Here is a 576,716-nt window from a genome sequence, read left to right on the forward strand (position 1 = left end):
GAATCCCTCAGAAGAAATAGAGTAGCCATCATGGTCAAAAAAAGAGTCCAAAATGCAGTACTTGGATGCAATCTCAAAAATGAAAGAATGATCTCTGTTTGTTTCCAAGGCAAATCATTCAGTATCACAGTAATCCAAGCCTATGCTCCAACCAGTAACACTGAAGAAGCTGAAGTTGAACGGTTCTATGAAGACCTACAAGACCTTTTAGAACTAACACCCAAAAAAGATTTCCTTTTCATTAAAGGGGACTGGAATGAAAAAGTAGGAAGTCAAGAAACACCTGGAGTAACAGGCTAATTTGGCCTTGGAATACGGAATGATGCTTGGCAAAGGCTAATACAGTTTTGCCAAGAGAGTGCACTGGTCATAGCAAACACCCACTTCCAACAACACAAGAGAAGACTCTACACATGGACATCACCAGATGGTCAACACCAAAATCAGATTGATTATGTTCTTTGCAGCCAAAGATGGAGACGCTCTATACAGTCAGCAAAAACAAGACCGGGAGCTGACTGTGGCTCAGATCATGAACTCTTTATTGCCAAATTCAGACCTAAATTGAAGAAAGTAGGGAAAACCACTAAACCATTGAAGTATGACCTAAATCAAATTCCTTATGATTATACAGTGGAAGTGAGAAATAGATTCAAGGGACTAGATCTGAAAGATAGAGTGCCTGATGAACTATGGACGGAGGTTCGTGATATTGTACAGGAGACAGGGATAAAGACCATACCAATGGAAAAGAAATTCAAAAAGCAAAATGGCTGTCTGGGGAGGCCTTACAAATAGCTGTGAAAAGAAGAGAAGGGAAAAGGGAGAAAAAGAAAGGTATAAGCATCTGAATGTAGAGTTCCAAAGAATAGCAAGAAGAGATAAGAAAGCCTTCCTCAGTGATAATTATAAAGAAATAGAGGAAAACAACAGAATGGGAAAGACTAGAGATCTCTTCAAGAAAATAAGAGATACCAAGGGAACATTTCATACAAAGATGGGCTCGATAAAGGACAGAAATGGTATGGACCTAACAGAAGCAGAAGATATTAAGAAGAGGTGGCAAGAATACACAGAAGAACTGTACAAAAAAGATCTTCAAGACCAAGATAATCACGATGGTGTGATCAATGACCTAGAGCCAGACATCCAGCAATGTGAAGTCAAGAGGACCTTAGAAAATATCACCATGAACAAAGCTAGTGGAGGTGATGGAATTCCAGTTGAACTATTTCAAATCCTGAAAGATGATGCTGTGAAAGTGCTACACTCAATATGCCAGCAAATTTGGAAAACTCAGCAGTGGCCACAGGACTGGAAAAGGTCAGTTTTCATTCCAATCCCAAAGAAAGGCAATGTCAAAGAATGCTCAAACTACTGCACAATTGCACTCATCTCACACACTATTAAAAGAATGCTCAAAATTCTCCAAGCCAGGCTTCAGCAATACGTGAAACGTGAACTTCCAGATGTTCAAGCTGGTTTTAGAAGAGGCAGAGGAACCAGAGATCAAATTGCCAACATCCGCTGGATCATGGAAAAAGCAAGAGAGTTTCAGATAAAAACATCCATTTCTGCTTTATTGACTATGCCAAAGCCTTTGACTGTGTGGATCACAATAAACTGCAGAAAATCCTAAAAGAGATGGGAATACCAGAACACCTGACCTGCCTCTTGAGAAACCTGTATGCAGTTCAGGAAGTAACAGTTAGAACTGGACATGGAACAACAGACTGGTTCCAAAGAGGAAAAGGAGTAAGTCAAGGCTGTATATTGTCACCCTGCTTATTTAACTTATATACAGAATACATCATGTAAAACGCTGGGCTGGAAGAATCAAGATTGATTCTTGATCCAATCAAGAAACAAGATAGAATCAGGATTGCTGGGAGAAATATCAATAAACTCATATATGCATATGACACCACCCTTATGGAAGAAAGTGAAGAGGAGCTAAAAAGCCTCTTGATGAAAGTGAAAGAGGAGAGTGAAAAAGTTGGCTTAAAGTTCAACATTCAGAAAACTAGGATCATGGCATCTGGTCCCATCACTTCACGGCAAATAGATGAGGAAACAGTGTCCGACTTTAGTTTTCTGGGCTCCAAAATCAATGCAGATGGTGATAGCAGCCATGAAATTAAAAGATACTTACTCCTTGAAGGAAAGTTATGACCAACCTAAATAGCACATTGAAAAGCAGAGACATTACTTTACCAACAAAGGACCATCTAGTCAAGGCTATGGTTTTCCAGTAGTCACATATGGATGTGAGAGTTGGATTGTGAAGAAAGCTGAGCGCCGAAAAATTGATGCTTTTGAAATGTGGTATTGGAGAAGACTCTTGAGAGTTCCTTGGACTGCAAGGAGATCCAACCAGTCCATTCTAAAGGAGATCAGTTCTGGCTGTTCTTTGGAAGGACTGATACTAAAGCTGAAACTCCAATACTTTGGCCACCTCATGCTAAGAGTTGACTCATTGGAAAAGACTCTGATTCTGCGAGGGATTGGGGGCAGGAGGAAAAGGGGACGACAGAGGATGAGATGGCTGGATGGCATCACTGACTCGATGGAAGTGAGTTTGAGTGAACTCCGGGAGTTGGTGATGGACAGGGAGGCCTTGTGTGCTGCAATTCACGGGATTGCAAAGAGTCGGACATGGCTGAGTGACTGAAGTGAAGTGAACTGAACTGAACTTAGCAACTAGAAAGTACAGCATATGGAATCTGACAGGATATCAGAGGAATCATGTCCAAAGAGCAAGTAACTCACAGACCTGAAATGCAAGGAATATTCATCTTTAGGAAAATTATCACCTCAGTTAATTTTATTCAAAAATAGAAAGAAACATGACCTTATCAATAAGTGCAGATAATTAATCTGATACTATTCAATACTCATTTACTAAAGATGAAGAAAATAATAAAAGTAATTTATAAATATGATCAAGTTTTTCTAAATCAACCAAATCAAGCTAAACCATGAACTTTGAAAATTGCATTGAGCATTATAAATAATTGGAAGATTCAAGCATATTTTTAATTAAAAAGAAATAATGACAGTTTTTGGAAAAAAGCTTGACTGATATAATTGGTTACATTAAAAACCTGAGTCATTGGATAATTTTTTCTGAAATCTTTTATGTTTGAAAATATATGCTCTTTCTGTATCATTAAAACATTTGCATAATCAAATGGCAGCATTTTAAAATTATATTGATTTTGCATGTACATTAAAAATACCCATCACAAAGAAATATCACATAGCACTTAAGCATGTTTTTTTCATACATTTTTAGTTGCAAAGTCAATGAGTTATTAATTAAAATAAAGAATATTATAATGTGCTCTCAACCCACTTGGTAAAAGCAAAACTTTGGAAATTGTTTTAATTAAAAGGATGCACAATTCACTGTACCCACATACCTAATGATATTTCAAATGATCACCTCATTGTCTGCCTTGGAGATTTTAATCCCCAGCAATAATTCCATGAACTAAAGGCAGGTTCGGTGTGAGTTACATTTTTCTTTTATCAAGTAGGTAAATGCAGTTGTGAAATACTGTTATAGAAGAGATCCTTCTCTATCTGAGTTATGTCCTAAGGGAGACCTGTTTTGTTTTGTTTTTAATTAATTTTTTTATTGAAGAATAATTGCTTTACATAATTCTCTCTTTTTTTTTTTTTCTGTCAAACCTCAAGATGAACAGCCATAGGTATACATATATCCCTTCCCTTTTGAATCTCTGTCCCCGCTCCTTCCCCATCGCACCCCTCTAGGTTGATACAGAGCCCCTGTTTGAGTTTCTTGAGCCATACAGCAAATTCCTGTTGACTATCTATTTTACATATGGTAATGAAAGTTTTCATGTTTCTCTTTCATACATCTCACCCTCTCCTCCCTTCATCCCATGTCCGTAAGTCTATTCTCTATATTTGTTTCTCCATTGCTGCCCTGTGAATAAATTCTTCAGTACCATTTTTCTAGATTCTCCATTGCTGCCCTGCAAATAAATTCTTCAGTACCATTTTTCTAGATTCCATATATGTGCATTAGAATATGATATTTATCTTTCTCTTTCTGACTCACTTCACTCTGTATAATAGTTTCTACTTTCATTCACCACATCAGAACTGACTCAAATGTGCTCTTTTTATGGCTGAGTAATATTCCATTGTGTATAGGTACCACAGCTTCATTATTCATTTATCTGTTGATGAAGATCTAGGTTGCTTTCATATTCTAGCTGTTGTAAATAGTGCTGCAATGAACAATGGGGATACATGTGTCTTACTGGCACAAAAGCAGAAATATAGACTGATGGAACAAGATAGAAAGCCCAGAGAGAAACCCATGCGCTTATGGGTATCTCGTTTTTGACAAAGGAGGCAAGAATATACAATGGGACAAAGACAGCCTCTTGAATAAATGGTGCTGGGATAACTGGACAGCTACGTGTAAAATAATGAAATTAGAACAGTTCCTAACACTGTACACAAAGATAAAATCTAAATGGATTAAATACCTAAATAAAAGACCAGAAACTGTAAAACTCTTAGAGGAAAACATAGGCAGAACACTCGATGACATAAATGAAAGCAAGATCCTCTGTGACCCACCTCCTAAAGTAATGGAAATAAAAACAAAAGTAAATAAGTGGGACCTGATTAAACTGAAAAACTTTTGCACAGCAAAGGAAACTATAACCAAGGTGAAAAGACAGCCCTCAGAATGGTAGGAAATAATAGCAAATCAAACAACTGACCAAGGATTAATTTCTAAATATACAAGCAGAACTGTTATTACAAAGAGTACCTGTGGAAACCAAAGATCCAGAAATTATCCCTTAAGGCTACCTTGGAAAAGTGTCTACAAGCCTGCACATACTAAGAGTACAATATCCCAGTTTGATAACCACCTACAAAAACATTTATTCCCTAACAGAGTAAAAGGCAAATGGTCATGCATCATCAAAATGACTGTTCTATCTGGTCTAGTCAAGAAATATAGTTTTTCTTCTTTGGGAACTTTGAAGTGGCAGGAAGGTGAGTATGAATTCAATCAAGGATTTTTGATTTAAATTCCTCTTCAAGTTTGAAGGACGCAAGCTTATCTCTAAAATTAGAATCTCCTGATTTTAAAATCCAGGGTGCCATATAGCATTCTTTTAAAGATAGATAAAGGGTTTATGTGGATACTAGAACTCCTTGAGTCAAATAAATGCATGCTAATTGGCAAGTTATATAGAAATTGTGAAAAATTACAAGACATAATTGGATTTAAATATATATAAATATATTTTATTTAAATATATAAATTAAATGACATATACATATTTTAAAATAAATATATTAAATAAAATATATATTTAAAGCTACAGTTAAATATTTTCCAAATAAGAGGGTATATTCACTAATGTAAATAACATTTCATCTTATTCTTTTAATAAAAAAGGAAGCAAAATGTAACCTTTATGTTATATTTTAGAAATATTTTCTTTATATAAAAAAGAGTGAATGGGTTTAATTATTTTTTTCATAGTTTCAGCATAAAAATCTAACATAATTTTACTCATAAGTATATTTTAATGTAACATTATTTTGGAAATACAAATGTATTCCCTAAAGTTCATATTCATTTTATAGGTTCTCATTTCAATAATGAATTTTCCAGAGAAATAAAATGCTGTCTTTGTTCATATGCTTTATTCTTCTTTTTAAAATGAAATCTTAAGCAATATTTCTTCCGCATTCTAAGAAAAGACGACTTAGAACTTGGGATTATCTAAGAAAAGGAATTCCATGCTTTAAGTTAAGGTTTACATTAAGAAAAATAAAGCTGAAGGTAATGATAACCAAAACATATCTGCATATTTAACAAGAACAGTTCAAACTTTTACTTTCAATCATAATTTATTCATGATCTCTCAGCCACTTGATTACAAAAAAGGTACGGTAAGCATCACATCTCATTAGACAGTCAAATGAAGTAACCTGAAAATAAAGGCACACTGAAGTAGACTTTAAATTATTGATTAAAGCATTTAGATTCAGTTCAATTCAGTTCAGTCACTCATTCGTGTCTGACTCTTTGTGACCCTATGAACTGCAGCACACCAGGTCTCGTTGTCCATCACCAACTCCTGGAGTCCACTCAAACCCATGTCTATCGAGTCGGTGATGCCATCCAACCATCTCATCCTCTATCGTCCCCTTCTCTTCCTGCCCTCAAACTTTCCCAGCATCAAGGTATTTTCAAATGAGTCAGCTATTCACATGAGGTGGCCAAAGTACTGCAGTTTCAGCTTCAAATTCAGTCCTTCCAGTGAACACACAGGACTGATCTTTAGGATGGACTGGGTGGATCTCTTTGCAGTTTAAGGGACTCTCAAGAGTCTTCTCCAACACCACAGTTCAAAAGCATCAATTCTAAAGTGCTCAGCCTTCTTTATAGTCCAACTCTCATATCCATACGTGACCACTGGAAAAACCATAGCTTTGACTAGATGGACTTTTTGTTGGCAAAGTAATGTCTCTGCTTTTGAATATACTATCTAGCTTGGTCATAACTTTCCTTCCAAGGAGTAAACATCTTTTAATTTTATGGCTGCAATCACCATTAACATTGATTTTAGAACCCCGTCCCCCCCACCAAAAAAAAAAAAAAAAATAGTCACCCAGTGTTACCCATCTATTTGTAAAAAAGCGATGGGACCGGATGCAATGGTCTTAGTTTTCTCAAGGTTGAGCTTTAAGCCAATTTTTTCACTCTCCTCTTTTACTTTCATCAAGAGGTTCTTTAGTACTTCTTCACTTTCTACCATAAGGGTGATGTCATATGCATATCTGAGGTTATTGATATTTCTCCCGGCAATCTTGATTCAGCTTGTGCTTCTTCCAGCCCAGCGTTTCTCATGATGTACTCTGCATAGAAGTTAAATAAGCAGGGTGACAATATACAGCCTTGACGTACTCCTTTTCCTATTTGGAATCAGTCTGTTGTTCCATGTCCAGTTCTAACTGTTGCTTCCTGTCCTGCATACAGGTTTCTCAAGAGGCAGGTCAGGTGGTCTGGTGTTCCCATCTCTTTCAGAATTTTCCACAGTTTATTGTGATCCACACAGTCAAAGGCTTTGGCATAGTCAATAAAGCAGAAATCAATGATTTTCTTGAACTCTCTTGCTTTTTTGATGACCCAGCGGATGTTGGCAATTTGATCTCTAGTTCTTCTGCCTTTTCTAAAACCAGTTTGAACATCTGGTAGTTTGAGCATTCTTTGACATTGCCTTTCTTTGGGATTGGAATGAAAACTGACCTTTTCCAGTCCTGTGGCCACTGCTGAGTTTTCCAAATTTGCTGGCATATTGAGTGTAGCACTTTCACAGAATCATCTTTCAGGATTTGAAACAGCTCAACCGGAAATCCATCTCCTCCACTAGCTTTGTTCATAGTGATGCTTCCTAAGGCCCACTTGACTTCGCATTATAGGAAATCTGGCTCTAGATGAGTGATCACACTATCGTGATTATCTTGGTCATGAAGATTTTTTGTACAGTTCTTCTTTGTATTCTTGCCACCTCTTCTTAATATCTTCTACTTCTGTTAGGTCCATTCCATTTCTGTCCTTAATTGAGCCCATCTTGGCATGAAATGTTCCCTTGGTATCTCTAATTTTCTTGAAGAGATCTCCAGTCTTTCCCATTCTATTGCTTTCCTCTATTTCTTTGCATTGATCACTGAGGAAGGCTTTCTTCTCCCTCCTTGCTATTCTTTGGAACTCTGCATTGAAATGGGTATATCTTTCCTTTTCTCCTTTGTTTTTTGCTTCCCTTCTTTTCACAACTATTTTTAAGGGCTCCTCAGATATCCATTTTTCTTTTCTGCATTTCTTTTTCTTGAGGATGGTCTTGATTCCTGTCTCCTGTACCATGTCACGAAACTCCATTCATAGTTCATCAGACACTGGTCTATGAGATATAGTCTCTTGAATCTCTTTCTCACTCCTACTGTATAGTCATAAGGGATTTGATTTAGGTCATATCTGAATGGTCTAGTGGTTTTCTCCACTTTCTTCAATTTCAGTCTTAATTTGGCAATAAGGAGTTCATGATCCAAGCGACAGTCAGCTCCCGGTCTTGTTTTTGCTGACTGTATAGAGCTTCTCCATCTTTGGCTGCAAAGAATATAATCAATCTGATTTCGGTGTTGACCATCTGGTGATGTCCATGTGTAGACTCTTCTCTTGTGTTGTTGGAAGACTGTGTTTGCTATGACTAGTGCGTTCTCTTGGCAGAACTCTGTAATTCTTTGCCCTGCTTCATTCCATACTCCAAAGCCAAATTAGCCTATTACTCCAGGTGTTTCTTGACTTCCTACTTTTGAATTCTAGTCCCCTATAATGAAAAGGACATCTTTTTGGAGTGTTAGTTCTAGAACATCTTGTAGGTCTTCATAGAACCATTCAACTTCAGCTTCTTCAGTTACTTCTTCAGTTACTATTTGGGGCATATACTTGGATTACCGTGGTACTGAATGGTTTGCCTTGGAATCAAAGAGAGATCATTCTGTCGTTATTGAGATCGCATCCAAGTACTGCATTTCAAACTGTTTTGTTGATTATGATGGCTACTTCATTTCTTCTAAGGGATTCTTGCCCACAGTAGTAGATATAATGGTCATCTGAGTTAAATTCACCCATTTCATTCCATCTTAGTTCACTGATTCCTAGAATGTTGATGTTCACTCTTGTCATCTCCTGTTTGACCACTTCCAATTTGCCTTGATTCATGGACCTAAAATTCCATGTTCCTATGCAATATTGTTCTTTACAGCATCGAACCCTGCTTCCATCACCAGTCTCATTCACTACTGTGTGTCATTTTTGCTTTGGCTCCATCCCTTCACTCTTTTGGGAGTTATTTCTCCAATGGTCTCCAGTAGCATATTGGATACCTACCGACCTGGGCAGTTCATCTTTCAGTGTCCGATTTTTTTTTTGCCTTTTAATACTGTTCATGGGGTTCTCAAGGCAAGAATACTGAAGTGGTTTGCTATTCGCTTCTCCAGTGGAGCACATTTAGATTACATTTCATAAACTATCTGGACCATCTAAGATTTAAGGGAAAAAGAAAAAAAAATCATGTTGTTATTAAATCTCCATGTTTATAATTCTTTATACTATTAACTTGTTACAAATTTTTTTGATTGCAACTAATGATTAGGGTATTACCTTAGGAAATGCATCAACCAGAGCATCAGTATTCATTATGCTGTTGTTCTTGTTTAGTCACTAAGTCATGTCCAAATCGTGCAACCCCATGGATTGTGTAGTTGGCCAGGCTCCTCTATCTATGTGATTTCCCAGATGAGAATACTGGAATGGGTTGCCATGTCTTTCTCCAGGGGATCCTCCAGACTAGCGAAAATAGAATTCGCATCACCACATTGGCAGGTGAATTTTTTACTGCTGAGCTTCCAGGGAAGCCCATTTCAATATATTTGGATCATTAAAATATTTAAACCTTTTTTAAATGAAGAGATGGAACAAAGACAGAATATATAATTTAACAGTAAATTGCAGAGTTTAGGTTTATTTTTATAGTGTATAATTTCAAGACATCAATGTGTGACATTAGAAATGTTTGAAAACTAAGTTCCTTAAAATTTAAAAGCAGTATAAAATGTTTTTAAAATATCACTATGAAATATTTAGCTTTAATGGAAACGTTCAGTGTAGCCTATCTCTAGTGTTGACTATAACTTAAAACCCTAGACTGTATACAGAAAAATACCTACCCAAGGATGCTGAAAATGAAATCAAAAGCAAATAAGTTGCAAAAGTGAATTAAATGTTGGGGAAATGACCAGTAAGTCTGAGATTTAAGTATCATCTTCCTGTCTCTCTGTTTCTTGCACTTTGCTTGTAACAGTGCTCCAAGGGCAGATCTCTGTTGAGATTTGGGTAGTCAATATTGGTGGCTATAGCAATTACTGTAGCAACTAAAACTCCAGTAAAATTTTTCTCTTTCTGGAAAGATAAACAGAGAAAAAGGGATTTCTGCTGTCTGAAGAATGAGAGGGAAATTCACATTTTTCCTCTTTTCTCTCCTAAGGAGACTATAGTCACAGAGATGCAGATGGTACAGACATCTTAGCTATTTATCCCAGGAGTCTTGAGCCTATTTAGTGAAGAATTGTATTTAGAAACCAAAGTCTGAGCTCTAGTTTTGTTACTCTATGTACATGTGCACGAAGACATATACACACGCACAAATAAACTTAACTATCTATCTATAGACCTGCCCCAATTTCATTTCAACATTACAGGGTTTACTCTAGCCATTCTCATTTCCTTACTAATAATACTATTCTCTGACAGTTAAAAACCTGGATTTTGTTATTTTCAATTTAATTATTTGATGCATTCCTTTTTTACTTAACTGAACACTCTGCTTCAGGAGCTAAAAGTTTGAACACATACTTGCAAACTACTTCAAAACTGGGTCCCATCAACTGATGTGATTACAGACAAAAGTAAAGGGAACAAAAAGCAAATAAATAAGAATGAAGAAAAGAAGTGTGAGGATGAGATGGGAAAAGAATGGACTTAATGGGAAGAAATTGGAAAGATAAAAAAGGAAGTAAGAGAGAGGAAAGTCAAGTAACAAGTGTGTCCATGGATAAAATACTTCTTCCTACCTGGCACCTTTGCCCAACATTTGATCCCAGACATGTCAGTGACTTCTGCTCAGCATTTCTTTTGGAAATATATTAACTCATTCAGATTTTTAAAAGGTATCTTTATTTTTTTTAAATTTTTTTTAAGGTTGGTTTGCTCATTTATTTGTTGACTAATTGCAAAGATTTGAAATGATCAGAAAAGGCTGATTTCAGACTCAGTCACCCCTTTGAGAATACACAAACATATGCACAGGCACATAGAGATGTACATAAATAAAGTCAAATACTTACCAGTATATGCTGTTTAAACAAAGCATTCCTGACATTTTGTTCTCCAGTTTATTAGAATAATCATTCCAAGAAATAGTCATTTTAATTAGCACACAGTTTATATAAATGTGGCTTTACAATTTTTAAAACTCTTGATGCTTTGATATGAAGTGAGTTCCTGGTTTGTAATTGTTCTAGTCCACCTTTCCCTCTGGACTGACTGCTGAGTTAGCTGAAAATGTAATGAAGAGACACGGTAAAAACTACCTTTGTTGTAGCTGTTGAGCAACTACTTTTCTTCTGTAATATGCATGCACTCTCTTAGAGTTTATAATGTCTGGCTGTGGTACAGGCTATTTGTTTCGATGTGATATTGTTGACTATTCACAGTCACCTACAGCACTGAGGGTAACTTTCTTTTCAGAAAAAAAAAAACAAAAACAAAAACAAAAAAACAACTTGTAACTCTAAATCAGTGTTAAAATTTTGTGGACTCTATTTTTAAATACTGAATGTGAAATGAGGCATCTTTCAATTTCAGAGATTTTTCAGTGTTGTTGCATGTGTCCACAAGTTTTTTTTTTTTTTCTTTTGTACCGAGTATGTGTGTATTACACTGTGTTTATCAATTCATGAGATGATGCACATTAGCTTTGCTATATTTTTAAAATTATTATGAAAAACGGTGTTATGAAGATTCATATGTAGATCTTTTGAAGACTTATGTTTTTATTTAAAAACTACTACTACTGAAAGTTTCTCAGTCATGTCTGACTCTTTGTGACTCCATAGACTATATAGTCCATGGAATTTTCTAGGCCATAATACTGGAGTGGGTAGTCTTTCCCTTTGCCAGGGGATCTTCCCAACTGAGGTATCGAACCCAGGTCTCCCACATTGCAGGTGGTTTCTTTACCAGCTGAACCACAAGGGAAGCCCATGCTTTTTTTGTCCTTGATAAATATTTGAATTTTCTGGTTATACCATAAGTATTTATCTTAAATGGCTCTACTAAATTGCATTCTTACCAGCAATACATTTTCCAGAAGCCAGCATTCAAAGCATTTATGTGGAAGTTTAAATATTTATATAATTTAGCCTTGGCAGTCCTAGAAAATCACCTCTGATGCATCTAATGCTTGGTAAAGTCATTAAGGTGGGAAAAGTCAAAATAAAATTCTAAAAAAAAATAAAATAATACACAGGAAGACAATAAATAGGGACCTTACATGATTTTAGGGAACAGATAGAAAAAATTGAAAAAATATCTTAAATACTAACATATCAATGTAATAAATATAAATAGTCTAAAATGAACAAAATAGATGAAAAGCATAATTTAATTATATGCTGTTATTAGCAAACTCACTTTAAGTATAATGATTTGGGGGAAATAAAAGGAAAAAAGACATATCATTCAAACTTTAATCAAAGGAAAGCAGGAAAGACTCTATTATACCAGATAAACTAGAGCTGTTCAGATAAAATAGAGCTTGTCTATAGTTATGATCTCACAAATCTCCACACGTGATAAACTACATGGAACTAAGTATAGTCAAAAACATGCACACATAAATGAGTGAATTTAGAACCAATGACGTATGAATAAGCCCAGTGATTGTATCAACGTAAAATTTCTGTTTATGATATTCTACAATAGGAGTGCAAAATGGTGGTATCAGGAGAAAGTAGGTCAAGAGTGTATGAGATCTCTTGGAATTATTTTTGACAACTATGTGTGAATCTGCAGTAATCTCAAAATATAAAGTAAAAACTAATACAATTATGTAAAGGTTAAAAAATAAAATAAAATTAAAAAAATAAAGTATGATGACGAAACAAGTAAAAAAAAATAAAGTAAAATAATAGATAAATCTATCTCTTCAAAAAAAAAAAACAAAACAAAAAGAATGACACACTTTTCTATATTCTAATGTAGAAAGACCTCCAAGTTATAGTGTTAATAAAAAGTAAATTTGCAAAAACAATGTACATAATGTCCTATTATTTGTGTAAAAGTTGGGGAAAGAGGAATCATATTCAGTTTTTTAAAAGATTTATGTTTATAGATGTTTTAAGTTTACAGTGAAATTGAATTAAAGGTAAAGAAATTTCTCTTCCATCCCCTGCCTCCACACATACAAGGGATTTATCAACACCATTCACTGGCAAGCTGTGTTTTATTTATTCATTTATTCAGTTTGTTTTTCTTTTTTTACCAGTAATAAGTCTACATTGACACATCATAATCACTCAAAGACCATAGCTCATCTTAAGATTCACTTCTGGTGTTGCATGTTTGATGGGTTGGGCCAAATGAGTAATAACATATATCCATCTTTATAACATCAAGTAAATAATTTCTCGACCATGCAAAATCCTCTGGGTTCTGCCTATTTGTTTATCTCTTCCCATCATCATCCTGAGATAACTACTAAATCTTTTCGTAGACTCTGTAGTTTTGCTCTTTCCAAAATGTCACATATTTGGATGCATGTGGTATAAAGCCTATTCAGATTGACTTCATTCACTTACTAATATGCATTTATGTCACTCCATGTCTTTTCATGGCTTAATAGCTCATTTTTATAGTACTGAATAATATAATATTGCCTGGATATACCATAGTTTTTTTTATCCATACATCTACTAAAGCACCATCTTTATTGCTTCCAAGTTTTGTAAGTTATGAAAAAGCTGATTTAAATACCTGTATGCAGGTTTTTCTGCATTTTTTCCAATTTTGTGTTTTTGTACAATTTTCAAGTGCCATTATTTTTTGACTGTATAAATGTTAAAAAGAAAATTAGAAAAGATACATAAGAAATTCAGAAAGGTATTATCTGTTGATATATGAGGAAAATTGTACCATTTTATAACTCATAAATCACATGACTATTTTACCTATGTAAAGTCAAATGTACTACTGAAAAAAGTAAAATAAATCCATTAACCATTTGGAAAAACTCAATTAAGTTTCTCAAAATAAATTTTAAAACTTTGATAAAAATTTGAACCTTAAGATCAATAAAAATTTGGTGCAGACTAGAAAAATTGTCAACATTCGCTGGATCATCAAAAAGAAAGACAGTTCCAGAAAAAAAATCTATTTCTGTTTTATTGACTACACCAAAGTCTTTGAATATGTGGATCACAACAAACTGGAAAATTCTCCAAGAGATGGGCATACCAGACCACCTTACCTGCCCCCTGAGAACACTGTATTCAGGTCAGCAAGCAACAGTTAGAACTGGCCATGGAACAACAGACTGGTTCAATCGGGAAAGGAGTATGTCAAGGCTGTATATTACCACCCTGCTTATTTAACTTCTATGCAGATCATATCACGTAAAATCCTGGGCTAGAGAAATCACAGGCTGGAATCAAGATTGCCAGAAGAAATACCAACAACCTAAGATACACAGATGACACCACCCTTACGGCAGAAAGCAAAGAAGAACTAAAGAAGCTTTTGATCAAAGTGAAAGAGGAGAGTGAAAAAATGGCTTAAAACTCAACATTCAGAAAACTAAGGTCATGGCATCCAATACCATCCCTTCATGGCAAATAGATGGAGAAACAGTGGAAACAGTGACATATTTTATTTTCTTCAGCTCCAAAATCGCTGCAGATGGTGATTGCAACCATGAATTTAAAAGACGCTTGCTCCTTGGAAGTAAATCTATGACTAACCTAGACAGCATATTAGAAAGCAGAGGCATTACTTTATCGATAAAGGTCCTTCCAGTCAAAGCTATGTTTTTTTTTTTTTTTTTCCAGTGGTCATGTATGGATGTGAGAGTTGGACTAAAAAGGAAGCTGAGCACCAACAAATAGATGCTTTTGAACTATGGTGCTGGAAAAGACTCCTGAGAGTCCCTTGGACTGCAAGGAGATCCAACCAATCCATCCTAAAAGAAATCAGACCTGAATATTCATTGGAAGGATTGATGCTGAAGCTGAAACTCTAATACTTTGGCCATCTGCTGTGAAGAACTGACTCATTGGAAAAAGCCCTGATGTTGGGAAAGATTGAAGGTGGGAAGAGAATGGTACAATAGAGGATGAGATGGTTGGATGTCATCACTGACTCAGTGTACATGAGTTTGAGTAAACTCCGGAAGTTGGTGATGGACAGGGAGGTCTGGCGTGCTACAGTCCATGAGGTCACAAAGACTTGAACGTGACTGAGTGACTGAACCGAACTTAGCACATCCAAGGGAATACAGATAATCTAACACAGCTAAAATACAATTTAAAAATAACATGATAAATGACTACGTTCAAAAGCAATACCGATTCTGTAATAAAATATTAGATATATTTAAAAGACAAATTAATTTACAACCATAGCAAAATTGTATTCTTTATAGAATTATAAATTAATTGTGTTAAAATCTTAGAGATTCTTAATTGCTGATATAAGGGCTTAAATTAATAAGGAGTGATGAAAAATTTAACAGGTAAGCAGCACAATTAGAATTATGCTACAAAACTTGATCTGGAGCCTATATAAAATCTACTTGCAAAGCCCATGTAAGGTAGGTGGGTTGCTTAATATGCTACTCCCATTTTCTATGTTATTGTCACCCTGTTTATTTAACTTATATGCAGAGTACATCATGAGAAACGCTGGACTGGAAGAAACACAAACTTGAATCAAGATTGCCGGGAGAAATATCAATAACCTCAGATATGCAGATGATTCCACCCTTATGGCAGAAAATGAAGAGGAACTCAAAAGCCTCTTGATGAAAGTGAAAGTGGAGAGTGAAAAAGTTGGCTTAAAGCTCAACATTCAGAAAACGAAGATCATGGCATCTGGTCCCACCACTTCATGGGAAATAGATGGGGAAACAGTGGAAACAGTGTCAGACTTTATTTTTCTGGGCTCCAAAATCACTACAGATGGTGACTGCAGCCATGAAATTAAAAGACGCTCACTCCTTGGGAGGAAAGTTATGACCAACCTAGATAGCATATTCAAAAGCAGAGATATTGCCAACAAAGGTTCATCTAGTCAAGGCTATGTTTTTTCCTGTGGTCATGTATGGATGTGAGAGTTGGACTGTGAAGAAGGTTGAGTGCTGAAGAATTGATGCTTTTGAACTGTGGTATTGGAGAAGACTTTTGAGAGTCCCTTAGACTGCAAGGAGATCCAACCAGTCCATTCTGAAGGACATCAGCCCTGGGATTTCTTTGGAAGGAATGATGCTGAAGCTGAAACTCCAATACTTTGGCCACCTCATGCGAAGAGTTGACTCATTGGAAAAGACTCTGATGCTGAGAGGGATTGGGGGCAGGAGGAGAAGGGGATGACAGAGGATGAGATGGCTGGATGGCATCACTGACTCGATGGACGTAATTCTGAGTGAACTCCGGGAGTTGGTGATGGACAGGGAGGCCTGGCATGCTGCGATTCATGGGGTCGCAAAGAGTCAGACACAACTGAGCGACTGATCTGATCTGATCTGATCTGATAGGTAAAAATTAATGTCAGTGAAAAATAAAGAAGAGACTATAAATAAATGAGAGAAATAACATGGAGGTAAAATTTTAACTCAGCAACTTATTGATTATGCGATGCAGAACTCAGATGCTCTCCCTGAGTGGTTCAGAATGCAATTAACCAGATTGAGGGATGATAGAAATACAGGTTCTAATGAATGTCAAGAGAGTATGTGTCCTCAGAAAAGAGGGAAAAAAGGCAACACGAAACTATAATGGATTTGAAGTGATTAAACAAAAGTTGTGTATTTTTATGTTTAGTTGAATTAAAACTATTTTAAACTATCTAACAGTTTAAAAACTATTAAATTGAAGTAGAAAAATATTAATCTTTATGTCATTTGAGTTTTTTTAAACATTTGACAATTTAACTATTGTACAGTAATGGTTAATTTTATATGTTAATTTTTGGGTCAAATATTCTTCTGGATGTATTTGAATTAGATTAATGTTAAAACCAGTGGACTTTGAGAAAAACAGACTGTCCTTCAAAATGTGTATGAGCTTCATCCAATTGGCTGAAGACTTGAGTAGAATACTAGACTGCTCTTTCCAAGCATGAGGGAATCCTCCACCAGACAGCCTTAGATCTTGAACTGTAGGCTGAACACTGTAGCCTCCATAACTTCATAAGTCAATCCCTCACATCTCTCTCTTCCTCTCTCATATATCTATAGATACATATAGATATTATATATATATATATATATATATATATATCTGTTTCTCTGAAGATCTTTGATGAATACAACCATTCTCTCTTGATTTTTCCATATAATTATAATTCATGGAGCCACTCTCCCCTAGAATTTTCATTTATCTTCTCTAATTTATACTTTCTTACTTTTCTTACAAGATATACATTCCCCAGGCCTTCATCCTACTGTGTTTTATTCCTTATTCTCTATATTTGATCTGCACCTTCTTACTGTGATGTTTTCATTTATTGTATCATGCTAGAAATTGTGAAGTGTTGATTTCCAGCAATTAAATCATACTGATGCCTTCTTATTTGGTAGAATTAGTCAAATGTTGACTCTCACCCTGGTGGCTCAGTGGTAAAAGAATCTGCCTGCCGAGCAGGAGATGTAGGTTTGATCCCTGAGTTGGGAAAATCCTCTGGAGAAGGAAATGGTAACTCACTCCAGTATTCTTGTCTGGGAAATCCCATGGACAGAGGAGCCTGGAGGGCCACAGTCCATGGGGGTCACAAAAGAGTCAGACACAACTGAGGGAATGAACAACAGTGAAATGTTTCACTCTCTAAATTTTTTATCTAATGTTTCAAAAGCTTTAAGAATTAAAAAGTGAAAGTGAGTCTTATTTTGTGCCCCAAATGTAGGCATTTCAAAATACATTTGGCTACAATTGTTGTTGCTGTTCAGATGCTAAGTCATGTGCAACTCTGAAACTCCATGAACTGTAGCACGCCAGGCTTCAGTACTTCACTATCTCTCTGAGTTTGCTCAAATTCATGTCCACTGAGTCAGTGATGCCATCCAACTATCTCATCCTTTGTCACCCTCTTCTCTTCTTGCCCTCAGTCTTTCCCATCATCAGGGTCTTTTCCAGTGAATCAGTTGTTTGTATCAGGTGGACAAAGTATTAGAGCTTCAGCTTCAGTATCAGTCCTTCCAATGAATCTCCAGAGTTGATTTCCTTTAGGATTGACTGATTTGATCTTCTTGCTGTCCAACAGGCTTTCAAGAGTCTTCTCTAGCACCACATTTTGAAAGCGTCAGTTCTTTGGTGATCAGCCTTCTTTATGGTCTAACCCTCACATCCATACATGTCTATATATTTGGCTACCATAATTTCACATAATGCTTTCTAATTTGTATTTGGGTATATTAAAGGCACCTGGGATTTAATTTACTTTTTCCACTAATTATATGAATTACTAGCCCCTGTTGTGAGTTATCAGTTAGGGTTAATGCTACTATTCATTTTTTGCTATAGAAATCTCAAAAATTTCCATGATTTTCCATTCTCCATTACCAGTCTTATCTGTATCTTCTTCCCTCCAAATAACAAAGAAAAAGAAGAAACTATTTCTAAATGCAAAACCAAAATAAATGTCACCAATAATATCTAAGCAAAAAGAGCCAGATATAAAATGTTGCATAATATATGCATTTCTTAATAAATTACAAAAACAGGCAGAAAGCAATCTATATTATCTATGGTAATATAAGCCAATAGTCATATTTTTTAAAGACTATTAAGCAGAAGAAATTATGAGAAATATTTGCAAGATACTTGTAAATTATATATCTTGATTGGGATGATTTTTACATAGGTATATTCACATTGCATAGTTGTCCACCTCTTTTATTAAATCTCTGCACATATTAACCAAAGTTATTTAAATTTTTTTTTTATAGTTCTAACTTCTGGGGCATCTATATATATTATTCTGTGGACTATTTTATCTTCTTGTCACCTGAGGTTTCCCAGATTGTCTTATGATTTTTGACTGAATCATGGATATTTGGTACAGAAGAGCCAAAATTAAGATAAATGTTATTTTAATAGGCACATAAGTCAGATTGTTGGACTTCCATGGAGTTTCAGCTGGTAAAGAATCTGTCTGCCATGAAGGAGTCCCCAGTTCGATTCCTAAGGGGTGTTGATCAGTTAGTCAGTTGTTATGGTTTGGATATTTTTTTTGGTTGCTAGAATTAACTTGAGCATGTTCTGGCTTCAGTTAATTTTAATAAGTGACTGCTGCTATTCCATGGATCTTGAAGCTTCAGGTGTGAATTTGTTTTTTGCAGGGTTCTTGTTTGAACTACTATTCTTGTCAATCTATGTATGTTTGCACCAGAGGTGACATGCTCACTCTATTCCCCCTGGATCCCAGCACATTGCTGTTGGCTTGTTATTCAGCTTGAACTTATAGTGGGTCAAGGAGGTACATGACTCTCTTGGTTCAGCCTCCGTCTTCAACAGACTCTAAACCTTAGGGGCAGAAGCTTCTTAATGTACATTTTCTCTTTTACTGGGGACAGCATGATTCTGTGTGCTGTCTTCAGGAAGATTGGCCATAGGGTAGTTTCTTGCACATTCCCCATGGGTAGAAAATCTTCCCTCTGAAAGATTACATAGCTGTGGGTCTGAAGGTGTTTTGTCTTCCTTGCCAAGTAGGATAGTTCTGCTTCTACCAGTCCCTCCAAAACAAGGAAACTTAGAATCTGGATTTACTACCCTGCCACAGCACCTTAAAGTCTTTGCTTTGTATGAAGAAAGGATCCAAGATGAGAGCTCGCTTTCATGCCTATGAACTACCATGGGAATCAGAATGGGGGCTTTTTCTGGTTCTTTGTCTTGTCGTCAATATTTCTTACAATGAAGCCTGACTTTTCACATGTCTTAGGCTAAGTGGTTTTAATAGTTGGTTAAAATTTTAGCTAGTGTTTTTACCCACTTTAATGGTAGCCAACTTCTCTTTTAGGGCTTTACATAAAGTAAGAAATTCATATGTCCCTAATGTATTCCAAATGGGCTTGTCATTCAATGGAATTTACTTCAACTGGTTGACTTATGAATACAGATTGTTAATAGGCTCAGATATTTCAAGGATGATCTCTTTTCTTTCTTTTTTTTTTTAAATTTAAATGTATTTATTTTAATTGGAGGCTAATTACCTTACAATATTGTATTGGTTTTGCCATACATCAACATGTTACTAAAACAGGAGTGGCACTTTCTTGCAATCTTAAATAATCTGAGAGAAAGCAAAAGACTTTAGTTTAATTCAAATTGTAGAAATGTATTAGTCTGTACAATTACAATTTAGTAACTTTTCAGTATATATGTTATGCTTCAACTGAACTTTTTATGAATAAAAGTTGCAGTGCTTAACATATAAGCCTATTCTAAACAGCACAATCTCCAGTTTCATCCACCTCATTAGAACTGATTCAAATGTATTCTTTTTAATGGCTGAGTAATACTCCATTGTGTATATGTACCACAGCTTTCTTATCCATTCATCTGCTGATGGACATCTAGGTTGCTTCCATGTCCTGGCTATTATAAACAGTGCTGTGATGAACATTGATGAAACTGGAGCCTATTATACAGAGTGAAGTAAGCCAGAAAGAAAAACACCAATACAGTATACTAATGCATATATATGGAATTTAGAAAGATGGTAACAATAACCCTGTGTACGAGACAGCAAAAGAGACACTGATGTATAGAACAGTCTTATGGACTCTGAGAGAGAGGGAGAGGGTGGGAAGATTTGGGAGAATGGCATTGAAACATGTAAAATATCATGTATGAAACGAGTTGCCAGTCCAGGGTCGATGCACGATACTGGATGCTTGGGGCTGGTGCACTGCGACGACCCAGAGGGATGGAATGGGGAGGGAGGAGGGAGGAGGGTTCAGGATGGGGAACACATGTATACCTGTGGCGGATTCATTTTGATATTTGGCAAAACTAATGCAATTATGTAAAGTTTAAAAATAAAATAAAATTAAAAAAAATAAAAAGCAAAAAAATAAATAAATAAATAAATAAACAGCACAATCTTTTATATATTGTGAAAAATTTGAAATGCATTCCCCTAGTATATCTCCTTTTCCCCTCAAAATATCAAGATATGTTTGTCTGTTCCCTCTCTCATTTGTCCAATTTCAAAACATACTCATCCTAGTGGCTAAAACGTATATATATATATATAATTCATGCTAGTCTTTCGGTAAAATCCCTTTTCTTTTTATTGAATCAGTTATTCATTCATCAAACACATTCTAGTAACCACATACATAGTATTATTCTAGAGACCAGGAATTAAAAAAAAAAAAGTAGGTATTGGAAATGGTTTTAAAATGTAATAGATTTTGTAAAGCAAGTTGAACTCTTTCTATGACATGTGAAGAGGAAGTCACTGATAGATGCTGAAAGTCTTGTGGCTTAGATGTCAGACAACTTTTGAAGTAGAACATTTACAGCTATATCTCTCCTTCTTTCACCTTTATCACTTCTAAATTCTAGTTTTTAAAGTAACTTATTCATGAAATAAACAAATATTATTAAGATCAAAAAGAAAAAGCTCAAAATTTACTTGCCGGAAGGGAGGAAAGAGAAAGAGAGGGCATTTAAATAACTGTATTGCGACAGGATAATATATGCAATGTAGAGAAAGTCAAGATACCATAGTAACAGCATAGTAGCTGACTGGTATGGAAGGGAGAATTGAAAGGGAAGGGAGAATGGAAAGACTCAAAAGAAGAGGCCATCAGCTTCATACTGATGGTTGTCATCACACACTAGGTATAGAATACCCTTGCTTTTCTGTGTTTTTATGTCAATATTCTCATGGTACGAATGAATACTTGAGTCCTGAAAATGAGAAATAATTTCAAACAATTTAAGCAGATTTCATATTGAGCACTGGCTAGAGATAAATTGGAAAGGCTTCTTAGACTATGTATAAGGAAGTACTGTTGTCCTGGGAGGGTAGAGACAACTTCCCCCACTAGGAAGTTCACACAGAGGAGGGGCTAAAATAACAGCTGAGCCTCAGAGGCTGTGTGGCTAAGGAAGATGAGCTGAAGTCTTTTCTCATGGCTGTGCAAACTGTGGAGCTACACCTCTGCTTATGGCTTACTAAATTTGGTGCCCCCCCCAAAAAGAAAGAAAGAAAGAAAGAAAACAATTGCTTTGACAGCTGGGATGGGTCCAGCTTTAGCAGCTGTGGGCATTGTGGGCAAGTACATGGGTTGAGCTGGACTGAGTTTCTTCCACTTTCCACAGCAGGTCCAGGTACATGACTACTGTAGTCCTGGGACCTGATCTCAATGGATCTGCACTAGTGGTAAAAACAGCACATGAAAGGAAATTGTCACCCAATTGCAGTAAGTACAGAGTCCCATACAGGAAAAACCCAAGGAAAAACATATCAAGACATATAGTAATCAAGCAAATAAAAATTAAATACCAAAAAATATTAAAAGCAACAATGGAAAAGCAACAAATAAGGAAATGACCATAAGATTATCAGCTGATTTTTCAGCAGAAACTCTGCAAGCCAGAGGAAGTGACAGGATATATTTAAAGTGATGAAAGTATTCTGCAACCCAGAGTATTCTACCCAGGAAGGCTTTAATTCAGATTCAACAGAGAAAACAACAGTTTTAAAGGCAAGCAAAAGCTGGGAAAGTTCAAACCAGTTTTATAGCAAATGTTAAAGGAACTCCTCTAGGCAAGAAACACAAGAGAGGAGAACAAAAGAGGGGAAGAAAAAAAAAAAGAAAAAAAGAAAAGAAAACTACAAAAACAAACCCAAAACAGTTAAGAAAATGGCAGTAGGAAAACTCATATTGATACTTATCTTAAAAGTAAATGGATGAGATGTTCCAGCCAAAGACACAGACTGGCTAAATGGATAAGGAAAGAAAACCCCATATATATATGCTGTCTATAAGAGGGACACATACTGAATGAAAATGAGGGGATTGAAAAAGATACCCCCATGCAAATGGAAATCAAAAGAAAAGTGGGATAGCGATACTCATATGAGACAAAATAAACTTTAAAATATAGATTGTTACAAGAGACAAGGAAGGAACACCACAATACATAAGGCAAATGCTAACAGCCAGGAAAGGGAGAATCAATAGTAACTTAATAATAGGGGGAAAAATTAATACCCCACTTACACCAATTGGCAGATGATCCAGGCAGAAAATTAAGAAGAAAACACAAGCCTTAAATTAAGCACTCAACTCAATTGCTATCATTAAGACATTCTATCCAAAAGTAGCAGAAGGCATTTTCTTTTCAAGTGTACACAGAATATTCTCCAGGTGAGATCCCATTTGGGTGACAAATCAAGCTGAGACAAAAGTAGGAAAACTGAAAGCATATCACACATCTTTCCAACCACAATGTGATGACAGCAGAAATTAGTTACAGAAAGAAAATGTTAAATACATAATCAAATGGGAGGTAAACAATATGCTACTAAGTAATCAAGGGATCACTAAAGAAATCGAAGAGGAAATTAAAAAAAAAAAAAAACTAGAAAAAAAAAATGATAATGAAAACATGATGACCCAAAGCCTATGGGAAAAAGCAAAAGCAGTTCCAAGAGGGAAGTTTATAGAAATACAATCTTACTTCAAGAAATAAGAAAAATCTCAAACAACTTAATCTTATGCCTAAGGCAACTAGAGAAGGAAGAACAAACAAAAATGAAAGTTAGTAGAAGAAAAGAACTCATAATGCTGAAAGCAGAATTAAATGTAATAGATACAAAGAAAACAATAACACAGATCAATGAAACTGAAAGCTGGTTCTTTCAAAAGATAAATAAAATAAGTAAACCTGTATCCAGATTCATCAAAAAAAAAATAAAATAAATGGGAGGAGGGCTCAAATCAATAAAATTAAAATACAATAAAGAGAAATTACAATGGGCACCACAGAAATACAAAGAATCATGAGACTACTACAACAAGTACATGCCAATAAAATGACTAACTTGGAAGAAATGCAAAACAAAATCTTAGAAAGGTATAACCTTCCAAGACTGAAATAGAAGAAACAGAAAATACAAACATAACAATCACAAACAATGAAATTGAAACTGATTAAAAAGTCTTCCAACAAATAGAAGCCCAGAACCAGCTGGCTTCACAGGCAAATTCTATCAAAAATTTAGAGAAGACGTAACACTCATCCTGCTCAAACTCTTCCAAAAAATTTCAGAGTAAGGAGCACACCCAAGCTCACCATCATCCTGATACAAAAGCCAGCCAAATATATCACAAATAAAGAAAATAGCAGGTCATTGTAACTGATGAAAGTTACTCAAAAATCCTCAATAAAATATTACCAAGCCAAATCCAACAGCACTTTAATACAATCCTACATCATGATCAATTGGTATTCATCCCAGGCATGCAACAATTCTTCAATATATGCGAATGAATCAATGTAACACAGTATATTAACAAATTGAAGAAGAGAAACCATACAATCATCACAATTGATACAGAAACATTTTTGACAAAATTCAGTAGCCATTTTTGATATAAAGTCTTCAGAAAGCGGGCATATCAGGTATCTGCCTCATCATAATTAAAAACCATATATGACAAACCCACAGCATATATCATTCTGATAGGTGAAAAACTGAAAACATTTTGTTTAAGATAAGGAACAAGACAAGGATGTCCACTCTTGTCACTATTATTCAGCATAATTTTGGAAGCCCTTGCCATAGCAATCAGGGAAGAATAAGACATAAAATAATTAAAATTAGAAAAATGTGAAACTGTCACTCTTTTCAGATGATAAAATGCTATACATAGAAAATCGTAAAGATGCTCCTGGAAAACTACTAAAACTCATTAATGAATCTGGTAAAGTAACAAGATAAAAAACTAAAATCCAAAAATCTCTTGAAATCCTATAAATTAATAATGAAAGATCAGAATGAGATATTGAAGAAAAATCCCATTTAACATGGCAACAAAAACGAATAAAATACCTAGGAATAAACTTACATAATGAGTCAAGTAGATTTATTCATAGGTATAAACTATAAGATACTCAGGCAGCTATAAGATACTGATGAAAAAAATCAAAGACAACACAAACAGATGGAGTGATATACAATGTTCTTGGAGGGGGAAAAATCAATATTTGGAAAATGAATATACTACCAAAGCAATCTATAGATTTAATGTAGTATGTCACAGAATTAGAACAAATTAGCTTTGCAATTTGTATGGAAATACAAAAAAGCCTGATTTGCCAAGCAATCTTGAGAAAGGAAAATCGAATCAGAATGATTAATCTCCCTGACTTCAGTTCAGTTTAGTCACTCAGTCATGTCCAGCTCTTTGCAACCCCATGAACCACAGCATGCCAGGCCTAACTGCCCATCACCAACTCCTGGAGTCCACCCAAACCCATGTCCATCGAGTCAGTGATGCCATCTAACCATCTCATCCTCTGTCATCCCCTTCTCTTCCTGCCCTCAATCTTTCCCAGTATCAGGGTCTTTTCCAATGAGTCAGCTCTTCGCATGAAGTGGCCAAAGTAGTGGAGTTTCAGCTTCAACATCAGTCGTTCCAATGAACACCCAGGACTGATCTCCTTTAGGATGGACTTGTTGGATCTCTTTGCAGTCCAAGGACTCTCAAGAGTCTTCCCCAACACCACAGTTAAAAAGCATCAATTCTTTGGCACTCAGCCCTCTTTGCAGTCCAACTCTCACATCCATACATGACCACAGGAAAAACCATAGCCTTGACTAGGTGGACCTTTGTTGGCAAAGTAATGTCACTGCTTTTTAACATGCTGTCTAGGTTGATCATAACTTTCCTTCCAAGGAGTAAGCATCTTTTAATTTCATGGCTGCAATCACCATCTGCAGTGATTTTGGAGGCCAGAAAAATAAAGTCAGCCACTATTTCCACTGTTTCCCCATCTATTTGCCATGAGGTGATGGGACCAGATGCCATGATCTTAGTTTTCTGACTTCGGCCTGGACTACAAAGCAACAGTATTCAAAATAGTATGGTACTGGTACAAAATTGGAAATATAGATCAATGGAACAGAAATCAAATTTCAGAGATAAACTCACATACCAATGGTCATTTAATCTATGACAAAAGAAGTGAGAATATACAATGGAGAAAAGACAGTCTCTTCAGTAAGTGGTACTGAGAAAACTGAACTGCTACATATAAAAGAATAAAATCAGAACACTCCCTAATGGCATACAAAAATAAATAAATAAACTCAAAATGGTTTAGAGACCTAAATGTAAGACTGAACACTATAAATTTAGTGTAGCAAAACTTAGGGTGAGCAATCTTTGACATACACCATATCTCCAAAATATACAAGCAGCTCATGCCACTCAATATCAAGAAAACAAAGAGCACACAAAAATGGGTGGAAGATCTAAATCGACATTTATCCCCAAAAGACATTCATATTGACCAAAAACACAAGAAAAGCTACTCAATACCACTAATTATTAGATAAGTGAAAATGAAAGCTACAATTAGGTATTACCTCATACCAGTCAGAATGATCATAATTATAAAAATCTACAAATACTGGAGAGGGTGTAGAGAAAATGGAACCCTCCTACAGCCCTTTGTGGGAAATTAAATTCATACAGCTACTATGGAGAACAATATGTAAGTTAACTAAAAAAGTAAAAATAGAACTTCCATATGACCCAGAAAGCCCACTCTTGAGCATGTATCTGGAGAAAAATTGTAATTTGCAAAGACACATATACCTCAGTATTCATTGCAGAACTATTTACCATAGCCAGGATATGGAAGCAACTGAAATGTTCATCCAGAGTAAAAGATAAACAATCTGTACCTACATACAATAGCATATTATTCAACCATAAAAAAGAACAAAATAATGCCATTTGCTGCAAAATTGAGGGTGGGGGGAGGCTTCCTAGGTGGGGCTAGAGGTAAAGAACTTGCCTGCCAGTGGAGGGGATGCCAGAGACAAGGGTTCAATCCTTCATTTGGGAAGATCACCTGGAGGAGGGCATGGCAACCCACTCCAGTATTCTAGCCTGGAGAATCCCATGGACAGACAAGCCTGGTGGGCTATGGTATGTAGAGTCACAAAGAGTCAGACACAACTGAAGTGGCTTAACATACACACATAAGCGAAAATGGGTGTACATAGAGATTGTCCTACTAAATGAAGTAAGTTCGACAGAGAGGGGAATATCATATGCTATCACTTACGTGTAGAATCTAAAGAAAAATGTACAAATTAACAAAACATAAGTAGAGTCACAGATGTAGAAAACAAACCTATGGTTATCAGGTGTTAAGGAGAACGAGGGATAAATTGGGAGATTGAGACTAACATATACGAAGAGGTGGCAAGTATACACAGAAGAACTATACAAAAAGATATTCATGACCCAGATAATCATGATGGTGTGACTACTCACCTAAAGCCAGACATCCTGGAATGTGAAGTAAAGTGGGCCTTAGGAAGTATCACTGTGAAAAAAGCTAGTGGAGGTGGTGGAATTCCAGTGGAGCTATTCCAAATCCTGAAAGATGATGCTGTGAAAGTGCTGCACTTAATATGCCAGCAAATTTGGGAAACTCAGCAGTGGCCACAGGACTGGAAAAGGTCAGTTTTCTTTCCAATCCCAAAGAAAGGCAATGCCAAAGAATGCTCAAACTACCCCACAATTGCACTCATCCCACACCCTAGTAAAGTAATGCTCAAAATTCTTCAAGCCACACTTCAGCAATACGTGAACCGTGAAATTCCAGATGTACAAGCTGGTTTTAGAAAAGGCAGAGGAACCAGAGATCAAATTGTCAACATTTGCTGGATAATTGAAGAAGCAAGAGAGTTTCAGACAAACATCTATTTCTGTTTTATTGACTATGCCAAAGCTTTTGACTGTGTGGATCACAATAAACTGTGGAAAATTCTGAAAGAGATGGGAATACCAGACCACCTGACCTGCCTCTTGAGAAACCTGTATGCAGGTCAGGAAGCAACAGTTAGAACTAGACATGGATGATCAGACTGATTCCAAATCAGGAAAGGAGTACATCAAGGCTGTATATTGTCACCCTGCTTATTCAACTTCTATGCAGAGTACATCATGAGAAATCCTTGGCTGGAAGAAACACAAGCTTGAATCAAGATTTTTGGGAAAAATATTAATAACCTCAAATATGCAGATGACACCACCCTTATGGAAGAAAGTGAAGAGGAACTAAAAGGCCTCTTGATGAAAGTGAAAAAGTTTGCTTAAAGCTCAACATTCAGAAAACAAAGATCATGGCATCTGGTCCCATCACTTCATGGCAAAAAGATGGGGAAACAGTGGAAATCATAGCTGACTTTATTTTTCTGGGCTCCAAAACCACTGCAGATGGTGATTGCAGCCATGAAATTGAAAGATGCTTACTCCTTGGAAGGAAAGTTATGACTAACCTAGACAGCACTTTAAAAAGCAGAGACATTACTTTGTCAACAAAGGTCCACCTAGTCAAGGCTATGGTTTTTCCAGTAGTCATGTATGGGTATGAGAGTTGGAGTATAAAGAAAGCTCAGCACTGAAGTATTAATGCTTTTGAACTGTGGTGTTGGAGAAGACTCTTGAGAGTCACTTGGACTGCAAGGAGATCCAACTAGTCCATCCTAAAGGAAATCACTCCTGGGTGCTCATTGGAAGGACTGATGTTAGAGCTGAAACTCCAATATTTTGGCCACCTAATGCGAAGGTTGACTCATTTGAAAAGACCCTGATGTTGGGAAAGATTGAAGGCAGGAGGAGAAGGGGACGACAGAGGATGAGATGGTTTGATGGCATCACCGTGTCAATGGACATGAGTTTGGTAAACTTGGGAGTTTTGATGCACAGGGAGGCCTGAAATGCTGCAGTTCATGGGATCAATAGAGTTGGGCATGACTGAGCGACTGAACTGAACTGAACTGATATATAAAATAGGTAACAGATAAGAACCTGCTGTGTAGCACAGTAAACTCTACTCAGTACAATGTAAGGTAAAATAATCTAAAAGCAAGTGGATATATGTATGTATAATTGATTCACTCTATGTACACCTGAAAATAACACATTTTATTTTTATTTTTTATTATTATTTTTTTATTTTATTTTTTAACTTTACAATATTGTATTGGTTTTGCCATGACAACATTTTAAATTATGCTACAGAAACAATTAAATAAATAAATGAAAAAAAACTTCAAAAACTACATTTAGCATCCACAGATACATTATGCAATGGTTTCTCAATTTTTACCATATAAGTTTTGGCACAATAATGCAGCAAAAATAAACACTGATGATATCCACTGGACAAATTAAAATGAAATGAATTTATTGTAATATGTATGTTTTCAAGATTTTTAACTTTTTTGTCAAATTTCCTACCACAAATGCTGTATCATTTGTATTACCACTAGTAGTACATGGAAATGCAACTGTCCTTCAGTGCAGTTTGTTATAATATTTAACTTTTTAATCTTGAAATAGCATATGATTGTTTTCTTTTCTGTTTTTATTTTCAGTATGATTGAGTAATTTTAGACCCCTTTTTTCGTTAGCTGTAAGCTATGTGTGTTTATAGCATATATTTTATTTTTCTACCTTTTTTCATAAACATTTTGTGACATTTTTATATCAAAAATAGAGAATTTTAAGTTCCCATGTATAGCTAATGTTTACAATTTGTACTCTAATTTCTATTTTGCTTGTAATTTTTGAAATACAAAGATTTTTATATATTCAAATTCTTAGAGTTTTACTTTTTTTGGAAATAACTGGTGTGCCAAGTATTTACACATATACTCGTCATTTCTGTTTTTATGCAAGTTTAATGTTTATTTTTTCTTATTTTATAATAAGATTTTATTAATTAATTGCCCCCAATATTAGAAATATTAAAAGTTTAAATTCTAACTTTGTCCTTTGGGACATTATGAACATTTAATATACTTTTTTCCCGGTTATTTGTAGTCATTTTTGGTAAATAACCATGAGTGGAATTGTTAGGTCACAGGCCCTATGCTGTGTTTTAGTAGGTAGTGGTGGGGATTCTCTGATCATGTTTTAGTAGGATTCCATGTTTCCACTGCTAGGGCCCTGTTTCAGTCCCTGGTCAGGTAACTAAGATTCCTGTAAGCCATATGATGTGGCAAAACAAACAAAGAACCAAAACCAAGTAGACTCTCTGTGTAATTATATTTATGGTTGTTTTTCAAATTTTAAAAACTTTCAAATGTAATGAAAAAAATAGAAGCAATCTTTTTGGAATATGTATAATAGCATTTTACTTGACATTATGATTTTCATTTTTGTTTCCAAGGCAAACCATTCACTATCACAGTAATCCAAGTCTATGCCCCAACCAGTAATGCCAAAGAAGCTAAAGTTCAGTGGTTCTATGAGGAACTACAGGACCTTCCAGAACATCAAAAAAACCAACCAAACAAACAAACAAAAAAACAAACAAACAAAAAAAAAACTGTGCTTTTCATCATAGGGGGCTGGAATGTAAAAGTAGGAAGTCAAGAGACACCTGGAGTAACGGGCAAGTTTGGCCATGGAGTGCAAAATGAAGCAGGGGAAAGGCTAACAGAGTTTTTGCCCAAGAGAACACGCTGGTCATAGCAAACATCCTCCTGCAACAACACAAGAAAAGACTATACACAGAGATAAAATGGGTTGGACTATTGATAGTACGTGGAGAAATCATAAACAGCATCAGTATGGTGATAACAGGGGTTAGTAGGGACATTAACCAACTCCAAGTTCCCACTCATCAGGAGAAGGATCCCCCGAAGAGAGACTGTAGCCATCCCAGGAGCTCTCCAGCTTGTTCTTTGAGATCGCATAGGATCTGCATGTTTTTCTTGAGCACTGTGAGACTTTCTTTAACTTGCTTGGAGGTATTTACCCAGAAACATCACATCTCATTCAAGGTCTCTGAATCCCTGAACAAGTCCCTCCTTGTTCAGGGATGCAGAGATCTATCTCCTCTGTATTTTGTAATACAACCCCTGCCAAGCTGCATTGGCTGTTTAGAGCTATCCTGAGAAATCTTATCCCCAGAAACTTAATTTTTGGGGTGTTCATTAGAATGGCATTCATTTGTAGTCCTGAATAGGTATCTGAGATCTCCCAGGAGCTCACAGGTGTATTGAGTGTCCTTTTTTGTTTTCTTCTATGACCTGATTTGTGAGTGAATCCAGGTGCCGTGCCCTGGAACCTTGACTGATTTCAAGTTAGACAGGTTAGGGGTCCTTCCATGTGGGCTGGAGTTGAGCCTTTGGGGACCCATTTACAGAGTTTAATTAGGATTTGAGTTCCTGGAGCTGATAGTGGTGACTCTAAATCTTTTGGGTCCTGGTTCACACCTCAGAAGTGTATTTCTTGTTGGCATTGCCCAGTGGACATGGTATAAGAATGGAGGGTCTGAAACTCTGGATCTAGGAAGAGGCCATTGACATAAACAAAAGGTATGCCATATAGCATCTCATAAGGGCTAAGACCAACCTATCCCTTACGGGCAATACAGGTGCAGAGGAGAGCTATTGGTAAAGCCTTCTTCCATCCCAGGGAGATCTCCTGGGTTATCTTTTATATCACTGATTTAAAGAATTGATTGGCTTTTTCTACTTTTCCTGAAGACTGAGGCCTCAGGCACAGTGAAGGTAATAAGTAATGCCCAATGCTTTGGAGACTCCTTGGTTGACCTTAGAAGTAAATGGTGTCCCATTGTCACTTTGTAATAACCTGGGCAGGGCAAATCTCAGTATGATTTAATGGAGCAGTTTTGTTTTGTTTTGTTTTGTTTTTAACTACCTTCTCAGCCTTCTCAGTCCAGGTGGGAAAGCCTTCAATTCATTCTGTGAATGTATCTATCATGAATAGTAGGTATTTATACCCTTGAGAAACTGGCATCTGGGTGAAGTCCATCTGCCAGTCCTCTCCTGGGTAGGCCCTACGTCGTTGGATGGGCTGGGCCAGCTTGGGTCTTTGAACTCCTTGGAGGCTATTTAATTGGCAAGTGGGACAAGAAAGACCACTTGCCTTATATTCATTTGGAGGCCTGTTCCTTTGAAGGACCTTTCTAGTAATCTTTCAAGGGTCTTCTCCCATAAATGAGTGGTGGCATGTAAGGAGTTAACCAAATTTCATGGGAGGTTCCCAGGCAGAAAAGAGTTCCTCCTCTTGGAACACTTCATATGATCTTCTTGAAAGCCCTCAGTCCTGCATTTAAAAGTCTCACATTGAGTATATGAAGGAGTTTCTGACAAATTAGTCTGTGGACCTAAGGTGGCAACCCCTATTAAGTCATTGCTCTGTAATGCTGCTCTCTTAGCTGCCTGCTCAGCTGCTTGATTCCCTCGTGCCACTTCCATGCTCCCTTTTTGGTGTCCTTTACAGTGGGAGACTGAAACCTCAGCAGGCAGATGACTGCCTCCAAGAGTCTAAGGATTTGATCATCATATTTGATTGGGGACTCTCGGGTGATCAAGTGGCCTCTTTCTTTCCAAATAGCAGCATGTGCATGTAGCACCAGAAAGGCATACTTTGAGTCAGTGTAAATGGTTACTCTTTTTCTTTTTCCCAACTCGAGTCAGGACTATGAGCTCAGCTATTGGGCTGAAGTACCTGTTGGCATAGTTTTAGTCCCTATGGTCTCAAAATTGGAGACTACTGCATATTTGGCTCTTCTTTTTTTCCATACAAGACAAAGCTGCTTCCATCAGTGTACCAGATCTCCTCAGGATTGGTCAGAGGCTCTTCTGGCAATCCCTCTCAGGGTCTTGTCCAGTGGTCCAAAGTTTCTAGGCAAGAGTGAAAGGTAAGAGAGCCCTTGGGGTAGGCAGGAGGGTAGCTGGGTTAAGAAACTCACAAGGGGATATAGTCAGGTCTGGATTTTCCATCAGCACTACTTGATATTTGAGAATCCTTTGATCAGACATCCATAAATGGTATCTCACATTCAGGAGTCGTTTCACTTGGTGGCTGGTAAAAATAGTTAATTTGCCCACACGAGAAGAGTTTTTAAAGCATCTTCTATCAGGACTGCAAAAGCTGCAAGGCAGGGAAATATCTCTTCAAAAAGGGAATAGGGAAGACACAGGGACCACCAGAAACTGGTGGGAAAATATTTGTCCATCCCAGCAACAAAGAAGTGCTTGGGTGAATATTTTTGTGATTGTTTTTTTTTCTTTGGCACCCATAATGGTACAGTTTTGGGAGGAGAAGGCTCTGGAGTAGGAGGTCAGGACAGAATAGGTAGCCCCGTGTCAACCAAGATACTCTCGGATATACCCGCCACATCCAGTTGCACCCTTGGTCCCAGCCCCATGATGGTTGTCTGTGATAGGCGGGCTGTCTGGAGCTGGCGACTTCAGTCCTGTTGAACCATCATGAGGGAAGGTTTGGCACTTGACCTTGAAGCTCTTGGGTCCCAAGGGTAGAGTGCTGCCCAATGTCCCAATTGATGGCATTGGTAACAAGCCATTTTAGGAGACTTGCCATGGTTTGGACACTCTTTGGCCCAATGTCTGCCTGTCTATAGATTAGACATTTACCTCATGCCTTCTCCTTCAAGGACTTAGGGTTTGTCATAGAGCTTCCTTGGAGTGCAGCCAGCATCTGGCCATGCCTTGTCTCTTTATTCCTCACCCTTTCCTGGGTCTTGGCCTCCCTCTTCTGTTCTCTGTTGTAAAAGGTATTGGCGGCTGTCTGGACCATCTCATCTAAAGAGGCAGCAGGGTCCTGCTGCTGTAGCTGTTGTAACTTTGTCCTGATGTCTGATGCACATTGGGACAGGAATTTGTCCTTTAAAATCTCCTGTCCTTCATATGAGTCTAAGTCCAGATTGGTAAACTTTTGGAGGGCCTCTTCTACCCTTTCCAGGAAGGCAATGGGGTTCTCATTGGGCTCCTGAGTTATTGCTGAGAATGGGCACAGTTCCACAACTAATAGTCTTCCTTCTATTTTTATGGGTGAACTTCCTTAGGGGTCAGTCTTCCTGAAGCTTATCCTACACAGTACTGTTGCAACCTGAGATCTGGGTGTCCCCTGGTCAGGGTGCAGATCCCCAGGCAGATTGAGGCTGACAACATCTTGGAGATTGAATCCCCTGGCAGGTTGAGGGATGTCAGCCTCCTGAGAGTTGAGTTCCTGTGAAAGTTGAGGCATGTTGACTTCCTGGAACCCCTGGACTAGCGGATCCCTGAGCAGGTTGAGGTGTGACAACCTCCTGAAAGCCAGATCCCTAGGCAGGGCAAGGCAGGTCGACTTCCTGGGATCCCAGGATGGAGTTGGGTGTCCCCAAGGTCTCTAGCATGACCAGTGCTGGGTACGACTAAGGGGTTGTAATCTTAACTCATTGCTGCTTTGCTACAATGGATAGGAATAGATACCAGGATGTAAAGCAATCCCAGCCTGTTCCCTGAGACTAGGAACCTGGTGAAGCAGCATTTGCCTTATTCTCTTATTGCTCTAAGGGAATGTAAGTCACTGATTTCCTGCCCTAGTCCTCCATAAGACCAGCTTAGGGTGTCTCCAATGGTAAACATTTCATTGTCATAGATGCACTCTAGGTAATAACAGAAATAATGCCATGCAGTTGGTTATCTCACCCTGTTAGGGGCATTAAGAGTTTTATAGTTTAAATAATAGGCTGGGTGGAGGAATTTTGCCTACAGAGGTGGCAGGGTCCTGGTTGTAGGAGTTATTAAGTGTCTTAAGGATATAATGGTAAAAGGCAACAGATATTCAATAAAAGTGGAGTGGAAATTTGAATCAGGGGTATGTTCACAGCTTTAGGAGAAGTGTGGTAAGTGTTTGGGCCCAAATGACCTGTAGGGCTAACCTCCAATGTGGCAAACATTGTCTCTGGAAGTCCAATTGCTCTTGAAGGGATGTCACCAACACATGGACTTCTAGCAGGCATTGTGTTCCTGTCATATGTCCTAGCGGATTCACTGACATGTTGTAGGAAACATGGAATATGAAGGCCTGAATCTCCAGGAGGATTGAATATTATGCAGTATTTCCATCCAAAGGGGCAACTATTTTCTGGTTGTCCCACCAGAAGATTGTAGATGCAACATTGTGTGTCTGGATGGGGCTTACAAAAAGAACATGAAACAAGATGGAAGTGGGCAGGGCACAACTTTTGAAAGAATGACATAGCCCAAGGGCATAGTTAACTGATTAAAATCAAATGGGTCCCAGACAGCAGACTTTGGAAAATTCTTCATGAGACCACCTGACCTGACTATACAGAGAAATCTGTATGCAGGTCAAGAAGCAACAGTTAGAACCAAACATGGAACAGCAGGTTGGTTCCAAATAAGGAAAGGAGTATGTCAAAGCTGTATATTGTCACCCTGCTGATTTAACTTATATGCAGAGTACATGATGTGAAATGCCAGGCTGGATGAAGCAAAAGCTGGGATCAAGATTGCTGGGAGAAATAACAATAACCCCACATATGCAAATAACACACACTCTTGTGACAGAAAGCAGAGAGGAACTAAAGAGCCTCTTGAAGAAAGTGTAAGACAAGAGTGAAAAAGTTGACTTAAAATTCAACATTCAGAAAACTAAGATCATGGCATCTGGTCCCATCACTTCATGGCAAATAGATGGGGAAACAATGGAAACAGAGAGTTTATTTTTTCAGGCTCCAAAATCACTGCAGATAGTGACCTCAGCCATGAAAATAAAAGATGCTTGCTCCTTGGAAGAAACACTATAAGCAACATAGACAGCATTTTAAAAAGCAGACACATTACTTTTCCGACAAAGGTCTGTCTAGTCAAAGCTATGGTTTTTCCAGTAATCATTCATGTATGGATGTGAGACTATATTGGACTTTGGACTAAAGTAAACTGAGCTCTGAAAAATCGATGCCTTTGAACTGTAGTGTTGAAGAAGACTCTTGAGAGTCCCTTGGACATCAAGGAGACCAAACCAGTCAGTATTAAAGGAAATAAGTCTTGAATATTCATTGGAAGGATTGATGCTGAAGATGAAACTTCAATACTTTGTCCACCTGATGGGAAGAACTGACTCAGTGAAAAAAACCCTGATGCTGGGGAAGATTGAGGGCAGGAGGAGAAAGGGACGATAGAGGATGAGATGGTTGGATGGTATCATTGACTCTATGGACATGGGTTTGAGCAAGCTCCAGGAATTGGTGATGGATAGGGAAGCCTGTCATAGTCCGGTCCATGGGGTAGCAAAGAGTCGGACACAACTGAGCTACTGAACTCAATTGAACTGGCAGAAAAATAAAATTCAACTAAACCTTGATCCTCAATCTGCAAACTAAATGACACACTCAGAGGCACCATCACAGTTCCAAATCACTATTGAAAGACCAAGGAGTGGGTGGTTTCCCAATTGTTGGAATGATCATATTTCATTTAATTGAAAATGATTTCAATTAACATATGAAATCACTCAGCTCAAAAATCTAACTGCACATTTCACAGCCGCCACACTCGCCCTCTGTTATGGCCCACACTCTTAGAGTTTGCTTCTCTCTGAATCGGAAGAAATCTACCTCTTACCTTTTGCTGTGTCTCTAAATGAATTATTTCTTCAATGAAATATTAAGAAACTGAACTTCATTAGGTCCTGAAACCAGGCACCATGGATTTTGGCCAGGCTCAAGTCCCAGTCGGATATGACTGAGACTAAGCACAGCACAGAGTCCCTGACATGTGGGTTTGAGTCCCAGTTTTAGGTAAATGGTTTCAAAAACAACTTTTAGAAATGGAAAAATGATGACCTTCCCAATACTTTGTAAATGGTGACATAAATGAAGAGAGGATGGGAGGAAAAACCATTGGGAAAAATATGCTGAGGAACCCCTTTCATAACTTGCCAGAAAAGCTGCTAAATACCTGACTTGTGCCCACAACTTTCATTGGCTTGATCCTTGGCACAAAGGAGATTAAGGACAGAAGAACCCTCACCCACTTGGGCAATAGCTACTAGGGTGCAGCAGATATTGGAGCCTTTGGAACACACTGGGGAGTAGCCCCTTCCAGAGTACCTCAATTGCACTCACTGTTGCTTATCTGTTCACAGGGGCTTCAAGGAAACAAGAACTGTGAGATTGTAAAGGAATTAAGAACTTTTAGCCATATGTCCTTCCAACCATAGGGGTGAGGACCTCCTACTTTAACGGGAGGTCTTCTGGGATCTCATACTGATCCATGTGGGCTTTCTGCTGAGTTTCTTTTTGCTATCCCAGCTTCCAGCACGCTAGGCTTCTTGGCACTTCCATTGTGCTGGGTTTCCTTTGTGTTCAATTTCCATGACGTGAGCTTTTGCAAAGTTGGCTCGTGCTGTGTTTGGTATCTGCCTCACTGGGGCCAAGCTGAGGTTATTTCAGTCAGGTTACATCCAGGTCACAGCACCAGATATCTCAGAGGAGTGTGTAATTTCCTCGGTTCTGTCTCCCTGCAGCAAAGATTTGAAATGGTGGACCAGTATTATAGCTCGGTTATAGCTCAGAGTTGTATTTGGCAAGCAAAGGAAAGTATACCCTCAAGGTGTGAGGGTAGGCTGACCCCAAAGGAGAGAGGCTCAGTCTTGGCTCCTCTTTTTGTATGTTTTGCCTCTTTCCCCTGAGCTTGCCCTGTGTAAATTGGGCTCGCCAGGAGGGTTGTTTGCTTTCTCTGAGGTTCTCACTCTGGTCCTAGGATTTTCTTTTGTTCCATTTTTGTGGGCTTTTTCATTTCTTTGTCTTTTAGTCATCATCATTTTGGACTCCTTTTTCTTATTCTAACTACCTTACAAAATTGAAGGCAGGTGGAAAAGGGGATGACAAAGGATGAGATGATTGGATGGCATAACCGACTCGATGGACATGACTTTGAGTAAGCTCTCAGAGTTGGTGATGGACAGGGAGGCCTGGTGTGCTGCAGTTCTTAGGGTCGCAAAGAGTAGGACATGACTGAGAGACTGGAATGATGATTTTCATTAGCAATACTCTAGAAACTTGAAGCTATACTCAAACTTAATTATTGTAGTCAATTTTTGAGCATTCAGTGAATCAGTTAATGTTTTTTATTAAGATGGAGAAACATTCAGTAAGCTGAACTCTTCAGGATTGTATGAGCCTGTGTCATCTTGTTGGTGAAGTCAGTCTATATGCATATTATTTCCTCTGCCATAATTTTCCACTTATTTACATGCAAGATTATATTATCTCTGTGAAATTGGAATATATACTTCCACATCAACAAACAAGGACTTAATAGCTATCAATAATTTCTGGACTTCAAAACTCCTAAAAGGGAAACAATGCCTGTGATCCAGCAGATGCCATCACTCCCCACAGTGATTTCTGAGAATCTCTGGGGATGTGAGAAATCAGAAAAACATGATGCTGGCCCCTGACTTCAATAATACCAGACTCATGCATCTTCCCATACATAAAAGTGCTAAATTCCTTGAGATATATGGTTTTCCTTAGTTAACAATAATTTCTAATATTCAGACTGCCTGTCTGCTTTGTTGCAAACTTCTGGATACCCTGACTCTTAACCCCAAACACACGTCAGTCTCTCAGGGCCACCACTGAATAAAACACTCTACTTTCAGGCTATCACTAATTTTGAGGTCAACATCTCTAATAGTTTTTATTCTAGAGTATTGCTAGAATTCTTAATTGCCACTACTCTCAACCCCATCCTTATTTGTCTACTTGCTCCCTTGAAATTCTTTGAATTCTTTCTCCATTGTAATAATCCTACATAAGCATTCAGTTCAGTTCAGTTCAGTCTATCAGCCATGTCTGACTATTTGAAACCCCATAGACCACAGCATGCCAGGCTTTCCTGTCCATCACCAACTCCTAGAGCCTGACCTAAATCATGTCCATTGAGTCACTGATGCCACCCAACCATATCGTCCTCTGTTGTCCCCTTCTCCTCCCGCCTTCAATCTTTCCCAACATCAGGATCTTTTCCAAAGAGTTGGCCCTTCGCATCAGGTGGCCAAAGTACTAGAGTTTCAGCTTCAGCATAAATCCTTTCAATGAATATTCAGGATGGATTTCCTTTAAGATTAACTGGTTGGATCTCCTTGCAGTCCAAGGGACTCTCCAAAATCTTCTCCAATACTACAGTTCAAAAGCATCAATTATTCTGCACTCAGCTTTCTTTATAGTCCAACTCTAACATCTATACATGACTACTGGAAAAATCATAGGTTTCACAAGATGGACCTTTGTTGGTAAATAATGTCTCTGCTTTTTAATATGCTTTATAGTTTGGTCATACCTTTTCTTCAAAGGACCAAGAGGCTTTTAATTTCATGGGTGCAGTCACCACTTTTAGAGATATTGGAGCCCAAGAAAATAGTCTCTCACTCTTTTCACTGTTTCCCCATCTATTTGCCATAAAGTAATGGGACCAAATGACATGATCTTAGCTTTCTGAATGTTGACATTTTTTAAAATTTATTTATTTTAATTGAAGGCTAATTACTTTACAATATTGTATTGGTTTTGCCATACATCAACATGAATCCACCAGGGGTGTACACGTGTTCCCCATCCTGAACCCTGCTTCCACCTCCTTCCCCATACCATCCCTCTGGGTCATCCCAGTGCACCAGCCCCAAGCATCCTGTATTCTGCATTGAACCTGGACTGGTGATTCATTTCACATATGATATTATACATGTTTCAATGCCATTCTCCCAAATCATCCCACCCTCTCCCTCTCCCACAGAGTCCAAAAGACTGTTCTATACATCTGTGTCTCTTTTGCTGTCTCACACACAGGGTTATCATTACCATCTTTCTAAATTCCATATATATGAATTAGTATACTGTATTGGTGTTTTTCTTTCGAACTTACTTCACTCTGTATAATAGGCTCCAGTTTCATCCACCTCATTAGAACTGATTCAAATGTATTATTCTTAATGGCCGAGTAATATTCCACTGTGTATATGTACCACAGCTTTCTTATCCATTCGTCTGCTGATGGACATCTAGGTTGCTTCCATGTCCTGGCTATTATAAACAGTGCTGTGATGAACACTGGGGTATGTGTGTCTCTTTCAATTCTGGTTTCCTCAGTGTGTATACCCAGCAGTGGGTTGCTGGGTCATAAGGCAGTTCTATTTCCAGTTTTTTAAGGAATTTTCACACTGTTCTCCATAGTGGTTGTACTAGTTTGCATTCCCACCAACAGTGTAAGAGAGTTCCCTTTTCTCCACACCCTCTCCAGCATTTATTTCTTGTAGACTTTTGGATAGCAGCCATTCTTACTGGCCTGAAATGGTACCTCATTGTGGTTTTGATTTGCATATATTTGATAATGAGTGATGTTGAGCATCTTTTCATGTGTTTGTTAGCCATCTGTATGTCTTCTTTGGAGAAATGTCTGTTTAGTTCTTTGGCCCATTTTTTGATTGGGTCGTTTATTTTTCTGGAACTGAGCTGCAGGAGTTGCTTGTATATTTTTGAGACTAGTTGTTTGTCAGCTGCTTCATTTGCTATTATTTTCTCCCATTCTGAAGGCTGTCTTTTCACCTTGCTTATAGTTTACTTTTGAGAAAATAGGGAAATTAAGGAAACAATTCCATTCACTATTGCAATGAAAAGAATAAAATATTTAGGACTATATCTTCCTTAAGAAATTAAAGACCTATATATAGAAAACTATAAAACATTGGTGAAAGAAATAAAAGAGGGCACTAATAGATGGAGAAATATACCATGTTCATGGATCTGAAGAATCAATATAGTGAAAATCAGTATACTACCCAAAGCAATCTATAGATTCAACGCAATCCCTGTCAAGCTACCAACGGTATTTTGCACAGAGCTAGAACAAATAATTTCACAATTTGTATGAAAATACAAAAAAAAAAAAAAAAAAAAAAAAAAAAAACCTCGAATAGCCAAAGCAATCTTGAGAAAGAAGACTGGAACTGGAGGAATCAACCCGCCTGACTTCAGGCTCTACTACAAAGCCACAGTCATCAAGACAGTATGGTATTGGCATAAAGACAGAAATATAGATCAATGGAACAAAATAGAAAGCCCAGAGATATACCCACACACCTATGGACACCTTATTTTTGACAAAGGATGCAAGAATATACAATGGAGAAAAGACAATTTCTTTAACAAGTGATGCTGGGAAAACTGGTCAACCACTTGTAAAATCACTTGTAAAAGAATGAAACTAGAACACGTTCTAACACCAAACACAAAAATAAACTGAAAATGGATTAAAGATCTAAACATAAGACCAGAAACTATAAAACTCCTAGAAGAGAACATAGGCAAAACTCTCTCTGACATAAATCACAGCAGGATTCTCTATGACCCACCTCCCAGAATATTGGAAATAAAATAAAAGTAAACAAATGGGACCTAATTAAAATTAAAATCTTTGGCACAACACATGAATGTTGACTTTTAAGCCAACTTTTTCACTCTTGTCTTTCACTTTCATCAACAGACTCTTTAGTTTTTCTTTGCTTTCTGCCATAAGTGTGGTGTCATCTGCATATCTGAAGTTATTGATATTTCTCCCCACAGTCTTGATTCCAGCTTGAGCTTCATCCAGTCTGGTATTTCACACAATGTATTCTGCATTTCAGTTAAATAAGCAGGGTGACAATATAAGCTTTGACATTCTCCTTTCCTGATTTGAAATCAGTCTGTTCTTCCATGTTCAGTTCTAACTGTTGCTTCTTGACCTGCATACAGATTTCTCAGGAGGCAGGTCAGGTGGTCTTGTATTCCCATCTCTTAAAGAATTTTCCATAGTTTGTTGTGATCCACATTGTCAAAGGCTTGGCATAGTTAATAAATCAAAATAGATTTTTTTTTTTTCTGTAACTCTCTTGCTTTTTCAATGATCCAGCAAATGTTGGCAATTTGATCTTTGGTTCCTCTGCCTTTTCTAAATCCAGCTTGAACATCTGGAAGTTCATGGTTCATGGCCTGGCTTGGAGAATTTTGAGCATTACTTTGCTAGCAAGTGAGATGAGTGCAATTGTGCAGTAGTTTGAACATTCTTTACCATTGCCTTTCTTTGGGATTGGAATGAAAACTGACCTTTTCCAGTCCTGTGCCACTGCTGCGTTTTCCAGATTGTCTGGCATATTGTGTGCAGCACTTTCACAGCATCATATTTTAGGATTTGAAATAGCTCCATTGGAATTCCATCACCTCCACTAACTTTGTAGTTATGCTTCCTAAGGCCCACTTGACTTCACATTCCAGTATGTCTTTCCCTAGGTGAGTGATCACACCAAGATTGGTCTGGGTCATAAAGATCTTTGTTGTATAGTTCTTCTGTGTATTCTTGCCACCTCTTCTTAATATCTCCTGCTTCTATTAGATCCATACAATTTCTGTCCTTTATTGTGCCCATCTTTGCATTTTGTGAAACATAAGCATACTTTCACAAAATGTTCTGCATCACTTCATTCATTTTCTCTATGTTAAATTTGATTCTCTTTAAGAATACCTTCTTTGTTTGTGGCGTTTTCTGACTAAATACTTCTCATGATTGTAAACAGAGTGATCCCAGAGCCAAGATAAATATTTGCTGTTTTTCTATTCATTCTTTCAAATGACTACTGTTTAATTCTTTTTTAAAAATTTTTTTGAAGTTCATGCTATCTTATTGTTCCCCCTTTTTTGAAATTATAATTAGTGTCATCTCATAATCCTGCCACCTTTTCTGGTTCCCTTTATTTCACATTATTTCCTGTTCAACCAGAGGATTACCTCTGTTTTATTGTCACTTTTGAAAATAACAAGGACATCATTTTTTTTTTTCCTTCTGATGTATAGATGCAATAATTCTTAAGTTGGGATTAACTCAACTATTTGGCTTTCCATTGTAATAGTCTAACTTCTGAGAGGCTCCATTAAAAATGTTTAAATAAAAACTTTGGGACTATTAAAATTTATAATCTATAAGTTCAGTATAGGGCAATGTTACTTTTACCTGTTTTCGACAAATTCACTTCTTCACACTGCAGCATCTTCAGTTTCTACTGATTTATTTATTTTTTTAACCATCAAGCTAACAAGTGTCCTTTGTGCATAATTAAAATAGAAAATTCAGGCTATTAAACATTACCTCACCTTTCTCTTTTATAACTGCCAGGTGATTTACAATCACTGATTGCTCCATTGTCTGTCTGGGTCTTGGCAGATACTTTCACATAGATTTTACCTGGGCTCTTGATTCATTAATCTGCTTTCTCCCACTTTTGTGTTCTTTCTTTTTTCCTACTTGTAGCATTTTACAGAAAAAGAAGTGTAAAATTAGGAAACTCTGATCATATATAGGGCTACTGATGGCCAGGTCAAACACCCTCCCCTCGAGAAAAAAACAGAGAAGAGACAGAGAAAAAGGACATTGTCCCTACTCTGAAATTAAGTGATTGCTTCCTGGGAAAGCACAGGAATCCCTAGATCTATTATCCTCGAAAAAGCAAATCTACTTCAAGGAGAGGAAGACAATGTCTTTACACCTAGTAGTAATAACCTCAGATATGCAGATGACACCACCCTTATGACAGAAAGTTAAGAGGAACTAAATAGCCTTTTGATGAAAGGGAAAGAAGAGAGTGAAAAAGTTGGCTTAAAGCTCAACACTCAGAAAACTAAGATCATGGCATCTGGTACCATAATTTCATGTGGAATAAGTGGGGAAACAGTGGAAACAGTGTCAGACTTTATTTTGGGGGGCTACAAAATCACTGCAGATGGTGATTGGAGCCATGGAATTAAAAGATGCTTACTCCTTGAAAGGAAAGTTATGACCAACCTAGACAGCATATTCAAAAGCAGAGACATTACTTTGCCAACAAAGGTCCGTCTAATCAAGGCTATGGTTTTTCCAGTGGTCATGTATGGATGTGAGAGTTGGACTGTGAAGAAAGCTGAGCACCGAGAATTGATGCTTTTGAACTGTAGTGTTGGAAAAGACTCTTGAGAGTCCCTTGGACTGCAATGAGATCCAACCAGTCCATCCTAAAGGAGATCAGTCCTGGGTGTTCATTGGAAGGACTGATGCTGAAGCTGATACTCCAATACTTTGGCCACTTCATGTGAAGAATTGACTCACTGGAAAAGACCCTGATTCTGGGAAAAACTGAGGGCAGGAGGAGAAGGGGACGACAAAGGATGAGATGGCTGGATGGCATCACCAACTCAATGGACATGAGTCTGAGTGAACTCTGGGAGTTGGTGATGGACAGGGAGGCCTGGCATGCTGCGATTCATGTGGTCACAAAGAGTCGGACACGACTGAGCGACTGAACTGAACTGAACTGAGTAGTACTCTGGACCAGGGAGGGACATAGGTCTGAAACATTAGTATCCTGGAATTCTTCATTACTTAATTATCTTTAGCTGAAAGTGCCTTGCTCAGAAAACCTGAACCAAGCAGAATGTGAGTCAAGTATGGAAAACCATGTCTTTGGCAAATAGTTTCAATCCTTTGGCAAATAGTTTCTAGTTTCTACACTTCTTTATAACATCTTCCCACATAAAAACTTATACTTTATTGAGTAACTCAATTGACATTTTCCTTAGAGTTTCCTTTGGTGTCCAACATAAAGCAGTCTTACCACAGCTATGTAATAAAACCTGCTCATTTTCCTTTGTAATAGTTTCACTTGTTTGTTAACTTATCCATTTATGCATTTTAACTTTTTAATGTTTATTTTGTCTAAAATTAGTTTTGGTGTCAAGGTGATATTCCAAGTGGGTAATCGATTTTGTTGCCAGTGAATTTGAGGTTCTTTCTTCATTGCAAAAGATCTGGAGACAGAGCTGAGAGGTAGAGAACGTAAAGTGATAAAAGTTTATTTAAGCAAAGATACACTCTCCCAGGGACAGCCGTTGGGCAGGTGAGGAGCTGTCACCCTGGGCCTGTTTGGCAAGCCAGTTATGAGGAGCATGCAAGTGAAGGGGCACAATATTAACTGGGGAAGGATGAGTTTGGGGGGGTGACTTCCCTGATTTTTCATCCTAGTTGACTTCTCTGAGGGGAGGAGTGATTTCTGTCCACATTAGCTTAGAATAGAAGTGTCATGGTATTGGTACATGATGCATACTTCTTATCTGTAAGGCTAATCCTATTGTAATGAGAGCACAATGAACAAAAGGTTACATTTGTATGCATTTCCCCACTTTCTTGGTCTGATACTGGGACCTTTATCATCCAAAATGTGTGGTTTCCTATCAGCCTGCAGGTTCCTTCTTTCCTTTCTCTGTCTGTGTGTGTTTTTGTGTGTGTGTGCTCAGTTCCTCAGTCATGTCCAACTTTTTGGGACCCCATGGACTATAGCCCACCAGGCTCCTCTGTTCATGGAATTTTCCAGGTAAGATTACTGGAGTCATTTGCCATTTCTTTCTCCTAGGATCTTCCTGCCCAGAAATTGAACCCATATCCCTCGTGTCTCCTACATTTCAGGTGAATTCTTTGTCACTGCACCTGTGAAGCCCCTTGTCTGACTATAGACCCTTGCTGTTTATCAGATGCATGATTTCCTTCCACTTGGCCCCTGCCCCAAAATCTCATATCTAGCTACCTGCCCGCTGTTAACAATTGTATCATTATGTTTATTTGAATATTGTTATTTTTTCACTAGTTGAAATTCTGCATTTCTCAAAGAATAACTGTGTATACAAACAGACACACCCATGCATACTTCTGACTGATTGTAAAGTTTATTTTCTACTTCACTAATCATCTGACTACCTTTTAGAATGGCTTTACCATATTCTATATTTAATATTTTGTTGTTGCTGTCCAGTCGCCCAGTTATGTCATGTCCAACTCTTTGTGACTAGATAGACACAGAAGGACACGCTTCCCTATCCCTCACCATCTCCCAGAGTTTGCCCAATTTCATGTCCATTGCATCAATGATGCCATCTAGCCATCTCATCTTCGGGCTCCCCCTTCTGCTCCTTAAAATAGACTCTATCTGTACAAAGTGTTTATGTAGGTCATAACATAAAAAAAAATAGATCTTTATAAATAGAATATAATCCTTTAAAAGTCAGTAAGAATTGGATTTAGCACATAAGTAGAAGGATTGTTATCGATCTCCAGAGACCTCAGACTACAATAGCTTGGAGCAGGTCTTGGGTTCCCAGCCAGATGTTGGGGCTGGTTTGCAGTGGTTAAAACACCAAATCCTAGCCACTAGACCAGTGGTCAGTGCCAAGGGCCCTGGCCCTTCAGATTCGTGGAAAAGAATCACCAAAAATATGGAAAGTAGTGAAGCAAGAAAAGTATTTATTAAGAGGAAAAAAGTATAGTACATGTGGATAGGCACATGGGCAAACTCAGGGAGATTCCCAGAGTTGTGTCCATGTGGCAGTTTAAATCACTTATATGGGGCATTTCTTCCAGTTTTCCTCTGGTTAGTCATTTTAATTTGCCTGGTTCACAGTCTGTATTTGGTGTATCTCAGGAACCTTCATGTCTCCTCACTCATCTCATAGCCAAGATGAATCCTACCTCAGAGGTGTCTGAGTAGAGCATCCTTTGATGTTGCTCCCCCTTTGGGCTGCAAGGAGTCTTTTCTGCACATGTGTGGTTGGGAAAGTCTCCAGAGTTTGGCGTGAGAAATATGTGGTCTGAGTAAGGCGTAACCTCCTCCCTTGATTTTCCTCCTATTCTTGTATTGGACTTTTAGTAAAGAAAGAATGGGTCTCCAATTTCTTTACCCTGAGAGGGGGCAGCTGCCTCCTACCTGCTTATATTAGGTATAAAATGCCTTTTTCCATTAAGTAGAAAAAAATAAAAGTAGGCAAACGTTCTAAGTTTTCAGCTTGTTTGGATTTTGCAGACTTGACTCCTGATGGATTCTGCATTACACGAGGTTGCTATTATTTTACAAGCACTAATCAACTTGATTTTCCCTACTCTTGCCTTCCAGTAAATTATTTTTATGCATTGTCACTTTTGATCATTATTTTATTTTTATTGCTGATTTAGTTTTATGACATTTAAATTTTTTCATTAACTCTCTTAAAAGTTTATACTGTTGTGCAAAACAATGATGTCACTTATTTTTGCCTACCTAGTATCCCTCTTTTGGTAATGACACTTAAATTTTCCTTTGGGAAACTACCCTTGTTTCCTTTCTTATAGTTTTAACTTAATGATCAAACAATGTTTCCCACTTTTTTCAGTCTAAACAATAAATCTTTATTATAGGAATTGATTCTGGTTAGAAGAATGCTATTAAAAGATGGTCCATTAATGACAACATCCCAGAAACTAACTATACTAGTTCTCATTATTTCTGAGACAGAATTCTGTAGTTTTTTTTTTTTTTTCCTCCTTTCATTGTGTGTTACCCTATAGATTTATTGAATTTCTTTTATTGTACACATTACCCAATGACAACTAGTGTTGTCTGCAATCGTTTTGGTTTTTCCTGATGGCAATAGAGAACAATGTAGAATATTTCCAAGTGATGGAAACAGGTTTTAAATTGCTCTTGGGTTGAGATGGGACAAAATGCAGGGGCAATCTCACTGATTTGGGGGGATATAAAAGTAACAATCCATGGTAGCTAATTAAGTTATCACCTATGGTCCTACAGACGTCTGCCTACTACTGCTACTGCTAAATCACTTCAGTCGTGTCCGACTCTGTGCGACCCCATAGACGGCAGCCCACCAGGCTCCCCCGTCCCTGGGATTCTCCAGGCAAGAACACTGGAATGGGTTGACATTTCCTTCTCTAATGCATGAAAGTGAAAAGTGAAAGTGAAGTCGTTCAGTCATGTCCGACTCTTAGCGACCCCATGGACTGCAGCCTACCAGGCTCCTCCACCCATGGGATTTTCCAGGCAAGAATACTGGAATGGGGTGCCATTTCCTTCTCCGAGACGTCTGCCTACTAATAGGGAAAAACTCTGTGTGATCGAACAACCAAATACTTAGAGTGATATGAAGAGAATGAAAAATTATGTCATCATGGGGGAAAAAGATAGTTTGATGATTAAATAAAAGAACAGAATAATCAGATCTTTAAATTCCTACTCTAACCATAGAAACTTTACATCTTTGTGATAAAAGAATATTATGCTTTTTGTAGCTTAGGATAGAAGTCATTGAAAGGAAAAGTCAGTGCAAGATTTTTTTGTTTAACAAATTAGGTTATCAATTGAATTAAAATTCCTTTAAGCATTTAGACATGAAATTTAAAGAAATACAAATAATTAAAATGAAAATATATGTGCAGATTCAGGAAATACAGTAATGAATTCATATTGGAGGTTTGATTGAATAGCCTGAACTCATGAGTTCATTTACAAGTAATTCCTATCCAACTTTGCTTTTATGATCATCCCTGCAATGTTCCTTGGGCTGGATGGGAGTACAGCAGGAAAAGTATAAAGGTGTCACTCAAGGGCATCTCAACATTTGCTAGTGCATAATTGTCTTTCTTTTATTTTTAAGAACTGAATTCATGGAACTACTAGGACAAGGAAGAGAATGTTGAATTGACTCCTATCTTTGATTTTCATCTTCTGGGTTTGTGTTCTGACATGTTGATGCTCTTGTAGTAGTAGTTTGTAGGACAAGGAATGATAGCTATTTCCATCTTCTTATCACCTGTTGGTAGTATTAATATTTACAGCTCCACCTGACACTGATCACTTTTCAGTTCCATCTGGGCTACTGACCTATTGTACAAATGCTGGCAGTATAGTGAGCATGTATTTGCTGGGTTTTGTGAGAACTCTTCAAACACTCCTTGCCAATGCAGATGCCTGGTGTGAGAGGTGCAGGTAAGCTGTAGCTTTGCCCCCAAAGCAGCCCCAAAGTGTGATCCACCTCATGCCACAGTATTTTAGTTGCAGTGCTTTCCCCTCCAGTGGATGATCCATCTGAAAAATATAAAAAGCATTTTGAGATCTGGATGCCTCCCACAGACTTCTGAATCCATATGAACTCATGACATTTTACTATGTCAAACAGCAAAAATGTTGCTTGCTGCTATACGTAAACTTTTCTTCTTTATTCTCTATAACTTCTGATGTTTATGTAGCTTAGAGATATTTGTATGAGGGACAATTTATAAACTGTAAATTGTGGAGAGAAAGAGATGCTGATTCCTTGACAAGGTACTTTGCTCTTTCTCTGATTATGTTTATACAGATAAGGGAGTAATGGAAGATGGGAAAGAATTTAGTTTCTCCTTGAATGGTGCTTTTTGTAAATCCTCAACTGCATTTGCTGATATCATTTCAAATTAGAAAATGAAGCATATCCTGATTTTCATATTTCAGCTATGAGCTAACTACACTCTTGTTCTGCATTACCCTTTTGCAAAAAAAAAAAAAGTAACAAAGTAAGATGCCTCCATGGATCACTACCTTGTCCTGGCAAAGGGGCTTGCATAACTCAAAGAAGCTATGAGCTATGTCATGCAGGGCCACCCAAGATGGACAGGTCATAGCAGAGAGTTCTGACAAAATGTGATCCGCAAGAGGAGGGATGGCAAACCACCCCAGTGTACTTGCCATGAGAACTTCATGAAATGTGTAAAAGGCCAAAAAGAAGGTGTCCAACATACTGGGGAAGAGCAGAGGAGAATTACCAATAGCCCCAGAATGAATGAAGTGGCTGGACCAAAGCAGATAGGATGCACAGTTGTGGATGTGTCTGGTGATGAAAGTAAAATCTGATGCTGCTAAGTACAGTATTGTATAGGAAATTGGAATGTTAGGTCCATGAATCAAGGAAAATTGGATATAGTCAAGCAGGAGATAGTAAGAACAAACATCAACATCCTAGGAATCAACAAACTGAAATAGATGGGAATGGGAGAATTTAATTCAGATGATCTAGTCTTTCCAGTAGTCAGATACGATTGTGAGAGCTGGACTGTAAAGAAAGCAGAATACCAAAGAATTGATCCCTTCAAACTGTATTGCTGGTGAAGACTCCTTAATGTTCCCTGGACAGCAAAGAGATCAAACCAGTCAATCTTAAGGGAGATCAACCCTGAATATTCCCTGGAAGGACTGATGATGAAGCTGAAACTCCAGTATTTTGGTCATCTTATGCAAACAGATGACTCATTGTAAAAATCCCTGATGCTCAGAAAGATTGAGGGAAGAAGGAGAAGAGGGCATCAGAGGATGAGATGGCTGATGTCCATCAATGATGGACAGCATCACTGATGCAATGAGCATGAACTTGAGCAAACTCTGGGAGATAGTGAGGGACATGGAGGCCTGGGGTGCTGCAGTCCATGAGGCCACGAAGATTCTGACACAACTGGGTGACTGAAGAACAGCAACCACTGCCACAAATTACTGTAAAAATAAAATAAAAAAAAAAAAAGAAAAAGAAAAGAGTGTATATCTCGAGCTTTTTTTTTTTTTTAAACAAGTGAACACTATCACAACCAAATTGCAAAAGTAAACAAAATCTGAATAACTCTCTGAAGCAAAATGCAGAGTTAAAATGGAGAAGAATGAGGTTTCACTCATAAAATGTAGCAGAAAATTATTAATGTATTTTATTGACTATAGGCTTCCCAGGTGGTGCTAGTGACAAAGAACCCTCCTGCCAATGCAGGAGATGTAAGAGGTGCTGGTTCAATCCCTGCTTCAGGAAGATGTCCTGGAAAAAGAGATGGCAACCCACTCCAGTTTTCTTGCCTGGAGAACCCCATGGACAGAAAAGCCTTGTGGGCTACAGTCCATAGGATCGCAAAGAGTCAGACATGACTGAAGTGACTTAACGTATTTTATTGACTAAAGAACCAAAGCAATGTTAGATTAGACTGAATTTACCTGTATTGGTATATTTTCTAGAAATCTTGTGGTTCTTTATTTAATTACAGTTGATTTACAATATTACATCAGCTTCAGGTACAAAAAATAGTGATTCAATATTTTTTATAACTTTACTGAAAAGTTTTATAAAATATTGGTGTTTTCCCCTGTGTTGTTAAATATGTATTTGTAGCATATTTACTTTAAGGATATTAGTTTATACTTCTTAATCCCTTACCCCTGTCTTGCTCTTCCCCCCATCTCTCTTACCACTTGTAATCATTAGTAGTTCTCATGATCTGTGAGTATGCTTCTGTTTTATTATAATTATTTTTTTTTAGATTACATATAAGTGATAACAAAGAGTATTAGTCTTTGTCTGACTTATTTCACAAACATAATACTCTCTGGGATGTTGCAACAGCATCCATGTTGTTGCAAGTGGCAGAATTTCATTCACTTGACAGAGTGATATTCCTTTGTGCGTGTGTATACATGCATATGATATTATATATAATTTTCTTTATCCATTCATCCATTGATGAGAACTTAGTTTGCCTCCATTAGCTATTGTAAATAATGCTTCAGTGAACATACAGCTGCATGTATCTCTTCCGAATGTGTTTTCATTCTCTTCAGATATATACTCAGGAATTACTGGATCATATGGTAATTCTATTTTTAGTTATTGAGGTACCTTCATACTATTTTCATAGTGGTTAAACCAATTTACATTCCTACCAGCTGTGATCAAGTTTTCCATTTTCTTCACATCATCCCCAACATTTGCTACTAGTGAGTTTTTTTTTTTTTTTTTAATGGTAGCCATTCTGACTGGTATGAAGTGAAATCTCATTGGGAATTCAATTTGTATTTCCCTGTTGATTCAAGATGTTGAGTATAATTTAATGTGTCTTTTGGCCATCTGTATGTTTTCTTTGGAAAAATGTCTATTTAGGTTTTCTGTGCATTTTTTAAAGAGTTATTTCAGTGACATTGAGTTATATGAGTGGTTTATAGGTTTTGAATATTAAGCACCTGTCAGTCATAGGCTTCCTTTTTGGCTCAGATAGTAAGAATTTGCCTGCAATGCAGGGGACCTGGGTTCAATCCCTGAGTTAGGAAGATAACACCAGAGAAGGGAATGTCTACCCACATGAGGATTCTTGCCTGGAGAATTCTGTGGACAGAGAAGCCTGGCAGGCTATATTATTTTCAGATATTTTCTGTCATTCATTAGGTTGTGTTTTCATTTCCCCAACGGTTTCCTTTGTTTTGAAAAATCTTTAAGTTTAATTTTATCTTGTGTGATTATTTTTGTTTTTATGTCATTTGCCTAAGGAAACAGATATATATATATATATATATATACAGCTTATGTCAAAGGGTGTTCTATGTTTTCTTCTAGGAGTTTCAGAGTTTCCAGTCTTACATTTAGGACTTAAATTCATTTCATGCTTTTATACTTAGTATGATAAAATGTTTGAATTTTATTCTTTTACTATAGCTCTCCAATTTTCCCAGCACCACTTATTTAGGGAAGCTTCCTTTCCTCACTATATGTTTCTGACTTCTTTGTCATAGGTTCTATATGTGTGGTTATCTATGGTCTCTTTTTGTATTAGTGCTATACTGCTTTGATTACTGTAGCTTTGTAATATAATGTGAAGTCAAAGAGTGTGATACCTCCAGCTTTGTCCATTTTTCTCAGGATTGCTCTGTCTACTGGGGGACACAATTGCTTTAACTATTGTATTTTGTGTTTCCATATACATTATAAGACTGTTTGATCTAGTTCTATGAAAAATGTCATAGGTATTTTGATAGGGATTGCATTAAACCTGCAGAAGATTTTCCTAGGTATTTTATTCTTTTCAATGGGATTTAAAAGAAGATTTGTTTTCTTGCTTTCTCTTTTGGATAATTAAGCATTACTGTATAGAAAAACAATTGCCTTCTATATATTAATCTTGTGTCCTGCAACTTTATTGAATTTATCTGTTTGTTCTAATAGTATTTTGAAGGAGACTTCAGGATTTTTTGTATATAGTATCATGTCATTTGTAAATAGTGACAGTTTATGTCTTCCCTCCCAACTTGGATGATTCTTTTTGTGTGTGTGATTGATTTCTGACTATATCTTCCAATACTATGTTAAATAGAAGTGGTGAGAGTAGGTATCCTTTTCATGTTCCTGATTTTAGAGAAAAAGCTTTTAGCTTTTCAACATAGAGTATGATGTTTGCTGTGGGTTTGTAATATGTGGTCCCTTTATGTTGAGATTGTTGTTACTGTTGTTGTTTAGTTGCTGAGTCATCTCCAACTCTTTTGCAAAAAGAGTAGCCTGCTAGTCTCCACTGTCCATGGGATTTCCCAGGCAAGGATACTGGAGTGGATTGGCGTTTCCTTCTCCAGGGGATCTTCCAGACACGGGGATTGGACCTGTGTCTCCTGCTTTGTAGGTGTAATTTTTACCACCGAGCCACAAGAAAGGTCCTACATCGAGATTTGTTCCCTTCATACCCAATTTTATGAGAGTGTTTCTTAATATGAATGGATATTGAATTTTGTCAAATGCTTTCTGTGAGTCTATTGAGATGATTATGTGGTTGTCTTTCCTTTCTTTAATGTGATTTCTAACATAGATTGACTTGCAACTACTGAACCATCTTTATGTCCCTGGAATAAATCCCACTTGATTATGGTTATGACCATTTCTATATATTGCTGAACTCAGTTTGCTAATATTTTGTTGAATAGTTTTATACCTATATTCATCAGATACTTTGGCCTGTAATTTTCTTTTATTGCAGTGTCTTTGCCTGGGTTTGGTATCTAGGTTACAGTGGCCTTGTAGAATTTATTTGGAGTATTCCTTTGTTTTCAATTATTTGGTATAGTTTGAGAAGGATGGATATTAACTTTTCTTTATATGTTTAGTAGAATTCTGCTGTGAAGCCATCAGATACTGGACTTTTGTTTTCTGGGAGTTTTTCAATTATTGATTCAATTTCACTACCAGTGGTTGGCCTGGTCAGATTATTTATTTTATTTCTTCTTGATTCAGTCTTGGGAGATTGTATTTTTCTAGAAATGTGTCCATTTTTTCTAAGTTTTCCAATTTTTTGCTCTGTAACTCTTGCTAGTATGATGAGCTTTTGTATCTCTGTGTTATGGTTATAATTTCTTCTCTTTCATTTCTTATTTTGAGTCTTCTTTCTTTTTTTTATTGATGAGTCTGGCTTACCAATTTTGTCTACCATGTCAAAAATTAGGTCTTATTTTCATGTGTTTTCTAGTGGTATTTTTGTCTCTATTTTACTTATTTCCCCTGTGATCTTTGCTATTTCCTTACTCTCACTGACTTTGGGCCTTGTTTTTTCTTTATTTTTTTTTTTTTTCTGATTTTTTAGATGGTAGATTACATTGTCTTTTTGGGATCTTTGATGTTTCTTGAGATAGGACTTTTCACTATAAACTTTCCTCTTAAAACTTCAACTGTGCCCTTAGATTTTGTTTTTGTTTTCATTGGTCTTAAGGTATTTTCTAATTTCCTCTTTGATTTCTTTATTTACTTACTGAGAAATTAGTAACATGTTGTTTCGTCTCCATGTATTTTTGCTTTTCCCATTTTTTCATTTAATCTGTTTCTAGTCAATAATTTTATATCACTGTAATTGGAAAGAATGCTTGATATAGTTTTTATCCTCTTAAATTTGTTGAGCCTTGTTTTGTGGCTTAGCATGTGACCTACTTCGAGAGTGTTTCATGTATACTTGAAAGTAACATGTAGTATGCTATTTTTAGATAGAATGTCCTGTGTATACTTATGAAATATTAATGGTATAATGTGTAAGATCAGTGTTGTCTTACTGATTTTCTGTGTGGATGATGTGTCCTCTGAAGTGGGGTATTAGGGTTCCCTACTATTATTGAATTATTGTCAATTTCCCTTTATGTTTGTTAACATTTGCTTTATATATTTAGGTGTTTCTATATAAGATGTATATATGTTAACTTGTATCATATGCTTATCTTGATTGCTTTATCATGATATAATGCCCTTTTTGTCTTTTGTTTTAAAGTCTACTTTGTATGGTATAAGTGTTGCCATTCCAATTTTCTTTTTATTTCCATTTTCATTAAATCTATTTTTTCATTCCCTTTCAAACTGTATTTTAACTGTGAAGTAACTCTCTTGTAGACAGCGTATAAATTTTCTTTCCAATCAGCCACCTTATATCCTTTTATTGGCACAATAGGTATGTGCTTATTGCCATTTTGTAGCTTGTTTTTTTTTTTTTTTTTAATTTATTTTTTGGTAATTCTTCTCTGGTTCTTTTCTTGTTATTTTAGTCTCTTCCCTTGTGGTTTATTTCCTTATTTATAATTCCTTTTTAAAATCCTCACTAGACTCATTTAGTCTCTCTCCAAGTTCAGTTAGTGTCCTTATTACTAATGTTTTTAACTCTGTATCTGGTGAATTATCTCTACTTCTTTCAGGTTTTTTTTTTTTTTTTTAAGTTTTTGTTGTTTTTCTTTCATTTTAAGCAAACTCCTCTGTCCTTTCATTTTGCTTAACTTTCTCCATGTCTATGAAATTAAGTGAAGCATTCAACTACCCCTGCCTTTAAGGAGTGTCATTCTATAGGAGCATCCCTATGCAGTCTGCATGTACCTACTGGCTTTGGTGGGAGAGCTGGATCTGAAGTGGGTGTGGGTCACATCTTTCCCTGGGATTTCCTGGTGATTATCACCTTGGTGGAAGGTGGGGCTGATGTTGGAGAGACTAGAAACAGAACCAGGTGTGAGAATGGGCTTCTTTTCTATTCAGTTGCTGTCAGTGCCTTATCAGGGGTGAATTGATGTTTAAAGTTCTGAAACAGAAGTCCTGAGACTCAGGCCAGAACTGGGTACATGCCTCTAGATGCATGTTCTCCCAGCAGTGGAAATTTTGATCTAGTGGAGAACAGCACTGGGGCAACAGAGGCTAAATCAGGTCCCTGGTGTGACCAGGGTGTGCACTGGAATAGTCCAGGAAAGCTAGTTAGAGTTCCAGGTAGCTCTCCATCAGTTGCTTTCATGTGAGAATTGTCAGCAACTGCCTTTGCCCTATCAGGTCTGAACTGGCTCTGTTCTCTGTACGTGTGTACTCTCTCCTTGGCAACATTGGTCTTTACCATAGTGGATAGCTGTGCCAGAACAAGAGAGGATGGACATATGGTGAGGCAGGCTTGGTGAGTCATATGGAGCTTCAGTCTTTTCCCTGGGTGGATCCTCATGCCTGTTATAGTCCCACCTTCTTCTCTGTGCCTGCTAGGGTTGTGAGTTCAGACACAATTTCTTCTCCCCAACATCCAACAAGATTCTGTGTGGATATCTCCTTATGGCTTTGATTGTAGAATAGCCCTCTTGCTCCTTTCCAGATTGATTTGCTCCACAAGCAAATGCATTTTTGATGTTTTTGTTGGTGGTGGATGAAGTCAGGGTCTTCCTACTCTACCATCTTGATCTTTCTCCCTCCTGTGGTGACTCAGTTTTCTAATGTAAACCTGTATGCAAATTTGGTTATTAAATTACATTGAGCAGATATAAATCACATGATAATTGAGTATACTGGGATTCAAAAATATCTAATTCCAGATTCAGAGAGACAGAAATGCTGGATATACTTTAACACATTAATTGAAAACATTGCCTATTTATATTATCTGAGAGATATTAGAATGAATTTCCTTCACCAGGATGTTTAGGATAAGATCTGCAAGAGAAGCACAGACTGCAAAATATGCACTTATGAATGATGTAGTAAAGTGTTTCAGTTGAAATGGGCTCTCTGATTTTAGTGAGGCTGAATGGATCACAAACTTCAGAGTCCAGGTATAAGAGACATAGAAATGTTTAAAAAGAAGCAAAGCTAATATGATTAACATGTGGTTACAAGAACATGTCCAGTCATCCAATATCCAAGAATAGTCTAACCTTGGAAGTCGCTGAGAAAATTCAATTAATTATGAATTCATGAAGAGTTGACTCATTGGAAAAGACTCTGATGCTGGGAGGGTTGGGGGCAGGAGGAGAAGGGGAAGACAGAGGATGAGATGGCTGGATGGCATCACTGACTCGATGGACGTGAGTCTGAGTGAACTCCGGGAGTTGGTGATGGAGAGGGAGGCCTGGCGTGCTGCGATTCATGGGGTCGCAAAGAGTCGGACACGACTGAGCGACGGAACTGAACTGAACTGAAGAAATAATTATTAGGTAACCTTGTAATGAATTATTTACTTTATGCATCAAAGTAAATTTTACTATTATAAATTTTACTATTTCACTAGTACTATTAATAGTAAAATTTACTATTTATATTACTTTTAGTAAATTTTATTTGATTTACTATAGTAAATAAAATAAAATATGATTATGTTTTATTATATAATATAGCTAACAAAAGCCTGACTTAGTACTTACAAAGCAGAGTCCCTGTGCTTCCCTAAATATATTTATCTGAGTCATGGCATATATCTACGTCAGGAAACGAATAGTAATAACAGCTCAATGCCACATGTCCATATTGTGATGTTTCCTTCAAAGCTTGCACAAAAGAACCAAAGATATTGTATTTATTTACTTGCCTAATTAAGCTTTGAGAAAGGGAAAATATACAGAATGGTTGAGAATTATTGGACATTTGGTGTCAGTTCAGTTCAGTCACTCAGTCGTGTCTGACTCTTTGTGACCCCATGGACTGCAGCACGCCATGTGTATTGCCAGATATTAGAGACTACTCAACCCCATGTCCATCATATCAGTGATGAACATCATATCATCCAACCATCTAATCCTCTGTCATCCTCCCACCTTCAATCATTTCCAGCATCAGGGTCTTTTCCAATGACTCAGTTCATCCTATGGGGTGGCCAGAGTATTGGGAGTTTCAACTTCAGCATCAGTCTTTCCAAGGAATTTTCAGGACTGAGTTCCTTTAGGATTGACGGGTTGTGTCTCCTTGAAGTCCAAGGGACTCTCAAGAATCTTCTGCAACACCACATTTCAAAAGCATCTGTTCTTTGGTGCTCAGCTTTCTTGAGAGTCCAGCTCTTACATCCATATATGACTACAGGAAAACTGTAGCTTTGACTAAATGGGCTTTTCTTGGCAAACTAATGTCTCTGCTTTTTAATATGCTATCTAGGTTGGTCATAACTTTCCTTCCAAGGAGCCTTTCAATTTCAGGGCCGCAGTCACCATCTGCAGTGATTTTGGAGCCCCCCAAAATAAAGTCAATCTCTATTTCCACTGTCTCCCCATCTATTTGCCATGAAGTGATGGGACAAGATGCCATGATCTTAGCTTTCTAAATGTTTTAGGCAAGCTTTTTCACTCTCCTCTTTCACTTTCATCAAGAGGCTCTTTAGTTCTTCTTTGCTTTCTGCCATAAGGATGGTGTCTTCTGCATATCTGAGGTTATTGATATTTCTCTTAACAATCTTGATTCCAGCTTGTGCTTCATCCAGCCTGGCATTTCACATGATGTACTCTGCATATAAGTTGAATAAGCAGGGTGAAAATACACAGACTTGACATACTCCTTTCCTGATTTGGAATCACTCTGTTGTTCCATCATGCTCAGTTCTAACTGTTGCTTCTTGATCTGCATACAGATTTCTCAGGAGGCAGGTAAGGTGGTCTGGTATTCCCATCTCTTAAAAATTTTTCCATAGTTTGCTGTGATCCATACAGTAAAAGGCTTTGTCAGAATCAATAAAGCAGAAATGTATATATATATATTTTTTTTTCTTGAACTCTCAAGCTTTTCAATGATCCAACGGATGTTGGCAATTGGATCTCTGATTCCTCTGCCTTTTCTAAACCAGCTTGAACATCTGAAATTTGATGGTTCACATACTGTTAAAGCCTGGCTTGTAGAACTTTGAGCAGTACATTACTAGCGTGTGAGATAAGTGCAATTCTGCCATAGTTTGAGCATCCTTTGGCACTGCATTTCTTTGGGATTGGAATGAAAACTGACCTTTTCCAGTCCTGCGACCACTGTTGAGTTTTTCAAATTTCCTGGAATATTGAGTTCAGCACTTTCACAGCATCATCTTTTAGGATTTGAAATAGCTCAACTGGGATTCCATCTCCTCCACTAGCTTTGTTCGTGTGATGCTTCCTAAGGCTCACTTGACTTCTCATTCCAGGATATCTGGTTCTAGGTGAATGATTACATCATCTTAGTTATCTGGGTCATGAAGATCTTTTTTGTATAGTTCTTTGTGTATTCTTGCCACCTCTTCTTAATATCTTCTTCCTCTGTTAGGCACATACCATTTCTATCCTTCATTGTGCCCATCTTTGCATGAAATATTCCCTTGATATGCATAATATTCTTGAAGAGATCTCTAGTCTTTCCCATTCTGTTGGTTTCCTCTGTTTCTTTGCATTGATCACTGAGCAAGGCTTTTTCTTTTCTTAATTTCTCCTTGCTCTTCTTTGGAACTCTGCATTCAAATGCATATATCTTTCTCTTTCTCTTTGCCTTTAATTTCTCTTCTTTTCTCAGTTATGTGTAAGGCCTCCTCAGACAACCATTTTACTTTTTTTTTTTTTTTTTTCCCCTTGAGAATGGTTTTGATCACTACCTGCTGTACAATGTCACAAACCTCCATCTATAGTTCTTCAGGCATTCTGTTTATCAGATCTAATCCCTTGAATCTATTTGCCACTTCCACTGTATAATTTTAAGGGATTTGATTTAGGTCATATCTGAATGGTCTAGTGGTTTTTCCTACTTTCTTCAATTTCAGTCTGGATTTGCCATTAAGGATTCATGATTTGAGCCACAATCTGCTCCCTGTCTTGTTCTGCTGACTGTATAGAGCTTCTCAATATTCTCAAAGAATATAATCAATCTGATTTCGGTATTGACCATCTGGTGATGTCAATGTGTAGCATCTTCTCTTGTATTGTTGGAAGAGGGTGTTTGCTCTGACCAGTGTGTCTCTTGGAAAAACTCTCTTAGCCTTTGACCTGGTTCATTTTGTACTCTGAGGCCAAATTTGCTTGTTAACTCCTGGTATCTCGTGACTTCCTACTTTACCAGTCCAGTCCCCTATAATGAAAAGGATACCCATTTTGGGTGTTAGTTCTAGAAGGTCTTGTAGATCTTCATAGGACCATTCAGCTTCAGCTTATTCATCATAACTGGTCAGGGTATAGACTCCGATTACCCTAATACTGAATGGTTTGCCTTTGAAATGAGCAGAAATCATTTTGTCATTTTTGAGATTGCATCAATGTACTGCATTTTGGACTTTTTTTGTTGACTGTGAAGGCTACTCCATTTTTTTCTAAGTGATTCTTGCCCATAGTAGTAGATATAATGGTCATCTGAGTTAAATTCACCCATTCCAGTCCATTTTAGTTCACTGCTTCTTGAAATGTTGATGTTCGCTCTTGCCATCTCCAGTTTGACCACTTCCAATCCCTTCATTCATGGACCTAATATTCCAGGTTCCTATGCAATATTGGGCCTAATATACAGTTAATACCATTAATATCTAAACATACACTGTGGCCTGCTGGTGTGTATAGAACTCATAAGCATAAAGGGATAAATGGATTTTACATAGATGATATATTGTAGTCACAGGTGGATCCAAATGTCCATAGTGACCACTTTTCCTTACCCTAAAATTCATAGTCATAATTAATATATTCTCAAAACCTTTAACAATTTTTCTGATACCTGGATATTGATATTTATATGTATAAATCAATATAAATATTGATTTCTATTTAGGACAAGGGTTAAATGGTAGTTAGTGATTGTACACTTCCTTTAAAAATAGTTAACTAATGAGTTAGCTAATTTCATTCCTAAAAGATTGCTCAGATTTTCAACCATCAATTCAACCTGAAATGATTTCTATCATGGCTCTTTTAAATCCAATGTAAAATATGATAGTTTGGGGAAAATGACATATGTTTCCCATAAGCTTAATTAAGTTTGACCCTAATTGGATTGTGTTAAATAATATATTTAATCTAATTATTATACTTGCCCCTGAAAGTATAGGATGGTTGCTTTGCCATCTTCCTTTTATCCATGCAGGTTATGTGATCAACTATGGGGAAATATGAAGCAAAATACATTTAATCCTTAATGTAAAACAGTCATTACAGTCTCTTATATCCTTTTTTATGCTTACAGGACTGGAGTCAAGTACTCTAAAATGGTAGGGTCATGTGATGGAAGAAACCTCAGATCCATGAGTACGTCAGTTGAGTGGCTATAGCTACCCAGGAAATTCAGTAAACTAGATCATCTGCATCAGATTATGTGTGAGCAAGAAATAAATCTTACCATGTAAAATCACTGGAATTTGAGGATGTTTGTTAAATTATATTATGTTGACTACTTCTCAGTTCCTTACTGTGGTTACTAAATTAATCTCATAGTGATATTTTTGCTGTTATTACTTTTTCACTCTCTTCATACTAAGGACAACAAATATTAAACATTTATAGACTCTTAGGAGGAATATTTCCATCTTGACTCAGAGGAACATCAGCTCTCTGGTTTGTTATGTATAATCTATGCTTCAAAAAACTTGGCCATCTTACAATTTTAATAGGTCATCACAGTATCCCACATGATTGATGAAATCATACTGATGATTCCTGCTGCTGCTGCTAAGTTGCTTCAGTAGTGTCCGACTCTCTGCAACCCAGAGATGGCAGCCCACCAGGCTCTGCCGTCCCTGGGATTCTCCACGCAAGAACAATGAAGTGAGTTGCCATTTTCTTCTCCAATGCATTAAAGTGAAAAGTGAAAGGGGAGTCGCTCAGTCGTGTCCGACTCTTAGCGACCCCATGAACTGCAGCCCACCAGATTTCTCCATCCATGGGATTTTCCAGGCAAGAGTACTGGAGCGGGGTGCCATTGCCTTCTCCAACTGATGATTCCTAGAGATTGGGAAATAGTTGATACCTTATATGGCTTGGAAAGACACAGAGCTTTCGAAGATGGGAAATAACCACACACAAACACAAACTCGCAGACTTGCTGCCTAAGTGGAATTTTGCATACTTCAGTGACGTAGAATTTCAAGAAAATGCCACTGAATTGAAGGGAAGAAATTCTACAGTTCTAGATCAAAATTATTATTTGTAGATCCTTTATGGAAATATCCTTAGATATTGTGGAAAACATATACATATTTTAGCACACTTGTTTTATCTTATTTACAGTCAAATAAAAATACAGTAACTTTAAGTGCAGAGCATCTTGAGGAAAGACACCCTGGCTGCTTTTGACAGCAGGATTAATGGATTTGCCTTTTGATCTTTTAGGTCCATTCGAACTCAGATCGGAGGACATTCTCATCACCTACATGCTTTCTTTCAATAAAACAGCCCTACAATCTTATTATTATTATTATTATTTCCAGTTTACCAGTGGTGTGTTGCTGCTTATCAGGGAATGAGAATCCCTATAAAGTCGTGTCTTTGTGATGCATAGACCATTCCAAAGGCCACAGTATATTGACAGTTAGATTTAAAAATGCTATCAAAAGTTGTCAAAATGTCCTTGTTTTATTTTTTTCAGCATGCATATCAATATCTATACAATATCTAAATTTTGGATTTGTTCAATTATTCAGTGTTTGCCTTCCCCAAATGGAAAACAAACCATACCTTGAACAGAATTCTGATTTATCTTTCTCATCACTATCCTCATTGTTCCTATAAAAATGCCTGACATATACTGGGGTCCAATTAATATTTCTTGAATGAAGGTTAGTTGGTCTATGATTCTGTCAAATATTCTTCAAATTTATTTGCACATGAGGAAGTATTCTGTAATTTAAATGCTTCTAAATAATTTTCCTGATTTTTTTAATCTCTTTTTCTTTCTTCACCCCTCCCTTTCCTCTTTTCTTCACCTCTCTCTTGCATATTCATTACTAATATGAAACTGTTGCTCTTCTATAGAATATTCTAATCAGCATCCATTGTAATTGATCATTACGCTAGATGTAAAAATGAAAAAATAATGTTCTCATTCTTCCCATGCATATCCATACCCTTTAACCACATGTTCACTACATGGGGACTTGCACAAACAGTTCAAAATTTATGTATTGTAATAGATCTCATCACAGTTCTCATAGTGATCTCTTTTTTTTTTTCCTTGATGCCCTGCAATAAATTCTTTTTTTTTTTTAATTTTATTTTATTTTTAAACTTTACATAATTGTATTATCTCATTTGGCTTATATTATCAAACAATAGCACCACATAAATACTCTCTTTCCAGCTTTTTCACACCCACACAGGACTGTGGTGGATTCATTTTGATATTTGGCCAAACTAATACAGTTATGTAAAGTTTAAAAATAAAATAAAATTAAAAAAAATAGAGTGTACACTATTTGATTATATTTATAATACAGGTGACCCAGTTCAATCACTGGGTCAGGAAGATTCTGTAGAGAAGGGGATAGCTACCTACTCCAGTATTCTTCCCTGCAGAATGTAATGGACATAGGAACCTGGAGGGCTACAATCCGTGGGGTTGTAAAGCGTCAGACACAACTGAGTGATGAACACATATAATTTGTGAAAGTGTTAGTCACTCAGTCGTGTCTGACCATTTCTGATTCCATAGATTGTAGTCTACCAGGCTCCTTAGACCATGGAATTCTCCATGCAAGAATACTCATATGGGTAGCTGTATCTTTCTCCAGGGAATCTTCTTGGTCCAGAGATCGAACCTGAGTCTCCTGCATTGCAGGAAGATTCTTTACCATCTGTGCCACCAAGCAAGCCCAATATAATTTGTATTGGTGATTGGGCTCTTCCGATTGATCCTTTTCTTTCATTTTTTCATAATTATATAGATATTTTTATTATTGAACCACAAACAGCATTCACACAATGGCTTCTTGGGCAAATGTTGAAAGCATTCCGTACTCAATAGTCTCCCTTATACAATTTAAAAGTAAAAATTATGCCAAGAAAATGTGCATGTATATATGTCAGATGAGATAAACAAAAACTGGAATTATAGCTCAGCTGAAATAAATAAAATTTGACAGTTTAGCATTTATGTTTGTGATATTTCTGCTACAAACTGCAGAAATTAGCATAGCTATATTAAACATTTTAAATTATTTCAAAGTTGGACATGTTTACTGTGTAATTGTCAATATTTAAATAGTGAGTCATATAGTATAAAAAATGCAAGCATGCATTTCAGCAAAAATGTACATTTGGGTTTTGTTGATATTTGGTAGTATTTTTGGTGAGATGCAGAAATCTGGGCTACCCTCTGATTAGCTCCCAGCCTCTTCTATGAATTCAAACTATATTAAATATTTAATTTCACCAAAAAATGTTTCTTTTTACCACTTTAGTAGCACACATGATTGCCATTCTTCGTCCTTTCAAATCCCATATTTTTTTTGGAAAAAAAATCACATGATCTCAGCTAACTACAGGGAAGGCTGGGAAATATAGTCTAGATGGAATTTTAGAGGATGATATCATGTTTGGGTATACATGGTTTCTGCCTATGGTATTATCCAGTTCCCATCTATTTCTCTTGAATCAACTCAGATCATTTCCCCCTGTTGCTTGTACTTGCAAGCGTTTTAGCCTGTATCCCTAATGTAGACCCACTCCCACTTCAGGTTTTGATACACACTGTTCCTTGGGCATTAACATATTATGTCTAACTTCCATCCTCCATCTGTTACCTCTTAGCTCAAATAGCGCTTACGGAGATAATTCTTTCCTGTCCACCAATAGGTCAATTTTCCCTAATACATGCTTGCAAAGCACTTTGGATTTTTACACATCAATACTTACCATGATAGAGAACCATATTTTTGTGATTATTTTTATTTATGGTATCCTCTTGCCTTCATTAGATGGTGTTTTAGTTTTCTAGCATTACCATACAAAATGTTAAGTACTAGTGACTTAACCACAGAAATGCATTTTCTCAAGGTTCTGCAGAATGGACTTCCAACAAAAGCTGTCTGGAGGCTTGACTTCTGAGGTTTCTCTCCTTGGCTTTCAGATGGCCACTTGCTGTCTCTCATATGGTGTCTCCTATGTGTATGCATACCTCTGGTTCTCTCTGTGCATCCACACTTCTTCTGGTAAGGACACAGGCCATATTGGATTAGGGTCTATTATAACTGCTTCTTTTAATTTAATTTCCTTTTTGACCCAGCTTCAAATACAATAATAATCTGAGGCACTGGGCTATTGGGACCTCAACCTATGAATTTGTGGGGAAAACAATTCTGTGATAAACTCCATGAAGGCTGAATTGGTGATTTGCTTCCAATTGTGTCTCTAGAACTAGTATATCACTCAGCATTTAGTAGGTGCTCAATGTAAATGTATTGAATTAATGAAAAATATGGTGCCTAAATATTTGTTCTATTCACTATTTTTTGTTACACTTTCTTTTTTATCTTATGTATTCACCAAAGGTCATACTTAGAAACCCCTATTATAAGATACATGAGAGACAATGTTATGAAGTTTACTAAGGGCTGAGAATATTTTATAATTTAGTCATTAAATTAATGTGCAAACCAGAATATATATAGAGCGAACATTCTTTATTAAGAATCAAATTATTTTCATTACAAGTAATACATGAAACTTCTAGATACAGTGATTATGACAAGGAAATGCAAGTAATTAGAGTTCCTGATGGATAGAAGATCAGTCCTGGGTGTTCATTGGAGGGACTGATGTTGAAGCTGAAACTCCAATACTTTGGCCACCTGATGCAAAGAACTGACTCACTGAAAAGACCCTGATGCTGGGAAAGACTGAGGGCAGGAGGACAAGGGGACAAAAGAGGATGAGATTGTTGGATGGCATCACTAACTCAATGGACATGGGTTTGGATGGACTCCAGGAGTTAGTGATGGACAGGGAGGCCTGGCATGCTGCAGTTCATGGAGTTGCAAAGAGTCGGATATGCCTGAGCAACTGAACTGAACTGAAGTGATGGAAAGAATTACTGTGACAAAACTATAGTCAAATATGGACAACAAACTTACTCTGGTAACACTTGAAGCTCATTAACAAAATCAGAATTTAGAAAGTTGAGTGAAGAGAGCATTTCCTAAAATTCAGTTCAATTCAGTCACTCAGTCATGTCCAACTCTTTGAAACCCCATGGACTGCAGCATGCCAGGCCTCCCTGTCTATCACCAACTCCCGAAGTTTACTCAAACTCATGTCCATTGAGTCGGTGATGCTATCCAACCATCTCATCCTCTGCCATTCCCTTCTCCTCCTGCCTTCAAGCTTTCCCAGCATCAGGGTCTTTTTAAATGAGTCAGTTCTTCACATCCAGTGGCCAAAGTATTGAAATTTCAGCTTCAGCATCAGTCCTTCCAATGAATATTGAGGACTTTAGGATTTCCTTTAGGATGGACTGGTTGGATCTCCTTGTAGTACAAGGGACTCTCAAGAGTCTTCCCCAACACCACAGTTCAAAAGCATCAATTCTTTGGTGCTCAGCTTTCTTTACAGTCTAACTCACATCCATATGTGGCTGGAAAAAACACAGCTTTGATTAGACGGACTTTTGTTAGCAAAATAATGTCTCTGTTGTCTAGGTTGGTCATAATTTTTCTCCCAAGGAGTAAACATCTTTTAATTTCATAGCTACAGTCACCATCTGCAGTGATTTTGTAGTATAGAAAAATATAAAATAAGAAGTATGTTGAACACAAGTTTCTTTTTTTTTCTTTTTTTTTAATTTCTTTTTATTGAAGGATAATTACTTTACAGAATTTTTTTCTTCTCTGTCAAACTTCAACATGAATCAGCCATAGGATGAACCTCCCCCCATCACCCTCCCATCCTACCCCTCTAGGTTGATATAGACCCTTGTCTGAGTTTCCTGAGCCATACAGCAAATTCCCGTTGACTATCTATTTTACATATGGTAATGTAAGTTTCCATGTTACTCTTTCCATACATCTCATCCTCTCCTCTCCTTCTCCGCATGTCCATAAGTCTATTCTCTATGTCTGTTTCTCTACTGCTGCCCTGTAAATAAGTTATTGAGTATCATTCTTCAAGATTTTGTATATATGTGTTAAAATATATATGTATTTATCTTTCTCTTTCTGACTCACTTCACTCTGTATAATAGGTTCTAGGTTCATCCATCTCATTAGAACTGACTTAAAAACATTATTTTTTATGGCTGAGTAATATTCCCCTGAATATAAGTACCACTCTTCTTTATCCAGAAATTATAAAACTCTTAAAGGAAAACATAGCAGAACAATCAATGATATAAATCAAAGCAAGATCCTTTCTGACCCACCTCCTAGAATAACAGAAATAAAAACAAAAGTAAACAAGTGGGACCTGATTAAACTTAAAAGCTTTTTCACAGCAAAAGAAACACTAAGCAAGCTGAAAAGATAACCCTCAGAATGGGAGAAAACAATAACAAATGAAACAACTTACAAAGGATTAATTTTCAAAATATACAAGCAGCTCATACAACTCAACACCAGAAAAACAAATAACCCAATCAAAAAGTGGAAAAAAAAAAAAAAAGACCTAAACAGATATTTCTCCAAAAAAGACATACAGATGGCTATCAAACACATGAAAAGATGCTCAACATTGCCTAATATTAGAGAAACAAACACGAATTTTGATGGTGAATACTTTTCTTTCATTCCTGACTATGAGGAGGGGGTTTCACTATCATTTCAGTTCACTCACTCAGTCATGTCCAGTTCTTTGTGACCCCATGAACTGCAGCACACCAAGCTTCCTTGTCCATCACCTACACCTGGAGCTTACTCAAACTCATGTCCATCAAGTTAGTGATGCCATCCAACCATCTCATCCTCTCTCATCCCCTTCTCCTCCTGCCTTCAATCTTTCCAAGAATCAGGGTCATTTCCGATGTGTCAGTTCTTCACATCAGGTGGCCAAAGTATTGGACCTTCAGCTTCAAGATCGGTCCCTCAAATGAATATTCAGGGCAGATTTCCTTTAGTAATTACTGGTTGGATGTCCTTGCAGTCCAAGGGACTCTCAAGAGTCTTCTTCAATAACACAGTTTAAAAGCATCGATTCTTTGTCCTCAGTCAGTTTTCTTTGTGATCCAACTCTCACATCCATAAATGAGTACAGGAAAAAATACAGCTTTGACTAGATGGATGTTTCTTGGTTAAGTAATGTCTCTGCTTTTTAATATGCTGTTTAGGCTTGTCATAACTTTTCTTCTAAGGAGCAGGTGTCATTTAATTTCATGGCTGCAGTCACCATCTGCCATGATTCTGGAGCCCATGAAAATAAAGTCTGTCACTGTTTCAATTGTTTCCCCATCTATTTGCCATGAAATGATGGAGCTGGCTGCGGAGATCTTAGTTTTTTCACTGTTGAGTTTTAAGCCAGCTATTTCACTCTCCTCTTTCAATTTCATCAAGAGGCTCTTTAGTTATTTTTGGTTTTCTGCAATACGGCTGGTGTCATCTGCATATCTGAGCTTATTGATATTTCTCCCAGCAATCTTGATTCCAGCTTGTGCTTCATCCAGCCTGACGTTTAGCATGATGTACTCTGCATATAAGTTAAATAATCAGGATGACATTATACAGCCTTGACATACTCCTTCCTTGATTTGGAATCGCTTGGTTGTTTCATGTCCAGTTCTAACTGTTGCTTCTTGATCTGCACAAAGATTTCTCAGGAGGCAGGTTAGGTGTTCTGGTATTCCCATAGCTTGACTGATTTCCACAGTTTGTTATGATCCACACAAAGGCTTTGGCATAGTCAATAAAGCAGTAGATGTTTTTTTTGGAACTCTCTTGCTTTTCCGATGATCCAACAGATATTGGCAATTTGATGTCTGGTTCCTCTGTCTTTTCTAAATGAAGCTTGAATATCTGGAAGTTCTCAGTTCACAAATTGTTGAAGCCTAACTTGGGGAATTTTGAGCATTTCTTTGCTAGTGTGTGAGATGATTGCAATTGTGTGGTAGTTGGAGAAGGCAATGGCACCCCACTCCAGTACTCTTGCCTGGAGAATCCCAGGGACAGAGGAGCCTAATGGGCTACTGTCTATGGGGTCGCACAGAGTCAAACACGACTGAAGCAACTTAGCAGTTGAACATTCCTTGGCATTGCCTTTCTTTGGGATTGGAATGAAAATTGACCTTTTTCAATCCTATGGCCACAGCTGAGTTTCCAAATTTGCTGACATATTGAGTGCAGAACTTTAACAGCATCTTCTTTTAAGATTTGAAGTAGGTCAACTGAAATTCTATTACCTCCTGTAGCTTTATCCGTAGTGTTTCTTCCTAAGGCCCACTTGCATTTGCACTACTGGATGTCTGGCTCTAGGTGAGTGATCACACCCTTGTGGTTATCTGGATCATTAAGACCTTTTTTGTAGAGTTCTGTAGGTGTATTCTTGCTGCCTCTTTTTAATATCTTCTGTTCCTGTTAAGTCCATACACTTTCTGTCTTTCATTGTGCCCATCTTTTCATGAAATGTCCTTTGGTGTCTCTAATTTCCTAAAGAGACCTCTAGTCTTTCCCATTCTACTGTTTTCTCCTATTTCTTTGCATTGACCACTGAGGAAGGCTTTCTTATTTCTCCTTGCTATTCTTTGGAACTCTGCATTCATATGGGTATATATTTTCCTTTTCTCTTTTGCCTTTAGCTTCTTTTCTTTTCTCAGCTATTTGTATGGCCTCCTCAGATAGCCATTTTGACTTTTTGCATTTATTTTTCTTGGGGATGGTCTTAATCACAGCCTTCTCTACAATGTCATGGACCTCTGTCCATAGTTTTTCAGACTCTCTGTCTATCAGATCTATTCCCTTGAATCTCTTTGTCACCCCCAATATATAGTCATAAGGGCTTTGATTTACTTCATACCTTAACAGTCTAGTGGTTTTCCCTACTTTCTTCAATTTCATTCTGAATTTTGCAATAAGGAGTTCATGATCTGATCCACAGTCAGCTCTTGGACTTGTTTCTGCTGACTGTACAGATCTTCTCCATCTTTGGCTGCAAAGAATATAATTAATCTGTTTTCAGTATTGACCATCTGTTGATGTTCACGTGTAGAGTCTTCTCTTTTGTTTTTGGAAGAAGTTGTTGTTGGCAGTATCATTTAGTATTATGGATTTTAAGGTTTTTACTTTTCCCTTGGAGATGCCTTTTATATACATATATAGTTTATCATACAAATGATAAATTTTTGAATAGAATTTTCTTTTATAAACCAAGAGTTGTGCATTGACATTTATTCAATGCTTTTTCTGTGTATGATGATTATATGATTTTTTTTGTTTGTTTTTATTCTGTTAATACACTGTATGTGCTTAATCGCTCAGTTGTGTGCAACTCTTTGTGACCCCATGGACTGTGGCCCACCAGTTCCACTGTCAACGGGGATTCCTCAGGCAATAAAACTGAAGTGGGTTGCCATTTCCTTTACCAGAGACCTTCCCAACCCAGGGATCAAACCCAGGTCTTCCACACTACAGGTGGAGTCTTTACCTTCTGAGCCACCAGGGAATCCCTAATACACTGCATAGCTCTTCTAAAATGTTTCTAATATTATGTATAATACATTTCTGGAACAATGTTGACTTTATTTTGACATATCATGTTGGAAATATCTGATTTTTTTTTGGGGGGGGGAGTTGAAGTTCTTCTTAGTAAAAATCACCTTAGTATTTATAAGAATATTCAAATTTTATTTCTTTTTAATTTGATTTTTGTCAGTTTGGTTTGTCAAGGGATTTGTCCATTTCATCTGACATAATTTTGTTTATTTTGTCTTAAATACTAAATTTTTAGTGTATGCAGAATATTCCTTTTTGATTTTTTAAATTTATATTGGATTATTACTATACTCAGTTTTTTCTTCAGTAGCCATTGTTGGAGTGCATACACACAAAAAAACATACATGTATTTATATTAATATATTCAAATGATCCAGAGAAGGCAATGGCACCCCACTCCAGTACTCTTGCCTGGAAAATCCCATGGGTGGAGGACCCTGGTAGGGTGCAGTCCATGGGGTCTCTAAGAGTCGGACACGACTAAGTGACTTCACTTTCACTTTTCACTTACATGCATTGGAGAAGGAAATGGCAACCCACTCCAGTGTTCTTGCCTGGAGAATTCCAAGGACGGAGGAGCCTGGTGGGCTGCCATCTATCGGGTCGCACAGAGTCAGGCACCACTGAAGTGACTTAGCAGCAGCATTCAAATAATCAATGTTTAGTTTCTTTAAATTTCTTATTTTTTTCTGTGTGGTTCTATCTTATTATTTATATTTTACAAATCATTTTCTAGCTTCTTCAAATTGTACTTACATTAATGTATTTTGCATTTTACTTTTTGTAGTATATTCATTACAAAATACAAGTTTTATTCTAATAATAGACTTTGCTGCATTCCATGAGTTTTGGTATGCTATATTTTATTATATCTTCGTTCAAAATATTTTTACATTTTATTGATTTTGTATTGACATAAGTTTTTTGCAAATGTCTTCTCCTCTGCCTCCGAGGGTGGTATTTTACAAGAGGCATATGGTGCTGGCTTCCATCTGAGATGGTTTCCACACATGTGCCTCTTCCCATGAACGATAAAACAATCAAAGAAATAGCTTCTTGGCAAAGCAGCCCATTGCTGGGTGAGACCACCTTCCATCTTTCTAGATCACTGAGATTTTACATTGATAGGTAAGTATGTGCTGCTTCTATCTTCTCTGAAGATAAATTCTAAACACACTTGATGGGGTATATCATATTGGCTATCCACGAAATTAAATTCACCACAAAGTTTGAGCTATAACACCCTGTTGTCTCAGGATAATAACTGCTTGGAGCAATTATGATATTTATAAAGTATCAGACCTTTAACAAAATGAAAGCATGCCATAAAAGAAATGCCCTTCAAATTTTATGCAAATCCCTCAGTTTGAATAAAATAAACATTAATTAAGTTTGCATATGCAAATTAATTATAACTAGCCATGTTTTCATACTTGGTTATTAACCACAGTTTTCTTTTATGTCTCAGTGAAATTAGCCCTATCATTTAGAAAACATTAACCAAAGAATGCTTTACATTTTTATGTATTAAATATGAAATATTATCCAAATAAGTAAAGAACCCATATATTTGAAAATATACTATAAAACAATAAAGAGATACTTTTATGCAAAAAAAAAATAATTGGGGGATTTTCACCTTGAGAATTTTATAATTATTTTAATATTAAATATATGTACCAGTGTATAAAATTTTAATCACTTGAAACAAGATGAGACATTATGTTAGTAATCAACATATTGTTAATTTTGGCCCACATGTACATTTGAAAACATATGCAGTTTGCATATGAAGCTGTTGCATTCAGTGTTCTACATATTACATTGATGTTGCATTTATTCATTGGCTTTCAAAATCTTGAATGTTTCTATGAACATTTCTTTATTGTATAACTGAAATAACTCTTAAATATTGCTCTCTATGATTATTGAATTTAATACTATGTAGTCTCTTCTGCATATATTTTTGAGGCAATGTTATTACATACAAAAAATTGACCATCACATCATTCATTGGAAAAACTCCTTTTATATTCTGAAATATTCCTTTACAAATCTTACCCTCCCTATATTAAAGTATTTTTGGTACAGTGATTTTGGAAGTTGATATTCCTTTATATGTATTGCCCCATGTTTTGTTTTCAATCTTCCTGAATTCTTAAATTCAAGGATTTCCTTTTATAGTGTCTATGCACAGTTTTATATTGATGCCTGAAAAATCTCAGTAGCTCAGTCTGGGCATGCTCAGTAGTCTAGACATGCTCACCTGATTTATCTACTTAAAACTGACTAGACTATTGTCAAGATTTTTGGCTGAGATATATACTAAATTGAAGAATCAACAAGAAAGAACCTATTTCCAGCTCATTCAAGTTTTTGGTAGAATCATTTCCTTGCAGTTATAGATCTCAAGATCCCAGATGCTACTTGGGTATTGTTCACTTTCTTTTAAATTTTAGTTTGTTGATCACAATCTCATAATTGAGTTATTTAGTTCATTTGCATTTAATACAATAATTATATTTACAAGGTAGTGTTCCATGTTTCTAATTTTTGAGCATTTTTTAAATTTTTTTCCTACCTAAGATACTCTAGTATTTCTATATTAATCTTGCTATTTGCATATTCTTTTATTAGCTCCTTGAAAGAAGAGAAGTAAAAAGCAAAGGAGAAAAGGAAAGATATAAGCATCTGGATGCAGAGTTCCAAAGAAGAGCAAGAAGAGATAAGAAAGCCTTCCTCAGCAATCAATGCAAAGAAATAGAGGAAAACAATAGAATGGGAAAGACTAGAGATCTCTTCAAGAAAAATTAGAGATACCAAGGAAATATTTCATGCAGAGATGGGCTCGATAAAGGACAGAAATGGTATGGACCTAATAGAAGCAGAAGATATTAAGAAGAGGTGGCAAGAATACACAGACGAACTGTGCAAAAAGGATCTTCATGACCAAGAAAATCACGATGGTGTAATCACTCACCTAGAGCCAGACATCCTGGAAAGTGAAGTAAAGTGGGCCTTATAAAGCATCCCTATGAACAAAGCTAGTGGAGGAGATGGAATTCCAGTTGAGCTATTTCAAATCCTAAAAGATGATGCTGTGAAAGTGCTGCACTCAATATGCCAGCAAATTTGGAAAACACAGCGGTAGCCACAGGGCTGGAAAAGGTCAGTTTTCATTCCAATCCCAATGAAAGGCAATGCCAAAGAATGTTCAAACTACTGCACAATTGCACTCATCTCACAGCCTAGTAAAGTAATGCTCAAAATTCTCCAAGCCAGGCTTCAGCAATACGTGAACCATGAACTTCCAGATGTTCAAGCTGGTTTTAGAAAAGGCAGAGGAACCACAGATCAAATTGCCAACATCCTCTGGATCATCAAAAAAGCAGGAGAGTTCCAGAAAAACATCAATTTCTGCTTTATTGATTATGCAAAGCCTTTGACTGTATGGATCACAATAAACTGTGGAGAATTCTGAAAGAGATGGGAATACCAGAGCACCAGACCTGCCTCTTGAGAAACCTATGTTCAGGTCAGGAAGCAACAGTTAGAACTGGACATGGAGCAACAGACTTGTTCCAATAGGAAAAGGAGTACATCAAGGCTGTATATTGTCACCCTGCTTATTTAACTTATATGCAGAGTACATCATGAGAAATGTTGGGCTGGAAGAAGCACAAGCTGGAATCAAGATTTCCGGGAGAAATATCAAGAGCCTCAGATATGCAGATGACACCGCCCTATGGCAGAAAGTGAAGAGGAACTAAAAAGCCTCTTGATGAAAGTGAAAGTGGAGAGTGAAAAAGTTGGCTTAAAGCCCAACATTCAGAAAATGAAGATCATGGCATCTGGTCCCATCACTTCATGGGAAACAGATGGGGAAACAGTGTCAGACTTCATTTTTGGGGGCTCCATAATCACTGCAGATGGTGACTGCAGCCATGAAATTAAAAGACGCTTACTCCTTGGAAGAAAAGTTATGACCAACCTAGATAGCATATTGAAAAGCAGAGACATTACTTTGCCAACAAAGGTCTGTCTAGTCAAGGTATGGTTTTTCCAGTGGTCATGTATGGATGTGAGAGTTGGACTGTGAAGAAAGCTGAGCGCCGAAGAATTGATGCTTTTGAACTGTGGTGTTGGAGAAGACTTTTGAGAGTCCCTTGGCCTACAAGGAGGTCCAACCCGTCCATTCTGAAGGAAATCAGCTCTGGGATTTCTTTGGAGGGAATGATGCTGAAGCTGAAACTCCAGTACTTTGGCCACCTCATGCGAAGAGTTGACTCATTGGAAAAGACTCTGATGCTGGGAGGGATTGGAGGCAGGAGGAGAAGGGGACGACAGAGGATGAGATGGCTGCATGGCATCACTGACTTGATGGATTTTAGTCTGAGTGAACTACAGGGGTTGGTGATGGACAGGGAGGCTTGGTGTGCTGCGATTCATGGGGTCACAAAGAGTTGGATATGACTGAGTGAGTGAACTGAACTGAACTGATATTATGGATTATATCAGGTATGTTTGACTTCTTGGATTCTATTAAGTATTAGTATTTTTATATTTTGTGGAGAAATTGATGAGCTCACAACAACTTAAGTTTATTTTCATACTCAGTTGTCGTAGATTTTTGTCATATTTTATGTATACGTACATTTTTATATCATATAATAATGTTCTTATTATTACATGTGCAGCATTATTCAGTTTAATTTGCCCAGATATTTACTTTTCCATTCCTGTTTTAAGATAATTTTAAGTGGGATTACTTTCCTTCTGCATGAAAATATTATTCTTTAGAATACACTTTTAATGAAGTTTACTAGAGGTTAATTATTTAGTTTGGGTTTTTATGAAAGTATATGTTTTTAAATGTGATTTTTGTATACATATAAAAGGCCATATAAATCTGAATTTTATTTTTAACAGATTTTATTTTAACAAATTTGTGTAAAGTTTGTGTCATGCATGTGAGGAGGTTTATTGTTTCTTTAAAGGACTGTGGAAATAATTTTGCTTCTAGTTTCTCCTAATAGAGCAAAAGTCACTTCTGAATGTTATTTCACTTTGCTTATCTCATGAGGCCTATTTTCATGATAATAAACACCATAAAATTATAGCTATGCACAGTCATCAAAAATGTATACCAAATAAGAAACACTAAGGAAAAAGAGTTAAGATGAGCTCTAGAGGCTATGATTTTTAGGTAAAATTTGCAAAATAATTGAGCTATTCAGAAAGTTCATCACAAGAAGCATGACAAGATGCAGAAAAGAAGCAATCTTTTTAGTTAAAGATATACTCTTTCTATTATGAAACATTGAAAAATTTGGGACAAATAATATAGAAAAAGATTAGCCTTCAAAATTGTATCATAATTAAAATTACATGCAACACTTTAATTTCATATTAGCACTTATTTTCTTCTGTTGAAACTAGGGTTTATATTTGTATGGAATTTAAAAATGTAAGTGGTCTATGACTCTACTCTGATAGTCATAAAATTTTATGCAAGTTACTGGAAACAAATGGATGAGTTTAGCAGGTTATTTAAAAACTATCAGAATAAATATCTTACAACTACCAAGAACAGTGATTATTAGTAAAGTAATTAATGTTAACTGATAGTCTACTATTTGTAAAATCTTATGTTGGAGCTTTACATTAATTAAATTGTTGAATCTTCACTAAAGTTCTCTCTAGTGACTGTTATTCATTGATTCTATTTAAGTGATGATATATATGGAGTGAAGTCATTATCGTGGTGGCCAAAGACATTTCTCCTTCTAGTTCCACGAAGCAAAGTGCCTTTGTGGGAGTTGTGGGATCCAGCACCATATACCAAGGGGCCTGAGAGTAACCTTGCACCTGTGTATCTGGTATTGAGCACATAGACCTTTCTTCAGGTGGTGAAATCAATGGAGAAGCAAATCTGCCCCAATCCCTGTCTCCATAATTGGAAAGAAACCTGGAGAGGGTATGCACAAAGACCAGAGAGAAACTGTAAAAGTGAAGCCTTCTTGAAGAGACTGGAATAAAAGAAAGAAAAAAAAAATACAAGTTATAGCATAGTGGAAGGAATCAGAACTTTGTGGTGTTGGCCCTTCTCCAAGGCAACACAGCATGTGGCTGAACTATAAGAGAGTAGTGACATTTCCTACAGGGGAGAGGAACAGTGAGTAAGTGCTCCACCACCCAACTGGTTTGAGATTGAGCTGGAGTATCCAGTTTCTTTCCAGAAGTATCCAGAGTACTGAACTGGATTCTCTGTCTCTATAAGGTGGGAAGAGACCAGGAAAGAGTTAGATAAGAATATCAAAGGATATTAAAGAGACCTGGTTCAAGGGAATGCTCTTGCCCTGTTTGTGGGAATGTAAATTGATAGTTACTGTAAAAGATGTTAAGGAGATTCCTTAAAAAAACTAGGAATAAAACCACCATATGACCCAGCAATCCCACTCCTAGGCATATACCCTGAATAAACCAAAACTGAGAGAGACACATGTATCCTTTTGTTCATTGTAACACTATTTACAATAGCTAGAACATGGAAGCAACCTAGATGTCCATGGATGAATGGATAAAGAAGTTATGGTACATATATACTATGGAATATTACTCAGTCATGAAAAGGAATGCCTTTGAGTCAGTTCTAATGAGGTGGATGAACCTATAACCTATTATACAGAATGAAATAAATCAGAAAGAGAAAGATGAATAACATATTGTAATGCATATATATGGAATCTATAAAAATGGTACTGAAGAATTTATTTACAGGGCAGCAATGGAAAAACAGGCATAGGGAATAGACTTATGGACATGGGGAGAGGGGAGGAGATGGTGAGATATATGGAAAGAGTAACATGGAAACTTACATTACCATATGTAAAATAGATAGCCAATAGGAATTTGCTGTATGGCTAAGAAACTCAAACAGGGGCTCTGTATCAAACTGGTGGGGCAGAATGGTGAGGAAGATGGGAAGGAAGTTCAAAAGAGAGGGGATATATGTATACCTATGGCTGATTAATGTTGAGGTTTGATAGAAAACAACAAAATTTTGTAAAGCTATTATCCTTCAATAAAAAAAGAATTTAAAAAATCAAAGATGCTTAATTGCTAATTGAGTCATTAAGTTCATCTTTAAATTGTCTTACTCCTGAGCTGAGATAAAAGCTTTCAATTTCTTACCATTGAGTAATATGTTAGGTGTGAATTTGTCATATACAGTCTTTATTATGTTGATTTATGTTCCTTTTATACACATCTACTGAGAGGATTTTTTGCTTTTCATGGAAACATGAAAAGCACCACTCTTATTCAACATAGTAGTGGAAGTTCTAGCTGGAGCAATTAGACAATACAAAGAAATAAAATGCAACCAAATTTGAGAAAGAAAATAAGTAAAATTGTCATTATTTGAAAATGATAGGGTCTTATATATAGAAAATCCTAAATAGTCAACCCAAATTACTATTGACTCTAATAAAAAAAAATCAGCAAAGTTGCAGGATATTAAATCAACAGAGAAATTAGTTGTGTTTCTACAGACTAACACAACTTCTGAAAAACAAAGAAAAAAAAAAAGAAACTAACCTGATTCAAAAATTAATCAAAAACAAAAACAGTTTTTGGAATAAATTTAAGCAAGGAGGTGAAAATTGCAAGATATTGATGAAAGAAAGTGAAAAAGATACAACTGAACAGAAAGATATTTCATGTTCACAGATCATAAAAATTAATATTAGTAACATTTCTACACTACCCAAAGCCTTTTCTAGATTCAATGCAATCCTGTAAACATTTCAATCACATTTTTTGCAGAAATAGAAAATGATCCTAAAATTTGTGTGGAACTCTAAGAGACCCCAGATAGCCAAAGCAACACTGAGAAAGAAGAAGAAAATTAGAGATGTTGCATTTATTGATTTCAAACTTTACTATACAGCTATAGTAATTAAACAATATAGTACTGACATAAAAAAAAAAAAAATAGACACATAGGACTTCCCTGGTGGCTCAATGGTAAAGAATCTGCCTGCCAATGCAGGAGACCTGGGTTTGATCCCTGGTCTGGGAAGATATAACCTGCCACAACACAGCTAAGCCCATGTGCCACAACTATTGAGCCTGTGCTTTAGAACCCAGGAGCCTCCACTACTGAGTGCATGTGCTGAAGCTACTAAAGTCCACTTGCACTAGAGCCCATGCTCCACAACAAGAGAAGCCACCACAATGAGAAGCCCTTGGACCAGAAACAAGAGTAGTCCTTCATCTCTGCAACTAAAGAAAGCCTGAACAGCAACAAAAACCCAGCACAAACTAAAATGAAATAAATAAAACTTAAAAAAAAAATAACAGACACTTCAGACCAAGGGAACAGAATAGAAAGCCCAGAATTACTCTCCCCTGCCTTCATCAGTGATGTTTGGCTAATACCTGAAAAGCAAGTCAAGAACATTCAATGGGAAAGGATAATCTCTTCAACAAATGGTGTGGAGAAACCTGGATGACCACTTACAGAGAAATTAAATAGACCCTTTTCTTATACCACTCAAAGAAATTAACTCAAAGTGGATTAAAGACTTAAACATTTTTACCTAATAGGGTAAGATTCCCAGATGAAAATGAAGGGAAGAAATTCCTTGATTTTGGTCTTAGTAATTTATTTATTTATTTATTTATTTATTTGACTTGGGTCACCAAAAGCAATAGGAAAAAAGCAAAAATCATTAAGTGGAACTATATCTAACTAAAATACTTCTGTACAGGAAAAAAACAAACTGTAAAAATAAAAAGACATGTATAAAATGGAATAAAATATTTAAAACCATATATCAGATAAAGGGTTAACATACAAAATCTATCAATAACTCATACAACTCAATAACAACAGTGAGGCATCTAGTTAAAGAGGGAGGCAAATTAACCAAACAGGCGTTTTTCCAAAGAGATATCCAGCTAGCTAATAAGTTTGTGAAAAGATGCCCAACATTATTGTTACTCAGGAAAATGCTAATTAAAACTCCAAGAAATATTATCTCACACCTGTGATAACGGTTATGATTAAAAAGTCAGGAGATGAGTTTTGAGGATGTGGAGAAAAGAAAATCATTGTACCTCTCAGTGAGAAGTCAAATTGGTTTTGTTGTTTAGTTGCTAAATCATATCTGACACTTTTGTGACTCCATGGCCTGTAGGTCACCAGGCTCCTCTGTCCATGGGATTTCCTGCACAAGAATACTGGAGTGGGTTGCCCCTTCTTACTAGAGGGCATCTTCCTGACCCATGGATTGAACCCATGTCTCCTGCATTGGCAGATAGGTTCTTTCCCACTGAGCCAACAGGGAAGCCCCAAATTGGTTTACCAACTATGAAAAACAGTATTTACCTTCCCTCCCAAGTTAAAAAGAGAACCAATAGATTATCCACCTATCTTGCTTCTAGCTATATATCCAAAGGAAATGAAAACAGCATATTGACAAGATATATTCACTCTGGTGTTTATTGCAGCATTATGCACAATAGCCAATATTTAAATGGCCTAAATATTTATCAGTGGATAAAAAGTTGTATGTATGTATGTGTGTGTGTATGTATGTATGTGTGTGTATATATATATATATATATATATATATATATATATATATATATATATTATTCAGCCCTGAGAAAGAAGAAAGGTCTCTCTTTCAACAAAGTAACAATCCTTCAGGGCATTATGCTAAGTGAGATAAGTCAAACAGAGAAAGCTAAGTAATGTATAAGACCATACAATATATGTGGAATCTAAAGTGAACTCACAGGAACAGAGAAAAGAAAGATGGCTATCAAGAGCTGGAGGATGGGAAAATTGGGGACATGCTGTGTAAGGTTACAAGCTTTTGATCAGTAGATAAATAATTCCTGGAGATACAGTGTACAGTAGAGAAAGGAATGGCTACCCACTCCAATATTCTTGCCTGGAAAATACCAGGATAGAGGAGCCTGGCTGTCTAGAGTCCTTGGGGTTCCTAAGAGTCAGACATAACTGAGCAACTAACACTATAGTGTTTATATAGTAGACAGCAATACTGCATTATAAACTTTTAAAGTTATTAAAAGACTAGATCTTAATTGTTCCCACTACAGAAAAAGATGATGATGATGTTATATGACATGGTAATTATGTGATATATAAATGTATCACATCAACAAGTTGTATATCTCAGATTTGCATGATTTTATATGTGAATTATATCTCAACAAAAATAGTTGTGAAAAAAGATGAGAAACAAGTACAGAGACACATAATTAAGTTCCTGGGAATTGCAGAGTCAGTAAAATTGGAGTTGAAATTTAAATTCAGGCAATTTGATTTTAGAGCCACTCTGTATGTATGTGTGAGTCACTTTGTCATGTTTGACTCTTTGTGACCCCATGGACTATATAGCCCACCAGGCTCCTCTGTCCATGGGATTCTCCAGACAAGAACCTTATATATATAATCATTTATATATATAAACAATTTATTTTTATTATCACTTTGTTTTTTTAATTGAAGGATAATTGCTTTACAGAATTTAATTGTTTACTGTCAAATATCAACAGGAATCAGCCATAGGTACGCTCATGTTCCCTTCCTCCCAAACCTCCTTCCAATCTCCCTTCCCATCCCACCCTTCTAGATATTGTCACAGAACCGCATACACTGAGGAAACCTAAACTGATACATTAATTTCCTACATACCTGGGTTTATTCTTCTTCAATTTTTAAAAATTATTTATTTTTTATCGAATGATAAATGCTTTACAGCATTTTGCTGTTTTCTTTCGAACCTCAGGATGAATCAGCCATAGGTATACATGTATCTCCTGCCTTCTGAACCTCCCTACCTTCTCCCTCCCCATCCCACCCCTATAGGTTGATACAGAGCTCCTTTTCGAGTTTCCTGAGACATAGAGCAAATTCCCATTTGGCTATCTATTTTACACGTGGTAATGTAAGTTTCCATGTTACTCTGTCCATACATCTCACCCTCTCCTCCCCTCTTTCCATGCCCATAAGTGTATTCTCTATGTCTGTTTTTGCACTGTTGCTCTGTAAATAAATTATTCAGTGCCAATTTTCTAGATTCTGTATATATGTATTAGAATACAATATTTATCTTTCTCTTTCTGATGTACTTCTCTCTGTATAATAGGTTCTAGGTTCATCCACCTCATTAGAGCTGACTTAAAGGTGTTCCTTTCTATGGCTGAGTAATATTCCATTGTGTATACGTACCACAACTTCTTTATCCATTCATCTGTTGATGGACATCTAGGTTGCTTTCATGTTCTAGCTATTGTAAACAATGCTGCAGTGAACAATGGGATACACGTGTCTTTTTTCAGTTTTGGTTTCCTCAGGGTATAAGCTTAGGAGTGGGATTGCTGGATCATATGGTGTTTTATCCCTACTTTTTAAAGGAATCTCCATACTGTCTTCCATAGTGACTGTATCAATTTACATTCCTACCAAGGTGCAAGAGTGTTCCCTTTTCTCCACACCCTCACCAACATTTATTGTTTGTAGCCATTTTGATGATAGCCATTCTGATTGGTGTGAGGTGATATCTCATTGTAGTTTTGATTTGTATTTCTCTAATAATGAGCTATGTTGAGCATCTCTCCATGTGTTTATTAGCCGTTTGTATGTCTTCTTTGGAGAAATGTCTGTTTAGGTCTTTTCCCCGTTTTTTGATTGGGTTCTTCTTTTTTCTTGTATTAAGTTGTATGACCTGCTTGTGTATTTTAGAAAATAATCCTTTGCCAATTGTTTTATTTGCTGTTATTTTCTCCCATTATGAGGGCTGTCTTTTCACCTGGCTTATAGTTTCCTTTGCTGTGCAAAAGCTTTTAACTTTAATCAAGTCCCATTTGTTTACATTTGTTTTTATTTCTGTTACTCTAGGAGGTGAGTCATAGAGGACCTTGCTTTGATTTATGCCCTTGAGTGTTCTGCATATGTTTTTCTCTAAATTTTAGAGTTTCTGGTCTTACACTTAGATCTTTAATCCCTTATGAGTTTATCTTTGTATATGGTGTTAGGTAGTGTTCTAATTTATTCTTTTATATGTAGATGTCCAGTTATCCTAGCACCATTTATTGCAGAGGCTGTCTTTGCCCCATTGTATATTCTTGCCTCCTTTGTCAAAAATAAGATACCCATATGTTCATGCTCTTTCTATCATGTTCCATTGGTCTACATTTCTTTTTTTGTGCCAGTACCATACTGTCTTGATGACTGTAGCTTTGTAGTATAATCTGAAGTCAGGAAGGTTGATTCCTCCAGTTCCATTCTTCTTTCTCAAGACTGCTTTGGGTATTCAGGGTCTTTTATGTTTCCATATGAGTTGTGAAATTTTTTGTTCTAGTTATGTGAAAAATATCATTGGTAATTTGATAAGGATTGCATTGAATCTGTAGATTGTGTTTGGTAATATAGTCATTTTCACAATATCGATCCTTTCTATCCAGGAACACAGAATATCTCTCCATCTTTTTATGTCATTTTTTATTTCTTTCATCAGTATCTTATAGTTTTCTGTGTGCATTTCTTTTGTTTCCATAGGTAAGTTTATTCCTAGATATTTAATACTTTTTTGTTGCAATGATGAATGGGATTGATTCCTTAGTTTCTCTTTCTAATTTTTCATTGTTAGTATATAGAAATGCAAGTGATTTACACATATTGATTTTGTATCCTGCAACTTTGCTAGATTCACTGATTAGCTCTAGTAATTTTCCTATACTATCTTTAGGGTTTTCTATGTACAGTATCATTTCATCTGCAAACAATGAAAGATTTACTTCTACTTTTTCAATTTGGATTACTTTCATTTCTTTTTCTTCTCTGATTGCTGTAGCTAGGACTTCCAGAACTATGCTGAATAATAGTGGGGAAAGTGTACACCCTTGTCTTGTTCCTGGTCTTAGGGGAAACACTTTCAGTTTTTCACCATTGAAAATAATGCTTACTATAAGTTTATCATATATGGCCTTTACTATGTTGAAGTAGGTTCCTTCTATGCTCATTTTTGAAGATTTTTAATCATAAATGGGTGCTGAATTTTATCAAAGACTTTTTATGCATCTATTGAGGTTATCATATGGTTATTATCTTTCAATTTGTTAATATAGTGTATCACATTGGTCGATTTGTATATATTTATTTATTTATTTATTTATGTTAATTTTATTTTATTTTAAACTTTACATAACTGTATTAGTTTTGCCAAATATCAAAATGAATCTGCCACACGATTTGTATATATTTAAAAAAAATATTTACTTTTGGCTGTGCTGGGTCTTTGTTACTGTGTGAGATTTTCTTTTTTAAAATTAAATTTACTTATTTTAATTAGAGGATAATTACTTTACAATATTGTATTGGTTTTGCCATCACCTGGGAAGCCCAGCACTAGAATGAGACATACTCTAAAATTAACTTAAAAATATATAATGCATATTAAATAAAGTATTCTTAGGAGTAGCAGATTTTAATTGCTATTCTTAGCATTTATTTTGTAATTTTGTATTGCCACAGTTTAGAATTATACATTGGATACCATTATTTTCATATCCCAGAGCCTCTGAACAACTTAATACATTTTCAAGTGAAGAGGCCTGAAGTGGAGGTTAGTAATAAAACCCTTTCTGGATCCTCACAGGAATGCTTCTCTTGAGCTTCTGCAGAGAAATTTTAACCAGCCTCCTTCTACAATTATAACTTGAAAAGTCAGTGACTTTTTGGCTGATAGAGAGTTCAGTAGGACACCACCAGTGGCCATCACCTAAAAGATGCCCAGAAATAAACAATACAGGTGTGGTATTCAAGTGCCATTCCAAGCTATGGAGAAAAGTCCAGGAGCAGATTCATTGCCAAATGAAGAATCCTATTGTTTCAGGCTGGGATTCTAATACACCAGGCTATATTGGTTGGGGGTACTTGTTAGAAAGAGCCAGAAATGAACAGAGCCAGACACAAGAATCTGATTCTGGCTATGATTGAGTGTAAAGAAGCAAAATCAGAAATGTAGACATTTCAATTCACAGTTCAAGTCTGTAGCCAGACCAAGAAAATTAAGCTGATCAGACACTGGTTGCTGAAGCTCTGATAAGATGCTCTGTTGTTTTAGTAACATGTGGCTCATTCTGTTCCTATGGTATTTTAGGCACATTTTATTATGAACAAGTATTTTTTTCCACTGTGCTGTCTAATAGAATCAAAGAAAATCACATTTTTTTAGGAAACAGAGGCTTTGTTTTATATCTAGATATGATTCATTTTAGTAGACAGCATGGGAGAAATATCAAATATTAACTGAAAGATTATCATAGACTTACATTTGAAAAATAGAATTGTGCAATCACATTATATTGAATATAAGATCAAAATGTTATTAATAAGCAAAATTACTTACTCTAATATATGAATTCAATTTATCATTCAATGTAACTTTCTGCTTTGGGTGAATATTTTACTGAATATGTTTATATAAATGTCCTGTTGAGAAAATATAATGCTATTTTTATCATTCGGATTACTCACTTATCATTTTCATTTCCTGAGTAGATTGATTTCCAATTCTTCAAATTGTTATGATTTTAGAAAACAGAGCAATTTTTCATCACATGCATTGATTACTTGAAGTTAGCTGCAGCTTCTAAAAGAGGAAAGATACATTTTCCATATGATTCAAAATTCTGTGGAAAAATTGCCTGCTCACTTTCACCCTTCATTTGATTTGCTGCATATAAAACTTATTAGTAGTCATCTGTGAAGTTTGTTATGACAAGATAGAACAGGCCAACTTATATAAAACATGAGAACGATGAATGTGGTTTATTTTCAAGTTTCTCTCTTCTACCTGTGCATGAGAAGAATCACTTTACATTCATTTAATTATAGAAAAAAACATAAAATGTTCATGCACACAGGCCCACAAGAGGCATTTTATTCACAATGGTTGAGATTCTATTTCCTATTTGTTTTAGAGACCTCCTTGGTTTTCTAAGTCACAATCAAGGAAAAAAAGACCAGAAGGAATTTGAATATCATGGCTGGAGCTTAGGTGAAAGAGTTCCAGTATGTATTTGAGTTCCTAATATGTGCAAAGCATTTGTGTGTGTGTGTGTGTGCAAAGCATTTTAACAAATAAAGCAGCAAATGCATTGTCCTAATAGATATTACACAAGAGGGATGCAATGTTCTTGCCCCAAGTAGATTTAAACCTTGACTGAGATAATAAAGTGGGTGCTAATTAGTCTCATTAATTTATCAATTAATTGAATAAATATTGAGTGCCTATTGAGAACACTCTCAGGTACACTCCTAAGGTATTTTTTTTCTATTTCTGATTTATAATACCCTATCCAATCATGTTGAGATGATACAGATGTCTTTCCTAAGGGCAGGGTGTATTTATGATCTCTTGCACACACAGAGAAATATACAGTAATGATAATAAACAGATGTTTATAAATAAAAATATAATAATAAACAGGTGCTGGCATGGCTTTACCTTCATCCCTTCAGACCCCTTTTTTACTTTTGTGCACACTAGCCCCAGTGTGATTTCACCTCAAAGAGCCAACAACCACGTCTCTCTGCTGAAGGATAGAGAGTGTTCATCTATCAAGACCAAATGCTGTGGGACGTCCCTGGTTCTCCAGGGGTTAAGAATCTGCCTTCCAGTGCAGCGAGCATGGGTTAGATCCCTGCTCAGAGCACTGGGATCCCACGTGCAACTAAAGCAACTAAGTCCACACCCACAGCTAGAGAGTAGCCCTTGGCACTACAATGAAGACCCAGAACAGAAAAAAAAAAAAAAAAACCGAAGATCAATGTTCCTTTTTTCAGATCAACCACTAGTGAATTTTACCCTATATCCTTCCTTCCTTGTAAGACTTTGATGAAACTTATATACAAATTTATGTTGAAACTTTTTTTTAATATTAAGATCTATTGTAAGCATATGTTTGAATTCCACATTATAAGACATGTAAACATATAAGGGAAAAAACATAACAATGTTCTTCCAGCTCTAAATGGGGGATTCCTCACTGCCCCACCTCATCCACTAACTGTATCATTTCATCATCTGTTCATTTGTATCAGTTAAAATGGAGAGTTAACTAAATTCACCAATTATCTCATACAATAAGATGGCCAAGTTAATTCCTTTGGGAAGTAAGTTTCGTCCCAACTGTTCAGCTAGATCCTGTAAGGCTGACTGATGAATCTTTCACAAACTAAGAAGCGTGGTAAGAAAGGTAAAAGGAGAACAACTAAATAGAAAAATACTTGGTAAAGAGTGATTTTGTGATGATTGACTTTCAATTCAAAATGCTCGTTGTAAAGCAGGTTCTTAAATTTTGTTTGTTTTAAAGCATTGAACTGTATTACTTCCCAATGTGTTTAACAAAATCTCCTTTCTGAACACTTTCAAATTATAAGGGCTTAAAATATAGAGAGTGTTTTCAAAGATTTTAGCAAAAGGTCATGGCTTATAAAGAAACAATAGATTTCTATGCAAAACAATTTGAGTTTGTATTTTCAAAAATTGCTTAAAAACCTAATTTGTGACAAGTGTATTATGTGATAATGTTTCCCATGAGATCTATGTGGCTTAGAGATAGTCCATCAGGCTGGAAAAAACTAAAGGTTCAATCTGGTGATCAAATTCTTAGGTTCCTACTCTTGATGTTTTCATTATTGCTATAGAGACCTTACTTTTTACTACTTCTACTAACTTGTCTGTTATTCTTTGATATTATATCTGGAGGATTTTATACTGAGAATAACATATTATCACATGCCAGGAAGAAAAAACTGAACTTTTAAAGTACTCATTAAATGCATCTTAACACTAGTAATTCATACTTGGTTGTTTTTTACTCAAAGGGAAAACAGTAAGGTATAATATTAAAAGAGCAGTTTTTAATTTATTCAGCAAGAGATGAGGAGTTCACAAAATTCTGCAAAACTTATTTATATGTTCATAAGCAAAGAAGGAGGGGGAAGAAACATGGCTAAATATACATTTAGTTTAAAAAATATTGCTTGTTTCATCCTCCCCTGAAGATGTGATAATAAAAAAAATAAAATTGAAAGATTGCAAAGTGGTGTTTTCAACAATCTTTAGCACTGTCTTTATACTAAGGGAAATTTGTCATTGTTCAGTTACTCAGTCATGCCCAATTCTTTGCGACCCTCATGGACTACAGCATGCCAAGATTTTCTGTCCTTCACCATCTCCTAGAGTTTGCTAAAACCCATTGAGTCGGTGACACCATCCAACCATCTCATCCTCTACTGTGTCCTTCTCCTCCTGCCTTCAATCTTTCTCAGCATCAGGGTCTTTTCTAATTAGTTGATTCTTTGCATCAGGTGCCCAAAGTTAGTTTTCTTAAAACTGGAACATGGATAGAATAATGGAATAATGAACATGTGTATGTATGCATGTGTGTGTGTGTGTTGAAGGATATTAAAGCTTATTCTTTGTCAGCATGAACTACATGATGTAGAATATAGAAGTATTTTCGATGTTTATTATTTTTATTAAATTATTGTTTAAACATGCTTTGTCAGACCTCTAATCTCCTATCTGCGTACTAAAAGTACACAAACTTTGGACAATTTAGTTGTTAGCTGTCATAATGAGGTAAAAGTAAATATATTGGATTTTCTTAATCAAAATTACAATTTTTAACATTATTTTTCTATGGTATTTATCTTCAGATTAGCATGGCTCTTTTATATCATCAACTAACTCATCTTAAAATGAACAGATAAATAAAAATAGCTAAATGAGTTCAAGAACATAAAACTTGACATGTTTTATAAGAAATGTTAATCTAACGTTGATTTTTTCTCATGCAAACAATTAGTAACTATTTTTGATATATAATGCTGTAAGCATAATGATTTTTAAAAATTGATCGAAGACTTGAAATATGTCAGATTGCAATAGGTTAACACTGAGCAAAAACTAGAAAGTAATAAAAAATTCACAAAAATCATAATTTTAAAGACAGTACAAAACTGAAATGCTTGAGGAGATATCAAGGATATCTTATCTTACTAATGTATTCACATTTAGCTATTATAGAATAAATGTTTTAAAAGACAATAAACAACAAGGAAAATTGGCTTCATGTCAACCAAATTTTGATTTAAAAAGAGTAGCAAATACTTTTAGGCCTTCTTTCATATCATTAAAACAACTCATGTAAATCATTTAATAATCCTTTATTGAATCCAAGCAATATGTTAACTCAGAAAAGGAATATTTTTCTATTATTTCGTAATATCAGTTTTGATCCCAGCTGTGAAATGATTGCAATAAAAATAATATGATCATTTTCTCTTCAAAATTTGGACTATGGAGAACAGTGTGGAGATTCCTTAAAAAACTGGAAATAGAACTGCCTTATGATCCAGCAATCCCACTGCTGGGCATACACACTGAGGAAACCAGAAGGGAAAGAGACACGTGTACCCCAATGTTCATCGCAGCACTGTTTATAATAGCCAGGACATGGAAGCAACCTAGATGTCCATCAGCAGATGAATGGATAAGAAAGCTGTGGTACATATACACAATGGAGTATTATTCAGCCATTAAAAAGAATACATTTGAATCAGTTCTAATGAGGTGGATGAAACTGGAGCCTATTATCCAGAGTGAAGTAAGCCAGAAAGAAAAACACCAATACAGTATACTAACGCATATATATGGAATTTAGAAAGATGGTAACAATAACCCTGTGTACGAGACAGCAAAAGAGACACTGATGTATAGAACAGTCTTATGGACTCTGTGGGAGAGGGAGAGGGTGGGAAGATTTTGGAGAATGGCATTGAAACATGTAAAATATCATGTATGAAATGAGATGCCAGTCCAGGTTCGATGCACGATACTGGATGCTTGGGGCTGGTGCACTGGGACGACCCAGAGGGATGGAATGGGGAGGGAGGAGGGAGGAGGGTTCAGGATGGGGAACACATGTATACCTGTGGTGGATTCATTTTGATATTTGGCAAATCTAATACAGTTATGTAAAGTTTAAAAATAAAATAAAATTAAAAACAACAACAACAACAACAACAAAAAAAAATTTGGATATAGTAACACATTATTCTGTATTCTCCCTTAGATGTAGATTAAAGGGCAAGAAGAGAAAAGGACTGCTAAATGTGCCAGGTCCTGAGTGAAGTATTTTATGTGCATTTGTCTCGTTTGATCCTGGGAGTGACCTGACTGTTAACTGTGAGCATTGCTCTGTAGCTATTAATGATTCTCAAAACCATCAGCAAGGCTGTTTTATAATGTCAATAAAAGTTCTAATTGCAACCATTTATTGAGCCCTCATTATGTGTCAGGCAGTCTACTTAGCATTTTACTTACATTACGTTATTTAAGTCTCAAAAAAACCCTCATTATTCTCATAAAAATAAGAAAATAGAATCATAGTGGATAAGTAACTCAAACTAAGAGAAATTGAGATTTTTAGCCAGACTCCTTTGACTCAAAAGATTGCTATTAGCTGCCTCCCTAGGCCACTGCCCATCCAGTCTTACCAAAGTCACATATATCTCTGACTAATCATGGAGACAAGGGGAACTGGTGATGATCTTATGACAAGCATGCTAGAAGCTATGCTTATTTCTCTTTTAAACTGAGTATGTTAGGTTACTTGTGCACACATGTGTGTTTCTATGTGTAAAGGAAATTTAAATTTTGCAACATAAGAAACTCTTTTGTTGAGGTGATGAATTGGTTGCAGAAGACTGAGGACGAGAGATGAGAAAATCCCAACCACTATGTTACCCCAGGAAATGTGTTGTCTTTTTCAGAGAGCTTATCAAAGACAAAGCCTAGTAAGATTTATTTTCTATCTCTATGTATTTAAATATAGAATCAAATATATATTTTGATATATATCTTGTCATTATTAGATTTTATGAGATACCTATCATTTTAATCAGAAGAAATATATACATATATGTGTGTGTATATATATATACACATCCTTGCACATGTATACATACTAAGAACCATTTATTGATCCTTCATTGTGTGCCATACATACATACACATACACACATATTTATACACAATGCACATACATCAAAAGTTTTAATAAACATGGAAATCAAGTATGTAACTTCTGAACTCTCATCCTGGTAAAAGAACAATAACATGAGAAAAATGAAAAAGAGAAGATGCAAAATATTTCACTTACAGGAACACTCTTTAATTCTATAACCATTCAGTCAGAAGCAATGAAAAGGACCAAAACATATTAAAACCTTTGTAGTCTTATATTGGAAGTGTAGTCCAGATCTCATAGGTATTGAACTTATAGATCATAGCATTGAGTATATTATTGCTATTTTACCCCTCTATGGTTGTTTTCCTTTTTATCTAAAGCCACTCAATGATATCTCCCTCTATCTATAATAATTTTGCCAGTACCACATTGTTGCTGTGAAGATCAGTGAAACAATCTTGGTAAAATGTGTATAGGACTGTGCCTGCCCATATTAAGTGCAGAAGTACAGAGTGGTAGCTGGATTCTTTATGTTCACAGATTGAGCATAGCATTTGTTATACAGCCAATCTGCAATAAGTATTTCCTAGGTCAGTGACTACAGAATCTGTAGGCATATTACTGCCTTTATTACTTTCTTTTCTTGTCAAGGTGATTTCCGTCTGCCCATAATTGGAGGCAGAAGAAGTTATATCTCTACAGCCTCTCTTTCATAAGTTAAAAGTATTCCACATGTGTAAATATATGCGAGTTGATGAAATTGCAAGAACTTTAGAAATAAGAGCATTATTTGTAATTTTCTGAAATAATTAAGTGTGCCATTGTGAAACTTCCAGTTTTATATATTCCAGAAGTTTTCTTTTCTGTAGATGATATACATGGTTTATTAGTTTGTTTAAAGATATTCTATTAGTTTAAATGCATTATATGGGCTCAGAAAAGAAACTAAATGAAAGTGATCAGCATAAAGTGTCCCATTCTATGCCATAGCCCTACTGGAAATGAGTGCAGAGAGGGAGAAAATCTATTTGATCATCCCTGACTACTGGCTTATTCCACAGTGATAGACACATGCAACAGAACCAGGGAGGGAGAAATAGTGCTGCTTCTTCCATTAACTCTTTTTATATGAAAGGAACAGTTATTTCAACTTTTACATATTGTCTTTGGGCTCCACCAGAGGCTCAGCAGTAAAGAATCCACCTACAATGCAGGAGATGCATGTTCACTACCTGTATTGGGAAGATCCCTGGAGAAGAAAATGGCAACCCACTCCAGTATTCTTGTCTGGGAAATGCCATGGACAGAGGAGCCTGATAGGCTACAGTCCATAGGGTCTCAAAAGAATCAGACACGACTTAGCGACTCAAAAACAACAACAATGTTGTCTTTATAAATCTTACCCATTTAATAGAAATAAAAAGACATTCATAAAAAAGCCCTTTATATAGGAGACATGAGCTCAGCAATTTGGTGCAACATCTTTCAGGTCGTATTTCTATGACTCCAGTGACCAGGACTAAATTTCACCATTGGTATAATCTTGAGTGACAGGAAAAGATAAATCAAGTAAATGCCAAGTGTATATCAGATTCCTTCCCTAATGGTGTGAATTTCTTAGTGAAAAGAGTAAAACTAAAAAATAAATTTTACAAATTTTTCAGTTGGAATTCTTTAATAATAATGAACCTGACCTAACACTGACCTTTGTATTTGCATATTTCAAAGGAAGAAAAATGTTATAGTGGCTATATTCATTACAGTTTAATATCAGGGTTATTTTCATTTCATCAGGCCAATATAATTCTCATAAAAATAATAAATGCTTCATGCTGACCATAATAACATCATGCATACAAATCTATTTACTTCTTTCCAAATGACCCATCACACAAAATTAAATTTTTCCTGTATTAACTGATGTGTCACAAAACATTAAACATGACACATAGCTCATATTTTTTTCTACAAACTATATGTTAGGTACAAATTAATATATTATGTATGGAAATTCATATACCATATGCTAAATCAGTTAAATTTTATGTAGCCTAACTCCTGGAATTTTAGGTATACAATCACCAATGATAAGCTTAACAATGTTTAAGTCTTGGTATTTAACCAAACACATGTAAGAAAATAAAAATAATGATATAATTCAGTTTTGAATTAAACAATCAAAACTCACAGAAAAATTATCAACTTGAACTTACTACCTTCAATTCCAGGGTTTTTTGTATACTTATTTCATTTTGCTTTTGGTTGACTCAGGACCTTAGAAGGAAAACCAACCATAGCGGCTAATAACCTTTCAAGTCTGTTGCTGCTTATAAAGCATTCTCAGGAACAATAAGCAGAAACCCACCAAACTTGGAGAAGATATGATTTACTTTATCTGAAATTTTTACAATATATGTGTTAGGTGCTTTTGATTTGGAATCTGTGGTGGTTTCACTTTAGGTGGTCTCTAGTGGTGAAGAGTAGTACATGCGGGGGCAGACAGCTGTGGGGGTCCTGAACAAAGGGGGCTTTGCAAGGCTTAGATCAGGGGCTAGTGGAGATATCCCTTTCTGGGTAACAAACAAGCACAGAAAATCAAGGAAAGGATGACCCAGGTTTTGCTACTAGGCTTCATGACTGTCTCCATCGGCCTTCCTTGCTCACCTGCGTGTCTCACAGAGCCCCTGTATATGGGTTTGCAGAGACCCCTGTCAGATAGGGTAGAACCAAGACTTTCTGGTCCAGGTATCCTTTCAGAGAAAACTCAGCTGCCTGCCAACTCTTCCTGTGCTGGGTTTCTGTGCTGCTTTATTTGAGGTTGTAAGTACCTGGAAATGAGAAGCAGGTGTTTTTCAAGAATGCTTATGAAACTTCTGTTTTTAAGGTGCACATTAACGGGACCCAAACTCTCTTGCATTTGCAGCTCACTTCTTAAAATTATGTACATGTCCTCTAGAATTTGCTTGGGCAAATCTTTATCCATGGGCATTGGAAACCCTTTGGTTTCTGCATTAAAGCCGTTCCAGTTTTATCAATGGCACCTCACTCCAGTACTCTTGCCTGGAAAATCCCATGGACGCAGGAGCCTGGTAGGCTGCAGTCCATGGGGTTACTAAGGGTCGGACATGACTGAAGCAACTTCGCTTTTACCTTCTAAAAGAAAATAAACAATTACCACGTTAGGGAAGTTGTAAAGCTATCAAAATAATACATCTAGACTGAAATGTAGAAGTAAATTTAAGAAAAAGCATTAACTCTTGATTGTTTTATTTTTATTAAATAGATGTAAAGAATATTTTTATCACATTATTAAAACTATTACTAATTTACCCCGATAATGATTATATTTGCTAGTACTAGAATTACAAAATACAATAATCCAAAATAAGGAAAAATATATAATAATATAATAAAATGATATATAATGCAATAAAATAATGAATAAACCTGAATATTTCATGTTTGAAAAAATAGGAGAAGAGTATAATTGCTTAATTCACTTATTTAGAAATTTCTTTAGTGTTCTCAAAAATGGAAAAATCCCAAATAAAACTAAAATTATCTACCTCTAAAACTCAAGAAAAACAGTTTAAAAATCTTTTGAACCAAAAAAACAACACAGCAAACTGCCTTTTTAGAACAGTAAAACATGAATAGATTTCCTCTACTAAGTGCAAAAAAATAGAGGAAAACAATAAAATGGGAAAGACTTGAGATCTCTTTAAGAAAATTAGAGATACTAAGGGAACATTTCATGCAAAGATGAGCACAATAAAGGACAGAAATGGTATGGGCCTAACAGAAGCAGAAATATTAACAACAGGTGGCAAGAATACACAGAAGAACTATACAAAAAAGATCTTCATAACCCCAATAATCACAATGGTGTGATCACTCACCTAGAGCCAGACATCCTGGAATGCAAAGTCAAGTGTGCCTTAGGAAGCACCACTATGAACAAGAAGCTAGTGGAGGTGATGGAATTAAGTGGAGCTATTTCAAACCTTTAAAGATGATGCTGTCAAAGTGCTGCACTCAATATGCCAACAAATTTGGAAGATTGAGCAAGTGGCCACAGGACTGGTAAAGGTCAGTTTTCATTCCAATCCCAAAGAAAGGCAATGCCAAAGAATGTTCAAACTATCCCAGAATTGCATTCATCTCACATATTAATAAAGTAATACTCAAAATTCTCCAAGCCAGGCTTCAACAATATGTGAACTGTGAACTACCAGTTGTTCAAGCTGGATTTAGAAAAGGCAGAGGAACCAGACATCAAATTACCAACATCTGCTGGATCATCAAAAAAGCAAGAAAGTTCCAGGAAAACACCTACTTTTGCTTTATTAACTATGCCAAAGTCTTTGACTGTCTGGATCACAACACATTGGAAAATTCTTCAAGAGATGGGAATACCAGACCACCTGACCTGCCTCATGAGAAACCTATATGCAGGTCAGTCAGGAAGCAACAGTTAGAACTGGACATGGAACAACAGACTGTTTCCAAATCGGGAAAGGAGTACATCAAGGCTGTATATTGTCACCCTGCTTATTTAACTTATATGCAGAGTACATCATGATAAATGCTGGGCTGGATGAAACACAAGCTAGAATCAAGATTGTTGGGAGAAATATCAATAACTTCAGATAAGCATATGATACGACCTTTATGGCAGAAAGCAAAGAAGAACTAAAGAGCCACATGATGAAAGTGAAAGAGGAGAGTGAAGCAGTTGGCGTAAAACTCAATATTCAGAAAACTGAGATCATGGCATCTGGTCCCATCACTTCATGGCAAATCAATGGGGAAGCAATGGAAACAGTTTTGTTTGGGGGCTTCAAAATCACTGCATATGGTGACTGCAAGCAAGAAATTAAAAGACGCTTACTCCTTGGAAGAAAAGGTATGACCAACCTAGACAGCATATTAAAAAGCAGAGATGTTATTTTGCCAACAGAAGTCCATCTAGTTAAAGCTATGTTTTTTCCAGTAGTCATGTATGATTGTGAGAGTTGGACAATAAAGAAAGCACAGCACTGAAGAATTGATACTTTTGAATGGTGGTGTTGGAGAAGACTCTTGGGAGTCCCTTGGACTGCAAGGAGATCCAACCAGTCCTTCCTAAAGGAAACCAGTACTGTATATTCACCAGAGGGACTGATGTTGAAGCTAAATGTCCAATACTTTGACCACCTGATGCAAAGAACTGACTCATTTGAAAAGACTCTGATGCTGGGAAGGATTGAAAGCAGGAGGAGAAGGGGACAACAGAGGATGAGATGGTTGGATGGCATCACTGACTCAGTGTACATGAGTTTCAGTAAACTCCAGGAATTGGTGATGGACAGGGAGGCCTGGTGTGCTACAGTCCATGGGGCCACAAAGAGTCAGATACGGCTGAGCGACTGAGCTGAACTGAACTGATATCAAGTGGAAATAATAAGCTACTGGGAAAGAAATGCCACAAGATATATGTGAATTCACATTATGGAAACTACCTTGTTTCAGCGAGAGACTTGGAAAGAAAGCAAGTACAAAATAGTTAATGCATGTTTCTCATGTGAAATTAAATGTTTTTCAAAAATGATCAAATCTATCCAAATTAATGTACAATTTCAAAGAAATTGCTGTAACTAATACTCATTTCCTTTTTTTTTTTTTTTTTGCAGGGATTCTTTGACAAAATTTCCCAAAACTCAACTGCAAGTACAAGTGTCCTGAATTTATCACTGCAATATAGATTTGCATTATTAAACAACACATTCTGCTATGAATTAATAATAACAGTGATAATGAGAAACATGTACCAAAGTCAGTTGGGGAAAATCACATCTAGAAACAAGACTTGAGGGATTTACAATGTATTTTATCACAAATATGGCATCTTCAAGAATGTTTTTAAATGATGCATTATAGTTTTAAATATTTATTTAAAAATTAGAAAATAATGTTATGTTTAAAAGTATAACCTCTCAGGTAGGAAAAAAGTATGTATGCATAAAGATATATACTTTCTCTCCACAAAGATACCACTGAGAATTAAAGATCCATTAGTTTAAACTGTGTGAAAAATCTGTATTCAGGAAGCTTACTGAGGAGGGCTGTGGGGATTAACACCTGCAGGTTAATAAGGAGGGTGGGACTATTCAAAGAGAGAGTCCTGTAGATAAAAGCAAGCCCACAGGGAGCTCTGGAATGTGATGGCACCTGAAAGGCAGACCACTTGGCCTTTCTTCCTCTTTACTGATCAGTCATGGATGTGGTTGAACCTTGAGCTTAGACAAAGAAATTTCTTCCACCAAACCAGATCTTGGAGAGAGCATATAATCAGACAACAACATTGAATGGAGATTTTGCTCTCCATTTCTTAAAACATATTAAATATGATATCCATCTACCCATCCATCTATCAAATGAGAACTAAAAGGCAGACAAGATATGAGAAAATCTTTAATCATATTTGACAACTAAAATTTAATATGTAACTATGCTCTCAAATCAATGAAAAGTAGAGAAATACCACAGAAGAAAAATTGGCCAAGGATACAAACAGTTAATTCACAAAAGGCATTTCACTGGTCAATAAATACAGGAAGAGACACCCAAGATCAAAACTAATCAAATAAGGAAATTTGTTTCTTTTTTTAAGTGGTAACATGATATTAGTGGTTGAGAGATGTTTGTAAAATAATTAGAAAACAACACTGTAAAAAAATTACAGAATGTATGATCCAGTATATACTTAAACAGATAACTATGAAAACTTGAATTGATAACATTGATGACTTTTTATTTCACAGTGCATATTTTAACATTTATTTAATGATTTTTTTGATGATAGTATTTTTTTAATTTATTTATTTTAATTGGAGGCTAATTACTTTACAATATTGTATTGGTTTTGCCATACATCAACATGAATCCACCACAGGTGTACACGTGTTCCCAATCCTGAACCCCCCTCCCACCTCCCTCCCCATACCATCCCTCTGGGTCATCCTTAGTGACTCCTGATTTATCTGTGATAACTCAACCAAACCCGTTGGCCTGGCACACTGAATACAAAGGATTCTGAAATCAGGGTTTAGCCTTTTATTCTTTCTGTCCTGTCTCTTGACACTCTTCAAATCACTGTACACTATAAAGATATTCAACTGCTTGCAGCTCCCAGAATTTCTATGTTTTATATGGACTTCCCTGGTGGCTCAGACAGTAAAGAGTCTGCCTACAATGTGGGAGACCCAGGTTCAATCACTGGGTTGGAAAGATCACCTGGAGAAGGCAATGGCAACCCACTCCAGTACTCTTGCCTGGAAAATCCCAGGGATGGAGGAGCTTGGTAAGCTACAGTCCATGGAATCACAGAGTTGGACACTACCTTACTTTCACTTTCACTTTTCACTTTCATCCTTACATGACAATGCCCCCCACCCCAACCCCTGGAAACTTCTCCACAACCTACCACCAAATCATAACTTGTACTCCGTGATTTTCCAGCTAGTAGTCCCTCTTCCTGGGTGATTTCTGATTTCTCAAGGCTGAAGAAGGAACACCTCATCTTTGAACTTGATCACCCATTGACCACACAGTAGAGCAGTTGTCTCTTTACTCTTTGTCTCCCCAACTAGAATGTAAACTTCTCAGCAGTTCTATGACTCCACTTCACAAATGCATTGGATAAAGTTTCCCCTCTCTCCTGTGGAAGGCGTTCTTCATTGCCAAGTGAACACACTTCAGACCAAACTCTTTTCCCTCACAGGTTAACTATTTCATAGTCGCTTTCTCTAGATAATTTCATTGTGTCTCACTGGTATGAATGATAAAGAGGGTAAAAGTGACTCCCCCAAGATACTTCTCTATTACCCTCTTTATCACTCATACCAGTGAGTTTCTCCATAATCCAGTGGCTATACTTTAGAATTCATTGCAGTGATTTAATAAATACAGATGCCTGGACTCTATTTACAAGTCAGTTAACTTAGAAGCTCTGGGTATGACCTAGTGATGCTTTGTAATATCCTAGGTGACACCAGAGGCAGTCAGGACTAAGTGGAGGTTCAGTGGTAAAGAATCTGTCCCCCAGTACAAGAGATGCAAGAGATGCAGCTTCAATCTCAGGGTCTGGAAGATCCCCTGGAGTAGGAAATAGCAATCTAACTTACTCCAGTGTTCTTTCCTGGAAAATTCCATGGACAGAGAGTCTATCGGGCTATATTCCATTGGGTCACAAAGAGTTGGACATGACTGAGCATGCATGCGGAGAAGGCAATGGCACCCCACTCCAGTAATTTGCCTAGAAAATCCCATGGACGGAGGAGCCTGGTAGGCTGCAGTCCATGGGTTGCGAAGAGTCGGACACGACTGAGCAACTTCACTTTCACTTTTCACTTTCATGCATTGGAGGAAATGGCAACCCACTCCAGTGTTCTTGCCTGGAGAATCCCAGGGACGGGGGAGCCTGGTGGGCTGCCGTCTATGGGGTCGCACAGAGTCGGACACGACTGAAGTGACTTAGTAGCAGCAGCAGCAGAGCATGCATGAGTAGGTGATACCAGACAGGTTTACGGATCATTTAATATTGGTCAAACTCAGATTGATTTCATTCAGTCCCATAGATTCATATATATACATATACCGATGATTTCAATTCAATTATCCGTCTTCCCTGGTCCACATTTAACTACCATGGGAAATCTCCCTTAAAAGTCTAATAGTCTTTATTTTATTAAGATAGAACTCTGATTTACTCCCTTAAAGTGCTCTCAGGTCAACAATGGATATCTCTTATTAAAGATAGTTCAGGCCCAAGATCTGCAGTCTTCTTTAACTTCTCTCTCTCATTCTTGTTCTGTGTGAATCCATCTGTAATTTCTTCTGCTATTTCTTTTTTACTTCATGACTTTTATTCCTTTCCTCATACTTTATATAATTTTTTTACTGAAGTATAGTAGATTTACAATTTTTTTTTGTTTTTATTGAAGTATACCCTCTTTACAACATACAACAAAGTGAATTATATATATATATATATATATATATATATATGTATTTATATGTCCTGCCTCTTCTGCCTCCCTCCCATCCCACCCCTCTAGGTCATCACAGAGCAGAGATGAGCTCCCTGTGTTATACAGCAGCTTTCACTAGCTATCTATTTCATAATGTTGCATTAGTTTCACATGTATACCAGTGATTCAATTATGTGCTGTGCTGAGTCTCTTCAGTCATGTCTGACTCTTTGAGACCCTATGCACTGTAGCCCATCAGGCTCTTCTGTCCATGGAATTCTCCAGGCAAGAATACTGGAGTGGGTTGTCAGGTTCTCCTCCAGGGGATATTCCTGACCCAGAGATCGAACCCATGTCCCATTATGTCTTCTGCATTACAGGCAAGTTCTTTACCACTAGCATACCTGGGAAGTCCGATTCAATTATACATATATTTAAATATTCTTTTTTTGGTATTGTTTTCTATTATAGATCATTATAAGATACTAGGTACAGTTCTCTGTCCTTATTTACCTGTTTTATATATAGTGTATACATTAATGTATTTATGTTAATCCCATACTCCAAATTTATTATTAACTTCTGTTTGCTTCTTTAAAATATATCCCCAATTTCATTACTTCTTAGCACCTTCACTATCAGCTAAGCCAGAATTTCTCAAATCTGGTATCAATGTACATGGGCTGGGAATGGTTACAGATGTGCTGAAATACTGATCCTTTTACCCTGCCCTGGTAGCTGGCAGGACCAGTGAGTTGCAGTCCCTGAGCTTCTCATATCAGGTTTTGAGGTCAGTCCAAACCTGATAGAAGATGGTAGAAGCTATCATCAGGGAAATGTGATTACTATAGTACATTCTGATGAAGTCCCCTTGTTTTGATTTTCAATTATCTGCAGTTATTTTCAAAATGGCAAATAAAATGATATTTGCCAATGATAACTGGTTGCAACACTGCCATGCTCACGGTTTTTAGTGGGCTCCCATCACCAAGGGCCCTGCCTATCCATCTAACTTCATCTCTACAACTCTTCCCCTGAGACACTGCTTCTTGCTGACCTTAGAAAAGGCCATGCTGGATTCTTCTGTCTTACATGTGTTGGTCCTCTAGATCTGTCCTGGCCCATTCCCCCATTTTCTTGAGGTGTCTGCCTTATGATGTTGCTCAGAGAGTCCTCCCCTACACACAGCTTTCCCCTTATCACTTATTATCTTTCTTCATGGCATAATATATGTTAATATGAATTTATCTGCTTATGAAGTTTATGTGTCTCAACAGACGAGAAACTCAGTAAATGCAAAGATAGTCACTGCTCTATCTCATCATTTGGAACAGATGACACCAGTAGCCATATTTTGAATAAATAAGTGAATGGCTCTGATTAGCAAGCATAGTTCTCCCTTCCTTTCTAAAACTGTCTAAATATTGCCTCTTACGGCCTCAGAATTAGGAACTAGATACCAATGGTAAATTGATTTTTTGTTCTTATTGGCTTCAGAACTATTAGATAAGAATAAATAAAATATGCTCTCAGCATAGAAGAAAAGTTAAAAAAGCTAGGATCTCTTAATTAAATTGGAGATGAAAGGACTATTGAATGTTGATTTTTTCAAATCAAATTAAATATAGTCTTTACAGAGGTACCACAATAGTCAACTCCTTCAGAATGTTCACATTATATTCTTGGAAAAGAAAAAGAAGTGGTGAATAATTTCTGGTGTTCAAAAGGTTTCTTTATGTGCCTGACACCAAAATCTTTTGTGATTAAAATTTTGACTAATAGTAATATATTTATTAAATTTATATAGACTAAATCATAAAGACATTTTTAATTCTTTTGTTCTTCACAAACATAACAAAGGTAAAACTTGAAATATATAAATATACATATTATATGTAAAGTGATATGTGAACAAATAGACATATATAAACACCATGAAAACGGTTGAAAACAATTAGCAAGTGTATTAAACATATTTTAAATGTGATGTATATCTAATATAGGTATGAGATAATGCTGCAATAATTATATTTTAAAAATTAAATACCAAGTAAGCCAAGTGGATAACTAAACTTTACTATTCGTCTTCATTTTAATTAATAGAAGAATAGTCAAATGATACTTCCAGAGTCCTATCTTGTTGTAATTGATCTTTAATTATTTCAGTAATTATTTACTCCCTTATTTGACTATCTACTCTACTCACACACACACACACACACATAAGCACACACACACACATGGGTTTGTTACTAGGAGTCATAAATGAATATATTAAATCACATGCCCATATTTTTAATACTTGATTATATCAATATTTTATGGAAACATAGTTTATGCAATTAAATATCATTTATTCAGCCATTTCTTCACCGAACACAGAATTGTTTCCATAAAAAATTATGTTCCATTTTAGAAGTTTGGTTCATAAGGAATTGTATCTTTAATTCCAATACTCTCTTGTTCTTTTCAAATATTATTGCTCTGGTCACAGATCATAAAATGAGTGAGAGCTATATCAATTTCAGTTTTTTACATCTTCTACTATCTTTTTTGCTAGTACCTAATACATTTAAAATGTTTGGTTTTTATGTTAAATCTTAGTTTTCACTGAGGGCCTAAGAATTGATGCTTCCAAACTGTGGTGCTAGAGACTCTTGAGAATCCCTTAAACAAAAAGGAGACCAAATGAGTCAATCTTAAGGGAAATCAACCCTGAATATTTATTGGAAGGACTGATACTAAGCTGAAGCTCCAATACTTTGGCCACCTGATGCCAAGAGCTGACTCATTGGAAAGGGCCCTGATTCTGGGAAAGATTGAAAGTAGAAGAGGGAGACACTTTGAGATGATTAGATGGCATCACAGATTCAGTGGACATGAGTTTGAGCAAACTCCAGAAGATAGTGAAGGACAGACGAGCTGGGCGTGCTGCAGTCCATGGAGTGCAAAGAGAGGAACACGACTGAGTGACTGAACAACGACAAAGAAGTTTTCATGCTATAGAAATTTGTTCCCTTTATTCCAGTACACTGATTTCTCATATGGTAGATTTGAGAAGTTTATTACAAAGTATTGAGAGAATCGATGTAGAATTTCTACATGGGAAGGAAAATGTAATGAAGAGATAATAACTATGTTCACTTAAAAAAAGTGGCATAAGGAAAAATGCACCAATATATGTAAATATAAGTGTGTGTACACATGTGCATATATACATACATACATCATAAGCTAACACATTCAGAAGACGAGCGTAAGTTTTTCATATTTATGATGATATAACATAACTACCACACAATTGCTCTCATCTCACATGCTAGGAAAGTAATGTTCAAAATTCTCCAAGCCAGGCTTCAGCAATAGGTGAACCGTCAACTTCCTGATGTTCAAGCTGGTTTTAGAAAAGGCAGAGGAACCAGAGATCAAATTGCCAACATCCGCTGGATCATGGAAAAAGCAAGAGAGTTCCAGAAAAACATCTATTTCTGCTTTATTGACTATGCCAAAACCTTTGACTGTATGGATCACAATAAATTGTGTAAAATTCTGAAAGAGATGGGAATACCAGACCACCTGATCTGCCTCTTGAGAAATCTGTATGCAGGTCAGGAAGCAACAGTTAGAACTGGACATGGAACAACAGACTGGTTCCAAATAGGAAGTGGAGTACGTCAAGGCTGTATATTGTCACCCTGCTTATTTAACTTATATGAAGAGTACATCATGAGAAACGCTGGACTGGACAAAACACAAGCTGGAATCAAGATTGCCAGGAGAAATATCAATAACCTCAGATATGCACATGACACCACCCTTATGGCAGAAAGTGAAGAGGAACTAAAAAGCCTCTTGATGAAGGTGAAAGTGGAGAATGAAAAAGTTGGCTTAAAGCTCAACATTCAGAAAATGAAGATCATGGCATCCGGTCCCATCACTTCATGGGAAATAGATGGGGAAACAGTGAAAACAGTGTCAGACTTTATTTTCTGGGCTCCAAAATCACTGCAGATGGTGACTGCAGCCATGAAATTAAAAGAGGCTTACTCCTTGGAAGGAAAGTTATGACCAACCTAGATAGCATATTCAAAAGCAGAGACATTACTCTACCAACAAAGGTCCGCATAGTCAAGGTTTTTCCTGTGGTCATGTACGGATGTGAGAGTTGGACTGTGAAGAAGGCTGAGTGCTGAAGAATTGATGCTTTTGAACTGTGGTGTTGGAGAAGACTCTTGAGAGTCCCTTGGACAGCAAGGAGATCCAACCAGTCCATTCTGAAGGAGATCACCCCTGGGTGTTCTTTGGAAGGAATGATGCTAAAGCTGAAACTCCAGTACTTTGGCCACTTCATGCAAAGAGTTGACTCATTGGAAAAGACTCTGATGCTGGGAGGGATTGGGGGCAGGAGGAGAAGGGGACGACAGAGGATGAGATGGCTGGATGGCATCACTGACTCGATGGACGTGAGTCTGAGTGAACTCCGGGAGTTGGTGATGGACAGGGAGGCCTGGCATGCTGCGATTCATGGGGTCACAAAGAGTCGGACACGACTGAGCAACTGAACTGAACTGAACTGAATTTACCCTGAGGGGATGGTTTCATGGTATACCTTGACAAGTGTTCAGTTCAATTCAGTTCAGTCACTCAGTCATGTCTGACTCTTTGTGCCCCCATAAACTGCAGCACACCAGGCTTCCCTGTCCATCATCAATTCCTGAAACTTATTCAAATTCATCTGCATTGAGTCAGTGATGCCATCCAACCAACCATCTCATCCTCTGTCGTCCTCTTCTCCTCCCACCTTCAAGCTTCCCCAGCCTCAGGGTCTTTTCAAATGAGTCAGCTCTTTGTATCAGGTGGCCAAAGTTTTGGAGTTTCAGCTTTAGCATCAGTCCTTCAAATGAATATTCAGGACTGACTTCCTTAAGGATCGACTGGTTGGATCTCCTTGCAGTCCAAGGGACTCTCAAGTGTCTTCTCCAATACCACATTTCAAAAGCATCAATTCTTCAGTGCTCAGCTTTCTTTATGATCCAATTCTCACCTCCATACATGACTGCTGGTAAAACAATAGATTTGACTAGGTGGACCTTTGTTGGGAAACATATGTCTCTGCTTTTTAAGTTGCTGTCTAGGTTGGTCATAGCTTTTCTTCCAAGAATCAAGTGTCTTTTAATTTCATGGCTGCAGTCACCATATGCAGTGATTTTGGAGCATTCAAAAATGCATGAAACGAGTTGCCAGTCCAGGTTCGATACTGGATGCTTGGGGCTGGTGCACTAGGACAACCCAGACGGATGGAATGGGGAGGGAGGAGGGAGGAGGGTTCAGGATGGGGAACACATGTATACCTAGGGTGGATTCATTTTGATATTTGGCAAAACTAATACAATTATGTAAAATTTAAAAATAAAATAAAATAAAAATAAAAAAAAAAATAAATAAAGTCTCTAACTCTTTCCATTGTTTCCCCATTTATTTGCCATGAAGTGATGGGACTAGATGCCATGATCTTAGTTTTCTGAATGTTGAGTTTTTTTTTTTTTAATTTAAATTTATTTATTTTATTGGAGGCAAATTACTTTACAATATTGTATTAGTTCTGCCACATATCAACATGAATCCACCACGGGCATACACGTGTTCCCAATCTTGAACCCCCCTCCCACCTCCTTCCCTGTACCATCCCTCCAGGTCATCCCAGTGCACCAGCCCAAAGGATCCTGTATGGAAACTGGACAGGTGATTCATTTTTTATATGATATTGTACATGTTTCCATGACATTCCCCCAAATCATCCCACCCTTTCCCTCTCCCACAGAGTCCAAAAGACTGTTCTATACATCTGTGTCTCTTTTGCCATCTCGTTGAGTTTTAAGCTAACTTTTTCATTCTCCTCTTTCACTTTCATCAAGATGCTCTTTAGTTCCAGAAAGGCAACTCTTGACAAGTGTAGAAGAACTGAGAAGATTATCATCAAATGGACCAGATAGCATTTATTCTAAACAGTGTTAATGTGAAGAAAAGGGCAACTTGTTTATTTACAAAATTGATAAACTATAATGTCTAGCCAAGAAAATCATGGGACATTTATGAAAAGAAAAATTTTCAACTCTGTGCATGATCATGTATATATAAAGTCCAGGTGAAGGAAAAATCACAAAGGGACTGCTGATAGTATTTACTTGAGAAATATACGTGACTAGATGCTTAATATTTTGTACATGAGGCTCTGATTTTGAAATCAATAAATTCATTTTTGTTGATATTAATATCATGCTGATATATTTATATTAGAAGAAAATCAAAACTATTAAACATTGTGGTACAACAAAGACTCAATTCTTATTAAACACATTTAGTAAAGAACTATGAAATATTTTATCAATAATTAATATTAACTATGCTGCTGCTGCTGTCGCTTCAGTCGTGTCCAGCTCTGTGCGACCCCATACACGGCAGCCCACCAGGCTCCCCCGTCCCTGGGATTCTCCAGGCAAGAATACTGGAGTGGGTTGCAATTTCCTTCTCCAATGTATGAAAGTGAAAAGTCAAAGTGAAGTCGCTCAGTCGTGTACAACTCTAGCGACCCCATGGACTGCAGCCTACCAGGCTCCTCCATCCATGGGATTTTCCAGGCAAGAGTACTGGAGTAGGGTGCCATTGCCTTCTCCGATATTAACTATAGTGACCCTTAAATGACAATTTTATTTTATTTTATTTTATTTTTAAGCTTTACAAAATTGTATTAGTTTTGCCAAATATCAAAATGAATCCGCCACAGGTATACATGTGTTCCCCATCCTGAACCCTCCTCCCTCCTCCCTCCCCATTCCATCCCTCTGGGTCATGCCAGTGCACCAGCCCCAAGCATCCAGTATCGTGCATTGAACCTGGACTGGCAACTCGTTTCATACATGATATTTTACATGTTTCAATGCCATTCTCCCAAATCTTCCCACCCTCTCCCTCTCCCACAGAGTCCAAAAGACTGTTCTATGCATCAGTGTCTCTTTTGCTGTCTTGTACACAGGATTATTGTTACCATCTTTCTAAATTCCATATATATGCGTTAGTATACTGTATTGGTGTTTTTCCTTCTGGCTTACTTCACTCTGTATAATAGGCTCCAGTTTCATCCATCTCATTAGAACTGATTCAAATGTATTCTTTTTAATGGCTGAGTAATACTCCATTGTGTATATGTACCACTGCTTTCTTACCCATTCATCTGCTGATGGACATCTAGGTTGCTTCCATGTCCTGGCTATTATAAACAGTGCTGCAATGAACATTGGGGTACATGTGTCTCTTTCCCTTCTGGTTTCCTCAGTGTGTATGCCCAGCAGTGGGATTGCTGGATCATAAGGCAGTTCTATTTTCAGTTTTTAAATGAATCTCCACACTGTTCTCCATAGTGGCTGTACTAGTTTGCATTCCCACCAACAGTGTAAGAGGGTTCCCTTTTCTCCACACCCTCTCCAGCATTTATTATTTGTAGACTTTTGGATCACAGCCATTCTGACTGGTGTGAAATGCTACCTCATAGTGGTTTTGATTTACATTGATCTGATAATGTGTGATGCTGAGCATCTTTTCATGTGTTTGTTAGCCATCTGTATGTCTTCTTTGGAGAAATGTCTATTTAGTTTTTTGGGAGTGGAAGCACATGGTCACGAAGTTTTATTGAGCAGAAATGTAAAATCATTTACATCCCAGTGAAAGGAAATAGATTGTAGAAAACTCTTAATATACTTTATATGAGAAGATTCATGAAAATTTAATCTAATCAGGAAATAAGTTTCTGTCCATTCTTCTTTTTTTTCCACTGTTGAAATCACTTAGTCAAAATTTTGTATTATAACTTCAGGTGGTTTTTCTTTTATTAAAAATGTAAAAGTTGCCTAATATGAATACAAAAAAGTGAGTTTTTTATGGTAGCAAGTCTTTTTTTTCGCATAAAATATTAATATGAATTCATTTTAAAATATAACTCATATCAAGTCACTCTTTACTGAAGCTTTTGAAATATAAAACACTGGAGCAATTAATCTGCCATTTCACTGAGTTCACAGTAATAAATTCTTGTTGTGCAGTTGCACAGTTATATCTGACTCTTTGTGACTGCACCACACCAGGCTTCCTTGTCCTTCACTATGTCCCTGAATTTGCTCAAATGCAGGTCCATTGTCAGTGATGCCATCCAACTGTCTCATCCTCTGTCACCCCATTCTCCTCCTGCCTTCAATCTTTCCCAGGATCATGGTCTTATCCAACAAGTAGGTGCTCCACATCAGGTAAGAAAAGTATTGGAGCTTCAGCATCAGTCCTTCAAATGAATTTTCAAGGTTGATTTCCTTTAGGATTCACTGGTTTGACCTACTTGATATCCATGGGACTTTCAAGAGTCTTCTCCAACACCACAGTTTGAAAGCATTCTTTAGGGTTCAGCTCTCATATCCATACATGTTAAGTTCAGAAAACCATAGATTTGACTATAAGGACCTTGTTGGCAAAGTGATGTCTCTGCTTTTGAATATGTTTTCTAGATTTGTCACATCTACTTCTGCTTCATTAACTACACTAAAGCCTTTGACTGTGTGGATCACAAAAAAACTGTGGAAAATTCTTCAAGAGATGGGAATACTAAACACCTTACCGTCCCCCTGAGAAATCTGTATGCAGGTCAAGAAGCAACAGTTAGAACTGGACATGGAATAATAGACTGGTTCAAACCTGGGAAAGGAGTATGTCAAAGCTGTATATTATCAACCTTCATTATTTAACTTATATATAGAGTACATCATGTGAAATTCAGAGCTGGATGAAGCACAAGCTGAAATCAAGATTGTTGGGAGAAATATCAATAACCTCAGATATGCAGATGACATTATGGCAGAAACCCTTATGGCAGAAAGTGAAAGAAAAGAGTTAAAAATCTGGCTTAAAACTCAGCATTCAAAAAATGAAGAACATGGCATCTGGTTCCCCATCACTTCATGACAGATAGATGGGAAAAAAAATGGAAACAGTAAGAGAGTTATATTCTTGGGCTACAAGATCAATGCAGATGGTGACTGCAGCTATGAAATTAAAAGATGCTTGCTTCTTGCAAGGAAGTCTGTGACCTAACTAGACAGCATATTAAAAAGCAGAGACAGTACTTTGCTGACAAAGGCCCATCTAGTTAAATCTATGGTCTTTCCAGTAGTCATATATGATGTGAGAGTTGGACCATAAAGAAAGCTAAGCACTGAAGAATTGATGCTTTTGAACCGTGGTGTTGGAGAAGACTCTTGAAAGTTCCTTGGACTGCAAGGTGATCCAGTCAATCCTGAAGGAAATTAGTCCTTAATATTCATTGGAAGAACTAATGCTGAAACTGAAGCTCCAATACTTGTATGTGAAGTATTGACTCTGGAAATGACTCTGATGCTGGGAAAGATTGAAATCAGGAGAAGTGGATGACATAGGGTGAGTTGGGTGGCATTACTGACTCAATGTATATAAGTTTGAATGAGCTCTGGGAGATGGTGATGGACAGGGAAGCCTGGTGTGATGCAGTTCATGGGATCACAAAGAGTTGGAGTTGACTGAATTATTGAACTGAACTATGTTTGTCATAGCTTTTCTTCTGAGGAGCAAGAGTCTTTTGATTTCATGGCGGCAGTCACCATCTGCAGTGATTATGGAGTACAGGAATATAAAGTCTAGTCACACTTCCCATTGTCTCCCCAACTATTTGCCATGAAGTTATGGGACCAGATACCTTGAGCCTAGTTTTTTTGTTGTTGTTGACATGTAAGCCAGCTTTTTCACTCTCCTCTTTCACCTTTATCAAGACCCTCTTCAGTTTCTCTTTGCTTTCTGACATTAGGGTGTTGTCATCTGCATATGTGAGGTTATTGATAATCCTCTTGCCAATCTTGATTGTAGCTTGTGACTCATCCAGTGTGGCATTTCTCATAATGTACTCTCCATAGAATTTAAATAAGCAGGGGATAATATACATCATTGATGTACTCCTTACCCAATTTTGAACAAGTTCATTGTTACATGTCTGGTTCTAAGTATTACTTCTTGAACTGAATACAAGTTTCTCAGGAGGCAGGTAAGATGGCCTGTATTCCCATCTGTTGAACAATTTCCCATATTTTGTTGTGATCCACACAGTCAAGTGCTTTAATATAGACAATGAAGAAGAAGTAGATGTTTTTCTAGAATTCTTTTGCTTTTTCTATGATCCAACACATGTTGGCAATTTGATCTCTGGTTCCTTTGCCTTTTCATTGAACTCTCTATAATAAATTCTAACCTTGTATTATATTTACAATTTACTTGATGAAATGTACCATACTTATTTGGACCAATAGATGCTTTCCCCAAGTGGCCATCCTTTGAATGTCATATTGATATTCTCACAATATACAAGAGAAAAAAGGAAAAAAAAAAAAAAGCCCAATGAGTCTATTTCAGGTCAAAATAAAATTAAGATATGTTGCAATAGAGAAACCAGGGTTGTCTCGTATTATTTTAATTCCTTTGTTTAGATTTTGTAATAAATGATAAACTAGATAAATGGTGGTAAAACAAATAGGAGACATTTCCCAGTGAATCTTTATCTGTCAAGAAGGTGTTGACTTTGACTGAGTTTGATCTGACTTGGAATTTCTTCACACCAGGGTTTGGATCTTAATTCTGCCACTTGGGCAATGTTGTCTTAACCTAGCCATTAACATTTTCCATTAATAACTTGGCAATCAAAGTGATTGATTCTTCAAAGGCAAAATTAATGATATCACTTGTCTAATGTTTCACTGGTTTCCTAGAACCATATAGAAAAATTCAAACTTTTATGATGGCCTCTGAGGCCAAAACTGTGTCCTAACAATGGTCCTTCCTCATCTGTGTGCTTTCCCCACCTACTATGTGCCAGGCAAATTGGCAACTTCTGTTTCTTGAACAGCATCAGCTCTTTTTCTCACCTGTGTCCTTAAACATAATTTCTCCTCTATCTAGAAATCCCTTCCCTACACTGCTGATAATTGTTGGCTCCTCATCACTTACTTTTCAAATCAAATCTTTCCAGGCAGTCTTTCCTGACCCATCTTTTTAAAGTGTTTTTCTGTGACCATGATTCTTTATCTTACACATTTGTGTTTCCTTGATAGATTCTCCACAGCTAACACTTTTTAATTTATTTCTCTACTTATAATTTTATATTCTATCAATTCCTCTGGACTCTTCTGAGCCATCAGGGAAGACATCATGTCTATTTTGCACTATAAGCTGCTAGTACAAAGTCAATTCCTATTTGGGGGTGTAACTGAACACATTGACATGTTTATTCAACTCACAATTTCCTCAGAGACTGTTTTAAAGAATAAATAACTAAATTCATTTAGATAAATCTGCACACAATAAGTACTAAAAAACCACTATGCAGAAGCATCATGTGAGTGATAGGAGGAAGAACAAAAAGAGAAGCATGTTTACAGCTGTTAAGAATGTAGGTTCAGGAGGAGAAACAACTTCACCAAGTTTTTATTGCCTTTGATTTCTTTTTTGACCTCGGATCGTCACTCAGTTTTTCTGTGAATCTCATTTTTCCCCAGGAATTCTGGTTTATAATAATAATAGTATTTTATGCAAAGGACTATTGACAGGTAAATGAGAAAGAAAATACATGTAAATTCCCTACTACAGGGACAGATATAAAACAAATGTTCAAGGAATCTTTATTTTTCTGTGATTTTATTATAACAGTAACAATAGAATTGGTGCTCTTAACCTTTTGTGCCAGGACTTTTTTTATAGTTGATCATGTAATGTTTTCAGAACATATGGATTTTGCTATGAAAATAAAAATAAAATAAAAAGGGGAAATTAAATGAAATACCCTAATGATTTGAGTATTTATACTAATAGGAATCATGAATTGAGGCTAGATCAAAACAAAATTAAATATACAGAAAATTAATTCTAGAACTTGTTTTTTAAATTATTTTATTTTATCTTGTGTTAGGTGGTATCTGGTCCAATTACTTCATGGTGAATAGATGGGAAAACAATGTAAACAGTGAGAGACTTTATTTTTGGGGCTACAAAATCACTGCAGATGGTAACTTCAGCCATGAAATTAAAAGATACTTGCTCCTTGGAAGAAAAGCTATAACCAACCTAGCCAGCATATTATAAAGCAGAGACATTACTTTGCCGACAAGGGTCTGTCTAGTCAAAGCTATGGTTTTTCCATAAGTCATGTATGGATGTGAGAGTTGTACTACAAAGAAAGCTGAGTGCTGCAGAATTGATGCTTTTGAACTGTGGTGTTGGAGAAGACTCTTAAGAGTCCCTTGGACTGCAAGGAGATCCAACCAGTCCCTCCTAAAGGAGATGAGTCCTGGGTGTTCATTGGAAGGACTGATGCTGTAACTGAGACTCCAGTATTGGAAAAGACACTGATGCTAGGAAAGACTGAAGGTTGGAGGAGAAGGGGATGATGACAGAGGATGAGATGGTTGGATGGCATCACTGACTCAGTGGACATGAGTTTGAGCAAGGTCCAGGAGATGGTGATGGACATGGTGTGCTACAGTCCATGGGGTCACAAAGAGTTGGATATGACTGAAAGGCTCAACTGAGCTGAGGCCACATGGCAAAGCTTGTAGGATGAGTCTTAACCAATGGACCATCAGGGAAGTCCTTAGAACTTTTTTTAAGTTACCAAAATTTTTCTTAAGTTTTTAAACACAAAATTACACTCTATATAATTCTATAAAAATATATTCAATTATTTTAACTATTATTTTCCAATATCACATTAATTTATTTTAATATAAAATTTTCACTGAAGAATGTGGATAAATATTGTGTAGCATATTCATAAAATGAAACATCATAAAAATTTAACTTTATATATAACCTCATCCATCAGTGATGAATGATAATATATGAAATTATTGTTTGTGGGTATTTTGTTCTATTTAAAAATTATCTGCTTTCACAAATATTTTCTGAGTTTTTTCTCTTTTCTACTCAAATATAACATGAAGTAGCATTTACTATTTTTAGTATGCAATTTTGTGAGTTTTGACATAATATTGGGTCATATAACTGCCACCACAGTCTTGAAATGGGAAGCTTATCCCCCTCAAATCTCCTGTGCTCCTTGGAAGCTAGCCTTCCTCACATGGCAAGCCCTGTGATCATTTTGTTACTTGTCCACATTGCTTTTCCTTTCTCAGAATATTACACACAAATAGAGTCATAGAGCCTTATTTCCTTCACTAGCATAATGTATATGAAATTCATCCATGTAGTGTGACAGATTTCAGTTTTTATACTGAACTTACATCATCTAACTAGCTAAACTTAGTTATTAGTTATAGTGGTGTTTTAGGATTCTTTCGGATTTTATATAGCCAATCATTACACCTGAATATATATTTTACATATCTTTTTACAAACCATATATCTTTTATAAGTTTTTACTTTCTTCCTTACCTTGGCAAGTATGATGTTGAATAGAAGTGACAATTTCTGGGAAAAACACTTAGTCTTTCATATTATGCATGATGAATATTTTGTAGACATCTTTTTTCTGGCAGAGGTTAGATCTCTTTCTAGGATTAATTTATATTAAGGATGCAAGCTATTTTACTGGAGATTTTGTCTAAACACACACTTGAACCTCAGTATTTTCCACTTTGTGCTGTGTCTGAGTTATCTTCATACTCTTGCCTTTTTACTGTCCTACTTACTAAAATCACTTTATAGTTGATCTTTATTAGCCTGGAAGAAAGGGGTAGAAGAGGATTCTTTGCTATCCTGATTAAGACTCAGCCTTAGAGGCATTGTCCATCTCTGGGTCTTGAGATTGGCGCCTAAGTGATCCTGCCACCATATATTCTCTTCTATAACTGCCATTCTTCTCTTCCAGACAGGCACCATGAGAAATGTGTCCTCACAGCACATTCAACATTTTCAGAAATGGATTAAGCATGAGTGTCAATTCTTCTTGTGCTTGGGACCCCCAAGGCTTCATTAGTTCCTTAGCAATTTGTTAAAATTTTAGATGTATTCTTACCGATGTCCAGAACTGTACATCCCAAATTAAAAAAAAAAAAATATATATATATATATATATATATATATATATACACACACACACACTCATGGCATTAAATTTGCAAGAGACACAGGTTCAATCCTGGAGTTGGGAAGATCCCCTAGAGTAGGAAATGTCTATGAACTCTGGTAATCTTGCCTGGAAAATTCCATGGACAGAGAACTGTGGTGGGCCACAATCCATGGGGTCACAGAGTCAGATGCTGCAGCAGACATGCTCATCTTAAATGTTAGTATAACTTGTTATCGCGAGAGCATAGATGACAGATTCAGTAAAGTTATGAATTTGCAGATTTTCTGTTGTTGTTGTTGTAGTAAGGATAGGAACAATGTTCTTGCCAGACATCTAGATCCTGTGGCAAAAGTATTATTTTCTTTTTAAACTGTGTTTTTAGCCTTTACATTTAGATTTATGGTATATTTTGTAAAAAAAAAAAAATTATATAAGCTGTGAGTTAGGAATTATTATTATATAAATAAGGTAAAATTGTCTGTACAGTCTACTGTTGAAAGAATTATCCTTTCCCTATTGCATTGGGTAGTACTTTTGTCAAAATCACCTGACCATACATGTGACCAGTCTAATTACAATTCTCTAATATGATCTATTGACCCATATTTCTTTTGCTGTGGTCAGTAAAATACTATATTGATTAGCATCAATGTTTTGAGGTAGTGATACCAGGTAGTGTAGATCTTTTTTATTTTATTTATTTTATTGTTATTATTATTATTATTTTTATTTTTTTACTTTACAATATTGTATTGGTTTTGCCATACATCAACATGCATCTGCCACGGGTGTACACATGTTCCCCATCCTGAAAGCCCCTCCCACCTCCCTCCCCATACCATCCCTCTGGGTCATCCCAGTGCATCAGCCCCAAGCTTCCCCTATCCTGCATCGAACCTGGACTGGCGATTCATTTCTTATATGATATTATACATGCTTTAATGTCATTCTCCCAAATCATCCCCCCCTCCTTCTCCCACAGAGTCCAAAAGACTGTTCTAAACATCTGTGTCTCTTTTGCTGTCTCACATATTACTCAGCCATTAAAAATAATACATTTGAATCAGTTCTAATGAGGTGGATGAAACTGGAGCCTTTTATACAGACTGAAGTAAGCCAGAAAGAAAAACACCAATACAGTATACTAACGCATATATATGAAATTTATTTTTTTATTTTATTTTTTTTAATTTTATTTTATTTTTAAAATTTACATAACTGTATTAGTTTTGCCAAATATCAAAATGAATCTGCCACAGGTATACATGTGTTCCCCATCCTGAACCCTCCTCCCTCCTCGCTCCCCATTCCATCCCTCTGGGTCGTCCCAGTGCACCAGCCCCAAGCATCCAGTATCGTGCATCGAACCTGGTAACGACAACCCTGTATGCGAGTGTAGATCTTTTAATTATTGGATTTTAAAAACCTGTTAGCTAGACTAGGCTATTTAAATTTGTATATATATAGCAGAACCAGCTTGAAAATGTATACAAAACTTTGTTGTGACATTTTTATTGGGATTACATTGAATCTACAGACCATTTAGAGGGAGTGAATATTCTAAAAATAATAAATCTCTGGTCAATCCTAAAAATAATAAATCATAATCACTCTCTACCTCTTCTTCAGTCTTCTCTAATTTCTTTCAGTGATGCTGTGCATAATTTGCAAATTGTTTTTTTTTTAATTTACCCCTAAAAGTTCTAAATCTTTAATGTTAGTGAATACAAAATGTAAAGTATCAATTCCACATTTTTAGCCAGTATAAAGAAATTGAATTTGTTCTTGTATACTGACCATGTATCCTGCAAACGTTCCAAATGTAATACGTTCAATATTTCTGTTAACATTTCTATTGACATTTTTATGGATTTATTAGGGTTTTAAACCTGGATGATCATAGCTTGTTTACAGAAAAACAGTTCAGTACCTTAGTTTCCTATGCATTTTTTTCCTGCTTTATTTCACTGATTAAAAACTTTTCTAGATATTGAATAGAAATACTGAGAGGAGACATTTTTCCTGATACCCAATCATAGGAAAAAATCATCACATATGTAGACTCTTCAAAGTCTCTTAGAATAATGTGAATCTTATCTATAACTTTTTGTCTTATTGTTAATATGAGAATTAAGATCTTTGATAAACTTGTTTCTTAAATGCTTATATATTTTTTTACTTCTCTCTTTAACCTCCCCCCCCCTTTTATTTTTTTCATTTTATATCCTAAAAAGAAGTACAGGTGCTGATTTTTTTTGTACTTTATTTTATTGTATTTTCAGCTATCTTATTTCCATTTTTATCATTTTCCTTTTCTCTCCTGAAATTCATAATGTCTTCGGCTGTTATAGCCAATATTCTAGCAAAACTTTTACTTATTATGGAAGCTATTTTACATTACTAGTCTGTAACTTTAACAGGTTCAACTAAAATTACTATTCTATTAACTATTTTCTCTCCTTTTTTTGACTCCTTTGCGTGTCATATAATCTTTTTATTTTTCAAGGCAATTTCTTTTAACAAAAAAATATAACCAAATGCTGTTTGTAATACAGTTTTCTTTCTTTTTTCCTATAAAATTAAAAAAAATCTTTTTTTTCAATGAGTGCAAGCCCTTCTTTTGTCACTGGTTTCTACGCCAAGTTGCTAATCCTATTGGTTACACTAGACTGATATGAGTTTGTCTGGGCCACGTTTAACTTTAATTCAGATATAATTAGTCAAACTGCCAAATTAGTCAAACTGTCAAATTTTAGAGCTATTACCTTTTTATTGGTTGTGCAGTATTTGAGCTGGGACAGAGTCCACATCAGATTTATTTCCAATTTTTCATCCCCTCTTTTACTTGTTTTTAATGTTAAAAATTTGGGTTGAGGACAAAAATTGAAAAATTGGAAGGTTAAGGAACTTTTTTTTTTTTTGCATACAACTTTTCCAGATTCCAATATGCCCCAGCAACCTATCCTACCATCTATTATTTGGATGTATTTTTCTCAAGCTTTCAAAATAACTTTACCTATACCTGTGCAATTCTCCACCCTCTCCTGTCATTCAGCCATGTCCTACTCTTTGTGATCCCATGGACTGTAGCCTGCCAGACTCCTCTATCCATAGGATTCTCCAGGCAAGAATATTGGGGTGGGTTGCTGTTTCCTACTCCAGGGGATCTTCCCAACCCAAGGATCGAACCTGCATCTTTTAAGTCTCCTGCATTGCCAACTGGGTTCTTTACCACTTGTGACACCTTGGAAGCCCCTCTTCTATTCAGATGAGCTAATTACCCCATAAATGTAAGTTGTCATGGGTTTCTGCTGCCTACCTAGGTCTGATTTATTCTCTGCACTTCAGTTTATCTGAGTTTACTAATACTCTCACTTTTTCTTAGTTCTGAGAAAACTACATTATATTAACTTTTGTCTGAATTTTTCTTTCAATGCTATATTTATTGCAAGCAGTGAAACCATATGTATCTTTCTCAATGTTAGTCCCATAACACATAACAGAGTGGTTATAAATGATTTATGTTCACAAATATCATTATAAAAGCTTGGTTACAAAAAGAATGTGCATTTAGCTATACCAAGCAACAAAGATTTTCACCTAACTAGTGCAATAAATATTGTATAAATAACAATCAAATAATTAGCCATAAAAAAGAAAATCTTGAAAATTTTAATTAGATTACAATATTAATTTTAAAAAATCATGACCGTTTAAGATGGTGAACTTAATAAATGTAGTGTGTTATCTGACTGCCCTATTGACCAGTAGTTCCCTGTCAGCTTTCTCCCTTTCATCAGGCCTCCTGACTCCCTGAGACACAACAGTAATGAAATTAGGCCAATTAATAAAACTGCAATATCCTCTAAATATTTAAGAGTCAGAGGTCTCTCACTTTAAATCAAAAGTTGGAAATGATTAAGCTTAGTAATAAAAGCCTAATCCAGAGCAGGGCCCGAGTCTCTCCAATACCAGGAAGGCAGACAAAGGTGAAGAAACTGCAGAAAAAAATCTTGAAGTAACAGAGGTTGCTTCATGAGGATTAAGAAAAGTGCAGGGTGAAACAATAAGTAAGTGGTGATGTAGCACCTGCAGCAACTTATTCAGATGATCTAGCTGATAGAATTAATGAAGGTAGATGCACTTAATGATAATGTTTTATGTAGATGAAGCAGCTTCATGTTGAAAGAGCATGCCATCTAGCACTTTCATATCTAGAGAGGACATGTCAATGCCTGGCTTCAAAATTTCAAGGACAGGCTGAATCTCTGGTCATTTCAAGTTACATGCAATGACCATTCACCATCTGAAAATGGTAGGGCCCTTGAGAAGTATGCTAAATCTACTATGCCTATCCTCTGTTAATATAACAACAAACTGGTTGGACAGCACATCAGTTCACAATATGGTTTACTGAATATTTTAAACCTGCTGAGAAAAACTGATCAAACAAAAAGTTTCAAATATTATTGTTCATTGACAATGCACCGAGTCATCCAAGAGCTCTGGTGGAGATGAACAATGTGTTTAATGTTGTTCATATGCCTGTTCACAAAGCATCATTCTCTAGCCCATGGGTCAAGGAGTCATTTTGACTTTCAGATCAGATCAGTCACTCAGTCATGTTCAATTTTTGGTGACCCCATGAATCGCAGCATAACAAGTCTCCCTGTCCATCACCAACTCCCAGAGTTCACTCAGACTCATGTCCATCGAGTCAGTGATGCCATCCAGCCATCTCATCCTCTGTTGTCCTCTTCTCCTCCTGCACCCAATCCCTCCCAGCATCAGAGTCTTTTCCAATGAGTCAACTCTTCGCATGAGGTGGCCAAAGTACTGGAGTTTCAGGTTTAGCATCATTCCTTCCAAAGAAATCCCAGGGCTGATCTCCTTCAGAATGGATCTCCTTGCAGTCCAAGAGACTCTCAAGAGTCTTCTCCAACACCACAGTTCAAAAGCATCAATTCCTCGGCGCTCAGCCTTCTTCACAGTCCAACTCTCACATCCATACATGACCACAGGAAAAACCATAGCATTGACTAGACGAATCTTTGTTGGCAAAGCAATGTCTCTGTTTTTGAATATGCTATCTAGGTTGGTCATAACTTTCCTTCCAAGGAGGAAGCGTCTTTTAATTTCATGGCTGCAGTCGCCATCTGTAGTGATTTTGGAGCCCAGAAAAATAAAGTCTGACACTGTTTCCACTGTTTCCCCATCTATTTCCCATGAAGTGATGGGACTGGATGCCGTGATCTTCGTTTTCTGAATGTTGAGCTTTAAGCCAACCTTTTCACTCTCCACTTTCACTTTCATCAAGAGGCTTTTGAGTTCCTCTTCACTTTCTGCCATAAGGGTGGTGTCATCTGCATATCTGTGGTTATCGATATTTCCCCCAGCAATCTTGATTCTAGCTTGTGCTTCTTCCAGCCCAGTGATCCTCATGATGTACTCTGCATAGAAGTTAAATAAGCAGGGTGACGATATGCAGCCTGGACGTACTCCTTTTCCTATTTGGAACCAGTCTGTTGTTCCATGTCCAGTTCTAACTGTTGCTTCCTGACCCGTATACAAATTTCTCAAGAGGCAGATCAGGTGTTCTGGTATTTCCATCTCTTTCAGAATGTTCCACAGTTTATTGTGATCCACACAGTCAAAGGCTTTGGCATAGTCAATAAAGCAGAAATCGATGTTTTTCTGGAACTCTCTTGCTTTTTCCATGATCCAGCGGATGTTGGCAATTTGATCTGTGGTTCCTCTGCCTTTTCTAAAACCAGCTTGAACATCAGGAAGTTCATGGTTCACATATTGCTGAAGCCTGGCTTGGAGAATTTTTAGCATTACTTTACTAGCCTGTGCTGCTGCTGCTGCTGCTAAGTCGCTTCAGTCGTGTTTGACTCTGTGCGACCCCATAGAAGGCAGCCCACCACGCTCCCCCGTCCCTGCGATTCTCCAGGCAAGAATACTGGAGTGGGTTGCCATTTCCTTCTCCGATGCATGAAAGTGGAAAGTGAAAGTGAAGTCACTCAGTCGTGTCTGGCTCTTAGCGACCCCATGGACTGCAGCCTACCAGGCTCCTCCATCCATGGGATTTTCCAGGCAAGAATACTAGAGTGGGGTGCCACTGATGAGTGCAATTGTGTGGTAGTTTGAGCATTCTTTGGCATTGCCTTTCTTTGGAATTGGAATGAAAACTGACCTTTTCTAGTCCTGTGGCCATTGCTGAATTTCCCAAATTTGCTGGCATATTGTGTGCAGCACTTTCAAAGCATCATCTTTCAGGATTTGGAGTAGCTCATCTGGAATTCCATCACTTCCACTAGCTTTGTTCATAGTGATGCTTTCTAAGACCCACATGGCTTCACATTCCCTGATGTCTGGCTCTAGGTCAGTGATCACACCATCGTGATGATCTGAGTCATGAAGATCTTTTTTGTACAGTTCTTCTGTGTATTCTTGCCACCTCTTCTTAATATCTTCTGCTTCTGTTAGGTCCATACCATTTCTGTCCTTTATCGAGCTCAACTTTGCATGAAATGTTCCTTTTGTATCTCTGATCCCTAGTCTTTCCCATTTTGTTGTTTTCCTCTATTTCTTTGCATTGATTGCTGAAGAAGGCTTTCTTATCTCTTCTTGCTATTCTTTGGAACTCTGCATTCAGATGTTTATATCTTTCTTTTCTCCTTTGCTTTTCACTTCTCTTCTTTTCACAGCTATTTGTAAGGCCTCCCCAGACAGTCATTTTGCTTTTTTTGCATTTCTTTTCCATGGGGATGGTCTTGATCCCTGTCTCCTGTACAATTTCACGAACCTCATTCCATAGTTCATCAGGCACTCTATCAGATCTAGGCCCTTAAATCTATTTCTCACTTCCACTGTATAATCAAAAGGGATATGATTTAGGTCATACCTGAATGGTCTACTGGTTTTCCCTACTTTCTTCAATTTAAGTCTGAATTTGGCAATAAGGAGTTCATGGTCTGAGCCACAGTCAGCTCCTGGTCTTGTTTTTGCTGACTGTATAGAGCTTCTCCATCTTTGGCTGCAAAGAATATAATCAATCTGATTTTGTTGTTGACCATCTGGTGATGTCCATGTGTAGAGCCTTCTCTTGTGTTGTTGGAAGAGGGTGTTTGTTATGACCAGTTCATTTTCTTGGCAAAACTCTATTAGTCTTTGCCCTGCTTCATTCCATATTCCAAGGGTAAATTTGCCTGTTACTCCAGGTGTTTTTTGACTTCCTACTTTTGCATTCCAGTGCCCTATAATGAAAAAACATATTTCTTGGGTGTTAGTTCTAAAAGGTCTTGTAGGTCTTAATAGAACCATTCAACTTCAGATTCTTTAGCATTACTGGTTGGGGCATAGATTTGGATTACTGTGATATTGAATGGTTTGCCTTGGAAACGAACAGAGATCATTCTGTCAGTTTTGAGATTGCATTCAAGTACTGCATTTCAGACTCTTTTGTTGACCATGATGGCCACTCCATTCCTTCTGAGGGATTCCTGCCCACAGTAGTAGATATAAAGGTCATCTGAGTTAAATTCACCCATTTCAGTTCGCTGATTGCTAGAATGTCAACATTCACTCTTGCCATCTCTTGTTTGACCACTCCCAATTTGCCTTGATTCATGGACCTGACATTCCAGTTTCCTATGCAATATTTCTCTTTACAGCATCGGACTTTGCTTCTATACCAGTCACATCCAAAGCCTTAAAATTTGAGAATACATTCTGTAAGGCTATACCTGGAAGAATGTGAGTCCTCTGATGGATCTGGGCAAAGTCAATTAAAAAATTTTATGGAACTAATTCACTATTTTAAATGACATTAAGAAATCAGATTGATTATATTCTTTGCAGCCAAAGATAGAGAAGCTCTATACAGTGAGCAAAAACAAAACCAGGAGCTGACTGTGGCTCAGACCATGAACTTATTGCCAAATTCAGACTTAAATTGAAGAAAGTAGGGAAAACCAGTAGACCATTCAGGTATGACCTAAATCATATCCCTTTTGATTATACAGTGGAAGTGAGAAATAGATTTATGGGCCTAGATCTGATAGATAGAGTGCCTGATGAACTATGGTCGGAGGTTCATGACATTGTACAGGAGACAGGGATCAAGACCATTCCCATAGAAAAGAAATGCAAACAAGGAAAATGGCTGTCTGGGGAGGCCTTACAAATAGCTGTGAAAAGAAGAGAAGCAAAAAGCAAGGGAGAAAAGGAAAGATATAAACATCTGAATGCAGAGTTCCAAAGAATAGCAAGAAGAGATAAGAAAGCCTTCTTCAGCAATCAATGCAAAGAAATAGAGGAAAACAACAGAATGGGAAAGACTAGGGATCAGAGATACAAAAGGAACATTTCATGCAAAGATGAGCTCGATAAAGGACAGAAATGGTATGGACCTAACAGAAGCAGAAGATATTAAGAAGAGGTGGCAAGAATACACAGAAGAACTGTACAAAAAAGATCTTCATGACTCAGATCATCACGATGGTGTGATCACTGACCTAGAGCCAGACATCTGGGAATGTGAAGTCAAGTGGGCCTTAGAAAGCATCACTATGAACAAAGCTAGTGGAGGTGATGGAATTTCAGTTGAGCTATTTCAAATCCTGGAAGATGATGCTGTGAAAGTGCTGCACTCATTATGCCAGCAAATTTGGAAAACTCAGCAGTGGCCACAGGTCTGGATAAGGTCAGTTTTCATTCTGATCCCAAAGAAAGGCAATGCCAAAGAATGCTCAAACTACCGCACAATTGCACTCATCTCACACGCTAGTAAATTAATGCTCAAAATTCTCCAAGCTAGGCTTCAGCAATATGTGAACCATGAACTTCCTGATGTTCAAGCTGGTTTTAGAAAAGGCAGAGGAACCACAGATCAAATTGCCAACATCCGCTGGATCATGGAAAAAGCAAGAGAGTTCCAGAAAAACATCGATTTCTGCTTTATTGACTATGCCAAAGCCTTTGACTGTGTGGATCACAATAAACTGTGGAAAATTCTGAAAGAGATGGAAATACCAGAACACCTGATCTGCCTCTTGAGAAATTTGTATACGGGTCAGGAAGCAACAGTTAGAACTGGACATGGAGCAACAGACTGGTTCCAAATAGGAAAAGGAGTACGTCCAGGCTGCATATCGTCACCCTGCTTATTTAACTTCTATGCAGAGTACATCATGAGGATCACTGGGCTGGAAGAAGCACAAGCTAGAATCAAAATTGCTGGGGGAAATATCGATAACCACAGATATGCAGATGACACCACCCTTATGGCAGAAAGTGAAGAGGAACTCAAAAGCCTCTTGATGAAAGTGAAAGTGGAGAGTGAAAAGGTTGGCTTAAAGCTCAACATTCAGAAAACGAAGATCACGGCATCCAGTCCCATCACTTCATGGGAAATAGATGGGGAAACAGTGGAAACAGTGTCAGACTTTATTTTTCTGGGCTCCAAAATCACTACAGATGGCGACTGCAGCCATGAAATTAAAAGACGCTTCCTCCTTGGAAGGAAAGTTATGACCAACCTAGATTGCATATTCAAAAACAGAGACATTGCTTTGCCAACAAAGATTCGTCTAGTCAATGCTATGGTTTTTTCCTGTGGTCATGTATGGATGTGAGAGTTGGACTGTGAAGAAGGCTGAGCATCAAGGAATTGATGCTTTTGAACTGTCGTGTTGGAGAAGACTCTTGAGAGTCCCTTGGACTGCAAGGAGATCCAACCAGTCCATTCTAAAGGAGATCAGCCCTGGGATTTCTTTGGAAGGAATGATGCTAAACCTGAAACTCCAGTACTTTGGCCACCTCATGCAAAGAGTTGACTCATTGGAAAAGACTGATGCTGGGAGGGATTGGGGCAGGAGGAGAAGGGGACGACAGAGGATGAGATGGCTGGATGCCATCACTGACTCGATGGACATGAGTCTCAGTGAACTCTGGGAGTTGGTGATGGACAGGGAGGCGTGGCGTGTTGTGATTCATGGGGTGGCAAAGAGTCACATAAGACTGAGCGACTGATCTGGTCTGATCTGAATAACATTCATGGTTCATGGAAAGAGATCAAAATGCAGCATTAACAGGAGTTTGGAATATGTTAATCCCAACCATCATGGATGACTTGAAAGAGTTCAAGACTTCACTGGAGGAAATAACTGCAGATATGCTAGAAACTTCAAGAGAAGTAGTGTTAGAAATGGAGCCTGAACAAGTTAATAAATTGCTGAAATATCATGATAAAACTTTAATAGATGAGAAGTTGCTTCCTATGGGTGAGTAAGAAAGTGGTTTCTTGAGAGAATCTACTCCCTAGGGGCTTCCCTAGTGGCTTCCCTAGCGGATTTCTCTAATGGCTCAGACGGTAAAGCGTCTGTCTGCAATGCAGGAGACCCGGGTTCGATATCGAGGTTGGGAAAATCCCCTGGAGAAGGAAATGGCAGCCTACTCCAGTATTCTTGCCTGCAAAATCCCATGGACCCAGAGCCTGGTAGGCTACCATCCATGGGGTCGCAAAGAGTCAGACACTACTGAGCAACTTCACTTTCTTTCACTTTCACTCCTGGTGAAAATGCCATGGAAATGACTGAAATGACAGTAGAGGATTTAGAATATTACATAAACTTACTTGATAAAGCAGTAGCAAATTCTGAGAAGATTGATTCCAATTTTCAAAGCCCTACTGTGGGTAAAATGTTTTCAAATAGCATGTTGCTATAGAGAAATTTTTATTTCATGAAAGGAAGAATCAGTTGATACAACAGACTTCATTGTTGTCTCATTTTAGAAAATTGCCACAGACACCCTAACCTTCAGCAACCTAGGTTTTTCAGCAGCCATCAACATAAAGGCAAGAACCACCACATCAGCAAAAAGATTAAGACTAACTGAAGGTTAAGATTATGGTTAGCATTTCTCAGCAATAAAGTATTTTTCAATTAAGCTATGAAAATTGATTTTTTAGATGTAATGCTATTTTACACACTTAATAGTCTAAAGTGAAACTGAAAGTCTCTCAGTTGTGTCCGACTCTTTGCAACCCCATGGAGTATATAGTCCATGGAATTCCTCGGTCCAGAATACTTAAGTGGTTAACCTTTCCCTTTTCCAGGGTATCTTCCCAACCCAGGGATAAAACCCAGGTTTCCCACATTGCAGGCAAGTTCTTTACCAGCTGAGCCAGACTAAAGTATAGTGGAAATAAGATACACACACCTGAAAACTAAAAAAATCTGTATGATTTGTTTTATTGTGATATTTACCTCTTTGTGGTGATCTGTAACTAAATCCACAACATCTCAGAAGTATGTGTGCCTATAAAACAAAAGTCAGTTTCTGAACCTGCTTGATGTAATCTGCTGCTGCTACTGCTGCTAAGTCGCTTCAGTCGTGTCTAACTCTGTGCGACCCCAGAGACGGCAGCCCACCAGGTTCCCCCGTCCCTGGGATACTCCAGGCAAGAACACTGGAGTAGGTTGCCATTTCCTTCTCCAGTGCATGAAAGTGAAAAGTGAAAGTGAAATCGCTCAGTCTGCTTGATGTAATCACTGGATCCCAAATCACCACTTCCCTCTCTCTGCCTGCCCATTCTTGGTAATTTCTATACTTCACTTGTCAGTCATTGAAACCCTCTAATTAAGTGACTATTAAAGTCTGTTGTTACTTATTCCTAGAGTGCTACTTATTCCTATACTGCTGCTTAATTGTTGCTAGCTCATTGGAAAGAAGGATAGCAAAGAAATGTGTTCATTTGTATATGTTTTAAATATATTAAATAAAGTGAAATAAGCAATCAATTAGCAACAGAGAGAAAGAAAAGGAGAAAAAAAAATAAATGTAAATCCTGCAATTTGATATTGATGTTTAGAAGAAGTATGTAAAGGGAAAATAAGATATACCTCATGGAAAGTGGTTCACACTAAAGTATCACTCAAACCTTTAATTCATTAGCAATCACACTGCATTCATAACCAGTTATGATACTAATAAGTAAGGAACATAAATCCTTATAAAAACTCAGAAGAAGCATATGCTTTTTCAAATTATAAACTCAGTACATACGACTAACTTCCTAAAATATGAATAGTTGGAAGTTTGGATGCCAAACTTTTTGATTAGCTGGAGCTCTATCCTATTAAGAATATATATTTTTAGTTTTCCAATAAATTTATATTTGTCTTCTTAATTTCAATTAAATACTATCAGTTTTCTCCATTTTCTAAAACTAGACTACATTAAAAAATAGTTTTTCAAATTATAAACTTAGTACATACTACTAACTTCCTAAAATGTGAACAAGTAAGAAGTTTTCATGCCAAACTTTTCTATTAGCTATGAAGTGTATTCTATTAAGAACTTTTAGTATTCATTTTCCAATAAAGTTATATCTGTATTCTTTTTTAATTTTATTTTATTTTTAAATTTTACATAATTGTATTAGTTTTGCCAAATATCAAAATGATGTATTCTTAATTTCAATCAAATATTATCAATTTCCTCCATTTTCTGAAACTAGAATACATCATAAAATACTGAAAATGTTTATATTATAAGCTAGTGTGCATTTCCATTACAGGCAAAATATCACAAGTATAAACATAATCATATCATCTTTGTCTTTTTAAGAGATAAGCATTTTTAAGATAAAATCTATGAAGGATTTTCAAATACTGGAGAAGAGAATGGCTACCCTCTCCAGTATTCTTGCCTGGAGTATTCGATGGATGAAAGAGCCTGGCAGGCTACAGTCCATGGGGTTGCAAAAAATCGGACATGATCAACATACATAGCATACATAAGCATAAATGTCCATACATTGTGAAAACTATTCTGAATAATCATTTCTCTCTTTAGTCTTTAAAAAGAACACAATGTGATTATTATACCATCTCACTCCTTTTCTTATTTTTATTAAATGATGTTACTAAAACTATAATAGTGATTTATCTTCCTTATTTTAGGTCTATATGATGTGTCTACATTTTTTTCTCTTTGAGAATCTACAAACCAAGAAGTTTCAAAGAAATATCTGAGTAACCGAGATCAGATGAATACGAATGTAATAATAATAACTAAAAAAAACCCCAAAAAGTCATATACTTGAAATGCCATATTCCATTGATATCACTAACTTGTTTTTCTAGTCTTAGCAAAATATTCAGGAGCTCTGAACCTGTTTCTTCACATGAAAATGTGGGATTACTAAGTAATCTTTGATATAAATTGTTTACAGACATGATTATGTTTTACCATGTATAAGGTATGACTTTGATCTGAAGTAAAAAAGCATTATAACTTTAGTAATTTTCAATTAATTTTCTGGTTTGAATGACACTTGCTTTTAAAAATAACAAAAATAAAAAGTTTTTTTTTATTGTGATTATATCCCAAACACAACCTTTTTTATTAAAATGAACAATATTAATAGTCAATAAATTATTTCTAATTCTATTTTACATTGATAGATCTTTTCTTAAATATGTAAAACTTGTTAGCAAAAGTAGTTATTTAAAATGATACATTTTCATTTATAATTTTGTAAATTGGTAGTCATACAGTCCGTTAAGAATCCCAATAATTTACTGTGATGAATGATATGACAAATTACTACAACATTGGACATTAATTTACTTCTTTATAAAAATATGACAACAATTTGAGAATATGCTATTTCTTGAATACTGTTTTATAATGAAAGATGCATATGCTAGAGGAGTGTAATTTCCTCGGTTCTGTCTCATCATAACAAAAATTTGAAATGATGGACGTTAAAGCCCTCTGTGCATCACAGCTCTCGGACAGTCCATGTTATAGTCCTCGGAGACATCAGTTTTATTTAGAAAATAAAGGAAAATACATCCCTGAGACATGAGGGCATGCTGATCCAAAAGACACGAAGTGGAAAGAAAGAGAGAGAAGGAGTGCGCTTATGAGAGAGAGAGACCCTGTGGCCCTCTGGATCCTGTTTTTACATTTTTTTTTCCTCTCTCTGGGCCTACCTATGTAAATTGGGCTAGCTAGGAGTGATGTTTGTTCTACCTGGGATCCTCACTCCCGTTCTCAGACCTTCCTTTGTTCTATTTTTGTGGGCTTTTCCCTTCCTTGTCTTTTAGCTACCGCCATTCTGGACTCCTTTTTCCTATTCTAACTACCTAACACATATTTCAAGTTAATGTAATTATTAAACACTAGAAATATAAGTTCAATTAGTAAAAGCTATGTTTTTTTCAGTAGTTATGTATACATGTGAGAGTTAGACCATAAAAAATGCTGAGTGCTGAAGAAATGACGCTTTTGAATGGTGGTGTTGAAGAAGACTCTCGAGAGTCCCTTAGATTGCAAGGAGATGAAACCAGTCAATCCTAAAGTAACTCAGTCCTGAATATTCATTGGGAGGACTGAACATGAATGTAAGAACTGACTCATTGGTAAAGACCCTGATGCTGGGAAAGATTGAAGACAGGAGGAGAAGGGGATGACAGAGGATGAGATGGTTGGATGGCATCACTGACTTGATGGACATGAGTTTGAGCAAGCTCTGGGAGTTGGTGATGCACAGGGAAGCCTGGTGTACTGCAGTCCATGGGATCACAAAGAGTTTTACACGACTGTACAACTGAACTGAACTGAACTGATTAAGAGTAGTGCTGTACCCTAAGTACATTTGGCACCTCTTGGATAAAAAAATGAATGTAAAACTTTATATATTTAATATTATATCTAGTGTAATGCTAGTGATAATTCTATGAAATTACTATTAGACTCCTCCTCTTGTAGAAGAAAGTAATATGCAATTAATAGTAATTAAGTTTTAAAGTTATATAGCTAGAAATTTCACAGCTGAACTATGAACCCAAGTCTACATTATTTTACCATGTGAACTCTCATCTAAATTCCCCCAAGAATCACAAGAATGTAGGAAAGTTAAAATGGTACAAATTCTCTATTTTAAAGTTGAGAAGTCTGGCTATGGCCAACAGATGCCAAAGGGTTAGCTCAAGGTCACACAATGAGTAATTGCAATATTTAAAGAAAGGTTACTCATTTTAAGCAACCCATTAGCTATTTCATCTACATAATGTCTCTTTTATTGTATTTATTCATAGTGATTATATCATTAATCAGACAGATAAAAGAAAGCAATAGCAATAATTCAAGCCCAAGTTCCATAGAGGCATTTTTGAAATCATAAAGAAATCATAAATCATAAAGAAAAGTTATATTCTAAGAAATCGATGTAGTCAGATATGCCATGCACTTGTTACTTTGGTTGTTTCAACAACTTAATCTTATAAAATGGCCAAGTCCAAAATATTACTAAGCAAAGATACTCTTTTTATAGTCTTTGCTATTACTAATTATTATAGCAAACCTAGTAAGCTGTCATCAATTTAGGATTTTGTTTGGGATATAATCACAATAAACTGTGCCCCATTGTCCCCGTTCTCTCCTTATATTTTGTCTTAAAAAGAAAAAAAAAAGGTGAACATATAGTCCCTTATTTACAGTCAACTACAGTTAACTTTTTTTTTTTTCAAATCTTTATTTCTCAGCATTACTATTTCCAAAGAGAAAGCTCAAGTCTCTTCTTTTTTTTTTTTAATTGCAATCCTTATATATTACAGTTAAAAATATATCTTTCTTTTATTTTAAACTTTCAGCCCTTTAGACTTTCCCTCCTATACTGGCATTGAAACCTTCTTAATCATTGTATTCGTTAAGTTTCTGTTAGGAACAATAACCAATTTGGATAGAAAAGAGCTTTTTACTTGACATTAGTTTGCTTACTGCATAAATGGAAGGATGGAAACAATTTTTGACAAAATTTTTAAAACATCCCTCTGCTCCCTCAATCACACTGCCTCTGCCAAGATTACAAAAGCTGCTCATCATTGCATGAAAAAAATAAGAAATAAACTTGGCCATGTTGGCTCAGCAAAGAAATATGAATATTATCACCACTGATACACAAAATAGCAACAGCATGAAGCCAGGAACCATACCACTTACCTAAATCATATTCAGAATTTTAACTGCATGGAGCTTGGATATGCAATTTATAGCTTTCTAGGAGCTATTGTGGAAAAAAGACACTAGTAAGAATTTCGAAGGAAAGTTGGGTAAGTCACTTCATAACATCCATCAGCGTTCTCCATATTTCAGTGCTAGAATAATTTCTGATAGCTTCCTCCACCCACTTGCTACCCCTCTTTGTCATACAAGGTGCTAACTCCTACACATTATTCTTTTATCACATATCACATATCTGACGTTTTCTTCCATTTATACTAATTCCTCATAAGTCTTTTTGAACTGATTTCCATACTATTTTAAAGCATACTTACAAGTCTTTCATCATCTAGGATTTTCTCAATGTAATAGTTTCACTAACATGCCCCAAAATAATCTGTAATGATTGTCCATTTTCAAAGAAATCTAATTCTGAGAACTCTACCTTTCTCATCATCAAGTTCTAGTATTATTCCTGGGTTGCAGTGAAGCACACAAACTTAACTGCTGGAGTCCCCCAAATACCTAACAGACTTCTTCCTTAAGCCTGAGGAATTACAGAATTATGTATTGTTCTCTTTGGTTTAATTACACCTATGAGAAACCTAAAAGATTGGATCATAATAAAAGATTAAGAAGATGTGGTGTATATACACAATGGAATACTACTCAGCCATAAAAAAGAATGAAATAATGCCATTTGCGGCAACGTGAATAGACCAACAGATAATCACACTAAATCAGAAAGAAAAAAGACAAATACCATAAGACATAGCTTAAACGTACATTCTAAAACATGATACCGATGAATTTATTTATGAAACAGAAACAAACTTACAGACATAGAAAACAAACATGATAAAAGGGAATGGGGGAGTTATTATGAATTTAGGATTAACATATACACATTACTATATATAAAATAATCAACAAGTTCCTACTTTGCAGGAAAATATATTCATTATCCTGTAATAAGCCATAATGGAAAATAATATGAAAAAAGATATATAATATGCATAACTGAATCACTTTCCTTTACACCAGAAACTAACACAGCATCATAGATCAACTATACTTCAATGATTTTTTAAAAAGTATCATAAAGTTTTGAACCTTTTACACATTTATTTATTTACATGTGACATACTCAAATTATGCCCAAAATGTCTATGGAGAAGAATATAAACATATAACATGGATGATCTCACAATATTTTCCTAAAATATGACAGCAGAATCTTAAATCATGAAATTCATATATGCCCATTAAATTTAGTTACTTCTGCTTAAAGAATGTTATGTCATTATGCTCTTGCCCTTTATAAATTTTATTAAAAGAGTATTTCACCAATGCATAAACCTGGAAATAATAATATACATTTTTTATTTAAATTTTAAGAAATCTATAGCAAAGACACAGTACTAAGCAGGCTTTTGTCTTATTCTCATTTCACTCAGAAATCACTGATACATCTTCTTAGATAGTTTCCTATTACAAATGTTTTACACTTAAAATTATTAGTGTCTTCAAATGGGCTTCATTAGAGTCTATTTTTCATTTCCTTTTGTAATCAATGGATTGTAATTTGTGACTCAAAGTAGTCCACCACTTAGTCAAAGATTTTGATTTTCACAATAATGCCTTGTGGAATAAATCCCTCTTATATTAGTCAGTTATAGAAAAACACCATAGACTGGGTGACTTACCAAGATCCAGGTATTGGCCAATCCAGTTCCCAACAAAGGTCCTCTTTCTGGCTGGCAGACAGCCGCCTCCTCACGGTGTCCTCACATGGCTGTGGCCTTGCATTTGAAAGTCATGGTCTCTCCTCTTCTGATGCAGAGCCTAGTCTCACTATGGGAGCCTCACATTCATGACAAATTACATGCCAAAACCTCACCTCAAAACACTACTACTCTTGTGCTTAGGGCATCACAACATTGATTTTGGGGGGACACAGACATTCAATCTAAAACACCCTCTTCTGTGTTGACTTTTGCTGGATGTGGAAGCTTCATCCATGCTTGTTAGAGAGTACTGAAATAAAGGAGAGGATGGTTTGTACAGATCCTCACGTCTCACTGATATTAATAAAAGTACACCTTTGATGCATATTCTTCTGCCTTCAGAATGGCTGTTGGTACCTCTCCTATGCTTCACTTCACTGCTCTGTTCCACGTTCTTCCCCAAGGAGTCCACTCTTCCCACTCAAACCACCCATGCCTCTGCCGCTGCTGAATTCCACTGACCCTGCTCTTTCTGTGTTTTTCCTTTTTGATCTATATTGGATTTTGTCACATCTTACATTTTATATTTTTATCAACTGAATTTCTGCTTTATTTTCACATTGAAAACATTTTGATACTATTTCTATCTTAAATCCATTATAGAGAATCCATGGAAATATGCTTATCTACAATAATTTCACTATCGTGCAAACCACTAAAAATTTATGAGTCAAATATAATCTTCTCCTTTAAGAAGTATATCAGATCACATCAAAATCTAACATCAAATTAACAATTTAAACATAGCGATCAGTAACTCCTTTGGTTAAATGTAGACACTGGAGCACAAGACATATCCAACTGTATCCAGCTAGATGGTGCTCTAGAAAAAAAAAAAAAAAAAAAAAAAACCTAGAGAAAAACTAAATAATAGAGAGTCTGAAACTAAAACAGAGAAAACATGAAATTTGCCAAAAGTCAGGGCTACACTGGGGAGGAACATAGATGCCAATAAAGGAAACAAAAAATGTGAGAAAATAATGAGTGTGGTACATTTAGAATATATAGTTGCATGGTTATGAGTGTCAGGACATGTGACTAAAAATTTAGGCAAAAATTGAGCTTTGAAGGACACCAAGCTCAGCTAGAGCCAGACATCCTGGAATGTGAAGTCAAGTGGGCCTTAGAAAGCATGGCATTGAACAAAGCTAGTGGAGGTGATGGAATTCCAGTTGAGCTATTTCATATCATGAAAGATGATGCTGTGAAAGTGCTACACTCAATAGGCCAGCAAATTTGGAAAACTCAGCAGTGGCCACAGGACTGGAAAAGGTCAGTTTTCACTTCAATCCCAAACAAAGGCAATGCCAAAGAATGCTCAAACTACTGCACAATTGCACTCATCTCACACGCTGCTAAATTAGTGCTCAAAATTCTCCAAGCCAAGCTTCAGCACGGTGAACTTGCAGATATTCAAGCTGGTCTTAGAAAAGGCAGAGGAACCAGAGATCAAATTGCCAACATCCACTGGATCATGAAAAAAGCAAGAGAGTTCCAGAAAAACATCTATTTCTCCTTTATTGATTATGCCAAAGCCTTTGATTGTGTATATCACAATAAACTGTGGAAAAATCTGAAAGAGATGGGCATACCAGACCACCTGACGTGTCTCTTGAGAAACCTACATACAGGTCAGGATGCAACAGTTAGAACTGGACATGGAATAACAGACTGGTTCCAAATAAGAAAAGGAGTACATCAAGGCTGTATACTGTCACCCTGCTTATTTAACTTATATGCAGAGTACATCATGTGCAGAGAAACGCTGGACTGGAAGAAACACAAGCTGGAATCAAGATTGCCGGGAGAAATATCAATAACCTCAGATATGCAGATGACACCACCCTTATGGCAGAAAGTGAAGAGGAACTCAAAAGTCTCGATGAAAATGAAAGAAGAGAGTGAAAAAGTTGGCTTAAAGCTCAATATTCAGAAAACGAAGATCATGACATCTGGTCCCTTCACTTCATGGGAAATAGATGGGGAAACAGTGGAAACAGTGTCAGACTTTATTTTGGGGGGCTCCAAAATCACTGCAGATGCTGACTGCAGCCATGAAATTAAAAGACACTTCGTTATTGGAAGGAAAGTTACGACCAACCTAGACAGCATATTCAAAAGCAGAGACATTGCCAACAAAGGTTCGTCTAGTCAAGGCTATGGTTTTTCCAGTGGTCATGTATGGATGTGAAAGTTGGACTGTGAAGAAAGCTGAGCGCCAAAGAATTGATGCTTCTGAACTGTGGTGTTGGAGAAGACTCTTGAGAGTCCCTTGGACTGCAAGGAGATCCAACCAGTCCATTCTGAAGGAGATCAGCCCTGGGATTTCTTTGGAAGGAATGATGCTAAAGCTGAAACTCCAGTACTTTGGCCACCTCATGCGAAGAGCTGACTCATTGGAAAAGACTCATCCTGGGAGGGATCGGGGGCAGGAGGAGAAGGGGAAGACAGAGAATGAAATGACTGGATTGCATCACTGATTCAACGGACGTGAGTCTGAGTGAACTCCAGGAGTTGGTGATGGACAGGGAGACCTGGCATGCTGCGATTCATGGAGTCACAAAGAGTCGGACACGACTGAGCGATTGAACTGAACTGAACTGAAGATGTTATTCTTACGTTTTTGTATTTATAGAAAATTTATGCACAACATTTTTAATATCTTTATCTGCAGGGAAACAGGAATGACACGATCTTTTTTGTGGTGTTGTCAGACAGATAAAGCTTAAAATAAATGTCTGTGATATCGAAAGAGACAGGTCCAATGGCTCCTTGAACTTTGGCTCTATGACTGAGATCTGGGCTAAGGGTATACGTTTACTATCCATTAGCATATGTGTTGTTTTGAAGTTAAGCTATCTATAAAACTGTACTGAAAAACATGCTGATTAAAAAAAAAAAAAAAACATGCGTAATGAAAAAAAGACTGAAAACATAAGCTCTAGGGAAACATTGTCCCATAGTCCAAGAATTTACTCACACTTTTATGTAATTGCTAATTTTATATTTGACACCACAAATAGAATGCATCCTTTTTTTTCAAGACATTTCCTTTAAAATCTTTTCCTATAAATGTCATTTTTAGAAAAAAAAATATCAGACTATGTCTTTCATTATAAAATCCTACCTTTGCTCTTGCCAGAAAATTTTTTCATAATGTCACCATTTTTGGTTTCTGATTAGTATACCATTTGTAAATGTGTTAGATCAGGCCTTACTGTTCTAATGCAGAAAATTTTATTTCCTGTTCTCATTACTAATTAAATTCTGACTCTCCAGTCTATAGAGCAAGTAGAAGACAAGTAGTGGAAAACTCAGAGAGAGCTTATTTGTATTTCAAGATGTTTGAATTTGTTTTTGGTAATTTACAGTCCCATAGACTGTTTTCGGAGTCTAAGATCTATAGAATAAGTGCATTTTTAGACAATTGTTTATATTTTGCTTTGTCAGTTGCTCATTTTTATTAGGTTAATGTTGCCCTTTATCCACAATCCTGAAGTTTTCAAACATACATCATTAATATTACTTGGAATTCCACCAAAGTAATTACAGTTCCATGAAAAAGAAATTAAATTTAAAATTCTTTGGGCAAGAGTTGCCCAGACATATTACAATGACATACACCAGTTTTGAAATATATGTATAATACATGAATATGAACAAAGTTTACTTAAAAGTTAATATACATTTTCATGTAAGATATACTTCTGAATCAACATATAAAGCATCCAATTTTTAACAGCTTTGCAAAACATTTACAAACTGAGAAAAAAAGATGACTAGAAAAATCAAAATGTTTCATTAAAAGACTTTGTCCTATTTTATTATACTTGTTAAACCTACCACATTAAAATTATCTTGCTTCTTTGAAAAAGATCTACTGATTAGTACTCATGTTTAAATTCCAAGTGCTCATTATTGCATTACTTGATGAACACAGATTTGAAATGCAAAGTGGTAGTTAGTTTGAAATGATGAAATGAGACAGGTACTTGTATTTTTATTTACCAATATGGCTTTGTATGTCATGCAATAAACTACATAACCAATTTCTTTATTTTGCCATTTTGTCAAGAGTATTTTCAAAGTTTTTATGTGAGTGCTAGTAATATTCTAGAAAGCAGTGTAATTAATTTTGGTATATCTGCTTATCTTTATAGTGAGAATTAGCTATAATTAAAATTGAGAATTTCCATGCCCCTTCCAGTTATGGTTGCAAACAATTTAGAATGTATGCATAGTCAATAACCATTGACAAAGATATGGGAATAATCAGAAGAAATAGTATATGCTCCCTACTTTAGGATAATTTGTTGTATTAGAAGAGAAAAAATCTGGAAACAAATAATTAGTGTTCTACAACACCATCATCATAGTGTTATGAAAACCCAAAGAAGGAAGACATTCTGCCTCGGTCAGAAGGTGGGAGGAGTTATTGAGGTGGGATTTATAAGGATAAATATTTTAATTGAGTTATAAAGATGAATAGTAGGAATTTTCCTTGAGTTAAGAAAGGGAGAACATTAGACATAGAGGTGAACATTGATTCTTACTCAAAAGAACAGAAACAAATTTTGTGGAAAACCCACCCAATAAGCCTTATATTTTACCCATTTTTCAACATAATAAAAACAAATCTGGATGGAGGTGCTTCACCTACACAATTACTTTCACTTACTAAAAGAAGAAAAAAGGAACAAAAAAATGGAGGGGAATTAAAGAAGGAAGAAAGGAATAAAGAGAAGAAAGTAACCACATGCTTGATTCTTTCTATGAACTGGAATTATTGTTGGGGTTTTATAAAAACTTTCTGAAATGATCTTTCCACACTGATCACCTCAGTGGTGGAAGTCAGTGTAAGATGGTAAAACCAACTTCTCTGATTTTGAAACCAATGCTCCCAACTACTTTGTGTTGTGTGTGTGTGTATGTGTGTATCAACAAAGGTCACTTTGCTAGAGGAAACACTGAAACTGCTCACTTTGATAGTAGTCCTTTGTATATTTTATGACAGGGGATCCTGGTAAGAAACATCAAACTAACAAGCTACCATCAACTGTAAGAATTTGGGAAAGGTCAAAGAAAGAAAGGAGATACCAATCCGTATGTCCTATGAACTTCCCAGAATCTTTCTTCTGGAATCGTTGGTTGAGGGACTCATGCACATAGGCAAGGCCCCAGAGTCAGAATGATTGCCCAGAGACAACCTGGAAACTAACCCCATCACCATAAAACCCAAGACTGCTAACCGCCTGGCAGAGGAGTCCGCCTTGGTTTCTTTACCCTGCTGCTTTCTGCCCAGGCATCCCTTCCCAATAAAGTCACTTGTTCTGTCAGAACAATACATTTCTGAGTGTTAGACAAAAGCCCACTCTTGGGGCCTGCAAGGGGTTCCCTTTCTTGCAACAACTTTATTATATTTGTTGTGTGTACTTTCAGGTATTATGAATCCAAGAAGTGTGTGTGTGTGTGTGTGTGTGTTCATACACATGAGCACGAACTTGAGCTAAGTTTATGACAAAGAGAGTTTTAGGTAAACTATTTTGCCTAAAACTGGAGTTTGTGTGTGTGTTGTAGCTCAGTCCTGTCTGACTCATTGTGAACACACGGACTGTATCCAGCCAGGCTCCTTTGTCCATGTGATTCTTCAGGCAAGAATTTTGGAGTGGGTTGTCAGTTCCTTCTCTGAAATTGGAGTGACTCCAGCTTATACATTCTTTTGTGATTTTCTAGGAACAGGGAGCTGAGTGTCATACTACCAGCAAAAGACAGAGCAAAAAAAAAAAAAAAAAGTTTTAAAAATGATGAGGATATTCCGGATAACAGACAGAAAAGTAATCTCAATTTCCACTAAATTTCTCATGTGAAATTATTCTAAACACACATTGGAATGTAAAATTGTTGACTATGTCCTTTTTAATTAAAGTTCATAATTCTAATTATAATAGATATATTATTTTAATAGTAGGAATATTAAAATATGAATTATGCAGTTGTGATCTAAACATTATCCAGAAGTCTTTCAGAAATAAAAGACTTTCACACTTTATAATTTTTACTATTAATAATAGCCATCATATTTTATTCCTTAAACACTCCAAATTGGTTTTTCCTTTACTCTTGAAAAATGAATTAAAAATAAAATCAGAAATCTCAAATGTTGTTGTTCAATATGAAAGGGCATAGGGAAATATACATAGCATGTTATTATTTATAAAATTGAAAACCAAAATAAATTATGTTATATAATCTTCCTTGCCTTCTATTACAATAGAAATGTGACCCTGATTCTACAAAAGACAAACCTTCATACTTGTGTCCTGGATCCACTTGATGGTACATCCAAAGGCAAGTTTTTCTCTAGCTACCCCCCTTTTCAACTGTATTATTGACTCCTTTCTTCAGATTAATTTCCATCAGCATTGAAATGTACAAGAGTAATCTTGAAAAGATTGCCTCCATTATGTGTGCCCTTGAATCCATTCAGTTCATCTTCTGATTCTAGTATTCTGTTAAAATTATGGGGAGGGAGGTGGAAACGGGGTTCAGGATGGGGAACAAGTGTGCACCCGTGGTGGTTTCATGTTGATGTATGGCAAAACCAATACAATATTGTAAAATATTGTAAAGCCTCCAATTAAAAAAAAAAATACTTCTGTTAGGTCACCAGCTGCAATTTGTATAACATTGCACCTGGCTATGTACTTTTCTTAACTGTTTTTCTATCACATTCTTATTGCTATTTTCTCCTCTCCTCTCATTATCTTATTAGCATGCATTGTGGAAAATACAAGAATTGAAAATTTCAGTCTTTTTTATCCACTTGCCACTAATTAACAATGATGTGATTCTTTTCTATGTCATACACATTTGTATTAGATATATTATTATTATTTTTAACAGTGTCCCAATTTGAATCTTATTTCTTACAAAATTTTTAAGAAAAAACCTTAGTCATTCATAGACTTTTTTTTTTCTTTGATACAACTTAACTAAAAACTGTAGGTTAGGATGGCCAACTGCAGACACATTTGTATTGGACTCACATCTGGTGTCAATCTTGGTTAATGTGGAGCGGGAACAATCATGGGTGTGGACCTAATGGCTCCACAGGTTGGGAGACTCAATCCTGGAAAACAGAAATGGAGCTGCATTTGCTTTTAAGAAACTCCTACGATTTTTCCTTGTAAATATCCCCACTAGGGAAAATCTTTTTTTTTTTTTAATTTTATTTTATTTTTAAACTTTACAAAATTGTATTAGTTTTGCCAAATATCAAAATGAATCCGCCACAGGTATACATATGTTCCCCATCCTGAACCCTCCTCCCTCCTCCCTCCCCATACCATCCCTCTGGGTCGTCCCAGTGCATGCAAACTAGTACAGCCACTATGGAGAACAGTGTGGAGATTCCTTAAAAACTGGAAATAGAACTGCCTTATAATCCAGCAACCTCACTGCTGGGCATACACACTGAGGAAACCAGAAGGGAAAGAGACATGTGTACCCCAATGTTCATCGCAGCACTGTTTATAATAGCCAGGACATGGAAGCAACCTAGATGTCCATCAGCAGATGAATGGATAAGAAAGCAGTGGTACATATACACAATGGAGTATTACTCAGCCATTAAAAAGAATACATTTGAATCAGTTCTAGTGAGGGGAAAATCTTTTAATCAAAAATACATGATCTTTCTTTGAAAAAGGTCCAAAATGTCAGTTCAGTTCAGATGCTTATTAGTGTCCTACTCTTTGTGACCCCAAGGACTGTAGAAAGCCAGGTTTGCCTGTCCATCACCAACTTCCATAGCTTACTCAGACTCATGTCTATCAAGTCAGTGATGCCATCCAACCACCTCATCCTCTGTTTTCCCCTTATCCTGCCTTCAATCTTTCCCATCATCAGGTTCTTTTCCAATGAGTCAGTTCTTCCCATTAGGGGGCCAATGTATTGGAGTTTCAGCTTCAGCATCAGTCCTTCCAAAGAATATTCAGGACTAATTTCCTTCAGAATTGACTGATTTGATCTCTTTGCAGTCCCAGGAACTCTCAAGAGTCTTCTCTAACACCACAGTTCAAAAGCATCAATTCTTTTAGCACTCAGCTTTCTATGTAGTCCAACTCTCACAGCCATACATGACTACTGGAAAGACCATAGCTTTGACTACATGGACCTTTATTGGCAAAGTAATGTCTCTGCCTTTTAATATGCTGTCTAAATTGGTCATAGCTTTTCTTCCAAAGAGCAAGTGTCTTTTAATTTCATGGTTGCAGTCACATTCTACAGTGATTTATGAGACCCCCAAAATAAAGTCTCTCACTGTTTCCATTGTTTCCCCATCTATTTGCCATTAAGTGATGGGACCAGATGCCATGATCTTAGTTTTCTGAATGTCGTGTTTTAAGCCAGCTTTTTCACTCTCCTCTTTCACTTTCATCAAGAGGCTCTTTGGTTCTGCTTTGCCCTCTGTCATAAGGATGGTGTCATCTGCATATCTAAGGTTATTGATATTTCTCCCAGAAATCTTGATTATAGCTTGTGCTTCATCCAGCCCGGCATTTCACATGATGTACTCTATATATAAAATAAGCAGGTTGACAACATACAGCCTTGCACTCCTTTCTTAATTTGGAACCAGTCTGTGGTTCAATGTCCAGTTCTAACTGTTGCTTCTTGACCTGCATAAATATTTCTCAGGAGGCAGGTCAGGTGGTCTGGTATTCCCATCTCTTGAAGAATTTTCCAGAGTTTATTGTGATCCTCACAGTCGAAGAATTTGGCATAGTCAATAAAACAGAAGTAGATGTTTTCTGGCACTCTTGTGCATTTTCCATAATCCAATGGATGTTGGCAGTTTAATCTCTGGTTCCTCTGCCTTTTCTAAATCCAGCTTGAACATCTGGAAGTTCACAGTTCACATATTGTTGAAACTGGCTTGAAGAATTTTGAGTACTACTTTATTAGCGTGTGAGATGAGTGCAATTGTGCAGTAGTTTGAATGTTCTTTGGCATTAACTTTCTTTGTGACTGGAATTGAAACTGACATTTTCTAGTCCTGTGGCCACTTGCTCAATCTTCCAAATTTGTTGGCATATTGAGTATAGCATTTTCACAGCATCATCTTTTAGGATTTGAAATTGGAATTCCATCACTTCCACTAGCTTTGTCCATAGTGATGCTTCCTAAGGCCCACTTGACTTCACATTCCAAGATATCTGGCCCTAGGTGAGTGATCATACCTTCATGATTACGTGGGTCATGAAGATCTTTTTTGTACTGTTCTTCTGTGTATTCTTGCCACCTCTTCTTAATATCTTCTCCTTCTGTTAGATCCATTCCATTTATGTCCTTTCTTGTGTATTCCCTTCATGAATATTCATTGGCAGGACTGATGTTAAAATTGAAACTCTGATACTTTGGCTACCTGATTTGAAGGACTGACTCATTAGAAAAGACCCTGATGCTAGGCAAGATTGAAGGCAGGAGGAGGAGGGGATGACAGTGGATGAGCTGGTTGGATGGCATCACCAACTTGATGTACATGAGTTTGAGCAGGCTCTGGGAGTTGCTGATAGACAGGGAAGCCTGGCGTGCTGCAGTCCATGGAATCACAAATAGTCAGACATGACTGTGCAACTCACCTGAATTAATTTATCCCTTCCCTCCCTCGCCTCCTTCACCTCGCTGATTTCATCCTTCTACTTCATCACAGTTTGCCAGGCTATGCTTCCTGTGTTATTTAGCAACTTCCCACTAACTGTCTGGTTTACACTTGATAGTGTTTATAACTCAGTGATACTTTCTCAATTTTTCCCACCCCCATCTTCCCCTGCTCTGTCCAAATGTCTGTTCTTTACTAGATGCCTCGGTACCATTTTTCTAGATTCCATATATATGTGTTAACATGCAATCATTGTTTTTCTCTTTCTGACTTACTTCACTTTGTGTAACAGGCTCTGGTCTCATCCAACTCACTACAACTGACTCAAATTTATTCATCTTTATGGCTGAATAATATTCCATTGTATAAATACACCACAACTTCTTATCCATTCATTTGTCAATGGACATCTATGTCCTGGATATTGTAAATATTGCTACAGTGAACACTGGGGTACATGTAGTCTTTAGAATTGTGGTTTTCTCAGAATATATGAGGGATTGCTGGGTCATATAGTAAATTTATTCCTAGTTTTTTTTTTAAAGAAATCTCAAACTGGACTCTGTGGGAGAGGGAAAGGGTGGGATGATTTGGGAGAATGGCATTGAAACATGTGTAATATCATATATGAAATGAGTCGCCAGTCCAGGTTCAATGCACGATACTGGATGCTTGGGGCTGGTGCACTGGGATGGCCCAGAGGGATGGTACAGGGAGGGAGGAGGGAGGAGGGTTCAGGATGGGGAACATGTGTATACCTGTGGCAAATTCATGTTGGTATATGGCAAAACCAATACAATATTGTAAAGTTAAAAAATAAAAATAAATAAATAAAATAAAAAAATAAAATAGCAAGTATGTTCTCTAAAGAACATATATTAGCTCCATTATTTAGAAATAAAAGATAATTTTTAAGTTATTTAAAAAAATGATCTTTATAAACTTACTAATCATATTCTCTAACCTGAGACTGGGAGTAAAGGAAAGAAAATGTATAACATGTCCACAATCTAAGATATTTCTACAAATTTGCTAAAGATTAAATATAACAAATTTGTGAGCCAAAGAAAAACAATAAAAGTTTGCCTTCCTGTTGATGGCAATTCTGACTTGTATAAGGTAATACCTCATTTTAGTTTTGATTTGCATTTCTCTAATGAGCAATGTTGTTGGAGAAGGAAATGGCAACCCACTCCAGTGTTCTTGCCTAGAGAATCTCAGGGACGGGGAAGCCTGGTGGGCTGCCATCTATGGGGTCGCACAGAGTCGGACATGACTGAAGCGACTTAGCAGCAGCAATGAGCAATGTTGAGCATTTTTACATGTATTTATTGGCCATCTGTATGTTGTCTTTGGAAAAATGTCTGTTTAGGCCTTCTGCCTATTTTTTTTTTTTTTTTTTGATTGGGTTGTTTGTTTTGATGATATTGAGATATATGAGCTGCTTATATATTATGGAGATTAACCCTTTGTCAGTTGCCTCATTTGCAATTATTTTCTCCCACTCTGAGAGTTGTCTTTTATCTTGGCTATGGTTTTCTTTGCTATGCCAAGCTTTTAAGTTTTATTAGGTCCCATTTCTTTATTTTTGCTTTTATTTCCATTATTCTAGCAGGTGGATCATAGAGAATCTTGAGAGATTTCTGTCAAAGAGAATACTGCATAAATTTTCCTCTAAGAACTTTAAAGTTTCTGGTCTTACATTTAGGTCTTTAACACATTTTGAGTATATTTTTGTGTATGGAGTTAGGAAGTGTTCTAGTTTCATTCTTTCACAAGCAGCTGTCCATTTTTACTAGCATCAGTTATTAGAGAGGCTGTCTTTTCTCTACTATATATTCTTGACCCCCTTGTCAAAAGATAAGGTGCCCATAGGTGTGTGGGTATATCTGGGCTTTCTATCTTGTTCCATTGATCTATACTTTTGTTTTCATACCAGCTTAACATACTATCTTGATGACTGTAGCTTTGTAGTATAATTTGAAATCAGGGACATTGATTCCTCTGACTCATTTTTCTTTCTTGTTTGTTTTGGCTATTCAGTCTTTTGTGTTTCCACAAAAGTCTTGTGATTTTTTTGTTGCTCTAGTTTGTGAAAAATGCCATTGATAATTTGATAAAGATTGCATTGAATCTGAAGATTTATTTGGATAATATGTTCATTTGACAACATTGATTCTTCCAATTCAAAAACATAGTATATCTCTCCATCAGTTTGTGTCATCATTGATTTCTTCATCAGTGTCTTATAGTTTTCAAAATACAGGTCTTTTGTCTCCTTTTCTTTTCTCATTGCCAAGACTAGGACTTCCAAAATTTCCATATTGAATAATAGTGCTGGGAGTGTGCACCATTGTCTTGTTACTAATCTTAGAGAAAATGCTTTCAGATTTTCACCATTGAGAATAATATTTGTTGTGGATTTGTCATATATGACCTTTATTATGCTGTGGTAGGTTCCTTCTATGACAATTTTCTGGAGTTTTTTTTTTTTTTTTTTTTTTTTTTTTTTTTTATCATTACTGGGTATTGAATTTTGTTGAAAGCTTTCTCTGCATCTATTGAGATGATCATATGGCTTTATCTTTCAGTTTATTAATATTATATATTATATTGATTAATTTGTGTATGTTGAATAATATTTTCATATTGAGATGAACCACACTTGATCATGATGAATGATTCTTTTAATGTGTTGTTAGACACTATGTGATAGAACTTGCTAAAGACTTTTATATCCACACTCATCAGTAATATTGGCCTGTAATTTTCTTTTTGTGTGTGATGTATTTGTCTGATTTTTATATAAGCATGATGGTGGCCTTGTAGAATGAGTTTGGGAGTTTTCCTCTTTGAGAAACTTTGTGGAAGTTTGAGCAGGATAGGTGTTAGCTCTTATTTAAACTGTTGATAGAATTCACCTGTGAAGAAATCTGGCCCTGGCCTTTTATTTGTTGGAAGATTTTTTTTTTTTTATTGCAGTTTCCACTTCAGTGCATGTGATTGATTTCTTCCTATTTTCGACTTCTTCCTAGCTCAATCTTGGAAGGTTGTACTTTTATGAGAACTTGTCCATTTCTTCCAGGTTGTCTATTTTATTGGCATGTAGTTTTCTGTAGTAGTTTCTTATGATCCTTTGTATTTCTGTGTTGTCTGTTGTAACGTGTCCTTTTTCATATCTAATTTAATAGATTTTAGTGTTTTCTTTTTTCTCTTGATGAACATGGCTAATAGCTTATCAACTTTATTTTCCCAAATAACCAGTTTTAGTTTTATTAATCTTTGCCATTTTTTCCTTCATTTCTGCTCTGATATTTATAAATTCTTTCCTTCTACTAACTTTCAAGTATTTTTGTTCTTCTTTTTCTAGTTGCTTTAAATGTAAACTTAGGTTGCTTATGTGACTTTTTTCTTATTTCTTGAGGAACATGTATATTGCTATAAACTTTGCTCAGCACTGCTTTTACTGCATCTGATAAGTTTTGAGTTGTCATGTTTTCTCTGTTATTTCTGGATATTGCTTGATTTACTCTGTGATTTCTTCAGTGACCTCGTGGCTATTTACAAATGTATTATTAAGCCTTCCTGTTTTAGTGTTTTTACAGTTTTTTTTTTCCTCCCTGTATGTGATATATAATCTTATAGCATTATCAGAAAAATATACTTGATACAATTTCAATTTTCTTAAATTTAGCAAGGCTTGATTTGTGACTAAAGATGTGATCTATCCTGGAGATTGTTCCATATGCACTTGAGAAAAAAATTTATTCTACTGTTTCTTGATGGGCTTTCATACAGCTATCAATTAGGTCTATCTCATTCAGTTCAGTTCAGTTCAGCCACTCAGTCGTGTCCAACTCTTTGCAGCCCCATGTCCTGCAGCACGCCAGGCCTCCCTGTCCATCGCTAACTCCCGGAGTCCACCCAAATTCATGTCCATTGAGTCAGTGATGCCTTCCAACCATCTCACCCTCTGTCGTTCTCTTCTCCTCCTGCCCTCAACCTTTCCCAGCATCAGGTTCTTTTCAAATGAGCCAGCTCTTTGCATCAGGTGGCCAAAGTATTGGAGTTTCAGCTTCAACATTAGACCTTCCAGTGAATACCCAGGACGGGTCTCCTTTAGGATGGATTGTTTGGATCTCCTTGCAGTCCAAGCGACTCTCAAAAGTCTTCTCCAACAACACAGTTCAAAAGCATCAATTCCTCTGTGCTCAGCTTTCTTTACAGTCCATCTTGGTTGTAGATTTTTTTTTTTTTTCCCTTTCATCCCTTTACGTATATCTTGCCATTCCCTTTGGACCTGCAGAGGTTCTGCCAAAGATCAAGTGTTAACATTATGTGTATTTCCTTGTATGATACTTATTGATTTTCCCTTGTTGCTTTTAATATGTGTTTCTTTTTGTTTAATTTTTAAAATTTGATTAATATGTTTCTTGGCACTTTTTTTTCGGGGGGTATATGTTTATCTTCCATAGGACTCTCTCAGGTTCCTGGACTTGGGTGGCTATTTCTTTCCAATTTTAGGGAAGTTTTCAACTATAATCTTCTCAAATGTTTTCTAATACCCTTCCTTTTTGTTTTCTTCTTCTGGGACTTGTATAACTTGAATACTGGTGCACATAATGTTCTCCTAGAGGTCTCTGAGATTGTCCCCATTTCTTTTCATACTTTTACTCTATTCTCTGCTTCATTTATTTCTACTATTCTATCTTCCAACTTACTTATCCATTCTTCTTCCTTAGTTATTCTGCTATTGGTTCCCTACAGTGAATTTTTAGTCTCAGTTATTAGGTTGTTCATTGTTAATTATCTGTTCTCTATTTCTTCTCAATACTTATTTGTTTCTTGTATCCTCTTAATTTGTGACTTCATTCTATTTATCTATGCCTCCATTTTATTTCTGAGATTTTGGATCACCTTTACTATCATTATCTTGTATTTTTTATCAGGTAGGCTGCTTATTTGTTTGGTATTATTTCTTATTGTTTTGGCCTTATTTTTTGTTTGGTCTGGTGAGTTTTTAGCATGCTCCTTCATCTGGTGCATGTTTCTCTGTCTTTTCATTTTGTTTAATTTATTTAATGTGTTTCTGATCTTTCTGCATGCTGCAAGGTTGTAGTTCCTCTTAATTGTGGAATCTGCCTCCACTATGTGAGGCTGGATCAGCACCTTGTGAAAGTTTCTTAGTGGAGGGGACTGGCTCCTATGTTCTCGTGAGTGGAGCTGGATCATGTCTCTCTATAGGGCAGTGTCACTCCCATTGGTGTATTATGGTATGCCTGTGAGCTTGGTATGACTTTGGGCAGCCTATCTGCTAATGGATAGGGTTGAGTTTCTGTTTTTCTAGTTGTTTTGGTGTGGGGTGTACAGCACAGGAGCTTGCTACTTTGGATTGGGTCACATCTTAATGTTGAGATGGAGGCCTTTGGGAGCACTTTTGCTGATTAGTATTCCACGGGGTCAGGTGTTCTCTGATGAGCCAGTGTCCTAGACTTTTATCTCCCATCTTGGAAGTTCAGGCCTGACTGATTGCTGGAGCATGAAGACGTCACAAGCCACACAGCACAGAAGGGAAAAATAAAGAAATCAGGGGGAAAAAAATCAAACCAACCCACAGAGAGAAAAGAACAAATAAACAAAACTTTAAGACAATTGATAAAACCAACACTAATCAGATAGGAACACAGAAAGAAATTTATACATACCAAAAGAAAAAGAGAAAGAACAAGAAAAAAGTAACCAAAAGGGAGAGACACAAAGAGAGAGAGAGAACAATTAAACCAGTGAACAAACCTGTAAATAAAAACATAGACTAAAAACTAGAGTTACAAAAATACAAAACTGAAACATGTGGGAAAAATTCAATATAATGAAAAGGTATTGTAGAGATTGGGGAAAATGAAATGTATTTATTTAAAAATAAAAGCATCACAAAATAAAAGGTAAGTAAAAAATAAAAATGGATTAATAAGATAGGAACAATTGAACAATAGAACAAAATGAAAAGAATGAACAAAAAATGTTCAGAGAGAGAGAGTGAAAATAAGAAGATTATTATCCTGTGGATGTCAGCTGTCTTTACCACAAACTGAGATCCAACCAATATACCTACTCATAAAGTCCTCCAATATTTCTAGGAATGTCTCTGGGCCTGCTGTGGGCACTGTGTGATCATCTCTTACTCAGATCTGGCCTTAATCCACTTTGTTCTTGCTTCCAAATTCCACTTTTGCCCCCAAAATTCAGTTCAAGCTAATTATAGGAAGTTAATCTGTTGTACATGCTGCTGCAGAGGTGAATTCCCTTCCTCCTCTTTGGTCACACAGCCCCTGGCATTCAGCTTTGGTTTTGGCCCCACTTCTGCTTGCAGGCCACCCTCTGGCATCTGATACCTACCCAGACAAGTGGGGGCAAATTTCTTAGTCAGGCTGGGAAGAGGGAGGAGTATAGTAGCCACCATTGGGATGTGTATGGTGTACCTGCAGCAATAGAGCCCTATGGGAAGTTGCCACAGTCTGAGATGGGTTGTGTGCTCTCCCAGGGGAACTATCATTGTTTTTCAATGGTGCAAAAATTAAAACCTTATGATACTGGCACAAAATCATGTTTTCATGAATATTGCAAATTTTATTGAAATCTATTTCTTGTTAAAATTATCAATCTAAATCTCCCATATTTCTATCTGAATATTTTTTTTCTAAAATATTTTTGAGATAAATAAGGTAGAAATTTGAATATTTTACTATTGTACTCTATGCAATTTTTCTATATACTTTATTACCTTTTAATCATGCCTTGATACAAATATATCTTTGACATTATTAAATAATACAAACACAATATTTTGGAATTAAATGTGTTACCTTCTCCACGTATCTCTTCTTTCAGTGAATGAATATTGTTGTTGCATTCCAAGTAATATACTGTAAAAAGGGGACATAAGATTGAATAAGATGAATGTAATCCCTATCTTCATGGAATTGTTTTACTGGAAGAAAGACATAGATAAAACAAACTAAATATTCAGGGTGTAGCACGAGGGCAATCAGAATCACCAACATCAACTAAACACTGAAGCTATAACCTTGTATGCTCTTAGGACACAGGTGACAAATTTTTAAAGCACTTTATATTGCTACTATATCCAGCTAAAGCAAAACAGGATTTAATGTCATAAGAGACAACACTGGCCAGAGGCAGAATTTGTCTCTGCTAGTTCCCCATCCTTCACTAGACACCTAACGGCTTAACTTCAAAAGACTTCTGAGGAGAGGAATAATTTTAATGAAAATCCAGATAGATAGATCTATAGGTCCAAAATAAATACTCTTTTGAGTGTTCTAATTAAAATACCTTTATAAATATCATTATAGTCAAAGACATTGTCTTAAAAAAGTTGTAAATAGCCTTGAATTTTCCTGTAAAAATGAAGATGAACAGGGTTAAATTAATCGTATAAGTAGTCTGGATTCCGAAATTGACAAACCTGACAATATCTAAGAATAAAGAGTTACATACCCTCTATTTTCATATCTATAATATAAATAGCTTCCATGAATTTGGTCATGTCATTTGAAATTTCCAAGAAAACCTCATAGGAAAAAAGGTAAAACATTTTATTTGAATTATAGCACACTGTAAGGCTGTAAGGAGAAGGAAATGGCACCCCACTCCAGTACTCTTGCCTGGAAAATCCCCTGGACGGAGGAGCCTGGTAGGCTGCAGTCCGTCGGGTCGCTAAGAGTCAGACACGACTGAGGGACTTCACTTTCACTTTTCCTTTCACGCATTGGAGAAAGAAATGGCAACCCACTCCAGTGTTCTTGCTTGGAGAATCCCAGGGAAGGGGGAGCCTGGTGGGCTGACGTCTTTGGGGTCGCACAGAGTCGGACACGACTGAAGCGACTTAGCAGCAGCAGCAGCAGTAAGGCTGTAAGGAACAAAAAATGTTTATATACATAACTCTATATGTGCCTTATGTTTGTATGCATGTACATACAAACATACAAAGGTGTATGCATACACCTACTGAACATACGCAAAGATAGACACATATATACACTTTGGGGAGATTTTTCTGCTTTTACCTTCTTAATAGTGTACTGAGAATATATTCATCATTTATTACAAATATCATTGCTTTTCTAGGAGTTAGAAAACAATGATCATTTGAATAAGTTTTGTACCATGAAAGATACACTCTGCATATCAAACACATATGACTTTTTAATCTTTGCTATTAGAGAAAAATGGAATTTAAAACTAGACCCATGCTGCATAATGATCATGTAAATACCCTTTTAAATAAATAAGTCGATATGTCTCTATTGCTCAAGACATGATGAATACAGTGACTGAAATTTCCTTTTTTTTTTTTTTTAATTTCCTTTTTGTTTTATATCTTAAGATACCAAGAGCACTTTCTTGTTTATTTAATATATTCATTATAATAATAGCTTTATTGTGTTTTTCAGGTAGTGAACTACTACTGATTTTCTTCCATGATATTTCATTTATCTTCTCAGGTTAGTTGGAGACTAAAAATTCAGATAATGTTTTTAGAAAAAATGAGTAAAATATTTATCTTTACTCAGTGTAATGAATTGAATACATTAAAATTTACCTTGGTGGGATTTTCAACTTGCTAACTATTGTATTTTATGGCTGTTCTAGGACACAGGCTATCATCCAGATTCTGAAGCTAGAATTGCTCAACTGTGTGTTAGCGATCTAATGCTAGACAGACTTGGTAAAATTGAAATAAGAAAGTGTCTACTTTGTAAAGTATCAATAGTTAATAAGAATTAAGTGAATTAATGCATATGAAGCATTTATAGTGCCTGGCATATGGTCAGTATTCTAGATATACTGGCTGGTACTGTTCCCAAGTAGTAAAAGGAAAATGTCTATTTCCTTTATTGGATGTAATGATAAAAAAAAAAAAAAAAATCTTTGAATTTATCCTGTTTTTTCATGAAGTGTTCTGAGGTGATACTTCTAATTTGCAAGGTATACTTTTTAAAAATGTACTTTCCATACATAGATAAATAAAGAGGTAGAAAGGAGACACAACTAATCATATTCCTAAATTGCTTCTTTGAATAACCTTCTGGCACAGACCCAAACTCAAATTCATTTCCATATTCTCTGAGTATAAACATCCCTCATCTTGAAGTCACTACTTTTAATGTAGCTTCAGGTACTTTATAGCTTCAATCAAAGATCACTTGAAGAGTTGACTCTTAGGGTTTGAAAGCTCTAGTTCTTTACATGTTTCTCTGATAAAGGCATTTCCTTCATCCCTACCTATTTCCTTCTAGGCAACAGGCCTTGGTGTTACCTTAGCCTTTAACTAAAACTCTGATTTAAATCTGACTTATGTTTCTCAGAATTTCCTCAGGAAATTATAAAGACTGTACAAGAGACCCTGTGCTTCTCTCATTCCTCACTCCCAAGTCATATTTATAAAGTTTAGAAAAATGTAGGGAATTCCTTGGCAGTCCAGCAGTTAAGACTCAGCACTTTTACTGCTGGGGTCTAGGTTCAATTTCAATTCCTGGTCTGGGAAAGGAATTCCTGGTCTTGGAAAAATGTAAAAGAAAATCCCATAAATTTGCCTTTATACAATTGTGTTACTTTTCATTGAAACTAGGATACACTGTTATATCATCAGTATGCTTTTCATAATATCTGTGTTTAATGATATTTCTTCACTTGATTGTTTTTCAGTTGCTCAGTCATGTCTGACTTTGTGACTCCATAGACTGCAGCACACCAAGCTTCCCTGTTCCTCACCATCTCCTGGCATTTGCTCAACCTCATGTCCATTGAGTCAGCGATGCCATCCAATCATTTTGATCTCTGTTGTTCCCTTCTCCTACTGCCTTCAATCTTTCCTGGTCTCAAGAGATTTTTCTATTGAGCCAGCTCTTCACATTAGGTAGCCAAAGTATTGGAGCCTCAGCATCAGTCCTTGCAATGAATATTCAGGGTTGATTTTCTTTAAGATTGACTGGTTTGATCTCCTTGCTGTCTGAAGTACTCTCAAGAGTCTTCTCTTCACTTTAAAGTTGCCCTATCAGGTTTAGGGGAACCACACTTGTTGATAAAGCCAATTGCATTATATTATTATGTTAAAAGCAGAAAACTTTGTTATTCCAGAATTATTATATACATATCATAGCATATTTTAAAAGCAACAAGTAGTCAAAAAGGGACTACCATAACACTTTAAAAATATTCTCTTGTGTCGCAGATCATTGTAATTTTTATTAAGGAAAAGGACCAATATTATTTGAAGTAAAAATAAAATATAGAGATATAATGTAGATGGAAAAGAATGCAAATTTCCAGTGTACAGAGATAACAACTGCTAATTCTAATAACATACTTAACATACAATGTATTTATGATATATTTAAACATAATTCATTGTATATCAAATAGCAAGTATGGCAATGTGTTAATAATATGCTCTGTGATGTGTACTCTGTTGCGAACTTATTTATACAATGAATAATATATATTAACCCCTTTCTATATTTTTGAAATACTCTTTGAGAAAATTATTTAGTTATACTTATATTCCATATGTTAGTCATTTCTCTATTATGGAGTAAGTTGTTTACAGTATTACACTATAATTATAAGTGATGTTGCAATGCATATTATTACTCATGAATTTATATACTTCCTTTTGTTCTGACTTAAGACATTTCCTAAAAGTGTACATTGAAATAAAAAGACCTAGACTTGGTAATAATTTGATTTAATGGCAATAGATTACAGGTTTGAAGTGAGATTTATTTATTTGGATGTGTGAAAACAATATGATTACAGAAGATTTGGAAATTTGGGGCTTCCCTAATAGCTCAGTTGGTAAAGAATCTGCCTACCAATGAAGGAGACTGCAGTTCAATTCCTTGATTGGGAAGATCCACTGGAGAAGGGATAGGCTACCCACTCCAGTATTCTTGGACTTCTCTTGTGGCTCAGCTGGTAAAGAATCTGCCTGCAATGTGGGAGACCTGGCTTTGATCCCTGGGTTGGGAAGATCCCCTGGAGAAGTGAAAGGCTACCCACTCCAGTATTCTGGCTGGAGAATTCCATGGATTGCAAAATCCATGCGGTCACAAAGAGTTGGACACGACTGAATGACCTTCACTTTCATAATCTGGTCAGCTAATATTTATTTAAATATTTTAATATATAATAATTATGTATGTGTATATATATAGTGTGTGTGTTTCTGTATGTGTGTGTGCGTGTATATATATATATATATATATATAGAGAGAGAGAGAGAGAGAGGGAGGGAGAGATGAAGAGAGATACAATCTATCCATATTATATATATGTATATATACCCTTATTCATTGTAGCTGTGTTCAATATAGTTGCAATGAACTCTGAATTAATTAATATTGAAGCATTGCTCTTGGACATAATTAGGTTTCTGTGAGCCTCTGCCTATCGTTTTCTTTATTTTCATTAATTGATCAATACATGACATTGTCTTAGCTATGCTTCTTTTAAAAGACATTTTGTTTAATACATATTATTGATTCATGAACACTGAAATAATACTCAACAGCACCACTGCTCATGCTGAATTAATTTTATGTAACAATATTTTCTCAGTGAAATATATCATAGACCTCTTGCACTTAGGAAAAATGCACAGCATTTCAGCACTATATTTGAGAGCCATTTTAACCAATAAAATAACCAACAAAAAGGGTGAAAAGGTGAAATGAAAAATAAAATAAAAAAATACATCTCATAGTATTAAAGATGAAAAGAGTTCAAGTAAGAAGCCATAATGCAGTCTTTTCTGACCTCAGCTAGCAACTTGAGTATCAGGCAACTCAAATTATTTGCTACATGACATATGTCTGAATCACTGTGAAATTATCCAAATATTGATTTGGGGATTAAAAATAAATGTTAACAAGTAAGCAGATGGTAATATGGAATCCAAAAATAATATGTATTTACCTTAGAAATTTATGTCAATACTGACAGAGAGAAGTGATTTTATGTCTAAATGGGGTATGCATGTGTGCGTGTGACTTGGTAATAATTTGATTAAATGGTAATAGATTACAGGTTTGAAGTGAGATTTATTTATTTGGATGTGTGAAAACAATAGTGATTATAGAAGATTTGGAAATTTGGGGCTTCAGTCTCATCTGACTCTTTGTGATTCCCCCATAGACCGTAGCCTGCCAGACTCCTCTGTCCGTGGAATTCTCCAGGAAAGAAGACCTGTGTGGGCTGCCATGCCTTCCTCCAGGGGATCTTCCCTACCCAGCGATCAAACCCAGGTCTTCCACATTGCAGGCAAATTCTTTACTGCCTGAGACACCAGGGAAGACCCCCACATGCTTTACCATGTGGCCAAGCTCAGAAAGACTCTGCTTAGATTTTCAGTCTTAAGACTGAACCATGAGTCTGGCCAATACCAACCACTTCTTTTTGCATACTTGCAACATACTTTTGGGAAATTACTCACTCATGACTAACCTTGATGCTCCAGAAGTATTATAAATAAAAGAAGGACAACAGAGTCCATTTTAATCTACATGATTAACACTCACATTCTGATTAATTTTACTGAAGATATCCTGAATGTAAATTTGTGAGGAAGGAATATTTACAGGATATGAACATGTTTAAAGCATTAAATTATGCATTGACTTGACAAATTAACTTTCAGAAAGTTGGCATAAGTGTACATTTCCACTACTGGTCAATGAGAATACATTTTGTTTTCATTGCATTCTTACTAAAACTTTTTTTTTTTTCTTACTAAAACTTTTAACTTTGCAATTTTGTAATAAAAAACATTAAAATTCAAGTTTTCTTATAAATAGTTTGAATTTAATGAATCATTGAATTTTTAAATGCTTTTCAATAAATTGCTATTTTCTGTTTTCCTAAGATTTCCATTAGCACTTTGATGATTAAGATTATAAAATTTATCCTGGTTCTTTTTTTTGCTAAAATGGGGAATTTTACTTCTTCTAAGTATTTTCTGAATTGATCTATGAAATTAGAAACAAGCATGTACTTAATATATATATTACTCTCTCTAAATAATAACCAATTTGAGATTTATTTTATATGTCAATACCTCTACTTACCTTATCCCAATTCTCCCCTACAAAACACAACAACAAACTTTTAGATCAAACATTTACTGTAGTTACAAGCAGAACATTTACAGAAAGTATAAACCACTGCATATTCAAAAATTAGGAAAAGTAATGTAAAGGTAAAGAAGTTAAGGTAAAGGTAAATGAATCAAAAATTGTTTTTTTTTTCAACTATCTTTTTTTTTTTTCAATTCTTCTTTTCTTTTTTTTTCTTTTTATTTATTTTTATTTTTTAACTTTTTTATTTTATTTTTAAACTTTACAATATTGTATTAGTTTTGCCAAATATCAAAATGAATCCGCCACAGGTATACATGTGTTCCCCATCCTGAACTCTCCTCCCTCCTCCCTCCCCATACCATCCCTCTGGGTCATCCCAGTGCACCAACCCCAAGCATCTTTTATAAGAATGTAGCTCTTAAGCCTTATGATCCAGCAATCCCACTGCTGGGCATACACACTGAGGAAACCAGAAGGGAAAGAGACACGTGTACCCCAATGTTCATCACAGCACTGTTTATAATAGCCAGGACATGGAAGCAACCTAGATGTCCATCAGCAGATGAATGGATAAGAAAGCAGTGGTACATATACACAATGGAGTATTATTCAGCCATTAAAAAGAATACATTTGAATCAGTTCTAATGAGGTGGATGAAACTGGAGCCTATTATACAGAGTGAAGTAAGCCAGAAAGAAAAACACCAATACAGTATACTAACGCATATATATGGAATTTAGAAAGATGGTAACAATAACCCTGTGTACGAGACAGCAAAAGAGACACTGATGTATAGAACAGTCTTATGGACTCTGTGAGAGAGGGAGAGGGTGGGAAGATTTGGGAGAATGGCATTGAAACATGTAAAATATCATGTATGAAACGAATTGCCAGTCCAGGTTCGATGCACGATACTGGATGCTTGGGGCTGGTGCACTGGGACGACCCAGAGGGATGGAATGGGGAGGGAGGAGGGAGGAGGGTTCAGGATGGGGAACACATGTATACCTGTGGCGGATTCATTTTGATATTTGGCAAAACTAATACAGTTATGTAAAGTTTAAAAATAAAATAAAATTAAAAAAAAAAAAAAAAGAATGTAGCTCTTAGTTCTCAGATCAATTCCTGCCAGTTCCTTTCCTGCCACATTACTATTAAGAGATTTTATACCATGTAAAGTTTTATCTCCACCAAGTATCTAAACTAATATTAAACCTCTATGGTTGTATACTTACAGCATCATCACTGGACACAGAGTCCAAAAATGAATTGCTTTTCAATCAGTGTTAGAATACTTACTGACCATGCCCTGCCATTTCCTCAGCTGACCAGAACTCTTCCCCAGAAATCACATCATGGTATCTCATTGTACTTTCTTTCTTTCTTTCTTTCTTTTTTCTATTTTTTTATTGTCATTAATTTCTTTTTTTATTATTATTTATTTATTTATTTATTTTTTACTTTACAATATTGTATTGGTTTTGCCATACAACAACATGCATCTGCCACAGGTGTACACGTGTTCCCCATCTTGAACCCCCCTCCAACTCCCTCTCCATACCATCCCTTTGAATCATCCCAGTGCACCAGCCCCAAGCTTCCTGTATTCTGCATCGAACCTGGACTGGCGATTCATTTCTTATGTGATATTATACATGTTTTAATGCCATTCTCCCAAATCATCTCTCCTCCCTCTCCCCCAGAGTCCAAAAGACTGTTCTATGCATCTGTGTCTCTTTTGCTATCTTGCATACAGGGTTGTCGTTCTTATATAGAATCCTATTTGTATCAAAGCTGCCTTCATTTCACTCTCACCTTACCCATGAAGATCATCTTGAATCATGATCTTCAGAATATTATTTTCTAATATCTTCAGCTCAAATATTTAAAATATTAGTTCCATCATACTACCCATTTTCTTACTGTGTTTTATTAGTACCATGACTATCTGTATCACTAGTTCATTTACATTTTGATGCCTCTAATATTACCTTGAGAATAATACTTATTGTTGTTGTTGTTCAGTAACTACATTGTGTCCAACTCTTTGGGATCCCATGGACTGCAGCATGCCAGGCTTTCCTATCCTTCAGTATCTTCTGGAGTTTGCTCAAACTTATGTCCATTGAGTCAGTGATACCATCCAATCATCTCATCTTCTGTCACTCATTTCTTCTCCTGCTCCCAATCTTTTCCAACATCAGGGTCTTTTCCAATGAGTCAGCCCTCCACATCAGGTGTCCAAAGTATTAGAACCTTAGCTTCAGCATCTGTCCTTCCAGTGACTATTCAGGGTTGATTTCTGGTTTGATCTCTTTGCAGTCCAAAGTACTCTTGAGTCTTCTTCAGCACCACGATCTGAAAGCTTCAATTCTTAAACACTCAGGCTCCTTTAGGGTCCAATTCTCACAGCTGTACATGATGCAAAGATGGGCACAATAAAGGATAGAAATTGCTAAAACTGAGAAGTAGAAGAGATCAATAAGAGATGGCAAAAATACACAGAAGACCTGTACAAAAAAGATATTAATAACCCAGGTAGCCATGATGATGTGGTCATTCACCTGGAGTCAGATATCCTGAAGTGTGAAGTCAAGTTGTCCTTAGGAAGCACTGCTGCCAATAGAGTTAGTGGAATTGATGGAATTCCAGCAGAGCTGTTTAAATCCTACAAGATAATGTTACTAAAGTGCTGCACTCAGTAAGCTAGCAAATTTGGAAATTTTATTAAAGTGCTGTGCTCAATATGTCAGCACATTTGAAAAATCCAGCAGTTGGCTACAGGACTAGAAAAGGTCACTCTTCATTTCAGTTCCCAAGAAGGACATTGCTAGAGAATGTTCAAACTACCAGACAGTTTTACTCACTTCCCATGAAGGTTAAAATCCTTCAAGCTAGGATTCATCTGTACCTGAATTGAGAACTTCCAGATTGAAAAACTTGGTTTAGAAAAGGCAGAGAAACTAAAGATGAAATTGCCAACATTCATGGGATCATAGATAAAACAAGAGCTTTCCAGAAAAACATCTACTTTGATTTCATTGACTACACTAAAGTCTTTGACTGTGTAAATTATAACAATTGGTGGAAACCTCTTAAAGAGAAGGGAATGGCAGACCACCTTACTTGTCTCCTGAGAAACCTGCATGTGGGTCAAGAAGCAACAGTTGGAACATTGTATGGAACAACTGACTGGTTCAAAATTGAGAAAGGAGTATGACAAGGCTGTATATGTTCACCCTGTTTATTTAACTTATACAAAGAGGACATCAAATAAAATGCTGGACTTGATGAGTTACAAGCTGGAATCAAGATTGCCAGGAGAAATATCAACAGCCTCAGATATGCAGATAATACCACTTTAATGGCAGAAAGTGAAGAAGAACTAAAGAGGCACTTGATGAGGGTGAAAGAGAAGAGTTGAAAGTCGGCTTAAAACTCAAAATTCAAAAAATAAAATCATGGCATCTGATCCCATCACTTCATGGAAAATAAAATGGGAAAAGGTAGAAGCAATGACAGATTTCCTCCTCTTGGGCTCTCAAATCGCTGTGGAAGATGACTACAGCCATGAAATTAGAAGACAATTGCTTCTTGGAAGGAAAGATATTACAAACCTAGACAGTGTATTAAAAAGCAACGACATCACTTTGACAACAAAGGTCTGTATAGTCAAGGCTATGGTCTTTCCAGTACTCATGTACAGATGTGAGAGTTGGACCATAAGAAGGCAGAGTGACGAAGAATTGATGCTTTTGAACTGTGGTGGTGTAGTAGACTCTTGAGAATTCCTTGGACAGTAAGGATATCAAACCAGTCAATCCTAAGAGAAATCAGCCCTGAATATTCATTGGAAGGACTGATGCTGAAGCTTCAATACTTTGGCAACCTAATGCGAACAGCCAACTCACTGGAAAATACATAGGTGCTGGGAAAGATTGAAAGCAGGGGAAGATGGCATCATAGGATGAGATGGTTGGATGGCATTACTGATTGAATGGACATGAACTTGGGAAAACTCCAAGAGATAGTGAGGGACAGGGAGGCCTGGCATGCTGCAGTTGATGGGGTTGCAAAGAATTGGACACAACTTGACAACTGAAAAACAACAATGACAATATAATTACTGGAAAAACCTATATGCACCTCCTCTGGTAAATTGATGTCTCTGCTTCTTAATACACAATCTAGTTTTGTAATATCTTTCCTTTCAAAAAGCAAGTGTCTTTAAATTTCATGGCTGCAGTCACCATCTGAAGTGATTTTGGAGCCCAAGAAAAGAAAATCTGTCACTGCTTCTACTTTTTCCCCTTCTGTTTGAGGTGAAGTGATGGGCCCAGATGCCATGGTCTTAGTTTTTTAAATGCTGAGTTTTAAGGCGGCTTATTTACCCTCCTCTTTCACTTCAATCAAGCTCCTCTACACTTTCTGCCATTAGGGTGGTATCATCTGCATATCTGAGGTTGTTGACATATCTCCTGGCAATGTTGATTCCAGTTTATAATTCATTCATCCAGGCATTTCATATGATGTACTCTGTATATAACTTAAATAAGCCAGGAATAATGCTACTTAGCATTTAATCATGTATTACTATATAAGAAATATAACTATAGATATAGATGCTTTGTAAAAGTGTTTCATCCATATAGCATATAGTCTCTCGCTCTCTCTCTGGAGCAAATGTGTATAATGTACAGGGTTACATGATATCTCTCTCCATGCAATTTGATCATGTTTGCTAATAGCCCCATATATAAGATCAGGGTTTCTTAATCTCAGGCTGATTTACCTGTAACACATTCTACTGAATGTGTTAGGTCACTTGGCACTCATCATATTAACACTAAAGATTGGGGTTTAAGTCTTCATCACAGTAATGTTGCAGTGACTATAACCAGTGTAATTAGTCATAAATTGCCTTTTGTCTCCAACTCCCAAATCTCATATCTTCTCCCTATATCTGTGAAACTGGGAAGATAACTTGTTATCTTGTAAGTATGGTAAAATCTCAAGTCTTTCCTAGTTTGTCAAAATAGATTGTATACAAGATTGCTGCTGCTGCTGCTAAGTCGCTTCAGTCGTGTCTGACTCTGTGGGACCCCATAGATGGCTGCCCACCAGGCTCCTTGGGATACTCCAGGCAAGAACACTGTATTGGGTTGCCATTTCCTTCTCCAATGCATGAGAGTGAAAAGGGAAAGTGAAGTCGCTTAGCCGTGTCCAACTCTTTGGGACCCCATGGACTGCAGCCTACCAGGCTCCTCCCTCCATGGGATTTTCCAGGCAAGAGTACTGCTAGGCTCTTCAAAATAATGGTATCTAAATTTTTTGATTGTTTTTATACAAACAGTTTAATTTAATTTTTACCACACCTCTGAAATGTAAAACTAATGCTGTTAACTTTAAATCATTATATAGAAGGACTTGGCTAAACTCATTGAAACCTAACTTTTTATTTGTAAAAATGATACTACTTTATGAGATTTTATGCGAAGTAAAATAGTTGATAAACATAAAATGCTTAACAGTGTAACTACAACAGAGTTTGTCCTCAGTGTATCTGTAAAATCACACCCCTCCTACTTTATTCTGAGATATTCTGCTTATCCAGTTACATATTCAAGTGGTTCTCCTTGATAAACCTTTATATTGTGCACTCAAATATTTATTTATGCTATCAATATGTTCAGTACAGTTCAGTTCAGTCTCTCAGCCATGTCCGACTCTTTGTGACCCCATGAATTGCAGCATGCGAGGCCTCCCTGTCCATCACCAGCTCCCGGAGTTCACTCAGACTCACATCCATCAAGTCAGTGCTGCCATCCAGCCATCTTATCCTCTGTCGTCCCCTTCTCCTCCTGCCCCCAATCCCTCCCAGCATCAGAATCTTTTCCAATGAGTCAACTCTTCTCATGAGGTGGCCAAAGTACTGGAGTTTCAGCTTTAGCATCATTCTTTCCAAAGAAATCCCAGGGTTGATCTCCTTCAGAATAAACTGGTTGGATCTCCTTGCAATCCAAAGGAATCTCAAGAGTCTTCTCTGACACCACAGTTCAAAGGCATCAATTCTTCAGCGCTCAGATATAATAACATGATTTTGTACATTTAGCTTTTTAAAATGTTTATGTAAGTTATAAGCACTTTGAGAGCTGAGTCTGAACCATATGCATTCCATTTTTCTACCAGAATACATGATAACATCAAGTCTGCATTGGAAATTAATGTCTCATAAAGTGAAAGTGAACGTGAAGTCGCTCAGTCCTGTCCGACTCTTTGAGATCCTGTGGACTGTAGCCTACCAGGCTTCTACGTCCAAGGGATTCTCCAGGCAAGAATACTGGAGTGTGTTACCATTTCCTTCTCCAGGAGATCTTCCCGACTCAGGGATCGAACCCAGGTCTCCCTCATTGGAGGCAGACGCTTTAACCTCTGAGCCACCAGGGAATAACATGATTTTTCACATTTAGCTTTCTTAAATGTTTATGTAAGTTGTAAGCACTTTGAGAGCTGAGTCTGAACCATATACATTCCATTTTTCTACCAGAATACATGATAACATCAAGTCTGAATTGGAGATTAATGTCTCCTAAGTATACCCTAAAAGCTAAATATATTCTAAAACCTCTTCATATTGGTCCAATGAATAAATCATTTTGGACTTATTTATTTTAAATAGTTTTATAGATCAATTTTTTATATTTTTTGTGTTTTCTTCTTTTAACACTTTAGGGAAAAATATATGGATATTTATTTGTAGAAATGTACAGAGAATGTTGCCTTACATCAGAAAAACTTCCACAAAGTAAGTGTTCTTGTGATACATATGCTAAGAAAGATGTCCAAAAATCTGGGTTCCTTGTCAGTGGTTGCACAGGTGACTTCTTCAAACATAATATCATAGAAATGGAAATTAGTAAGATGAGTGCAAGAGAGTTATGTTATAATATAAACAATATCAATGTAATTACAACTAGGAAACAATATTCCTGGAAATTGCACACATTTTTATCTAATTCAATTTTATGCTTCTATTTACTTGTTTTAGTGTTAAAATTTTATTTAATTTTATTTTGTTTACTACTTTTTTTTTAAGTGGGGCAATTTTTTTCTTTCTTTTTTTTATATTTTATTTTATTTTTTAACTTCACAATATTGTATTGGTTTTGCCATATATCAACATGAATCTGCCACAGGTATACACATGTTCCCCATCCTGAACCCTCCTCTCTCCTCCCTCCCCATACCATCCCTCTGGGTTGTCCCAGTGCGCCAGCCCCAAGCATCCAGTATCATGCATCGAACCTGGAGTGGCAACTCATTTCATATATAATATTATACATGTTTCAATTTTGTTTACTACTGACAAAACATTAAAAGTAATTTTAAAATTAAAGATCACATTTGTATTACATATGTAATTACAGATATCTTACATCTGTGTGCAGTTGCTCAGTTGTGTATGACTCTGTGAACATATGGACTGTAGCCCACTAGGCTTCTCTGTCCATGAGTTTTACCATGCAAGAGTACTGGAGTAGACAGCCATTTCCTTTTCCAGGGGATCTTCCCTACCAGGGACTGAACTCAAATCTCCTGCATAGATAGGTGGATTCTTTACCACTACGCCACCTGCAAGTTCTAGCTTATATCTAGAAATTCTATATTTTGAAATTTTCCAGAATTATGTGAAATAATATTAAGCATAAAATAGAGAGCTACTACTTTTGTTTTCATTATACCAAGTAGAAAATAGGTACACAGAATGGAAATATAATTTAATCAATCTAAAGCAGAAACATGCAAAATTAGTCCATCAAAAACATAATTTAGTGAGAAATAGCATAGACCATAACTGTTTAAGATTCTTCTTATAGATTAATGTTGAAATTGAATTGACACTAAAATTAACCTCTTGTTTCAGAGGACACAACAAATAGTTTTGAAAAAATGGATCCTTTATACTGATGTGGTGGAATTTATTGAAATTAGAATAGCTTTTAATAATTATTTCAATGTAATTGCAATAAAATTATTAAGTAAATAATTTGCCTATCACACAGCAATTTTATAGTTTTTACTAGCTCTTTTCAAAAATTGAAAAAATAATGATTTAGATACTCAATTTAATGTCTGTTCTACATAAATCAACAAATATTTGAAATAAATATTTGAAGCGGGTGAGCCAAAGTGGAAACAATTTGCAGTGTGGATGTATCTGGTGGTGAAAGTAAAGTTCAATGCTGTAAAAGACAATATTGCAAAAGAATATGGAATATTAGGTCCATGATTCAAGATAAATTGGAAGTGGTCAAACAGGAGATGGCAAAAGTGAACATTGACATTTTAGGATTCAGTGAACTAAAATGGACCACATGGTTGAATTTAATTCAGATGACCATTATATCTACTACTGTGGACAAGAACCCCTTAGAAAAAGTGGAATTGCCCTCATAGTCATCAGAAGAGTCTGAAATGCAGTACTTGGGTACAATCTTAATAGTGACAGAATGATTTCTGTTCATTTTCAAGCCAAACCATTCAATATCACAGTAATCCAAGTTTATGGCCCAACTGCTAATGCTGAGGAAGATGAACTTGAATGATTCTATGAAGACATACAAGACCTTCTAGAAATAGGACCAAAAAAATATTTCTTGTCATCATAGGGGACTGGAATGCAAAAGTAGGGAGTCAAGAGATACCTGGAGCAACAGGAAAGTTTGGTTGGAGGAAAACATGAAGCAGGGAAAAGGCTAACAGTTCTGCCAAGAGAATGCACTGGTCATAGCAAACACCCTCTTCCAACAACACTAGGTGCAGACCTCATCAGATGGTCAATACAGAAATCAGATTGATTATATTCTTGGCAACCAAAGATGGAGAGGCTCTACGTGGTCAGCAAAATCAAGACCAGGAGCTGACTATGGCTCAGATCATGAACTCTGTATTGTGACATTTAAACTTAAATTGAAGAAAATAAGGAAAACCACTAGACAATTCAGATATGACCTAAATCAAGCCCCTTATGATTATATGGTGGAAGTGACAGACTGAAGGGATTAGATCTGATAAACAGAGTGCCTGAAAAACTATGGGTGAAGTTTGTAGCACTGTCCTGGAGGTGGTGATCAAAACCATCCCAAGAGAAAGAATGAAAAAAGGCAAATTGGTTGTCTGAGGAGAAAATACAAACAGCTGAGAAAAGAAGAGAAGCAAAAGGCAAAGGAGAAAAGACAATATACATCCATGTAAATGCAGAGTTCCAAAGAATAGCAACGAGAGATAAGAAAGACTTACTTAGTGATCAATGCAAATAAATGAAAGAAACAATAGAATGGGAAAGACTAGAAATATCTTCAATAAAATTAAAGATACCAAGGGAATATTTCATGCAAAATAGGTACAATAAAGGACAGAAATAGTATGGACATAACAGAAGGAGAAGATATTAAGAGGTGGCAAGAATACACAGAAGAACAGTACAAAAAAGATCTTCAAGACCTAGATAAACACGATGGGTGATCACTCACCTAGAGCCAGACTGGTATGCGAAGTCAAGGGGACCTTAGGAAGCATCACTATGAACAAAGCTAGCTGAGGTGATGGAACTCTAGCTGAGCTATTTAAAATCCTAAAATTGCTGCTGTGAAAGTGCTGAAGTGAAAATGCTAGCAAATTTGGAAAACTCAGCAGTGGCCACAGGACTGGAAAAGGTCAGTTTACTTTCCAATCCCAAAGGAAGGCAAAGCCAAAGAATGTTCAAACTACCACACAATTGTACTTATTTCACACACTCACAAAGAAATGCTCAAAATTCTCCAAGCTAGGCTTCAACAGTATGTGAACCGAGAACTTCCAGATGTTCCAGCTGGATTTAGAAAAGGCAGAGGATCTAGAAGTCAAATTGCCAACATCCATCGGATCATAGAAAAAGCAAGAGAAGTGCAGAAAAATATCTATTCCTGCTTTATTTACCATGATAAAGCTTTGACTGTGTGGATCACAAGTAACTGTGGAAAATTATTCAAGAGATGATAATACCAGACCACCTTACCTGCCTCCTGAGAAACCAGTATGAAGGTCAAGAAGCAACAGTTAGAACCAGACATGTAACAATGAACTGGTTCCAAATTTGGAAAGGAGTACATCAAAGCTGTAATTTTTCATCTTGCTTATCTAATTTGTATGCAAAGTACATCATGAGAAATGCTAGGCTGAATGAACACAAACTGGAGTCAAAATTGCCAGGAGAAATATCAAAACCTTAAATATGCAGATAACACCATCCTTATGGCAGAAAGTAAAGAGGACCTAAAGAGCCTCTTGATAAAAGTGAAAGAGGAGAGTGAAGAAAATTGGCTTAAAACTCATTATAAAAGCTAATATCATGGCATCTGTCCCCATCACTTTATGACAAAAGATGGCAAGCTTTGGAAACAGTGAGAAATTTTATTTTCTTGGGCTCCAAAATCACTGCAGATGGTGACTGCAGCCATGAAATTAAAAGACACTTGCACCTTGGAAGAAAAGCTATGGCAAATCTAGATAGCGTATTCAAAAGCAGAGACATTACTTTGCCAACAAAAGTCTGTTTAGTCAAAGCTATGGTATTTCCAGTAGTAATATATGGATATGAGAGTTGGACTATAAAGAAAGCTGAGCTCCAAAGAATAGATGCTTTTGAACTGTGGTGTTGGAGAAGACTCTTGAGAGTCTCGTGGGGACTGCAAGTAGATCAAACCAAGCAATCTTAAAGGAAATCAGTTCTGAATACTCATTGGAAGAACTGGTGCTAAAGCTGAAGCTCAATTACTTTGGCCACCTGATGCGAAGAGCCTACTCATCAGAAAAGGTCCTGATGATGGGGAAAATTTACGGCAGGAAGAGAAGGGGACAAAAGAGAAAAAGAAGATTGGATGGCATCATGGATTCAATGGAGATGAGTTTGAGCGGGCTCTGGGACTTTGTGAAGGACAGAGAAGGCTGTTGTGCTGCAATCCATGGGATCACAAGTAGTTGGACATGACTGAGTGACTGAATAACAAAATATTAAATGATAAACCAATACTCTATGATGAGAAATTGAGCACTATGTCAAAAAACAACCTATTAGTATCTATACAAATTACAGCATAAATTTGATTTTTGACTTAGTTAATTTTTTATGAATTGCACAATAGTAATACTTGGAAAGAAAATGAACAGATCATTCTAATACATACAAAAACATATTGAATTAACTCAGAGGATTATTGTTACTGAATAAATATCTGTTTATTATGGATAATAGTCATGCAAGTAGGTGATATTATTTAACTGATAGTTCTAGGGTGTCACTACTAGACAATGAATATACCATGATATCTTGTTTCTTGTATAGCAAGGAAAATGTACATTTTTAGAGGAAACAAATAAGAATTAGTTGTAAAATGTGCAACAGATGGTAGAACTTATAATCTTTCCATCAGACTAATATTTTACTGTCTGCAGTTTGGAATTTGCTTTTCCCAAAAGATGATGTTGGTTTGAAGCCATATTGACAGCTGGTACATTCCTAATAGAGTTAATTTGATATACCTCATCTATTAAATCCTGTACATTCTCCAAAATAACAGATGACAATTGTATTGACCACCTGGGAAAAGGCAATTTCAATAGAAAGAGAAAATGGATCCCCTGTTTTGGTGATTTTAGTTATGTTTTCTATCTGGGGTGACATTATTAATCACCAGTAATTTATTTTGCTTTGAAAAAGTACACATTTTGAACACAGACAATGATTAAGAATAATCTATGGACAGCTAACAGATGTTTTACCTACCATAATTCCTAAATACATAAAAATGTTTTATTGATTATCAATTCAATTGAACATTTTCAGTATATGCTTTACAGATACTACATTAAATTACCAATTAGATAATTAATTTCTCTAATTATGAACAAAATGTACCTCACAGAGAGTTGAGTGGTAGCTAATTGCTTACATAAAAAATTGATTTTTTTCCAGAAAGTAAAGCTATTCCTTATAATACAACATAATATCTGATTCTTTCAGGTTGAATAAAACATATTATGGATTTCTTTGGTTTCAGTAAGACAAGCGATAATACATAATTAACATAAGAGAAAACTAAACAATAATGGCGTTAAAAACATATGCTACAAAACTATTATTTTGACTTATTTATGTCACTGAGAATTGGATATCTTCCTATTAGAATCTTCCTATGTCATTACAAAGCTATTCATAAAACTCATATGTATTTTGGGATTTACAAAAAATCAAGGTCAAGTACAATGCATGAGACAGGGTGTTCAGGGCTGGTGCACTGGGACAACCCTGAGGGATGGGATGGGGAGGGAGGTGGGAAGGGGTTCAGGATGGGGGACATGTGTACACCCATAGCTGATTCATGTGAATGTATGGTAAAAACCACTACACTATTGTAATTAGTCTCCAGTTAAATGGCAACCCACCCCAGTATTCTTGCCTGGAGATTCCCAGGGACAGAGGAGCCTGGTGGGCTGCTATCTATGGGGTCGCACAGAGTTGGACACGACTGAAGTGACTTAGCAGCAGCAGCAAAAAAAATTAATTAATTTATGAAAAAAAGAAAATAAAATAGTTATTGTTCTTATATGATACTTATCTTCAAAATTGTCAAAACTATGCAAAATATATTTTAATCTTAAATGAATTATAAGACAACAGTATAGATACTTTCAAACAATCAGTTCAGTTCAGTCACTCAGTCATGTCTGACTATTTGCGACCCCATGAATTGCAGCACGCCAGGCCTCCCTGTCCATCACTAACTCCCGGAGTTCACTCACACTCACGTCCATCCAGTCCATGATTCCATCAAGCCATATCATCTTCTGTCATCCCCTTTACCTGTCCCCGATCCCGCCCAGCATCAGAGTCTTTTCCAATGAGTCAACACTTCTCATGAGGTGGCCAAAGTACTGGAGTTTTAGCTTTAGCATCATTCTTTCCAAAGGACACCCAGGACTGATCTCCTTTAGAATGGACTGGTGGGATCTCCTTGCAGCCCATGGGACTCTCAAGAGTTTTCAACACCACAGTTCAAAAGCACCAATTTTCCGGGGCTCAGCTTTCTTCACGGACCAACTCTCACATCCATACATGACCACTGGAAAAAACATAGCCTTGACTAGATGGACCTTTGTTGGCAAAGTAACATCTGTGCTTTTGAATATGCTATCTAGGTTGGTCATAACTTTCCTTCCAATAACTAAGCGTCTTTTAATTTCATGGCTGCAGTCACCATCTGCAGTGATTTTTGATCCCCAAGAAATAAAGTCTGACACTGTTTCCACTGTTTCCCCATCACATCTATTTGCCATGAAGTGATGGGACCAGATGCCATGATCTTCGTTTTCTGAATGTTGAGCTTTAAGCCAACTTTTTCACTCTCCTCTTTCACTTTCATCAAGAGGATTTTTAGTTTCTCTTCATTTTCTGCCATAAGGTTGGTGTCATCTGCATATCTGAGGTTATTGACATTTCTCCTGGCAATCTTGATTCCAGCTTGTGCTTCTTCCAGCCCAGCGTTTCTCATGATGTACTCTGCATATATGTTAAATAAGCAAGGTGACAATAAACAGCCTTGATGTACTCCTTTTCCTATTTGGAACCAGTCTGTTGCTCCATGTCCAGTTCTAACTGTTGCTTCCTGATCTGCATATAGGTTTCTCAAGAGGCAGGTCAGGTGGTCTGGTATGCCCATGTCTTTCCGAATTCTCCACAGTTTATTGTGATCCACACAGTCAAAGGCTTTGACATAGTCAATAAAGCAGAAATATATGTTTTTTTCTGGAATTCTCTTGCTTTTTCCATGATCCAGCGGATGTTGGCAATTTGATCTCTGGTTCCTCTGCCTTTTCTAAAAGCAGCTGAAAATCTGGAAGTTCATGGTTCATGTATTGCTGAAGCCTGGCTTAGAGAATTTTGAGCATTACTTTACTAGCTTGTGAGATGAGTGCAATTATGTGGTAGTTTGAGCATTCTTTGACATTGCCTTTGTTTGGGATTGGAAAGAAAACTGACCTTTTCCAGTCCTGTGGCCACTGCTGAGTTTTCCAAATGTGCTGGCATATTGAGTGTAGCACTTTCACAGCATCATCTTTCAGGATTTGAAATAGCTCAACTGGAATTCCATCACCTCCACTAGCTTTGTTCGTAGTGATGCTTTCTAAGGCCCACTTGACTTCACATTCCAGGATGTCTGGCTCTAGGTGAGTGATCACACCATCGTGATTATCTTGGTCATGAAGATCTTTTTTGTACAGTTTTTCTGTGTATTCTTTCCACCTATTCTTAATATCTTCTGCTTCTGTTAGGTCCCTACCATTTCTATTCTTTATTGAGCCCATCTTTGCATGAAATATTCCCTTGGTATCTCTAATTTTCTTGACGAGATCTCTAGTCTTTCCCATTATGTTGTTTTCCTCTATTTCTTTGCCAATAATAGGAGACTTTAATTAATTACTATCAGATATATGCTCCAACTAATTGATTTTAAAATATGTGAAATAGAAGATGTTGAGAGGGAGTAAGATTGTTTAACTGATCAGTAATATTGTTATGAGAATATTTATGTGAAGTCAAATGAAAGTCTCTCAGTCATGTTTCACTCTATGATACCTGCGTTGCAGTGAACCAAACTCCTCTCTCCATGGAATTCTCCAGGCAAGAATAATGGAATGGGTAGCCATTTCCTTCTCCAGAGGATCTTCCTGACTCAGAAATCAAATTCGGGTCTCCCTTATTACATTCAAATTATTTACTGTCTGAGCCACCAGGGGAGCCCTGCAAATATTTATATATGAAGCTAAAATATTATATTCATTTTTATGATTTAATATAACTTAATTATAGCATTTGAGTTTTACATTGGTTATCACTTATCAGAATTTTAATGTTTAAACATATGATGTACAAAATAAAATGGCAATTAAACTTGTTTTAACCAGGTGGTAGATGCTAATGTTCAATACAGTAATTGATTCATACAAGAATATATTTACTTCTCCAGGTTTTTCACCTGAGTAAGTGTAATCAAAATGTATTGATTTATAACACCTGATATATGACACAATCTTTAATCAGTCCAATTCAATATTTTCTCCAGTGTTTAAAATTCCATTTAAGTATAGAATTAAACTAGATACCAAGGTTACTTCATGATAGTATATTAAATTTAATATTAATTTTAAAAATATTAATAGTAGTTAAGCTTGTGGGCAATTACTTTTTCTCACTTCTACAAAAAAATTAATTTGAACTAAAGTGATACCTTATAATTAATGTACAGTTATCATGGCATGTATTTAAATATATAATTGGGTATATAACTTAAATAATTTAGATTGAATTCAAAATTATGCACTGCACATTAAAATTCAATATGCAACATAATATAATGTGCAAGAACATGTGAAATTCAAAAAGAATAAAATAACAATATGCATATCAGTCAGCCAGTTCAGTCAATCAGTCATGTCTGACTCATTGCAACCCCATGGACCACAGCAGGCTTAGCTACCCTATCTATCTCCAACTCCTGGAGCTTGTTCAAACTTATGTCCATCGAGTCGGTGATGCCATCTAAACATTGCATTCTTTTATCATCCCCTTCTCCTCCTGCCTTCAATCTTTCCCAGCATCAGAAGTTTTTCCAATAAGTCAGTTCTTTGTATTAGGTGGCCAAAGGATTGGAGCTTCAGCTTCACCATCAGAACTTCCAATGAGTATTCAGGAGTGATTTAATTTAGGATGGACTGGTTGGATCTCCTTGCAATCCAAGGGACTCTCAAGAGTCTTCTCCAACACCACAGTTCAAAAGCATCAATTCTGAGGAGCTCAGCTTTCTTTATAGTCCAACTCTCACATTCATGCATGACTACTGGAAAAACCATAGCTTTGACTAGATGGACCTTTGCAGACAAAGTAATGTCTCTGCTTTTTAGTATGCTTTCTATAGGTTTCTTATAATTTTTCTTCCAAAGGGTAACTGTCTTTTAATTTCATGGCTTCAGTCACCATCTGCAGTGGTTTTGGAGCTCCACAAAAGTAAAGTCTTTCACTGTTTCCCCATCTATTTGCCATAAAGTGATGGGACTGGATGCCATAATCTTAGCTTTCTGAATGCTGAGTTTTAAGCCAACTTTTTCACTCTCCTCTTACACTTTCATCAAGAAGCTCTTTAGTTCTTCTTCAGTTTCTGCCACAAGGGTTGTGTCATCTGTTTACCTGAGGTTATTGATATTTCTCCCAGCAATCTTGATTCCAGCTTGTGCTTCAACCAGCCCAGAATTTCACATGATGTACTCTGCATATAAGTTAAATAAGCAGAATGATAATATACAACCTTGACATATTCCTTTCCTAATTTGGAACCAATCTATCATTCTATGTCCAGTTCTAACAGTTGCTTCTTGACCTGCATGCAGATTTCTTAGGAGGCAGGTTAGGTGGTCTGGTATTCCCATATCTTCAAGAATTTTCCACAGTTTGTTTTGTTCCACACAGTCAAAGCCTTTGGTGTCGTCAATAAAACAGAAGAAGGTGTTTTTCTGGATATGCATATAACATAATATGTTTTTCTGGATATGCATGTAATATACATAAAACAAATAGTAAAAAGATGCATTTCTATGATGATACATCTCAGAATCCTTGCAGTTATCTAAGTTAATTATTACAAAATTATTATTTAGCATAACCTCTATAGGAATGAGGAAGAAAGACTCAGAGATGAAATATGATTCTAGATAGTGGGTGAAATATTATTATTGTTGACAAGAGGTTGCCTTTACAATTAGGGTCTAAATAATTTGTCAGTTTAATAGTCTATAGAAAGCGTTCTTCTGACATGGTGAAGCAAACCTACTAAAGCCTATATTCCACACTTACTCTAAAAATTCTATGCAACATGCGAAAAAGAACTACAATAAATAAAGATGAGCAGTAGAAGGGAATCAAAACCCAGAGAATAACCTACAAAGTATGTGTTTTCCTCTATTCTCCTGTTTTATTTGAAGAGTTTTCTGTGAGGGCATCAGTAGTCTCAGCTGTGGGAGAAGCAGATGAGTAAGGATAGAGGTCCAATTTTTTTCTCCAGAAGAACCAGAAATATAGATACTAATAGACCAGGTAGTGAGTGGCAGAGGAGAACTCAGAGAACAAAGTGTGCACAAGCAACAGAGTAAACACAGTGAAAACTGAATTTTTATTTGATCTGGTCCATGTACCAGATTAAACCCTGAGTGAATAATGAGAAAACAGAAAGAGAACTTAAGGAAACAATTCCATTCACCATTGCAACGGAAAGAATAAAATACTTAGGAATATATCTACCTAAAGAATCTAAAGACCTATATATAGAAAACTATAAAACACTGGTGAAAGAAATCAAAGAGGACACTAACAGATGGAGAAATATACCATGTTCATGGATTGGAAGAATCAATATAGTGAAAATGAGTATACTACCCAAAGCAATCTATAGATTCAATTCAATCCCTATCAAGCTACCAACAGCATTCTTCACAGAGCTAGAGCAAATAATTTCACAATTTGTATGGAAAAACAAAAAATCTCGAATAGCCAAAGCGATCTTGAGAAAGAAGAATGGAACGGGAGGAATCAACCTACCTGACTTCAGGCTCTACTACAAAGCCACAGTTATCAAGACAGTATGGTACTGGCACAAAGACAGAAATATAGATCAATGGAACAAAATAGAAAGCCCAGAGATAAATCCACGCACATATGGACACCTTATCTTTGACAAAGGAGGCAAGAATATACAATGGATTAAAGACAATCTCTTTAACAAGTGGTGCTGGGAACTCTGGTCAACCACTTGTAAAAGAATGAAACTAGAACACTTTCTAACACCATACACAAAAATAAACTCAAAATGAATTAAAGATCTAAACGTAAGACCAGAAACTATAAAACTCCTAGAGGAGAACATAGGCAAAACACTCTCTGACATACATCACAGCAGGATCCTCTATGACCCACTTCCCAGAATATTGGAAATAAAAGCAAAAATAAACAAATTGGACCTAATTAACCTTAAAAGCTTCTGCACATCAAAGGAAACTATTAGCAAGGTGAAAAGACAGCCTTCAGAATGGGAGAAGATAATAGCAAATGAAGCAACTGACAAACAACTAATCTCGAGAATATACAAGCAACTCCTACAGCTCAACTCCAGAAAAATAAATGACCCAATCAAAAAATGGGCCAAAGAACTAAATAGACATTTCTCCAAAGAAGACATACAGATGGCTAACAAACACATGAAAAGATGCTCAACATCACTCATTATCAGAGAAATGCAAATCAAAACCACTATGAGGTACCATTTCACGCCAGTCAGAATGGCTGCGATCCAAAAGTCTACAAGTAATAAATGCTGGAGAGGGTGTGGAGAAAAGGGAACCCTCTTACACTGTTGGTGGGAATGCAAACTAGTACAGCCACTATGGAGAACAGTGTGGAGATTCCTTAAAAAACTGGAAATAGACCTGCCTTATGATCCAGCAATCCCACTGCTGGGCATACACACTGAGGAAACCAGAAGGGAGAGAGACACGAGTACCCCAATGTTCATCGCAGCACTGTTTATAATAGCCAGGACATGGAAGCAACCTAGATGTCCATCAGCAGACCAATGGATAAGAAAGCTGTGGTACATATACACAATGGAGTATTATTCAGCTATTAAAAAGAATACATTTGAATCAGTTCTAATGAGGTGGATGAAACTGGAGCCTATTATACAGAGTGAAGTAAGCCAGAAAGAAAAACACCAATACAGTATACTAACGCATATATATGGAATTTAGAAAGATGGTAACAATAACCCTGTGTACAAGACAGCAAAAGAGACACTGATGTATAGAACAGTCTTATGGACTCTGTGGAAGAGGGAGAGGGTGGGAAGATTTGGGAGAATGGCATTGAAACATGTAAAATATCATGTATGAAATGAGTTGCCAGTCCAGGTTCGATGCACGAAACTGGATGCTTGGGGCTGGTGCACTGGGACGACCCAGAGGGATGGAATGGGGAGGGAGGAGGGAGGAGGGTTCAGGATGGGGAACACATGTATACCTGTGGTGGATTCATTATGATATTTGGCAAAACTAATGCAGTTATGTAAAGTTTAAAAATAAAAAAAAAAATAAATTAATTAAAAAAAAGGAAAAAAAAAAAAAAAATAAACCCTGAGTGAGAAGCATATGCAACTGATCCAAAACAGATTTAAGAATAGAATCTATATTTAACCTGGAGTCTATTTTCAGATTAAATGAGTAAAATGTATGGAAAACAAACAAAAACAGTGTAGCAAAATCTTCAAAACCTGAGCTGCAATTGGAATCCATTCAGGGGAGATCAAACTAGGACAAACCTAAGGGAAATGAACGGTGAATATTAATTGAAAGGACTGATGCTGAAGCTCCAATTCTTTTGCCACCTGATGTGAAGAGTCAACTCATTGGAAAAGACTCTAATGCTGGGAAAGATTAAGAGCAGGAGGAGAAAGGGGTGACAGGGGAAGAGATGGTTGGATGGCATCACTGATTCAATGGACATGAGTTTGAGCAAACTCTGGAAGATGGTGAAGTACAGGAAAGCCTGGCATGCTGCAGTCCATGGAATCACAAAAAGTAAGACAGGACTTAGCAACTGAACAACTAGGGAGGTAGGAAATAAAATTAAAAAAAAAAAACACACACGCAAACAATAAGATGAGTTGATTGATACCGCACATTCAAATACAGAAACAAACAAATAAAAAAATTGTAGCAAGACTGAAGTCTCTAAAATATAACATTCAAAATATTCCAGATGTAATACAAAATTGCTTAACATACAAAGAACCTACCAAATGTTATCAACTCCCAAAGGAAGGACAGTCAATAGATGACTCAACTGTTGAAATTATAATAAAAATCATTCAAACAAGCTACCATAGTGAAATTCTATTATCTAGTTATAAATATACTTAAAATAAATAGAAAGATAAATGTTGTAACTAAGGGGAAAAGTCTGTAAAAATTTTGTAGTTATGGAACAAAAAATACAAATATAAAAAATAATATATCTTTCAGATATATGTGAAAAATAAAGATAATAGAGGATGGAATCAGAGAATTTTAAATTTGATGAATAATAATTCTCCAAGTTTAAGTACTGAAAAAGAGGGAATGAAAGATGAAAATTAAATGAGCAAAAAATACAGAAAAATAGAAAATAACATTAATGTTCTAATATTATAGAGGTTCAGAAGAAAATAAAATTTGAGGTATTAAAATATATTTGAAGAAATAATAGCCAAAAATTCTAATATAGTGAAAGATAAGTTTACAGATTGAAGAAGCTCACTGAATTCAAATAAAGGTAAATTTAAAAAAGCCAGGCATACATGCCATGCCTGGATGACTGAAAAGCAATGATTAATTAAAGAATTTAAAAGCTTTTAGAGGAAGATAAAAAATAAATTTAAAAAACTTAGGGAAATTAAAATGAAATGATACCAACTTCAAATAACTCAAAAGAAAATAAGAATGCAGCAACAGAGAAAAAAAGAACAAATAAGATAAAAAGAAAAGTAATCAAGTAATAAAACTGTACAGCTGACAGTTGAGGGATGAGAAATAGTCCTTCTAACCAAAAGTATTGTGATAATTGGATATTAACATGCAAAATTTTTTAAAAAATGGACTTACCTTTCCTCATTCATGTATAAAATTTAACTCAGATATGTTTTAAATTTAAGAGATTAAACTCTACAAATTTTAGAAGAAAGTTTAGAGTAAATTTGTGACATTGTATAAGATTATTTTTTAATGTGTGACTTCAAAAGGAAATACAGCTCCAAGAAAGATGTGTATGCTATGTATATTCATGTGTATAAAATATTGAATATCCAGACTACATATAGGACTTTCACAGCTCATTAATAAGATGACAATCCAATTTAAAATTATCAAAGTCTTGAATACACATTTCTCCAAAGAAGATATACAAATAGTCAATAGGCACATACACAATTGTTTAACATAAATAGCCATTCAGTTCAGTTTAGTCGCTCAGTCGTGTCGGACTATTTGTGACCTCAGGAATTGCAGCACGCCAGGCATCCCTGTCCGTCACCAACTCCCGGAGTTTACGCAAACTCACGTCCATCGAGTCAGTGATGCCATCCAGCCATCTCATCCTCTGTCATCCCCTTTTTCTCCTGCCCCCAATCCCTCCCAGCATTAGAGTCTTTTCCAATGAGTCAACTCTTCACATAAGGTGGAATAAAATATTTTTTATTTACATAAAAAGTCCAAATAGGAAAAGGCATGGAGGCGAGAAGTATTGTTTCCCAGGGACTGGAGAAAAGGGAAATCGGAGTGACCATAGGTATCTGGTTTATTTTTAGGGTGATGAAAGAAATAGGGTGATGAAAATACCATAAAAGTTCCTCAACTTTGTGAATAAACTAAAAACCATTAAATTTTACCCTTTTTTGTAAAATTTTATATGTGACGTATATCACAATAAAAAAGAAAATGAAATAAGCACAATAAATAAAGATGAAGATTTTATTTAAGCCCAAACTATGTATTGTTTACAAGAAAATTTAAATGAAGAGGATTAAATTAAAGAGGATTCTTAAATGTAAAAGAATATAAAGGGGTAAAGTGGACAAAATAATCAAAATAGAACATGAGTTGTGACCTAGTTAATATAAGATCAAGTAGACTTCAGAAAAAATGAGTGTTTTTAGCAATAAAGAGGAGCATGTCATCATGACAAAAGATAACATTCGTGAAGAAACATAGCAGTCTTAAATGTATATGTGCAAGCATACATGTTGAGTCACTTCAGTTGTATCTGACTCTTTGCAACCATATGGACTGTAGCTACTAGGCGCCATTGTCTATGACATTCTCCAGGGAAGAATCCTGGAGTGGGTTGCCATGACCTCCTCCAGGGGGATCTTGCAGATCAGTGATTGATCCCACATCTCTTACACAGGTTCTTTTTTAACAGTTGGAATAAGCTTTATTTACTTATATATTTATTAACATTTACACAGTCTTTTATTTATTTTTTCTCTTTTTAAAACTTTATTTATTTTAATAAGAGAATAATTACTTTACAATATTGTGATGAGTTTCACCATACTTTGCCACTAGTGCCACTATATATCAAACAATATATACTGTTAATTAACATTATTTTCAGATTTAGATAACAATCTCTGAAATGAAAAAGCCAGAAAGAATTTAGAAGTAGGCTACAATATTTTGTGTTTAGTCCTGTGGGAAATGTCCAGTTCATTTATTGGAGCCATCATTGAAAATCCATGAGATAGTCATTGATAAACTTTGGAATTCTGATATTTACTCTTGAAACTTAAGCATGGAAAGAAAAAAATGGAAGACTTCATGTTAAGGGCTATGAACTGTTTCAGATATTTACTGTAATTTCCCAAATAAAATATACCACAGAATTATCCACATATCTGATTGATATCAGGAAAAATATGCAATTATATTAAAATACAATGAATGAAATAAGGACTTTTTTAATATTAGGGTTCAAAGAATAGTGCATTATGCCATGTACAGAATGAAAGAAAAGACAGCAGGATTATAATTTGTCAAGATATTTGTATGACATCATATTTTATCTAGGCTTAGTTTCTACTCGTTGTCTTTTTTTTTCTTTCTTTCTTGAAATATAATGACTTACAATATTACACTAGTTTCAGGTGTACAAAATAGTGATGTTACATATTTACACATTACAAAATAATCACCACAATAAGTATAATTGGTGCTACTATAAAAATAATTGTAATATATTGACTCTATTCCCTCCATTGTACATTAGATTCCAAAGACATATTTGTTTTGAAAATGGAAACCTGTAGCTCCTAATCTCCCTCATTTATCTCACTCATTCCCCCAACTCCGCCCCTCTGGCAAACACTGCTTTGTCTTCTGTACTTATAAGTCTGTTTCTTTTTTGTTATGATTGACATTTTGTTCTTTTTTTTAATTGCACATATAAGTGGAATCATAAAATATTTGTCTTCTCTAACTTATTTCACATATCATAATACTTTCTAGGTCTGTTCATGTTATGACAGATTGGCATAGCTTCTTTCATTTTTATGGCTAATATCCATTACAGATAGATAGATAGACAGGTAGACATCACCTCTTTTTTATTCATTTATCTATCGATGGACATTTAAGTCACTTCTGTATATTAGCTATTGCAAATAATTCTCAACTGAACATGGTAATGGTTATTTAGTCACTAAGTCATGCCCAACTCTTTGTGACCCCATGAGCATAATACTCTCTAGGTCTGTTCATGTTTTGACAGATGGCATAGTTTCTTTCATTTTTATGGTTAATATCCCATTATAGATAGATAGATATCACCTTTTTTAATTCATTCATCTATTGATGGACAGTTAGGTCAGTTCCATATATTAACTATTGTAAATCATTCTCAATTGAACATGGTCACGGCTATTTAGTTGCTAAGTCATGTCCAACTTTTTGTGAGCCAATCAGGCTCCTTTGTCCATGGGATTTTCCGGGCAAGAAAACTGGAGTGGGTTGCCATTTCCTTCTCCAGGAGATCCTCCTGACCCAGGTATCAAACTCACGTCTCCTGCACCACAGACATTCTTCTGCATTGCAGGCAGATTCTTTACCAACTTAGCCATCAGGGAAGCCCATAGGGGTGTGTGTATATATATATATGTTTTTTTAATATAAATTTATTTCTTTTAATTGGAGGCTAATTACTTTACAATATTGTATTGGTTTTGCCATTTGGTTTGTTCTGAAAATGCCCAAATTGATGGATTGTATGATAGTTCTATTTTTAATTTTTTGAGGAAACTACGTATTATTTTCTATAATGATTATACCAACTGACATTCCAAACAAAATTGCAATGTTTCTTTATTTTTCCAAATCTTCATCAACACTTATTGTCTTATTTTTGATAATAGCCATTCTGAAAGGTGTAATGTGGTATCACACTGAGATTTTGATTTGTACTTTCCTGATGATAAGTGATTTTGAGCATCTGTTCATGTATCGTTCGGTGCTATGTCTTTGGGAAAAAGTGTCTATTCATTCATTTGCCCCTTTTGAAATCTTATTTGTCATTTTGTGTTGGGAATTTGAGGTCTTTTGTGCTTCTGAACAAATTTTAAGTTTCTGTGTTCTACTTCTGTGAAAAATACTATTGGTAGCTAGATAAGAATTGAATTAAACCTGTAGGTTGTCTTGTATAGTATAGTCATTTTAGCAATATTGATTCTTCCAATCTATGAGATCACAGTACATCTTTCCATTTATTTATGTCATCTTAAGTTTCTTTCATCAGTGTCATAGTTTTGCAAGTACAGACCTTCCTCAATAGTTACATTTACTCCTATATATTTTATTCTTTTTGATACACTTGTAATTAGGATTGCTTTCTTAATTTCTCTTTCTGAAAGTTTGTTTTTTAGTGTATAGAAACATGACATATTTCTTTATGTTAATTTTGTATCTTGCAAATTTACTGAATTCAATATGAATTTAAAACTTTTTATGGCATTTTTAGGATTTTATATATATATAGTTTCATGCCATCCTCAGTTTTACTTTTTCTAATCTATTTGGATGACTTTTAATCATTTTTGTAGTCTGATTATTGTGTCTATAACTTCCAGCATTATATTAAACAAAAGTGGTAAGAGTGGTATCATTGCCTTCTTGATTTTAGGGAAAATCTTACACCTTTTCAACATTGTGCATGATATTGGCTGTAGGTTTGCCATCTAAAGCCTTCATTGTGTTGACAGAGTTTCCCTATATACCCACTTTGTTGCAAATGTATATCATAAATGGATGTTGAAGGTTTACAAAAGCTTTTTATGCATCTACTGGTTTGGTCAAAAAGTTCGTTTGAGTTTTTCCATAACATCATATGAAAAATTTGAATTAACTTTTGGCCAACTCAATATTTAGATGATTATGTGGTTTTTATTTTTAATTTTGTTAATGTGGTATATAAAGGTGATATATCATATTTATTTACTTAGATATATTGAACCTTCCTGAATTTCTTGGGATAAAGCCCACTTGATCATGCCATATGGTTCTTTAAATATATTTTTCTGAATTTTGTCTACTAATATTGTGTAGAGACATTTTGCTCTATGTTTATCAGTGATATTGGCTGTAAGTTTTTTGTATTGTCCTTTTCTTATTTTGATATGAGTTATACTGATTCATAAAATGAGCTCAGAAACATTTTTTCCTCTAATTTTCTGTAAGTGTTTGAGAAAGATAGATGTTAACTTTTGCTCAATGTTTGGTATAATTCACCTGTGAAGGTGCTGGATTTTTGTTTGTTGGGAGTTTTGTTTTTTTTTTTTTTAATTGCTGATTCAATTTCATTATTGATATTTAGTCTGTTCACATCTTCTATAATTTCCTGGTTCAATATTGTACATATAAATTTGAGTTTTTTCTAAATTGTCCACTTAATTGACATATAATTGTTCACAGTAATTTCTGATTTTTTTGTATTTTTGTGATGAAAATTTCAACTTTTTATTTATAATCCCTGTTTTTATTTATTTGGTCTCCTTTTTCTGTGTGTGTGTGTTTGTGTGTGTGTGTCTCTGTGTGTGTGCATTTCCTTTAGACTGGCTAATTGTATATCTATATTCTTTGTCTTTTTGAAGAGCCAGTTCTTAGTTTATTGATCTTTTCTATTGTTTCCTTAATATCTATTTCATTTATTTTTGTTCTGATCTTCTCTATTTTCTTCTACTAACATTGCATGCTGCTGCTGCTGCTGCTAAGTCGCTCAGTCGTGTCCGACTCTGTGCGACCCCATAGACGGCAGCCCACCAGGCTACCCCATCCCTGGGATTCTCCAGGCAAGAACACCGGAGTGGGTTGCCATTTCCTTCTCCAATGCATGAAAGTGAAAAGTGAAAGTGAAGTCGATCAGTTGTGTCTGACTCTTAGCGACCCCATGGACTGCAGCCTACCAGGCTCCTCCATCCATGGGATTTTCCAGGCAAGAGTACTGGAGTGGGGTGCCATTGCCTTCTCTGACTTTTAATCTGCTAGACCTTAGCATGAAAGGTTTGTAATTCTTCAATCACTCAGTAGTCTCCACTCTTTTCAAACCCATGGACTACAGCACAGCAGGCTTCCCTGTCCTTCACTATCTCCCAAAATTTGTTCAGACTCATGTGCATGATGCCATTCAACCACTTCTCCTTTGTCACCTCCTTTTCCTGCTGTCCTTAATCTTTCCCAGCATGAGGGATATTTTCCAATAAGTCAGCCCTTCACATCAGGTGGACAAAATGTTGAAGCTTCAGCTTCAGCGTCAGTCCTTCCAATAAATATTCAGGACTGATTTCCTTTAGGATTGACTGGTTCATTGATCTCCTTTTGTCCAAGGGACTCTCAAGAGTCTTTTTCAACACCACAGTTCAAAAGCATCAATTCTGCAGGGTTCAGCCTTCTTTATGGTTGAATTCTCATATCTGACACGATTACTGGAAAAATCATAGCTTTGACTATATAGACCTTTGTTGGCAAAGTGATGTTTCTGCTCTTTAATATGCTGTCTAGTTTTGTCATAGCTTTTATTGCAAACACCAAGTGTCTTTTAATTTCATGGCTCCATTCACCATGCCCAGTAATTTTGGAGCCCAAAAAAAATAAAGTCTGTCATTGTTTCCATTGTATCCCCATCTATTTGCCACAAAGTGATGGGACTGGATGCCAGGATCTTACTTTTTTGAATGCTGAGTTTTAAGCTAGCTTTTTTCTTTCCTCTTTCAGCCTCTTCAATAAACTCTTTTTTTTTTCTTTTTTCTTTTCTTTTTTTTTATTTTTTTACTTTACAATATTGTATTGGTTTTTCCATATATCAACATGAATCTGCCACAGGTATACAGGTGTTCCCCATCCTGAACCCTCCTCCCTCCCCGTACCATCCCTCATATAATATCATATATGAAACAAGTTGTCAATAAACTCTTAGTTCCTCTTTACTTTCTGCCATGAGGGTTATGTCATCTGCATATCTGAGGTTATTGATATTTCTCCAGGCAACGTAGAGTCTACCTTGAGTTTCATCTAGCCTGGCATTTCACATGATATACTCTGCATGTAAGTTCAATTAGAAGGATGACAGTATACAGCTTTGGCACACTCCTTTCCCAATTTTGAACGGTCTATTGTCCATGTCTGATTATAAATGTTGCTTCTTGATCTACATACAGGTTTCTCAGGAGGCAGCTTAGGTTATTTCATGTTTCCATCATTAAAAGAATTGTCCAGTGTTTTTGATCCATATAATCAAAAGCTTTAGCATAGTCAATGAAGCAGAAGTAGATTTTTTTCCCCATAATCCCCTTGCTTTTTCTATGATCCAGAGGATGTTGGATACTTGATCTCTGGTTTCTCTAGAGAGCCTTTTCTAAATACAACTTATACATCTGGAAGTTCATGGTTCACATACTGTTGAAGAATTATTTGAAGGATTTTGAGCACTACCTTGCTAGCATATGAAATGAGTGCAATTTTTCAGTAGTTTGAACAGTTTTTGGCATTACCCTTCTTTGGGATCTCTTGTTGGCTAGACTATAAAGAATGTATGTATAGTGCAGGAGCCCTGTGTTTGATCAATGAGTCCAGAAGATCCCCTGGAGAAGGGAATGGCAAGCTACTCCAGTATTCTTGCCTGCAAAATTCAATTGACAGAAGAGACAGGCAGGCTACAATCCACGGGGTCATAGAGATTTGGAAATGACTGAGAAACTAACTTGAAAGGATATTAACAGATTATTGATAGACTGATAATAGATTGATTACTTTGATAATCAATAGATAGATTGATAGATTATTTTTGATAGACTATTTTTTCTTGTTTCCTTAGTCAGACTTGTATTGCTTACTACTTCACTCTTGAACTGATTTTGCTATGTCACATTGATTTTGAACAATTGTGCTTCCATTTCCATTTGTCTCTGTTCTTGCTTGACTCATCGGTTATGTAATATATTTTTAGCCTCCACGTGTTCGTGTTTTTTGCAGTTATTTTTTCTTGTAGTTGATTTATAGTATTATACTGATGTAGACAGAAAAGATTCTCAATATGATTTCATTATTATTTAATGTCATTGAAAAAGCAAGAGAGTTCCAGAAAAACATCTATTTCTGCTTTATTGATTATGCCAAAGCCTTTGATGGTATGGATCACAATAAACTGTGGAAAATTCTGAAAGAGATGGAAATACCAGACCACCTGATCTGCCTCTTGGGAAACCAGTATGCAGGTCAGGAAGCAACAGATAGAACTGGACATGGAACAAAAGACTGGTTCCAAATAGGAAAAGGAGTACGTCAAGGCTGTATATTGTCACCCTGCTTATTTAACTTATATGCAGAGTACATCATGAGAAACTCTGGGCTGGAAGAAGCAGAAGCTGGAATCAAGATTGCTGGGAGAAATATCAATAACCTCAGATATGCAGATGACATCACCCTTAATGCACAAAATGAAGAAGAACTAAAAATCCTCTTGGTGAAAGTGAAAGAGGAAAGTGAAAAAGTTGGCTTAAAGCTCAACATTCAGAAAACGAAGATCATGGCATCTGGTCCCATCACTTCATGGGCAATAGATAGGGAAACAGTGGAAACAGTGTCAGACTTTATCTTTTGGGGCTCCAAAATCACTGCAGATGGTGACTGCAGCCATGAAATTAAAAGACACTTAATCCTTGGAAGAAAAGTTATGACCAACTTAGATAGCATATTCAAAAGCAGAGACATTGTATACCTGTGGCGGATTCATTTTGATATTTGGCAAAATTAATACAATTATGTAAAGTTTAAAAATAAAATAAAATTAAAAAAAAAAAAAAAAACAAAAGCAGAGACATTATTTTGCCAACAAAGGTCCATTTAGTCAAGGCTATGGTTTTTCCTGTGGTCATGTATGGATGTGAGAGTTGGACTGTGAAGAAGGCTGAGTGCCGAAGAATTGATGCTTTTGAACTGTGCTGTTAGAGAAGACTCTTGAGAGTCCCTTGGACTGCAAGGAGATCCAACCAGTCCATTCTGAAGGAGATCAGCCCTGGGATTTCTTTGGAAGGAATGATGCTAAAGCTGAAACTCCAGTACTTTGGCCACCTCATGCGAAGAGTTGACTCATTGGAAAAGACTCTGATGCTGGGAGGGATTGTGGGCAGGAGGAGAAGGGGACGACAGAGGATGAGATGGCTGGATGGCATCACCGACTCGATGGACATGAGTTTTAGTGAACTCTGGGAGATGGTGATGGACAGGGAGGCCTGGTGTGCTGCGATTCATAGGGTCGCAAATAGTCAGACATGACTGAGTCAATGAACTGAATATATGTGTCCTGTTTTGTGCACTAGTATATAATTTTTTCTAGAGAATGTTTCGTGTGCACTTGAAAATATTGTGTATTCTGCTGCTTTTGGATGGAGTTAATGGGGTGTTTAATTCTCTTCCTATTGTTTTTTTTTAGTATCAACATCTCCTTTTTTGTTGGTTGATATTTGCTGTATGTTTACATTTCCCTATATTAGGTGTATATATGTTTACAAGTTTTATATCTTTTATCGACCTCTTAAACATTGTGTACTGTCAATTGTCTCTTGTTACTGTCTTTGTTTTAAATTATTTTATCTTATTTTAGTATTGCTGCCTTTGTTTTCTTTTCCTTTATTTGTATGGAATATAATTTCCCATTCCTCACTTTCAGTCTGTGTGTCTTTTGATTTCAAGTGAGTCTCTCTAGCAAAGCATTTATATGAATATTTTAAAATTTTTGTCCATTAAGCAACACTATATATTTTATTGGAGCATTTTGTGTATTTATTTTTAAAGTAGTTATTGATAGGTATTGCTATTTTGTTATTTTCTAGTTGTTTTGTAGTTCTTTACTTGTCCCTTACTTCTTTTGATTTCTTTCCTTTTGATTTGGTGTTTCTTTAGTATTATTTAGCATGGATTCCTTTTTCTCTTTTCTTTGTATTATATATTTTTGCCTTGAGGTTGCCATAAGGTTCATATGTAACTATAATTATACTATACATACATATTTTAAGTTGATTATTTTAAGTTTAGTTGCACGCTAACAACCTTGCATTGTTTCCTACCCAGCTACCATGATTAAAGCTTTTGACATTACATTTTATTTTATTGGTTATGTATCCCTTAAGTATGTACTGTTGATATGCATGAATTTACTACTTTGCTTTTTAGCCTTTCTACTAGTTTTAAAACTGGTCAGTCTATGACCTTTACTGCATATTTGCCTTTATTAATGAACTTTTTGTTGGCTTTTCCTATCATATTTTTAGATTTTTTTTTCTGCTTAGAGAAGTCCATTTTGTTCTCTTACAAACTGGTTTATTGGTACTTAACTCAAAACTTTTGCTTGTCTATAAATTTTTTTATTTCCTTCAAGTGTGAATGATAGCCTTGCTGCGTAGAATATTCTTGCTTATAGTTTCTTTTTTCCCCCCCTTTTCATCATTTTAAATAGATTGTGACAATACCTCTGGTCTGCAAAGTTTATGATTAAGGCATACATACATAATTTTTATGTAACTGACCGCTTTTTTCTTGCTGCATTTAAAACTATATCTTGATCATTAAATTTTTCCATTTGATTACAATGAGTCTTCATATGGCTGTCCTTAGCTTTATCTTGTTTGGTACTTTCTATGCTTCCTGAACCTAAGCATATGTTCCTCTCCCAAGTTAGCAAAGTTTTAGCTATTACCTTCAAATAAGTCTCTGCCCCTTTCTCTTTTTCTGAGACACATGTAATGTCCATTTTAGTATTCTTCTGTTTCAGAGGTATCTTAAACTAGACTTAGTATTAAAAATTATTCTTTCTGTTCACTATGGGTGATTTCCACTACTTTGTCTTCCAGGTTGCTGATCCATTCCTTTGTATTATGTAATCCACTGTTGATTCTTTCTAGTATAATTTTTTACTTTAAGTGATTTTATTCTTTAGCCCCTTCTGCTTTTCTTATTTATCTTCTATATCCTTGCTAAATTCTCACTTTATTAAAATTTTTACATTCTTCCCATGCATTCATTGAGCATCTTATAATCATTAACTTGCACTCTTTCTAAGGCTTATTGCTTATCTTAATTTGGCTTAGTTCTTCTTGGAATTTGTTTTATGTTTTGTCTAGAATGTATTCCTCCATTTCCTTATTTTGCCTAATTCTGTCTGCTTGTTCCTATGCATTAGGAAAATCAGTTACATTTCTTGATAATAGACAAGTAGTTTTATGTAGAAGATGTCCTACAGGACCCAGCAGTATATGCCCCTGTGGTCACCAAAGGTATATACTCTGTGGACTCTTCTGCTGAGGTGTAGCCAACTACTGTAAGCACACTGGCATGCAGGACTGGCTATAATTCCTATGGCCTGTCATCACGCTGCTGGAAATTATTGAGTCCTGGCACAGTGGGTTGCATAGCCCTTGGAGTCCTGGGTCTTGCACTGACCCACTGTTGGACAGTGCTGTGTCTTGGCACAGCTATTTTCAGGGCTTAGGGTGTCTCCATCTAGGGATGTCTTGCTGATGGATGGCTAAATTCCCAGAGCCAGTAGGCTAGGTGGAGGCCATCAAAATAACACCTATCAAAACCATGTCCTCATGGCAGAATGAGCCACCCAAAAGGTTGCCACTGGTGTCTATTTAACTGGGAATGTTTTTAGTTGTCTCCTACCTCTCTGAGATAATTTTCAAGATCAAAAATTGTATGTGATCCAGGCTCTTGTCAAATTACTGCCCTTGCAGTTGTAATTAGTGCTTGTGAGATTTTGCATTTGCCTTGGACAGAAGTCTCTGTTTCCTGCTTGCAAGCTCTCTGACTTCCAAAGACAGATATTTGGTTGCTTGTCCTCCTAGTGAAGAGCCTCAGGTTGAAGAGCCAGATGGAAGGTTTGGATCCCTTGTTCATTAGGGAGAACCTTTGCAATGGTGGTTATCATCTTCTTTATGGGATGCCTACTTGAGGATTGAAATTTGACTACATTTTGACTCCACCCCTTGAACCTATCTTGCTGTGGCCCCTTCATTATATTTTTATTTACAGAAAATCTTTTTTGGCTAGGTATTGAATTTTTAATTTCATGCACACAAATCCTATGTGCATGAAATTAAAATAAACTTGTTCCTTGGAAGAAAAGCTATGACAAATCTAGACAGTATATTAAAAAAAAGAAAAATTACTTTGCCAACAAAAGTCCTTAGAGCCAAAGCTATGGTTTTCCCAGGAGTTTTTATGTATGGATGTGAGATTTGAACCATAAAGAAGCCTGAAAGACAAAGAATTGATGTTTTTGAACTGTGGTTTTGGAAAAAACTCTTGAGAATTCCTTGGACTGCAAGGAGATTAAGCCAGTCAATCCTAAAGGAAATTAACCCTGAATATTTATTGGAAGGACTGATGCTGAAGCTGAAGCTCCAATACTTTGGCTAGCTTATGAGAAGAGATGACTTATTGGAAAAGACCCTAATACTGAAAAATATTGAAGGTAGGAGGAGAAGGGATAAACAGAGGATGAGATGATTGGATGACATTACTGGCTCAATGGACTCAGGAGTTTGAGCAAGTTACAGGAGATGGTGAAGGACAGGGAAGCCTGGAATACTGCAGTCCATGCAGTTTCAATTAGTCAGACATGACTGAGTGACTCAATAACAACAGTTGGGTTTTTCTCATTATTACTTGTTGTGTAGTTAGTTGTTCTTTTGATGTGTCAATAAAAGGAGGGGAAAATCATCTTTCTACTCTGTCATCTTGGCCACAACCTTGCCCTAATGTCTATCATTTATTCCACAATTTTCAAATGTTAAAATAAGTTTTGGGAAAGAAGACTTACTTTTTGGCATTGAAGTGATGCTTGCTAAAGTAGAAACTTACTTGATGGATACATGCAAAATATAGAGACCAACAGAAAGCCTGATCAGATAGTTTGTTCTGAGATGAAAAAAGAACAGTCCCAAGCAGGGAAGAGAGAAAGAATACAGAAACTACTGAAGCACAGCTTATTATATTGAATCCATTTTAGACTGGTATAAATCAGCCATAAAAGAAATATGAATCCTGTGTACATCAGTTAAGAATATGGAAGTTCATTGTTTCAGATTTGACCATTAGACAAAAATGTCTACAAATGGCCACAGACAATAGAGTTTGCAACTATAGACGCAAATGAAAAGATTGTCTTTCCTTATGTTAATTTTACTCATCAGACATCTGTGTGTGCACATTTTTTCTTACAGGTATGGACATCAGGAGAGGTTGGTAGTACATTGGGAAGTGACAGAAGTCAGATGGAAAGCTAGTTCAGCAGATCCTGAAGTGTCTTTATCTACACCAGTTGCATATAATAAATGCAGACATCACTAAGCCCTTGTACCAAAAATACAAGGCTAGAATATGGCAAATTACATGGGCTCAAGTCTTCATTATTCAATCCTTCTTATCTTGTAAGGCACAGCCCTGGAAGTTTGATCCTGAAAGACTGATATACAAAATATATGTATAGATATGAAAATCCATCTCTTTAAGATTTTTGTGGACTTTCAGTTTAAAATGGCATTTGCCTGGGGACTTTCTGGTAGTCCAATACTGAGAACTCTGTGCTTTCACTGCAGTGGGCTCAGGGTTCCATCTCTGGTCAGAAAACTAAGATTTTGCAGACTACACAGACTATGTATAATTTTTTTAATTAATTAATAAATAAGTAAAATGTCATTTGCCTCAGTACATTCTCCCTTAATACACCGTATGAATTGATAGCAATTCTCAAAGTGAACTAATTCTAAAAGCTAAGACATTTCATTTAAATGTAATTACTTAAATTGAAAGAGCAATTAGTTTGATCCCTTTCAATTCCAGAAAGGTCTTAGTTTCAGTATGATCAGTTCCACCATCACTTCTAGCTGACAAGAAGTCTTTTTTTTTTTTTTTTTTTTAAACTTGAGACGGTTTACTCAGAACATTTGCCGAGTTTCTGAGTTCTTGAGTTCTTTTTCTGCCTCATTCCTCTTCTCTGTTAATGTGCCTCAGATATTTCAGGTGCCTCAACCTCCTCCACTCTGCCTCCTCAACTTGGCAGAATGGATGTCACTGACAAAAAGTACCTGCATCAGAAAGCCTTGCTAGTGTCAGGGCTCATCTTATAAGTTCTCTTCTCCAAGTAATAACAGTCCTTCACTGCCCAATATACAGTATCAAAAAAGAATTTGCTTCATGTATTTTGCTTATTTTTATATTTACTCTTACTATAATTAGTGGTTTACTAGATGGTTTATCACAGCCGGAGGTAGACAGCTATGGCTGCTATTTTCCAGAAATAAAGAAAAGTCACTACTAAGTAATTTGAAAATGCATCTGGAACTAGATGATTGTATATCTCATAGAAATCTTTGTTTGCTGGCTGTACAGTCTCTCCCTGGTAATTTTATGATACTCACAATAATGTAATAAGACTATATTATATGATTTTATCTTTAGATTCCATGTATCACTTAGAAATGAATTGGCTGAGGAGACACACGTGTTGACAAAGCAGGAGACTATATTGGAAGAGGCACCCAGTCAGAGAACAAGAGGAGAAGGGATCAAAGAAGGACTGCTCTGCCCCCTGGCTCATAGTCTTGAGTTTTATGATAATGGAATTAGTTATCTCTGGCCAATCATTCCAATTCAGGTTCCTTCCTGGTTGCACCCACATCACTCAGCCAAAATGGACTCCAAGGAAAAGGATTCTAGAACATGGCAAGACACATGACCTTTCTTTTTGACATTTCTTGGATTCTTTTGGTTGGTGGTGGCTTGATAGTTCCATGTTCCTTACCAAGACCTCCAGACACAAAATAACTCACACAAATGTTTGTTACAATGCCTGCAGGTTGGGTTGATTTCTGTCACTGTTTCCTCTACAGTATGAGTTTAATAGCATTATATTTTCTTGATTATATAGTATACATTTTTCACCTATTAGTGATGCTAAAATCATGCACTACCTGAGAAATGTACTGCATTTGATAACAAGGGTTGGCCAGGTGGTAGTCATGTCAAAGATGTTGTTACCTGGCATGTAAGGCATTAGCTGTTATTCTATGGTTGGGCAACTATAACCTCTCAGTTCTTCATTAAGGGTCCATTTGAGTGAAGACTATGAGTACTGGTTGTTTCCTGAGAATATTTTAGTAGCTTCTGGTAGGTTTATGAAAGCTTTATGTATAACTTGCAGAACTGATAACATCACTTTGGAGGAAAGCCCTGGAAGAGAGCAGAAGAGCACTGCTCTGAGCATTGTCTATATTCTTGATGACCTTGAGGAAGGAAGCATGTGGTGAAAAAATATAGACATCTATTAATCTGAGATGACAATGATCTAGAGGAGTCAGAATCTGGAAAATAAAAATGTTTGAACAACTTTACCCAACCTGTCTTTTATATTTTCCTTTTTACATATGCACAAGAGCACCACATTTTGCATGTTTACTTTTGTTTGCTTCTGGCTGTGCCATACCAGATTTTAGTTCTTCAACCAAGGATGGAGCTTTTGCCCTCTGCAGTGAAAGTGCAGAGTGTTAAACACTGAACTGACCTGGAAGTTCCAAGCACTACATATTTTTAAATCTATTGTTGAATAAGCCCAATATGACTTCTAATGAGTATGAAATGACACTGATAATATATTTTAATTTATTATTTTAGGTCACTATTTTTTTTCCTTCTAAGCATTACCAAAGTTATATTCAATTGCATTTTAAATATTTCAAATATGTTATATGTGTGTTTATATACAAGAAACTTAAAGTCAAAATGAGTCTTTATTTACCATAGCTATTATCTCTACTTTCTGTAAACAGTCTTCTCAAGGCCTTCCCCAGTAGACAAGGTTAAGAAAATTCTGTAACTAAATTGTCAAGTGGCCAATAAGTTTTTGAAAATTAAAGATGGCTACTGAATATTTCCATAATAAAGTGAAAATCTAAGAAACTTAATATTCTAGAACAAGTTAATCAAATCAGAGCTACCAGTCATACCCAAATGATATCAGATATTAAAATTATTCATATATAAATGTATTAATTCCAGACCTCATGGTTATATAAATGCTTCACTTCTTAAAATAGTATCTTAATACATTATCTCTTCTTTCAAAACATTTAGACATAAGCTAACATTCTTGTCATCTTTTCTGTATCTTTGACCAGTTTCACACATGGTATTGAAGGTTTCCTTAAAATGATATCTTTGAACTTGTTTAATAGCTGCCTGCAAGCCTTTACTTTTTTCAGAGTATCTGCTGGTCCTTTGAATAAATAAGAGTTGAGAGAATAAAACATGAATATGCCCCCTGTAGGCATAATTTTTAAAATACTGTATATGGAGTTTGTGTCTGTGAATGCTAGTACTACTTATTAAGACAGTAAATGGGGTCATACCTTGAACTGAACTGAAATGCTTGTGTACATTCATATACAAGCATTCAAATACAAATACACTTCAGAATAATGGAGTTATGAAAAGCACTATCCTCAGGGTGCAGATATATCAGATATATGCAACTGGAAGATGCAGTGAAGCCTGCAGTATGCTTTCAGGAAAACTTTTAGAGGAGATAAATTGTTCTCAAATCGATTTTCTGTCTTTTATAATGAAACATCTAAATCCTACTTCTCTTTGTATTGTCCCAGTCAGATATCAAGTATGTTATTAAAACAATAAATGCAAAATTGCTTAACACCATACATATTAATACCCAAGTTTAAGTCTTCCACATGCTATCCAAAGGTAATATATTTTTATGAATTTAGATATAGATATACAGATATAGATATTTTTCTACCATATAGATCTGTATAAATGCAGGATCTTTGAGACTCTCACTTTTCTTTAAAGAAGTGTATTCCAAACTTTCCAATTGCATTCACCTAAGAAGTCTACTACAGTCACCATAGAGATAAAATTACAGAACACACTGAATTTTTGTGAAAAATGATAATTTACTATTAGGGCATTTGCTGGCTGGAAACCACTCTGTGTCATAATGACTTTACTTCAAATTTGTTTCCTGTTTCCTCTATTACATATTTCTGAACTCCTGCATCAGGGATAAGTATACCTATCAGCTTCTTTGGTAGGGTCTCACCTAAATGTTTAATTAACACTTAGAGTTGAAATAAAGCCATATTCATAGTTAATGAATCAAATAATATCCAAGAGTGGGATCTAAAATAATTTGCTTTATAATTAGCTTTAATATGTTTTATTTTAATCTTTCTGAATTTTCAATGTTCAAATTTATTTAAGATAAATATAACACAATAAGAAATAATTCAGCTTCATAAAGAGACAAAAATCTACCCAACTTCTTTATCTTCTGCCTATATTTTTAAAATTTTACTTAATATTATTAAAATTATTCTAGTACTTTAAAGTATTTCTTAATCTCACAATGAAAATCACTAAAACAACCAGACTTCATGATACTATTTGCTAACTCTCACCCTATCTTGATTATGAAAAATATAAAATAAATAAGTTGTTGTTGTTATTCAGTCACTTAATCATGTCTGACTCTTTGTAACCTCATGGATTGCAGCAGACCAGTCTTCCCTGTCCTTCACTATCTCCTGGAATTTGCTCACATTCTTGTCCATTGAATCAGTGATGCTATCTATCCATCTCATCATTATTTGCTTTGTGGTATTAAAATGCTTAATATAAACCTTTCTGAACTTGCATAAACCAAATCTTACTCATGTCAATAGAATCATGCTGTACCCTATGTGAAGCCAGTGTTCATATGAATTATAAAGTGAAAGTTGCTCAGTCGTGTCAAATTCTCTGTGACCCCATGGATTATACAGTCCATGGAAATCTCCCAGGTCAGAATACTGGAGTGGGCAGCGGTTCTCTTCTCCAGGGAATCTTGCCAACCTAGGGATTGAACACAGGTCTCCTGCACTGAAGGCGGATTCTTTACAAGCTGAGCTACCAGGGAAGCCCATAAATTAAAAAGAAAGCCTTAAATTAAGCATGTTAAAATTAAAATATTTAAATGTGTGTCACTAGTGCTATTTACGGAGAAGGTAATGGCACCCCACTACAGTACTCTTGCCTGGAAAATCCATGGATCGAGGAGCCTGATAGGCTGCAGTCCATAGGGTCACTCAGAGTCGGACATGACTGAGCGACTTCACTTTCACTTTTTACTTTCATGCATTGGAGAAGGAAATGGCAACCCACTCCAGTATTCTTGCTTGGAGAATCCCAGGGATGGGGGAACCTGATGGGCTGCCGTCTATGGGGTCGCACAGAGTCGGACACGACTGAAGCAACTTAGCAGCAGCAGTAGCAGCAGTGCTATTTAAAGATAATTAAAATTATTTATTAAGTGATCTCATTAAAGTAAAGTAGTAAAATTAAATAAAATTCATTAAATTATTAAACAATAAAAGTATGTATTAATTAAATGGTATTTGAAGAGAATTGATTATATTCAAAATGTAAAATTGAGCTATGCCCATTTAGAATGGTTTTCCATACTAGAATAGCTTTCTCTATTTCTCCAAGTATTTTTCCCACCCTCCCCCCAAAACCTCTGTGCACTCATTTTATACATGAAATGCATTCACATAATCTAGATTCACCTTATAAATAGCTAATCTAGCTAAGATTTTGTTATTTGTACTAGCCTTGATATAGTAGTTCTAGGTTTATCATTGTATTTTATTGTTATAGATTCCTACTTAGTTGTTATTTTCTTTTCTTTTCACAATTACCATAATTATTAGCCAAAAGCTTATCATTTGTAAAATATGAGAAAATGACATAATATAGCATAGATAATATTATAATGCTTTTACCACTTTATTTCTTTACTGCATTTGTTCATTCATTTTAAATTTTGAATTAATCTTTCAGAGTTACTAAATATAAAAATAAACTTTCAGACCTCATTAATATATTTGTCAAAAATATTTTGTTCCTGTTTCCAAATTTAAAAAGCCAGTACAGTAAGCCAACCTGAAAAATAATAACAAATGGAAAACTAATGTCCATAGTTATTATCTGCCATGCAAAAATATTTTAATATACTTTAAAGGTTTGAGTCAAATCATTTTTTTGAAGAAAGAATCATCAGTGACATTAATTACATTAATGAGCTTAACATCATCTAGCTCTTAGACCCCTTGTCCTCTAAAGGACGGGAAATGCTGCACTCATTAATATATCAGATTTTTATTTTTATTTTTTGACATTTTTACTGGCAGGCTTATATATAGAGAGTAGTACCTCTCCTAATTTATTGATGGGCAAACTGAGGAAATGCAAGTTTCACTGCCTTACCTGGGACCAATGTGCGACCTATTGGCATAAACTGTTCAAAAGAATGCTTCTAAATCACATGCTTGCGTGATGGCTCCTAGTGACACTTTTTTTGTCCTAATTTTGCATGTTATATAATTTTTCTATGAAAGTTATAACTAAAAGAGCTTTTTAAATTTGAATTCTGTAATGTAAAATTGCTAATATTGGGTTTCACTTTTCACTTTGGCTGGATTACTACAAAGTATTTTGTTCATCTGATACACTTTTAATCACACACAAAGCATAAGTAATAAAATATCAGTGCTTTAAATTCAGTCATGCAACTTATCTGGGTTAAATATATATATATAGATATGGATAAAAATATAGCTATAGTCCTAGTCAATGTACTTAGAAAGGGTTTTAGCATAGTCTGTCTCTGAGTAATTTAACAGTCTGTATTTGATTCCTAAAAAAGTATGTTTGAAATTATCTTCCCTATTTGACTGGCTTTGTGTTATTCAATCCATCTGCCGCAACAGGGCTTGTTTTTAACAAGGAAATTAAGGTTTGTATTTTTTTCTCCTGAGTAATTGAAAAGAAGTTATATTCCTAAAGAAAAGTGCTCTTATACAAAGTGTTGTTTAAGATAATTTGCTATTGTGTAAAGGAAGAAAAAAAAGACTATCAATTTTATAAAATGAATAACATATTATTTAAATAAGAATTTTTAAAAAGTGGACATAACCTAGTGAACTTTCAACAAAAACAACCATTTGGTATACTAGACATTAAAAGCATAATAGCTTCGTTCAGTTGAGGTTATTTGGACAGGCACAAAAAAGGAAAAAAACAAGAAAAGGAACAGTGATTCCTCTTTCTAAAGTGTTCTAGAGAAATCAGAGTAGGAGTCTTAAAACCTGCCTGCTATTTTTAAGAATCAATGCAGATGGTAAATTACAGAAGTGATGTTAATTAATCCTCTCAATTGATACCTTGGCTGGATTCTGCCCCCCGCCACCATTTTTTGATGCTTGATATGGTCTTTTAAAAATTCATGGATCTTATATTAAGTCTGTGGTTATTATCTGAGAACACAATATATTTACTTCAATAGTGTCACCCTCTTGCATACGGGCTAAGTTGTTTCAATCATGTCTGACTCTGTGCAGCATCACTGCAGATGGTGACTGCAGCCATGAAATTAAAAGATGCTTACTCCTTGGAAGAAAAGTTATGACCAACCGAGATAGCATATTCAAAAGCAGAGACATTACTTTGCCAAAAAAAGTTCGTCTAGTCAAGGCTATGGTTTTTCCTGTGGTCATGTATGGATATGAGAGTTGGATTGTGAAGAAGGCTGAGCGCAAAAGAATTGATGCTTTTGAACTGTGGTGTTGGAGTAGACTCTTGAGAGTCCCTTGGACTGCAAGGAGATCCAACCAGTCCATTCTAAAGGAGATCAGCCCTAGGATTTCTTTGGAAGGAAAGATGCTAAAGCTGAAACTCCAGTACTTTGCCCACCTCATGCAAAGAGTTGACTCATTGGAAAAGACTCTGATGCTGGCAGGGATTGGGGGCAAGAGGAGAAGGGGACGACAGAGGATGAAATGGCTTTATGGCATCACTGACTCGATGGACGTGAGTTTGAGTGAACTCCGGGAGTTGGTTATGGACAGGGAGGCCTGGCCTGCTGCGATTCATGGGGTCGCAAAGAGTCAGACACGACTGAGCAACTGATCTGATCTGATCTGATGGATTGCAACCTGCCAGCCTCCCCTCTCCATGGGGATTCTCCAGGCAAGAATACTGGAGTGGGTTTCCCTGCCCTCCTCCAGGGGATCTTCATGGCACAGTATTAAACCTGTATCTCTTACATCTACCTGCATTAGCAGGCAGGTTCTTTACAACTAGCACCACCTGGGAAGACCATTACCTTCTTAGGGGGGCTGAATTCTCTTACATATTTTGACACCCTAATTTCTATTGATCAGAAACTTCTGTGATCTCAAATGCTACTTCTCCTCTAAGGCCATTACATGCAATGTCTTTAGATGCAAGGTAATATTCTGATTTGTTTTGAACGGAAGGGACAGAATAGAAAAAGGACATGTGTCCTTTGAACAGAAAAGGGACATGTGTGAAAGTTTTGTGAAGCATAAAAAAGCCTGGAGTTCAACTAATTCTATTATAATTATATAAATTTGCTTATTAGGTTGGTGCAAAAGTAATTGCAGTTTTTGCATTGTTGAAATTTTCCTTTGATATTGGAATGCATTCTTAAATAAATGTGGTTATGTTATACATCATTTTAATGTGCATTTGTTACTATGTTTGTTTGTTTGTTTGTTTGTTTTTGCTAATGACATTACCTGCTGTGTATTTTGTGTTTATTTTATACTATAATGTTAGACAAAAAGCAAATTCAAAGCAGTTTCTTATTCAAGTTTTGGTCATAAAGAAGGGGAGACAACTTGCAACATCAACATCACATATGGCTCAAGAACTGCTAATGAACATATAGTGCAGTGTTGGTTCAAGAAGTTTTGCAAAGGAGATGAGACTTGAAGATGCACATATCGACTGACGACTGACCTTCAGAAATTGACCAATCGAGAGCCATCATTGAAGCTGATCCTCTTATGGCTATATAAGAAGTTGCTGAAGAACTCAATGTTAACCACTCTAGAGTTGCTCAGCATTTGAAACAAATTGGAAAGATGAAAAGCTCCATAAGTGGATGCCTTATGAGCTGACCAAAAGTTTAAAAAATAGAATGGCATTTAAGTGTCATCTTCTATTTTGCTATGCGACAACCACAAACCATTTCTCGGTTGGATAGTGACATGACAAAATATTGATTTTATACAACTGGCAATGACCACAGCTCAGTAGTTGGACTAAGAGAAAGCTCCAAAGCACTTCCCAAAGTCAAACTTATACCAAAATAGAGTCATGGTCACTGTTTGGTGGTCTGCTGCTGTTCAGTTCTAGCACTGAAAACTGCGGTGTCTAGATGGCATTGGTCAACAGAAACAGCCCAATTCTTCTACACAAAAATGCCTGAGCACATGCTGCACAACTAACACTTCAAAAGTTGAATGAATTGGACTAACAAGTTTTGCCTCATCTGCCATATTCACCTGACCTTTTGTGAACTAACACTTCTTCAAATATCTTGACAATTTTTTGCAAGGAATATGCTTCCATAACCAGCAGGATACAGAAAATACTTTCTAAGAGTTCATCAAATCCCAAGCATAGATTTTTATGCTACAGGAGTAAACAAATTTATTTCTTAATGGAAAAAATGGCTGATTGCAATGGTTCCTATTTGATCAATAAAGATATGCTTGAGCCTAGTTATAATGACTTAAAATTTATAATCTGAAGCCACAATTGTGTTTACAGCTAATTGTGCACCAACCTAATAGATTTGACAAACGTGCTCTAGAATACACATTTCCTGTGATGGTTCTCCCAAGGTCTTTTTTCCATTTCATTAGAGAATATTCTACAAGTTTTATGTCTCTAAATAACAATCTGTTAGTTGACAACTCTCAGTGTGAAAGGAATTATGTATGAAAGGAATTACAGCAAACAAAACAAAATCAAGTTTATTTTTATTAGCATCTATTAAAAAACTTGTTTTCATAAAACTATATACAAAGATACTGGGTCCAATATATCTTCAATGAATGGCATTTTATACAACTGTGAAAAGAATTGCTGTTATCAAGGCTAAGTTTTAGTATGAATTTAATAAAGTCATAAATATATTGTTTGAATATATGTTAATTATATATATATATATATATATATATATATATATATATATGTCTTTGCTTTTCTCTCTTTTGATCTAAAAATGGAAACTAACAATTACCTTCAAAGAGAGCATCTTTCTCTTCTATTTTCCCGATACTAAATCTGGTATTTAGTATACTTCCCACCATGTCATGCTAACCTGAGACTATGGGTCTTATAATCTCATATCAAGTAAACTTTCACAAGTATCCTTTCCTTAACTTGACCTCTTTGAATAATAGCCTTGACCTCTCAAACTAGAGTGAATAATATGTATGTACATGTACATATGTATATATGGTGGGTCTGTGGCAAAGAATCTGCATGGCAATGTGGGAGATGCAGTTTTGATCTCTGGAGAAGAAAATGGCAACCCACTCTAGTATTCTTGCTTGGGAAATCCCATGGACAGGAACCTGTGAGGTTACAGTTCTTGTGGTACAAAAAGAACTGGACATGACTTAGCTATATATATATATATATATATATATATATATATATATATAATTGTCTTTGAGATTTAAATGAACCATCTAAACACACTGTAAACACCAAATGAATTTTTGTTAGTTTTCTTACCCACTGATGTTTGTTTATGTGAATCCTTTAAATTATATTTTTCTTCTCGGTTCTGAAGTTTTTAAGTGACAAAAACGAAACATCAAATTAAATTTAAAATTAGAAGAACTAGGTTTAGTTTCCACCACCATTTTTCACACTGAGTAAGACTGCAAGGCAAGGTCTGTAGCCTCTTTGATATTTTAGATTTCTCATGTATACAATAGTTTTTATAATACTTAGCGACTGAATTGTGACAATTAAATAAGAAACTTTATTGATAAAGCTTAAAAATGTGCACCTCCATGATAAACAATAACCTTCTGTGAACACATTCTAAGTTATATAATTAGAAAGTATTTTCTCTTAGATTAAAATATAAAATATTAGATGAATTGTAAATGTTCACATTATAAGGAATAAAGTATGTGGAAATACTTTCATAGTTCTTGAAAACCTAATGAAAATTGCATTTTTTTAATTTCTCAATCTATTTTGATTGTATCATGTTTTTCTAACTAATTTCTATTTCATATACTCATAAAAATACATATGAATATTTTAAGCTAAAAATTTTATGTGATAATAAATTATTTCATTGTATATTAAGCAATTTCTATCCAGATCTATATGTCCTTGATACTCTTCTAAAAACTTTTATATATGTGTGTACTAGCATGAAAAAAAGGCATGGTGCCTATTCTCATAGATTCTACACATTAACTAGAAATAAACTTATATATCTTCTAAAATTATTATAATTTCAAGTTATACAAATTGAAAATATACAAGGATATGAAGTTATATAACAGGGAAAAAAAAAAAAAAAGAAACCCTGATTCTAATTGAGGAGACCAAGAAGTTCATACTCAAAGAATTAAAAGTTTAAGCTAAGAGCAGAAATACCAGTAGGATTGGGCTCGGTTTGAGTAATGAGAGAGAAAGTTGCTTCTGGTTATGGAAAAATCATAGCTCCTTCCTTCCATGATTGTTGGTATGGAAACATTAGCAAATCAGATTGGGTGTCTTAGTATGCAAAAATGAGTCTTCAATGTTATCATACCATATATGCTGTTATAATACAGAGTTGATCAGTACCACTTCTATTTTGAAATAGTACAGAATACAGCTCCTAGTGTCAAACTATTTGCAACTTATTTATGAGAATCATACTTTATATAATGCAATATAATCATGCAATTCAAGAAAATATATGTTATATGCTAAGAGATTGATAGTTGATAAAAATTGGGTGTAAAGAAAGTTAGAGATAAAATGCCAGTGCATAAGGATTTATGAATATGCCGTTTGCTTAAAATTAAAGATTCATATAAGGAATAACAGAAGCTGAAAGTCAAAAGACAGTTCAGTTCAGTTCAGTTTAGTCACTCAGTCGTGTCCGACTTTTTGCGACCTCATGGACTGCAGCACACCAGGCTTCCCTATTCATCACCAACTCCCGGAACCTACTCAAACTCACATCCATCACTTCAGTGATGTCATCCAACCATCTCATTCTCTGTTGTCCCCTTCTCCTACCGTTTTCAATCTCTCCCAGAATCAGGGTCTTTTCCAATGGTCGGTTCTTCTCATTGGGTGGCCAAAGTATTGGAGCTTCAGCTCTAGCATCAGTACTTCCAATGAATATTCAGGACTGATTTTATACAGGATTGAATGGTTGGATCTCCTTGCAGTCCAATGGACTCTCAAGAGTCTTCTCAGCAGCACAGTTCAAAAGCATCAATTCTTTGGCGCTCAACTTTCTTTGGAGTCCAACTCTCACATCCATACATGACTACTGGAAAAACCATAGCTTTGACTAGCCAGATATTTGTTGATAAAGTAATGTCTCTGCTTTTTAATATGCTGTCTAAATTGGTTATAACTTTTCTTCCAAGGAGCAAGCATCTTTTAATTTCATGACTGCAGTCACCATCTGCAGTGATTTTGGAGCCCCCCAAAATAAAGTCTTTCACTGTTTCCATTGTTTCTCCATCTATTTGCCATAAAGGTATGGGAAAGGATTCCATGATCTTAGTTTTCTGAATGCTGAGTTTTAAGCCAACTTTTTCACTCTCCTTTTACACTTTCATCAAGAGGCTCTGTAGTTCTTCTTCACTTTCTGCCATAAAGGCAGCATCATCTTCATATCTGAGGTTATTGATATTTCTCCCAGTAATCTTGATTCCAGCTTGTGCTTTATCCAGCCCATGAACAGCATGAAAAAGACAGTTATCTGGCCACATATCTTGAACTCTTAGTGACAAATTACTGAAGGTTTTAGAATCTGTTCTATAAGCCATCATGGGGAAAAAAAAAATTCTCTAATCTATAGAGATTGTTCAGTCCAGCAATACCAATCTAAAACTATGTTAGCATTATATAAAACAAAAGATTTTTTTTCTTTTTCAAAGTACTCCCAGTATAATAAAGACAAATAATCATTCTTATCTACATGCTATTTTATTTACATGTAATCAATGATTCTACATTTTAATGGATATGATTATTGCATAGAAACTGATACCTGGTTGAAGTTCTACAAACTATTTTTCACTCAAAATATCTAACATTCTTTCCAAAGACTGGTTCCAAATTGGGAAAGGAGGACATAAAGGCTGTATATTGTCTCCCTGCTTATTTAACCTAAGTGCAAAGTAAGTCATGCAAAATGCTGGGCTGGATGAAGCACAAGCTGGAATCAAGATTACTAGGAGAAATATCAATAAACTCAAACATGCAGATAGCACCGCCCTTATGGCAGAAAGGGAAGAGGAACTATAGTGTCTCTTGATGAAAGTGAAAGAAGAGCATGAAAAAGCTGACTTAAAACTCAGCATTCACAAAACGAAGATCATAGCATCTGGTCCCATCCCTCCATGGAAAATAGATGGAGAAACAATGGAAACAGTGACAGACTTTATTTTCCTGGGCTCCAAAATCACTGCAGATGGTAACTGCAACAATGAAATTAAAAGGCACTTGCTCTTTGGAAGAAAAGCTATGACCAACCTAGGCAGCATATTAAAAAGCAGGGACTTTCCCAACAAAAATCCATCTAGTCAAATCTATGCAGTAGTCATGTATGCATGTCAGAGTTGGACTATAAAGAGAGCTGAGTGCTAAAGAATTGATGCTTTTGAACTGTGCTGTTGGAGAACACTCTTGAGAGTTTGTTGGACCGCAAGGAGATCCAACCATTCAATCCTACATGAAATCAATCCCAAATATTCATTGGAATGACTGATGCTGAAGCTGAAACTCCAATAATTTGGCCACATGGTGTGAAGAACTGACTCGTGGGAATAGACCCTGATGCCAGGACAGATTGAAGGCAGTAGAAGAAGACAACAGAGGATGAGATGGTTGGATGGCATCACCAACTCGATGGACATGAGTTTGAGCAAGCTCTGGGAGTTGGTGATGGACAGAGAGGCCTGGAGTGCTGCAGTTCATGGGGTCGCAAAGAGTCGGATGTGACTGAGTGACTGAACTGAATCTTCCTTCAGATATAGAAAAATGGAAATAAGACAACAATTCAGATCTCAGATTAAAGACTTCTAAAGGCTATAAAGGTGACCTCTACTGCTTTTCTGTCATTGATGGATATCATCCTTCCTCAATTTTATTAGGTTTTAGTGCAGTGCATGAAAATATATGTATTCTCTCTTCTTTCCTAGTTTTTAATATATTGTACTATGTAATACAGTCATAAAATAAAGCTTTCTATTGTAACTTGGGTGCCCAATACATTGTCCCAATTTAGCTTACAGCCACTGAATGGCACATTAACAGCTAAGTGGATTAAAATTTAAAAAGCAATATTAAAAAATAAGTCACATTTATCAGAAAGATCATTTTTCCTACCGTGTTCCTGATTGTTTTCTAATAATTAACTGGAATATCCTCATAGATTAATACAAAACTACTTAAAGTTTGAATTCTACAAAGAAAAATTATTTAGAGCAATAGGACATTTAAAACAATTTAAAATCATATTTTCCTTAGTGAAATATTACCAGTATTAGAGATATGAATGCAATCTAATGTGTCAAAGGGGTGCAAATGCATTTTTAAGATTTTAATATTATAATCTACTCATAGGAAATGAAAAAAATATATAAATTCTTTCACTTAGTCACATAGGAATGCAATTTTTATTTTTATATTTGCTTTTGTGTTTTAGCATTTGTCATACAGAGAGCTCTGACAATGGAGATAATCTCACACGTATAAGTAACAATAAATAATTTGACAATGATCAGTTACATGTGTAGTATGTTCTAGAGGAGGAACAATATAAAATTTAGTACCATGCCTCACCATTTTACTATAAAGACAAAGTAAAATAAAACACATTATCTAAGACAATATGGAAAAGTGTGACTCTAATTAAAATTTATAAATAATTTCAGATCGTTCACAGTTCCTTTGAGTAGTTATTTCTATTTGAGATCACTTTTACAGTGTATTACTAAATATTAGTACCTTGTGACAATTTATTTGCAAGTAATTTTAGAATTTAAATATATACAAGTGCACAAAAATAATACATGTCTATGAAATTTCATAAAGTTGAGAAATCTGCATAACCAGCAAAAACAGCAGAAAATAAAGCATTGCCAGAATGCTCACATTGCCTCTCTTTCTGTCTCCTACCAGAACATAAAGGAGAAGTTAGAAAGCTTTGGAAAGAGCATGCAGACAAGGAGAAAGCAATCACTATATCATTGAGCATCAATGGAAGGAGAGATCTCTCTACCTGAATTAAAGGTTTATTTTAAAAGATAATAAGAATAAGCAGAAGAGCACCAGATTCAGATAACTCAGAAATGCATGCAAAAGTGTTGTTTCTATGCAATTGAACTTATTTTGTGATCTTCTAGGTGCATCCCTGAAATTATTTTGTTCTATAATTGTATTCAAAACTATTATAATTGCAAAACACTTTAAAGTCAGCAATCTCAAATATAAACCATACTAAATTACATCAAAGGTAGGAGTACTCTATGTACAAGGAAGAAATACAAGGAAGAAATACAAGACAGCTGAAATTTAAACTATAATTTTGTCTAAATTAGTATACAAACCTTATTTCCAACTCACATTATGTATCATTATAGTAAAGCATGAAGCTTGGACATATATAATACAGATATTGTCTGTACTACTCATCGTTTACTTTGGTCAACAAAGTCCACCATTTTTATTATTGTTTTTGTTTGTTTTGCTTGTTTGTGGGTTTCAATATATATATATATATATATATATATATATATATATACACATACACACACACACACACATTTCAGTAAGAAATGAAATTGCAAAGCAGGACTATAGAGTACCAGGAAATGCTGAATGAGCATCAGAGCTTATGGAGTACAGGATCATTCCTAGTGCAAAGACACTTATACAAGGAGTGCTGGGTCTCATGGGCCATAAATGAACAGTATGCATTAAAATAACTGCAGTTAAGATATACTGTGGAATGAAACACTTTAACACAAACTTTGTCCCGTCCAGGCTTAGCTCTAGAACTTGATGTGAATAAAACATTTTTCTCTGCTAGTGGTGTTATAGGCATACTGGAAAACTGAAAAGATCATTGATTTTTCATAAATATAGCATACCTGGACAGCCACTCAAGTTCATTCATTTCTCTATTGTGCCTGTGTATATGTTTCAAAATAATCATTAAACCCTAAAATACAGCCACTGAAATGAAGACTGGAGATACAACTTAGATATATATTCCAACTGAATGGAGATTCTAAAATATCAGTTAACCAAACATCTAAAACAAATAAAACAAAAAGAAAAACCTGACTTGTCTTCTCACCACCTTCCACCTTCATGGACCTTTACCACCTTCTTTTAAATTTGGTTTCTTCTTTCTTTGGCAGAGAGGCAGGAGTAAGAAAAAATCATATTATTGGTGTGTTTGCACATAGCTTTTGTAATTTCTATCAGAATCTTCTAAACTTATTTTTATATAGCCATAAATGTTCATTATTTTTACCTCAGGCATAAGGAAACAAAGTTCTTCCTTCAAGAGAAAATAAAAATCAATATATGCAAGCATTTAAACTCAGTGCTTTCTTACTAATATATGGATGTGTGTTCTCAAAAATAAACTTTATCTTAGCTTGGTCAATTTTGGTTTCAAAACTTCCTTAATTTAATAAATTTATACTTTACTAAAACTAGAAATTATTCAAAAGTATCAAAACAACTTAAAGGATGTCATGTGTTTTAATAATATACTGAATCATAAAACATAAATAACATAAGAAAGATATATTTTACCAGCATATGATAAGACAGTAATCTGGCAGAGTGACCTTAGTATACTGTAGGAAGCAAACACTATGTCTACATCCTAACCCTTTGTTAAATTATCCATTACTTGGGGGATGCAAATAAATATTCTATATAAAATGTTTAAATGTTTAATTTATGAATATATGTTCATATATATATATATACACACACACACAAGGAAATATCCCAAGATCTAAATATTTTAAGCCTATATGTATTACTTTTAGCTTAATTAAATTTTGTATTCTGAGACTATTTTCTGCCATATCAGTAAACAAGGATGTCATATTCATCAGTAATTTCAGCCCTCCAATGTGAGCTAATGAACTTTGAGAGAACTCCAAAACAAGAATATCTGCCATCAAGCAGACATCAGATAGCCACTCCCCAAACTGAGCCATGAGGAGAGGAATCTCAGGATATGAAAATACAGGAAACTGGCCCAGTTAACTGAGGTGCAAATCAATGAAAGATTTCAGTGAGCCCAAATTCTTGCATTTTTCCAATGAAAGACAAGCACTGAATTCCTTAACTTGGGGGATGTTCCCTGATAGCTTAATTAGTCAAGAATCTGCCTGCAATACAAGAGACCCAGGTTCAATTTCTGGGTCAGGAAGAGGCACTGGAGGAAGGATAGGCTACCCACTCCAGTATTCTTGGGCTTCCCTTGGGGCTCAGCTGGTAAAGAATCTGCCTGCAGTGTGGGAGACCTGGGTTCAATCCATGGGTTGGGAAGATTCCCTGGAGAAGGGAAAGAATACCCATTCCAGTATGCTGGCCTGGATGGACTGCATAGTCCAAGAGTTGCAAAGAATCAGACATGACTGAGAGATTTTCACTTTCACTTTTCTTAACTTGGGATATCTGGTTTTCTTTAATTAAAAACAAACAAACAAAACAAACAAAAAAAAAACACACACAACCTTTCACCATTCAGACTACCTGCTCTTTGTTGTTAAACTTCTATACAACCTGGATCCTCCCTCACCTCCTCAGAGCAGTTCTCTCAGGTTTACTTGAGATGCTGTCTTCCAGATTTAAAGTCCTAAAAATTCCCACCAAATAAAACATAACTCTCAGCTTTTAGGATCTAAATTTTTTTAATTTGACAATTATATTAACATGTATGTTAAAATACATTCTTTAAACATTAAAAATTTGTGTTTAAAGTTTTAACTTTATATTTTTTTATTTTTTTTAATTTTATTTTATTTTTAAACTTTACAAAATTGTATTAGTTTTGCCAAATATCAAAATGAATCCGCCACAAAAGAAGAGATATTTTTCATCTTTCACATCAAAATATTAGTGCAATATTATTAGTAATGAAGCTGCTAGCCTTAGATTGGGACTTGAACCCACGTGACCAGAACTAGAACCTACCTAAAACCCAGTGTGGAACTCTAACCCCATGGCTGGGACTTGAATCCAGCCAAAAACCAGAGTACTTGATTACAGGACCTAATGAAGCTCAGGACCTCGATGTCTCATTGCAGAAATAATTCAGTTCAACAAAGTGGTAGTTAATAAGTGGTTTTATTTAGAGCAAAACATAATCCACAGAGTGTGGGCCATCACAGAAGGTGAGTCTCGCCACCTTGAAATTTGGCTTGGTAATTTCACAAGCAATGACTGGGAGGATTATGCCAACTATTTTCAGGAAGGGGTGGAAATTTCAAGGAATTGGGCCACTGCCCACTTTTTGGTCTTTTGATGGTTCCTTGGAACTGTCATGGCTTCTCTGGGTGTGTCATTTACCTTGCCAGCTGAGGATCAAAGTCTAGTCCAAGTTGACATGTCTGCCATATTGGGCCCATTTGCTTCTAATCAGTTTATATTGTATCCTTGGGCTATGTCATTCTTTCAAAAGTTGTGCCCTGCCCCCTTCCCTCCTAATTCAGCATTGTTTATAAATTTATAAGATCATTAAAAAAAAATAAAACTGACATTAATTTAGCACAATTTGACTTAGCACAATACAAGTTAAAATACAACAAATGTTGAGAGTTAAATGTTTTGTTTTGATTCTTGAAAGTGAAGAGGAATTAAAAAGCCTCTTGAAGAAAATGAAAGAGGAGAGTGAAAACGTTGGCTTAAAGCTCAAGGTTCAGAAAATTAAGATCATGGCATCTGGTCCCATCACTTCATGACAAATAGATGGGGAAATAGTGGAAACAGTGGCTTACTTTAGTTTTCTGGGCTCCAAAATCACTGCAGATGGTGATTGCAGCCATGAAATTAAAAGATGCTTACTCCTTGGAAGGAAAGTTATGACCAACCTAGGTAATATATTAAAAAGCAAAGACATTACTTTGCCAACAAAGGTCCATCTAGTCAAGGCTATGGTTTTTCCAGTAGTCATGTATGGATGTGAGAGTTGGACTGTGAAGAAAGCTGAGCACCGAAGAATTGATGCTTTTGAACTGTGGTGTTGGAGAAGACTTTTGAGAGTCCCTTGGACTGCAAGGAGATCCAACTAGTCCATTCTAAAGGAAGTCAGTCCTGGGTGTTCATTGGAAGGACTGATGCCTCATCACTTCATGGGAAATAGATGTGGAAACAGAGGAAACAGTGTCAGACTTTATTTTTGGGGACTCCAAAATCACTGCAGATGGTGATTGCAGCCTTGAAATTAAAATATGCTTTCTCCTTGGAAGGAAAATCATGACCAACCTAGATAGCATATTCAAAAGCAGAGACATTACTTTGCCAACAAAGGTCCATCTAGTCAAGGCTATGGTTTTTCCAGTAGTCATGTATGGATGTGAGAGTTGGACTGTGAAGAAAGCTGAGCACCGAAGAATTGAAGCTTTTGAACTGTGGTGTTGGAGAAGACTCTTGAGAGTCCCTTGGACTGCAAGGAGATCCAACCAGTCCATTCTAAAGGAGATCAGTCCTGGGTGTTCATTGGAAGGACTGATGCTAAAGCTGAAACTCCAATACTTTGGCCACCTCATATGAAAAGGTGACACATTGGAAAAGACTCTGATGCTGGGAGGGATTGGGAGCAGGAAGAGAAAGGGACGACAGGGGATGAGATGGCTGGATGGCATCACCAACTCGATGGACATGAGTTTGAGTAAACTCCGAGAGTTGTTGATGGACAGGGAGGCCTGGTGTGCTGCGATTCATGGGGTCACAAAGAGTTGGACACGACTGAGCAACTGAACGGAAAACCTTATGAAAAGTATTTTAAACAGTGCCTGCCTTTTTCTCATGTTATGAGTTATGATATTGAGAGAGCTTCATTTCTATGTCTTCATGAATTGTGGGGCTTCACAGACGGTGCTGGTGGTAAAGAACCCATTTGCCAATGCTAGAGACACAGAAGATGTAGATTCGATCCCTGAACTGGGAAGATCCCCTGGAGGAGGGAATAGCAACCCACTCCTGTATTCTTGCCTGGAGAATGCCCATAAACCGAAGAGCCTGGTGGGCTACGGTCCATAGGATAGCAGAGTTGAGCATGACTGAAGCAATTTAGTGTGCACACAAGCATGTGAATTGTCACACTTTTTTCTAGGTTTGGATTAGCTTTCCAGCATTTCACCCTTTGTGATTTCAAATTCAGGAATTATATCTGAGAGTTCCTTTGATGTAAGAAATTTGCCTTGCTCTTCTCTCTGAGATATCATTATATTTTTAGTTACAAACATCTATCTTAGATAGTCCTTGGAATCTGATTGCAAATTTCACAGTGGCAACATTTTTTATATTAGTGGCTTCACCTGATGGCTAACATTAATCAAGGTATTCCATCTTCTGAATTCATGAAACCAATCTTTGTTGGTAGAAAAAATAATATTCCCAAATTCTCTTTCAATCTCTTTGTAATTCTCATTTTATTCACTTTTGCAACTGACTTTCATGCTTTGACCAGAATTCTAGCCAAAGAGATTGGAATTTTCTTTGTGGAAGTATTTATTCCAATATAAAAGTACCTACTCCATTTCAACCATAAGCTGTCTTCTGTTCCTAGTGTAATGTAAACTAAAACATATTGAAGAGTTTACCCTGTTTTAATATTCCTCAGACTTTTTCAATACAGTTGATATCTTAATTTCGTGCAAGCCTAAATCAAGCCCTATATTTGCTTTACTGTTGCCATTTTTTTTTTTCATTTCATATATGATATTATACATGTTTCAATACCATTCTCCTAAATCATCCCACCCTCTCCCTCTCCCACAGAGTCCAAAAGACTGTTCTATACATCTGTGTCTCTTTTGCTGTCTCACATACAGGGTTGTCGTTACCATCTTTCTAAATTCCATATATATGCATTAGTATACTGTATTGGTGTTTTTCTTTCTGGCTTACTTCACTCTGTATAATGGGCTCCAGTTTCATCCACCTCATTAGAACTGATTCAAATGTATTCTTTTTAATGTCTGAGTAATACTCCATTGTGTATATGTACCACTACTTTCTTATCCATTCATCTGCTGATGGACATCTAGGTTGCTTCCATGTCCTGGCTATTATAAACAGTGCTGCGATGAACATTGGGGTACACATGTCTGTTTCAATTCTGGTTTCCTCAGTGTGTATGCCCAGCAGGGGGACTGCTGGGTCATATGGCAGTTCTATTTCCAGTTTTTTTTTTTTTTTTTTTTTTTTTTTTTTTTTAAGGAATCTCAACATTGTTCTCCATAGTGGCTGTACTAGTTTTCATTCCCACCAACAGTATTTTTAAAACTTACCACAACTAATTTCACTTCTAGAATTGTCAAATTTTGTCTCTGTTTTACACTCCTATCCATGACGGTCAATTTCTTTTTTTGATAATCCATTTCTGTAAAATATCTAGGGAGTTCCCAGCAACATACAAGAGAGTAATACAATGAAATGCTCTGCTGTCTGTGCATGAACTATATACAGATGAACAGTGATCATTCTCCAAAATAATTTGAAAGAAGTGACATGATTAGTTAGTACAAAGATGAGTATTTGTTATTTACATATTGATTCATGGGCTAAAGATTTAGCAGGAAAGTGCATGCTCTGTGCAAATATTTAATAAATTTAACAGTGTTGTTGAGGGAATGGTTTTATTTTATTTAAATATTATTCTTGTATATCATGATCATTCAAAGTGTTGAATGCTATACACTAAATATAAGCTTCATAATCTATACAGCATGAAGGCAAGGAAATGATTAAACATAAAATAGTTCATTACATTTTATTGCAGGGCTATATACAATGTGTTATCAGAATCTAAGAGAGAAAGCAGTTTCCAGAAATGTCAAAGCAGTTTTACTAGATGATAAAAAAGATAATAGTTAATAAGCACTTTAAATACCAGGATAGGATCAAACACTTCTATATTCAACTTTAAATATTATTTAGAGTAATATCAAAGCATGTTTTTATAGATACTTCTAAACATCACACTGTAAATTACTAAACATTAGATATCTTAGAGATACCTGGAGAGCAAAGAATTGAGTAGACAAAACTTGAAGGAAAAGGACATTGGGTGAGTTCAGTTTTCTTCAGTTCTTGTTCCTTAAAGAAATTTACCAATACATAGAGATGGGAGCTGTGAGGCTATGAAGTTGGTTGAAAGAGGTGGCAAGTAGTTATGGCCCCAATTGAGTTTTCCCACAGTTGTACATGTTTGGGAGAGAATAACTGGGTTCAAGGACAAATCAGTTATGGAACCTCTGGTATATACCCCAGTCAGGACCCTGGAAATTATATGGTCTTAATGTACTTCTTCAGTAGAAATTAAGCAAATGAACTAACACAGTTAACCATAATACAGCTTTAAACAGTTCTTTCAAAAAAAAAAAAAAAAAAAAAGATTTAAATGATTGCTCATGCTCTAACCAGCAGCCATATTGAACAATCAAATTCATTTCAGGAGATGGTAATACTAACCAGAGCTTGCATCATTATGATAAATATTTTATTCACTATATATTGTATTGGAATCAAATTTGCATGTTGGATGACAAGAACAAATGATTAAAAACCAAGAAAAGAATATGAAGAGATAAACACTGAAATTCAGACACTGAGTTACAATAAATGTAATTAATAAGTACACAAAAGATTTGTGACCCCATGGACTATACATTCCATGGAATTCTTTAGGCCACAATACTAAAGTGGGTATCCTTTCCCTTCTCCAGGGGATCTTCCCAACCCAGGGATTGAACCCAAGTCTCCTGCATTGCAGACAGATTCTTTATCAGCTGAGCCACAGGGAAGCCCAAGAATGGGTAGCCTAGAGTGGATAGCTACCACTAAAATGGGTAGCCTATCCCTTCTCCAGCAGATCTTCCTTACTCAGGAATCGAATCAGGGTCTCCTGCATTGCAGGTGGATTATTTAAGAACTGAGCTATCAGGGAAGCCCAATTAATTTATAGAGAATTTTATTAGAGAGCTACATTCTAAAAACTAATAAAATGGACCTTTAGTTTTAGTGTAGAAATGTGGGAGCTAGGTAGAATGTCACTCCCATGCATAAAACAAGCTTAAAATGGAAAGACTCAAAAAAACTCCTCATGAACTTATGAAAAAAACTGAGGTCACAGGGCAGATTATCTGACCAAAATGTGGACAGTGACAGAAGTCTTTAGAAAGTGATGGGGACTAAACATGTGTTTACCTGGGGCTTGTGTTTGTGCTTTAACACCATATAATCATATAGAGCAACCAAACTAGAACAACATATAGGTCTACTGGAGACTTAAATGGGCTTGCTTTACAGGATAAAAGCTCTGAAGACCACAGAAGCCTCTGGTGCTCATACCAGCAGAAAACTTCAAATCTTGTATTAAGAAACAGAAGTCATTACATGAAGCCAAACTCTTGAGTAGATTAACAAGCATCTCACACTAAAACCAAAACAGAATGAAAGTTGTACTATTCTCTCTCTCATATATGTATATATCATATTTTTCCAGATTTCAAAAATAAAATAAAATACAAAATAAATCAAAAAGTAAGAAAAAAAAGCAGAATCTGAAAACACAGGGCAATAACCAGAACAACATACAAATGACAAAAATACTAAAACTATCAGAGAGGAAATTCAAAATAATTGTGATATTTATCTTAAAAGTTCTAATAGGCAAACTCTTGATTGTTCACTTCAGCAGAGAGATAGAAACTACAAGAATCAAATGTGATTGCTAAAACTGAAACTATCTATTCAAACTAAAACATTATCTTTGATAGGCTCAGTCATTTACTGACCAATGAAAGAAGGAACATAGGTTGACAGATAATGCCAAAATGGAATGCAATGAGGAAATATAGGGTAAAAACAAACAACACAGAAAAGAATATCCAATAGCTGGCCAAGAACAAATCATGATATTTTGTGTCCTGGAATTTCCAAAGAAGAGAAAGAGTAAATAAGGAAAATGACATATTTGAAGAGATTATATTTGAGAAATAACCAAAATTAATGGCAGACATAATACCACAGATCCAACAGTCTCAAAGTACACCAAGCATGATAAATACAAAAATAAAAACAAAACTGAAACGAGAAAAGTGAAAATGGAATACATTGATACACATTTATGTTTTAACTACTAAAAACAAAAAATAAGATCTTGAAAAATAATTTCATATAATCTACAGAAGTTTTCCCATCTGAAACCATGAGACAAGTAGACAATGAAGTGACAGCTTTAAAGTCTTGAAAAGTATGTCAAAACATAATTATATATCCAACAAAAAAGTATCTTTAAAAAGAGAAAGTGAAGTTTGCTTTTATCAAACAAAAAAGAGCTTAGGAACTTTGTTACACCAGGCATACACTACAAGAAATGTTTAGGGGAATTTTTAGGTGGAATAAATTTTGCATACATCATAAACTTGGATGTTTGCAAAGAAGGGAAAAGTGACAAAATTGGAAAAATGAAGGCAACATATAATTTTCCATATTTTGATTGGTGCAAAATATGTTTCAATGAGTAAACAATTAATTGTACATCTTGTGTTTACAAGGAGATGTTAAATAAATGGCTACAATAATGGCACAAAGAATGGGAAGGAGACATTTGCAGTACACTTTTATAAGATCTTTATACTACATATGAAACAGTGTGATAAAATTTAAACATGAACTGTTATGCCTGAAAGAGAACTTTAATTCATACAATATGTGAAAATGTGAAGATGGAAAATATAATGGTGAAAAAGAATTGTATTTGTATATAGTTAGGTTCTTTAGGCAATATGCATTCTTACATATTAAGAGGATTTAGTATTGCCTAAATCATGTTACAACTATATATTACTTATTGTATTTATAATCTGTCTTCTGTAATTATAAAACATTAAAGAAGCAAATATTCACTAAGAAAATTGTTAAGCTAATTAAAGTTTGTACATATCAACTTCAAAATTTAACTATTAAGGAAACAAATTCAGTGATACAAGTTTGGTTTTAAAAACATTTTTATTTTGTTCATCACATAAATAGGGGGAAATGCATATTGGAATGAATGTTGCCAACATGGTGAAGTAAAAGGAGTTTATTATTCTCAAAGCTTCCACATTGTAGTTGGCCCTCTGATGCATTCAAGTGATTTTATGACAGGATTTTGCATTTTTATTCTCTTAAACCGCCTGAGTTTGCATAGTCACAAAGTAGAGAGAGTGTATGTAGATTGTATGTATGCACATATGTGTGACTTTGGGGTTATGGAATTAAATAAAGACAATTTCATCCTTGCAATAAAAATAATACTCCCTTCTTGGAAAAAAACAAACAAACACAGGGTGGATACTGACTCTTTTTCTTTTCTTTTCTTTTTAACTTTACAATATTGTATTGGTTTTGCCATATATCAACATGAATCCACCACAGGTATACACGTGTTCCCCATCCTGAACCCTCCTCCCTCCTCCCTCCTCCCTCCCCGTACCATCCCCTGGGTCATCCCAGTGCACCAGCCCCAAACAACCAGTATCATGCATCGAGCCTGGACTGGCGACCCATTTCATATGTGATATTATACATGTTTCAATGCCATTCTGCCAAATCACCCCACTCTCTCCCTCTCCCACAGAGTCCAACAGACTGTTCTATACATCAGTGTCTCTTTTGACTATTTTTCTTATAATTGCTTTTGTTCTACTCACTCACAATTTATAACTTTGACTATATGTATTCACAATCTCTCATTTTCCTTGTATTCCTAAAGAATTGACATTATTTTGTTTGTATGCTGATCGAAGTTAAAACAGGCTAACAACATCATTGAAATTACTTCTATATAAAACTTAATTCCTTAACACATGCAATGAGTATGCATTGAGATAACTGTTTCAAATATTGTATTAGCAATAACATATTTTTATATTATTCTCAGTGAACATTTGATTTCTAAATATCAAAGAATCAGATTCCCTTGTGCTACTGAAGAATATTTTGTTTCCCTTTAGAGAAAATGCTTTCAGATGGCAGTTCTGTGAGGATATAGGTTAGAAGATTAATTGAAATATTCAAATCAATGATTTAAAAGTATATGAACTTAAAGAATAAATAATTGCTGTTACACATGGTAGTTTATAAGTTATTAATGATATAGCTCAACTTAAAAACTATTAATAAAATATTATATTTTATTTGAGGGCTCTTATCAATTTTTCACAATTTTTAAAATTTAGAATAAACCTATATAGCATAAACTTTTAAAAGACTCATTATTTTCAACAAGATCTGAGTGTATTAAATTAGTTTCCACAGAGTCACTCTCACATTTTCTTTACTCTTATTTTAAGAAAGTCTTTAAAAAGACACAAGTGGAATTTTTTAAATCAAAGCTATTTTTTTTTTAACTTTAGAGAATCTCCAAAATGAGAATTACCAAAGTGTGAGAAGGGCTTTAATCATGGAGCTGTGATTCAGGAGATTTGGGTAGTTTCAAGTCTTAGAAACTGATTTAATTGGTATTAGGCAATTATCAATATCCTCATGCATCTGCAGTGTGTACAACTTGATGATTTACAGAGGCAAATCACTCTAGTAGTTTTATAACCTCCAAAGTCCAGGAGCTAAAAAACGAAACCTTAAATGTTCCCCTTTAGCAAATTTTAGCCTTAGTATGATAAATAATTTTAAGCCTGGTTTAAACTATTCTCATCTTACTAATGTACATTTTTTTTTAATATTTGGGATTATGGCTTTTATAATTTGCATTTTTATTCTTTACTTAGATGATTTATTGCTTTTATTTTAAAAAGTTTTCTATCCTTGCTATTATTATTTTTAAAACATTATTTATTCATTTATATCATCGGAAAGATATTTTAAAAAAGCAATTATGAAGTTTTGACAAGCAGTGATTACACTTAATACCAGACAATGGAAGTTTCAGTACCCATCTGGATTCAAGTCCCTTTAAATGAGCTTGCTATTGTCAAATAACTTTCAAAGTCTGTATTATCCAATTAAAAATAAGGATTTCATAAATACATAGAGACTAATAACTGTATCATTAAAATAAAGAGTTTATCCCTAGAGTCTGCTCAACCTAAATAACCTACAAGACAGTGGGCCAGAGATAGCACTTAATTTACAAGCAATATTGGTTAATATGGGTCATATCTGAAAGGATTACTAACTAATTAATTAAAACAATCTTTCTCTTAAGCAGAAACATGATATGGCTAAAAATCTCTACCAAAATTTCTAAAGTTATAAAAAGGAGGGTTTTAATTTTCTTTTCAATAGAAAATGAGAATCACACCTAACTCTCCCCTAAAAGGATGCTTCCAAGGCATCCTTCTATTAGAACTCTTCTCACTCAATATCTTGCAAGAATGTTTCTATTTTTTAAAGAAGAAATTTTGGGAGCTTATCAGCAGTACATTTAACTGAGATTGGCTGGTAATAATCTAGACTGTGACCCATACAACCTTATTTACCAAAAAAAAAAAAAAAAAAAAGAAAAGAAAGTCTACAAAACATTTAATTCATGAATTGTTAATGAAAACCATGTGTTGCTTACACTCAGATTCACATTTCCAAATAAGCTAATGATATTTTCATCTTTTTAATTAAGGATATTTCACATTTTATATTTATTAACATGGTAAATCATGTCACTAACTAAACTATCTCAAACTAAAATGTCACAAACTAAAATATCTCACTGAAAATCAATAAAACAAATTGACAACCTCTCACTTACTGCATGTACCATGTATTTCCCCTTTCTTTCTTCCTGCTGTCCTTGTTTCTTTTCTTTCTTTATCTTTTTGGTAAGTGCTTTTGTGTGTGTCTTTATCTCACCTTTTAGATCCCATGAGTATCACATTTACAATATTTTATGCAAATTGTTTAAGTCTGTTGAACACTTGCCTGACATTATTTGATATTATTTAATATTGAAATGAGAGGCCAGATACATTTTAAAAAATCTACTGAGGTCTATTTTTATTCTATCTATTTGTATTGGCCACAAGAGACTTTTGAAACTAACAGGAGAAAATGCTGGCATTAGTATTCAAGCAAGAAAAAGAAGGAAGTGGAGGAAGAGGAGAGGAAAAAGGAGGAAGAGAGTGCAGGCAGAGGGAAAGGGCAGGAGAAAGAAAGGAAAATGTTCTGAAATTACTCACTTTAATATGTCAGAGTCACCACAGGCTACAAAATCCCCAAGGTGACCAGACAAACTAGATTTGAACCAAGTTCAAGATACTTGATTAATTCAATGCTTTTATCACATTTATTCAGTAGTTTAGGCCTCCCAAATGTCTCCTAGTTTAAGAATCCTCCTGCCAAGAAAGAAAAGGCAGGAGACACAGGTTTGGTCTCTGGGTTGGGATCATCTCTCAGAGTAGGAAATGGTAACCCACTTCAGTATTCTTGCCTGGGTAATCCCATGGACAGAGGAGCCTGGTGGGCTACAATCCAGAGTCACAAAGAGTTGGATGCGATTGAGTAAGCACACTCATTCAGTAATTTACTTTTTAAGAAGAACTAAAAAAAACTACTAATTACAGACAACTGTCCTTTAATATTCCATAATACTAAATTATGAATGGATTGGAATTCTTTCCCCAGAAGGGAAGATAATCCCTAATATTTAATATTAATATGTAATCACATCATTTGTTATAGTTTTATGATTTCTAGGAGTAGACACAATAGAAAATCTGTAATAAAGTTACTTAAATAAAAGTGTTATACTTTCAGGTCTGTCAATTAAATTGGCTCAAACTGTTTCAGCTTGTTAGGCTAAGTGTTCAAAAGGATTATTCTGTCAAGATCTCAACCATTCAACAAAGGAAATAAGATAGAAAATCTTTGGGCTTTGATTATCTACATTTTTTTTTTTTTGTAAGAAAGAAGTCTAATATGAAACATATAAAAACAGTTATCCACTGGCTATTTTTGATCATTGTAATGATCATCTTCTGGTATATCATATTTTCACTTATGCTATTTTTTTGTCTACTCAAAGCCAGTACCTGTGTCCCTTGTGGCTCAACTAATAAAGAATCCACCTGCAATGAGGGAGATCTGGGTTCAATCCCTGTGTTGGAAAGATCCCCTGGAGAAGGGAAAGGCTATCCACTCCAGTATTCTGGCCTGGAGAATTCTATGGACAGCATAGTCTATGGGGTTGCAAAGAGTCAAATATGACTGAGTGATTTTCACTACATAAATCCAATAGAAGATACATGAGAGCAGAGTACTTTCTTTTTTCCTGATGTATGCTCCAAACCTAAAACACAGTCTGGCCCATAAAATTGTTTATCAAATATTTATTCAATGAATTAATTAAAGATAGACATAATGTTACTCACCAGACCATAAAAACTGACAAGAGGAAGAAACTTAGTTCAGAGATTGAATGCAGTTTTGCAGAGGAAATATTCTAATGGGTTTCAGTTCAGGAATAATTCCCATAAAATCCTAAGTTGCAAATGGTAGATAGTTTCATTTTTACCAACAGTGACAGTTCCTTGAAACATATGACTCAGTGACCTAAATTCTCTCCAGAAAAAAAAAAAAAAAAAGTGGATGATAATTTCTTAAACTTTGACTCCATGTTTGCTACTCTTCCTTCTAAATTTCAATATTGTTTATTATCAGAGAATATGAATTTTAGACAGTAAGTAGTTTCATATTCATGAAGTCATCTACTAATATAATCTAAATTCAAGGCAAATAAAAGTGGTTTCAAAATTGATACCAGTTTCATAAACATGAACCTGACCAACTTCAAAGTCTGCAGTTATGATAATGAAATATACATATTTTAAAAAATTTGCTTCCAAATTGAGAATGTTTTCTGTCTGCTGAAATTTCCCATAGGCTTATCACCAACTCATACTAAAGATAAAATATTTGATATGGCTGATAAAACCCTATATAGTCTATAATCTAGTGGTATTTGCAAATCTTCTCACATCTCTATCCTTCTTGCTTCCTAGGCTCTAAATACTGAGTCAGAGTCCCCAAATAATAATCCCTGATGATACAGGATATTTGGATTTGGTATTCTTTTTGCCAAGGATTGTTCTTACGCTTATTTTTTATTTAACTCATCCTTTCAAATTTAAAACACTTATGAACTAAAATGTCTTCCTTTTATATTGTTTATTAAAGTTATATGTATATATACATATGTGTGTGTATATATATATATATATATATATATATATATATATATATACTTCCAGGTGGCGCTGGTGGCAAAGAACCTGGCTGCCAATGCAGGAGACTTAAGAGACTGGCAGGTCAGTTCCTGGGCCAGGAAGATCCCCTGGAGAAGGGAATGGCAATCCAGTTCAGTGTTCTCTTTGTCCATGGAGAATCCCATGGACAGCGGAGCCTGGCGGGCTACAGTCCACAGGGTTGCCAAGAGCCAGACACAACTGAAGAACAGCATGAAAGCACACACATATTTACTTTTAACTATATATGTGTACTGCTGCTGCTGCTGTTAAGTCGCTTCAGTCGTGTCCGACTCTGTGCAACCCCATAGACGGCAGCCCACCATGCTGTTCTTCAGTTGTGTGCGGCTCTTTGCGGGTATGTGTACATCACAAACTAATTTGCTTAATAATATTCTAATGAATATTCTGCATTATTTGGGCACAATATTAGATGCAAGCATACAATAATGGCAGAAAAAGCTTAATAACTGCCTTCCTGGTAGTTATGTAGTAGGATCAACAAACATTTTTCCAACTTTTCATTTTATAAAACTTTTATTGGGAAGATTGCTGATTGCTACTCTATGGGGTATAGCTATGTTGTGGAGTTCTATACAAAGGAAAGTGAAAGTGAAGTCGTGAAGTCGTGTCTGACTCTTTGCAACCCCATGGATTTGCAGCCTAAGAGGCTCCTCTGTCCATGGGATTTTCCAGGCGAGAATACTGGAGTGGGTTTCCATTTCCTTCTCCAGGAAATACAAGGAAAATCTCCATAAATCAAGTAATGGGTTAAGAAATTTATAATACTGTGTATGTTTTAATGATTGCTGTGGATTAAGCATGGAAGAACAGAGTATAATTCTACAAAAGATTCTGTTATGAAAAGTTAAGATTTATAGTTTTAGTTTTGCTTCTGTTATAGTTTTAAGTAATTTTCTCTGTTCAAGTCAATGAATCATTCTGTACCTAAGTAAATTGGGATTAATTATAATGCTCACTTAATAAGATTTATTTTCAGTTATTTTACAGATTTATATTAAACATCTGTTACATATTAGACATTGTACCTGGAAGTTAAAAAAAGAGAGACAAAAATCTTGGCATTTATGGAAGTTTAATTATTGTTGTTGTACCAAATATATTTTGAAAATAAATAGTGTTAGCTTCTAATTTGTTTTTTTTTTTTTTTTTTGCTCACCTCCATTTTTAAAATTCATATTTATGTACTACACATCATTGTCACTGCCACAATGAAAACGAACAAAAGAAGTATCACTTTTAGTGGAGTAGAGAAGTCCTGCAGGGGAGCTCTCACACTCATGCTACTCTTACACCCTGAATAATAAGAAAAAGGAACAAAAATAAGAATGGTGTTTTTCTACTGGTACAATGTAGGACATTAATCACATGGGAATTGTATCTCCTGCTAAAGTAAAAGACGGAATTCTAGCTTAGTTATTTCAATTCTGAAAAGATGATTGCTGTTCAAGTGCTACACTCAAAATGCTGGCAAATTTGGAAAGCTCAGCAGTGGCCAAAGGACACGAAAGGGTCAATTTTCATTCCAATCCCAAAGAAAGGCAATGCAAAAGAATGTTCAAACTATGGCAAAATTGCACTCATTTCACATGCGAGCAAAACAATGCTCAAAGTTATCTAGGCTAGGAATCAACAGTTCATGAATCAAGAACTTCCAGATGTTCAAGGTAGATTTATAAAAGAGAGGAACCAGAGATCAAACTGACAACATCTGTTGGATCACAGAAAAAGTGAGAGAATTCCACAAAAATATCTATTTATGCTTCATTGACTATGCTAAAGACTTTGACTGTGTGGATTATAACAAACTGAGGAAAATTCTTCAAGAATTCCAGACAACCTTACCTGCCTCCTGAGAAATCTGTTTGCAAGTCAAGAAGCAACAGTTAAATAGATGGGGAAACAATAGAAACAATGAGAGACTTTACTTTCTTGACCTCCAAAATCAATGCAGATGGTGACTGCTGCCCCAAAATTAAAAGACGGTTACTCCTTGGAAGAGAAGTTATGACCAACCTACACAGCATATTAAAAAGCAGAGACAACACTTTGCTGACAAAGGTCTGTCTAGTCAAGGCTATGATTTTTCCAGCAGTCATGTATGGATGTGAGAGTTGGACCATAAGGAAAGCAGAGAACTGAAGAATCGATGCTTTTGAACTGTGGTATTGGAGAAGTCTCTTGCGAGTGCCTTGGACAGCAAGGAGATCAAACCAGTCCATCCTAAAGGAGATCAGTCTTGAATATGCATTGTAAGGAGTGATGCTGAAGCTGAAGCTCCAATAATTAGCCCACTTGATGTGAAGGGGTGATTCATGGGGAAAGACCCTGATTCTGGGAAAGATTGAAGACAGGATGAGAAGCGGATGCCAAAGAATGATATGGTTGGATGGCATCACTGACTTCATGGATGTGAGTTTGACAAGCTCTGGGAGTTGGTTCAGGTCAGCTCAGTTATTCAGTCGTGTCTGACTCTTTGTGACACCATGAAGCACAGCATGCAAGACCTCTCTGTCCATCACCAACTCCTGGAGTTCACTCAGACTCACGTCCATCGAGTCAGTGATGTCATCCAGCCATCTCATCCTTTGTCATCCCCTTCTCCTCCTGTCCCCAATCCTTCCCAGCATCAGAGTCTTTTCCAATGAGTCAACACTTCACATGAGGTGGCCAAAGTACTGAGTTTCAGCTTTAGCATCATTCCTTCCAAAGAAATCCCAGGGCTGATGCCCTTCAGAATGGACGGGTTGGATCTCCTTGCAGTCCAAGGGACTCTCAAGAGTCTTCTCCAACACCACAGTTCAAAAGCATCAATTTTTCAGCGCTCAGCTTTCTTCACAGTTGAACTCTCACATCCATACATGACCACTGGGAAAACCATAGCCTTGACTACATGGACCTTTATTGGCAAAGTAATGTTTCTGCTTTTGAATATGCTATCTAGGTTGGTCATAACTTTCCTTCCAAGGAGTAAGCCTCTTTTAATTTCATGGCTGCAGTCACCATCTGCAGTGATTTTGGATCCCCCAAAAATAAAGTCTGACACTGTTTCCACTGTTTCCCCATCTATTTCCTATGAAGTGATTTGACCAGATGCCATGATCTTTGTTTTCTGAATGTTGAGTTTTAAGCCAACATTTTCACTCTCCTCTTTCACTTTCATTGAGAGGCTTTTTAGTTCCTCTTCACTTTCTGCCATAAGGGTGGTGTCATCTGCATATCTGAGGTTACTGATATTTCTCCCAGCAATCTTGATTCCAGCTTGTGCTTCTTCCAGCCCAGCATTTATGGACAGGAAAACATGGCATGCTGCAGCCCATGGGATTGCTGTGTTGGACATGAGTGAGAGACAGACTGAAAGAAAAAAAAAATAAGAAGTTTCCTTTTGGTACAGAAACAACACACTAAGCATAACTTCAGCAATGAGAAAACATCACAGCCTTACACTCTTGTCCTTCTCCAGTGAGGGTATATATATATATATATATATCTGCTGCTGCTGCTAAGTCACTTCAGTCATGTCCAACTGCTCCCCCGTCCCTGGGGTTCTCCAGGCAAGAACACTGGAGTGGGATGCCATTTCCTTCTCCAATGCATGAAAGTGAAAAGTGAAAGTGAAGTCACTCAGTCGTGTCCGACTCTTAGTGACCCCGTGGACTGCAGCTTACCAGGCTCCTCTGTCCATGGGATTTTCCAGGCAAGAGTAATGGAGTGGGTTGCCATTGCCTTCTCCGATATATATACCTACATATATATATATATATATGCTGCTATACCTACATATATATGTAGGTATATATATGTACCTACCATTTTTTGTTTATAGAAATGAAAACAAATTCTGTGTATTAATTTTGCATCCTGAAAGTTTACAAAATTCATTGATGAGTTCTAGTAGTTTTCTGGTAGCATTTTTAGGTGTTTCTATGTAAAGTTTCATGTCGTGTACAAACACTAACAATTTCACCTCTTCTTTTCCAATTTGGTTTCCATTTCTTTTTCTTCTCTAATTGCTGTGGCTAGGAATTCCAAAACTAGGTTAAAAAAGCATGGCGCATATGGCCATCTTTGTCTTATTCCTGGTCTTAGAAAAAATGTTTTCAGTTTTTCATTGTTCCGAATGATGTTTGCTGTGAATTTTTTATATATAATTATTATTATGTTGCAGCATTTCCCTTAATGCCAACTTTTGGAAAGTTCTTATCATAAATATGTGTTGATTTTGTCATTTTTTTTCTGTATTGAAATGATCATATGTTTCTTTTTATTTATTTATTTTTTTGAACCTGTTAATATGGTGTATCACATTGATGAATTTGTATATACTGAAGAATCTTGGTATCCCTTGGGGGATAAATCCCACTTAATCATGGTACATTTAAATGTGTTCTTGGTTTTACTTCTTCTTTTCCAATTTGGATTCCTTTTATTTCTTTTTCTGCTCTGATTACTGTGGCCAAAACTTCCAAAATTGTGTTGAATAGTAGTGGTGAAAGTGGGCACCCTTGTCTTGTTCCTTACTTTAGGGGAAATGCTTTCAATTTTTCACCATTGAGGATCTCACTCTTTGCTGATGACATGATCCTCTACATAGAAAAACCTAAAGACTCCACCAGAAAATTACTAGAGCTAATCAATGAATATAGTAAAGTTGCAGGATATAAAATCAACACCCAGAAATCCCTTGCATTCCTATACACTAATAATGAGAAAATAGAAAGAGAAATTAAGGAAACAATCCCATTCACCATTGCAACAAAAAGAATAAAATACTTAGGAATATATCTACTTAAAGAAACTAAAGACCTATATATAGGAAACTATAAAACACTGGTGAAAGAAATCAAAGAGGACACTAATAAATGGAGAAATATACCATGTTAATGGATCGGAAGAATCAATATAGTGAAAATGAGTATACTACCCAAAGCAATCTATAGATTCAATGCAATCCCTATCAAGCTACCAATGGTATTTTTCACAAAGCTAGAACAAATAATCTCACAATTTGTATGGAAATACAAAAAACCTCTAATAGCCAAAGCAATCTTGAGAAAGAAGAATGGAACTGGAGGAATCAACCTGCCTGACTTCAGGCTCTACTACAAAGCCACAGTCATCAAGACAGTATGGTACTGGCACAAAGACAGAAATATAGATCAATGGAACAAAATATAAAGCCCAGAGATAAACCCATGCACCTATGGACACCTTATCTTTGACAAAGGAGGCAAGAATATACAATGTATTAAAGACAATCTCTTTAACAAATGGTGCTGGGAAAACTGGTCAACCACTTGTAAAAGAATGAAACTAGAACACTTTATAACACCATACACAAAAATAAACTCGAAATGGACTAAAGATCTAAACATAAGACCAGAAACTATAAAACTCTTAGAGGAGAACATAGGCAAAACACTCTCCGACATACATCACAGCAGGATCCTCTATGACCCACCTCCCACAATATCGGAAATAAAAGCAAAAATAAACACCTGGGGCCTAATTAAAATTAAAAGCTTCTGCACAACAAAAGAAACTATAAGCAAGGTGAAAAGACAGCCTTCAGAATGGGAGAAAATAATAGCAAATGAAGCAACTGACAACTAATCTCAAAAATATACAAGCAACTCCTGCAGCTCAATTCCAGAAAAATAAATGACCCAATCAAAAAATGGGCCAAATAACTAAATAGACATTTCTCCAAAGAAGACATACAGATGGCTACCAAACACATGAAAAGATGCTCAACATCACTCATTATCAGAGAAATGCACATCAAAACCACTAGGAGGTACCATTTCACGCCAGTCAGAATGGCTGCGATCCAAAAGTCTACAAGCAATAAATGCTGGAGAGGATATGGGGAAAGGGAACCCCCTTACTCTGTTGGTGGGAATGCAAACTAGTACAGCCACTATGGAGAACAGTGTGGAGAATCCTTAAAAAAACTGGAAATAGAACTGCCATACGACCCAGCAATCCCACTGCTGGGCATACACACCGAAGAAACCAGAATGGAAAGAGACACGTGTACCCCAATGTTCATCGCAGCACTGTTTATAATAGCCAGGACATGGAAGCAACCTAGATGTCCATCAGCAGATGAATGGATAAGAAAGCAGTGGTACATATACACAATGGAGTATTACTCAGCCATTAAAACGAATACATTTGAATCAGTTCTAATGAGGTGGATGAAACTGGAGCCTATTATACAGAGTGAAGTAAGCCAGAAAGAAAAACACCAATACAGTATACTAATGCATATATATGGAATTTAGAAAGATGGTAACAACAACCCTGTATGCAAGACAGCAAAAGCGACACTGATGTATAGAACAGTCTTTTGGACTCTTTGGGAGAGGGAGAGGGTGGGATGATTTGGGAGAATGGTATTGAAACATGTATAATATCATATAAGAAATAAATCGCCAGTCCAGGTTTGATGCATGATACAGGATGCTTGGGGCTGGTTCACTGGGATGACCCAAAGTGATGGTACAGGGGGGGAGGTGGGAAGGGGGTTCAGGATGGGAAGCACATGTACACCCGTGGTGGATTCATGTTGATGTATGGGAAAACCAATACAATATTGTAAAGTAATTAGCCTCCAATTAAAATAAAAATAATAAAAAAATAAATATGCTGTTGGATTCAAATTGCTAATATTTTGTTGAGGATTTTTGTATCTATGTTCATCAGTGATACTGGCCTGTAATTTTCTTTTTGTTTGTGTAATATTTTTATCTGCTTTAGGTATCAGGGTGTTGGGGGCCTTGTAGAGTGAGTTTGGAAGTGTTCTTGTCTCTGCAGTATTCTGAAAACACAGAAGGCCTTGAATAGTCAAAGCAACCTTGCAAAAGAAAAATAGAGTTGGCAGAATCAGGCTTCCTGACTTTATACTACAAAATTACAGGAATCAAAATGGTATGATACTGGCAGAAAAACAGAAATATAGATCAACAAAATATAATCGAAATTCCAGGGGTAAACCCATACATCTATGGTCACCTAATCTATGACAAAGGAGGCAAGAATATACAATATAGAAAACATGGTCTCTTTATAAGTGTTGCTAAGGAAACTGCATGGCATTTATGTGGAAAAGAATACAAGTAAGACATTTTCTAACACTATACACAAAAATAAACTCAATACGGATTAAAGGGCTGAGTTACTGATAGAATATTATTCTCCAAAATATATAAACAGCTCATCCAGCTCAATTAAAAACAAACAAACAACAATTAAAAACCACCCAATAAAACAGCAGACAAAAGACCTAAAAAGACGTTTTTCCAAAGAAAACATGCAGATTCCCAGAGGCACACAAAAAAATGCTCAACATCACTAATTATTAGGGAAATGCAAATCGAAACTAAAATGAGGTTTTACCTTACATTGGTTATATTGACCATTATCAAAAAGTTTAAATGCTGGAAAGGATGTAGAGAAAAGGGAACCCTCCTACACTGTCGGAAAAATGCACAGTTGGCACAGCCACTTTGGAGAACAGTATGAAGTTTCCTTAAAAGACTAAAAATAGAGTTACCAAATGATACAATAATCCCACTCCTCTGCATATATCTACAGAAAATCAAAATTCAAAAAGATACTTGCACCCCAGTGTTCACTGTAGTGCTATTTACAATAGCAAGAATGTGGAAGCAACTTATACGGCCATTTACAGGTGAATTGATAACGACAATGGTGCATATATAAAATGGAAAATTACTCAGCCAGGAAAAATGAAATAATGGTGTTTGTAGCAACTTGGATAAGTCACCTATTTTGTTCAAAAGAGAGAAAATGTGTTTCCTGATCACATTTAAAAATGCCGTTGAAAAATGGGACCCCCCCCCATAATTAAAATGCCTTTAGGAAATCAAAAAGTAGGGTAGATTCCACTTGTACCTTGAAGAATATCTTTGGTCTTTCTAGAAAAAAATGGGTGAATTTTTAGATAATTTGGAATTATAATGGCCATTCGGGGAAAACTTGTTTTGTACAAATCCACCTTAAAATGTGCACTTAAGAGGATTCCAGACCTCTAGTAGACAAGGGATGCATTATTTGATTGGTACACGAAACTTCTAAAATTAAAAAAAAAAAAAAAAGCAGATTTCAAACCAAACACTGAAATGATTATTACAGCATGTCAATAAAAAAATAATAATAATAATAATTGAAATCTTTGTGAATCTATTTCTCTGACTTTTGTACCTGAGACATGGCTAAAATTTTTAAAAGCAAAAACTATAAAATCTTTATATCTCTTTTATATTTCTCTGTACTATATATGTCTATGTGTCTATGACACTTGTCTAACTCTAAATGATATGCCAAATTAATTTATAAAGAGCTCTATTTAAACGGCTTAAAGAAGAATTAAATGTTTATATAAATCTAGTATATGTTTAGACATAACCCAATGTAAGTCAAAAACTAACCTAAATGTTTTTCAGATTCACACAATCTAAGATAATATTTGTTAAATAAAAGCTAATTAAATTTGTTGATTTAATTAAAATAGGAATGTCTTTGGAGTTATCAATATTTAATGTTTGGCAAACAGAACTTTTTGTACCTGGGTTTACTGATCAAATGAGTTCATGCTATTTCTTTTTATTTAGTTAGTTAGTTATTTGTTTTTGGCTGTGCTGGGCCTTCGTTGCTGCACAGGCTTTGCTCTGTGCCTGCAGATGGTGGAGGCTACTGTCTAGCTGTGGTGCTTGGGCTTCTTGTGGTGACTTCTCTTGTTGTGTAGCACAGGTTCTAGGGCACACAGGTTTCAGTTGGTACAGCATATAGGCTCACTTGTGACTCCTGGGCTCTAGAGCACCGGTTCAATAGTTGTGGCACATGGACTTAGTTGCTGCTTGAAGTGTGGGATCTTCCCAGATCAGGGATAGAACCAGTGTCTTCTGCACTGGCAGGTGGATTTTTTACTACTAAGCCGCCAGGGAAATCCTATGCCATTTCTATTAGGAAATTTGTCAGTAAGAAAAACAACTTAAAGTGATTTTTATCTGTTTAATGTCTAATCCAAGCATAACCGCTAAAAACTAATGTTTACAATAATGTAAACAAGATAGAAGATTTCCTAAGTTAAACTAAATAATGAATAATCATTGCATATCAAAAAAGTTTCCAATAAGATAAACATAATTGCTAACGATGCTTATCTACTTTTAGCCCTTAAATTTTTTCATAGATGAAGATATTTGGATCTATTAATAAATATATTTTATGCTGCATTACAAATGAATTTGGAAAAAGAAATGGCAACTAACTCCAGTATTCTAGCCTGTGAAATCCAGTGGACAGAGGAGCCTGACAGTCTATGGCCCGTGGAGTTGGACAAAAGTCAGACATAACTTAATAACTAAAACAACGAAAACAACAACAGCAAAAATGTATTATGAGAAAAAATACACTTCCGAAAATGTTAATATATTTGTGTTTGCTAATTTACTGCAGGATTCTAATATATGTTAGTTTACAGTGGTCTGCTTCTTAATTTTCACCAGAAAGCAAAGGCTGTAAACAGTTTAAAAGGCTGTAAAAAGAGAATAGCAAATGAATCAAAGAGAAAATGTCAAAACATTTAAAGCAATAAGCATAAATGAACTCTGCACAAAATGTGTGCATTGATGCTGAGACAAGGCAGACAAAGCATCAAGTGCCCCTTTGAAAGTTAAGAAGCAGTGGGACTCCCATGAGATATTTCTCCTACTCTGGGAGGATTTACTGCAATTTACTCTTTTTCAAACTGTGGTCACAGACCATTGGTGAGTTAAGGTTAACATTTATCTAAATTGAGAAGCACATATACTCTATATGTTACATATATAAGTGGATAACATACTTCTTCACTTTTATTTATACTTCATAGATAAATTCACTATATATGTATTTATTATCCATATGTCAATAAAAAAAGAATAGTTTTATAAAGTGCAAAATAGAATTCTTGCATAATATATACTGAAAACAGGAAAAATGTGTCAGTTTTTTAAACTTTATTTCAGTTACTAATTTGGGTTTATACAAGTGGGTGTGTGTTGGGTCATAATATATGCTATATTTCTTAGCTTGAATGGTTGAAATCTACTTTTCTCATATCACAGAAAATTGAGCAACTAAAGTGTCTATGCAACCACTTAGATGAAAAGTCCAATATAAGCACAGTCACATATTCTATCCTGCACACACACAATGTTAACTCCTCAAGGTCAGGGAGTAGTAACTTTTTGATAGGCTCATACTAGGTTGCCTTGTCTTTCCGGATTTTCAGCCAGGCAGCAAACTTTGTTAAAAACAGCTTCCCCCATTTCTCATAACTACTTGCAAAGCTGGGAATTCTTGTGGTGTTCTCCCAATATTCATAGTTCTGCCATCAATGTAAAAGTTGTTGCACTGTGTTTCAGATTTTTATCCTGCCTACTCTACTTAGAGCAGCCATCCTCAGCAGCATGGGATAAGTTTAAATTTAACTAACATAGTGCATAGGCAGTTATGTATAACAGTAAGTCCATAATTATTTGTAATTGCTGTCAAGCATCATTTATTTTCTGCATAAGCTATGCACATTTTTGAAATTGAGAAAATAAAATTTGAAATAATAAAGTTGGAATCACAGCAAAAAAGAAAAACTTTTTTAAAATTTAAATTTATTTATTTTAATTGGAGGCTAATTACTTTACAATATTGTATTGGTTCTGCCACACATCGACATGAATCTGCCACGGGCATACACGTGTTCCCCAACCTGAACTCCCCTCCCACATACCATCCCTCCGGGTCATCCCAGTGCACCAGCCCCAAGGATTCTGTATCAAACCTGGACTGGTGATGTGTTCCTTATATGATATTATACATGTTTCCATCCCATTCCCCCAAATCATCCCACCCTCTCCCTCTCCCACAGAGTCCAAAAGAGTCTTCTATACATCTGTGTCTCTTTTGCTGTCTCACATGCAGGGTTATCGTTACCATTTTTCTAAATTCCATATATATGCATTAGTATACTGTATTGGTGTTTTTCTTTCTGGCTTACTTCACTCTGTATAAAATTACAGATGCTATAGAAGTTTGTTGCCAAGATTGATTTTGAAACGAACTGTTCTCTTTACAAAACTATTAGAAATGATGTACAACAATGACTATATGTGAAAGATCAACTTGAGTTTTCAATAAAAAAAGGTATCAAGAATGGCGATGCATTTTTGGAAAGGGAGAAAAAAAAAACAGAGTAGTTTTGTCCTTGTTGACTTAAGAAATGTCCACAACCTAAAAGTTGAGAGTTATGGTTTATTTTGTGGGAAGTTTTAGGACTTTAAGCCTGGGAGACAGCATCTCAAGTAACCCTGAGAGAACTGCTCCATGGAGGTGAGGGAGGAGCCAGGTTATAAATTTTTCAACAAAAGACAGGTAGTCTGAGCATCAAAAGACTATTGCTAATTAAAGGAAGAAAGATATCCCCAGTTAAAAAATGCAGTGCTTTTCTATGTATGGGAAGATGCAAGAGTCTGGGATAACTGAAATCGTTCCTTTGATATGCACGTCAGCTATCTAAGGCTAGTATCCTGTGTTCTCATATCCTGCAATTCCTTTCCTGAAGGTTCACCAAAGGGAGGGTCTACAGTTTGTGGCTTCTAGATGGCAGGTATTCCCCTCGCTGAGTTCTCTCAGAGCTCACCATAGAGCCCTATACCAAGGTAACAGGTGTGGAGCCCTGTGCCAAGGTCACAGGACAAAAATCTCTGGAACTGACCAAGCCTTATCAAAACGGTTTCCATGAACCTCCAGATCTAAATGGGCCAGTTCTCTGAGCCCATATTAAGTAAAGTAACCACCCTATAGCATCCTAATAAATCACCTAATGCCACCATTCCAGTAGGAATTGTCTCTGTCTTAAGGCTATAAAAATTGGTTTTAGCTGGCAAAAGGAGTGTTCTTCCATGAGCTGTCTTGCTGTTCTAACAGTGTCCCCCATTATAATAAACTGTATCCTCTTCTCACTCTACTTCATGTCTGGAAATTCTTTTCCTTCCCATGCACAAACCACAACATTTACCATCTCACATTGAAGGGCGGCAATAACTGATGATTGTGACATCCTTGTTTACCAATATGACAGGAAATACTCCATTGCTGCTGCTGCTGCTAAGTCACATCAGTCATGTCCAACTCTGTGCGACCCCATAGACAGCAGCCCACCAGGCTCCTCTGTCCCTGGGACTCTCCAGGCAAGAATACTGGAGTGGATTGCCATTTCCTTCTCCAATTATTTTAAACTATTTAATGTCAAATAAAGCATTGAGAAATTATTTTAATATCATTGGGATAGACAGACATACCTACTAGCAAAGAAATTAAGTTCAAACTGTAATCTTAAACTTGCATGGGAAATATATAATAGTACAGCTATTATGACATAATGAATTGGCCAAAAGTTTCATTTAGGTTTTTCTGTAAGATGTTTTGGAAAAACCCAGAAGAAATTTTTGGTCAGGTCAATGTCTATATAATATTTCCTTGTTTTCTAAAGGATATCTATTTCCTAATTCTGTCCCTGAAAAAGCCTAGAAAAAAATGAAAACCAATAGTAATGACATCATTCATGCCCAGTTTGTCAGCTCAAAATCTACTTCCCATAAAAAACTAGAGCTCCTTAGTGAAATGGCTGTTTAAAAGTTGGGGGATAGGGAATATACAGATGGGCCTGGGATAACGTGCTGAGCCAGAAAGCAAGAAAACTATCAAAGGCTTTGAGAATTCATGTGTAATAGCAAACACACAGCATCCCTATGAAATATTCTTTCTAAAAGAAAACTAAAGTAGATCTAAATATAAGCAAGTTCCAAATCTATCAGTATGCAAGAAAAAGGGGAATAGAAAAACAAGGTAAATTATATTACGACAATACCCCTAGATTTATGTAAAAACTGTTAGAGATGCACACTTAATAATAATCTACAAGCAAATGTAAATCTGTTATTTGCTTTAGTATATTTAGGAAAAAAAGTTGGGGGGTATAGATGAAACAAAAGGTCACTAACTGTTGATGTTCAGCTGTGGATATATACTGGGGGTTCCTTATATTATTTCATCTACTTCTGTTTTGTGTGAAATGTCTGCAACAAGAAGTGAAAAAAAAAAATCAAACCACAAACCAAAACAATCTAATAAGTGATTTTCTTAGTTAACACCTTTATCCTTACTTATAAAGTAGTCTTTTATAAATCACACAAGGTAAAGTGCTATTTGTGATCTCACCTCCACTCTCAATTTTTACATCATTAATAAAGTTAACTGAAGGCACAGTCCTGAAGTTTGACCTGTGGCAGATTCATTGTGATATATGGCAAAACCAATACAATATTGTAAAGTTAAATAAAATAAAATTAAAAAAAAATTTAGACAGCACTAAATAAGCCTCTGGTAGCCACATAATATTTTTAAAATAGCTGAAGACAAATTGCTGCACAGCTAATGCACATTTATATACATCTCAACAGCCATAGGCAGCCATTTCACTGTGACAGTCTACTATTCCCAATTCCAAGGATAATGCCCAGAGTTTTAGCTCTTTGCTATGTTCGCTATACAAAGCAATGTGACCATCATCCCCTGGTCTGGGGTGTGTTGAAGATCAGATGTGAACTATGGTCAATATTAGTTTAGATGCTGTGTATAAGTATCATACAGTATTGGGCTTCCCTGGTGGTTCAGATGGTAGAGAATCTACCTACAATGAAGGAAACCCTGGTTCATTCTCTGGGTTGGGAAAATGCCCTGGAGAAGAATATCCTCTGGTATTCTTGCCTGGAGAACTCCACAGACAGAACAGCCTGGTGGGCTTCAGTCCATGGGGTTACAAGGAGTTGGACATGACTGAGTAACTAACACTACCGCTACTATACACTCCAAGAGAAAGAACCACCAAAAACCACTTTAGGTTTCTAAGGTATAATATTGAAGCTCAATAGGAACTTCAACCAAATCCAATTTAAGAAAGATCTGGTCCATGAGCCAAAAGTCTTGGCTTGTCAGTGGTCCCAGACCTGTACAAGGCTCACTACTGCGGCTGCTGCTGCTGCTGCTGCTGCTGCTAAGTCGCTTCAGTCGTGTCCGACTCTGTGCGACCCCATAGACGGAAACCCACCAGGATCCCCCGTCCCTGGGATTCTCCAGGCAAGAACACTGGAATGGGTTGCCATTTCCTTCTCCAATGCATGAAAGTGAAAAGTGAAAGGGAAGTCGCTCAGTCGTGTCCGACTCTTAGCGACATCATGTACTGCAGCCCACCAGGCTCCTCTGTCCATGGGATTTTCCAGGCAAGAGTACTGGAGTGAGTGGGGTGCCATTGCCTTCTCCGACAAGCCTCACTGCTTCTGCCCAAACACTAACTACAGTTGTATGCCTGTTGCATTGCAAAGTTACAATAATAGTATCCCACTCCAGTTATAAACTTTATCACTCAGGAATCCTCAGTGCTAGACTCCTAAAATAAAATAATTTTCCTAAATAAAAAAGGAAAAAAAAAAAAGACAAAAGCAAATGTATACAGAAAATTATAGAAGGTTTGTGGGAAAATAATATTGAAAAAGGAATTTTATGTGTGGTCAAGCAGGCTAAAATTAGAATGGATTTAACTAAATTTGATGAGATAAATACACTTTAATAACAAATGTATATTGGAGTAAAATTATATCTTGATTTTTTTCTCTGTTAATGAACAAAGTTTCTTGGCTGTTAACGTATTTGTCCTTAAAAAATATATTCATACTGTCTTTATCAGTTCTTTGATTACTCAGAAAATCTGAGTCTTCTCAATATTAAAAGACCTAAGCTTTCTTCAGCTATGTATTTGCCTTTGAAATCTTTTTGTCACTGTGGTTAAATGAATAACCGAGTACAATTTTATAATGAAATGTTTTCCTATTTAGTCAAATGTCCAAAACTTTTGATATTTTGAAAAATATCCCCTGTCAAAATCTAAATAAGGTGTTTTTTTTTTTTTTTTTTACTTTGAGCTAAATTTGTGATTTTTCTGGAAGGCCCTGAAGCATCTCAAAGCATCTATTTTATTCCTTATAAACAGGGAAATAATAAGTCAGTTAAGCTTATTCAATGTGTTAAATTACATGAGAAAAATTGCAAATAAAAAATAATACAAAACATTGCTTATATTGCATCTGTGTCATTGTTGTCCAGTCACCCAGTTGTGTCTGACTCTGTGGCCCCATGGGCTGCAGCACGCCAGGCCTCCCTGTGCCTCACCATCTCCTGGAGCTTGCCCAAGATCATGGTCTTTGCACTGGTGATGACGTCTAGCCATCTCATCCTCTGATGCCCTCTTCTCCTTCTGCCCTCAGTATAAACCTGGAGTAACAGATGGATTTGGAGAACAGAATGGAATAGGGCAAAGGCTAACTGAATTCTGCAAAGAGAATGTACTAGTCATACCAAATACTCTTTTTCAACAGCACAAGAGATGCCTTTACACATAGACATCACCGAATGGTCAATATCAAAATCAAATTGATTGCATTCTTTGTAGCCAAAGATGGAGAAACTGTATACAGGCAGTAAAAACAAGACCTGGAGCTGACCATGGCTCAGATCATCAGCTTCTCATAGCAAAATTCAGGCTTAAACTAAAGAAAACTGGGGAAAACACTAGGCTAGCCAGATATGACTTAAATGAAATCCTGTATGAATTTAGAATCTATCTCTGAATAGACTTGAGGGACTAGATCTAGTTAACATTGTGCCTGAATAAGTTTGGACAGAGGTCCATAATACTGTACAGGAGATGGTGAACAAAACCATCAAAAGAAAAAGAAAAGCCAGAAGTCAAAGTAGTCATCTGAGAAGGCTTTACAAATAGTAGAAGAATGAAGAGAAGCAAAAAGCAAGGGAGAGAGGGAAATGTGCATCCAATTAAATACAGAGTTTCAAAGAATAGCTAGAAGAGACAAAAAGGCCTTCTTCAATGAACAAGGCTTAATGATAGAAGAAAACAACAAAAGGAGGAAGACTAGAGATCTCTTTCAGATAATTGGAAACATCAAGGGAGAATTCCATCCAAAGATGGGCATAATAAAGGTTAAAAATGGAGGAGGCCTAGTAGAATCTGAAAAGATAAAGAAGAGATGGAAAGAATACACCAAAAAAACTGAATAAACAAACAAATAGAAAATATCTTAATGAATTGGATTATTATGATATTTTGGTTTGTCACCCAAAGCCAGAAATTTTGGAGTGCAAAGTCAAGTGGGCCTCAAGAAACACTGCTATTAATAAAGCTAGTGGATGTAATGAAATTCCAGCAGAACTGTTCAAATCCCTAAAAGAGGATACCATCAAGGTTTTGCATTCATTTTATCAGCAAATCTGGAAGACCCAGCTGTGACCACAGGACTGGACAAGATCAATACTCATTACAATTCCCAGGAAAGGTAATACCTTGTATGCGGGTCAAGAAACTACAGTTAGAACCCTGTAGGGAGCAAGTGATTGCTTCAAGATGAAGAAAGGAGCATGACAGAGCTGTCTGCCATCACCCTATTTGTTTAATCTATATTCTGAGCACATAATGAGAAATTCTGTGCTGGATGAGTGTGGAATCAAGTGTGCTTGATAAGCTGGAATCAAGATAGGTGGGAGAAACATCAACAACCTCAGATATGCAGATGATACCACTCTAATGGCAGAAAGTGAAGAGGAACTAAAGAGTCTCTCGATGAAGGTGAAGGGAGTGTGAAAGAGCCAACTTAAGACTAAATACTGAAAACAAAACAACAACAACAAAAAAAGAACTAAGATAATGGCATCAGGCCCCATTGCTGCTGCATCTCTGTAGTGTTTCTTAAATTATATGGCATTTTTGGAAATCTAATCTGTCTTCATATATTATCATTCATATGGCTTGCCTGGTGGCTCAGATGGTAAAGAATCTGCCTGTATTGTGGGACACTGGGGTTCAATCACTAGGTCAGAAAGATCTCCTGCAGAAGGGAATGACACCCACTCCGGTATTCTTGCTTGGATAATTACATGGACAGAGGATCCTGGTGAGCTACAGTCTATGGGATCACAAAGAGTTGGACATAACTTTGTGACTAACACACCGCACTATTATTATTTTTATTTTATTTTATTTTTAAACTTTACATAATTGTATTAGTTTTTCCAAATATCAAAAATGAATCCGCCACAGGTATACATGTGTTCCCCATCCTGAACCCTCCTCCCTCCTCCCTCCCCATTCCATCCTTCTGGGTCGTCCCAGTGCACCAGCCCCAAGCATCCAGTATCGTGCAATTATTCACGATTCCAACTGTTATCTTAAAATGTTGTGTGTCATGGGAATAACCAAATTTGCTTGTCTACTGCATGATAATGAACTCTTATCAAATCTTTAAACTTGGCTTTGTCATTCATAGAAAGTAACTATTTTACTCTGAGGCCCTGCAAAAATGTTCCTAAAAAAGTATCTCATCTTCAGAGAGATTCAAGGAAAGAACTCTGACATATACTCTGGAATACAGCTTTATTACTTTAAGATCATAACAGAAATAAGTATTTGTTTTTCTAAAACTTTAATAGAAAACTGATGGACTCATAAAGTTGCTAACTGAAGAAAATATTAATTATAGGGAAATAAATGTACTGATGAGGATAATTTTGTAACTTATTTTATTACAGGGTCTGTATTGTTTTGCTTTTCCAGATTTTAGGAAAATATTTTTTTTTTCCCTTTAAAGCTATAAGCAATATGTAAGATATACTTTTGTAATCTAAGTTGAAACATTTGCTTTTTCTCCCTACCTGATCCCTCCAAATTCAAAAGCTTTCAATGTGTATTTCTATTTTTATGGCAATATAGTTATTTGGACAGATTCAATGAGTCATCAATCCTTGTAACAAAAAACAGTTGGAAATATTAGATATATTACCAAGGCTTTGACTGGATAGTCATAATCAAGAGAGATATGGATAGTCAGATATGATCATAAAAGCTTTAGAACCTGCTTAGAAAAATTAGCCTAGGACCTTGTTTACAAGTTTTCAGCAAAATAATCTGGAGCTTATACAGTTAATCTCTATTCTTGCTGTGTTTATGCAGAAAATCAGGCCAAATTTAATATAAATATTTTGCTATGATCATCTTTCACAAAAAAAAAAAAAAAAAAAAGGAGATAACCATAGAGGGAAAAATTGTGTTTCACTTTTGTAGATGTTAGTTTCTGGTCATGTTAATTATCTTTAAGTATTTGTTATACACCTGTAAGAGGAACTGATATCTAAACTCTTCTATTTCACTCAAATATATGACTACAATTTCCAAACTAACATTTCCAATTTCCCCCACACTTCTGATTTGGAATCAATAAGAACAAAGATTATCTTTAAATGTCCTTGTAAGGAACAATACCAGACCCTCCTTATTATCCAGATTGCAGCCAAATTTCAGAGACTGGAGATGGGTACATATCTCATAGCTAAAGATGACTCCATCTGATATCCTGTCCTATACAAGCCCTAGAGACTCCAGAATCAAATTGACCAGGAATTGAAGCAGACAACAACTGAAGAAAGTATTTCCAACGTGGCCTGATCACACCTGTATACTTTTTTCCTGCTGCTACTTCTTACCTGATCCTTTCCTTCCTTTTCTTGGAAAGACAATACATTTATTAATTTATAACAGTAAGGAGAAACTTGTCTAACTGTTTAATTTGTCACTAAAAACTTCAACCCATTCATGATAATGATGATGCTTGAGTTCATCATATAAGAGCTTTTTTTCACTTATCTCAAGTGCTACTGCTAATTTCACCCAACATCTCCTTGATGCCAGATCTAAAATAAAACTTTTGAAGCTTGTCATTTGTTGACCCCATTAAGCCTCCATGGCCACATTAAATGAAAACATACAGGAGGCATACATGACTCTGAATTTACCTCCATAAAGAGAAGCTTTCTCCTTTGTATTGGATTAAATGCCAATGAAACATTTTCATAAATCCCTCTCTAATGTTGGGAAAATAGCTGATTCCATAGTCAAAGCAATAGCAACCCAGAGATGATCAATTGACATATGGGCTAAAGTTGTTGTTCACTCACTCAATCATATCCAACACTTTGCAAATCCATTGACTACAGTATGCCAGGCTTCCCTGTCCTTCACGATTTCCCAGAGTTGCTCAAACTCATGTTCATTAAGTGTGTGATGCCATCCAACAATCTTATCCTCTACTACCCACTTCTCCTCCTGACAATCTTCCCAGCGTCATCAGGTGGCCAGAGTACTGGTACTTAAGCATCAGTCCTTTCAATGAATATTCATGGTTGATTTCCTTTAGGATAGACTGGTTTGATCTCCTTGAAATCCAAGGAATTTTCATGAGTTTTGACCAACACTAGATGATGCTGTTAAAGTGCTGCATAAATATGCCAGCAAATTTGGAAAACTCAGCATTGGCCATAGGACTGGAAAAGGTCAGTTTTCATTCCAACCCAAAGAAAGGCAATGCCAAAGAAGGCTCAAACTACTGCACAGTTGCACTCATCTCACATGCTACTAAAGTAATGCTCAAATTCTCCAAGCCAGGCTTCAACAATATGTGAACCGTGAACTTCCTGATGTTCAAGCTGGTTTTAGAAAAGGCAGAGGAACCAGAGATCAAATTGCCAACATCCACTGGATCATGAAAAAAGCAAGAGAGCTCCAGAAAAACATCTATTTCTGCTTTTTTGACTATGCCAAAGCCTTTGACTGTATGGATCACAATAAACTGTGCAAAATTCTGAAAGAGATGGGAATACCAGACTACCTGACCTGCCTCTTGAGAAATCTGTATGCAGGTCAGGGAGCAACAGTTAGAACTGGACATGGAACAACAGACTGGTTCCAAATAGGAAAAGGAGGCTGTCAAGGCTATATATTGTCACCCTGCTTATTTAATTTTTATGCAGAGTACATCATGAGAAACGCTGGAATGGAAGAAACACAAGCTGGAATCAAGATTTCTGGGAGAAATATCAATAACCTCAGATATGGAGATGACACCATCCTTATGGCAGAAAGTGAAGAGGAACCCAAAAGCCTCTTGATGAAAGTGAAAGTGGAGACTGAAAAAGTTGGCTTAAAGCTCAACATTCAGAAAACAAAAATCATGGCATCTGGTCCCACCACTTCATGGGAAATAGATGGGGAAAGAGTGGAAATGGTGTCAGACTTTATTTTTCTGGGCTCCAAAATCACTGCAGATGGTGACTGCAGCCATGAAATTAAAAGAGGCTTACTCCTTGGAAGGAAAGTTATGACCAACCTAGATAGCATATTCAAAAGCAGAGACATTACTTTGCCAACAAAGATTCGTCTAGTCAAGGCTATGGTTTTTCCTGCGGTCATGTATGGATGTGAGAGTTGGACTGTGAAGAAGGCTGAGCGCTGAGGAATTGATGCTTTTGAACTATGGTGTTGGAGAAGACTCTTGAGAGTCCCTTGGACTGCAAGGAGATCCAACCAATCCATTCTGAAGGCGATCAGCCCTGGTATTTCTTTGGAAGGAATGATGCCTAAGCTGAAACTCCAGTACTTTGGCCACCTCATGCGAAGAGTTGACTCATTGGAAAAGACTCTGATGCTGGGAGGGATTGGGGGCAGGAGAAGGGAATGATAAAGGATGAGATGGCTTGATGGCATCACTGACTCAATGGACGTGAGTCTGAGTGAACTCCGGAAGTTGGTAATGGACAGGGAGACCTGGAATGCTGTGATTCATGGAGTCGCAAAGAGTCGGACACGACTGAGCAACTGAACTGAACTGACAGTTCAAAAGCATTTCTAAGGTGCTTAGCCTCTTTATTATCCAACTCTTACATGACTATGGGAAAAATCATAGCTTTGTCTATAGGAACATTGGTCGGCAAAGTGATGTCTCTTCATTTTAACATGCTGTCTAGATTTGTCACAGTTTTTCTTCCAAAGAGAAAGAATCTTTTAATTTCATGATTGCAGTCATCATACACAGTGGTTTTGAAACCCAGGAAAATAGTCTGCCATTGTTTCCATTTCTCTCCCGTGTATTTGCCATAGGAAATAGATGGGGAAACAGTGGAAACAGTGTCAGACTTTATTGTTTTGGGCTCCAAAATCACTGCAGATGGTGACTGAAGCCATGAAATTAAAAGATGCTTACTCCTTGGAAGGAAAGTTATGACCAACCTAGATAGCATATTCAAAAGCAGAGACATTACTTTGCCAACAAAGGTCCGTCTAGTCAAGGCTATGGTTTTTAAGTGGTCTTGTATGGATATGAGAATTGGACTGTGAAGAAGGCTGAGTGCCGAAGAATTGATGCTTTTGAACTGTGGTGTTGGATAAGACTCTTGAGAGTCCTTTGGACTGCAAGGAGATCCAACCAGTCCATTCTAAAGGAGATCAGTCCTGGGGTTTCTTTGGAAGGAATGATGCTAAAGCTGAAACTCCAGTACTTTGGCCACCTCATGCAGAGAGTTGACTCATTGGAAAATACTCTGATGCTGGGAGGGATCGGGGGCAGGAGGAGAAGGGGACGACAGAGGATGAGATGGCTGGATGGCATCACTGACTCGATGGACATGAGTCTAAGTGAACTCCGGCAGTTGGTGATGGACAGGGAGGCCTGGCGTGCTGCGATTTATGGGGTCGCAAAGAGTCGGACATGACTGAGTGACTGAACTGAACTGAACTGAACTGAATTGAACTGATGAGACAATCTATCATTATGTTTGTGTTTTGAATGTTGAGTTTTAAGCCAACTTTTTCACTCTTTCACCTTTTTCTAGGCTCTTTAGTTCCTCTTCAGTTTCTGCCATTAGGGTGTTGTCATCTGTATATCTGAATTTATTGCTATTTCTCCTAGAAATATTGATTTCAGTTTGTGATTCATCCAGCCAGGCACTTTTCATGATGTACTCTGCATATAAGTTAAATATGCATGACAACAATACATAACCTTAGCATTCTCTTTTCCCAATTTGGAAGTAGTCTCTTTTTCAATTTCTGGTTCTCATTGTTGCTTCTTGATCTGTTCCAAAATCTCTGCAGATGGTGATTGCAGCCATGAATTTAAGAGATGCTTACTCCTTGAAAGGAAAATTATGACCAACCTAGAGAGCATATTAAAAAGCAGAGACAGTACTTTGTCCTCAAAGGTCCATCTAGTCAAGGTTATGGTTTTTCCAGTGGTCATGTATGGATGTGAGAGTTGGGCTGTAAAGAAAGCTAAGCACCAAAGAATTGTTGCTTTCAAACTGTGGTGTTGGAGAAGACTATTGAGAATCACTTGGACTGCACAGAGATCCAACGGTCCATTCTAAATGAAATCAGTCCTGGGTGTTCATTGGGAGGACTGATATTGAAGCTGAAACTCCAATATTTCGACCACCTGATGCGAAGAGCTGACTCATTTGAAAAGACCCTGATGCTGGGAAAGATTGAGGGCACGAGAAGGTGATGGCAGAAGATGAGATGGTTGGATGGCATCATCAACTCAATGGACATGGGTTTGTGTGAACTCTGGGAGTTGGTGATGGACAAGGAGGCCTGGCATGCTTTGGTTCATGGGGTCGCAAATAGTTGGACACAACTGAGAGACTGAACTGAACTGAACTGATCTGCTTCTTGAAATGTTGCTTCTTGAGGTTTCTCAGGAGGCAGGTAAGGTGGTCTGGTAATCCCATGTCTTTAAGAATTTTCCACATTTTGCTATGATCCACAGAGTCAAAGAATTTAGCCTACTCAATGAAGCAGAAATAGATGTTTTTGTGAATCCCCTTGCTTTTTCTATGATTCAGCTGATGCTAGAAATTTGACATCTGGTTCCTCCACATTTTCTAAATCTTGATTGTACATCTGGAAGTTATTGGTTCACATACTCTTGATCTTAGCATGAAACATTTTGAGAATTACCTTGCTAGTATGTGAAATGAGCAGAGTTGTGCAGTAGATGGCACATTCTTTGGCAGAGCCCTTCTTTGGGATTGGAATGAAAAGTTGATTTCTCACTTCCACTGTATAATTGTAAGGGATTTGATTTAGCCCATACTGGAATGGTCTAGTGGTTTTCCTTACTTTCTTCAAGTTAAGTCTGAATTTGGCAATATGGAATTTTTGATCTGAGCGACAGTCAGCTCTCAGTCTTGTTTTTGCTGACTGTATACAGCTTCTCCATCTTTGGCTGCAAAGAATATAATCAATCTGATTTTGGTGCTGACCATCTGGTGATGTCCATGTATAGAGTCTTCTCTTGTGTTGTTGAGAGACGGTGTTTGCTATAACCAGTGTGTTCTCTTGGCAAAACTCTGTTAGCCTTTGATCTGCTTCATTTTGTACACCAAGGCCAAATTTGCTTGTTACTCCAGGTGTTTCTTCACTTCCTACTTTTGCATTCCAGGCCTCTATAATGAAGAGGACACATTTTTTGGGAATTAGTTCTAGAAGGTCTTTTCGATCTTCATAGAACTGTTCAAATTCTGCTTCTTCAGCATAATTGGTTGAGGACATAGACTTGCATTAATGTGATATTGAATGGTTTGCCTTGGAATCGAATGGAGATCTTTCTCTTATTTTTGAGATTGCATCCAAGTACTGTATTTAAAACTCTTTTTTTTTTTTTTTTTTTTTTTTTTTTTTTTTACTATGATGACTACTCCATTTCTTCTAAGGGATTCTTGCCCACAGTAGTAGATATAATGGTCATCTGAATTAAATTCACCCATTCCATTCCATTTTAGTTCACTGATTCCTAAAATGTCGATGTTCACTCTTGCCATCTCCTATTCGACCACTTCCAATTTGCCTTGATTCATGGACCTAATGTTCCCGGTTCCTATGCAATATTTTTCTTTACAGCATCAGACTTTATTCCACCACCCATCACATTCACAGCTGAGTGCTCTTTTTGTTTTGGCTCCACCTCTTCAGTCTTTCTGGTGTTATTTCTCCATTCTTCTGCAGTAGCATATTGGGCACCTACAGACCTGGGGAATTAATCTTTTGGTGTCATACCTTTTTGCCTTTTCATACTATTCATGGGGTACTGTTCATATGAGTATATAGTTCCTTTTTTCCTTTATGTTTCAATTCTTTTCTTTTCCCAGAACTTTGTAAGGTCTCCTTAAACAACCATTTTGCCTTCTTGTGTTTCTTTTCCTTAGGTATGGTTTTGGTCACCACCTCCTGTACAGTGTTATGAACATCATCTCAATTCTTCAGGCCTTCTGTCTTTTAAATCTAATCCTTAAATCTTTTTGTCACTTCTACTTGTAATATAAGGGATTTGATTTAGATCATATCTGAATGGCCTAATGATTTTCCCTATTGTCCTCCAAAGTGAAAGTTAAACTCCCTCAGTTGTGTTCAACTCTTTGTGACCCCATGAAATGTCCCATCCATGGAATTCTCTAGGCCAGAATACTGAAGTGTGTAGCCTTTCCCTACTCCAGGGCATCTTCCCAACCCAGAGATAGAACCCAGATCTCCCACATTGCAGGGAGATTGTTTACTAGCTGAGCCACAAGTAAAGCCAATGATTTTTCCCTGTTGTCTTCAATTTAAGTCTATATTTTGCAATTTGTTGCTCATGATCTTATCCAGAGTCAGTGGCAGGTCTTGTTTTGGTTACTGTATAGAATTCCTGCATCTTTGGCTGCAAAAATATAATTAATCTGCTTTCAGTGTTAAACAACCTGTGATGTCCATGTGTAGAGACATCTTTTGTGTTGTTGGAAGAGGGCATTTGCTATGGCCAGTGAGCTCTCTTGACAAAACTCTGTTAGCCTTTGCCCTGCTTCATTTTGCATTCCAAGGTCAAACTTTCCTTTTAGTTCAGGTAGTTCTTGACTTCCTACTCTTATCTTCCAATCCCCTATCATGAAAAGGACATCTTTTTTTGGTGTTAGTTCTAGAGGTCTTAAATGTCTTCATAGAGCAGTTCATCTTCAGCTTCTTTGGCACTGGTATTTGGGGCATAGACTTGGATTATCGAGATGTTGAATGCTTTGCCTAAAGGCTAAAATACTTTAGGGCAATTGCATAGTCTTTATCTACTAGCTGAACAAGGAGAAATGTATATAATAACATATATTTCCTATTGTGTGCATGTTCAGTTGATCAGTCTTGTCTGATTCCTTGCCACCCAATGGACTATAGCTCACCAGGCAACTCTGTCCATAGGTTTTTCCAGGCAGGAATGCTGGTGTGGGTTGCCATTTCCTCCTTCAGGGAATCTTCCCAACCCATACATCAAATTCAAGTCTCTTACATTGACATGCAGATTCTTTACCACTGAGCCACCTAGTAAGCCTATATACCACCTATTACACAGAGATATGTCTTCCCTGGTGGCTCAGTGGTGAAGAATCCACCTACTAATGCAAGAGACAGAAGTTCAGTCTCTGCATATGGAAGATCCTGTGGAGTAGGAAATGACCACTCCTCCAGTATTCATGCAGGCTTCCCTTGTGTCTCAGCTGGTAAATACTCTGTCTGCAATGCCAGAGACCTGATCCCTGGGTAGTGAAGATCCCCTGGAGAAGGGAAAGATTACCTACTCTAGTATTTTGGCTTGGACAGTTCCATGGATTGTATGGTCCATGGGGTTGCAAAGAGCCAGACATGACTGAACAACTTTCACTTTCACTTTGTGGCTTCCCAGGTGGCACCACTGGTAAAGAACTTGCCTGCCAATGCAAGAGATGCAAGAGACTCAGGTTTGATCCCTGGGTCGGGAAAATCCTCTGGAGGATGAACTGGCAAACCGCTCCAGTATTCTTGCCTAGAGAATCCCATGGACAGAGGAGCCTGGCAGGCTACAGTCCATAGGATCACAAAGAATCAGACAAGACTGAAGTGATTTAATACATACCAGTATTCATGCCTGGGAAATTCCATGGACAGAGGATACTGACAGGCTACAGTCCTTGGGATACAAAGAGTTGGACATTCACAAAGAATAAAGATTTTGGGCCAAAGTGAAAACAATGCCCAGTTGTGGATGTGACTGCTAATGGAAGCAAGGTCCAATGCTGTAAAGAATAATATTGCATAGGAACCATAGGATGTTAGGTCCATGAATCAAGGTAAGTTGGAAGTTATTAAACAGCAAATGGCAAGAGTGAGCATAGACATTTTCGGAATCAGTGGACTAGAATGGGTGAATTTAACTCAGATGACCATTATATCTATTACTGTGGGCAAGAATTCCTTAGAAGAAATGGAACAGCCATCATAGTCAATAAAAGAGTCTGAAATGCAGTACTTGTGTGCAATGTCAAAAATAACAGAGTGATCTCTGTTCATTTCCAAGGCAAACCATTCAATATCACATTAATCCAAGTCTATGCCCCAAACAGTAATGCTGAAGAAGCTGAACAGTTCTATGAAGACCTACAAGACCTTCTAGAACTAGCACCCCAAAAAGCTGTCCTTTTTATCATAGGGGACTGGAACGCAGAAGTATTTGGACACACCTTGGTGACTAAACAATAATACATGGATAAATGCCTTTGGGGAGAGAAACAATTACCAATCAGAAAGCAAACCCATTGATTACACCAAAATGCGCCTAATAAGCCCTGGTCTTTTTACCTATTTAGCTAGTTACCTTCAGGACACACAGCTTCTTGCTTTAAAATCATCATAAGCAGTTGTATACATATACATATATATGTATACATAGATGTGTTTATATTTTAACTCTGCTTTGCATAATTATTGTTGAACTTTTTACCTACTGCCTGTCAAGTCTTTGCAAAATAAACATACCCAATAGGGTTCCGCTAGACTAGCACTTGAGATGATATCCAATGTTTACAACCTTACAACCTTACAGAGAATACACATTAGATGGAAAATGAAAGAGTTCCCCTTCCTACTCTTCTCTGTTACTCAAATATGACCTCAATTGTTTCTAGTTGGCACTTTTCCTCTAACATGGGTCATGGCATCCAGGAAAGATTCTTCCTGGCACCAATGAATAAAACTACTAAATTGGAAAACCTGACTCTTGATCAGTATTGCTTTTGAGGAAAGACCTTGACCACAAGGGTAGAATGTGGAAATATAGGAAATCTCATTTTTTGTGCAGCAGGAAAACTCTGAGAGGAAAGCTCTCACACGACTTTGCATCCTTCATAGCCAACAGGAAAAAGGAAGATAAGAAATATGAGTTTCTTCTGGTACAAAGAAGGACATTAATCACAAGGGAATTTTACCTTTTTTTTTTTTTTTTTAAAAGAAGGAAGATTCCTCCCTGCACTAATGACCATTTGCACCCAACAAGAAACCACCACAACTTGTAATTCTTATTTTTTTCCAATAAAACTTTGTTCAAAAGAACACTGTCCCCATCCATAGGTTCCTCCTATATACTAATAAAAGTATGTGCCTCACCTTTGTTCTCTGGACTTGAGATTCACCAAATCTCATTTGTCCTGAATTTCAATCCTCTGCTATTCCCAAATAATGAAACAGTGTTGGTAAAGTAACTGGCTATATTATCTTTGGGTTGACAACTCATTATAAAGTATAGTTTTTCTTTATTTAATAAATGTATAACTAGTGTTTAGCATACGCTGGTAACTGTGCTAAGCACTTTGTCGATAGTATTTTACTTAATTTTTACAGTTTAATAGTAAGGTACCTAGTACTACCAACCTCATTGCACAGATGAGAAAATTAAAGAAAATGGCTGTTAAATTACTTTTCTGAGACCAATCAACAAGAAATTTTAGAGTTTTAATTAGATAATTTTAATCCAGTTTTTTCCCCTGTGAACTATCCTTTATGCTAGGTATCATCATAATGATTGTTTATATCAATATATGTTATTGAAACTGAATAATAATTTTGATAGTTATATAATTCACTCAATTATTTGTATTTGCAATATTTCTGTAAGAGCTATCTATAGTCCCTGACATATATTTTTCTTTGTTTTGTTTTATTTTGCAATGCTGTAAACATAAAACCCTTTTCAAAGGAGAGCTACATAAACTCAAGTTAGTTTTTTGATTTATGGGCCATAGATCAAAGGTCATATTTAGTGGTAATGCAGTCTTATTTTTTTTTTTAATTGAGAGTACACTGCTGTTTTGTAATAGCTTCTTAATGTGCAAAAATTTATCATGCAATATGTTATAAATGACCTACTAATTACTCTTGTTTTTGAACTATTATTTTTGTTAATTATTAGGTTTACTGAAAAATGAAAAGAAAATCATATTGAGACTACTTAAGAGATAACCTGTTAAAAATTGAGGTACTTTTCATATCTAAAACAATCTTCCTTCTTTTAAAAAATTTTCAAAAATTTGGCTATTCAGTAAATAAGAAATATTAATATTAAATAGAGGTAGATTGTTTTTAAAGTAGATCCAAATCAATCACATATTTTTTATTATTATTTTACTTCCTTATTGAATACACAGTAATTCTCAACACTTGAAAAGAGAAAGATGTCCATTTTAGAAATTTAATTTATGTAGATTATGTGCTATTGCATGCTATTTAAATGTGAAGATTTATGATAGCAATACTAATAGCTTCTGCAAAGAATGTCAAAAGTTAGAAAGTGCTTCAAACACAGTTCAGGTAAAAAACAAACAGACAAACAAACACAAATTTCTTAAACGCATCAGAGAGCTGAGATTGCAGTGTGACCCAGTTCAGTTCAGTTTAGTCCCTCAGTCGTGTCCGACTTTTTGCACCCCCATGAATTGCAGCAGGCCAGGCCTCCCTGTCCATCACTAACTCCCGGAGTTCACCACCCAGCAAAACAAAAAGAGGCAGCTCCCCTCTTCCCCAGGTAAGTTGTCACATGCACTTCACTACACATTTGCAGAACATAGGAAAAAGAAGTTCCATTTGCTACACAAGGAAGTAGGTAGAAATCAGATAAAATTTTAACAAGTTGGAAAAGGCTGAATGTTGGCTAGTGTTAGTACTCTGGGATTGTGGGGAGTGGGGGAAAAAACACAAGAGGAGTCCACACTTTCATACATACTATTTCACATAGTCTACCAGATACTAAAGAGAAACATTAGGGAGATTCTACTTGGGGGATTGAAACATGGTGGGAGTTGATGGTGGAAAGAGTATGAACCCTTAATTCATTGTCCAGATTCTTCCCTCAAAAGGAGCTAAAACCTTTCTCCACCAGGGAAGGGGCAGCAAGTGTATTGTTCCCAAGGCCTAGGTCAAGACTATGTTGCTAGGAGAAAGGGAAGTAAAATCCTCTAAACCTGAGAAAGAGTAGTGGGTTCATGGACACTATACTAATACTATTAAAGGTCTGTTCCTTCTGGAGAAGGAAGAAAACAATATACCTTATATAGGACCCACCACCATTAGGAGGCAGAAAATGTCTTCCATTTTGAAGAGATATAGGAATGCTAAGAAAACACCACCACTGAAGCTGAGGAACAACTCTTAGGTATAGAGGAACAGGATAGGAAAATAATAAATTCTGCTTCCCAGAATAAGTCCCTTGGCATGTGTCTGTGTGATGAAAATTACATACATGTAGGCATGATTGAAACTGAAAAGATAATATATCTAAATTTGAGAACTACAACTAAAGCAATCCTTAAAGAGAAATTTATAATGTTAAATATTTATATTAGAAAAGAAGATTGCAAATCAATAGCTTAGTTAACATCTTAAGTATTTTACAGTTAATAATTTTAATAAACCTAAAACTAGATTGATAAAGAAAAAAGACTAAACATAAATTTCCAATATCAACAATAAAATAATATCACTACTGATGCTATGAATATTAAATGAAGAAACTATTATGCCCAACTTTATGACAGTAAATTAGACAATTTATAGTAAATGGACAAATCCTTTGAAGGACACATATGCTCACTCATAAATAAATAGATAATCTTTATAGTCCTACATTTATTTTAAAAATTTGAATTCTTAATTATGTATATTCCCACAGAGCAACTTCATAGCCAATGGCTTCAATGGTGAGTTTAGTCAAATATTTAAATGAAAAATTACAACAATTCTACACAAATCCTTCCATAATGTAGAAAGAAAAGAACACTTTTATTATGAGACCAGCATTACCCTGATACCAAAATCAAAGAGAGGAAGAAAAACAACAACTACACATGAATATTTTTATGAACATAGATTAAGACACCCTCAACAAAAATAGTAACACATTAAATCTAGTAATATATTAAAATATAAAATATATTATGATTAAGTGGGCTTTTTCCTGGATACACATGGTATGTAGTAAGTTAAACATTCAAAGAAGCAAATTACTTAACCATATTAACATTTAAAAAAATAAAACCAATATAATACATTAATAGATGCAAAAGAAACATATGAGAATATTTAGCACATTTTCATAGGGGCCTCCCTGGTTGCTCAATGGTAAAGAATCTGCCTACAATACAGGAAATCCAGGTTCAATCCCTGGAACAGAAACCCACTCCACTGTTCTTGCCTGAAGAATCCCATGGACAGAGGAGCCTAGCAGGCTACAGTCCATAGGGTCCCAAAGAGTTGAACACAACTGAAATGACTGAACACAACACACTTTCATAATAAAATCTGTAAACCAATCAGAAATCAAAGTAAACTTCTATAATCTGATAAGGTTATCTAAACTAAGACTACTTCTCATAACAGATAATGGATCAGAGAAAAATTTAAAAATGTCTGCTTTTACCACTTTTGTTCAACTCTGTAAGGAGTTTGTATCCATTCTACTAATGCAAAAGAATTAAAAATAATAATTTAGATTTCAGAATTTATAAAACTCTAGTTTTCCAAAGACATGTTAAAGCCACTGCAAAGGGAATGTCAGAGACTAGAAGGAAATGCACACAGAGTATATATCTGTATATCATAATTTACATACTATAAAATTGCACACACATACAGGTAGACTCAAAACTCACTGAGAAGAATGGAAAAAAGAACTGTTTTAAAAATGGGCAAAATATTTGAATAGACACTTCACTGAAGAAGATACATGAATGATATTTAAGCACAGAAATGGATGTTCAACATCATGAGATGCAGGTTAAAACCTTATTAGAATAGCAAATTAAAGGGGGAAAAAAAAAACCCTGAAAATAATGATTGCTTGTTAGGATGACATGTTGATATATGCCAAAACCAATACAATATTATAAAGTAAAAAAAAAAACAAAAACAAAAACAAAAACAAAAACAAAAAAAATCCTCAGGTTATTGTTGAAGGGAGTTCAACATGGTGTAGTCACTTTAAAAAGTAGTTTGTCCATTTTGTTTAATAATTTTATTTATTTATGGCTGCACTGCTTTGTTCAGGATTTCTTTAGTTGTGGATAGTGGGGGCTACTCTTTGTTGCACTGTGGACTTTTCATTGTGGTGACTTCTCCTGTTGCAGAGCACAGGCTCTAGACATGCAAACCTCAGTAGTTGTGCACACAGGCTTGGTAGTTGAGGCTTGAAGGCTCTAGACAGAGTACAGGCTCAATAGATGTGGCCCACAGGTTTAGTTGTTCTGAGTTATGTGGAATATTCCTGGGCCAGGGATCAAACCCATGTCCCCTACACCAGCAGGCAGATTCTTACCCTTTGCACTGTCAAAGAAGTCCAGTTTGTCCATTTCTTAACAAGAAAATATCTGCTTACTACATGTTCCTTCAATATCACTCCTAAGTATTAGTTAAACATGTATGAATATTAATATATATACACAACCCTTTATTTGAACACTGATATAGCTTTTATTCAAGACCAAAAATATGGAAATCCTAGTGCTTTTAAACAAATAAATAGATCAATCATTTTTGTGTATTCATACTTAACAATAGAAGGAGCAGGTAGATCATTTTGCTGACAAAGATCTGTCTAGTCAAGGCTATAGTTTTTCCAGTAGTCATGTATGAATGTGAGAGTTGGACTATAAAGAGAGCTGAGTGCAGAAGAATTGATGCTTTTGAACTGTGATGTTGGAGAAGACTCTTGAGAGTCCCTTGGACTGCAAGGAGATCCAACTAGTCCATCCTAAAGGAGATCAGTCCTGGGTGTTCATTGGAAGGACTGATGTTGAAGCTGAAGCTCCAATAATTTGGCCACCTGATGTGAAGAACTGACTCATTTGAAAAGACCCTGATTCTGGGAAAGATTGAGGGCAGGAGGAGAAGGGGACGGTAGAGGATGAGATGGTTGGATGGCATCACTGACTCAATGGACACAAGTTTAAGTAAACTCCAGGAGTTGGTGATGGACAGGGAAGCCTGGTGTACTGCAGTCCATGGAGTCACAAAGAGTTGGACACGACTTAGTGACTAAACAACAACTAATTCTGGATTAATCTCAAATATTTTACACTCAACTAAGATAGAATAAAATGGCTAACTTATTCACACACACACACAGTCTATTTTTAAGATATTCTTGGAGGTAAACCTATAGGGACAGAATTAGTCGTTACTGGGGTGAAGTAGAGTAGAAGTTTATGCTGATCAGGGCCCTGTGCAGGTCCTGGGAACAGAGGCCTTTTTGTCCCCCTTTTCATGTAGGAGAAACTACAACCTCCAGGGTCTTCCTTGAGTTCCAAAGAGCAGTTTTGGAAAGGTTTCTAATCAAGGGAAGAGCAGGCATGAAAGCACCTGAGGCAAGATTAAAGGGACCAGAGAAGCTCATTAAGATAAGGAGACCAGCCCACCTGAGACTGCACAATCCCTGATCTTATCAGTAACCCTACATTTTGAAACTTTTCAGTAGAAAGAAGAACCTAAGACTATTACTGCCTTGAACATTTTTACATATACTTGTTTGACTATATAACCTCTCCTTATTCACCAGGGAATGCAGCACAGTTCTTGAGGTGTTAGCCTACTGTGTTAAGCTACTCTTTCCTTCTCCTCCATAACTATCTCTGTATATCTATTTGGCATCGGTGCACAGAGAACCAAGATTTTCACAACAAAAGCATGAGATTTACTACAAGGGCAACAAGTAAATTTGTGAAGTGCTGAAATTGTTCTGTGTGTATTTGATTGTGTGAAAATTATTGTTCAGTTGCTCAGTCATGTCCAACTCTTTGCAACCCCATGGACTGCAGCATGCCAGGCTTCTCTGTCCTTCTGCTGAAGCTTGGTCAAACTCATAACCATTGAGTTGGTGATGCCATCCAACCATCTCATCCTCTGTGGTCTCCTTGAGGTAGAAATGCTAGGCAGTCAGTGTAGGACTCAAACATCAGTCTTGCTTACAACCAACAACTTGCTCCATTAGCCTAAAGATATACCCTTTTGTCCCAAATTACTGGAATGTGTCCTTGGCCTGAAAAATTTTCAGGACTCAGACCCTGGGAAGGGCAGCAATTAATTTCTGGTCCATAGGTATGAGGGAAAAACAACCGGGTGATCATTAATTTTAAGCCCATACATCTGGTTCATTGTAAAATGGCCTGAGGGCATGAAAAAGTAGGCAAATTAATCTGGGGATCAAGAGAAGCCATAAAGACATTAAGTTAAACATTTTGACCTTTAAACTGATTGATTAAAAGTGACATATTTTAAGGGCAAGAGCCAACCAAAAATGTAGAGATTAAGGATATAAAAACTACTGTAAATCCCACCTTTGGAGTGCTCTTTACCCCCTCTCAGGGTCTATGGTGAGAGCTTTGTATTTTCCTTCTCTTGAATAAATCCTGTTCTCTTGCTACCATGAGTGTTAGTGTGTTCATGAAGTTTATTCATTAGATTCCCATTTCATCTTTGTCCTTCTGCCCTTAATCTTACCCAACATCAGGGTCCTTTCAAAAAGTTGGCTCTTCACATCAGGTGGCCAAAGTATTGGAGCTTCAGCATCAGTCCTTCCAATGAATGTTGAGGATTGATTTCCTTGAGGATTAAATGCTTTGATTTCCTAGTGAAATGGGAATCTGAGTTCTTGTTTGTGGATCCAAAGAATGGAGTCCAAATACACACAAACATAGCAAGCAAATAGGATCCATTAGAGAAGAGGAAAGTACAAAATTCTTAGCATAGACACTGAGAGAGGGTAAGCAATGCCCCAAAGGTGGGACTTACAGTAGTTTGTATATCCTTAATCTCTACTTTTTGGCTGGTTCCTGTCCTTAAAATATGTCATTTCTAATGGATCAGTTTAAAGATCAAATTGCTCAACACTGTCTTTATGGATTTCCTTGATCCTCAGATTAATTTGCCACCCTTTTTCATGCCCCCCTGGTCATTTTGTGGGCTTTCCTAGGTGGCTCAAACAATAAAGAATCTGGCTATAATTCAGGGGATCGGAGTTCGGGTTCCATCTCTGGGTCAGATGTTCCCCTAGAGAAGGAAATGGCAACCCACTCCAGTATTCTTGCCTGGAGAATTCCATGGGCACAGGAGTCTGGCAGGCAACAGTCCATGGGGTTGCAAAGAGTCGGACATGGCTTAACAACTAACACCTTCACTTTCACTGGTCACTTTACAATGGACCAAATATAAGGGTTGAAGGTTAATGATCAACAGTTGTATTTCCCTGAGGCATGTGGAACAGAAGTTAATTACTGTCCTTCTCTGGATCTGAGTGATAATAGTTTGTCAGATCAAGGACACATTCCAGAAATTTGGGACAAAGTGTATAGCTTTAGGCTAATAAAGTGAGATGCTTATTGCAAATAAGACCGAGGTCTCAGAGTCCTACACTGACTGCCTAACAATTTCTATCTCAGTTGCAATCCAAGGGACATTCAAGAGTCTGCTCCAACACAGTTTGATAGCATCAATTCTTTGGCACTCAGCCTTCTTTATGGTCCAACTCTCACATCTATACATGACTACTGGGAATGCCATAGCTTTGACTATACAGACCTTTGTTGGCAAAGTAATGTCTCTGCTTTTTAATATGCTATGTAGGTTTATCATAGCTTTTCTTCCAAGGAGCAAGCACTTTTTGATTTCATGGCTGCAGCCACTAGCTGTAGTGATTTTGGACCCCAAGAAAATAAAGCCTGCAACTGTTTCCATTGTTTCCCTATCTATTTACCATGAAATGATGGGACCAAATACTATGATCTTAGTTTTTTGAATGTTGAATTTTTAGTCAACTTTTTCACTCTCCTCTTTCACTATCATCAAGAGTCTCTTTAGTTCCTCTTTGATTTCAACCATAAAGGTGGTGTCATCTGTACACCAGAGGTTATTGATACTTCATTTACATGAGTCTAAATATTTGCCAACATTTAATGAATTTTAATTTTAGAAAGGGAGAAAGCATTGTTTCAGGAAAGAGCCAATTCTGACTCCATGAGGGCTCTGTTTCTTTGACTTTAACTTTATTTTTCATTGCTTTTGTTATTATAATCATACATAATGACCTGCCTCAGAGAAACCTGCCTCTGTGCTTGAATCAATCAAGCACATCTCACTGAGTTTGGCCATTCCAGCAGATATTTGCAAGATAATAGTCTTTACTTCCTCAGCTCCTCGCCTTTTCTGTCCTATAAAAGAAAATGGGATCTAGATCCTGACAAGATGGTTATTTTGAGACATTACTCCACCATCTTCTTGGTCAGCTGACTTTCCAAATAAAGTTGTATTCCTTGCCTCAACACCTCATCCCTCAGTTAATTAGCCTGTCATGTGACAAGCAGATGGTGCTTGGACTCAAAACAAATGGGTGAATCTTACTATGTAGCAATTATAATAAAGCTAGTATTTAAAGATAGTGTTTAAAACAAAGACAATCTAGCAGAACTGATTAAAAAGTTAAATTATATTATGTAAATATTAATGCTGAAGTGTTACAATCTTTCCTATTAAGATTTATGTGATATCATTTATTTGGTGAACCAAGATTTTCAGATTATAATACAATAGATCCAATTTTTCTGCTGGAATTGGGGGAGGGGGATAATTTGGATATAATTTTTTGCTAGAAATTAATTATAGAAGGTAACTATGATTGTTATGTTATGTGGGAGTAAAGTGTTGAAGAGAATCAAAAGCTAAATTAAAGATTCTGTTGGTAAAATAATTCTGTATTTAGAAATTTCAGATATGTATCAACAGAACAAAATGCATAAATATAATATTCTGACCCATCTTTGATCTGTATTTTAAATAATTGCAATCCAGACATTTTTAATTTACTCATGGTTCTTTCATCTAGTTAACACTTTTTCAAATAACAAATACATTATCATGTGAGTATATCAGTCTATGTCTTCAAAATATTTTTGATCTGCCAAGTTCCTGAAATTTAACAGATATGCATCATTACAACCACCAGGATACTTTATTTCATTATGTAGATGTGAATTATGGGTGATGTTAAGTACAATTTAAGTGATATAATATAGTATTTTAAAATAAGAAAATAAATATTGAAATAAAACATTCATTTAAAATGTAATGGCTATGTTTATGTGAAATGCCTAGTTCTAATGATAAATATCACTATTGAATTATACAAATGAAATGAGAGTACTCCCAGATTACCACCATTAAGTCAGGCAATGGGATGTAAAAAGCAAAGAGAAAGCCTATTAGTCTCTATGGATCTGTTAGTATTATTTTCTCTCTTTACAAAAATAAAACAGAGAATTTAAACATATACATCAGCTTCCAGGGTTTGTTTCCTTAGGGAAGAGTGGAGATTGTGCCTATTATCTATGTTTACTCGAAAGTGGCAAAGCTTCTAGGCATATATTTGTCCTTCAATCAGTGAAAGACTAACAACTCCCACCCTCCAGTAAAAATAAAAGCCCAGCTCCAGAATGAAATTCTGGAGGGGATATGCAGGCTTCATGTTCTCTCAGTCCTATGCCTATCAAGGCATGAGTTCTTCAGCACAAACTGAGGAAGAGAGCTGGCATTTACCAAGGAATATCTTCCAAGGTAAGATAAAGCAATTTATATCTGTAGATTCCCATTTCCTTAAGTATGTCCCAACAATGAACCTACCAAATAGATTCTGATAATGCACTTTTGTATTGTTCAATAATAATAAATGCTGGATTTCCCTGCTGGTACAGTGGTAAGAGTCCAGTTGCAAATGCAGGGGATACCAGTTTGATCCCTGGTCCAGGAAGATTCTACATGCCATGTAGCAGCTAGGTCCATGTGCCATAACCACTGAAGCCCATGAGCCCTAGAGCCTGTGCTCCACAGAGGGGCCACTGCCATGAGAAGGCTTTTAAACACAACAAAGAGTGTTCCCCACTCACTCCAACTGGAGAAAGCTTGTGCTTGGCAGTGAAGACCAGCATGACCAAAACAAAAAAATAAATAAATTAAAAATAATAATAATAATACTAAGCAGCATAGGAGATCACCCTAAGTCACCTTTTTACAGAAAATAATTGTTCTAAATCCATTAATAAAAATATTACATCTTTTCATTTTGATCATTTGACATTCATTTTAAGAAATTCATTCACAAATTATTCTTTGAGAAGCAAAATGTTTCATAAAATAAAAAGTAAACATCTTTTTCAAAAACCTGAAATGTTTAATTCCAATAAAATTTGGAAGAAACCAATTATATCTTGCAAGGAGGAAATAAAGATATAAGGATGTTTAAAAAATATCCTCCTCCATCAAGGGAAATTATCGTGTCAAAACTCATAACCACTTTTTGTCTACCAATGGTCTTACTCATATAAAATATGTGAAGGGGGTGATTGTTATATCTTATTTTGAAATCATTTTAGTAAATCTAGCCAGCGTGTTGGCATGTGGGAGGGAGTGTGTCTTCAGCTACCCAAAGTACCTTGATGTGGGAAGAAGTCAATTGAGTTGGCCCATCTCCTCCCTATATCCTACATATCATCACACTGGCTAACATACATGAAGCCTCCGATTGACTGAAATGTGTTGGCTGTGAATATTAACTAGCAATTGAAAGATATAAATAGACATTGACATGTGTTCCTTGTCCACTTTTGAAGATTATTTCATACCAATAAACTGGAAAAAGTGAACTCTCATGATTAAGGGGCAATTTATAAGATTACTGAAACATCCTCTATTCTCAATAACACATATTATACATCATATAATTCTCTGAGATCTATTCTTCAGTGATCTTTACAACCAAATTTCTTCCCCAAAACACTTAGCTAATATATTAATTCACTAGTCCTCATTAGCATTCCAGTGATGCAAATAGAACATATTATGCCTCCTATTGAGTTTGAGTGAACTCCGGGAGTTGGTGATGGACAGGGAGGCCTGGTGCTGTGATTCATGGGGTTGCAAAGAGTCAGACACGACTGAGAGACTGAACTGAACTGAACTGATGCCTCCTATTTTATAGGTAGCAATATAAAGTTAAGCCAATATCAGAACTTACACACATATCAGATCAGATCGGATCAGTCGCTCAGTCGTGTCTGACTCTTTGCAACCCCATGAATCCCAGCACGCCAGGCCTCCCTGTCCCTCACCAACTCCCAGAGTTCACTCAGACTCATGTCCATCGAGTCAGTGATGCCATCCAGCCATCTCATCCTCTGTCGTCCCCTTCTTCTCCTGCCCTCAATCCATCCCAGCATCAGAGTCTTTTCTAGTGAGTCAACTCTTTGCATGAGGTGGCCAAAGTACTGGAGTTTCAGCTTTAGCATCATTCCTTCCAAAGAAATCCCAGGGCTGATCTCCTTCAGAATGGACTGGTTGGATCTCCTTGCAGTGCAAGGGACTCTCAAGAGTCTTCTCCAACACCAAAGTTCAAAAGCATCAATTCTTCAGCGCTCAGCCTTCTTTACATTCCAACTCTCACATCCATACATGACCACAGGAAAAACATAGCCTTGACTAGACGAACCTTTGTTGCCAAAGTAATGTCTCTGCTTTTGAATATGCTATCTAGGTTGGTCATAACTTTCCTTCCAAGGAGTAAGAGTCTTTTAATTTCATGGCTGCAAGTCACCATCTGCAGGGATTTTGGTGCCCAGAAAAATAAAGTCTGACACTGTTTCCCCATCTATTTCCCATCAAGTGGTGGGACTGAATGCCATGATATTCATTTTCTGAATGTTGAGTTTTAAGCCAACTTTTTCACTCTCCACTTTCACTTTCATCAAGAGGCTTTTGAGTTCCTCTTCACTTTCTGCCATAAGGGTGGTGTCATCTGCATATCTGAGGTTATTGATATTTCTCCCGGCAATCTTGATTCCAGCTTGTGTTTAAATTCCATGACAGGTTCTTGTTCTAGCTTCCATCACTGTTTTATTCAAAGATGCTAAAGTGCTCCCTAGAATTTTAAAGCTTCTAAGGCTTTATATTCGGAGAAGGCAATGGCACCCCACTCCAGTACTCTTGCCTGGCTAATCCCATGGACTGAGGAGCCTGGTAGGCGGCAGTCCATGTGGTCGCACAGAGTTGGACACGACTGAGCGACTTCTCTTTCACTTTTCACTTTCATGCATTGGAGAAGGAAATGGCAACCCACTCCAGTGTTCTTGCCTGGAGAATCCCAGGGATGGGGAAGCCTGGTGGGCTGCTGTCTATGGGGTCACACAGAGTCGGACACGACTGAAGAGACTTGGCAGCAGCAAGGCTTTATATTGAAGCTCTTAGTATTAAATTAATTTCAGCATAGTAATTTTAAAGTGTATTGTTTTTATGTAAGGATACCATATATAACACTGTAAAAATGACTGTAAATACAAAGTTTAATAAACTGGAATTATAAGTAATTTATATGCAATGCCACTGCATATTATTTCTGCTAAGAATGGGCACTTTAACTTAAGCACTCACAGAATGATGTGGTGGAGACTCTTTTGCATTCAGTTCAGTTCAGTTCAGTTGGTCAGTCGTGTTGGATTCTTTGCGACCCCATGAATCGCAGCAGGCCAGGCCTCCCTGTCCATCACCAACTCCCAGAGTTCACTCAGACTCACGTCCATGGAGTCAGTTCATGGAAGCCATCAAATCAGCTGAAAGGATGGAGGACCACCAAGTTTTAATCAGGCCAAGTTCACAGATACTTCAACCTTGTAGATGTAAAATATTTACAGTAGGCAATTTTCAATTCCATAGTGGCTAGCATGACTGCAGAGAAGAGGACTGTAACCTGTAATCAGAGCATGGTTTACTGCTAAATCTTTATACATAGAGTCATTTTCTGCTACTCTTCAGGTCATTCTCATTGACAGCTGTTTTGTAAATAGTTGTAACTTTTGTGTGTCCAAGTCAAGGCCTTCATATTCCACTATCTTGGCCACTCCTTTGGTAATTTATAAAATTTAAATTTCTAATTGTTTATTACTACCAATATTTTGTAGAAATATAAGTGAAATATATAGAAATTTCTCATTTATCTTTTATTCAATAAACCAAAATTTCATGATGTTCTTGGCACTACTTTTTAAAAGGTTTGCAAAAATTTATGTTATTATTTATATTCTGTTCTTAGGTTCTCTTTTTATAATTTGTTGGTTTATAGGTTTTACTCAATACCTTAAATTTTATGTTTACTAATGTAAATGCTTACAAATATTTGTCTATAAATTTTTCTATGACTCTATCTAAAGGTTTAAATATAATTATATATAGTTTATTAATTTAATTTATTTATCAAATATTTTGTAATATTTTCTTTGAAATTAAAAAAAAAGTTCTGCTTAATTACCAAAAAAATTGGTTTATTTTAAATATGTTTTATTTCTCATTAATAGTTGACAAGATTTTATTTTATTAGTACAATTTTATTCTACAGGATGCTGCTTTATAATACTTACCCTTAGAATATCCTGGCTTTTTATGACTTAATATGTGTTATATTTTAAAGTGGTTCTATAGGTACATGGAGATATTTGTAATAAATGCTTCAGTGACATAGTGATGATTTATATATGTATAATCACTAAGTCACTGATGTTTACAGTACAAATATATATTTAACTTTTATAGTATATTATTTGTTGCTTCTATTTTATTGATAATGTTGACCGATATTTGAGAGGGGTGAATGAATTTGTTTCAATTTCTCTTTGAAATTTTTCTTCTCCTTAATTTATGAATATTGACACCCATGTTATTCTGTGCAGAAATAATTGTAGCAGCTACATTGTTATTTCCAACCTTTAACATTATAAATCACTCTTAATTTTTTTGTTTAAAAAAAGTGGGGTCTTAATTCAAATTTGTCTACTAGAGAAATAGAAGCAATAATTTCTTTGTGTTACTGCTTTAAAATTATCATTAATCAGCTCAATTACAGCAGAAGAATCTCTTTATTTAGAAAACCTGAGCTTCATATAGTCAATTATTTGAAGTAACTTGTACCTGAAGGGTATGACACATTAGTGTTAGCAATTCAGTTCAGTTCAGTTCATGCTCAGTCGTGTCCAACTCTTTGCGACCCCATGAACCACAGCACGCCAGGCATCCATGTCCATCACCAAGTCCTGGAGTTCTCCCAAACCCATGTCCATTGAGTCAGTGATGCCATCCAACCATCTCATCCTCTGCCATCCACTTCTCCTCCTGCCTTCAATCTTTCCCAGAATCAGGGTCTTTTCAAATGAGTCAGCTCTTTGCATCAAGTGGCCAAAGTATTGGAGTTTTGGTCACAACGTCAGTCAATGAACACTAAGGACTGATCCCTTTACGATGGACTGGTTGGATCTCATTGGAGTCCAAGGGATTCTCAAGAGTCTTCTCCAACACCACAGTTCAAAAGCATCAATTCTTCGGCACTCAGCTTTCTTCACAGTCCAACTCTCACATCCAAACACCATTACTAGAAAAACCATAGCCTTGACTAAATGGACCTTTGTTGGCAAAGTAATGTCTCTGCTTTTCAATATGCTATCTAGGTTGGTCATAACTTTCCTTCCAAGGAGTAAACGTCTTTTAATTTCATGGCTGCAGTCAGCATCTGCAGTGATTTTGGAGCCCCAAAAAATAAAGTCAGCCACTGTTTCCACTGTTTACCCATCTATTTGCCATGACAGGATGAGACCAGATGCCATGATCTTCGTTTTCTGAATGTTGAGCTTTAAGCCAAATTTTCACTCTCCTCTTTCACTTTCATCAAGAGGCTTTTTGGTTCTTCACTTTCATCCATAACGGTGGTGTCATCTGCATATCTAAGGTTATTGCTATTTCTCCCGGCAATCTCAATTTCAGCTTGTGCTTCCTCCAGCCCAGCATTTCTCATGACACACTCTGCATGTAAATTAAATAAGTAGGATGACAATATACAGCCTTGACGTACTCCTTTTCCTATTTGGAACCAGTCTGTTGTTCCAAGTCCAGTTCTAACTGTTGCTTCCTGACCTGCATACATGTTTCTCAAGAGGCAGGTCAGGTAGTCTGGTATTCCCATCTCTTTCAGAATTTTGCACAATTTATTGTGATTCAAACATCAAAGTCTTTGACATAGTCAATAAATTAGAAACAGGTGTTTTTATAGAACTCTTTTGCTTTTTTGGTGATCCAGTGGATGTTGGCAATTTGACCTCTACATCCTCTTCCTTTTCTAAAACCAGCTTGAAAATCTGGATGTTCATGGTTCACATATTGTTGAAACCTAGCTTGGATAATTTTGAGCATTACTTAACTAGCGTGTGAGATGAGTGCAATTGTGTGGTAGTTTGAGCATTCTTTGGCATGCCTTTCTTTGGGATTGGAATGAAAACTGACCTTTTCCAGTCCCGTGGCCACTGCTGAGTTTTCCAAATTTGCTGACACATTAAGTGCAGCACTTTCATAGAATCATCTTTCAGGATTTGAAATAACTCAACTGGAATTCCATCACCTCCACTAGCTTTGTTTGTAGTGATGCTTCCTAAGGCCCACTTGGCTTCACATTCCAGGATGTTTGGCTCTAGGTGAGTGATCACACCATCATGATTATCTGGGTGGTGAGGATCATTTTGTACAGTTCTTCTGTGTATTCTTGCCACCACTTTTTAATATCTTCTGCTTCTGTTAGGTCCATACCATTTCTGTCCTTTATTGAGCCCATGTTTGCATGAAATATTCCCTTTGTATCTCTAATTTTCTTGAAGAGATCTCTCGCATTTTCCATTCTATTGTTTTCCTCTACTTTTTTTTTTTTTTTTTTTGCATTGATCGCTGAGGAAGGCTTTATTATCTCTCCTTGCTACTCTTTGAATTTCTGAATTCAAATGGGCATATCACTCCTTTTCTCCTTTGCTTTTCTCTTCTCTTCTTCTCACAGCTATTTGTTAGGCCTCTTCAGACAGTCATTTTTCTTTTTGCATTTCTTTTTCTTGGGGATGGTCTTGATTCCTGTCTCCTGTTCACTGTCACGAACCTCCGCCCATAGTTCATCAGGCACTCTGTCTATTAAATCTAGTTGCTTAAACCTATTTCTCACTTCCACTGTATAGTCATAAGGGATTTGATTTAGGTCATACCTGAATGGTCTTGTTGTTTTCCCCACTTTCTTCAATTTAAGTCTGAATTTGGCAATAAGGAGTTCATGATCTGAGCCACAATCAGCTCTCAATCTTGTTTTAATGGACTGTATAGAGCTTCTCCACCTTTGGCTGCAGAGAATATAATCAAGCTGATTTCCATGTTGACCATCTGGTGATGTCATGTGTAGACTCTTCTCTTGTGTTGTTGGAAGAGGGTGTTTGCTATGACCAGTGCATTATCTTGACAGAACTTGATTAGCCTTTGCCCTGCTTCATTCTGTACTCCAAGGCCAAATTTGCCTGTTACTCCAGGTTTCTTAACTTCCTACCTTTGCATTCCAGTCCCCTATAATGAAAAGGACATCTTTTTTGTGTGTTAATTCTAGAGGATCTTGTAGGTCTTCATAGAACCATTCAACTTCAGCTTCTTCAGCATTACTGGTTGGGACATACTCTTGGATTACTGTGTTATTGAATGGTTTTCCTTGGAAACGAACAGAGATAATTCTGTCGTTTTTGAGATTGCATCCAAGTACTGCATTTCAGACTCTTTTGTTGACTGTGATGGCTACTCCATTTCTTCTAAGGGATTCCTGCCCACAGTAGTAGATGTAATGGTCATCTGAGTTAAATTCACCAATTCCAGTCCATTTTAGTTTGCTGATTCCTAGAATGTCAATGTTCACTCTTGCCATCTCATGGTTGACCTCTTACTATTTGCCTTGATTCATGGACCTAACATTCCAGGTTCCTATGCAATATTGCTTTTTACAGCATCGAACCCTGTTTCTATCACCAGTCCCATCCACAACTGGGTATTGTTTTTGTTTTGTTCCATCCCTTCATTTTTTCTGGAGTTATTTCTCCACTGATCCCCAGTAGCATATTGGGTACCTACTGAACTGGGGAGTTCATCTTTCAGTGTCTAGCTTTCTGCCTTTTCATACTGTTCATGGGATTCTCAAGGGAAGAATACTAAAGCAGTTTGCCATTCCCTTCTCCAGTGGACTGCATTCTGTCAGACCTCTCCACCATGACCCGTCCATCTTGGGTGGCCCTGCATGGCATGGCTTAGTTTCATTGAATTAGACAAGGCTGTGGTCCATGTGATCAGATTGGCTAGTTGTCTGTGGTTGTGGTTTCATTCTGTCTGCCCTTTGATGCCCTCTCTCAGCTCCTACCGTCTTGGGTTTCTCTTACCTTGGACATGGGGTATCAATTAAGAAGGCCTTAAAAATAATAAAGATGGCATCTAGTTTTTTGAAAATTAGTTAACATCAATAGAAAGTTATAGTTTGACTGCCAAGAAGACTCAAGTGTACTTTCTAGACCCAAAATAGCAGACCTGATGGGCCAACACAGTTCCTAAAATATCAAAATATACCTGGGATTAAACGATTAACTTGCACAGAGCTGCACTGAAGCCAAACAGCATGAACTGAAAAGTTAAAGCTTATTTAAACTGCTCAATTATTTATCCATTTGCATTGATGATTCATTTGCCATTTTAAGGTCTCTGCTTGTCATCTGTTGTCTGCACCAGCTTGCTTTCCCTCACACATATCTTTGGGGCTAGATCTTCCATAATCTACATGATCATCTATGACTTTTTTTTTTTTTTTTGCCAGTTAGCCTGAAGAAAGCCTCCTTCAGAAAGGGCCTAAGCCTTTGTTTCATTTGCCTTTCAGTGTCTTGTCAGACAGTGGACCCTACATAATGCTCACTACCTCTTTGCCTCAGCATCTGCCAAACTGGAGCAGGTCACATAGATAGTGATATTAACAAAAGGTAAATCTTCAGTTCAGTTCAGTCACTCAGTCGTGTCCGACTCTGTGCGATCCCATGAATCCCAGCAGACCAGGCCTCCCTGTCCATCACCAAATCCTGGAGTTCACCCAGACTCACATCCATCGAGTCAGTGATGCCATCCAGCCATCTCATCCTCGGTTGTCCCCTTCTCCTCCTGCTCCCAATCCCTCCCAGCATTAGAGTCTTTTCCAGTGAGTCAACTCTTCACATCAGGTGGCCAAAGTACTGGAGTTTCAGCTTTAGCATCATTCCTTCCAAAGAAATCCCAGGGCTGATCTCCTTCAGAATGGACTGGTTGGATCTCCTTGCAGTCCAAGGGACTCTCAAGAGTCTTCTCCAACACCACAGTTCAAAAGCATCAATTCTTTGGCACTCAGCCTTCTTCACAGTCCAACTCTCACATCCATACATGACCACAGGAAAAATTATAGCCTTGACTAGACGAACCTTTGTTGGCAAAGTAATGTCTCTGCTTTTGAATATGCTATCTAGGTTGGTCATAACTTTCCTTCCAAGGAGTAAGAGTCTTTTAATTTCATGGCTGCAGTCACCATCTGCAGTGATTTTGGAGCCCCCAAAAATAAAGTCTGACACTGTTTCCACTGTTCCCCCATCTATTTCCCATGAAATGATGGGACCAGATGCCATGATCTTCGTTTTCTGAATGTTGAGCTTTAAGCAAACTTTTTCACTCTCCACTTTCACTTTCATCAAGAGGCCTTTTAGTTCCTCTTCACTTTCTGCCATAAGGGTGGTGTCATCTACATATCTGAGGTTATTGATATTTCTCCCAGCAATCTTGATTCCAGCTTGTGTTTCTTCCAGTCCAGCGTTTCTAGTGATGTACTTTGCATATAAGTTAAATAAGCAGGGTGACAATATACAGCCTTGACGTACTCCTTTTCTTATTTGGAACCAGTCTGTTGTTCCATATCCAGTTCTAACTTTTGCTTCCTGACCTGCATACAGATTTCTCAAGAAGCAGGTCAGGTGGTCTTGTATTCCCATATCTTTCATAATTTTCCACAGTTTATTGTGATCCACACAGTCAAAGGCTTTTGCATAGTCAATTACTTTCCCACAAAGTTATTAAAAAAAAAAAAAAAAAAAAAAAAAAAAACCTCACAGAGACATTGGAATCAAAACACCACTGAGAAGAAATGCATTGAGAAAGTTGGTTGCATCTTCTCAAAGTAAAATTTGTAAAACAAATGGATCATTTACTGGCAAGGTCAATTAAAAATACAGACATAAGATAGTAAAGATGGGTGAAGAAAAGAATTTGAAAACTGTTTCTTCCCTTCATATAACAAAGGAAAACCAAAATCAGTGTTGCTTTTTTTTTTTTTTTTATGTGTAACTCATTTAATGTCATTTCTAGCTGGTTGAATTGAAAGACTAATGTGTGCACATCACAATTTGAATATCCTGACTCTTTTTTTCCTCTTTCTTAAAACATCTACAACCACTTTGCTTTGTAATTTCCTTTTACCTCTATAGTATTCATACTTTGGTCCACTTTGTTCTCACAAAATTACAGATATTCTTCCCCTTCATTTATTCAGGTATTTACTTTTTTGATTATTGATTCTTAACTACTTTTATTAGAACTCCATATCTATTTTAGTATTATCTTCACCACCCTCCCAGATTTATACTTTAACTGACTTTTCTTCTGTACTGTATTTTTTCTTCTGGGAGGCTGATATATTGAATAATATCCTTGAAACAGAGAAGGAAGCTTGATACTGAAAAAAAAAAAAAAAAAGTTTATTGAGGCTAACTTACATATGGGTGAAATAAGGCAGATGGTGATCCAGAAGTATTGACAGCTGCACTTAGCACTACCGAAAGATGTACACTAGAATCGGACTTCCAAGGGAAAAGCATAACTTCACTGAAGGAAACCAGGTTTCCTCCTCCTCCAGTGACCATTAACCATCTATGTCAACAGAGGTCTCACATCAGATTGCAGTTAGACATTTCAATCACTCAGTCGTGTCCGCTCTCTGAAACCCCATGGACTGTGGCACATCAGGCCTCCCAGTCCATCACCAACTCCCAGAGCTTGCTCAAACTCATGTACATCAAGTCAGTAATGCCATCCAAACATCTCATCCTCTCTGCTCCCCTTCTTCCCTCACCTTCAATCTTTCCCAGCATCAGGATCTTTTCTAATCAGTCAGTTCTTCCCATCAGGTGGCCAAAGTATTGGAACTTCAGCTTCAGCATCAATACTCCCAATGAATATTCAGGACTGACTTCATTTAGGATTGACTAGCTGGATCTCCTTGCAGTTCAAGGGACTCTCAAGGGTCTTCTCCAACATCACAAATCAAAAGCATAGATTATTCAGTGCTCAGCTTTCTTTATAGTCCAACTCTCACATCCATACATAATTGCTGTAAAAACCATAGCTTTGACTAGACAAAGTAATGTCATGGCTTTTTAATATGCTATCTAAGTTTGACAAAGCTTTTCTTCCAAGGAGCAAGTGTCTTTTAATTTCATAGCTGCAGTCACCATCTGCAGTGTTTGCAGCCCAAGAAAATAAGTCTTTCAGACTTATGTGCCAGAGAAGTCCACACATCTTTACATTTAAAAGTGACACTATTATATTTTAAAATGAATAACCAACTAGGGCCTACTGTATAGCACAGGGAACCCTGCTCAATGTTACGTGGAAATCTGAATGAGAGGACGCTTGAGGGAATTTGAGGGAGGATGGATATATGTATGTACATGGCTGAGTCCCTTTGCTGTCTACCTGAAACTATCACAATAGTGCTAATTGGTATACGCCAATGCAAACTAAAAAAGATTAATGCAATAAAAACAAAAATAAATGAATAAAGTTGAGTGAACTGGAACACACACACAGAGGAGGCAGAACCAAGGGGACACCACATTCTGTGCCTGCAACCCAGGCCCTCAGGCATGGCAACTGAGCCTGCAGTCCCAGAAAACTCAATAATACCATAAATAAAGCCAACACAACTTTAGCTTCCCAGCCATTGCAGAAAAGCAGGGACAATGGTAGAGACCAGAAAACTTAAAACAAAGGATGCAGCAGAGCTTCCCATAGTGGGCTACTACAATGGCAATGAAGCCTGCAACCTAGAGAATCTTAGAATCTCAGATGTGACAACAGACTCCACCCCTCAAAATGCCCCTGGCAGCAACATTGAAAGCAGCAAGCCACTGATTACCGTAAGCAACAAGAAGTGATAATGAGGGCATGGACTCATAACTCTGAGAGAGGTAGTAGAGGATGAGAAATTCCAATTCTCAAATATAACCAGAGGCAGTTTAGATAAGAGAAAACAAAAAAATTGTGATATACCAAAAAACAAAAAAAAATGAACATAATCCCTAACCTGTTGAGTTGTTAGATCAAGTGGCAAATTGTTACAAGCACAAATTCACCAGCAGAACAGCTCATGAAATATCTGCCCATGGAATTCTCCAAGCCAAAATGCTGGAGTGGATAGCCATTCACTTCTTGAGGGGTATCTCCTCAACTCAGAGATCAAACCCAGGTCCCATATTGCAACCAGATTCTTTACCATCTGAACCACCAGGGAAGCCCAAGAATATAGGAGTGGGTAGCTTATCCCTTCTTCAGCAGATATTTCTGACCCAGGAAACAAACCAGGGTCTCCTGCACTACAGGTGGATTCTTTACCAGTTGTGCTTCCATGGAAGACCAGTTTCACAAAAAGGAAACAATAATTTTTCAGAAACTAAAGTCATGGTAAGCTCTGATCTAATTGTAAAGAATTCAGAATAGCTGTCATAAACAAATGTAAGGAGGCCCAGGAAAACTCCAAAAGGCAGTTCAATGAGCTCAGGAGAAATTTAAGGAAAAAAAAAAAAGAAAAGGAACTGTATAAAAAATATTAAAACTAAAAAAGAAACAAACAGAAATTCTAGAGCTGAAGAAATCAACAAATAAGATGAAGAATGCATTAGAAAGCAATGGGAATAGAGCAGAGCACATGGAAGAGAGAATTAGTGAAAGCTTAAAGGTACAAATCTAGAAAGAATATAAGTAGAAAATGAAAGAGATATAAGATATTTTAAAACTGAAGAATTTTTACAAGATCTATCTGATCCTTTTTGGAAGGACAGCAGTAAGGTAATGGGAAGTAAGAAAAGGGAACAAAGTGTTTATTTAAATAACAACTGAGAACATCCCAAATCTGAAGAAGGAACTGCAAGCGCAAGTTCACGAAGCTAAGAAAATACCTAATCACTTCAATGCAAATAGAGCTTCTCCAAGACACAAAATATTAAGACTGTCAAAAATCAATAACAAATAAATAATTTTAAAGTTATTGAGAGAAAACAAACAAAAGAATCCTATTTGACTATCAGCAGATTCCTCAGTGTAATCTCTGCAGCCCAGGAGGATTTCTCAAAGTTACACAAAACTTTGAGTAAGGTAATAAATAAAATAAAATTATTGCAACTCTGTCAGAATAGGGTTTTAAGCAGTTAATTATAGCATAAACATTTAGGTGGGAAACAGAAAAAATAACTATTGCTACATCAATTTGATAACACACTCGAAATGTAAAAAAAAAAAAAAAAATGTGATCAAGAAAACAAAGAGTGAGAGAAAAAAAGATGAATCTTGAATAGATAAAAAAAAGGATAGCATGCTATCAGAAAAGGGACTATATTACCTCTATGTTATACAAACTTCTTTTCTTGGGCTCCCCTAGTGTCTTAGACAGTAAAGAATCCGCCTGTAATGTAGGAGACCTGGCTTCAGTCACTGGGTTGGGAAGATCCCCCGGAGAAGGGCATGCAACCCACTCCAGTATTCTTGCCTGGATAAGCCCCATGGACAAAAGAGCCCAGCAGGCTACAGTGCATGGGGTCACAGAGTCAGACATGACTGAACAACTAAGCACACACATGCAGACTTCATGGTAACCATAATAAACTCAAAATGGATTAAAGATCTAAATGTAAGACCAGACTCCTGGTCTTATAAAACTCCTAGAGTAGAACATAGGCAAAACACTCTCTGACATACATCACAGCAGGATCCTCTATGACCCACCTCCCAGAATATCGGAAATAAAAGCAAAAATAAACAAATGGGACCTAATTAACCTTAAAAGCTTCTGCACATCAAAGGAAACTATTAGCAAGGTGAAAAGACAGCCTTCAGAATGGGAGAAGATAATAGCTAATGAAGCAACTGACAAACAACTAATCTCGAGAATATACAAGCAGGCCCTACAGCTCAACTCCAGAAAAATAAATGACCCAATCAAAAAATGGGCCAAAGAACTAAATAGACATTTCTCCAAAGAAGACATCCAGATGGCTAACAAACACATGAAAAGATGCTCAACATCACTCATTATCAGAGAAATGCAAATCAAAACCACTATGAAGTACCATTTCACACCAGTCAGAATGGCTGCCATCCAAAAGTCTACAAGTAATAAATGCTGGAGAGGGTGTGGAGAAAAGGGAACCCTCTTACACTGTTGGTGGGAATGCAAACTAGTACAGCCACTATGGAGAACAGTGTGGAGATTCCTTAAAAAACTGGAAATAAACCTGCCTTATGATCCCACAATCCCACTGCTGGGCATACACACTGAGGAAACCAGAAGGGAAAGAGACACGTGTACCCCAATGTTCATCGCAGCACTGTTTATAATAGCCAGGACATGGAAGCAACCTAGATGTCCATCAGCAGATGAATGGATAAGAAAGCAGTGGTACATATACACAATGGAGTATTATTCAGCCGTTAAAAAGAATACATTTGAATCAGTTCTAATGAGGTGGATGAAACTGGAGCCTATTATACAGAGTGAAGTAAGCCAGAAAGAAAAACACCAATACAGTATACTAACGCATATATATATGGAATTTAGAAAGATGGTAACATTAACCCTGTATGTGAGACAGCAAAAGAGACACTGATGTATAGAACAGTCTTATGGACTCTGTGAGAGAGGGAGAGGGTGGGAAGATTTGGGAGAATGGCATTGAAACATGTAAAATATCATGTATGAAACGAGTTGCCAGTCCAGGTTCGATGCACGATACTGGATGCTTGGGGCTGGTGCACTGGGACGACCCAGAGGGATGGAATGGGGATGGAGGAGGGAGGGGGGTTCAGGATGGGGAACACATGTATACCTGTGGCAGATTCATTTTGATATTTGGCAAAACTAATACAGTTATGTAAAGTTTAAAAATAAAATAAAATTAAAAAAAAAATCTAAATCTAGAACAGAGATATGAAACAAGCAAACAAAAAAGGAAGTGAGAAAAACATCATAGTAAACCATCAAATCAAAAATGCAGACAGAGACACAAAGGAAAAGAATGCAATCCACATTGGAGGCAGATTCTTTAATGTCTGAGCCATCAGGGAAGCCCAAGAAATGAAGTTTGTATAACATGCAGATAAAATAGTTCCTTTTCTGCTGATAGCATGCCATCCTTTTTTTATCATGAAGGTATAGAGCAACTAGAAAACACAAGATAGAAAAGCAATACTAAGTCTTCATGTATCAGTAGTTGCCTAAATATAAGTGGATTGAAGTTAGCAGCCAGATGACACAGAGTGGATGTATTAAAAACAAGATCCAAATATATACTGCCTTCAGGAAACTCAAATCAACTCTGAATACACTCATCATCTTGGAAAGAAGGGATGGAACATAACATTCCAAGAAAATGACAGGCAAAAGAAACCTGCGGTAGGCATGTTCACATCAACCAAAAAAGGTAACAGGAGACTAATTAACAAGATTAACAGTATATAATGATAAAGTAGGTCATTCATCAAGCAGACACAGTGGTGATTAATATCTATGCACCTAACATTTCTGAAATTCTATGATGTCAACATCCCACTGATACCAAAATGAAAGATATCACACATACAAAAAATTACAAGTCAATGGCTCTGATGAACATAACTGCAAAAATACCCAATAAAATGTTAACAAATGAAACATAACAATACATTAAAAGGATCACACACCATGACCAAGTGGGATTTACTTCCTGGATGCAAGGATGGTTTAATATTCAAAAATCAACCAACGTGATACATCACAGGATTGAAACCATGTAATTAGTTCCTTAGATGCAGGAAAAGCATTTGACAATATTTAACACCCATTTGTGGAGAAGGCAATGGCACCCCATTGCATTACTCTTGTCTGGAAAATCCCATGGACGGAGGAGCCTGGTAGGCTGCAGTCCATGGGGTCGCTAGGAGTCAGACACGACTGAGCGACTTCACTTTCACTTTTCACTTTCATGCATTGGAGAAGGAAATGGCAACCCACTCCTGTGTTCTTGCCTGGAGAATCCCAGGGACGGGGGAACCTGGTGGGCTGCCGTTTCTGGGGTCGCACAGAGTCGGACACGACTGAAGCGACTTAACAGCAGTAGCAGGAACATGACAAACCCACAGCTAACATCATACTCACTGCTGAAAAACCAAAGGTATCCCTATAAGATCAGAATCAAGACATGGATGCCCACTATTGTCTCATTCATTCAACATAATATTGGGAGTCTTGGTCAGAGCAATTAGGCAAGAAAAATAAATAAAAATCTCATATTAGAAGAAAGAAGTAAAACTGTCACTACTTGCAGATGACTTAATTTTATACATAAAACCCTAAAGACTCTACAAAAAAAAAAAAAAAAAAAAAAAAAAACCACACCAAACCTAGAAAATATGCAAATACAAAAAGTTGAAGTATATAAAGTCAACACACAAAACTCTGTGATTCAATAAACTGACAGAAAGAAAACTAAGAAAATAACTCGATTTACAATTACAAAAATAAGGATTAAACAGGCATAAATGGAAGCAAGGAGGTAGAAGTTCTGAAAACTAGCAGACACTGTTGAAAGAGATTAGAAAATCCATAGGTAAATGGAATGATATTTCTTACTCATGGATTGGAAGAATTAACATTGTTTAAATGTCCATATTAGCTAAGCAAACTATAGATTCAGTGAAACCTCTATCAAAAGGCCAGGCACATTTTTCAAAGAAAAGAAATGCAAAAGACACAGAATATCTAAAACAATCCTGGGGTAAAAAAGACAAAGTTGGAGGAAACACACTCCCTGATTTCAAACAACATTACAAAACCATAGAAATCACAACAATGGGTGGGCATTTACAGAAGATATATAGATAAATGGATAAAAATTAAGATCCCCCAAATATACAGACAATTTACTTAAGACAAGGAGATAAAGAACATACAATGAAGAAAGGATAGTCTTGTCAATAAAGCGGGTAGCTGTATGCAAAAACTGAAACTAGAAGGCTGTATCACACCATACACACAAATAAATTAATTCAAAATAGAATAAATACTTGAATGTAACACCAGAAACCATAATACTCCTATAAGAAAATATAAGAAGTGCACTTTTTCACATAGGTCTTAGCAATGTATCTATAGATATATCTCCTCAGGCAAGGAAAACTAAAGCAAAAATAAACAAATGGGCTTACATCAAACTAAAAATTCTGTAAAGCAAATGAAATATCAATAAAACCAGAAGATAACCTTTTGTCTGGGAGCACATTTTTGCAAATGATATATCCATGAAGGGTTATTATCCAAAATATACAAAGAACTTATATTAATCAACATCAAAACAAATTTTTAAAACCCCAAGAGTCTGATGAAAAAAAATAGAAGGAGGAACTGAATAGACATTTTCTTGAAAGAGACATACAGATGACCAACAGGAATGTGAAAAAGGGTTTAACATTACCAATTAGGGAAATACAAATAAAAGTCATGATGAGGTACCATCTCACACCTATTAGTATGGCTATTATAAAAAAAAAAAAAGTATGACAAAACCACTACAATGTGGTAAAGTAATTAGCCTTCAATTAAAATAAATAAATTAACTTACAAACAAGAAACAACAAAAAAAATCCTTTATAGTGTCAAAAAAAAAAAAAAAAGCAAACAAAAAGTGTTGGTGATGATATGGAGAAAAGGGAACCATAACACACTTTTGGTCGCATTGTAAACTGGTACAATCATTATGGAATACAGTATGGAGATTTTTAAAAATATGAATACCATATAACCCAGCTATTCTAGTTCTGGATATTTATCCAAACAATATGGTCACATTAAATCTAAAAAGATATTTACACCCTTATGTTTATGGCAGCATTATTTACAATAGCCAAGTTATAGAAGCAACCTAAATGTCCATCAATATATGAATGGATGAAGAATATGTATTTATTTTCAAAAAGTGAAATTGTGCCACTTTCAACAGCATGAATGAACCTTGAGGCTATTATACTAAGAGAAGTAAGTCAGATGGATAAAGATAAAACCCATATGACTTCACTTATATATGGAATATAAAACGTATACAAATAAACATGTAAAACAAAATAACTGAACAAACAAAACAAAAAAGAAACACATAGACACTGAGAACAAAGGAGTGGTTACCCAAAAGGAAAGGGCAAGGTGACAGGATAGGTAAAAGGGATAACCTGCATGGTGAAGAATAGAAATGAAATTTGTGATGCTGAGTACTCTGTAACATATACAGAAGCAGAAATATGAGGTTTTACAAATGAAATGTTATAAACTAATGTTACCTCAATAAAAATAAATAAATTAAAAAATAGCTTAATCCCTATCACTACTAGAAATGAAGGTAGCTATCTGTAGGACACAAATTTTAAAGAAATATTGGATCAGCCAAAAATTTATTTTTTTTTCCCCATAAGACAGCTCTCAGTTCAGTTCAGTTCAGTTGTTCAGTCGTGTCTGACTCTTTGTGACACCATGAACTGCAGCACACCAGGCCTCCATGTCCAACACCAACTCCTGGAATTCACCCAAACTCATGTCCATCGAGTCAGTGATGCCATCCAGCCATCTCATCCTCTGTCATCCCCTTCTCTTCCTGCCCCTAATCCCTCCCAGCATCAGAGTCTTTTCCAATGAGTCAACTCTTCGCATGAGGTGGCCAAAGTACTGGAGTTTCAGCTTTAGCATCATTCCTTCCAAAGAAATCCCAGGGCTGATCTCCTTCAGAATGGACTGGTTGGATCTCCTTGTGGTCCAAGGGACTCTCAAGAGTCTTTTCCAACACCACAGTTCAAAAGCATCAATTCTTCAGCGCTCAGCTTTCTTCACAGTCCAACTCTCACATCCATACATGACCACAGGAAAAACCATAGCCTTGACTAGACAGACCTTTATTGGCAAAGTAATGTCTCTGCTTTTTAATATGCTGCCTAGGTTGGTCATAACTTTCCTTCCAAGGAGTAAGCGTCTTTTAATTTCATGGTTGCAGTCACCATCTGCAGTGATTTGAGAGCCCCCCAAAATAAAGAGGGCTCTAGTAATGCTTAATTGTTTTCAACTTCATTCAAAACAATTTTGTTAGACTGTATTATGGCAGTTGTCACATCAATGTGAATTTAAAAAAAATATATCAAAATTAGTGAATTTTTGTGTAGCTATTTTAGTATTAAATATGGAAGAATAAAAACGTTTTTGGCATATGATTTTATTTGTTTAATAAATGTAAAAATGCAACTGTACACAAAAAAAGATTTGCAGAGTGTTTGGAGAAGGAGCTGTGTTTTGTGCTGGAGGTCTCTGATTGAATGCTGCTCCACAATTGATTAGAAAAGTTGAAGTTGATAATGGACAAACTGAGACATTTATTGAGAGCAATCAACAATATACTAGGTGGGAAATAGTCAATATACACAAATTTCCAAATCAAGTATTGAAAATCATTTACATAGCTTGGCTATTTTAATTGCTTTGATATTTGGGTTTCACATAAGTGAAAACAAACAAACAAACAAACAAAAAACCTTTCTGACCTTATTTCCACATGCAATTCTCTACTTAAAGTAACAAAAATATTCATTTTTAAAACAAATAGTGACAGTATTGAAAAGTGGATACTGTACAATAATATGGGATGAAAGAGGGCAAAAGAAATGAACCACCACCAACCACACCAAAGGCTGGTCTTTATCCAAAGAAAGTGATGTTGTGTATATGGTGGTATTGGAAGGGAGTCCCCCACCATGAACTCCTTCTAGAAAAGCAAATGATCAATTCCAAGAAATACTACCCCAAATCAGACCAATTGAAAGTAATGCTTCATGAAAAGCTGCCAGAAATAGTCAACAGAAAACAAAGTCTTCCATCAGAAAAAATATAAGACCAATGTTTCTTTGATAACCAGGTAAAAACAGCTACAGTTTGTCTAGGAAGTTCTGATTCATATGCCATATTTACCAGGTATTTCATGTTTAGATTTCCACTTACTTTGGTCTTTAGAAAATTATCTTAATGAAAAAAAATCAATATTTTGTAATGTGTAAAAGGTACCTGGAACAGGTCTTTACTCAAAAAGATAAAATGTTTTGGGAAGATGGAATTATGAAGTTGCCTGAAAAATGGCAGAAGGTAGTGGAACAAAATGATGAATATGTTGTTCAATAAAGTTCTTGATGAAAATGAAAAATGTGTCTTTTATTTTTCCTTTACAACCAAAGAAAATTTTTGGTCAAGCTCAATACATAAAAAGTTAAACATTATTTCACCCTGTGTGTATGTGTGCTTAGTTATGTCCAACTCTGCGACCCCATGGACTGTAGCCTACCAGGCTCCTCTGTCCATGAGATTTTCCAGGCAAGAGTTTTGGAGTGGGTTGCCATTTCCTACTCCATTGAATCTTCCTAATTCAGGGATTGAGCCCATATCTCTTGTGTCTCCTAAATAGGCAGGTGGGTTCTTTACAGTTGAGCCAGCAGGGAAACCATTTTCACTCTAAATATATGAAATGAAAAACTTTAGTCATCCCTCTCATTCACCCTCTACATTATTATTTTTTAAGAGAAATAATCAGTTCCTAAAGTGTACTATCTTTCTATTTACTTTCCTATCTTTCTATTCATTTATTGGCCACTTTGCTCAGGCCCTGTATTTCCCTCATTTGGATTGCATTCCTGCTTTTACTGCTACCGAAGTCATCTTCCCTGAACTATGGCTCTGAAGTCAACATTACCTAACCTCACAATTTCTTACCCTTGCTTTGAAACCCAGTTTCCTAATATTTTCTGCCTTTTTTACACATGCTTCACAATAAGAAACTTGGTTATTTATTTATTTATTTTTATTGTTGCATGCCTTCTGTTTGTTCCCAACATTTTTCTTTAGCTATAGGTTCTCCTCTAACTTATGAATTTTCCAAAAATCACTAACATTTTCAAAACCAAAAATTTGGACTCTATATAAATGAGTTCTCCCTCATAATATTTTTTGAGATTCTCTGATGGAAGCAATGTTACTCATAGTTCAGTTTTAGCATTTTTTTGCTTACCTGTTTTCAAGACATTTTTGTTAAATTAATTGTTCATGCATATGAGTTTTCATTTATTCATTATAAATTATTTAAGCCACTTTTTTTTAGTAAATTCATGATTTTTTCCATTCATTGTACTTGGACATAGAATGGTGTTAGTATACATTTTTTGATTGATTGAATTAATTAAGGACAGGAAATAACATGATTTTATTATAATCTGCATTTAAGTTTGCATTTATGTCCTTGTGTTGCAGAAGAAAGTCTGTGCAGCAGTGTAGTGTAAATGTACAATGTTCTCAATGCAAATGCAATTAATAAAATATTTTATTTTTTCTGAAATTTGAAAGTATACACAAATATATTTTGAGCTTTTCTCATTTTACTGGCAATCACATGACATATAATTCCAAATCTCTCTTTATGTAAATAAATTATATTTTCTGATAAAAAATAAAATTAGTAATTTATGAGCATAGAAATGATTTGATAAATAAAAAAAAATAACATTTGAGAATCGTGGTTGTCAATTCTTAAGTGTTTGTGCTAAAATAAATAAAAACATATCAGTATTCTTCACTACTCTTCAGAACAATTTTCATAATTATTTCTTAGTTAAACATACACTCTTCAAACCACTGAATATTTATAAAAAGATTCTTCTTACCTAAGTGAGGCTCATTGTACTTAAACCACTTACTAAACAGAAAGTCCAATATACTAAACTTGATTAATTATAAGCAGAAACAAAATAAAGATAATCTCAATGCATATTATATCAGCATAAAAATATACAGATAGATTTTCCTAAAATACATTGTAAATAATACCTTCAAGAAAAACCAGCAAATAAAATTTTATATTTTGATTTATTATAGTAAACATTAATAAAAGAAAGACAACCTTATACACAATTGTTCAATTTTACTTTTTCTGCTATATTTATAAATATATTTTATTCCTGCAGAGTTGTTTTACAGACTATCTTCTAAATTTTGGTGAAGCTCAAGTGAGTTTTCAAGTACTCTGTTTTGTCCTTGGATTTTTAATTACCAGTATTAGCATTATAAAGAACTAGAATATGCAGACATCATTGATATATTGTGTTAAACATGAAGCTGACAAATAATGCTTGTGATCTAGGGACAGTTTGGTAGTTTAGGATGGACATGTACACATTGCTATATTTGAAATGAATAACCAACAAGGACCTCCTGTATGGCACGTGGAACTCTAATCAGTGTTATGTGGCAGCCTAAATGGGAGGGGCATTTGGAAAACAACAGGTACATGTATATATGTGGCTGAGTCCCTTTACCTTTTACCTGAAAAAAACAAAAACAAAAAGCTTAAATAATAAATAAAATAATTTGCATCTTAACCCCTACAGAGCCTAAAACCTGGGTTTTAGAGAAATACACTGGGGTAGTGCTGCAGTCCATAATGTCTCAAAGAGTTGGACATGACTGAGCAACTGAACTAAGTGTTCTTCCGGATTTACTCGGTAGCTCAGTGGTAAAGAATCCACCTGCAATGGGAGCCACAGGAAATACTAGTTCAACTCCTAGATAGGGTAGATTCCCTGGAGGAGGGCATGGCAACCCACTCCAGTATTCTTGCCTGAGGAATCCCATGGACAGAGGAGCTTGTTGGGCTACAGTCCCTGGACTCACTAAGAGTCAAACAAGACTTAAATGTTTTAATGTGCACTGGCTCAGATGGTAAAAAAATTCACCTGCAATGCAGGAGATCAGGATTTGATCTGTAGATATAGATCACCTGATATTCTTATAATTTTGATTATAAAGGATTCTCACATTAATAACAACAAAAAATGGTTTTGTAGAAACAAAGATCTCAATAAGAATTGACAATGTTCTCAAATTTATTCTTTTGGTACTTTAATTTCTTCTCTTGGTAACATTTTAGTGCTAAAACTTGAAAGATAAAAAGAAGTTATCCAGGTTGGGAAGTTACTGTAAAACATGCAAAGTGTACTAAATGTCTTCAGTGCAAACTTTTTATTGGTTCTAGCAAAAATTTGCTTTCTCTAGACTAATACAAAATCCTTCTGCCGCGTCGCTTTAGTCGTGTCCGACTCTGTGCGAACCCATAGACGGCAGCCCACCAGGCTTCCCGTCCCTGGGATTCTCCAGGCAAGGACACTGGAGTGGGTTGCTATTTCCTTCTCCAGTGGATGAAAGTGAAAAGTGAAAGTGAAGTCGCTCAGTCTTGTCCGACTCTTAGCAACCCCATGGACTGCAGCCTACCAGACTCCTCCATCCATTGGATTTTTTAGGCAAAAGTACTGGAGTGGGATGCCATTGCCTTCTCCGATACAAAATCCTAATACTAGACTAATACTAATACTCAGCTAATCCTAATCTTAATACTGCTGCTGCTGCTGCTAAGTCACTTCAGTCGTGTCCGACTCTGTGTGACCCCATAGATGGCAGCCCACCAGGCTTCCCTGTCCCTGGGATTCTCCAGGCAAGAACGCTGGAGTGGGTTGCCACTTCCTTCTTCAGTGCATGAAAGTGAAAAGTGAAAGTGAAGTCGCTCAGTCTTGTCTGACTCTTAGTGACCCCATGGACTGCAGCCTACCAGGCTTCTCCGCCCATGGGATTTTCCAGGCAAGAGTACTGGAGTGGGATGCCATTGCCTTCTCCAAATCCTAATACTAGACTAATACAAAGTTTCACTGTGTCCTCTTATCTACCTGACCTAGTGTAAAGAGACACTTTTAAAAATGTAAATTAGATCCTTTTATTTCCCCCATTAAACTCTTGAATGGGTTTTCCTTGTTCTCCAAATAAAATGTACACTTCTTCCCATGATCAATAAGGCTGATTAACCTCATTCTGCCTAACTGTCCAACTTGACTCCTTACTATCACCACTATAGCTCAGTCTAGTCCTTCCCCCAACAGCCTTATTTTAGTTCCTGAATAAAACCATACCTTTTGTGCCTTGTCTTTAACCATTTTTATACTCCAGCATCTTGGGTATTAATGTGAAAAGTGTGCTGGATGGAGGGAGCATGAGCTAGCATATGGAGAAGGACAATGAGGGAAGGAGATGGAGCTGAAATGTAAGTGGGGTTGATCATGAAGGGCCCCACATATTTAAAAAAGCATGAGGGACTTCTCTTGTGGTCCAGTGGCTAAGAATTCACCTTCCAGTGCACGGAACACAGGTTTAATCCCTGATCAGAGAACTAAGATTCTGTATGCCACAATGCCATAATTACCAAGCCTCTGTTCCGAAAAGAAAGATCCACTATGCCACAACAGAGATCTCATGAGAAGCAACTAAGACTTAACACAACCAAATATATAAATAAACAAGTAATAAAATAAAATAAATAAAGTAGAAAGAGCTGGGTTAAATCATAGCAACAAATGATGCACTCAGTAGCAAAAGCAGCGGAAGTTTATTCAATCTGTGCTCTGTGTGATGCTCACAGCTCTGTACTGTCTTCTAGAGTTCAATTTGGTGGAGGAGTATGTGAGTCAGTCCCTGTTTTCACCACCAATTGTCATGAGGAAGTCCTTCTCTAGCTCTTGCTGCTGCTGCTGCTAAGTTGCTTAAGTCATGTCCGACTCTATGTGAACCCATAGACAGCAGCCCATCAGGCTCCACCGTCCCTGGGATTCTCCAGGCAAGAATATTGGAGTGGGTTGCCATTTCCTTATCCAGTGCATGCAAGTGAAAAGTGAAAGTGAAGCCGCTCAGTCGTTTCTGACTCTTTTCGACCTCATGGACTGCAGCCTACCAGGCTCCTCCACCCATGGGATTTTCCAGGCAAGAGTACTGGAGTGGGTTGCCATTGCCTTCTCCTGGAGTTTCTACAAACAAATGATTTATGTCACCTTTGCTCATATTTCATTAGCTGAAGCAGGTCACATTCAGCTTCAGATGGCAGGCAGGGATATCCTTTAACTACATGCCTGAAATACTTGGGATGGGTTCTTTTGCCAAAAATAGCACCTTTAAAAGTCTTTTATCAATGTAAAAGGCAATAGCCGATGAGAAAAGCTGTGATGAAAGTAATGGAAAGAGTTTTGTTCATAACAACCATCTTAGCCTAGATCATAATTTTTCCAGGGCTTATTATTGATTATTGTCATCTAAGCTGCTTTATTAAATATTACCATATATTTAAATTAGCTGAATGCTTTTTGAGAAAGAACTGAATTCCATATATATGCATTAGTATATTGTATTGGTGTTTTTCTTTCTGGCTTACTTCACTCTGTATAATAGGCTCCAGTTTCATCCACCTCATCAGAACTGATTCAAATGCATTCTTTTTAATGGCTGAGTAATATTGCATTGTGTATACGTACCACAGCTTTCTTATCCATTCATTTAGAAAGATGGTAATGATAACCCTGTATGCGAGACAGCTATACAGATGTATAGAACAGTCTTTTGGACTCTGTGGGAGAGGGCGAGGGTGGGATGGTTTGGGAGAATGGCATTGAAACATGTATATTATATGTGAAATGAATCACCAGTCCAGGTTCGATGCATGCTACAGGGTGCTTGGGGCTGGTGCACTGGGATGACCTAGAGGGATGAGATGGGAAGGAGAGGGGAGCGGGGTTCAGGATGGGGAACACATGTACACCTGTGTGCGGATTCCTGTCAATGTATGGCAAAACCAATACAATATTGTAAAGTAATTAGCCTCCAATTAAAATAAATAAATTTATATTAAAAAAAGAACGAACTAAGAGTATAGGGACTAGCTGTACTAGAGGAAATAAAGCTGAAATAGTCGCCAACTGAGAAAGAAATGGCAACCCATTCCAATGTTTTTGCCTGGAGAATCCCAGGGACGGGGGAGCCTGGTGGGCTGCCGTCTCTGGTGTTGCACAGAGTCAGACACGACTGAAGCGACTTAGCAGCAGTCGTAGCAGTCTCCAATTGTAAATGATTCATTTAAAGCATACCATTGTAAATTATTGAGTAAAGAACTTTTTCTGTTTTTTTTTAAGGTTTTATCTTCTTGGATAGAGAGCACTTTGTGGGCTCTTCTTCTGTAAAGTAAATTTTCCAAACTGAATTTATAGCTTATTTTACACAATAAAAGCTTAAATAAGGTAAATAGATAAAGAATTCTGATTTTAAATATGAAGTGAGTTGCTGCTGCTACTGTAGGGCCTGTGTTCCTAAATGAGACTCAGCCATTCTTCAAAGCAGAGCACAGTCCATCTTCCCTATAATCATTTCCCCAATTCATAAAATATTAAAGTGCTTCTTTTTTAAAATTTATGCAGCACTTTTTACTTTAATACTGTAAATCATTAATTTCATAGATTTTCCATCATTGTCTTTATTATTTAAATAGTTAAATTTTCATATGATTCTTCAGTTGACTAAATATTGCCTTGTCAACTAGGTTAGAAACTTTTTATGTAAATTTTACTATGAATTATAAATCTTTGTATCTTCATATTTCTTCTTGGAGCTAGTGCATAACCTAATTAATTATTGTTGGTTTTATCTTTAAATGCATAGCAGAAATCCAATTGCAATGAAAAAGAAGTCAAAAAATACCTATATTTCACCTTTATTATCAGTTAAATAAACTTATCAGAAAATATGTTGTGCAATGTGCAGTGAAGGATTTGCATACTTATGGAAGAGGAGTGGGATGAGAAGAAAGATGAGTAGATTTAATTTGTATAATAGGGAATAAGTGCTCATGCATTCAACCAATAAACATTTCTCTAGACCCTGTGACCAGCACTGGACTCATTGGGGGTCAATCCAGAACAGGTCAGCTAAGCCACTTGTCTTCACAAACTTAGAGTCTAATAAGGAAAGTTAAATAGGAAAAATAATGACAGCATATTTGATTTACTGTTTCAATAAATCATTCCCTGAATTTTACGTTTTCTTTATGAAGACAGTCTACAACTTACATACATGATTCTTCACATATCTTCTCAGCATAGAAAGTTATGAGAATGGGATTCATTATGTCAGTGTGTTGGTATGGCAGTAGGCATAAGGTATATATATGTGTTTGTGTGAGTGTGTGTGTACATATATATATGGCTAACTGGAATTTGAAAGTCCACAGAATTTCCCAAAATTGAATTTACATGTTAAGTACTTCAAATACTGTAAATATGGCTATTAGCCCTCAAAAAGTTATTGTCACTACATTTTTTTTTTAATGCTACTGAGCCATAGCCAAGCAAAATAAGAATTCATCTTACAATCCAGGGCATATACTAGATCTATGCCAAAAATGGGAGCATTCTCTTGTCTAGAAGGTGGGGCCTTCAGGATTTGGCTACTGAATGCCTGTAACAAGAAAATTAGTGGGGATTTATGTGAGGAACAAGCTTATTGAATTGGTTATTGATGTTATGAGCAATTTCAGCAGAGAAACTTTGTCTTAAAGTGTTTTAATAATGATTGTCAAAATGTAAGATACAAGAAGAAAATTTAACAAAAATAAATATAAATTTGGCTTACATACCTCTGTTGAATATCTTTTATATATCTCCCCTTGCATAATAGAAAAAGAGACTTATTGATGGAAAAATACTTTTATAAAAGTGGATCATTCAACCATGTTTAATGCTTCTGACATTTTGATGATATAATTTACATCATTAGCTTTTATTTAGTTTGCATTTTCATATATTCTTGGAAATTTCTGTTTATTTAAGGAGACTATCATATTCCTGTCTGCATCATCTTGTAATACCTTCTAGTGATTATTACTTTTAAATCTTAACATCCACCAGAAGAACAACTTTTGAACTTTTATTTTTCTTCACAGTGTAAGGAATTAGCTTACATATTAGACTAATAAGGCAAATTTTCTACTTCCAGATTCTGCTAATATTTATTATTTTTTACATGATTTAAAGTGCTCATTTACATTTATTACAAAAGATTAGCTAAATTCCAGTGTTGTACAATATATCCTTGTAGCCCATTCTACACCAAATAGTTTGTAGTCCTTCTCCCCCTTCCCATATTTTGTTTCTCCCTCTCTCCCCACTAGAAATCACTAGTTTATTCTCTGTATCTCTTAGTCTATCCCTCTTATCACTAATTTGTTGTATTTTTTAGATCCCACATATAAGTGATATCATGTAGTGTTTGTTTTTCTCTAACTTATTTACTTAGCAAAAATACCCTCCAAGTTCATCCATGTTGCTTTAAATGGCAAAATGTCTTTCTTTTTTATGATTGATTGTACTCCTTGTATGCGTGTGTGTGTGTCTGTGTGTGTGTGCATGCGTGTGTATGTGTTTGTGTGTGTGTGTGTATTCCATATCTTCTTTCTCCATTCATCCATTGATGGACATTTAGGCTCCTTTCATATCTTCAGTTCAGTTCAGTTCAGTCACTCAGTCATGTCCAACTCTCTGCAACCACATAAACCACAGCACACCAGGCCTCCCTGTCCATCACCAACTCCCGGAGTCCACCCAAACCCATGTCCATTGAGCCAGTGATGCCATCCAGCCATCTCATCCTCGGTCATCCCCTTCTCCTCCTGCCTTCAATCTTTCCCAGCATCAGAGTCTTTTCAAATGAGTCAACTTTTCACATCAGGTGACCAAAATGTTGGAGTTTCAGCTTCAACATCAGTCCTTCCAATGAACACCCAGGACTGATCTCCTTTAGGATGGACTGGTTGCATCTCCTTACAGTCCAAAGGACTCTCAAGAGTCTTCTCCAACACCACAGTTCAAAAGCATCAATCTCAGCTTTCCATCCATACATGACCACTGTAAAAACCATAGCCTTGACTAGATGGACCTTTGTTGGCAAAGTAATGTCTCAGCTATTTAATATGCTGTCTAGGTTGGCCATAATTTTCCTTCCAAAGAGCAAGCATCTTTTAATTTCATGGCTGCAATCACCATCTGCAGTGATTTTGGAGCCCAGAAAAATAAAGTCTGACACTGTTTCCACTGTTTCCCCATCTATTTGCCATGAAGTAATGGGACAGGATGCCTTGATCTTAGTTTTCTGAATGTTGAGCTTTAAGCCAACTTTTTCACTCTCCTCTTTCACTTTCATCAGGAGGCTCTTTAGTTCTTCTTCACTCTCTGCCATATCTTGGCAACTGTAAACAATGTTGTTATGAACTTTGGTGTGTGTATATATTTTTGAATTCATGTTTTTTTTTTTTTTCAGATATAAACCAAGAGTGTGGGTTATATTATATCTCTATTTTCAGTTTTTTGAGAAACCTCTATACTATTATCCATGGGGTGGCACCAATTTGCACTCCCACCAACAATGTACAAGAGTTCCCTTTTCTCCATATCCTTGCCAATGTTTCTTGTGTTCTTTTTGATGATAGCCATTTGACATATGTAAGGTGATATCTCAGTGTGATTTGATTTGCATTTCTCTAATAATTAACAATGTTGAACATATTTTCATGTGGGTTTTGACCATCTATATATCCTCTTTGGAAAAATACCTTTTTAGATCTTCTTCCCATGTTTAAAAAACTTTATTGATGTATAATTGATTTACAATGTTGTCTTAGTTTCCTCTGTACAGAAAAATGACATGTGTATATATATATATATAATTTTAATATTATTTTCCATTATGATTTATAATAGTATATTGAATACAGTTCCCTGTGTTTTACAGTAGGACCTTGTTGTTTAACTATGTTATATATAATAGTTTGCACCTGATAATTTTAAGCTCCCAATCATTCCATTGTCCACTCACCTTTCACTTGTCAGCCACAAGTCTATTCTTTATATCTATGAGTCTATTTCTGTTTTATGAGTATATGCATTTCTGTTGTGTTAAATATTTTAGATTTCATATATAAGCGATGTCATATGGTATTTGCCTTTCTGTTTCTGACTTGCCTCACTAAGTTTGATAACTTTTAGGTACATCCATGTTGCTGCAAAGTGAATTATTTAATTCTTTTTACGGATGGGTAATATTTCACCGATCAGGGCATGGCAACCCACTCCAGTAGTCTTTCCTAGAGAATCTCCGTGGGCAAAGGAGCCTGACAGGGTATAATACATAGGATCACAAAGAGTCGGACACAATTGAAGAGAACAAGCATGAGCAATGTTTCAATATGTGTGTGTGTGTGTGCATATATATATTTACACATACACATCACATCTTTATCCATTCATCTGTCAATGGACATTTAGGTGGTTTCCATGTTTTGGCTATTATAAATAGTGCTACTATGAACATAGGAGTGTATGTATATTTTCAAATTATATTTTTGTCTGGATATATGCCCTGGAATGGGATTGCTGGATAATATGGCATTTTTATTTTTATTTTTTGAGGAAATTCCATACTGTTTTCCATAACGGCTGCACCAACTTACATTCCCACAACAGTGTAAGAGCTTTCCCTTTTTCCACACCTTCTCCAGCATTTATTATAAAAAGTCTACTAAAAAGTAGACTTTTTAATGATGGCCATTCTGACCACCGGTACCTCATTACAGTTTTGATTTGCATTTCTCTAATAAATAGTGATAATGAACATCTTTTCATGTGCCTATTGGTCATCTACGTGTCTTCTTTGAAGAAATATCTATTTATGTCTTCTCTTATCTTTTAAATACATATATATATATATATATATATATATATAACGAGAGAGAGAGAGAGAGAGAGAGAGAGAAAGTTGTATTAGCTCTTTGCATATTTTGGAGATAAATTTCTTGTTAGTTGTATCATTTGCAGATATTTTCTCCCATTCAGTAGGCTGTCTTTTCATTTTTGCCAATTGTTTCCCTTGCTGTGAAAAAGCTTTTAAGTTTAATTAGGTCTTATTTGTTTATTTTTGCTTTTGTTTCCTTTATTTTATAAGAGGGACCAAAAAATATTGCTTCGATTTATGTCAAAGAGTACCCTGACTATGTTATTTTATAGCATCCAGTCATACATTTAGGCCTTTAATCTATTTTCAGTCTCTGCTAAGGTTTTAATTTACACTGGTAATATAAAATATTAATCGAACATTCTAATAACTGATGGTGACCATACTGGCAGCACTTGACATCTACCTTGTGTTCTTAGAGGTAGCATAACTACCAAATCAAACTATCCTTCTGAGAGTATAGAAAAAAATCATGTAATTACACAAATTATTCTTCTAATCCTTAATTCAAGAGATTTCTAGGGCTATTTTGGGAGAAGATATGGTTGTACCACATGACTTCAAGTACTAGTAAGTTAAACATGTTGAACATATCTCAGTTTTTTGAAAACAACTAAAATTTTAATTGGCAACTTGTAAAAAATGTCATAGGTATTTTTTAACTTTTTCTAGTTTATATCTTAATCATGCAAAGTATCTTAGCAAAACATAGGAATTATCAAGTGATGATAACCTGTCATTGATAGTTCAGTAAAATTGGATTAGAGATCCTCAGAAATAAAGAGCCATTGTCACTGTTGCTGTTTAGTTCCATCCTATACTTTTGCTACCCCATGGGTTGTAGCCTGCCAGGCTCCTCTGTCCATGGAATTTCCCAGGCAAGAATACTGGAGTGGGTTGCCATTTCCTTCTCCAGTGGATCATCCCAACACGGATAAAATCTGTGTTTCCTGCACTGGTGGGTGGGTTCTTTACCCTGAACCACGTGGGAGCATATGACCCAGTGGTAAAGAACCTGCTTGCCAATGCAGGAGACACAAGAGATGCAGGTTTGATCCCTGGGTCAGGAAGATAGCCTGGAGGAGGAAATGACTACCTGCTCCAGTATTTTTGCCTGAGAATCCTATGGACAGAGGAGCCTGGTGGGTTACAGCCCATGGGATTTCTAAGAGTCAGACACCACTTAATGACTAAGTGCACACACACACACACACACACACACATATATATATAACACACACATATATATATATAAATAATATACATCTGTAGATAGATGTATGTATGCTTGCACCTATATGAGTATGTAAATATATGTGTATATATGTAGATAGATAGATAGATATACCTATATATCTATATAGATATACTCTCCAAAATCTGTAGGGTCAGTCCAGAAAGTCTGCAATGTATCAGGACTCTTTCAGACTCAATATTCTGGAGAATGGATGCTGCTGTTTTAGTACAAAAGCCCACAGGAAGAGATTCAGGAAATCTGATATTCATTTCCAGTCAGAGGGCATTTGAGTTTGCTGGAGAATTTATTTTTGCACAGGGAGGCCAGCCTTCTTGTTCTATTCAGGCCTTTGACTGATTAGATGAGTTCCACTCATACTATGGAGGACAATCTGCTTTCCTCAGAGTTTACACATTTAAGTGTTAATCTCATCCAAGATACTCTCTGAGTTGATACACATAATTAAACATCACAACCTGATAACCACATTTCTGCCTTGTACTTATTTGCAGTTTTTTTTTTTTTTTTTAATAACCTCATGTTAAACCACATTTTTTTAATGTTGTGTTCATCTTATAATCTTCCCAGCACATTCAGCTATCTGGGTATGAGATGTAGTAAGTAGGGTTTTCTTTAAAAAAACAAAACAAAACAAAACTCCAGTTAAGAAAGAACATACAACTTTATTTTTTGATTTAATGTCAATATTTCCCTCACTTTTTGTAAAATCTAAAACAATTTAATGTAGTCAGTTCAAGATAAACAAGCTTGGTTTATTATTTTCTTGACCCATATTAGTTTCTACTTAGCTGTCTCAAGATATTTACACAGCTGTTCTTCCTTTTGAGGATAGAGTTTATTTCTGGACCTCTATATTCTGCCATGGCATCAAGGAGAATGTATAGTACTTGGTGGTGCCCATCTATCAGGATCTGACATGTTTGGTTCTAGGTAACTCTTTTATACCCATGACACCATCTGCTAAGATTACTGTGGCCCCACATGGGCTACAGGGGAGAATCCATGCAGTTGAGGATACTTTGAGATCTGTAAACTCTCAGTTTTTACTAAAGCATCCACAATTTTGAGGGTCGCATGCTGATTTATCTCTTCCCTCATACAACTCTAGGGCTAGAGGCTAGACAGGTTTGTTTCCAGTTCTTCACCCTCTTGCTCTGTGCTTGCCCATATAATTTCACTATTGTCACACGAATGTAGTGTTGGGAAATTCTGCAAGGGTCTCACCTTCAAGAGCATTAGTAAGGAGTCAGGAAATAACCCTTTCTATTCCCAGATTTTGCTGTTTCCCTAGAAGATGGATCATAGCCTTGCCACAATAGACAAAAAAGCTTAAAGGAAGCAACCACCGACATTCCTTCTCAAACTCCCATAGCACCCGCATCTCTTATTTATGTTCTTTTTTTAAACTTTCTTCCTTTACCTTTAAAAATCTTAGAAATTACATCAATATCATTAGAAAATAGAAATGATAATTGTACTGATACATATTATTATAAATCTAACAATAGAATATATTTAACCTACAGATATGGAAAAACTAGAATTTGGAAATGTAAAGCATTTCCCACAATTAATTATTTAAACTATTAAGAAATGCTGCATGGGAGTTTATAAAGACAAATTTGATTATTGTTACCATTTTTATCATGTTTCTGTGGCCGTAAACCCAGCTTGCCTTCGTTGATGGTTGACATAGAGGGAAAAATTACTAAGCAAAACATCACATCCTATTCATAATTCCTGTAAAGCTAGTAGCTAAAACAGCATGTTTATCCCCTCTCTACTCTTAAATCCTACCATTACAAGATAATAAAAGCTGTATAAAGGGATAAAGACAATAAAATTTACTGATGACCACAGCAGATGACAAATGTCAGATTGTTTACAATGCTCTTCAGATAAAAACTGATCTAGATTAAAGTTCCTCTTCTTTCTCCTCCTCCTTCTTCTTTCTAATAAGAACCTGTGGCATAGAGAGCCAAATATGTAAAATTGTGCCACAAAATTCAAGAATGTCTTAAGAAATTTAGGCAATGGTACCTTTGAAAGTGTGTCACTTAATAGGGATAAAAGAAGATAATTTGTAGGAGAATAATTTAAATTACATTTGAAATAAAATTGCATTATTTCCAACATAAACACCTAGTGATCCCTTACTTTACAATAACAGAAGCCTGAAGTTTTATTGTCAGTTGAGCTTGAACAACAGACATTCTGAACATCTAGATAAACATGTTTAGCTGAAAGAGGGAAATAAAAAAAATGATGAATTTGTAAAGTGAATGGTATAAACCCAACAGTCTTTCCTAATTAGCTTTAGATTGCTAGCTGTAAGCCCCAAACCCTCTTAATAAAACTCCTTTACTAAAACCCCACTTAATAAAATAATTCCTTCTGGAAAAACTGTCAAGTCTTAGAGACATGCACTACCAATCTACCAATCTTAGTGTTTGAGAAATTAAAAAAAAAAAAGCTTCCCCCCACTAGATCATCTTAATATTAGACACTTGAAAAACCTTAGACAAGCAAATTAAGACTTACTCTTAAATATACAGCTATTCAAGAAAAAAATGAACATTCAAACAATCTTACAAAAATAGAAATAGAGTAAGAGACAATGAAATGTATTTGTGAGATACAGTTAATATACTCAAACATAAGAGGCATAATTATACCCATAAACAAAAGTATGATGTATTGGAAAATAAATCATAAATATATAAAAATAGCCTATATATATATACACACACACACATGGATTGGAGAAGGAAATGAGGAAATGCAACCCACTTCACTATTCTTGCCTGGGAAGTCCCATGGACAGAGGAACCTGGTAAGCTACAATCCATGAGGTCACAAAAGAGTCATACATGACTTAGAAACTAAACAATAGTATTCATAGATATAAATAATTGTAAAAGTAGATATAACATTGTAGAAAAATATGATAGAAAAAAATGAGTTTGTTGGTAAAATTGGAATCCATCTACTAAAAGGAAAAAAAGAATTGCAAAATTGAAAATACTAGAGAAGCAATAAATTAGCAAATCTACTGAAAGGTAAAATATTGAAATAATATAGTCTATAGATAAAATAAACAAAGGAAATTATGAAAATAATAAAAAATAAATAATAACAATAATAAAAGATTAAAGTGCTGAAGGAGCCCACTGAGTGCTTATGATATATTATATATCATGATATATTTCAGTGCACTGAGCATGAAGAGAGATTTCCAGTCTGTAATTTCAACAGTATAAGTATTTTTAAAGTGTCTATCCATTGTTTATTACATGGATTATCATTTGCCTCTTAACTAACATTCTTGTATGAGAGGTCTCTCCTTGAAACCAATCAAATGTGAATTAGAAATTAATTTTTACCCTGTTCTTCAGGGTTACTGGTTTGGTTATTTACACAAAACACTCTATGAGCTATGTTTTCTTAGGTTAGATTTTCTTCCTGAAATTCCTCATCCATTTTCATAAGTGTCTCAATACAATTTTGATTAATAAAGCCACTTTTATCTTATGTTCATGCTACAGTTTATTATTTTTAAATATTTATTGAACATTTCATCAAGAATCCACCGATATTAATAGCTTACAGTGAAAGGCATCAGATTCACGATCTCTGAAGTACAGAATTTCACTTCGGGATCAAAGACACAGCTTCAAGTCACTGAGAGCTTTGTGCAGCAAAATTTTATTACAGTGACAAAGGGATAGAGAGAACTTCTGACACAGACATCAGAAGGGGGCAGAGAATGCTCCCTCTCTACTCTTAGCAAGGGAATATATTTCTTCAATTGGTTACTAACAATAGATGAGAAGAATGTCTCAAGATTGCAAAGGTCTTACCAGACCCACTCCCACAACATACATCTTAAGATAACAGGATTAGTCATAAGATTCTTAAGAAGGAGAAACATGTCCTCAAGCAAGATATATTGGTGTTATATAATCATTAGTACAGAGCTGTGACTAAGATGAAGGGATATAGAAAAAGTTCTTTCCTTCTCCTCTTCAAGGCCACAGACTCCTTATCAGCCTACCTAAGAATTAGCTCTCTCAATATTTCAGGGCCTCTTAGTTAGTAATGACAGTCTACTTTGTTTAGACAATTGCTATTATTATTGAGGGTAGAAACTCTAGTTATCTAATCAATATCATTCACTCTTTCTTATTTAATCATGAAACACTTACATCTGTAGAATGTATCCAGATGAAATATTAACTTTCATAAAGGTCATTGCAGTTAGACATGATTATGAAACTAACTTTTGCTCAGTGAAATTTAAACATTTCAAAAAACAAAATGTGAAATGTAAGCTGAGTTTGTTGTGCTCAATTTCTAAAGTTGCTTCCTAAAATTGAAACAGATAGCTTAGAAACATTTTCTGTTATTGTTCTTCCTTCCACATCTTATCTAGAAGATGTATGTGCTATGCCAATGATATAAATTTAATCTTAGTTAAGAATTTCACTCAAACAAAACTCCATTGGTATTGTGCTGTTCGGAAATGGCAACCCACTCCAGTGTTCTTGCCTGGAGAATCCCAGGGATGGCAGAGCCTGGTGGGCTGCCATCTCTGGGGTCGCACAGAGTCGGACACGACTGAAGCAACTTAGCAGCATCAACCATTTAAGAACAATACAATATCAATTCAACCTAATTTTTTTCCAAATGAAAGAAGAATGAACACTTTCCAACACATTTTGTAAGTCCAGCATTAACTTAACAAAACAAACACAAATACAAATATATATTAAATTCTTATGTATGAGTTGCGATCTGTACGTATATAATATTTCCTAGATCTAGCCATGGAAGGCCCAGAAAATTTACACCGGAATAGGAATGAAAATAGAATATGTAAAGATCCTGGAAAATGTGGATTCTAAATGCCACTTTTCCAATTAAAGGAACCATGACTCTTTTGAGAATTGGTTGACTCCAGGGCTGAGCCAGGAAAAAATGCACAGTGAGCCAGGAACATCTCGTGACACTGAAAAGTAGGGAAGCCTTAAAACATAGTTGGAGGCATGTAGAAAGAACATAATAGGCAACCTGAAAGTCATCCCAGTTGCTGAAGCAGATAGAGATTTAGCAACAGATTAAATAACAATAGAATCGTCTAGTCAAGGCTATGGTTTTTCCTGTGGTCATGTATGGATGTGAGAATTGGATTGTGAAGAAGGCTAAGCCCCGAAGAATTGATGCTTTTGAACTGTGGTGTTAGAGAAGACCCTTGAGAGTCCCTTGGACTGCAAGGAGATCCAACCCGTCCATTCTGAAGGAGATCAGCCTTGGGATTTCTTTGGAAGGAATGATGCTAAAGCTGAAACTCCAGTAGTTTGGCCACCTCATGCGAAGAGTTGACTCATTGGAAAAGACTCTGATGCTGGGAGGGATTGGGGGCAGGAGGAAGGGGACGACAGAGGATGAGATGGCTGGATGGCATCACTGACTCGATGGACGTGAGTCTGAGTGAACTCCGGGAGTTGGTGATGGACAGGGAGGCCTGGCGTGCTGCGATTCATGGGGTTGCAAAGAGCCGGACACGACTGAGAGACTGAACTGAACTGAATGGCCTACAGAATACAATCAATATCTATTACTCATACTAATATAAGTAGATTAATAAACTGGGGAGAAAAACCAGCTCTCCCTTAAAGAAGAATTCTATAAGGTCAAGAAAGGGGAAAGTAAAAAATCATGTTTAGAACATCCATTCATAACTGTTGCAAGTAAAGGTTACTAAAGGATTATAAAATTATCAAATACAAGTTGGAGGAGGATGAAATCTTCCATAAGTTCAAAATATATCATATGAGAGACATCTTTAAATCACCAAAGGGGAAATGATAGCACGGTTGGCAGACAGTGCCTTGATGAGTAACCAAGGGTCACATCAAAGGTCACATCAAAGACACCTCAGACACAAGATCCTTGTGACAGCTACACTAAGAAGGCTCACTTCTTTGGTATCCTGGGCAAGAATGCATAACCTGAGGCTAATCATGAACAAATACTAGACAAATCCAACTTGAGATACATCTTACAAAATAACTGACCTCTGCTCCTCCAAAGTGTCCAGGGTGATTGACAAGAAAGGACTGAAGGACTGTCACAGTTTAAAGGGAAGTGTAGAGACATGACAATTCAATAACACATGAGATTCTGGATCGGATTCTTGAACAGATAAAATTACAGGCACAGAAAAACTGAATCTTCAATAAAATCTGCAGTTTAATTAGTAGCACTGTAATAGTGTTATACTGTATTAATTTCTACTGTACAGTGAAGTGAATCATATATATTTATATACATATATATATATACAAACATTCTTTTCCATTTTCTTTTCTATTTTAGTTCATTACACAATATTGAATATCATTCCTTGTACTATACAGTGGTACCTTGTTCTTTATCCATCCTGTACATACTAATTTGCATGCTAATGTCAAATTCTCAGCCCATCACGATCCTATTCCCTCCCTTGGCAACCACTAGAGTTTTCTCTATGTCCATGAGTCTGTTTCTGCTTCATAGATAAAGTTCATTTGCATCATATTTTAGATTCCACATGTAAGTAATATCATGTGGTGTTTGTCTTTCTCTTTTTAACTTACTTAGCTTAGTACCGGAAATTCTAGGTCCATCCATGCTCCTGCAGATAATATTATTACATTCTTTCTTTATGATATTGCCTATATGCACTACATCTTCTTTACTCATTTATCCGTCAGTGGACATTTAGGTTGTTTCCAAGTCTTAACTATTATAAATAGTGCTGCTATGAACATAGGGGTGCATGTATGTTTTCAAATTAAATTTTTGTCCAGATATATGCATAGGAGTGGGATTTCTGGATCATATAGCTGTATTTTTAGCTGTTGAGGAAACTCCATACTGTTTTCCACAGTGGCTGCATCAATCTACATTCCCATGAACAGCAGTGCTATCTTTATTAGTGTGTCTACTAGCTGCTGAATAATTCATGGCCACGTTCCTCCCGATGGCACTAATCATTTATATGATCATGTGCATCTGTCTTATACCATCTTGTATATGGAATTTGTCTGATCTTTGTCCTATGGTTTTATGGATTCATTAGATTTCCTTTTACAATAGATAAACAGAATCTCAAAGATCTCCAAACCCTCATGATTGTGAAGAGTAAGAAGGATAGGTGTAGACAGATTGATTGATAAGTTACACTAAAGAAAAAGCTCAAAGTCAAAATTGGATTAAGGTTTCAATGCTTACAAATAAAGCTTGGAATGATAATATATTTATGCTATTTCAGGTAGTCATAGTTTGTTTAAACCATATACATTATTAAAATGAACAGAATGAGTAAGAGCAAGATATGCTATTTTTAGAAATGTTCTATGTAAAACAAAATGTATGAGAGTAGAATATATTTTACAAGCTATATACCACATCCCAGATAAGTAATAAACTCAAATACAGAAATTTAGTCCTATTGAGATAAGTACACAAGGGTTTCACTGGTGGATTCATTTAAAATATGTTTATTTAATGTCTCTCTATTAATAATCCTGTGAGGAAGAAAGAAGAGAGAGAGATGGACTTCAAAGTGATACAAAGATACTTTGGGGGTTGTTTTCTGATTGTGGTATTGGTGATGTTATAATGATGATTAATTCTGATAAATCTGCATACTTTAAATATATGCAGCTTACTGTACTCCATTTGCTTTAAATCAAGTTGTTAAATAAAAAAAAATATGAAATGGACTGAAATATCTAAATGCATAAAGGAGAAAATGAGTTAAATACCATTCATAATAGATCACAGTCTAATTGGTGAGATAGACAAATAAATATTATAGATTTACGAAGTTAAGGGCAATGAAAGAGAAATGCATTTGGCACCAGAGTGGTGCTCACCTTCCTAGAAAATTATAAATTGATTCTTGTAGAAGTAATTACCTGTAGAGGGACCTATAGGATGAAGCAGTTTCCCTTGATGAAGGCAAAGGAGATGTGGGAGAGCGCAGGGAGAGACATAAATGAGGGGAAAAGCAGAATCAAGGTATGATATAAAAACTGCATAGTATTTAAGAATAATTTGACTTTGTCATGGATTGAAGGGAGTGGGAGAATATTAGGGATGAAGATTTATTTCCATCGCAGCTTGGTTGATATTGCACACCATGTTAAGTGGCTGTATGCAATAAGCGCTGTGGTCCATTAGAGAATTTTAGACAGGGAAGCTACTGGCAAGTATTTTCCATAGATCATCTTAGTAGCTACTGGAGGAACTGTATGAGTCATCTAAGAATGGAAGCAAGGAAAGATGATGTTTAGAAATAGAGTTCTGGCTCATAGGAAAAAGAAATATTATGCTTATTTAAAATATAATTACAGCCAAGTAAACAGTATTGCCAGAGAAGGCAATGACACCCCACTCTGGTACTCTTGCCTGGAAAATCCCATGGATGGAGGAGCCTGGTAGGCTGCAGTCCATGGCATCACAAAGAGTCGGACACGACTAAGTGACTTCACTTTAACTTTTCACTTTCATGCATTGGAGAAGGAAATGGCAACCCACTACAGTGTTCTTGCCTGGAGAATCCCAGGGACGGGGGAGCCTGGTGGGCTGCCATCTATGGGGTCGCACAGAGTCGGACACAACTGAAGCGACTTAGCAGCAGCAGCAACAAACAGTATTGGTGCTTGGTTTAATGTGATAGCATAGGGGAAGAAAGGGAATATATGCATTCTAATAAGGTTGCTTGCAAGAAGGATTTGACACTTAGATGTATTAATATTAAAGAAAAAGAATATATTTGGATAAAGGTAAGAATAGGATTAAGATTTAGGTAATTAAAAATGTAGATTCTTGTGACAGACCCTGTTGGAAATATAGAGAAAAAAATTATAGCAAGGCCTTAAATCTAGAGAATGAGCAGGCATGTCTTGATGCAGGTAGAACGAGCCCATGAAGGAGAACATTTGCAATGACAAGGGGCCAAGGAGTTTGAGTTCTGAAAACAGAAATACTTTGTTCAAGCAAAGACACTGAACTGAAAATTTTTCTTTTTATCACATAGGTCTTGAGTTGAAAGTTCTCTTTAAGTATTAAATGTCAGGAGATTTGGCATTAACTTTGTTGCTCAAGAATAACAATTGTATAACATTTTATGGCTTAATTATCTCTATCCAAATTGTACGAGGAGTTAATATTGACCTGAAAGCATTTTTGTTTATTGTCCACATAATCTGTTAACATTAATTGTAAGTAATTTCTTTAGAGATTTGCAAGTCTTTGGGTAGCAAATTATAAATATAAAAAGTAAAGTATAAGTACAAAATAAGTAAAGAAAAAATGGTTAATAAATATTTATTGTTGGGCTTACAGACATTGAAAGTTGAAACATGCTGCTGCTGCTGCTGCTAAGCTGCTTCAGTCGTGTCCAACTCTGTGCGACCCCATAGACGGCAGCCCACCAGGCTTCCCATACCTGGGATTTTCCAGGCAAGAACAATGGAGTGGGTTGGCATTTCCTTCTCCAATGCATGAAAGTGAAAAGTGAAAGTGAAGCCTCTCAGTCGTGTCTGACTCTTACAGACCCCATGGACTGCAGCCCAACAGGCTCCTCTGTCCATGGGATTTTCCAGGCAAGAGTACTGGAGTGGGGTGCCATTGCCTTCTCTGGTTGAAACATGCATATTGCACTATTTTCTCATTGTGTTATTATTCATCATTAACAGGTGGCAATGATGCAGGGTCAAACATATAATATTTATTCAAGAAAAATCAACATCTGTGAAATAAATGTTGCAACAGAATCCACTCCATACTCCTCATTTCCCTTACTTGTTTAAACAGTTTGATGACTACCTCAATCTTATTCTAGTGTCCCTGAGTATCTGCATAATTAGCAAAGATGGAGAATAGTTTTCAGACACTTGACAATAGTTTTTGCTCTCACAATGGCACTAGCCTCAGGCCAGCTGTTCTCTAGCTATTCCTTTGTCTTTTCATAGTCTAATCAAATAAAGCAAAACCAGTCCTAGGAAAAAGAGTTTTAAAATGCTTAATAGCTAATCATTAAATATATATATATATATATATTTTTTTTTTAAAGTAAGAAAATGCATTCACAATAGTGTTTTTGTTTGTTTGTTTGTTGTTTGTTTTTACTTTTCCTGTCAGCATTAAGGTTCAAGAATGTCACTTTTGAATTGATTTTCAAGGCAGGAACAGAGATGCAGATGTAGAGAACAGATTTGTGGACACAGAGCAGAAAGGAGAGGGAGAGACAAACTGAGAGAGTAGCATTGGTATATATACACTGCCCTGTGTAAAGTAGAAGCAGTAGGAACCCACTGTATGGCACAGAGAGCTCAACTTGATGCTCTGTGATGACCTAGAGGTATTGGATGGTGGGGGAGGGAGGGAGTCTGATGAGGTAGGGAGTGTATGTGTACTTATGGATGATTCATGATGCTGTACTGCAGAAACTAGCACAACATTTTAAAGCAATTGTACTCCAATTAAAAAAAAAATCTCAGTTAAGTCAGTTTTTATTGTTTTTGGGTGATGGGAGGTGGAGAGATTTACATTTTGCTCAACATGAATGCTTGCACATTGAGATGAGGAGGGTTTTCTATCAGTCTTTATTTTCAGAAATGCTTTGAGTTTTGCATTCTTTTGTGTTGACTTAAATCAAACAGGTTTTTAAATATAAAACTGGCCTGAGTCCCTTTCGTGGTAACCCTCCAAATATTTGGATAACTGGGATTCCTTTCCTCAGCACAGACAACTCAATTCATATGGCTTGCAAGCTAATACTACCAGTTCTAAGGAAACAGCTTGATCCCAAAGGAGCCAGGCCAGAGTTTTTTAAGCCTATTTATAAATGAGTAGACTGAAGTCTGAAGCATTGGCACAACTTCAGTAAAGCAGCCCCTGTTCCTAAAAGGATAGCCAAAGGCATCTTCAATGAATTTTTATTAAAACAATCCAATTTCAAAATCAGGTCAAGGAGTCAAATGAGTGCTCATAGGCAGAACAAACTTCAGCCAACAAGAAGAAACCTTTAAACAGATCTTGAATAAAGCCTGAAGAGCCTCAGAAACATTAGCATATGAGCTAAGGTCCAGGACAAAGGCATATCTTCACACTCCAAAGTCAGTAGAAGAAAACGGACAAGGGACTCAATTTTGGGTACCACACCTGCGACTCACAAACCCCAGAGCCTTTGGAGCTTTTCTCTGGTTCATGTACGGACAACCACAACGATGACCTAAAACAAATAGACTTCAGAGATTCTCAACAAAGATGAGTTTATACATGATTGGCAATTAAGGGTCTGCAACCATGGAGCCATCTGCAAGTCCCTGGATGGCAAGGGAAGGAGAAGACTTCTACAGTTGAGAAAGGAAGCTGGGAGGGCTGGAGGAAGCAAAAAGCCGCAGCCTTACATTGGCTGAACCGCTGCCAGGAAAGAAGAGGAGTCTTTCTCCTTCCTATTGGCTCTACTGTCATTACAGGGAGTGGCAGTTCCCCCGATGGTCTCCCTAATTTGTTTAATGGAGGTTTTCATTTGCTAATATTTTTAGAGTTCTTAGATATTGTGAGGCAATGAAAACCAAAAGTTGAAGTTAAACAAAATGGACAAATACCTTTAATACTAAATCCCTACTTCTTGCTCTTTTTATGTCTAACTAGTTCCCTTTCCTTACTTTTGACCAGAGAACCACCTTATTTCTTCCAGTTCACTAATACCTTTAAGACATGTTTCCTGCTCTTATCCACAACAACAAATCAAGACTTTTTGTTGGTTCTTTGCAATGGAGGCAATTCTGGTGCTTAAAGTGAATCAATACCAGAAACAAAAGTTCTAGCCAATTGTTTCATTCAAGCTCCAATTCAAAGTAAACTTTTTTGTGAGTATTCCACCAAATTCCCCAATGAAAATTAAGAATTCACTCTGTGACAAATCACAATCTTTTTTTTTTTATTATTAAAGCTATTCTATATATTGTATATTATATTGCATTTTTTGTTCACATATCTGATCTTCTGTTATATGTGTACAATGTTTTATTCAGGATTGTGTACCAGAGTCGTGTATGTTTTCTTCTACTTAAGTTGACTAATGGTGTTCTGCAGAGACCTTGTATTATCAAAAATTTTGAAATTAATTGGTTCAATGAAACACAACACTGTTAAATTAATATAAAGAAATCATTGCTACTTATCTGTTTAGACTCATAATAACCAAATTACTTTTTTTCTATAGAAATGTTGCACTTTACAGCAATCTTTGTTTTGTTCTTTGTTAAATTGGGCTTCCTTGGTAGCTCAGTTGGTAAAGAATCCACCCACAATGCAGGAGACCCCAGTTGATTCCTGGGTCAGGAAAATTTACTGGAGAAGGGATAGACTACTTACTCCAGTATTCTTGGGTTTCCCTGGTGGCTCAGTTGGTAAAAAACCCACCTGCAATGTGGAAGACCTGGGTTTTATCCCTGGATTGGGAAGATTGCCTGGAGAAGGGAACAGCTACCTACTTTTGCATTCTGGCCTGGAGAATTCCATGGACTGTATAGTCCATGGGTTCACAAATAATCAGACACAACTGAACAACTTTCATTCCCACTTTCATGGGGTTGAATTGATAAATTAAAAATGATAAACCATTTGATGGAAGTTGAAAAAAGTCTAACTGACTTCTTATTTGGGCTTTTGTCCATACTCTTATAGATAGCTCAATCTCCTTAATCACCTTTGACCTTAATATTGCATTTGTTTTGCAACAGAATTCAACCAAGAAGCCAAAGGAAATAAGAGAAACTTCTTTACTGAGAGCAGTCAGTGGCTCAAATTCTGTACTGAAGAATTATGCTTTCTAAGTTACAGCTTTAGTTTTCCTTGTATAGTGCTTATTATAACCAATAGCAGGTTTCATAGTGCAAGTAATCCCACTTTAGTAATAATTCACATTGTTTCCATTTTGTATAATAAAACATCCCAATTTGAAGAAATAATGCAGTGATAGGCTAGTGTTGGTTTCTGAATTCATAATTGTTCAGTGAATGATGATCTTAAAAGGATTTGTAAAACTGCATTTTAGCCAATTAGAAGTCAAAACAACTATTGTTATTGCATAATAATAGCATTTATAGTGTAATTTTATATTTCAGGGAACATTCGTGGATTCACAGAGGAGTCTTTTTCAATCAACTAAGGATGCACAGACATAATTAAATGGTGGGGCCTAAGAGATCTCTGTACGTGACATGGAAGAAGAGGAACTCACTGGCACAGGTGTGAGATTCTTATCCACTATTCACAAATGATATATCCAATGTATCTAGATTCCTGGGTATTTTTCTTTATCTGAGATTCAAAAGGATGATGATATAGCAGCATTAGAGCTTGGTGTATTTATTTATGATCTGTATTATATTCTGACTCAGTTTCTACTATTAAGATAAATATTGTCATGATTTTGACCTAAAAACATAGCAAATTCAATGCTAATTTATAATCAAAAGACTTAGCATTCAGAAATGATAAAAATCTTAGAGACAACTGCACAAATGTCAGAAGAGACTTGTTAATTGGATATGCCATTTCATTTATTATTATTTTTAAATTTTGATGTGGACCACCTTTAAAGTCTTTATTGAATTTGTTATAATATTGTTTCTGTTGCCTATGTTTTGTTTTTATGGCCTTGAGACATGTGGAATCTAAGCTCTCCAATCAGCAGTCAAAATAGCACCACTTGCATTGGATGAATATTCATTGGAAGGACTGATGCTGAAGCTGAAGCTCCAATATTTTGGCCACCTGATGTGAAGAACCAACTTATTGGAAAAGACCCTGATACTGGGAAAAACTGAAAGGAAAAGGAGAAGGGGTGGCAGAGGATGAGATGGTTAGATAGCATCAGCAAATCAATGGCCATAAATTTGAACAAGCTTCAGGAGACAGTGAAGGACAGGGAAGCCTGGTGTGCTGCAGTCCATGGGGTCACAAAGAGTCAAACATGACTTAGTGACTGAAAAACAACAACTGCATGGTAAATGAAATTTGAACCACTGGATTGCTAGGGAAGTCCCTGGATATGCTAACTTTATATAAAATTCTTAAAGGTATTTTGTTGTTCAGTGGCTAAGTCATGTCTGATTACAACATAATTTCTCCTGAGAAACTAAGTACACTCTTGATCTGAGTTTCTGGATATTTCAATTTTTTTCTTGATATATTTCCCATTGGATTATAACCTTTTCTAGCAATAACAGCTTTTTTTTTTTTTTTTTACTTTCTAAGGCTACAAAGTTATATTTCAAACAATTTATAATCTAAAGGAAATGCTGGCTAAATCATTTTTTATTTTCTTATTAAGGATTACTTCAACAGATTAAGGTTTGTTATTTATTAAAATTTGATTATAAACATGTATGCATTGAGAACTATACCTGTATTTTGTTTTTAAAGTGCATTTATTTTTGTCATATGGTTCATTCTTTTATCAAGATCCTTTAGATAGTGTCATAAGAGGAAGTAATCATTGCTAAGCACATGGTAGGCACATAGATATTTCTTAAATGGATACTTTTATAGCAGTCATTATTCTACTGTAATAATTTTCTATATGCATTTTAGATTTTAAAAATCCTTATTATACTAGAGTTAAAGTTATTAAATTTTTCTCCACACAGCATATTTCATGCATTCTGAATATCTGTATATTTTATTTTTGTTTGAGGTGCAATCTATGTATGTGTCATTACTTATATTTGCTATAAAATCATCATAAATTTTCATTACTTTAAGAATCATATTATTTATTTAACATCTCCTTTATGATTTCAAATATTGATAATCTGTCAAGGATTTTTTTTTACATGTAAATGTTTAAATCTTACATTTTTTCTGTTTTTAACTATTAGCAAAATATTCAGCCCTCCTTGATCTTTCCCATTCTCATAAGATTTTTTACATTTTTAACTCTGTTTCTATTACCATATCCAACTTTCAACAAATATCTCATCTATCCTTCCAGCAAATAATCATTGAATGTCTACCATGTGACAGATACAGGGTATGCTTTGAGCATAGAAATGTGTGTTAGATAAATATCTTTTACCTCAATAATTCAGTCTACTTGGTAAACACGATTGTCTAGTTCTACATGATTTCATGAAGTAGACCACACTACACTGAAATGACTATGTAGCATGAAACAAATAATAAATTTTATTGGTGTAAGCTGCTGAAAACTGGACACATAAAGTAGTCTATTCTAATGCAAAAGTTTTCCCATTTCTCTCCTAACTTTACTATTTTTATCCAAAACATATCATTTAAAATAGATAGCCAGTGGGAATTTGCTGTATGAGGAAGGGGATCCGTAGCCAGTGCTCTGTGACAATCTAGAGGGGTTGGATGAGAGTGAAGTGGAGGGGTGTTCAAGAGGGATAGGATATGTGTAGCTATGGCTGATTCATGTTGATGTGTGGTGGAAAACAACACAATATTGTAAAGCAATTATACTCTAATTTAAAAACAAAGCAAAAAATGTAACTATTAATAAAATATAAAACTTGATACAATACTATTGAATGCCGAGATCCAAATATGAAACAAGCATCTTTTTTATACTGTAGAAGATTCTAGTAATATATTGGATTCACTATGAATGACAGAGGTTGATTGAGTCCTCAGATGTGGAACACCAGATAAGGAAGGCCCACTGTAAACACCATTTTGTATGGTGTTTAAATGCACTTTAGACCCACAGATTTTGTTTTCATAATGGTGGGGGCAGGGGGAATGGTCCTGGATCTCATCCCCTATGGACATAAGAGATGACTGCATTCTATAAAACCATACGTATTTAAACATTCAAGATGATGGTGGGCTTTTGGGATAAATGGGAAATTGGTGGTGATGAAAATATAATTATATGGCTAAGAATCGGAAAGAAGCATATCTATCCATTTTATTGACATCATGTGGAAGAATATCCATCAGCTTTCCTATTTCTCTCCTAACTTTACTATTTTTATCCAAAACTCATCATTTAAAATAGATAACCCCAAAATGGGATTATAATCCCAAAATGGAATTAAATGGATAATCTTTGATAATAAATGTTTTCTTCTTTTCAGAATATTCAACAGAACTGGAAAAAAAATTATCACCTTCCCCTAAAACTGATGAATCTATGCATAGCACATATATTTCTAGCAATAATAAAAACAAACAAGTAACACATACACACAGAGACACACACACAAATTCATTACTCAGATAAAGACTTACATAGCAAACATTTTCAAAGCAAAGATAGCTCCTGAACTTTACTTAGATTTCTACTAATTGCAAGTGAGGCAAGACCAATTTTCAGTAAGATGTTTATTTACTTAGGAAACTGGAGGGCACATGTATGGCACTTAATTCAGAAAAAATTCTTTTATTATTGCAATCTTACACCAATAATTAATTTAGTACTTTTTTTTGCATCTATTTTTTAACTGTGCTTTTATTTGTTAGCTACAACTTTTTTATATTGCTGACATGGTGAAAAAAATTATGCTGAAATGTTTATTGATTGTAAATCTGGCATTAAAATTTTAAAAATAGAGAAAATATTCTAATAAAATTTGACAAACAAAATGTATAGCTTTAAAAGGTATCATAACAAGAACTTTAAAAATCAATGTTTTATTAATTATATCTATACTCAGCTAATGCCTCTAAAACTTAAATATTTGTATTACTGCTAATGACAAAAGTCATTACAAACTCTGGTTGGTTTATTTGTAGTATCTCTTTTCTCTTAAAATTTAATAGATTTATGATATTTTCCAACATACTTGTAATAACAGTCTATAAAACATTTACATAGTTGCATTATTATTATAATTGTTGATGTTTTTTTAAAGTTAATATTTATTTTGTACTTTCTATGTCCTATCTGCTGTACCAAGCACTTTATAGCCACCATAAGATGTTTTATTTATTATAACCCTTTGAGGTAGACATACTTATTTTTGCTGCTGCTGGTGCTAAGTCGCTTCAGTCGTCTCCGACTCTGTGCAACCCCACAGATGGCAGCCCACCAGGCTCCGCCATCCCTGGGATTGCCGAGGCAAGAACACTGGAGTGGGTTGCCATTTCCTTCTCCAATGCATGAAAGTGAAAGTGAAGTCGCTCAGTAAGTGTCCGACTCTTCGTGACCCCATGGACTACAGCCTACCAGGCTCCTCTGTCCATGAGATTTTCCAGGTAAGAGTACTGGAGTGGGTTGCCATTGCCTTCTCCATACTTATTTTTACCCTTGGGGAAAATAGGATTTGAGTATTTAAATAATTTTCCTAAGTACGCAGATCTGGGAAAAACAATTAGGGTTTGAAGCTACATCTTACATCTTGAGAACTCCAACTTTGCTCTAAAACACATACACACAGTTTTCCTTGCACAAAAATCTTCTTAACAAAATGAGAACAACTAACAGGACAATTTAGTGAACTGAGCAGTATTTATGTGACTCAACATGAGTGAGTGAGGGGAAATGAGCAACATTCATGTTTCTTGGTTAATGCATTTAAAGAACTAAATTAATCAGTGGGTGAGCTGTATTAAAATAAGCATCAACATAGTCTAAACTTAAATATTTCCCATTTTAATCATGTAACAATTGTTGATATAGAGGAAATAAAACAAAGATTTTTCATCAAATAATATAGTCTCCTAGTACACAGAACTCAAACTGTGGTGATGGAAATGTTTCAGACTGACCAATATGGTAGCCAGTGGCCACCTGTAGCAGTTTAACATTTGAAATGTCATTAGTGTTGAATGAAGAATGACATGTAAAAATTTTATTTAACATGGAATGCTTTAAATTTAAATTAAATAACTCAGATAACCACGATGGTAAGATCAGACACCTAGAGCCACACATTCTGGAGTGTGAAGCCAAGTGGACCTTAGGAAGCATCACTAAGAACAAAGTTAATGGAGGTGATAGAATTGCAGCTGAGCTATTTCAAATCCTGAAAGATGTTGCTATTAAAGTGCTGCACTCAATATGTCAGCTAATTTGGAAAACTCAGCAGTGGCCACACAACTAAAAAGGTCAGTTTTCATTCCAATCCCAAAGAAAGACAATCCCCCAAAATGTTCAAACTACTGCACAGTTGCACTCATCTCACATGCTAGTAAAGTAATCCTCAAAATTTAAGCTGGAGCTCAACAGTACCTGAACTGAGAGCTTCCAGATTTTCAGTCTGGTTTTAGAAAAGGCAGGGTAACCAGAGATCAAAATGCCAACATCTGCTGGATCATCACAAAAGCAAGAGAGTTCCAGAAAGACATCTGTTTCTGATTTTTTTGATCATGCCAAAGCCTTTCACTGTGTCGATCACAACAGTTAGAACCAGACATGGGACAATGGACTGGTTCAAAATTGGGAAAGGAGTACCTCAGGCAGTTGCCACCTTATTATTTAACTTATATGCAGAATAGAGTTCAGTCACTCATGTCCAGCTTTTTGCAACCTCATGGACTGCAGCACACCAGGCTTTCCTGTCCATCACTAACTCCCAGAGTTTACTCAAATTCATGTCAATTGGATCGGTGATGCCATCCAACCATCTCATCCTCTGTCATCCCATCTTCCTCCTGCCTTTAATCTTTCCCAGTATCACAGTCTTTTCCATTGAGTCATTTCTTCGATTCAGGTGGCCAAAGTATTGGAGTTTCAGCTTCAGCATCAGTCCTTCCAATGAACATTCAGGACTGATTTCTTTTAGGATTGACTGGTTTGATCTCCTTGTTGTCCAAGGGACTCTCGAGTCTTCTCCAGCACCACAGTTCAAAAGCATCAATTCTTTGGCACCCAATCTTCTTTATAGTCAAACTGTCACATCTGCACATGACTCCTGGGAAAACCATAGCTTTAATGATATCTCGACTTTTGAAAACACTGTCGAGGTTTGGCACAGCTTTTCATTCAAAGAGCAACTGTGTTTTAATCTCATGGCTGCAGTCAACATCCAAAGTGATTTTGGAGCCTAAGAAAATAAAGTCTGTCACTGTTTTCATTTTTTCCCCATCTATTTACCATGAAATGATAGGATCCAATACCAAGATATTAGTTTTTTGAATGTTGAGTTTTAAGCCAGCATCCTCACTCTCCTCTTTAACATTCATCAAGAGGCTCTTCAGTTCCTCTTTACTTTCTACCATAAGGGTGGTTTCACTTGCATGTCTGAGGCTAGCAATATTTCTCCCAGAAATCTTGATTCCAATTTCTGCTTAATACAGCACAGAATTTTGCATGATGTACTCTGCATACAAGTTAAATAAGTATAGTAATAGTATACTCCTTTCCCAATTTTGTACCAGTTGCTACATGTCCAGTTATGACTGTTGCTTCTTGACCTGCACACATGTTTCTCAAGAGGCACATAAGGTGGTCTGGTTTTCCCAGCTCTTCAAGAGTTTTTCACAGTTTATTGTGATCCACACAGTCAAAGGCTTTAGTACAGTCATTGAAGAAGAAGTAGATGTTTTTCTAGAATTCCCTTGTTTTTTCTATAATACAAGGTATGTTTAAAATTTGATCTCTGGTTCCTCTGCCATTTCTAAATCCAGCTTGTAAACCTGGGAGTTCTCAGTTCACAAATTGTTGAAGCCTAGCTTGAAAAATTTTGAGTATTACCTTGCTAGTATGAGAAATGAGGATATTGTGCAGTAGTTTGAACATTCTTTGGCATTGCCCTTCTTTGGACTGGAATTAAATCTGACCTTTTCCTGTCCAGTGGCCACTGAGTTTTCCAAATTTTCTGGCATATTGAGTGCAGCACTTTAACAGCATCATCTTTAAGGTTTAAAATAACTCAGCTGGAATTCAATCACCTCCACTAGCTTTGTTCATAGAAATGTTTCCTAAGGCCCACTTGACTCCAGGATGTCTGGCTTTAGGTGAGTTATGGTGATGGTTATCTGGGTCATTAAGACCATTTTTGTACAGTTCCTGTGTATTCTTGCCATCTCTTAATATTGTTTGCTTCTGTTAGGTCCTTTCTGTCCTTTATTGTGCCCATTGTTGCATGAAATGTTCCCTTAGTATCTCTAATATTGTTTTCCTGTATTTCCTTACATTGTTCATTTAAGAATGCTTTCTTATCTCTCCTTGATATTGTTTAGAACTCTGCATTTAGTTGGGTATCTATCCCTTTCTCCTTTGTCTTTCACTTCTCTTTTCTCAGCTATTTGTAAGACCTTCTCAGACAACCATTTTTCCTGCTTGCATTTCTTTTTCTTGGGGATGGTTTTGATCCCTGACTCCTGAAAATATTACAAACCTCTGTCCATAGGTCTGCAGTCACTCTATCGGATCTAATCTCTTGAATCTATTTGTCACTTCCACTGTATAATCATAAGGGGTTTGATTTAGGTCATACCTGAATGGCCTAATCATTTTTCCTATTTTCTTCAATTTAAGTCTGCATTTTTCAATAAGGAGTTCATGATCTGAGCCATAGTCAGCTCCCAGTCTTGTTTTTGCTGATTGTATTGAGTTTCTCCATCTTTGGCTGCAAAGGATATACTCCATCTGATATTGGTATTGACCATTTGGTGATGTCCATGTGTAGAGTCATCTCTTGTGTTGTTGGAAGTGGGTGTTTGTTATGACCAGGGCATTCCCTTGGTAAGACTTTCTTAGTTTTTTCCCTGTTTCATTTTGTATATGAAGGCCAAACTTGACTATTACTCCAGGTATTTCTTCCTACTTTTGCATTCCTGTCCTCTATGATGAAAAAGACAATTTTTTGGTATTAATTCTAGTAGGTCTTATTAGTCTTTGCATTAAATTCTATAATACACTCTCATAAATGACAGAAGAGGAAAAGACACAGAGGAAAAAGAAGAGGAAAATGTTTTGTGTAGAGGGAGGCAGAGATTGGATTTTTGAAGTCATAAGCCAAAGAATGCCTGGAGCCACTGTGAGCTGGAAGGAGCAGAGAAGAATTCTGCCCTAGAACCTTCAAGGAGATCAGTGCCCTGCCACATCTTGGTTTAGGATTTTTAGTCTCCAGAATTCTGAGAGGATAAATTTCTGTTGTTTAACCTCACAAATTTGTGGTAATTTGTTACACAGCCACAGGAAACTAATACAATCACTGATAAAATTGAGTTCAAAGCTCAAAGCAATTTGGCACTGTGCATAGAACCAATAAGCTACAGAGTGGAATTTCAGTAACAGAGTAAGGGCTGCAGGGAAAACCAACCAATGCCTTTCTAATTCCAAATTCACTGCCTTTTTTATTGTTTGCACGCTACTGGTGTTTTACACAAATTAACTAAACCACAATTAAAATTTAAATGTTTTCCCACTAAACTATAAATTCACTCAAGGAAAGCTACTTCCTCATTCATGTTCATAGTAATTGCTATTGGTGTTTTTTTTTTGTTTGTTTGCTTTAATGTGTGTGTGTGTGTGTTACCATAATAGCAATAATCTCTCTGCCACTAAACTCATCTTTTACAAGCCATTCTGTTTTGGTAACAGTTTTACTTTTCTAAATATTAGTTTGGATAAAGACTTATCTTGGCTATATGCACACAATTAATTTTTTGAGGTTCTAATTCCCTCTTTTTCTTGGTACTTTTGTATCACTAGGTCCAAGGGTTATTGAGACTGAAGTGAAGTAAAAATCGCTCAGTTGTGCGTGACTCTTTGCAACCCCATGGACTACACAGTCCATGGTGCTCTACAGGCCAGAATACTGGAGTAGGTAGCCTTTTCCTTCTCCAGGGGATCTTCCCAACTCAGAAATCAAACCCAGGTCTTCCGCATTACAGGTGTATTGTTTACCAGCTAAGCCACAAGAGAAGTCCAAGAATACTGGAGTGAGTAGCCTATCCGTTCCTCCAGCGGATCTTCCTGACCCAGGAGTCAAACTGGGGTGTCCTGCATTGCAAACCAATTCTTTACCAACAGAGCTATGAGGGAAGCCTCAATGATGAGATTAGCCTCTGCAATTCTCTATAGGACAAAGGTTGTTACTAATAATTTTGTGCAGCAATTTTTTTAATTGTTAAATTGAAAAACTTTTTCTTAATATGACATTTATTATGAATATTTAGGTTTAGGAGCTTACAAGTAAATATAATTAGGTCTCCCACTCTGAGGACTTCCCAGGTGGAAGGATGGTAAAAAATCTGCCTGCCAATTCAGGAGACCCAGGAGAGTTGGGTTCAATCCCTGGGTCAGCAAAGTCCCCTGGAGTTGGAAATCACTTCAGTAATTTTGCTTGGAAAATTCCATGGGCAGAGGAGCCTGGTAGGTTACAGCACATGGGGTAGCAAAGAGTTGGACATGACTGAGTATGCACACACACACACACACACACACACATGCACACACTCCCATTCTGAGAGTTTTCCATGCAGGAAATCTCTGTTGCTCTTAAGAATACAATTCTCAATTTTGTTTTCTAAATTGTCAATGTCCATAATTCATAGAAAGGCATGATTGTCCCAATTCAAGTTTATAACAGCATTTAATATTCCATTCTCTTCTTGCCTCAAAGGAAAAGAAATAACTTTACCTATCAATTAGTCCCTAGTTTATCTGTGACTGTCTGAATATTTCAGCTTCATTATTCTCTAGAATACAAAGCTAAAAAGATAGATCAGAACTGAGCTAGGATTCCTTGTAGAAATTTTTTCTTACAACAAAAACCCTAATTGCATTTACTACAAAAATTCAAAGATGTAAGTATATGTCATTTGCTGAAATATTCTTAACATTTTAACAGACAACAAGGTCCACAATCAGTTTCATTAAAAAAAAAAAAAATCTTCTCATAGTGCCAGAATGTGTGTGTGTGTGTGTATAAACACACAAATATATGCACATGTCTCACAGCAGTAATTTTAATTTACTTAAATGTTATACATAAAATGATTAGAGGTTTTATGCAGATTCTTCTACAAATAATATTTTATTATTTGAAGTTTAGGGCTTCTTTGTAAAAGAAGAAGAATGGTGTACGATTACTCAAAGACACCTTAATAGAAGATGGAATGAAAAATAGAAATGGAAAAAAAAAAAAAACCTTCATTTACAAAGAAAATATTATTTTGGGTTCTTCTCATTTTCAGTCATATATACAAAGACAAAAATACATATAAACAAAAGTAGATTTTAGTAGCTTAAATGTCCCCAGGTCTTACAAAATCATTCAATATTTCTAAAAGTTATTACTTTCTTAAATAATTCTTTAAATATAGTCAGATATATTTGCCTAAATGAGATATTCACTTCCCCCCACCTTTGGGTAATGATCTTTCCGAGAAAGCTATTCTGTTTGGATTACTGGATTTTAGAAAGTTGAAATAAATAACATATCAAGCACTATACTCTCAACAAATCTCTGTTTTACATTAATCCTTGAGGAGAAAGACACTCTAATATTTTTCTGCCAGAGATTTAGGGATTTTGAGATGGACATGTGCACACACCTATATATAAAATTGATAAATAGCAAGGACCTAATGTATCACACAGGAAACTCTGCTCAATGTTATGTGGCAGCCTGGATCGAAAGGGGATTGGAGGGAATCAATACATGTATATGTATGTCTGAGTCCCTTTGCTATCCACCTGACGTTAACACAACACTGTTAATTGGGTTTACCCCAGTACAGAAGAAAAAAAAACACAAAAGTTTTAGAAAATTAACATTCTTTAACTAAAAAAAAAAAAAATCATTTTAGACATGCATAGTTGAGAGGATTCATCTACTTTTTGTGGCACTCTGAATCAAGACACTGAAAATTCTAGAGTCATATTTAAGAAAGAATAACTTTCTATTTTACTCAGAAATAAGTTTGAATGCAGCTTGTGGCAGGTGTATGTATTTACCCCATCAAAGACAGCCTTCTTACCTCCTAAACACTGAGTGTAATTTACTTTCCCCCCAAAATATAAATTGTTTTTTTAATTGTTTAAAAAATGTAAATACATGGATATCTACTGCAAAACAACATGCTTATTTTTTCCTCTTACATCTCATTAAAATGTCGTAAGAATCTGTTTTTTTTTTTTTTTTAATTTTTCAGGTGCCTACACTAAGCTTTATTCCATTGATAATAATATAGTATAAATTATAATTATTTAATTGTGCTATAAAATCAATATTTTAATGAAAGGATAATGTATAAATTAATTATCCCAAATCTCTTTTTCCTCATGGTTTATATCCACCCAAGAAATAGTCTCCATAAAAATATATCACATAAACATATTTCTTAGTCCATTCAGGGTGCCATGACACTATACCACAGACTATGTAGCTTATACGCAACAGACAGTTTTCCCCACACTTCCAGAAACTGAAAATTCCAAGATCAAGGCACCTACGTAATCATTTTCCATGAAGAGTCCTCTTCCAGTCTGTGCTTTCTCGCTGTGTCCTCACTTGGTGGATAAAGTGAGGAATATCCATGGGGTCTCTTTTATAAGGACACAAATTCCATTCATGAGGGCTCCACCCTCATCACCTAAGCACCACCTATAAGCCTCATCTTCTAATACCATAACATTAATTATTAAGAATTCAACATATGAACTTTGGAAAGAAAAAAGCATCACAATATAGCAACACGTAATTTATATAAATTTTTCATTAAATCAAGGGAAAATGACTACACTGTCAAAACTTATACTGAATGTAACAATGAATAGTATTGGTTCTGAATAAATCCTATTTTTCTTATAGCCATTTTTAGAATTTTATGTACTTCAAATGGATGGAGTGAATGATGCATGGATGGGTGATGTGGCTTTAAAATGCAAAGTACATGTATTACACTGAGACACATTCTCTGATTTATTTGTTTGTAGAAGCTTCATATCCAGTTTAAAGGGGAAAAACATCAATGTGGTAGGTATATTGCTATTAGTAACCTGATATAATAAACTTTTATGTAAAATATATTTCAAGAAAATGAATTTCAATGATGTGAGAAATTTTAGGAGAGAAATCAGTATAATTTAAAAGTAATCATTTTGTCTTAAATGGTGAAATATTTTGTACTTGCGAGGCATTTTATCTTGGAAAAATATGGTACTTTATGAGGCACAAAACTGAATATATTTTTTAAAGCTATCAATGCATGGAAGCATCTGTATGACTTTTAATTTATTAGTGATAACTAGGCATTTTAAACTGTATTATTCAATGGACATAGATGTTTACATATTCATTAGTTTCCCTTTGAAGGTATATTTTTGATAAAAGCAAACCTATGTAAATTTTGAATTCAGTTCAGTTCAGTCACTCAGTCGTGTCCGACTCTTTGTGACCCCATAAATCACAGCACGCCAGGCCTCCCTGCCCATCACCAACACCCAGACCTACCCAAACCCATGTCCAGCGAGTCGGTGATGCCATCCAACCATCTCATCCTCTGTCGTCCCCTTCTCCTCCTGCCCTCAATCTTTCCCACCATCAGGGTCTTTTCCAATGAGTCAGCTCTTCATATCAGGTGGCCAAAGTATTGGAGTTTCAGCTTCAACATCAGTCCTTCCAATGAATATTCAGGACTGATTTCCTTTAGGATCATCAAATCTCTTGGGTCATATTCAGTATAAATAAAGTTTAATTTTCAGTCACTTAAAAAAAATTATACTGTATTGCTTTGCAGAAAAAGATCAGGAAAGTGACACACCTTTTAGCAAACATTATATAATCCTGGAAAACACCTATTAATTCAGCCCATAATGACTGCATTGGAATTCATATTGATGTATGGCAAAACCAATACACTATTGTAAAGTAGTTAGCCTCCAATTAAAATAAATAAATTTAAATAAAAAATATCTTCAAAAAAAAAAAGAAATATTATATACCTTCCTTAGTCATGTCATTGACTACTTTGTCTATGATTATAAATCATTGGCTTTCCATATTGTTTCTTTTACTGAGAATAAGATATTTAAACTATATTAGAGTATTTTTATTTCAAAAAAGATCAAGAGGAACTAATATAAGTGGCCAGTGATAAATAACTCAGAACATTTACATAAAAGAAAGCTGATGCTATGTACAAGCATCTGACTCCATGAATAACCTAAAATAAAATCTTGATTTGTGTCACATAACAGCTTCATCACTAACACTTTTTGAGTGTTATTACACACCAGTTCTCTCAAGTGTTGTACATATATTTGCACATTATTTGTTCAAAACAATACCTATGAGGTAGATACTATTATAATCTCATTTTTATAGACCAGGAAACTGAAGTAGGAAGTAACAAAGTAATCTATCAAAGATAACAGTCACTAAATGTTGGAATTAGTATTCATATTGAATATTCTGGGCTCTTTATCCTTAAGTTTTCCTATCTGTTTCCAGCATATTACCAGGAAACTGTCAGACTGACAAACTCAATCTCTCTTTCTAGAGAAAGATGGCTTAAAATGAATGTGTTTCTCCAAAACTCTTCAACAATATTTTATTTTCTTGCAACTTCTATCAACATTTGCTGCCTCACTCTTACTTTTTAAAGGAAGCTTAAATGTCCTTCTTTATCTCAATCTGTTCCTGAAAAGTAACTCCAAATTCTCCAAAAGTAACTCCAAGCATTCTCTTCATTTTACCCCATAAAAAACAAAAAGTCCTGTAGAACTTTTAACTTTCCAATATTTCAATTATCATTGATCCAACATAATGAAAACAAGAAGACATTTAAAAATTTATGTTATCATTGCAATCATTTGTCACCTTTGGAAGCAAATGAAAAAGCATTTAGAAGTGTCATGAGAAGATATTACTTCTGAAGAGATGAAAATGGTTCCAAACAGCCCAATGGTAGATTCAAAGCTCAATAAGGATAGAAGAAGTCTGTTTCAGACACTTGGAATTATATTTTGCAACAAGGAGATCCAACCATCTGAAGGAGATCAGCCCTGGGATTACTTTGGAAGGAATGATGCTAAAGCTGAAACTCCAGTACTTTGGCTACCTCATGCGAAGAGTTGATTCACTGGAAAAGACTGTGATGCTGGGAGAGACTGGGGGCAGGAGGAGAAGGGGACGACAGAGGATGAGATGCCTGGATGGCATCACTGACTCGATGGATGTGAATCTGGGTGAACTCCGGGAGTTGGTGATGGACAGGGAGGCCTGGCGTGCTGCGATTCATGAGGTCGCAAAGAGTCAGACACGACTGAGCGACTGAACTGAACTGAACTGAACATGCAAAAGAGATTAGAATTTTGGACCTGCACTTAAATGTATCAGGGGGCACATTTTGTGAGTGAATTTGATTATTCAGAATAATCATAATGCATCAGTTTAAGTGTAAATATGCTGGCTTATCAGTAAAAACTACTTTCAATGCTGCAATACACTTGCTTTCCATGTAATCTCACAGTATGTTCAGTCACATTTAAGAAATTAAGAGATAGGAAATTTAGAGAAAAATAAAAAGAAGAACAATATTGCACACATGTAGCATAGGGAATGAACTCAGGGCAGCTGTAGCCAATTTAAAGCTGATGACAGGCAGGACTGAGATTGGTCCTCTAAAGGACAAGTAGTGACACTACTCAAGGTGACTTAATATGAAGGACAGAGGACACTCCAGCTGACTTTTGAGTTCTAGTTCTCTTTTTGGCACATACTACTGTGAAAAAATGTATTAATAATATTGAAATAAATTAAACGATAATGTTTCTTCTTCAGCATTGATATAGTCTTCTACTCAATAAAAATTTGGAAGATACTAGTATTTCAGTTCTTACTCTGCTTCTCATATATTCATTTCAAAACCTTTTGCCCTTGCTCACATGATGCACATAATAATCAAAGGAATTAAACATGATTCATCAGTTCCACCCTAACTATATCCATTTGTGTTCTGGATCAGTTCAGTTGATGTCCAACTCTTTGTGACCCCATGGACTGCAGCACGCCAGGCCTCCCTGTCAATTACCAACTCATGGAGTTTACTCAAACTCATGCCCATTGATTCAGTGATGCTATCCAACCATCTCATCTACTGTTGTCCCCTTTTCCTCCCTCCTTCAATTTTTCCCAGCATCAGGGTCTATTCAAATGAGTCAGCTCTTCGCATCTGGTGGCCAAAGTACTGGAGTTTCAGCTTCAGCATCAGTCCTTTCAATTAATATTCAGGACTGATTCTTTTAGGATGGACTGACTGGACTTCCTTGCTGTCCAAACAACTCTCAAGAGTCTTCTCCAAACAACAGTTCAAAAGCATCAATTCTTCAGCACTCAGCTTTCTTCATAGTCCAACTCTCCCATCCATACATGACCACTAGAAAAACCATAGCCTTGACTAGACAGACCTTTGTTGGCAAAGTAATGTCTCTGCTTTTTTAATACGCTGTCTAAGTTGGTCACAACTTTTCTTCCAAAGAGCAAGCATCTTTTGACTTCATGGCTAAAGTCACCGTCTGCAGGGATTTTGGAGCCCCCCAAAATAAATTATGTCAGTGTTTCCACTGTTTCCCCATCTATTTCCCATGAACTGATGGGAACGGATGCCATGATCCTTGTTTTCTGAATGTTGAGATTTAAGCCAACTTTTTCACTCTCCTCTTTCACTTTGATCAAGAGACTCTTTAGTTCTCTTCACTTTCTGCCATAAGGGTGGTGTCATATGCATATCTGAGGTTATTGATATCTGTCTCAGCAATTTCCAGTTTGTGCTCCATCCAGCCCAGTGTTTCTCATGATGTACTCTGCATATAAGTTAAATAAGCAGGGTGACAAGATACAGCTAACGTACTATTTTTCCTAATTTGAACCAGTCTGTTGTTCCATGTCCAGTTTGATCTGTTGTTTCCTGAACTGCATATAGATTTCTCAAGAGGCAGATCGGGTAGCCTGGTACTCCAATCTCTTTCAGAATTTTCCACCCTTTATTGTGATCCACACAAAGGCTTTGGCATAGTCCATAAAGCAGAAATAGATGTTTTTCTGGAACTCTCTTGCTTTTTCCATGATCCATTGGATGTTGGCAATGTGATCTCTGGTTCCTCTGCCTTTTCTAAAACCAGCTTGAACATCTGGAAGTTCACATTTCAACTACTGTTGAAGCCTGGCTTACAGAATTTTGAGCATTACTTTACTAGCGTGTGAGATGAGTGCAATTGTGTGGTAGTTTGAGCTTTGTTTGGCATTGCCTTTCTTTGGGATTGGAGTGAAAACTGACCTTTTCCAGTCCTGTGGCCACTGCTGAGTTTTCCAAATTTGTTGGCATATTGAGTGTTGCACTTTCACAGCATCATCTTTTAGGATTTGAAATAGCTCAACTGGGATTCCATCACCACCAGCTTTGTTCATAGTGATGTTTCCTAAGGCCCACTTGACTTCATATTCCAGGATGTCTGGCTCTAGGTGAGGGATCACACCACTGTAATTATCTCGGACATGAATATTTTTTGGTAAAGTTCTTCTGTGTATTCTTGCCATCTCTTTTTAATATCTTCTGCTTCTGTTTGGCCCCTACCACTTCTGTCCTTTATTGAGCCCATCTTTGCATGAAATATTCCCTTGGTTTCTCTAATTTTCTTGAAGAAATCTCTATTCTTTCCCATTCTATTATTTTCCTGTATTTCTTTGCACTGATCTCTGAGGAAGACTTTCTTATCTGTCCTTGCTATTCTTTGAACCCTGCATTCAAATGGGTATATCTTTTCTTTTCTCCTTCGTTTTTCACTTCTTTTCTTCTCATAGCTATTTGCAAGGCCTCCTCAGACAGCCATTATGCTTTTTTGCATTTCTTTTTCTTGGGGATAGTCTTGATTCCTGTCTCCTGTAAAATGTCAGGAACCTCCATCCATAGTTCATCATACACTCTGTCTATCATATTTAGTCCCTTAAATCTATTTCTCACTTCCACTGTATAATCATAAGGGATTTGATTTAGGTCCTGCCTGAATGATCTAGTGGTTTTCCCTACTTTCTTCAATTTAAGTCTGAATGTGGAAGTAAAGAGTTCAGGATCTGAGCCACAGTCAGCTCCCAGTCTTATTTTTGCTGACTGTATAGAGCTTCTCCATCTTTGGCTGCAAAGAATATAATCAATATGATTTCGGTATTGACCATCTGGTGATGTCCATGTGTAGAGTTTTTTTTGTTTGTGTGTGTGTGTGTGTGTGTGTGTGTGTGTGTGTTGTTGGAAGAGGGTATTTGCTATGACCAGTGCATTCTTTTGGCTAAACTCTATTAGCCTTTGCCCTGCTTCATTCTCCTCCCCAAGGCCAAATTTCCTGGGATGTGAAGTCAAGTGGGTCTTAGGAAGCATCTCTATGAACAAAGCTGGTGGAGGTGATGGAATTCCAGTTGAGGTCTTTCAAATCTTAACAGATTATGCTGTGAACGTGATGCACTCAATATGCCAGCAAATTTGGAAAACTCAGCAGTGGCCACAGGACTGGCAAAGGTCAATTTTCATTCCAATCCCAAAGAAAAGCAATGCCAAAGAATGCTCAAACTACCACACAATTGCACTCATCTCACACGCTAGAGAAGTAATGCTCAAAATTATCCAAGTTGGGCTTCAACAGTATGTGAAACATGAACTTCCAGATGTTCAAGCTGGATTGAGAAATGACAGAGAAACCAGAGATCAAATTGCCAACATCTGCTGAATTATCAAAAAATCAAGAAAGTTTCAGAGAATCATCTACTTTTGCTTTATTGACTGCACTAAAGCCTTTGACTGCATGGATCACAACAAACTGTGGAAAATTTTGAAAAAGTTGGGAATACCAGACCACCTGACCTGTCTCCTGAGAAATCACTATGCAGGTCAAGAAGCAATAGTTAGAACTGGACATGGAAAAACAGACTGGTTTCAAATAGGAAAAGGAGTATGTCAAGGCTGAATATTGTCACCCTGCTTATTTAACTTATACAGTAGCAGCAGAGTACATCATGACATCATGAGAAAAACTGGGCTGGAGGAAGCACAAGCTGGTATCAAGATTGCCAGGAGAAATATCAATAACGTTAGATATGCAGATGACACCACCCTTATGGCAGAACGTGAAGAAAAACTACAAAGATTCTTGATTAAGGTAAAAGAGAAGAGTGAAAACGTTGGCTTAAAACTCAACACTCAGATAACCAGGATCATTGCATCTATTCTGTCACTTCATGGCAAATAGTTCGGAAAACAATGACACACTTTATTTTGGGGGGGCTCGGAATCACTGCAGTTGGTGACTTCAGTCATGAAATCAAAAGACGCTTGCTCCCTGGAAGAAAAGCTATGACCAATCTAGACAACATATTAAAAAGCAGAGACATTACTTTGCCAACACAGGTCCATCTAGTCAAAGCTATGGTTTTTCCAGTAGTCATATATGGATGTGAGAGTTGGAGTATAAAGTAATCTGAGTGCCTAAATATCAATGCTTTTTAACTGTGATGTTGAAGAAGACTCTTGAGAGTACCTTGGATTGCAAGAAGATCAAACCGGTCCATTCTAAGGGAGATCAGTCCTGGATATTCATTGGAAGGACTGAAGCTGAACTTGAAATTCCAATTATTTTGCCACCTGATGCAAAGAACTGACTCATCGGAAAATTCCCTGATCCTGGGAAAGATTGAAGGCTGGAGGAGAAGAGGCTCACAGAAGGTGAGATTGTTGGATGGCATCACTGACACAATGGTCCTGACTTTCTGTATGCTCTGCAAAGGTGATGGACAGGGAAGCCTGGTGTTCTGCATTCCATGTCATCGCAAAGAGTTGGACATGACTGAGTGACTGAACTGAACTGAACTGCAAAAATTCTGACAATCTAGAGATGTTTATACACAGAAATATTCATAGCTATGTGTACCTATATAGGATGGTACATACAAACACACAGGCACACACAAACACACACACACTCACACACACACACACACTCATACACACACACAATTTCCCCTCTGTAAGCAAAGATGGCCTAGAAGCAACTACACTTCAGCATACAGAAATACCTGCCCCTCAGATCATACCTTCTAATGTTGTTCTTAAATAAAATGATTCAGAAGTCCTTGGAGAAATACATGATTTTTAGACTGTGGCAACACAGATACACGATGAACCTGGATTATTTTTGTAACATCAAAATTTGTTTTTAAAATTATTAAAGTTAAACAAAAAGCCAGAAAGATAGGGATATGTCAAAGGGACAAAAAGCTAAGCAAAAGCTCCTGATGGCTGAAGCTGGCACAATTTGAAAAGCAAATAAATATGATTGTTTCTATAATTATACAACAGAATTATTGAATAAATAAACCAATGATATAAATAGACAAGTCTTGCATACAGAAAGATTCCAAATGATTTATGTAGATAATGTGCCCTCAATGTGGTAGGACACAACTCCCCACTGCCTCAGGGCCACTATACACTGTGACTTCCTTCTAAAAAAGGAAGTGTGTAAAGAGATTAAAGCAATAACTTCACAGGAGAGAAGCCTGAAAATCACTGTATCAAGCAGGTGATAATCATGATCAACATGGGTCAAGGTCATGATGATAGCATGTACCCTGGAAGCAACAAGAAAGACTCTACCTCTGGGGTCTTCCTCCCCAAAACTTATCATCCCAACTTAGTCCTGAGAACAAAAATCAACAAAATCCTAAGTGAGAGATATTTTATAAACTGCTTGACTAGAACTATTCAAATCTCTCATGGATTAAGAAATAAGAAATGCACCAGCCCCTAGCAACCAGTATCATGCATCGAACTTGACTGGCGATTCCAGAGGGATGGTACGGGGAGGGAGGAGAGAGGGGGGCTCAGGATGGGGAACACATGTATACCTGTGACAGATTTGTGTTGATGTATGGCAAAACCAATACAATATTGTAAAGTAATTAGCCTCCAGTTAAAATAAATAAATTTATATTAAAAAAAATTAAGAAATGCCTAAGAAACTGCTACAGCAAAGAAGAACACAAGAAGACATGAAAAATAAGTGTAATGTAATATCCAAGATTAAATCCTGAGGCAGAAAAAGAACATTATTTTAAAATTAAGGAAATCTAGATAAGATATATGCTTCAGCTAAATATAATGTGTCTATATTGATTTATTAAGTGTGACAAACATAATATACTAAGATGGTAATAATGGTTTATATAAGAACTCTGTATGATTTTTATGTAATTATAATAATATTCTCTGATGCAGGGAGGGATTGCGGGCAGGAGGAGAAGGGGATGACAGAGGATGAGATGGCTGGATGGCATCACTGACTCGATGGATGTGAGTCTGAGTGAACTCCAGGAGTTGGTGATGAACAGGGAGGCCTAGCATGCTGCGATTCATGGGGTCGCAAAGAGTCGGACATGACTGAGGAACTGAACTGAACTGAATAATACTCTAAAATCAAAAGTTACTTAATAGACAGTTCTGAGGTACTTCTGTTTATAGATTATGATGTCTTGCTTGAAGGAAAAGTAAACCAGACATTAAAAACACAATCATGAACTTCATCTTTAAGAGTGAAATAGCTGCAAACTAAAACAAAAACCTTTACAAAAAATATCCAGAGGATATTGGTATAAATGGATTTAAATAAGGGAGGTGATTATTCAAACCTCCTATGGTTTTCCCAAAATCTTGAGAAGTGGTTTTATGCTCAAGATATTGTTGCAGGAAAGGGGACCCCTTCCAGAGCCTGAAACTGAGCTCTTGTCTAACACTCGAAAATGAATTGTCCAAGGAGACACAGGAACTGACAAAGCAAGAGATCTTATTGGGAAAGGTCTCCTGGGTGGAGAGCAGTAGGTTAAGGGAACCCAGGAGAACAGCTCTGCCAGATGGCTTGCAACCTCAGGTTTTATGGTGATGGAATTAGTTTCCAGGTTGTCTTTAGCCAATCATTCTGCCTCAGAGTCCTTTCTAGTGGTGCACCTCTTGTTCAGCCAAGATAGATGTGAGAGAGAAGGATTCTGGGAGGTGGTCAGGCATGCGGTGTCTCCTTTTGACCTTTCTCAAACTCTTCCAGTTGGTGGTGGCTTGTAAGTTCCATGTTCCTTACCAGGACCTCCTGTCATAAAACAACTCATGCAAATGGTTATTATAGTGTCTGGCCACAGTGGGTGGTTTCAGTCAGTGTGCTTCCCCTAACAATATTATTAAATAAAATATTAATCCAATGATATTTGAGAAAGTGCAAGAGATGTGAAAAAGCAAGAGAGGTGGAGTATGATTTAAAATCTCACAAAAAGGCAAAAACCCAGACACAGATGTCTTACTAGATATTCTTACCAAACACTTAAAGAGTAACTATTACACATTTCCATTCTTTTTCATAATTTTAGCCAGTGGGATTTATCTTAGAAATGAAAGATTGAGTAAACATTTGAATATCAATTAACATAATATACCAGACAAAGAACAAAAAAAAACACATTATCATCTCAATAAACACATGAAAAACATTTGGGAAAAATGAAGCACTCATTTGGAATAAAAACATTCAACACAAAAGGAATAAGAGGACATTTTCTTAAAATGATAAAGAGCATCTGTATAAAACCTACACTAATATTTTGTGGCTTGATTGCATGTGTGTTCAGTCCTTTCTGACTCTGTGATCCCAAACAGACTGAATGCTTTCTCTTTAAAGTCAGAAATAATTGATAAAACTTTATGAAGTAACAAAGTAGAAGTAAAAAAATGAGTGTGAAGAGAGCTGGAATGAAGACAGATTATTATACAGATTCCACAGATATTTAAAGAATAATAATTATACAGACCCCAGAGACATTTAAAGAATAAGTGACAACTATGAAATGCTTTCTACAAATACATTGGAAAATTTAGGTGAAATTGACCTATTTCTGAAAGGGAAACCTACCAAAATAACTTGAAATATATAATACAAATAGTCTAATAAAGTAATTTAACTTGTATTGAAAACTTTCCAAAGAAGGAAACTCCATCCTCTGATGATTTTGGTGGCAAATTCTACCAGATATTTAAGAAAGAAATACTTGTAATTCCCCACAATTCTCAAAATAGAAAGCACTGGTTATGTTTAGAGTTTCACTAGTTTTACTAACATGGCACAAAAATTGGTTATACATTTATTTATAACATGACATTCCTGAGTACATTCCAGAAACATTTGGCCAAGATGATTTTATGGTCCCTGAAATTATTGCTAGCACCAGAATCTAATGTTCCTTGAGATACTGAATATTTGGAAATTTCTGCTTTACCTAGTTTACAATTATCTCAGATACTGATCACTGGCTGTTTTGGAAATGACTATATAAAGCTTTCAACAATACTTATATGTAGTTTTATAACAGCCCATCCTTCAAATGTACAGTCTTCATTCAAGGGGCTCTGTGTCTGTCATACAGACCTGGGTGAGATGCTACAACTATCTATGCTGGTAGTTCAATTAGATTTCTTTTCCAAAGAGATGAATAACTTATACTTTTCACAGTGCATATACATTTTCTGATAGATTTGTGAACAGGTTGCCTGTTGATTTCTTTCTGAGGGGCTCCATAATTAATTAATCCTGTCCAAAGTTCACAGCATGTATGCAACTTGCTGAGTTCTTATTGGCAGCTAACTCCACTTCCAGCTCTGTTAACCGTGGTCATATTTGCATAGATTAGATAAATGCACTATGTGAAATCTGGTGTCTCAGACTCTTTCCATTTCCACTAACATCAGAGACTCTTTATAAATTCTTTTCTTCCACATTTCTCAACTTGAGAAGAAAAAAAAAAAAAAAAACAGCAAAGAATGGTTCTATTGTTTTTAAAATTATGGCATTTCACTACCAATTTACTCTTTGAGACATGGGAAAAGGGATATTTGAGGAGTTGAAAAGAGTGTTTCTTAGGACAGATGTAACTCAAAATTCCATTTGCTTGACACAACTGAGCAACTGAACTGAATTGAAGGTTTAATCATCAATTACTTTATTATTTGGCACAATGAATGTAGCAGACATAGAGACTCCAGAGTTTAATTTGAGGCCTCTGATAATCAGATAATGTTATTCAGCTTTTTCTTGTTTTGTTTTTTCCTCTCTGAAAACCATATACTTCTCCAAACTGTGAGTGAGTATTTCAGTCTTTTATAACACCTTAATATAATCACCAATTCCAAGCACTTTACATCTTTCTATTTTCTGCTGACTGCCTTTCAGGATCAATTTTTAAATACTGTCATTTTTTCATTAGCAAATAATAGAAACAAGTTGCAGATAACAAAGTAATAATAATAATGATATATTAAAATGTCACTAAAAAATTCAGAAACCTGAAGGAGGCGCTGAATATCACTATTTTAAGTAAAAATGTAATTAGAATAGCTTCTGGATTTCCATAATCAGGAAATTACTATTTAGGACATCATCTGGTCCACTTGATGTCTTTGGCGTTTCCTCAATTTCCACTGCGAATGCCCACATTTCTTATTTATTCCAACTTGCAATCATGTGTCAATATATCAATTGTGTGGGATCATTTATGATAATGTAGAATCAGCTGAAGGTAGCATGGTTCAATTCAGTCACCTGGACATTCTAGACAAGCCCAGGCCCGTTCAGGATCACTTATTGTCTTGGTCTTGGCACTTCTGTGTTTCAAAAGCAGGCATGTAGGAATGTCTGGATCTGTCACAAGCCCTATGCCAGCCCATAGCATCAATCCATTTACCTTTAGCAATTCTGCTTCATTTCCCCCACACAGTAGAATTGCCAGGGAAGTGGAGTGTCATGCATAACTTCCTTTATAGTATGTTCTTACAAACAAGCTCAGGTCTTCATTAGTTTTTGTTTGTTTGTTTTAATAGTGATACTACATCCATGACTTACAATGATTATACCCAAGTCCAGTCATCTTAAAAATATCCTTTACTAGCTTTTCTAAGTTTTTCAAGGTTTTTACTTCTTCCCATGTAACACATCTTAACTTATATTTCCCTTTTTCTAAGCATGTCCTGATTATAGTAAAACTTTCTACCTGATTAGTATATAAAGGTGAAAAAGAATTCAAATTAAAGCTAGTGATGTAGATTGTCTCAAGATGTTGGAGTAGAAGGATGTGCCCTCATCTTTTCTGCAAGAGAACTGAAATGACAACTAGCTATTGAACAAACATCAGCAGGAGGATGCTAGAACACACCAGAAAAGGTACCCCATGCCCAAAGATGAAAAAGAAGCCACAGTAAGACAGTAGGAGGGGTGCAGTTATACTACCTAATGATCAAGGGTTCAATCCAAGAAGAAAATATAGCAATTAAAAATATATATGCACCCAAAATAGGAACACCTCAATAAGAAAGATAGAAATTGATGTAACACTAAAATAGTGGGTGCTTTAAGTTTCATCAATGGACAGATCATCCAGAAATAATATTAGTAAGAAAACAGAGGCTTTAAATGACACTTTAGACCAGTTGGATTTAATTACTATTTATAGAGCATTCCATCCCAAAACAGAAGCCTATACATTTTTCTAATGTGCATAGAGAACATTACCCAGGATTGACCACATGCTGGGCACAAGACAAGTCTTGGTAAATTTAAGAAAATTAAAATTATATCAAGCATCTTTTCTGATCATAATGCCATGAGATTTGAAATGAAATATAAGAAAAAGAAAGAAAAAGAAAAAAAAAGCTATAGAAAACACAAACATATGGCAGCTAAACAATATGCTATGAAACAACCAATGGATCACTAAAGAAATCAAAGAAGAAAAAAAGTAATGATAACACTTAGAGATAAATGAAAATGAAAGTACAACAATCCAAAATCTATGGGATGCAGGAAAAGGAGTTCTTCTTTTCAAATTTATTTATTTTAATTGAAGGATAATTACTTCACAATATTGTGATGGTTTTTTGCCATATGTCAGTATGAATTGGCCATAAGTATACACGTGTCTCCTCCATCCTATCTAACCTCCCTCCCCACTGTATCCCTCTAGATTATCACAGAGCACTGGCTTTGGGTGCCTTGTGACATACATCAAATTTGCACTGGTTATCTATTTTACATATGGTAATGTATACATTTCAAAGCTATTCTTTCAAATAATCCCATCCTGTCCTACCACTGAGTCCAAAAGTTTGTTCTGTACTTCTGTGTCTCCTTTGCTGCCCTGCAGGCAGGATCATCTGTACCATCCTTCTAGGTTTCATTTATATGTTTTAATATATGGTATTTGTCTTTCTCTTTCTGACTTACTTCACTACTTACAATAGGCTCTAGGTTCTTTCACCTCATTAGAACTGAATAAAATGCATTCATTTTTATAGCTGAGTAATACTCCATTGTGTATGTATACCACAACTTCCTTATCCATTCATCTACCAATGGACATCAAGATTGCTTGCATGTCCTAGCTATTGTAAATAGCCTTGCAATGAACATTGGGGTACCTGTGTTTTTTTCATTTCTGGTTTCCTCAAGGTATATGCCCAGGAGCGGGATTTCTGAGTCATATGGTGCTTTTATTGTTTTTTTTTTTAAGGAATATTCATACTGTTTTCCATAGTGGTTTTATTGGTTTGCATTTCCACTAATAGTGTAAGAGGGTTCCCTTTTCTCCACACCCTCTTCAGCATTCATTGTTTGTAGACATTTTGATGATGGCCATTAGGATAGTTGTGAGATGATACCTCACTGTGGTTGTGATTTACTTTTCTCTAATAATGAGCAATGTCTAGTATCTTTTCATGTGTTTGTTAGCCATCTGTATATCTTCTTTGCATAAATGTCTGTTTAGATCTTTTTCCTACTTTTTGATTGGGTTGTTTGTTTTTCTGGTATTGAGTTGCAAGAGTTACTTGTATACTTTGGAGAATTAATTTTTTGTCAATTGTTTCATTTGCTATTTTTTTTTCTATAATTCTGAGGGCTGTCTTTTCATCTTGCATATAGTTTTATTATTATGCAAAAGTATTTAAGTTTAATTAGGTCCCATTTATTTTTTCTTTTAGAAGGTAAATTTTAAAATTTTAGGTAAATTTCTCCCTAAGTATTTTATTCCTTTTGTTGCAATAATGAATGGGATTGTTTCCTAAATTTCTCATTTTGCTTTTTCATTGTTAGTATATAGTAATACAAAGGGTTTCTGTATATTAATTTTATATCCTGCAAATTTACTGTTAGCTCTAGTAATTTTCTAATGACATCTTTAGGGTTTTCTATGTAGAGAATCATGTAATCTGCAAGCAGTGACAGTTTTCTTCTTATTTTCTGGTTTGGATTCCTCTTATTTCTTTTTCTTCTCTGATTGCTGTGGTTAGGACTTCCAAAACTATATTAAATAGAAGTGGTGAGAGTGGGCACACTTCTCTTAAAAATGGTTTCAATTTTTGCCTCTTGAGGATAATATTTGCTGAGGGTGTGTTATACATGTTTTTTTTTTTTTTTTTTTTTTTTATTAAGGTGAGGTATGTTCCTTCTGTTCCTACTTCCATAGAGTTTTTATCATAAGTGGGTGTTGATTTTTTTCAAAGCTTTCTCTGAATCTGTTGAAATATTCAGATGATTTTTATCTTTCAATTTGTTAATATGGTATATCACACTGATTAGTTGTGTATATTGAAGCATTGTTGCATCACTGGAATAAAGTCCACTTAGCTATGATGTATAATCTTTTTAACATGCTGTTGGATTCTGTTTGCTAGAATTTTGTTCAGGAATTTTGCATCTATGTTCATTAGTGCTATTGGCTTGTAAGTTTCTTTCTTTCTTTCTTTTTCTGTTTTTTTTTTTTTTTTTTTTTTTTTGTCTGTGTGTGGCATCTGTTTTTGGTTTTGGCATCAGGGTGATGATGGCCTCATGGAATGAATTTGAGAGTTTTCCTTCCTCTGTGATTTTCTGGAAGAGTATGAGCAGGATACGTGTTAACTCTTTCCTAAATTTTTGGTAGACTCCACCTATGAATCCATCTGGTCCTGGGCTTTTGTTTCTTGGAAGGCTTTGCATTACAGTTACATTTTCTATGCTTGTGATTGGTCTGCTCATGTTTTGTATTTCTTTCTGGTTCAGTTTTGGAAAGTAATAACTTTTCTAAAACTTTGTACATTTCTTCCAAGTTGTCAATTTTAATGGCATATAGCGGTTCATACTAGTCTCTTATGATCTTTTGTATTTCTGTGTTGCTTGTTGTGACTTCTCCTTTTTCACTTTTAATTTTATTGATTTGAGGCATCTCTTTTTTTTTTTTTTTGAAGAGTGTGGCTAACAGTTTGTCTATTTTGTTTATCTTCTCAAAGAACCAGCTGTTTGTTTTATTGATCTTTGCTATAGTCTCCTTCATTTCTCGTGCTTATTTCTGCTCTGAACTTTATGATTTCTTTCCTGCTACTAACTTGGGTGGGGGGTGGGGGTGGGGTGGGTTGTTACTGTTTTTATAGTAGATTTATGTATAAGATTAGGCTGTTCATTTGATGTTTCTCTTGTTTCTAGGACTTCCCTGGTGGCTCAGACAGTAAAGCATCTTGCTTACAATGCAGGAGACCTGGGTTTGATTCCTGGGTCGGGAAGATCCTCTGGAGAAGGAAATGGCAACCCACTCCAGTACTCTTGCCTAGAAAATCCCAAGGACAGAGGAGCATGATGGGCTACAGTCCACAGGGTTGCAAAGAGTTGGACATGACTGAGCGACTTCACTAACTTTCACTTGTTTCTTGAGGTAGGCTTGTATTACTAACAAATTCCCCCAGCACTGCTTTTACTGAATAATTGGATTGTTATGTTTTAACAGTCATATATTTCATGGATACTTTAGTTTATTTTTTTTATTTTTTTTCAGTGATCTGTTGGTTATTCAGAACTCTGTTGTTTAGCCTCCATGTGTTCGTGTTTTTAAATGTTTTCCTATAATTGATACCTAATCTTACAGGATTGTTACCAGAACTGTTGCTTGAAATTATTTCATTTTTAAAAAAAATTTACCATGGCTTCATTTGTAACCCAAGATATGATCTATCCTGTAGAATGTTCCATGAGCACTTAAGGAAATGGTGAAATCCATTGTATTGGGGTGAAATGCCCTATTTGTAGGTAACAACTAAAGTCCAGCTGTTCCAATGTACAATTTAAAGCTTATATTTCCTTATTAGTTTTCTGTCTAGATGAACTGTTCATTAGTGTGGGTGTGGTATTAAGGTTCCCCCACTATTTTTATGTTATTGTTGAATTCCCATTTAATTGTTGTAGCATTTGCCTTATATATTGAGGTGCTCCTGATTTGGATGCATATATGTTAAAAGTTGTTGTATCTTCTTCATGAATTGATCCCTTGATCATTATGTGGTGACCTTTTTTGTCTCTTATAATTGTCTTTATTTTAACATCTATTTTATCTAATACGTTTGCTACTCCCACGTTCTTTTGGTCTCCATTGGCATGATATATATTTTCCAGCCCTTCACTTTCAGTCTGTATGTGTTCCTAGGTTGGAGGAGGGACTCTTCTAAACAGCATATTTTGAGGTCTTTTTTTCTATCCATTAAGCAAGATTAGTCTTTTGGTTGGAATATTTAACCCATTCACATTTAATGTAATTATTGATAAGTATTATAGCTTACAGTCAATGAATGGTGAAGAGTGCCACCGGATTTGTAGTCCCTGAAGGAGAATATTTAACCCTGGGACCAAAGACAGTCTCAGTCACTCAATTTCCAGCAGTCTTGATTCTGGCAGTCTTGATTCCAGCTTGTGCTTTCATCCAGCCCAGCATTTCTCATACTGTACTCTAAATATAAATTAAATAAGCAGGGTGACTATATACAGACTTGATGTACTTCTTTCCCATTTTGGAACCAGTCTGTTGTTCCAGTTCTAATTCTTGCTTCCTTACCTGGATACAGATTTCTTAAGAGGCAGGTCAGGTGGCTTGATACTCCCATCTCTTTCAGAATTTTCCACAGTTTGTTGTGATCCACATAGTCAAAGTCTTTGGCATAATTAATAAAGCAGAAGTAGATATTTTCTGGAACTCTCTTGCTTTTTCAATGATTCAAAGAATGTTGGTAATTTGATTTCTGGTTCCTCTGCCTTTTCTAAATCCATATTGAACATCTGGAAGTTCATGGTTCATATACTGTTGAAGCCTGGCTTGGAGAATTTTGAGCATTACTCTGCTAGTGTGTGAGAGTGCAATTGTGTGGTAGTTTGAACATTCTTTGGCATTACCTTTCTTTTGGATTGTAATGAAAATTGGCTATTCCAGTCCTGTGGCCACTGCTGAGTTTTCCAAATTTGTTGGCATATTGAGTACAGCACTTTAACAGGATTATCTTTTAGGATTTGAAATATCTCAACTGGAATTCCATCACCTTCACTAGCTTTGATTGTAGTGATGCTTCCTATGGCCCACTTGACTTGGCATTCCAGGATGTCTGGCTCTAGGTGAATGATCATACTGTTATGATTATCTGGTTGTGAAGATTTTTTAGTATAGTTCTTTTGTGTATTCTTGCCACCTCTTCTTATTATCTTCTGTTTCTGTTAGGTCCATACCATTTCTGTCCTTTATTGAGCCCATCATTGCATGACATGTTCTCCTGTATCTCTAATTTTCTTGAAGAGATCTCTAGTCTTTCTCATTCTATTGCTTTCCTCTATTTCTTTGCATTAATCACTGAGGAAGGCTTTCTTATCTCTCCTTTCTATTCTTTGAAACTCTGCATTCAAATGGGTATATCTTTCATTTTCTCCTTTACCTTTGCCTTTTCTCCTTCTTTTCACAGCGATTTGTATGGCCCCCTCAGACAACCACCTTGCCTTTTTTCATTGCTTTTTCTTGGAGATGGTCTTGATCCCTGCCTCCTGTACCATGTCAGTAATCTCTGTCCATAGTTTTTCAGGCACTCTGACTATCAGATCTAATTCTTTGAATCTATTTCTCACTTTCACTGTATAGTTGTAAGGTATTTGATTTAGGTCATACCTGAATGGTTTGGCGATTTTCCCTACTTTCTTCATTTTAAGTATGAATGTGGCATAAGGAGTTCATGATCTGAGCCACAGTCAACTCTCAGTCTTGTTTTTACTGACTGTATAAATCTTCTCCATCTTTGGCTGCAAAGAATCTAATCAATCTGATTTCGGTATTGACCATCTGGTGATGTTCATGTGTAGAGTCTTCTCTTGTGTTGTTGGAAGAGGGTGTTTGCTATGACCAGTGTGTTCTCTTAGCAAAACTCTACTAGCTTTACCCTGCTTCATTCTGTACACCAAGGCCAAATTTGCCTGTTACTCCAGGTATTTCTTGACTTCTTACTTTTGCATTCCAGTCCCCTATAATGAAAAGGACATCTTTTTTGGGTGTTAGTTCTAGAAGGTCTTGTAGGTCTTCATAGAACTGTTCAAATTCAGCTTCTTCAGTGTTGCTCATTGCTGATTGACTATTCTTTATTTCTTGTGGGCCGTTGTTAAATATTTCTTGCATCTTCTCTTTCTTCATCTCCAGGTTATATGTCTGTGTCTCTATGATGTTTTAAAGTATTTGCATCATTTTTACTATTATTATTTTTAATTCTTTTTAAGGTAAACTTCCCATCTTTTCTTCTTTTCTTCGGCTTAGTGGGTTTTTATCATGTTATTTCACCTGCTGAATATTTCTCTGCCTTTTCATTTTGTTTAGTTTTCTGTGGGGTCTCTTTTCTTCAGGCTGAAGGGTCATAGTTCCTCTTATTTGTGGAGTTTGCTCCCTTTGGGTGGAATTGGACCACTTGTAAATGTTTCCTGGTTGGGGAATTTGTCCCTGTGTTCTAGTATATGGAGCTGTGTCTCATCTTTCTGGAGGGTAGTACAGTGTCTAGTGGTGAAGTTGGCATGTCTCTGGGTATGGTATGTATTGGGCACCCTGTCAGTTAATGTGCAGGGCTGCATTCCTCTCTTGGTGGCAAATTGGTGTGGGGTATATTGCACTGTAGCTTGCTGGCTCTTCGGTAGAGTTTGGCCTCAGTGTATGTATGAAGGCTTTTGAGTGGGCGTCTACTTACATTTCCTGAGGTCAGGAGTTCTCTAATGGCCTAAACTCCTAGAACTGAGAGCCTCTGGGTTTCAGTCCTGACATATTACAGTAGCATTCCAAGGATTTTGCTTTCCCTTTTTGGGCATCTGGGATACTCTGCCAGCATTCAGAAGTTGTTCTGTGGGAATTGCTCCACATACAGATGATCTTTTGATGTATTTGTGGGGGAAATGTGGTCTCCCCATCCTATTCCTCTGCCATTTTGCAATGTGCTACAAAGGCAGTTCTAATAGGAAGTTTATAACATACAATCTTACCTCAAAAACAAAGAAAAATCTCAAATATACAACCTAACATTATACCTAAAACAATAGAGAAAGAAAAAACAAACAAAACCTAAAGTTAATGGAAGGAATAAAATCATAAAGATCAGAACAGAAACAAAAGATATAGAGACAAGGAAAACAGTTGCAAAGATAATGAAACTGAAAGCTTGTGCTTTGAAAAGATAAAGAAAATTGATGAACCTTTAGTCAGACTCATCAAGAAAACAAAAGGGAAAGGACTCAAATAATTAAAATTAGAAATGAGAAAGAATAAGTTATAATTGACTCCATAGAAATACAAAGGATCATAATAGACTACTCTATGCAACTATATGCCAATAACGTGGACAACTTGGAAGAAGTGGACAAAGTATTAGAAATGAACAGTCCTCCGACACTGAAAAGGGAAGAAATAGAAAATATGAATGGACCAATCACAAGCACTGAAACTAAAACTGGGATTAACAAACACCCAACAAACAAGAGCCCCGGACCTGACGACTTCACAGTTGATTTGAGAAGAGGTAACATTTGCACTTTTGAAACTATTAGAAAAAAATTACGAGGAAAGAAAACTTGCAAACTCATTTTATGAGGCCACTATCACCCTGATACCAAAACCAGATGAAGACACCACATAAAAGAAAATTATAAATCAGTATCACTAATCAATATAGGCACAAATATCATCAACAAAATACTACCAGTCTGAACTCAACAATACATTAAAAATACATTACAAGTATGCTTCATCCCAGGGAGGCAAGAATTTTCAATATCCACAAATTAATCAATGTGATATGCCACATCAACAAACTGAAGAAAAAACAAGCAAACAAACAAACAGATATGATTATTTCAGTAGGTGCAGAAAAAGTTTTGACAAAATTCAGCACCCAGTATAATAAATGCTCTCCAGAACATGGGCATAGAAGGAACATACCTCAATATAATAAAGTCCATATATGACAAGCCTACAGCTAACATCATACTCAGTTATTAAAAACTGAAAACATTTCCACTAAGATTAGGAGCAAGACAAGGATGTTCACCCTCATCACTTTTATTCAACATAGATTTGAATATCTTAGCTACAGAAATAGAAGAAAAAGAAGTAAAAGGAACCAAAATTGGAAAAGAAGAATTTAAACTGTCAGTGTTTATTTATGACATGATTCTATGCATAGTAGACCCTGAAGATCCTACCACAGACCTACTAGAACTCATCAATTAATTTGGTAAAATTGCATGTTATGAAATTAACACACAGAAATATGTTGCACTTCTACATACTAACAATGAGAGACCAGAAAGATAAATTCAAGACATAATTCAATTTATCATCACATCAAAAGAATAAGAATAAAATACCTAGGAATAAAACTACCTAAGGCTACGTAAGACCTGTACTCTGAAAACTATAAGATGCTGATTAGGAAAAAAAAAAAAAAAGAAGAAAACACAAACAGAGTGAAATATATACCATGTTCATAGATTGGAAGAATCAATAGTCAAAATGACTATACCACTGAAGGCAATCTATACATTCAACACAATCCCTATAAAAATACCAATGGCATTTTTCATAAAACATGATCAAAGTATCTCAAAATTTGTGTGGAGACAAAAAAGACCCCAAAAAACAAAAGAAATCTTGAGAAGGAAAAGCAGAGCTGGACGAATCAGGCTCCCTGACTTCAGACTATACTACAAAGCTACAATTATAAAAATGCTATGGTACTGGCACAAAAATAGAAATATACATCCATGAATCAGAATAGAAAATAAAAATAAATAAAATAAACCCATGCATCTATGGTCAATTAATCTGTGACAAAGGAGGCAAGACTACAAAATGTAGAAAAGACAGTCTCTTTAAAAAATGGTATTGAACAGAAATATAGACCAATGGAACAGGATATAAGGCCAGAGATAAACCCACAAACCCTCTGGGAACCTTATTTTTGACAAAGGAAGCAAGAATATACATTGGGAAAAATAATCTCTTTAAGAAACATACATATAAAAGGATGAGATTAGGACACTTCCTAACAAGAACGGCTCAGTTCAGTTGCTCAATTGTGTCCGACTCTTTGAGACCCCATGAATCGCAGTACGCCAGGCCTCCCTGTCCATCACCAACTCCTGGAGTTCACACAAACTCATGTCCATTGAGTTGGTGATGCCATCTAGCCATCTCATCCTCTGTCATCCCCTTCTCCTCCTGATCCCAATCCCTCCCATCATCAGAGTCTTTTCCAATGAGTCAACTCTTCGCATGATATGGCCAAAGTACTGGAGTTTCAGCTTCAGCATCATTGCTTCCAAAGAAACCCAGGCTGATCTCCTCTAGAATGGACTGTTTGGATCTATGAAGTGATGGGACCAGATGCCATGATCTTGGTTTTCTGAATGTTGAGCTTTAAGCCAACTTTTCTACTCTCCTCTTTCACTTTTATCAAGAGGTTCTTTAGTTCTTTTTCACTTTCTCCCATAAGGGTGGTGTCATCTGCATATCTGAGGTTATTGATATTTCTCCTGGCAATCCTGATTCTAGCTTGTGCTTCTTCCAGTCCAGCGTTTCTTATGATGTACTCTGCATATAAGTTAAATAAGCAGAGTGGCAATATACAGCCTTGACGTTCTCCTTTTCCTATTTGGAACCAGTCTGTTGTTCCATGTCCAGTTCTAACTGTTGCTTCCTGACCTGCATATAGGTTTCTCAAGAGCAGGTCAAGTGGTCTGGTATGCCCATCTCTTTCAGAATTTTCCACAGTTTACTGTGATCCACATAGTCAAAGGCTCTGGCATAGTCAATAAAGCAGAAATAGATGCTTTTCTGGAACTCTCTTGCTTTTTCGATGATCCAGAAGATGTTGGCAATTTGATCTCTGGTTCTTCTGCCTTTTCTAAAACCAGCTTGAACATCTAGAATTTCATGGTCCATGCATTAAGCTTGGCTTGGAGAATTTTAAGCACTACTTTACTAGCATGTGAGATGAGTCCACTTGTGTGGTAGTTTGAGCATTCCTTGGCATTGCCTTTCTTTGGGGTTGGAATGAAAACTGACCTTTTCCAGTCCTATGGCCACTGCTGAGTTTTCCAAATTTGCTGGCATATCGAGTGCAGCACTTTCACAGCATTGTCTTTTAGGATTTGAAATAGCTCAACTGGAATTCCATCACCTCCACTATCTTTGTTCATGTGATGCTTCCCAAGGCTCTCTTAACATCACATTTCAGGATGTCGGGCTCTAGGTGAGTGATCACAACTTCATGATTACCTGGGTTGTGAAGATCTTTTTTGTATAGTTCTTCTGTGTATTCTTACCACCTCTTCTTAATATCTTCCTCTTCTGTTAGGTACATTCTATTTCTGTCCTTTATTGAGCCCATCTTTGTATGAAATTTCACTTGTTATCTCTAATTTCCTTGAAGAGAACTCTAGTCTTTCCCATTCTATTGTTTCCCTCTATTTCTTTGTATTGATTGCTGAGGAAGGCTTTCTTATCTGTCCTTGCTATTCTTTGGAACTCTGCATTCAAATGGGTTTATCTTTCCTTTTCTCCTTTGCACTTCCCTTCTTTTCATAGCTATTTATAAGGCCTCCTCAAACAGCCATTTTACTTTTTTGCATTTCTTTTTCTTGGGGATGGTCTTGATTCCTGCCTCCTGTACAATGTCATGAACCTCCATCCATAGTTCATCAGGCACTCTGTCTATCAGATCTAGTCCCTTAAATCTATTTCTCACTTCCACTGTATAATCTTAAGGGATTTGATTTAGGTCCTACCTGAATGATCTAATGGTTTTCCCAACTTTCTTCAATTTAAATCTGAATTTGGCAATAAGGAGTTCATGGTCTGAGCCACAGTCAGGTCCTGGTCTTGTATTTGCTGACTGTATAGAGCTTCTGCATCTTTGGCTGCAAAGAATATAATCAATCTGATTTTGGTGTTGACCATCAGGTGATGTCCATGCCTAGAGTCTTCTCTTCTATTGTTGGAAGAGGGTGTTTGCTATGACCAGTGCATTCTCTTGACAGAACTCTATTAGCCTTTGCCCTGCTTCATTCTGTTAGGTACGTAGAATAGGGAAAAGGAGTCCAAAATGGCGGTGGCTAAAAGACAAAGAAGGTGAAAGGAAGGTCCAAGGACCAGAGTGAAGACTCCAGGCAGAACAAACAGCAGTCCTGGCTAAGCCCAATTTGCATAGGGCAGGCCCAGGTGGAAGAAAAAAACATATAAAAGGAGGAGCCAAAGTGCTTTCTCTGGGGCTCTCTCTCCCGTGTGCATGCACGCGTTCTCTCTCTCACTTTCTCTCTCTTTTTCCCTCCCCACGCACTCCTCAACTCCCTTCTCTTTGAGTCTTGGATTCTCTTGATATCTTCTAAATAAAATGGAGCTGTAACACTGATTTGCCTAAGAGCTGTAACACAGTTTGTCCAAGACCCGAGAGCTGTGATGCGCTGAGGCCTTTAATGTCCGTTGCTCCAAATCTTTGTTGTGATGAGACAAAGAACCGAGGAACATACACTCGCATGACAATTCTGTACTCCAAGGCCAAAACTGAAGAACTAACACACATATACCTATACATTTTTTCCTCCTTTCCCAACAATCCAATGAAGAAGCTATTTTTGTTTTCCTAACATAACACATGCTGAAGGACTGATGCTGAAGCTGAAGCCCCGATACTTTGACCACCTGATGTGAAGAGTCCACTCATTGGAAAAGAACCTGGTGCTCAGAATGATTGAGGGAAAGAAGAGAAGGGGATAACAGAGAATGTCTTTCTTCAAGTCAGCTCCACTTAATACTTAGAACTGATAATGGCTTAACAAACCTGTATGTTTTACTCATACATTGTTCTCCTAATCTATGTTAATGAAACTATATATTTACTTGGAAACTCACCTCTCTTCGAGATTCATGTCAATGAACATTTTATGGCCCTGTATGACTCAACTGGTGAAAATGTTATCTCAAAATGCATGTTGTAGGTGAGGGGCCTGGTACCACTCTGAGTTCTGATACTTCTCCTTTCTCTAATTAACAGTTTGCTAATAGGTATATAACATACTGCTAAAGGCTAGCAGGGGACACTCTTTCTGTCCCCTTCTGATGCCTATGTCAGAAGCTTTCCCTATCTCTTTTATAGTTTAATAAAACTTTATTAAACAAAAACTCTGAGTGATCAAGCCTTGTCACCATCCCAGGATTGAATTCCTCTCTTCCAGAGGCCAATAATCCCAGTGTCTTTTGTGATTCAGCAACAACCTTTCAGCAGGGAAGCTTGCTGTGCTGCAGTCCATGGAGTCACAAAAAGTCAGACATGACTGAGTAACTGAACAACAACAACATAAAACAGGAAGTAGAGTCTTGATGAGTTTAAGTAAGTTATACAAGGTCACACAGCTAGGAAGTGCTAGAAGGTGACATTAATTGTGGGTAATCTGCCTCTAGGTTATGTATGACCCTTAACCAATATGCTACACAGTCTCATAAATAAAAAAAAAACATTTCCTTGAGAAAAAGAATTTTTGTCTTCACGATCCTTGAGAAAAGATAATATTAATTGGGACATTTTGACTCAGATAAAGATACACGTGTAAACTCTTAGCTGTGACATATCTTCTGACAGATCCTTGCATCAGTTCTGAGAAATTATGTGTGTCATACTGTGCATCTGAATTAAGGAAAATGTAAATTTTATTGACATTTTCAAAGTGGTACTCCTTTAAAAACTCTATTGCAAATTGTGAAGCCAGAAATCAATGACGTATTAAGATTGTTATTGCAGGCAATGTTATAAGCTCCTAGAAAGGACCAACACTATTGTTAGTAGATAAATTATGCAAGCCTGGTCATGTACATCTGTTGACTTGCCAGATAGCTAATTGAAATGTATTAAAACCATTTTGCTGTTTAAAGGCACATTTTGTGATTTAATAAAGTGTCATTCATTGAGTTTAAATTATACTTGTTTTGATCTTCCACACAAAAATCACTAAAGGACCAGATTTTGCATATAAATGCAGCTGTAAAAAATGGGGATGTTTCCTTTTGACCTTAGTTTAAATCCCAGTGCAATTTATTTTGACTCACATTATAGAAGACCAAAAGTGGCCTACCTAGCACATTAATTTTGACACTTTACTAGGACTTATATTTTTATATTTATGCATGCAACTATGTTTAATCTGACAAAAGTTCTCATAATAATATTACCTAAAATTTAGTGAGTGCTAATATGTATCAGGCAATTTTAATTTATTAATATATATATGTAAAATCATTTAATAATCAAAACAAACTTTTGTAGTATCTATAATATTTTCTTTATTTTTCAGATGAAACGAAACTATTTTTAAGTGCAATATTCAAGATGACTAGCATAGGCATCTTGACTGCAAAGCTCTCAGCATTTTCAATAGAAATCATCTTTATTTTCTCAGGAAATAACAAAATGAAGTAGATTTTGTATCCCCAATGAAAAATCACTAGCATTATTTTTGTATATATTTGAAAAGACTGCTTATTCTAATCATATTCCATTAATGATAGTTTTACTAAAGCCAGAAAAATAAAATCTATGCAGTTCACTTCTTATCTGAGGACTAGGTGTGTTGTGAATCAGTACAGGTGTATTTAGTTTGACTCATAGTCATGGTCATACAATGAATCAAGGATGTTTTCACAAAACCATGTTATAGAAGGCAAAGAGTATTTAAACTTTAACAATATTGTAGAATATTAAAATCAGAGCCAAATTAATTCGAACTTTGAAACATCCCCCTTTTTCCACTTCTTCACCAAATTTCTGAAAAGTTTTTTTTTGTTGTTGTTGTTGTTATTGTTAAAATACAAGAATGAATTATTTTGCTCTTGAAATAGAATCTATATGCAATAGAGAAGAGCAAACCTGACTCTATGTTCCATCTGTTTCTTTAGCTCCAACCCGTTTGCTCTGTTCCCTGTGCTTAGTCATGATAACTCTGAGCCTTTGTAAAATAAATGTTACCTATAGCCTGAAATTGGAGAAGGCAATGGCACCCCACTCCAGTACTCTTGTCTGGAAAATCCCATGGATGGAGGAGCCTGGTGGGCTACAGTCCATGGCGTCATGAAGAGTCGGACACGACTGAGCAACTTCACTTTCACTTATCACTTTCATGCATTGGACAAGGAAAGGCAACCCACTCCAGCGTTCTTGCCCTGAGAATCCGAGGGACAGGGGAGCCTGGTGGGCTGCCGTCTATGGGGTCACACAGAGTCAGACACGACTGAAGCGACTTAGCAGCAGCAGCAGCATAGCCTGAAATATGCACAATAACCTCTTCTCTGGACTCTGAACTTTATAAGTGTACAGTTTTCAATTTATACAGAGATAAAAAGTCGTAGAGCAGAAAATAACAATTTGTTTTGTTGGAGGCTCATAAAATACTGTGACTAGACCTACATGGACAGCTGCAAGAGCAAAATATTCCTGCACCAAGAAATTTGCAACAACCAGCCACTCTCCCTCGCCTTTTAGTGTAGAAGAAAGCTGGATTCTAATTTGAGTAAGATGGTGTTTTGGGACACTAGTTCGCTATCCTCTGGATCTGTTGGCTTTCTGAATAAAATTACTATTCCTTGCCCCAATGACACATTTATCAGTTTATTGGCCTGTTGTGCTGCAAGCACTGCAAATTTGGACTTGATAACATGTATACAGCCATGCTTTCAATATTATTTTAATAGAATTTTACATTATACAATCTACTCTTAAAATGTGAAGCAAAATTATAACTGCTACTAAATAAGACTTCTTTAATTCTGCAGGTTTTATTCTGACAAATATAGAATTATGAAGGAAGCAATTACTTTATTTTTTTTTATGAGATAAATGAAGGGAGTAAAGTGTATATGTCCAACCTCAGCCAGATGTTACATTTCCTCATAATCTTCTGGAAAGGGAATTTGTATCTATTTGTCTGCCACATATTTTTGAGTTGTGGGCTCTATTTTTTGTGTTTTGAAAATGTAGCTAATATGTCTTATCAAACGCTAAGTTTAAAACCTGATGAAAAAAAAATCCATTATTTTGTTTTGTAGGCACACGTGTGCCTGACCATGCATGCCTACAGACACACACACACAGACACATTCACACTCCTTCCTATGGAGAATCAACAAGGCAAGAAGAAAAATGTGGCTTGATTTATAATTTTTTCTTTCCAATATTTGACACCTGTAGAAACTGACTGCAGAAACCTCATGTCCACAGCACTGTGGTCCTAAAAACAGTGAGGAAATGAGATACTCTAATAAGCAGATATTTTAGCAGTGAAACTGTCTGTCAAATTTGCCCAAGAAGAGACATAGTTACAAAGATTTATTCAAAAGCAGTTGCTAGTGTCTTGACTTTGTAATGAAGCACTTGGAAGGAACAGATGGAAAGATTATTAATAGGATATGTGTAAAATTATGAGAATGCTCACCCAAGTAGCAGAAGAGATTTTCAATAATCAGATGGACAAGAAAATTGCTATGATGATGTCTGTCAGACTCTTTACCTAGTTACACCCCAAATTGCTCAAAGATCTCAAGAAAGATGAAATTTATCTATGAACTTGCATACATGGGCTTCCTTTCACCAAAATTGATCCTACGATTGTTAATGACCATTCTACCTCTTACTATTCTACAAAGATCAAAGTGAAGGACTCAATATAAAATATTTCCCACAAGAATTGGTCCATCATCTAGAAGCAGATTTATTATATTAGAGATACAACTCTATTGAACTTATTTATTAGTTCTAGACACTTTCTTGACTATTATTTGTGAAAATCTATAAATAGTATTGTCATTTATAAATAGAGATACTTTTACTTCTTCATTTCAAATTTGCATATCTTTTATTTCTTTTTCTTTTCTAATAAGTCTGGCTGGAACTTCTGGTACAATGTTGAATAGTAGTGGTAAAAGTGGACACCTTTCTCTTATTCCTTTCTTTAGTAGGAAAAAAATTAGTTTCATCTTGAGTATGCTGTTAGCTGTGAATTTTTCTAAATGCTATTTATTATGTCCATGAATTTTCATTATTTTGCTAGTTTCATGAGTAGCATTATCATAAAAAAGTGTTTGCACCTATTACATACCTCTTTGGCCTTAACTGAGATGCTTTTTTTTTTTTTCTTCTCTCTTCTACTAATATTATGGCATTGATTAACTTAGTTATGTTGACCACCATTGAATTTCCAGGATAAACCCTACTTGATAATGGTGTTTAATCCTTTTAATGTATTGGGTTTAGATTTCCAGTATTGTGAATTTCAGCATCTATCAGTTCAGTTCAGTTCAGTCGCTCAGTCGTGTCCGACTCTTTGCGACCCCTTGAATCGCAGCACGCCAGGTCTCTGTGTCCATCACCAACTCCCGGAGTTCACTCAGACTCACGTCCATCGAGTCAGTGATGCCATCCAGCCATCTCATCCTCTGTCGTCCCTTTCTCCTCCTGCCCCCAATCCCTCCCAGCATCAGGGTCTTTTCCAATGAGTCAACTCTTCGCATAAGGTGGCCAAAGTACTGGAGTTTCAGCTTTAGCATCATTTCTTCCAAAGAAATCCCAGGGCTGATCTCCTTCAGAATGGACTGATTGGATCTCCTTGCAGTCCAAGGGACTCTCAAGAGTCTTCTCCAACACCACAGTTCAAAAGCATAAATTCTTCGGCGCTCAGCTTTCTTCACAGTCCAACTCTCACATCCATACATGACCACAGGAAAAACCATAGCCTTGACTAGATGGACCTTTGCTGGCAATATAATGTCTCTGCTTTTCAATATGTTATCAAGGTTGGTCATAACTTTCCTTCCAAGGAGTAAGCGTCTTTTACTTTCATGGCTTCAGTCACCATCTGCAGTGATTTTGGAGCCCAGAAAAATAAAATCTGACATTGTTTCCACTGTTTCCCCATCTATTTCCCATGAAGTGATGGGACTGGATGCCATGATCTTGGTTTTCTGAATGTTGAGCTTTAAGTCAACTTTTTCACTCTCCCCTTTCACTTTCATCAAGAGGCTTTTTAGTTCCTCTTCACTTTCTGCCATAAGGATGGTGTTCATCTGCATATCTGAGGTTATTGATATTTCATAATCTTTATTCCAGCTTGTGTTTCTTCCAGTCCAGCATTTCTCATGATGTACTCTGCATTTAAGTTAAATAAGCAAGGTGACAATATACAGCCTTGACGGACTCCTTTTCCTATTTGGAACCAGTCTGTTGTTCCATGTCCAGTTCTAACTGTTGCTTCCTGACCTGCATATAGGTTTCTCAAGAGGCAGATCAGGTGGTCTGGTATTCCCATCTCTTTCAGAATTTTCCACAGCTTATTGTGATCCACACAGTCAAAGGCTTTTGCATAGTCAATAAAGCAGAAATAGATGTTTTTCTGGAACTCTCTTGCTTTTTCCATTATCCTGTGGATGTTGGAAATTTGGTCTCTGATTCCTCTGCCTTTTCTAAAACCAGCTTGAACATCTGGAAGTTCACGGTTTACGTATTGCTGAAGCCTGGCTTGAAGAATGATGAGCATTACTTTACTAGTGTGTGAGATGAATGCAATTGTGCAGTAGTTTGAGCATTCTTTGGCATTGCCTTTCAGTATCTATATCATAAAGCAAATTGGTTTGTGATTTAATTTTCCTGTGATGCCTTTATGTGACCTTATTTTCAGGGTAGAAAGCTAGACTCAAAGAATAAGTTAGGATATCTTCCTTTCTATTTTTTTCAAGAGTTTAAGAAAAATTGTGTAAGTTCTTCTTTAAATATATGTTTAAATATATGATAGGGTTTACCACGAAAGCTATGTCATCTTGAACTTGATTGGGATGGCATGTTTTTTATTACCTAATTCCCATACTTACAATTGAAGCTACTTGGTATGTTTTATTTTATTTGATTTTCTTTTCTTTTTCTGACTGAGGCATGAAGCAGAAGCTCCTACTTGACTAAATATAAGTTGCTGTATTTTACCTGTAGGTATCATTGAAATATAGGAAATAATAGTAACTACCATGTTAAAATGAACTCATACCTTTCCTCTAAGAAGCCATTTGACTTTTAATTTTATACAAGTAAAATTATGAGTAGAATATCAATCATGCTAGAAAGAGAAATCAATTGAATTTTTGCCAGAAAGTTTTAAAAGACTACTTCTATGTGTATAGCCCTCCATTTACTCTTTGAACATAAGAGCCAAGTGTTACACTATACTTACTTGTTTAGTCATGTTTATGTCCTCATCACTGAACATTCTGGTGAAAAAAATCCCACTAATGAATTTTGAATGAATGACAACAATGCGGTTAGCTGTCACATTATTTATTTATTAGTGAATTTGTAAATAAATAAATAAAATTGAAGTATTATTTATAAATTAAGGGGAATCAATTTCCATTACATTTTAAAATGTCATCCATAATTAGTTTGTGGTGGGGAAAATATCAGTTTTTATTCCACCCCCAAAGAAGGGTAATGCCAAACATGTTCAAACTAGCATACAGTTGCACTCATGCTAGCAATGAAGTGCTCAAAATCTTTCAAACTAGGCTTCAACAGAACATAAAATGAGAACTTCCAGATGTATGAGCTGGGATTAGAGAAGGCAGAGGAACCAGAGCTACATTGCCAACATCTATTGGATCCTAGAAAAAGCAAGAGAATTTCAAGAAAACATCTATTTCTGTTTCACTGACAATGCTAAAGCCTTTGACAATGTGGATCACAACAAACTGTGGAAAATTCTTCAAGAGATGGGAATACCAGGCTAATTTACCTTTCTCCTGAGAAACCTGAATACAGATTAAGAAACAACAGTTAGAATAATGGACTGATTCATAATTTGTAAAGAAGTACATCAAAGCTATATATTTTCATCCTGCTTATTTACCTTCTATGAAGAATATATCATATGAAATGTCAGGTGGGATGAATCACAAGTTGGAATCCAGAATGCCAGGAGAAATATAAAAAAACCTCAGATATGCACATGATACCACGTTAATAGAAGAAAATGAAGAGGAACTAAAGAGTTTCCTGGTGAAGATGAAAGAGGAGAGTGAAAAAGCTGGTTTAAAATTTAATGCATAAAAAACTAAGATCATGGCATCCAGTCCCAGCACATGATACTTGATGCTTGGGGCTGGTGCACTGGGATGACCCAGAGGAATGGTACAGGGAAGGAGGTGGGAAGGGGGTTCAGGTTGGGGAATATGTGTACACCCATGGTGGATTCATGTTGATGTAGGGAAAAACCAATACAATATCATAAAGTAATTAGCCTCCAATTAAAATAAATAAAATTATATTAAAAAAAAGAAAAAAAATTATGGTTGGGGGAACAAATGGAAACAGTGACAGACTTTATCTTCCTGGGCTCCAAAATCACTGCAGATGGTGACTGCAGTCATGAAATTAAAACACTCATGCTCTTTGGTAGAAAAGGTATGACAAATCTAGATAGTGTATTAAAAAGCAGACATCACTTTGCTGACAAAGGTCTATCTGGTCAAAGCTATAGTTTTTCTAGTAGTCATGTCTGGACGTGAGAGTAGGACCATAAAGAATGCTTAGCAGTGAAGAATTCAGGCTTTCAAACTGTAGTGCTGGAGACGATTCTCTGAGAGTTCCTTGGATAGCAAGGAGATCAAACCAGTCAATCCTAAAAGAAATCAACCCCAGATATTCACTGGAATGACAGATGTTGAAGCGGAAGCTCTAATACTTTGACCACCTGATGTGAAGAACCAACAAATTGGAAAAGACCCTGATGCTGGGAAAGACTGAAGGCAGGAGGAGAAGGGGATGACAGTATATGAGATACTTGGATGGCATCACTGACTAATTGGACATGAGTTTAAGAAAACTCTGGGAGATGGTGAACGAAAGGAAGCTCGGCATACTGCAGTCCATGGGATCCCAAAGAACAGGATATAATTTAGCGACTGAACAACAACAATGACAAACAATTATTTTTAAGCATCAAAATACAATTAATTTAACACATATTCTTTAAAGATGTACCACTGATTTATATTTCAGTTCAGTTCAGTTCAGTCACTTAGTCGTGTCCGACTTTTTGCAACTCCATGAATCACAGCACACCAGGCCTCCCTGTCAATCACCGACTCGCGGAGTTCACTCAAACTCATGTCCATCGAGTCAGTGATGCCATCTAGCGATCTCATCCTCTGTCGTCCCTTTCTCCTCCTGCTCCCAATCCCTCCCAGCATCAGGGTCTTTTCCAATGAGTCAACTCTTCGCATGAGGTGGCCAAAGTATTGGATTTTCAGCTTCAACATCAGTCCTTCCAATGAACACCCAGGACTGATCTCCTTTAGGATGGACTGGTTGGATCTCCTTGCAGTCCAAGGGACTCTCAAGAGTCTTCTCCAACACCACAGTTCAAAAGCATCAATTCTTGGGTGCTCAGTTTTCTTCACAGTCCAACTCTAACATCCATACATGACCACTGGAAAAACCATAGCCTTGACTAGATGGACCTTTGTTGGCAAAGTAATATCTCTGCTTTTGAATATGCTATCTAGGTTGGTCATAACTTTCCTTCCAAAGAGTAAGCATCTTTTAATTTCATGGCTGCAATCATTATCTGTAGTGATTCTGGAGCCCCCAAAATTAAAGTCTGACATTGTTTCCACTGTTTCCCCATCTATTTCCCATGAAATTATGGGACCAGATGCCATGATCTTTGTTTTTTGATGTTGAGCTTTAAGCCTGCTTTTTCACTCTCCTCTTTCACCTTCATCAAGAAGCTTTTTAGTTCCTCTTCACTTCCTGCCATAAAGGTTGTGTCATCTGCATATCTGAGGTTATTGATATTTCTCCTGGAAACCTTGATTCCAGCTTGTGCTTCTTCCAGCCCAGCATTTCTCATGATAAGTTAAATAAGTTAAATAAGCAGGGTGACAATATATAGTCTTGACGTACTCCTTTTTCTATACCTGGAGTAACAGGCAAATTTGGCCTTGGAGTACGGAATGAAGCAGGGCAAAGGCTAATAGAGTTTTCCCAAGAAAACACACTGGTCATAGCAAACACTCTCTTCCAACAACACAAGAGAAAACTCTACACATGGACATCACCAGATAGTCAACGCTGAAATCAGATTGATTTATGTATACATAATATATTTACATTTATTTTATACTATATAAATATATTCATATTTATTTATGGGTTTGGGTAGACTGCAGCAGTTGGTGATGGACAGGGAGGCCTGGCGTGCTGTGGTTCATGGCATCACAAAGAGTCGGAAAGGACTGAGTGAACTGAACTGAACTGATTTATGTTTAAATTTTTATTTCAGCTATATATGGAAGTCTTTGACATTTTTTAAAAAACACATTTAAGATATTGATTTTATTGAGGAAATGTTTAATCACAAGCTGAAGCAACTTTACAACATTTCTCATTTATATATTATATAGTGGTAGACAGGATTGAGAATGGGTGAATTCAGTTCAGTTTGGTTCAGTTGCTCAGTCATGTCTGACTCTTTGCGATCCCATGGACTGCAGCACCCCAGGCCTCCCTGTCCATCACCAACTCCCAGAGTCCACCCAAACCCATGTCCATTATGTCAGTGATGTCATCTAACTATCTCATCCTCTGTTGTCCCCTTCTCCTCCTGCCCTCAGTCTTTCCCAGCATCAAATGCAGAGTTTCAAATATCTATTTTTCCCCCTCTTTCAATGTTTGATTCTATATTCATCTGTGTATATTTCTTCATTAGTTAGTGATTTCCATATGGTAGACCTGGGTAACTCATATGAGCATTCTTTTTATGTCTCCAGGTCTGGCACTTATATGACATGGAAAAAGTACAGGGTCATCATGGTCACATGAAAAAGAAGGTCCAAAATATATAAGATTTACTTGTGTACAAGGACAGATCTTTTGGAAGGAAGGGCTGAAGTGAGTAGCAAATACTGTAAATGCTTTTCCCCTGTGGTATAGTGTGAGATATGAAGAAGGCTTTGATTCTGATCCTGGAGCTAGTGTCAGGGGCTCCTAAACTCACAATAATTATTCCCTTGGGCCCGTGTGAATACAGAATGCTTTTGTGTTTGTTCCAAGGGCATCCCAGACCAACTTTCTCTAATTGCAAACTGGGATAAGGCGAGTGCCATGGTGAGTACATGTAGCTCAATTATGTCCAACTCTTTGTGACTTCATGGACCCTCTGCTCAGGCTCCCCTGGTCAGTATAGTCTCCTAACTCCCAGTGTTATTGGATTTGGGGAGGGTAGATGAGGACCTTCTTTTGTGGGCCTTGGTTCTTGGTAAGGACACAAGGAAGAATGTGATTTCTTACATGTGGCAAAAACAAGTTTATTAAGGAAAGAACAGAAAGAATACTTCAAGGAAAATGTGGGCCAAGCCAAGAGAGGCACTGGCACCAGAAAGAAGAGATATGATACTTTTCAAGAAAGTGATTTTACATATTCATTTAGGCGGGCATGGGCTGACAGTTTTGACTGACAGTTGCAAGTTACACAACAACAGGCTCTATTGTGCATGTCTTTCCCATAATTCAGTCTGTTATAATCAGATGTATACATGTATAGAATATTTATTAACCCTTAATAAGCTCTTGCCAACAAACGTCCGTCTAGTCAAGGCTATGGTTTTCCCAGTGGTCATGTATGGATGTGAGAGTTGGACTGTGAAGAAAGCTGAGGGCAGAAGAATTGATGTTTTTGAACTATGGTTTTGGAGAAGACTCTTGAGAGTCCCTTGGACTGAAAGGAGATCCAACCAGTGCATTCTAAAGGAGATCAGCCCTGGGTGTTCTTTAGAAGGAATGATGCTAAAGCTGAAACTCCAGTACTTTGGCCACCTCATGCGAAGAGTTGGCTCATTGGAAAAGACTCTGATGTTGGAAGGGATTGGGGGCAGGAGGAGGAGGGGACAACAGAGGATGAGATGGCTGCATGGCATCACTGACTCGATGGATGTGAGTCTGAGCGAACTCCGGGAGTTGGTGATGGACAGGGAGGCCTGGCCTGGTGTGATTCATGGGTCACAAAGAGTCAGACACGACTGAGCAACTGAACTGAACTGAGTAAGCTCCTGACTGTCTGTTGTCACTAGAGAACACAGCAGAGGACACAGCTGTGCATCAGGGGCACATGCGCCTTAGTTGGAGAAGCTCCTGTGGTTAGTTTGTATTCACTGGGTGCCTAGGGCACATGCACCAGAGTTGGAAAAGTTCCTGTGGTGATTTGTAGCATATCTGTGAGCTCTCCTGGGCTGCACTGGAGTGTGTCTCGGGTGGGGTTTATAGATCAACTTGAATCTTTTTCAGTTTAGCCACTTCTTATTGCTCATGCCTAATTTCCTGACTAGGACCAAAAAATCCAGGTTGAACAAATAAGATATTGTGGTATATATATATATATATATATATATATATATATATATATATACCGAAAGAGAGTCCAGAGTAGAAAATGGCAACCCATTCCAGTATTCTTGCCTGAGAAATCCCATGGACAGAGGAGTCTGGTGGACTACAGTCTATAGGGTCACAAACAGTGGGACACCACGGAGCAACGGAGCCCAACACACGGAACACAGAAGAGAATCACATGTCCCAAGTAAAGTTTGTGGGAAACTTACTGATGACCACTTCAAGGAAAGGAAAAAAAAAAAAAAAGACTTGAAAGTGTAGTTGTATATGAGGATATCAGAAATATAATAATAATATAAAATATTGTTTATTTTATATACACAGTCCTATTATGGAGAGATCTACATTTCACATCTATTTCCATTTTAGTTAGTCTATGTTTGGTTTGCTTTTGTATATATTGCATTCCTTTGCCTTAAGGCTGATTAGAAATGAAGATCTAGAGGAATGGAATCTGGTTAAATGGGAAAGTGAATACAGTTTGAGTGTAGAAAAAAAATCAGTGAAATTATGCATATTCACAACCTGTCATTTTATATATATATATATATATATATATATATATATATATATATAAAACTAGAATGAGAACAAGAATAAATGATAGGTAATTTATTTTTTTGTGTACCAATAGTACATATGTGAACACTTTTTATCCCACAGAATATCCAGAAAAAAATAGTGTGGTTTCCTAAACTCTATAGAGTGAACTTAATTTGGGAGAGGTTTATGTAAATTTATTTTTTATTTTCTAACCTATTTATGAGACATTAAAAGGTTACTCATTAGAATACCATTGCATTTGCATTTATTTTAGCTATTCAGAAGAAAGAAGATGGACTCCACATCCAACTTATATTCAATTTGGATGTTAAGACTGGTTCTCTTTCTCTCTCTCTCTCTCTCTCTCACACACACATGTACAGGTACACCAAGACTGTATGAAAAGGTTTCTTACTTACATAATGAGGTTTCCTGGCAGATCAGGTCATATCCTCCAGGCTGACCTGAAAATATTCTGAGAAACAGCCATAAGTGACCACAGCTTTAAGTTTGTTATGGAGATTGTGTAGTGGGACTGGAGTTAGGGTTTCCAAGAAAAGGAAGACCTTGCATGGTTTGTATCTCCTGGAGACCACAAAAGAGGGAATTACAGGCCTTTTTAATCATCAGCTCAAATTTGGGTAAGGAAGGTGTAGAGAAAGCAATGAGGCTTAAAAGTTGTATGCAGTCACATATAAAAAATTGGAGTCACACTCCTTTAGTATACTGTTATTATACACACAGAAAATACCATGACTAATAAATTATTGCTTTACATAAGGAAACATTAAATTAATGAGGAAAGGATATGAATATGTCTATAATATATTTTGAAAAAAATTGAAATGAAATTTTTTCTATGAAACATAAATAAACTCAAGAGAAGAAACTATATATAATTAACAATAGCTAAAATGGGAGGGAAAAAAAAAAAAGCTAATCTACTCCAAATAACACAAATAACATTAGGTTAAAAGAATATTCTGGGAGTTTTCTACTAGATCTCAAAAAAAGAGATCATTGCTATGCTATTAACTTTTTCCATATCATGCATTAAAACATTTCCAATTTTTTTAGAAATACATTTCAAGTAAATGAAACAGCTGACATCAAATTAGAATTAATTTGATAAAATAATTATAGTTAAATAATTGAGGATGTTTCAATTTCTTGAAGAAGAAAGGAGTATGGTGTGAAGTACTTTTATGATTTTTCTCTTTAAATTCTCACATCAATATGAGAAAATTCTATTGCTGCCTTTTCACAGATATATTATTCTGTATTACTTATTGGTAAAGGAAAAAGCCAAGATAAGAACACATTTCTGTATGACCCCCAAAATTGCACTGTGTATCATCTGTCACAGAATGAAAACAAGGCCTTAAGTAATTTTATAAAACATAATGGTTTATGAAGCATTTTTATAAAAGTTTACATTTATATGTTTATATAAACATATTTATGTTTATAAATGAATGCAAGTACCAAATTAAAGTATGAATACTATATATTGAAATATTAACTGTTATGGTGGATGTTGCAATTATTTAAATTATTTAACTTTGATTTATTTATGATTTTATAATAAATTATAATATTTTAATTACAAATTTCAGTTATGCTTCAGTTTTGACTTCTGTACACATAGTGATCACCTCTAAAAATCAATAACGTGCAATTTTTCCCCAAATTTGAAAAGTAAGAAATACATTTCATTTTAATTTGCTTTCTTGATTACTATAGATATCAGATTCCTTAAAGTGTTCATTTGTTGTTTATATTTTCACTGAAATTATCTGTTTGCTATTTATATTTAGAAATATTTTTGCTTTTCTGACCAAATTGTATATTATTTTTATGTATATGCAACAAGCACATTTTAGTATATTCTCATAATTATTTATTTTTTTATTTTTCAAATTGAAGAATAGTTGATTTACAATGTTGAACTAATTTCTCCTGTACAGCTAAGTGACTCAGTTATACAAATACATACATTCTGTTTTATATTCTTTTCCATTATGGTGTATCCAAGGAGATTAGATTTAGTTCACTTTGCTACATAGTAAGAACTTCTGTTATCTATTATAAATGTAATACTTTGTATCTACAAAACCAAAACTCCCAGGCCATCCCTCTGTCTCCTTCCCCCATCCCTCTTAGCAACCATAAGTCTGTTCTCTGTGTCCCTGAGCCTATTACTATTTTGTAGTTAGATTCATTTGTGCCATATTTTAGATTCCACATAAAAATGATATTATATGGTATTTGTCTTTCTGATTTGCTTCATGAGTTATGATAATCTTTAGCTGAATTCATGTTGCTACAAAGAGCATTCCTCTGTTCTTTTTATGGCTGAATAGTATTCGATCATATATACGTACCACAATTTATTTATCCAATCATTCATCAATGAACATTTAGCTTATTTCCATGTCTTTTTTCTTCTGAATAGTACTGCTATGAACATTGGAGTGCATGCATATTTTTGAATTATAGTGTTGTCCAGATATATGGCCAGGAGTGAAATTGCTGTATCATAGAACAGCACTATTTTTAGATTTTTGAGGAAACTTCATAATGTCTCCCATAGTGATTATACCAATTCTCATTCTCGTCAACAGTATAGGAGTGTTGCCTATTCGCCACACCTTCTCTAGAATTTGTTATTTGCCGACATTTTAATGATGGCCATTCTGACTAGTGTGAGGTGATACCTCATCATAGTTTTGAGGTGCATTTCTGTAATTACTGATTTAAAACTACAGTATTTATTTTATCTCATTTGAATTTACCAATATTTTGTAGTGAGTACAAAAATTAAAGCTTTGTAACAAAACAATTTAAAATCAAAATTTAGCATGAGATAAAATATACATAGCACTTGTTCAGTCTCTAAGTAGTGTCTGACGTTTTGCAACCACATGGACTGCAGCAGGCCAGACTCCTCTGTCCTCCACTATCTCCCTGAGTTTGCTCAAATTTATGTCCATTGAGTTGGTGATGCTATCTAACCATCCTATTTTCTACCACTCCCTTCTCCTTTGGCCTTCAATCTTTCCTAGTATCAGGGTCTTTTTCAATGAGTCTGCTTTTAACATCAGGTGGCCAAAATATTGGAGTTTCAACTTCAGAATCCTTTCTTTCAATGTATATTCAGGGATGATTCAGTTTAGAATTGACTGATTTGAGCTCCTTTCCATCCAAGAGACTCTTAAAAGTCTTCTCCAGCACCACAATTTGTAAGCATCTTCAACACTCAGTCTTCCTTATGGTCCAACCCCCCTTCATGGATTGCAGCCTTGTCTTGGTGAAGGGGCTTGCATAACTAAATGAAGCTATGAGACATGCTCTGCAGGGCCACCCAAAACAGATGGATCATAATGAAGGAGGAAATGGAAAATTACTCCAGTATTCTTGCTGTGAGAACCCCCTGAGCAGTATAAAAAAGCAAAAGCATAGCAATTGAGACGTTATTAATCTAGACTTTGTTGAATTATTTAAAAATAAATACAGTTTTGGAAAGTTGTACTTTTCTAAGAATTTGTCCATTTCTTCCTCGTTGTCCATTTTATTGGCATATAATTGTTGATAGTACTCTCTTATGATCCTTTGTATCTCTGTGTTGTCTGTTGTGATCTCTCCATTTTCATTTCTAATTTATTGATTTGATTTTTCTCCCTTTGTTTCTTGATGAGTCTGGCTAATGGTTTGTCAATTTTATTTATCCTTTCAAAGAACCAGCTTTTGGTTTTGTTGATTTTTGCTATGGTCTCTTTTGTTTCTTTTGCATTTATTTCAGCTCTAATTTTTAAGATTTCTTTCCTTCTACTAACCCTGGGGTTCTTCATTTCTTCCTTTTCTAGTTGCTTTAGGTGTAGAGTTAGGTTATTTATTTGACTTTTTTCTTGTTTTTTGAGGTGTGCCTGTATTGCTATGAACTTTCCCCTTAGGACTGCTTTTACCGTGTCCCACAGGTTTTGGGTTGTTGTGTTTTCATTTTCATTCGTTTCTATGCAAATTTTGATTTCTTTTTTGATTTCTTCTGTGATTTGTTGGTTATTCAGCAGCGTGTTGTTCAGCCTCCATATGTTGGATTTTTTAATAGTTTTTCTCCTGTAATTGAGATCTAATCTTACTGCATTGTGGTCAGAAAAGATGCTTGGAATGATTTCTATTTTTTTGAATTTACCAAGGCTAGCTTTATGGCCCAGGATGTGATCTATCCTGGAGAAGGTTCCATGTGCGCTTGAGAAGAAGGTGAAATTCATTGTTTTGGGATGAAATGTCCTATAGATATCAATTAGGTCTAACTGGTCTATTGTATCGTTTAAAGTTTGTGTTTCCTTGTTAATTTTCTGTTTAGTTAATCCAAAACTCGATCAGGAAGAAATAGAAAATCTTAACAGACCCATCACAAGCACGGAAATTGAAACTGTAATCAAAAATCTTCCAGCAAACAAAAGCCCAGGTCCAGACGGCTTCACAGCTGAATTCTACCAAAAATTTAGAGAAGAGCTAACACCTATCCTGCTCAAACTCTTCCAGAAAATTGCAGAGGATGGTAAACTTCCAAACTCATTCTATGAGGCCACCATCACCCTAATACCAAAACCTGACAAAGATCCCACAAAAAAAGAAAACTACAGGCCAATATCACTGATGAACATAGATGCAAAAATCCTTAACAAAATTCTAGCAAACAGAATCCAACAACACATTAAAAAGATCATACACCATGACCAAGTGGGCTTTATCCCAGGGATGCAAGGATTCTTCAATATCCGCAAATCAATCAATGTAATACACCACATTAACAAATTGAAAAATAAAAACCATATGATTATCTCAATAGATGCAGAGAAAGCCTTTGACAAAATTCAACATCCATTTATGATAAAAACTCTCCAGAAAGCAGGAATAGAAGGAACATACCTCAACATAATCAAAGCTATATATGACAAACCCACAGCAAACATTATCCTCAATGGTGAAAAATTGAAAGCATTTCCTCTAAAGTCAGGAACAAGACAAGGGTGCCCACTTTCACCATTACTATTCAACATAGTTTTGGAAGTTTTGGCCACAGCAATCAGAGCAGAAAAAGAAATAAAAGGAATCCAAATTGGAAAAGAAGAAGTAAAGCTCTCACTGTTTGCAGATGACATGATCCTCTACATAGAAAACCCTAAAGACTCCACCAGAAAATTACTAGAACTAATCAATGACTATAGTAAAGTTGCAGGATATAAAATCAACACCCAGAAATCCCTTGCATTCCTATACACTAATAATGAGAAAACAGAAAGAGAAATTAAGGAAACAATTCCATTCACCATTGCAACGGAAAGAATAAAATACTTAGGAATATATCTACCTAAAGAAACTAAAGACCTATATATAGAAAACTATAAAACACTGGTGAAAGAAATCAAAGAGGACACTAACAGATGGAGAAATATACCATGTTCATGGATTGGAAGAATCAATGTAGTGAAAATGAGTATACTACCCAAAGCAATCTATAGATTCAATGCAATCCCTATCAAGCTACCAACAGCATTTTTCACAGAGCTAGAACAAATAATTTCACAATTTGTATGGAAAAACAAAAAACCTCGAATAGCCAAAGCGATCTTGAGAAAGAAGAATGGAACGGGAGGAATCAACCTACCTGACTTCAGGCTCTACTACAAAGCCACAGTTATCAAGACAGTATGGTACTGGCACAAAGACAGAAATATAGATCAATGGAACAAAATAGAAAGCCCAGAGATAAATCCACGCACATATGGACACCTTATCTTCGACAAAGGAGGCAAGAATATACAATGGATTAAAGACAATCTCTTTAACAAGTGGTGCTGGGAACTCTGGTCAACCACTTGTAAAAGAATGAAACTAGAACACTTTCTAACACCATACACAAAAATAAACTCAAAATGGATTAAAGATCTAAACGTAAGACCAGAAACTATAAAACTCCTAGAGGAGAACATAGGCAAAACACTCTCTGACATACATCACAGCAGGATCCTCTATGACCCACCTCCCAGAATATTGGAAATAAAAGCAAAAATAAACAAATGGGACCTAATTAACCTTAAAAGCTTCTGCACATCAAAGGAAACTATTAGCAAGGTGAAAAGACAGCCTTCAGAATGGGAGAAGATAATAGCAAATGAAGCAACTGACAAACAACTAATCTCCAGAATATACAAGCAACTCCTACAGCTCAACTCCAGAAAAATAAATGACCCAATCAAAAAATGGGCCAAAGAACTAAATAGACATTTCTCCAAAGAAGACATACAGATGGCTAACAAACACATGAAAAGATGCTCAGCATCACTCATTATCAGAGAAATGCAAATCAAAACCACTATGAGGTACCATTTCACACCAGTCAGAATGGCTGCGATCCAAAAGTCTACAAGTAATAAATGCTGGAGAGGGTGTGGAGAAAAGGGAACCCTCTTACACTGTTGGTGGGAATGCAAACTAGTACAGCCACTATGGAGAACAGTGTGGAGATTCCTTAAAAAACTGGAAATAGACATGCCTTATGATCCAGCAATCCCACTGCTGGGCATACACACTGAGAAAACCAGAAGGGAAAGAGACACGAGTACCCCAATGTTCATCGCAGCACTGTTTATAATAGCCAGGACATGGAAGCAACCTAGATGTCCATCAGCAGATGAATGGATAAGAAAGCTGTGGTACATATACACAATGGAGTATTATTCAGCCATTAAAAAGAATACATTTGAATCAGTTCTAATGAGGTGGATGAAACTGGAGCCTATTATACAGAGTGAAGTAAGCCAGAAAGAAAAACACCAATACAGTATACTAACGCATATATATGGAATTTAGAAAGATGGTAACAATAACCCTGTGTACGAGACAGCAAAAGAGACACTGATGTATAGAACAGTCTTATGGACTCTGTGGGAGAGGGAGAGGGTGGGAAGATTTGGGAGAATGGCATTGAAACATGTAAAATATCATGTATGAAATGAGTTGCCAGTCCAGGTTCGATGCACGATACTGGATGCTTGGGGCTGGTGCACTGGGACGACCCAGAGGGATGGAATGGGGAGGGAGGAGGGAGGAGGGTTCAGGATGGGGAACACATGTAAACCTGTGGCGGATTCATTTTGATATTTGGCAAATCTAATACAGTTATGTAAAGTTTAAAAATAAAATAAAATTAAAAAAAAAAAAAAAAACAAAAAAAACAAAGCTACAGTAATCAAGACAGTATGGTACTGGCACAAAGACAGAAATATAAATCAATAGAACAAAATAGAAAGCCCAGAGATGAATCCACACACCTATGGGCACCTTATCTTTGACAACAGAGGCAAAAATATACAATAGAGAAAATATAATCTCTTTAACAAGTGGTGCTGGGAAAACTGGTCAACCACTTGTAAAAGAATGAAACTAGACACTTTCTAACAGCACACACAAAAATAAACTCAAAATGGATTAAAGATCTAAATGTAAGACCAGAAACTATAAAACTCCTAGAGGAAAACATAGGCAGAACACTCTCTGACATAAATCACAGCAGGATCCTCTATGACCCACCTCCCAGAGTAATGGAAATAAAAGCAAAAATAAACAAACAGGACCTAATTAAACTTAAAACCTTTTGCATAACAAAGAAAACTATAAGCAAGGTAAAAAGACAGCCTTCAGAATGGGAGAAGATAATAGCAAATGAAGCAACTGACAATTATCCTCAAAAATACACAAGCAGCTCATGCAGCTCAATACCAGAAAAATAAATGACCCAAACAAAAAACGGGCCAAAAAACTAAACAGGCACTTCTCCAAAGAAGACATACAGATGGCTAACAAACACAGGAAAAGATGCTCAACATGACTTATCAGAGAAATGCAAATCAAAACCACAATGAGGTAAAACCTCATGCCAGTCAGAATGGCTGCTATCAAAAAGTCTACAAACAATAACTGCTAGAGAGGGCGTGGAGAAAAGGGAACCCTCTTACCTTGTTGGTGGGAATGTAAACTAGTACAGTCACTATGGAGAACACTGGAGATTCCTTTAAAAACTGCAAATAGAACTGCCATGCTGCTGCTGCTAAGTCACTTCAGTCGTGTCCGACTCTGTGCGACCCCATAGACGGCAGCCCACCAGGCTCCCCTGTCCCTGGGATTCTCCAGGCAAGAACAATGGAGTGGGTTGCCATTTCCTTCTCCAATGCATGAAAGTGAAAAGTGAAAGTGAAGCTGCTCAGTCGTGCCAACTCTTAGCAACCCCATGGACTGCAGCCTACCAGGCTCCTCCGTCCATGGGATTTTCCAGGCAAGAGTATTGGAGTGGGTTGCCATTGCCTCCTCCGAGAACTGTCATATGACCCAGCAATCTCACTACAGGGCATACACACCAAGGAAACCAGAATTGAAAGAAACACGTGTATCCCAATGTTCATTGCAGCACCATTTACAATGGCTAGGACATGGAAGCAACCTAGATGTCCATCGGCAGAGAATGGATAAGAAAGTTGTGGTAAATATACACAATGGAATATTACTCAGCTCTTAAAAAGAACACATTTGAGTCAGTTCTAATGAGGTGAATGAAGCTGGAGCCTATTATACAGAGTGAAGCAAATTAGAAAGAAAAACACCAATACGGTATATTAACGCATATATATGGAATTTATAAAGATGGTAATGATGACCCTATATGCAAGACAGCAAAAGGGACATAGATATAAAGAACAGACTTTTGGACTCTGGGAAAAGGTGAGGGCGGGATGATTTGAGAGAAAAGGAATTGTGAAATATGTGAAATAGATGACCAGTCCAAGTTTGATGCATGAAACAGGGAACTCAAAGCTGCTGCACTGGGAAAACCCAGAGAGATGGGATGGGGAGGGAGGTGATAGGGGAATTTGGGATGGGGGGACACATGTACACCCATGGCTGATTCATGTTAATGTATGGCAAAAACCACTACAATACTGTAAAGTAATTAGCATCCAATTAAAATAAATAAATTAAAAAAAAAATAAAGAATAGATACATGTACAGAAAAAAAAAAAAAAAAAAAAAAAAAAAAAAAAATAAATACAGGAAAATATGGAATCTAGCTGAAATGCATCCATAATTTTCTAAACCATTTCATCATGTGTAGTTTTATTTTAACATGTTTGTCATTTTCAATGACAGAAACATCCTAAAAGGTATGACGGTGCTAAACTGTATGAAGAATAATGAGACTGAAAGTAACTACTTGTAACTTCTGAACACCTCATTAAATTAAGTATAGGATTTTTTTTTAATCCAATGATCTGTGTATACTGTACCTGTTGAACAACTAAAGTACCAGTTACTTGTAGACATTTTACCACAAAAATCTCCTTTTACTGATAAAAAAAGCTCATTTCATATTATTTTTAATTCATCCTAACATTTTCTTTATCTGTTAAGGCTTTGACTTAATAAACTTAATTAACAATCATCATCTCTAAGACCTCAGCAGGTTCTGTATAATAAAAATGATAGAATATATTTGATGTATTATTCATACACTTACTCCAATTAAAATTCCCTTATTGCTTTTAAAAGAAAGTGCTTTTTATCCCTTAAATCCATCTAGTAGATACCAAGGGAACATTTCATGCAAAGATGGGCTCAATAAAGGACAGAAAAGTTATGGACCTAACAGAAGCAGAAAATATTAAGAAGATGTGGCAAGAATACACAGAAGAACTGTTCAAAAAAGATCTTCATGACCCAGATAATCACGATGGTGTGATCACTCACCTAGAGCCAGATATCCTGGAATGTGAAGTCAAGTGGGCCTTAGAAAGCATCACTACGAACAAAGCTAGTGGAGGTGATGGAATTCCAGTTGAGCTATTTGAAGTCCTGAAAGATGATGGTGTGAAAGTGCTGCACTCAATATGCCAGCAGATTTGGAAAACTCGGCAGTGGCCACAGGAATGGAAAAGGTCAGTTTTCATTGCAATCTCAAAGAAAGGCAATGCCAAAGCATGCTCAAAGTATCACACAATTGCACTCATCTCACACACTAGTAAAGTAATGCTCAAAATTCTCCAAGCCAGGCTTCAGCAATATGTGAACCATGAACTTCCAGATGTTCAAGCTGGTTTTTGAAAAGGCAGAGGAACCAGAGACCAAATTGCCAACATCCGCTGCATCATCGAAAAAGCAAGAGAGTTCCAGAAAAAAATATATATCTGCTTTATTGACTATGCCAAAGACTTTGACTGTGTGGATCACAATCAACTGTGAAAATTCTGAAAAAGATGGGAATACCAGACCACCTGACCTGCCTCTTGAGAAATTTGTATGCAGATCAGGAAGCAACAGTTAGAACTGGACATGGAACAACAGACTGGTTCCAAATAGGAAAAGGAGTCCGTCAAGTCTGTATATTGTCACCCTGCTTATTTAACTTCTATGCAGGGTACATCATGAGAAACGCTGGACTGGAAGAAGCACAAGCTGGAATCAAGATTGCCGGGAGAAATATCAATAACCTCATATATGCAGATGACACCACCCTTATGGCAGAAAGTGAAGAGGAACTCAAAAGCCTTTGATGAAAGTGAAAGTGGAGAGTGAAAAAGTTGGCTTAAAACTCAACATTCAGAAAATGAAGATCATGGCATCTGGTCCCATCACTTCATGGGAAATAGATGGGGAAACAGTGAAAACAATGTCAGACTTTATTTTTGGGGGCTCCAAAACCACTGCACATGGTGACTGCAGCCACAAAATTAAAAGACGCTTACTCCTTGGAAGGAAAGTTATGACCAACCTAGATAGCATGTTGAAAAACAGAGACATTATGTTGCCAACAAAGGTCCGTCTAGTCAAGGCTATGGTTTTTCCAGTGGTCATGTATGAATGTGAGAGTTGGGCTGTGAAGAAAGCTGAGTGCTGAAGAACTAATGCTTTTAAACTGTGGTGTTGGAGAAGACTCTTGAGAGTCCTTTGGACTGCAAGGAGACCCAACCAGTCCATTCTGAAGGAGATCAGCCCTGGGATTTCTTTGGAAGGAATGATGCTAAAGCTGAAACTCCAGAACTTTGGCCACCTTATGTGAAGAGTTGACTCATTGGAAAAGACTCTGATGCTGGGAGGGATTGGGGGCAGGAGGAAAAGGGGACGACAGAGGATGAGATGGCTGGATGGCATCACTGACTCAATGGACGTGAGTGTGAGTGAAATCTAGGAGTTGGTGATGGACAGGGAGGCCTGGCGTGCTGCGGTTCATGGGGTCGCAAAGAGTGGGACACGACTGAGCCACTGAACTGAACTGAAAGTAGATAGCCTAGAATATAGCTTTGATTCTAGAATAATTTTCAAGTCTACTTCTTGTTATTATTTTTCAACCAATTTCTCAAAGAATATTACATTCACAGGTCACTGAACAAGAGCAGTTTTGCTCTCAGGGTCTGTGGTTGTTTCCATATAATGGTATACATGTTGATTCATCATGAAAATGAGAGCAGACTCTGACACAGGCACCCCATAGACGTTTAGTCAGACAGTTCAACCTCTTTCATACTCAGTGATGAGCAAGACATGAAGCAAAACATTCAAACTCCTCAGATTCTTTATTTCATCAAGATATGATTTTTCCTCTGAAGCTAATTTCCTGATCAATATGCAAATATAAATGAACTCAAATAATAAATGAAATATTAACTTTTCAGTTATGATAATGCCTATATTTCTTGAATAAATATCTTGCTGATACTTTGAGATTATTTATGAATGAATGAACAATTTTTGACTAACAGATCACTGAACATAGGTGGTCATGATAATTGTTATGTCCATAAAAATTTAATTTTAATCTTATGTTATTTGTATATAATTTACTATGATATAAAATATTATTTGTTATAATTATTAATTAATAATCAGTTATATTATCATGAAATATAGGGCAAAGGTGAATTTTTATGCATTCCAAAAGACTTTAATAGGTTTTATTTGAGTGTGATATCTCTATTTCATCTACTATTTCTGACTACACAGGGGAATAATGATTATGCAGTGTATGAAAGAGGGTGATTTTCAAGTTATTTGGAAATACCAAATCTATTTGTTTAAAATATTTGATAATCAAAAAAGCTTGGAATAAGAAGAAATAAAATACTAATAATACATTTTCAATAACTAGCTAGGGCATGCCTTCACCTGATTCAAAGCAAACTAATTAAAATCATGAATTTAGTCTAATAATCATTATAAAATTTTGATTTTTGAAAGATTGTCTCAATTAATTTAGAATTAAAAATAAAGAAATTATTATCAATTAAAAAAGTTATTTTATAATGGCTAATCTAGAGTATTTCTACATATAAGTTGTTATAAATTGATTTTTCTAACTATGCCAAAAAACTTGTTTTGAAAATGATCAATCCTGTTTCCAAACAAAGAGAGTTTGTCCAGTATTTATTTTTCCATGAAAATAATACAACAAGAGTTACAAACACATAATATATTTAAAAAATAAAGTAATGCTATTTGTTAAATGAGAAAAAAACCCTCATCTTATCACTTAAAGCTTGTCATTTATCACTGTCTAAGTGAATAGACAGATAAATAGAGCAATTATGTAGACATAGTATTAAAATATTTTAGGCCTGAAAGATTTTTTAACTGTTTCCTTTATATGCAAAATATATCTGACTTGCAAAACAATAAATTAAATGATATAAACTTTTTTCATGTAGTATATCTAGCAATCTTTTCTTTCATATTTTCTGCACTAAGGGTCATAATTTTAAGACACTTGCCCTGCAATGTGGTAGTTCAGTTAGATATATACTTAATTAAATAGATGATATCAAGAAATTTCAAATGTTATATGAATAGACTGTGCCAATAGCAATATCCTGCTTTTGATATTATACTATCATTTTGTAAAATATTACCATTGGACATAACTTATTTAAATAACATTAAATTATGTATGTGATCTCTGGTATTATATTTCATTACTTCATATGAATCTACAATTATTTCAATAAGAATTTCAACCTAAAAGTTCATGTTTAGTATAATTTCCTAGAATAATACATTTTAATTCCTTGATGCATTTAATTAAGGTGATATAAGAAAATGCAATTATTACAATACAATTGGCTTTGTATCATCCACATTGTCTTGCTCAGAATGCAATATAATTATACTAAATTTGCAGAAATATTTTGAATAAAAATCAATGTAGGAGAAAAAGTACATTCCTAGAAGTTGCCAATGGAAGATATTATTTAGAACAACATTGTTGGTTATCTGATCATAGCCTTTAATTACATACAAACTATTTCACAATCCTGTAAATTGTAGATAGTTCAGAAAATTACAAAATAATGATTGTATTGTAGACACATAAATGATTCCTTGTCAGTGGAAGGACAATCTTTCCCATTATGAAAACGTCACTTTTGTGTCCACTTTCAAATTTATTTTAATATTCCTGAGCTGTAACTGTCTCATTCCTGCACAAAGATTACTTAATTTATGATGGAATTAAGTCACAATAAATCAATCATAAACTAAAAACTACAATGTATTTCAAAAATAGAAAATAAAAAATGGTGTATTTCATACACCAAACCTACTGAACATCATAGCTCTAACTTAAACATGCTCAGAATACTTACATAGGCTTGAAGTAGCCTTTGTGTTCAATTATTTTAGGCTGATTACATTAAGCCAATTACATTTGCCTAAAATAATTGAACACAAAGCCTATTTCACAGTAAACTTTTTAATATCTCATGTAACTTATTGATTACTGTAAAAAATGAAAAAAAATAAATGATTTTATGAGTATAGAATGATTATAAGTGCATGGTTGTTTGCACTGGTGATCATGTGGCTGAAGGGAGGTTAAAGTTTGCTGTCTCCACCTTGCAATACTAGAGAGTACCATACTGCATATCACTACTTGGAGAAAAGATAATTCACAATTTGATATACAGTTTGTACTGAATTCATATCACTTTAGTAACATTGCAAAGTAAAAAACAAACAAAACCAACTAAAGTCAAGCTATTGTAAGTCAGGAACTTTGTGCATTCTCCACTGAACTAGTTACGACATTATTAATAGTAAGTTAAATAAAACTGTAATATATATTTATTTTATATCTCTATCACAGTAATAGTTTTGCATTTTTAATTTAAACAAATATTATGGAATCAACATTCAACAAAAAGTAGAAAACAAATGTATGAGAGGAAAAAAAATAAATTCAAGAAAGACTGTTGATTATCAAATATTTTAAACATTTCAAATACAGATTGTATTTAGAATGATTGAACTTAACACTAGATTTGAATCAAGCATCCAGACTAGTATTATAGGATCATAAGACTTTTTATAGCATAATTCTATTAACCATAGATGTCACTAATTTGGGAAGCTGTAACCACAGATTAAATTCAAGCAATCATTCAATTTCTAGAATCTAATCAGTTGTCCTGAGCAAAATGTTGCAGTGCCACCAGGTAATAAGAAAATGGCTAGGAGGTTCGAGTTGAAAAGTTTGTAAAATATATATAAATGTACAAAGGATTGAGTGGAATAACTTGAATGTATCATTTAAAAATGTGAAAAAAATTAAGCACTTTCAAAAAGTAAAAAAAGAAAAAAAATGCAAAACCAAAGAACAAAAGTAGATTCTTTATTAAGAAAACATGGCTTCATAGAATAAAAATACCAATACCATCTTCCTGTTTGATAGTCTTTGACATAGTAGTTCTAAAAATGGTATCTGAGAGTTAAGACCCTAAACAATATTATCCTAGATATAATCATAGGTTTCTATATCTCTGTATCTCCTATCATAGCATACAGAGCAGGTAAGTTAATACATTCAGGAGATTAGGAGATAATTGTTTCCATGCGGTGTACTTATTTTTAAAGCTAAGAAGTTTCTGAATTAGTTACATAGATATTAATATTAATGAAAACTATAATTTAATATTCTGAGAAGAAATATAACTTTTGTACATTTAATTTACATTAATTTTTTAAAAGTTTCCATATTAAAGAGTAATAAATTATCTTGTGATGCAATTTAAAATAAATTATTGAGTAATTGATTCAAAAATTTAAGTTGTTTCATGAATATGTTCATACATATTATTGGACTATATAGAAGAACTTAAGAGTCATCATATTCATTTGATTTGTGTTAAATATATTGCATTTAGAATTTTTTATTATTTTGAAAGATTTTATTTCTTAGAAAAAGATCCTAGTTCTTAAGAAGAAAGTCAAATACTTTAAAGTCTAAATACAAGTTTAAGGAAAATAAGTTATAAGAAACCCATTTAAGGTGTTATTAAACTTGCTTTATATTTTTATATGGAAAACTAGATTTATAAACTAAAAAGAAAATCTTAAGAAAGAACTATGCTTTGGGATTTGTAACTTTAATGAACTAAATTTTAAAATATTAATTTTAAAACCATTACAAAATTAATGATTTTCTTCTGTAAACAAAAGGCACCATGGAGAAACTAAGAAGTCAACCACTGACAATTAATAGCATTACCAATGATGCACTAAAGATGACCTAAAGAATCCTAAATAAAGATTAGCAATTTCTTTGAATTTTTCCATTTTAGCAAAGTTTGAGAAATTTATAATTGTATATGTTATAAACTTTAAATTCTGTATAATAAAATTTAGATAAATTAATTAATTGATATTAGAATATACATAAGAGATGCTTTAGATTGTCATGTAAGCATTCAGTTCAGTTCAGTCACTCAGTCGTGTCAGACTCTTTGCGACCCCATGACTCACAGCACGCCAGTCCTCCCTGTCCATCACCAACTCCCGGAGTTCACCCAAACTCATGTCCATCGAGTTGGTGATGCCATCCAGTCATCTCATCCTCTGTCATCCCCTTCTCCTCCTTACCCTAATCCCTCCCATCATCAGAGTCTTTTCCAATGAGTCAACTCTTCGCATGAGGTGGCCAAAGTATTGGAGTTTCAGCTTTAGTCCTTCCAAAGAACCCCCAGGACTGATCTCCTTTAGAACGGACTGGTTGGATCTCCTTGCAGACCAAGGGACTCTCAAGAGTCTTCTCCAACACCACAGTTCAAACATTAACTGGACTCAAAATCCTTTATACTGTTTTTCTTTTATTTTTTAAAATTTTTTATTGAAGGATGATTGCTTTACAGAATTTTGTTGTTTTCAGTCAAACCTCAACACGAATCAGCCATAGGTGTATATATATATATATATATATATATATATATATATATATATCCCCTGCCTTTGGAACCTCCCTCCCATCTCCCTCCCCATCCCACTCCTCTAGGTTGATACAGAGCCCCTGTTTGAGTTTCCTGAGCCATACAGCAAATTCCTGTTTGGCTACCTATTTTACACATAATAATGTAAGTTCCCATGTTGATCTTTCCATGCATCTCACCCTCTCTTCCCATCTCTCCAAGTCCATAGGTCTGTTCTCTATGTTTTTTTCTCCATTGTTGCCCTGTAAATAAATTCTTTAGTACCATTTTTCTAGATTTCTTATGTATGCATTAGAATATAACATTTATTTTTCTCTTTCTGACTTCACTCTGTATAATAGGTACTAGGTTCATCCACCACATTAGAATGGACTCAAATGTGTTCCTTTTTATGGTTGAGTAATATTCCATTATGTGTATGCATCACAACTTCTGTATCCATTCATCTGTCAATGGACATCTAGATTACTTCCATGTTCTAGGTATTGTGGATAGTGCTGCAATGAACAATGGGGTACATGTATCTTTTTCAATTTTGGTTCCTTCAGGGTATATCCTTAGGAGTGGGATTACTGGGTCATAGGGTGTTTTTCTTCCTATTTTTTAAGGAAGATGGTATATTTTTTACACCATATTCCATAGTGGCTGTATTAATTTACATACCTACCAACAATGCAAGAACATTTGCCCTTTTCTCCATATCCTCTCCAGGACTTATTGTTTATAGACTTTTTAATGATAGCTATTCCTATCGGTGTGAGGTGATATCTCATTGTAGTTTTGATTTTCATTTCTCTAATAATGAGTGATGTTGAGTATCTTTTCATCTGTTTGGTAGCCATCTGTATGTCTTGTTTGGAGAAATGTCTGTTTAGGTATTTTCCTAACTTTTTGTTCAGGTTGTTTGTTTTTCTGGTATTGAGTTGTATGAGCTGTTTGTATATTTTGAAAATTAATTCTTTTTCAGTTGTTCCATTTGCTATTTTTTTTTCCTATTTTGAGGGTCGTATTTTCACTTTGCTTATGGTTTCCTTTGCTGTGTAAGTGCCTTTAAGTTTAATCAGGCCCTATTTGTTTACTTTTGTTTTTATTTCCATTACCCTAGGAGGTGGGTCATAGAGAATCTTGCTTTCACTTATGTCATCGAGTGTTCTGCCTATGTTTTCCTCTAAGGGTTTTATAGTTTCTGGTCTTATATTTAGGTCTTTAATCCATTTTGTGGTTAGTTTCATAGCATTGTCATTGGAGAAAATGCTTGATAGAATTTCAGTTTTGTTAAATTTACTGAGGTTTGATTTGTGTCCCAAGATATGGTCTCTCCTGGAGAATGTTCCATGTGCACTTGAGAAGAAGATGTGTTCTTCTGCCTTTGGATGGAATATCCTGAAGATATCAATGAGATCCATCTTACCTAATGTATGATTTAAGACTTGTTTCCTTAGAATTTTCTGTTTTGATGATCTGTCCATTGGTGTGAGTGGGGTATTAAAGTCTCCTACTATTATTGTGCTACTGTCAATTTCTCCTTTTATGTCTGTTAGTGTTTGTCTTATGTATCGAGGTGCTCCTATGTTATGTACATAGATATTTGAGATTGTTATATCTTCCTATTGGGTTGATTCTTTGATCATTATCTAGTGTCCTTCCTTATCTCCTGTAATCCTCTTTATTTTAAGGTCTGTTTTGGGTGATATGAGGATTGCTACTACAGCTTTTTTTTTGTTTCACATTTGCATGGAATATATTTTTTCCATCCTCTCACTTTCAGTCTATATGTGTCTTTAAGTCTTAAGTGTGCTTCTTGTAGACAGCTTATTTATGGGTCTTGTTTTTGTATCCATTTAGTCAGTCTCTGTCTTTTGGTTGGAGCATTTCATTCATTTACATTACTTACATTCAAAGTAATCATTGATACATATGTTCCTATTACCATTTTCCTAACTGTTTGGGGTTGATTTTGTAGATCTTTTTTTCTCTCTTTCTTCTTTTGTATTTATTGACTAGATAAGTCCCTTTAACATTTGTTGTAAGGCTGGTTTGGTGGTACTGAATTCTCTTAACTTTTGCTGTCTGAAAAGCTTTTTATTTCTCCATCAATTTTGAAGGAGATCCTTGCCAGGTATAGTAATCTTGATTGTAGATTTTTCCCTTTCAGTACTTTAAATATCCTGCCATTCCCTTCTGGCCTGCAGAGTTTCTGCTGAAAGATTAGCTGTTAATTATATGGGGTTTCCTTGTATATTACTTGTTATTTTTTCCTAGCTGCTTTTAATATTCTTTCTTTGTGTTTTGTCTTTGTTAGTTTCATTAGTATGTGTCTTGGCATGTTTCTCCATGGTTTATCCTGTAGGGGACTCTTTGTGTCTCTTGGACTTGACTATTTCCTGTTCCATGTTGGGGAAATTTTCAACTATAATCTCTTCTAAAATTTTCTCATACTGTTTTTTTTTTTTTTTTTTTTCCCCCCTCTCTCTTCTTCTTCTGGGAACGCTATAATTCATATGTTGGTGCATTTGATATTGTCTCAGAGGTCTCTGAGACTATCCTCAGTTCTTATCATCCTTTTTATTTTATTCTGGTCTTCAGAAGTTATTTCCACCATTTTATCTTCCAGGTCACTGATTCGTTTGTCTGCTTCAGCTAGTCTGCTATTGATTCTTTCTAGAGTATTTTTAATGTCAGTAATTGTGTTTGTCTTTGTATATGTATTCTTTAAATTTTGTAGGTCATTTTAATTGATTCTTCAATTTCCTCATTTTGTTTCCAAGGCTTTTGATTATCCTTACTATCATTATTCTGAATTCTTTTTCAGGTAGTTTGCCTATTTCCTCTTAATTTATTTCGATTTTTGTGATTCTAGTGTTTTGTTTGTTTTAATTTGTATAGTATTTTGATGTCTTTTCCTTTTTTCTTTTTATCTTATTGTGTTTGAGGTCTCCTTTTCCAGGGTTCAAGTATGAATTTTTTCTTCTTTTTGCTTTCTTCCCTCCTAAGGTTAGTCCAGTTGTTTGTATAAGCTTCCTATAGGGTGAAATTTGAGCTGAGTTTTTTTTGTTGTTGTTTTGTTTTTATTGTTTGTTTGTTTGCTTTTCTTATGATGGGCACAGCTGAGTGAGGTGATAATCCTGTCTACTGATGATTGGGCTTGTATATTTGTTTTGTTTGTGGTTTATATGAGGTATCTTAAACAGGGTGTTACTAGTGTTTGAATGCTGCTGGGTCTTGTATTCAAGAAGTTTCCTTTGTGTGATAAATTACTGTTTATTAAAATAGGGATATTTCTTCTGTTGTCTAGTGTCTTGGAATCAGTGTTCCCACTCCAAAGCTTCAGGGCTCGACCTTCTGTCAGGAATAAAGATTCCACAATTGGTTTGTTATGTCACTAAGTGAGAATAAAACAGATACCCCAAAATGAAAAAAAACAAAGAGGAACCCTAGACAAATGGCAGTTAAAAAATCAGGAAAATAATAATTAAAATAATGGAATACACACACACACGCACACATATATATATACACCCATAAGCAAAGTCAAAACAGTCTAACAAAAATAAGGTACAGTAGATTGACACAGGAAACAAAGGAAATAAAAAACTTATATTTACCAGTTAAGAACAAAATTAACTAAAGCACAACCTGGAAAACAAAACTAAAGCAAGGTGCCAAGTGGGGAATAAAGGAATGAAAACAAAACTAACAAATATGTTAAGAGGAAAGGAAAGAAAGTAAAGGAAGCAAGAATAGATACACAAATTAAATAGAGGTGGGTGAATAAGATTTATATACATTAAAGATTAACCACAAAGGTGAAAGAACAGTAGGAAAAGAAAATGAAGAAATAAATGTAGATAAAATATAAGAGCTTAAAAAATTAAAATTATAGAAAAGAGAAATAAAGAAAAAGAAAACTCCAGAACTGCAAAACCAAACTTAGAGGCAGAGGTTTATAACAACAATAAAAAGTATGATGGAATATACAAATATACATATATACTCATAAGCAAAATCAAAAAAGTTCAAAAAAATAAAGTAAAATAGATTGACCCAGTGAACAAAAGAAACCAAAAATTATAATTATCAGCTAAGAACAAAACTAACTAAGGCACAAACTAGAAAACAAAAATAAATAAGGTGCCAATTGGGGAATAAAGCAATGAAAATGAAATTACCATATATGTTGAGAGGAAAAGAAAGAAAAAATTGATATGTAAATCTAGAGATAGACAAAAATTTATATACATTAAAGATTAAATGCAATGGGAAAAGAACAGTTAGGAAAAGACACAAAGGAATAAATGTCAAAAAACAATAATGGATTTTACAAATTGAAATTAAAAAGAGAGAATAATAATAAGAAGAAAAAGATAAAAAGGACACAGAACTGCAAATGCCCAATGTACAGGCAGAGGTTAATAGCAACAATAAAAAAATGTGACTCAGAAAAAAAAAACAAAACTCAAAAGTTTAATTAGATTTCATAATGCCAATAAAATGGACAACTACAACAAAGGGGGAAAAAAGAGGACAAAAACAAATTAAAAAAATCCAACAGAATCTACAGAACAAGTCAAAACATAAAAATAATAACTTTTTTCTTGATTCACTGCTGTCAGAGTCCTTTCCTTCGCTGGGAGTCACAGTCCACCTCATTTCCCCAGGATGTTCTCCAACATTGCGCTGGTCTCTGGTCCTTCCATGGGAGCAGCTCAGATTATAATCTGGTCCTACGCCTATGTGTTCTTGCCTCCCAGGTCCACAGCTATCAGAGCTAGTGTTTTCTTTTGTGGGAGCTCTCAGTGTCCTTTTATATATTCCACAGACAAAAGAGTCTGTCTAGTTTATCATGTAGATTTAATGTGTAGTTTGTACAGCTGTGGGAAGCTTTTTGGTCTTCTTCCTTAGCCACACTGCCCCTGGGTTTCAATCGTGGTTTTATTTCCACCTTTGCACGTGGGTTGTCCACTGGGGTTTGCTTCTGAGGCTGCCCTGGAGGGCTTGGGCTTGCCCCTGTGAGGGCCAGGAGTGAAGGTGGTGCAGCTAACTGAGGCTCAGGGGATCAGACATCACCATGTACTCAGGGGAGTTGGCGGCTAGGGTAGCAGGAAATATAGCGCTCTAGAAGGGCATGGCAACCAGTATTGGCCAATACGCTCCAGTATTCTTGCCTGGAGAAACCCCCTGACAGAGAAGCCTGACAGGCCACAGTCTACAGGGTTGCAAAGGTTTAGAAACGACCAAAGCAACCCTGCGTGCATAGATGCAAGACTTTTTTGCCTGTGGTAGCTCTGCCCCAGTGAAAGCTGAATGTGAAGGTGGCATAGCTGCTTGGCTGGTGGGGACCCTGGCGGTACCAAGTGTGCAGGGACATGGACTACCTCTGCCACAGGAGTTATGGCCCTATCAGAATCTTTTTTTGAGCCTCTTGTAGCTGGTGATCAGAAAGCCTCTTTGACCAGTCTTTCTCCATAGCTCAGCCCATTCAGGCACTTAGAGGGCTCCCTTGCCTAGGGTCTTTCTCTGTTGTTTGGTGTGTCATGCACATAGAGGAGCACCCTGTGTGAGGTCCTATTCTTTAGCTCAGTGCATCAGTCATTTGATGGGCAAGCCTCTCTATTGTTCAGCTGCAGATGCTGGGGTGTGGGGAGAAAGAGGCTATGGTGATGCCTCCACCTGCTATGCATGACTCAGCAGTATCGCCTTGCTTCCATGGCTACCTTGGCTTTCCTCCACAGGCATTTAACACCATGATCTCCTCCCTCACATCCCCTGGATCCGTCTCTCTGCAGTCCACAGCAGCCCTCGCCCTGAGATTGCTCCACAATCCCTAAACTCCAGCTCCCAGCTGCCAGGCCTTCCAGGGGGCTTGCATCTCTGTACAGGGTACGTATGGTTGAAGCAAGGATTGTCTGATTCTCATTCCATTTAAGCTGCCACAGATCAGCTGTTTCGCTCTCAGCCTCTAATATTTCTCCTTTCATTCAAACAATTGCCCCAATGTGGGGATCAGACCCCTGCTTCAGTTTTCCCACTCACTGAGGACAGGTCCATTCCTACTAAAATTTCTGTTTCCACGCCCCCCCTCAATTCCTTCCTCTTATTGAGTTTTGTGTGGTCCTATATATGCTTTTCCACTGGTCAGGTACTCCTGTCTGCTCTCAGCTGCTGTTCTGCATGCACTTCTGTGTCTGAAGGTGTATTCCTGAGGTATCCGCGGAGAGTGATGCATTCTACGTTCACCTACTACTCTGCCACCTTGTTCTTTCTTTTTTTTTTTTTTATTATAATGTTTTACATGCTATCAGTTTCTGCCTGTATGATTATAGCACTCAATGTGACACTCTACATAATATTCCAGAGTTAGAATTTTCCTCCCAGAAATTTGTCTTTGCAAGCTCATAACCTGAGTTTTTTATGCTTCTTAACTTCCATTAAGTGGCTTATATTAATGCTATTATAACTTTCATGTATACTCTAGAGTATTTTGAAGACATTTAAATAAATAAGAGAGTTATAAGTATGATCTGACATCATATCACAGTTTATTGTCAAAATATTTCTTTCCAGTTTGAACCACTTGAAATATTTTAAATATCTGAGAATCTTTACATAATGGCAGATTTTGAGAATCAAAAAATGAAAGGAACATATTTTATGGTACTTATTTACTTGAACAAAATGATTCATTTTTTTCTTTTTTTGGTTAACTTCCAAAGTAGAGTTTCTGTACCCTAGCTTTGTAAGGAGTTATTATATAGAGTAAAAAAAAAAAAAAAAAGTTATACTGGTAAGTAATTTTAGTCAAGTATTAAAAATAAATAAACTTATAAAAATAAAAATGGGGCAGCAAAAATTCACAAGCACACACCAATAGAAAATGCAAATAAAATGATTTGAAAAGAGAGAAAGTAATATCAGCCTGGCATGCTGCGATCATGGGGTCGTAAAGAGTCAGACACGACTGAGTGACTGAACTGAACTGAATATCAGAAAAAAAGTGAAATAAGTAGCTCCAAATGCTCATCCCTCCACAGAAACATAGAAACATAAGCTGCTGCTACTGCTAAGTTGCTTCAGTTGTGTCCGACTCTGTGCGACCCCATAGACCTCAGCCCACCAGGCTCCACCGTCCCTGGGATTCTCCAGGCAAGAACCCTGGAGTGGGTTGCCATTGCCCTCTCCAGGAAATACAGATACTGTCAAAACCAGCGTTGCCCCAAATCTGAAAAGAGGCCAAACTTTGCAAAAAGAAAGCAAAATCTGTACAAAGAAGACAGCATAAACATTGTGGGAAAGTTCGGTGGCATTTTAACTTAACCCTTTCCTTAACACCCCTGCCCACCCACCCCAGCTCAACAGCACTCAATGAAGCTGGTTGCATTCTCAGTGTGAGTTCATGATCTCTGGTTCTGAAGGTAGCTGAGAATTCACAAAGAATTGTGTTTTACCTTTCTAACTTGGTTCAATTTTTTATTCTGTTCAATTTTATTTATACTAAATTATCCATGAAAAGCTATATCCCCCATTATCTGATGTAATCCATAGACAACATGGAGAACTGGACACAAGAAGACATTTCTTAAGGCACCTGGATATAAGGAAAGTTTCACTTCCAGTATTCAAGTTCTATGATAAAAAACCAGCTTGCAACAAAGGTGAATTTATCATTGATAATATAAATACAAAATTAATATCTGATCTTACTTTATGCCCATCAGTGATATAAAGTAGTGAATCAAAAGAAACTAAACTTTGGCTTCCAGTGAAACAAACTTGGGCAAAAATAGGTCTCATCAATCAGGTAAGCACTCTAGGAATTGGGGTTGAGCTATATTTGCTTCAAGAATATTGAGCTCAAGCTATATGATTAGTAATATTTTCTCTTCTCATCAGCATAAAGTTAACAATTGTATTGCTAATGATAGTTTTCAGATAAGTCCTAATGCAATATGATATGATTTATTAGTTCAACAAATGGATAGTGTAATACTTGCAAAGTTTCTGCTAATCAAGTTTCTCTAAAATTGTTCCAATTTGCTGCTCAATGCTGTACAAGAACATGATGGACCTTCCTATTAAATTTGCTTCAAATAAAATAACACTATTAGGACTGAGTGTAATAACTGTCACATAATTTTACTCAATCAAAGTTTTATAACAAATGTTAAAAATTCCTCTCCCTTCTGGAAAGCCAAATCAAATATTAAGAATTCCATATAAGAAAACAAACTTTAATATATGTAATGGAAGAAATATGTTTCACAAGGAATGTATTGATACAACATAATTACTGTGTTAGATTGTTTTAAATCCATAAAAAAAAAGAAGAAGAAAAACACTGGTATCTATATCTCGTAAAAAATGAAATATCTGTCTTATTACAAAATTTTAAAATGCAAAATATCTTTACCCAAGAGGAAGATGCTTCTTTTGAGATTTTATAATTCTCTAATGCAACTTGTTGAGAGGTTATTGTGTCTCTTTTATAACCCACTGAATCTGAACATGCTACTTTGATTTTTATTATTGTAAACAAGTGACTGTATAAGAAATCAAGTGTTCGTCAAACATTTAAAAGAAATCCTAAATATAACATCTGTTACTGCCCACATTGTTCCTGAAGGATGTTCTCAGGACAATGGCCATATATTGTCTTGGAAAAAGCTGAGGATTAAAGAGAAAGGTGATGGATGTTTCTGTTTCCTCCTTTGGCCAACATAGTTAACATGTGGCTTGCATTTTTCTTTATAGACTGAATTAATGGCTTTTAATTGGATTTTTCTATGTGAGTGGGTTATGGAGAATTAAGATAATTTTCTCCTCCTTACTCTTATAGCTATCTCCCATGCTGGTAGTAGTAGGGGGTCTATTGGAACATGTATTCCAAAAAGCATTTGCAATCAAGCACAAGCCTTGCCGTGACAAGATACATTCTTACTTCATTTCAAACCATTTAGGTTATCAAATCAAAAACTTTCTCTCATCACAGATAACTTTTCTTTTTTATGTCACAATTAAGATCAGTAGGAAATGTCTATGTAAGGATATGGGGGGAAGTAGTCTTTTGTTATACTTCCATCTTCTTACGAGTTTTGGTTTTTTGCCCTGCCATGAAGTGAAAGTGACAGTGTTAGTGCTCAGTCGTGTATTACTCTATGTGACCCAGTGGACTGTAGCCCTCCAGGCTCCTCTGTCCCTGGGATTTTCCAGACAAGAATACTGAAAATGGGTACCCATTTCCTTTTCCAGGGCATCTTCCCAACCCAGGCAGTGACCCCGGGTCTCCCACATTCCAAGCAGATTCTCTACTGTCTGAGCCACTAAGAGAAGCCCTTTATTTTGTCTAAATTGCAACAAAACAAAGCACAAAATGGAAGATATAGGTTCCTTTCTAAATAATAGTGCAATTACATATTCATTCATATTGACAAGCCAAAATTAGATAAATAGCATAATTTGAATATCATTGAAAGAAGACTAACCTGTGAAGAAAAATAAAAGGGATGTTTTTTTTAATCATAAAAAAACAGGAGGATAACCAAGTGTTTCTAGACTTTGAGTTTTCTTTATATAGACTCTATAAAGTATTTCCTTATCTGGAAATTGAATTGAATGACTCTCATTTTTGTTAGTCAGAAATGCTAGGGAAAATTTTTTCCAAGGAATTGTTTAATATGCAAAATATTGGAAAAGCAAATCAATACATTCTTTTTTATAATAATCTCTTATTATGATAGATACTCTAAGTTGAAAATTTTTATTTGTCAGTATGAGATAGCTATGGAAAATACCCAAATGATAGTCTCTGACATGTACACTTGGAAAAATATAAAAAGCATTAAAGATTTTAATTTTATATATCTCCTCTAGAAATGTGGCCAAGATGGCAGAGGAAGAAGACTCTTAGCTTACCTCCTCCACAGGCACACCAAAATTATAATGATTAATAAAGATGCTACCTATAAAAACTGGGGAAGGAAATGGCAACCCACTCCAGTATTCTTGCCTGGAAAATCCAATGGATGAAGCAGTTTGGCAGGCTACAATCCATGTGGTTGCAAAGAGTCAGACACGACTGAGAGACTTCACTTTCACCTATAAAAACAATCTAAAATCCAGCAGAAAAGATTTTCCTTGACTAAGGATATATAGAAATAGCCACATTGAGGTGGGTAGGAGGGGCAGAGATGAAGTATAATCAACGACCTTCCTGGATAGATGATCACAAATGTAAGTGTGAAGTCAGAGCTTCCCATTAGGACCCCCAGGCTGGAGGTCCTGCACCAAGAATACAAGCCCCCCCTAACTTTTAGCATTAAAGGCCAGTGAGGTTTGTATATGAAAGAACCAGATGGTAATAGGAAACTTTGCTCATAAAGTGCAAAAAATCTCCCAATCTCTGAGTCCCAGTGGGGAATGAATAGCTTGAAAGGAGCGTGGGTAAACACATATGCTGATTTGGTAAGACTCCCAGCGAGGCAAGAAGCAATTCATTTCCCTGGAGATGTTTTCATGGGGGGTAGCCATTTTAAAGAGTTTGTCAGCCAGCCATCTTAGGGAGGACAATAGAGAGAAAAGTGATATTTTGAAGACTTCCCTCTAGCATATTATTGTTGCTCAGTCATTCAGTCTTATCCAGCTCTTTGGAACCCCATGGACTGAAGTTTCCCTGTCCTTTACAATTGCCCTGAGTTTGTTCAAACTCATGTCCACTGAGTCAGTGATGCCATCCAACCATCTCATTTACTATCATCGCCTTCTCCTCCTTCCTTCTTTCTTTCCCAATACCACTGACTCTTTTCCAGTGAGTCAGCTCTTCGTATCAGGTGGCCAAAGTACTGGAACTTCAGCTTGAGCATCAGTCCTTCCAATGGATATTCAGGGTAGTATCCAGGGTTGGTTTCCTTTAGGATTTGGTGGTTTGATCTTGCAGTCCAAGGGACAATCAAGTCTTCCCCAAAACTGCAGTTCTAAAACATCAATTCTTCAGTGCTCAGCCTTCTTTATGGTCCAAATCTCACATCCTTGCATGCCTACTGGAAAAATTATAGCATTGACTACACAGACCTTTGTTGGCAAAGTAACGTCTCTGATTTTTAATTTGCTGTCTAGGTTTGTGATAGCTTTTCTTCCAAGTAGCAAACGTCTTTAATTTCATGGCTGAAGTCACCATCTGCAGTGATTTTGGAGCCCAGGAAAATAGAGTTCATCACTGTTTCCATTGTTTCCCCAATTATTTGCCTTGAAGTGATGGGACCAGATGCCATGGTCTTTGGTTTTTGAATGTTGAGACTTAAGCCAGATTTTTCTTCTTTATCAGGAAGCTTTTTAGTTCCTCTTAAGGGTGGTATCATCTGCATACCTGAGGTTATTGATATTTCTCCTGGGAATCTTAATTCCATCTTGTGCTTCATTCAGCCTGGTATTTTGTTTCACATGATGTACTCTGCATTATATTATATATTATATATATACACATGATATATATATATATATATATATATATAATTATTATATATTAAACATTATTATATATTAAGCAGGTTGACAATATACAGCCTGGATGTACTCATTGCCCAATTTGGAACTAGTACATTGTTCCATGTCTGGTACTAACTGTTGCTTCTTCACCTTCATACAGGTTTCTCAGGAGGCAGATAAGGTGGTCTGGTATTCCCATCTCTTTAAGAACTTTCCAGTTTGCTTTGTTTCACATAGTCAAAGGCTTTAACATAGCCAATGAAGCAGAAGTAGATGTTTTTCTGGAATGCTCTTGCTTTTTCTGTGATCCAACAGATGTTGACAATTTGATCTCTGGCTCCTCTGCCTTTTCTAAATGCAGCTTGTATATTTGGAAGTTCTTCGTTCATGTATTTTTGAAGCTTAGCTTGAAGGATATCAAGCATGAACTTGCTGGCATGTGAATTGAGTGCAATTGGGTTTATCCATTCACCAGCAGTCAGGCATCAGCCCCAATTCCCTCCAGTCCATGCAGTAAGCAGTAAGAGGACCCAGCTCTGCCACCCATTGTGCTAATTCGCTTCAGTCGTATCTGACTCTTTGCAGCTCCATGGATTGCTGCCCACCAGGGTTTTCTGTCCATGGGATTTTCTAAGCAAGAATACTGAAATGGATTGCCATTCCCTTCTCCAGGGTATTTTCTCAACCCAGGGATCAAACCGATATGTCTTCTGCATTGGCAAGCAGATTCTTTACCACTAGCACCACCTAAGTTCCATGTCACATAGCATCTATGCCAACACATGGACCCATCCACCAGCAAGAAAAGATTAAAGCATGGCTCATGGCCTGGAGACAACCAAATTCTGGGCTATCCTCACCTATCACCACATGCATAGTAGTCAGCCTCTCCACATGCAGAAAACCTTGACGGACACTTAAAGCACAAAACTCTGTAGCCAGAGGGCAGTATGTTGCTAGGTCTCACTGAATACTTCTTATATAAAGATACTTCACTAATTAAAAAAAAAAGAAAAGAAAAGAAAAGAAAAAGCTGATTTGTCTAATATATGCAGTAAACACAGACAGTTCAGCAAAATGAAGAGACAGTGGAATGAGTTTCAAATGAATGGGGGGTGGTGGGGGAGGAAGACTTATACCAACTTCTGAAAAATAATAAACAAGTGGAAATAAGAAATCTATCTGATAAAGGGTTCAAGATAATGATCATAAGGAGGCCAATAAACACAGGAGAATAATTAATGAAAACAATGAGAAGTTTAACAAAGAGTTAGAAAGAACATATAAACATAAACAAATTGAGATGAAGAACACAATAACTGAATTTTTTAAAAAATACAGAGGATGGAATGAAAAATACATTAGCTGATATATACAGGGACAAATTAGAAAAGTAACAGACAGAGCAGTGAAAATCTCCCAAGGTTAAAAAAGAAAAGAAAATAAAGAATGGGAATAGTTTAAGAGACTTATGGGACAATATCACACACATATTAACATTCATATTACAGGAATCTTAGGAGGAGAAGAGAGAGAGAAAGGGGAAAAGAAGTTACTTAAGGAACTAATAGTTGAAAACTTTCCTAACTTGGTAGCGTGAACAGACTTCCAGTTAAATGAAACAGAGAGTCACAGTTAAAATGGACTCAAAGAGGTCCACAACAAGGTACACTGTAATTAAATGATGAAAGCTAAAGATTATGAGAAAATCTGAAAAGCAGTGGATAAAAGAACTAGTTCTACATAAGGTAATTCCCATAAGCCTATAGGCTGACCTTTAAGCAGAAACTGTGCAGGCGAGAAAGAAGAGGCATAATATATTTCAAGTGATGCAAAGAAAAAACTCTGCAATCAAGAACACTCTACCTGAAAAATCTGTCATTCAGATATGAAAGAGGTATCAAAAGTTTTACAAGCAGGCAAGAGCTATGAAAACTCAGCACTGCTAAACTGATGATACAAGAAATGTTGAAAGAGCTTCTTTAAGCAGAAAAGAAAAGAACATAACTAGAAGTATAAAAATTGCAACAGTAAAGATCCCAGTGGTAAAGGCAAACACATAGTGAACAGGGTAGATCAATCACATATAAGGCCTATACGAAAGATAAAAGTGGTAAATTATTTAAATCCTCAATAAGTAATTAAGGTGAGGTATAAATTGCTAGGTAGTCAGTGTAGGGGTCTGAGACATCAAAAAACATCAAACACATGTATACCTGTGGCAGATTCATTTTGATATTTGGCAAAACTAACACAATTATGTAAAGTTTAAAAATAAAATTAAAAAAAATGAGGTAAAATTAAAAAAACAAAACAAAACAAAACAAACATCAATAAACATCTTACTACATTAGCCTAAAGCTATAACTTTTGTCCTGAATTCCTGAAATGTGTACTTGGTCTGATAAACTATCAGCACTCAGATCCAGGGAAGGGCATGTGAAGGCATAAAGCAAATGCAAACAAACATATAGGAAGAAGTTGACAATAATGCAATAACGGTAGGAGATTTTAACACCCAGCTTGCTTCCCATAGACAGATAATTCAGACATAAAATCAGTAAGGAACACAAGCCTTAAACAACACATTAGATGAGACAGACTTAAAAAATATATAGACAACATTCTATCTGAAAGGGCCAGAATACCATTCTTTACAAGTGCACCTGAAACTGTCTCCAGGATATATCATATACTAGGATAAAATTGAAGTCTTCAAAATCTAGGAGGATTGAAATCACATCAAATGTTGTGTTTTTGTGTGTGTGTGTGTGTGTGTGTTTTTCCAACCACAATGCTATGAGACTACAAATCAACTACAAGGTAAAAAAGAAAACAAAAAAAATATGTGAGGGTTACACAATATGCCACTAAATTACCAATGGGTCACTGAAGAAATCAAAGAGGTATTCACAAAATAGCTGGAGACAAAGGAAAATGGAAACACAATGATTCAAATTCTATGGGATTCAGCAAAAACAGTTCTAAGAGGGAAGATCATAGTGATAAAGTCTATTTCAAGAAAAGAAATTAAATAAAAAGCAAACACAGTACCTAGACTGGAAAACAAAACTAAAGCAAGGTGCCAAGTGTGGAATAAAGCAATGAAAACAATACTAACAATCATGTTGAGAGAAAAGGAAAGAAAGAAAAGGAAGAAAAAATACATATGCAAAGTTAAATAGAGGTAGATGTAGAACATGTATATACATTAAAGGTTAACTGAAAGAGGAAAAGAACAGTAGGAAAAGCAAACAAAGAAATAAATATAGAAAAAATATAATAGGTTTCAAAAAATTAAAATTATAAAAAAAGGAAAAGAAAATAAATTGAATACTCCATTGAACTGTAAAAGCTCAACTTAGAGGCAGAGGCTTATAACAACAATAAAAAGCATGCCTAAATATACACATATACAGGTACATTCATAAGCAAAGTCAAAATAGCCCCAAAAATTAAGATATAATAGATTGACCCAGTGAACAAAGGAAACTAAAAATTGTAATTACCAGTTAAGAACAAAACTAACTAATGCATAACCTGGAAAACAAAACTAAAGCAAGGTGCCGATTGGGGAATAAAGCAATGAAAATAAAACTACCAAATATTTTGAGAGGAAAGGCAAGAAAGGACAGAAAGAAAGAATAGATATGCAAAGTTAAACAGAGGTAAACAAAGAGTTACATAAATTAAAGATTAACTGCAATGGGAAAAGGGCAGTAGGAAAAAAAAAAACAAACAAAGGAATATATGTTGAAAAAATAATAGTAAGTTTAAAGAGTTAAAAATTAAAATGTTTTTTAAAAAGGTGGAAAAAAGAAAGAAAGAAAGAAAGAAAACTCCACCAAACTACAAAAGCCTAAGGTAGAGGCAGACGTTTATAACAACAATAAAAAATGTGACTCAGGGGAAAATAAAAAAGCTCAAATGCTTAATGAGATATCATAGTGCCAATAAAGGAGAAGGAAATGGCAACCCACTCCAGTATTCTTGCCTGGAGAATCCCAGGGAAAGAGGAGCCTGGTGGACTCCTGTCTATGGGGTCACACGACTGAAGCCACTTAGCAGCAGCAGCAGCGGTGCAAATAAAATTGACAACAACAACAGAGGGGGATAAAAGGACAGAAAACAAACAAACAAAAATCCAAAAGAACCTATGCTGCTGCTAAGTCACTTCAGTCATGTTCGACGACCCCATAGATGGCAGCCCACCAGGCTCCCCCGTCCCTGGGATTCTCCAGGCAAGAACACTGGAGTGGGTTGCCATTACCTTCTCCAATGCATGAAAGTGAAAAGAACGTATAGAACAAGTCAAAAGATAAAACTATTAACTGTTTTCTTGAGTCACTGCTGTCAGAGTCTTTTCCCTCTCTGGGAGTCACAGTCTACCTCACCTCCCTAGGATGCCCTCCAACACTGTGCTCATCTCTGGACCTTCCATGGGTGAAGCTCAAATTCTAATCTGGTCCTACTCCTGTGTGTTCTTGCCTCTAATGTCCACAGCTATCAGAACTAGTGTTTTTTTGTTTGTTTGGTTTTTTTTTTTTTTTTTTTTTTTTTTTTTTTGTGGGAGCTCTTAGTGTCCTTTTATATATTCCATAGACAAAGAGTCTGTCTAGTTTATCATGTAGACTTAATGTGCAGTTTGTACAGCTGTGGGAAACTTTTTGGTCTTCTTTCTTAGTCATACTGCCCTTGGGTTTCAATCATGGTTTTATTTCCACCTCTGCATGTCCACTGTCCACTGAGGTTCACACCTGAGGCTGCCCTGGGGGACTTGGGGTTGCCCCTGTGAGGGCCAGGAGTGAAGGTGATGCAGTTGCTTGGGTTGCAGGGGATCTGAAAGCACCAAGTACTCAGGGGAGTTGGTGGCTAGGGTAACAGGAAATATAGTTCGCTAGAGGGGCATGGGAACCAATACGCTCCAGTATTCTTGCCTGGAGAAATCCCCTGACAAAGAAGCCTGGCAGGCTACTGCCTACAGTAGGGTCACAAGAGTTGAACACAACTGAAGCAACCCTGAGCATGTAGGTGCAAAACGTTTTTGCCTGTGGCAGCTCTGCCCCAGTGAGAGCTGAATGTGAAGGTGACCTAGCTGCTTTGGTTGTAGGGACCCTGGCGGCGCCAAGTGTGCAGAGACACAGACTGCCTCTACCACATTAATTATGGTCCTATCAGAGTCTTTTTTGAGCCTCTTGTAGCTGGTAATCAGAAGGCCTCTTTGGCCAATATTTCTCCGTAGCTCTACCCATTCAGGCACTTACAGGGCTCCCTTGCCTGGGGTCCTTCTCTGTTGTTCGGCACATCAGGCACATAGAGGGGCCCCCTGGCTGGGGTCCTACTCTGTAGATCTTCACATCCGGCATTTGATGGGCCAACCTCTCTATTGCTTCAACTGTGGATGCTGGTGTGTGGGGAGAGAGAGGCTATGGTGATGGCTCCACCCTCTATGCGCGAAGTAGCAGTATCTCCTTGCTTCCATGGCTACCCTGCTTTCCTCTATAGGGATTTTTCATCACAGTCTCCTCCCTCACATCCCCTCAGTCCATCTTGCCACAGTCAACAGCACTCATAGCCCTGGGTTTGCTCCACAATCTCTAAACTCCAGTTCCCAGCTGCTGTGCCTGCCAGGGCCCTGCATTCCTGACCAGGGTATGTATGTATGGCTGCAGCAAGGGTTGTCTGATTCTCATTCCATTTAGGCTGTCACAGAGCTGCTCTTTCATTCTAAGCCCTAAATGTTTCTCCTATGACTCAGACAATTGCCCTGATGTGGGGATCAGACCCCTGCTTCAGTCCATCCCCCCCACCCCCACCTGAGGGCTGGTCCAGTCCTACTAACATTCCTGTTTTTCCCCCTACTTCCTTCATCCTATTGAGTTTTGCATGGTTCTATATATTCTTTTCTACTGGTCAGGTACTCCTCTCCACTCTCAGCTGGTGTTCTGCATGCTCTTCTGTGTCTGAAGGTGTGTTCCTGATATATCCATTGAGAAAGATATACTCCATGTCCACCTACTCCCCTGCCATCTTGTTCTCCTCTGTTGTGTTTTTCTATACTAACTTACTATCAGAAAGAATTTATTAAAGCGATCCCTTTTACAATTACATCAAAAATTAGAAAAAAAATTCTAGGAATAAATCTAAAGAAGTAAAAGGCCTATAATCTGAAAAGTATCAGACATTGACAAAAGAAACTGAAGATGATACAAGCAAATGGAAAGATATACTGTGCTCATGAATTAGAAGAATTAATATTATTAAAAATGACCATACTAGTCAGAGTAATCTGCAGGTTCAATCAGCGCTTATCAAAAATATTAATGACATTTTCACAGAACAAAGAATTCTAAAATTTGTATTAAATCACAAATGATCTTGAATAGACAAAAAAGTCTTGAGAAAAGAAAAGGAAGCTGGGAAACTATACTACAAAGTTACAATAATCAACAAAAACAGTATGATACTGGCACAAATACAGGCACATATTCAATAAAGCAGAATAAATAGAAAAGACCCTAACCCACATTGAGTAGTCAAAGATTCTATGACAAAGGAGACAAGAATATACACTTGAAGAAAAAACAGCTTCTTCAATAAATGGTGCTTGGGAAACTGGACAGCTTCATAAAAAAAATAAAATGGTCAATTTTCTCATATGATATACAAAAAATTTAAATGGATTAAAGACTTAAATGTAAGTCTGAACCCATAAAATTTTAGAAGAAATTATAGGCAGTATACTCTGACCTTATTCTTAGCAATATTTTTTCTGTCTCCTCAAGCAAGAGAACCAAAATCAAAATTGAACAAGTGGGATGACCTCAAAATAAATGCTTCACAACAAAGAAAAAACTATTAACAAAACAAAAAAAGCAGCCTACTATAAGGGAGAATATATTTGTAAATATCATATGTGATAAGGAATTAAAATAAAAGATATGCAAAGAATTCATATAACTCAATAGTCAAGAAAAAGGGTAAAAAAAAATGTGCAGAGGAAATGAATTACCTTTTATCAACAAAGACATACAGATAGCCAACAGGCACATGGGAAAAGTACTCAACATCATTAATTCTCAGGGAAATGAAAATCAAAATAAAAATAAGATACCACCTCACACCTGCTGTTCAATCTCTAAGTCATGTTTGACTCTTTGTGACTCCATGGACTGATTGCAACACACCAGGCTTCCCTGTCCTTCACTATCCTCCAGAGTTTACTCATACTCCTGTCTATTGAGTTGATGATGCCATTCAGCCATCTCATCCTCTATCACCATCTTCTCCTTCTGCCCTCAATTTTCCCCAGTATCAGGTTCTTTTCCAATAACTCAGCTGTTCGCTTCAGGTGGCCAAAGTACTGGAGCTTCAGCTTTAGCATCAGTCCTTCCAATGAATATTCAGTGTTGATTTACTTTAGGATTGATTTGATCTCCTTCAGTCCATGAACTCTCAAGAGTCTTCTCCAACACCACAGTTTGAAAGTATTAATTATTTGGTTCTCAGCCTTCTTTAGGGCCCAACTCTCACATCCATACAAGACTACTGGAAAAACCATAGCTTTGACACTTTGTCAGCAAAGTGATGTCTCTGCATTTTAATGTGCTGTCATAACTTTTCTTCCAAGGAGGAGAATTTCATGGCTGTAGTTACTGTCTGCAGTGATTTTGGAGTCCCCAAAGTAAAATGTCACTTTTCCACTTCTTTCCCCATCTATTTATGTGAGTGATGGGACTGGATGCCATGATCTTAGTTTTTTGAATGCTGAATTTTAAGCTAGCTTTTTCACTCCCTTCTTTCACCCTCATCAAGATGCTATTTAGTTCCTCTTTACTTTTTTCCATTAGAGTGGCATCATCTTCCTATCTGAGGCGAACACTGGAAGATGAGCCCTCCAGGTCAGTAGGTGCCCAATATGCTACTGGGGAAGAATAGCTCTGGAAAGAAGTGGCTGAATCAAAGTGGAAGTAACACCAAGTTGTGGATGTGTCTGGTGGTGAAAGTAAAGTCTAATGCTATAAGTAATAAAACTGCATAGGAGCCAGGAACGTTAGGCTCATGAGTCACAGTAAACTGGATGTGGTGAAGCTGAAGACAGCAAGAGTAAACATCAACATTTTAGGAATCAGTGAACTTCAATGGACAGGATTGGATGAATTTAATTCAAATGATCATTAAAAATACTACTGTAAGCAAGAATCCCTTAGAAGAAATACAGTAGCCCTCGTAGTTAACCAGAGTTCTAAGTGCAGTATTTGGGTGCAATCTCAGAAAATACAGTATGACCCCAGTTCATTTCCTAGGTAAGCCAATCAACATCACACCTGTTAAAAATAGCTATTTTTAAAATAATTAAATAATTAATGTATTGTCAAGTATGTGGAGAAAAGTGAACCTTCTTGAACTTTTCAGTTCAGTTCAGTTCAGTTCAGTCGCTCAGTCGTATCTGACTCTTTGCAGCACACCAGCCTCCCTGTCCATCACCAACACCCAGAGTCCACACAAACTCATGTCCATCGAGTTGTTGATGTCATCCAGCCAGCTCATCCTCTGTCGACCCCTTCTCCTCCTGCCCTCAGTCCCTCTCAGCATCAGAGTCTTTTCCAATCAGTCAACTCCTCGCATGAGGTGGCCAAAGTATTGGAGTTTCAGCTTTAGCATCAGTCCTTCCAAAGAACACCTAGGACCGATCTCCTTTAGAATGGACTGGTTGGATCTCCTTGCAATCCAAGGGACTCTCAAGAGTCTTCTCCAATACCACAGGTCAAAATCATCAATTCTTCAGCGCTCAGCTTTCTTCACAGTCCAACCCTCATATCCATACATGAACACTGGAAAAACCATTGCCTTGACTAGACGGACCTTTGTTGGCAAAGTAATGTCTCTGCTTTTGAATATGCTATCTAGGTTGGTCATAATTTTTCTTCCAAGGAGTAAGCGTCTTTTAATTTCATGGCTGCAATCAGCATCTGCAGTGATTTTGGAGTCCCTCAAAATAAAATCTGACTCTGTTTACACTGTTTCCCCATCTATTTCCCATGAAGTGATGGGACCAGATGCCGTGATCTTAGTTTTCTGAATGCTGCACTTTAAACCAACATTTTCACTCTCCTCTTTCACTTTCATCAAAAGGCTTTTTAGTTCCTCTTCACTTTCTGCCATAATGGTGGTGTCATCTGCATATCTGAGGTTATTGATATTTCTCCTGGCAATTTTGATTCCAGCTTGTGCTTCTTCCAGCCCAGCGTTTCTCATGATGTACTCTGCATGTAAATTAAATAAGCAGGGTGACAATATACTGCCTTGACCTACTCTTTTTCCCGTTTGGAACCAGTCTGTTGTTACATGTCTAGTTCTAACTGTTGCTTCCTGACCTGCATATAGGTTTCTCAAGAGGCAGGTCAGGTAGTCTGGTATTCCCACCTCTTGCAGAATTTTCCACAGTTTATTGTGATCCACAGAGTGAAAGGCTTTGCCATAGTCAATAAAGCAGAAATAGATGTTTTTCTGGAACTCTCTTCCTTTTTCCATGATCCAGCAGATGTTGGCAATTTGATCTCTGGTTCCTCTGCCTTTTCTAAAACTAGCTTGAACATCTAGAAGTTCATGGTTCACGTATTGCTGAAGCCTGGCTTGGAGAATTTTGAGCATTACTTTACTAGCGTGTGAGATGAGTGCTCTTGTGCAGTAGTTTGAGAATTCTTTGGCATTGCCTTTCTTTGGGATTGGAATGAAAACTACTAATCCTGTGACTGTCATTTTACTTCTGGGTGAATTTTAATGAATAGATACATTTTTTTTTAATTTTAGCATTTTATATTTCACTATTCTCTCATCACATACCATTAAAAAAATATAGTCATTGGTCAACTGTTACTTTACTGCAAAGAGATATATAAAAATAAAATTAAAAAATAGAGATATCACAATTGCAAAAACTATTTTTACAATGAGATCCAATATACACAATATTGCACTGTCCAATTGTTCAAAACCCTCTAAATGTTGCCTACTCTTAAGAGAGTTTACAACTCAGAGAATTATAATAGACACAATTTTTGCAATAATTTTCTTTCTGTTTTACTCTCTGATGTTGTTGCTTTTTTCCTATTTTTCTTAGGAAGTAAACACTAATAACCTGTATCAATTACATTCTATTTCATGACAACATCCTCAACTTTACTGACTTAAAAATCACCATTTATTTCACTTGTGAGCTTTAAATTTGGCATGTAATTTGAACTCCATGCAAAACATCTGCAAAAATAGATGATTCAGATTAATTCCTAGGAAAAAAATTACACAATTTGATCAGATTATTTTGGGGCAATTTTATGAAGTCTTCAAAGGACAGAAAATCATGATATTTTATAAAAGGTCTAGGGAAGATAAAATGAAAATTTCCATATTTCTGAAGAAATTATGCCATTCAAATTTTAAAATAGTAAATACAGCCCCAGATAGATAAGCAGATACCATCTAACTTAAAATATCCATGCAATAAAAACTAAATACCAGTAAGCAGAATTTTTAACATCACATTAAACTATAAATTATGTGTATTATATATAAAATATATAATGAATTTATTCCAGAAATGTAAAATTACTAAACATTATGAAATTACATTGTATAATTAACTACATTAATGAATATAAGAAAAATGCTCTATAATCATTAACATAGATGCTGAAAAAGATGTTCGGTAATATCAGAGACACTTAATAGTATCAAAATTTTTTGGTTATACATATTTATGGTAGGTGTTGAGAAGTACTATCACTTAACCTACGAAGGTGAAAGACCATCAGAGGCTTTCCTGGGAATATATGTTTAAAGTAATATTTGCATTAAAAGCAGGATTAGGGATGGATTGTTTGAGGAATCAGCACTCTAAGTAGCAAGAATGGCATGTGTGAACAGCCTAGAAATGAAACGGATGGGTGCCTAGTCTGTTGGTTGAACTAAAGGAAGCCAGTGTTAGATACAGTGTTGAGTTCCATGAGCTATTTATAGATTTTGGAGATTAATTCCTTGTCAGTCACACCATCTGCAGATATCTTCTCCCAGTGTGGGTTGTCTTTTTGTTGTTATTTATTGTTTGCTGTGCAAAAGCTTTTGAGTTTAAGTAGGCCACATTTTTTTTTTAACTTCCATTATTTTGAGAGCAGAATTGAAAAAGATATTGTTGCAATTAACGTCAGAGAGGGTCCTGCCTATATTTTCCTCTAGGAGTATTATACTGTCAGGTACTACATTTATGTCTTTAATAATGTTTGAGCTTATTTTTATATATGGTGTTAAAGGGTAATCTAATTTCATTTTTTTTTTTTTAACAGGTAGCAGTCTAGCTTTCCCATCACCATTTGTTGAAGAGCCTGTCTTTCCAACAAGGTGTAGGCTTGTCTCCTTTATCATAGATTAAGTGACTGAGAATGCATGAGTTTATTTCTAGGCTTTCTATACTGTTCCATTGATCTACATTTCTGTTTTTGTCCCAGTATAATATTGATGTGGCACATACATACAAAGGAATATCACTGTCTTTAAAAAAAAAAAGAAAAATTGAAATAATGCCATTTAGAGTAACATGGATGGACCTAGAGATTGGCATTCTAGGTGAAGTAAGTAAAAACGAGAAGTTCAGTTCAGTTCAGTCGCTCAGTCGTGTCCAACATTTTGCGACCCCATGAATCACAGCACACAAGGCCTCCCTATCCATCACCAACTTCCAGAGTTCACTCAAACTCATGTCCATCGAGTCAGTGATGCCATCCAGCCATCTCATCCTGTGTCGTCCCCTTCTCCACCTGCCCAAAATCCCTCCCAGAATCAGAGTCTTTTCCAATGAGTCAACTCTTCGCAGGAGGTGGCCAAAATACTGGAGTTTCAGCTTTAGCATCAGTCCTTCCAAAGAAAACCCAGGACCTATCTCCTTTAAAATGGACTGGTTGGATCTCCATGCAGTCCAAGGGACTCTCAAGAGTCTTCTCCAACACCACAGTTCAAAAGTATCAATTCTTTGGTGCTCAGCTTTCTTCACAGTCCAACCCTCACATCCATACATGAACACTGGAAAAACGATTGCCTTGACTAGATGGGCTTTTGTTGGCAAAGTAATGTATCTGCTTTTGAATATGCTATCTAGATTGGTCATAACTTTCCTTCCAAGGAGTAAGCGTCTTTTAATTTCATGGCTGCAGTCACAATCTGCAGGGATTTTGGAGCCCCCCAAAATAAAGTCTGACTCTGTTCCCACTGTTTCCCTATCTATTTCCCATGAAGTGATGGGACCAGATGCCGTGATCTTGGTTTTCTGAATGCTGTGCTTTAAACCAACATTTTTGCTTTCCTCTTTCACTTTCATCAAGAGGCTTTTCAGTTCCTCTTCACCTTCTGCCATAAGGGTGGTGTCATCTGCATATCTGAGGTTATTGATATTTCTCCCGGCAATCCTGATTCCAGCTTGTGTTTCATCCAGACCAACGTTTCTCATGATGTACTCTGTATAGAAGTTAAATAAGCAGGGTGACAATATACAGCCTTGGCATATTCCTTTTCCTATTTGGAACCAGTCTGTTATTCCATGTTCAGTTCTAACTATTGCTTCCTGACTTGCATATAGGTTTCTCAAGAGGCAGGTCAGGTGGTCTGGTATTCCTCAGTTTATTGTGATCCACACAGTCAAAGGCTTTGGCATAGTCAATAAAGCAGAAATAGATGTTTTTCTGGAACTCTCTTGCTTTTTTCATGATCCAGTAGATGTTGGCAATTTGATATCTGATTCCTCTACCTTTTCTAAAACCAGCTTGAACATCTGGAAGTTCATGGTTCACATATTGTTGAAGTCTGGCTTGCAGAATTTTGAGCATTACTTTACTAGCGTGTGAGATAAGTGCAATTGTGCGGTAGTTTAAGCATTCTTTGGCATTGCCTCTCTTTGGGATTGAAATGAAAACTGACCTTTTCCAGTCCTGTTGGCACTACTGAGTTTTCCAAATTTGCTGGCATATTGAGTGCAGCACTTTCACACCATCATCTTTCAGGGTTTGGAAAAGCTCAACTGGAATTCCATCACCTCCACTAGCCTTGTTTGTAGTGATGCTTTCTAAGGCCCACTTGACTTCACATTCCAGAATGTCTGGCTATAGGTGAGTGATCATACCATCTTGATTATCTTGGTCATGAAGCTCTTTTTTTGTATAGTTCCTCTGTGTTTTCTTGCCAAATCTTCTTAGTATCTTCTGCTTCTGTTAGGTCCATACCATTTCTGTCCTTTATTGAGCCCATCTTTGCATGAAATGTTCCCTTGGTATCTCTCATTTTCTTGAAAAGATCTCTAGTCTTTCCCATTCTGTTGTTTTTATCTATTTCTTTGCATTGATCGCTGAGGAAGACTTTCTTATCTCTTCTTGCTATTCTTTGGAACTCTGCATTCAGTTGCTTATATCTTTCCTTTTCTCCTTTGCTTTTCACTTCTCTTCTTTGCACAGCTATTTGTAAGGCCTTCCCAGTCAGCCATTTTGACTTTTTGCATTTCTTTTCCATGGGGATGGTCTTGATCCCTGTCTCCTGTACAATGTCATGAACCTCCATCCATAGTTCATCAGGCACTCTATCAGATCTAGTCCCTAAATCTATTTTTCACTCCCACTGTATAATCATAAGGGATTTGATTTAGGTCGTACCTGAATGGTCTAGTGTTTTTTCCTTCTTTCTTCAATTTAAATCTGAATTTGGCAATAAGAAATTCATGATCTGAGCTAGAGTCAGCTCCCAGTCTTGTTTTTGCTGACTGTATAGATATTCTCCATCTTTGGCTGCAAAGAATATAATCAATTTGATTTTGGTGTTGACAATCTGGTGATGTCCATGTGTAGAGTCTTATATTGTGTTGTTGGAAGAGGGTATTTATTATGACCAGTGCATTCTCTTGGCAAAACTGTCTTATCCTTTGCCCTGCTTCATTCTGTACTCCAAGGCCAAATTTGCCAGTTACTCCAGGTGTTTCTTGACTTCCTATTTTTGCATTCCAGTCCCCTATAATGAAGAGGACGAGAGGAGCTACCCCATGTCTCAGGTCAGGAGGTGCGGCCATGAGGAGACACCCCTCATCCAAGGTAAGGAGCAGCGGCTGCACTTTGCTGGAGCAGCCATGAAGAAGTACCCCACGTCCAAGTTAAGAGAAACCCAAGTTAGATGGTAGGTGTTGCAAGAGAGCATCAGAGGACAGACATACTGAAACCATAATCACAGAAAACTGGACAATCTGATCACACGGACCACAGCCATGTCTAACTCAATGAAACTAAGCCATACCATGTGGGGCCACCCAAGGCAGGCGGGTCATGGTGGAGAGGTCTGACAGAATGTGGTCCACTGCAGAAGGGAATGTGAAACCACTTCAGTATTCTTGCCTTGAGAACCCCATTAACAGTATGAAAAGACAAAATGATAGGGTACTGAAAGAGGAACTTCCCAGGTCGGTAGGTGCCCAATATGCTACTGGAGATCAGTGGAGAAATGACTCCAGAAAGAATGAAGGGATGGAGCCAAAGCAAAAGAATACCCAGTTGTGGATGTGACTGGTGACAGAAGCAAGGTCTGATGCTATAAAGAGCAATATTGCATAGGAACCTGGAATGTCAAGTCCATGAATCAAGGCAAACTGGAAGTGGTCAAACAGGAGATGGCAAGAGTGAACATCAACATTCTAGGAATCAGTGAACTAAAGTGGACTGGAATGGGTGAAGTTAACTCAGATGACCATTATATCTACTACTGTGGACAGGAATCCCTTAGAAGAAATGGAATAGCCATCATAGTCAACAAAAGAGTCCAAAATGTAGTACTTGAATGCAATCTCAAAAATGACAGAATGATCTCTGTTCATTTCCAAGGCAAACCATTTAATATCACAGTAATCCAAGCCTATGCCCCAACCAGTAACGCTGAAGAAGTTGAACGATTCTATGAAGACCTACAAGACCTTTTAGAACTAACACCCAAAAAAGATATCCTTTTCATTATAGGGGGCTGGGATGCAAAAAAAAAAAAAAAAAAGGAGTAGAAACATCATATGATATCTATTGTATGCAGAATATAAGAAAACATGATCCATATGAAGTTACAAAACAGAAATATGGTTGCTTGGGGGAAGGGAAGCTGGTGGGGGAAGGGATAGTTTAGGGAGTTTGGGATGGACATGTACACACTGCTATTTTAAAATGGATAACCATCAAGGATGTACTGTATAGCATAGGGAGTTCTGCTCATCATTATGCAGCAGCCCGGATGGGAGGGGAAGCTTGGGAGAGATTTTATACATGTATATGCATGGCTAAGTTCTTTACTGTCCACCCCACGTGACACCAGTGGTAAAGAATCTGCCTGCCAGTGCAGGAGATGCAAGAGATGTGGATTTGACCCATAGGTCAGGAAGTTCCCTGGAGTAGAAAATGAGACCCCATTCCAGTATTCTTGCCTGGAAAATTCCATGGGCAGAGGAGCCTAGCTGGCTTCAGTCAGCGAGGTCAATTGAGTGATTGAGCACATATTAATACATATATTCTGAAACTGTCACAACATTATCAATTGGCTATACTTCAATACTAAAACAAAAGTTAAAAAAAAAAGAAAAAGAAAGAAAGCCAGTGTCATCAGATAGAGAAAGGGATTGGAGAAGTAGGCTAAGAGCAGATTAGCAATACATGTAGTTGTGAAAAGTGCACAACTGAAACGTCTGAAGACAATTTAGCAGTGTATCCTGAAAGCTTAAATATGCATATGTTTGATCAAAAAATACAGAAACCAAAAAGCAGCTCTTCTTAAGAGTTGTCCTAAGAGAAGTACTTAAGCATAGACCTAAGTCTTAAGTGAAGAATATTCAACATGGTCTTATATATATAATACAAAAAGTAGAATAGATAGTTAATAAAGTATGTTGCATCCATAAGTGAAATATTTATAGTAAGTAGCTGTTCCAAAAGAAGCATGATATATAAGGACACATGTTTATTTTATGTTCTTTGAGTTGGAGAATAGACTCTTCCAAATTCCCACAGACTTCTGATAGGATCATATGTTTAATTTTCACTAATATTCAAAATAAGATTGTTGGACTTTATATCCAGACAAAATTTGCTAGTGAGATCACATATAAAAAGACAAAATTTTATATTCATTAGTTATGATTAATAATTTAAAATAAATGAAAATGCTCTGTTTTAGTACTGTTTATATTTGTTATGTTGGAATGACTTTGTTCTAATGATAACTCTAGAGCATATAAACTCTTTAAATATGATCAATATTATTTTTGAAGTATGATATATCATTTTTTATAGTTTTCATGGAACTTTTAAAGTTATGGAAAATGAATCAGAATACTAACCAGTAATTTATGACTAATTCATTTAAAAATAGAATATAACTTTTGACAACAATCAAGTAAATTGACACAATTTGAAATGTCACTGTGTTCTTGCTTTTGACTTCAGTTACTTTAATTTATAATGCTTGTCAATTAAGGAGTCAGTAATATATGACAACATTTTAACCAAAATTTTATTAACTTTTATACTTCTCAGTCTTTGTTGATGAATAATAAATTTTCAAATAAAATAAAAATTATCATCCATCATTAAGTAATTACAGGAAAACTATAAGTTAATTCATTTCAAACTAGAGTAATTAATACATACAATTATGTTTTGCCTTTTTCAGAGGAGGAGATTTTTAATCAACTTTAAAAACTAAGAACAAATTGAATGAGTTCTAAAAATAGTTGTTTTATTCATTTTCTATCATTACAATTATCTATTAGAAGAACTGATATCTCAATATTAAATAAATTTTATATTTACCTTTGGCATTAATAATGGTGTTTCAGAAATCCTTTATCCATGTTTTTTGTTTGTTTGTTCATTTTCACTAAAAGCTCTTATACCCATTGAATCTAACTAGATTGAACTACAGAACAAGTCAGCAATAAGCAATACATTTTAACCAGGTATCTCAACTTTAAAATTCTCATGGATCCATTTGGATTTCACGTAAAAAATTGTTAACAATTCATTTTTATTGCTGATAACTGACATTTAGGAAAAGTACTTATAATATTTTATATTATTTATAGATAAATCTTAAGAAAACTTGAAACTGTAAACCTCTTCATGAAGAACTTTATAAATCAACCTCTTGTGTTGTAAACATCTATCTCCCTCAAATGGGAAACAATGTAGCACTGCAATTGAGAATTTGGATACATAAAATTTCAAATTTCTACTTGGCACTGTACCAAGGAAAATAGTAAAATATTCTTAGTTTTCATTTCTTCAGATAAAAAAAGAAACAATTACATGTATTGAAATTTAAATATTATACTATATGTACATCTCTTCAGTTATTCATAGATAGTGGATACCCAATAAAAGATAAATGTTTCTCTTATTATCATGACAGATATTGAATTAATTTCTGAAGTTTATGAGAATCACTTTACCTAAGATATTAATATAATGTGAAATATTTTGTGTAATTTCTTCAGTAGGTGTTACAGTTAATTAACATAAAGACTCTTACAAAATCAAATCTAATAGCACAATAAACATGGTAACTTAAGGATCATGTACTAAATACACCCTTCTCACCTTGCAGATGAGCAAATTGTCCTCAAGGAAGATTAAATAATTTGCTAAAGTTGACAATCGACCAAAACTAAAATATAAGTATATCATTCATTAATAATCTGATTTTTCTTTACAATCAACTTTTTAGATGACACATGACAATATGCAAATGCAGTTTACATGATATATAACTGTATTTATTTATTTAATTTTTGTTGCAGTATAGATGGTGTATAATAACATTTATACAGTTTCAGGTGTAAAACAGTGATTCACAAATGTTAAAGGTTATATTCCATTTATATAAAATATTGGTGGTATTCCTTGTATTGTACTGTATGCTTATATTGTAATATATATATACATTCTTGTAGCTTATTTATTTAATCCATAGTAGTTTGTACCTCCACCTCATGCGAAGAGTTGACTCATTGGAAAAGACTCTGATGCTGGGAGGGATTGGGGGCAGGAGGAGAAGGGGATGACAGAGGATGAGATGGCTGGATGGCATCACTGACTTGATGGACGTGAGTCTGAGTGAACTCCAGAAGTTGGTGATGGACAGGGAGGCCTGGCATGCTGCAATTCATGGGATCACAAAGAGTCGGACTCGACTGAGCGACTGATCTGATCTGATCTGATCTGAACATCCTATACTTTCCCTCTCCCCACTGATAACCACTAACTTGTTCTACGTATCTGTGGGTCTGTTTCTGTTTTATTATATTTATTCATTTCTTTTTCTTTTCTTTAGATTCCACATATAAGTAATACCAATATTCGTCTTTCTCTGACTTATTCCACTTTAGCATAACACCCTCCAAGTTCATTCATGTTGTTGCAAATGGCAAAATTTTATTTATTTATTTTTTTTAATGACTGAGTAACATTCCATTGTGTGTGTATATATATATACACCCACACACACACACCACGTTTTCTTTGCTTAATGTCTTAACTGGGCTACCAAGGTGGCTCAGCAGTAAAGAAGTTGCCTGCAGTACAGGAGACACAGGAGACATGGGGCTCATGCCTGGGTTGAGAAGATCCCCAGGAGGAGGGCATGACAACCCATTCCAGAATTTTTGTCTGGAGAATCCCTTGGACAAAGAAGCCTGGTGGTCTACAGTACATAGGGTTGTAAAGAGTCAGATAGGACTGAAGCAACTGAGCATGTATGCATATCTTAGCTATTGTAAATAAGGCCAGTATGAACATTGGAATGCATTTATCTTTCCTAAGTAATGGCTTCATTTTTTAATAAATACCCAGAAGTGAATTTGATGGATCATATTGTAGTTCTATTTTCAGTTTTTAGAGACATCTCCACACTTTTTTCTACAGTGGTTGCACCAATTTGCATTCCGAATAGCAGTGCACTAAGGTTCCTTTTTCTCCACATTCATGGCAACATTTGTTATTTGTGTTCTACTTGGTGGTAGCCTTTCTGAGATGTGAGATGATATCTCATTGTAGTTTAATTTTCATTTCTCATGACCAACCTAGACAGCATATTAAAAAGCAGAGACATTCCTTTGCCAACAAGTGTCCGTCTAGTCAAGGCTATGGTTTTTCCAGCAGTCATGTATGGATGTGAGAGTTGGACTATAAAGAAGGCTGAGCACTGAAGAATTGATGCTTTTGAGCTGTGGTGTTGGAGAAGACTCTTCCAAGTCCCTTGGACTGCAAGGAGATCCAACCAGTCCATCCTAAAGGAGATCAGTTCTGGCTGTTCATTGGAAGGACTGATGTTGAAGCTGAAACTCCAGTCCTTTGGCCACCTAATGTGAAGGGCTGACTCATTTGAAATGACTCTGATGCTAGGAAAGATTGAGGGCAGGAGTAGAAAGAGACGACAGAGGATGAGACGGTTGGATGGCATCACCGACTCAATGGACATGAGTTTGGGTAGGTTTCTGGTATTGATGATGAACAGGAAGGCCTGGCATGCTGTGGTTCACAGGGTTGCAAAGAGTTGGACAAGACTGAACTGAACTGACAGAATACCCAGCCTCCACCTCTGTATTTTAGGTTGTCTTAAGAGAAACTAGTATTCTCCAGAGTATTCAGGTGTAAATGATAGAAGTTAATATGATTGGGCTTAAGGAAGTTACTTACAGGTTATGGAAAAAAGAATCTAAGAAAGAGTGGATATGTGTATATGGAAAATTGATTCACTTTACTGTACAGCTGAAATTAACACATTTTAAATTAATTTTAAAAATCAATAAAAATATTTTTTTTTAATTTGCCTTTCTCTGATGGTTAATGATTTTGAGTATCTTTTTGTGTGCCTGTTATTTTCCTATTTTCTAGATAGAAATGAAAGAGAATCTGAGATTTCAGTAGACCTCTCCTGTTTATTTATAGGTTGAGAACTATTTACTGGAATCTCTTGAGTATGAAGTATTGATGAAGATTTTATGTTTATTATTTTATTTATTATCCTTGGTAAAGTAATAAACAACAAACATGGTAACCAATGCATAGTTTAATCAGTACCAATGTAATTTACTTATCTTATAATAATGATATTTTGAGAAGGAAAACTATCATTTAATGCGTTTATACAAATAATACCATGGAGATTTCCTACTGGTCACAGAAAGAAGCCAAAAGTGCTGGTAAATATCTTTTGCCATCCCTTATTCAGTAAGTTTCTTGTAAACAAAATAATTGTATTTACTGATATCATTAACTTTTGTCAAACTTATTAATTGGGATGGCATTAGCACTCACACAACAGTTTAGCAATTTGCTAAGAATTTCCATAAATTAAACTACATTATGCCCTTTGACATTATAAACCACAAAGTTGAGATTTTTCATCAGTGTTATGCAATGATACTATTTTCTTAATATTTAGCTAAAAACACAAATTTGCTCTAAGTGAAAGTAAAAGAATCAGGCTGTTGGGTGTTGGTGTGTGCTGTCATGTCTGACTCTTTGTGACCCCTGGGAAGAATATTGGAGTGAGTTGCCATTTCCTCCTCTAGGGGCTCTTCCTACCCAGGGATCAAACCCACATTTCCTGTGCCTCTTGAATTGGCAGGCAGATTCTTTACCAAATAGCCTTTTATGTAGATATAAGCATTTGAAGCTTATCTGTACATTGAAATTATCTTGCAAAGAATGTTTTCATTTTCATATTTTACTAACAAGTTTATAATGAAAGGAATGTGAAAAACAATTTGACAAATAGGAAAACAGTGCTGTCCTTTTCCTGTACACTTATTTTCCTCTGCACCCTGGTCTCCCACATTGCAGGTGGAGTCTTTACTGTCTGAGTCACCAGGGAAGCCCAACATTTCTTATCTTTTATCAACTTCTGTCCAGCTCATGCCTCATTTCCTCTTTTGGTTATGATGATCAGTGGACAGAAATATGTAAAGCTGAATGAGGACTGAAGAGCTACTTAGGAGAAATGCAAGGACCTAATTTGCAAAAGGTGGCATTTTGCCTTATTGTGGGTTTGGATACATGATGAACAATTTGAGACTTCCGGTAAGTACCTTGGAATCTCTAGCTTAGCAGCTGCCGAAAGGGAGTTATTATGTCTTTTTTTTTTTTTTTACGTCTTAATGTGTATGCTTAGGATGCTTGAAGATTCGTTGTTAATCAAGGAAAAATTAATTGATCTTTTTTCCCAAGGACACTGGGAGGAAAACTTTTGGCCTTTCATTAAGAATTGTGACACAATAAACTGTTAGAAATAATCGCTTCCCTAAATGAATCTCTTTTCTGAAAATAATGAATAATGTTCTATCTGCCATAATGAGGGAAGATCCCCTGGAGAAGGGAAAGGCTACAGACTCCATTATTCTGGCCTAGAAAATTCCATGGACTGTATAGTCCATGGGGTCGCAAAGAGTCAGACATGACTTTCACTTTCCCATAGAGAAGAGTAGGCATTTCTATTTTAACATGATATCTAGCCCCTGATGAAGCTTTCAGGTTTTCTTAAAGTCACAATAAAATATCTATAAGAACACACACAGAAACAAAAACACCAGAAAACACAGAAAATGAGAACTGAAATTGGACTTATTGCTAAAATTAGTGGTTAAATTTCCAGTAACTGCAAAGGAAATTGAAAGTGTCTGGTTACTAAAAATCAATTAAGTCTGTTGTCCTAAAAAAGGAAACTACAAACAGGATTCAATTCCTTTCTTCTCTAATATCTACTTACTATCTCATTATTTCATTGTTTTTTTCTTCTATTTAGTGTTTGCCACTCATAGAAAATTAGCTTTAAACTAAGTTATATTTTACTTTACTGCAGTAAGAACACTTTACATGAGATCTACCTTATTAAACTTTAAATTGTACTAGAAACATCGTTGACTCTAAGTATATATAAGCTAAACTAATTTAGAGCATATTCATTTGGTAACTGGAACCACATGCCCACTTATTAATAACCTGTCAAGTTAGAGTACACGCCAGGGTTTAGGTATAGCTGACTTTGATATTTTGAATAGGAGTGAGAAGAGAGGAGTGTAATTGCAAAATTTATTCACATTGAGAATTGTAGGATTCTTTTTATAGATAGATACCCCTTTGATTCATAATAGGAAAAAATTAAGCAATAGAATAAAGTTTTTCTCAAATGAACATTTAATAAACCAGGGCAGTTGACTTGTCTAGAACTTTCATTCCCTTTATTCTGTCTACTTTTCTCCATTTGCACTGCGATTGTTGTAAAAGGAAATAAAGTCTCTTGTTTTTTATCACTACAATAGTCTCTTAACTGTTCCTTTACCTGAATCTTTCTTTAGGCAGATCTCTTGCCCTCTTGTCACGCTGGAAAACATGCTTTGTCTAAAACTCAAATGTGAATAAACCATTTCCTTTATTAAAAATGTCAAATTGTGACTCATTTCTTTAGATAGTCCAAACATTCTTAATGATATTTATAAGACTCCTTTATTGAATATATCATTTTTATTATTTCAACTTCACCTTCTGCTAGAGGCAGAAAACACTAGCTAGTGTAGTTGGTGTTGTAGACATAATAAAGCCTCATTAAAAATAGTCACATCCTGATTCTAAAAACCTGTGAATCTGTCACTTCAGTTGGGAAAAAGAACTATGTAGCTAAGGTGACATTGAGAGCCTTGAGATGAGGTGATTATCCTGAATTTTCTGGATAGACTCAAAATAATCACAAGTGCCTTTGTAAGATGGGGACAGAGGTTAAGAATCAAAGGAGGTAACAGAAAAAAAAGTGATGTCAAGAGAGATTAAATTTGGACTACTGACTTACAGAACTCTAAGGTAATGATTTGTCCTTTTTTAAACCACATGACTGTGCTTTGTAAAAGCATCAGAATGAAACTAATATAGATGGCAAATGCAAAGAAGTCAAAAGAAAGAAGTAAATTAAATCTATGAAGTAATAGAATGAGAAAATAGAAAGAATGAAGCAAGAGATTTGATAGGAGAAACCATAAGATGGAAGAGTTATGGACATGGAAAAAATAAACAGAATCAAAATAAGTGGATACATCACACATGTGAATTGAAAAAGATGATATATTTAAGATTTAAATTCTCTCCAAATTAAAATATTTGTATTGCCATTCCAATCAAAATGCCCAATACTATTTATATTAAGTAACACTTTGGTCCTAAAATGTATATGAAAATGCAATGTGTCTATATTAACTTGAAGAAAAGAATATACTATCACATTCAATGACTTACTATTTTGTTGTCTTTGTTCAGTGGCTATGTCATGTCTGAATCTTTGCAATTCCATGAACAAACTGCATAATGCCAGATTTCCCTGTCTTTCATTATCTCTCAGAATTTGCTAAAATTCATGTCCATTGAGTCCATGATGCTATCTAACTACCTCATCCTTTGTCACCATTTCTCCTTTTGCCTTCAGTCTTTCCCAACATGAGGGTCTTTTCCAATATGTTGGCTCTTCACATCAGGTAGCCAAAGTATTGGATCTTCAACTTCAGTATCAGTTCTTCCAATGAATATTCAGAGTTGATTTCCTTTAGGATTGACTAATTTGTTTTCCTTGCAGTCAAAGAGACTCTCAAGAGTCTTCTCCAGCCTCACAATTCCAAATTATTAATTATTCAGCTCACACCCTTTTTATGGTCCAACTCTTACATCTGTACAAGACTACTGGAAAAATCATGGCTTTGACTGTAAAGCCCTTTATCGGTAAAATTATGTCTCTGCTTTTTAATACACTGTCTAGGTTTGTCATAACTTTCCTTTCAAGGAGCAAGTGTCTTTTAATTTAGTGACTGTTGTCACCATCTGCAGTGATTTTGGAGCCCAAGAAAATAAAATCTACAACTGTTTCCACTTTTTCCCCATCTATTTGCCATGAAGTGATGGAATTGAATGCCATGATCTGAATTTTTTGAATTTGTTGAGTTTTTAGACAGCTTTTTCACTCTTCTCTTTTACCCTCACCTAGAAGCTCTTTAATTACTCTTCACTTTCTGCCATTAGAGTGATATCATCTGCATATCTGAGGTTATTGATATCTTGATTCCAGCTTATGATTCATCCAGCCCAGCATTTTGCATGATGTACTCAACATATAAAATTACAATAATTGAGATAGAAATATTGACATAGTAGTGCTGGAGCAGAATAGTGAATATGTAAACAGACACACACATATGCATTCACCAAATTGTCAACAGAGACATCAATGCAATTCAATAGACAAAAAAATGTCTTTGGACCAAATCCTATGAAAGCAATTGGATATTTTTACTAAAAGAAACATAAATATTGACTCTACCAAATAAAACACTCAAAAATTAATGTAAAATGTGAAAGTTAAAACCATAATCAACCTGAAGAAAAACAAATATAAAGGTTGAGTTTAAAATTTTGCTTTCTTATGATTAATACATTGGTGTTAGATCCATAAAACTTTTGCCTTTCTCAAAATTTCAAAGGTGTTTATATTTTCTTTAAAAACTGCAATACACAATTTTAGGTTTATGTCTATGATCCACTTCAATTTTTGTCTGTGTTTCAATTGCAATAGGGGTTGAATTTTTATATTTTGGCATCAAGTACTCAGTGATTTTGATCTCACATGTATATCCCTATTTCTCTGCAATTTATTCCACTCCATATAGATACTTTTCTCTCCTTACTTGTGATCATTCTCTCCAAAATGGGAAATCCTCTAACATTCCCTGAGCACACACATGCAGAATATTAATTTCTTCAATCTATGAATACTTGTCAAATAGCATATGTCATGCTCCAAATGATTAACTTCAAATTTAGAAGAGAATATGGTACCTAATTGAAACTGTATTGAATGTTTTCTTCTGTAATAGGAGAAAATATTTAAGTAATGTACATACATTCATGCATATGACTAATTATATCAACACATATTAGTATAATATAAATGCACACTTCTTTATAGGCTTCCCAGGTGGTACAGTGGTAAGGAATCCACCTGCCAGTTAAGGAGACACAGAAGACCCATATTCAATCCTTGGATTGGAAAGATCCCCTGGAGGAGGGCATGACACTCCAGTATTCCTGCCTGGAAAATTGCATGGACAGAGGAGACTGGTGGGTTACAATCCATAGGTTCACAGAGTTGGACATGACTGAGTGACTGAGCACATATACACACCTATTTATTTATAGAAAGTCATGTATTTATTTTGATGGGTACAAAGTATATATAAAATATATATACATATATAAATGTGCATGTACAGAGAGAGAAAGACAGATATATAAATTTATATATATACATATATATACATTAATTGTTCTATAAACTCATAAAACTTTTAAATCTTAATAAGTATTTTTCAGAGTTGAAACACTTATTTATTAAGAATACATAAGAAAAAGACAATAGATTATGAAACAAATGCTGCATGATCTACCAAACAACTGCTGCATGATCTCACTTATATATGAAATCTAAAATAGTCAAACTTAAAGAAATAGACAATACAATAGCACTTATCAAGGATGGTAGATGAGAAGATTTTGGTTAAGGAGAATGCTGTTTACTTATGAAATGACTAAGTTCTGGAGATAAGATATGTAAAAATGTGACCATAACAACACTGTGATGCATATTTGAATTTGCAAGAGAATAGACCTTAAGCGTTCTTTAAAAAAGAAATAGAGAAAAAGAGAAAGGAAAAATGAAAAAGAATAAATAAAGAAACAAAAGGTAACTTGAGGTGACACATGTGCTTGTTGACATGGCAATGATGGTTATGTCACAATGTATGTGCATATGAAGTCATGCAGTGGCACATGTTAAATATATATAGTTTTGTCAATTCTACTTCAGTAAAACCGGGAGAAAAGTAAATAATATGATTTAACATAGCTGAAACACAGTGAAGAAAGTTTCTTTTAATTCCTGGGGGTGGGAGAAAACCACTTGCCAAATTAAAAAGTTTCTCTTTCTATATCATCTGCTTTTATTGCCAGAGTAAATTCTGTTCAATTAGCAAGCTAATTAAAAATAAGCTAAATGATAGTCATATAGAGAGAAACACTAGAAGAAATCACAGAAGTAAAAATTAAAATCTATATTTATTTCAAATTTTTTATTATCACGGAAAAATATAGTACAATAACTAGCTTATTATAAATAAAATTACTAATAAAATTCCCAAAAGAGTATTCCCATACAATACCATTCAGCAATAATATTTTAGGTTTGCAAATGTATTGGTGTGGAAAAATTCACTGAAGATGTTATATTTTCATTGGAAGTTTAAGTTTATATCAGCATTAATAGATGTGTCAACATAAGAAAATAAAATCCTATGATTTAACACATTAATAAATTAAAGAAGAAAATTATTTTTTCTTTTTTTTTCAAAGTTATTTTTTCTATTGTTCCAAAAAAATAGGTTAATTCAAATGTTTTCTAAAGAAGAAAGTTTTTCAATAGAAATAATAATAAAAAAAGTTTATTTTTATAAAGTAAACCTGCAGACAGTAATAAAATCCTTAAAACAAATACCAGGCAAAATAATCAAAGTTTGAAAATATTCCTTAATATCAAAAACAAGCCAGAGTGCTCAACATGAACACTTTTTCTCAAGGGAATAAGTTAATTAGTTGGGTATCATATTATACATTTTAAAATGTTTTAAAGATTCAAAGATAAATTATTAGAGTTAAAGAAATTTAAAAATATTGATGAATATTTGTATGAATAAAATAAAATATTTTTCAAAGTTCATTGTTTTATTCATAAGAAAATTATTCATAAGACAATTATTTAGATGAGTTTTTAATCCCTTGAAGAAGAAAATAGCAACCCACTCCAGTATTCTTTCCTGGCAAATCCCATGGACAGGGAAGTCTGGTGGGCTACAGTCCATGAAGTCACAAAAGAGTCAGGCACAGCTTAGTCACTAAACATGGAAGCATACTAACTAAAAATAAGACAACGCACAAGAAAACAGGATTTTTAAATAAAATATATGTATTGATATAAAATATTATATTAATATCAAAAATAAATTTATTAGCATTTCATATAATTTTGATTATGTATGATGCTGAAATTAAAAATAATATTTTATCAATTAATTTTATAATATAAGTTATACTGTAAATTAAATAAAAAGCAAATAATTTCTTATTTGTAAGTTAAATTAAAATGTTTATATATACATTATTTTAAAATTAATTTACAATTAAATTAATTTACACACACATATATACATATAAGAAACACAACTATTCACATATTAAGAGACTGATTAAAATTCAATCTAAATTTATCTATAGATTTATAATTTTTGTTGGAACCAGCTGATAGCCAAAAATAAGCCACACTAGTTGAAAAGAAGGCAAAAGAACATTTCCTATTCAATGTCAAGTGTGTGCTTAGTCGCTCAGTCATGTCCAACTCTTTGCGACCCCATGGATTGTAGTCCGCCAGGGTCTTCTGTCTATGGGGATTCTCCAGGCAAGAATACTGGAGTGGGTTTCTATGCCCTCCTCCAGGGGATCTTTCCAACCCAGGGATCAAGCCCAGGTCTCTCACACTGCAGGGAGATTCTTTACCATATGAGCCACCAAGGAGAAACACTATAAAAAGAAATATCCAGGATGGCAGAGTAGGAAGACTCTGAACTGACAGTTTTCTATGAGCACACAAAAATTAAAACTATTTACAGAATAACCATCAATGAGAAAACCTAAAAATAAGCAGAAGAAACTTTCCACAACTAAAAATATAAAGAAGTACCCACAGTGAGATGTGTAGGAGAGGCAGAGATTCAGGACAGTCAAAACCCGTAACTCTGAGAAGGTGACTCCCATGTGTGAGGACAATCGCAATCACAGAGAACATCCCCAAGAAACAAGAGATCCCAGGCTCATTCCTGGCTGCCCTGCTCATGGTCCTGCACTAGGAAGATGAGGCCATAGAAAGTCTGGCCCTGAAGGCCAGTAGGGATTGTACACAAGAGAAATAGAGGGCTGAAAGAAGCAAACTGTCAGATTCCAAGATCAATGCACAGCCAGCAATAAAAGTTCCTGGGTCAGACCCACAGGTTGATCCTAGAGAGATAGGAGGCAACTTAAGACACCCAGTATGGGCTGTGCTGAGCAGAAAAGAAAAGGCACAACTAGAAATATAAAAGTTATGAAATGAAAAATATCATTGGTAGAGGAAAATATAAAGATATTAGATGAAACACTTATAATGCTACTATGGAAGTTATAAGGTAAAAGTAGTAAAATCATCTCTATCCATAATAAATAATAAAGGATACACAAAGCAAATGTAAAATATGTCAAAAGCAGTAATGTAGGAGTAGTAAAAATTCAGGGTTGTTATAACGCTTTTGAACTTAAGAGATTATTAACATATTTATATATAAACCTCTTGGTAACCATAATCCTTTAATAGATTCACAAAAAAAGAAAGGAATACAAATATAACACTAAGGAAAGTCATTAAAGCAAAATGGAAGAGAACAAGGAAAACAACAACAGCAGCAGCAACAACAACAACAACAAAAACTAAATAAATAAATAAAATGGAAGCACAAAGCAATAAACAAATAAATGTGAGTATATTTATCAATAACTGCTTTTAATTTAAATAGGCTAAATGCCTAATAAAAAGACACAAGTGGCCTCATGTATTAAGGACACTAAGAAACCCATGGAGATATAGTCTATGAGAGGCTTACCCTACAAGAGACTGAAAGGGTATGGTTAGGAAAAAGCACTACATAAAAATTTAAAAAAAAGAAAAAAAAAAGAAAACACTGGAAGAGCAATACTTATATCAACAAAAAAAGTGTTTAAAACAAAGACTATAATAATAAATAATAAAGGACATTACATAATGATAAAATAAATCAAATAAGAAGATATAACAATTATAAATATTGATATATATGAACTCAACATTGGAGCACCTAATATATAAAGTAAATATTAACAGACATACAAGGAGAAATTGATAATATGACAATAATAATAGGGGTCTTTAACATCACTCTTACGTTAATGAATATAATATTCAGGCATAAAATCAACAAGGGCAAGTAAACTAAAAATACATTCAAGCAAGATGGTCTTAATAAATATAGAGACAACATTACATCCCAAAGCAGTAGAATATGCATTCTTTACAAGTGCACATAACAAATTCTCCAGGATAGATGACAGGCTAAGTTGCAAAACAAGTCTCCACAAATATAACAGGATAAAAATTGTATCAATCACATTTGCTATCAGAATGGTATGAAATCAGAGATAAACTGCTGCTGCTGCTAAGTCGCTTCAGTCCTGTCCGACTCTGTGCGACCCCATAGACGGCTGCCCAACAGGCTCCCCCGTCCCTGGGATTCTCCAGGCAAGAACACTGGAGTGGGTTGCCATTTTAAACTATAGGAAGACAAATGAGAAAAATAAAAATACACGGAAACGGTATGTTACTTAAAAACCAGTGGGTCAAAAAATAAATCAAGGAGGAAATTACAACATACATTGAGACAAATGAAATTGATTAAAACATAACTGTCCAAAGTGCATGAAAGTGAAAGTGAAAGTTACTTAGTCGTGTCTGACTCTTTGAGACCCAACAGACTGTATGAGTTCAGTTCAGTTCAGTGGCTCAGTCGTGTCCAACTCTTTACAACCCCATGAATCGCAGTAGCCAGGCCTCCCTGTCCATCACCAACTCCCAGAGTTCACTCAGACTCATGTCCATCAAGTCAGTGATGCCATTCAGCCATCTCATCCTCTGTAGTCCCCTTCTCCTCCTGCCCCCAATCCCTCCCAGCATCAGAGTCTTTTCCAATGAGTCAACACTCCGCATGAGGTGGCCAAAGTACTGGAGTTTCAGCTTTAGCATCATTCCTTCCAAAGAAATCCCAGGGCTGATCTCCTTCAGAATGAACTGGTTGGATCTTCTTGCAGTCCAAGGGACTCTCAAGAGTCTTCTCCAATGCCACAGTTCAAAAGCATCAATTCTTTGGCGCTCAGCTTTCTTCACAGTCCAACTCTCACATCCATACATGACCACTGGAAAAAACATAGCCTTGACTAGACAGACCTTTGTTGGCAAAGTAATGTCTCTGCTTTTCAGTATGCTGTCTAGGTTGGTCATAACTTTTCTTCTAAGGAGTAAGCGTCTTTTAATTTTGTGGCTGCAGTCACCATCTGCAGTGATTTTGGAGCCCCCAAAAATAAAGTCTGACACTGTTTCTACTGTTTCCCCATCTATTTCCCATGAAGTGATGGGACCGGATGCCATGATCTTCGTTTTCTGAATGTTGAGTTTTAAGCCAACTTTTTCACTCTATTCTTTCACGTTCATCAAGAGGCTTTTTAGTTCCTCTTCACTTTCTGCCATAAGGGTGGTGTCATCTGCATAGCTGAGGTTATTAATATTTCTCCCGGCAATCTTGATTCCAGCTTGTGCTTCTTGCAGCCCAGCGTTTCTCATATTGTACTCTGCATATAAGTTAAATAAGCAGGGTGACAATATATGGCCTTGATGCACTCCTTTTCCTATTTGGAACCAGTCTATTGTTCCAGGTCCAGTTCTAACTGTTGCTTCCTGACCTGCATACAAATTTCTCAAGAGGCAGGTCAGGTGGTCTGGTATTCCCATCTCTTTCAGAATTTTCCACAGTTTATTGTGATCCACACAGTCAAAGGCTTTGGCACAGTCAATAAAGCAGAAATAGATTTTTTCTGGAACTCTCTTGCCTTTTTGATGATGCAGCAGATGTTGGTAACTTGGTCTCTGGTTCCTCTGCCTTTTCTAAAACCAGTTTGAACATCTGGAAGTTCACGGTTCACATATTGCTGAAGCCTGGCTTGGAGAATTTTGAGCATTACTTTACTACTGTGTGCAATGAGTGCAATTTTGCACTAATTTAAGCATTCTTTGGCATTGCCTTTCTTTGGGATTGGAATGAATACTGACCTTTTCCAGTCCTATGGCCACTTCTGGGTTTTCCAAATTTGCTGGCATATTGAGTGCAGCAATTTGACAGCATCATCTTTCAGGATTTGAAAGAGCTCAACTGGAATTTCATCACCTCTACTAGCTTTGTTCGTAGTGATGCTTTCTAAGGCCCACTTGACTTCACATTCCAGGATGTCTGGCTCTAGATGAGTGATCACACCATCGTGATTATCTGGGTCATGAAGATCTTTTTCGTACAGTTCTTCTGTGTATTCTTGCCATCTCTTTTTAATATGTTCTGCTTCTGTTAGGTCCATACCATTTCTGTCCTTTATCGAGCCCATCTTTGCATGAAATGTTCCCTTGGTATCTCTCATTTTCTTGAAGAGATCTCTTTCCCATTCTGTTGTTTTCCTCTATTTCTTTGCATTGATCACTGAGGAAGGCTTTCTTATCTCTTCTTGCTATTCTTTGGAACTCTGCATTCAGATGCTTATATATTCCCTTTTCTCCTTTGCTTTTCACTTCTCTTCTTTACACAGCTATTTGTAAGGCCTCCCCAGACAGCCATTTTTCTTTTTTGCATTTCTTTTCCATGGGGATGGTCTTGATCCCTGTCTCCTGTACAATGTCACGAACCTCAGTCCATAGTTCATCAGGCACTCTATCTATCAGATCTAGTCCCTGAAATTTATTTCTTACTTCCACTGTATAATCATATAGATTGTATAGTGCATGGAATTCTCCAGGCCAGAATACTGGAGTGGGTAGCCTTCCCCTTCTCCAGGGGTTACACCAAAAGAAGTCCTAATAGGGAACTTCACAGTGTTATAGGCACACCTCAAAAAATAATAAAAATCTCAAACAACCTAGCCTACCACCCCCAAAAAAATTAGAAAAATAAAAAACCAAGCCCAAAATACCAGAAGTAAGTAAAGATCAGAATGAAAATAAGGAATATAGAGACCCCCACCCCCCAAAAAAATCAATAAAGTGTATTGGTTTTATGAAAATATTAAAAAAAAATAAAGGAAAATAATTAGAAATGAAAGAGAAGAAATTACATTGATATTACATAGGTACAAAAAAATTATGAGAGATTAAGAACAGTTATTGTGTGCCAAGAAATTGGACAACCCAGAAGAAAGAAATAAATTCCTAGAAACATACAACTTGGCAAGACTTAATCAAGAAGAAACAGATAATCTGAACAGACTGATTTCTAGTGGTGAAATTGAAAAGGTTAAAACAAAAAGAAAAACAAACAACAACAACAAAAAAACAATTCCCAGCTAACACAAGTCCAAATTCACATAACTTCACAGGGAAATTCAAACAACCATATAAAGAACTTATACATATCAGCTACCTAGGGGAAAAAAAAAAAAAAACTTAAGAGGCAAGAACACTTCCAAATTCATTCTATGAAGCCAACATTACCCAGATACCAAGCCAAACAAGAACACACAAAATGAAAATGACAGGCCAATATCCCTAAGGAACACAGATTTTTAAAATTCTTAACAAAATATTAGCAAGCCAAATTCAACAAGGAATCAAGATTTTATACCATTGTCAAGTGAGATTTAGTGTATGGATGCAAGGGTGATTCATTATCCACAAATCTATCAATATGACATACTGTATTAACAACAGGAAAAATAAAAATTATATGATCATCTCAATAATTGCAAGAAAAGTGTTTGGTAAAATACAGTATTCATTTTTTATAAATTTTATCATCAAAGTTGGTGTAGAAAGAATAGATGTCTTCATAATAAAAAAAAATGACAAACCCACAGCTAATATCATATTCAATGGTGAAAATCTGAAAGCTTTTCCTTTAAAGTCAAGACAAAGATAAGGATACCCATTCATGTCACTCCTATTTAATATAGTGTGCAAGTCCTAGTGAGAGAAATCAGACAAGAAAAAGAAACAAAAGTCATCCAAATTGGAATGGAAGAATTAAGACTGTAGCTATTTACAGAAGACCATATACTATATATAAAAATTCATAAAAACTCTTCCAAAAAGTATTAGAATAAATGAATTTAGCAAATTTGTATAAGACTAACATACAGAAATCTTTGTGGTTCTATATACAAAAAATGAACTACCAAAAAGAAAAAGCAAGAAAATAATCCAATTTCATATTGCATCAAGATGAATCAAAAACTTAGATAGAAGCCTAACCAAGGAGATTAAAGATCACTATTATGAAAGCTATAAAACATTAATAAAGGTAATAGTAGATAATCCAATGAAATGGAAAACTATTCCATGTTCATAATATTAGAAGAATTAATATTGCAATTCAGTTCAGTTCAGTTCAGTCAGTCAGTCGTGTCCGACTCTCTTTGACCCCAAGAATTGCAGCACGCCGGGCCTCCATGTCCATCACCAACTCCCAGAGTTCACTCAAACTCACACTCATCAAGTCAATGATGCCATCCAGCCATGTCATCCTCTGTCATCCCATTCTCCTCCTGCGCCCAATCCCTCCCAGCATCAGAGTCTTTTCCAGTGAGTCAACTCTTCACATGAGGTGGCCAAAGTACTGGAGTTTCAACTTTAGCATCATTCCTTCCAAAGAACACCTAGGACCAATCTCCATTAGAATGGACAGGTTGGATCTCCTTGCAGTCCAAGGGACTCTCAACAGTCTTCTCCAACACCACAGTTCAAAAGCAACAATTCTTCAGCACTCAGCTTTCTTCACAGTCCAACTCTCACATCCATACATGACCACTGGAAAAACCATAGCCTTGACTAGACGGACTTTTGTTGGCAAAGTAATGTCTCTGCTTTTCAATATGCTATCTAGGTTGGTCATAACTTTCCTTCCAAGGAGTAAGCATCTTTTAATGTCATGGCTGCTATCACCATCTACAGTGATTTTGAAGACAAAAAAATTAAAGTCTGACACTGTTTCCACTCTTTCCCCATCCATTTCCCATGAAGTGATGGGACCAGATGCCATGATCTTCGTTTTCTGAATGTTGAGTTTTAAGCCAACTTTTTCACTCTCCTCTTTCACCTTCATCAAGAGGCTTTTTTTTTTTTTTTATGTTTAAACCTGAAACACTGTACTAGTTTTGCCAAACATCAAAACGAATCCACCAAGGGTATACATGTCCCTCTTCACTTTCTGCCATAAGGGTGGTGTCATCTGCATATCTGAGGTTATTGATATTTCTCCCAGCAAGCTTGATTCCAGCTTGTGCTTCTTCCAGCCCAGCGTCTCATGATGTACTCTGCATAGAAGTTAAATAAGCAGGGTGACGATATGCAGCCTGGACGTACTCTTTTCCTATTTGGAACCAGTCTGTTGTTCCATGTCCAGTTCTAACTGTTGTTTCCTGACCTGCATATAGGTTTCTGAAGTTGGAACCAGTCTATTTTTTAATGCCCAGTTCTAACTCTTGCTTCTTTAACTGCATAAAGATGTCTTCAGAGGCAGGTAAGGTGTTCTGGTGTTCTCATCTCTTGAAGAATTTTCCTCAGTTTGTTGTAATCCATGCAGTCAAAGGCTTTGGTGTAGTCAATAAAGCAGAAGTAGATGCTTTTCTGGAACTCTCTTTTTCTTTTTTGATGATGCAACAGATGTTTGCACTTTGACCTCTGGTTCCTCTGACTTTTCTAAAGCCAGTTTGAAAATCTAGAAATTCATGGTTCATGTACTACTGAAGGCTGGCTTGGAGAATTTTGAGCATTACTCTTCAGGAGAGCCTCAAATATCTGCAGGTCTGACTCAGTCTCTCGTGGAGGTCATTGCTCTTTTCTTTGATTCCTGCTGTGACCAAAATTTTGTTTGTGCCCTCTAAGAGTCTCTGGTGGTCATGAGGTTTGATTTTAAATGTGATTGCATCCTACCTATTTGTTTTTGTGGCCTTGGTGGCTCAGATGGTAAAGAGTGCCTGCAATGCAGTAGACGCAGATTCTATACCTGGGTCAGGAAGTTCCCCGGGAGAAGGAAATGGCAACTCACTCCAGCATTCTTGCCTGCAAAATCCCTTGGGCAGAGGAACCTGGCAGGCTACTGTCCATGGTGTTGCAGAGTCAGACACAATTGAGTGACTAACATTTTATTGGCTTGTTACAGCTTCACCTTTGTCATTGGATGCAGAGTACCTTTTTTAGGTCAGTCCCAGCATCCTCCTGTCAATTTTGTTCAGGAGATAGTTGTGATTTTGGTATTCTTGCAGAAGATGAGCACCCATCCTTATACTCCACCATCTTGGAGTTGTAGATTAACTGACCATGTAAACATGGGTGGGCTTTCCATTCTGTTCTGTTGATCTATGTGTCTGATTTTGTCCCTAAGGACACAAATTATTTGAATTACTACAACTATAGCACAGTTTGAAATCAGGGAGCATTATTCCTCCAGCTTTATCCTTATTTCTTAAGATGACTTTGATTGTTTAGGGTCATTGTGGTTCCATCCAAAGTTTAGAATTTTGTATTGGCTTTTTGAAAAAATGCCATTGCTATTTTGATAGTGTGCTTATTTTAACAATATTCTTTTTATCCATGAACACAGTATATCTTTCCATTTGTGTGACATCTTCCATTTATTTCATAATTGTCTTATAATTTTCAAAATATAGGTTTTTTTATGTTCTTGGTTAGATTTATTCCCAGGTATTTTATTCTTTTTGATGCATTTGTAAATGATAAAGTTGTGTTAATTTCTCCTTCTGATAGTTCATTGTTAATGTATAGAAATGCAACAGATTTCTGAACATTGATCTTCTATTCATTAACTTTACTGAATTAATTTGTTAGTTGTGATATACTTTCGATGTTGTTTTAAAATTATTTATATATAGTATTATGTCATCTACAAACAGTGACAGTTTTACTTTTTTGGAATATTTTACTTCATTTTCCTGTCTGATTGCTGTGGCTAGATCTTTTAATATCATGTTGAATAAAAGTAGCAAGAGTGGGCAAACTTGTCTTACATCTGAAATTAGAGGAAGCACTTCAAGGTTTTCAGTGTTGCGTGTGATGTTGGCTGTAGGTTTCTCATATATGTGATTTATTGTTGATGCTGCCTCTACTTCTACTTTAAGATTTTTATTTTAAATCATAAATGGATAATGAATTTATGAAAAGCTTTTTCTGTATTCACAAAATTATATCATTTTTTAGTCTTTATTTTGTTAATATGTTGTATCACTCATTGATTTATGTGTCATGAACCATATTTGCATTCCTAGGGAAAATTCTACTTGATTATTATGAATCATCATTTATTAATAATTGAATTTAATTTGCTAATATGTTGTTGAGGATTTTTTAGCCTATTATCATCAGTGATATTGGCCTGTGTTTTTATTCTGTGTGGTGTACTTTTCTGGTTTTAATATTAAGATGGTGCTGACATTGTAGAATGAGTTTGAAAGTGTTTATTTCTCCCTCCACGCCCTCCCCCCCACCTTTTGTTTTGTGGAATAGTTTGAGGAGGTCTGTCTAGTCAAGGCTATGGTTTTTCCAGTGGTCATGTATGGACATGAGAGTTGGACTGTGAAGAAAGCTGAGGCCTGAAAAATTGATGCTTTTGAACTGTGGTGTTGGAGAAGACTGTTGAGAGTCCCTTGGACTGCAAGGAGATCCAACCTGTCCATTCTAATGGAGATTGGTCCTGGGTTTTCTTTAGAAGGAATGATGTTAAAGCTGAAACTCCAATACTTTGGCCACCTCATGCGAAGAGTTGACTCACTGGAAAAGACTCTGATGCTGGGAGGGATTGGGGTCAGGAGGAGAAGGGGACGACAGAGGATGAGATGGCTAGATGACATGACCGAATCGATGGATGTGAGTTTGAGTGAACTCTGGGAGTTGGTGATGGACAAAGGAAGCCTGGCATGCTGCAATTCATGGGGTCGCAGAGACTCAGACATGACTGAGTGACTGAACTGAACTTAACTGAACTGAGGAGGAGAATTGTTAACTTTAGTTAAATGTTTGTTGCAATTCGCCTGTGAAACCATTTGATCAAGGAATTTTGCTTGTTGAAAGTTTGTTTGGTACTGATTTAATTTCATTACTGGTAAGTGGTCTGTTCATAGTTTCTATTTCTTCCTGATACAGTTAAGGAAGATAGAAATTTATCCATTTTCTAGGTTCTCCATTTTATTAACATATTTTTTATAATAATCTCTTTTGATCTTTTGTATTTCCATGGTGTCAGTTTGTAACTAATCTTACATTTCTGATTCTATTTGCTCACATCCTCTGTCTTTTATTTATCTGTTTGGCTCAAGTTTTATTGATTATGTTTATCTTTTCAAAGAACTATCTCTTAAATGCTGAAAATGAATTCAATCTTAAATATACTGAGGAACTTTCCTTTGTGTCCTAGCATGTGATCTATACTGGAGAATAGTCCATCTACACTTGAAAATGTGTATTTTGCTGTTTTGAATGGCATGTTCTCTGTATATCTGTTAATTCCATCTGATATAATGTATCATTTAAGGTCAGTGTATCCTCGTTGATTTTTTTGGTTTAGATTATCTGTCATGGATATCAGTGGTTTGCTAAAGTACCCTACTATTATTGTGTTGCCATCAATTTATCCCTTTATGTATGTGAATGTTTGCTTTATGTATTTAGTTGCTGCTATTTTGGGTGCATGTATGTTTTAAAGTGCCCTATTTTCTTTTTGGGATGATCCTTTTATCATTATGTAATGTTCTTTGCCTCTTGTCACACTGTTTTAAAGTCTGTTTTGTCAGTGTAAATATTGTTACCCCAGCTTTCCATTTCCAGTTGCAAGAAACTTTTCTTTCCCTATCCTCTCACTTTCAGTCTGTGAATCTCTTACAGTTTATTTGGGTCTTATTTTCATTACCTATTCAACACCACCCTGTTTCTTTACATTGAAAGTAATTAGTGATAGGTTTGCTTTTATTGGCAATTTGCTCATTAGTTTTAATTATTGTTATTATTATTTTCCCCCATTTTTCTTCTTTGGTTTCTTCCATTGTGGTTTGGTTGACTACCTTTAGTGTTATGTTTGGATTATTTTCTCTATTATTTTGAGTGTATCCATTATCAGTTTTTGTTTTGTAGTTCCTATATAACTCATTCTCTATCTATAAAGAGTGCACATGTGTGTATAAAATTATTGAATTTATGATCTCTTAAAGTGAAATGCTAATAACCCTGTACTTTTACTACCCCCTATATTTAATGTTTTTGACATTATATATATATATATATATTTGTGTGATATATATATTTGTGTGAATCCCTTAACAAGTTATGTGTATAGGTTTGCTTTTTTGTCTTTTGACTTTCCCACTACCTTTATAAATAGCTGATCCACCATCTTTACAGTGTTTGTGCCTAAACTAACTATAATTTTTCTTTTGAATTTTTATATTTCTAGTTTTGGATTATTCTTTTTCCCTTAAATAAGTCCTTTTAACATTTATTGTAAAGCTGATTTTGTGGTGTTATTCTGTTTTACCTTTTACTTGCTTATAAACTTGTTTATAAACTTGTTTATATTGTATAGAACAGTAGAGACTCAGATAAACTATGATTTTTTTTTTTTTTTGGTCTGAAAGTATGCCTGTTTTTCCTTTGGCTAAACTTTTAGTCTTTGAGGTTATGGGTAATCTGGTTAAGAGATGGACTAACCCTATGATTTGTTGTTGCTATGGTTACCCACAATGCATCAAAGTTTTCAAATTTCTGTAGAGGTAATTTACTTCTAAAATGGAGTGAGGCTTATTGCATCAATTTCTGTTGAATTCTGAATTTTAGGACTTTCCTTTTTCCTAAGCCTCAGAATCAGTGTTTGTATGATTTTGTTCCTACCCATTGCTCCCCTCATCATTATTCTGTTGTTGCTTGTTATGAGAGGCTTCTGAGTATATGCAGTCAGTTATCAGGTGGCGCTAGTGGTGAAGAACCTGCCTGGCAATGCAGGAGAGGTAAGACATGTGGGTTCAATCCCAGAGTTGGGAAGATCCCCTGGAGAAGGATATGGCAATCCACTCCAGTCTTCTTGCCTAAAGAATCACATGGACAGAGGAGCTTGGTGGGCTACAGTCCATGGGGTTGCAAAGAGTCAGACACGACTGAAGCTACTTAACACGTACTTAGCACATTCTGGCTCGATCTTAGACCTTTGCCATTTATCTGGGACTTGGAGGGTTATTCTGTCCCTCATTGGTTACAGTTATGGGCTCAACATGTAATACTGTTTCTCTGCTAAGAATAGTTTTTTAGAACCTTTGTCCCTATTCCCACTTGTAACAAATGTTCAACAATGTTTAAGAACATTAGTGCTATTGCATGTCTTATACCAGGTTAAAACTTTTATTCCATGGTGAAATTTACAAATAAGAATTTAGAGTGTGTCTTATATAACTTCTTTTGTTCCTCTCCTCTGCTGAGTTTGGAACCATAATATACACTTCTAAGGGGGGAATGATGCTGAACCTGAAACTCCAGTACTTTGGCCACCTCACGCGAAGAGCTGACTCATTGGAAAAGACTCTGATGCTGGGAGGGATTGGGGGCAGGAGGAGAAGGGGATGACAGAGGATGAGATGGCTGGATGGCATCACTGACTCGATGGACGTGAGTCTCAGTGAACTCTGGGAGTTGGTGATGGACAGGGAGGCCTGGAGTGCTGCAATTCATGGGGTCGCAAAGAGTCAGACATGACTGAGCGACTGAACTGAACTGAACTGAAGGGCTCTCTTATACCCTTTCTGTGAATGTTTGATAGAATTTCTGAAAAAAGACTGTAAGTTGGTGTAGGCTTCTCCAACTTTCACACTGTCCATCCAGTACATTCTCAGACTTCTCCAGTTTGTTGACTATTTTAGCTAAATGATTACTATTGTTCCTTCATTTTTTATTCCCAAGTGCAAGATCTTGGCTCCCATCTCACTAAAAACACTGTTTTTCCTTATATTTGGGTGTCATTACAGGGCCCCCTTTGTGACTACAATTTTATGCTGCTGCAGATATTGAAGTTAGTCAAGTTCTTTTTTGTTTGTAATGATAGATAACTTTTACTTATAGCTTTCTACATAATGAGGTGGAAGTCAGAAACTTCATATTTCTTTTGCTTTCTTATTAAACAATGCACAGTATTAGCCAAAGACTAGATAATGGAGTTAATAGACAAGGGTATTTCTTATTAGTATTTAATAAATCAACAATTAAAAAAAAACTAGCTACCAATGTTATTGAAATATGATATTTATTCTACCAATTTTAAATTTGAGGAATCCTTCAATATTAACTTTTTTAAAAATAGGAAAATTAAAAAAAAAAAAAGAAAAACAGAAACCCAAATCTAAAGAACAAAGAGAACAGTTAGATGTACAACAAATCTGCCTGAATATGTTATTACATTTCACCATTAAACTGAATTCTGAACTTTCTGGAAGGCAAAGCAGAAATCTAGGCTTGTTATCAGTCAAGTAAGGTTCTGTTTGATTACCATTTCTTTGTTCATCCAACCATCTCATCCTCTGTCACTTCCTTCTTCTCCTAAACACAATCTTTCTCACATCAGGGTCTTTCCCAATGAATCAGGTCTTTGCATCTACTAGCCAAAGTACTGGAGCTTCAGCTTCAGCATCAGTACTTCCAATGAATTTCCAGGGTTGAATTCCTTTAGGATTGACTGGTTTTATATCCTTGTTGTCCAAAGGACTCTAAAGTGCTTTCCACAGAACCACAATTTGAGAACATCAATTATTTGGCTTTCAGCCTTCTTTATGGTCAACATAGCACATCTGTACATGACTACTGGAAAAATCATCGCTTTGACCATAAGGATTCTTTTAGGCAAAGGGATTATTTGCTTTTTAATATGCTATTTGGGTATGTCATAGCTTTTCTTCCAAGGAGAAAGCACCTTTTAATTTTATGACTGCAGTCACCATCCACAGTGATTTTGGAGCCCAATAATATAAAATCTGTCACTGGTACCACTTTCACCCCATCTATTTGACATTACCTTGGTATGTTTCCAAGGCAAACCATTAAATATCACAGTAATCCAACAAATAAAGGCAAAGAAGCTGAAGTTGAATGGATCGATGAGGACTTATAAGACCTTCTAGAACTAACACTAAAAACAGATATATTTTTCATAACAGGGGAAAGGAAAGGAAAATGAAGTTGCTCAGTTGTGTCTGACTCTTTGCAACACTATGGACTGTAGTCTACCAGGCTCCTCTGTCCATGGGATTTTGCAGGAAAGGGTATGGAGTGGATTGCCATTTCCTTCTCCAGGGGACTCTTGGGAATAGAACCCAAGTCTCCCAAATTGCAGGTAGGCACTTTACTGTCTGAGCCACCAGAGAAGAAGACTTGAATAAAGATGTAGGAAGTCAAGAGATACCTGAGGTAACAGGCAAGCTTGGCCTTGGAGTACAAAATGAAGCAGAACAAAAGCTTATAGAGTTTTGCCATGAAAACACACTGGTCATAGCAAACACCTCTTGCAACAACAGAAGAGATGACTCTACACATGAACATCACCAGAGGTCAATATTGAAATCTTTGTTGCCAAAGACGGGAAAACACTACACAGTCAGCAAAACAAGACCAGGAACTGACTGTGGTTAAGACAATGAACTATGCATTGCCCAATTCGGAATAAAACTTGAAGAAAGTAGGGAAAACCACTAGGGCATTCAGGTATAGCCTAAATCAAATCCCTTACAATTATACAGTGGAAATGAAAAATATATTCAAGGGACTATATCTGATAGACAGAGTGCCTGCAGAACAATGTTTGTAACATTGTACAAGAGATGTGATAAAAAAAAAAAAAAAGAGGTGTGATAAAAACTATCCCGAAGAGAAAGACATGCCAAAAAAGTAATAATGATAACTGTCTGAGGAGGCACTACAAATATCTCAGAAAAGAGGAGACGTGAAACACAAAGGAGAAATGGAAAGATATACCCATATGAATGCAGAGGTACAATAAATAGCAAGGAGCAAAAATAAAGCTTTCCTAAGTGAACAATGCAAAGAAATAGAGGAAAACAATAGAATGGTAAAGACTAAAGATCTCTTCAAGAAAATAAGAGATACCAAGGGAGCATTTCACGCAAAGATGGGCACAATAAGAGACAGAAACGGTATGGACCTAATAGATGCAGAAGATATTAAGAAGAGGTGGCAAGAATACACAGAAGAACTACTAAAAAAAAAAAAAAAAACCCTTAATGATCCTGAGAACCACAATGGTGTGATCACTTACCTAGAGCCAGGCATCTTGGAGTGTGAAATCAAGTGGGCCTCGGAAGCACTACTGCAAGCAAAGCTAGTGGAAGTCTGGGAATTCCACCTGAGCTAATTCAAATCCTAAAAGATGATGCTGTGAAAGGGCTGCACTCAATACGCCAGCAAATGTGGAAAACTCAGCAGTGGCCACAGGACTGGAAAAGGTCAGTTTTCATTCCAATCCCAAAGAAAGGCAGAAAAAATACTACACAATCACACTCATTTCACATGCTAGCAAAGTAATGCTCAAATTTCTCCAAGTTAAGCTTCAATAGTATGTGATAGAAGAATTTCCAGATGTTCAAGCTAATTAGAAAAGCAGAGGAACCAGAAATCAAATTGCCAAGATCCGTTGGGTCACAGAAAAAGCTAGAGAATTCCAGAAAAACATCTACATATGTGGCATTGACCACACTAAAGCCTTTGACTGTGTCAACCATAGCAAACTAGAAAATTCTTTTTTTTAATATATAAATTTATTTATTTTAATTGGAAGCTAATTACTTTACAATATTGTATTGGTTTTGCCATACATCAACATGAATCCACCATGAGTGTACACATATTCCCATCCTGAGCCCCTCTTCTACCTCGCTCCCCATACCATCCCTCTGGGTCATCACAGTGCGCCAGCCCCGAGCATCCTGTATCACGCATCGAACATGGACTGGTGATTCTTTTAATATATGATATTATACATGTTTTAATGCCATTCTCCCAAATCATCCCACCCTCTCCCTCTCCCACAGAGTCCAAAAGACTGTTCTATACATCTGTGTCTCTTTTGCAGTCTTGTATACAGGGTTATTGTTACCATATTTCTACATTCCATATATATGCGTTAGTATACTGTATTGGTGTTTTTCTTTCTGGCTTACTTCACTCTGTATAATCGGCTCCAGTTTCATCCACCTCATTAGAACTGATTCAAATGTACTCTTTCTAATGACTGAGTAATACTCCATTGTGTATATGTACCACCACTTTCTTATCCATTCATCTGCTGATGGACATCTAGGTTGCTTCCATGTCCTGGCTGTTATAAACAGTTCTGTGATGAACATTGGGATACACGTGTCTCTTTCAATTCTGGTTTCCTCAGTGTGTATGCCCAGTAGTGGGATTGCTGGGTCATAAGGCAGTTCTATTTCCAGTTTTTTAAGGAATCTTCACACTGTTCTCCATAGTGGCTGTACTAGTTTGCATTCCCACCATCAATGTAAGAGGGTTCCCTTTTCTCCACACCCTCTCCAGCATTTATTGCTTGTAGACTTTTGGATCGCAGCCATTCTGACTGGCGTGAAATGATACCTCATTGTGGTTTTGATTTGCATTTCTCTGATAATGTATGATGTTGAGCATCTTTTCATGTGTTTGTTAGCCATCTGTATGTCTTCTTTGGAGAAATGTCAAAGAGATTGGAATACCACGCCACCTTACCTGCCTCCTGAGAAATCTATGCAGGTCAAGAAGCACCAGTTAGAACCAGACATTGAAAAACTGGTTCCAAATTGGGAAAATAGTATGTCAAAGCTGTATATTGCCACCATGCCTATTTAAGTAATATGCAGAGTGCATCATATTAAGCCCAGGCTGAATGAAGCACAAGCTGGAATCAAGATTGCTGGGAGAAATATCAATAACCTTGGATATGCAAGATGCCTGTACCCTTATGGCAGAAAGTGAGGAGGAACTAAAGAGCCTCTTGATGAAAGTGAAAGAGAAGAGTGAAAGAGCTGGCTTAAAACTCAACATTCAGAAAAATAACATCACGACATTCAGTCCCATCACTTCATGGCAAATAGATGGGGCAACAGTGGAAATAGTGAGAGACTTTATTTTCTTGGGCTCCAAAATCACTTGCAGATAGTGACTGCAACCAATTAAGGGACAGCTGCTCCTTGTAATAAAAGCTATGACAAAGCTAGACAGCCTATTAAAAGCAGAGACATAACTTTGTAGACAAAAGTCCTTCTCATCAAAGCTATGTTTTTTCCAGTAGTCATGAATGGATGGGAGAGTTGGACCATAAAGAAGACTGAGTGCTGAAGAATTGAAGGCTTTGAAAAGTAGTGTTAGGAGAAGACTCCTGAGAATCCTGTGGACTGCAGGGATATCAAATCAGTCAATTCTAAAGGAGATCAATCCTAAATATTCATTGGAGGACTGATGCTGAAGCTGATCCTCCAAAACTTTGGCCACCTGATGCAAAGAGCTGACTCATTAGACAAGATGCTGATGCTGAGAAAGATTGAGGTAGGGAGGTGAAGGGGATGACAGAAGATGCAGTCCTTGGGGTTTAAAGAGTCAGATATGACTGAGTGACTGATTAGCATCAGCAACTTGACATTAATTGAATGTACTGGATTCCATGATCTTCGTTTTTTGAAATTTGAGTTTTAAACCAGTATTTTTACTCTGTTCTTCCACCCTCATCAAGAGGCTTTTTAGTTTCTCTTTGATTTCTGTCCTTAGAGTGGTATAATCTGCATATCTGAGGTTGTTGATTTAACTCCTGGCAATCTTGATTCCAGCTTGGCATTATTCCAGCTTTATCTGCCCTGGTATTTCACATGATGTACTCTGCACATAAGTTAATTCTTAGTTACATTATGTACAAGCAATATTTTAATTAATAATTATACAATAAAAATAATGTTGTGGCTATATGGTAAACAGCATGAATTTGAACATGCTGTACATCACATCCCAATATCATCCAGTTTATTACTGTAAACTTGTGTCTTTTGAACTTCTTTACTCATTTTACCCATCGATTCCCACTCACTCCTTCAGATCAGATCAGTCACTCAGTCGTGTCCGACTCTTTGTGACCCCATGAATCGCAGCACGCCAGGCCTCCCTGTCCATCACCAACTCCCAGAGTTCACCCAGACTCACGTCCATCGAGTCAGTGATGCCATTCAGCCATCTCATCCTCTGTCGTCCCCTTTTCCTCCTGCCCCCAATCCCTCCCAGCATCAGAGTATTTTCCAATGAGTCAGCTCTTTGCATGAGGTGGCCAAAGTACTGGAGTTTCAGCTTTAGCATCATTCCTTCCAAAGAAATCCCAGGGCTGATCTCCTTCAGAATGGACTGGTTGGATCTCCTTGCAGTCCAAGGGACTCTCAACAGTCTTCTCCAACACCAAAGTTCAAAAGCATCAATTCTTCGGTGCTCAGCCTTCTTCACAGTCCAACTCTCACATCCATACATGACCACAGGAAAAACCATAGCCTTGACTAGACGAACCTTTGTTGGCAAAGTAATGTCTCTGCTTTTGAATATGCTATCTAGGTTGGTCATAACTTTCCTTCCAAGGAGTAAGCGTCTTTTAATTTCATGGCTGCAGTCACCATCTGCAGTGATTTTGGAGCCCAGAAAAATAAAGTCTGACACTGTTTCCACTGTTTCCCCATCTATTTCCCATGAAGTGATGGGACTGGATGCCGCTAATCTGTTCTTTATAAATGAAGTAAAAGTTGCTCAATCTTGTCCGATTTTTTGCAATCCCATGGACTATACAGTCCATGGAACTCTCCAGGCCAGAATATTGTTGTGGGTAGCCATTCCCTTTTCCAGCTGATCTTCTCAACCCAGGGATTGAACCCAGGTCTCCCACATTGCATGTGGATTCTTTACCAGCTGAGCCACAAGGGAAGCCTGTTCTTTATATATATGAGCTTGTTTCCTGATGCTGTTTTCAGTTTTGATTTCATATGTAAATGAAATCACACAGCATTTACCTTTTTCTAACTTATTTCACTTAGTACAATGCTTTCAAGTTTAATATGTATTGTCACTAATGGCAATATTTCTTTCTTTTTTATGGCTGAAAAACATTCCTTCATAAAGAACGTTTCTTTCATAAAGAAAGGCGTTTTTATATATTTTTATCAAAATATATTGGTAAAAGAAACATCAAATCATCCTCTGATGTTCAGATGTTACTTTCTCAAATCATTCGACCCTCTCCTTTCACTACTGTGTCCAAAAGTCTGTCCTTATTTTTGCAACTCCTTTGCTGCCCTGCAAATAGGTCATTAGTACCATCGTTCTAAATTATATATATATATATATATATATATATATATATGTATGCTTTTCTTTAAATATAAGAATTAATAGTGATTTAGCAATTTAACTGATCATTATAAGTTGGTAATCACTTTGAATTTATAAATATTATGTTTATACGGATCTATTTCATTTAAAAATAAATGATAAGAGAAAAACTATTTGAAATTTTAAACAATATTTCTCACAGTATCAGGAAAAAGATAATTTATCTCTTTATTTTAAACTAAAATGAGTGTTTGTGTATGTGTACTCAATTTGCAGTAGCAATAAAAGTTCAAATTATTATATTAATAAGCCAATTTCTTTTAGATCTGAGTGGCATGTACATTTGAAAGAAATACAAATGTTTGCTAGAAATTTTTGCTTTCTTCCCTTTATCCTTTTGTTATTTCTTCTTTGATCAAATAGATATAATTTATGCCACTAGATAGAAATAATTCCTTTCTAGAAATGTTTAGAAATATCTCTCTATATATAACAACACCAACAACAGCAAACATGTAGATATATATTTCCTTGTGCCAATATTGCTGCTGCGGCTAAGTTGATTCAGTCGTGTCCGACTCTGTGCGACCCCACAGACAGCAGCCGACCAGGCTCCACTGTCCCTGGGATTCTCCAGGCAAGAACACTGGAGTGGTTTGCCATATCCTACTCCAATGTATGAAAGTGAAAAGTGAAACTGAAGTCGCTCAGTCGTGTCCGACTCTTCTCGACCACATGGATTGCAGCCCACCAGGCTCCTCTGTCCATGGGATTTTCCAGGCAAGAGTACTGGAGTGGGTTGCCATTGTTTTCTCTTGTGCCAATACTATACTGTCTTAATTTATGTAATTTAAAAACCAGTCTTGATATCTAAAAACTTAACTCATTTAGCTGCACTCTTCTTCAAATAAGATTGACTATTCTTGTTGAATTATAGCTATTATTCTTTTATAAATTTGAATTTTCAGTAATCCTATTGACAATAGTCATCAACCCTATTAAATTTTTATCTTTGAGAATAAAACATGCTGAATAAAAGTAATGAAAGTTTTATTAAAAAGTATTAAATATTTTAAATTTTGGCAGGTAAATGTGAACTACTTAAAAATTAGATACCAAACATGACTGTCAGCAAACATCTGCATCTTTCCGTGCATGTGATTTTCCTCCATTGGTTTCTATGAACTTTTAAATTTGTTAGAAATTACAAATATTACATTAACATTTCCTGGAAATAATCTTGTAAATAAAAAGCACTCATGTTTTTATTTACTCTATCTCACATACTTCAATCCCACTCAGAACACTACATTTCAAAACATTTTTGATGTGTGGAATTTCCCCAACCCACTGAGTTTCCTACATAGTCTATAACCAAATATTTTAGGAGTGTATTTAATGTTTAGATAGTATATTAACAGCATGAGATAATTATATCTTAAGTTCTCAACAGAGTCAGTCTATGACAAAGACCTTCTTTGCTGCTAGTTATCATAGGCTGTTTTAAGTTAGAAAACTGTATAGCAACACTGAGTACTGTAGAAATGCACTTTGTTCAGTAATATTTGAATTGATGCAATATTTGATTATACATTTGGCTGTTATAGAAAATAAAAATTTTAACAGTAATGAAGATTGTTGCTACAATAGAATATTGCCTGTATTTCTACATCTAGTAATGGGCTTTATGTGATAGATTTTAGTATTCTTGAGCCTGAGTGTGTACACAAGTTGTTTTGAAAGAAACTTGGTTTACTTGCATAAAATTGATCTGTTAATGAGAGATTTTAAATGTCTTTGGTGTGGTCTTTGTGGGTGTGAAGCAAGTGGTGAGAATTCAAATTGGTCTTTCTTATTGCAATTAAGTCTACTTATTTTATCAAGTCTTGTTCATGCCCTAGTTTTATACACTAGTATCTGTGAATAACATTATATGATACTTGGAAAAAACAAAAACTCAGTTTCACAATATCTACCTGGAGTTAGCATCAGACTTCACAGGATAAGGGCTCATTTCTACAAGACTACCCTTCTCCAACTTCAGATGCCAATCATGAGTCCAGTTACCTGTGTTTCTGGCCATGCTAAGTCACTTTAGTCATGTCCAACTCTTTGTGACTCTATGGACTGTAGCCTGCCAGGCTCCACTTTCCATGGGATCTCCAGGCAATAATATTGTAATGGGTTGTAATGTCATTCTGCAGGGAACCTTCTCAACCCAGGTATAAAACTCACATCTCTTACATCTCCAGCACTGACAGGTGGATTCTTTACCACTGGCATCACTTGGCTATGGTGGTCAACTGGCAATAAATCAGAAATTCTTACATTCCCCTCCTTGAGTTCCATTAACTTGTTAGGCCCACAGAACTTAGGGAAATATTTTACTTACTAGATTACTTGTTGATCATAAAATGATACAGCTCAGCACAGCCACCTGAAAGAGAGGCATTGGGCAAGGTACCTAGGAAAGGACTTGAGGCTTCCAAGCCCATACTCGCTCTTGGATGTGCCACAAAACCAGCTTATTAACTGAGAAGTTCTTTGAATTCCATCATTTAGAAGGACAGGAGTTGGAGCTGAAAATTGTAGCCTTCTAAACACCTTGTTGTCTCCCCTGGTAACTAGTCCTGATTTAGAGGCTTTCCAAAACTTACCTCAGTAACATAAACTCAGGAGTGGCTGAAAAAGTCTTGTTTTGAATAAAAAAAACAAGATATTCATTTCACCTTCCTGATTTGGAGCAATTTCAGGACTGAAAACAAAACTAAGTATTCTAACAAACCATGCCTTGTATCTCTCATACATAAAATAACAAAGTTTCGGGAGCTCTGTGTCAGAAACAGTGGACAAAGATCAAATACATATTTTTATAGCTGTAGGTCACAAAATCATAAGATTCAAATATAGTGTTTATTGCATTATTAAATATTAGATGGACAACTTTTCTAGCCAAGAATCCTAAAAGAGTAGAAAGATACTGTTTTCTCTAATCAAATGTCTCCCTACTTTTCCTGAGGTCACTATACAGTTCCTATGTCAGCCTCCTTACTTGTCTTCAAATGTGTGAGGCATTCACTCACCTCAGGTCCTTGGTATTTTGTTTCTTTTTAAAATGTTTTCTCCTGAGATATTTGTACAACTTGCCTTTGATTTAGACCTCTTCTACTTGACAAATGTAAAAACTGTGAGCACATGACTTCTCTTCTCTACATTATCTCTTACCATTTTGTATAAAGACTTGCATAGTAAATGTTGATAAACTACATAAATGCATAATGTACTCATTTTTTTAGAGATTTCTAGATCAGAAAACTCAAATCTGCATACTTCTTATTCTCTGTCTCTATAAAAACTCATATTTAATGAATTGATAAAGATCATAGCTGTTCTGAATTTTAATCTTCATTAAATTACTTCCTCCATTGACACTAATAAACACCTCTGAGTAAACATTGTATGAAAATTCAGCATGTTCCATCAATTCAATACAAAATTATTAGGTTGAAGCATATAAGTTATTAGACATTCAGATGAGTAAGACATTACCCACTTTCAAAGAGCTCTCAAATGGAAAAGACAGAAAAGTAGACTGCTAAGTGTATAAAATAATAAGATAGAATGGAACACATATTTCCTGATGAACACTTTAGGAGAAGCCCCTCATCTAGTTTTAGCCAACTAAGTTACATTTAGCCTTGAAAGTCAACTTTCTAAGTTATTGTTAAAACTTTTAGATTACATCAGCCAAAGAGTCTGAGAAGAACTGGCACACTTCCCCTGAACCAATACTAATTACAAATTTCTAATCATTTGACTTCCCTCATGGTTCAGCTGATAAAGAATCTGCCTGCAATGCAAGAGACCTGAATTTGATCCCTGGGTTGGGGAAATCCCCTGGAGAAGGGAAAGGCTACCCACTCCAGTAGGCCTTTAGAATTACATGAACTGTATAGTACATGGGGTCGCAAAGAGTCGGATATGACTGAGAGACTTTCACTTTCACTCACTGAATTTAAGTTCATGACCAGTAGAATACCTATTCAAACATATTATCTAAAACAGGCTCAATGCCATTAGTTTTCTTTTCTTTTCTTTTTTTCTTTTTAAGCTACATTTGGAAGAGAAGGAACTGCTTTATTGGAGACAAAATGAATCATATTTGGTTTTTCTTGCTATCCACAAATCCCATCATGTTGTCACAGAAAGAAATTTGTTTGATAAGCGTGTTTTATCATGAATTCTTTAAAAACACAAAAACATTTCCTAAGATTCATTCAATGAGTTTTTATGAGTTATCTTCAAAATCTGAAAAATTTAAATGTACATGAAATTTAAATGTATAAAAAAATACATTCTTAAACCACGTATTTTCAGCTTCAGTCACTATATTCAGCTGAGTACAAATGACAGGATAATAGTATAAATAAAAGAAAAGAAATTCAGAACAAAGATTCAAGGATAGATTTTGTCACATAAAACTTTAACCTTCAGTTTTGACATGAATAGAAATCACTTTAATTGAAGATAATAAATAAAGAAAGAGTGTTGAATGCTAAAATCCATAAATTCTTCAAAAGAGAAGGGATACAGAGAGAAAACAGAAGACTTGCTTATCTGTATAAAGCGTAAATAGAATGTCTCCATTCAGAATTATACTGAAATAAGTCTGGATAAAGGTAAGGCTTTTGAAAATTTTCTAAATAGTGAACACTTTAAAATAGTTTATACACACTTTGCATTTTTTTAACCCTCAAATATATGCTTTTATAATCAATATTAATATTGTAGTAATATTGGGAAGTTCAGAAGAGATCTTTTTTATTTTACCTTGTGTTGAGACTAAGAAAGACTTATCTATTTTATTATAATCTAATAATAATTCCCCCAAATCAAAGGACACAGTCCTAATTAATCCACACAGTAGGTTTCACTAGGAAGGACTTAACTTAAAGAGGTTTTTTCTTTTTTCCCTTGGGATTCCAAAAGAAATCAATTTTAATAGTTACAGAGTAAATCTGTGTGTTGGAGATGGGCTATGGATTTTAATTCAGAATCTGGTATTCATTACCTTGTGGCAAAATAAAATACTTTTCCTTCTTCCTGGGACTTGAACTCACATTGTTGTTGTTCAGTCACTCAGTCACGTCTGACTCTTTGCGACCCCATGAACCACAGCATGTCAGGCTTCCCTGTCCTTTACTGTCTCCTGAGGTTTGCTCAAATTCATGCCCATTGAAGTCCAGGACACTATCTAATCATCTCATCCTCTGCTGTTCCTTTGTTACTTGCCTTCAATCTTTCCCAGCAAAAGGTCTTTTCCAATGGGTCAGCTCATCACAACAGGTGGCCAAAATACTGGAGCTTAAGCTTCAGCATCAGTCCTTCTAATGAATATTCAGGGTTGATTTCCTTTAGGATTGACTGGTTTTACCTCCTTGCAGTCAGAAGAACTCTCAGTAGTTCTCTCCAGCATCACAATTCGAACGCATCAGTTCTTCAGTGCTCAGCCTTTTTTATGACCCAAGTCTCACATCCGTATGTGTCTACTGGAAAAATCATACCTTTGACTATGTGGATCTTTGTCAGCAAAGTGATGTCTCTACTTTTTTTCTTTTTCTATTTTTGTATCTGACTCTGTATTTATTTTTTTTTAACTTTAAACTTTTTTTTTTTTAATCTTATATTTAGGTACAGCCCATTAACAATGTTATCATAGTTTCAGGTGAAAAGCAAGGGGACTCCACCATACATGTACATGTATCCATTCTCCCCCAGCCCCCTGTACCATCCAGGGCACATAACTTTGAATAGAATTCCATACAATTCTATACAATAGGTCCTTGTTGGTTATCTATTTTAAATATAACAATGTGTACAAGACCTTCCCAAACTCCCTAATTATCCCTCCATCCCCCTGTCAACCAGAAGTTTGTTTTCTAAGTCTGTAAGTTTCTTTCTTTTTTACTTACTTACAAAACAGAAATTCTTTCTGTTTTGTAAGTAAGTTCATTTCTATCATTTCTTTTTTTTTTTTTTTTTTGATTCCACATATAAGGGATACAATATGATATTTCTCCTTATCTGACTTACTTAACAAAGTATGACACTCTCTAGGTCCATTTATGTTGTTGAAAATGGCATTATTTCATTTTTTAATGGCTGAGCAATATCCCATTGTATATATGTACTACATATTTTTATGCAGTCCTCTGCTGATTGACATTTATATTATTTCCATGTCTTGGCTATTGTAAACAGTACTTCCATGAATGTGGGGTGTGTGTATCCTTTCAGATAATGCTTTTATCTGGATATGCCCAGGAGTCTGATTACAGGGTCATATAGAAATTCAATTTTTAATTTAATAAGAAATCTACATATTGTTCACCACAGTAGCTGTATAAATAGACATTCCCACCAACAGTGTACAAAGGTTCCTTTCTCTTCATCTCCTCTCCATCATTTACTGCTAGTGGATTTTTTAATGAAAGCCATTCTGACTGGTGTGGACAGATATCTCATTGTAGTTTTGAAATGCATTTCTCTAACAACTAGAGATGTTGAACATCTTTTCATGTGCCTCTTGGGAATCTGCATGTCCTCTTTGGAGACATGTTTATTCAGGTCTTCAGCCCATTTTTTGAGTGTGCTGTTCATTTTGTTACAGTTAAATATCATGAGCTATTTGTAGATTTTGGAGAATAATCCCTTATTGGTCATTTGCACATATTTTCCCCCAATCTGTGTACTGCCTTTTCATTTTGGTTATTGTTTCCTTTGCTATGAAAAGATTTTAAGTTTAACTAAAATCTTTTTGTTTATTTTTTCATTATCCTGGGAGATGGATCAAAAAATATGCTGCTGTGATTTATGTCAGAGTGTTCTGCCTATGTTTTCCTCTAGGAGTTTTATAGTGTTCAGTCTCACATTTAGGTCTTCAATCCATTTTAATCTTATTTTTGTGCATGGAGGTAACTTATAATCTAATTTTTTTTCCCTTATATGTGGCTTTCCAGTTTTCCCAGCATCATTTGTTGAAGAGACCATATTTCCAACATCTTTAATCTTGCCTCCTTTGTCATAAGTTAATTGACCATAAGTGCATGGGCTTATTTTGCTGTTTTATATCTTGTGTCAGAGATGTATATTTCTATTTTTGTGCCTATACCATTCTATTTTGATGACTGTAACTTTGTAATGTAGTCTGAAGTTAAGAAGCCTGATTCCTCCAGCTGTTTTTCTTTTTCAAGATGACTTTAGCTATTTAGAGTCCTGTGTCTCCATACATATTTTGAGAATTGTGTTCTAGTTCTGTGTAAATGCCATTGATAATTTGATAGGGATAACATTAAATTTGTAGGTTGCCTTGAGTAGTATAGTAGTTTGACAATATTGATTCTTCCAATCCTGGAACATGGTATACCTTTCCATCTACTAATGTCTTCTTCAGCATTTTAGCTGAATTTCATCTAATTTCTTTCATCAGCATCTTATCATTTTCAGAGTGCAGGTCTTTTGTCTCCTCAGGTAGGTTTATTATTAGGTATTTTATTCTTTTTTATGTGTATGTGATGGTAAATGAAAATTCTTCTTGAATTTCTCTTTCTGATCTTTTGTTGTTAGAATATAGAAATGCAACAAATTTCTGTGTATTAATTTGGTAACCTGCAACTTTGCCAAATTCATTAATGAGTTCTATCAGTTTTCTGGTAGGATCTTTAGCATTTTCTGTGTATAGTATCCAGAGAAGGCAATGGCACCCCACTCCAGTACTCTTGCCTGGAAAATCCCATGGACAGAGGAGCCTGGTAGGCTGCAGTCCATGAGGTCGCTAAGAGTTGGACACGACTGAGCGACTTCACTTTGACTTTTCACTTCATGCATTGGAGAAGGAAATGGCAACCCACTCCAGAATTCTTGCCTGGAGAATCCCAGGGACGGGGGAGCCTGGTGGGCTGCCATCTATGGGGTCGCATAGAGTCGGACACAACTGAAGCGACTTAGCAGCAGTAGCAGCAGCAGTGTATAGTATCATGTCATAGGCAAATAGTGATAATTTAATTTCTTCTTTTCCAATTTGAATTCCCTTTACTTCTTTTTCTTCTCTGGTTACTTCAGCTTGGACTTCCAAAACTATGTTGAATAAAAGTGGTGAGTGGACATCCTTGTCTTGTTCCTGATCTTAGAAGGAACATTTTCGGATTTTCACCATTGAGTATAATGTTAGCTGTAGGTTTGTCACATATGGCCTTAATTATTTTGAGTTATGCACTCTCTATGCCCAATTTCTGGAGAGCTTTTTTCGTGAATGGGTGCTGAATTTTGTCAAAAGCTTTTTACTGCATCCATTAAGATGATAAAGTTGTTTTTATTCTTCAGTTTGTTGATGTGGTGTATCACACTGATTAATTTATGGATGTTAAAAAATGCTTGCATCCCTGGAATGAATCCCACTTGATCATGGTGTATGATCTTTCTAATATATGTTTGGTTATGGATTGCTAGTATTTTGTGGAGGATTTTTGCATCTATGTTCATCAGTGATATTGTTATTTTTCAGTTGCCAAGTCTTGTCCGACTCTGTAACCCCATGCACTGCAACATGCCAGGCCTCCTTGTTCCTCACTATCTCCTGGAGTTTGCCCAGTTTCATGTCCATTGAATCAGTGATGCCATCTAACCATCTCATCCTCTGTCACCCTCTTCTCCTTCTGCCTTCAATTTTTCCCAGGGTCTTTTCTAATGAGTCAGCTTGGTTAAATTTTCTTTTGTGTTATCTTTGATTTTAGTATCAAGGTGATGGTGACCTCACAAAATGAGTTTGGAAGCTTTCCTTCCTCTGAAAATTTTTGGAAAAGTTTCAGAAGGATAAGTTTTAACTCTTTTCTAAATGTTTGATAAAATTTGCCTATGAAGCCAACAGATCCTGGACTTTTGTTTTTCAGGAGGTTTTTAATAAATTTCAGTTTAAGTGCTTGTAAATTGTCTGTTCATATTTTCTATTTCTTCCTGTCTAGAGAGACTGCACATTTCTAAGAATTTGCCCATATCTTCCAGGTTTTCCATTTCACTGGCATGCAGGTTTTCATAATAGTTTCTCATGATCCATGGTATTTCTGTGGAGTCAGTTGCAACTTCTTTTTCATTTCTAATTTTATCGATTTGAGTCTTCTCCCTTTTATTTTAATAGTGAGTTTGGCTAACGGTTTATCAATTTTCGTTATCTTTACAAAAAAATGGCATTTCGCTTCATTGATCTTTGCAATTGTTTTCTTTGTCTCTATTTCATTTATTTCTGCTCTGATTTTTATTATTTCCTTCCTTCTACTAACTTTAGGTTTTGTTTGTTCTTCTTTCTCTAGTTGTTTTAGGTGTAAAATTAGATTAATTGAAACTTTTCTTGTTTTTTGAAGTTAGATTGTATTGCTATAAAATTCCTTCTTAGAACTGCTTTTACTGTATCCTATAAGTTTGGATCATTGTGCTTTCATTTTCATTTATCTCTAGGTAATTTTTTTATTTGCTTTTTTATTTCTTCAGTGGTACAGTGGTTGTTGATTAACATACTATTTAGCTGCCACTGGTTGGTGGTTTTTAATTTATATATATACTTTATTTCTAATTGCATAGCACTGTGAACAGAAAAGATGCTCAATATAATTTAGATTTATTTTTTTATCCTTTTTAAAAATTTAATTTAGTTTTATTTTTTAACTTTACAATATTGTATTGGTCTTGCCATATATCAAAATGAATCCGCCACAGGTATACATGTGTTCCCCATCCTGAAGCCTTCTCCCTCCTCCCTCCCCATACCATCTCTCTGGGTCGTCCCAGTGCGCCAGCCCCAAGCATCCAGTATCGTGCATCAAACCTGGACTGGCGACTCTTTTCATATAAGATATTTTACATGTTTTAATGCCATTCTCCCAAATCATCCCACCCTCTCCCTCTCCCACAGAGTCCAAAAGACTGTTCTATACATCTGTGTATCTTTTGCTGTCTTGTATACAGGGTTATTTTTACCATATTTCTACATTCCATATATATGCGTTAGTATACTGTATTGGTGTTTTTCTTTCTGGTTTACTTCACTCTGTATAATCGGCTCCAGTTTCATCCACCTCATTAGAACTGATTCAAATGTATTCTTTTTAATGGCTGAGTAATACTGCATTGTGTATATATACCACCACTTTCTTATCCATTCATCTGCTGATGGACATCTAGGTTGCTTCCATGTCCTGGCTATTATAAACAGTGCTGTGATGAACATTGGGGTACACGTGTCTCTTTCAATTCTGGTTTCCTCAGTGTGTATGCCCAGCAATGGGATTGCTGGATCATAAGGCAGTTCTATTTCCAGTTTTTTAAGGAATCTCCACAATATTCTCCATAGTGGCTGTACTAGTTTTCATTCCCATCAACAGTGTAAGAGGGTTCTCTTTTCTCCACACCCTCTCCAGCATTTATTGCTTGTAGACTTTTGGATCACAGCCATTCTGACTGGTGTGAAATGCTACCTCATAGTGGTTTTGATTTGCATTTCTCTGATAATGAGTGATGTTGAGCATCTTTTCATGTGTTTGTTAGCCATCTGTATGTCTTTTTTAGAGAAATGTCTATTTAGTTCTTTGGCCCATTTTTTGATTGGGTCATTTATTTTTCTGGAATTGAGCTGTAGGAGTTGCTTGTATATTTTTGAGATTAGTTGTTTGTCAGTTGCTTCATTTGCTATTATTTTCTCCCATTCTGAAGGCGGTCTTTTCACCTTGCTTATAGTTTCCTTTGTTGTGCAGAAGCTTTTAAATTTAATTAGGTCCCATTTGTTTATTTTTGCTTTTATTTCCAATATTCTGGGAGGTGGGTCATAGAGGATCCTGCTGTGATGTATGTCAGAGAGTGTTTTGCCTATATTCTCCTCTAGAAGTTTTATAGTAATTTAGATTTCTTATATTTACCAAGCTCATCTTGTGACCCAGCATGTGGCCAATCCTGGAGAATGTTCCTTTTGCACTTGAGAAGAATGTGTAGTCTGTTTTTCTGGATGGGATGCTCTATAAATATCAACTAAGTCAAACTTAAGGTGTCATTTAAGGACTGTGTTCCTTATTAATATCCTCTCCAGAGGATCTGTCCACTGATGAAAATATGGTATTAAATACCATCCCCCCCCCAATATTACTGTGTTACTGTCAATTCTCCCTTTATGTTTGTTAGTATTTACCTTACATATTGAGGTACTCCTATGTTGGATGTGTATATGTTTATAATTGTTATATCTTCTTCTTGGGTTGAATGCTTGATAATTATGTAGTATCCTTATTGCTTCTTATAGCAGTCTTTGTTTTCAAGTCTATTTTATCTGATAAGATTATTTCTACTCCAGCTTGTTATTTATTTTTGCATGGAATACCTTCTCCCATCCTCTTACTCTCAGTCTGGAAGTATCCCTATGTGTGTGGTGGGTCTCTTGTATATTACATGTGTGTATATATATATATATATATATATATATATATATATATATATATATCTTGTTTTGAATCCGCCTTGCCAGTCTATGTCTTTTGATGAGTGTATTTAATCCATTTATATTCAAGGTAATCATTTATATGTATGATCCTATTACTATTTTCTTAATTGTTTTGGGTTTATTTTTTGTAGATCTTTTCCTTCTCTTGTGTTTCCTGCCCAGAGAGGTTCCTTTAAAACTTGTTGTAAAATTGGATTAGTGGTGTTGAATTCTCTTAATTAATTAATTGTCATGAAGTATTTGATTTCTTCATTAAATTTGACCCAGAGTCTTGGTGGGTGTAGTACTTTTGGTGTAGGGTCTTCCCTTTCATCATTTGAAATATACTATGCAATTCATTTCTGGCTTGTAGAGTTTCCATTGAGAAATCAGCTGGTAACCTTATAGGATTTCCCTTGTACATTATTTACTTCTTGTGTTTGTTTTCTCCTTTCTCCAGGAGAAACATAATAACCCCAAATATGCAGATGTAACAACCCTAATGGTAAAAAGTGAAGAGGAACTAAAAGAGTCTCTTGATGAAGCTGAAATAAGAGAGTGAAAAAGCTGACTTAAAATTCAACATTCAGAAAACTAAGATCATGGTATCCAGTCTTATCACTTTATGGCAAATAGGTGGGGAAAAATGGAATCAGTGACGGACTTTATTTTCTTGGGCTCCAAAATCACTATAGATAGTGACTGCAGCCATAAAAAGTAAAAAAAAAAAAAAAAGCTTGTTCATTGGAAGAAAAGCTATGACAAACCTAGAAAGTGTATTAAAAACCAGACACATCACTTTGCCAATTAGGTCCACATAGTCAAAGCTATAATTTTTCCAGTAGTCATGTATAGGTATGAGAGTTACACCATAAAAAGACTGAGCATGAAAAATGTGATGGTTTTGAACTGTGGTGTTGGAGAAAACTCTTGAGAGTCCCTTAGACAGCAAGGAGATCAAACTAGTCAATCCTAAGGGAAATCAACCTTGAATATTTGTTAGGAGGACTGATGCTGAAGCTGAAGCTCTAATACTTTGGCCACCTGATGGGAAGAGCTGACTCATTGGAAAAGACTCTGATGAAGGGAAAGACTGAGGGCTGGAGGATAAAGGGGCAACAGAGGATGAGATTGTTGGATAACATCATCAACTCAGTGCTCATAAGATTGAGCAAATTCTGGGAGACAATGAAGGACAGGGAAGTCTGATGTGCTGCAGCCCCTGGGTTCTCAAACAGCTGGAGATAACCGAGCAACTGAAAAGCAACAACAACAATATTTTATCTTCGTCTTTAATTTTTTGTTAGTTTGATTCCTGTGTTTTTGTGTGTTCCTCCTTGGATTGATCCTATCTGAATCTCTCTGTGTTTCTTGGACTTGGTTAACTATTTCCTTTCCCATGTTAGGTAAGTTTTCAACTATTATGCCTTCAAATATTTTCTTGGGCTGCCGGGGACCAGCCCCGGCTGATCCAGGGTATTCGAAGCGGGGACGGCGTCGGCGACTTATTTAATTATTTATTCATCAAAGATATAAAGAGTAATAGAATAAGGATAGCTCAGTGAGGAAATTCAGTGGAGAAAAGCGGCTGAAATAAGGATAGCTCAGTAGGAAAATTCAGTGGAGAAAAGAAGCTGAGTGGCTTGGTTTACGCGGAAAATCAATATAACCCGTGACACCAGGTTAGCTCTGACCACGGAGGCCGCAGGCGCCCTCTCGAATAGCGGAAGGTGCCCCACCTTAGACACCTTCTCGAGTGGGTCTTAGAAGCCCAGGCAAATAAATGGTCGCAGAGGACATCCACGCTCCAGATGGACGCTCAGCCAGAAGTTAAAGGGAAGAATGACATGGGGAGACCAAGTTTCAGTGAACAAGGCCCGCACTTTATTTTCCAAAGTAGTTTTTATACCTTAAGTTATGCATAGAGGATAATGGGGGAAGGGGTAGAGCCATGCAGCAAGCCAGGCTTTCTTCCTTATCATATGCAAAAGTTCAGGTGATTGACATCTTTTGGCCAGGAGGCCTGTTAACATTTTAAGAAACTTATCTTTCTCTAAAGGTGATTATTCCAAAGTCAGGCGCCAGCCTTCCAAAAAGCATTGGACAAAGCGGCATTTTACATTTCTATACACCCATTATATCAATCAATACACTGCCAAGGACACAGTAGGTAAGGAGTATGGAGACTTAGCAGCAAACATTGGCCCAACAAGTGAAAAACCCTTCACCAATACATTTTCTAATCAATCTTTTAACTACTCAAAGGAATCTGTGTTTAGGCAGTTTAGAACATCTCCTGCCTCTCACAGTTGGGAGGCTCTGAACAATCACACGTGGCCGGAAAAACCTATTCAGGCAGGCTAGAAGATTTCCAAAGGAGTTTGTAGGTTAAACACTGTCACACCCAGGAATTATTAACTGGAGCCGTAAGCTAACTCTTTTTCCAGAGAGAGGTAGTGGGGGACAGCCCCCCGTAAAGTCAGAGGTGTAGGTGAAAGCACAAAGCAGAAAGTAGGCAGACTCTGGTTTTGGGGGTAGATGCTCGAGAATTTCCAGGGGGACTCCTGAGGCTCGATCCCGCCTTTGCGTATGCCGAGCCTCCTTCCTCATGACCTTTGTCATGGGCGGAGTGCCTCACGCTGGCTCCCGGAAGTGATAGAATTCCAGTTGAGCTATTCCAGATCCTCACTCAATATGCAATGTGCCGGCTTCCAGCATTGGGCCCTCTCTCTCTCTCTTTCTTCTCCTTCTGAGAACCTTATAATGTGAATATTGGTCCATTTTATGTTGTCTCTTAGGCTGCCCTCATTTCTTGTCATTCTTTTTTTCCATATTTTATTTTGCAGCAATGATTGCCACCATTCTATTCTATCCCCAGGTCATTTATCTGTTTTTCTGTCTCAGTTATTGTGCATTTGATTCTTTCTACTGTATTGTTCATATCTGTTTGTTCTTCCCTTCTTCAATGTCCTTGGAAAACATTTCTTGCATCTTCTCAAACTTTGTCTCCTTTCATCCACTGAGATCCTGGATCATCTTCACTATCATTATTCTGAATTGCTTTTCTGGAAGCGTGCCTATCTCCACTTCATTTAGTTGTTTTTCTGGGAATTTATTTGGTTGGGCATAATCCTGTTTCCTTTAATTTTGGTTAGATTTTTATTAGAATTTTAGATTTTGGAGCCTTTGGGATTATAGTTTTTGCTTCTGTCTGCCCTCTGGTGGATAAGCATAAGAGGCTTGTGCAAGCCTCCTGAAGAAGGGACTGGCTATGGGGAAAACTAGGTATTTCTCTGGTGGGGAGGACTAAGATCAATAAATCTTTAATCCAATTATCTACTAATTGTTGTCAGTGCCTCTGTATCTACAGCAGGCTACGGCCAAACCATGCCTCTGCAGGAGACCCTCAAATACTCACAGGCATGTCTGGCTCAGTCTCCTGTCTTTTCTTCTTTCCCCTGGGTCCTGGTTTGCCAAGGTTTTGTTTGTGCCCTCCAAGAGTGGAGTCTGGATATCTCCCAAGCCTGTGTATTCCTGTAACCAAGTTCCACTGACTTTCAAAGTTAGATTCCCTGGGGATTCCCAGTCCCTTTGCCATATCCCTCAGAATGGGAAGCCTGAGGTTAGGCATAAATTTTTCACAACAGTGTGAGAACTTCTTTGGTAGTATTGTTTTCCAGTTGTGGTTCACACAGCCAGCAGGTATGGAATTTGATTTTATCATTATTGTGCTCCTCCGACCATCTCATTGAGGCTTCTCCTTTGTCCTTGGCCATGAGGCATCGTTTTTGGTGGGTTCCAATATTCTGAAACTGATGGCTGTTCAATAGCTAGTTGTGATTTTGGTGATTTCAGGAGATGATGAGCACACATCTTTCTATTCCATCATCTTGAATCAGTCTCTCTCTGCTTTTTAATATGTTGTCTAGATTTGTCATAACTCTCTTTCCAAGGAGCAAGTATCTTTTAATTTCATGGCAGCAGTTGCCATCCACAGTGATTTTGGAGCTCAAAAAATAAAATTTGTCAGTGTTACCACTTTTTCCCTTTCTATTTGCCATGAAGCATTGGGACTGGATGCCATGATATTACTTCTTGAATGTTGAGTTTTGAGCTAACTTTTGCACTCTCCTCTTTCTCTCTCATAAAGAGGATCTTTACTTCCCCTTCACTTTCTGCCATAAGGGTGGCATCATCTGCATATCTGTGATTGTTTATATTTCTCCCAGCAATTTTGATTCCAGCTTGTGATCATCCAACTGGGCATTTCACATTATATACTCTGCATAGAATTTAGATAAGCAGGTGACAATGTACAACCTTATTGTACTCCTTTCTCAATTTTTAACCAGTTGGCTCTTCCATGTTTGGTTCTAAATGTTGCTTCTTGACTTCCACACAGGTTTCTCAGGAGAAAGGCAGTGTGGTCTAGTATTCCTATCTTTTTAAGAATCTTCCACAGTTTGTTGTAATCCATATAGTCAAAGGTTTCCACAGAGTCAAAGAAGCAGAAATAGTTTGCTTGTTTGTTTTTTTTTCCCCTAGAATCACCTTGTTTTCTCTATGAGCCAGTGGATTTTGGCAAGTTGATCTCTGATTACTTTGCCCTTTCCCAACTCAGCCATTAAAAAGAATACATTTGAATCACTTCAAGTAAGCCAGAAAGAAAAATACCAATACAGTATACTAACACATATATATGGAATTTAGAAAGATGGTAATGATAACCCTGTATGTGAGACAGCAAAAGAGACACAGATGTATAGAACAGTCTTTTGGACTCTGTGGGAGAGGGAGAGGGTGGGATGATTTGGGAGAATGGCACTGAAACATGTATAATATCATATATGAAAAGAGACGCCAGTCCAGGTTCGATGCATGATACTGAATGCTTGGGACTGGTGCACTGAGATGACCCAGAGGGATGGTATGGGGAGGGAGGAGGGAGGGGGGTTCAGGATGGGGAACACGTGTGTACCTGTGGCAGATTCATGTTGATGTATGGCAAAACCAATACAATATTGTAAAGTAAAAACATAAATAAATTAATTAAAAGTGTCTTAAAAAATAAAAATAAACTGAGCTTATAACATCTGGAAGTCTCAGTTCACGTACTACTGAAATCTAGCTTGAATGATTTTGATCATAACACTACTAGCATGTGAAATGAGTGCAATTGTACAGTAATTTGAACATTCTTTGACATGGAATTGGAATGAAAACTGACCTTTACTAGTACTGTGGCCACTGCTAAGATTTCAAATTTGTTGACATATTGAATCCAGCATTGGAACAGCATCATCTTTTAGGATGTTAAATAGTTAAAAAGATGTCAAATTTGCTGACATATTGAATCCAGCATTGGAACGGCATCATCTTTTAGGATGTAAATTCCATCGCCTTCACTAGCTCTGTTCGTTTAGTACTTCCTAAGGCTCACTTGACTTCATAGTCTAGGATGTCTGACTCTAGGTAAGTGACCACACCATAATGGTTATTCAACTCATTAAGACTTTTTTTTTTTTTTTTTTGGTATAATTCTGTGTATTCTTGTCATTTCTCCCTAATCTCCTCTCCTTCATTTAGGCTTTATCCTTTCTGTTCTTTATTGTGTGCTTCCTTATGTGAAATGTTTCTTTGATATCTCCAATTTTCTTGAAGAGATTTCTAGTCTTTCCCATTCTATTGTTTCCTCTATTTCTTTGCATTATTCACTTAAGTAAGCTTTCTAATCTCTCCTGGCTATTCTCTGGAGCTTTACATTTAGTTGGATATATCTTTCCCATTCTAACTTGCCTTTTGCTTCCCTTCTTTCCTCAGACATTTGTAAACCCTCCTCAGACAACCATTTTGCCTTCTCTCATTTCTTTTTCTTTGGAATGATTTTGGCCATCACCTCCTGGATACTGTTACAAACATCTGTCCATAGTTCTTTCAGCACTCTGTTTACCAGAGCTAATGCCTTGAATCTAGTCATCATCTCCACTGTATAATCATAAGGGACTTTATTGAGGTCATACCTGAGTGGCCTAGTGGTTTTCCCTACTTTCTTAAATTTAAGCCTGAATTTTGTGATGAGGATCTCATGATCTGAGCCTTAGTCAGCTCCAGGTCTTGTTTCTGCTGACTATAGCATTTCTGCATCTTTGGCTTCAAAGAACATAATCAATCTGATTTTGTTATTGACCATTGGGTGATGTCCTTGTGTACAGTCATCTCGTGTTGTTGGAAGAAGATGTTTGCTATGACCAGTGTGTTCTCTTGGCAAAGCTCTCCTGCTTCATTTTGTACTCTAAGGAGATACTTACTTGTTACTCCAAATATCTCTTGACTTTTCACTTTTGCATACTAATCCCCTATAATGACAAATCATCTTTTTAAAAAATGTTATTTCTAGAAGATCTTTTATGTCTTCATGGAACCAGTCAACTTGAGATTATTCAAAATTAGTGCTTTAAACATGGACTTGGATTGTGTGATGTTTACCCCACATGCCAGGACTCAAACTTGAACAAAACCCAGATGAAGACTTGAACTCACCTGGCTATAACATGAACCCAGCCAAATCCCAACGTCTTCCAACTGAGATCATGCACTTGGCCTTAGGATTTAATGAAGCTCGGGTTCTTTGTGTCTCAGTGCAGAAATAATTCAATGAGACACAAAATGATAGGAAGAATTAAAATTATTTAGATAGAAACACTCCAGAGACTGTGGGTCATCTCAGTAGATGAGTGTGGCCTTGAAATGTGGCATAGTTAGGTTTTATTGGCTGAGTAATTTCATAGGCCAATGAATGTGAGAATTATTCTAACTATTTTGTGGAAGAGGTAGGGATTTCCAGGAACTAGACTGATGCCCACTTTTTGGCCTTTGATATTTGGTCTCAGAACTATCATGGCAGTGGTGGGTCTGTCACTTAGCTTTCTGCTGTGTGTAGATGAGCATATACTGAGATTCTGAAGATCTTTATTGTATTCTTCTGTGTATTCTTGCCACCTCTTCTTAATATCTTGCTCTCTTTAAGAAAATTAGAGATACTATGGGAACATTTCATGCAAAGATGGATACAATAAGGACAGAAATAGTATGGGACTAACAGAAGAAGAAGATATTAAGAAGACGTGGCAAAACTACACAGAAGAACTATACAAAATATATCTTCATGTCCCAGATAATCATGATGGTATGATCACTTACCTAGAGCCAGAGATCCTGGAATGTGAAGTCAAGTGGGCCTTAGAATGTATCACTATGAACAAGGCTGGTAGAAGTGATGGAATTCCTGTTGAGCTATTTCAAATCCTAAAAGATGATGCTGTGAAAGTGCTGAACTCAAAATGCCAGCAAATTTGGAAAACTCAGCAGTGGCCACAGGACTGGAAAAGGTCAGTCTTCATTCAAATCCCAAAGAAAGACAATGCCAAAGAATGTTCAAACTAGTGCACAATTGCACTCTTCTCACTTTCTAGTAAAATAATGCTCAAAATTCTCCAAGCCAGGCTTCAAAAGTATGTGAATCATGAATCTTCAGGTGTTCAAGATGGATTTAGAAAAGGCAGAGGAAACAGAGATTAAATTGCCAACATCCATTGGATTATCAAAAAAGCAAGGGAGTTCCAGAAAAACATCTACTTCTGCTTTATTGACTATGCCAAAGCCTTTGACTATGTGGATCACCACAAACTGTGGAAAATTTTAAAAGAGATGGACATACTAGACTACCTGATCTGCCTCTTGAGAAATCTGTATGCAGGTCAGGAACCAACAGTTGGGAATGGATGTGAAACAACAGACTGATTTCAAATAGGGAAAGGAGTACAATCAAGGCTGTATATTGTCACCCTGCTTATTTAACGTATATGCAGAGTACATGATGAGAAATGCTGGGCTGAATGAAGCACCAGAGGGAATCAATATTGCCAGAAGAAGTATCAATAACCTCAGATATTCAGATGACACCACTGTTATGGCAGAAAGTGAAGAACTAAAGAGCCTCTTGATGAAAGTGAAAGAGAAGAGTGAAAAAGTTGGCTTAAAACTCAATATTCAGAAAACTAAAATCATGGCATCTTGTTTCATCACTTCATGCAAATATATGGGGAAACAGTGGAAACAGTGACAGACTTTATTTTCTTGGGCTCCAAAATAACTGCAGATGGTGACTGCAGCCATGAAATTAAAAGATGCTTACTCCTTGGAAGAAAAACTTTGGTCAACCTAGACAGCATATTAAAAAAGAAAGACATTATCAACAAACGTCCTTCTTTTTTTTTTTTTTTTTTACAAACGTCCTTCTAATCAAAGCTATGGTTTTTCCAGTAGTCACCTATGGATGTGAGAGTTAGACTATAAAGAAAGCTGAGTGCCAAATAACCGATGCTTTTGAAGTGTGGTGCTGGAGAAAAGTCTTGAGAGTCCCTTAGATTGCAAGGAGATCCAACCAGTGTATAGTCCTGAATATTCGTTGGAAAGACAGATGCTGTAGCTAAAACTCCAATATTTTGGCCACCTTATGCGAATAACTTACTCATTTGAAAAGACTCTGATTCTGGGAAAGATTGAAGGCAAGAGGAGAAGGGGACGACAGAGGATGAGATGGTTGGATGGCATCACTGACTCAATGGACATGATTTTGGTTAAACTATGGGAGTTGGTGATGGACAGGCAGGCCTGGCGTGCTGCAGTCCATGGTGGCTCAAACAGTCGGACACGACCCACTGACTGAACTGAACTAACACTGAAATGGAAGATTTAGTGGAATTCAACTTGTCTAACATCTTGGACTTACTTGTTTCTAATCAATTTATGTAATTTCCTTGGGTTATGTTATTCTTTTAAAGCTTGTGCCCTGTCCCCTTTCCTCCTGTTTCACACTCTTCTGTATTATTGGCTGACATCCTCTATTTAAAAAGCCAAATTAACAAAAGGAAGACAAATAGAAATTTGTTATACATTTTTACCTCATGTATACATGGAAGACACTCAAGGAAAATGAATGAACTGTCTGAGATCTGAGATATCCCAAACCTCTATCTTGAATACTAGCCTCATCTTATTGACCAAAGAAAGATGTATGCGTGTGTGTGTGTGTGTGTGTGTTTTGGGCTGGGGTGGAAGGGCAATTCACAGAAAGAGGAAAAGCTTGGTATACAAAAATTTTCCTTCCATGCAGATAAATCTCTCAGGAGGAAAAAAAAAAAAAATATATATATATATATATATATATATATATATATATATAGCTCTTTTCTGGAATGTGCCCCCTTTTAAATTTCCTTAAAAAATGTAGATTTCTCTCATAAAAGATAACTTTTAGTCTGTTTTTAGAGCTTCTCCTCTTTCTGCAGTTTCTCAAAGTAATCCTTACATAAAAGAGCTATATTTGGGGGTGGAACTTGGTGGGCTCCAGTCTATGGTGTTGCAAAGAGTCAAACACGACCTAGCACACATACAAACACTCACACATGCTTCTTTTACTATTTTGTGTTAATCAATCTTGTTAAGAAAATGCAATTTAATATGCATACTTTATATATAAGATATTGATTTATATGATATATATATTATATATGCTTCCCTCATAGTTCAGTTGGTAAAGAATCTGCCTGCAATGCAGGAGACCCTTGTTCAATTCCTGGGTCTGGAAGATCCCTGGAGGAGGGATAGGCTACCCACTCCAATATTCTTGGGCTTCCCACCTGCAATGTAGGAGACCTAGGTTTGATCCATGGGTTGGGAAGATCCCCTGGAGAAGGGAAAGGCTACTCATTTCAGTATTCTGGCCTAGAGAATTCCATGCAGTATATAGTCCATGGGGTCACAAAGAGTCGGACACTACTGAGCGACTTTCACTTTCAGTATATTACATATAAGGAATATACATATATATCTATGATAGATATATTGATGATATATATTTTAAATTTTGTTAAATTATAATTTCTCAACTGAAAATAATAATAGTGGTAATGATAACAATAATATCATGTAAATTTAGTTCTTCACTATGTCAAATGATGCCAAGTTAAGATAATTGGTCTAAAATGAAAGTGAAAGTGAAGTCGCTCAGTCATGTCCGACTCTTTGTGACCTCATGGGCAGTAGCCTGCACCAGGCTCCTCCGTCCATGGGATTTTCTAGGCAAGAGTACTGGAGTGGGTTGCCATTTCCTTCTCCAGGGAATCTTCCCAACCCAGGGATAGAACCCAGGTCTCCTGCATTGTAGACAGACGCTTTACCATCTGAGCCACCAGAGAAGTCCTATTGGTCTAAAGTTGGTCTATTGGTCTAAAGCTGTGCTGAAATGTATTCATTAACAAGAATCTGTGGGCTATAACAATTCTTAGTAAAAGTTTCAAAAGCTTCTTGCAATAATTTTCAAATATAAGTTTTTAATGCTTCATTAACTTATGAAGATATCTAAATTCTTGTGTGTAATTTTTTATGTGTTGAGATCGTAAAGACAAACATGTAAAATAAGAACAATTTTGTGGTGAAAACGATAATATTGACATCATTCTTTTCCCTTTTTCTTTAGAAACAATTATAATTTTTTTTTTTTTTGAAAACTGGAAGTATTTTGGCAGCTTTATAACTGACACATGCCTTTCTCAAATTTTAGGTTGCCATTTCTGAAATGTAAACTCACGGAAGATGACACTCCTATCTTCTAGTTTCTAAGGAAGGAATCTAAGAATTCTGTTGGCCTTCTTGCTCTAAGTTGCAAAAAGAAATATGTTAGCTTCAGAAAGAAAGCGATGTAAGGTAATTTCTTCTCTAGATGAATCCAATTTAACTAGCACAGATAGTCAACTGAATTACCCAATGACTCTCTGATGAGATAAACAATTCATAACAAATGATGCTATCCTGTTCTTTTACTTAGACTAGTCAGTCATTTTGAAAACATACGTAGAAAAGTCTTACCTGATTGGCTACTTTAAGGATCAGAATCTTTTCTGTCTTTATATCTCTCAGTGGATTGTCTGTAATGATTATTGCATTCTGGTTTAATGCTTATTACATAATAAAAGTGTTATTTCTCCACTACCTTTGTGGACAGATTTTCTGAGTTGCAAGAAAATTGTTTTACATATATTATGTAGATCAACCAAACACTAAATATAAAGTATCAAGTGTAAATATCTTCTTTTTGACATATGAAATATAAAAGCAACACACACTAAAATTTTTATTATAACATTTGCTAGTGGAATTGTATAATTTTATTTACTCATGGAAAATTCATTTGGCCACATAGTCATGGATTAATTCAAAAACATAAAATCATGAAGCAATTGCTGATTATATGTGAATTTCTCTATTTTTCTCTGGATGTCTGTTTGAGGGGGTAAGGTAAATAAAGCACAAAACTGGCAGTAAAATAACTCAATTTCCCAAGGCACTTAAAGTTATCAAATAGTGCATATAACAGAGTGAAATAAGTGTCTTTTTTCCACCTACTTTATAAAATGTCCAAAAGTGAAAACTCTTTTTAAAAATAATGCTAAAGGTAAGTGTGCATATATGAAAATTTCATAATTTAAAAAATGACTGCCTTTCAGACAATTCCAACAGAGCCAATGAAAGCTCCAGCTTAGCTCCTGAGATGCAAAATCATTAAGAATCACGCCCATGAGGTATTGAATATCACACTGACAACAAGATGATATACTGTTGGCTAAAATGTGAGTGAACATCCTCTGAAGACTTTGGTTATGACAAAAGTCTTCTGAAAACTTTGCTAACCTTTCAAGCTTTAAAATATTTTATTAAAAAAGGAACAATACCAATAAGATAAATGAATCACAGACCCTTATCAGACAGAATCATGAAAACATAAAGAACTTATATTTATAAAAAATGTATATTCAGATGTTTATTAGCATTTCTGGTGAATTATAATTATTCAATTAGAAAAACAACTATAAAAGTATTTATTATTTAATTAACATGACAAAATAGAACTTGAATAGAGAAGGAAATGGCAATCTACTCCAGTATACTTGCCTGGAGAATCCCACGGACAGAAGAACATGGCAGGCTACAGTCTATGGGCTAGCAAGAGCCAGATACGACTTAGCGATTAAACCATCACTGATAGAACTTGAAATAATAATTATTCAGAGACTTTTGAAAAATAGAATAAACATGTTAATTTTTACTAATATATTTTTCAAAAAACACAGGGATAAAAGGAAATGTGATTTCCTTTCATTGCTGAAAAATTTGGGAAATTATACTGTCAAATTAAACTATCATAAAATGTACTAGACTGAAATGTCAGTTTCAGAACATGCTCATTTTCTTATAGTTCAATAAGTATTAGAATTATAGAAATACAAAATTATTTTAAGAATGTATACCTGCTATTTTTAAAATATATATCTGCTGACTATTACTTTGCATCTTATTGATTGTTTTTCACTTGCTATAAAGATTCTAAAATCATAATCTTGTCACTTCACTTTATGATCAACCAACATATGAAATCATAACAATATCTGTGATATAAACTTTTCTTATACTTTGGCTAATTTGTTTTATGTTTATATTTGTTTAGGCTGCAATTATGAAGTTCTGAAATCAGTACCTTCCTTGAATTTTATATTATACTAAATGACTGAGGAAATTTTACATAAAAGTTAGACATCAATCAATTCAGTTCACTTGCTCAGTTGTGTCTGACTCTTTGTGACCCCATGAATCTCAGCACGCCGGGCCTCCCTGTCCATCACCAACTCCCGGAGTTCACTCAAACTCATGTCCATCGAGTCGGTGATGCCATCCAGCCATCTCATCCTCTGTCATCCCCTTCTCCTCCTGCCCCCAATCCCTCCCAGCATCAGAGTATTTTCCAATGAGTCAACTCTTTGCATGAGGTGGCCAAAGTATTGGAGTTTCAGCTTCAGCATCAGTCCTTCCAATGAACACCCAGGAATGATCTCCTTCAGAATGAACTGGTTGGATCTCCGTGCAGTCCAAGGGACTCTCAAGAGTCTTCTCCAACATCACAGTTCAAAAGAATCAATTCTTCAGCCCTCAACTTTCTTCACAGAGGATTTATTTACATGTAGTCTATTTTAAAATTAATATTCAAAGAAAGGAAAGAGGAACCAAGACACAAATAGCTTTTTTTTTTTTTAATTTAATGATAATCTGTTTACACTGCCTCACATCAAAGTGATCACACAAGAATTCAAGTGTGATTCAATGGGCTTTTAGTTTTAGGATTTGCAAAATATATTTATGGTTATATTCATTTTTTGAAATTTCTTTTAAAAGAGTAAAAAATCAAGTGCAAATTAAAATGTTAGCTGCTGCTGCTGCTAAGTTGCTTCAGTCATGTCCTACTCCGTGCGACCCCATAGGTGGCAGCCCACCAGCTCCTCTGTCCCTGGGATTATCCTGTCAAGAATACTGGAGTGGGTTGCCATTTCATTCTCCAATGCATGAGAGTGAAAAGTGAAAGTGAAGTCGCTCAGTCGTGTCCAACTGTTAGCAGCCCTATGGACTGCAGCCTACCAGGCTCCTCCGTCCATGGGATTTTTCAGGCAAGAGTACTGGAGTGTGTTGCCATTGCCTTCTCCATAAAATGTTAGATAATGCAATAAATCAATTTACTCTAGAGGATAAAAGAATACTACTGAGCTTTTCTTAAGGGTCAAATTTTAATGAAGAGGGTGTCTGTGTGTGTGTTAGTCTCTCAGTCAAATCAAACTCTTTGTGACCCCATGGACTGTATCCCGACAGGCTCTGTCTGTGGAATTTTCCAGTCAAGAATACTGGAGTACTTTGCCATTCCCTTTTCCAGGTGGTCTTTCTGATCCAGGGATTAAACCTAGGTCTTCTGCATTGCAGGCAGGTTCTTTACAATCTGAGCTACCAGGAAAGCCCTAAAGAAGAGAAAATTGACACCAAAAAAAAAAAAAAAAAAAAAAGGAAGGGGGGAGGGGAGAAAGAAAAGAAAATGATTAAAATGAGGAGAAGGAGGAAAAATAAAAGTTTCCTTAAAAGTATGTGTTAGGATGTTGGGGTAAGATAACCTGCTCTATTAATATACCTGTGGATGGCTCCAAACAGCAGATCTATTTTTGTTCTACTGGAAAAATGCTCTTATCATAATGGAAGAATCTAGTTTGCTTATTAAATGTTGCCTCTCATTATCTCAGTCTCATCACTGATTTTAGCTATATGTTCATCTTACACTTGTGTCACCAGAATCTTGAGTCCTATTCTCTCACTCTCCTCACATGTCTTTCCCATTTAGTGCAGGTCTTTAGAAGCACAGTTTTTACACAGGGACGCAGTAAACTGAAATGTTGGGGTCCTTTTGCCTAAAGGCATAGATCTTAACCCCTGGGTCATGGGAACTGACTAGTAGTTCTTTCCTCCTGTTAAATACTTTTTTTTTTTTTCTTTTTAAATTTAAATTTTATTTTTTATCACCAAAAACAAATTATATTGGGTATAACCAATGTTGTGATAGTTTCAGGTGAATAGTGAAGAATTCAGCCATACATTTACACATATCCATTCTCCCCAAAACCCATCCCATCCAGGCTGGCACATAATATTGAGTTCCATGTGCTATACAATAGGTTTTTGTTGGCTATCCATTTTAAATATAGTAGTGTGTACACAATCTTCCCAAAGTCCTTAACTATCTCTTCACCTCTGCAATCATGAGTTTGTTTTCTAAGTCTATGAGTCTCTTTCTGTTTTGTAAGTAAGTTCATTTTTATCTTTTCTTTTTAGATTCCACATATAAGGGATGTCATATGATATCTTCCTGTTAAACCTTAAGTCTCAGATGGATAGTTATGAAAACCATGCCATATGCTCTTTGAAATTCTCAAGTGGCCTGAGACTAATTTACCTCAGAATTGACTGAATAAGGGGTATAATTTTTAAGTTTTTTTTTTTATTAATTTTTAACATTTTATATTAAGGGCTTCCCTGGTGAGTCAGTGATAGAGAATTCACCTGCCAATGCAGGAGACATGGGCTGAATCCCTGGCTTAGGAAAATGCCCTAAGGAAATGGTAACTCACTCCAGTATTCTTGCCTGAGAAATCCTATGGACAGGCTACAATCCTGGCAGGCTACAACCCATGGGGTCACAAAAGAGTCAGCCATGGCTTACTGACTGAACAACAACAACAACAACAAACAAGAGTTGATTAACAATGCTGTGTTTGTTTCAGGTGTACAGCAAAATGAATGCTTGACATACACATGCATTTATTCTTTTTCAAATTATTTTCCCATTTAGGTTGTTATATAACATTGAACCAACAAGGACCTACCGTATAGCACAGGAAACTGCTCAATACTGTTACATGTCAATGTTTGGCAGAAAGAAACACAATTCTATAAAGTGTTTATCCTTCAGTTAAAAAATAAGTTAATTTAAAAAATTTTATGTAACTACCTAAAGAAGCACTATGACCATTGTTTTCATCTTAGCTCCTGCTCATCAGGACTACTTCCAAAAAATCTGTCACATAATTCTGTGTCATGTTCTGTTTTAATGGTGGTAGTTAGGAAAGACAAGCTGAGATTTAAGAAATACTACCCACAAGAATTTAATATAATGTTAGTATAGAAATATCCTTTTATCTATACTTCTTAATTCAAGTATTGCCTCAAAGGATGTTTCAGTGTTTAATAATCTTTCCAGATAACTTTTTTCATTTTAATTGTAAATTTGAATATGTTTTATATTATGTTTATATAATTTTCTAAAGCAACATTTTATTTTATTTTGTTGCTTATTTTATTATAATCTTTATTTCATAATAAAATTGTAAAAGTTATTTTACTATGAAGTTCTTGGTTCTCTAAGTTAAATATAATTATCAAAAGACATTATAAATCACATTCAAAATTCTTATGATGCTGGACAATGACATAACAAATGGTTATGTAACAAAATCTTGCCTTTTTAAACTCTTCTTATTATTTAATGTTCCTTAACAATGGGTTGGGTCAATCAGTTCAGTTGCTCAGTTGTGTCTGACTCTTTGTAACCCTATGGACTGCAGCACTCTAGGCTTCCCTGTCCATCACCAACTCCTGGAACTTGCTCAAATTCATGTCAATTGAGTTAGTGATGTCATCCAACCATCTCATCCTCTGTTGTCCCCTTCTCCTCCTGCCTTCATACATTAAATATAAATATGTTAGGTGAGAAGAAAGGGAATTTAAATCAACCACTTTCAACTTGTCTCATATTTTAAAATATCTAGTCTCTGGATAGTTTTTAATAGCTATAAATCACCTCAATAAGCTAGTAGCTATTGGGTAGCTTGTTCATACTGTCTCTACTAAGTAGTGAATAGAGTATTTACTCACTGCTCTGTATGAAAAGTATCTCCTGTTACTCTCTATCCAGATATCCTGATAATTCTTCTTGATAGCAATTATCAATAACTGTCATCCTATTGTACACTTATATGTTTATTCATTTGCCACTTCCCACACTGAAATACAAGCCTAATGAAGACAAGGCTTCAGTGTCCTATATCTCTGTTCATGGAAAATAGTAGATACTGAATCAATATTTGTTATATAAAAGAATGAATGAATTTACACAAAATTTGAAAAGTGTTCATATTCCCATTTCCTACTAAAGAAATCAATGCTTATAAGTAGTTATAAACATTGTTTATAACTTCACTTGAAACAATGTTTTGACTTCACTCTGCTTATAAAATCTGATACAGAATTTGATATCAGACTACTATGATTTATTATCAAATATATATGTGTGTATGTATATATATACATATATATATATATATATATATATATATATATATATATTTACTATACCATCTTGCCTCCAAGTAGTAAAGTACTAGCAAATGGTCTTATTCTAAAGATGCTTTTTATGTACTTGAATGAATGTGGGCACCTGAAGGATGTTACATTCACTGCCCAAATATCTGGCCCACTTAAACCTGTCTCATAATCAACTGGAGAGTCTCAAAGAACAACAGAAACTTTGTAAACCTCAATGTACTTTGTGTTAAGGTTACCTACTGTGATATTTTCTAAAATGTGAAACTGAATGAATATTTCATTAGACATTTTAGAAAGAAGTTTCAGAACAGTAGGGGTATGGCATATGCTATGTCAAAAAAAAGTAATATAGATGACAATGAAATGCTGACATTGTAAAATATTCATGAAACATACAAGTATCTATTAAGAAGTTTGAAACATAAAAACTTCTTGCACTAGAAATATATCCTCTTTCTTCACCTAAGAAAACTGTACAGTGGGATTCCAACAGTATACTGATTCTCTCATAGTCTCTTTTTGATGCTGTCCGTGTACATAGGGGGAGAAAAGCTAGATATGTGTAAATGCAAATCCTTAGATCTCTAAACAAATTTTTCTGTCTAAGAATAATTATCTTAAGAAAACACTGCTGATGGTAAAACTTGTCCTTGGCAGCCTCTTAGATATTTGTTCTCTCTGTCTCTGTCTCTCATACACATACACACACCCTCCACCCACACACACATCTCTTTTTATTCTATGCCTTTTTTTTTTTAAATTTTATTTTATTTTTAGACTTTACATAACTGTATTCTATGCCTTTTAATTGAGTAATTATAAAAGTCTTAAATGTGTATAATCCATTATTCCTTATAAAGACCTTTCTCATAACTATTTCATCCAAAGTTCACCAGGTAGCAGAACAATGAGATATTTTTCGATGAGAAAATGGAAATTTAGGTAAGTTTGAGATCTTCTCAAAGATTTCGCATCCAGATACCAAACACAGAGCTCAAATCACCCTTTCTGATTTTAATTCTATAGTGGAGGAAAATCCTATGAACTCCACTTTTAGTTTCTCTTCCTCCTCCTCCCTGCTCTCTTCTCCCCATCTCTTCTATCTCTCTTCCTTTCTCTATCACACACCACATCTATCATAAAGTCATAATATATTTCTTCAAAAACAGTTACAGTTTGATTCAGGAGTTTTTTCCTTCCCTAAGCTAAAAACAAATTCATATTTCCTGTACTGAAGTAATGAGAATATACACTCTTATTACTAAATATCTGATGAGTAGTTTTTATTTTTAAGTAACATTAGTAAAGAGTTAATGTTCTAAAATTTTTTAATTTTTTTTATTGAAGATTAGTTGATTTAAATGTTGTGTTAGTTTCAGATATACAACAAAATGGTTCAATTATATATTTTATGCATATTCACATATATTAATAAATATATTTTTATCCATTATAGTTTATTACCAGATATTTTATTGAAAGATAACACCTTGTGCTATATAATAGGTCATTGTTGGTAATCTATTTTATATATAGCAGTTTGCAACTACTAATCTCAAACTCACAATTAATCCTTCCCCACCCACTTCCCCTTCCCCTTTGGTAATCTTAAGGCTGTTTGTAAGCATGTTTCTGTTCTGTAAATAAGTTCATCTGTGTCACATTTTAGATTCCACATATAAGTGAATTTTCTTGGTTTTTGTCTTTCTGAGTTATTTCCCTTAATGTGATGATCTCTAGGTCCATCTGTGTTGCTGCAAATGATGTTATTTAATTCCTTCCTGTGGTTGAGCAATATTCCACTGTGTATATATACCACATCTTCTTTACTCATTCATCTGTCAATGGCATTTATGTTGCCTCAGTGGTAAAGAGCTAACATTTTGAATGCTTGTTGACAGATATTTTATTAGAATGGGATATTTATCTCACTATATTATTAAATGAATAATATTATCATCTGAATTTTAGAACAAAATAATACAGTTCAGTGATTTACTAATACTTGTGTCTGGTTTTACACTGTTATCTGTTTTAGATCTGTTACATCTGTTATCTATTGCTTTCAAGATTCTTTCACCATGAAGTTTTTTTTCAGATATATTTGCTATATTTTATTTTGTAGTTATTCATGAGAAATATACCGTTTTCAAATATCTTTATTTAAAGTCCCTTTTATTATGGTAAAGTTAAATAATTAATGCTCACACAACCAGATGCACTCGTTTTTTTTTTCAAATTTCAGTAGTAGTTGCGCTGCCTTTCTTTTCATCATAGAACCCAAAGCACTAACCATTGTAATAAAATAAAAATATAGGACTAAGAGACAATTGCAGGGAATTGAGTTTAAGACATAGAATTTTAGCTTAGTCATTATGCTACTCCTTATAAATTATTTTGGAACTCCATAAGCTCTAAAATCTAAGAAAAGTCCACAAACTTGTCATGCTTTCCTGTAGCACATACCCAGAACCATTATGATTAAACATCAATTCAAAGAGCATATTTATGGCTGTGTATTTCTATTCCAATCTTGAATTAGTGTTTCTTGAGAGAAAGATATATACATACACACACACACACATATGTACACACACACACACACAGACATATATATATATATACACACACACATATATAAAGGCTGAATGCCGAATGTACTTTTCCATGTTTATGACAATCTATTAAACTCATTGGGGAAAATATTATTATTTTCATAATTAGATAATAATCAAAGGTTCAGTGAATATTTTGAACCCATATGCTCTAAGTCATGTGGACCCTTTTTCAACCACAACTGAAATTTTATTTAAGTTTTTCTTCTAAATCAATCAAAAACTTACAAATAATCTTGAATTTCCACATACTCTGAAGTTTAACAACACTAGCCTGACATTCTAAAGGCAACTCTAAGTTAAAAGTGAGAAATTGAAACACTGACCAAATGCTCTTTTGTGACTCTTTTACTTATTGCTAATTTATATACCTAACCTCTTACAAAGATGTCTTAAATTTTCCTGCATCCTCTAAACCTGTTCTGCTCAATCTAGTATTTTCTGTTATCTGGGCAGCAGAGGAAAAAGGAGACTACAAATTTGTGCAGTTAGCTGACTATTGCTAAATATGATTGACAGCTTGGTCAGGGAAGCATGCCCCCAAGAAGTTGTGTAAACTCTGCCTTAGGCTAACATCTCCACTAGAAGCTGTCCATCCCTTAGAGCATAAATTCTGCCACATGTCTGGGTCTCACAGGAGTATACATGGGGCCCACACAGTATCAGTAGAGGAGCCCTGAGGCCATAGGCAAGTACTTTCAGATCCTTCTTAGAGTTCAGTCACAGCCTATGTGGAGCTGGAAATGCAAACAAAGGAGGAAAGAGGTGTTCAATGGATGTCTGATGTGATGCTTTGCATCAAACAGGGCCGAAAAATGAGAGCTAATGGACTGTGCAAATGCACAAGCATGCATATCTGCATACTCCATCACCTCTCATTCATAGAAAATACTGAAAAGTAGGACAGAAGTCTGCCATCAAGAAGAGATTTCTGTTCCAGTTCTTTCTACTTTTTTTTCCCCCTTTTATTTTGATATAATGTCAAACTTACAGATAAGTTGCATGAACAGTGCAAGGATTGCTTTTGGGCCGTTTACTGAGATTGACAAACTTACATATCCTGTCCGATTTGCCAACATTTTCCATTTTAAAATCTGGCAAGCACTGTAGGAGACTTTTACTGTAAAAGATGTATCCCATAGTCTCCAAATAGTGTATTAGATATATGCATTTTATGTTTATAAATGCATATTTATATACATTTTAAATGCATATTTACATATTTGTACACATATATGTATAAATATTTATGTATTATATAAATGCCTGGTTTTTATTTCTCTTCCTTTATTGGTTCTACATATAATTTGAAGATTTCAGAAAATTGAAGAAGTAGCAACTCCATGTATTTCTTCTTTCAATTTCGTAACAGTTGCCCAGTCTTCTGAATTGTAATTATGAGCTATTTTCTAAATCCATCCACTCTTCCTCACCTTATTAAATTCATGTCATCATGAAACTATCTCTTGCTAAAGAGTAAATGGTTGTACCAGAGGAGATAGATACTATATTTTATGTATGTACCCAGGAGTGTTTGGAGAGGTTTAGATGCAGATTGGAATAAACTCTAGCCTCAGAAAGCTCACAGTCTTAAACATAGAAGCTCTCCATCCCAGAGTGTAGGTGCCTGAGGAGACAGAAAGGATGGGCTGAGGCCACAAGTCCTCACTCTGTGTTCTTTCCCTGAGATGTTCCATGGGAAATTCACTAAATAGAAGAAAAAAGCTCTGCTTTCTTGATACCCAGAGTGGCATTTTCAATGAAGACATAGGCTTATAGCCAAAGAAGTATTTTATTTATTTTCCTAAAAATAGTATGCTGTTAGTATTCAGGTTGAAACTGCATGCATGCTAAGTTCCTTAGTAGTGCCCAACTCTGCAATCCTATGGACTATACTCACCAGGCTCCACTATCCATGGGATTCCTCCAGGAAATAATACTGCAGTGAGTTTCCTTGCCCTCCTCCAGGGGATCTTCCTGACCCAGGGGTCTCCTGCATTACAGGCAGATTCTTTACCATTTGAGTCACTGCTGTTAGGTCGCTTCAGTCGTGTCTGACTCTGTGCAACCCCATAGATGACAGCCCACCAGGGTGCCCCATCCCTGGGATTCTCCAGGCAAGAATACTGGAGTGGGTTGCCATTTCCTTCTCCAATGTATTAAAGTGAAAAGTCAAAGTGAAGTCTCTCAGTCGTGTCCGACTCTTAGCGACCCCATGGACTGCAGCCTACCAGGCTCCTCCATCCATGGGATTTTCCAGGCAAGAGTACTGGAGTGGGGTGCCATTGCCTTCTCCATTTGATTCACTATGGAAGCCTTTTTGTATTCAGGATGAAACTGTGAAGGTAGGACAAACCTTGGTGGAGGCATTCCTGGGTGGTCAGGAAGTTGTTTTTTGTTTGTTTGTTTTGAGTGGAAGATGTGGGGACATAATTAAGATACATCAAAAGACCAAATAAATGTCATTGGCTTCATCACTTTAAGGAAAATATATTCAATAATACATGGATATGCTTGAATTTTCCTTTCCTGCATGTGAAAACTGAGTTTTTACTCTCAATCTTAAGTTCAAGGAACATTGGAAATTTTACTAGTTAGTAAGTAGTTTATGGTACAAGCCTTGAATATTCTTTTATTAAATTTAGCTATAATGTTAAGCATAAAGGAAAATAGGCATCCCTTATATTCCTTGCAGAATCAATTAAAAAGAATCACAAACATCTGAGCTTTTTTTTGTTGTGTGTATGTGTGTTTACCACTACTGGTGCTTCCCAGTTGGCGCTACTGGTAAAAAACCCTACCAATGCAGGAGAAATAAGAGAGGTGAGTTTGATCCCTGGGTGGGGAAGACCCCTGGAGAAAGCAAGGCAACCCACTCCAATATTCTTTCTTGGAGGATCACCTGGACAGAGGAGCCTGGCAGGCTACTTACTGTCCATGGTGTCACAAAGAGTTGAACATGACTGAAGTGATTTAGCACACACACACATAAGAAACTTATACATTAATTACCTAGAATTTGTTAACTCTTTTAGATCATGTCTTTTTCAGTATTCCAAAAGGCTCTAAACACTCACTATTTATATAGCGGTTGTTTTCTGAGGGGCAAGGTTGAACTTGCTCCTTGCTAGTTATAATTATGAAAGTACATGAGTAAAGATCCGAATGGTCAATGGTGATATGAAAGAGAATATTTCAGAATTAGCACTGACATGAAAGTGAGTTGCTATAAAACCACTCCATTAAATTGAAATATTGAATATATTTGATAATATAGAAGCTGTACTTTACAGCAATATTGTGACTTTGTAGTAGAGATTGCAAAGTGCCTGGTCTCCCAAAGGTATCTGTTTTCTGAAAGTGGCTTCATGACACTTTGTACCAGTGGGCTTATTCCTTTGTGCTGAGTTGCTGACACTGGGTGGCTGTGTTTGTGGGTTACATACTAGCTAAGTGGACAATAACTGAGACTATTGTACAATGATAAAACCACAGTTCAAAAGGAAGGAGGGTTCAGGATGGGGAACACATGTATACCTGTGGCGGATTCATTTTGATATTTGGCAAAACTAATACAATTATGTAAAGTTTAAAAATAAAATAAAATTGAAGAACAACAACAAAAAAAAGACAAAATACCAATCTAATATTTAATACACTTTGTGTAAGCTAGTGAAATAATATTCTTAAAAAATTCAAATCAAATTAGGTTCTGCAAAAACAGCTTTGTTTTTTTCACAACTAGAGCAACTTAATGATAATTAATCTACTAGTACTATGCAGGAAGCAGTAAAGTCTCCTTGTCCAAAGCAGAGGCTCTTATTTTTTCATTCACAAATGAACTTCTTTTTTTTTTAATTTTATTTTTAAACTTTACATAATTGTATTAGTTTTGCCAAATATCAAAATGAATCTGCCACAGGTATACATGCATTACCCATCCTGAACCCTCCTCCCTCCTCTTTATGTGCCCTTTCTTAAGCACCAATATCTACCTGATCACTAGCCTGGTGGTTCCTTGATTTCTCTATTGCCCTTTTGTCAATCTCATTTAACTATGCTTAATGTCAAAAACTCTAGTCATTCCAAATATTTCTTCCCCTCTTTCTTTCTTCCATTATCTTGTAACCTTTCATTTCCACTATTTTGATAATCTCTTAACACGGGCTCCCCTGGTCTCTCAGCTGCATCAACTCCATCTTTTATAGTGTGTCATGAGGTCATTTGCAAAGTACAAATCTGGACATGTCTGGATTGACTATTGACTTAAAATATTCATTGGTTGTATATATTCACTCTGGAGTGAAATCCAAAATCCTCGGTATGTGATATAAGAATTTCCATAATGCCTCTTCTAATTATTATATGGTTTCTTCTACCTTTCCAATTTACCACAGCATAGTTCTATATGTATTTTAAGCTGGCCAAAATGTATACAGTCCAATATAGAACTTGAAATATCATTAATCTGATAAAGATGTATGTATTCTAAGACATAGACTAACTTTTGACATTTCATGCCATAAAGAATGTAAGATAACTCATTAATAATTTTTACATAGATTACATATTCACTGGCTTGATCTCCTTGCAGTCCAAGGGATTTGCAACAGTTTTCTCCAGCACCATAGTTCAAAAGCATCAGTTCTTCAGTGCTCTTTCTTCTTTATGGCCCAATTCTCACATCTATACATGACTACTGGAAAGACCATAGCCTTGACTATGCAGATCTTTCTCAACAAAGCGATGTCTCTGCTTTTGAATACATTGTCTAGGCTTGTCATAGCTTTTTTATATTACATATATTTAAATGTATATTCAGCTCAGTTCACTTCAGTCACTCAGTTGTGTCTGACTCTGTGATCCCATGAATCGCAGCACTCCATATATATATTTGCATTTACATATATGTATTTACATTACATATACATGTACACATATTTAAAAAAAACAATAATAACAACAAAAATACTCTTCCGATTCTTTTTTTTATCATTACTAAATGTATTTAATTTTTATTCACAACTGACTCAACTGTAATGACAGGTTCAGAAAATTATGATAATGAAGATAAATAGGATTTCTATCTACCCCAGCAAGTTTCTTTTTTTTAATTTAATTTAATTTTTTAAACTGTACAATATTGTATTGGTTTTGCCATATATCAACATGCATCTGCCACAGGTATACACGTGTTCCCCATCCTGAACCCTCCTCCCTCCTCCCTCCCCGTACCATCCCTCTGGGTCGTCCCAGTGCACCAGCCCCAAGCATCCAGTATTGTGCATTGAACCTGGACTAGCTTTCACACTTGAATTTACCTGGAACTCAAACATCTATTCTCAGGTAAAGATCTTAAAAATCCTGTGAAAGCAGGCTTGATCAATTCCTCCTTCAGGCTGGTAGACTGTCTCTCAGCTATTGTGTCAACCTCATCAGTACCTTTTTTTAAACTATCTCTTCCGTGTTCTGCTCCCTAATGCCCATTCTCATCTCTTATCTTCCGCTTTTGGTATTCATATCTGACCTCTGACATGTTGATTCTTCTACCCTACACTAAAAGATAAGGCATCCTTTGATGGGAAAAATAGCCTAGGAAAAACTTTGGTCACTTCTGAATTAACAAAAACTCAAAATATGATAAACAAGTTATCTTAATAGGTCAACAGATAACAAATAAATTACAAGCTGGTACAAGATCCTGCAGAGAGTATATATGTGTATGTGTATGTGTGCATGTGTGTGTAGAAATTCTCATGGCATGTAGAAGTGTTTATACCTTCACATGAAGGTATATAAGAATATTGCAGGAGAGGGAAGTAAGGATATCAGAGGGAAATTTTCAGAAGGATGGAGAATTTTCGCAGCAGCCAGGATGAATGTGATTGGGAAACTGTAGAGGGAATTAGTTTTCTTCCCAAGTGGCCCTAGTGGTAAAGAACCTGCCTGTCAATAGAGGAGACATAGGAGACACGAGTTTGATCCCTGGGCCTGGAAGGTCCCCTGGAGGAGGGCATGGCAACACACTCCAGTATTTTTGTCTGAAGAGCCCCGTGGACTGACAAGCCTGGCAGGCAACAGCTCACTGTGTCTCAAAGAGACAGACACTGAGGCTTATTATTATTGACATATTTCCTAATTTCTTCTTCTTAATTATATCTTTAAATTATTTTCAACTATGTTTTTGGAAAATAAACAGACTTGAGAAATATGTGAATAACAGTGGTGTTGGAGAAGACTCTTGAGAGTCCCTTGGACTGCAAGGAGATAAAATCAGCCAATCCTAAAGGAGATCAACCCTGAATATCCATTGGGATGACTGATGCTAAAGCTGAAGCCCCAAAACTTTGGCCACCTGATGTGAAGATCTGAATTATTGGGAAAGACCCTGATGCTTGGAAAGATTAAAGGCTGGAGGAGAAGGGGACGATAGAAGATGAGATGGTTGGAGAGTATCACCGACTCAATGAATATGAGTTTGAGCAAACTCTGGGAGATAGTGAAGGATAGGGAAAACTGACATGCTGCAGTTCATGGGATCACAAAGAGTCAGACATATTTGACTGAACAACAACAATATCATATTTCTTGACATCTCATTTAACTCACTTCACTTTAAACACCATTGTGGATATTATGGAGCTAGTTAGCTTGCATGTCTAGTGTAGCTATATAAAAATACTGACAAAATTTCTTTTCTCACTGTACTCATTCTGGGGCAAAAACAAACTTATAGACAAGTATATGAAAGAAACACTACTGCACATTCGCTTGGTTTTCTCATCAGATAATATTTGAGTAACTATGATATATGAAGCTTATGAAGGTACCAAGTGCAAGGATACAGATCTAAATAAATACAGATGCAATAGCGGTGGTAGTTTGATGGTTTAGTAGCTAGCTTCTTGACCTGTATACAGATTTCTCAAGGGGCAGGTCAAGTAGTCCAGTAGTCCCATCTCTTTAAGAACTTTCCAGTTTGTGGTGATTCACACAGTCAAAGGCTTTGGTATAGTCAATAAAGCAGAAATATATGTTTTTCTTGAACTCACTTGCTTTTTTGATGATCCAGTGCATGTTGGCAATTTGATCTCTGGTTCCACTGTCTTTTCTAAATCCAGCTTGAACATCTGGAAGTTCACGATTCATATATTGTTGAAGCTTGCCTTGGAGAATTTTGAGCATTGCTTTACTAGTTTGTGAGATGAGTGCACTTGCGTGGTAGTTTGAGCATTCTTTGGCATTGCCTTTCTATGGGATTGGAATGAAAACTGACTTTTTCCAGTCCTGTGGCCACTGCTGAGTTTTCCAAATTTGCTGGCATATTGAGTGTAACACTTTCATAGCATCAACTTTTAATGTTTGAAATAGTTCAACTGGATGACCTTTATAAATGACATTAATAGTTTCAAAGCAGGGTGATGAAAGGATATATAAAGTTTTAGTGATTTAAGATTGAAGAAGAAAATGTTATTGGAATTAAAGATACACATTTTTACTTTAAATCTTCCAATTAAATGCTGGTTTCTATTTTTATTTTTCATTGAGATAGAAGGGAAAGCATCAGCTTGTCATAAAATCACACAACGATTCACAGAGAAGCTAATGAAGCTTAAGCTTCAGGATTCCTCACTTCCATGTGTTTCTTTCAAGGTGTTTTGCCTAATTTCATATTATTTTTCTTTAAGCAAAGCTTTAAATGGGACACATTCAAAGCCTTTCTGCCAACCCAAACCACGGGTTATCTTTTAACCCAGATTAGGTCTGTAAATGGAGAAGGCAATGCCACCCCACTCCAGTACTCTTGCCTGGAAAATCCCATGGACGGAGGAGCCTGGTAGGCTGCAGTCCATGGGGTCGCTAAGAGTCAGACACGACTGAGCGACTTCACTTGCACTTTTCACTTTCATGCATTGGAGAAGGAAATGGCAACCCACTCCAGTGTTCTTGCCTGGAGAATCCCAGGGACGGGGGAGCCTGGTGGGCTGCCGTCTCTGGGGTTGCAGATTCAGACACGACTGAAGCGACTTAGCAGTAGCAGCAGCAGTAGGTCTGTTAAAAGTCCTCATGGAAAAATGCGTATGTTTGAATTAGAAGATGAAACAGGTAAAAATATGGAACTGACTTAAAAAAAAAAAAAAAAGCCATAGTCTTACATTTTCAGTTTGCTAATGAACGCAATGCCTTCTTTTTTTAAATTCAATGTTTTTCACCAGGAAGAGGAATGAGAAAGATATGTTCAAGTCACAATTCATATGGCTTTGTTGTTTAGCTGTTAAGTCCTGTCCAACTCTTTTGAGACCCCATGGATTGTAGTCCACCAGACTCCTCTGTCCTTGCAATTTCCCAGACAAGAATACCGGAGAGGGCTGCCATTTCCTTCTCCGAGGGATCGTCCCAACTTAGGGATTGAATCCATGTATTTTTCATTGCAGGCGGATATTTTTCTACCATTGGGCCACCAGGGAAGCCTGATTCACATGATATCATGCCCTTATAAAGGCTAGTCTTTGTATGCTACCTGGGAGAGTCTTGTCTCCTGGACCTTTCAGTCTTATCATTGTCAAGAAATAAATGTTGTAGAGGGTGTGGAGAAAAGGGAACCCTCTTACACTGTTGGTGGGAAGGCAAACTAGTACAGCCACTATGGAGAACAGTGTGGAGATTCCTTAAAAAACTGGAAATAGAACTGCCTTATGATCCAGCAATCCCACTGCTGGGCATACACACTGAGGAAACCAGAAGGGAAAGAGACACGTTGTACCCCAATGTTCATCGCAGCAGTGTTTATAATAGCCAGGACATGGAACCAACCTAGATGTCCATTAGCAGATGAATGGATAAGAAAGTGGTGGTACATATACACAATGGAGTATTACTCAGCCATTAAAAAGAATACATTTGAATCAGTTCTAATGAGGTGGATGAAACTGGAGCCTATTATACAGAGTGAAGTAAGCCAGAAAGAAAAACACCAATACAGTATACTAACACATATATATGGAATTTAGAAAGATGGTAACAATAACCCTGTGTACGAGACAGCAAAAGAGACACTGATGTATAAAACAGTCTTATGGACTCTGTGGGAGAGGGAGAGGGTGGGAAGATTTGGGAGAATGGCATTGAAACATGTAAAATATCATGTATGAAACGAGTTGCCAGCCCAGGTTCGATGCACGATACTGGATGCTTGGGGCTGGTGCACTGGGACGACCCAGAGGGATGGAATGGGGAGGGAGGAGGGAGGAGGGTTCAGGATGGGGAACACATGTATACCTGTGGTGGATTCATTTTGATATTTGGCAAAACTAATACAATTATGTAAAGTTTAAAAATAAAATAAAATTAAAAAAAAAAAAAGAAATTGAGATGATCTGAAATGTTGCCCTATTTACAAGCTAACAAGTAAGTTTGCCAGAGATTCCTGTCTGTTAGCAGAAGACAAGAGCCTCCTGATCACTGTGTAAAAGACAAAGGATTTCATTATTTCATATTCAAGCAATCTGACTTTCATGTTTGTACTAATCTTTCTAGTCCCTTATGTCCCAAGGGAGCAATGTACATTGACCCAGGAAGATTCTGCTTCAATAGTAGGTTTGAATCAAAGCCAGAGAAGCCCAATCTTAGCAAAACCAAGTATTTTTAATTTTTTTTAATTTTTTAAATATAAATTTATTTATTTTAATTAGCGGCTAATTACTTTACAATATTGTATTGGTTTTGCCATACACCAACATGAACCTGCCACGGGTGTACACATGTTCCCCATCCTGAACCCCCCTCCCACCTACCTCCCCATACCAAGTATTTTTTAAAGGGACTACAGTGAGGTTGTCCCACACTTTCCGCTTCCCTCGTGGCTCAGAGGTTAAAGCATCTGCTTGCAATGTGGGAGACCTGGGTTCAATCCCTGGGTAGGGAAGATTCCCTGGAGAAGGAAATGGCAACCCACTCCAGAATTCTTGCCTGGAGAATCCCATGGACGGAGGAGCCTGGTGGGCTTCAGTCCACGGGGTTGCAAAGAGTTGGACATGACTAAGCGACTTCACTTTCACAGTGAAATTTGCCCAAAATTTTGTTTACAGGGATCATTATCTTTATTGTTTTGAAGAGCAAAAAAATCTGCCTTCTGCTCTGAGGAGAAACCGTTTTTCTGCTTCCCAGGTTTGCTTTCTATACATACTGAAAAGATAGCCTGAAACAAAAGCTTTCAATGTTTGTGTACAGAAAATGTGGGGAAAATCAGAGAACTAATTGAGAATTGTCTCCCAGCAATCATACCAATTTCTGTTATTCCTTTGTCTTAGAATTTAAAAGTTTCCTCAAGTTTAGGGTAAGGCTGATTGTCTGTATTCTTGGTGACAAGCAGCCATCAGAATCTGTTTAATCATTCAGTGACAACTAACTTATTTCAATGATCATTCTTTGACAAGCTAACCAATCACTGCCAGCCCCTTGCTCCTGAAAGTCAGGCAATCAGGAATCGATTATATCTAATAACCTCACTTCTGAGTGGAAACAATCAACAACCATCTCATCTGAATAATGAAATCAGATACAAGTCGCTGTTTCCTATCCTTTGAAGTAAGAGGCTTTTGTTTTAGTGTCCCAGGCCTCCCCTGAGTCTCAAAAGGCTGACTCAAAAGTTAGTGATTAAGAAATGTGAAGATACAGAGATAAAGAGTATCTGTTGGGCTGGGGAGCTGGTAACAATTTAGACTAAAAATCAGCCACTAAGAATCATCAAGCTTACAGTTCCCTGAAAAAAATATACATAAAGGCTTGACACATATTCCTAAGTTGTTTTTATGGGAAGAAGATTAAATCTGTCAACCATAAGCATATAGAACCCACACTGGTTGAAACCAGAAAGTTGATGATTCTAGAAACGCCATCTTGATGCCAACTAACCTGAAAATTGTGCAGGGGCTGATCACACACCCTGCAGCACCCTCCCTCACACTGCCTTTGAAATCTCTTTCTTGAAAATCATCAATGAATTTGGGTCTTTTGAGCATGAGTTGCCTGTTCTTATTTGGTGCCCTGCAGTAGACACTATATTTTCCTTCACCACAATCTGGTGTCAGCATAAACCCAAGTAAAGGTAACAGTAAAGGTAACAGTGGTCTGTTACCATAAACCCAGTAAAGGTAACAATGGTTCTACAGATGGTGCTTCTCTTTCAGCTATAAAAGTTCTCTCATACTGAACATTCATTTTCAGGACTATAATTAGAACACCAGTTCGTATATTGAAGGAGACCAATTGGTTAGCATAGCTCTCTTCAAAAGCAATGATTTCAGCTGTATCTTTATTTCAGGTATTATATAATAGTACTATTATCTTCTGCCATATTTCACTTATTCATTTATGTATATATTTATTATATATTTTCTCCATTCATTAGATTATAAGCTCTAGCTCTATGAGAATGAGGATCTTATCTGTCTTGTTATCACTGTATCCCTGACTGGTTCAATATCCAGAGTAGGGTGTTAGTAAATATTGACTTAACAGTTGAAATCATTATGTAATTAATTTGATGTTTAAGTTTGTAAGATATGTGACAATAAAAAATTATGCCAATTGAAAATGCAGTTACTGAACACAGTTTCACGTCTAGTTTGGGATGTATGTGAATTCAAGTGATTCTTAAAATATTAAAAGTATAGGGAGATTTTAGAGTCTCTCTGAACTCATGATAAAATGAACTATATAATATAGGATTAAAGCTGTTGGAAAAGAGAGGATGAAAATATGTGGTTATAAAATATATAATATTAGGATTTTAGGTTGTAAAATAGTTGGCAGAATCTAGAGATAGTAGTGCTACCCAGTAGAACTTTATGCAGTGATAGAAAGAGCCATGTATCTATTTAGAACTTCAAATGTACCTAGAGTGATTGAGGGAAAGGGGTGGATTTTTAATTTTATTCACTTTCACTAAAACTCAAGTAGCTTCATGTAGTTAGTAGCCTACAGTATTGAGCAGTGCAGATCTAGGGAGTTTTTGAAATTTCTGTTTTGGATTTCTTTTAAATCTGACACAAGTTCTGAATCACATTTAAGCAACAGTCCAATCTAGACTGTAGAAAACAGAAATAGATCACTGAACTGCAGTGAAGGAAAGGTTACTGATGCAAAGAAGGCCATGAAATAATGAAATTTATTTGCAAGGATGGACAGCTCTATTGCCATAGATTCACATAAAATGACAGAATTACACACCCCTTGTTTCTCAATCCTGCTTTCTGAAGTTGGCTTTCTGAATAAAATAAAAGCAATACAATAAATAAAATAAAAGTATCTTTCTTCCTTGGTTCTTCTAGCTTCAGAATTAGGCTAAGAAAAGTTGTGGTACGAGAGGCCATGGAAAGAAGATCCTTAGTATGGAGTTTGAGAATTGGATTAATGAGAGGATAAGAGGCAGGAAGGCTAGGCGGTCCCCAAACGCAATCTCTCTCTTAAGTGGCAGGAGGAGACAAACATGCCAACCTCTTTTTTTTTTTTTTTTTTTTCATTCTCTATGCAAAATTAAAAAGGAGGTTTCTTTTTAAAATTCTGTAGTGCCATGATGACACCTGGTTCCACCTGGACTTAACTTTTCTCAAATCTTGAGATAACCAATGCATTTTTCTTATGGAAATGCTTTTCTTAAGCTATGGTAATAAACTATTTATTTACCTTAGACTCTTGTCTTTCTTCAGATCTGTTCCACGTAAGACTCAGAACTGATAATGGCTCAACAAAGTAGTATGTTTTACTCATGGAAATGTTCTCTTAAGCTATGTTAGTGAGACTATGTATTTGCTTGGAAATCTGCTTTTCTTTAAGAGTCATGTCAATTGTTTCATGGCCTGGGATGACTCACCTTGTGCATGTTGTGGGTGAGGGGCCTGGTGCCACTCTCTGAGTTTTGAGACATTTCCTTTCTCTAATTAGCAACTTGCTAATAGGTATATACCTTCTTGCTAAAAACTAGCAAGGGGGCACTCTTTCTACCCCCTTCTGATATCTGTGTCAGAAGCTTTCTCTATCTCTTTTATACTTTAATAAAACTTTATTACACAAAAGCTCTTAGCAATCAAGCCTCCTCACTGGTCCAGGATCAAACTTCTCTCTTCCAGAGGCCAAGAATCCTGGTGTCTTTCACAGCACATAGTGACAACCTTTGATTAATCCCCATTTTGTATCTTATAAAGAACTCCAGGAAATAAAAGTGTGAATATTGAATTATAAGACTTTCAAATACTCCAAAAAAACCCTGCATTGATCAATTATGTTAAAACTTAATTAGAAATGTCAAGTAAATTTGGGTTTAATTTACATTCTATTGACCACTTTTTTTTTCTACTTTACTTCCATGTGAGGTTAAAAATGCAGCTTGATATAATCACTTTAATAAACAAGCTTTTTAGAAGCTACTAAATATTTACATGCCATTTCAAATCTCTGGCACAGAATTTCCCTTTCATTCAGCAGTTGTGTCATTATACATGTCATTGAAATGTATTACAATCCTCTATATAGAGCAAAACTCACTGATTTTTGCAAAGTAAATGAACATAGTCACTTCTGCAGAGATTTGGTGCCTGTTGATAATCTGAATGTTGGTGTTATGGAAGACAGAGACATGATAGCAAAAGTGGTGGAGTATAATGTAATTAGTATATGTGCTGAGTAGCATAAAGATTATTTACTATTGGCTGACTGTTGAGTGAGGCCTTAAATCCTCTTAGTCTCATTTTCTTAATCTATGACCTAAGATAAAAGAAATAAAAATGATTACACATAACTCTATGTAAAATACATAAGCAATGAAGACTTACTGTATAATATAGGGAATTATATTCAATAACATATTAATCTCTAGATTTCAAAATAATCTGAAAAGATCTATACCTATAAATCTATCTATATCTATTAAATGACCTATTTATTATTTCTGAATCACTTTTCTATACACATGAAACTAACACAATATTGTAAATTAATTATATTTCAGCAAAATAAAAAAGTTAAAAATGAAACAATAGCATATGCACATTAATAAGCACATGATCACATTTATTAAAATTGAATAAATGAATTGATGAGTTAGTGATTCCAATTCAGCAATGGTTAAAGAAATGGCAGAAATAGAGGGAAACAAACAAACAAACAAACAAAACCCCTCTTGCTTTTTAACATGGATTTTTCAAAACAAAACAATTGACACAGGAAAAATTTGCTCAGTTTGCTGTTGCTACCCCTCACCTAGATGATATAAATAATAATCATTTTCTTTTAAGATAAAATTTATTTACAGGGACATTCTGCATATATCAGAGTTCAAAAGCAGTGCTATGTTTCCTCAGTCTAAGCCTTTTTCTTTCACAGTGCAGGGTTTCTGAAATGGAGATGCATGTTATGCATGATGTTACACGTAATGCAGTACTGAGTGAATTGATGGATTATCTCACAATCTATAGTACCTTAGAATTAAGGAGCACTGACCTGTTTTAGTGAGAAAAAATATTCACAGCCACAAAACTTTTTTGTTCAAAAAAATATAACTTTATTTTTCAAAATTCAATTTGTTTTCTAACTCTAAGAACTCTTTCTCTTTGGTGCATAAAGGCAACATAGTCATTTTGTTGTCAGGTAAATTACATTTTATGATTCATTGGGGTGTTTTATTTCAAAAATTGAATTCTCCTTACTGTTTTTACCCCTAATCTAGATTAAGAAGTTCAGTTCAGTTCATTTGCTCAGTCATGTCCGACTCTTTGTGACCCCATGAATCACAGCACGCCAGGCCTCCCTGTCCATCACCAACTCCCGGATTTCACTCAGAATCACGTCCATCGAGTCAGTGATGGCATCCAGCCATCTCATCCTCTGTCGTCCCCTTCTCCTCCTGACCCTAATTCCTCCCAGCATCAGAGTCTTTTCCAATGAGTCAACTCTTTGCATGAGGTGGCCAAAGTACTGGAGTTTCAGCTTCAGCATCATTCCCTCCAAAGAAATTCCAGGGCTGATCTCCTTCAGAATGGACTGGTTGGATCTCCTTGCAGTCCAAGAGACTCTCAAGAGTCTTCTCCAACACCACAGTTTCATTCCAATCCCAGAGAAAGGCAATGCCAAAGAATGCTCAAACTACTGCATAATTTCACTCATCTCACATGCTAGTAAAGATTAAGAAGAGACTTATGCAAATGCTACCTTGATGGTGAAAGGAAAGAGTACGTGGTCCTGACTGATCTCTTTTCCAATATGAGTTGTCTTATTTTCCCAAATGATCAGAGTTTAAAGTGCTTATAATTCACTACCCACTGTCTTTTGAAGACTCTCAGTCGAGGAAGCCCATCTCTGGACCTTCTCATGGATAACATGGTGGACTTATTCTTCTTAGACCGACCCATAATAGTCTACCTACTGGAACTTGGTTATTGAAGAGAAAAGACTCACCTCCCTGTGATTATAAAGTTGCTGAGTCACAGGCCCAGATGAGATCACTTAAAAGTAATTGTTATGGATTTCTGTACAGAATGTAAAGTAATTGTCTACTGCAGCCATGAAAATAATGCATTTATTTACTACCATTTCTTTCCTTGAAAAATTATTAGAATACCTTCAGGATTATTTTCCCAGTATTATTTGTTTACTGATATGAGTGTATTGATTAGTGAGAAAATTGTTTTCTTCTGATTAATGAAAAACTCTTTTCTTAGGTTATGAAGATACAGGTATTAAAGTGAAAAACATATAATCCAGTCAGTCTATATAGACCAAAGCTGCTTAAATACACATTTCAGAAGAATAAAAAAAAATGCAAATTATTGTTTGGGTTTTCACTAACAAGTAGGAAACATTAAAAGTATTATCACTTTAATATATAATTTGGCCAGGTTTCTGAAAATTGTAAGAAAATTCTTAAAAATAATAAATAAATAACTTTTAAAAGTTTGTTAAAGGATATAAATAAATTCCAGTATATTAAGCAGGGATAGAAATGATTTAAGAGATTAAAACAAACAAAAAATAAAAAGGGAAAACAATGACTAAATTTAGGACAATAGAATAAATCCATCTAATATATAATATGCATGCCGGTATGTTAGACATAGAGGAGCAAGAAACAGTGGCAAAGCTCTAGTTTCAAATTTACCTCAAATTTGGTGAATCAAAGCAAAACTACAGAAGTTCACTATTAAACATCTGACACGGATATAAATGCAATTGTAAATTTATTTAAAACCTTCAACATTGAAGACTACTTTATTTGATTTCTGTTGATAATGTCAGGGGAGTGTGCAATATCCTCGGTTCTGTCTTGCTGCAGCAAAAATTTGAAATTAGCAGACCAGTGTTACAGCTCAGTTACAACTCAGCTTTTGGAAGCAAAGGATACTACACCCTCGAGGCAAGAGGGTGGGCCAACCCCAAAAGATGCAAAGAGAAGAGAGAGGCTCAAGTTTGGCTCCTCTTTATATATATATATTTTTTTTTTTTTCCCTCCTCCCCCTGAACCTACCCTATGTAAATTGGGCTAGCCAGGAGGCCTGGTTTTTATTTATTTATTTATTTTTTTCATCTGAGCTTCTCCTTCTGGTCTTTGAATATTCCTTTGTTCTATTTTTCCAGGCTTTTCCTTTCTTTGTCTTTTAGCCACCACCATTCTGGACTTCTTTTTCCTATTCTATCTATAAAAAATGGGAGGCCCAATTTTTTGGGAATAGGGACATCAAGGTCTCTCTGGATACTTTCTGCTGAGCTGGGATGGTAAGGGGCATTGGGCTTCCCCCTCTTGCTAATATCAAGCCTCAGAGTCCATACAGTGGTGTTCATCTAAGGGTGAGTGATATTTTCCATGATCAGGTGTAGTTTTATATATCCTTGTTGAACTGCTGCTGCATGTTGTAGCTTGTTGACCTGGGCAGAGACAAAAATGGGTTAGACAATCAGTAATACATGGGGCAGCACAAATATTGTGATAACAGGGATTAGCAGGGGGCACTGGTCAACTCCAAATTCCCCCCTGCCAGGAGAAGGATCCCCCAAAGAGAGATTGTAGCCACCCCTAGAACTCTCCAGTTCTGGAGAGTTCTGAGAATTTTCAGAGTTCTGGACTGAAATTTTTTCTTTAGGACTGTGAGACTTTCTTTAACTTAGCTGGAGGTATTTACTCAGAAATAACAAGTCTCATTTGAGATGGCTCAAGTTCCTCCTTGTTCAGGAATCAGGAGATCTATATCCTATCTATTTTGTAGTAACAACCCCTGCCAGGCTGCATTGGCTCTTTAGAGCTATCCTGAGAAATATTATCCCCAGAAATTTAATTTTGGGTGTGTTCATTAGAATGACACTCATTTGTGGTCCTGAATAGTTATCTGAGATCTCTCAGGGACTCACAGTGTATTAAGTGTCCTCTTCTGTTTTATTCTATGGCTTAACTCATGAGTGGTGAATCCAGGAGTCATGTCCTAAAACCTTAACTGCTGTGGGGGTAGAAAGTCTTACAAGGTAGGGGCCCTTCCATGTGGGCTGGAGCTGAACATTTGGAGATCCATCTTTTCAGACTTTAAGACTTGAGTCTCCGGAGCATATAGTGGTGGCTCATTAGAATTGTTTGGGTCCTGGTTGACACCCCAGAAGCGTATGTCTTGTTGGAAATGCTCAATGGCCATGGTATAAGACTGGAGGGACTGAAACTCTGGATCTAGGAAGAGATCACTGACATAAACAAAAGGTCTCCCATATAGCATCTCATAAGGACTAAGACCAACCTGCTTCTTAGGGGCAATACGGGTACAGAGGAGAGCTATTGGTAAAACCACCTTCCATCCTAGGAAAGTCTTCTAGGTTATCTTTTTTTATCACTGATTCTAAGAATTGGTTGGCTCTTTCTACTTTTCCTGAAGACAGAGGCCTCCAGGCACAATGGAGGTAATATGTAATGCCCAATGCTTTAGAGACCCCTTGGATAACCTTAGAAGTAAATGATGTCCCGCCATCACTTTGTAATGACCTGGGCAGACCAAATCATGGAATGATTTCATGGAGCAGTTTTTTTTTTACCACCTCCTCAGCCTTCTCAGGTGGGATGGGGAAAGCTTCAATTCATCCTGTGAATGTATCTATCATGAATAGTAGGTATTTATACCCTTGAGAAACTGGCATCTGTGTAAAGTCCATCTGCCAGTCCTCTCCTGCATAGGCCCCATGTTGTTGGAAGAGGAGACCACTTGCCTTATAGTCTTTTGGAAGCCTGTTCTTCTGAAGGACTTTCTAGTAATCTTTGGTAGGCCTTCCCCTGAAAATGAGTGGTGGCATAAAAGGAGTTAACCAATTTCTGCCTGCTGCCTTTTTGGTATCCTTTACAATGGGAGACTGAAAGCTCAGGGGTCAGATGGACTCCCTCCAAGAGCCTAAGGATTTGATCACTGTATTTGATTGGGGACCCTCGGGTGGTCAAGTAGCCTCTTTCTTTCCAAATAGCAGCATGGACATGTAGTACCAGAAAAACATATTTGGAGTCAGTGTAAAGGGCTACTCATTTTCCTTTTCCCAGCTCTAAAGCTCAAGTCAGGGCTATAAGCTCAGCCAATTGGACTGAAGTACCTGGTGGCAAAGGTTTAGCCTCTATGGTCTCAAAACTGGAGACTACTGCATATACAGCTCTCTCTCTCTCTCTCTCTCTTTTTTTTTTTTTCCATTGAAGACAAAGCTGCTTCCATCAGTGTACCAGATTTCCTCTGGATTGGTCAGAAGATCTTCTGACAATACCTCTCATGATTTTGCCCAGTGGTCCAAAGTTTCTAGGCAAGAGTGAAAAGGGAGAGAGTCCTCAGGGGTAGGTAGGAGAATAGCTTGGTTAAGAAGCTCACAAGAGGATATAGCCAGACCTGGATTTTCAATGAGCACTACTTGATATCTGAGGATTCTTTGATCAGGCATACATAAATGGCCTCTCCCATTTAGGAGTTGTTTCACTTGGTGGCTGGTAAATGTAGTTAGTTTGCCCCCAAGAGAGAGTTTTAAAGCATCTTCTATCAGGACTGCAATATATGCAAGATTTCAAAGGCAGGGAAATATCTCTTCTCAAAAAGGAAGTAAGACACTCAGGGACCCTCAAAAACTGGTGGGAAAATATTTGTCCATCCAAGCAACAATGTGCTCAGGTGAATCTTTTTGTAATTGTTTTTCCTGTAACACCCAAATGACACAGGTTTGGGAGTAGAAGTCTCTCGAGCAGGTGGTCAGGACAGTGTAAGTAGCCCCTGTGTCAACCTAGAAATTCTCGGACCTACCTGCCACATCCAGGTGCACCCTTGGCTCCAGCCCCATCATAGTTATCTATGACAGGCGAGCTGGATGAAGTGGGCTGCTACAGTCCTGTTAAGTCATCATGAGGAAAGGCTTGGAGATTGATCTTGAGGCTCTTGGGCACCATGGGTAGAGTGTCACCCAATGTCCCAACTGATGGCATTTGTAGCAAGCAGTTTTAGGAGACTTTCCACAGTTTGGACACTCTTTGGCCCAATGTCCCACCTATCTACAGATTAGGCATTTATCTTGTGCCTTGGCTGCCTGGTGGCTCAGATGGTAAAGTTTCTGCCTGCAATGCGGGAGACCCGGGTTCTAGCCCTGGGTTGGGAAGATCCCCTGGAGAAGGAAAATGGCAACCCACTCCAGTACTCTTGCCTGGAAAATTTCACGGATGAAAGAGTCTGGTAGGCTACAGGCGATGGGGTCTCAAAGAGTTGGACACGACTGAGTGACTTCCCTTTCTTTCTTTTTGTCCCTTAAGAACTCAGGGTTTACCATAGGGCTTCCCTGGAAGGCAAACAGCATCTGTGTATGCCTTGTCTTTTTCCTTGTCTCCCTTTTCTGGACCTTGGCCTCCCTCTGCTGTTCTCTGTTATAAAATTATTGGTGGCTGTCTGGATCATCTCATCTAAAGAGACAGCAGGGTACCACTGCTCTAGCTGTTGTAACTTTATCCTGATGTCTTATGCACATTGGGACAGGAATTTGTCCTTTAAAATCGCCTGTCCCTCATAAAATTCTAATTCCAGATTGGTAAGCTCTTGGAGGGCCCCTTTTAGCCTTTCCAGAAAGGCAATGATATTCTCATTGGGCTCCTGAGTCATTGTTGAGACCCGGGCATAGCAGATTATTTTTTTGCTTTTAGTCCTGCCTTTACACAGATCAGAAAAAGATCCCTTTTCCAGTTATGCTTAGGGACATTATAACTCCAATTAGGATCTGAGAAGAGGACCACAGTTTCCAAAATGGGTATTTATCACTTGACATGTGAAGCCCTATAGTATACCTTCATGCTTCCTTTAAGACCCTAGCATACTCAGGATCAGATAAAGTTTGACTAAATATGACCATGATGCCCTTCCATGTCATGTCAATGAAAAGGTAATGTGTTGGAATGTATCTATGTATTTGCCTGGGTCATCTGTATAGCTTCCCAGGTCTTGTTTGATCTGTCTTAGTTCTAAGGGTGAGAAGGGCTTATGGAACTGGGTTGGTCTGAATTTTCTTCCAGTTCAACTAAGAGACATACTTAAGTTGCCTTTTGTGGAGGGGGTGCTCCCAGATATGAGGGCATGTTTGGATATAAGAAAGAAGCACCAGGCAACTTGGGAGCCATGAGAGGTTAGCCTTCATGAGGGTTTCCTTCTCTTGGTTGTCTGTGCCTAACACTGCTTGCCTAGTAGGCTCACTTTTAGGGCATACAACAACACCATACTTAAGATAGAGTTCCTTCATATCTCTTAGTCAGAAGAAAATTTGGACATAGGGGAATCTCTATTTTTTTCTCTTGTCTTTTGCAGAATAAGTCTAGCTGCAGGATGGTATTTTAATTTAAACTCCCATCCTCAGGCCAATGTTCCTTATCCCCCAGAGGATACTGTGGCCATGCAGTGGCACAAAATGATTTTAAGCGACTTCTCCTTAGAATTAGAGGACCAAACAGTTTCCAGTTATCAAAGATGCATCTCAAGTGTGTCTGTTAGGAAGTGAATTGGTTATTTCCCATCTGAAAGATAGTGATGGAAGAGAGGGAAAAAAAAAAAAATAAAGAATAGGTCTTCTATTTTATGGGTGGACTTCCTTAGAGATGAGTCTTTTTAAAGTTTATCCGACCAAGTACTGTTGCAACCTGATAGTCAGGTTTCCCCAGGCCAGGGTGCAGATCCTCAGGCAGGTTGAGACATGACAGCCTCCTGGAGATTGAAATCCCAGACAGACCAAGGCAGGTCGGCCTCCTGAGAATTGGGTCCCTGGGCAAGTCAAGGCATGTTGACCTCCTGCGACACCTGGACTGGTGGATTCTTGAGCAGGTTGAGGAGTGACAACCTCCTGGGGACCAGATCCCTAGGCAGGTCGACCTCCTAGGACCCCCGGGCTGGGGTTGGGCATGCCAAAGGTCTCCAGCATGACTAGTGCCGGGTAGGATTAAGGAGTTGTAATCTTAACTCATTGCTGGTTTGTCCACCACAGATGGGAATAGATATCATGATGTAAAGCCATCCAAGCCTGTGCCCTGAGATTGGGAACCTGGTGAAATAGCCATGGTTCCTTATCCTCTTATTGTTTTGTGGGAATATAAGTCACAGATTTCCTGCCCTAGTCCTTCATAAGAACAGCTTAGGGTGTTTCCAATGGTAAACATTTCATTGTCATAGACCTATTTTAGTTAATAACAGAGGCAATGGCAAAGGAGTGGTTTATCTGGTCTTGTTAGGAGCATGAGGAGTATTTTAATAATAAGCATGGTGGAGCCTACAAGGGGCCAAGGTCCTGGTTGTAGGAGTAAGTGGCTTTAAATCAAATTGATAAGAGGCAATAGACCAGGTATTCCACAAAAGTGGAGTGGAGATTTGATCCAGGGGTATGCTTCTAACTTTGGGAGAAGTGTGGTAAGGGTTTGGGCCCAAAGAGACTGCAAGGCTAACTTCCAAAGTGGCAAACATTATCTTTGGAAGTCCAACTGCCCTTGAAGGGATGCCACCAACAGATGGACTCCTAGCAGGCATTGTGTGCCTGTCACCCACCCTAGCATGTTCACCGAGAAGTGCTGTTTTTGCACATGTTGTAGGAAACGTGGAAGATGAATTCCTGAATATCTAAAGGGATTGGATATTATACAGTATTTCCCTCCCAAGGGCTAGCTATTTTCTGCCTGTCCTTCCAAAAGATTGTAGAGGCAACATTGTGAGCCTGGACAAGGATCAGGAAAAAGCATGAAACAGGAGGGAAGGGGGGCAGGGCACAACTTTTGAAAGAATGACATAACCCAAGGGCATAACATAAACTGATTAAAATAAAATGGGTCCAAGGTGACAGACAAGTCAATTTCAACAAAACCTTGATTCTTGATCTGCATGCTAAATGACACACCCAGAGGTGCCAGGACAGTTCCAAGGCACTATCAAAAGACCAAGGAATGGGGGGTTCCCCAATTGTTGGAATGATCTCCCACTCATTAGCATATGAAGTCACCCAGCCCATAAAAAACTAACCAAACCACATTCCATGGTCACTGCACTTGCCCTCTATGAGGGTCCACACACTTGGTGTGTGCTGATCTCTCAATCTGAACAAGTCTACCTCTTACCTATTGCTGTGTCTGTCATGGAATAGTTTTGCAATGAGACATCAATAGCCTGAGCTTCATTACGTCCTAAAACTGGGTGCCATGAGTATTGGTTGGGCTCAAGTCTCAGTGAAATATGATTGAGTGACTAAGCATAGCACAGAGTCCCTGGAACACAGGTTTGAGTCCCAATCTTAGGTAAACAGTTTCAAGCAAAATTTTTGGAAGTGGAAAGATGATGACCTGTCCAATCAAACAGTGACCTAGATATAGAGAGGAACTGACACACAGGATGAAGAAGCAGTGGGAAAAATGTGCCGAGGAATCCCTTTCATAACCTGCCAGAAAATCTGATAAATGCCTGACCCATGCTCATAATTTTCATTGGCCTGATCCTTGGTAAAGAGGAGGTTAAGGACATCTCTGGTGGTCTAGTGGCTAGGTTTCTGCACTCTCAATGCAGGGGACCTGGGTTCAATCCCTGGTCAGGGATCTAGATTCTACATGCCTCTACTAAGGTTTCACATGCTACAAATAAAGATCTCACATGGTGCAACAAGAACCTGGCACAGCCAAAGAAGTAACTATATATATATATATATATATATATATATATATATATATATATATATTCAAATACTTCAGCGCCCAAAAATAAATATGTTCCATGCAGATTTTAATAAAGTACATTTAATGAAAGTTTGCACACAGGAAGGAAGATATTCAAGTTTATCATTAAAAATCAAAGCCAAAATAGAGCAAATTAAATTACAAGAGCCTAAGAGTTAGAAATGGACATGGAACAAGAGAAAGACTTCAAATAGGAAAAGGAGTATGTCAAGGCTGTATATTGTCACCCTGCCTATTTAACTTCTATGCAGAGTACATCATGAGAAAAGCTGGGCTGGAAGAGGCACAAGATGGAATCAAGATTGCTGGGAGAAAGATCAATAATCTCATATATGCAGATGACACCACCCTTATGGTAGAAAGTGAAGAGGATCTAAAAAGCCTCTTGATGAAAGTGAAAGAAGAGAGTGAAAAAGTTGGCTTAAAGCTCAACATTCAGAAAATTAAGATCATGGCATCTGGTCCCATTACTTCATGGGAAATAGATGGGGAAACAGTGGAAACAGTATTAAACTTTATTTTTTTGGGTGTGGAGGGGCTCCAAAATCACTGCAGATGGTGACCTCAGTCATGAATTTAAAAGATGCTTACTCCTTGGAAGGAAAGTTATGACCAACCTAGACAGCATATTCAAAAGCAGAGACATTACTTTGCCAACAAAGGTCCGTCTAGTCAAAGCTATGGTTTTTCCAGTAGTCATGTATGGATGTGAGAGTTGGACTGTGAAGGAAGCTGAGCACTGAAGAATTGATGCTTTTGAAGTGTGGTGTTGGAGAAGACTCTTGAGAGTCCCTTGGACTGCAAGGAGATCCAACCAGTCCATCCTAAAGGAGATCAGTCCTGGGTGTTCTTTGGAAGGAATGATGCTAAAACTGAAACTCCAGTACTTTGACCACCTCATGTGAAGGGTTGACTCATTGAAAAAGACTCTGATGCTGGGAGGGATTGGGGGCAGGAGGAGAAGGGGACGACAGAGGATGAGATGGATTGATGGCATCAGCGACTCAACGGATGTGAGTTTGAGTGAACTTCGGGAGTTGGTGATGGACAGGGAGGCCTGGAGTGCTGTGATTCATGGGGTTGCAGAGAGTCGGACATGACTGAGCCACTGACCTGAACTGAACTGAAGATTTAATTTTAATTTTTTATAATTTTGTCTTGTTGTTTCTCAATTTGTGGGAAGACAATTTTGATAAAAGCCTTATTTTGTTTGTTTGTTTGTTTTTTCTTTTTTGTTTAAAATTTATTTTATTTTATTTTATTTTAATTTAAATTTTCTTTTATTTTTAAACTTTACATAACTGTATTAGTTTTGCCAAATATCAAAATGAATCCGCCACAGGTATACATGTGTTCCCCATCCTGAACCCTCCTCCCTCCTCCCTCCCCATTCCATTCCTCTGGGTCGTCGCAGTGCACCAGCCCCAAGCATCCAGTATCGTGCATCGAACCTGGACTGGCGACTCGTTTCATACATGATATTTTACATGTTTCAATGCCATTCTCCCAAATCTTCCCACCCTCTCCCTCTCTCACAGAGTCCATAAGACTGTTCTATACATCAGTGTCTCTTTTGCTGTCTCGTACACAGGGTTATTGTTTGAATTGAATAATTTTATGAGTCATAGTGAAATACAATTTAATTAAGCAGATATTAATGTAGCATCTAAAATTACAAATCATTCAAAATAATAATACTAATCAGAGACTATTTACTTTATGTGACATTTTCCACTTTAAAAAGTTTTTAAAACTGGCAATTAAGGAATATCAAGTCAAGACATTGAAAGACGTGGAGGAAACGTGCCTGCAAAAATCATAAGGCTGGTTAGTACTGTTAATTTGTGAGGAACCTATGTATAAGAATAACAAAAGGCTGAGGACCCCTAACATGCAACTTGTATGAGCCAGAAGACCACTTTATGTAAAGGTACTATATAGCTAAGCAGCAGTTTGAACACAGGCTAGACACATAGAATTTTAAAGATGTTTCAGTGCTCACTCAGAGCATGTATGTTATGCTGGAGGGACCTCTTTGAGGATATTTAGAGCATCATTTGATGTGTTGAGGATTTACAGGTGGATGGCAACTGGAGTATATTGGCTTTGCAAATCCATTTGAGCTTTTCACTTTCGGGGGGGAGGGGAGGTGTCTGTCTTGCCCTGATGAGGGTTAGCACTTCTGCTCTGATGAAAGAAAGATACTTCAGAGTCCTTGACCTCACAAAAAAATGGATACCACTTTCAATATCTTGTAGTTGCTGCTGCTGCTACTGCTGCTAAGTCACTTCATTCCTGTCCGAATCTGTGCAACCCCATAGACGGCAGCCCACCAGGCTCCCCCATCACTGGGATTCTCCAGGAAAGAATACTGGAGTGGGTTGCCATTTCCTTCTCCATGCCTGAAAGTGAAAGGTGAAAGTGAAGTGTTCGACTTTTAGCGACCCCAAGGACTGCAGCCTACCAGGCTGCTCTGTCCATGGATTTTCCAGACAGGATTACTGGAGTGGGATGCCATTGCCTTCTCTGTCAATATCTTATAGTCAGATCAAATCAGGCGCTCGGTCGTGTCCGCCTCTTTGCGACCCCATGAATCGCAGCATGCCAGGCCTCCCTAAACATCACAAACTCCCGGAGTTCACTCAGACTCATGTCCAACAAGTGAGTGATGCAATCCAGCAATTTCATCCTCTGTCATCCCCTTCTCCTGCCCCCAATCCCTCCCATCATCAGAGTCTTTTCCAATGAGTCAACTCTTCGCATGAGGAAGCCATAGTACTGGAGTTTCACCTTTAGCATCATTCCTTCCATAGAAATCCCAGGGCTGATCTCCTTCAGAATGGACTGGTTGGATCTCCTTGCAGTCCAAGGGGCTCTCAAGAGTCTTCTCCTACACCACAGTTCAAAAGCTTCAATTCTTCGGTGCTCAGCCTTCTTCACAGTCCAACTCTCACATCCATATATGACCACAGGAAAAACCATAGCCTTGACTAGACGGACCTTTGTTGGCAAAGTAATGTCTCTGCTTTTGAATATGCTATCTAGGTTGGTCATAACTTTCCTTCCAAGGAGTAAGCATCTTTTCATTTCATGGCTGCAGTCACCATCTGCAGTGATTTTGGAGCCCAGAAAAATAAAGTCTGACACTGTTTCCACTGTTTCCCCATCTATTTCCCATGAAATGGTGGGGCCAGATGCCATGATCTTCGTTTTCTGAATGCTGAGCTTTAAGCCAGCTTTTTCACTCTTCACTTTCACTTTCATCAAGAGGCTTTTGAGTTCCTCTTCACTTTCTGCCATAAGGGTGGTGTCATCTGCATATCTGAGGTTATTGATATTTCTCCCTGCAATCTTGATTCCAGCTTGTGTTTCTTCAAGTCCAGCGTTTCTCATGATGTACTCTGCATATAAGTTAAATAAACAGGGTGACAATATACAGCCTTGACGAACTCCTTTTCCTATTTGGAACCAGTCTGTTTTTCCATGTCCAGTTCTAACTGTTGCTTCCTGATCTGCATACAAATTTCTCAAGATGCAGGTCAGGTGGTCTGGTATTCCCATCTCTTTCAGAATTTTCCACAGTTTATTGTGATCCACACAGTCAAAGGCTTTGGCATACTCAATAAAGCAGAAATAGATGTTTTTCAGGAACTCTCTTGCTTTTTCCATGATCCAGAGGATGTTGGCAATTTGATCTCTTGTTCCTCTGCCTTTTCTAAAACCACCTTGAACATCTGGAAGTTCAAAGTTCACATATTGCTGAAGCCTGGCTTGGAGAATTTTGAGCATTATTTTACTAGTGTGTGAGATGAGTGCAATTGTGTGATAGTTTGAGCATTCTTTGGCATTGCCTTTCTTTGGGATTGGAATGAAAACTGACCTTTTCCAGTCCTGTGGCCACTGCTGAGTTTTCCAAATTTGCTGGCATATTGAGTGCAGCACTATCACAGCATCATCTTTCAGGATTTGGAATAGCTCAACTGGAATTCCCTCACCTCCACTAGCTTTGTTTGTAGTGATGCTTTCTATGGTCCACTTGACTTCACATTCCAGGATGTCTGGCTCTAGGTCAGTGATCACACCATCGTGATTATCTGGGTCGTGAAGATCTTTTTTGTACAGTTCTTCTGTGTATTCTTGCCACCTTTTCTTAATATCTTCTGCTTCTGATAGGTCCATACCATTTCTGTCCTTTATCGAGCCCATCTTTGCATGAAATGTTCCTTTGGTATCTCTGATTTTCTTGAAGAGATCCCTAGTCTTTCCCATTCTGTTGTTCTCCTCTATTTCTTTGCATTGATTGCTGAAGAAGGCTTTCTTATCTCTTCTTGCTATTCTTTGGAACTCTGCATTCAGATGTTTATATCTTTCCTTTTCTCCTTTGCTTTTCACTTCTCTTCTTTTCACAGCTATTTGTAAGGCCTCCCCAGACAGCCATTTTGCTTTTTCGCATTACTTTTCTGTGGGAATGGTCTTGATCCCTGTCTCCTGTACAGTGTCATGAACCTCATTCCATAGTTCATCAGGCACTCTTTCTATCAGATCTAGGCCCTTAAATCTATTTCTCACTTCCACTGTATAATTATAAGGGATTTGATTTAGGTCATACCTGAATGGTCTAGTGGTTTTCCCTACTTTCTTCAATTTAAGTCTGAATTTGCCAATAAATAGTTCATGGTCTGAGCCACAGTCAGCTCCTGGTCTTGTTTTTGCTGACTGTATAGAGCTTCTCCATCTTTGGCTGCAAAGAATATAATTAATCTGATTTCGGTGTCGACCATCTGGTGATGTCCATGTATAGAGTCTTCTCTTGTGTTGTTGAAAGAGGGTGTTTGTTATGACCAGTGCATTTTCTTGGCAAAACTCTATCAGTCTTTGCCCTGCTTCATTCCGTATTCCAAGGCCAAATTTCCCTGTTACTCCAGGTGTTTCTTGATTTCCTACTATTGCATTCCAGTCCCCTATAATGAAAAGGACATCTTTTTGGGGTGTTAGTTCTCAAAGGTCGTGTAGGTCTTCATAGAACTTTTCAACTTCAGCTTCTTCAGCATTACTGTTTGGGGCATAGACTTGGATTACTGTGATATTGAATGGTTTGCCTTGGAAACAAACAGAGATCATTCTGTCATTTTTGAGGTTGCATACAAGAACTGCATTTCAGACTCTTTTGTTGACCATGATGGCCACTCCATTTCTTCTGAGGGATCCTGCCCACAGTAGTAGATATAATGGTTATATGAGTTAAATTCCCCCTTTCCAGTCCATTTCAGTTCGCTGATTCCTAGAATGTCAACATTCACTCTTGCCATCTCTTGTTTGACCACTTCTAATTTGCCTTGATTCATGGACTTGACATTCCAGGTTCCTATGTAATATTGCTCTTTACAGCATTGGACCTTGCTTCTATCACCAGTCACATCCACAGCTGGGTATTGTTTTTGCTTTGGCTCCATCCCTTCATTCTTTCTGGAGTTATTTCTCCACAGATCTCCAGTAGCATATTGGGCACCTACTGACCTGGTGAGTTTCTCTTTCAGTATCCTATCATTTTGCCCTTTCATACTGTTCATGGGGTTCTCAAGGTAAGAATACTGAAGTGGTTTGCCATTCCTTTCTCCAGTGGACCACATTCTGTCAAATCTCTCCACCATGACCTGCCAGTCTTCGGTTGCCCCACGGGCATGGCTTAGTTTCATTGAGTTAGACAAGGCTGTTATCCTAGTGTGATTAGATTGACTAGTTTTCTGTGAGTATGGTTTCAGTGTGTTTGCCCTCTGATGCTCTCTTACAACACCTACCGTCTTACTTGGGTTTCTCTTACCTTGGATGTGGGGTATCTCTTCACGGCTGCTCCAGCAAAGTGCAGCCATTGCTCCTTATCTTGGACAAGGGGTATCTCCTCACCTTACCTTGGATGAGGGGTATCCTGTAGTACTTTCTAGTAAATTTTCCATCTCCATCCCTGTAAATTTACTATATGAAATGCATGGTGTTGCTTCTTACCTTTCTTTTTACCTGTTCTTTCTTATTAAGTGGGATTTTCATCCTCCTGGAAATATAAGATATTAAGATACATAAGGGGACATCACAGAGACAAAAAGTATGGAAAGAAAAATATTGTAAATGGATAGAGTGGGAAGATAACATTAAGTATCTGTCTCATGTAACCCATAGGAAAAATAGTGAGTGTGAAGCAAAAAAGAAAAAAAAAATCTAGTTTCTTCTCTGTTTCATAAGATAAGCTTTAAACTCAAACCAGAACTGAAGGAATTCATAAAGAGAAACTATAAATGAACACTATGACTTGTGAAATAATATTTACTAGTTTGAAAGGAATGACCTCGTCAAAGTATATGATTTGCAACAAAGAATTACAAGCACAATATAATTTTTTTGATCAAGTTTCTGGTCTCACACAATTATTTTGCAACTGTAATAAAATAAAATAATTCATCTATGCAAATCATTAGGCAGCCTACTCTCTCAAACACTCAATATGTAAAAATGAGAAAAAAATGTTAGAGTGAACTATCTAGATGCTTGCTTTATAATTTAGGTCAATATAAGGTGACATCAGGAAAAGAGAAGATTCTATAAATATTCTATCACAGTGGAGAGAAAAAAATTTGTGATGATCACAGTCATAAGTTATCAAAAAAACCTAGGTTACCCTAGTCTGGATGACAGCATTCTCAGTGAGTATGTCCCATAATGTAACTTTTATAATGTGTTTTTAATGTGATAATTGGAAGATGACTATCAACTTGCAACTGATCACTTAACTTCATACTTATTCAAAATTTTGAATTCCAATTTTTGTTCTGAGCCATAAAAACATTATTTCATTTGGAAAATGCTTGATAACCTTATCACTTGAAACTTAGCATATACTTCTGTCTAGAAGTAAAAATTGAGATTATGCATGTATTTAAGAACAACATACAGCCAAACAATGACTAATTCCAACTTTATCATCATCACATGATGCTTTGATTTACTTTGTCTTAGGTAATTGATTCTATTATATTCGATTGAGATATCCAACATCTTATTTGCCTTGCTGCTGGTACTGCTAAGTCACTTCAGTCCTGTCCGACTCTGTGAGACCCCATAGATGGCAGCCCACCAGGCTCCCCCATCCCTGGGATTCTCCAGGCAAGAACACTGGAGTGGGTTGCCATTTCCTTCTCCAATGCATGAAAGTGCATTTGCACTACTAGTTATTAATTTCTTATTTGCCCTATTAGTTATTAACTTATTTACCCTACTAGTTATTAATTTCCTTGCTCATGGCTTTTTATCACTGTATTCTTCACGTTGGAACCGTATACTCCTTAAATTGAATGGTTAATAAGTGCCTACTGAACTGTGTTAAATATGTTCAATTTACGCTTGTAAGCTCTGTTTCTTTTTAGGACCTGATATATTTCAAATTGGCTTCCCTGGTAGATCAATTAGTAAAGAATCCACCTGCACTTTTGGAGACCCCGGTTCAATCCTCGGGTTCCTAAGATCTGCTGGAAAAGGGATAGGCTACCCATTCTATTACTCATGGGCTTCCCTGCTGGCTCAGACGGTAAAAAATCTGCCTGCAATGCAGGAGATCTGGGTTCGATCGCTGGGTTGGGAAGATTCTCTGGAGGAGGGCATGGCAACCCATTCCAGTATTGTTGCCTGGACAATCGCATTGGAAAGAGAAGCCTGGTGGGCTCTGTCCATGGGGTCACAAAAAGTCAGACACGACTGAGCAACTAAGCATATATTTCAAACATTTTGAAAGACACTCTGAAATAGGTAACAACCCAATATTGCATAGCTGGCAAGAGGTTAACACCAACAATTCTGGTCAAATCAGCTCTTTCCAAAGCTGGTACTCTTTCCTCCCTTACTTGCTGTATTTGTTCATTGCACAATTTAAAAGAAACCTGGCAGCTTATAAACTTTATAGGAAGTTTGCAGCTAAAAGCTGGAAATAACAATAATTTGAATTATCTCAACACAAGTCAAAGTCAATGGAATCAATTCAAGGCCTTTTAGTGTCTGGATGGAGTTCAGATGTGTGAGACATGGGTAAATGGAGAAGAGTCCATCTTTTTCAAAGCAATCAAATTATACTAGTTTTAACAATCATTTATGTAAAGTCCAACCAATGTCAAAACTTCATTAATACACAGCATCAGAAATTCAGCTGTGATAAAAATGGAAAGACTGACTTTTAATTTCGAAAGTTAAAATTTATAGTAAAATAATTTAAAAAAATAGTCCATCTTAATTCACTGTCTTATTATTTTCTCATTTAAAAAAGTTGCTAAAAATAACAATAAGAAAGTTTTGATATTCCAGAAATATCAAGCTTACAAATTCAAGAATAGTCTTTTTTATTGCCTTTATATAATGTAAAATAAAAATAATGTTTTTAAATATATGTGATATATACATGTTTATGTATGATATATACATGGATCCACATCCATCCATCCACACATATACATATTTGATGCCCTCCAAAAGGCATCTCTATAACAGAATAACTTAGAACTGAACATGGAACAACAGACTGGTTCCAAATAGGAAAAAGAGTGCATCAAGGCTGTATATTGTCACCCTGTTTATTTAACTTATATGCAGAGTACATCATGAGAAATGCTGGACTGGAAGAAACACAAGCTGGAATCAAGATTGCCGGGAGAAATATCAATAACCACAGATATGCAGATGACACCAGCCTTATGGCAGAAAGTGAAGAGGAACTCAAAAGCCTCTTGATGAAAGTGAAAGTGGAGAGTGAAAAAGTTGGCTTAAAGCTCAGCATTCAGAAAACGAAGATCATGGCATTCAGTCCCACCACTTCATGGGAAATAGATGGGGAAACAGGGGAAACAGTGTCAGACTTTATTTTTCTGGGCTCCAAAATCACTGCAGATGGTGACTGCAGCCATGAAATTAAAATATGCTTACTCCTTGGAAGGAAAGTTATGACCAACCTAGATAGCACATTGAAAAGCACAGACATTACTTCGCCAACAATGGTTCGTCTAGTCAAGGCTATGGTTTTTCCTATGGTCATGTATGGATGTGAGTGTTGGACTGTGAAGAAGGCTGAGTGCCGAAGAATTGATGCTTTTGAACTGTGGTGTTGGAGAAGACTCTTGAGAGTCCCTTGGACTTCAAGGAGATCCAACCAGTCCATTCTGAAGGAGATCAGCCCTGGGATTTCTTTGGAAGGAATGATGCTAAAGCTGAGACTCCAGTACTTTGGCCACCTCATGAGAAGAGTTGACTCATTGGAAAAGACTCTGATGGTGGGAGGGATTGGGGGCAGGAGGAGAAGGGGACGACAGAGGATGAGATGGCTGGATGGCATCACTGACTCGATGGACGTGAGTCTGAGTGAACTCCGGGAGTTGGTGATGTTTAGGGAGGCCTGGCGTGCTGCAATTCATGGGGTAGCAAAGAGTCGGACATGACTGAGTGACTGATCTGATCTGATATATATATTTAAAATCAATGCATTTTCCCTCCTACTGAATTTATCATTTTTATACTCCTTATGATTTTTTTTGGCCTGCATCACAATACATTAAAAAGAAAATTATAATTTGGCTTAAAAGCTTATTTTTCTACACTGTATTTAAAAACATAGAAACACATAATGGACACATAATGAAGAGAACCTCCACATAATGAAGAGAAGTATACACATAGTCTGAGAAGGCAATGGCACCCCACTCCAGGACTCTTGCCTGGAAAATCCCATGGACAGAGGAGCCTGGTAGGCTGCAGTCCATGGGGTCGGGAAGATTTGGACACGACTGAGCAACTTCACTTTAACTTTTCACTTTCCTGCATTGGAGAAGGAAATGACAACTCACTTCGGTGTTCTTGCGTGGAGAATCCCAGGGACTGGGTAGGCCTGGTGGGCTGCCATCTATGGGGTCACACAGAGTTGAACATGACTGAACTGACTTAGCAGCAGCAGCATACACATAGTACATAGGAAAATAAAAATAAAGTATGTGAATAATATCTTCAAACAATTCAAAGAATCTATTTTCTTTAAAGCAAAGTCTATTTTTGAGCAGTTACTCATTGATACTAGTAAGTCAGGTTTAATGGTATAGTTTCAATATTTTCAAAATATATTTATTTAATTAAAATAAATAAATATTTTCAAAATATATTTATTTAATTAAAATAAATAAATAAATATATTTTGAAAATATTGAAACTATGCCATTAAACCTGACTTACTACTCTCAATGAGTAACTGCTCAAAAATAGACTTTGCTTTAAAGAAAATTGATTCTTCATTTATTACATCTGAATTGACAAAATGACTATTCATTGGATCCAGTTTTTCTCCTTATGTATATTAATGTGTGTGTTTCTTTTTTATTGTGATTTCACTATGTTTCCTTGCAAAAGGTTACTATAGAAACTTCTGTGCCTACTGATTTCTTAAAACAGTAAGTTTCATTGACTATTCAGAAATATTTTGAGAGACATTATTTTTGCCTTCAGTTCAGTTCCCCGGCCGAGGCTGGGGGAAGTGGCAGAGAGGAGCTACCCCACGTCTGAGGTAAGGCGCAGCAGCTGTGCTTTGCTGGAGGAGCCATGAAGAGATACCCCATGTCCAAGGTAAGAGAAACCCAAGTAAGATGGTAGCCACTGAGAGAGGGCATCAGAGGGCAGACAAACTGAAACCACAATCACAGATAACAGGTCAATCTGATCAAATGGACCACAGCCTTGTCTAACTCAATGAAACTCAGGCATGCCATATGGGGCCACCCAAGACGGATGGGTCATGGTGGAGCGGTCTGACAGAATGTGGTCCACTGGAGAAGGGAACGGTAAACCACTTCATTATTCTTGCCTTGAGAACAGTATGAAGAGGCAAAAAGATAGGACACTAAAAGATGACACCCCAGGTCAGTAGGTGCTCAATATGCTATTGGAGATCAGTGGAGAAAGAACTCCAGAAAGAATGAAGGGATGGAGCCAAAGCAAAAACAACACCTAGTTGTGGATGGGACTGGTTCGATGCTATAGAGAGCAATATTGCATAGGAACCTGGAATGTTGGGTCCACGAATCAAGGCAAATTGGAGGTGGTCAAACAGGAGATGACAAGAGTGAACATCGACATTCCAGGAATCAGCAAACTAAAATGGACTGGAATGGGTGAATTTAACTCAGATGACCATTATATCTAATACTGTGGGCAGGAATCCCTTAGAAGAAATGGAGTAGCCATCATAGTCAACAAAAGAGTCTGAAATGCAGTACTTGGATGCAATCTCAAAAACGCAGAATGATCTCTGTTCGTTTCCAAGGCAAACCATTCAATATCACGGTAATCCAAGTCTATGCCACAACCAGTAATGCTGAAGAAGCTGAAGTTGAAAAGTTCTATGAAGACCTACAAGACCATCTAGAACTAACACCCAAAAAAGATGTCCTTTTCATTATAGGGGACTGAAATGCAAAAGTAGGAAGTCAAGAAACACCTGGAGTAACAGGCAAATTTAGCCTTGGAGTACAGAATGAAGTAGGGCAAAGGTTAATAGAGTTCTGCCAAGAGAACACACTGGTCATAGCAAACACCCTCTTCCAACAACACAAGAGAAGACTCTACACATGAACATCACCAGATGGTCAATACTGAAATCAGATTGATTAGATTCTTTGCAGCCAAAGATGGAGAAGCTCTATACAGTCAGCAAAAACAAGACCAGGAGCTGATTGTGGCTCAGATCATGAACTCCTTATTGCCAAATTCAGACTGAAATTGAAGAAAGTGGAGGAAACCACTAGACCATTCAGATATGACCTAAATCAAATCCCTTATGACTATACAGTGGAAGTGAGAAATAGATTTAAAGGACTAGATCTCATAGACAGAGTAACAGATGAACTATGGATGGGGGTATGTGACATTGTACAGGAGACAGGAATCAAGATCATCCCCAAGAAAAAGAAATGCAAAAAGTAAAATGGCTATCTAAGGAGGCCTTACAAATAAGTGTGAAATAAGGGAAGCAAAAAGCAAAGGAGACAAGGAAAACTATACCCATTTGAATGCAGAGTTCCAAAGAATATCAAGGAAAGATAAGAAAGCCTTCCTCAGTGATTAATGCAAAGAAAAAGAGGAATGCAATAGAATGGGAAAGACTGGAGAACTCTTCAAGAAAATGAGAGATACCAAGGGAACATTTCATGCAAAGATGGGCTCAGTAAAGGACAGAAATGGTAGAGACCTAACAGAAGGATAAGATATTAAGAGGTGGCAAGAATACACAGAAGAACTGTACAAAAAAGATCTTCACGACCCAGATAATCACGATGGTGTGATCACTGACCTAGAGCCAGACATCCTGGAATGTGAAGTCAAGTGGGCCTTAGAAAGCATGACTATGAACAAAGCTAGTGGAGGCGATGGAATTCGAGTTGAGCTATTCCAAATCCTGAAAGATGATGCTGTGAAAGTGCTGCACTCAATGTGCCAGCAAATTTGGAAAACTCAGCAGTGGCCACAGGACTGGAAAAGGTCAGTTTTCATTCCAATCCCAAAGAAAGGTAATGCCAAAGAAGGCTCAAACTACCACACAATTTCACTCATCTCACACACTAGTAAAGTAATGCTTAAAATTATCCAAGCCAGATTTCAGCAATACATGAACCGTGAACTTCCAGATGTTCAAGGTGGTTTTAGAAAAGGCAGAGGAACCAGAGATCAAATTGCCAACATCTGCTGGATCATCAAAAAAGCAAGAGCATTCCAGAAAAGCATCTATTTCTGCTTTATTGAGTATGCCAAAGCCTTTGAATGTGTGGATCACAAAAAACTGTTGAAGATTCTTCAAGAGATGGGAATACCAGACCACCTGGCCTGCCTCTTGAGGAACCTATATGCAGGTCAGGAAGCAACAGTTAGAACTGGACATGGAACTACAGACTGGTTCCAAATAGGAAAGGGAGTACGTCAAGGTTGTGTAATGTTACCCTGTTTATTTAACTTCTATGCAGAGTACATCATGAGAAAAGCTGGGCTGAAGGAAGCACAAGCTGGAATCAAGATTTCTGGGAGAAATATCAATAACCTCAGATATGCAGATGACACCACCCTTATGGCAGAAAGTGAAGAAGAGACTCTTGATGAAAGTTAAAGAAGAGAGTGAAAACGTTGACTTAAAGCTCAACATTCAGAAACTAAGATCATGGCATCTGGTCCCATCACTTTATGGTAACATTTTACCTTATGATTTCTTTTTTACATTGATGTTTAACAGACACAGATAGCTAACATTTTTCCTTCATATAATGTAAAATAACACATTATAATGTAGCAAAATTGACTCAAATTCAATCAGAAGTTTAAAAGAAACATCGAAGGCACATTCCTTTCATCTGTTCAGGATTTACTTTTCATTCATTCAAGGAATGCTGACTTCCTGGCTTTTCCTCAGTCCCATGAATATATTCTTGGTGTTCTCTCCATGCTGCAGTGGTATTTTCAGAGGCATCCTGTAATGCAGTATGAACATGGTGCAATACCACATTCCCCTTTAAGTGATTTACGTGCACCCAAAGCACCCATTTCTACCGTCTTCAGTCCCAGCCCCAGATAGAGTTACTCACTAATTGGTATGAGATTTCTAAGAATGTTATAAACCATACACTGTGCATGTTCCATATATTATATTTCAAGTTTTTGTATGTGGCCTTATATGAATTATATATAAGAAGATAATTTAAAATTTATATAAATAAAAGTCATTTTAGCACATAGATATAAGCAGTGTATGAATTCTTTGCTCTTATTGTTCTTATGGGCTTGTATTCAAGTACAGGAAAACACACACTCACAGTGAGCAAAGAGCTATTTTAAACAGTGAGGCTTTCTTTCTTATCTCTAGAAGGCTGTCAAAGAAAGTCATTAATATTAAATTTTAAGCTATATAATGCACAGATAGTTGGGAAATCTTTTCTTAACATCTGTTTTAGCAAGTAGGGATTATCAAATCCATTTCAGTAAATTTTTCATTTCAAAGCAGATAGCAATGAAGTTAATAATTTCAAACATTGCTTCAAAATGTGAATAAATTGATATTGATGGGGGGCATGGCTTTTCATTAGTTAACTATTCTTAAAAATGGAAAGAGAGTTTTTCAAAATAAAGAATAACCAAAATGAGGACCTTGGTCAAGGATGTTAACAAATAGTAGAAGATAGTTCAGCACTTTTCCTCCCTCATCCATTTGTCTTCCTTATTACATTTACATTTTTCTGTGGAGATATATATATATATATATATATATATATATATAATATGTACTAACGTATATTCATTCTAAATATATATCTACCAATTTATCTACATAGGAACTAGGTATCAATAATAATCTACACTCTTCTATAGTGATCAAAACCACAAACATATTTATTTAAGTATTGATTTGACTTTCAGGGCAACCCATTCCAGTATTCTTGCCTGGAGAATTCCATGGTCAGAGGTGCCCAGCGGTCTACATACAGCCCATGAGATCACAAAGAGTCGGACATGACTGAGTGACTAACACGAACACTTCAGTTCATTCACTCAGTCATGTCCGACTATTTGCAACACTGTGGACTGCAGCACACCAGGCTTCCCTGTCCATCACCAACTCCTCGGGACTACAAAAACTGATGTCCATTGAGTCAGTGATGCCACCCAACCATCTGATCCTCTGTTGTTCCCTTCTCCTCCTCCTTTCAATCTTTCCCACCAACGGGAATTTTTCTAATGAAAAATGTCATTTCTTCACATCAGGTGGCCAAAGTACTGGAATTTCAGCTTCAGTATCTGACCTTCCAATGAATATTCAGGACTGATTTCTTTTAGGAATAACTGGTTGGATTTCCTTGCAGTCCAAGGAACTCTCAAGAGTCTTCTCCAATACCACAGTTCAAAAGCATAAATTCTTCAGCATTCAAGTTTTTTTATAGTCCAACTTTCACATCCATACATGACTACTGGAAATACCATAGCTCTTACTATACAGACCTTAGTCAGCAAAGTAATGTCTTTGCTTTTTAATATGCTGTCTAGGTTGGTCATAGCTTTACTTCCAAAATACAATCATATTTTAATTTCATGGCTGTAGTCACCATCTGCAGTGATTTTGAAGCCCAAGAAAATAAATCTGTCACTGTTACCATTGTTTCTCCATCTATTTTTTTTGGTGTGATGGGACTGGATGCCTTGATTTTAATTTTTTGAGTGTTGAGATTTGGGCCAGCTTTTTCACTCTTCTCTTTCACTTTGATCAAGAGGCTCTTTAGTTCCTCTTCACTTTCTGCCACAAGGGTGGTGCCATCTGAATATCTGAGATTATTGATATTTCTCCTGACAATCTTGATTTCAGCTTGTGCTTCATCCAGCCTGTCATTTTTCACGATGTACTCTGCAGATAAGTTAAATAAGCAGGGTGACGATATACAGTCTTGACGGACTCCTTTCCTGATTTAAACCAGTCTGTTGTTCCATGTCCAGTTCTAACTGTTGCTCCTTGACCTGCATACAGATTTCTCAGGAAGCAGGTAAGGTGGTCTGGTATTACCATCTCTTATAGAATTTTCTGCAGTTTTTTGGTGATCTACACAGTCAAAGGCTTTGGTGTAATCAATAAAGGAGATGTAGAGGTTTTTCTAGAATTCTCATTTTTTCTATGATCCAACAGATGCTGGAAATTTGATCTCTGGTTCCTCTGCCTTTTCTAAATGCAACATGAAAATGTATAAGTTCATAGTTCACGTATTGTTGAAGCCAGGCTTGGAGAATTCTGAGCATTGCTTTGCTAGTGTGTGAAATGAGTGCAATTGTACAGAAGTTTGAACGTTATTTGGCATTGCCTTTCTTTGGGATTGAAATGAAAACTGACCTTTTCCAGTCCTGTGGCTATTCCTGAGTTTTCCAAGTTTGTTGGCATATTGAGTGCAGTACTTTAATAGCATCATATTTTAGGATTTGAAATAACTCAACTGATATTTCATCACCTCCACTAGCCTTGTTCATAGTGATGCATCCTAAGGCCCACTTAACTTTGCATTCCAGGATGTCTGGCTGTAGATAAGTGATCATATCATCATGGTTATCTCGGTTATGAAGATCTTTTTGTATAGTTCTTCAGTGTATTCTTGCCACCTCTTCTTAATATCTTCTGCTTCTCTTAGGTCTATAACATTTCTGCCCTTCATTGTGCCCATATTTGCATGAAATATTCCCTTGGTACCTGTAATTTTATTGAAGAGTTCTCTAGCCTTTCTCATTCTATTGTTTTCCTCTATTTCTTTGCATTGATTACTGAGGAAGACTTTCTTATCTCTTCTTGCTGTTCTTTGGAACTCTTGATTACTGCATCCTGTACAATGTCATGAACATCCTTCCATAGTTCTTCAGCCACTCTGATTTATCTTAAGTATGTTCTATTGGACTCTACATTTAAAAATAACAGAAAATGATAATGAGAACTTACTTCTCAAAGTAAGGAGTTTTTGATTATCTTTTGCCTATGGCAACACTACCTTCCTATTGGCATGACCTTGGATATTTGACATCAATATTGTAGTCCTTTTCTCAATTCCCATTTTCTCCTTAGAATTTTCTAAACAAACAAACAAACAGACAACACTTGAGTAAAACATACACTGTGTGCTGTAGTTATTCTCAGAAGGGCAACTTTTTATTTTATTTTTTTTTTTAGAAGGGCAACTTTTTATTGCCCTTTTGAAGTAGTGTGAATAGAGTATATTGTCTATATGGTGCCACTGGTAAAAAAGCTATTTAAAAAGAAAACATAAATACCACATTCCAGAGAATATGTCAAAGTACATGGAAAAGAGAAACTTAGTTCTGAAATGATTTCAAAATCGCATTTCTGGTTTCAGAATTTTGAATTAGTTGACTTTCCTCATCATTTGCTGATAGTTAATTCCAATATGATTTATATACCTGCTATAACATGTTTCTTAATTTAGTTCTTGGAGAAGGCAGTGGCACCCCACTCCAGTACTCTTGCCTGGAAAATCCCATGGATGGAGGAGCCTGGTAGGCTGCAGACCATGGGGTCGTGAAGAGTCGGACACGACTGAGAGACTTCACTTTCCCTTTTCCCTTTCATGCATTGGAGAAGGAAATGGCAACCCACTCCAGTGTTCTTGCCTGGAGAATCCCAGGGACGGGGGAGCCTGGTGGGCCACCATCTACGGGGTAGCACAGAGTCGGACACGACTGAATCGACTTAGCAGTAAGTTAGTTCTAAAAAGTTATTTCTGCTTCTAGGAAAGTGGAAATAATTTCTGAAGGCTATCTTTGAAGAATGTTGCTCTCAAATTCTGCCCCATTCTAGTTTTTCACCTAATGCATATTTTTTTCTAGTGTATTCATATTTGAGCATCATAGAACCCAAGACTCCAGATGGAGTAGAAACAACATGATGGAGAAGGGATAAACGTGCTTTTCTACTCTTGTTTTGGTGTATACTCTTGATGGTGTATATAGCCTCCAAAGGCAAATAGCATTACTTCTCCAATATTTTAAGTCAAAACAATACCTTAGAACTAATGCAAAGAAGGTATTAATTTCAGTTATAACTACAAACTACTACCTGGGATTCCTGATGCCTTTAAATGTTTAGCTCTATAGTCATAGACTATAAAAGACAAAAGCTCAAAGTTTCTATATAGGTCTCCATACAGGTAATATTTCTTTTGATGCAGACATTAAATGTAAAGTGGACATTGAAATTTGATTTCTGAATTTAAATGTCTACACTCATACAAATGAATCCAAAGAACAGCAAATCAAATGGGAAAATGTTGGTCAAAGGTTATAATTTCCAACTTAAAAGATTGATATGTTTTGTGGATCTAATATACATACAGAATGGTGATTATAATAATAGAGTACTATATTGTATACTCAAAATGTGCCAAGACAGTAGATATTAAATGTTCTCACCTCAAATGGTAATTGTGTGACTGGAATATCTCAATAAAGCTGGAATAAAGTAAGGATAAAGCATAAACACAATACCTGTTCCTTGGCTAATGTTTGATATGTGCATGCTCAGTCATTAAGCTGTGTACAACTTTTTTGTAACACCATGGACTATAGCCCACCAGGATCCTCTTCCAATGGAATTTTTCAGGCAAGAAGACTGGAGTGTGTTGCCATATTCTTCTCCAGGGGAATCTTCCCAACCCAGAGACTGAACCTGCCTCTACTGCATTGGCAGGTGGATTCTTTACCATTGAGCCATCAGGGTTTGCAACTCATTTAATATTTATCAAACACCTTTAATTTGTCAGTTATAGGAAAAATATAATTAAAAATTTTTTCAAGCCAACAGAAGTGTCAGAAAATAAAGATGTAATAAATAGCAGTATACGAATGTGGATTGAATTATATGGGAATATTAAGTTGCATGAAGTGAAATGAAGTGAAGTTGCATAGAAACTAAAATCTAGGTAAATTTCAATAGATGTGACAAGTGGAAGCATTTCTATTCAACTTAATTGCTCTTTGCCATGAATATCATATCCTGCAATAAACCAACTGAGAGTATTTTTCCACTGTCATTGTGACCTCTTTTCAGGTGTCTCAAATTCTGAAATTTCTATTAACTAAGATACCTTACTAGCCAAAAGTCAAGAAAATAAGATAGATGGGATACATAGATAAAGCAAATAAGTAAACAATACATGTCCAGACATATACATATGTCACAATTTGGACAAGGAAAAAAAATCAGCAAATGTAAACAAGATTAAAATGAGTCTATATATTTTAAAAATTCTGAAGTCAATTTACTCTAGATATTTATGAAGCATAAGTGCTAAAATGTGATCAAAGTAAAAGACAGTTTTGCTTCCCAGCATCTAATAGAAAGTCTTTATTTTAGTATGGTGCTTTTAAAAAATCACTATAGTATAATACTAATTTTATTTCATTTTAGATATATTTCTTATAATTTATATAAATTGTTTTGTTATTTAAACATGTGTCACATAAAGTATTGTTTTATTTACAAGTTGAATTAATCTTATCTTGATTTTCTTAACAAGTGAGTTAAATGCATTTTCTCATAATTAGCATGAAAGTGTCATTAAAAAAAACAACAACAACATTGCTTCTTAAATTTATATGACAAGGAAACAATTGCAAATGTAACCCATTTATATTTGGCTATTAAAGTTTGTAAGTTGTAAAAGAGTTACCAGGTAATTTATTGCAGAATGGTAGAAAAAAAAAAAGGCAATAAGTGAGTCAATTATTTATCTGTAAGTTTACCTTCAAAGCATAACTTTCAGAGGCTACTCTGAGCTAATACAGACTTAACGTATTATCAGTACTAAATGCTGACCTATGAAGATCACCATTGAAGTCAAACCCCGACAATGTAGTGATCAATGAGAAGACTCCTGATCAATGTAAGCAGTTTTCTTTATGTTAAATTTAAATGAGTTAAAATTCTTTTTCACATTCTTCCACATTCTCAGTGAGGATTATATACAGGTAAAATATGTGAACAATACATATATGACTGTATATGCTAAAAATAATGACTACTTAATCTTAATCAAAGTTTGTTTTATTTCTTTTTTTTTTAACAATATGATTCACCTATGTCACTTTCAAATAAAAATGTTAATAAAGAACTAACACAAAGCACTTATAATATAAAAACTAAATGCTGGGTATTCTTCAGCTCTATTCTGTGTAGTATGCTGTTTTAAGAATGTATATATACTAATATTTGTAAAATCCACTGATTTTCATGAGATAATGCCTTAACTACTTACTCATCAGATTTCATGCAATATATATTATCTGAAAAAAAAAAGAAAAAATAGTAATGAAAAATTGTAAAAGAAAATATCTTTAAAGGACAGAAAAAACAGCCCTAACAAACCCTATGTAGGAAAACCATAAAACTATCACCCAGTTACCTGAAGGTTAGAGTTTATTACTCAGAATTATTGTAACATTAAGTTTAAGTCTGCAGAATTGACATTTATTTATCAGATCTCTCCAGAAATATTTAAATTCCTTGAGTTTAAAACTCACAGAGAGATAGTGAAAGAAATTGGATCTAAACAGCTAGACATTAAAGGGAAAAGCATTTTTAATTCCACCTGGGGGCCTTTAGTTTCAGGAAAAATGAACCCCAGACCTCAATATTTCCTGAAGGCATTATGGTAATTGAAGTTCATCAAGATTATGTGAAGTCTCCATTTAAGAAAAACTAATGGTGGATGAACCTATTTAAAGATGACAAGACAACTTTATTTTTATTCTAAAAATAATTACACAATATCATTTAATTAAAACAGTGCTCCTATAAATAAACTGTATGTCAGACACTTATGCAAACCTAGTCAGTGCCAGAAAAGTAAAATCACTGAAGCTAATATAAGATAAAGCAAATGCATTACTTTTCAATCTTATAAAAAACAGTAATAATAATAATCAGTAATTTTATACACAGTGAAGTAAGCCAGAAAGAAAAACACCAATACAGTATACTAAGGCATATATAAATTGTGGAAAATTCTGAAAGAGATGGGAATACCAGAGCACCTGATCTGCCTCTTGAGAAATTTGTATGCAGGTCAGGAAGCAACAGTCAGAACTGGACATGGAAAAACAGACTGGTTCCAAATAGGAAAAGGAGTTCGTCAAGGCTGTATATTGTCACCCTGTTTATTTAACTTATATGCAGAGTACATCATGAGAAATGCTAGACTGGAAGAAACACAAGCTGGAATCAAGATTGCTGGGAGAAATATCAATCACCTCAGATATGCAGATGACACCACCCTTATGGCAGAAAGTGAAGAGGAACTAAAAGCCTCTTGATGAAAGTGAAGGTAAGAGTGAAAAATTTGGCTTAAAGCTCAACATTCAGAAAACGAAGATCATGGCATCCGGTACAATCACTTCATGGGAAATAGATGGGGAAACAGTGGAAACAGTGGCAGACTTTATTTTTCTGGGCTCCAAAATCACTGCAGATGGTGACTGCAGCCGTGAAATTAAAAGACGCTTACTCCTTGGAAGGAAAGTTATGACCAACCTAGGTAGCATATTCAAAAGCAGAGACATTACTTTGCCAACAAAGGTCCGTCTAGTAAAGGCTATGGTTTTTCCTGTGGTCATGTATGGATGTGAGAGTTGGACTGTGAAGAAGGCTGAGCACCGAAGAATTGATGCTTTTGTACTGTGGTGTTGGAGAAGACTCTTGAGAGTCCTTTGGATTGCAAGGAGATCCAACCAGTCCATTCTGAAGGAGATCAGCCCTGGGATTTCTTTGGAAGGAATGATGCTAAAGTTGAAACTCCAGTACTTTGGCCACCTCATACGAAGAGTTGACTCATTGGAAAAGCCTGATGCTGGCAGGGATTGGGGGCAGGAGGAGAAGGGGACGACAGAGGATGAGATGGCTGGATGACATCACTGACTTGATGGACGTGAGTCTGAGTGAACTCCGGGAGTTGGTGATGGACAGGGAGGCCTGGCGTGCTGCGATTCATGGGGTTGCAAAGAGTCGGACACGACTGAGCGACTGATCTGATCTGAACACATATATATGGGATTTAGAAAGATGGTAATGATAAGCCTGTATGCAAGAGAGCAAAAGAGACACAGATGTATAGAACAGTCTTTTGGACTCTGGGAGAAGGAGAGGGTTGGATGATTTGGGAGAATGGCATTGAAACATGTATAATATAATATAAGAAACGAATAGCCAGTCCAGGTTTGATGAATGATACCGGATGCTTGGGGCTGGTGCACTGGGATGACCCAGAGGGATGGTATGGGTAGGGACGTGAGAAGGGGATTCAGGATAGGGAACACGTGTACACAGTTGGCAAATTCATGTTGATGTATGGCAAAAACAATACAATATTGTAAAGTAATTAGCCTCCAATTAAAATTTAAAAAATTAAAAAAAATCAGTAATTTGAAAAAAATGTTTTAATTGAGGTAAAAATTAACAAGTTATTTGATTATTTGTATAGAATAGCAGGGCCTGAAGTCAGTTGCATGCTTAGATATGACTCTGCTATAGGTATTTTCATTTGTTATTTGAATAAATAAAATAAAGATGTATTTCAGAGATAAATATCCTGAGCTATCACAAATCTTAATATGATTAAACCAAAATAAAGTAGAATTCTGACAAAAAATATAATGATCTGCATATTTTGAATTTGAATTGTCAAATAGTGAAGGAAATGCCTATTTATTAAATTTTATGCCCTTTCCATTAGTAACTGAGACTTTTGTTAAAATTGAGCACATCATAAAGACTGTATATTAAAATCAGTCTGAGTCATACTAATTTTACTCTCTTCTTTCACTCTTTTTATGGTGAACTCTTTAGAGATTGTTTAGTTTTTCTTTTTCTTTTTTTTTTAATTTTATTTTATTTTTAAACTTTACATAACTGTATTAGTTTTGCCAAATATCAAAATGAATCTGCCACAGGTATAATTTTTCTACTAGAATTATGTTTTGAATTTCAGCACAAATATCATTAAAAATCATGTACTGGTCAATGATCAGTAAATTTCAGTAAATTAAATTCCATTTATTTCATTTCAAAAAATCATTAAATAAAGAGATATTGACAATCTGCTGTATAATATCAATCACTTGCATTTTTTTTAATAGCTGGAGGAAAAATATACTTGCAGATAGTCTTATTTTTAGTGTACCTTATTAGTTTTCATTTTCATTTTCATTTTTCTTTTTAGTTGTAGTTAGTACAACAGCCTGTAGGGACCTGCTGAATCTCAGATCTAAGTGGGATTTTCAATGTATATGAATTAGATTGGTTTACATTAATTTTGTTCACAGTTAGGTACTACTTCACGTACACTAGAATGGCTATAGAATAGCCTGTGATCCAGCAATTTCAATTCCATGTACACAAACAATAACTAAAAACAAGTACTCAAATAAATACATATGTTCATACAAGCAGTATTTACAACATCAAAGATTATTCCTTATATACCCATCAGATCATGAACTCCTTATTTAAAAAAAAAAAATCAGAGATATTGAAGAAAGAAGGGAAAACCACTTTGTCACTTCCACTTTGTCAGTGGAAGTAACAAAGACTTCAAGGGATTAGACCTGATAGACAGAGTGCCTGAAGAACTATGGATGGAGCTATGTAACATTGTACAGGAGGCAGCGATTAAAACTGTACCCAAGAAAAAGAAATGTAAAAAGGAAAAATGACTTTCTGAAGAGGCCTTAAATAGCTGAAAAAGGAGAAACTAAAGGCAACAGAGGGGGAAAAGAAAAAAAAAAAAAACCCGTCTGAATGCAGAGTTTCAAAGAAAACAAGGAGATACAAGAAAGCATTCCTAAGTGATCAATGCAAAGAAATAAAGGGATGCAATAGAATGGGAAAGACTAGAAATCTCTTGAAGAGAGTTATAATTAGCTAGGGAAAGTTTCATGCAAAGATGGGCAAAATAAAGGGCAGAAATGATATGGACTTAACAGAAGCAGAAGGTATTAAGAAGAGGTGGCAAGGATGCACAGAAGATATCTACAAAAAGGTCTTAATGACCTGGATAACCACGATGATGTGATCACTCACCTACAGACATCTTGGAGTGTAAAGGCAAGTAGGCCTTAGGGACCATCACTACAAACCAAGCTAGTGGAGGTGATAGAATCCTAGTTGAGCCATTTCAAATCCTAAAAGCTGATGCTGTTAAAGTGCTGCTCTCAATATGCCAGAAAATTGGAAAAACTGCAGTGACTGCATGACTGGAAATGTCAGTTCATTCCACTACCAAATAAGGGAAATGCCAAAGAATGTTTAAATTACCGCACAGTTGCACTTATTTCATATGCACGAAAGTCAAGCTCAAAATCCTCCAAGCTAGGCTTCAAGAGTATCTGAACCCAGAACTTCCAGATGTGCAAACTGGATTTAGAAAAGACAGAAAAATAGAGATCAAATTGCTAACATCCGCTGAATAATATAAAAAGCTAGGGAATTCCAGGAAAAAAAAAAAAATCTGCTTTACTGACTACCCTAAAATTTTTGACTGTGTGGATAAAAACAAGCAATGGAATAATCTTAAAGAAATGAGAAATCCAGGCTACCTTACCTGCCTCCTGAAAAAGCTGTATGTAAGTCAAGAAGCAACAGTTTGAACTGGACAAGGAAAAACGGATTGGTTCCTAATTGGGAATGGAGTATATCAGTACTATGTATTGTCAACCCGCTTGTTTAGTTTATATTCAGAGTACATCATGTGAAATGCCAGGCTGGAATCAAGCTTGACAAGAAAAGTATCAATAATATCAGATATGTAGATAACACCACCCTTTTGGCCGAAAGTAAAGAGGAACTAAAGAGCCACTTGGTGAAGGTGAAAGAGGATAGTGAAGAAGCTGGCTTAAAAGTCAACATTCAAAAAACAAAAGTCATGGTGTCTGGTCCTATCACTTCATGGCAAATCGATGGGGAAACAGTAGAAATAGTGTGAAACTTTATTTTCTTGGGCTCCAAAATCACGGCAGGTGTGACTGCAGCCATGATATTAAAAGACACTTGTTCCTTGGAAGGAAAGCTATGAGCAACCTAGACAGCATATTTATAAGCAGAGACATTGCTTTGCCGAAAAAGCTCTGTCTAGTCAAAGCTATGTTTTTTTCCGGTAGTCATGTATGGATGTGAGAGTTGGACCATAAAGAAAGCTGAGCACCAAAGAAATGATGGTTTTGAACTGTGGTGTTGGAGAAGGTTTTTGAGAGTCCCTTGGACTGCAAGGAGATCCAACCAGTCCATCCTAAAGTAAATCGGTCCTGAATATTCATTAGAAGGACTGATGCTGAAGCTGAAACTCCAGTACTTTGGCCAACTGATGCAAAGAACTGACTCATTGGAAAAGATCCTGATGCTGGGAAAGATTGAAGGCAGGAGGAGATGGAGACCACAAAGGATGAGATCTTGGATGACATCAGCAACTCAATGAACATGAGGTTGAGCAAGCTCCAGGAAATGGTGAAGGACAGGGAAGCCTGCTGTGCTGCAGTACGTGGTGTCTCAAAGAGTTGTACACAAGTGAGTGATTGAATAAAAATAAATCCAAATGGAATACTTATTATTCAATAAAAAAAGTAGTAAAGTACTGATACTGCAATATGGAAGGACCTCAGGGGAAAACAAAACAAAACATTATATTGAATGAAACAATTTAGACTTAAAATGTCACCTATTGTATAAACATATGTATATGAAATATGCAAAATTAATAAATCCATAGACAAAAATGTAGATTGGTTTCTGCTGGGGACTGTGGATAGACAAAAATAAGGCATGACTGCTTGACACATGTTTGGTTTACTTTGGGAGTGATGAAAATATTTTGGAATTAGAGGTGTTGGTTGCACAACCCTGTCAATCTGTTAAATATTACTAATTTGATCACTTTACAATGTTTAATATTTTTACATTAATTACACCTCAATTAAAAATATTTTTGAGAAAAAGGAAAAAACATAACTATTTGTTTTGACTTCAACACTGTTCAAGGTAAATCTTTCCCAGGCCATCATTCCATCAGCAAAGTTATTTCCTAGAAGGTTCCTAGAAATGTAGAATCTCGGGTCCCTCCAGACACCAATCAAATCAGTCTGATTTTGAGAAGATCCCTGGTTAATTAACCTAAGAGAAGCTTTGCCCTATGACATGTTGTGGAAATTGGCATGTGAACTACATCATATATCAATGTCATTTATTTCAGATATTCCAATATGTGATATTGTTTTCATATAGAAGATAATGCAAATAGATTATTGAATTGTTTCCCAACTGGCCAGTTCATACATATCTGGAAAAAATTAGTTTGACATATCAGTAAAGCCCTGTGTGTTGATAGGGCTTCCCTGGTGCCTAAGGTGGTGACAGAATCTGCCTGCTATGCAAGACACCTGGGTTCAGTCCCTGGGTCAGGATCCCCTGCAGAAAGGAATGACTACCCACTTCAATATTCTTGTCTGCAGAATTCCACGGACAGAAGAGGGCTGCAAAAAAGTCAGAATTATTCAAATTTAGAAAAATATACTGAGTCACAGAAAATAAAAACTATCTCAATATTTGCTTTCAATATCAGGAAACTCAAAATGTTTTAATTTAAAAAGAGACCTCAGTCTTTCCCTTAAATTATTGTGGTTTAGAAAAACATATTCATTATGTTCTACTTTTAAGAATGTTTAGTTTGCATAATTTATAAAACACCAATCTAGATGATCACTCTACTCCACCCCCTAAAAATATATATAGCAAGCTATTTATCTTAAAATCTACATCTATGTTTGGTTTCTAAATTTTTAAAAACTTATGTGTCCAGTCTCTAGCCAAGTAGACACTTTTGAGGTAAATCCAAGGTACTATTATCTTTATCATCATTTTTATCTTTAAAATGATTATATTTGCTAATAATTATTTTCAAAGTAGTTTTACATTTTATTACTTTAAAAAAGATTTTGAGTTTGCAGCTAAGGCTAACCTGTCAACTTGATGTTGGAGGGAAACAGTGGCATTTGGTATTTTATACATATTTGGGGAGACAGATCAACTTTTTATACATGTCAGAAGAAGAAAGAAGCAATATCTAACTTTAGATATATGGATTTGGTTGACTAAAATACAGTTCTTAATTTGAAATCATTTCTGTGTGATAAGTAATGAAAAATCAATCAATTTTAAAGGTAGCAAGATAAAATAGAAGTTTTCCAAAACACAAATATAGCAAGTATATTCCTAAAATAATAATAATAAAAAATTTATTTAAAGGATGAATTTATTCCTCTCCAAACTGAGAGTATTGGTCTTTTTTGTTGTTGTTGCTGTTGTTTGTTTCCACTAAAAAGAGCTTCTCCAGAAACATAAAGATTTAGCATCCTATTAATAACCCAATATTGACTTAAATTACCAATCATTATTTTAGGATACTCAGAGCAATGAAAGTAACAAGTCAAGAAAGAAGTATATGTCAAACAATTCACTAATTTGATGACATTCAATCTTTATGATCATAATAATGAAAGCCACAAAGTTAAATATTTAAAAATATTTTTATTTTTCATAGGTTTCAGAACATCAAGGCTTAGAATAGTGCCTGGGTAATATTCAAATCATTCATTGGTTGAATAAATGAATGTTGGGTGCAAAAGAACTAATTTCATACAGGACCTATCTCCTTATCATTATTGTCAACCTTCATCCAACATATCTCCAGCTTGTATTCCTAAATTATTTCAGATAGACAACTGTTAAATATAGATATGCATACGTTTGAATTTTACTGTCAAACATTTGCACTGAATTACAATACATACATAGGTGTCTGAGAAAAGGCAATTAGAAAGGAAGAAATATGTATTTCTGGAATTTGACATGGATCATCAAGGAAATTTGCCAAGATCAGCTTAGAATATGAAGCAACAAGGCAACACCATTTGATAAGAGGTGAACACAAATTTTAAGGTAACACGTGAAATGTGTCAGTAACAATTTGCTTTAGTATTCTAATATGTTTTCTTCCACAAAATGTCGAACACGGGTGAGCATGCAGGAACTACACGGTATTTTCTTCCACCCTCATTTTTTGTGGATGGTTTTGCTTATGAATTTGGCAGCAAATTTGGAAAACTCAGCAGTGGCCACAGGACTGAAAAAGGTCAGTTTTTATTCCAATCCCAAAGAAAGGTAATGCCAAAGAATGCTCAAACTACCACACAATTGCTCTCATCTCACATGTTAGTAAAGTAATGCTCAAAATTCTCCAAGTGAGGCTTCAGCAATACTTGAACCGTGAACTTCCAGTTGTTCAAGCTGGTTTTAGAAAAGGCAAAGGAGCAAGACCCCACATTGCCAACATCTGCTGATTATGGAAAAAGCAAGAGAGTTCCAGAAAAACATCTATTTCTGCTTTATTGACTATGTCAAAGCCTTTGACTGTGTGCATCACAAGAAACTGTGGAAAATTCTGAAAGAGATGGGAATACCAGACCACCTGACCTGCCTCTGGAGAAATTTGTATGCAAGTCAGGAAGCAACAGTTAGAACTGGACATGGAACAACAGGCTGGTTCCAAATAGGAAAAGGAGTATGTCAAGGCTGTATATTGTCACCCTGCTTATTAAACTTATATTCAGAGTACATCATGAGAAACGCTGGGCTGGAAGAAGCACAAGCTGGAATCAAGATTGTCAGGAAAAATATCAATAACCTCAGATATGCAGATGACACCACCCTTATGGAAGAAAGTGAAGAGGAACTCAAAAGCCTCTTGATGAAGGTGAAAGAGCAGAGTGAAAAAGTTGGCTTAAAGCTCAACATCCAGAAAACGAAGATCATGCCATCTGGTCCCATCACTTCATGGGAAATAGATGGGGAAACAGTGAAAACAGTGTCAGACTTTATTTATTTATTTTTTGGGGGGGATTCCAAAATCACTGCAGAAGATGACTGCAGCCATGAAATTAAAAGACGCTTACTCCTTGAAGAAAAGTTATGACCAACCTAGATAGCATATTGAAAAGCAGAGACATTACTTTGTCAACAAAGGTCCATCTAGTCAAGGCTATGGTTTTTCCATTGGTCATGTATGGATTTGAGAGTTGGACTGTGAAGAAAGCTGAGCACTGAAGAATTGATGCTTTTGAACTGTGGTGTTGGAGAAGACTCTTGAGAGTCCCTTGGACTGCAAGGGGATCCAACCAGCCCATTCTGAAGGAGATCAGCCTTGGGATTTCTTTGGAAGGAATGATGCTAAAGCTGAAACTCCAGTACTCTGGCCACCTCATGCGAAGAGTTGACTCATTTGAAAAGACTCTGATACTGAGAGGGATTGGGGGCAGGAGGAAAAGGGGATGACAGAGGATGAGATGGCTGGATGGTATCACTGACTCGATGGACGTGAGTCTGAGTGAACTCCGGGAGTTGGTGATTTACAGGGAGGCCTGGAGTGCTGCGATTCATGGGGTCACAAACAGTCAGACAGGACTGAGCGACTGAACTGAACTGAACTGAACTTGCTTATGAATGTGGAGGTGAACAATATCTTTGGAATATGATTGGGTAAATCGGGCTTATGGATGACTGAAAATATTCCTCTCTCAAGAAAGCCTTAAGTTTGGACATGAGGTAGAAAAAATATCCACACATATAGGTATTTGTTACCAGTGATTTAGATAAAAATTTTAAATATTATCATTATAGAACCAAACAGGTCTAGACAATTACCTGATAAACAATGCATGTGGTTCTATGGATAACTGTGAATGTAAAAAGAACATAAAAATGGCAAGCAGACCTCAACATAGGCCATTATATTTGAACATGAAATTTTAAAATCATACTCTATTAATTTTCAAAATTATGTTTTAGTTCTCTTTGTATAATAATATTTCAGTAACATGCTTTTTTATATGGGGTTATGTTTCAGAGAGACTTAAAGAATCTCTGCCGAATGTATATATCTAAATAACATATTCTTCAAGAGAAAATTTTTAAAAAGACTGTGGTAAGTAGTAACAATGAACTGCATATGTAACAAATTATTCTTTGAAGTATAGTTGACTTATTATGTTAGTTCCAGGTGTACTACATAGTGACTTGATATTTCCATACATTATGAAGTGACACCATGATAAGCCTAGTAACCATCTGTCTTCATACAAAGTCATTACAGTATCATTGACTATATCCCTTATGCTGTATATTACATCTCTGTGACTTTTTAAGACTGAAGATTTGTGTTTGTTAATCTCATTCACCTATTTTGCCTCTCCCAAAATTCTCTTCTATGGAAACAATGTATTTATTCTTAATATTTGTGAGTCTATGATCTTCCTATTTTTGTTTTTTTTTTATTTTTAAATTCCACATAGAATTGAAAAAATACAGTATTTGTCTTTCTCTTCTTGATTTGTTTCACTTATTGTAAAACTTTCTAGATCCAACCACACTATCAAAAATGGCAAGATTTTTTTCTTTCTCTCTCTCTCTCTTTTTTTTTTTTAATGGCTTTAGTTCAGTTCAGTTCTGTCACTCAGTAGTGTCTGACTATTTGCGAACCTGTAGAATGCAGAACACCAGGCTTCCCTGTCCAACACCCCCTGGAGCTTGCTCAAACTTATATGCATTGAGTCGGTGATGCCATCTTAACATCTCATCCTCTGTTGTCCCCTTCTCCTCCTGCCTTCAATTTTCCCCAGTATAAGAGCACTTTCAAATGAATCATTTCTTCACATCAGGTGGCCAAAAACTGGAGTTTCAGCTTTAGCATCAGTCCTTCCAATTAATATTCGAACTGATCTCCTTCAGAATGGACTGGTTTGATCGCCTTGCAGTCCAAGGGATGCTAAAGAGTTTTCTCCAACACCACAGTTCAAAACCATCAATTATTTGATGCTCAGCCTTCCTTATGGTCCAACTCTCACATCCATACATAACTACTGGAAAAAATATAGCTTTGATTAGACAGACAATTACTAGGCAAAGTAATGTTTCTGCTTTTTAATATGTTGTCTAGGTTGGTTATGGCTTTTCCTCCAGGGACCAAGTATATTTTAATTTCATGGCTGCAGTCACCATCTGCAGTGATTTGGGAGGGCAAAAAAATAAAGTCTCTCACTGTTTCCACTGTTTCCCCATCTATTTGCCATGAAGTGATGGGACCAGATGCCATGATCTTAGCTTTCTGTATGTTGAGTTTTAAGCCAACATTTTCACTCTCCTCTTTGATTTGCATCAAGAAGCTCTTTAGTTCTTCATTTTCTGCCATAAGGGTGGGGTAATCTGTGTATCTGAAGTTTAGTCACTCAGTTGTATCCAACTCTTTGTGACCCCATTGACTGTAGCCTACCAGGCTCCTCCCTCCATGGGGTTTTCCAGGCATGAGTACTGGAGTGGGTTGCCATTACCTTCTCCAGAAGATCTTCCCGACACAGGTCTTGAACCTGGGTCTCCCACATTTTAGGCAGACACTTTACCATCTAAGCCATCAGGGAAGTCATCAAGTATCTGAAGTTATTTATATATCTCCCAGCAATCTTCATTCCAGCTCGTGCTTCATCCAGAACGACATTTGCATGATGTACTCTGCATATAAATTAAATAAGCAGAGTGATAATATACAGCCTTGACGTACTCCTTTCCCTATTTGGAACCAGTCTGTTGTTCCATGTCCAGTTCTAACTGTTGCTTCTTAACATGCATATAGATTTCACAAGAGGCATGTCAAGTGTTCTGGTATTCCCATCTCTTTCAGAAAATCCCACAGTTTGTTGTGATCCACACAGTCAAAGGCTAAATAATGGTTTAGTAATATACATTTATCCCAACTTCCTGATCCATTCATCTGTTTGATGCACACGTAGGTTGCTTCCATTTTTTTAGCTGTTGAAAATAATTATTTAATGAACATAAGGGTGCATGCACATTTTCAAGTCATTTTTTTTTTTTTTTTCCTTCAGGTAAATGCTTAGAAGTGGAACTGCTGGAATATAGAGTAGTTCTGTCCTGTTTTTTTTTTTTTTTTTGTTTTGTTTGTTTGTTTGTTTGTTTGTTTTAATTTTTTCAGATAACACCACACTATTTTCCACAGTGGTTGTACCAATTTACATTCCTGCCAGAACTGTACCAGGATCCCTTTTCTCCACATTCTCACAAACACTTGTTATTTTCTTGCCTTTTTGAGGATAGTCATTCTGACACTTCTGAGGTGATATCTCATTATGCTTTCAGTGGCTCAGAGACTAAAAATACACTTGCAATGTGGGAGACCTGGGTTTGATCCCTGGGTTAGGAAGATCCCCTGGAGGAGGGGATGGCACACCAGTATTCTTGCCTGGAGAATTCCAAGGACAAAGGAGCCTGGCAGGCTTCCATGGGACAGAACTGAACGACTCTCACTTTCACTTTCTCTGATAATACTGATGTTGAACATCTTTTCATGTGCCCGTTAATCCTCTGTATGTCTTCTCTGGAAAATGTTTAGTCAGGTTCTTGGATTATCTATTGTCTTTTGTTTTTATTCAGGTGTATGTGTTCTTTGTATATTCTTGACACTAACACTTTTTTGGACGTATGGCTTGGAAATATATTCTCCCATTCAATATGTTGCCTTTTCATTTTTTATATAGGTTCCTCTGCTGTGCCAAAATGTTTTAAGACTGACCTACTCCTGTTTATTCATTTATGTTTTTACTACCCTAACTTAAGGAGACAGATCCAAAAGTATATGTCTAAGACTGAAGTCAAGGGGTGTGCCATCTATGTTTTCTCTTAGGAATTTTATGTTTTAAGGTCTTACCTTTACATCTTTAACCAACTTTGAGTTTATATTTGTATATGGTGTGAGAAAGTAATACAAATTGATCCTCTTGCATGTAGGCTCCATTTTCTCCAATACCATATATCAAAGAGACTGTGTATTCTCCATCCTATACTCTTGCCTCTTTTGTCACAGATTAATAATTGTACAGTTCAGTTCAGTTCAGTTCAGTCACTCAGTCATATCCGACTCTTTGAGACCCCATGAATCGCAGCATGCCAGGACTCGCTGTCCATCACCAACTCCTGCAATTCACCCAAACTCATGTACATCAAGTTGGTGATACCATCCAGCCATCTCATCCTCTGTCATCCCCTTCTCCTCCTGCCCCCAATCCCTCCCAGCATCATTACAAGTGTTGAACTTATTTCTGGCCTCTCTATTCTGTTTCTGCAACCTATGAGTTTGTTTTTGCATCAATTCCATAATGTTTAGATCACTAAAGATTGTTAGTATAGTTTGAAATCAGGGAGTGTGATATTTCCAACTTTAATCTTTATCAAGATTATTTTGGCTATCTAAGGTCATTTATGGTTACATAGTACTTGAGGATTATTCTGTATAGTTCTATGAAAAAAAACTGGCACTTAATAGGGGTTGCAAATTCATCTTATATTGCTTTGATATCTGATATGATATCTGAATCCTTGGTATGATATCTGAATTCATATGTGCTGTGTGAGCTTGGACCCCCATTTTAAATCTGCACCTAAGATTTCTTAAAAATAATTTTATCTATTTAATACAGGAGTTTCCCCAAAAATGAAAATGTAGCATGGTGTCTGTCATTTAGAATAACTATGTCCACAAGTGCTTATACAAAATAAGCACTGAAAACTGACATTTTTTTTTTTTTTCATAACTTGTTGCCAAAACTCACTTGGGAATAAATATGATGTGAAATGACTTAATGTTTTTTATTTATCTCATTTATGGTGAATATTTTTGCATTTTAATTCAGAATATTAATGTATTGTTAACGGGAGCTCCAGATCTATGACAATATTTTGCTTATTATGTCATAATCACTTTATTATGCTTTATAACTGTGGAATGATAGTGGGAATATTTCTTACTCTTTTCTGAGAAAAATTAGATTAAATAAAGGGATTTTTTTTTTCCATTTATACATGGCTTATAAAAATTGAACTGGAATTTGGGAGAATGGCATTGAAACATGTAAAATATCATGTATGAAACGAGTTGCCAGTCCAGGTTCGATGCACGATACTGGATGCTTGGGGCTGGTGCACTGGGACGACCCAGAGGGATGGAATGGGGAGGGAGGAGGGAGGAGGGTTCAGGATGGGGAACACATGTATACCTGTGGCGGATTCATTTTGATATTTGGCAAAACTAATACAATTATGTAAAGTTTAAAAATAAAATTAAAAAAAAAATTGAACTGGTAATATGAGTTATCTGATTGTTGGGCTATAGAACACCTTATATCATCTAATTATATTACATGAAGTTTTATTTATTATTATTTTCCATAAATTGTGTCCCTCATGGAAGACAAAACCCTATTGATGAAAGCAGATTTTTTTTTTACTTTTTTATTTCCATAGCACCATAACACCAGCCATCTGCTTTGTCAAGAAACTCACTAAATATGTTCTAAGTTGAATTTGTTTATACTGCAACTTCTGTCTTGTCTTGTCACTCTTATAAACATAAGATTTGAATTACAGCTCAGAAACCTTTTCTTGTGATGAGAACATCAAGTTCACCACTATTCACTTCCCAGAATGCAGTGCTTTATCCTGTTTCCCACTTGGTCTTTAATCTTTTTCTCATCTCACATTGTAATTATCTGGCATAGACTCAGACCTCAGCCTTTCATAGACTTGCCCATTTTACTCTTCATGCTTATTTTTATTTTGCCTTTACCTCTCCATCCAAATAAACATTAATTTTTATGGACCTTTATAAATATTAACATTTTTATAACCTTACTAGAATAGACACAAACAATTTTCTATACTACTTCCCATTTAGAAAATCAATGGCTCAGTTATTCAGATGAGCAGCCTCATTTGCTATTTTTCTTTAATTATATATTTATCAGTACCAATAGACACTGTTTACTCAAAATTATTGCTGGTATAAAGGAACTAATTGTAGAATACAACTTTAAAACATAACAGCTGATTATACAGAGTGAAGTAAGCCAGAAAGAAAAACACCAATACAGTATACTAACGCATATATATGGAATTTAGAAAGATGGTAACAATAACCCTGTGTACGAGACAGCAAAAGAGACACTGATGTATAGAACAATCTTATGGACTCTGTGGGAGAGGGAGAGGGTGGGAAGATTTGGGAGAATGGCATTGAAACATGTAAAATATCATGTATGAAACGAGTTGCCAGTCCAGGTTCGATGCACGATACTGGATGCTTGGGGCTGGTGCACTGGGACGACCCAGAGGGATGGAATGGGGAGGGAGGAGGGAGGAGGGTTCAGGATGGGGAACACATGTAAACCTGTGGCGGATTCATTTGATATTTGGCAAATCTAATACAGTTATGTAAAGTTTAAAAATAAAATAAAATTAAAAAAAAAAAAAACATAACAGCTGAAAAGCAAAAGCAATGAATTATTTATTTTTAAGAACAAAGTTTTCTGATTAAATGTGTATAATAGGATCATTATTTGCTAACTACCCCTGGCATTATTAAACAGTTGTTTTATATTTGTTTTGATAATAGAAATATTATACCATTAAATTTAGCTTTCAGAGGACTTTGGAAAATATTTAATGAGGTAGAGGTCCTAATTTTGCTCAAATGTTCCGAAACTGTAATCAATCAAATAGCACACTGCTAGGAAATTAGAAATATTTGTCGATATCTTTGCAAATCTATTAAATATTGAGCATTTTGCTCCATAGAATAATTTTTGATGCAATCTTCATTTTGTTTCAGGTTTAACTACTTCAGCTTGGGCTGGCCAATTTAGAAAAATAATTAAGATACCTATTTGTAATTTAGATAAACACAATTTTTTAAAATTTATTTTATTTGGAGGCTAATTACTGTACAACATTGTGGTGGTTTTGCCATACATTCACATGAATCAGCCATGGGTGCATATGTGCTCCCCATCCTGACCCTCCCATCCCATCCCTCAGGGTCATCCTAGTGCACCAGCCCTGAGCACACTGTCTCATGCATCAAACCTATACTGGCTATCTATTTCACATATGATAATATACATGTTTCAATTATATTTTCAAAATCATCCCACCCTCGCCTTCTCCCACAGAGTCCAAAATCCTGTTCTTTACATCTATGTCTCTTTTGCTGTCTCACATAGAGGGTCATCGTTACCATCTTTCTAAATTCCATATATATGCATTAGTATACTGTACTGGTGTTTTTCTTTCTGACTTATGTCACTCTGTATAATAGGCTCCAGTTTCATCCACCTAATCAGAATGGATTCAAATGCATTCTTTTAATAGCTGAGTAATATTACATTGTGTATATGTACCACAGCTTTCTTAAACATTCATCTACTGATGGACATCTAGGTTGCTTCCATGTCCTGGCTATTGTAAACAGTGCTGAAATGAACACTGGGGTACATGTGTCTCTTTCAACTCTAGTTTCCTTGGTGTGTATGCCCAGCAGTGGGATTGCTGGATTGTATGGCAGTTCTATTTCCCGTTTTGTAAGGAATCTCCACACTGTTCTCCGTAGTGGCTGTAGTAGTTTGCATTCCCACCAACAGTGTAAGAGGGTTGCTTTTTCTCTGCACCCTCTCCAGGATTTATTGTTTGCAGACGTTTTGATAGCAGCCATTCTGACCAGCGCCAGGTGGTACCTCATTGTGGTTTTGATGTGCATTTCTCTGATAATGAGTGATGTCGAGCATCTTTTCATGTGTTTGTTAGCCATCTGTATGTCTTCTTTGGATAAATATCTGTTTAATTCTTTGGCCCATTTTTTGAATGCATCGCATATTTTTCTGGAATTGAGCTGCAGGAGTTGCTTGTATATTTTTGAGTTTAGTTGTTTGTCAGTGGCTTCATTTGCTATTATTTTTTCCCATTCTGAAGGCTATCTGTTCACCTTGCTTATAGTTTCCTTTGTTGTGCAAAAGCTTTTAAGTTTAATTAGGTCCCATTTGTTTATTTTTGCTTTTATTTCCATTACTCTGGGAGGTGGGTCATAGAGGATCCTGCTATGATTTACTTCAGAGAGTGTTTTGCCCATGTTCTCCTCTAGGAGTTTTATAGTGTCTGGTCTTACATTTAGATCTTTAATCCATTTTGAGTATATTTTTGTGTATGGTGTTACAAAGTTTTCTAGTTTCATTCTTTTACAAGTGGTTAACCAGTTTTCCCAGCACCACTTGTTAAAGAGATTGGCTTTCCTCCATTGTATATTGTTGCCCTCTTTACCAAAGACAAGGTGTCCATAGGTGCGTGTATTTATCTGTGGGCTTTCTATTTTTTTCCATTGATCTATTTTTCTGTCTTTGTGCCAGTACCATACTGTCTTGATGACTGTTGCTTTGTAGTATAGCCTGAAGTCACGCAGGTTGATTCCCTCAGTTCCATTCTTCTTTCTCAAGATTGGCTATTTGAGTTTTTTACTACTTCCATGCAGATTGTGAAATTATTTGTTCTAGTTTTCTGAAAAATACCATTGGTAGCTTGATAGGGATTGCATGGAATCTATAGATTGCTTTGGGTAGTATACTGGTTTTCACTATATTAATTCTTCCGATCCATGAACACAGTATATTTATCCATCTATTTGTGTCATCTTTGATTTCTTTCATCAGTGTTTTATAGTTTTCTATATATAGGTCGTCTGTTTCTTTAGGTTGGCTTATTCCTAAGTACTTTATTCTTTTCGTTGCAATGGTGAATGGAATTGTTTCCTTAATTTCTCTCTGTTTTCTCATTGTTAGTGTATAGGAATGCAAGGGACTTCTGTGTGTCAATTTTATATCCTGCAACTTTACTATATTCGTTGATTACCTCTAGTAATTTTCTGGTGGAGTCTTTATGGTTTCCTATGTAGATGATCATGTCATCTGTAAACAGTGAGAGATTTACTGCTTCTTTTCCAATGTGTATTCATTTTATTTCTTTTCCTTCTCTGATTGCTGTGGCTAAAACTTTCAAAACTATGTTGAATAGTAGTGGTGAGAGTAGGCATCTTTATCTTGTTCTTGACTTTAGGGGGAATGCCTTCAAAATTTCACCATTGAGGATAATATTTTCTGTGGGCTTATCACATATGGCTTTTATTATGTTGAGGTGTGTTCCCTCTATGTCCACTTTCTGGAGGGTATTTATCATAAATGGATGTTGAAGTTTGTCAAAAACTTTCTCTGCATCTATTAAGATAAACATATGGTTTTTATCTTTCAATTTGTTAATGTGATGTATCATATTGATTGATTTGTGAATACTGAAGAATCCTTGCATCCCTAGGACAAAGCCCACTTGGTCATGATGTATGATCTTTTATATATGTTGTTGGATTCTGTTATATGTTTAATATGTTGTTGGATTGTAGAATTGTATTAAGGATTTTTGTATCTATGTGCATCAGTAATATTGGCCTGTAATTTTCTTTTTTTGTGGCTTCTTTGTCTGGTTTTGCTATTTGGGTGATGGTTGCCTCATAGAGTGAATTTGGCAGTTTACCTTCCTCTGCAATTTTCTGAAATAGTTTGAGTAGGATAGGTGGTAGGTTTTCTCTAAATTTTTGGTATATTTCAGCTGTGCAGCCTTCTGGTCCTGAGTTTTTTTTTTTTCTTTTTGGAAGATTTCTGATTACAGCTTCAATTTCTGTTCTTGTAATGGGTCTGTTAAGATTTTCTATTTCTTTGGGGTTCAATTTTGGAAAGTTATACTTTTCTATGAATTTGTCTATTTCTTCCAAGTTGTCCATTTCATTGGCATACAGTTGCTGATAGTAGTCTCTATGATCCTTTGTATTTCTGTGTTGTCTGTTGTGATTTCTCCATTTCATTTCTTATGTTGTCGATTTGATCCCCCCCCCCTTTTTTTTCCTGATGAGTCTGTCTAATGGTTTGTCTATTTTATTTGTCTTCTCAAAGAAACAGCTTTTAGCTTTGTTGATTTTGGCTATGGTCTCCTTTGTTTTTTTTGCATTTATTTCTGCCCTTTTTTTTTTTTTTATGATTTCTTGCCTTCTATTAATCCTGAGGTGCTTCATTTCTTCTTTTTCTAGTTGCTTTATGTGTAGAGTTCGTCGATTTATTTTATTTCTCTCCTGTTTCTTTAGGAAGGTGTGTGTTTCTATGAAACTTCCTCTTAGCACTGCTTTTACTGAATCCCATACGTTTTAGGTTGTTTTGTTTTAATTTTCTTTCATTTATATGCACATTTTTATTTCTTTTTTGATTTCTTCTGTGATCTGTTGGTTATTCAGAAATGTGCTGTTTAAAATCCATATGTTCGTATTTTTCATAGTTGTTTTTTTTTTTTTTTTTTTTTTTTTTTCTGTCAGTTCAGTTCAGTCGCTCAGTTGTGTCCGACTTTTTGTGACTCCATGAATCGCAGCACTCCAGGCCTCCCTGTCCAACACTAACTCCTGGAGTTCACCCAAACTCGTGTGCATGGAGTCTATGATGCCATCCAGCCATCTCGTCCTCTGTCGTCCCCTTCTCCTCCTACCCACAATCCCTCCCAGCATCAGAGCCCTTTCCAATGAGTCAGTTCTTCACATCAGGTGGCCAAAGTATTGCAGTTTCAGCCTCAGCATCAGTCCTTCCAATGAACACCCAGGACTGGTCTCCTTTAGGATGAACTAGTTGGATCTCTTTGCAGTCCAAGGGACTCGCAGGGGTCTTCTCCAGCACCAAAGTTCAAAAGTATCAATTCTTCAGCGCTCAGTTTTCTTTACACTCCAACTCTCACATCCATACATGACCACTGGGAAAACCATGACCTTGACTAGATGGACCTTTGTTGGCAAAGTAATGTCTCTGCTTTTGAATATGCTATCTAAGTTGGTCATAACTTTCTTTCCAAGGAGTAAGTGTCTTTTAATTTCATGGCTGCAATCACCATCTACAGTGATTTTGGAGCCCCCCAAAATAAAGTCTGACACTGTTTCCACTGTTTCCCCATCTATTTCCCATGAAGTGATGGGACCAGATGCCATGATCTGCGTTTTCTGAATGTTGAGCTTTAAGCCAACATTTTCACTCTGCTCTTTCATTTTCATCAAGAGGCTTTTTAGTTCCTCTTCACTTTCTGCCATAAGGTGGTGTCATCTGCATATTTGAGGTTATTGATATTTCTCCCAGCAATCTTGATTCCAGCTTGTACTTTCTCCAGCCCAGCGTTTTTCATGGTGTACTCTGCATAGAAGTTAAATAAGCAGGGTGACAATATACAGCCTTGATGTACTCCTTTTCATATTTGGAACCAGTCTGTCTTTCCATGTCCAGTTCTAACTGTTGCTTCCTGACCTGCATATAGGTTTCTCCAGAGGCTGTTCAGGTGGTCTGGTATTTCCATCTCTTAAAGAATTTTCTGTAGTTGACATCTAATCTTATTTCATCGTTATCAGAAAAGAAACTTGAGATGATTTGAATTTTTTTGAATTTACCAAGGCTAAATTTATGGCCAAAGATATGATCTGTCCTGGAGAAGGTTCTGTGTGCACTTGAGAAAAAGTTGAAATTCATTGTTTTAGGGTGAAATGTGCTATAGATATCGATTTGGTCTAACTGGCCCATTGTATCATTTAAAGTTTGTGTTTCCTTGCTGATTTTTGGTTTAGTTGATCTATCCATAGTGTGAGTGAGTTATTAAAGTCTTCCAGTATTATTGTGTTACTGTTAATTTCCCCTTTCATACTTGCTAACATTTTCCTTATATATTGCAGTGCTCCTTTGTTGGGTGCATATATATTTATCATTTTTATAGTTTCTTCTTTGACTGATCCTTTGATCATTGTGTAGTGTCTTTCTTTGTTTCTTTTCATGATCTTTATTTTAAAGTCTATTTTATCTGCTATGAATATTGCTACTCCTGCTTTCCTTTGGTCTCCATTTGCATGAAATAGCTTTTTCAAGACCTTCAGTTTCAGTCTGTATGTGTCCCTAGGTTTGAAGTAAGTCTCTTGTAGACAGCATATATAGGGGTCTTTTTTTGTTTGTTTGTTTGTTTTTAATCCATTCAGCCAGTCTTTGTCTTTTGGTTAGGGCATTCAATCCATTTACATTTAAGGTAATTATTGATAAGTATGATCCCATTGCAATTTACTTTTTTGTTTTGGGTTCAAGTTTATAAACCTTTTTCTGTGTTTCCTATCTAGAGAAGATCCTTTACCATTTGTTGAAGAGCTGATTTGGTGATGTTGAATTATTTGAGTTTTTGCTTGTCTATAAAGCTTTTGATTTATCCTTCATATTTGAATGATATCCTTGCTGGGTATAGTAATCTGAGTTGTAGATTTTTCTCTTTCATCACTTTAAGTATGTCCCGCCATTCCCTTCTGGCCTGAAGAGTTTTTATTGAAAAATCAGCTGTTATCCTTATGGGATTCCTTTGTGAGTTATTTGTTGTTTTTCCTTTGCTGCTTTTAATATTTGTTCTTTGTGTTTGTTCTTCATTAATTTGATTGATATCTGTCTTGGGGTGTTTTACCTTGGGTTTATCCTCTTTGGGACTCTCTGGGTTTCTTGGACTTGGGTGGCTATTTCCTTCCCCATTTTAGGGAAGTTTTCAACTATTATCTCCTCATGTATTTTCTCATGGCCTTTCTTTTTGTCATCTTCTTCTGGGACTCCTATGATTTGAATGTTTGGGCCTTTGACATTGTCCCAGATGTCTCTGAGGTTGTCCTCATTTCTTTTAAGTATTTTTTTTTCTTTTTTCATCTCTGCTTCATTTATTTCCACCGTTCTCTCTTTCACCTCACTTATCCTATCTTCTGCCTCAGTTATGGTATTGTTGGTTCCCTCCAAAGGACTTTTGATTTCAGTTATTGCATTATTCATTATTGATTGACTCTTTTTTTTTTTTTATTTCTTCTAGATCCTTGTTAAACTTCTTGCATCTTTTCAATCCTTTTCTCCAGACTAGTTATCTGTAACTGCATTTTGTTTTTAAGATTTTGGATCATTTTTACTATCATTTTTCTGAATTCTTTTCCAGGTAGACTCCCTAGCTTCTCCTCTTTTGTTTGGTTTGGTGGACTTTTATCATGTTCCTTTACCTACTAAATATTTCTCTGCCTTTTCATCTTTTTTAGAATGCTGTGTTTGTGGTGGCCTTTCTTTATGCTGGAAGTTTGTGATTCCTCTTTATTGTGGAGGTTCCTCCCAGTGGGTGGGGTTGGATGAGTGGCTTGTCAAGCTTTCCTGGTTAGGAAAGCTTGCGTTGGTGTTCTGGTGGGTGAAGGTGGATCTCTTCTCTCTGGAGTGCAATGAAGTGTCCAGTAGTAGTTTTGAGTTGTCTGTGGGTTTGGTGTGACTTTTGGCCGCCTGTATTTTTGTGCTCAGGGTTATGTTCCTGTGTATTAGCTTGATATGTCTTGCTCTGAGACTTGTTGGCTCTTGGGTGGAGCTTGGTTTCAGTGTAGGCATGGAGGCTTTTGGATGAACTCTTGTCAAGTAATGTTCTTTGGAATCAAGAGTTTTCTGGTGTTCTCAAGTTTTGAATTTAAGCCTCCTGCCTCTGGCTTTCAGTCTTAGTCTTACAGTAGCCTCAAGACTTCTCCATCCATACAGCACTGATAATACAACATCTAGGTTAATGGTGAAAAGATTCTCCACAGTGGGTGACACCCAGAGAGTTTCATAGAGTTACATGAAGAAGAGAGGGGAGGGAGGTAGAGGTGACCAGGAAGAAAAGAGGGGGAATCAAAAGGGGAGAGAGCAATCTAGGCAGTAATCAATTCCCTATTTGCTCTCCAAAGTCTGGAACACTCAGAAAGGTTCATGGAATTACATAGAGAAGAGAAGAGGCAGGAAGGAGATAGACCAGGAGGAGAGGAGGGGGAGTCAAAAGGAAAGAGACCAATCTAGACTGTGATCAGTTCCCTAAGTGTTCTCCACATCCCAGAACACACAAAGAGATTCACAGAGTTAAGTAGAGAAGAGAAGAGGTAGGGAGGAGATAGAGGTGACCTGGGGGAGAAAAAGAAGAGTCAATAGGGAAGAGAGCAAGCAAGCCAGTAATCACACTCCTAAGTAAAAATTGGTACTGAAGATTGGATTCTTAATGGTACAGAACTGATAACAAATACCAAAATGCAAAGATTAAAAATCTAGAGTAGAGATTAGACTTTCAAAAATACAATATTAAAAAAAAATATATATCAAAAGTTATCAAAAAATATATATGAAATTTGCTTTTAAAATAGGGTCTTTTTCTTCAAGGTAATAGTAGGTTTTAAAAATGAAAATTAAAAGAGTAATAACGAACTTAGTAGCAAAAAAATAAAAAAAAAATAAAAAATGATAATAGTAAAATATATCTAGGAATTTCTCTGGAGCTGTTGAGGGCAGTGTGGGGTCAGGTCAGTTTCAGATAGTTCCTTGTTCCAGTTTATACTTCTTCTCAAGGTCTTACGTCCCTTCCAATGTAGCCATTGCGAACTACAGGGTTTTAGTCTGTTGCACATGTCATTTTCAATGCAGTTCTCTCTTCTTTGTTTACTTTGGCTTCCTCTGTTTGCAAGTCTCTTCAGTGTCTAATTTCCACCCTGGCACAAGGGGGCGAAGGTGGTCACTTATTTAAGCTCATTTGTTCAGTCATGCTGTAGGGAGAGAGGAACACTGCAAACAAATATCACTGGTGTGTGGGGGGAGTGCTCGCAGTGTCTGGGCCACACTGAGTTTGCCCCTGCTTACGGTGTGTGTGCTTTCCCCGTCTGCACTGCTCAGGCTCTAGGTTTCTCTGCAGAGTAACTGTCTAAAATGGGCCCTGGGTTTCATGCACTTCCCAGGTCTAACATGCTCAGGTTCAGGTTCTCAGGTACTCCACAAAGGCACAGACTCTGTTTGGCCTGTGGTTTGTACTCTTTCCAGGTCCAAGCAGCTCAGGCGACCAGGTGCTTGGAGAGCGCACTCTTTCCAGGTGGGGCGGTGTGTCTTATCACCTCCCTGGTCCCAGCTGCCCAGTTTCTCAGGAGTGCATTGCGAGCACTGTCTCAAGTGTTCTGTGTGTCTCTTCTGGAGAACTGATCTCTGGCTGCCACCCTCCTGGCGGATGTCAACCGTCCAGCATCCCAGGAAGTCTTGGTTAGCAATTGGAAGCCTTTTTGCAGTTTGGTAGGGGATGCCGTCTCTGAGGCTGAGATTGCCCCCTTCTGGCTCTGGCTGGCACCCACCTGCCCCCTGCGTCTGGCAGGGGATGGGCTGGTCTGGTGCCTGCTAGCTCTCCTCTGGTATTCACTCAGTCCTTTGTTCTGTGAGTGGCCCGGCAGTGCCTTAGGTTAGAGCTTTCCATGGGAAAATTATCTCTCTCTTCTCTCTGTCTCTCTCTCTCTTTTCTCTCTCTCTCTTCTATCCCTCAGTTTGGGTTGCTATCTCACATTAGCTCCCTCAGATTGCCCTCAGGGCATTCAGGCCCAGTCCTTACCATAAGAAATGCACCCTGCACCTCCCTGTTCAGCCCCCGCTTGCTGGTGGTGGACACGAGTGTCTGGGCTACTTTTCCGCTGGGAGTTGCTGTTAGGCGGCTAATCGGTGTCCCCCGCCCCGCCCCCACCCCCCACCCCGGTTATGTTGTCCTCTGAGATTCCAAAACTCCTCACAGACACACCAGTGAGAGGGTTTCTTGGTGTTTGGAAACTTCTCCTCTTTTACGACTCCGTCCACAGGATGGGTCTCCATCCCTAAATCTTTTGCCTTTCTTTTTATCTTTTATATTTTGTCCTCCCTCTTTTTTAAGACAACGGGCTGCCTTTCTGGGTTCCTGGCATCTTCTGCCAGTGTTCAGAAGTTGTTTTGTGGTATCTGCTTAGTGTTCAAATGATCTTTAGAAGAATTTGTGGGGGAGAAAGTTATCTTCCTGTCCTATTCCTCCACCGTCTTAGGACCGCCTAGATAAATACTTTTTAAGAATCAGTATTTCACATGTGATATGTTGTGTGTACCTATAGTAAAAATGATCAACAGTTTAATCAAAATTTCAAAATCAATAGAATAGTCTGTAGTTAACTGGTAATCTCCCCAATTGGTAAATTTAAAATAATAATAATAATACCAATGATGAAGAAATGCAAAAAATATAAAAACAGTCTTGATAGAAAAAAAAAAAAAAACTAAGTATAAAACTAGACAAAGTTATGTTTTCTAAAACACAGTCACGCAATCTCACACAACTGGTTCTTCTATTAACATTAAAACAATGCTGTTCATTGTAATGATTTTAGGAGTGATTTTTTTTTCTTCTTCTCTAAGTAAAATACACAGGCATATTTATAAATCATAAATGGGTAACTCAATAAGTTATACAGAATAACAGTGTTCATGTGAATAACCACCCAGGTCAACATCACTAACAATATAACAATATCACATGTGTTTCTTCTCATACACTTAATTTTTCGTCCTTGTTTGAAAAGTTGCCACTACCTTTTGCACCATAGATTAAGCTGTTTTACAGTTTGTAAAAATAGATTCACATAGTATGATTACTTCAGTGTCTACCTTCATAATTGCAATGCTATGTTTGCAATGTTTTTCTAAAATAACATCACACTATCATATTCATTTAGCAATAATGAATTCCATTTCATTGTCATATATTACTCAGAGTATGATAGAATACTATGACTCTTGAAGGCTATTTGGGCTATTTTAAATACTAGATACAATTTCTCAACATTCAGAAAACTAAGATCATGGCATCTGGTCCCATCACTTCATGGCAAATAGATGGGGAAACAGTGGCTGAATTTATTTTTCTGGGCTCCAAAGTCACTGTGAATGGTGACTGCAGCCATGAAATTAAAAGACACTTTCTCCTTGAAAGGAAAGTTATGACCAACCTAGACAGCATACAGCATATTAAAAAGCAGAGACATTACATTGCCAACAAAGGTCCGTCTAGTCAAGGCTATGGTTTTTCCAGCATTCATGTATGAATGGGAGAGTTGGACTATAAAGAAAGCTGAGCGCTGAAGAATTAATGCTTTTGAGCTGTGGTGTTGGAGAAGACTCTTGAGAGTCCCTTGGACTGCAAGGAGATCCAACCAGTCCATCCTAACAGAAATCAGTCCTGGGTTTTCATTGGAGGGACTGATGCTAAAGCTGAAACTCCAATACTTTGGCCACCTGATGTAGAGAGCTGACTCATTTGAAAATACTCTGATGCTGGGAAAGATTGAGGGCAGGAGGAGAGGGGAATGATGACAGAGGATGAGATGGTTGGATGGCATCACCGACTCAATGGACATGAGTTTGGGTGGACTCCGGGAGTTGGTGATGGACAGGGAGGCCTGGCATGCTGCAGTTCATGGGGTCACAAAGAATCAGACATGACTGAGCGACTGAACTGAATTGAACGTTGCTGTGAGCATACTTGTAGATGTCTTTTAGTAGGTGTGCAACATGAATTTCTGATTGAAACACATATACATATGGCATATATATTTATTTTCCATGCTGTCAGGTATGTGCATATTCATCTTTAGTAAGCCCAAGTAGATACAAATATGCTTAAATTAGTAGCTCCTATTAAACATTATGCTAAAGTGAATTATACATATGCACTTCCAGTTCAAATATGTAACAGTTCCCACTGCCCATATCCTAACCATTACTTGATATTTTCAGACCAATTTAACCTCTAAAGAATGTGGTTTCTAGAAATACAGTTTTGTTTTAAATTGTATGGGGTTTTTTTTTGTTTGTTTGTTTGTTTTGTTTTTTACTCACTAATAAGGTTTTTTTAGCATTTTTTTATTTTTATTTTATTTTATTTTATTTTATGTAGTTTTATTTTATTTTTAAACTTTACGTAATTGTATTAGTTTTGCCAAATATCAAAAAGAATCCGCCACAGGTATACATGTGTTCCCCATCCTGAACCCTCCTCCCTCCTCACCAATAAGTTTTGCCAACTTTTATCGGGATATTAGCCATTTGAATTTTCCCTTTTGTTCAAGATGAAATTCTTATACTAGTAGTCCATCATATAATAATTAGATACTTAAACATTAGATATATACATATATTTTATAGATGTTTTGCTTTTGGTTTGTCTTTGAAAATTAATCCTAATTTTTTAAATAAATGTGTTCAATATCAATGTATCAGTATTTTTCCTTTATGGTAAACTCTTTTGGTGTAAATAATAAATAAAGCTAAATAATCTGTTCTTAATCTAGGATCTGAAGTTATACATTTATACATTCTAGAAAGGTACTGATTTATGTATCCTGTAGACATCTAGACTACACATTAAATTGAGTTCACCTCATAGTGTGAGGTGTATGACATAGGTAATTTGCATTACAATTATGAATTGTTTGTAAATTGGCCTAATATATAATACTCTTTCTGGTCTCTCTAACCTATTTTATAATTTATCTTTCTTGAAACCAATACTAGAGATCTTAATTACCTCATATTTTAAAGAACTCTTGATAAAGTTGGGACATTTGGATGTTTTTTTCCTCAGTTACTTATTACCAAATTTAGGTTGTATTATTGTTATTTGTTTTATGTTGTATTTCTCAGTGTTATTTTATGAGACCAATATGATTTATATTTTCATATATTTATGCTTTTTCTAATGTTTATTTATTTTTTGTGCTTTCTTTGAAATGTACTACGTAAAATTCTTCTGACTGAGTAAAATTTTATCAATATTTCCTTTTTTTTATGTTTTTTTTTGATTATATTTTATTTTTAAACTTTACATAACTGTATTAGTTTCACCAAATATCAAAATGAATCCTTAGTGGAGATTTGTTGTTGACAGATTTTGTCATTTCAAAATTTTTTTTTTCTTTTTTAAACTGGATTATTAAGAATTATTTTTCTCTGTGAGGAATTCTATGTAGATCAGATGATTTCTTTTAGAACTCAGATACATTTTTATATATATATATATATATATATATATATACATACTTTTTTTTTTTACTTAAATTAGTTAATTTTAGAAATATTTGCTGTTCTTATGTTCATCTTTGGATTAAAACCTGTTATCCTTAAGTGTCTTCAGCTTAAGTATCCTTCAGCTATGTTAAATGCTGTTTGTTTGTTTGTTTTTTCTTTTAACCAGATATGATTATATCTATACCTATATCTAAATATCTATAATTTAAATATCAGTTTGATTTTCTTAGAATTTGTCCTGATGAGACTTCAAGGTGCTTTGAATCTGTGGCTTACTATCTTGAATCAATGTTGGAATATTATTAGCTACTACACATTGCTTCTGGTCAATGTTGTTGTGAAGCCAGTTAATAATGGCCGCCAAGCACCTGTACAAATTTGGAAATTTTGTGACCTGATAGTGTTTTATTAACCATGGTGAGAACGCTAGAGTGATGAACTTAGCAAGTACTAGAAAATCAGGACTTTTTCATACGTTTCCCTGAGTTTTACCAGCAAACTACTGCTTCCATCCCTCTAGATTTTTTACTTCAGTTCTAATGACATGTTAATGCTTTTTGCAATGTACTTATATTCTTTAATTTTAATTTATACACTTTGTTCTGGCTTATCTTCTAGTTATCTCTTTTTTTTAAATTTTATTTCATTTTTAAACTTTACATAACTGTATTAGTTTTTCCAAATATCAAAATGAATCCACCACAGGTATACATGTGTTCCCCATCCTGAACCCTCCTCCCTCCTCCCTCCCCATTCCATCCCTCTGGGTCGTCCCAGTGCACCAGCCCCAAGCATCCAGTATCGTGCATCGAACCTGGACTGGCAACTCATTTCATACATGATATTTTACATGTTTCAATGCCATTCTCCCAAATCTTCCCACCCTCTCCCTCTCCCACAGAGTCCATAAGACTGTTCTATACATCAGTGTCTCTTTTGCTGTCTCATACACAGCGTTATTGTTACCATCTTTCTAAATTCCATATATATGCGTTAGTATACTGTATCGGTGTTTTTCTTTCTGGCTTACTTCACTCTGTATAATAGGCTCCAGTTTCATCCACCTCATTAAGTTCTAGTTATCTCTTTTAAACTTCATCTAACCTGTAGTTAGACTAGTTTTGGTGCTCTGGATTTCAGTATGACACTTCAAAATATTTTTACATATCTTTTTGGTTCCTTTCATATTTCCATTTTTCTGCAAAAAATATCAGTGTTTAAAATTTCCTTACAATATTAAGCACATAAATTTAAAAATCCCATGTCTGAAAACTTCTTTTTGGGATCTTTAGTAATATTATTTTTGCCAATTTTATTTTTACTTTTGAATTATTATTTTATGACTTTTGATGACTTTTTAAATACAGGATTTTAATAATAAATATTTGTAAAATATTTGAGGCTGTGATGATCACAGCATCACCGTATCTTCTTGGATAGATGATTTGATTTTGTTTTGTATCATAGTTATGGCGACTAGCAATGGAAAATCTTGATACTAACAATAAATTTAATTTTTTAAAGCTGATTTTATCAGGGTATTTTTTCTCTTTCAGCTTTATTAATACTCCTGAAGTGTAGATGATATCCTGAATCAGACTCTGAATTCTCATTTTGGAAAGAATGGATCCTAAGACTAAGGCAAAATATATATATTCAGCTCTTCAGATCCCCACACTTTGTGAAACAGCAGATAATTAGGTCAAACAACAGAATAAAATCATAACACATTGTAATGTTTTTCCCAATCTCTCTTATGCATTGTTTATATATGGTCTATCACTTTGTTATCCAAATTGTTCTGAGTTCATTATTTGGTGAATTATTGTGTTACTTTTGTTTTTTGTTTTTTTTTTTCCTTCAAAATCGGAGTTGGTCTGAATAGCCTGGTCCTTAATTGTTAGAAGCCAATGTTTTTAATTGAAGCATAGCAGACTTAAGATATTGTAATATAATATTAGCTTCAGTTACATAGTACAGGGATTCAATATTTTATAGACTGTGCTTCACACAGTGGTATTAAAAAATATTGATCATATTTCCCGTGTCATAAATTACATCCTTATAACTAACTTATTGTATACCTAATAGTATTTACCTCTTAACTTCCTTCACCCATTTTGCCAATTTCCCTCTGGTAACCAATAATTATTCTCTATATCTGTGAGTCTGTTTTTGTTCTATTTATTCATTGTTTTATGTGTTAATATAAGTGAAAATATCCATTATTTCTTTTTCTCTACCTGATTTATTTCTTAATACCCTTCACATCCATCCATTTTTCACAAATGGCGATATTTCATTCTTCCTATGGTTAAGTGACTTCCCTTGTAGCTCCGTTGGTAAATAATCTGCGTGCAATGCAGGAGACCCAGGTTTGATTCCTGGGTGGGGAAGATATCCTGGAGAAGGAAATGGCAACCCACTCTAATGTTCTTGCCTGGAGAATCCCATGAACAGAGGAACCTGGAGGGCTACAGTCCATGGGGTTGCAAGAATCAGACACAACTTAGCAACTAAACCACCACCACCACTATACTTGAGTAGTAGTCCATTAAATTTTTCTCACACTTTCTTTTTTCTTTTGTATACTCATAGAACATTTAGGTTTCTTTCCTGCCTTGGCTATTTTTAAAATGTTGCTGTAAAAAATGGAGTGCATATATTTTTCAAATTAGAGTTTATACTATGTTAAGATGAATACCCAGGAGATGAATTGCTGAACTGTATGGTTGTAATGCTGGATATATATTATCATTTTTTTTTTTTTTTTCAGAAACCTCCATATTTTTTTCCTCAATGTCTGTGGCAATATACATTCCGACTAAAACTACATCAGGGATCTCTTTTCTCCAAATCCTTACTAACACTTGTTATTTCTTGTCCTATTGACAATAGCCATTCCAGGTAGTGCTAGTGGTAAAGAACATGCCTGCCAATGCAGGAGATGAAAGACATGTGGGCTTGATCCCTGGATTGGGAAGATCCCCTGGAGGAGGACACAGCACCCACTCCAATATTCTTGCCTGGAGAACCCCTGGACAGAGGACTCTGGCAAACTATAGTCCATGGGGTCACAATGAGTCCAACATGACTGAAGTGAATTAGCACACAAGATGCATGCTGACAGGTGTGAGATGATAACTCCTTGAGGTTTTGATTTGCATTTCCCTGTTGACTATTGATGTTGAGAAGCTTTTCATGTGCCTGTCAGCCATCTGTATGTCTTATTTGGAAACATATATATTCAAGTCCTCTGTCTATTTTTTAATAGAGTTCAATTTTTAGTATTGAGTGGGATCTTAATATATTTTGAATATTAGCCCTTTACTGAACATATTGTTTGCAAATATCTTTTTTTATTCAGTACTTTGCATTTCTTTTTGTTGATAGTTCCCCACTCTATGCAAAAACTTTTAAGATTAAGATATTTATTTGTTTATTTTTATTTTGCTTATTTTTATTTCAGTTTGCTTATTTTTCTTCATTTGTTTATTGCTATTAAAAATTTGTTTATGTTTGTCTTTGTTTCCCTTGCCTGAAGAGACAGATAAAAAAATATTGCTAAAATTGATGTCAAAGAGTGCACTCTCTGTACCTTCTAACAGGGCTTTTATGATATTAGGTTTTCAATTTAAGTCTTTAATTCATATTGAGTTTATTTTTATATATATATTAATAAAATAATATAGCTTTACTCTTTCACATGTGGTTGCCCAGTTTTCCCAACACTGCTTATGAAAGAGATTGCCTTTTTCCTATTGGAAATTCTTACTTCCTTCATCATAGGTTAGTTAATCATATGTATATCAATTTATTTCTGCTTCCTCTATTCTGTTTCCTTGACCTATGCATCTGTTATTGTGCCAGTACCATATTCTTTTGATTACCATAGATTTGTATTGCAGTTTGAGATCAGGGAAAATAAGCATCTCTAGTTTGGTTCTTTTTCTTTTTTTTTTTTTTTTTCTTCTTCTTCTTTTTTATTTTTTATTTTTCCCCAAGATTGTTTTGTCTATCTGGGGTCTTTTTTGGTTCCATACAAATGTTACTTATTCTAGTTCTGTAAAAGATGTCTTGGGTATTTTATAGGGATTGCATAAAATCTGCAGATTACTTGGAACAGTATGGATAGTTTAATCATATAAATTCTTCTAGTCCATGAATATGCATTATTTTTCCATTTATTTGTATTATTTTCTATATTCTTCTTGCATGGCATTAGTTTTCAGAGTGTAGGTCTTTCACATACTTATATAAATTTGTTTCTAAGTATTTTGTTCTGTTTGATGTAATTATAAATGGGAATGTTTACTTGATTTCTCCTTTAGTTAATGTATAAAAAAACAACATATTTCTGCATATTATTTTCGTATCCTGTAACATTGAATTTATTAGTTATAATTTTTTTTGGTAGATTCTTTAAGTTTTTCTATGTATACTATATATCATTTGCAAATGCTGACTGTTTTATTTCTTCTTTCCAATTTAAATGTCTTGTATTTGTTTACTAAGTTTGACTGCAGTGACTAGGAATGTCAACACTATGCAAAAGATAAGTGGTGAGAGTTGGCACCCTTTTTTGTTCCTGCGTTAGGGGAAAAGTTTTCAGGTTTTCACCTTCAAGACTAATGTTGAATGTGAGTTTGTCATAAACTGACTTTGCTATGTTGATATATGTTCCCTCTATACTGAATTTTGAGAGTTCCCCACCCCCCCCATCATGATTGGATGTTTAATCTTGTCAAATGCTCTTTCAACATCTATTGAGATGATTATGTGATTTTTTTATTCTTCATTTTTAATGTGGTATGTAATATTTGATTTATTTATGGATATGGATACATCCTTTTATCTCTGGAATAAACTCCCTTTAATTATGATGTATAGTCCTTTTATGTATTGCTGAATTCACTTTGCTAATACTTTTTAAGGATTTCTGCATCTATGTTCATGAGAGATATAACATTCATTTATTTGTGTGTGCGTTTTGTCTAGTTTTGCTATAAGGGTGATTGTAATAAAATGAGTTTAGATGTGTCCCCTCCTTTTTTATTTTTTGAACATTTAGATAGAATTGCCCTGAAAGCCATCTGGTCCTGGGCATTTGTTTCTTGGAAGTTCTTAGATTATTGATTCAATTTCAGTACTAGTAATTGCTCTGTTCATATTATCTATTTAATCTTGATTCAATTTTGAAGGATTATAATCTTCTAAAAAGCAAACCCTTTTCCTAGGTTGTCCATTCATTGATATAAAACTGTTTAGAGAACTCTCTTATAATTCTTTGTTATCTGTCTAGTATTGGTTGTAGCTTCTGTTGCATTCCTAATTTTATTTAGGTCTTCTCTCTTTCTTTTTTTCCTAAAGAATCTGCTTGAAGAATTAACAGCTTGTTTATGTTTTCAAAAAATAGAACTTAACTTGATTAGAATTTTCTTTTTCTCTGTCTCTATTTTATTTATTTCTGTTCTGATTTTATTATTTCCCCCCTTCCTTTGGGCTTTATTTGCTCTTTTTTTCTAATTCCTCTATATATTTGTGTTGTTTGCTTGAAATATTTCAAGTTTCTTGAAGTAGGCCTGTATTGCTATAAAATTTTCTCCTAGAATTGGTTTTGCTGTATAGTATAGATTTTGAAAGGTGTATTTCTATTTTTATGCATCTTGAAAGCATTTCTGGTTTCTAATTTGATTTCTTTATTGATCCTTTGATTCTTTAGCTGTATATTCTATAGTCTCCAAATGTTTGTGTTGTTCTTATTTTTCTTCATGAAATTGAATTTCAGTTTCAAATCATTTTGGTCAGAGAAGATGCTGGATATAATTTCAATCTTAAATGTATTGAAATTTTTATGGCCTTGTATGTGATCTGTCCTGGAGAATGTTACATGTGCCCTTGAAAAAAAGTGCATTTTATTGATTTTGGATACAATGTTCAGTAGATATCTGTTAAGTTCTTCTCATCCAATGTGTCACTTAAAACTGCTGTTTCCTTATTGATTTTCTACCTGGATGAGGTGTCCATTGATGCCAGTGGTGTGTTAATGTTCCTTACTAGTTTTTATATTGCTGTTAATTCTCCCATTATGTCTTTTAATATTTAGATTGTATTTAGGTGCTCCTAAATTTACAAGTTTTTACACAATGTCATTCTTTGCCTTTTCTTAGAGATTTTAAGTTTGTTTTCTCTGTTATGACTATTGCTACACCAAATTTCCTTTTGTTTACATGTAGTAGAATATCTTTTTTCATTCCTTAATTTTCAGTGTACTTAGTGCTGAAGAGAATCTCATAGGCATTGTATTGTTGGGTCTTATTATATTTTTTAATCTGATTGTCCATTCTAAATTATTTGATTGAACCTTTTTTCCATCTGGTCTTCCCAGGTGGCACAACTTGTAAAGAATCCTCCTGCCAATGCAGGAGACACAATAGATCTGAGTTCTATCCCTGAGTCCTCTGGAGAAGTGAATGGCAACACCCTCTAGTATTCTTGCCTACAGAATTCCATGGACAAAGGAAGCTAGAGGGCTACAGTCTTTGGGGTTGCAAAGAATCAGGCATTACTGAGTGACTGAGCACACACACACACAGTCCATTTACATTTAAAATGATCATCGAAAATTATCTACTTATTGCCATTTTGTTACTTGTTCCCTGGTTGGTTTTGTAGTTTTTTCTTCTTCTTTTTTTTCTGGAATTTTAACTAGGTCTTTTATTTGTAACATATTCCTCTGTCTTCTCATGTTGAATTTATCTTTTTGTCTCATTGAAATTAAAAAGTTAACTAACCCAGTCATGAAAGTGTGTTTTTCTGTAGGAGTATCTCTATACAGTCTGCATGTACCCAGTGGTTTTAGTAGGAAAACTGAACCTGTAATGATCACTACTGCCTTCTCTACTGGTAAGCTCTGGTGGCAACTGCCTTTCAGGGGCATATGATTGGAGTCAAAGAGGCTAGAGCTGAAGCTCAATGTGAGCTTGGGTTTCTCTCAGACTCAATGGCAGTGATTGCCCTGATAGCAAGCTTGGGAATAAAAGTCCTGGAGCAAAGCCCTAAAGCAGCTAGCTTTCTTCCAAGGACAACAGTACTTTCCACTTTAGTTAAGAATGAGATTGGGCTCTGAAAGGCTAAATCCTTATTTTTGAGCTAATTCTATTTTTCTATGACATAATGGCCTCTTCTGGGAACAGTGCTAGAGTAAGAAGGCCTGGGACAAGATCCAAAATTTTAAATGTGGTAAAAAAGATCAAGATTCTTTTTAGTATATTTTTCTAGAATAAATTTTAGGAAACACATGATGGTATACAAAATATTTTTGTTGGGATGTCAGTTTCTGGAATGGCAGGATAAGTACTCCCCAATTTTTTAATGTTTTGTAAGAACTATAAGAACACCGATAAAATTGTGGAAACAACTTTTATAAAATTCTGGGAATTAGCAATGTCTTCCAAAAAGTGAATATTCACCTATTCAATAAAAATAATGGAACATTGGTAAAAATGTATGTTTTTGGTGTATCTAACTTGTTCTGTTACTATCGTCCTTTTCTGATCTCTGCAGTACTTGAAAACTAGTACTATTATAGCTATGGAATTTGTGATACTGGCAGCTAGCAGCCACTGCAGCAGATATAACATGTTTGTAGCTACCAAAAAAATTCCATGCTTAGTCAATTTTCACCATTTTACTTGATCAGCAGCAACCTACATTTCTCAGGGCCTCCCTTTAATTGGTTAAACTCAGAGCTCACTCTGTGTGACTGCCTTATCTCCAGGATATTTATTGAAAATAATTGGTTTAAATTGTTAAATATCACAGCTGCTGAAATAGTGATGGAATTTGGGACAAATAACAGAATAAAAAAAAAAAACTGAAAAGGAAAATATGAGGCATGAGGTACCTATAGGGAGCTTTAAAAATACTTTAATATATTCCGGGTAATCTCAAAAGTCACTTACATGTGGGTTGTGTGTGTTGCTGAGAAAGATCTGAAAAAGATCTGTCCTTTCAATCCCACGTAACCATGAGTTTCTGTGAAGGCAGGGAGTGAAATTTAAGTCAGAGTCCCACTATGAGATAATAAAAGATGTGCTTCAAAATATATACACAACCCCTTGATGAAGGTCAGAAGACTTATTGATCCAGCGCCCTCAATAAATATCTTTACAATTGTTTACTGTTCACCAAATTAACTAAAAAGACCTCAGTGTCCACATATAACAAAAAAATATAGAGTAAACAGAATTACTGCAGGAGAATAACTAAACAGACACTAACAATGCCAAAAGTAAATAAACTCTAGGAAAAATCCCAGAGAGAAAAGGAAAATAAGATTTTCAAAACTTTCACATTATATGTAAAAATAATGATTTTAATTAAAAATGATGATGCATGCAAAGGAACATTAAAGTACTGCTCATATATAGGAAAAACAGAACTCAATAAAAACTGTCACTGAAGTAGCTGAGATATTGGATTTATTAAAAATATTTTTAAATAGCTATTATAAATAAATTTGACTATCCCAAAGCCTTTGACTGGGTGGATCAAAATAAACTGTGGAAAATTCTGAAAGAGATTGTCATACCAGACCACCTGACCTGCCTCTTGAGAAACCTATATGCAGGTCAGGAAGCAACAGTTGGAACTGGACATGGAACAACAGACTGGTTCCAAATAGGAAAAGGAGTACGTCAAGGCTGTATATTGTCACCCTGCTTATTTAATTTCTATGCAGAGTACATCATGAGAAATGCAGGGCTGGAAGAAGCACAAGTTGGAATCAAGATTGCCGGGAGAAATAACAATAACCTCAGATATGCAGATGACACCACCCTTATGGCAGAAAGTGAAGAGGAACTGAAAAGCCTCTTGATGAAAGTTGAAGAGGAGAGTGAACAAGTTTGCTTAAAGCTCAACATTCAGAAAACAAAGATCATGGCATCTGTTCCCATCACTTCATGGGAAATAGATGGGGAAACAGTGGAAACAGTGTCAGACTTTTTTATTTTGGGCTCCAAAATCACTGCAGATAGTGACTGCAATCATGAAATTAAAAGATGCTTACTCCTTGGAAGGAAAGTTATGACCAACCTAAATAGCCTATTGAAAAGCAGAGACATTATTTTTCCAACAAAGGTCCATCTAGTCAAGGCTATGGTTTTTCCAGTAGTCATGTATGGTTGTGAGAGTTGGACTGTGAAGAAAGCTGAGTGCTGAAGAATTGATGCTTTTGAACTGTGCTGTTAGAGAAGACTCTTGAGAGTCCCTTGGACTGCAAGGAGATCCAACCAGTCCATTCTGAAGGAGATCAGCCATGGCATTTCTTTGGAAGGAATGATGCTAAAGCTGAAACTCCAGCACTTTGGCCACTTCATGCGAAGAGTTGACTCACTGGAAAAGACTCTGATGCTGGGAGGTATTGGGGGAAGGAGGAGAAGGGGACGACAGAGGATGAGATGGCTGGATGGCATCACTGACTTGATGGACGTGAGTGTGAGTGAAATCCGGGAGTTGGTGATGGACAGGGAGGCCTGGCGTGCTGGGATTCATGGGGTTGCAAAGAGTCGGACATGACTGAGTGACTGAACTGAACTGATAAATAAGTGTAAAGTTTTTTGGTTTGATGTGTTTATTTAGTCATGTATAATGGATGACTGGAAAGTATTAATATAATGTGTCACCAAATATATATATATATATATATATATATATATATATATATATATATATATTGGTAAAGACACCCCCTGCCAATACAGGAAATATAAGACATGCAGGTTTGATCCTAGGATCAGCAAGATCCTCTGGAGGAGGGCATGACAACCCACTCCAGTATTCTTGCCTGGAGAATCACATGAATAGAGGAGCTTGGAAGTCTCTAGTCCATAGGTTCACAGAGGTGAACACTACTGAAGGATTTAGCACACACACATATGTATGTATATGTAAATATATATATATATATTTATATGCTAAGTCACTTCAGTCGTGTCTGACTCTGTGCGACCCCATAGACGGGAGCCCACTATGCTTCCCTGTCCCTGGGATTCTCCATGCAAGAACACTGGAGTGGGTTGCCATTTCCTTCTCCAATTAGAATTCACTAAAACCTAATTTTCAAAAATATACTTGGGATTTAATAAGTTTGCAAGTTTAAAAATCCGAATATATGTCGCTATTAGACATGTCCTCCACAAAATACTGAGATTCTTTAGGCTAAAGACAATCTTGAATTCAAAGAGGAAGAAAAAAAAAAAAAAAAAAGAGAAAAAATCAGTATATATATAGAGAGAATTAAATATGTGAATTTAACAGATACTATAATTCTGAAGCTTCTTTTTATGCATACCTTTCTAAAGCTAACACTTTGTGAAGCATAAGATTTAAAACTATGCCAATGGACATTTTTCTGGTATTCAGTCGCTCAGTCATGTTTGACGCTTTGCCACCCCCAAGGACTGCAGCATGTCAGGCTACGCTGCCCTTCACAATCTCCTAGAGCTTGCTCAAACTCATGCCCATTGAGTTGGTGATGCCATTCAACCATCTCAGCCTCTGCTTTCCCCCTTCTCCTCCTGCTTTCTATGTTTCCCAGTATCAGGGCCATTTCTAATTAGTCACCTCTTCCCATCAGGTGGCCAAAGTATTGGAGTTTCAGCTTCAGCATCAGTCCTTCCAATGAACGTTCAGGACTGATTTCCTTTAGGATGGACTGGTTGGATCTTCTTGCAGTCCAAGGGACTCTCAAGAGTCTTCTCCAACATCACATTTCAAAAGCATCAGTTCTTCAGCCTTCAGCCTTCTTTATGGTCCAACTCTTATAAGAGATGGTTGTATGGTCCATCCTTACAAGACTACTAGAAAAATCTGGATTTAACTGGTACAGACCTTTGTCAGCAAAGTGATATCTCTGCTTTTTAATACACTGTCTAGGTTTGTCATAACTTTCCTTCCAGGGAGCAAGTATCTTTTAATTCCATGGCTGTAGTCACCATCTGCAGTGACTTTGGAGCCTCCCCAAACCACCCCCCCCCAAAAAAAAAAAAAAGAAAGATAAAGTCTGCCCCTGTTTCCATTGTTTACCCATCTATTTCCCATGAAGTGATAGGACCAGATGCCATTATCTTAGTTTTTTTGAATGTTGAGTTTTAAGCCAGGTTTTTCACTCTCCTCTTTGACTTTCATCAGGGAGCTGTTTAGTTCCTCTTTGCTTTCTGCCATAAGGGTGTTGTCATCTGCATATCTGAGGTTATTGATATTTTTCCTGGTAATCTTAATTCCAGCTTGTGATTCTTCCATCTCAGCATTTAGTATGATGTATTCTGTATGTAAGTTAAATAACAAGGTGACAATATACAACCTTGATATACTCCTTTCCCACTTTGAAACCAGTCTGTTGTTCCATGACCAGTTCTAAGTTTTGCTTCTTAACCTTCATACAGGTTTCACAGGAAGCAGGTAAAGTGATCTGGTATTCCCATCTCTTGAAGAATTTCCTACAGTTTGCTGTGAATCCACACAGTCAAAGACTTTAGCATAGTCAATGAAGCATACGTAGATGTTTTTCTGTGATTTCCTTGCTTTTTCTATGATCCAATGAATGTTGGAAATTTGAACTCTGGTTCCTGTGCTTTTTCTAAATCTAGCTTGTACAACTGGAAGTTCTCAGCTCACATAATGTTGAAGCCTAGCTTGGAGGGTTTTGAACATTTCTTTGCTAGCATGTAAAATGAATGCAATTTTGCAGTAGTTTGAACAATATTTGACATTGCCCTTCTTTGGGATTGGAATGAAAACTGACCTTTTCCAGTCCTGTGGCCACTACTGAGTTTTCCAAATTTGCTGGCATGTTAAGTGCCACACTTTAACAGCATCATCTTTAAGGATTTGAAATAGCTCAGCTGGAATTCCATCACCTCCACCAACTTAGTTCATGATGATGCCTCCTAAGGTTCACTTGCTTCACACTCCAAGATTTCTGGCTCTAGATGAGTGGTAACACCATCATGGTTATCTGGTTCATTTAGATATTTTTTGTATAGTTCTGTGTATTCTTCACTCCTCTTCTAAATGTATATTTAATGTACACTTAATTTTTATGATATTAGTGTGTGAAGGAGAGAAAAAGTTTTCAAATTAAGGTAATATGAATCCAAATATATTATTTTAAATTAATCTCTTCATTGTACTGAAAACAGAAGCCAATAAGAAAATAACTGAAAATAAATGTTTAAAAAGAGAGTTGCATATATTTTTATTTATATTTAAAAATGTTACATATATGTTACATATATTTAAGAAAAAGCGGAAACAGATGAAAAAAATAGAGAAACAAAAATAAGACACAGGAAACATATAGCTAAAAATGAGATGTAAACTTTAACCTATGTGTACTTGCATTTCTTCTAAACTGAGTAAGCATTCCAATTAAACACAGATTGGTGCTGTAGATAAATTTTTTAAAAGTAGTCAAATTATATATTATATGCAAGAGACATAATTTAGATTTAACGGCACAATAAGTCTGGTACAAATTGGGAAAGATGTGCAATATAAATGGTACTTAAAACAGGAGTAACTATCAGATAAATTAGATTTTAAGACAAGAATTGTAAGTAAAGGTAATAATATTTAATGTCTATAATAGTAAAATATATCAGTGCAATGTGAAGGTAGACTATAAACACATATGAAGCTAAGAGCAGAGTCTTAAAATATATGAAGATTAACAAATGATAGAATTGAATAAAGAAATACATAAGTCAACAAATATCGTCAGCAACATCAATACCTGACCTTCAATAATGGACAAAACTTGTAAATGGAAATTTTATAGACACACACATACACACACACACACACACACACGCATGCGCACACACACACACACGTATATGTATATATAATAGAACACTTGAAAAACCAGGCCTAATAAACACCTTATCAAACACTCCACACCAACAGAATAGAAATTCTTTTCAAGTACACTTAAAACATTCTTCAGGCCAGATTGTATGCCAAGCCAGACAGTAATTCATAAATTTAATGAATTTATGTTCTTTAAGGGAATATAAGAATATGTTCTTTATAAAATAATGAGATTAATAATCAATAAGGAAAAAGTGGGATATGCATAAACAAAAATTTGTACAAATTGCCAAAACACTTCTAAGTAAGAAATGAGTCTGAATAAAATAACAAATGAAAGCAGAAAATGCTTTAAATTGAATGAAAAACAAATCACAAATATAAAACCTGTGGGATGGATACAGAATAATACTTGGAGGGAAAATGTTTTGATATAGATGTAAATGCCTATATTAAAACAGAAAAAGGATCCCAAATTAATGACCTAATATTTCTTTTTATGAAACTAAAAGAAGGAGATTATTTGGAATAATGATGATTACTATTATCAATCAAATAAAATAATGATGAGAAGTAAAACAAATAAATGAAAGCATAGAAATACAATAGAGAAAATCAAAATAAGAAAAGTTGATATTTTGAAAAGATAAAAAAAACTGAAAGTCCACTGATAAATAGAAATATTTCAAATAAAATATCACAATGAAAACTGGAAAGCAATCTGAAATGAGTGAATAAAAATAATACAGAAAATTCAAGAAAACTAGCATTTTGTTACTTGAAAAATAATATTGACAAAAGTTTATTTAGAATGACTATAAAAATGATGAATTCAGTTTACTAAAATCAAGAATAAAGGATTTTCTATGAGACATCAAAAGCATTTTACAGGAAAGATTATATTAAATAAGGATTAGATGATCTAAGTAAAACGGAAAATTCTCAGAAAGACACTAGTTACCAAAACTCAGGAATAATTACAAAATTTTAAATGCTTACAAAATATTAAAAGATTGAATTAGTAATTGCAAAAGTTATCAAAAAGAAAAGTTCAGGACTACATGGCTTTAGTGGTGAAATCCCCCAAACATTGTTTTAAAAAAAAACTGTAATTCTTCAGAAACTCTTTCAAAAGTAGAAGATGAATGAACACTCTCCATCATATTTTATTATTCATCATCTTTTTGATATCAAATCAGAAAAAACACATTCCTAGTGCCTCAGAGGGCAAAGAACCTGCCTGCAATGCAGGAGACCCAGGTTCAATCCCTGGGTTGGAAGATCCCCTGGAGAAGGGCATGGCAACCTACTCCAGTATTCTTGCCTGGAGAATTAATTGAACAAGACGAGACTGGTGAGCTACAATCCATAAGGTTGCAGAGTCAAACATAACTGAATGACAAACACACACACACACAGGAAAGAATTACAGATTAATACACCTTCTGTAATTTTTTTAACAGAATACTAACAAAAATTCAAGCTATTCTGTATAAATATACAAACAACAAAAGTATATTGTACAGAAAGTGACACATAGCTATGACACATAGTGACACCAGGCTTCCCTGTCCATCACCAACTTCTGGAGTTTACTCAAACTCATGTCCTTTGAGTTGGTGATGCCATCCAACCATCTCATCCTCTGTCGTCCCCGTTTCCTTCCACGTTCAATCTTTTCCAGCATGAGGGTATTTTCTAAGGAGTCAGTTTTTTGCATCAGGTGGCCAAAGTACTGGAGTTTCAGCTTCAACATCAGTTCTTCCAATGAATATTTAGGACTGATTTCCTATAGGATGAACTGGTTGGATCTCCTTGCAGTCCAAGGGACTCTCAAAAGTCTTCTCTGACACCACAGTTCAAAAGCATAAATTATTTGGCACTCAGTTTTCTTTATAGTCCAACTCTCACATGATAAATGACTACCAGAAAAATGATAGCCTTGATTAGATGGACCTGTGTTGGCAAAGTAATGTCACTGCTTTTTAATATGCTGTCTAGGTTGTCATAACTTTTCTTCCAAGGAGCAAGTGTCTTTTAATTTCATGGCTGCAGTCACCATCTGCAGTGATTTTGGAGCCCTCCAAAATAAAGTCTGTCACTTTCCCCCCCATCTATTTGCCTTGAAGTGATGGGACAAGAAGCCATGATGTTAGTTTTGTGAATGTTGAGTTCTAAGCCAGCTTTTGCACTCTCCTCTTTCATTTTCATCAAGAGTCTCTTTGGTTTTACTTTGCTTTTTCTTTCATATGGGTGGTGTCATCTGCATAACTGAGGTTATTGATATTTCTCCCAGCAATCTTGATCCCAGCTTGTGGTTCATCCAGCCCAGCATTTCTCCTGATGTACTCTTCATAGAAGTTAAATAAGCAGGGTGACAGCCTTGATCTACTCCTTTCCCTATTTGGAACCATTCTCTCTTTCCATATCCAGTTCTAACTGTTGCTTCCTGATCTTCATACAGATTTATCAAGAGGCAGGTCAGGTGGTCTGGTATCCCCACATCTTTCAGAATTTTCCACAGTTTGTTGTGATCCACACAGCCGACAGCTTTGGCATAGTCAATAAAGCAGAAGGAGATGTTTTTCTGGAACTCTCTTGCTTTTTCCATGATCCAACAGATGTTGGCAATTTGATCTCTGGTTCCTCTGCCTTTCCTAAATCCAGCTTAAACATCTGGAATTTCACAGTTAATGTACTGTTGAAGCCTGACTTGGAGAATTTTGAATATTATTTTGCTAGTGTATGAGATGAATGCAATTATGTGGTAGTTTGAACATTCTTTGGCACTGTCTTTCTTTGTGATTGCAATGAAAACTGACCTTTTCCAGTCCCGTGGCCACTGCTGATGTTTCCAAATTTGCTGACATATTGAGTCCAACACTCTCACAGCATCATCTTTTAGGATTTGAGATAGCTCAACTGGAATTCCATCACCTCCACTAGCTTTGTTCAAATGGATACTTCCTAAATTCACTTGACTTTGCATTCCAGGACATTTGGATCTAGGTCAGTGATCACATCATCGTGATTACCTGGGTCATGAAGATCTTTTTTTGTATAGTTCTTCTGTGTATTCTTGCCACCTCCTCATAATATCTTCTGCTTCTGTTAGGTCCATACTGTTTCTTTCATTTATTGTGCTCATCTTTGCATGAAATGTTTCCTTTATTTCTCTAATTTCCTTGAAGAGATCTTAGTATTTCCCATTCTATTGTTTTCCTCTATTCTTTTGCATTGATCACTGAGAAAGGCTCTCTTATCTCTCCTTATTATTCTTTGGAACTCTGCATTCAAATGGGTTTATTTTTCCTTTTCTTCTGTGTCTTTCACTTGTCCTCTTTTCACAGCTATTTATAAAGCTTACTCAGACAACCATTTTGACTTTTTGCATTTCTTTTTCTTGGGGAGGGTCTTGATCCCTGCCTCCTGTACAATGTCACAAACCTCTCCATAGTTACTCAGGGAGTTCTTCACCTTCATTATCATCACTTAAAATGCTGATTTTTCACATACTTTATATCTTTTGCATATAGCATATTCAAATAGTACAGTCCTGAATTGAAGTGAAATGAAAGTGTGCATTGATCAGTTCATTTCTGACTCTGCAACACCATGGACTGTATCCTGACAGGCTCCTCTTTTCACTGAATTCTCCAGGCAAGAACACTGAATTGCATAGCATTCGTTTCTCCAGGGGACCTGTTTTTCCCAGGGATCAAACCTGGTCTCCTAAGCTGCAGGCAGATTCTTTACTGTCTGAACCACCAGGGAAGTCCCAACAAGACCATATATATTTGATTCACAAGAGTCATGGCAAGGAAGTTAGGTATTTCTTTGTAGCTGAAATCATTAGTCAGTGGTAGGCCCTGATCTTGAATTCATGTAATCACACTCAAAGTATGGTGTACTTTCCAGTATTCAAACATGGTTGCATTAAGTCAACTAAAATCAACCTTCAAAAAGTTAGTAATTCTCAACAGATTCTGAACATGTATCTTACATATTCTAAATCATGGGAGTTAAATGTTTAGAAATGGTGATTAACATAAAGTGTTATTTTTAATGAGCCATTTTATTACATTTTAAAGGATGTATATATTCTGGAAATTTTATATTATACATTAATTTGAATACTAAAAATTTAGTTGCACAATTTTAAGCCATGAGGAAAAATCTGATTAAATGTTCTATGAGTTTAAAGTGCTAACTTTGTTAACTTGTGTTAATAGTGTGTTATTACTGTTTTAAGAAAAAAAACTATTTTAATACTCATTGACATGCAGTGGTACTTTGTTACATTAGAAGTTTTATATCTACCATTAAATTATATTTGCAATACATTAGTTTAGCTTTTAAAATAGTAGTTTATATTTTAATGTGAATACAAACAGTGTATATTATGCTTACAAAATGAGACCTGAATCATTGTTCTTCATGTGTCTTTGGAAATTCAAAAAACATTGTGGAAAATAAATCTGGTATGTTAAATTATTTCACGTAGTAAATTAATTTTTCAACATATTTTTTCTAGAGAAATAGTGAATTTTTCTTGGTATTTATCTTAATTCAGGAATGAAACATGTCTTAAATTTTAATTTTTCTACAAGACAGGAAAAAAGTTGAAAATATAATGTGCATCATGAAGTACTTTATACAGATAAACATGCATACTTAAATAAATGATTTTAAATAGAACAATAGAATGCAGCATTAATTACAATGGACTTTTTACTCAGATATTTATTTTTCAGACTATATTAGTGCCCTAGTAATCATAAGTATTTTGAAATGAATATTCCTTTTTGTAAAATCATGCATCATCTTCTTTTAACTGTCAGAAAAATATAAGGACACAAAAATGAATGAAACAGTGTAGCCTTTGAGTAGTTTACAATCTAATAAATGAAGCAGACCTGTAAATGTATAATTAAGGAGTATTATTGTTAATGTTAGTTCATGAAGTTTATATAGTGTGATCCCTGAGAAGCACAAAAACTGATATTTCAATTAAACTTTAACAGCCTATATAGGATTTTAACAGTGGAGAAAACAATAAAAAAATTATCAGTCAAGCAAAAGTGTTTATACAAAGGTATGTAGGGTATAAATAGAAAGCTTATGAATAAAAGCTAGAGGCATGGCCTGCTGCTTTTTATTAATAGTAAGAATTTTAGACAAGTGGAGAGTCTAGAATTGTTGAATCCTAGAGAGATACAGAGAATGTAAGATTGTCATGGACTTGAATCATATATGTTTTGAACAGAAACTAATGTCACTGGAAAGGATGAAGAATTGAAAACAGAAAGAAAACAGGTTTTGGAATGAAAACATAAAATTTCAGATAAAAAAGATCTACAACAAAGGAAGCGGTGGTTGAGTGGTAGAGAATCAAGACTTTTTAAACATATTCAACAACACTTGCTGACTAAAGGACTTGATTGGTGAAAAAAACAAAAACAAAAAAACTAACCATTAATGTTTCTGAGATTATTAGGTTGATAGATCCTGAGTAAATGATAACAATTAATCACAGGGGAATTGTAAAGAAAAGAAAGTTACCTGGGTAAACAACTGATTCACTCTGGACATGTTAGTTTGGAAGCTTCCACGCACTGTAATAGAGAATATTTTCAAATGGAAGTGGAAATTCTGCGTTGAATTCAGGAGGGCAATCTGAACAAGAACTGGACATTTGTAAATAATCAGTAGTAGGTAATCAGTTTAGTTGTACAGTCATGTCTGACTCTTTGCAACCTCATGGACTGCAGCATACCAGGCTTCCCTATCCATAACCAACTCCTAGAGCTTACTCAAACTCATGCGCATTGAGTCAGTGATGCCATTCAAACATCTCATCCTCTGTCGTCCCTTTTTCCTCCCACCTTCAGTCTTTACCAGCATCAGGGTCCTTTCCAAGGAGTCAGTTCTTCACATTAGGTGGCCAAAGTATTGGAGTTTCAGCTTCAGCATCAGTCGTTCCAATGAATATTCAGGATGTATTTCCTTTAAGATGGACTGTTTGGGTCTCCTGCAGTCCAAGGGACGTTCAAAAGCATCAATTCTTTAGCACTCGGTTTTCTTTATAGTCCAACTCTCACATCCATACATGACTACAGGTAAAACCGTAGCTTTGACTAGACAGACATTTATTGAAAAGTAATGTTTCTGCTTTTTAATGTGCTGTCTAGGTTAGCCATAGCTTTTCTTCCAAGGAGCAATATCTTTTAATTTCATGGCTGCAGTCACCATTTGCAGTGATTTTGGAACCCAAGAAAATAAAGTCTTTCACTGTTTCCCCATCTATTTGCCTTGAAGTGATGGAACCATATGCCATGATCTTAGTTTTCTGAATGTTGAGTTTTAAGCCAACTTTTTCACTCTCCTCTTTCACTTTCATCAAGAGGCTCTTTGGTTCTTTTTCACTTTCTGCCATAAGGCTGGTGTCATTTGCATATCTATGGTGTTTGATATTTCTCCAAGCAATCTTGATTCCAGCTTGTGCTTTTCATCTAGGCTGGTGTTTCTCATGATGTACTCTGCATAGAAGTTAAATAAGCAGGGTGACAATATACAGCCTTGACATACTCCTTTCCTGATTTGGAGCAAGTCTGTTGTTCCATGTATAGTTCTAGCTGTAGTTATAACTACTAACAGTAGTAGGTAATTGATGAAATCAAAGGGAAGAAGAATGCTCAAAAACCTAATCATGGGAAACCTTCATGGTTTATTAAAATCACAGAGGAGAAATGAATTAAATAAAACATATTCTATGAGACAGGTCTCAAAAACAGATTTAAAATGTCAAATGCAGAAGATGGTGGAGGAATGGGACAGGGAAACCACTTTCTTCCCCACAAATTCATCAAAAGATCATTTGAATGATGAGCAACTTCCACAAAACAATTTCTGAATGCTAGCAGAGGACACCAGGCACCCAGAAAGGCAGCCCACTCTCTTCAAAAGGAGGTATGACAAAATATAATAGAGAAAAAGAGAGACAAAAGAATTAGGGCCTCAGACCCATTCTGGGGAGGGATTCCTGAAGGAGGAGAAGTTTACAAACACCAGGAAACCCTCTCACCAGCGGGTCTGTGAAGAATTTTGGAATATCAGAAGGCAACATAACCGGAAGCAGGGAAAACACACACACACACACACACACACACACACACACAGCACACACAACACAGAATACATGCCTTAACTGCAATTCCTAGCAGAGAAATAGCCCAGACCCTTGCTTCAGCCAGCAGCAAGCAGGGGTTGTCCAGGGAGGCGAGGGTTGCATTCTTATTGTAAGGACTGGGCCTGAACGCCCTGAGGACAATCTGAAGTAGCTAAAGTGAGATAGAAATCCAAACTGTGGGATAGCTAGAGAGAGAAGACCAAAAAAAAAAAAAAAAAAAGAGAGAGAGAGAGAGAGAGAAAAGGATACAGAACTTTGCCACAAAAAGCTCTAATCTAAGGCACAGCCTGGCTGGCTCACAGAAAAAGGATTGAGCAAACACCAAATGAGAGCTAGCTGGCTGCAGACCGGCCCCTCCTCCCGCTGGAAGCAGAGAGGCAGGCAGGCAACAACCAGAGCTGAAAGGCGAAGGGTGATCTCGGCCCCAGAGACAGCGTCCTCGACCAAACTGTGAGCAGACTTTTAGTTGCTAACCAAGTCTTCCTGGGATCCTGGGTGCTTAACATCTGCCAGGATGGTCACAGCTTGAAAACAGCTCCCCAGAAGAGACACACAGCACACCAGAGAGATTGCTCTTGCTGCACACCCAGGAAACCGAGTGGCTGGGACCAGGGAGGTGATTAAACACACCTGACACAGTGTGTTCACCAAGCACCTGGTTGCCCGAGCTGCTTGGACCTGGTAAGGGCACAAAACACTGGCCCAACTGAGTCTGTGCCTTTGTAGAGTCCCCAAGAACCTGAACCTGAGCAGCTTAGACCTGGGAAATGCATGCAACGCATGGCCTGCTTTGGTCAGTTGCCTTTCAGAGCTACCTGGACCCTGAGCAGTGTAGACTGGGAAAGCACATGTGCCATGAGCTGGGGCAAACCCAGTGTGGTCCATACACTGCAAGCACTCCCCACACATGCCAGTGATATTTGTTTGCATTGTTCCTCCCTCCCTGCAACACAACTGAACACGTGAGCCTATATAAGTGACCACCTTTGCTCCCTTTTGTCAGGGTGAAAATTAGACACTGAAGAGACTTGCAAACAGAGGAGGCCAAAATAAACAAAGAAGAGGCAACTGCTCTGGAAGTAACAGGTGCAGGAGATTAAAACCTCGTAGTTAGTATTGACTAAGCATTGGAAGGGGCCTATAGATCTTGAAAAGAAGTAAAAGCTAGAACAAAGAACTATCTGAAACTGAACAGACCCCACACTGCCCTCAACAGCTCCAGAGAAATTCCTAGATATATTTTTTACTATTATCATTTTACTTTTTAAGTTCTTTATTGGCCCTATAATTTTCAATTTTATAACCTATTATTACCTTGCAAAAAAGACCCTATTTTTAAAGGAAATTTCCATATATATATACACACACATACATATATATATAATTTTTGTAGTTGATTTTGCTTTGTATTTTTAATATTGTATTTTTGAGAATCTAACCTCTACTCTAGATTTTTAATCTTTGCTTTTTGGTATTCGTTATCAATTTTGTACCTTTAAGAATCTAATCTTCAGTACCCATTTTTACTTAGGGATGTGATTACTGGCTTGATTGCTCTCTCCCTTTTTGAGTTTTTTCTCCCCAGATCAGATCAGATGAGATCAGTCACTCAGTCATGTCCGACTCTTTGCTACCCCATGAATCGCAGCACGCCAAGCCTCCCTGTCCAACACCAACTCCCGGAGTTCACTGAGACTCACGTCCATTGAGTCAATGATGCCATCCAGCCATCTCATCCTCTGTCGTTCCCTTCTCCTCTTGCCCCCAAACCCTCCCAGCATCAGAGTCTTTTCCAATGAGTCAACTCTTAGCATGAGGTGGCCAAAGTACTGGAGTTTCAGCTTTAGCATCATTCCTTCCAAAGAAATCCCAGGGCTGATCTTCAGAATGGACTGGTTGGATCTCCTTGCAGTCCAAGGGACTCTCAAGAGTTTTTTCCAACACCACAGTTTAAAAGCATCAATTCTTAGGCGCTCAGCCTTCTTCTCAGTCCAACTCTCACATCCATACATCACCATAGGAAAAACCATAGCCTTGACTAGGCGAACCTTTGTTGGCAAAGTAATGTCTCTGCTTTTGAATATGCAATCTAGGTTTGTCATAACTTTCCTTCCAAGGAGTAAGCATCTTTTAATTTCATGGCTGCAGTCACCATCTGCAGTGATTTTGGAGCCTAGAAAAATAAAGTCTGACACTGTTTCCACTGTTTCCCCATCTATTTCCCATGAAGTGATGGGACCGGATGCCATGATCTTCATTTTCTGAATGTTGAGCTTTAAGCCAACTTTTTTACTCTCCACTTTCACTTTCATCAAGAGGCTTTTTAGTTCCTCTTCACTTTCTGCCATAACGGTGGTGTCATCTGCATATCTGAGGTTATTGATATTTCTCCCTGCAGTCTTGATTCCAGCTTGTTTCTTCCAGTCCAGCGTTTCTCATGATGTACTCTGCATATAGTTAAATAAACAGGGTGACAATATACAGCCTTGACAAACTCCTTTTCCTATTTGGAACCAGTCTGTTGTTCCATGTCTAGTTCTAGCTGTTGCTTCCTGACCTGCATACAATTTTCTCAAGAGGCAGATCAGGTGGTCTGGTATTCCCATTTCTTTCAGAATTTTCCACAGTTTATTGTGATCCACACAGTCAAGGGCTTTGGCATAGTCAATAAAGCAGAAATAGATGTTTTTCTGGAACTATCTTGCTTCTTCCATGATCCAGCTGATGTTGGCAATTTGATCTCTGGTTCCTCTTCCTTTTCTAAAACCAGCTTGAACATCAGGAAGTTCACGGTTCAGGTATTGCTGAAGCCTGGCTTGGAGAATTTTGAGCATTACTTTACTAGCGTGTGAGATGAGTGCAATTGTGTGGTAGTTTAAGCATTGTTTGACATTGCCTTTCTTTGGGATTGAAATGAAAACTGACCTTTTCCAGTCCTGTGGCCACTGCTGAGTTTTCCAAATTTATCTCCTCACTCCCTCTTCTCTTTTCTACTTCAATATGTGAATCTCTCTGGGTTTTCTGGACTGTGGAGAACACAGGGAACTGATTACTGGCTAGATTGGTCTGTCTTCTTTTGTCTGTCCCTCTTCTCCTCCTGGTCACCTCTATCTCTCTCTCCCTCTTCTCTTTTCTATGTAACTCCATGAACCTCTCTGGGTGTCCCAGACTGTGGAGAGCACATTGGGAATTGATTACTGGCTAGATTGCTCTCTTCCCTTTTGAATTCCCCTCTTTTCCTCCTGGTCACCTCTATCTCCCTCCTCCTTCTTCTCTTCTCCGTGTAACTCTGTGAACCTCTCTGGGTGTCTCTCACTGTGGAGAATCTTTTCACCATTAACCTAGATGTTTTATCATCTGTGCTACATGGATTCAGAAGTCTTGAGACTACTGTAAGAACAAGACTGAAAGCCAGAGGCAAGAGGCTTAAATCCAAAGCTTAAGAACATCAGAGAACTCCTGACTACAGGGAACATTAATTGTCAAGAGCTCCAAAAGCCTCGATGCCCACACTGAAACCAAGCCATTCTAGAGCAACAAGTTCCAGAGCAAGACACATCATGCTAATTCTCCAGCAATGCAGGAACATAGACTTAAGCATTAAAATACAGGCTGCCCAAAGTCACATCAAACCCATAGACACCTCAAAACTCACTACTGGACACTTCATTGCATTCCAGAGAGAAGAGATGGAGCTCCACCCACCAGAACACCGACACAGGCTTATCTAACCAGGTAATCTTCACAAGCCACTGGTCCAAACCCACCCACCGGGAGCAACCTCCAAAATAAAGAGAAACCACAAACTTCCAGCCTACAGAAAGACCACCCCAAACACAGCAATCTAAACAAAACGAAAAGGCACAGAAATATTCAGCAGGTAAAGGAACATGATGCCCAAGAAACCAGACAAAAGAGGAAGAGATAGGGAGTCTACCTGAAAAAAGTATTCAGAATAGTGATTGTAAAAATGATCCAAAATCTTGAAAACAAAATGGAGTTACAGACAAATAGACCAGAGACAACAATTGATAAGATGCAAGAAATGTTTATCAAGGACTTAGAAATAACAAAAAGAGCCAACCAATAATGAATAATGCAATAACTAAGGTCAAAAGTACTCTGGAGGGAACCAACAATAGAATAACTGAGGTAGAAAATATAATAAGTGAGGTGGAAGATAGAATGGTGGAAATAAATGAAGCAGAGAGGAAAAAGAATTAAAAGAAATGAGGACAACCTCAGAGACTTCTGGGACAATGTTAAATGCCCCAACATTCAAATCATAGGAATCCCAGAAGAAGAAGACAAAGAGAAAGGCCATGGGAAAATTCTTAAGGAGATAATAGTTGAAAACTTCCCTAAAATGGGGAAGGAAACACCCACTGAAGTCGAAGAAATCCAGAGTCCCAAACAGGATAATCCCAAGGCAAAAAACCCCAAGACAGATACTAATCAAATTAATGAAGATCAAACACAAAGAACAAATATTAAAAACAGCAAGGGAAAAGCAACATATAACACACAAAAGGAGTCCCATAAAGATAACAGCTGATTTTTCAATAGAAACTCTTCAGGCCAAAAGGGAATGGCAGGGCATAGTTAAAGTGATGAAAGAGAAAAATCTACAACCCAGATTACTATATCCAGCAAGGATCTCATTCAAATATGAAGGAGAAATCAAAAGCTTCATGGATAAACAAATGCTGAGAAAATTCAACACCACCAAACCAGCTGTTCAACAAATGCCAAGAGATATTCTCTAGACAAGAAACACAGAAAACGTTTATAAACTTGAACCCAAAACAGCAAAGTAAATGTCAACAAGATCATAATTATCAATAATTACCTTAAATGTACATAGTTCAATGCCCCAACCAGAAGACAAAGACCAGATGAATGGATACAAAAACAAGACCCCTATATATGTTGTCTACAAGAGACCCACCTCAAAACAAGGGACACATACAGACTGAAAGTGAAGGACTGGAAAAAGATATTTCATGCAAATGGAGACCAAAAGAAAGCAGGAGTAGCAATACTCATAGCAGATAAAATAGACTTTGAAATAAAGGCTGTGAAAAGAGACAAAGAAGGACACTACATAATGATCATAGGATCAATCCCAGAAGAAGATATAACAATTATAAATATATAGGCACCCAACATAGGAGCACTGCAATATGTAAAGCAAATTCTAGCAAGTATGAAAGGGGAAATTAACAGTAACACAAAAATAGTGGGAGACTTTCATACCACACTGACACCTATGGATAGGTCAACTAAACAGAAAATTAGCAAGGAAACATAAACTTAAAAGATGAAATATACCAGTAAACCTAATTGATATCTATAGGACATTTCGTCACAAAACAATGAATTTCACATTTTTCTCAAGTGCACGTGGAACACTGTCCAGGATAGATCACATCCTGGGCCATAAATCTAGCCTTGGTAAATTAAAACAAAAAAAATTGAAATCATTTCAAGCATCTTTTCTGATCACAGTGAAGTAAGATTAGATGTCAACTACAGGAAAAAAAAAAAAAAAAAAAAACTATGAAAAATATAAACATATGGAGGCTAATCAACAAGCTTCTAAACAACCAACAAATCACAGAAGAAATCAAAATATGCATAGAAAAGGAATGACAATGAAAACACAACAACCCAAAACCTATGGGATTCAGTAAAAGCAGTGATAAGGGGAAGGTTCAGAGCAAAACAAGCTTACCTCAAGAAACAAGAGAAAAAACAAATAAATAACCTATCTTTACACCTAAAGCAACTTGAAAAAGAAGAAATGAAGCACCCCAGGGTTAGTAGAAGGCAAGAAATCATAAAAATTAGGACAGACATAAATGAAAAAGAAACAAAGGAGACCATAGCAAAAATCAATACAACTAATAGTTTGCTCTTTGAGAAGATAAATAAAATAGACAAACCATTAGACAGACTTATCAAGAAAAAAAGGGAGAAGAATAAAATCAACGAAATTAGAAATGAAAATGGAAAAATCACAACAGACAACACAGAAATACAAAGGATCATAAGAGGCTACTATCAGCAACTAATTGGCAATAAAATGGACAACTTGGAAGAAATGGAGGAATTCTTAGGAAAATATAACCTTCCAAAACTGAACCAAGAAGAAATAAAACATCTTAACAGACCCATCACAAGCACAGGAATTGAAACTGTAATCATAAATCTTCCAACAAACAAAAGCCCAGGACCAGATGGCTTCACTGGTGAAGTCTACTTAAAATTTAGAGAACAATTAACACCTATCCTACTCAAACTCTTCCAGAAAATTGAAGAGGAAGGTAAACTGCCAAACTCAATCTATGAGGCCAACATCACCCTAATACTAAAACCAGACAAAGATGCCTAGAAAAATAAAATTACAGGCCAATATCACTGATGAACATGGATTTAAAAATCCTTAACAAAATTCTAGCAAACATAATCCAACAACATATTTAATACATCATACATCATGACCAAGTGGTCTTTATCCCAGGGATACAAGGATTCATCAGTATCCACAAATCAATCAGTGTGATAAACCACATTAACAAATTAAAAGATAAAAACCATATGATTACCTCAATAAATCCAGAGAAAGCCTTTGACAAAATTCAACATCCATTTATGATAAATACTCTCCAGAAATCAGGCATAGAAGGAACGTACCTCAACATAATAAAAGCCATATATGATAAACCCACAGCAAACATTATCCTGAATGGTGAAATATTGAAAGCATTTCCCCTAAAGTGAGGAACAATACAAGGGTGTCCACTCTCACCACTACTATTCAACATAGTTCTGGAAGTTGTTGCCCCAGCAATCAGAAAACAAAAGGAAACAAAAGGAGTCCAGATTGGAAAAGAAGAAGTAAAACTCTTCCTGTTTGCAGATGACATGATTCTCTACATAGAAAACCCTAAGGACACCACCAGAAAATTACTAGAGCTAATCAATGAATATAGTAAAGTTGCAGAATATAAAATTAACACACTGAAATCCCTTATATTTCGATACACTAACAATGAGAAACCAGAGAGAAATTAAGGAAATAATTCCATTCACCATTGCAATGAAAAGAATAGAATAGGAATGTATTAGAAATAAATATACCTAAATAAACAAAAGACCTATATATAGAAAACTATAAAACACTGATGAAATAAATCAATGATGACACAAATAGATGGAGAAATATACCATGTTCATGGATCAGAAGAATCAATATAGTGAAAATAAGTATACTACCCAAAGTGATCTATAGATTCAATTCAATTGCTAACAGCTACCAAGGATATTTTTCAGAGAACTAGAACAAATAATTTCACAATCTGTATGGAAATACAAAAAACCTCGAATAGCCAAAGTAGCTTTGAGAAAGAAGAATGGAACTGGAGGAATCAACCTGCCTGACTTCAGGCTCTACTACAAAGCTACAGTCATTAAGACAGTGTGGTACTGGAACAAAGACAGAAACATAGATCAGTGGAAGAAAATAGAAAGGACACAGATAAATCCATGCACCTATGGTCACCTTATCTTTGACAAAGGAGGCAAGAATATACAATGTAGAAAAGACAATCTCTTTAACAAGTGGTGCTGGGACAACTGGTCAACCACTTGTAAAAGACTGAAACTAGAACACTTTCTAACACCATACTCAAAAATTAACTCAAAATGGATTAAAGATCTACATGTAAGACCAGAAACTATAAAACTCCTAGAGGAAATCATAGGCAAAACACTCTCTGACATAAATCATAGCAGGATCCTCTATGACACACCTCCCACAGTAATGGAAATAAAAGTGAAAATAAACAAATGGGACCTAATTAAACTTAATAGTTTTGCACAACGAAGGAAACTATAAGCAAAGTGAAAAGACAGCCTTCAGAGTGGAAGAAAGTAACAGCAAACAAAGCAACTGATGAAGAATTAATCTCAAAAATGTACAAGCAGCTCATTCAGTTCAATTCCAGAAAAAATAAAAGACTCAATCAAAAAATGGGCCAAATAACTAAACAGACATTTCTCCAAAGAAGACATAGAGATGTCTAACAAACACATGAAAAGATGCTCAATATTGCCTACTATTAAAGAATGCAAATCAAAACCGCAATGAGGTACCATCTGGTGCTGGTCAGAATGGCTGCTATCAAAATATCTACAGGCAATAAATACTGGAGAGGGAGCAGATAAAAAGGAACCCTCTTACACTGTTGGTGGGAAAGCAAACTAGTACAGCCAGTATGGTGAACAGTGTGGAGATTCCTTAAAAATCTGGAAATAGAACAGCCATACAACCCAGCGATCCCACTGCTGGGCATACACACTGAGGAAACCAGAGTTGAAAGAGACACGTGTACCCAAGTGTTCATCACAGCACAGTTTACAATATCTAGGACATGGGAGCAACCTAGATGTCCATTGGCAGATGAATGGATAAGAAATGTGTGGTACATATACACAATGGGATATTACTCAGCTATTAAAAATAATGCATTTGAATCAGTTCTAATGAGGTGGATGAAACTGGAGCCTATTATACAGAGTGACATAAGTCAGGAAGAAAAACACCAATACAGTATATTAACGTATATATATGGAATTTAGAAAGATGGTAACGATGACCCTCTATGCAAGACAGCAAAAGAGATACAGATGTCTAGAACAGTCTTTTGGACTCTGTACGAGAGGGCGAGGGTGGGATGATTTGGGAGAATGGCATTGAAACATGTGTAATATCATATGTGAAATGAATCACCAGTCCAGATTCGATGCATGATACAGGATGCTCGGGCCTGGTGCACTGGGATGACCCAGAGGGATGGTATGGGGAGGGAGGTGGGAGGGGGGGTTCAGAATGGGGAACACGTGTACATCTGTGGCAGATTCATGTCAATGTATGGTAAAACCAATACAATATTGTAAAGTAATTAAAAAATAATAATAAATAATAAAATGAAATATTAAAAAAGAGAGAGAGAGAGACAGATGTAAAAAACAGACCTTTGCGCTCTGTGGGAGAAGTCGAGAGTGGGATGATTTGAGAGAATGGCACTGAAACATGTATATTACCATATGTGAAATAGATTTCCAGTCCAGGTTTGATGTATGAGACAGGGCGCTCAGGGCTGGTGCACTGGGATGACCCTGAGGGTTGGGATGGGGAGGGAAAAGGGAGGGGCATTCAGGATGGGGAACAGATGTACATCCATGGCTGATTCATGTCAATGTATGGCAAAAAACACTACAATATTGTAAAGTAATTAGCCTCCAATTAAAGTAAATAATTAAAGTTTAAAAATAAAATAAAATGTCAAATGCAAGAGAAACCTAAAGGAAAGGAACATTTTCAATTGCTGTTTCTTAAATAAATACAGAGCTTGACTTCAAGCCAAATCCTATGTGTGATTTTTTTCAGGCAAGGCTTTACTTGCAAAATATCATGAGGAAAGGCTGCCTTCCTCCCCACAGAACTGATCAACAACTGGCACATCTCAGACTCTGAATGTACCCTGGTTGTGCTCAGAAACATAGCCATCTTGCTACCCCAATGCCTCCAATAGAGGCTACTTGCAAGGCCCTTATATTGATGCCTCTCCATTTGCCTCTGCTGATACTTCATTATGGGGATGCAGCAGTGCCTTCAGGACACTTTTTTGTACTCTTAGTAGTGTTTTTCCACCCTTGACATTCCTCTTCATCCTCCTCCCAGCTCGTAGGGTGTTCATAGAACAGCAGGAGACTTTTACTCAGTACTGCTCTGGCAGTAAGATGATTGCCCCTACCACATATCATGTGTCTCCAGTGTAGAAAAACAGAATATTGGCAGTGTGGATGCATTCTTTCTGGCATCTTGCTTACATTGTTGCAGTCAGTAAATAAACCCATAACTATTGCTTTAATTTTGGCTAGCTGTATTAATCAACCAACTCTCTCTAGCTAAGCTCATGATAATAATTGGAAATAAAAGTACAGGCCCAGGATGGACATGGATTATCTGGAGAGAGTTTCAATCCATTAAAGACAGGAAATTAACACAGTATAAACCTTAATTAGAGTTAATTATCTAATGCTCCATCAGGAGAAGCCAATTAAAAAACATAAATGCTGTACATTAGCATTCCTTTAGTCTTTCATAACCTTATAACCTTCCATAAGCACTGGCCTCAGGATGAATAACTTTATAGCCAATCTCCATCTAATGAAAGAGGAAAGGTGTGCCATTTTTTGCTATGACATAGAGTGCTTATAAGATGTATTTTATGTGAACAAAAGGGGAGCACTCTTTAATATTAATTTAGTTTTCTAATATAGGTTATCTTTATTAATTATTAGTACCTTATTTCATTATTTTCTTTTTTATTATTTTTTTTCTCTTTGATTTTATTTTATTTTTAAACTTTACATAATTGTATTAGTTTTGCCAAATATCAAAATGAATCCGCCACAGGTATACATGTGTTCCCCATCCTGAACCCTCCTCCCTCCTCCCTCCCCATTCCATCCCTCTGGGTCGTCCCAGTGCACCAGCCCCAAGCATCCAGTATCGTGCATCGAACCTGGACTGGCAACTCGTTTCATACATGATATTTTACATGTTTCAGTGCCATTCTCCCAAATCTTCCCACCCTCTCCCTCTCTCACAGAGTCCATAAGACTGTTCTATACATCAGTGTCTCTTTTGCTGTCTCGTACACAGGGTTATTGTTACCATCTTTCTAAATTCCATATATATGCATTAGTATACTGTATTGGTGTTTTTCTTTCTGGCTTACTTCACTCTGTATAATAGGCTCCAGTTTCATCCACCTCATTAGAACTGATTCAAATGTATTCTTTTAATGGCTGAGTAATACTCCATTGTGTATATGTACCACCACTTTCTTATCCATTCATCTGCTGATGGACATCTAGGTTGCTTCCATGTCCTAGCTATTATAAACAGTGCTGCGATGAACATTGGGGTACATGTGTCTCTTTCCCTTCTGGTTTCCTCAGTGTGTATGCCCAGCAGTGGGATTGCTGGATCATAAGGCAGTTCTATTTCCAGTTTTTTAAGGAATCTCCACACTGTTCTCCATAGTGGCTGTACTAGTTTGCATTCCCACCAACAGTGTAAGAGGGTTCCCTTTTCTCCACACCCTCTCCAGCATTTATTACTTGTAGACTTTTGGATCGCAGCCATTCTGACTGGTGTGAAATGGTCCCTCATAGTGGTTTTGATTGGCATTTCTCTGATAATGAGTGATGTTGATTCTAAAATAAAGATGAATTCAAGTTCAAAGAGAATTTCTTGTTAACTTTAAGGCTCCCTGGTGGTCAACTCGTTATCCAATACATTCAGTTCAGTTCAATTCAGTTCAGTCGCTCAGTCATGTCCGACTCTTTGTGACCCCATGAATTGCAGCATGCCAGGCCTCCCTGTCCATCACCAACTCCCAGAGTTCACTCAAACTCACGTCCATCGAGTCAGTGATGCCAGTACATTCAGTTCAGTTCAATTACTCAGTCCTGTCTGACTCTTTGTGACCTTTTAAACTGCAACACACCATACCTCCCTGTCCATCACCAACTCCTAGAGGTTGTTCAAACTTATTTCAATCGAGTTGGTGATGCCATCCAACCATTTCATCCTCTGTCGTCCCCTCCTCCTCCTTCTTTCAATATTTCCCAGCATCAGGGTCTTTTCTAATGAGTCAATACTTCTCATCAGGTAGCCAAATCATTGGAGTTTCAGTCTCAGCATCAGTCCCTCTAATGAATATTTACGATTGATTCCCTTCAGGAAGGAATGTTTTGATCTCCTTGCAGTCCAAGGGACTCTCAAGAGTCTTCTCTAACATCACAGTTAAAAAGCATCAATTTTTCAGCACTTAGCTGTCTTTATAGTCCAAGTCTCACATCCATACATGACTACTTGAAAAACCATGGCTTTGACAAGATGGACATTTGCTGGCAATATAATGTCTCTGCATTTTAATAAGCTGTCTAGGTTGGTTATAGCTTTTCTTCCAAGGAGCAAATGCCTTTTAATGTCATGGCTGCAGTCACCACTTTCAGTGATTTTGGACCCCCCCCCCCCAAATTAAATATGTCAGTGTTTCCACTGTTTCCCCATATATTTTTTATGAAGTGATGGAACAGGATCCCATGATCTTAATTTCCTGAATGTTGAGTTTTAAGCCAACTTTTTTATTCTCCTCTTTCACTTTCATCAAGAGTCTCTTTCATTCCTCTTCGTTTTCTGCTATAAGGGTGGGGTCATCTGTGTATCTGATGTTATTGATATTTTCCCCAGCCATCTTGATTCCAGCTTGTGGTTCATCCAGCCCAGCATTTTGCATGATGTACTCTGCATAGAAGTTAAATAAGCAGGGTGGCAATATACAGTCTTGTCATACTCCTTTCCTAATTTGGAACCAGTCTGTTGTTTCATGTTCGGTTCTAACTGTTGCTTCTTGACATGCATATAAATTTCTCAGGAGGCAGGTCAGGTTGTCTGGTATTCCCATTTCTTTAAGAATTTTCCACAGTTTGATGTGATTCACACAGACAAAGTCTTTGGTGTAATCAATAAAGCAGAAATAGATGTTTTTCTGGAACTCTCTTGCTTTATAATCCAGTGGATATTGGCAATTTGATCTCTGTTTCCTCTGCCTTTTGTAAATCCAACTTGAACATCAGCATGTTCCCAGTTCACGTACTATTAAAGCCTGGCTTGGAGAATTTGGGGCATTAATTTGTTAGCGTGAGATGAGTGAAGTTGTGTGCCAGTTTGAACATTCAGCATTACATTCCTTTGGGATTGGAAAGAAAGCCTACATTTTCCAGTCCTGCGGCAACTGCTAAGTTTTCCGCATTCGTTGGCATATTCAGTGGAGCACTTTAACAGCATCATCTTTTAGAATTTGAAATAGTTCAGCCGGAATTTCATCACCTCTACTAGCTTTGTTCAAAAGGATGCTTCCTAAAGCCCCCTTGACTTTGCATTCCAAGATGTCTGGCTTAGATAAGTGATCACAACTTTGTGTGATCTGGGCCATGAAGATCTTTCTTGTATAGTTCTTCTGTGTATTCTTGCCAACTACCCATAATGTCTTCTGCTTGTATTAGATCCATATAATTTCCGTCCTTTATTATGCCCATTTTGTATGAAATATTCCCTTGCTGTCTCTAATTCTCTCGAAGAGATCTCTAGTCTTTCCCATTTTATGGTTTCCCTCTATTCCTAGGCATTAATCACTGAGGAAGGTTTTCTTTTTTTTTATATATATGAGCATTCTTGTTTCTCAACATCTTTACCAATATATGCACTCTTTAATTTTTAAATTTTTGCCAACAAGATAGTCAAACAAACGAAATAAAAACTCCCAACTTGCTATTCTATTTTGGTTTTAATTAGTTCAGTTCAGTCGCTCAGTCATGGTCCAACTCTTTGCAACCCCATGGACTGCAGCATGCCAGGCTTCCCTGTCCATCACCAACTCCTGAAGCTTGCTCAAACTCATATCCATCAATGATGCCATCCAACCATCTCATCCTCTGTCATCCCCTTCTCCTCCTGCCTTCAATCTTTCCCAGAATCAGGGTGTCAGTTGTTCACATCAGGTGGCCAAAGTATTGGAGCTTCAGATTCAGCATCAGTTCTTCCAGTGACTGATTTCCTTTAGGATTGACTGGTTTGATCTCTTTGCAGTCTAAGAGACTCTCCAGAGTCTTCTCCAACACTACAGTTCAAAAGCATCAATGCTTCAGCACTCAGCTTTCTTTACGGTCCAACTCTCACATCCAAACACGATTACTGGAAAAACTATACCTTTAACTATATGGTACTTTGTCAGCAAAGTAATGTCTCTGCTTTTTAATATGCCACCTAGGTTGGCCATAGCTTTTCTTCCAAAGAGCAAGCATCTTTTAACTTCATGACTGCAGTCATGGTCCACAGTGATTTTGGAACCCAAGAAAATAAAGTATCTCACTGTTTCCATTGTTTCCCCATCTATCTGCCATGAAGTGATGGGACCAGATGCCATGTTTTCTAATATCTCCTTGCTATTCTTTGGAACTCTGCATTCAAATGGGCTTCTCTTTCCTTTTCTCCTTTGCCTTTCACTTTTCTTCTTTCCACAGGTATTTGTAAGGCCTCCTCAGGGAGCCATTTTGCCTCTCTGCACTTCTTTTTCTTGGGGATGCTCTTGATTGCTGTCTCCTGTACAATGTCATGAACTTCCACCCATAGTTCTTCAGGTACTGTGTTAATCAGATCTAATCCCTTGAATCTATTTTTCACTTCCACTGTATAATCGTAAGGGATTTGATTTAGGTCATACCTGTATGTTCTAGTGGTTTTTTCTTTTCTTCAATTTATGTCTGAATTTGGCAATAGAGAGTTCATGATATCAGCCACAGTCTGCTCCTGGTCTTGCTTTTGCTGACTGTATAGAGCTTCTCTATCTTTGGCTGCAAAGAATATAATCAATCTGGTTTCAGTGTTGGCCATCTGGTGATGTCCATGTGTAGAGTCGTTTCTTGTGTTGTTGGAAGAGGGTGTTTGCTTTGACCAGTGCATTCTCTTTGCAAAACTCATTTAGCCTTTACCCTGCTTCATTCCACACTCCAAAGTCAAATTTGCCTGTTACTCCAGGTATCTCCTGACTTTCCACTTTTGCATTCCAGTCCCCAATAAATAAAAGGATATATTTTGTGGGTGTGAGTTCTAGAAGGTCTTGTAGGGCTTCATAGAACCATTAAACTCAGCTTCTTCAGCGTTACTGGTTGGGACATAGACTTGGCTTACTGTGATATTGAATGGTTTCCCTTAGGAACAAACAGAGATCATTATGTCGCCTGTGAGATTGCACCCAAGTACTGCTTTTCAGACTGTTTTGTTGACTATGATGGCTACTCCATTTCTTCTACCATCACCAGTCACATCCACAGTTGGATGTTACTTATTTATTTATTTTGTTCCTTTGGCTCCATCTCATCATTCTTTCTGGAGCTATTTCTCTACTCATCTCCAGTAGCATATTAGGCATCTACCGGCCTGGGGACTTCATCTTTCAGTGTCCTATATTTTTGCCTTTTCAAAATGTTTGTGGGGTTCTCAAGCTAAGAATACTGAAGTTGAAACTCCAATTCTTTGGCCATCTGATGTGAAGAACTGACTCAATTGGAAAGACCCTACTGCTGGAAAAGGTTGAAGGCAGGAGAAGTGTATGACAGAGGATGAGATTGTTGGATGGTATCACCAACCTGATGGACATGAGATTAAGCAAACTCTGGGAGTTGGTGTGGACAGCGAAGCCTGGCATGGTGCAGTCCATGGGGTTGCAAAGAGTTGGACACGACTGAGCAACTGACCTGAACTTACTGAACCATATATCTAACTTATATTCTCCTTTAACAATATAGTAAGTTTACACGTTAAAGTAACTTTATTCATTCTCCAAACCACTCTCTCCATGCTTATTTTTACAGTACATAAATAAAACACAATTTTAGAAACCAACTCTCATTACTAAACATTTGAATTTGAGTATTTTATAATCATTTCATTATTTTAATATAATATTTACATACAATGTAATGCTTTTCTGTCAAACACGAAGCTAAGCATTTTATAGGTACCATCTCTGTAATGGCACAATAATTCAGAAGAAATCATTGACTTTCTTGCTGATAAAGAACCTGAGATTCTTTAAGTTTAGGTTTGCTTCATCCACACACTCTTTGTTTTTTAATGTTAAACCAAACTATTTCAATATCATTTATAACAGTGAATCCTTACATGTAGCCATTGTTTGCTTTTTTGCTTTCTTACTAGATAAACTATTTGAGTCTTCACTATCCATATGTCATATTTGTGGTAAAGATCCATAGTTTTGATTTGGGGATCAAAATCTCAACCATTCTAATGGAATAAGGGATTTGAGTGGAACTTCACCTCTGCACGTGTAAAAACATGTGATTGCAGATTTTTAAATTGTTGTCTTTATTCACAGTAACTCATCATTGGAATAGGATTCAAACCTTATCAACCAGGTTTTTTTTTAGCCAAATTGCATATTTTAAGGGAATCTTTGGCTTTTAACCTAAGAACATGTGAAGCTGAAGGTGCTACAGTGATCACGTGACCCTGTGCAAACTGGAGTTAAAAAACATAGGAATTATTGAGCTGAGACAGAAACAAAACACACCTTACACTGATAATGGAGCCAAAATCAATCATTTCAGTTCAGTTTAGTCGCTCAGTCATGTCCAACTTTTTGTGACCCCATGGACTGCAGCATGCCAGGTTTCTCTGTCCATCACCAACTCCCAGAGCTTACTCAAACTCATTTCCATTGAATCGGTAATGTCATCCAACCAATCTCACCCTCTGTTGTAACCTGCTCCTCCCCCCTTCCATCTTTCCCAAAATCAGGGTCTTAAAAAAAATGAGTCAGCTCTTTGCATCAGGTGGCCAAAGTATTGGAATTTTAGCTTCAGCATCTGACATTCCAATGAATATTCAGGACTGATTTCCTTTACGATGGACTGGTTTGATCTCCTTGCAGTCCAACAGACTCACGAGTCTTTTCCAACACCATAGTTCAAAAGCATCAATTCTTTGGGGCTCAGCTTTCTTTATAGTCCAGTTCTCACATCCATACGTGACTAGTGGAAAAACCATAGCTTTTACTAGATGGGCTTTTCTTGACAAAGTAATGTTTCTGCTTTTTAATATGCTGTCTAAGTTGGTCATAACTTTTCTTCCAAGGAGCAGGGATCTTTTAGTTTCATGGCTGCAGTCACCATCTGCAGTGATTTTGGAGTGCAAAAAATTAAACTCTGTCACTGTTTCCATTTTTTCCCCACCTATTTGCCATGAAGTGATGGGACAAGATGCCGTGATCTTAGTTTTCTGAATTTTGAGTTTTAACCCAACCTTTTCACTCTCCTCTTTCAGTTTCATCAAGAGGCTTTTTAGTTCTTAACTTTGTGCCAGACGTGTGACATCATCTGCATATCTGAGGTTATTGATATTTCTCCCGGCAATCTTGATTCCAGCCTGTGCTTCATCCAGTCCAGCTTTTCTCATGATGTCCTCTGCATAAGTTAAATAAGAAGGATGAAAATATACAGCCTTGTAGTACTCCTTTCCTGATTTGGAACCAGCCTATTGTTCCATGTCCTGTTCTAACTGTTGCTTCTTAACCTGGATACAGATTTCTCAGGAGGCAGATCAGATGGTCTGGTACTCCCATCTCTTTAATGATTTTCCAGTTTGTTGTGACCCACACAAAGACTTTGGCACAGTCAATAAGGCAGAAATAGTTGTTTTTCTGGAATTTTCTGGCTTTTTTGATGATCCAACGGATGCTAGTAATTTGATCTCTCGTTCCTCTGCCTTTTCTAAATACAGCTTGAACATGAGGAATTCATGGTTCACATACTGTTGTAGCCTGGCTTGGAGAATTTTGAGCATTACTTTTCTAGCATGTGAGTGAGTGAGTGAGTGAGTAAAGTTGCTCAGTCGGGTTCGACTCTTTGTGACCCCATGGACTGTAGCTTACCACACTCCTCTGTCCATGGGATTTTCCAGGCAAGAGTACTGGAGTGGGTTGCCATTTCCCTCTCCAGAGGATCTTCCTGAGCCAGGGATGGAACTTGTGTCCTCCCACATTGTGAGATGAGTGTAATTTTGCAGTAGTTTGAGCAATTTCCTTTCTTTTGGATTGGAATGAAAGTTGACTTTTCCAGTCCTGTGGCCACAGCTGAGTTTTACAAATTTGCTGGCATATCAAGTGCAGTGCTTTCACAGCATCGTCTTTTAGGATTTGAAATAGCTCCACGAGAATTCCATCACCTTAACTAGCTTCGTTTGTACTGATGTTTCCTAACACCCACCTGATTTCGCATTCCAGGATGTGTGGCCCTAGGTGAATGATCATACCATCGTGATCATCTGGGTCATGAAGATCTTTTCTGTACAGTTCTTCTGTGTATTCCTGCCACTGTGTCCACCAAAAGTTCCATTTAAAGAGAATCTATTAATAGCTAGTTTTTTCTTTCTTTTTTTTACATTGAGCTTTTTTTCCTGATGCAGTAATTCTTTAATAACCAAACCAATTTTGTGACATAAATGTAATGCTCTCTCCATTTAAGAAGTAAGGAAAATAAGGTCCAAATATTTTTTTTGATAATATGTAAATTATCAGAATTCACCTAAACACAATCATGATTAGCATTCTGTCAGTCAGAACACAGGGTCCAACATTAATCTCCACTGATTCTTCTTTGCAATTGTGATTTGCATACTTCTTCTGATGATCAAAAATGTCCTTATAGATATAGGAATAAAATGTCACTATCTTTCTTTATAATCCACTTTATTGTTTTTTGATACTCCATTTTAATTTATACTGTTGGCGGATTCATGTTGATGTGTGATGGAAACCAGCACAATATTGTATTTATCCTCCATTTTAAAAGACAAATATAAAAACTCAATAAAAATAAAAAGAACACATTTGTTTAGTGCTTAATATACAGATCATCTTTGTGTTTTCATTTGTGATATTTCTCATGGTACAGAATATGTTGATGATTGGAACCAAATGAAAGTTAATATGGAAATCAGTTATATTTCTCATTATCTACAATTTTTGTGGAATAGCATTCCTTGGCTATATTAACATTTGTTATAAATAATGACTCATTTCTGAAATCTGCCCCTCATCAAATGGACATATAAACTAGCCCATAATAATGAAGCTAGCTATGCTGAGGCTATGTTTGGATGTAAAATGTAAGTTGAACATTGCTGACAATTTTTTGTAGTATTAATAGTTTTTAATTATCTGTAGATTTTTTTCCTACTACATAAAAATGTTATAATTTCTTTAGTCTTTTTTTTTTCTGTCTTCACACAATTTTGTAAAGTTTTAGTTGATAATTTTAGGACATACAAGGTAAATATTTTATATTGATAAAATGTTAGCATTAGTGAAAAGAATCTCTATTAAAAATTCTTCCAAAGCAACATTTTATTACAAGTTGAAAGTAAATTCATACCAAAGTTTAAAACAAACCTTTGACATATAAATAAATAAAACAGAATCTGAATGAAATACAAGAAAACATTTTCTTGTGTGATGATAGCATAATATAGCTGTAATTTGCTTTGCACTAAAGGATAGTATCATCCTGTCACAGATATAAGATTTTGTGTTTTTTGATAAGAAATATAAAGCTTAAAATACTTTCTTCTAAATTGAACCACTTAGAAAACGTGCTGCTGTAGAATCACATAATTTTATAATAATTTAAGTCTTGAATATCCCAAGATATTATTATTGAGAACAATAAAATATACAATTGCAAGATCAATGAAGGTTGAGATCACTATATTCTCATAAGCTAAAAAAGACAATCATTATGATAATAAGTATAGTAATTACTCTCCACCAACAACAAAAATGGAAATGATATACAGCGGGAAATTAACAGCATTTATTGCTCAATATTGCATGATTTTCCATTAAGAGTAATATGAGAAGTTGTTAAATTATAGAAAATGAGAATAATGATGATAGAATATTAAAGAGCTTTGAGTTTCTGATCTGGATGTTCAGGAAATCATTAGGAATGATTCTGAGCAAGTGCTTCATTCTGTGTGAGTTCAGCAAGCTTGTAGAGTACAATAGGGAAATGTTCATGTATGCTTTTGTTTTTACAAGATAAAACAAGACTGGATATTCTGGCTCAGCTAGAAGAAATTCAGTAATCTTTCATGAACAATACATTTGCCAAAATCTGCTAACATCATTTCACCCTTCTCTTTAAATATCTTGGACAGATGGAAGAATGAATATAATTTTCCAAAATCCCAGAAAAATCTGAAGAGTTGATAGTCTTTGTAATTACAAATCATTTTTAAAGAAAGGAAAACGATTATATGACTAAGAGTTAGATGAAACATAAATATGGTAAGAAACAAAGAAACTTTAACTTCTTTCTATGTGCTGCAAAGAAATAATCATATTAACTTTATTTTGGAAAGGTTTAATATGAAAGGAAACTGCTTTATAATAGACCATTTAAAATACCATTATCTCTGTGTAATTCAGTTTGTCAAATATGGTACAATTATAGCAAGAATGAAATCTAGAAAAGGTGATATTAAATATATTTGAAATAATATATAATAGTAAAATATATGCTATGTTCTGTGGAAATTAGTCTGCTCCCAAAGATGAAACCATATTAATTTATTCAAGCAAGAGGATATAATTTAGTGTAACAAAGTTACATGAAAATTAAAATGTTTGGTCCATGGAAAAAGGAGAATGTAAGTAAAAACAAGATATTTGTATCATTTTTAGTTTTATTTATTTTGGAATTTTAAACAGCTAGTTGGATACATTTTTCCTTTGTGACTCAAATGCTCAAAAATCTGCCTACAATGTAGGAGACTCAGGTTGGTTCCCAGGAAGATATCCTGGAGAAGGGAATGGCAACCCACTTCAGTATGCTTGCCTGGAGAATTGCATGGACAGAAGAGCCTGGTGAGCTATAGTCCATGACATTTTCAAGAATCGGACCTGACTGAGCAATGAGCACTTTCACTTTTAACTGGATCAGTTCAGTTCAGTTCAGTTTAGACGCTCAGTCTTGTCCGACTCTTTGTGACTCCGTGAATCGCAGCACGCCAGGCCTACCTGTCCATCACCAACTCCCAGAGTTCACTCAAACTCACATCCATCGAGTCGGTGATGCCATCCAGCCATCTCATCCTCTGTCGTCCACTTTTTCTCCTGCCCCCAATCCCTCCCAGCATCAGAGATTTTCCAGTGTGTCAGCTCTTCATATGAGGTGGCCAAAATACTGGAGTTTCAGCTTTAGCATCATTCCTTCCAAAGAACACGCAGGACTGATCTTCTTTAGAATGAACTAGTTGGATCTCCTTGCAGTCCATGGAACTCTCAAGAATCTTTTCCAACACCACAGTTCAAAAGCAACAATTCTTTGGCACTCAGCTTTTTTCACAGTCCAACTCTCACATACATACATGACTACGGGAAAAACCATAGCCTTGACTAGATGGACCTTTGTTGTCAAAGTAATGTCTCTACTTTTGAATATGCTATCTAGGTTGGTCATAACTTTCCTTCCAAGGAGTAAGTGTCTTTCAATTTCATGGCTGCAGTCACCATCTGCAGTGATTTTGGAGCCCAGAAAAATAAAGTCTGACACTATTTCCACTGTTTCCCCATCTATTTGACATGAAGTGATGGGACCAAATGCCATGATCTTAGTTTTCTTAATGTTGAGCTTTAAGCCAACTTTTTCACTCTCCAATTTCACTTTCATCAAGAGGCTTTTTAGTTCCTCTTCACTTTCTGCCATAAGGGTGGTGTCATCTGCATATCTGAGGTTATTGATATTTCTCCGGGCAATCTTGATTCCAGCTTGTGCTTCTTCCAGCCCAGCGCTTCTCATGATGTACTCTACATATAAATTAAATAAGCAGGATGGCAACATACAGCTTTGAAGTACTCCTTTTCCTATTTGGAACCAGTCTGTTGTTCCATGTCCAGTTCTAACTGTTGCTTCCTGACCTGCATATAGGTTTCTCAAGAGGCCAGTCAGGTGGTCTGGTATTCCCATCTCTTTCAGAATTTTCCACAGTTTATTGTGATCCACACAGTCAAAGGCTTTGGCATAGTCAATAAAGTAGAAATAGATGTTTTTCTGGAACTCTCTTGCTTTTTTGGTGATCCAGCGGATGTTGGTAATTTGATCTCTGGTTCCTCTGCCTTTTCTAAAAACCTGCTTGAACATCTGGAAGTTCACATTTCACGTATTGCTGGTGTGTGGCTTGGAGAATATTGAGCATTACTTTAGTAGCATGTGAGTTGAGTGCAATTGTGTGGTAGTTTGAGCATTCTTTGGCATTGCCTTTCTTTGGGATTGGAATGAAAACTGATCTTTTCCAGTCCTGTGGCCACTGTTGAGTTTTCTGAATTTGCTGGCATATTGAGTGCAGCACTTTCATAGCATCATCTTCCAGGATTTGAAATAGCTCAACTGGAATTGCATCACCTACACTAGCTTTGTTCGTAGTGATGCTTTCCAAGGCCCACTTGACTTCACATTCCAGGATGTCTGGCTCTAGGTGAGTGATCACGCCATTGTGATTATCTTGGTCGTGAAGATCTTTTTTTGTACAGTTCTGTGTATTCTTGCCACTTCTTCTTAATATCTTCTGCCTCTGTTAGGTCCATACCATTTCTGTCCTTTATCGAGCCCATCTTTGCATGAAATGTTCCCTTGGTATCTCTGATTTTCTTGAAGAGATCTCTATTCTTTCCCATCCTGTTGTTTTCCTCTCTTTCTTTGCATTGATCGCTGAGGAAGGCTTTCTTATCTCTCCTTGCTATTCCTTGGAATTCTGCATTCAGATGTTTATATCTTTCCTTTTTTCCTTTGCTTTTCACTTCTCTACTTTTCACAGCTATTTGTAAGGCCTCCCCAGACAGCCATTTTTCTTTTTTGCATTTCTCTTCCATGGGGATGGTCTTGGTCCCTGTCTCCTGTACAATGTCATGAACCTCTGTCCATAGTTCATCTGTTCTCTATCAGATCTAGTCCCTTAAATGTATTTCTCACTTCCATTGTATAATCATAAGGGATTTGATTTAGGTCATACCTGAATGGCCTAGTGGTTTTCCCTATTTTCTTCAATTTAGGTCTGAATTTGCCAATAAGGGGTTCATGATCTGAGCCACAGTCAGATCCTGGTCTTGTTTTTGCTGACTGTATAGAGCTTTAACTGGATACATTAATATAAAGTTATCTTGATATATGTACTGGTTATTTTGCTTAATCTGATAGAATATTTTACTCATTGTATTCTTAATGTGAAATGTTGTCTTTAAAGGTTTTTTTCTAAAATTCCAGCATGAAATTAATATCCACTCATTGTGCTCTTATTCACTTTAGCTGAGATCACTATATGCATTAGATAATACATATATTTTAATCTCTAGAACAGAGTTTGAAGTTTAACTTTTCACACTGTTTAGGGACCTCTTTTTACACTATTTAGGGTCCTCTTTCCTCTATTAAAAAAATTGTATTTGTTCAAACAAACCAAGTTTTCCTAATTTAGTGCTGAACTAATATCACTCAGCTAATATCACTCCTTCACCTGCTTTTCTGTTAAAGCCTATTTGTTAGAGCCTGCTTTGTGGCTTCATTTGTGAAAAGACATTTTTTTTTTGCCTCTTTATTTGATTTGATTTGATTCTAATTGAAGTATAATTGGTTTACAATGCTGTGTTAGTTTCAGGTTTGCAGCAAAGTTATTTATATTATTTTTCTTTATAGGTTGTTTCAAGATATTTAATATAATTCCCTATGCTATATAGTAGGTCCTATAATTTCTCCACATGCATAGAAGTGTATATATGTTAGTTCCAAGCTCCTGATTTATCTCTCTATTTCTTTTCCCTTTGGTAACCATAATTTTATTCTCTGTGTCTATGAGACTGTTTCTGTCTTGTAAATAAGTTTATTTACAGCCTTTCTAAGAAACCGCAAATATGTTATATCACATATTTGTCTTTCTCTAATTTACTTTATTCAATATGATAATCTCTGGGTTCATCCATGTTGCAGCAAATGGCATTTTCCCAGACCTTTTATGGCTGCATAATAGTCCATTGTACATAAATACCACATCTTCTTTATCCATTCAACTGTTGACGGGCATCTATTAATAGGTTACTTTCATTTCTTGTCACTATTGTAGTGTTCCTGGGAACATCAGGGTGGATTTATCTTTTGAAATTATAGTTTTCTCCAGATATATGCCCAAGAGCAGAATTGCTGAACCTTATTTATTTATTTTTTTAAGAACCTCTATACTGTTATCTGTGGTGGTTGTGAGAATATATATTCCCACCAACAGTGTAGGAGAGTTCTCTTTTCTCTGCACCCACTCCAGCACTTACTATTTGTAAAATTTTAATTAAGGCTATTTTGACTGGAAAGGTATGAAACCTAACTGTAGTTTTGATATGCATTTCTCTAATAATTTGCAATATTGAGCATTTTTCCTGTGCCTATTGGCCATCTGCATATCTTCTTTGGAGGAATGTGTATTTAGGTCTTTGGACCTTTTTTTTTTTATTATTAAAAAAGGTGTTTTTTTTTTTTTTTAAATGAGGTGTTTGCTTATTTTGAAAATCAATCCCTTGTCAGTCATATTGTTTGAAAATTGTTTCCATCTTGTAGGCTGTCTTTCTGTTTTGTTTATGGTTTTGTGGGAAGGAATTTTAAAAGCATCCTGTGAAGTATCACATCAATGACATTATTCCACAACAAAGATATTTGCTTAGATAGACATATCCTAGCTAAATACAAGCTGCTGCTTACTACACACAAGCAAGCTCACCTATTTCTCACATAATGTCACTGCACTCCAGGTAGGCAATTCAGTGCTTTGGAAATGTCTCAGAAACAAGCCCTTAAAATGGTTATTGTCCAGTGAACATACATTTCTCTCCTGAGTGCCTTTTACTTGTTTCACACTAGCAGATTAAAATCATTTTTTTTTCTAAAATTAATATGGTACTATTTTAAAGCTCAACATTCAGAAAATTAAGATCATGGCATCTGGTCCCATCACTTCATGGGAAATAGATGAGGAAACAGTGGAAACAGTGTCAGATTTTATTTTCTGGGGCTCCAAAATCACTGCAGATGGTGACTGCAGCCATGAAATTAAAAGACGCTTACTCCTTGGAAGGAAAGTTATGACCAACCTAAATAGCATATCAAAAAGCAGAGATATTACTTTGCCAACAAAGGTCCGTCTAGTCAAGGCTATGGTTTTTCCAGTGGTCATGTATGGATGTGAGAGTTGGACTGTGAAGAAAGCTAAGTGCCGAAGAATTGATGCTTTTGCAATATGGTGTTGGAAAAGACTCTTGTGAGTCCCTTGGACTGCAAGGAGATCCAATCAGTCCATCCTAAAGGAGACCAGTTCTGGATGTTCATTGGAAGGACTGATGCTGAGGCTGAAACTCCAATATTTTGGCCACCTCATGCAAAGAGTAGACTCATTGGAAAAGACCCTGATGCTGGGAGGGATTGGGGGCAGGAGGAAAAGGGGACAGCAGAGGATGAGATGCTGGATGGCATCACCGACTCGATGGACATGAGTTTGGGTGAACTCCGGGAATTGATGATGGACAGGGAGGCCTGGCCTGCTACGATTCATGGGGTGGCAAAGAGTCAGACACGACTGAGTGACTGAACTGAACTGAACTGATTTTAAAACTGTAGAATTTATGTGTGTGTGTGCCACTCTGTCATGTCTGATTCTTTGTGACCCCATGAACTGAAGCCGGTCAATCTTCTCTGTCCATGGAATTCTCCATGCAAGAATACTGGAGTCGGTTGCCATTCCCTTCTTCAGGGGATAGAGTTCACACCAATTGTCATCAAAATACAAGAAAATAAGGTCATAAGGAAGAGAAAGAGTATCTCTAATCTTTATTTTTTCTATCCTATTTCATTAAGATCTCCTAGTCTCCTTTCAGTGAACTCACAGAAGTATTGTCAACTCTCCTGTGAAGAAAATGGACTGATATAGTCATATGTGTCCTCTTCCTCATTGTTGCTGATTTTCTCAGCTGAATCAACCACAAGGTGAACTGCACATAATATGACAACATCCAAAATGAAGGAGAAATGCATGAGATTCTTTTATGATTATGTTGAACTTGAATTATTGCAATGGATAGGGGGCCCAGTGTGTGTGTGCATTCTAAGGTACATTAGTGGTGTCCAACTCTGTGTAACCCTATGGGCTGTAGCCCACCAGGCTCCTCTGTCCATAGGATTCTCCAGGCAAGAATACTGGAGTAGGTTGCCATGCCCTCCTCCAGGATATCTTCCAACCCAGGGACTGAACCCGCATCTCTTCTATTTCCTGCATTGACAGGCAGGCGTCACTCTGCCATGTCTGATTCTTTGTGACCCCATGAACTGAACCTGGTCAGTCTTCTCTGTCCATGGAATTCTCCATGCAAGAATACTGGAGTGGGTTGCCACTTCCTTCTTCAGGGGATAGAGTTCACACCAGTTGTGAACTTCCCAGGTGGCGCTGGGAATAAAATACTTGTGTTTCAAAAACAATTCAAACCCACAGTTTTTCATAAACTATTATTTCTAGCCCATTGTAACAGAAAAAAGTATTGAATAGTGAAGTGTGAATTGAAGTCATCTATTGAGCTGCATTCAAAAAATGCAATTTTGCAGAGAATATAAAAATAAATAAATAAAAAGATGAATTACAGGCAAAGTGAATGACCTCAAGATAAAGATTTCATTCTAGTTTTTTTTTTTTTCTTCTCCCAAATCTAGTTCTTTTACCACAACACAATGCTGCCACTGAAATCATTAACATAAACAAAAATGCTTATTTTGTACAATATGTAGTTCATGTAGTTTGAACAGCTTTTTCTCATAACATCATAATCATTGTGACATTATGAAGGCTGCATTTCTTCCCTAATTACAGTTGAGAAACTTGAATTTATCAAATTTAAGAGATTAAGTATTGCTCTAAAAATATTATAATTCTACCCTATATCCTTTCTACAATATCACAGAATTTACCAACTAAAAATATCTGTAATTATTTAACAAGGATATACTTCAAGTGTTAGGCAGTTTTCTAGTTTCATGGGATACATACAATAAGAAATAAAATCACAAAAATTTCCTACTTTCATGCAGTTTATACTATACATTTTTTTTTTCTTTTTCTTTTTTTTTTCTTCTCTAGGTGAAAACAAGTAGAGGTTGGGAGAAAAAAACACAAGATCAACATACATGTAAAGCAATGTGCTCCTGTCTTTTTATATGAATGCTATTTATGGAGGACCCTGATGTATTATTACTCCCCTTTGAAACACAACCCTAAATGCATAGGGGATGTTTGCTATTTCTAACTCAGAATAATTCCTTATCTCTCTTTGTTTTTTAAAGACTATCTGAACATACTTATCTTTCTTCCTTTATGCAATTCCTTTTGATTTGTCCTTAAAGACACAACTTAGTGAAAATAGTCTCTAGGAAATTGTTTCTTATCTTTCTAATCTGAATGCCCTTCATTTTTTCTCAGTTCCAGTGACTGTGTTTATTAAATAAAGAAGACTCTTCAGAGTCCCTTGGACTGCAAGGAGATCTAACCAGTCCATTCTAAAGGAGATCAGTCCTGGGGGTTCTTTGGAAGAAATGATGCTAAAGCTGAAACTCCAGTACTTTGGCCACCTCATGTGAAGAGCTGACTCATTGGAAAAGACTCTGATGCTGGGAGGGATTGGAGGCAGGAGGAGAAGGGAACGACAGAGGATGACATGGTGGAAGGCATCACTGACTTGATGAACATGAGTCTGAGTGAACTCCGGGAGCTGGTGATGGACAGGGAGGCCTGGCATGCTGCAATTCATGGGGTTGCAAAGAGTCGGGCACTACTGAGCGACTGAACTGAACTGAATATCTTACTTTTACTTATCTGCCTACCTATACTCTTTTCACTTTTACCATATGGCATCACTGATGAAGGCTTATATTTGTTCCAAATATTGTTAGAGACTCAATAAGTTTTGGCCTAGTTGAATGCCACTAGAGTTTTATAGTGTTAGTTATTTTAGTGATTGCCCCAATCTCACAGTTAGACAAAAACCTGAGTTTTTTTTTTTTTTTCTCTTTGTAATAGAAATTTTCAAAACAAAGATTTTATGAAATAGATAAAAAAAAAAAACAACTTCAAATTCTGATAATTAATTAGATTTAGGAGTCACTGATTGCTCATACTGATTACATTTAAAACCATCACTTGTTAGGTCAAAAACCTTTGAGTTAGTTTATCAATTAAGTATGAATTTTAAAGGATAATGCATATATACTCAAGAGTAAGAAAATAAACAACCTGATAAAAAATGTAGAAGAGATCTGAACAGACACCTCACCAAGAAAAACACACATGTCAAGTAAGCAAATGAAGTGATTCTCTACACCATATATCACTAGGGAACCTGAAGTTAAAACAACATGAGACAGAACTACAAAGCTATTAGAATGGCCTGGATCTGGGACTCTGACAGCATCAAACACCAGCGAGGGTTGGAACAACAAAAACCTCCCATTCATTAATAGTGGAAATGCACAATGGTACAGCCCCTTTGGAAAACAGCTGTGTGTATGTATGTGTGTTTTACAAAACTAAACACATCTCTTGATATATGATCCATCAATTATGAGTATTGGTTTTTACCCAGATGGGTTGAAATTTTTGTCCACATGAAAGTTTTTATATAATGTTTATAACAATTTTATTCATAATTGGCAAAACCTAGAAATGACCACAATGCCTTTAAGTAGATGGATGCATAAATAAACTATGATACATTAAGACAATGGAAAATTCAGTGTAAAAAGTAAAGAGCTGTCAAATCACAAAAAGACATGGAGGAAACATTCATGCATATTATTAAGTGAAAGAGGCCAATCTGAATGGGCTATATACCATATGGTTCCAAACAGTATGACATTATGGAAAAAGCAAAATTATGATGACAGTAAAAAAAGAGTGGGGGAAAAGAATGACGTCAAAAACAAAGCAGAGTAAAAATTTACCTTTATCTCTGACCTTCAGTATACAAAGAGTAAAACATCCACAACTCAATAAAGGTGCCTTGGCCCAACACATTAGAAGGCAAGAAAACTCCAAACACCTGTATCTGAAGAGGCAGATCTGAGGGACCAGCAGAAATGGTATCTGAAGTTCAGGCCCTCAGACCACAGCAGAAGAGCCCCTAGCTTCAGATAATGCAGTGACCAAGAGAAGACAGCATAGCTCCAACTGTTTGACTGTACCAGTGCCCATGGTCACAGGTGATGAGGTCACAGATGATGTATCTCAAAGAATCCAAGACACAATAAAAGTGAAAGTGAAAGTCGCTCAGTCTTGTCCCACTGTTTGTGACCCCATGGACTAGACAGTCCATGGAACACTCCAGGGCAGAATACTGGAGTGGATAGCCTTTCCCTTCTTCAGGGGATCTTCCCAACCCAGGAATCCAACACAGGTCTCCCCCATTGCAGGCAGATTCTTTACCAGCTGAGCCACAAGGGAAGCCCTAAGACAAAACTAAAGATCCCTCCATTTCTATAACAAGAGTGGCTCTGGCAAAAGCAAGGTATCAGCACTCCTGGTGGCACAAGAAGCAATGACAAGGGCACAGAGCCACACCTCTTATAGATAGTGGCTGCAGGGAAGTGCAACTCACAAACATAACCAGAGGCATCTCTGATAAGAGAAAAGAAAGACTTGTGTGATAAGTCCCTGTCAGAAAATAAAAGTTGTTGTTAGTCACTCAGTCATGTCTAACTTTTTGTGACCTCAAGGAATGCAGCATGACAGGTTTCCCTGCCCTTCATTATCTCACCCAGGGTTTGCCCAGGCTCATGTCCAAAGAGTTGATGATGCCATCCAACCATCTCATCATCTGTCCCCACCTCTCCTCCTGTTCTCAATCTTTCCCAGCATCAGGGACTTTTCCAATGAGTTGGCTCTGTACATAAGGTGGCCAAAATATTGGTGCTTCAGCTTTAGCATCAGTTCTTTCAATGAATGTTCAGGTTGATCTCATTTAGGATTGACTGGTTTAATCTGCTTGCTGTCTAAGAGGCTCTCAAGAGTCTTCTCTAGTGCTGCAGTTCAAAAGCATGAATTCTTTAACATTCAGCCTTCTATATGGTCCAAATCTCACATCCATCCACGATTACTGGAAAAACCATAGCTTTGACTAGATGGATCTTTGTTGGCAAAGTGCTGTTTCTGCTTTTTAATACGCTGTCTAGGTTTGTTATAACTTTTCTTCCAAGGAGCAAGCTTCTTTTAATTTCATGTCTGCAGTTGCCATCAACAGCAATTTTGGAGCCCAAGAAAATAAAGTTTGTAATTGTTTCTTTTTTTCCCACCACATATTGGCCATGAAGTAATAAGACTGAGTGTCATGATCTTAGATTTTTGAATGTTGAATTTTAAGGCAACTTTTTCACTCTTATCTTTCACCTTCAACAAAAGGCTCATTAGTTACTCTTTGCTTTCTGTCACTGGGTTAACCTGGTATCTCAGCTGTTAAAGAATCGTCCTGCAATGCAGGAGACCCCAGTTAGATTCCTGGGTCAGGAAGATCCTCTGGAGAAGGGATAGGCTACCCACTCCAGTATTCTTGGGCTTCCCTGGTGGATCAACTGGTAAAGAATCCACCTGCATTGTGGGAGACCTGGATTCAATCCCTGGGTTGGTAATATCCCCTGGAGAAGGGAACAGCTACCCACGCCAGTATTGTGGCCTGGAGAATATCATGACAGTCCATGAGGTCACAAAGAGTTGTACAAGGCTGAGCAACTTTCACTTTTTGCCACTAGGGTGGTGTCATTTCCATATCTGAGGTTACTGATATTTATCCCAGAATTCTTAATTACAGCTTTTGCTTCATCCAGCCTGGAATTTTGCATGATGTTCTCTTCATAGAGATTAAATAAACAGGGTGAAAATATACAACCTTGACATAACTTCTTTCCCAATTTTGGTAGTCCATTGTTCCATGTCTGATTCTAACTGTTGCTTCTTAACCTGCATACATGTTTCTTTGGAGGCAGATAAAGTGATTTGGCATTTCCATCTCTAAGAATTTTCCACAGTTTAGTGTGATCCACCCATTCAAAGGCTTTCTCATAGCCAATGAAGAAGAATTAGATGCTTTTCAGAATTCACTTTTTTTTTTCTATTTTCCAATGGCTGTTGGCAATTTGCTCTTTGGCTTCATTGCCTTTTCTGAATCCAGCTTGTACATCTGGAAGTTCTTGGCTCATGTACTGTTTAAGCCTAGCTTGAAAAACTTTGAACATTACCTTGCTAGTATGTGAAATGAGTGCAATTGTGCAGTACTTTGAACATTTTGGGGCATTTCTCTCCTTTGGAATTAAAACTGACATTTTCCAGGCCTGTGGCCACTGCTGAGTTTGCCAAATTTGCTGGTATATTGAGTGCAGCACTGTCAGAGCATCATCTCTTAGGGTTTGAAATAGCTTAGCTGGAATTCCATCATTTCCACTAATTTGTTTGTAGTAATTATTCCTAAGATCCACTTGAATTCAGACTCCAGGATGTGTGACTCTAGTTGACTGACCGCACCATCTTGGTTATCGTGGTCATTAAGACCTTTTATGTATAGTTCTTCTTTGTATTCCTGCTGTCACTTCTTAAACTCTTCTGCTTCTGTTAGATCCTTACTGTTTCTGTCTTTTTTTATACCCATGCTTGTGTGAAATATTCTCATTATGTCTAGTTTTCTTAAAGAGATCTCTAGTCTGTCACATCTACTGTTTTCATCTACTTCTTTGAGTTGTTCATTTAAGAAGGCTTTCTTGTTTCTCCTTGCTATACTTTGGAACTCTGCATTCAGCTAGGTATATCTTTTCCTTTCTCCTTTGATTTCCACTTTTCTCAGCTATTTGATAAGCATCTTCAGACAACCATTTTGCTTTCTTGTAATTCTTTTACTTTGGGATGATTTTAGTCACTGCCTCCTTTGTTACAAACCTTTGTCCATAGTTCTTCAGGCACTCTGTGTACCAGATCTAATCCCTTGAATCTATTCATTACCTCCACTGTATAATCATATGGAATTTGATTTAGGTTAAAGTTGAATGACCTAGTGATTTTCTCTACTTTCTTCCACTTACATCTTAATTTTGCAATAAAGTGCTCATGATATGAGCCACAGTCAGCTCAAGTTCTTGTTTTTGCTGTTTAGAGCTTCTCTATCTTTGGTTGCAAAGAATATAATAAATTTGATATTGGTATTGACCATCTGGTTATGTCCATGTGTAGAGTTGTCTCTTGTGTTGTTGGAAGACAGTGTTTTCTATGAGCTTTGTGTTCTCTTGGTCAAAGCTAACTCTGTTAGCTTTTGCCCTATTTCATTTTGTACCACAAGGCCAAATTTGCCTATTACTTCAGGCAACTCTTGACTTCGTACTTTTGCATCCTAAACCCCTATGATGAAAATAATTTTTTTTTTTTTTTTGGTGTTAGTTCTAGAAGGTTTTTTTGGTCTTCATAGAGCTGTTAGACTTTAGCCTCATTAGCATTAATGGTTGGTGCATACATTTCTATTACTATGTTGTGGGATGGTTTGTCTTGGAACTGAACCAAGGGCATTCTTTCATTAATCATAAAATCATAAAATACGAAGTAATTTGCCACAGAATATGTATCTTTTAAATGTGGCTGCTTACTGTGTTTTTAAAAACATTTCAAGCTCAAACAAAAAGAGTTCAATTTTCACATGTCCACTTATACATGGATTTTTTTTTTTTTAATACCAAATACTACAGTACTATACAATCCAGACTTGGTTGAATCTTTGAATGTGGAATTTAAGGATCAACACAGATACAAAGGGCCAACTCTAAAGTTACACTCAGATTTTCTACTGTGAAAAGGATCTGTACCCTTAACTGAAATAT

This window comes from Bubalus bubalis, chromosome 10 (genome assembly GCF_019923935.1).
Source record: "Bubalus bubalis isolate 160015118507 breed Murrah chromosome 10, NDDB_SH_1, whole genome shotgun sequence".
NCBI lineage: Eukaryota > Metazoa > Chordata > Mammalia > Artiodactyla > Bovidae > Bubalus > Bubalus bubalis.